Source organism: Dermacentor albipictus, chromosome 7, assembly GCF_038994185.2.
Source record: "Dermacentor albipictus isolate Rhodes 1998 colony chromosome 7, USDA_Dalb.pri_finalv2, whole genome shotgun sequence".
In the NCBI taxonomy this organism is placed as follows: Eukaryota; Metazoa; Arthropoda; class Arachnida; order Ixodida; family Ixodidae; genus Dermacentor; species Dermacentor albipictus.
In genome coordinates, this window is record NC_091827.1 from 114237919 (window position 1) to 114731835 (window position 493917).

The 493917-nt window shown below is 48.4% G+C and overlaps 8 protein-coding genes, 2 long non-coding RNA genes and 1 other non-coding gene across 19 annotated transcripts; 6 read left to right on the plus strand and 5 right to left on the minus strand.

Moving 5' to 3' along the window:
• Positions 1-32691: 32691 nt before the first annotated feature.
• LOC135907283 (mucin-2-like) lies at positions 32692-107574 on the minus strand. The gene is made up of 6 exons (XM_065438971.2): positions 107177-107574; positions 90869-90984; positions 61240-61480; positions 50994-57789; positions 41276-41450; positions 32692-33587 (listed from the first exon to the last, which is right to left on the minus strand). Exons 1-6 carry the CDS (start codon positions 107433-107435, stop codon positions 33267-33269), a joined length of 7908 nt encoding a protein of 2635 aa, XP_065295043.1. The 5' UTR covers positions 107436-107574; the 3' UTR covers positions 32692-33266.
• LOC135907301 (uncharacterized) lies at positions 94339-99081 on the plus strand. Of its 2 annotated transcripts, none has more exons than XR_011507239.1 (3): positions 94339-94554; positions 96529-96656; positions 98706-99081. It is a non-coding gene; the product is annotated as an uncharacterized lncRNA (long non-coding RNA). The 2 variants fall into 2 exon arrangements; XR_010565960.2 differs by having other exon boundaries at positions 94340-95560.
• An 11526-nt stretch (positions 107575-119100) lies between the features above and the next one.
• LOC135907282 (uncharacterized) lies at positions 119101-123975 on the plus strand. Its single transcript, XM_065438970.2, has one exon. It carries the CDS (start codon positions 119121-119123, stop codon positions 120435-120437), a length of 1317 nt encoding a protein of 438 aa, XP_065295042.1. The 5' UTR covers positions 119101-119120; the 3' UTR covers positions 120438-123975.
• Positions 123976-126114: 2139 nt separating this feature from the next.
• LOC135907300 (THAP domain-containing protein 1-like) lies at positions 126115-166937 on the minus strand. Its single transcript, XM_065438990.2, has 5 exons — positions 166636-166937; positions 145931-146086; positions 143773-143875; positions 142002-142094; positions 126115-127631 (listed from the first exon to the last, which is right to left on the minus strand). The coding sequence occupies exons 1-5, from the start codon at positions 166809-166811 to the stop codon at positions 127548-127550; spliced, it is 612 nt and encodes a 203-aa protein (XP_065295062.1). The 5' UTR covers positions 166812-166937; the 3' UTR covers positions 126115-127547.
• Positions 166938-167224: 287 nt separating this feature from the next.
• Positions 167225-167308, plus strand: TRNAL-CAG (transfer RNA leucine (anticodon CAG)). The gene has a single exon. It is a non-coding gene; the product is annotated as a tRNA-Leu (tRNA).
• A 775-nt stretch (positions 167309-168083) lies between these two features.
• Positions 168084-352377, plus strand: Klc (kinesin light chain). Of its 7 annotated transcripts, none has more exons than XM_070522619.1 (11): positions 168084-168471; positions 267611-267899; positions 272279-272534; positions 275295-275613; positions 277224-277497; positions 291809-292116; positions 295070-295178; positions 310836-310988; positions 336998-337122; positions 346050-346095; positions 349270-352377. In XM_070522619.1, the coding sequence occupies exons 2-11, from the start codon at positions 267636-267638 to the stop codon at positions 349348-349350; spliced, it is 1935 nt and encodes a 644-aa protein (XP_070378720.1). In that variant the 5' UTR covers positions 168084-168471; positions 267611-267635; the 3' UTR covers positions 349351-352377. The 7 variants fall into 7 exon arrangements, with proteins under 7 accessions (XP_070378720.1, XP_070378717.1, XP_065295036.1 ...); XM_070522616.1 differs by lacking the exon at positions 168084-168471 and adding an exon at positions 206375-207234; XM_070522620.1 differs by lacking the exon at positions 168084-168471 and adding an exon at positions 214011-214310.
• Positions 237653-238847, plus strand: LOC135907280 (uncharacterized). The gene has a single exon (XM_065438963.2). It carries the CDS (start codon positions 237653-237655, stop codon positions 238508-238510), a length of 858 nt encoding a protein of 285 aa, XP_065295035.2. The 3' UTR covers positions 238511-238847.
• A 44845-nt stretch (positions 352378-397222) lies between the features above and the next one.
• Positions 397223-403395, minus strand: LOC135918508 (uncharacterized). The gene is made up of 2 exons (XM_065452123.2): positions 402794-403395; positions 397223-398467 (listed from the first exon to the last, which is right to left on the minus strand). Exons 1-2 carry the CDS (start codon positions 403085-403087, stop codon positions 397361-397363), a joined length of 1401 nt encoding a protein of 466 aa, XP_065308195.1. The 5' UTR covers positions 403088-403395; the 3' UTR covers positions 397223-397360.
• Positions 403396-407998: 4603 nt separating this feature from the next.
• Positions 407999-432684, plus strand: LOC135918505 (uncharacterized). Its single transcript, XR_010569665.2, has 3 exons — positions 407999-408438; positions 417206-417290; positions 431902-432684. It is a non-coding gene; the product is annotated as an uncharacterized lncRNA (long non-coding RNA).
• LOC135918503 (uncharacterized) lies at positions 422898-431969 on the minus strand. Its single transcript, XM_070522623.1, has 3 exons — positions 431900-431969; positions 428431-428747; positions 422898-424187 (listed from the first exon to the last, which is right to left on the minus strand). The coding sequence occupies exons 2-3, from the start codon at positions 428722-428724 to the stop codon at positions 423069-423071; spliced, it is 1413 nt and encodes a 470-aa protein (XP_070378724.1). The 5' UTR covers positions 428725-428747; positions 431900-431969; the 3' UTR covers positions 422898-423068.
• Positions 432685-446087: 13403 nt separating the features above from the next.
• LOC135918504 (uncharacterized) lies at positions 446088-493582 on the minus strand. 2 transcript variants are annotated; one of them, XM_065452120.1, is made up of 6 exons: positions 493467-493582; positions 486574-486662; positions 473741-473786; positions 470430-470571; positions 459944-460084; positions 446088-446402 (listed from the first exon to the last, which is right to left on the minus strand). In XM_065452120.1, the coding sequence occupies exons 2-6, from the start codon at positions 486609-486611 to the stop codon at positions 446281-446283; spliced, it is 489 nt and encodes a 162-aa protein (XP_065308192.1). In that variant the 5' UTR covers positions 486612-486662; positions 493467-493582; the 3' UTR covers positions 446088-446280. The 2 variants fall into 2 exon arrangements, with proteins under 2 accessions (XP_065308192.1, XP_065308191.1); XM_065452119.1 differs by having other exon boundaries at positions 473741-473837.
• Between the last annotated feature and the right edge of the window lie 335 nt (positions 493583-493917).

Consider the following 493917-nt stretch of genomic DNA (forward strand, 5'->3'; position numbering starts at 1 on the left):
AGCACTAGCTCTGAAAGACTCGAGCTTCACAACTGTATACAGCGACTCTAGAGCAGCCGCTCGAGCTTTCGCCAAGGGCGGGATAGACAAGACAACGCTATGAATTTTAGGCGGACGTAACACCACCGATCACTCTATCGTATGGTTCCCGGCACACATGGACAGCTTAGGGGGCGGCCTGCAGAATATCAACGAGATCACGCACGAAGCGGCGCGAGGACTCATCGACCGCGTCCTTCCGCTTTTCCCCGCTGCTCCACATATCGAGTACAGGGATCAATTATTCACTTACAACGAGCTCACTAAGCACTTTCATCTAGGCAGACGAGAGTTTACTGTCCTGGATAAGAAATTAACGCGCAGCCAGTCGGTCCCGTTACGCTTGCTCCAAACGAACTCATTACCCAATCCCTGGCGCACGAAGCACATCGACCCAGACATGACGGACAACATGCGTGTGAACATTGCAGTGAATGTGTGGACTTGAACCATATGCTGTGTGGTTGTGCATCGAGTGACGTCAAGAACAAGGAACATTGGGACAAAGTGCTAAAAAGTGCTTGACTACACGACCAACTTGTCCAGGAGGCCCGCGCGGCGGCGGAGAGCTTCGCGCTCTCTGGGCCCACGTGGGAGGTGCCGTCTACCCCTGGCGCCTAGCCGAGTGTCCTTCAGGACCCCAACTTTGGGAAATAAAGTTTTACCACAACCACCCATCACATTTAGGCCTTTCTTCACGATAACGAGGTTATGTTGCTCACAAAGATCTAGCACTGACTTCCCGTTTTTAGTAGTAGTAAGTGATTTTGGAATGAGAAAGGAAGAGATAAGTGCAGTACCGTAAGTGTCTCTCGCTTAGGAGGTCACCTCAACAGTACTGCACGGGGAAGGGTAATGGGAATAAAAGAATGACGAGAGATAAAGATGGAAGAAGCCGAGCGTAAGTCCGCGAAGGGGACAAAATAAAAGAAGAAGCGAAAACGGGGCCTAAGGCCGCGTGTATAAGTTGGAGGCCTCAAAGAACTCTACGAGAGCCGGGAAGGCTCTTTTGAGTAAGCCATTAAAGCCCTTGGGGAACAGCCATTAAAGCCCTTGGGGAACAGGAAGTCCTCTTTCCGTTTTTGTCCGTATATCCATATAGATCCTGTATATGGGCATTCGTCTCACCTAATAGGATAATTTCGACATCATTACCGGAAACCTTAATATCAGCACTTCATCATCAGCCTGGTTACGCCCACTGTAGAACAAAGGCCTCTTGCATATTTCTCTAACTACCCCGGTCATGTACTAATTGTGGCCATGTTGTCCCTGCAAACTTCTTAATGTCGTCCGCCCACCTAACTTTCTGCCGCCCCCTGCTACGCTACCCTTCCCTTAGAATCCAGTCCGTAACCCTTAATGACCATCGGTTATCTTCCCTCCTCATTAGATGTCCTGCCCATGCCCATTTCTCTTTCTTGATTTCAACTAAGATGTCATTAACTGGCGTTTGTTCCCTCACCCAATCTGCTCTTTTCTTATCCCTTAACGTTACACCCATCATTCTTCTTTCCATAGCTCGTTGCGTCGTCCTCAATTTAAGTAGAACCCTTTTCGTAAGCCTTGAGGTTTCCGCCCCGTACGTGAGCAGCGGTAAGACACAGCTATTATACACTTTTTTTTCTCTTAAGAGATAATGGCAAGCTGCTGTTCATGATATGAGAATACCTGCCAAACGCACCCCAGCCCATTCTTATTCTTCTGATTATTTCAGTCTCATGATCCGGATCCGCAGTCACTACCTGTCCTAAGTAGGTGTATTCCCTTACCACTTCCAGTGCCTCACTACCTATCGTAATCTGCTGTTCCCTTCCGAGACTGTTAAACATTACTTTAGTTTTCTGCAGATTAATTTTTAGACCCACCCTTCGGTTTTGCCTCTCCAGGTCAGTGAGCATGCATTGCAGTTGGTCCCCTGAGTTACCAAGCAAGGCAATATCATCAGCGAATCGCAAGTTACTAAGGTATTCTCCATTAACTCTTATCCCCAATTCTTCCCAATCCAGGCTTCTGAATACCTCCTGTAAACACTCTGAATAGCATTGGAGAGATCGTATCTCCCTGCATGACGCCTTTCTTTATTGGGATTTTGTTGCTTTCTTTATGGAGGGCTATGGTGGCTGAGGAGCCGCTATTAGCCCCGAGAATTAGGAGTGGCGCCCTCTCGCGAGTACGTCACGGCCAGGACGCCGCTCGCTCCGGCTCGCTCGGCTGCCGCGCGCGCTCGTTCCCTTCGTGCATGCTTGGGGTATGGGTGGCTCGAGCCGTACGTATTGAAGAATACGTCGGCTTCTTTCAGCTGCCATACCTTAACCACAGTTTCCTCTTCAAAGGCGTGTGAGTCGAGAAACTTTGCGGCTTGGATATCGCAAGCTAAGTAGCGTTAAAGAGGTCTACTAGGTTTTGCAATGCATATATGCGCCGTGTCTATCGGTAAATTTTGACTAAAAAAAGAATATCTGCAAAGTCAACGCGCGAAGTTGTGTATGATGCTTCGATAAACACTTAAGATTCCTTTAGTATTTAGCTATGAGAGGCATTGCATTTTACGTGGAAGAAAAATTTGGTAATTGGCGTCAACATGTTATCCGATGTTAGAAAGACACTGCCCAGCGAAGCTGTCATCACGATTCCTATTACTCTGGTGCGTTGTTCTATTCAAATATGGTCATTCATTGCTGCGTAAAAAAATAGTTAGGCGCGCATTTCTTATGAAAAAGTTTGCTGCTACTTTCATTCCCCTTTGAAACAGGCCTCCAAAAAACGAATTGCTCATGGCTGCTAACATGACGGCGCGTCATGTGGAGTATTTACATAGTTAATTCACAAACACCATAGTAGCAATCACCTGAGAGAAAAGTTTCGTTGTTAAGATCGAGAGCCACTCAATTGAAAGTGATGAAATGTTTCATAGTGGCCCTCCGTAGCCTTTATCGATAATATGGCACACCCCTGATCACGTAACGGTAGCAATCGACTGTCCGTATGGCGAGGCACGCTATGTTCGCGAAACCCATCAGTTCACTACAACTTCAAATTAAAACCATAAAGTATTTTTTACAGCGCCAACTGGAATGGCTAAAGTATTCTCGAGCTACTACACCGCAGCTTAGATTGCCTACAAAAGGAAAATTCAGGCACCTTCTGTCTCACGATGTCTCGATCCAGCGTTATTTAATTATACAAACGGATAACAATTCGCTTCGTCGGTACATAAATTAAGGCTAAATTAAGTTTGCTCCAGTCCAGCCGCAAACATTCATAAAGAAAGCACCACAAGCCCTGCATATACTTTCACTTGATTTCTGACCCTCCACCGGGGGAATTTCGATATCTTGAATATGTCCCATACTACTAGTCATTGACGCTTCGACGTCTTTCTGGCTGCAGCTATGCGGTCCAGCAGGCATGCTTCCCTAAAAAAATTGGGCCGAGCAGCCTGTGTCAGTTCGCCAAACAGATTCGTCATGTATATTCCTCAAGCAACAAGCACCAGTAAATTTCTCAAGTGAGTTTGATTTGATTTGATTTATTAATTTCCATTTACACACACACATGTGCATAGGAGTGGTAAATGGAGGTGGATGAGGGAAAAAAGCCGCACAGACGCGGCTTGAGGTAACCTCACCCCCTTAGGTACAATATGGCTGCATGGGGTAACACATCAAACGCCATATAAATTACATTTATATAGTGGCCATAAAACATTGCAGTTATACAATATATGAAAGAACAGTAAAATATTTCCACAATAACAATGCAAAACACACTGCGGCATTGAAATGAATAAATGATATACACTAGGTAACATAGACAAAAAAAGAGGAACATAACATACATTATTAATCATTAACAAACGCTCTCTAAAGAGGTGAGTTGAACGTGTAGCACGGAAAAGGGAATATATATTGGTACATTCCTAATTGTACTCTGTAAATAGCTGTAAGCCTTCATTAAATTTACTTCAAGTTTCTGCCGCTTAAAAAAAATAAACACGTGAAGAACCGCCTAATGTTGACAAGCAGGTAAAGAAGCAAGTGAGGCGTGTAGAATCTAAGCTCCAGTATTAGTTAAGTCACCGTGCTACTGCCAAGCGTTTCTGTGAGGAAATGCAAAAATTCGATATTATACCATGAACTACTCGTCGTGAGCAAACTTGTTTTAGCGGAATAAAATCAACGTGACTGCTGTAGAAGTCATATATAGCCAACTTTGTGACTTACTTGTTGCAGCGCGGCAGGTATGGTATCATAACTGTATTCATATAGGCTATGCTTTTGCGATTGTCTATGCGCGTATGAAAAACCCGCAATGGGCTGGTCTGCGTCGCTTCGGCTGGCACTGTAGCGTTGCCTTCGAGAGCTGCATTGTTGTCTAAGAAATTAGCTCTTTGAATAAATGTTCGCAAAGGAAGACGTCGTAAAAATATATTTGAGACGACCACCATAAGTATACAAGCAGAGAGAACGAGGGTGAACAAACGAAAACACCGCAGAAAGCGCCCGGACAACGCCCGAACTGTAGCAGACGACAGGCGCGAGTCCGTGCCCTGACGTCACGCGAGCGGCGCTCGCAGCGCCGCTCGTGTTCGTTCTCGGGGCTAATAGATATTGTTACGGTGAAGCGAAGGAAGAAGTTGGATCGGACTATAAGAAGACGAAGTCTGGCAGTTGCCTGAACGCCGTTAACCTCAGTTGTAAATATAGATTATTTTACACTCGTGGGCCTGCTTTCTGCCTGCAACATTTTGGTGGAGGTGCGGGGTACAATCATGGAACTTCGCAGCGGACGTCATCTACCTGCCGCCACAATGGCAAATCAACCGAAACAAGCGACAACGCCTCAGCAGCCCGTGCCAACGGTCATCCTCACTCATCCGCGGGACCCAGGGACATTTTGTGGCATGGACAACGCCGACGTCGAGGACTGGCTTACGATGTACGAGCGAGTGTGCGACAACAACAGCTGGGATCCAACAATGATGCTAGCGAACGTGATATTTTATCTAAGAGGAACTGCGAAGCACTGGTACGGCACACACGAAGCTGAACTAACGAGCTGGGATGTCTGCAAAGAAAAAATGCGAGACCTGTTTGGCAGACCTGTCGGTCGTCAGCTGGCAGCAAAAAAAGAAGTTGCGTGCCGAGCTCAGACGTCCCCGGAATCCTATGTCATGTACATACAGGATGTGCTGGCCCTCTGTCGCAAGGCTGATGACAACATGACCGAGGCAGACAAGATTGGTCACATACTGAAGATATTGCAGACGATGCCTTCAATCTCCTGATGTGTAAGGATTGTGCCACTGTGGATGCAATTGTAAAGGAGTGCCGGCGCTTCGAACAAGCGAAGGGCCGCCGCGTCGCTCAAACTTTCGACCGGCTGCCCAATACCGCCGCGACATCTTGCGAAGACACGCCGCGGTTCGTTCAGCCCGCAGGACCGGAAGATATCACGCGCATCGTTCGCCGTGAGCTTAAGGCCGTGGCTCCGGCTCCAGTTCGTCCCGACATTCGAGAAAGCGCGCCTGCTATCTCCCTTATACAAGGGGTCGTTCGGGAGGAAATAGCAAGTTTGAGCATTCAATCTCTCTGCTCGGTCCGCCATACAAACACCTACCAGATTTCACCGGCCGCTCGCTCCCAGACGCGAAGCTTTCCGCCCCCTCGTCGCAACCTTGCTGACTGGTGCACAGCGGATGATAAACCCATCTGCTTTAATTGTTCCGGTATCGGACACATCACCCCTCATTGCCGTAATCACTGGTCGCCGCCTCCTCGGGGGTCGTCTCCGAGTCACTACCGCCAAGTGCCAGACAGTCGTACTTTCTCGCCCTATACGCCGACTAGGAACATCAACGCCGACAGTGCTCCACCAAGATCCAGCCGCTCTCCGTCTCCGCAAGGTCGTAGGTCCCGTTCGCCTCTCGTTTACCGCTCTTCGTCCCCGTCTGCAACCGGTCGCTTCACTTCGGGAAACTAGGCGGTGCAGCTCCCAGAGGAGAAGCTGCAACTCCGACCCGGCCCACAAATCCTCTGTTGACCCTGCCTACATGTGGAAACCTACTGGACATCGAAGTTGATGGCGTTCCTGTTAGATCTCTCGTTGATACAGGAGCGCAGCTTTCAATTATGAGCGCTGCTCTGCGCCGAAGGCTCAAAAAGGTTCTGAAACCCGCCGTACCGTGCACTGTGCGAGTCGCCGATGGGAGTGCTTCACCTGTCCTTGGCATGTGCACAGCGCGTGTGACCATTGGGGGCCATTATACCGTTGTTCTATTTACCGTCCTTGAACACTGTCCGCACGACCTAATTCTCGGCCTCGACTTCCTTTCGAAACACTCTGCCCAAATTGACTGCTCCGCAGGTGTTGTACATTTGGATCGCTTCCTGCCGACGCAACAACTTGTGCTTCACACCGCTTATGTTCTGCCGAGTTTGCAAGGCTGTCTCCACAGGCGGCTACAAATGTCCTCCTGACGCCCTGTCCTCCCGTATCTGATGGCGACTATGTCGTGTCGTCGCTTACTGACGTGATTTTGTCTCGCGATTTGCCCTGCCGAGCACCTTAATCCGGATCCGCGAAAACTGCACTCGCGTGCCCATCCTAAATTTTGGATTTTCGTCGCATGTGCTGCCACACGGTATTGCCATAGCGCATATCACTACTTTGGAAGAACTTGAGGGTTCTTCTTTGACCTCTGAATCCTTCCTCAGTACCAACGGACCTTGTCACCAACTCCTCCGTACTCGACGCCTGCGGACGGTGTTTCTAAGATGATCACCCCTGACCTTCTTTCCTAGCAAACAGCAGCAGCTCTTGGCCACCTCCTGTCATCTTATCGGGACATCTTTGATTTGGACGACCATCCACTTGGCCAGACATCTGTTGTCACGCATCGCATCAACACCGGTGACGCCAGCCCCATTCATAGGCGGCCATATCGTGTCTCCGCAACAGAAAGGGTCATCATGCAGAAAGAGGTAGACAGGATGATGGACAAGGACATCATTGAACCTTCCAGTAGCCCGTGGGCATCACCGGTTGTCTTAGTAAAGAAAAAAGACAATTCGTGGCGCTTCTGCGTTGACTACCATCACCTCAACCGGATAACAAAGAAGGATGTCTATCCCCTGCCTCGCAGTGATGACGCTCTTTACTGCCTTCACGGATCCCAATACTTTTCATCAATTGACCTCCGCTCCGGCTATTGGCAGATTAGCGTCGATGAGATGGACCGCGAGAAAACAGCCTTCGTCACACCGGACGGTCTGTGCCAATTAAAAGTCTGTGCCAATTTAATTTAAAGACGACAACGGTGGTCATCGCATTCGACGGCGACAAGGTCCCGAACTACATCAGATACGGCAACCTGCTGGTCGAGTGTTCGTTGTATCGCAAGCAGATCGATATGTGCTACCGTTGTGGCCGCCTCGGTCACCGGATGGACTTTTGTCCTAACCCCGAAGACAAGATATGCCGCGGTTGCGGCATGAAGAATCCTGAAGAAAGTCACGTTTGCAGTAACCCCAAGTGCAGCCTCTGCGGGGGCAACCACTTCACCGCGGACAAGGAGTGTACAGCGAGGTTCAAGACGCCATACATCGTTCGAAAACGGCGTTGGGAACGTCAGCAACGAGAACAGGTGCAGCAGCAGCGGCAGCAGCCGCGGGGGCCAGCGTGGCAGCAGACAGCGTGGCAGCCACCGAGCGGGCGTCGCAGCCGCTCCCAGACCAGGCGAGGGAGAAGCACGAGCGATACCAGGTCACCATCGGCAGCTGGGGCTCGCAGGCGAGAATCTCGTTCGAGGTCTAAGTCGAAGACCCGGCGGAGCAACGGCGCCGAGAAACAGGTGGGCTGGGCAGCGGGGTCTCCCGTCGCTCTCGACAATAGCAATTTCCCTCCCCTCCCCTCCTCCCGCCCTTCCAAAGACAACGAGTGTAGACACTGTTTGGAACTCAAGGAGATGATAGAGAGGCAGAACAATCAAATCAAGGACCAAAACAATCAGATAAAAGCAATGATGGAGCGTATCGAGACGCTCAGTAGAACAAAGAACAGTGATAATGACGTCATTGCAGTTAAAACGAAGGTACCCAAGAGAGACACCACCAGCGCTACTCCAGCGGTGACGAAGCTGATCACGTCATCGGCGCAGATCACATCACCGGCGTTGACGCAGTCAGTGACGCAAACTCCACAGACAGAAACGGCAGTGGTTGCCATGGAGGAAGAGAAGGCTGAGGCCGCCGTTGCTCCGACAATGGAGTCGGTCATGAGCATGCTTACGCAAATCTCCAGCCAAGTTTCCCAAATGTCTGCGCAAGTGAACAATCTAACAGTAAGAATGGATAATGTGGAGGCCAAATGCAGCCAACTCTCCGTTAGAGTCATGACGATGGATGCGAAAAATAAGCATCTCACCGTTGCCAAGATGAAGTCACCACGGCTTAATCTACGGGTCAGGCCGCGAAAAGTTGGTTCCGTGCGCAAATCTACCGCTCAAAAAGTGGAAAATGACGAAGACTAAAGGAAAGCAGAAAGAGACTGCGGTGTTATTTCAATGGAACTGTAGGAGTATTAGAAACAAGATATGGGAGTTACAACTATTCGTTGATAAATTGGACCAAAAACCGGATATCATAGCGTTACAAGAGACCAACGGCCGGGCCAAGCTCGCGGGATACATTACGTATACGGACCCTAGCGAAAAGGGTACTGCGATCTTGGTCCGCAGCAACGTGGCGGCCACACAACACGTGACCGCTCAGCGAGGCTGCGAGCATACGCTCATCGAAATTCACAGCAGAAGAGTGGGGGGGGACAAGAACTTTTTCGTCCTGAATGCTTATTGCCGACCGTCCAGCAGGGTCATTGACTTTGAAGGCACCATATTGGACTGCATTAAAGAAGCAAAAACAAGACCGATTTTAGTGCTAGGAGATTTTAACGCCGCCCACACGATGTGGGGTTATAAATATTCGTCCAAAAGAGGAAACCAATTGGTTAAAGTTATAGAGGACCACGACATGGAGGTGGTTAACGAACCGGGCGTACCAACCAGGACAGGCACTAGCACGGTCAGAGACACCACACCTGATCTGACGCTAGTTCGGGGGAACCTCGACGTAACTTGGCGTAACACGGGGGAAAATCTTGGCTCGGACCACGATATAATTTGTGTAACCCTCGGGGGGACTGACATCAAGGCGAAACTGGGTCAAGCCAACATTACAGACTGAGACCGGTTACGTAGAAGCGCAGACAGTGAAGGCGAGGACGAAAACCAAGACACCAAGACGTATGAGGCATGGGCCAAAAAGCAACGCGAATTTGTAAAGAAATTTACGCAGAAGATTACTACTACCACGCAAATTCCCTTCGTAGACAGCAGGCTTAGTCACATGTGGGCGGCCAGGCACGGTCTTACTCGAAGGTGGAAGAGGCAAAGACATAACAAGAAGCTTCGCAGACGTATACACGCGCTCAACAAGCAAGTGACCGAGTATGCGGAACAACTATGCAGGGAAAACTGGATGAAGATGTGTGATGACCTGCAAGGCACACTGTCTACGAAGAAGACTTGGAAGCTGTTGCGACACCTCATAGATCCATTAAAAAGCAAGAGCGCATGCGTCCGAGACCTCACAAGAAGGATCAACAGTTACGACGGGGACGGGGAGAAGCTCATTCGTGAACTCACAAGTACATACCTCAAGACCGAGAAGAGCGGTAACCCGACTCACGAGTATGAAGGCGATAGCAACGTCGAGATGGACGAAGCCTTCACCGAACTGGAGCTGGTTGCGGCCATCGATGAAAGTAATCAAGGCAGCGCACCGGGAATTGACGGCGTTACATACAAGATGCTAAAAAATATGGGCGACACAAGCCGAGCTGAACTGCTAAACCTCGTCAACGCGTCCTGGGAGAAGGGTTCGTTACCAAAAGAATGGAAAGAAGCGGAGGTGCATTTCATTCCCAAGCCGGGGAAACCACCCCACGTCGACAATCTACGCCCCATCTCCCTCACGTCATGTGTAGGGAAGGTGGTCGAGCGTATGGTGTTCAAGAGACTTCAGAGACATTTGGATGTCACTGATCAGATGCCACCGACCATGTACGGATTCCGGAGGCACCTGAGCACGCAAGACGTCTTGGTGCAAATACACGAGCTGGTTATCAAGCAAGCGAAGACCCCTACGCCAAGAGCTATCCTGGCGCTCGATCTCAAGGGGGCCTTCGATAACGTCACACATGAAAGTATTCTTCGTAACCTGCACCAAACGGGATGCGGAAAGCGGACATTCAAATATGTGCAGGATTTCTTAACCAATAGAACGGCAACCATCAAAATTGGAGAGAAGTCGGAACCGATAGCCCTGGGAGACAGAGGCACTCCGCAAGGATCGGTTCTTTCGCCGCTTCTCTTCAACCTGGCACTCCTCCCTCTCCCGACTTTGCTTCAAGACATAGAGGGCATAGATCACGCTCTCTATGCAGACGATATCACTGTGTGGACGTCGAGGGCAGGGTCGGAGAGTTGGATGGAGGAGACCCTTCAGAGAGTGGCAAAGACCGTGCACGAGTTCGCTAAATCGTGCGGCCTCAGTTGCTCACCACAGAAGTCCGAGTTACTCGTCATCAAGCCAAGAAGAAAGAAAGGAGACCAAGAGAACGTACGCATCACCATCGACGGGACGACCATAACACCAACCACGCAAGCACGTATCCTGGGTGTCATCTTCCAGAACAATGGCAAGGCGGGAGCGTCGATCGACAAAATCAAAGTTTCAACGGAACAAATTTCGAACATGATCAGAAGAGTCACAAACAGACAAAGGGGATTGAAGGAGGACGATGTACTGACGCTCGTCCACGCCTTCTTGACGTCGCGCATCGTTTACGCGGCGCCGTACCTCAAGTTACTGAATAAAGACAGGGACCAGTTGAACGTCATTATACGAAAGGCAACCAAGATGGCGCTGGGCATTCCGAAGCATTCTTCGACCGACAAGCTTCTCGGCATGGCCAAGCACAACGTCGTCGAAGAGCTAATAGAAGCTCATCTATCTAATCAAAGAGTTCGGCTCAGTCAGACGTCGGCGGGACGTCGCGTTCTTGCCAAGTTGGGCTGGCAAGAGGCAGAGCGGAAGGAAACGGGGCCGTTACCCAGGTTGTGGGTGCATAAAATCCACAGTAAGCCACTGCCTAGAAACATGAGGTCGGGTCGTAATGACGGCCGCAGAGAAGCTCGTATAGCGGCCTTGACGGAGACTTTGGGTCAAATAGTAGAAGAGGAAGAGGGGGTCACTCTCTTCACAGACGCTTCGTTACCCAAGTTTTCATCGAAAGCAACGCTGGCAGTTACGACGCGGGATGTGCTCGTAACCTGCGCCTCCATCAAGACGTCTTTTCCAGAGGTGGCAGAAGAGGCCGCTATAGCGCTAGCACTCGCGCAGCCCAAGGTGGGAAGAATTGTCACCGACTCGCAAAAGGCGTATAACAACTACAGGAAGGGGTGGGTGTCTCTTGCGGCACTAGATATTCTCCAAAGTAAACGCGACGTACCTAAAAGGAAAGTTGAGTTAATATGGACACCGGCTCACTCTGGGCTGGAGGGCAACGAACTTGCCCACCAGTTCGCCCGAGAGATGGAACACCGGGTTGAGGAAGATGAGCCACAGTCCATATTTACTTACAGAGACATTACGAACCATTATAAGACGGAGAGGCGCCGTTACCCCGATCCTCACAAATCGCTTAGCAGAGAACAGCAAGCGATCTACAGGCAAATACAGGCAGGATCCTTCCCGCACCCTTACCTTCAAAACAAGATGTACCCGGAAAGGTACGAGAAGGATTGTAACTTCTGCAAAACTCATTTAGGCACGCTCCAACACGTCATTGGAGTATGCAATTTCATCAAGGCGATCCCCCCACCTCTTAACTGCCCCACTACCCTACCCCATGCCTCATCCACCCTTACCGAGCGATGGGAGACCTTGCTAACCAGCACCGCCCTGGAAGACCAGCTCGTCCTGATCTCCAGGGGCCAGGCGGCTAGGGAAGCATATGGGCCCCGTGAAGAGGGAACCACTTCCATCGACGGCGTCTAAGAAGATGTCGAGCTCGGCTCAATAAAGTTGTTTCTCTCTCTCTCTCTCTCTCTCTCTGGACTCTCTCTTGCGCGGCTTAAAGTGGTGTATGTCAGGCACGTACCCAGGGGGGGGGGGGGGCGGGGGGGCCCGGGCCCCCCCCGAAATCAAGTGGCATACCCCCCCCCCCCCTGCCCACCCACGCCACCACTCCTCACACATTCCTAAAGCGCCGCCAGATCAATATTGAGACTTGGCAGCTGTTCATCGGTCAGCATTATGCTGCCTTTTTCACTCCTTTTAGATGGCGGTAGTTATCGGCATCTCTTGTAGTGTGAAGGACAGTTTTCTCATAGAGTCCGCACCCGCGCGATTAACTCGAGATGCGTTCAGTTGTCACCATCTATTCAACCGTCACGCACATAGCTGTTACTTTTGTTAGTTCAACGTTCTTTGTTTAGGCTGATCCTGGGACCAGGAGAGGGATGCGGCTGTTACTCAGCTGGTCTGCACTCTCATGGAACGAGTTGGGGCCGGAGAAAACGCCAATTGCGTTTAACTTATCCCTTTGCTTCATTATTTCCTTGAGTTACGGCTCGGCGCGACGCTGGCAGATGCCCGGAACCATATACACGTGATATGGGTTAGATAAGGTGGGAAATAAAATAATGTGAAAGAGCGTCCACCATGAAACCCTGCGATATACCCCTTAAATTCATAAGCAAGATGACTGTCGCCCGTTACCTCGTCTGTTTTTCACTAATTGTATATCACTTTTCATGCAAAATTGGCAACTGGAAACAAAAATCGCATGGAGTTGAGAAATTAAGCGATCTACTAAGGGAGAGAGCCAAGGCAAAAACCAAACTGCTAGCAAAAGCGAATGATAAAAAGGTTAACCGTTGTTTATGAGAATATTTATTGATCAACATCTTTTTATTTAAAAAGGAAGCAGGGAAAACGCCGCCGGAAGTGGAGCTAGAACAATTACTTGATTTGAATGACGCTTCTACAGTTATCGGTCGAACCGTCTTACGTAGCCACTTCTCTGCTGTGCTTATGTGGGTGTTTTTCTAACCTTTCGCGGTGAGCGCAGTACGTCTAGAATCGCAGAGTCCTGCGCTCTACGCGGTTGTATGGGACTGGCGGCCGCACAGCGTTACGCAATTCGCGGAACTGTCAAAACTGATCAACAAGGCAAAAATAACTGATATTCGAAACTATAACATGAGAAAGACTGAAGAAGCCGTAAGAAATGAACGCAGCCTGAAATCAGTAAAAAAGAAACTTGGCATAGGACAAACCATGATGTATGCACTAAAAGATAAGAAGGATAATATATCATCAGCAATCTCGAAGATATAGTAAAAGCAGCGGAAAAATTCTAAGCTGACCTGTATACAGTACCCAGAGGAGTCACTATACCTCACTTAGAAACAGTGGCGTAGCCAGAAATTTCGTTCGGGGGGGGGGGGGCTCTAGTTGCAGCTCGGCTTCCTCCTTATGAGGAAGCATTAGCTCGAGTGCTCCTATCTAAATACATGTAAAAGGAAAATTCGTTTTTCTCGACAACCTGAGCACCAAATTTGACGAGGTTTGTTGCATTTAAAAGAAAAACTTAACATCTAGTGTCTGTTGGTTTCGAATTTTCGAGTTAGGTCGGCAATGTTTTATTAAAATTGGCAAGAATTCAAAATTTTCAAGAAACGAAACTATCAAGTTTAGAACTCTCTAACTCAACAACAAAAAAGGGTAATTCAATTCTGCAAATTGAATCTCATAGTACATCTTAAGCGAACAAAATTGATATGTTACACACGAATATTAAAAAACTTATTAATATGGCAATACAGCTTTTGCAGAACTCTTGTACCGAACGTAACAAATTCACGTAAGATGCAAAATGACATATCGAATTTGTCCGCTTTAAGTGATCTCGTGGATGCCGTTTACAGAACCGCAATATCTGTTCTTGACGCAGATCTATGAATTTGTAACCTTCGCGCTTCTATTTTTTTCAAACGGTCGTATATTTGAAAATCTTTTTAACAAAATTCAGGACATACCTCAGAATTCCGCTCCCAACAGTCACTAGAACTTGACTTTCGAGCTCAAATGCAACAAATCTGATTAAAATCTGCCCAGTGGTTATCTCAGAAAAACGCTCTTGCGTTTTTCATGTATTTGAATAGGCCGCGTCAGAGTTGGGCTCGAGCTAAAGCTTCCTCTTACGAGGAATCTTTAGCTCCCTTAAATTCCGCTAAAAGGGGAATTCTTTTTTCTCGGCAACCACTGCACCAAATTTGACAAGGTTTGATGCATTTAAAAGAAAAACTTCAGTTCTAGTGACGGCTGGTTTCGAATTTCTCATTTAGGTTGTCAATTGTTTATTGAAAATCGACCAAAATCACACATTTTTCGCAAACGAAACTACTAAGTTTAAAACTCTAACTCAACAATGAAGAATGATATCCCAATTCTGTGAATAGCACCTAATAGTACAGCTACAGTGGACAAAATTGGTTTGTTACACTTGAATCTCAAGAGCGATAAGTAATATAGAAATGCGGCTTTTGCAGAACACTTGTACACAACGTAACCAATTCATGTAATATACAAATTTACGCGCCAAGTTTATCCGCTTTGACTGTTATAATATATGCCGTTTACAGAGCCGCGATATCTGTTCTTGATGCAGAGCTGTTAGTTTGTAAACATTGTGCTTCTATTTTTTTTCGAACTTTCAATTTTTTCAACATATTTTAAACAAGATTCAGGCGCTAAATCGAAATTCCGCTTCCAAAAGACACTGGAATTTAACTTTCACAAATGCAACAAATTTAATTAAAAGCGATCCAGGGGTTATCTCAGAAAAACGTTTCTGCGTTTTTCATTTATTTGAATAGGCCGCGTCGGAGTTGGGCCCGAGCTAAAGCTTCCTCTTAAAGAATTCGTCAAGGGAGCAAATACATGAATAACTGCGCTGCCATTGCCAAAGGTGCTGCAAACGAATTCTTGAACGCTACGCAATGTCAAAAAAAGTAAAATATTTGTTTTTTCATAAAATAATGTACTCGTATGTGCCAAAAATTGTGCCCAAGATAACTTATATCAATGCTTTCATGTTTTTTTTCTATTTAATAAGTAAAGAAAATATCACACGAACTTTAGAACTATATCAGTTAGAAACCAGCAAAGGAGCGCATGTAGCTGATATGAAATATGTAAAGGCCATGAAATGAACAAGTTGAGGACAAATATGTTAATGAAACTGTCGTTCAAGAACCGCGTGTTTACATTCTTGTACATATGCAACGACCAGTGAAAAATATCAATGACGTTGTCATTGTTCCAATGTATTACGTAGGATTGGCTGTCACCGGTCGAGTATCGTGAGTAATTGCACCGAAATTATAGTCGCAACAGAGAGCACGTATAAAAAGCAGGAGTTTTGCAAAATAAACGAGGGCGAGTCAAATGAAAGTGAGCCAATGCGAATATATGACAAGCGGGGTACTTCATTTAAACGTAGTCTCCATGAGCATTTAGACAATTGTCCCATTGACTAACGAGTCTCGTGATTCCCGTCTCACAACATGTCTTGGGTTGCTGCATCAAAAATTCTGCAACTGACTCTTTCACGTCATCGTCCGACACGAATCTGGTTCCCTTTAGCTGTTTTTTCGATTGGGCCGTTATGTGGAAGTCGCAAGGTGACAGGTCTGAGCTGTATGGCGGACGCTGCAGCGTTTCCCACTTGAACTTGGGCAGTTTTGTATTAACCCTATCAGCGACGTGGGGACGGCCATTGTCAGGAGCAAGATGACCTCCTTCGTCAATTTTCTACGTCGTTTGTCCTTCATTGTGACACGCAGCCGTTCCGGCGTTTCACAATGTAGGAAAGAATTGATAGCCTCTAATTAGCAAATTCTATCAGTAATGGTCCCTGACAATAGAAAAAAAAAGTCAACAACGGCGAAATGATGACCTTTGCTTTCTTTGGGCACGGTGAATTCGAATGTTTCCACTGTAAGTTTTGCCATCGTGTTTCAGGCTCGTAGTAGTGGCACCATGATTCGTCCCCACTCACAATTGCAGACAAGAAGTCGTCACCCTCATTGCGTTACGGGATCAGATGAGTCAAGGCAGCGCCGAACTGCTCCGCCTTCTGGTGGTGGTTCAATATCTTGGGCATCCATTGCGCACACAAGAGCCGATAACCGCGATGTTCATTAATTATGTGACTTCCGGTACATGGGCCTTGGCGCGAAATCCAGCCTGAGTTCGCAATGTTCGCGGTGAAATGTCTTTTCGAGCGTGAAAAAGACATTCTAGACAAAATCAGAAATAATTTTCAGCGCCGGGGGTTGCTTTGGTCGGCGGTGCATAGACAGCACGAAAAAATTTCGGGGGGGGGGCTGAAGCCCCATAAGCCCCCCCCCCCTGGCTACGCCCCTGCTTAGAAACACTAGTGAACAGGATACAGAAACTATCCTATAACTAGGGATGAGGTCAGAAGGGCCCTGCAAGACATGAAACGATGAAGAGCGGGAGGAAAAGGTGGAATAACAGCTGATTTAATCAAAGATGGAGAAGACATAATGCTTGGAAAACTGGCGGCTCTTTATACGAAGTGTCTATCGACTGCAAGGATCCCAGAAAACTGGAAGAATGCAGACAATATACTAATCCACAAGAAAGAAGACGTTAAAGAATTGAAAAATTATGGGACCATTAGCTTGCTCCCAGTATTATATAAAATATTTACCAAAATAATTTCCAATAGAATAAGGGCAACACTGGATTTTGTTAACCAAGGGAACAGACTGGCTTCAGGAAGAGATACTTTACAATGGATCACATCCATGTCATCAATCAGGTTATCGCGAAATCTGCAGAGTACAATAAGCCTCTCTATGTGGCTTATATAGATTACGAAAAGTCGTTTGATTCAGTAGAGATACCAGCAATCATAGAGGCACTACGTAATCAAGGAGTACAGAACGCTTACGTAAAAAGCTTGGAAAATATTGCTACATGCGTGTGGTATTTGTTTGTTTGAACGAGGCGCGTAGGCGCCGTCACTCCAGAAAAGAGGAGGAAGAACGAACTGGGCTCGCGCTGTGAATCTAACCGGTCAGCGCTGCAACCGCTGTTGTAAATATATTCCGTAAATAGTTTCTCGTCTTACTGACTCGTCCTTCGCGTAAGAATATCTACAGAGGTTCTACAGCTACCTTAATTCTACACAAGAAAAGCAGGGAGATACCTATAGAGAAAGGGGTCAGGCAGGGAGACACAATTTCTCCAAAGCTATTCACTGCGTGCTTAGAAGAATTCAGGCTATTAAACTGGAAAGGCTTAGGAGTAAAGATCGACGGCAGATATCTCAGCAACCTTCGGTTTACCGATGACATTGTTTTATTCAACAACAATGCAGACGAGTTACAACAAATGATTGGAGACCTTAACAGAGATAGCGTTAGCGTAAGAGTGGGGTTGAATATTAATATGCAGAAGATGAAGATAATGATAAATAGCCGGGCAAAGAAACAAGAGTTCAGGATCGCCAGTCGGCCACTAGAGACTGTGAAGGAGTACGTTTACCTAGGTCAAATATTCACAGGGAACCCTGATCATGAAAAGGAAATTCACAGAAGACTAAAAATAGGTTGGATCGCATACGGCAGACATTGCCAGCTCCTGACTGGAAGCTTACCATTATTATTGAAAAGTAAGGTGTGCAATCAGTGCATTTTGCCAGTGCTGACATATGGGGCAGAGACTTGAGAGCAAGTTAAGGACCGCGCAAAGAGCGACCGAACGAAGATTGCTAGGCATAACGTTAAGAGAGAGAAAGAGAGCGGTTTGGATCAGACAGCGAACGGGTATAGACGATATTCTAATTGACATCAAGAGGAAAAAATGTAGCTGGGCAGGTCATGTAATGCGCTGGTTAGATAACCGTTGGACCATTAGGGTTACAAAATGGGTATCGAGAGAAGGGAAACGCAATCGAGGACGACAAAAGACTAGGTGGAGTGATGAAATTAGGAAATTCGCGGGCGCTAGTTGGAATCGGTTGGCGCAGGACAGGGGTGATTGGAGATCGCAGGGAGAGGCCTTCGTCGTGCAGTGGACATAAAACATGATGATGATGATGATGATGATGATGGAGGTGGTGGGCCCCCCCCGAAAAAAAAATTCTGGGTACGTGCCTGGTCTATGTATACATGCCTCTGTTACCTCGACGATGCGATTGTGTTTTCGCCGAACTTTGAGAGCCATCTGCGGCGCCTCACAACCATACTCTCCGTGTTTCGCAGGGCTGGCCTTCAGCTCAACTCCTCCAAGTGCGTTTCGGTCGCCGTGAAATTAACATGCCCGGCCATCTCGTAAACGCCGCCGGAATCCAACCTGATCCACAGAAAGTTCACGCCGTGCGCAATTTTCCTGTACCTTGCTCAACAAACGATGTCCGTAGTTTTCTGGGCTTATGCTCTTATTTCCGATTTGTGAGAAATTTTGCCGACATCGCTCACCCTCTCACTGACCTTCTTAAGAAAGACGTCTCTTTCTCTTGGGGACCACCGCAGGAGAAAGCGTTCTCCACCCTGATTGAGCGGCTTACAACTTCCCCGATTCTCTCACACTTTGACCCTTCTGCGCCCACTGAAGTACGAACTGACGCGAGTGGTCATGGCATCGGCGCTGTCCTCGCTCAGCGTCAACAGGGCCAAGACCGTGTCATCGCTTACGCTAGCGGCTGCCTTTCCACGCCCGAGCGAAATTACTCCATTACTGAGAGAGAATGTCTCGCGCTCGTGTGGGCGGTCGCGAAATTTCGGCCGTACCTTTTCGGTCGGAGCTTCTGCGTCGTAACTGATAATCACGCCCTCTGCTGGCTCTCCTCTTTGAAGGACCCAACTGGACGCCTTGCACGTTGGGCATTGCGTCTACAAGAATATACATTTTCTATTATGTATAAGTCAGGGCGACTGCATAAAGACGCTGACTGCCTGTCCCGCAATCCCGTGGATGAACCGGACGATACCGATGCAGACTCGGAAATCAGTGTTCTATCCCTCTCCGGCTTCCTCCACATTGGCGACGAGCAGCGCAAAGATCCTGTTCTTCAAACCCTTATGGAACGCCTATAAGCTCCTCGCCCAATGACCCGTCCCTCCGTATGTTCACCTTGCGCGATGGAACTTTATACCGTCGCAGCGTTCATCCTGACAGCCCGGAGCTCCTCCTAGTCGTTCCCAAGCACCTTCGACTAGACGTGCTCCAGCAACTTCACGACGCTCCTACTGCTGGACATCTGGGCATCACTCGTACATACGACCGCGTGCGGCGACGATTCTTCTGGCCCGGCATTTATCGCTCTATGCGCCATTATGTCGCTTCTTAAGGTCTGTGTCAGCGCCGGAAGACGGCTGCTATGCCTCCCGCTGGTTTGCTGCAACCATTGATATCCCTACAGAGCCATTCTTCCGTGTGGGCCTGGACCTCCTTGGCCCCTTTCCAATTTACATCAAAGGAAACAAATAGATTGCTGTGGCAACCGATTATGCCACGAGATATGCCATCGCACGAGCGCTACCAACCAGCTGCGCTACAGATGTCGCCAACTTTTTACTATACGACGTCATCTTGCACCATGGCGCCCCTCACCAGTTGCTGGCGGATCGCGTCCGCTACTTTCTATTGAAGGTCGTCGATGATCTGCTCCGCTCCTGTTTTACAGAACACCAGATTGCTACCGCGTACCACCCTCAAACGAACGGCCTCACCGAGCGACTCAACCGCACGCTAACTGAAATTCTGGCCATGTACGTTTCCAACGATCACCGCGACTGGGACGTCGCTTTACCATACATCACTTTCGCATACCACTCGTCCCGTCACGACACTGCCGGATTTTCATCATTTTACTTGTTGTATGGCCGCGACCCCGCTTTGCCCTTTGACACGTTGCTACCTTCCGCACTGCAATCACCCAGCACTGGTTACGCTCGCGATGCTATTTCCTTAGCCGCCCAGGCCCGAGAAGTCGCCCGTCATCGCCTCACAGTCTCGCAAGCTTCTCAAAAGCGACGCTACGACCTTCGGCACCGAGACTCCCATTTTTCACCTGGTTCCCTTGTCCTTCTCTGGACGCCTTCACGTCGCGTCGGCTTGTCGGAAAAACTACTTTCCCGTCATTCTGGTCCGTACCAGATCTTACGCCAACTGTCCGACGTGACATACGAGATCGCCCCAGTCGGTCAGCCTTCAGTGCATCGCAACGTCAACAGCGATGTTGTTCATGTCGCCAGGCTGAAGCCCTACGTCCCCCCATTAAGCGAGGCTCTATAACTTGCACCGGGACGGAGCTGCTCCACCGGGAGGGTGATGTTACGGTGAAGGGAAGGAAGAAGTTGGATTGGACTAGAAGAAGACGAAGTCTGGCAGTTGCCTGAACGCCATTAACCTCAGTTGTAAATATACATTATTTTACACTCGTGGGCCTGCTTTCTTCCTGCAAAAATATCTTCCAGTATTTTTACATATGGCTCGTCTACACCCTGATTCCGTAATGCCTCCATGACTGCTGAGGTTTCGACTGAATCAAACGCTTTCTCGTAGTCAATGAAAGCTATATATAAGGGTTGGTTATATTCCCCACATTTATCTATCACGTGATTGATAGCGTGAATACGGTATATTGTTGAGTAGCCTTTACGGAATCCTGCCTGGTCCTTTGGTTGACAGAAGTCTAAGGTGTTCCTGATTCTATTTGCGATTACCTTAGTAAATACATTGTAGGCAACGGACAGTAAGGTGATCGGCCTATAATTTTTCAAATCTTTGGCGTCCCCTTTCTTATGGATTAAGGTTACGTTAACGTTCTTCCGAGATTCCGGCAGTACGCTCGAAGTCATGAGACTTTGCGTATACAGGGTGGCCAGGTTTTGTAGAACAATCTGCCCACCATCCCTCAATATCAGCATTTAGCATTCCCTAACCCTTGATTTTTATCTCTGCAATTATTTTCGGTCCACAAATACTTTACGCCCAGCAAAGTTTTCTTTCGGGTCATTGTGCATAATAACCAAAATGTTCTTGACATTCTGAATTTACTCTTTTCCATTTGGCTCCCAGATGGATGACCATTCCGACACCCCCTCCCTTTCTTTCCGATTTAGTTCTGTTGCAGCCTTCCAAGACATAGTTCTTAATCACTGGCAGCTCTTCCGAATTTCTAAGGTGCGTTTGTGTAACCGCATGCACCTATATTCGCTCTCTATTTCATTGCTCCTCATTCTCTACCCACTTTTCCTTTCTTCTGCCGTCCTGCATGTTTATGTAGGCTATTGCATGGCGAGCTCTCTATTGTTTGCTCCTTTTTCTATTATTGATGGCGATGCTATTCTAAGGTTCCTCTAGGGGACTTCTTCTTCATTGCTACCTACTCTGGCTTTTTGAGCACGCGTGGGTCCCACAGACACGCAACCGCGCGACCAGCAAGTCGCCAGCTCACTTCTCGTCCAAGCCTGAAATTGAAGTGGATCCTGCGTCCTTGAAAACCACTACACTTTCTCACTTCCATGCTTACTTCTACCACTCCTTTGTGACAAAATACGTTTTCAAGAAGCATACGAAAGCTTCGACGCTTTCTTCGAGCTCTGTTTTTTCTGCTTTCCGTAAAGGCGCTTTGTAAAGAGTGTCTGCGGCTAGAAGTACTTTGTCTTGAACGTATGCAATCCCGTACTGGTATCGCATCATTCTTATTTTTAGCCTCTGCAATCTGGGTGTCAGGTCGTCAAGGCTCTTCGAAGCGAAGATGGTAACCAACGCCTTTTATGATCGGGCTCCAGCTTGAACAGCTTACCGACAAGGTAGTCACTGAACTTGTCACATGCCCACACTAAAGCAAAAGCCTCTTTCTCGATTTGAGTGTGACAGAAAATTTGCCATTTGTTTGCTTCTGCCTAATTAATGCCCCATGTCCGAAGGGCGATACATCTCCACTGACGATTGTTGCTCTTGATAGATCGTAAACTTGAGGAACAGGGTTAGACGAGAGCACCGATTTTCATCTGTTGAAGGCCTGCTATTGTGAGGCATCCCAAGCAAACTCTTGCTTCTTTGACAACAAAAGAGTAAGTGGTTATAGGACTTCACAGATACTTGGAACGAATCTGGCGAGGTACATGTTACCATTCCAATAATTATCTGTAGCTCGGTCCTGTTTCTTGGGCTCTCCATTTTCAAAATGGCTTTCACCTTCCTATCGTCGGGTCGTATTTCGTGTTGGTTTAGCCAGTATCCAAGGAACGTGAGGCGTTGAACATTAAACAAGCATTTGCTTTCGTGCAAAGTCCTTCCTTCCTTGACGAGTAGCTGAAGCTCATTTCTGAGTGTCTCATTGTGCTCATGCTCGTTGGAACCCCAGATCAGGGTTTAATCCTTGTGACAGACAACCATGCTGATGCCTCGTAATGTGCATGACATCTGTTTCTGGAAGTGTTCATGGGCAGACCCAATTGCAAACGGTAACCGGTTGAAGCAGAAGCAGGGCGCGGAAGCTCCCTATACCTCCCTTGGGCCACTTGGTCCCATGACGATATGCGGCGGCAGCGCTGCTTCCGCCACTATGGCGGGTATCAAACTGGAACTAATCCACAAACAAAACAGTGCCTTCATGACGTCACAGACATGGTCAGAGGGTGGAGGGAGAGAGCGCGCTGCCGGGCGAAGGCTTGCCGCGAAGCCCTCTCTTCCCACTTCGCATGCAAGCAGGCTGTGTTCGTGTTCTCTGGCAAGCCCACTGGCCGCGTGGCGACATTGGCCAAATCGTGGAGCAGGACCCGCTGAAGTGTGCCGTGCTTACGACGTGCTTTATTTTCTGCCGCATTTACCTTGGAAGCTTCTACTCATTTTTTAAGGCACTGGGACAGCGCTCGTACGCATCATGCAGTGCCAAGCTATTGAAAATATTTATATAACAAACCATCGTTAACTACCAATATTCGCAGGTAATATATTGAATTTCGTCCTTTCGTGAAAGTAGGCGCTTTGAAATTCCTAACTTGTGTTTTTTTTTCATGCGAGGGTAAATACCTCAAGGCATACAGGGGTATGGGATGCGGGCGAATAAGGATGATTAAATTAATGAAAAAGAATTCACGGATCTAATGAAGTCCAAGAGGGATCGATAATATGGTCCCTGCGTCCACGCAGTGTAATCGCTAGGATTATGCGGTGAAAGTCCCACTGCTGTGAGGTGCCCGAGCCTGGTCAGTTTCAATGCAGGGCAAACCCATAGCAGGTGGTGGATGTCGGCTTCAGCATTTCGTGACTTGGAGACTGGACACCCAGGTCGAGGATATGACTGGCGAGAATGCTGCCACTTCCGAGTCACGGCAGGAGTGAGGGCAATCACACCGACCCGGTTCCTCCGAAGCGCAATCTCTTCTGCACGGGTAAGACTGCGGGGGGGGGGGGGGGGATACCGCATACGGAGGTATGAGGGCACGTGTGCGGCACCGGAGGTGCTCCTTTCTTGTTAAAAGGAGGGTGGCATCATCTAGGTGAAGGATCTGAGGAAGTGCCGATGTAGAGGGTGCTAGACGGGTCACAGAATCCTCACGGCTTTGGAAGCTCAGAAGGTCGCGTGGGATCCGCTCGATGTATATTGGCTGCGGGCTGCGTGCCACCAGAAGATAGATCTGTTGCCACATTTCAAGGCTGCGACTGACGCGTCGCAGAAGCCGCGTCACCTGGATGGCATCAGTGCGGATGACGATGCGGGCCATGGGGACCATGGGAAAGGCGGCCACAGAACACAACGCCTCTCGAAAAGTCAGGAGCTCAGCACAAAAGGAGGAAGGAGGCTCTTGGATTTGAAACCGGGACGTCTTATTAAGGGCAGGTGTGCAAGGGCAATAAAGTGCAGTGGTCGTTTCACAGTCTTGAATGCTTGCATCAACGTAAAGCACAATGGAGCCAAATGGCAGGTGCCTGTCTTGAGCTACATTTCGGTCATGAAGTGACGCCGCTGCGTGAGTTCATGCCGGGTGACGTATATCAGTTGGCTTGTTATCACTCAGCTGTACAAAACTCCAGGGAGGAAGAACTGGCGATGGTGGTGGTAGAAGGGAGTACGAGAAAGCGTAAGCCCTGAGAGCACACGTTGCGTGTGAAAGGCTGGCCTTTAGCCTGCGAGCATCACGTCGCTGCTGCACCAACCATCTAGTGTGTTCAGCTGTGCATTTTCTTGGAGAACCACGATCGGGGTGATCCGAGGAAGGCAAGTGATGACCCTCATTTCCTCGCGATTAACAGCCTTAAGGCGATCCCATTATGCCCTCGTCAAATGCTGGAATTGGGCTTGATAAACAAGGCGTGGTTGCACTACCGCCTTCACCAACTGTCGCTCAACATATCAGCGGGCGCCTCCCGTTTTAGGAGCAATGCGCCTAATCAGACCCAACGTATGAATCGCTTACTTTTTAGCCCTGGAGAGCCAAGCAGTTCCTGTTCCCGACTCATGGACCGTCAGACCCAGAACTTTTGTAGTTGAACATTGTTCAAGTGGGGATACCGATAGATGAAGACGAATGGGAGTTGCAGAGAGTTTACGTCGGCCCCAGCTATTGGCCACTTACATTTAAGCAGATTTGCTGACGTAAAGCTCAAGGCCAACCGAAGAAGCGTAAGTCTACGTAATATGTAAAGCTGATTGAAGGGCAGCGGTTTGAGTCTCCAGGTCACGATGAGTGCTCCAAACCGTGATGTCATCAGCGTACAAGAACTTTACGTCGGGTACATCATGTAAGCGCTATGCAAGCGGTATGAAACCAATATTGAATAATGTGAGTGACAATACCGATCCCTGGGGTACGCGGCGAAGAGGGACAAATGAGCCGATAGCGTCACCACTGAGGCGAATTGCAAAGTGTCTGTCTAAAGGAAAGATTTGACAAAATTCGGTACTCTAGGGGGAAAATGCAGCATGTCAATCGACGCCAAGATGGCAACATGACTGATGTTATCGTAGGCCTTTTCGACGTCCATAGCGAGGACAGTACGGACAGTGTGGCTGCGAGTTGACGTTAGAACTGAGGATGCCAGTACAGCCAGCCCATCTTCAGTACCTATGGATAGACGGAAGCCAATCTTAGCAGGGTGGTATGGAAACCGTGGTGCCCTAGCCACCACGACAGTCGTCTGGCTAGCATTTTCTCGGCAAGCTTGCACAACGTTGACGTAGAGGAAATAGGTGGAAGTTGCCAAGGTCGGTCGGTTTCGGAATCCGGATCACAATAGCCGATTTACAGCCCGGAGGGACAACGCCATCTAGCCATACCTTCTTAACGGTGTCGAGCAGTTGAGGCAGCCTAGCGCAACTAAGGTTCTTGTAAACCTCATAAGTAATTGAGTCTGAACCACGTGCTGTCTTGCGACTGGTACTATCTATCGCTGCAAGCAACTCAGGCATGGCGAAACAGCTTGCGATTCCTTTGGAGTTTGCTGTAGATGGCAACTTGTCAACATGTGTTGGAATACTTGCCAAGGAAGTACAACTGGTTGTTTGAGACAACACGTCGTACTGGGGGGAAAGTTTTGGGCTGCTTCTGTGGCGAAATCATCCGGCGACAAGCCAGCAGCGAAGCAGGCTGTGGCCGCCGCGTCTGCACGGCGGCAACCGTGTTCCATGGCACGGAACGTTCGCCAGGGAGAAGCATTCGATGCCTTGGATGAAAACAGCTCACATCGCGCATGCCAGTGCCACTGCGAGAGGCTGCGTTCATATCTTCGGGCCTTAGTAGTAACGAAATTCAGTCTTGTATGTGCTTGTGCGGAAATGGGGTCTCGGGATGCGGCCAGCTCAGTTTGTCTGCGAGCAGCCCACAAGTTGAGCAGGCCGATATCCGGTACCGGTCGATCGACGTCTACCCAGCTGATGGTTGTAGTTTCATTGAGCGCGCTTTGTATGCGGTCAACAAGTAGGGGTGACGGGTCCACAGAGGTGTCCTGGAGAATGGAGCGAAATGCGTTCGAGTTGACCACAGTACACTTGCGGCGCAATCGGCGCGCCTACGACGAATAAGAGCCGATGATGATAGGGTGGTGGTCACTACACCAGCAGTCGGGCTCCAGGTACCAAGTGGGAGTGCCGGGACCCGACCATTACGTAAGATCAGGTGCGTATGTTGTACATCGAGCTTGAGGCACAGCCCGCGTTGCTGAATTGGGATGGTTCAGTAGTACAAACAACGCATCCGCGAAGGCGTCCCGCACACGCCTACCTCGGGGGCAAGAAGTGCGCTACCGCCAATCTGGGCGAGTGGCGTTGAAATCACCACCAACTAAAATAGGACACGCTGGGTATTGTCGACGGACATTCGATATCCAGCCCAGATTAATGCGTGAAGAGCCACCTTACGTAGTATGACACTACCACAACAGTTGCGTCGGGCAACTTCACAGCTACTACTACTACCTCCTGATATGAGTTACACCAGTTTTCAAGAGAAAGGCAGACCTGAGGATAGCGCTTATCAGCATACACTGCCGCCTTTTCTGGAGGGGCAGCTGTGTGCACGCGACGGTCACTCATCAAAGAAGAGACGTAGACACTGAAGCTCGGAATGGCAGGCAAGACGTTGGTCTCCTGTAGTAACAGGGCCCACACCTGCAGCTTGTCCACGCGAAGACGGGATTTAAGCTCCCCCACTTTCGTGGAGAGGCCTCTACAGTTCCGCTGCAGCACACGACAAACACCTGTACTCGCCATTTTGATTACGAGTCCAGGCGTTGTAAAATCACAGGTGTCAGGTTGGATACTGGGAACCACAGAAGGGATGTTGTAGAGTTATCCGGCAACGGAGCAGAAAATCTGGTAGAATCAGCGAACGATATAGCAGGGCGTGACAGAGACACTGATGCAGCGGAATCAATATTTGTAGTGGTGTGAGATTGCATTGCACGTCGGCGACGCGCAACTAGTTCACGGTGTTGTTGGAACTTGGAAAACTCCGCTAAAACGCAGGCAATTTGATTGTCAACTGCTGCCATTTCATCACGCGGATGTTCCGGCACGCTCTGCTTCTGTGTAACCAGTGGGCGATGGCGGTCTTTGCGAACTTTGCCACTGTAAGTCTGTTGGGAATGGAGTGCAGGCGGGTCGAGCTCGGAAAGCTCTGGTCATTCGTCATCATCCCTCTGGAGCACCGTAAACCTCTTTGATGTAAGAGGTTGTGTGGCGGCATTCTGAGGCCAGTGCTTATGAATCCCGCGACGAACCTCCTGAGTGGCCTTTTGCGTTGTGGGACAAGTTGGAGAAGTGATCTTGTGGTCGTCGATCTTGCAGAGTCCACATTGGTAAGACACTGTGCCAGCTATTACAGCTTTATCTGGCGCTGTAAACGAACAGGATCGGCGCATGTGGCCAGGTCGGAAGCAGTTGTAACAATAGACGACACTGGGTTTATATGGCGGTAGTGCGCTACCGGTCGTAGAATGCAGCCATAGTAGTACAGGCGGGCTGAGGGAGTTGGTGGGCCCTGCAGGTTGACGATGCGAGACCGCCCCTTTCCCATGTAACGCGCTTGAATGACACAGTGAGTAGGACGGTAGAGCTCACGCTGGTGAGCAGTGTGGTCCTCGCCAACGTCAACGTTGTAAACGACACAGCGCTGTAACTCCAAGCCCTCTACCAGGTACACCTAGACCGACACGGTGACTTCGCTTGTGAGCGAGAGACGCTGAAGTGTTTGCAGACGCTAGACAGCAGCCAATGTCGGGAGCCACACAGCAATGGTATTTGACTTCTTCCTGGCCGTGAAGCCGCGGAAGCCTGTGGTGCCAAGACAAGCGTCTAGGTTCGCCTGAAAAATCCTGTTCGGAATCTCCGTGAGGCTTGTGGGGGTCAGAGCTTCAATGCTTGCTTTATAGCAAACCGAGCCCGGCGTCGACACACCTGTGTGGTCAGTCGTTAGACAGGAACGCTTGGCTTCCGCTGTTGGCCGAAGACGAATCTGGTGCATATTGTTCCGAAGGACGCTTCTGAGAACCACGGGGGGCTGACGGCACAGACGGTAGCGCAGAAGTACGTAGGTGTACTCGGTCCGTTGTGCACAACAGTTGGAACCCCATTTTCAATCGGTGACTGGGAAGCAGACGCCGGGCTCCGCCCTGAGGGCAGAACACTCACGGTCTGGTGTGCATTTTGGAAAGGCGGCGGGCGGGCTGTAGCAGAAGGACTTGGAGCAAGAACCAAGAGCTGGGATCCAGGCTCAGGTGTCAATTGTGCGGCCGGCAATGCCGTCGTGACGAGCGGCGCCGGCGAATCTACCGCCACCAGCGCGTCACCGTAAGCACTAGGCCTGATTCCGGTGCCCAATTCAGGTGCAGAGCCGATGGAGTGACACTCGCTGAATGCCAGGAAACCAGACTGTGCATGAGCGTCCGGAGCGTCCTCGGAAGGCTTGTGGTCTAATCTCTTGAAGTATGGAACGTATTTACAGGGACGACGAAAGTTTTCACATGAGCGATGAGCAGTCACCTTAGCAGGGACAATTCGTCGTCTTCATCGGAAATTACTTCTAACTTGTGGTTAAGTGTAGGGCTACAGTTCAACTAGCCTATATATATAGTGGGCGGTAGTATAAAAAAAATAGCTTCCTGGCGCCACCAATCGCTAATTTTGTTCGTGTTTTGTGAAGTAGATCAACTAAAGCTGGCCGATTTGTCAGTCAGCCAAAACACAAGTGAACGTTTTTTTTTTATTCACATATTTCGTACTGAAAAAAGACTGACCTCCACGCAGTGCGAGAGTGTCAATCTGCAGAAGCAATTTTAATTGACAACTGAAATTTGTACATAATGGGCGAACATAGATTCCAGAAGATCCAAACCAATGACAAAATTAACCATCACGGGCTGGTCACACGGAACTTCCCTATCAGGTACGTTATGACGGCGACACATTTTGTGGCTTACTGAAAGTAGGTAGAGTACAATAAATGTATTTCATTGACAGTATGAGAAGTAAGGACTCACAGAATTTTCAACTGGCTGCATGCATGAACAGGAATTAGCCTAAAATTGATCTCACTATTTGAACCACATGGCGAATGAAGGAGCATATTCTATAGCGCTTACAAAGGCATATAGGCGCTCTTTGGCCAAACCTGGCCCTTGCGCCATAAAACACCACACACCATCAACAAAGGCATATAACTGCATGTGGTCATTCTTTGCGTCACATTCATATGTACAGAAAAACACGGCGAGTATTAGGACACGATTGTGACATAACAGCAACGAAAGGAACCAACCATTGATAAAAAAAACTTAATAGCTCTCTTCATCGCAAGGGGAATTACCAGTTAGTACTCAGTTAGCATTAATCTATACTTGTGTTACTGGTATCATTAAATACATTTTGCCGGAAAAACAAATAACACTGCACCTCGTCTATAATACAGGTGCTCAAACACTTGCACACACCGAAGCTGAGCCTAATTAAAGTACGGTGACTGAGCGTATGGTACCGTCTACGCTCTAAATTGAAATAAAATAGAAAGCTTCAACGTTCTTCAGTACGATATCTTAGTAATGGTGCATCAAAACGCAACAAGAAATTACGTGTGTGCATCCTTTAGCCGTCAATGCTTGGTTGACCTGGTTTTCTGCGTCTTCCGTACGTTGCACACCTGATCAAGCTCCTCTGTCTTATCTTTCCCATCTTCATACTTGGGATGACAACTGAAGCAGGTGACCAATTTTAGCGCGTGATCCGACTTGCGATATTGCTGAGCGAGTGGCAAGAGTGAGCGGAGGTAAGCTCGACGGGCGCACGAAGACAAGCACTTACCGCGCTTCGCCCAATTTCAAATTCACAAAAAGAGAAACAAAAAATAATTTAGGATGTCCGGTAACTGCTTGGAGCGCTCATGTTTCTTGAAACCGAAACTAGCACTCGCCTTCCGTTGTTTGGTTGAAGCGCCCAAAAGGTGAGATGAATATGGTGTGCTTTTTAGGATCTTCACAGAGCGGACTTGCCAAAATCCAGAGTTTGGGTCATGCACCTATGTCAGGAGTCATACGTCAAGTGTCATGCACCTATGTGCGATGTTAGAAAAAAATCATCCCTAATTCCCACTTGCAATGGGCTATTAGTGTCATGTGTAAGAGGCATGCTGCGCGTAACGACGACGACGATGGCGAGAGGAAAGGGCTCGAAATGGCACGAGTGCACGAGGAGAAAGTTCCGGAGAGACGAGGTGCGTCACCCGAGCCAGGGAAAAGTAGCGCTGAGCTGTCAGTGTATGCGTGGCTAAAGAAGGTTGCCTCGCCAGCACCGCACTGGCGACGGGATCGAGCAGCGGGTGCTCGATTCCAGAGGCCGTGGCATCCCGAGGCATGGCCATCGACCTCGACGACGTTTGAGCAAAGCTCCTCGGACTTTCTGCAGCCTCCCACGGTAGTCCCGGGCACTCCAGATGCAAACCCCATTCGAAGGCAGGCCAGCAACACCACGTCAGACAGTGCCCGGAGCGCCTCGTCGCCACTTGAGCAAGGCACTGGACGTAAGCTATGTTCGAACCCGTCGCTAGGCCTAATCGGCTAGGTCTCGTTGCCACGTCATCGACGACGACTGGGAAACAGACATCGGAGACAGTCGGATTGTGCGGCTGATACTCAGGCGACTACATCTACAAGATCATCGGGTGTACCGACCGCGGACGAGTTGCCACCAAGCTCGGACTTTGAGGCAACACAAGCCTTCGATTGAATGTAAGAACGTTACATTTGTAGCGACGCAGACGGACGGAAAAAACTTTAATGGAAAAAGGACCTGCGAGGTTGCCAGCCCGGGCTCAGGCCACCCGGGCATTGCGTGCGGTGTAGCGACGCAGACAGAGAGACCAAAGTGGTCAGACTGCTGCGACAAGCGAGGACTAGAGTTAATGTGGTGGGAAGAACTTTACAATTAATGATTACGTTTGTGTTTCACTTCAGAACATATTTTAAGGTTGTTCACATATATTGGGGTTAATCGGGTGTTGTTTGTCTTCGTTTCCTTTTGCCACTTTTTGCTGGGAAATCATGCGTGCTGTGCCGCTCGGTGTCCCCCATTCCCATGTCCGGAGCGCACGTCCCCCAAGATCGGTGACAATTGGAGAGGTAATCTCATGGAGGAAGGAAACTGAGGAGAGGCCCTACCCCCTCCGCGCGCTATGAGAAAGAAAGGAAGGAAGGAAATCAACTTTATTCGAGGTCCTGCAGGCCACGAGAGCTTTGGGCTCTCGATCATGGAGTGGGCGTCTCCCACGACGGAACCGGGAGGTTGAGTTTTCTGGCGGCGCCGTGGACCTGCTGGATGGCCCAGAGTTGGGAAGCGAGTTCTTCGCTCCGGATTGCTTCTTCAAACTAGCGCTTGTCCTGTTCGTAGTTTATGTGAGCTTGCGAGCACGGCCGGAGTAAATGATATACGTTAAGGGATCTATTGCAACTGAAAAGTGAAAAGGAGGAAAGTGTGGAGGAAATGACGTAGTAGATACTCCTTTGTTTTGCTGTTTTTTTATTTCTTTGCTGCAGTGACCCCGCCTTTTGGGCCACAATGGCGGCTTTATGGTGCGCTCACACGTGTTGCTCCGTAGGTGTCGTACCGTGGCAAAGGCGCCGTGCGGGCAGGTTTGCGTTGGTCTCCGTGTTTTGTTGCGCTGCGTTATCTGGATCGTGCTCTACCGGATGTTGCTGTGGCCAGGTGGGACAGGGAGAACTAAAGTTCGTGAAATGAACGCGCATGCAACGCTGTACGCCATGTAACGCGCCACGGCAATGGCAACGGACGAACGAATATCCGCGGGAAATTCTGCCCTCTTTGGCGGAATCATGCTACCGTGCTAACGGCTTTGTATTGCTGCGGAGCGCGCGGGTCCGCGCAGCACGGTTGCGCGCAGCGCGGCCTGTTTTCGCGAGAAATGTAAACAAGAGAGGAGAGCTGGCCCGATAGGCGGAGCAACGCCATGAGCAACGCCAACTTCCGGCTTCACTTTCACTTCACAAAGAGTGACGTCAGGGCCTCTCCTGAGTTTCCTTCCTCCGTGGGTAATCTAGAAGACGCAAGCGTTGGGAGGCGAACCGCCGAGCCTACAAGAGAGCCCAAAGCGAGCACGAAAGAGTGAAAATTGCCAACAATGGAGTTTGCGTCCCCCAACCTTTGGGTCCTTGGTTGGCCGTTGCGCACGCATTGCCAGATCTGGACGCATTCCGCAAGGGAAATTATTGTCAAGCACTTGGTTAACAAGCACCTAATCGATTTACAGATGTGACGGGACCATGAATTAAGTCGACTGCACGTTCAAACTGCATGTTCGAACTGCTGAAGCGAAAGGAGGCAGAAGTGAAAAAGACGCAAAAAGCTGCACCTGATTATGACGGCATCATAAAGTTTATTTATTCATTGATCCCAAGCATTTGGGGCCGCAGGCACGACCGAAAACAGTTTTGCTATTAGAGAGGCAGCAAAAAGGCAAAGTAAAACAGACACGCTGAAAGAACAAGAATATCGGGAATATCAGCAACAGTCCCATACAATTCATGCCGGCGTTCACCATGCTCACTCAGGGAAACGCATTCGCGGCGTTGTTATGCCAGATCGCGCGAGTTGACCTTCGCGCGTGATCGTTCTGCAATGCAGCGCACAATGTCTCTTGAGGCAGGGAAGAAGATTAAAACAACTTATATGGGAGAAGCGCTGGAACGGCGTTAACGAGACGCGAAATGACAGACACACAACTATAGTGATTGAAGAGTATCAATAGTGGTGGCCCTGGCCAGATGTGCATGGCGTGTCAACCACAACCGACCAGGAAACACAATTGCCTGAAAAAAAAAAGGCGTTGAGAAATATCAATTAGAAAGCAGGCTGACTGTTCAGAGTCGAAATAAAGCCTCGAAGTATATCCGCAATGTTTTGTCTCGTAAGCGTATAAGCACAAGCCCTCGGCATCGCATTACGAGTGTCCAGCCGCTGGTTCTTTGGCCGTGTATAATGCGTGCCCCAAGTGCGTGCCGACGACGTTCGGGCCGCACTACCCTGCAACGCGTCGGTGGCTCCACCTAGCGGCGATGGCCGCCCATCGTCCACGAGTCGGGCAGGACAACGGCGCAGGAGGTGCGCCTGCCAAGCGGGAACCGCGTCATGCCCTCCGAGTCCGCGCTGCAGCCGAAGACGTGCGCGAACTCCACCAGGTGGCGCAGCGGCAGGTTGACGCGATATGCGGCGGGCAGCAAGTGTCCCTCGTGCTCCAGGTAGTCCTCGTCGCTAGTCTCGCAGTTGTCCAGAGCATAGTACACCAGGAAGAGACGCTCGGACGACATGTCCGGGAGCTTCGCGTACCGGCGGTCAGCGACTTGAGAATGCTGAACCGCCAACAGTTCCTAGAAAGGTTACAGAAAAAGAGCAGCTTCACGTTAAAAGAATAAGAATGAAATAGCTTGAGCGCCATTATGTCCATACATGCAACACGCAAGCACGGGCACACCCAAATCATACCGAGCATTTTGTTAACCCCATGAGCGCGATTTTGTGCGCGACAGCGACGAGGGACGGCATCGTGCGACGGATCGGGCCGCCGCTTGAACAGTTCGCACGGTCTTGTGATCGCTCGGTTCTGCCAGTCTAGAATTTGTCGCTCGTCGCCCGGAAGTGCTATGAGAGACTAGCCAATAGCGCGAAGCCGGAACTGGATGTACATCACTCAAGTACTATCGACTGTGGCACGGAACGAAAAAAAAAACGATTGAATTTTTATAGTGCAAGGATAAGAACCTACTGGAAGACCTTCAGAAATATTTTATGCTGCCTTTTACAGTAAAACACATCAACTTAAGTTAATAAAACACGCGTCACGCTAGTTTCGGCGCCCATATTGCTGGCCTCATAGGCAACACCAGGAAGACGTCGCTCGAAGTCATCGCTCCCATGGGGTACGATTTGTAGGCGACGAGCGAACGCGACAGCCATCGTCGCTTGCCGTTGTCGCGCGCAAGATTGCATGAAGTTCATACTATTAAGCAGAGTTGCTGATTTCTAGCGAGTACGACGGACACCATGCGTGATGGTTTCAGATGCAGCATGCGCATACGTATGCAGCGCAATTCGAACCCATTTTATCCGCAAGAAGCATCAATCCCGGATGCGCTAAAGCGAGCTTCATAGTTTCTTTTCCTTTCGCCCCGACGGCCGGAGCCACCGCTTAACTGAACTTGTGGCAGCACCCTTTGTGACGGGTGAATAGTATTCCAACCAACTCAGGCCAAAGAAAAAAAAGGAAAATAATAAAAGAGAGAAAAGAAAGGAAGAAAAAGACAACGTTGTAAAAAAAGAAAAGGAGAGAGAGCCGGTTCATTAGCGGCGCACTGGGGTCCACAACTCGGAGAGCTGTCCTTTCGTCACGCTCGCCGCAGCCAGCAGCACTTCGTCCCAGTTGCCTGATGTGGCATCGCCAGCTGGTCGAAATGCCAACGCGCGGGATCAGGTGGCGTCATCTTGCGGAAAAGCGGAGAGGCTCTTGCACCGTAGCACTACTATAGTGTTCAATGATCTCGTCCTCTTCCCCGCATGTGCTAGAGATGGTGCTGGTTATGGTTGGGTCGTAGAATGTAAAGACGTCTACCCAGCGGTCGATTTAGGCACCACTGGCCTCCTTGAAGCGCTTGGGTTCAGCGGGAGCGGTGGAAAAATAAACATTGTCCGCAATAGGCATTAGTGAGAGGCGACTGGAGGATTGGTGGAATAAAAGTAGGGAAACGACAAATAACGGAGGCGTACAAAAGCACAGTTCGCAATAGGGGATCAGAAAACTTGGGTGTGGTAGCTCATAGCGTTTTTTTTTTCCTTTTTTATTCTTTAACCTAGGTAGTACATTAGGCAGTATAATAGCAAGAGCTTGGTGGTGCAACCCACCGCCCCGCTCCAAAGGGGACGCTCATAACATCCATCCATCCATCGCAGTGGTGGCGATATGCCAGCGATATGCCAGCGCCCCGGCCCGCGCCTCAAACAACAGACTGCTACCAATGCTGTTGTCGTAAAAGTCCTCCCGGTGGATGTCTCTCTTGCACACTCTGAACAGCTGCAGCGTAGACTTGGTGTCCATGGCCTTTCGCCAAAGTTCCGTTTCGCTTTGGCGCACCCGACTGCTTACCGCCTTAGCAGTCATACGAGTGTTTTCCGCTTGTTCAGGGCAACAAGAAAAATAAATAGCCTGTCCGCTATTCCGGCGAACGGGGGCGGTTTGGGCGGATTGCCGGATTCGCGGGGCGTGAACGTGAGCGGCCAGTGCGGTGCGTCTGGTGGCGTATTTCAGCCAGATAAACCCAGAGCTAAAACTGCAGTAATCCAGTATATCCTGCTTAGCTACTGGTGTACATTTTTGGCAGCGGCGTAATTGTGAACACGATTATGCCACTCTCGAAAATTTACACCAGCAGCTAAGCAGAATATAGTAATTAGCTTTGTGTTTGTGCGGTAAAGCTCAGCGCCACCAGCTGGCGCCACAAAATCTGGCGGCTCACGTTTACGCCCCCGCAGCGTCCCCTTTGGAACGGGGCGGTGGGTTGCGCCACCAAACTCTTGCTGTTATATTGCCTAATGTCCTACCTGGGTTAAACAATAAAAAAAAACACTATGAACTCCCACAAGGAAACGCTGCTTTCTGCAGCTGCCGGCCGGCGGCGACACAAGTTTATGTTTACGTCGTCACGGCAGCACCTCGTATATACCCATAAGCGAAGACAAATTTGCATATTTTTTATCAAAACGAGGCAATTTACTGTGGCAAATGCTACACTAAACGAAGTGGGCTCCAAAATGCGATCTTTCTGAAGAATTGGAGTAACAACACTGCAGTCGCCAGCGCAAAATCTTTTTCCGAACACGATAAACGAAAAATAGCGCTCGCCTCCGCGGCCTGCCGTAAGGTCCCTCAATTTCCTTAGCCTGCCGTAAAATCCCTCAATTTCTCAAAAGTAGCGCCATTCTTAGATCTTTCCGCCACCCCGCTCACCCTGGCGCGTCCTCCTCACGCCTCCTGTCACCCCACCCTCCTCCGCTCCCCCATTGGCCAATCTGTGTCTCATGGATGCAGGCGCCGCGCTTTTGTATATTTTTTCTTTCCAGCGCGAAGTAGGGGCCGCGCTTTTGTATATTTTTTTCTTTCCAGCGCGCGCCGACCTCCATTGTTGGGCCTGCGCGACGAAAGTACGGCAGGCGGACTGACGGAATAGAATGTGTAGGAACTGCGATGCCATGCTGCTGCGCCTGCGGTTGCCGCAACATACATAGCGAGGGCAAAAAGCTTTTTGCTTTGCTGTCCGGCTGGCGCAACGCAAAAAGAAGTGTGGATTCGCAGGATCGGGCGGGCTGACTTCGAGGAAGTGGCAAAGAACGCACGGCTTAGTGAAGTAAGGGCAACGGCTACTCACAACCTCTTATTTTGAGCCTAGTTAACGCCTTCCGCTTCGAAAAAGTGTGTGTTCATGCTCTGCGTGGTTTTTAGCGTGTTGTTTGACTTTTTTTTTCGAATGTGCTCTCTTTGTTTCATGTAGTTTCGTCTTGCGGTGAAATGCACGCATCTGCAGCTGGCCTGTGACATAAAAGCGACTTTATTCAGGGTGTGTTTTGAGCTCCACCAGAAGTTAGCACATTCTCGACGCTTTTGCAAGGCTCACTATGACTTACGATGCAGTCTTTTAGCTTCGAATGTACGCCCGCATGTATTGAATTGGTTTGTGGTGATTTACGTTTTTAACGTTACGAAGCGACTAAAGCTAGGATGCAGGTCGTAGTGGATGGCTCCGGATAACTTTATCTAGCTCGCCTGGGAATGTTTAACGTGCACTTTGATCGTAAAGTCGTATGTGGGCCTCGTTCCTCGTAGGCGTTTCATAATACTAGCGCGGGCGCGCTAGCGCTGCTTTAGACGTTGGCGCCTTGGCGTGATTGTATTTCTTCAATAAATTTTATTTACTAGTTGTAACACCTTCTCATTATTTCGTATTATTGACGGCGCCTCCAGGGCACCAAAGCGGCAACGAGAACACCAAAGCTAGAACCAGGGCTGGATGGAGCTCGCCGAAGCCTGTGCATGCCAAGGGGGTTTAAGATCGCCGACAGCCAATTTTGTATGCGAACACTACCTGCGACGCCTGCACTATTGTAATGTCACGTGCTCTTCAGAGGCCTCCGTTAGCCATTACATGTGCCCTCCTGGAGCAGTACTTGTAAAAAAAGAAAACAATATATCGTCGCGATTACCAAAGCATCCCGCAACGAAAAAAACGACCCTGTTGCCAGGCATTGCTGACCGCACACAGCCATTCCGGCTGTGTGCGGTCAGCAATCTCTCACGCGCCGGCCGAACAAAAGTATCCTGCAGGTACGTAAATTAACCTACGAAACCACGTACACATACTTTCACGCTGTCAACACCTGAAACTTTGGTAATTACGCGAGTGTTTGAGTGCACCGCGTTCTTGCGTCGTGTTTCAGCAACACGAACTCTCAACGTCGCGCGCTTTACGCCTTAATACGCCTTGAATAATGGTCCTTTCCTCTATTTCTTCCGCAATTCCACCACGAAATTCTAAAGGCCAGTTACCGACTGACGAAGAAAGGTCTCGAGTGAAAAAACTGCTCCACAGGGCTCGAACGAACTTTTCTGCGGATTTCTTCGCGTAGTGTGTTAGCCGTCGTCTGCTACGGCAGGCCCACCACCGGCGGCGCCACCGTCGAGGCCGCGCCGAGCGGTGGCGCCGAGCGGAGTAGGAGGGAAGTAAATGGCGCTACTTTGGGAGATTGAGGGGCTTTAGCTGCCGCGGATGCGAGCGCCATCTGGTGGTGGCGCAAGAAACCCACCGGCGCACGCCACGCGCGTATGCCGCTGTGATTGGTTTTCCTATTCTGCCAGGTCAGGCCGCAGAACCCACGATCCCAAAACCCCGCGAGGTTCGCAAAGAACTTTTAAAAAAAACTAGCCGCCCAGCGTGGATTCGAACGGTGAACCTAGATATATTCAGAAGTGTTACCTCTTGACAGCTCCAGCGACACAACTAGATGAGCAGATCTATGATGAGCTTGTCTATGAATCAGTACCGCGGTGGAACAAGTTAAGCAAGGCTAGGAGTATGAGGTTAAAGGAAGGAAGGGGAAAAGAGGACAATGTAGTTTTTCCACTTTACGCCCCGGGGTGTGCCATCTCTACACAAATGTTCCTACGGGCAAAGCACTGCTCCGCACGCACCTGTGACTATTTCTTCCAACCAATACCGTATGACATAGCGCAAGACTCATTGCGGGGAACATTGTGTCGGCGTCGGTGATGGAGCACGGGTCTGAAGAACTATGATTGCCTGACACAATAATTCGCTGACCATTGGCATCCATAAAACAACATCAAGATGGAAGAACCTAAATGAAGCCAGTGGTAAAAAGCTAAGGGCAGGATATAAAATAAAAGAAAAAGTATATATTTACACTTCACCATAGTGAAAGCCATATACGGGGTCCTAAATATTTTTCGTTTAACGTGTTCGAAAAAAAAAATTTTGCGCTGGCCACTGCAGTGTTGTAACTCCAATTCTTTGGCCCACTTGGTTCAGTGTAACATTTGCCAAAGTAAATTGCCTGGTTTTGATAAAAAAACTGGCTGTGGCTTAGCTAAGGTTAAGCCCAGGATGCGAAGCATACTAGCCTTTATTTTAACGCGACAGCGTTAAGGAGCTCATGTCGCAGAAAAGCCGGTGTCGTCGGCGTCGGCTCAGGCGTCCGGCGCTTGCTCAGGCGCACATTTCGTTGTCGCGCCGAACGCTGCGTTGCTCGACGCTCACCGCGTCCGATGCGGGGCGCGTAGTCGCTGCGCCGTAGCAAAGCCACCTAGAAACAGTCTCTGTAGCACGCCGCAACCTTCGCTTCTCATTCCAACGAGCAGCTCTGTCTCCAGGAGGCATCTCACCTCGTGAGTGTCTAGCAGAGGCAAGCGCAGCTGCTTATATACCGCCGCGACGCCGCGAGTTGGAGCCCCGTTTCTCCTCTGTCGTGACGTCATGGTGTCACGTGGTCAGCCTTGAAGGCGACGCCGCGAGCGACGGCGCGAGTTGGAGCCCCGTTTCTCCTCTGTCGTGACGTCACGGTGTCACGTGGTATTGAAGGCGACACCGCCGCGCCTGAGGAGCTGGGTTGAGCTCTAGTAATATGCTTCGCGTAAAAAGTGTAAAGTTGTCTTCGCTTATAGGTATATGCGAGCTGCTGCCATAACGACGCAAACATAAACTTGTGTCGCCGCCTGCCGGCAGCTGCAGAAAGCAGGGTTTCAGGGAGGAGTGCCGCGTGTCCCATCCCCATAAACGAAGGCAAATTGTCACTTTTTTTTGTTAAACACAAGGCAATTAATTGAGGCAAGTGTTACATTGAACAACGTGGACCCCGAAATGCGATTCTTCAGCTAAATTTCAGCAAGAACAATGCAGTGGTAAGCGCAAAACCTTTTTCGAACACGCTAAGCGAAATGTGCGAACTCCGTACGTGATGTAGCAGGCATAGAGTTTCCTACAAAATTACTAGAGGGAACTCTGGCGCTAGTGTCTACGTGAACTACAATGGGAGCGGTTGTCCCAGCATGGGAATTATGGGAAGTACATGGATTTGCCTAAACTTCGTCTTTTTGGCTTCAAACGGCTTTGTGACTTTGTAAACTCGTCATTTTCAACAGTTTATTGCGTAATAAGTAATTAAATAACCATCATTAAAATTGCCCGACGGCAGGATTCGAACACAGGGACTCTAGTACAGAAGCCTGATATTGAAACCATTAAGCCACGGATGCATGTATCGACAAGCGAATGAAACGCACTTATGAACTTATCGCGGGCATGCCAGTGCTTTGAGACGCTAGAGACGCTTGGCGCGTTTCGATTTGGGCACATAGACAAGCTCAATCATTGCAATTAATAGCAATTGTACGCGTTCCCGGCGTCTTCTGCACGTCGTAGAATATAGATTTCGCTGACATATCAGACAATAAGATTTATATAGCGTAATATACAAAGCTACAAGAACGTCTGAATCCACAAGCATGAAGATCAGACAAATCCATGTACTTCCCATCATTCCCATGTTAGGACAACGACTGCAGCGCCACAGTTCCCTCTAGTAATTTTGTAGGAAACTCTATGGTAGCAGGTTGACAGCCATAGCCTACTGTGACCAATATGACGTGCTCGAACAATGACTCGACACAAACTGCTGGGAAATGTTGACTATCCGAGCACCCGTAAGTTCTGCAAGGTGTATGTTTCGTACGAAACACCATTTTATCACCCTCAAATTAACGAAAGTGTGCACTAGGGTTGTGCTGCTAACAAGTGCACCAACCAAAAAATCAGCATTCTAAAAATAGCTTACAACTTTGAGGCCGATCTTGTCCCACAACGATATTCGTCACCTGCATTGTTTGCGCTTCCGTTCTTCAAAACTCTGCGCTCGCTACCTTCCTGTCGAGAATGCTATGCCAAATAAGCTGATGACGCGCATGTTGTTCATGGCCTGAAGTACTGGGCGCGCAGCGTTAAGGAAAGGAAAGGCGCGCAAGACAGATGACGATTATCGTGGTGGGACAAGCTCCAAAGGTTGCAAACTTCTTGAATAGTGAGGGAAGTAAGGGTGCAAAAATGGAATTTCCACGTCCAACTCCCCCTCGAGGGCGTAATTTTGCTGAATGTGTGCGCAACGGGGCCTCGTGTATACAAGGGCTGGGCGCGTGCACTCCTAAAGCGAACCGCGCAGCAGTGACATTAAAACTGGAAATTGCTCTCGTGACCGTAATCCAGCTTTCTCGCGAGGCTGTTTGCCAAGCCACGGCGTATGGTGACTTTTCCAACCGGCATGCACGAACACAGTTTGCAAGTTTTATGACACTGAGAATGCTGACGCGGCTCAAAAGACTACCGCTGCATGTGCAATGAGAAATATATTTTTTTTTATTTGGAGCACGACCATGGCAGCCGTAAGCAGGGCAACGACACGATTGAGAGAAGGCGCGGTCGCAACTTCTACCGGGGAAGCGCACCTTGAAAGCGCCGTATGCAATCTGCAGTGCCACCGTCTGCTCGAGCACTGCGCCCCTGGACAGCGCAGGGTCGGGCGGCGGCGTTGGGCGTCGGAGGATACGCGGCAGCTGCCCGAGGTCTTCCTCGAAGCAGTTCAGGAGAAGCTCCAGGCGCCTCTGAAGGTCGTCTGCGGAACTGCGCCCCAGCATGGCTATCAGCACTTGAGATCCAGCGATTTTTTTGTTTTCAAGACTCGATATCAACTTATCTAGATGGAAAAGACAGCTCTTTAGCGCAGGAAATTAAGGCTAAAGTTTTTCTTTCACTTTTGAAGTTCACGCTTCATCTGCAGCATCAGCACGTTAGTATGACGTCACGGCCTTCCGCACATTCGGGTCTTTTTTTCTTTCTAAAGTTTGCAGAACATGTAGAGCTGGGACTTTTATTTCTTTGAAATGTCATGCGTTCCTTTTTATTGGTACACGATTAAGCTGCCCCGAGAAGCTGCTGCGCTTACCCAAGGGCTCGAGCGGGAACTCCGAGTCCACCCCTGTGTTCTTGCGTCTTCTCTGGCTTAAGGGCTTCGCTGACGGCAAGCTAGTTCAGCGCAGCTCATTTATTTATTGTCCTTCCGAACAGTTGACCAGTCGTGGTGATGCAAAAAGATCAACAGGGTAATTATTCCCAGAAGGGCCAGCTGCCACCTCCCCAGGACATCGGCACAACATGCGTCGGTAAACAGCGAGAATGCTCCACGCATTAGCAAGTTTGCGTCGATGGGACTACTGCATGGAAGGATGCACAGCGAACTCGTACCAAACGCGAACATCACCCGTCGAAGCACAATAGTCTTTACACCACAAACACCGTTGTACGACACATACAGTAGCCGATGGGTGATCGGTGAGCTGATATAGAATATCAGGTACAACCGGTGCGCGTTTGTACCTGGCTAGCAGGACGAAGTTCTCTCGCATGCATCCGCCGACTCCCTCCAATCCCTTTTCCGAATTGCTTCAAAAGTGAACTCATCATTACGTGAACTGCAGTATATTTTTGAATAAGTGACCACTTCACTGAAGTTCTTCCAGCCTGTGATGCAATTTTGCGAGGAGCCTTGAACGCTTTCAGTATTGCTTTATATCGTGCTGCTTCATTGCACTTCGTTACGATTTTAATCTGATTTGAACTTGTTCTTTTTGTAGGCACATGTTTGATTTGCGAAACCTGCTCGATGAAATCTATTGCATTGTATACATTGGTATTTTTTTGTGCTCATCACCGAATCTCCGTGTGCTGCTCAAATGTTGTGGTGACCAGGTCCCATCAAGCAGTTCTAAACATTTCTTCCTGGTCACCCGCACCACGCCTTTGTTCCAGTTTGCAGAAAATAAATTCAAATTCAAGACGTTAAGACATCCATTCCTTGGCCGTCCGCGACTGTGCCTGTGTGCGCTCAGCGGCCGTTCCGATGCTCGAATACCGGTTATCTGCTCCATTCCTTACATATCCCGTCCGGCCTAATTTCAAGTATATAATCAGTGGCGTTAAACGTCACTATTATAATCTGTCTCTATTTCATTTTTTCTACAATCCCTCTACGGTTGATGAAAAAAATTTTGGCCAGGCCCACTTGGCCTGTCTGTCACGCGGCATTGTGAAAATTGCGAGACGACAAATAAGACGCTACACTCATTATGCGAAACTACGCTGAACAAAAATTGGAGGACGCTTAAGCTTCACCTTCAAGAGTGGAACGCGACAGCGTTCCCGTCGACCCGCCGAGGGGTGTAAGACAATGGGCGACGTCACAGCGACTACGCGCCCCGCATCGGACGCGGTGAGCGTCGAGCAACGCAGCGTTCGGCGCGGCAACGAAATGTGCGCCTGAGCAAGCGACGCACGCCTGAGCCTTAGAAACAGCTCGTTTCTAAGGCAACACTGCATTCACTAGAGGCGCTTTTGTACCGCTTTGAAGCATCGAACTCGTTAAATCTTTCTTTTTTCAACTACATACAGGCACTCTCCCAGTGAAACCGTGGCTGCAAAGCAAAGGCATTTTTGTACCTTGGTCTTTGAATTGCTTTATATGCAAAAAACAGGAGACGATTGAGCATATCTTTTTGGACTGTCATGACGCAGTGTTTTTGTGGGATATTCTAAAACGTAGCCTTAAAAAGGAATTGCCGTTAAGTGCTTTCGGGATACGCTTCCTGCCATGTGCGGAACCAGAGGGAGTGCCTGTCGATCTGTTAATGCTTCTGTGCATGCCCAGTGTGTGGCGAACGCGTATGGATATTAGACATGAGCGCATTGTTCAGACCCCAGCACATGAATACTTCATTGAAAGTGTGCTATATATACGCGGATTTTTTCTGTGCACCGAGTGATCCTCCTGATTGGCTAAGTGCTTTGGACAAAGTGACTAGTCTACATCGTTCTTATCACACCTCACTGATCCGGCATTGACTCGAGTTTTTTTTATGGCCATGTAATACTCACATTGTATTTTCTTTTGACAAACCGGTATTAAAAAAACTCGTGGCCCAGTGGTAGCGTCTCCATCTCACACTCCGGAGACCCTGGTTCGATTCCCACCCTGCCCATCTTGCAAGTTCTTTTTTATTCATGAAGTGCCTGCTAGGATTTATCACTCACGGCCAACGCCACCAACGCCGACGACACCGGCTTTTCTGCGACACGAGCTCCTTAACGCTGTCGCGTTAAAAGAACAATATTTTTTCCGATCCTATGTCTTTTTCCCCATTAGTGCACTGCTATTCCTTAATATTTTTTCGGGCTGCGCCCACGTTGCCTGTTTGCCACGCAATGTCACAGAACCAAAAAAAAAACTCACCACATCAAAGTGACGTGTACTCATTTAAGTTGCCTTATTATGCCGAGCAAGACCTTCATATTTCTTTTTCGGAATTACCGGAGAGTGGGACTTCGTTGCGAAAGGAATAGAAGATAGCAACCCGCTGATCGCTCTGGCACTGGCTACTTAGAGCTGCCGGCAGGAATGCATTCCATTGCGTATGATACACATTTTTGCATGGTAGTATATGCAACATCGCTCTGACATCTACGTTTCGCCACAGACCCGTTTAAGCAGCGTTTTAAATTTTCCGTTGCACGCCGCCGCCATTTTCGACCGGTGTCCGCTAGCTAAGCAATAGGAACCGGGCCAGTCACAGACGCCGGCACCACCCTCCCTCGTCCGGTTATCTACTTTCACTGCACCAGCTCTTTCCACTCCTGTGCGCCCCTCTCATCTTGGCAGGCAATTATATAAAAAAGGAAAAAAAAAAGAGAAAAGTCTGTCAAAGTGGGTAATGCTATTCGCTTTGAAATCAAACGAAAGTGGCCTCCTATAAGCGGAGAGAACGATTGATTGGGCTGTTCAAACAACGTTGCGGTTCACCGCCCGATGCTTGTATCGGTGGTTACGGAAGTTTGGCGTCCGGACTTTGGAATAAGCTCAGAATGGAACAGTTTTACGTTATACAGCCGCAGCTGCCCACATTCTCCTGCCATTCCATCGGTAGTTGCCCCATCTTTAGCTTCTTTGCTATTTCAGTTATGTCTTGAGTTTCGGACGTACAGGTTATATACTAGTACTAGCTTAATGCACTGACCTTACAGTTTTTCATTCCAAGAATATTCGTATATACGCTGCGATTCGTGACTTAAGTATGCATGTAGTTTGCACTTTAACCCCAATTTTGTTTGTCTGGAGATTCCTTTCTCATGATCCGGCCACCCTGCGACTACTTCGCGCATATTGGCCCATGTACTTGTTTGTCTTTATCGGGCGACACGTTTCACCGCATAACAAATGTTATCGCACAGCGCAGGACACGCCTGCATGTATCGGAAGTTTCTGGAATGTTATCGATGCTTCCATCCGCTGTCTGTGATGAAACCTTGTGTAATCTGATCGCATGTGTGCGCGACGCGAATGATGTAGAACTTTGTGGAAGGCACGCGGGTCCCAACGATTACTCTGGAACATTCGACGACTGATGTGTAAAACCCGACGCGCTTGACCCGCTGATCAGATTTTCGACGATCGCCGACCGTGTTCGCCGCTATCGTTGTGCTATAAGTGCAGCCTGTATTTTGTGGGCACAGGTTCGCCCAATGAAAGTTATGGTATCTTCGACTGGTCGCCTGTATGCCCCGAAGCAGAGTCGGGTAGATCGGTCGTTTCCCGAGCTCAAAGGTAGGGGACAAGCGCGCAAGCCGAACGTGCGACTCGCTCTCGGAGGAGGAAATTGCTGATGCGAAACCACGTGACTACTGCCAACGTCCGATGTTTCGCCTATCCAAAGCTCCCAGCGCTGCCGGAAAAACCGGCGGACGTGCTGGCGGGACGAACGTTCGTCGAGACGCCAGCATGCAGTGGCCTAGGTTGCCAAGGTTACGGTGGGCCGTCGCCAACAGCAGCGACGCGGCGCTGCGATGACGTTTCAATCTCGATGACTGCTCCGACGACAGGGCTCAGAGCGCCTCAGAGCGCTCCAAGATAGAGGAGAGCAATCGAGAAGAACCAGCCGAACGCAGGGCGCGCACCCTCTTTCAACCAGCCGAAGACAACGCTGCTCGCGAGAGCGCTCCAGAGTGCTCAGAAACGACCAGCCGAAGATAGCATTAGTTTTGTCTTTCACAGTATTCCTACTGTGTTCAACGTCACCACCGCGTGACATCTGGTGGAGGTGCTTGTGCGTTCATGATTGTACCGAACGCCCCCGAAAAGCCGCGATCCAAGCCCGAGGACAAAACCAACATCGCCCAAGACCAGCGTAGCCGCCGACAGCAAGGAGTGCACCCAGAGCACGGACTTCTACCTGAGACGACAGGGGCCAAGACAACCCCAATGGCTGCCTCAGCGTCCCCCGTTATCCTGCAACAACCTCAGGACCCACCGACCTTTCATGGAGCAGCTACTGAAGGCCCGGAATCCTGGCTGGATACCTACGAACGAATCGAGACTTTCAACAACTGGGACTCCGACGACAAGCTGCGGCATGTATACTTCGCCTTAGAAGGCGCCGCCAGAACGTGGTTAGAGAACCGGGAGTCGACCATGACAACATGGGACCTGTTCTGTAGCGGCTTCCTGCGCACCTTTACGAGCGTCGGGCGCAAGGAAAGGGCCGAAGCTATGCTGGACGACAGAGTGCAGCTACCAAACGAGAATGTTGCCATCTTTACGGAAGAAATGAGCCGTCTGTTCCGCGATGCCGGTCCGGATATATTCGTGGAGAATGAAGTCCGCCTACTCATGCGTGGTGTAAAGGAGGAACTTTTCGCCGGAATGGTACGAAGCCCACCGAAGACTGTCAACGAGTTTCTTCGCGAGGCCACTAGCATCGAGAAGACACTGGAAATGCGGAACAGGCAATTCCCCCGCCGCACTAACTCGACAAGCTACGCCGGAGTTCAGTCACTGTACACCGACGACCTGCGCGAGACTATCCGAGCGGTTGTGCAGGAGGAGCTACAGAAGCTGTTCCTGTCATCAAAGCCTCAAGTGGCTTCGATTGCCGACGCCGTACGTGAGGAGCTCCAACAACTCGGAGTAGCTCCTCAATCGCTGCAGCCTCAGCCGCAAGCGATGACTTGCGCCGCTGTAACCCGCCATTACGTTCCCCCTCCGCGCCCACGGCAGGGCCCAGTGATGACACAGCTCCGTCGTCCCCCCCCCCCCCCCCCCCCGCCAGCACGCCAACCCGTCACCCCACGCGGCATTCCAAGGAAGACTGACGGTTGGCACGCCCCCGACCACCGTCCGCTTTGCTATCAGTGCGGAGAAGCCGGGCACATCTACCGCCGATGCCCATACCGGGAGATGGGACTCCGAGGGTTCGCCGTTAACGCGCCGCGACCACAGATTGGCGAACGACCTCGCGATATCGCCGACTACCTCGCCGCCCCTCAATGGAGCCCTCGACGACCGTCGCGTTCGCCGTCACCAGGCCGCTACCTGTCGCCGCAGCGCCGACCATACACCGGCCCAGCCCGGGGCTACTTTACGAGCCCATATCCGGAAAACTAAAAGCAGCAACCGATGGAGGTGCGGTTGCTGTTCGTCGAACTGACGAAGATCCCCGCCGCCGACGAAGACGCCGAAGAAACTACCTCGACGACATAACGACATGCCGCCGTCCCGACGAAGTCTGGAAGCAAAGAATACGACGACGAAAGACAACCTGATGACGTCACATACCAGCCACAGGTCAACGCGACGCAGCCGTGATCCGATGCCAAGACCGAACTGTAATGCAAGACAAAGAACCACCGACCTCGACATGCTTCTCAACAGCCACGCAGTCACCGCCTTAGTCGATACAGGGGCCGATTACTCCGTCATGAGTGGACACACCGACGCCCAGTTGAAGAAAGTTAAGACTGCATGGGAAGGCCCCCAAATTCGGACCGCTGGAGGACACCTCATTACGCCGACTGGAATCTGCACGGCAAGAATTACCGTTCATGACTGGACTTACCTTGCCACCTTCGTTCTCCAAGAGTGTTCACGAGACGTCATTCTTGGCATGGATTTCCTGAACCAACACGGCGTATCATAGACCTGAAGTCAAAATCGATAACGTTGTCGGAAGATCAAGCGATACCGCCGGAGAGCTCTCGTAGTCGCCACGCCTTCAGTGTGCTCGAAGATCAAGTGAGCATCCCGCCGCGCTCCTGCATTCCAGCATTATTATTTCCGTCGGCACCGAAACACCCGCTGACTAGAAGGCGTCATCGAGGGCGACCAACATCTACTGCTCGACCGTGAAATTTGCGTCGCAAGAGGGATCGCTCGACTCCACGGAGGGAAAGCGGAAGTTATGCTAACCAACTTCAGCCAAGAGTTCAAGCACATCAACAAGAGCACGACAATCGCGTACATCGAGGAAATTGCGGAAGCCAGCAATGCCTTTGTCCTCTCGGAGTCTGCCGCATCTACCCCGATGAGCATAGTCCCCGAACCAGACTTCGACGTAAATCCATGTCTTCCTATGAGTAAGCAGCAACAGATCCGAAGTCTTCTCCGACGATATAAAGACTGCTTTTCGACGTCATCGAGGATTCGACAAACACCAGTTGCAAAGCATCACATAATAACCGAAGAGTGCGCTCGACCACTCCGCCAGAGCCCTTACCGAGTTTCGACGCGAGAACGCGAAGCTATAAGACAACAAGTCGACGAAATGCTGCGCGAGGACATCATCCAGTCGTCGAAAAGCCCGTGGGCGTCTCCAGTTGCAGTGAAGAAAAAGGACGGAACCCTACGTTTCTGCGTCGATTATCGTCGACTGAACAAAATCACGAAAAAAGACGTATAACCCCTCCCACGGATAGACGACGCATTGGATCGGCTCTGCAATGCTAAATACTTCTCATCGATGGACCTCAAGTCTGGCTACTGGCAAACAGAAGTTGACAATAACGGACAATATAAATGTAGCCATTCGTTGCTTGAGAAAGGTTGAACTTCAGTGGTGAACTGGTTGTATTCTTTTCCAAGGCTGTTTTAAAGTGCGCTTAGACTGCTTTTTTTGAGGTAGGTATTCAGTGCGGTTTATTGAGAGATGGCAGAATCAAAGAGCAAACACTAAAGAGCGAGATAGCCGAGAAGCCTCCGACTCCCACACTGAAGCGAAGCTCCGTTACTGTGGATACAGGAGGCGCAGGGTAATAATCGAGTGTATCTGTATTCGTTGTTCTGGATCACCCTGTTCCGGGTAGAGCTGACGGAGGTTTTCCGACACGCTCCATCTCGACGCCGCAACGGTGCATCAATGCCCAAATAGCTGCAAGCTGTCCTGCTCACCGCAGAAGTCCAAGCTTCTACTGGTGAGGCGGCACACAACCAAGGAGGACGTCGACAACATCAAAGTTATCTTCGAAAAGCATGACATTAAGCCAAGCAAGTCCCTCAAGATCCTGAGCGTGCTCACACTGGCGGACGACAATAACAACGCAATGGTGGAACAACTCACAAATACTCCCGAGCAAGTTATGTGTACAACCTGCAGCATCACGAACCGACACAGAGGCATGAAAAAGGGTATTGCTCATACGCGAGGCACTGAAACAAGCACTCGGATTACCTAAGAGCGCAACCACAGACAAATTCCTCCGTATGTGGCTACATATGACACCGTGGAGGAACTCATTGGAGGCTACTTGTCAAATGAAAGGGCAAGGCTAGCTCAAACACAAACGAGCCGCAAAGTGCTGACCTAACTTAAGTACGTTACGCGGGACCCGCCTCAGCCGCAGGCGGTATACCGAAATCGCGGCGTCAACACGTAATTGTGCACCCGACCCCTCGAAACATACACGAACCACATTGAGAGTCAGAGCGAGGCAAGAGCATAAGCACCAAATAATGCGTGCTCACGAATCCCCACAACGAGGTACACCGACGCAGCCACCACAGCGGCAAAAGAGCCATGGTGGCCGTGGTGACGGACGGGTGCGAGCACCTGACCAGCGCGTTTCCATCCCGCGAGCTACAGCAAAAGACACAGAAGAGCTTGCCATCGCTCTAGCCCTCAAGCAAACCAGAACATCCACCACAGCCACGGATTGGTAAGAGGCATGCCGCAATCAGGCTGGGTGGAACCCACGAAACAAGGCACCGGGCAGGAACGGTTCACATCGTGGGGACCCCAGCCCACTACTCCATGAGAGACAACGAACGCGGCCATCTTACGACCCGATGTTTCACCCATCAGGCCAAGGAATAGACATTGGAACTCCCACCCTTGACGAGCTACCAAAAAATCAGGTTGTCTTTCGTCGTCGTATTCTTTGCTTATAGTACAAACTCAGCAGAACACACCAATCGCGGCACCCAAACCTTACGAAGAGCAAGGCAACAGACTAATCAAGACACAGATTAACAGACCAGGATGCATATGCTACTCCCCAGACCATCCCAACGCGCAATATAAATTCTGCAATCTGCCAGGCACTCTCAGACACATCACATGGGAACGTTTCAACAACCCAGACCTACCACCTCCTTCCCATTCCACGGAGCAGTGCGAGATACTGCTGCCCAGCTCCATTCCTGAAGATCAACTCCTGCTGGTCGAGAGGCTCGGCCGAGCCAAGACGGTAGATGGCTGCCTGGGATAAGGACCCACCCCTTATATTGAAATACTCAATATCTTTTCACTCTCCCGTCAGTGGCCGCGCTGACAGTAGTATGCACTTGTTAAACGCGCCGGCTGTCCGCGTTTTTTTTTTGTCTTCATAAAGGAACGATCCTCCACGTCTACAAGCTCGGGACGCAGCTACTCGTATATGCAACCACGTGTCTCGAAGTAATACGACTATAATAGCTGTATAGCACAAGGAACACTATACGAAAGAGCTCAACCATGGCGTAGAGGCACGTTTAGCAGTTTGAAAGCCGGCTCGTGTACTATACTGCAACTATATAGGTAACTAAGTAACTAAGTCTAAGTAACCTTAGACTATATACATGCAAGACAATGTTCGAGTACTGTCCCACTTCAGGCCTTTTCTAAGCGAGGAGTACCTCACCAGTTGTTCCTTGAGCGTGCTCGCAGTCGGAATGGTCGCAGTCGGACGAACGAGGTAATATTTGACGTCCGCAGTAAAGAACACAGACATGGTTTTAAAAAAAGATGAAAGGATGTACAGTAATGGCAACGAGGCGCCGATTGTGCCGCACTAAAATACGCGCATACTTACCCTAGCGAATCGCTTTCGAAGGCGGCGTCAAACAGCCTCTCGACCAGTGCGTGGTAGAAGCGCACAGCGTAGCGGGACAGGTGCAGCGTGAACAGGCTGTCATTACTGGGCACCGATGCGTTGAACAGCGCGACGGGAACAGGCACGCGCCGTCTCGACGCGTCGTAGCTGGCATGCGTACGCATTGGAGACAACAGGGTGGGTGGAAGGCTGCTGGCGTTCTTGGCTTGTAGCTTCGCCCGCTGCTGGGAACGTGCGACGGCGTGGTAGAACTCAGCGGGCTTTTCCGCCGGGTAGCCGGCTGCGGTGGAGGCGTCCACGCAAGACTCGTTCCCGTGTCCGAAGAATGCCACTCGCCGTCGCTTGAGCTGATAGCGGTGGACGAGCGCCTCGTACTCGCTTATCCAGGCCAGGTTAGAGATGCGGCGGCTGAAAACGTTCTCCAAATGCGCCAGCCTGTCTGCAATAAGCCCACGCTCGTCGTCCGTACGGAACAGGCTCGCCGAGAGTTTGACGAGGCAGGAAGGCAGTACGGTCTCCACAGCCATTAAGCACAGCGTCCTGGAGTCTGCGGCGTCGGCGAGTGTCCTGCCGCGGAGATCCATGAAGAACAGCTGGCGCAATGCTGAGTGCTTTTCCGGTAGGAAGGGGGCTAACCGTACGAGCGCGAGGAAAGCTTCGTAGTTCATAACAGCCCTGGCAGGAAGTTCGCGCAGCGCAGCGGGAAGGTAGTTCCGGACGTATCGGGATGACTTTAGTTTCACGGTCGTCGTCGTATCGAACATAGAGGCACTGTCGAACGCCACGCGCAAAAAGTCGCTGATCGCCGCGTCTACTTCGGAAAGTTTAACCACGACGTAGCCGCCGAACTTGAGTTCTTCGAGCTCAGCGACGCTAGGCTCTCGCGGGCTCGAAGCGAGACGAATGAACACAGTCATAATTTCGTCGATAAGCGCTGTGTCCGGGCTTTCGCTAAACGCGGAGGCGATGTCGCTCACAGCGTCGCGGAACTGCATCACCACAGAGGGTCTTAAAGCGTCGTTGCACGAGAAGACGTGCTTAGGTTTGCTCAGTTCGACGACAGTAGCCTCACCGGGACCCGCACCGTTTACCATATCAAGGAATGTGGCTAAGCCTAGGTCTCGCATAATTTCACCGGCAAAGGTCCACGATTCTCGCGTAGTGGCAGCAGCTTCTCTCGGCCACTGCTTTATCGCCCAAGAGCTGAGGAGACGCGTCACGGACGCAGTCGCTAAGGATTCCTTGCTGCGATCAGCGCACGCATTGTATAGAGACACGGCCAAGCTGACGTCAGACTCCTGGTTCGACGGCAGCAGCGCCAGAAGACTGGCGACCAGCTGATCTTGAATGATGGTGTCGGTCGATACCATAGCGCCGGTGCCCTTGTTCTTGCCCAGCGGGTGCGCCGTAGCCCAGGACCCGCACACGTGATCGTAGAAATTCTCGCACGGCCCCGCGGTGCTGCCCTCCAGGAGGGATTTGATGTAGTCTGCTTCGCGGTTGCAGAGTTCGGACGAGCAGAACAAGAGGCCGGCGGCGGCCACAGAACTGGCCCTAGTCGCCTCCGTGACGGTGATATTCAGCGCAACCGTGGACCAAGTAATGTCGACCACGTGAGCGAGCCCTAGCACTAGAAGCATCACGGCCAACACAAACAGAAGCATCAGGCAGCACGACGTGTAACCGTAATCCTGGTCGTGCTCCATGGCGTGTGGTGCCTGGCTGTTCCCTTCCGGTGCTGCACCCACAGCTCCCGCCGCATTCGTCTGTGGACTCGGCTCTTCCGTCTTTCTGCCTTCCGGTCCCATTCCAGCAACGTCAGCGCCCTTGCGCTTCTTGGATTTGTGCTTTTTCTTTTTCTTCAGCTCGCCTTGTTCCCAAGACGCAGGTGGCGACATGACTTCGGCGGGTTGAGGGGATTGAAACATTGCAGTGTACTGTCTGTACGCCGGAAACTCGAACTCATTGTCGTCGCCTTCTCGGATTTCAGACAGCTTAACCATAGAAGCTTCCGCCGAGGGCTCAGCTGCGCCATGCTTATTCTTTAGGTGCGGCAATGCCTCACCAGCCCCGCTCATCCCTGGTTGGCTTAAATGTGCAGACGCTTTCGGAGGTTGAGCACCGTGCGCAGGCGTTACGGATGCCGACGATGGTGCTTTTTCAGAAGGCTTGATTTGTGGTGTTCCGGTGGTTTGTGGTGAACTGGGTTTCTGGTTTTCCTCTTCTTTGGAGACTGCCGCTGCCGGAAATAATTTAGGAAGCCTGGCTTCCCCTTCCGACCCGGCAAACAGAAAAATGTTTTGGGCCTCCCTTCCGGGCGGCCTCCCAATTACTTGTTGCGACATTTGCGTTCCGGCAACTGGTTTCGAATTTGGCCCAAGCACCATGTTGGGGCCCACGGGACGCTCCGCCGCTGATGGCTTGCGACATTTTTCATCTTTCTCCGAACTCTCTCTATACGAAGACCCTTGCTCTTTCTGTGCTTCCATGTGAGGCACTGACGCTGAGCATGGTGTAGCGCTGCCTGCCCTTGCGGGATCCACGTCTTTCGGCAAAAAGAACTTGGCAAGCTTTGCTTCGCCTTCAATCACACTTTTCTGATCGTAACTTTTCGACGTTTCTGTAGGATCTACGTTTTCATTCTTTGTTGAAGTCATGCTGTTATCTGTAGTCCTGTAAGTGGTGACACTAGCGGAGCTCGCTCGCGTCCTACAACTCTGCTGCGTTGTCTCTGACATGCTGGTGCGCCCCTCAGGGACGTCTTTGTAAGCACCGCTCTTCAACTCTTCTGAAGCCAGTCGCTTCTCCGGGAATTTGTCAGCGCGACCTGGAATTTCCGACAAGTTACTGTCGGGAGCTTTATTCGCATTAGTGTGTCCGACCGAAGACTCCTTAGGTGGAGTTTTGCTCGCAATGGCGAGTCCTGCCGGTACTGCTTTCACCGGAGGCTCTTTGGGTGGCAGAGTTTTGTTTCCAATGGTGTGTCCCGCTACTGTTGCTTTCGGCGAAGACTCCTTAGGTGGTGGAGTTTCGCTTGTACTGGTGCGGCCTGTCCCTACTGCTTCCACCGAAGGCTCCTTAGGTGCAGTTTTATTCTTACTGGTGGGTCCTGCTGGTACTGCTTTGACCGAAGACTCCTTAGGTGGTGGAGCTTTGGCTGGAGTTTTGCTCTCATTGGTGTGTCCTACCGGTGAAGATTTCCCAGAAGTCTTCTTAGTTTCAATCTTGCCCATTTCAGCACGTTCCGCTTGCAATGTTTTCACCGAAGATTCCTTAACGTTGTTTGCCTTGGTCTCAGATTTCGACGAAGGGCTCTGAAGTTCGCGGCGCTCTGTTACAAATTGTTCATGCTCGTGTGATTGAGGGGACGAAGCAGGTGTAGTGGTGCTACGAGGTCGTCCTACAGCAGCTACTAACGGTCTGTAAATGGGCACTTTGCCGGAGAGACTCGTGGCATAAGCCCTCGATGCATGTGGCGAAGAACTGCCACTCAGAACATTTGGTGACAATGCGGCTTCATAAGGTAAATTTACCAAGGACATGCCAGGACTTGGCGACATCGTGGACTGCGCTATCTTGAAACCTGCATCTGCGTCAGGACTTACCGCGGCGAGCAGTTCTCTATACAGAAATTTCGTTTTAACGCTTCCTTCGTTTGAAGCTGGGGAAAATGGTGATCCCGGTGAAACAATACCCGGCGACAAGGAACCGTAATTAGGTGACGCTGTGCGCGACAATGACCTCGACGCTGATCCGGCACCGTGTCCAAATGACGCTAGGAGGGGTCGAAGAGTGCGCGCCTTCGTCTTTGGTCTATTCGTGTCAGTTTCGCCCTCTTTTGATGACGTTACTGGGCTTGTTGCAGGTGACTTGTCAGATGGCGCTTTAGCTCTGGCTGTAGGGCGCGTTTCAGGTGGCGAGGCAGGTGAGAGAACACCTGTGCTCCTTCGGCCTTTGTCTTGATGGTAGGACGCGACAAGCAGCCGCGTTTCAGGCTCTGCATGGGCGTTTAATACTTCCTTAGAGGCTTCTTTTTGTGGGGCAAGCGCGATGCAGGCGTCTGACGCCGACACTCTCGGATCACAGCCAGTCGTTCCGGCCAGCCGACTCTCGTCTGGCTCGTCGCTCGCTACCGTCGGACTCAATTGCTGGACCGGAGCTTTCGCACCGTGCGTCTCAGGAAGCTCAGGTGGCGAGGCTGGTGAGAGAACTCCTGTGCTCCTCCGGCCTTTGTCTTGATGGTAGGACGCGACAAGCGGCCGCGTTTCGGGCTGTGCATAGACAGTTTGGTCTTCTGCGGAGGCTTCCTTTCGCGGGGCAAGCTCAATGTCTGGCGTCGGCAATTCCATTGGTTCACAGGCAGTCGCTCCGGTCAGCCGACTCTTGCCTCGCTCGTCGCTCGCTCCGGTCGGACTCGATTGCTGGGCCTCTTTCTCTCCGTGTGTCGTGACGGGTGTTTCAGGTGGATGCCGTTTGTCGGCCGCCAACACTAACCTGCATGCGACAGGTGATGGTGCTGCGGGAGAAGGTGCCGCAGCAGTTGCGGTGAGCGCTGAAGCGACGAAAGAGTGGAACTCTTTATCCGCTTCCTTTCCCCGTGATGGCTCCTTAGAGTGCAAGGGCAAATCAGACGTGCTCGCTTCATCTTGTGCTATGTCGGTTATACGCGAAATTTCGGAAACGACGGCATTGATCACGTCGTAAATTGTACCAATTTCTCCCGGTAGCGCAACACAAGAGTTCCTTCGCGGCTCTTCGGAGTGCAAGGGCAAGTGAGATGCACTCGCATGATTTTGTGCAGTGCCTGTCTCACACGGAATTTCGGCCACGATGGTATTCATCATGTCTGAAAGTGTACCAATTTCTGGGGGTAGCGAAGCACAAGAGCTCTTTGGTCCAGCAGAGTCGGGGCTTACTTGTGAAGAAAGCCCAGTTTGTACAATTTCAGCTTGTTGGCTTTGTGTACTTCGGTCATCGCCATGAAAGGTGGCAGCTGAGGTGTGTTGGCTCTGCTGAGCAAGTGAAAGCCGCGATTCTGGAACATCGACAGCAGAGCTTATCATGGCAGTAGCTACGGTATTAGCCTCGGTTGGTGCAGCAATATTTCCATGCCCAGTTTCTTTTTCTAAAGGTTCCTTCTGTTGCGAGTGCTGTTTCAGCTTTCCATCGTCTTGTGGCAGGTGCGATGAAGGAGCTCCTATTTCTCGGCGTGGAATTTGGTGCTGATTCTCTGCAGCCGATGTCCTCGCGGCAGCAGCCGCGTCGCTTGCTGAGCAGTGAATGTGCGCGCGATCTATGTCACTTTCGCTGGCTGACATCAGCTTCGTTGTCAGCTTCAGGTCGGTGGCTTCTGTGCCGGCTCCGTGCTCGGGCGAAGCACAACCAATTGTCTCGTTTTGTTTGAGAGCAGTCACGTGCTCGCTTTCCGGTGGCGAATTGTCATTGATGTTGGCAAGGCCTGGCGGATGTGCCACAACAACTTTGTCTACTTCTTTAGGCGACGGGTGCTGGACTGTTACCGGCAGCGCGTCAGGCTTCGGGAGTTGTGCTCTGCTCAGTTCGGGTGTTTCACTGACCAACGCCGCGGACGGCATATGCTCAGGTCTAACCGGTAGTGCGTTAGGCCTAATAGGCTGCCCTTCGAGGCACTTTGGCGCTTCGTTAGCAACTACCGATGATGGCGGATGCTGAGCGACTTCCACAGACCCTAATTGCTGGGCTTCATTTGGCACCACATTACAGTTAGTAGGCTGTGTGTAACGCACTTCTGGGCCAGTATTGAGCGTTTCCGCAGATGGTGGCTGCTCAAATGTTTTCTGCTGCATCTCAGGCATTGTCTGTGTCGCTTCAGAGACATGATCGGCTTTGACTCGCAGCGCGTCCAGCCTAGCCAATCGTGTTTCGCTCACTTCCGTGGCTGCATCCACCATTTCCGGGCGTGAAAGGAATGTTCCCGGTATAACGTTATGCATTGTCGGCTGTATATGACCTTCCGGCGCAACATGGGCCATTTCTGATGTCGGCGGATGCTGCGATGATGCCTTCAGCGCGTCAGGCCCTGTCAGTTGCGTTAGGTTCACTTGCTGTGCAGGGTCTCGGCGTGAAGGGTCTCCTTGAGCTACGGACATTTCCATCTGTGAGGCGCCCAGGACCGCACCCGTCAATGGCACACGTGGAGGGTAAGGATGGCGTTGCCGAAAGCTCGGGTCAGTGAGCACCCGCGGACCAGCGCCCCTAAGCATTTGTGGCGCTGCAAGCGGCGCCATTCGCGGCTCGGGAGCACCCGCCGACAACCTGGGTGCCCGAACGATCTCGAGCGGCGCCCGGGGCAAACGGGCGCCCGGTGTAATTTCGACGGGCGCAACAGTCGTAACGGGCGCATTGTGCACCGAGACCGGAAGTAGTTGGTTTGTATGTTTCCCGGTGACTACGAACAGAGTACGGTAATATAAAGCGTCTTCGTTCGCTTCAGCAGAAGGTCGCAGTAAGGCGCGTTCGGAGGAGCGGCGTGTCGCGGGGCACGCGTCTTGCGGCTTGGGCGCCGCCGGTCTGGGCAGCACGCGCGTTGCGCTCGCCTGCCGCAGCGGCACGCCGCTCGGTGCCCCGCCGTGGACCGGCGGCCTCCGGTGGAAAACGGCGTCCATGGCGGTGCGCAATGCGGACGAGACTCGAGCGGAGACGCTCGGAGCAGCTGCTGCCGGGGACGGCTCGAGAACCCTCCGTGTCCTCGGGGTGTGTGTGAGGACACTCCGACTCGTTTTGACCGGGGCGCCGCCTGCGTCATTAGCCAATATAACGGTCTCAGTCATGTTACGCTTTCGCGTTAAAAAAAAAGGAAGCCGTCGGTAAAAACTCGTGATTGCTGCTTTGTCCAGAGTGAATTCGCGTTTAGTACTTACGTACAGCAGATGTCTTCCGCTTTGAGAGAATTTCACGCGGTTCAATGTAAGTCGTGAACAGGCAAACCCATCAATGATTAACATTCACTTGCCAGTGATGAACACAGTCCCTGTATTGAAACGTCGTCCTCTCTCCTTTTATTATATATATATATATATATGGTGTCCCAGCAAACCTTGGCTAGACTTTAAAAATATACAAATGCCGCGCGTAGCTGAACAGAGCCAAGGTAATGTTTGCAGAGACTGAAATTATTTTTGCATTCCATATAATTAGATTGTTACGTCTTTATGGACTTCTGCAATATTATAATTAGATGAAAAGTACATGTAAATGAGAAAATTGTGCAGCGTCACAGGGCCCTCTCTGCAGCGCGCACGGGGGAAGCCTTTGAAACGCGCGCCACAACGGCACTCGTCGCACGGAGCATGCGCACCGATCGCGTTATCGTAAGAACTCGCGCGGGGAATGCCGGGAAGGGAGCTGCCCGATAAGAAGGCAGCTGAGACGGCACTCGGGGCTTTTTTCCGGGGCGCGGGCCTGGGGAGGCGCTGGTGGGGCGTGGCCCGTCTAGGTTTCTTTCCGCGCGTGCTGCAGAGCAGGGGGAAAAGCGTTTTGTGTCCGCGGAAAGAGTGCTCTTGTTGCTCGCTTTTGGAACTGTGTCTGCGCGCCTGGTTCGGTGCTTGCTTGCTTTCTGCGCTTTATGCATTCTGTTATCGACCGAGAGATTGTGTTGGTTGATGATTTGTAACGGCCGTTCTTTCGTCGCTCTCTTTGGCTTGTGTATTTTGTTGCCTCGCTGTTTTCCTGCTTGCTTCTTTGCTTCTTGCTTCTTTGCTTCTTTGGCCGCGAGACTGCGGTAATTGTTTGAGTGTTTCGTTATATCGTAAATTAAAGCGGTTTTTGTTCTTTGCGCCACTGGTCCTCTGTCGTGCTGGTAGTGGCTCGCTGATCCCCTGAGCGAAGGCGAGGGGCCTTCAAGCGACATCAAATACTCCCGATGCAGCTTTCTGTTGCTCAATACGTGCTACATAAAAGTGTTTTTGCGAGCGCGAAAGAAGCCCGCGAATACACACAAAGTGCCTCGAGCGGCCAGTCGCGCAGCAATTTTGCGTGCATTTGCGGGCTTTTCTCACGCTCTGAAAAACACTTTTATGTGGCACGTATTGAGCAACAGAAAGCTGCATCGGGAGTATTTTCCTGTCGCTGTACAATTTTCTTATTAACACTTTCCACCAAACTGTATATAATTGATTAAGACTAATTATCTAATTAGGAGGATTGAAAAAGAACTTGAGTATCTCCAAGTGATGGCAAACAACATTACCTTTATTCCATACAGCTGCGTTGCACTTGTATATTTCTAAACTCTGGCTAAAGCTAGCTGCGATACCATGGGCACGTACAGATAAAGCAGCGCACGTGCAATGTGCAGACGTCGGTCGTTCCCTACCTGCGGCAAGTTGTTTTTTCATGCACTTTCATTGCCTTTAATTTACCATTTCTTGAATTCAAATAGTACGTGCAAGTACTTTCCCCTGTATTGTACTTAGTGTCATTGTTGATTAGCTTCCAATATATATATATATATATATATATATATATATATATATATATATAGTTTTGGACAAAGGCTGGTCCACCAGCCGGAACGTCAGTGAAATATACTGTGCAAATCCAACGTACTTCGTATTCTCTTTTTCTTCATTTTACTACCTCGGCCAGCGTGATTTCCGCAGCCACTATACATAAAGTTCGGCAATGGTCTTACCAATTGAGCTACTGCGGCGCTGTTTTCCCACCAATTTTACAGGATGTTTGTCTGCGAGAACTCACTCTGGGAGTGTTAAGAGTTCTGGTAAGAGCATCGCGCGCGTAATGCGAAGACGTGGGTTCGGATCCCACCTGCGGCCAGTTGTTTTCTTCATACACTCTGAGAATCAATTAGTTTTCATTTCTTTGTTTTCTCTTAACTGCAAGTAACTACCACTATCCTATGCTTGGTGTCATTGCTTGTAAAGCTGAGCGAAATTGTCATTGTTTGTTTATTTATTTATTCCCAGTACCTTCATCGCCCACGTAAGGGCAATGAGAGGGCAGTGGGCGGTTATACAAAGAGGAACATAAGAATATAACGTAAGAAGATTTAAAATAACATCTAACGTGTGCAGATAAAAATTTTTGCAGCATATACAGGATCCATACAGGATACATCTTGAAGGAAACTCAGATTACACAATATTAAAAGAAGTACGCAGTGCGCGATAAAGATTTTAAGGCAAATATCAAAACTATACAAATGGGGCATTACAAGTATACACTTATATAGAAACATTCACAAGAGCTGTAATACAAACAAATGACAATGCAATCAGGAAGAACAATATATAAATGTTATTAAGAACAAGAATAGCGCATGCACGTGCAAAATCAGCATCATCGCCATGCAGGATCACATCGTGAAGAATGATAAGAAAGCCCATATATACTAATCTATTGCAAAATGAACGCGCGACCGTTTTTTTTTTTTTGAGCTAGTCAATGTTGCCAGTTGTAAGGAAAGCTGCCGGTAGGTGTTTCCACTCGGATGACTTCTAGATGCGTGCATCAACATTTCGAAACGGCCGCGTAAGCAGAAATATACGGCGTCAGGTTATTTGCTGAAATTACCCGACTACGGGCACGACGCGGCAGTGCGAGGCCCAGCTCGCGGAGCAGGCCTCGCAGCCGGGCCCAAAGCAAGCTGGGCGCCGCACCTCGCGCGACTGGGTGCAGCCGGACGGAGCGCTGCCGCGTCGAAGGACGGTTGCCCCGCGAGCCACGCTTCTTAGTGCGGCGTGCGCGATGAGGTGCGTTCGACGAATGAACCGAGGTCAGCGTTAATACGTACAGCTCAGCTTGTGACGATTTCTTTCAAGTTTCCAATATAACCGCGTGTCGTAAAGTTTGAAACTAAGCTAATTATTGTTAATATTAATTGGTCAAGTGATTGATTTGGTCTTAGTTGCAGATGATGTCTGCATGGGCACATAAATTATACGTGGCGACGTGATTCGAGTCGATTTCAGGGGTTTTTGAAGAACATTTGCTATCGACACAGAAAGAAACCCACGTATAGTACGCGCAGCAACTCGACCTATACAGCAGATGCCATCGAACCGCGAACGCGATGCTTTCTCGACTTTTAGTGCTGAATGGCGTTTTCCTCTGTTTGGATACTATTTATCTCTCTTTTCCTTCTTCCTGCGCGTAAGCGTCTGGCGTTAAACATCGCTCGGAAGTCATCCGCCCGGTTGCGGATTATACGACTATCTACCGTACTAACGCTTTGCAACACGAGGCAGCTGCCGTTCCGCGGACACGGAGGCACGGCGCGGCGAGCCATCGTGCAGCTGTGCCGCGGCCGTGCTGCTGCTCTCGCAGGCAGCCTCGACGGAGGGGGGCCCGCTCCGGCGAGACGATGCACCCGGACCCGCCTGCGGCGACTTCGACGACGCTGCGGCCCGCTTGACTTTGGAAGCTGCCCGAGGCGCCAAGGTGTCGCCGCATTGGGACGGCGTTGTTACCTGCGCGGATCGGACGAACTACTTCACAAGAAATTTTACGAAACGACCTGCCGTCGGGGCGAAGATTAGGAAGCCGACGAGTTTGGTCCCGGCGCACAAACTCGCAACCTCAACTTCGTCTCTCACGGACGCGTTGGCAAACAGGTTCTGCAACTATAATCCGAGCTTCTAAAGAACACCGGAAAACAGAGTGGTGCGGCCAAGCGCCAAGTTACGCTAAAGGCAATGTAGTACACTTAGGATTTGCTGCAATTGGGCGTGCTTTGAAAACGTACTTACGGGTTTGTTTCTGCCACAGCAATATTTGTGCCATCAAACAAATTACAAAGTTTATTGGCGAGTTCTTAAACAGATGGATAAATCGAGTGATTTTCGCACTATGGGATGTTCGCTAGCGCGAGCAACATGTGGCAGAAAAAAAAAAAACAGCCTCTGTTCTCCACTTCACACGAATGTACGCGGTATATCTGCTATACATGCTTCTGAAAATTTAGCTCTTATGATGAGCACCCCTGTTTGCGTTTTACATGAACGTACCCATGCACACAGGCTTGAGGGTGATTACCAATCATTATCGCTCTCTTACCAGGCTACCGAGAATCACCTTCTTCTTCCGCATGCCCAATCTTAAACTCACATACTGGCAGGTCAAAATCTTCAATTGTTAGGCGAAGGTCATCTCCAGCGTTGCTGAAGAAAACACTCATCTGCAAACCGCAGGTTGCACAAATGCTCCCCATTGAGCCTCAGCCCAAATTCTTCCACTTAAAAGGCAGGCAAGTGAATATCAATGGAGAGATTGTGTCTCTTTGCCTCATCCATTTTTTTATTTTTCTCCGCTTTTCGTGGGAAGAATTCAGGTAGCTGTGGAATCTTCATAAATATTTGCTGATATATTCCCGTATACTTTTTGTATGTCTTGACCACGCAGTGCCTCTACTGCTGCTACCCGTACTGCATCGAATACCTTTTTCTAATGGGTTGTAGTCCAAAGCATAGGCGCCGACTCCGGGGGGGTGGGGGGGGGGGCTGAAGACCCCCCCTGGGCGATGCCAACGCCCCCTCTTTCCCCTCCCTCCTCAAAGACACCTAAAGTGTCATTCCCAGAGCTACGCCACTCACATCATTTGAGGTTTCTTTTGACTTTCCTCGACCATCTCACTTGAAATTTTACTAGGGCTGCATTACTTTCTGCAACTTCCTGCATTATTGTTGGTGCGACGGGCACGGGTTTTATTTCCTACTTTCGCTTTATTTCTGCAAACCCTGACAATAGGAGGACACGCGCATTAGAAGCACTAGCGGCGGCTGCATCATCCGTATTTTCTCACTTCAGCATTGCTTGCTTTAAATTTCCACTGTAGACACCATGCACATGGACAATTTATTTAAATATGCAGACAGGACAAAGTTTATTACATTTGGAAAGAGATGGAGGTTGCAACTTAAAAATTATTTCTAAAGGTATGGATAGCCTATACCTAGAGAATCAATATGTTGCTGTTTGTTCACCACGCTTCATACTGCTTTGCGTGCTTTCTTGACCATCAAAATACCTCTAGACTTCAGTGACCCCTTGGGCAGTGTTTTTTGTCAATGGCGTGTGAAATTCACGTGAATTTTGCGTCTCAGTATTGCTTCTCTTTCCGGTAAGCAGTGCTAACGACTCATGAAAAAATAAACATTTCTAGTTATTTACAATATTTATCAGTGATGGAAACACCGTCAGTTGCATACAAATATCATAAATATATACACGGTGCCAAATCAACTATCACGCACCAGAATTTTAAAAAAGAGCAATGCGTTACTCGAAGAAAACCTAGTGCATATTGTTTACGGTACAGTGGAGTAGCTGCCAGTAATCTTTTCGTTACTGACATTTAATTAAGCAACTGTAATTAATTATCGAACTGTAGGCCTGCTATCTTAATTATCAAAGTGTCAGTGAGGTGTCTGAAGGAACTGCCAAGGGACGCCTAACTGCGGTATCTTCAGCGACATACTAATTGCGTACAATTTTTTTTCCGACTGAAAAATAAATCCTGCGAAATATGGAGACTATCACGTGACTGCGCTCCCACACGCATTATAAAGCAGCGCCCTCGCACAGGCTCCTTCTGAGTTATCCAGAACGAAATAAGGAAACAAAGAAAAATATTGTGATCGATCTGGTGCCTTATCTGCCGCGCCCCGCCGGAAGTAACACGTCGCGTTTGGTGTTAGTTGGAAACAAGCTGGGATAGCTGTGGTCTTAGCGTAGACAAAGTGCATGGATGCTTTTTTTTTTTTGCCGCAAAACCCATCACCAGCAAAGCGAATTTGCAACGTCAGTGCAAAGGTTTAAAGGTGCGTTTTGTTTCGTCCCAGTCGCCATGTCTTTCTGTAATGAGCAGAAGGAAAACATGATCCCTACCTTTAGAGCTGCAAATGGCAACAACAGGAAGGCCGCAAATATATGCAAATCGGCCAGGGATGTGTGGCGGTAGACCAAAGGCATCGACTGTCATCAGAAATTATGAAAACCTGACACAAACCGGGAGCTTCAAGAAACAGCGGTGGAGGACTACATATTTGAGTCCCAGCCACGCACAGATGTTCTATAGCATTTATGGCCTCAAACCCTCATGCTAGCGCGCGGGGCGTGGCCGCCCAGTTACCAGTTTCCAAGTCATCAGTTTAGAGGATTCTAAATGACGGCCTTTCAACCGTACCACCCAAACCAGCACCAATGCTTAGGAGATAGGGACTTGTAGAATCATAGAGATTTCTCGAATTGGGTTCTCACAAAAGCCCATGAGTCACCGGATTTTTACGCAACATCATGTGCACAGATGAAGCCAATTTTCGCGGAAACGTCTAGGTAAATTTGCATAATGCACACTATTGGACGTATTCCAATCCACACTGATTTAAGCGCAATCGGCACCAGTACCAGTGGTCGCTCAATGCGTGGTTCGGAATTTACGCTGGTGTTATAATCGGTCCCATCTTCTTCGATCACACATTGACTGGACAGCGTTAGGTGAACGAAATGTGGATGTGGAGGGGTGGATGAGTTTCTCAGCGAAGTCCCACTGTCACGTCTTCCACTTTTGTTGTATCAGCACAGCAGCAGCCGAGCACAAAACTGGCTGGATGCGACTTTTCATGCGCAATAAATTGGAAGGCGCGGGCCTGTAATTTGGCCGGCTAGGTCACCTGACCTCTCTCCACTCGATTTCTTTCTTTTATGTGAAAGATCGCGCCTAAATGATCGAAACGGACGTCAAATTAGTTCAAGGCAAGGATAACGGATATCTGCCGTAAAATTTCGGCGTCGGTCATCGAGAAAGCTACTGAAAACGTGACAAAGCGGACTCAGTACTACGTAGCTACGAAAGGGGACCTATTGGGACACGTCCCCTAGGATGTTCTTCAGCAGAGCTTACGAATTTATAAAGAAGGGCACGCTGAAATGTGATGTTCTTTTCTTTTTTGTTTATGGTTCTTTCTTTTTTTCATGTGTGTGTGTGCAGGCGTCCCTATTGCCAATTCGGCTCATTTAGAAGTGGTTATTTGCGTTGTCGAACGCCTCGGTTTTGCCTTTTTTCAACACGTGGGTTGATTCCCGGTCTGCTTATATCACTTTTATTTTTTGACGCGAGCCAGTTTTTGCGGCGCGTATACACTTCAATGAAAAGTAAAACGGTCACTTTAATTTGGCTTTGGTCCGAAGCAAGTTCCTGGCGCGAAATATAGCTTCGCACGCACTCTTTCGATGCGGTGCGAGCAAAGCTGCGATTTCCCCCCGAAATGTTCTACGTCTATTACATTGCTTTTCGTATTTCGTGCGTGGTCAGAGCGACGCTTCGGCCACTTCATCAAGGGGCTTTTGTTATCAATGCCACCAGTCGGCCTTGAGAGGCGGATAATAAGTGTGACGTAGAAACGAGAGGAAGTAAGCATAGAGTTTCTCACTACATTACCTAGAGGGAAATCTGGCGCTGCTGCGCTATGGTATGCATGGGAATGCCGGTATATTGTGGATTCGGATTGGCATCGCTCTCGGAGAGACACGACACCTTGAAGACGCGCTTGGCAAGTACCGTTCGGTCTGTCACAATGATTCATTTTCTACTAAAACAGCACGTGAAAAGCTGTTTTAGCTTTATTATTACGAGAAAACATGTTTTGTTCAACTATGAGAACTTCTTATTGTGTGTACGACTACATGTTACGTAAAAAGTATCAGCGAGCCGCTAAAGTTGGAGGATAGACGACAAGGTTCGCGCTCGCTTTCAAACACTTTGTCGTCTGTTCTTGGTTTTGTTCGCTTGGTTGTGCATTGTAGGTGAGTGAAGATGTAATATGCCTGAATGGAAACATTTTATGAAGATTTTACTTTGAGAACGTGTTATTTGTGTAGCCAAATCCACGTTTTAGACGAAGCCTTTTACAACATCAGCCAACACGAGCCTCACAGACACATATACCGTCATTCCCATGACGGCACGGTGCCTCCTTAAGAAACTCCCATAGACGGTGGCGCCAGATTGCCCTCTAGGTGTTATAGTGAGAAACTCTATGGAAGTAAGAGCTGCAAAGCCGCGAAGCCTGCTGTTGGTGCTCCTTCCGCACCATTATGAAGGTGATGCGCTGTCTCTTCGGGTTTGCGACAGGCAATGCAGTTGCTTTCAGTCAGCTTATTTGATGGCGCTGCTTCATGATGCGGGTGGGAGCGCACTCACGCGCTATTTTTCATACTTCGTGAGGTTTCTTTGCCAGTCGGAAAAAATTGTACGCAATTATTAGTACGTCGCTGAAAACAGCGCCATTAGGTATCATTTTGGGCTGCCTACAAATGCCTCATTGACACTTTTGAAAATTAGGACAGTACTTATCGAGTAAGATAATTAATTGGAATTACTGAATTAAATGTCAGTAACGAAATAATTACTGGCGGCTTCTCCACTGTACTGGAAACAATATTCACTAGGTTTTCTTCAAGTAACGCAGCTACTATTTTTTTAACTCTTGGTGCATGATAGTTGAGGAACAGTGTATCATACACTCATTAACCGAAATGAGCCGTAGCCGGATTGTGTCGACATCTGAATAAACAGCAGTGATGCGCAGCAGTGATTATACTCGGACTCACTGAAAAAGAAAAAGAGAGAGAGGCCGCAGTTTTGCATGAAAGGCGAAGCAGGATTAGTTATAGCCAAGTAGGCGACAATTACAAGAAGGAAGATTGCACCACCAACAGGACTCAGCCTGTGAAATTGAACTGTCTGCTACTATGAGGCCTTGTATATACTCATATAAAGCCGTCATTTCAGCGCTTAATTCTTCGAGGTCACACGAACTTTCTTCAAGTGCAACATATATATATATATATATATATATATATATATATATATATATATATATATATATATATATATATATATATATATATATATGAGTTTCGGAAACCTGGTCGGGCCCCAGCGCCGTTTCCCCATCCACTTTCTTTGGTATTTATGTTTGCTAGTAGAAACCTGGGGGTGTTCGCCAACGCCACCGCTTACTGACCTTGGCGGCGTATGTATCTGCCGCAGGCGTCAAGGGAACGTGATCTTTTTGGGTGAATAATATATGGGGTTTTACGTGCCAAAACCACTTTCTGATTATGAGGCACGCCGTAGTGGGGGACTCCGGAAATTTCGACCACCTGGGGTTCTTTAACGTGCACCTAAATCTAAGTACACGGGTGTTTTCGCATTTCGCCCCCATCGAAATGCGGCCGCCGTGGCCGGGATTCGATCCCGCGACCTCGTGCTCAGCAGCCCAACACCATAGCCACTGAGCAACCACGGCGGGTCTTTTTGGGTGAAGGCAAACGGTCAATAAACCCACACATACTACCTGAAGACATTAATGCTGCCGAATTCAGGACCCTCGTTATGCAATAAACGAGAAGAAAGGGGCTTAACCGAGGGGCCCGACATTCTATTATTCATATTGCTACGGCACAATATGTGCGATCACGAAAGGCCAGCAGGGTGAAGACGACGACGACGATTTAGAAGCTAGCGCGGGCTGTTGCCTCTTGGCCAAGCGCAGCGTATTTTCCTTGTAAATATATTTGTACATAGCTTGTCGTCTGCGTCTTCCTACGTAACATATTTGGTGGAGGTGCGATACGCTATCACTCGGGCTCTCCCTACCAGCTGCGCCACTGCCGTCGCGGACTTTCTCTTGCGTGACATTATCTTGCTTCATGGCGCCCCGCGACAGCTGCTTACTGACCGTGGTCGAAACTTCCTCTCGAAAGTTATCGCTGACATTGTGCGTTCCTGCTCCATTCAACACAAACTGACTACTTCATACCATCCTCAAACCAATGGCCTGACAGAGCGGTTAAACCGTACTCTTACCGATATGCTGGCCAAGTACGTTTCCAAGGACCACCACGACTGGGACATTGCCCTTCCTTACGTAACATTTGCGTACAATTCTTCCCGGCACGACACAGCCGGATTTTCTCCCTTTTATCTACTGTACGGTCGCGAACCTACCTTGCCCCTAGACACGGCACTTCCTCCTGCTGCGGTCTCAACAACCGAGTATGCACGCGACGCCATCGCCCTCGCCGACCATGCACGCCAGCTTGCCCGTGCTCGACTTACGGCCTCACAGACCACTCAGCAGTGTCAGTACAACGCCCGCCATCGTGACGTACAGTTTTCACCTGGTGCGCTCGTGCTCCTGTGGTCGCCCTCTCGTCACGTCGGACTTTCAGAGAAGCTTCTTTCGCGATACACAGGGCCCTACCGCGTGCTGCGCCAGGTGACGCCTGTGACTTACGAAATTGCTCCTGTGGGCTCAAGCTCGTCCTCTCCTGTGGCATCTAGTGATGTCGTACACGTCAGTAGGCTCAAGGCCTACTACACTGCTTCCGAGTCCGATCTTTAGTCGCTCCGGGACGACGCTTTTGCAGCCGGGGGTAGTGCTACGGCACAATATGTGCGATCACGAAAGGCCAGCAGGGTGAAGACGACGACGACGATTTAGAAGCTAGCGCGGGCTGTTGCCTCTTGGCCAAGCGCAGCGTATTTTCCTTGTAAATATATTTGTACATAGCTTGTCGTCTGCGTCTTCCTACGTAACAATATCATAAGATGTCAATAAACACTGACACCAAGGACAACATAGGAGAAATTACTTGTGCCTAATGAATGAAACAAAGAAACGATAAATTAATGGAAACCCGGTTGGCCGGTTGCCTTTCAAAAAGATCACGTTCTCGTGACGCCTGCGGCAGAAACGATGTTCCACATCGGCCGCCAAGGTCTGCGAGTGGTGGCGCTGGCTAACACTCTGTGATGGTATTGGGTACAGGATCATTCCAGAAACAGACGGAAGCAGCACGCAGTAGTACAAACACACGTCAGACTTGTATTGGACGTACTTAACACATTGAAACGGCACACACACGCGACAGTTCCCCAAAATACACTCTAGCAAACATGCAGCTAAATATATATTTATTATGCTGTAAACTAAGGAGCAGTGAAGCTGTGGCTATGAGAGAGTGAACGACGACGAGAGAGACAAACCTTGTTTCGCTGCTCGATCGGCTGTACTACCTCTCGCTGCTCTGTCGTTCTAGTCGCGAACCTCTACTGCCCGAAGTGCATCACGACATTTGGTGGAAGGTGCTGGTCCTTTTGTAAACCTGGAACTCCGAAGCCGGACGAACCCTGTCACATCTACAATGCCTGAGGAGACTGTCCTACCGACCACCCCAGGCACCGCCTCCGGTAGTCTGTCCTGGTGCACCACGCCAACGGGCTCCTCCCATATTTAATGGCACTGACGATCATGAAGTAGAGGACTGGCTGTCATCGTACAACCGAGTGAGTGCCCACAACAAATGGACTAAAGCTGGCAAGCTTGGTTACGTACCATTGTACCTTTCCGGGGTCGCCCATCTTTGGTTCCGAAACTACGAGGCTGACCTTTCCACCAGGACAGCATTCCGAACGACACTTCAAGACGTCTTCGGCCACCCTGCTGTACGCAAACTTCGGGCTGAACAACAGCTTCGCTGTCGTGTTTAGCAAAAGGGCGAAACCTTTAACAGCTTCATTGAAGACGTATTTGACATTTGCAGGCGAATCAACCCAGATATGACCGAAGATGACAAGGTCAAGAACATCTTGAACGGCATAGAAGATGACGCCTTCCAAATGCTCTTGGCAAAGAATCCTCAGACGGTCAACGACCTCATAACGCTTTGTCAGAGCTATGAGGAGCTGCGCAAACAACGACTTTCTACGCGCCGCGCTCTCACTCCGGGCGTCGCGCTTTCAAATTTGACTGGTGGCGTCAGTGCTACTCCTTGCAGTTCAGCAATGTTCGACAGAATCAAGCAATTTGTGCGAGAAGAAGTGGCACGCCAACTCTCTTCTGCCAGTCAGTCCAGCGTCAGAGTCGCGCTTGTCTCCCGATCTCCGTCAGGTGATACAGGAACAAGTCGCTAACGCCGTACCTCTTGCTCATCAACCGCCTCCTACGCCTGTTCCACCTACGTACGCTGCCGTTGTCGCAAATCCAAGGCCTCCGTCTGCAGATATTCAATCCAGACTTCCCAGCGCCTTTCCCTCACCTCCGAAAGCGGCTGCCACATATGCACCTACAAGCAGCTACTGGCCGCCACAGCAGCCCGTGCGCCCAGCTCGCCAATATTTCCATCAGTCTCCGCCCGCTGTTCTCAATCCATGGCGCACCCATGACAATCGGCCTATCTGTTTGTTATTCGTGCGGCCTACCTGGGCATGTAGCACGGCTTTGCGGTCGGCGTGGATGGTATCCTTCGGAGTCGCAGGGGAACAAAGTAGCGGTTTCGACTCCCCGTCCCGTTCTGCTACTGCCGCTCAGCCCTTCGAAGCCTCGTCTCCTCTTTCCCGACCCTTCAATACCCGTCGGTCTCCGTCTCCCGGTCGGCGTTCTCTGTCGCCGCTTATACGTCGTCCTGAAGCTATCCGAGAGGAAAACTAAGGACCGCAGTTCCGGAGGCAGGAACTGCGTTCTCAACGAACTCCTCAAAACCTCGTTTATTTCCTGCGAACGTCCTTGAAGTTCATGCAGAAGACATTGCCGTTCATGCGCTTGCAGGCATGCATGGGAGCAGCAATATCAGTTATTTCAGACCAGCGTCGTCTTAACCTTAGAAAAGTCGCCATGCCATATTCTGCCATTTCATTACGTACAGCAAGCGCTACGCCGATTGAACCCTTCGGGAAGTGTACCGTGCGTGTTGTTATAAGCGGCACATTATACTATGTTGAGTTCGTTGTTCTGCCTCGCTGCTTCCATGCCATGATTTTAGGATGGGACTTTCTGTCCTCTCATCTTGCCGTTATAGACTGTGCCCGTGCTGAACTCGCGCTGTCGCCATTCGGCCACACCGTTTTTGAAGATACTGATGACGCTGCCGGTGGTGTGTTCGTCACCTCCGACACCGAGATTCCTCCTTACTCTGCCGCACTTGTAGCCGTTTCCTGCGTTGGGTCTTCCGACTCCACAGTTCTTTTCACGCCGTCTAAGCTTGTTGCTTGCTATCATCCCCTCTTGCTTCTTTCTGCCCTTCTTGCATTTCTTCAAGGTTCCAGCACACTCTATGTATCGAACCTGTTTCCTTGCCCTGCTAGCCTGCTCGACGATGAGTCTCTTGGTTATGCCGACGAAATCGAACCAAGCTTCCTTTACGATGTGCCTGACGACCCGGCTTCTCCTCTGGCTAACGCTCTGGCCCTTCGAGTTTCTCCTCCCGCGCCGCCGTGTGATCCAACGTTTTCCCGGTGTATTGATCCCAACCTCAACCAGGTCAGCACGCCCAGATCGTCGATCTCCTTGACCGCTTTCGCACGTCATTCGACATTCAACAATCTCGCTTAGGCCGTACTTCCACTGTTATCCATCACATCGACACCGGCAACCATGCGCCTTTACGCCACAGGCCGTATCGTGTATCCGCCACGGAGCGTAGCGTCATCGCTGAGCAAGTTGGGGACATGCTCTAACGAGGCGTTATCCAAGCTTCGCACAGCCCCTGGGATTCTCCTGTAGTGCTGGTCAGAAAGAAAGATGACACAATTCGCTTTTGTGTGGACTACCGGCGACTCAATAAGATCACCCGCTAGGACGTTTATCCAATACCCCATATTGACGACGCGCTAGACTGCCTCCAAGGCGCCGAATTCTTCTCATCTTTAGACTTACGATCCGGGCACTGGCAAGTGCCAGTGGCCGAGTCAGACCATCCAAAAACGGCCTGCATCATACCTAACGGTTTATTTGAATTCACTGTGATGCCATTTGGCCTGTGTAACGCGCCTGCCACATTTGAAAGGATGATGGACAATATCTTGCGCGGCCTAAAATGGCCGATATGCCTCTGTTATCTGCACGACATCGTCATCTTTTCACCGGACTTTCCTTCCTATTTCCTTTGACTTGAACGCGTCCTCAAGTGCATTGTATTGTATTGTATCGGGTTTTATGGCGCATAAGCAACTCAGGCTATCATGCGCCAAACACAGGGTATATTTTATTTTCAAAAATTGGGTATCCTCAGCGAAAGTCCTTGTCCGCACAAGGACTCTGAGGAGCTTAACAAATCAAATGGAGACCTCAGCCTTCTTCTCAGGACTGAGAAAATGGGTGAGGTGCATCATAAGATGCGTGAAAAAACTGGGTAAGAATTTTTAAAATTAGTAGTTCTGTGATATATTATATTTCGTTTTGGATCGCTGCGTCTTTCAAAAAACGAAACACCGATGAAGTTCCTACAAGTGGGTTATCTCCTAAATGTAGACTGGGATGGAAGGGAATGTGTTCATTGTAAAATACAGTAAAATATTTTTTTTCTTAGCCGTTCGAGTTGTGCGCACGAGAATAAAATGTGATTTACAGTGAGTTCATCTCCGCATTTCTCACATAAGGGTTTGTCTTGTTTTGTCAGTAGAAAGTTATGTGTTAGGTGTGTGTGTCCGATGTGCCAGCGGCATAAAATTACTTATATAAAACGTTCCTGATGCCTACATGATCTCCATTCTCCCAGAATACGTTTTACTAAATGTAGTTTGTTATTTTCTTCGCTAATCCATGTGCACTACCATTTTTCTTTAAGCTTATTTTTTTACTAACTTCATGCAATCTGCATAGGGCATATTTATAGTACTGACATCCTTATGGCAGGCTTGAGCGGCGCACGCGTCAGCTCTCTCGTTGTCTCTAATTCTGTGATGGCTTGGTATCCAACAGAGCTTAATTTCATGTCCTTGTGTTTGAGCGGTTATTATGTTATGGATTATATTTCCTATTGAAGGTTCCCTTACGTTTCTGGCTTTCAGTGCTGTGATTGCACTCAGCGAGTCCGTGTAGATAATGCTGTTTTGAATGTTCATCTCGACTATTTTTGATACAGCCACCGAAATGGCATAACATTCGGCTGAGAAAATTTACGCGCGCTGAGGCAACCTTACTACCTTTTCCCATTTATCTTGCGCTACAGCACTTCCGACGTAAAGTGATGTTTATACCCGTCAGTATAAAATGCTGTGTGTTCTTTGTACTTTTTGTCTAGCGCCGTCGTCGATGCTGGCGTCCAGCTTAACTTGAAGAAGTATCGCTTCGCTGCCCGGAAGCTGGTCATCCTCGGCCACGTCGTGTCGAAAGAAGGTGTACTCCCTGATCCGGCGAAACTACAAGCTGTTGCCCAGTTTCCGCGACCAACGAGCTTTAGTGGGTTAGCGTCATACTTCCGCCATTTCATCCGCAATTTCGCCACCATAATAGCACCTTTAACGCAACTTCTTCGTGGTGGCCACAACCTTTCGACCTGGTCACAGGATTGCGATGCCGCATTCACAAAGCTGCGTCGTCTCTTGACGTCGCCACCAATTCTGCGCCATTTCGACCCAAGCGCTCCAACTGAAAAACACACGGATGCCAATGGCGTCGGCCTTGGAGCCGTTCTCGCTCAGAGAAAGGCTGGCTTCGATGAGTACGTCGTCGCCTTCGCCAGTCGTGCACTCACTATACATGAATCGAACTATTCGGTAACAGAAAAAGAATGTCTGGCTATAATTTGGGCCATAAACAAATTTCGTCCGTATCTCTATGGCCGCCCATTTGACGTAATAACTGATCATCACTACCTGTGCTGGCTGTCGTCCTTAAAGGACCATCCCGTCGTCTTGCTAAATGGGCCCTTCGACTGCAGGAGTACGACATTCGAGTGCTCTACGGTTTTGGCCGAAAACACTCGGTTGCGGATCCCTTGTCTCTTACCCACTAAAAGATGAGGCTAGCTTCCCGAAGGCCTCATTGTCCGAGTCTTCCCTTGCTGCCACGGACATTCTTCTGGAGCAGAAGAAAGACCCATGGATTGTGTCCATGCTGAGTTTCTTGTCCACCCCATTGACACGCACTACCAATTACGCATTACGCACCAAGCGCATTACGCATTACGTCGCCAAGCACATCACTTCTCCATTCGCGACGGGCTCTTGTACCGTCGTAACTACCTCCAGGACGACCGAAAATGGTCGCTTGTCATCCCTCGGCATCTGCCTTCGGATATTTGTGCAGCGTTCCACGACGATCCCCAGTGCGCGCATGCAGGTGTACTAAAGACATACGCGCGTCTACGCCTTCGTTACTACTGGTGGGGGATGTGTCGATTCATCCGTCATTATGTCCGCTCCTGCCTCGTTCGCCAACGCCGCAAAGATCCCCCTCGTCGTTCAACCGCCCCATTGCAGCCTTTACCTTGCCCAGCACTTGCCTTTGATCGAGTAGGCATCGACATTTATGGACCTCTGACAACCACATCAGACGGCAATCGCTGGGTAATCGTGGCCATCGACCATCTTACGCGCTATGCGGAAACTTCCCCTTTGTCCAGCGCTTCTGCACGTGATGTCGCCTGGTTTCTCCTGAGCCACATCATCCTTCGCCACGGAGCTCCCAGGTAATTACTTAGTGACAGGGGCCGCGCCTTCCTCTCTGACGTCATCGAGGCTCTCCTCAAAGAATGCCGCATTATTCATCGCACCACTGCTGCATATCATCCGCAGACTAATGGCATGGCCGAGCGCTTTAATCGCACTCTTGGTGACATGCTGGCCATGTACGTTGCATCCGACCAAGCCAAATGGGACCATGTTCTACCATTTCTGACCTACGCTTATAATACCGCCACGCAGACGACTACCACGGTATTTTCGCCATTCTTTCTCCTGTACGGAGAGAACCTTTTTCCACAATGTATACTATCCTTCCGTACTGCCCTGACACCACGGAAACCACTACCTTATCCGAAGCTGTTGCACACGTAGGAGAGTGTCGCAAGCTATCCCATATATTTACGGCAGAAGACCAGCAACGCCAGAAGCACCATCGAGAAACTTCCCATGCCCCTGTATCTTATGCTCCTTGGCTCGCTAGTTTGGCTTTGGGTTTCAGCCTCTACCACTGGATTGTCACCGAAACTCGCATCGAAGCACCAGGGCCCATACCGCGTGGTCAACCAAACGTCTCCAGTCAACTATATCGTGGATCCTCTCGAGTTACCTTTGGATCATCGCCGTCGAGGATGTGAAATTGTGCATGTCCAGCGTCTAAAGCCGTACTATAACTCGCCTGTGTTGTCCTACCCGTAGGTCGCCGGGACGGCTTCCTTTTCCGCGAGAGAGATAACTGTACTGTAAACTAAGGAGCAGTGGGGCTGTGGCTAGGCCAGAGAGAACTACGACGAGAGAGACAAACCTTGTTTCGATGCTCGATCGGCTGTACTACCTCTCGCTGCTGTCGTTCTAGTCGCGAACGCCTACTGCCCGGAGTGCATCACGACATATATATATATATATATATATATATATATATATATATATATATATATATATATATATATATATATATATATATTTGACCAATTCATTCATTCATATATATATATATATATATATATATATATATATATATATATATATATATATATATATATATATATATGAATGAATGAATTGGTCAAATTTAATCTGCCTACAGTTCAGGCGGAAGCACGTGTCGCCATGTCGGAGACGTCATGGAACCGGTGCCGGACAGCAGTGTCGGACAACAAGGTCGGACAGCAGGGTCAGGCAGCCGGGTCAGACAACCGGGTCATATAGCAGGGTCGAACTTCAGGGTCGGACCGCCTCGTGGAGCTCAGGTGGCCCTGGGCCCTAGTCGATGTACCGGAGCCTCCGCATGCCCGGTTTCCCGCGGGCGGGGTTCGCGCTAGGGAGCACACAGCAGCAGCCACTGGGTCACGTCCACAGCTGGCGGGGTAGCCCTGTGGCAGCTCACCCGAACGCTCGTTCAGCCAGGCTCAGGACCAGCAGCTTTCCTGGACCAGTTGCCCAGCGGAAGAACTGGGCGAGGTAGCCTCTCAGCTGGTGACACTGCAGCGTTGATTCGGGTGCAGACGTAGCGGGCGGCGATAGTCCTATTGGCCGGACGCCCAGCGAGGAAGCTGTTTTCCGTCGAACGCCGAACCTCGCGCACTGCTCACGCCACGGGCCACACTCTCTCGCGCCATGCTTTTCGAGGCGTCACTGCGACGCTCACAAATCGGTGTCGATGATGATGATGAGGGTGCAGATACCCACTCACGGGCATTTGCCAAGTGTCGGTGTCGTCTTCGCCACCACACGGCGCACTGCCTTCATATGTTTATTTTTCCCACTTTCGCGTACCATATATTATCACACACTCGCAAGGTTCTACTAGGAAACATAAATACCGAAGAAAGTGGATGGGGAAACGGCGCCGCAGTAGCTGAATTGGTAAAGCAGCGCACGCCAAATGCGAAGGTTGCCGGATCGTTCCCCACCTGCGGCAACTTGTTTTTTCACCCACTTTCATTTCCATTAATTTATCGTTACTTTTTTTCATTCATTAGGCACAAGTAATTTCTCCTATGTTGTCCTTAGTGTCAGTGTTGGCTATTAATGAAATGACTAATAAAAAATCAGGCCCCTCGGTTAACCCCCTTTTTTCTCATGTAATAAGTAAGGCAAATAACCGATGATATTTTACAGTCATACAATATCTGCCAAGAGAAAGGAAGCGCAGTCGAGGACGGAAGGAAATTAGATGGTGTAACGAAATTAGCTAATTCGCAGGTATAAGCTGGAGTCAGCTGGCGCAAGAGAGTGGTAATTAAGATTTCTGGGAGAGGCATTTCTCCTGCAGCGGGCATATAATAGGTTGTTGTTGATGATGATGTTGGGCTCCGTGTGTGCCATCGCTCCTTCACACCCTACAGATCATCTCCAAGTCTCCTGTGCTCAAAGTCCGAGGCCCCGCTACGTCGTCGCAATCCGGCCGAATGGAGGACTGCCGATGATCGGCCTATTTGCTTTAGGTGTCATCGTATAGGTCACGTGTCGTACGCCATCGCAACGGTCGTTGGTCCTGGCCTCCTCATGCGTTCTTAATTTGCTCATAACCGTCGCCCTGAGAGCAATCCTGAAACTTTCGACCCTCACTTCGCACAGTCGCATACCACGAGCAATGACGCTCCCACCATGCTATATATCGACGCTCACCCTCTCCGCGGAGACACCAGTCCCGTTCGCCACTCTCTCGTCGTCCGTCATCTTGCTCGCCCCAATTCCGCCTCCCGTCGTCGCCGATTGGAGGTCTGCCGTCGGAAAACTAGGCAATGCAGCGCCCGGAGGGGACGCTGCATTAACGACCTGTCTGCAAAATCCTCTGACCACAATGCCGACTAGGCGTAACCTAATAGACGTTGGAGTAGACGGTGTACGCGCCGCTGCTATCGTTGACACGGGTGCACAGATAACTGTTATGTGTTCACAGCTGCATCGCTTGGAGAAGGTCCTCACACCACCCACGTTGTCAACCATATGTGTCGCCGATGGTATAACGCTTCGAGTCCTTGGGATGCGCTTAGTACGCATCAGCGTCGCCGACCGCTCCACGATAGTGGTTGCCTTGTGGCGACGAGCAACCACGTAGACCGTCAAAGTATCGGGCTCTCGCAGGAGAGGAAGAACCGACACTCCGTCGCTTAGCGTAGTATTCTTTTTAATGATCTTCGGAACGCTAGCCCGCGCCGGAACGCGCCAGCCGCTCGAGCCTCGTGTAGACGCGAGCGTCTGCGTCAACTCTCGTGCGACGCCGATGCTGCTGCCGCTACAGAGGGCTCCCCCCCTAGAGAGGAGGAAAGTTCGACGAACGATGGAAAGTCCACGTGACGCGGCGTGTCTTCGCGGTGGTCTTGGGTGTCACGTGCGCAGGCGGCGACGAAGGATGCAGCAGGGTCGCGTCGCATACAGGTGGAGCTGATGGCGCGGGTGCTTCGATGTAGGCGGGTTTGAGACGTTCCAGGGCAATTGTGTCTGATCGGCCGTTGACATTGACAACAAACGTCGTCGGACGACGCTCTAGAACACAATATGGCCCGGAGTAGTGTGGTTGTAGAGGCTTCCGCACGGCACAGTTACGCACGAAAACGTGGGTAGCAGAGCTGAGTGCGGGAGAAACGTACGGGGACCTTGCTTCTTGTGAACGTGTAGGCACGGGGCGCATCTGGCTGAAGAAGGCTTGCAGGTCGGCTACGTAGTCGGCAGGTGATGGCATAGGCGTTTGGGGGGTGGCGACAAAGAAATCGCACGGAAGGCGTAGGTGGGTGCCGTAGACTAGCTCAGCACAGGAGCAACCTAGGTCGCTCTTGAGTGCGGCTCTGATGCCAAGTAAGACGAGGGGTAAATGTAGGACCCACTTCTCCGGTGATTCATGTGCCATAAGGGAGGCCTTGAGATGCCGGTGAAAACGTTCAACTAGTCCGTTGGACTGCGGGTGGTAAGCAGTTGTGCGAAAACGTGTCGTTCCGAGTAGTTTGAGTAGCTCGTTGAAGAGCGCTGAGTCAAACTGTCGACCGCGATCTGTGATTATTGTGGATGGGCAGCCGAACCTTGCTATCCACGTAGACACGAACGCTGCTGCAACAGTGGGCGCTGAGATATCAGATATAGGTGTAGCTTCTGGCCACCGCGTGTAACGGTCGATGCATGTCAGTATGTAGCAGTATCCTTTCGAAGGTGGAAGAGGGCCGACGAGGTCCAGGTGTACGGTGTCAAAACGAGCATCCGGTGGAAGAAAAGACTTGGCAGGCGGAATGGGGTGACGCTGGATCTTCGAGCGTTGACACGACAAACAGGAGCGAACCCAATCGCGAACTTGCGCGTTTAGCCGAGGCCAAACGAAACGACTGGAAAGAAGCTTCTGTGTCGCGCGTATGCCAGGGTGCGACAGGTTGTGCACGGTTTCGAATAGGCGTCTGCGAAGGGATGCCGGAATGTATGGTCTAGGTGTGTCGTTAGAAGTGTCGCAGACGATGGACGTACCATCTGGGGTCACAACGACGTCTTCCAATTTCAGGGACGTTGACGAATTCCGGAGTGTGCGAAGTTCAGTGTCGTCACGCTGTTGACTGGCGAGTAAGTCGGCCTCGATGATGAAAGGTTCCGATGTCAACGTGGAAACGACATTGACACGACTCAGAACGTCAGCTGGAATGTTGTCGGCGCCCTTGATGTGGCGGAACGTTGTTGTAAACTCGGAGATGTAGGAAAGGTGTCGAATCTCGCGGGGCGAGTAACAGGACGCCGAACGATTCGTTGCGTGCACAAGGGGCTTGTGGTCAGTCAAGACAGTGAATGCACGGCCTTCGAGGAAATGGCGAAAATGCTTGATAGCCAGGTAAACAGCGAGTAATTCACGGCCGAAAACGCTGTAGTGGGACTGCGCAGGCTTCAGTTTCTTGGAGAAAAAAGCGAGTGGATGCCACTCATTGTCGATGAATTGCTGCAGAACGGCACCAACGGCGGTATTTGAAGCGTCGGTCATGATGGCAGTGGGTGCGTCTGGCTTTGGGTGTCTAAGCAGCGTGGCGTCGGCGAGGGCAGACTTGACTTTTGCGAAAGCGTCTGCGGCCTCTTCAGTCCACTGAAGCACTTGTTTGCGCTTGTTTACCAGGAGAGCGTCTAGCGGAGCCATAAGGCGTGCGCACTCGGGAATGAATCGGCGGTAGAAATTGACAAATCCGAGAAATTGGCGAAGCTTGGTGAGTGTGGTCGGTCGGGGAAGGTTTTCGATGACGCGAATCTTGGACGGCAGTGGTCGAATGCCGTTAGCGTCGACGATATGACCGAGGAACTCGAGTTCGGGTTGACCGAATTCACTCTTGGCGGCGTTGATCACAATTCCTTTACTGGCAAGGCGTGAAAACAACAACCGCAAGTGGTGAAGATGTTCTTCGGCCGAAGAGCTTGCCACGAGGAGGTCGTCAATGTATGCAAAAACGAAAGGCAGACCTCGGGTGACGGAATCGATGAAACGCTGAAAGGATTGGCCCGCGTTCCGTAAACCGAAAGGCATGCGGAGAAATTCGAAAAGACCGAAGGGCGTGGTGATGGCGGTCTTGGGAATGTCTTCTTCAGCGACCGGTAGTTGATGGTAGGCGCGAACGAGATCGATCTTAGAAAAGATCGTCGCACCGTGCAACGCTACCGTGAAGTCCTGAACGTTCGGTAGAGGGTAGCGATCAGGAACTGTGACGTTGTTTAGTGCCCGGTAATCGCCGCAGGGGCGCCAGTCACCCGTCTTCTTAGGCACCATGTGAAGTGGTGATGCCCAGTTACTGGAAGAAGGGCGGATGATGCCAAGTTGCAGCATGTGTTCGAACTCCGCGCGAGCGATCTTTAGTTTCTCCGGGGACAAACGCCGGGGTCGGAAGTAGACCGGTGGGCCGGAGGTGACGATGTGATGGCACACGTCATGTTGCACCGGTTGCGTCCAGTCCGGTAGGCGCGTCAAAGTGGGAAACTCGCGTAGGAGTGCGGCGAAAGGTTCGTCCAACATGGCAGAAATAGGCGCTATGGGCGATGTGCCTGATGATGGGACGCCGGGAACGGATAGCTGGGTCACGGAGTCGATGAGACGGCGTCGTTGGATGTCGACAAGGAGTCCGTAGTTATGCAAGAAGTCTGCTCCAATGACTGCATGACGGACGTCTGCAACCAGGAAAATCCAGCGGAACGCTCGTCGAAGGCCAAGGTTTAGCATGACGGAGCGTGACGAGAAAACTGGAATCCTGGTGCCGTTGACGGCTTGCAAAAACGACACAGGAGTCGCTTTTCGGTCGGAGCGCTGGGCGGGTAGAATGCTGACGTCAGCACCTGTGTCGACCAAGAATCGTTGTCCCGTAACTCTGTCCGTCACGTAGAAAAGGCGACTTGTGTGCTGGGCCGGACCACTCGTCGCCGTTAGAGGTCGGCCGGCCTGTTTCCCTGCCAAGCGCAGGGACGCCGACAGTGACGAGCGTCGTTTCCAAAACGGCGGTGGTAGTAGCAAACGCCAGGCGTTGTAGTTGAGGCTTCATTTTGGGTGCCCGTGCGTCTTGATCTGCTGGAACTACGGCTGCGTGGGCGACGAGACGCGCGGCGATGCTCCGCTCCACAGATGATGCGTTCCAGGCGCTCACACAAGGAGTCGAGCGGAGATTGCACTGCAGAAGAGCAGGGAAGAGTTTGCAGAGCGGTTGTATTGTCACTCGGAGACGGTGACGTGGCTGCGATGGTTGGGGTGGCTACTTCCATGACTTTGTCGGCCAAAGCGGCAAGTCCGGTAAGGTCCATGGTAGAGGCTGTCGCCAGGACCATCTGCACGTTAGCCGGGAGTCGTTGCAAAAACAGTTCGCGCAACAGCGTGTCGTCGATGGATCTCGCGTTGTTTCCGAGGAGCTGGCTCATTCGGCGAAGAAGTTGACTAGGGCGTCGGTCGCCGAGTTCTTCAGCGGACAGAAGCTGCTGGATGCGAGAACGCTGTGAAGCTGCTGTGCGCTGTAGCAGTGCTGCCTTGAGATCGTCATAGGCGGTGGCAGACAATGGGGAGTTCAACAAATCTGCTACCTCGTCAATGGCGGCGGGCGAGAGCGCTGCGACGGCGTAATGGAACTTCGAGGCTTGAGAGCGGATACCAGCGACTTGAAATTGCGCTTCGGCCTGAAGAAACCACGCCGAAGGATGCTGGTCCCAGTACTGTGGGAGGCGTACAGCGATGGCGGAACAGGAGGGCTCACCGCGTTCCTCGGAAGGGTTCTGGCCTTGAGCTCTCGTAGCGTCGGTCTGGTCCATGGTCGTCTCTACCACAGGAGCGTATGGCAATATCACGTCCGGAGTCACCAAACTGTGGCGACGAGCAACCACGTAGACCGTCAAAGTATCGGGCTCTCGCAGGAGAGGAAGAACCGACACTCCGTCGCTTAGCGTAGTATTCTTTTTAATGATCTTCGGAACGCTAGCCCGCGCCGGAACGCGCCAGCCGCTCGAGCCTCGTGTAGACGCGAGCGTCTGCGTCAACTCTCGTGCGACGCCGATGCTGCTGCCGCTACAGCCTTGCTCAAGCAGTGCTCCCATGAGCTCATCCTCGGCATGGAGTTTCTTTTAGCCCATTCCTCCCTGTTTGATTGTAGAAGTGGCGTGCTCCGGCTCGACCTGCCTCTTCGCTATGACGCTGTGCCCCCACGTCAACCGCGTTTGTGCTCCCTCGATCACATTCGACTACCCCCTCAAGCTGTTATGTGCATGAACTTGCCTTCCCTGCCTTCCGTTTCCAATGGTGATTACTTACTGACTCCAATATCCGATGTTCTATTGTCTCGAAACATTAGCGTTCACCCCACCCCCGTTACCATGACTAATAACACAGTGTCACTGCCCGTCTTAAACTTCAGCTGGTGCACGCAAATTATCCCGGTAGGCATGGCTCTGGTCAACGTTTCTTCTGTCGGAAAGCATGCCGTTTCTGCATTCTCTGCAGCCAAATCTTGGTCTTCCGCTTCGTATTTCGCTACACTCTAAAAACTGTTTGCACCCTTTGGGGTGTATATTCGTCCCACAACAATAATCGTCATCTGCGTTGCTTGCGTTTCCTTTCTTGAAAACTCGGCGCTCGCTACTTTCCTGTCGAGAATGCTGCGTCACACTAATAACGCGCATGCCGTTCGTGACTGGGAAGTACCGGGCTCGCAGCGTTAAAGAAAGGAAACGCGGACAAGACAGATGACGATTATTGTTGTGGGACAAAAAAAAAAAACCCCAAAGGGTGCAACTCTTTTTAGAGTGTACGCTTACTACTCCTCCCATAATGGCGCATTTTGACCCCACAGCGCCTACACAGGTCGCCAGTGGATACGGCATCGGCGCTATCCTAGCACAGTAGCAACAAGGCCAAGACCGCGTCATCGCCTACGCCAGTCGCCTCCTCTCCCCTTCAGAGCGCAAGTCCTCCATCACTGAACGCGAGTGCCTTGCTCTAGTTTGGGCAGTAGCAAAATTTCGACCGTACTTGTTTGGCCGCATCTTTTCGGTCATCACGGACCACCATGCGCTGTGCTGGCTCTCGCACCTCAAAGACCCGACCGGACGCTTTGATCGCTGGGAGCTAAGGCGTCAAGAATACAGCTTTAGTGTCCTTCATATTTCCGGCATCATGCACCAGGACGCCGATTGCCTATCACGTCATCCTGTGGACCCTCCTGATTCCACAGCCCATGGTTCCGACACCTGCGTCCTCGCCATCTCCTGCTTGAGCGATATGCGCGATGAACAGCTCAGTGATGCAAACGTGCGGTCCATCATCGGTCGTCTACGCTCTAATCCCTCCGACCCATTCCTCCACTTGTCCGTGCTCCACGATAACACTCTCTACCGTCGCAATACCAACTCCGACGGTTTGCATGTTGGCCATTCCTTCGCGGAGCCGACGATTGAGCGCGGAATCGCCATCGCGCATCGAAACACGGGCACACCTGTTCAATCGTCGCCTGCTAGGCCTAGCGCCCGAGTCTAGTCCTCTGCAAGAAACCTCGAGAAATCATTTGCCTCCTACAACTATCATGGCCACCGCAGCTCCATCGCAAGTAACACTGCAGAATCCTATGGTTCCGGAGAGCTTTCATGGTGATGCCTTTGAAGACGTCCAAGATTGGCTAGACAAGTTCGAGCGCGTCGCCAAGTAAAACTATAAGACCAGCTCGGAGGACGAACTCTCTAATTTCTATTTCTATCTGAAGGACAATGCTCGTACGTGGTACGTCAACCGGGAGAGGAGCTTTGCCACATAAGACGACTTCCGCACACTGCTGCTGGATACTTTAAGAAGCATCGACAGGAAGGAGAATACGCAGTGCTCCTTGAAATCCGCATTAAAGACCCTATGAGAGCGTTGCTATGTTCTCAGAAGACAGGGCCCGTCTTTTCCATAGGGCAGATCCCGACATGCCAGAGGAAAGAAAGCTGTGGTATCTCTTGCGGGGAGTGAAAGAGCAACTGTTTGCCGGCTTGGTGAAAGATCCACCGACAACACTGGCGGAGTTCACAAAAGAGGCCACAGCCATTGAACGGGCCCTGCATCAACGATACCGCCAGCATGACAGGAGTAACTCGGCGGCGAACGCCACCGCACTGGCTGTGAGTAACGACAGGCCTCTGCGAAAAGTTGTCCGAGAGGTTGTGCGAAAAGAGCTTCGACAGCTCGGATTTGTTATTGCGCCTACGGAACCAGCGCCAGCGTTATCTTTTGCAGCTGATGTGGTCCGGGAAGAAGTCCGGCAAACTTTTTCATTGCCATGGACTGCGGTAACGTGCCGCGGCGCCTTACTTATGCGAATACTGTTCACCGGCCAGTCAACGCAACTTCGACGCCGTTGACACCCACAACTAGAACGTTACCTACGCTACAAGCAGTGTCGATAACGTCACCCCCGTCAACTCTACCGACCTCATCAGACAAAAAAGCATGCGACGTTTTCTGGGACTCTGTACATATTACCGGCGATTTATTACGAATGTCTCGCGCATCGCATGGCCGTTAACACAGCTGCCCAGAGACGTTATCCCCTTTACTTGGGCCGAAGACCAGCAGTGTGCATTTCACGAGCTCGGGCAACGCATGCAAGCGTCCCCTGTGCTAGCACACTTCGATGAGGACTCCCTGACGATATTGCATACAGATCTCTAGTAATGTCGGTCTAGGGGGGTGCGCGTACAATGGCAGGGCGACCGCAAAACGGTGATTGCTTACACCAGTAGGACACTACCCCGAGCCGAGGCTGACTGCTCCACCACTGAAAAAGAGTGCCTCCTAATGGTATGGGCATTTCTGAAATTTCGTTCGTATTTGTGCAGTCGGACTTTCATTGCCGTTAGAGATCACCATTCGCTCTGCTGGCTCGTTAATTTTAAAAGATTCTTCAGGCCAGCTCGCATGCAGGAGTATTGGACTCAAAGAGTTCGACTTTATTGGCGCATGCAAGTCACGCAGATGCCGACAGCCTTTCACGCTCTCCTGTTGAGCCGGCAGCACAAGACGATGACGACACGACCTTTCTGGGACTCGTGGACACTGCCGATCTTTCACGTTAGCAACAGGACGACATTGAATTGCTGCCGCTTATTGATTACCTGGAAGGACGAACCAACAGCGTGTCGAGGCAAATTGCAAGAGAACTGGGGTCGTACTGTTTGTTCCGCAACGTCCTCTACAAGAAGAACTTCTCACCTATTGCAGCTAGTAACTACTTACTCGTCGTTCCCTCATCGCTTCGACGAGAAATCTTACGTGCCTGCCACAACGAGCCGACCGCTGGACACTTCGGCTACACTCGCACATTGGCACCGATTCGGTAGAATTACTACTGGCCGAGACTTACTGCGGTCGTTAAGCGTTGCGTTCAGACATGTCTGGATTGCCAACGTCGTAAACCGCCATCCGTCAAACCAGCCGGCTTACTGCACCCTGTTGACGTACCGGCCACACCATTTGCACAAGTAGGCATGAACTTTCTGGGCCCCTTCCCAACGTCTACTACTGGTAATAGGTGGATAATCGTTGCCACGGATTATCTCACTATATATGCCGAGACAGGTACACTGCAACGGGCAACAGCACATGAAGCAGCGCGATTGTTTTCTCGAATACAACGGCATGGCGCTCCCGCAGTAGTCGTCACGAACAGAGGTATTGCGTTCATGACCAGCCTTTTTGAACATCGTTCTACGCCTAAGTGGTACCGCCGACCAGAAGACAACGGCCTGTCACCCCCAAACAAACGGACTGACGGAACTACTCAATAGAACACTGGCTGATATGATAAGCATGCAATGTAGAGCACAAGAACTGGGACGAGGTTTTACCTTATGTCACCTTCGCGTAAAATACGGATCGTCGAGAGACCACTCGCAAGACACCCTTCAGTCTCGTATACGGCCGTGAGGTTACGACAAAATTATGCGCAATGCTCCCTCATGAATTTGGTGACAGCGAGGCGGGTGCTGAAGAGATCACACAACGAGCAGAGGCAGCTATGCAGCTTACGCATCTGCGAATCCACGAACAACATGACTATGACGCCAGATGCTACAATCTTCAGCACAGACCCGTAACATATAACATGGGTGACAAAGTGTGGGTCTAGACATCTATTCGCCAGCGTGGGCTCTCTGAAAAGCTCCTGCGCAAATACTTCGGGCCCTGCACAGTTCCCCGACGCATCAGTGACGTCAACTACGAAGTCGTTCGAGATGGCTCTCCCTGTTCAAAGCAGCGACCGCGTTTACCTGAGGTCATTCACATGTTTCGCATGAAGCCGTACTATGAAGGTAGGCAAGATTGCGCAGTTTTATTATCGCTGTTTTCCAAACCTCTAGCATCGGGACGATGATTTTTTCATAAAGGGGGAGTAAATGGCACAACTATATTGCCGCAGGTATGTGCCAGTGAGGACGAGCTTGAAGTAGCGCTAGTGTTTAGGTTAACAGTGGAGACAAAGAAGGTGTTGTTGGTTTTCTTTGACGGCTAATAAAGTATATTTGTTGGTGGCGCTGCTCCGCGTCCTCGTGCATCCCACGTCATTACAGTGCCATTGCCGCATTCTGAGGAAGGTGCTGAGCAGGATAATGGAGAGGACGATCGAAAGAGCTCGTTCGTCGTTTGTGGTTATTCTGCCATCTTGGCTGTGACTTCTCTGTATATATTTGGTAAATAGAATTTTTCCTAATCTTTATCTACGTCACGATGTCTACAATGCTTGCACGCATACCTATCGTATGTTGGAAATGTTCTCAGCGTGTTATCATTCCTAGGCGAGTTGCTTTTACACCTGCGTGGCAGTTCCCTCGACGTCCTCTCTTCCCCCCTACCCCGCACGGCTGAGGTGTCCACCTCGAGGGAGACAGTTTCTGTGCGTTTGGTAATTAGAACATCTCAGTCTCGTTCGGGGTAAAGATCTCGAGGCCATTTTGTCAGATTGCTAATTACTGGGCTCTAGACTTATACTGAACTTGGTCTCTAGACGCACAAATCGAACCATCGCCTACGACCGCAGTTCCGCCAAAGTGTTTGCTGACAGCAAACACTTTGACCCATGGCATTTTTCACGACTGGATAGGGTTACAGGACGCATATATATAGGCCAGAACGGTGCCGCCAGTGTGTATAAAAAAACGCTACAGAAACACAGCCATTTTTTTTTCTGACATGGCTCCAGGTCCTTACACAATGACCCCACAGGGCATTCAGAAAAATTCAAGCAAGCTTGTAAGTTCGATAGCATTACGTTTAGGGCGCACAGATGCAGATACATGAGAGTCTTCATGGTTTGCACTGCTTCATTTCTCAGTGTACTTCTTGATACTCTTAGACAATTCAGCTCGCATAAGCTCTGCGAACGACAACACTAAGTGAGGAACCAACTATAAAGTTTCAAACGGTGTCACATTAGACGTTTCATTAGCTGCTGCCTTTTAAGAAGGAAAATTTAGTTAACAAATAAATAATAAATATCACTAAATATAGATATAAATATTTGGGCCACAGTACATAAATACAGATAAAAAAATATTGGGCCGCACTCATCTACGATGACTACTTAGGTATGCAAAAAGTCCGAACGCGTCATGTACGAGCGTTGTACAAGAGCCTGGCTTCTCTCTCGCGCTTCCCCATGGACAGGCTGCGTCTACTGGCGATGCCACCGTGGGCCGCGCATACCCATTACCACAAGTCAGCCAGGTTGGACTCAAATAGGTTCCTTGAGGAGTGGCGCATATCCGGAAGATCCAGGGGCAAATACCCAGTGGCACACACCCAATCAATGATACATCCCCACGTGAACTTCCCACGTTCGAGGCTCCCCTGCCTTAGGTTTCCCGTATGTATGTATGTATGTATGTATGTATGTATGTATGTATGTATGTATGTATGTATGTATGTATGTATGTATGTATGTATGTATGTATGTAACCGTTTTGCTGCCTTCGTGGGCCGCTGGGTAGTCCGTGATCGAATGGGTAGCGCATCGAGCTACTGTGCTCGGGGAACAGGTTTCGGAGCCAACCATCAGACCAACCTGGGTCACGGGAGTACGGGGCATTGTGTACATTCGTGTCGCTGTTCAACGAACCTCTTTCACACTGACATGCCTCACTGTAGATGCGAGAGTGGCTAGGTACCGCTGTTCGTAGAAACTCCTTGATGCCGACTTGGATCGCTGGGTATGGGCCGCTCGGTCTGTGCCTTGTCTCCAATGAACCTCTTTGATGCCAACTTGGGTCACTGGGTAGGTGCCCGCAGGTGTGCGCCGCTCTTCGCTCAACGTCTTCCACACCAACTTGGGTAACTGGGTGTGTACCACTGGAAATGTGCCGATCTACAACGACGAAAAAGATCCCTTCAGTTTATCTGATGCTGAGCGGAATCGAGCCCACATCACAGGCGTTCCTCAGGGACAGCAACCCGATGCATTAGCAGGCTGCGCTAGAAATGCAGTCGGTATGTGCCGCTCTTCAGCGAACGTCTTTCACGTCGAAGCTTCAGCGAGTTGCGCGATGAATACACCGGGTGTGTGTCGCTCTTCAATGAACCTCTGGCCAACTTGGGTCACTGAGTATGTGCCACTGAGAGTGCGGCAAGCGAGGAAGCAATTCTCAGCGTTCGCAGGCACCGGCACGCCACGCTTCTCGTCTCGGAGGCCACGCGCCGACTTCTCGGCAGTGCCTCTAGATGGCGCAGCTTGTCTAGAAAGAAGCACGCGAGGGGAGCCCGGTTGCCGCACATGCGCGTTTCTCAGCGTTAGCATGCACCGGCATGCCACGCATTTCGGAGGCTTCGCGGCGGCTCCGCTAAGTGGCGCCGAGTTTTCTTAGGGAAGCGTGAAAGAGGAATCCCGCTAGAGAACACGCCTCAGGCATAAATGTGGAACTAGTTTCGATGGTGGCAATACGTTGTGTCGCTATATTGATTCAATGCTAAGCGCGTTACCGTCGACAATCATCGTGATATAAGGACCGCCATTTTTTGTTTTAGACTGCGCTACTTTCGATATTGTGGAAATTGTGGATAGAACGTTGGTCTGTGATCGCGCACAATAGGTATTTTAATGCGAAAAGCATTAAAATACCTATTGTATGCCATTACTTTAGGATGTAACGCTTTAACGTTTCGTAATTGCTGCATATGCTGAAATGTCAATGCTTCGTGTGAAACCTTCCACCACGCAAATGTCGAGAACATTAGCGAGCGCGAAAACGCAAGGACGCCACCTAGTCTTTTTTAACTCACTCCAGCTTATGAGTACGCTTAATTTATCTCGGGTTGAACTCCACAAAACCTTACACAAATAAGCATGAAAGGCAGACAAGCTCTGATTAGACAATAGCAGAACAAATTTGTGTGATTTTTGTTACGTTATATAGAGAACGCGAAGTTCTACTGATTGTCAGTAAACTTAAGATTTCTGACTTAAATTTCTTAGCGGAAATACCTGAAAGTTGGCACACTAAATAAAATTGAAGCACGAAGTTTACAAATCCATAAGGTTGCACCAAAACCATGTTTTGTTGTTCTGTACACTTAAGTTGTTAAATGATATAAGTGGATAACTGTGACATCAACTTTCCATTTTAAGTGAAATTGTTGCATTGTTTACGAGGCCTTTAGGAAAATCATGCTCGCATTGTAGCGGTCTTCTTCAAAGCGGTGCATAATACGTCAATTTCGTCTGCTTTTGGTGCCTCCGTAGGAACACCTTGTTTGTGAAAAATTGGATCGTAAGCTTCAGCACCAGTCCTTTTTTAGCTTTGGTATTTTTATTAATGTTTTCAAAACCATAAGATATCCACTTGCCGCAGGAGATTTTAACTTCTTGGTCTAAATGAAACAAACGTCGTCTACTTCGCTACAGTGGAAGGCGAGTAATACGATTTATCTGTTCCTATATGTGTTTAATTAGTGAACGAATTCATTTGTTTATTTATTCACGTGCCTTCAAGGCCATATGGCATAACAGAGGGGAGTAGTCGTGCAAAACTTGAAAAATATAAACAGACTACAGTGAGTGTCGTAGTTACACAAAAATATTGCTCCTAGTTATGCAATATTAAAGAAGGCTTCGCCAAAATGTTTCCTGTTAGAGATGGCCACTATTTCCGAATGAAGGTGGTTCCAATCAAGGGATGTACGTCGAACAAAAGACAAAAAATGCTTAGTGTTGCATGATTGAATTCCGACTTTGTACTGACGATGGATGCCATGCGACGCGTATTATTGGCGAGTAATCAGTGCATCATGAAGGGTGCTATGATGTCATAGCTTATGAAATGTAAACATAGTCATGAAACTTTCAGGTGATATGTTAGAGAAGGAAGGGACAGGTTAGCTTTTAAGGAAGCTATACTAGCGGTTCGGTTATTGTTAGAAAAGACGCCATTCCAGGGGCTCCTGAGGCAAAGTTTCCGCTTTAGTGAAGGGTCACGAAAGAGAAATGAAAGTTTAGCCCTTGCTCAATACCGGAAAAAGAAGGAGCCGCTCCCCCGGCGAAAGGACGTTCGGTGAGCCAGAAAAGACGCCGAAACGGAAGACGCGTTCGAGTTCACGTTGGCTCGCCGTGATGTCAGGCAAATCGACAGCGCCTGTTTGGGCCTAGCTGATTTTCTTGTGACCAAGGATGCACTCGGTGTATTGCGTTGTCGCCAAAGTGAGCAAGTTTAGAGAATTTCAGTACGCCGCAAAGGCGTATAGGCGAAAGTGCTTTAAGAAAACTTTTACGTCTCACTGTCGTAGCGGCTCTGGGATTTAAGCACGAAATTTAAAAGAAATTAACTTTGATGTTCATTTTTTTTCTTGTAGTAATAATAATCGCCGAGTCTTTCGAAAACACCTGCGTAACGTATTCACTGCTTATGTTTACGCATGCAGGCGCATCCTCCTCCTATGGCTTACCGCTGTGCCTGCGGTCCTTGGCTCGGCGGCTGGAGGCGGGTCGGCCAGCAGCCTCCTGGTTGCCGGCACAGGTCGGGCTGGAGCGTCGGCAGCGGCGCGTCGGCGGCGACTCGCAGCTGGAGACCAGCGGTGACGAAAACCACGAGTCGACATCACAGCAGCTCAAGATCGCACGCTTATTGGACGCTTCGTGGCGCTCAACACACTCGAAAATGGCACGGTAAGAGCGTAAGAGTACCCTAATAAAACGTTTCTCAGCAGTTGCAAGTTTTGCTCACGCGCATATTCGTCGTGGAATTCTTACGCGATCACCCACAAGACCCACCAGCAGAAACGCGAGATTCATTCCTGATCGCCACCGAAGAGCAACATGGCGCCTCCCATAAGAATCACCCGCGCTCTCCACGGGAGCTGCTTGTGTGGCGGTTCAGCTCGGAAATTAAAGGCAGTACATGAATTCACTTAAACTCCGTCCTTTTGATTTCAAACGGCTTTGCGACTTTGCAAATTGATCATTTTCAACAACATATCTTGTTATAAACGCGACAATATGAAATTATTATGTGTGTGCAAAGAGAATCGCCAATCGCCAATCGCCATATGCATGCTTGAAAACCAACATCGCTACGAGAGACAAGGACACAGAAATAAGGTATGTTCACAACACAAGCATTGGCTTTCATCGAAGAGAGTACTTGAGTAATTTTCAAGAATATGTACGCACGAGCTGGCCAAATTAACAATGATAAACCACTAATTTGTCTAAGTTCCCGTACTGTTGCTGTACGTGTTTAAAGGGGTGCGATTTCTTAAAAAGACGCGTAATATTAAACGCCACCACAGCACCAGAAGCAAGAAGAGCGAAGATTTGACTTCAATGCGCACTATTTTGTTTGTTTTACGTAGATTTTTAACAACTGCGCTGGATCCGTCGCAATCTTATTCTCTATTCATACCAATGCCGGTAAGGATACGAATATCCTTAAACCCGCATATTATCACCGCCGTGATGGCCTCGTGATGCGAAGAACGGAGGTATATACCACTGGGTGTAGGCGGGCTGCTGACCATCGCGTTAGGCAATTGTGACGATGTCTCCCAGAGTGAGGCTCGTGGTTCTTGCGCTTGGTATGCGTTGTGGCGCAACGTATACTCTACCGCGACAGCGACGAAATTTTCACGCCGTATGGGAGGCCGCTTGGTCGACACCGTGGTGTAGCCGACCATAATCCCTCGCTTAGCTGTAAAGAGTCTAATACGACCACAGTGCGAAAACGGCAACACACCAATAGCCAATAAAGACGGACACTGCAAGCGCTTCCAGCGAAGGTGACCACGCCAGTCATTACACACTAAACATTTTTACGCCCTTATGGGTGTGAATAGGGGTGCTTTCGGCATTTACACCCATGCCCACACCCTTCTAGCACCCTTTTCGGCCAAAGCACCCTATCACAAGGGTGGATACCACACATAAGGTGTGACTTTGCTCAAAGAAGGGTGTTAAATCGACGCCTGAAGGGTGTTGAACGTATTGATGCATAAATCTGAGTAACGTGTACACGTCCACGCATTAAGCAATGTGTGTATGTATTGCATTTTTAATGCGAAAGCGTTTCATGGCCTTTCAGGTAGGAAAGGTGGCGTTCTCCGCAACAACAATCCATACGGGACCCTGCTCATGCCAATCTTGTCATTTCCCTTGAAAGCATTCAGAACCGCGCCGCCCGCTTTATTCTCTCAAATTATTCACTTCATTCAAGCGTCACGTCCATGAAAAGAACACTAGGTGAACCTGATCTTTGGTTACGTCGCAAATACATTCGTCTCTGTCTTTTTCATAGAATATGCTAATTTAACCCTTCTCGTAAAGAAAATCTTTTCACCACACCAAGTTCTCGTCTCGCATCGACCATCAACACAAAATTGATGTGCCATTCTTCCTTTTTGCCAAGAACAGCCACTGAACGCAACCGCCTTCCCGCCTCCACAGTCTCAATTTGTGACACCACTAATTCAAGGTCGCCGTTCAAATTATCGTATGGTTTGATTTTCTATTTTTGCGCTGCATTGCAATTATTGCATATTTTCACCACTTCTTTCTGTTGTGCCTACTAGGCCTTGAATGTATATAATAAATAAATAAAATGTGAAGTCATCACCGTCTTTTATGACGTCAGTAGTGATACAGAAGGTAGTAAATACAACAACGTTAAGTATGAGCAATTATGGGTAAATAATGTGAAATAATGTGAATAAGGGTGGAATAAATTGCATTAAGGTTCGTACAAACTATAGCACGGTGGATTACGGGAGATTAAGGTAGAATTGTGAAGAACACGTGACAATGTATGAACTAACGTATCATGGTCACGTGACAATTGCAAGTGTAGATGCGTGAAGCGATTAAGTTTTCCCATTCCTAAGTGACTGTCGATATTTCTTCAAGGATTGTGATGTTACTGGCATGACGGCCACTCCAAAAATGTATCATCCAGAAAAACAACGCCCTTTCACTTACACTTCCATTATCATTATTTTTCGTGCTCACAGGAATATTAACATGCAATTAAACACTTCTAGAAAAACTGCAGTAGCAGAGCGAAAACACGAGAGCAACTTGCGCAATTCTGCACTAATATTTCGGTGCCCTTAATAGCCCAACAAAAAGTGGTGAAATGGAAGAAGCTGTTTGGATACATTGCTGAACAAACAGGGACGTGCTGTTGGACGAGCCTTTGCTGTACAATGGCATCAACGTACAATTTGCATGGTGAATCCATAAAGAAGACTTATAGAGGCGAGATCACGTTGGAAGTTCTCAAACCCGAATTTCCACGTACCTTGCCTAATTCATTCAGAGGTTTACTAAGCTACTGATCTGCTTTCTAAGTGCACCCTCAAATACAGCTTGTAAGGCTGAGCCTATATATTAAGGGCTGGTGTCGTCAACGCTGTAATTTCTTATCCAGAGCATACGCACTTGCAAACGCAGTCTTCAGTCTCCTCATGAATGTTTACGCGTCGCTGTCACACGACCAAGATGTGAGCGTCTTTATCGAGCCATGATATCGCTGAAACTACGCTGTGACCTCGCAAAGTTGCTTCGTTCGGACGCAGCGAATAATCTAATTGCACCAGCAGAAGAGCGCCGATCGTCTCGCTCACGGTCCCGATTTGTGTACTGTACCCTCAGTGATGCAGCACAGACTGCGCCCCCCACCCCAAAATAAAATGCCCGGCACAAAACGTAGTAGCAACTACCCGCCTCACCGCTCTAGTTAGAGACCACAACGAAGCAGCAGCAAACAGGCGGCCATGCGAGCAAGCAAACCTGTCAGAATAAACGTTCAATTTGCGCGGCCGCCCCATGCCCAATGAAAAGCGACCGGAAGTGACGGCCGACGCTGTACCATCACTTCGGCGCGTGGCAGGACGGGAAGGCGGAAGCTGCGCCATCATGCTCGTTTTCGCGTGCGTTCGCGTCGCGCGCTGTGCGAAGTAATTTTAAACGTGTGATTAGTTTTGCGCGCGGGGTAGAGAAAGATGTGGCCCATGCTTTGTGTATTACTCGTGCCGCACTTCAAAGCAAAGCGTTCGTACGCACTGGAAGATGGATCCACGAAGGCTGAAACGAGAAGTTGCAACGTGCCGGTCGATAGTACTGGCATGATGGAAACTTTCAGGCAAGTGCCCGTTTATTTGGTATTTGTTTTGTTCGCTTTAGAATTATCTCACTGTGATCTCGTAGCATAATTCATAATTCGCTAATGTAAGAGCAAGAGCAGCTGCACTCCTACTAGGGCAAGTTAACTACCTCGATCCCGTCCCGTGTGACTAATGTTTGTCAAATTTACATCGGGCGTGGTGCGCCTGCATAGTTACGCTTTGTTTCTCAGCGCTTGAATGTTCATTGATGTGATTCTCTTGTGCGTTCAGCGCGGCTGCTTGTAATGCGGTCGTTCGCGCTTCAGTTAAATGTGGTCGACCACTTTTGCGTCGCGTAGAAAAGGACTGGCTTAGCCACCTTTCGAAGGAACCGGCGCGGTATTGGTTCTCACTGATGCGGTCGCGTGCTGCTGTTGCTGCTTGCCGGACGCCTTCAGCATTTTATCGGCTCGCTTTGTCTGTGCGTGTGCGCGTGCTCGCGCTCGGCTTGATTTGTGTGTGCGCTCAGCTCAGCTCGCTTTGTGTGTGCGTGCGTGCGTGCGTGTGTGCGCTCAGCTCAGCTCGCTTTGTGTGTGTGTGTGTGTGTGTGTGTGTGTGTGTGTGTGTGTGTGTGTGCGCGCGCGTGCGTTCAGTACATGCCGGTTTGTATGGGCCGGCGTGTTTGCGCGTGTCTAGTGCGTACGTGTTTTGTGAGTGTGTTGTCTGTGGGTCGATGTGTGTGCGTGCACGTGTTAGCGTGTCTGCCTGCATGCATGTATGTGTGCTTGTTTGTGTTCATCAATGTGCGCGTGCGCGCTTTTGTGTCTGCGCTTTGAGAGTGCGTATACTTGTGTGTGCGTGTGGATGCGTTTTGTGTGCGTGCGTATGTATTGCATGAGGCCGGTAGAGTTTTGCTCGCAATAAAACTCTTCCGATTTGGTGCAGCGAGTGTTCCCGCCTGAAAGCCGAGTTTGGTTTCAAGCCACCCTGGACAACTGCTGTATGAGGCGCCGTTTCTCGGGAGGACCAGTGGGAAGGCGCCAAGTATACGCTTCGTCCTTTTTCCTCCCATGCCCTAATGAATCGATATCCTTGTTTTTTATTGTGAAAGGAACGTTACATACAGAGCATAAATAAATTATTAGGAAATCTGGTAGTGTGTTTCGCCATTACAATAATTCCGATCTTAAAGACGTGGATTTCCCATTAGCCCACATTTCTTTTGATGCAGACAACCGCTGAAATTGTTAGCGGCAGGTTATTCGAGACGTTCTACGTATATAGCAATTGTCTTCAGGAGCTTTAATGAATATTGAAAATTTGAAGTGTTGTGCTTTAGAGGTATCATATGTAAGCTTTAGGTCTCCGGGTAATTTGCATGCCCTTCAAGAGCTGTCGCCTATAGCCCTATTGAAATTCGTAACTACAGTTTGGAGCACTGGGGAAGCTAGAAGGCTTGCCCTGGCTCTCGAGAAAGTGTTTAAGCTGGAGGTGTAGGTTGAGGAGTTTGGGGTTGGTAACACAAAGGATTTTTTATGCCTTAGCAGTAGGAGTGACACAGGATAAAAAAAATGTATGTGTGTCAAGCACAGGAAGCTGCTCATGTGGTAGAAGCATGTGTGCGTGTGTGTGTGTGTGCGCGTGTGTGTGTGCGCCCATGCATGCGTGCATGTGTGTGAATTCTCTCCTCAAAAGGGAGTATGTGTGTGAGCTATTTCATTGCTGGTCTGTTTGCCAAGAATTGGAAGAAAACACAATAATCAATTTAACTTGAAATAATAAACTTCAAAGCATACTGGCGTACTGGCGACAGCAGCATACAAGCATGCAGCTGTGTGACAATCTTAATGCATGACTGCAACATCTGGAAGGAGGCTTGCTTCAGTAAGCAGCACAAAGTCCATATTCTTGGCTTTTCTCGTGCAAACCAAAACGAGGCTCATTGCCAATGATCTTGTCTTTTGCTCTAATAGCATTTGTTTATCTTGTACTTAGAGCGTTGTTTCTCGCAGGTCATGCAGATGGTAGCAGCGATTTCACAATGCCCAGCCTTGGCGCCCACCATCAAGAGCAAGCCACTTGCTTTCGCCTTCAGACAGATGGTTAACGTCTTCTTGAAAGCGGTTGAGAAGACAACATTGTAAGTAGATATAGTTGTGTAGTGTAATATAATAAGTCAAGTTATAATTTAAAACTCGGGCTCCTTGGCCGCCTAAGCTTGATATGATGTGCAGTTGTCGGTGGTTGTAAATATTGCCGATGGTACAGTGCATACTGCAGGTATGACTGCTGATCCAAAGTATACATTTGCATTTTCTTGATGGTCTTTCATAATGAGGATTTTCTTTGTGCAAGAATATTCACAGAATGCCGGGGCATTGTAGCATCATATTCTTTATTGTGCATTAACTGCTAATTTCGTATGACCTTCCTGCTACCAATTTATTTGCAGGAAAGGAATATTTGTTTACTCTCTGCAATGAGCTTGTTATTTGCTCATTGCATTACACTCTTCTACCTTTAATTTATTCCCATACAATTATCAAAACCTTAAAATTTCAGCTGTTTTTATTTTGAATACAATATCAAAATCAAAATGCACCGGATTGCAATCTAGACTGCACGGGATTTGAAGAAATTACAAGAAACCAGGACCTCTCGGGAGCGTTAAAAAAACGTTTCCGCAGGTAATGTGCCTAATTATACTGAGCTAGCTGCTCACGAAAATTGCAAGCATATTTCATTTCACATAGTTTTGCAGGATATAGCAGGCCTATCATAGTCTCTGAGCACAACCTTACCTCATTTGCATCATGAAAATGTCTCATGCTTAATTTGGGACAAGTTTTGAAAAATGAATGTATCATAATTTTGAAACTACACAAAGTATTGGTTGAGGCTAGACAGTTTTCAAACAACTTGACCATGTTGAACTTAGCCATTACAGACGGAAAAAAAAACATGCACAGGAGCACTCATTCAATGAAATGTGATGCTTGTGGTTATTTTTCACATGCAAAATGTACTTTTAAGCGAGAGAGGGCAGGTAGCCAATTTACAACCATTGTGACTCATGCGGATAGTAGCAACACAGGATGAGAAATGGTTGTCTCTGAGGTTCATTGAATATGTGAAAACTCATATACAGTACCCTCCCCCCTATGAGGGGTAACCGTGCAATATGTTTTGGGCAAGAAAGACGATTGTTCTAGGAGACAGGAAATTTCAGGCTCTAGTTGAGAGGCTACAGAAAGAAGGACCATGTAAATAGTCACAGATTAACATAAGCTGCATCGGAGTGGCATCACAGTTTAGAGCATGAAGTGGGAGCATGAGGAAGGATCATAAGCTTAAATAAGGGAATACTACTTGTCAGTGCATTGCCAAGCTAACCCATTGAAAGAAGGGGGCGTGCTCTAAGAAAAATAGTTGACAACACATGCTAAGTTTTCGAGGAAAGTATGCCAAAATGCCCATTCTTACTAAATTAGTAAATAAGAAATACACGATAAATTTTAGGATTCAGAAAGTGTCTAATAAACCGCATTGGAGAGTTGGATATTGTTGGGCTGGATGCATGTATTGCAGGGCAAATAAGAATGCCAGTGGGGATTCCCTCATTTTCATTTTGTGTGCACTCTCTGTAAAACAGTTCTCTTTGTCTCCTTGTGTAATAATGTTGTGTAAAAACAGTCATTTTTTAATGCCTTGTGCATTTCACTCTTAATGTGCAATATCCCGTAAGCTTCTCACCTGCAGTACTTATAAAGTGTAATGCAGATATATTGCAGATTTCATAATGTCAATTTTGTATTAAGGTAACATACACACTCTTGGACAAATGTCTGTTGTTGAGAGATGTCATTGGTAGTCTTTAAACTTTATTCACTCTTATTTTCTATGGTGAAAAGGCTACTGTAAATTTATGTTTTTGCTGCTGTATGTGCCTTGTGTTCACAATGACACAGTGGTTTAGCATTCACAGTAACATGCAATTCCTTAATTTGCAAAATAGAAACTTCTCCTACCTTTCACTTGTCTTGCCCAGTTGCCTGAGCGGTGCATTCTGCCCAGTCACATTAAGTTTGTTACTTTGAGGAGCTTGTGGCTTTATCAAATTTTCCGCAAAGTACATGTGTAATTGCACGGACTGAATTCTCATGATTCTCTTCTTATTTTGCTAATGCAGGCTGCAAGATTCCAGCAATGCCATGCGCTGCATTTATTGGTCAAGATGCTCAGAGAATGGAGTCCCTGCACCTCGTGGTTAACCGTGAACATTTCTTTTTCTTTTGGAAAGCTAAAGGCCATTTGCTGCATCACTTGCATTTTTGCAGCTCAGATGTGTACTATATTTTTCTAATCTTGAATCAATATTGGCTATTCAGTATAAAAAATGACGTACAGCGTGAAGGACAAGGACTGCGAGAGACACACTCCACTGACTTTCAACAATATTTTATTGCGTTGCCACATCGTATGTGTATACACAGAGGGGTCATGCGCAGAAAATGAAAGCCAGACACAAGGGGTGTTCTAACAGCAAGTCATTGTAAAAAGAACATGGTCACTTTAAAAAAAAAACATCACAATTTCTATCTGTTTAGATACAAAATTTCACTAGGGGTCAGCGTGATAGAGGGGGCACTAACGCACACACTACCCAGTTTTCTGGTGAAATCAGCTTCAATAATTTACCGGGTGAGCTGTGTCTCGCTAGAACTTCCGTATCTTCAAAGAGGGGCATGCAACCACAATCCCGGCAATGAATGCCCAAGTGGCCTTGAACAGTGTTATTGACGTTGATATAGTGCTCTCTTAAACGATCATTTAGGCGCATGCCTATCTGTCCAATATATTTACTGCCTCAAAATGGGAATTTGGGAAACCACATTCATTGCACACATCGCAAAACGTTTTCTGTGCTCGGCAGAGCAACTCTGACGTGATTTAGGCACGTTTACACACTTACAGAGCCTTGCCAGCTTTTCCGGGGCTGAGAAAAGGACTGTGATTTCTGCAGGTCCCCTAATCTTTTTTAGCCTATGGGAGACATCATGAACATACGGTAGCACTGCAAACCTGTGTCTTTCAACCGGCTGGTTCCTTGACCGAGCGTGCTCATCATGTTTTGTGCACTTCAGAAGCTGTTCCGCTATGGCTGAAATTAAGGCCAAAGGGTAGCCAACCCAAGAAAGGCAATCAGCCTGTGCAGCAACGCTATGTTGCATCTCTTGTGAGCAAGATTTATTGAGGCTGTTAAGGAGGCAAAGCTTCACAATATCTCATTTGACTTTGTTGGACAGACAGGCAGGCGCCTAAACAATCATTTAGGAGAGCACGATAACAACGTCCATAACACTGTTCAAGGCCACTTCGGCATCCATTGCTGGGACTGCGGCTGCATGCCCCTCTTTGACGGTATGGAAGCTTTAGTGAGACAGGTCATCCAGGAAACTATAGAAGCAGATTTCACTAGAAAACTGGTTAGTGTGTGCGTTAGTGACCCCTCTATCGTGCTGACCCCTAGTGAAGTCTTGCATCTCAACAGATAGAAATTCTAATGTTTATTTTTTTCAAAGGACGATGTTCTTAGTACAGTCACTTGCTGTTAGACACCCCTTGTGACTCATATTCTGCGCATGCCCGCTTTTGTGCAAATATACTCGATGTGGCAACGTAATTAAATATTGTTTGAAGTCAGCGCAGTCTGTCATCTCTCGCAGTTCTTGTCATTCAAGCTGTACGTAATTTTATCTCATTAATTGCAAACTATCCCAAGGAACTACCCTTGTTCAGTATAATTATAATGTTTGATATGACCATTTGCTGGCAAATGTTAACAGTGTGATATTTAACTTGATCTTTTGCATGACTGCCTATGCCTGTGTTCTTTTAGTAACCAGAGTATGGCTAATTTATTAAACCATATTTGCTAATTTGCATGCTCACATGCTATAGCATGCCTTAATCTTGAATTACTGCATCTAAGTGCAAATAATTTAGAAATTTACTATGTATTTTAAAACACTGTCCACATTTTGTGCTCAGCAAAATCGTTTAATCAACAGTGGTTTGTTTTTATCAGGCCTCCTGCTGCACTTTGCACCCAGGCACTAGTAGATGTGGAATATGCACTCTTTTGATTTATAGTAAGAAAAGAACCTATTTTCAAACTGCATATTGTATATGTACCAGTGCCTTAGAGTTACAAAACAAAAATTTATAGAAACTGGTATTGTAGTTAGAAAAACCGCTACACAGCACCTTTAGCCCAGAGAACTCTCGTTTCACAAAAGAGGACAAACTATGTAGGCACTAAAAAATTCTACGTATTTTTTGTGCTCAAGTAATCTTGTTGGAAATAGAAAATTAGCAATAAGGCTCCTGGCATAAACCTCACTTAAAGCATGTCTATGCTTGGAAAGTATTGTTTCAGTCTGAAAAATGTTGGCCAGTTATGCTTTACATTGACTTTCCAAACTTTTCATAATGCTTTGCGATTACATTAGTGTACAAAATAACAGGTGTCTTTCTTGTGCGTTTGCTCTGCATTTCAATTGCTTCCCTAATTCACCTTTGCAATATGCCTTTTTTTAAGGCATCAAAACTTGAATTTTCGTTCACTGGAGCCTAATACTAAAAATTTATTCCTTTATGTGACCCAAAACACTGCGAATCAACCCAGGCTCTTTCAGTGCCGCTATACATAGTTTCTTCTCTAATAACAGATTTGATCATATATTTTAGGTACAGGCGCCCAAATCTTTAACTGTTGTGCGGGAGCGACGACTTTTCCGTGCGTCAGCGCCGTTTGACGGGGCGAGGCTGGAAACAGTCTGAGGCTAAGCGCTTGCGGACAAAGCACGCTCAGCTGGGCCCATCGTCTACTAGGCTGTTTCCAGCCTCGCCGCGTCATACGGCGCTGACGCCTGGAAAAGTCGCCGCTCCCGCACACCAGTTAAAGATTTGGGCGCCTGTACCTTTGTGGGGAATGTACATGTTCTTGTACTTACCGATGTGTTTGGTGATTGTGCATGTTTATATTTCATGTGATTTATGTATATGTTGTACTCTGTATTGCAGCATGCAATAAATATATTTGCGTTTTTTTGAAAATGCAGCATATATCTTACCAGTCTGTGTTGCATGTTATTGGGATATGGAAATCGTGATAACCTTGGTGTTGATATACATGCTCAAAAGTGTCCAAGTTTGCTAGGTTGTATTTGTGCAGCGAAGACAGGTTTTCCAATATACACCATGAATTACTAATATGTAATGTGATCCACACGTATAGGTGTTGTGTATGCCCATCGAAGCTTCAAGGCCGGCTGTTCGACAGTGCGTTTTGTAGCCGAACTTGAACCTTCTGGCACACGCAGTAGTTGCGCGTGGATCGCTGTACATAGTAGTAATTGAAGGCGTGTACTGCCGAATCTGCCTTCCATACACGCTAGAAATAAAAGGGTCTACACCCTTCCAACACCCACACAGATGGGTGTTAATTTGGATGAGCAGCCTTACACCCTAAATTTATTTTGCTGGACACCCTTCCTTTAGGGTGCTATAGTGGCACCCCAACTGTAGGGTGTAGACAACAGCACCCTTAGGGTGTTCGTCTGGCGACAAACTGATTTACACCCTTAAGGGTGTTAAAATGTTTAGTGTGTACCTTCACACCCCTCCAAGATGACAGAGTGCTCCACTACGCACACACAACACGTCCCGGGATGGCTGAGGCCTGACTTGGCAGTCCGGTCGACACACCGTACCAACTAAGGTGCCGCCATACCCACTAAGCCACAGAGGTGGGTGCCCTCGTTGGGGAGCACGCAATGTTCAGCAGTCAGCTATACTATTGCGCCTCGTTGACGATGCCTTCGCTCGCAATTTCTGTCTCGTTCCGCTTCAAATGAGCGCAAGACACTCCGCATCAGCGAGGTCGACAGTGCGCCGCGAATTTGTCTCCTGATATCGTGCTTTTCGAGACGACGCATAACAGTAAGTCAGTGTATTTTCCTTCAGCGATAAAGAAGAAACAGCCACATAAAAGCTGCTGCGTACAGCAGGTTACGGGGTGGCTGCCCTCCTGCGCGTGGCAGCAGCGTACATCATATTCATACTATTGTAACGACTGCATTATACTTCGCCCGAACAGTCACGAAAAGAAACTACAGGAACAGCAGCATACATTCGTATAAGCACAGAGCGAAACAAGTGCAAACATACTGTACGGGAATGGGTGGCAGATCTTTTGCATTTTAAATACTGCACAGTGATGAATGAAGACCCACACGGCAATAAAACCGAAATATTACAAAAATTTTGGCTGAAATTATTGCACAAGCTCCTCCAAAGGACGACTGCGAGCGTGAAACATGGGCGCGTTTACAGATATAATCAGATGCGTTATTCGAGCGCACACGGTCCTGGGCAGCCACATAACTAGCTCGGGTCATCTCAACAGCCACCTGATGTACATCGCCAGCCGAATCACGAGATACCACTTCTTGACCGATACAGAGAATAACGAGGTCTATGCTTTGCCGTTCCTTAGTTTAAAAGCACGGTTGCCCACCCGCCCCGCAACGTACGGTGAGCGCTCGCAGACGCTCAATCACGGAGTCCATACCTTTCAGCAGAGCCGACGTCGCCCACGACATAATTTTGGTGCACATGTATGCCACCCTTGTACAACTTTGGAGCTGACGTCCGTTTGCACCAGCTTGTCGGCATGACGACCTACACCGCCATTGCCCGCTTGTTGCTACAGCCGGTTTGGCAAGCTCCTCGCCAATTTTCCGGTTCTAATAAGGCCGCAGGGAGTCGCCAGTGGAACCTCACACACAGCGTTTGCTGTCGCCACCGACACTATTGTGTTTGCTTGAGCGCGTGGCCTCGCCAGAATTGCCACTGCCGTTCCAGCTCGCGCTCGCACTCGATCGTAAGCACGCCGTCGTCACCCGGCAACAGGACATCGCAGCTGCACGCGGCACCGAGAAAGACACTGGACATACAAGATGTGGCGACTGCTCTCCGCCGTAGCACCTCGCCCGATGCCGACTTCCCTGCCGTGGTCTCCGGCTTCGGGAAGCCGGAGCTCGACCACATCTCCCCGGCAGCGAACCCAGCAAGTCTCGCTGAAGCTGGTTAATGCTCGTTTTTATGACCGCACACGAACGTGGCGGGACGTGCTTCGCTGAGTCGACCAAGTCCTGCGCTCGATTCCCGAAATTACACGTTGCTTGTTCGTGCTTGTTCGATCAAACGTTTGTCGTTCCTTTATTTGCCATAACTGCGCGGAACTAGGCAGGACAACCTGTAATCGCGACGAAAGAACGTCAACCCATAATTTTGACCTCAGATATCGAATGCCACCGAGTGCACCAGTAAGTATTTTGTTAATTAAAGAAACCGTGACATAGGCACAACACCTTTCAATAACCACGCAGATCCAGCACGCTCAGTGGCCTACCAATTGAGCCCTCACACCGATGTAATTTCATTCTTTTTTTCTTCGAATATACAAGATTTTAAAAAATCCGCTGGCACGATAGCGCAGTTGCGTGATTCTTGCAGCATTATATTAAAAGGAGTGCATACGCGGACCATAAGTTACAATTTGCAATTAGGCATTTCACGTTTCTCTAATTACCAATAAATTAGACTTGGGCACAATAAATTGAAGCAGCTGCAAGCTAGGGCGAATTAATTTCGTTTTCCTCAAATTTTTCACGACGCTCTATATAGGACTCGCCATTCCTCGGATAGACGCGGATGTCTTGAAATGTTGCTCTTTCGGCTTGAGGATCTCAGCTTTTACTTCCCCAAGTGTCTAAAGCTACGTCGGAGGTACGCCTGAACAATCGGGCGTGTCGCCTTAATGTTAACACAGAGTGGCGGATCCACAAGGAGAAAGCTCTTCCGCAATGGCATTCTTCGAAACCTCACACTAGGTTCAGCACACAGTGGTTAAAGTAAATAGAGCTGTTACTCATACACGCATACTTTCCCGTCATCCCACGTGCGAGCTAAGAACCTGCACAAACAAGTGGGAGGAGTGCGTGACGTAGCGCATTTCGACGGCAATCCATGCTAGAGCGCGGCCGAGGGCCCGCTATCCTAACGAACGAGGCGTCTGGAAGCGGCAATAAATGCGGACAGGAGGTTAGAGCGGAATATACTTACGTAAGGCGCACAAGAATAGGCACAGTAATCAACAAAAGTAATACGGCAAAGGTCCTAACAATTTTGAAACCGTGGTTAATATGCAACTGTAAAAGCAAATCAGCCACTTTCAGCGGTGCCATTGATGTAATGTAGTGAAAAACAACAATAAAAGGAATGAAGTTGCGTTGAGGTAACGCCTTTGCCTGACGCCAGGTCCAGGGTTTCATTTCCCATCGTAAGCTTCTTTTTGTTTGTTTCCTGTTCTCTTTCTGTTCTTATTTAGCCGCGTCTCTGACGTAGCGAAAACATTCTGGCCAATTAGACGTGCTAATGACAGGGCACATCAAGCAACGCCTTCTCACGACCACTCGACATCGATACCCAATGCACCACTGGATGATACGTATAAGTACGTTTATTGCGCTGTTTTCGCATGTGCTTTGTAGCGCATGTAAAAATGGCGCAAAAAATGGCTGTGGCTTAGCTAAGGTTAAGCCGAGGATGCGAAGCATACTAGCCTTTATTTTAACGCGACAGCGTTAAGGAGCTCGTGTCGCAGAAAAGCCGGTGTCGTCGACGTCGGCTCAGGCGTGCGGCGCTTGCTCAGGCGCACATTTCGTTGTCGCGCCGAACGCTGCGTTGCTCGACGCTCACCGCGTCCGATGCGGGGGGCGACTCCGCGAGCGACGGCGCGAGTTGGAGCCCCGCTTCTCCTCTGTCGTGACGTCACGGTGTCACGTGGTATTGAAGGCGACACCGCCGCGCCTGAGGAGCTGGGTTGAGCTCTAGTAATATGCTTCGCATAAAAACTTAAACGTGTCACCCGGTGGTCACTGCTTCCTGTCGTCTTGCCCTGTCAGATGTAAGTGGAGAAAAGGCTTTCGCCACGTCGGGCAAACTGCCGCCGACAAAAACGAAACGAAAGAACCAAATTTAATGAATTGGCATCCAAGCCAGGCACCCGACGTAGCAAACGGAGATTTTACCGCAAGGTACACAAAACGGCCGACTTACCAGAGTTTCGGTGCTTGTAATGTTAATAAGTCACTGCAAACTGTGCAGCTTTCAGCCGCTTGATTTTTATTAATTTGGGCGTTTATAAAAACCAATTATTGTGCGTTTTACGTACGTTTTACTGTAACCTTTATTCTATGGCTTATTGAACACAAACAGCTACTGCATGTTCAGTGCAAAAGCGAGCTCTCAGCCGCATTGGCACTGATTGCAATCAAGTCAGCTGCAGTACGTATATTCTCGATCGTGTTTACGCAGAACCCCATCTACACAGCGTTCACTACTACGCGAAGCACGCAAAACAGCATCAAAGCAGAAGTGTGTCTAACGTCGCCGAAAATTCCTTTATGCAGAACCACGACGTGCTATACGACGCCGTAACTCGCGATGTCAATTTTTAAGTGTTTATTAGTCGTCTGCCTAGCGCTAAAATTACCCAAAGAAGCGTCAAGAAGGAAGTGCCTTGAGCGACAAAGCAAGCGCTGGGACAACGGTTCATCACGCCTTCTCGCGAACGAGAACTGTTGAAGAGCGATCGGCGGAGCTCTTCAACACCGGAGATCGGCGGAGCTCTTCAACTCTTCAATAGTGAAGAGTTGCGCTTGTGTGCTTTCGTTGGTCAACGATCCTGTTCATTTATTGAAGTTCCGACTTGGAGATGTGCGTAATTGTGAAATGCTGCAACGAACGGATTTCCACCGATCAGTGGATCGCTAACGACGCGTGATTGTAGCACACTGCTCGATTTGCGATAAGCACACGTTGTCATAGTATCGCGTCGAAGTGCACAGAATAGTACGCCTTTTTCTTGCTGTGAAATCCCCCATAAATGCTATGTGAGCAGATGCGCCAGTTGTTACGGCAATGACGAGCACGCCGACCTGCGGAAGGTGCGACGAAACAGGCCCGCTGCATCGCAACGCACGCAGTATGAGCTCTGACGCGAGGGAAACGTGCGCTTAGCTGTTCAGCGTGCTTACGGTCGACGTGCAATAACGTGAATCTGCGGTGTCGGCAGCGGCGGGGGGCCGGCGTCCGGAGAGCGCGCGGCGAGCGCCGGCAACGCCGACACGAGCGAGGGAGGCGGAGAGACGACCGCTCTTGAGCAAAAACCGCGCGAAGGACTGGACCGACAACTGGCCGTTTCATGCACGAGCACTTCCCTGCCAGATGTCACCACCTCATTAGTCGAAGCCAAACAGGTGACCGAAAGAGATGCGCCATCTAGCCAAACTAGACCACAACATGATTAAGCAGTTAACATGGGGAGGGAGACACTATACTACAGAATCATGTCAAAGCCAACAAGAAACGTCGGACGTACTTCCATGAAACACTGCCAGTTCCGTCGAACCTAAGTGGAAGGAAAGTTGGAGGCAGACGTCGGACGTGCCTTTAGTTTCACGTTCTTGGGGGACTTGTATGTAGTGTGAGTAAAAGTTTCACTGCTGTTAAGGCTGCCCGACCACTCACCGAACGTCGACCGGTCGGCCCGTCGTGGCGAGGCTCCTTCGGCGGCCACGCCGTCGTCCCGGCATGCAGCGGCGGCCAGCGCCGTCCTGGTAGCCGCGACGGCACTCGACGCCCGACGACGACGCCCAGGCGCCGAGCCTCCAGCGGCGCCGTGCGCGGCAGGCGTCGCCGAAGTCTCGCCGGAGTCGGCCGGCGGCGCGGAGTCTCGCGGCTCGCGTCGCCCCGCACGCCGGCTGCCCGGCTTCTTCGGCGCGGACATGCTCGCCGGCCGTCGAGGTGCTCCGAGGGAGGGCGGCGGCCGAGGCGGAACTCTTTCGCCGACTCGAAAGGTGCTCTCGAGAAGTACCCGCGCTAATCGCCGAGAGGCTTCGAACGTCAGTCCGCAGATGCAGAGAGCGAGCAGCGAAGAAGCACAGCGCGCACCTACTGCCGCGTTCGCACGAGCGCGCGATGAGTTCGACCGCTTTATCCTCTTCTCCCGTCAGGAAGCGCCCGAGCTACACCGTGCAGGCTGTATGAGATTTGTTGTTGCGCGGCTGGAGCTTTCTGCTCGCACTTGTAGCGTATACGAGACGGGCGACCGTGTAAACCTGAGGCGTAACTCTGCGTACACAGTCAACTCTTGACACGCATAAGGGTTTCAATTGTTGTTACTTTGAATTTACAGTCATTGTTGCCTTCTTCAAGTACCCCAGAGGCCGGGTGTTCTGCAGGCGATCACTTTTGAGTTTTACGGAATTTTTAATAAATTGTCGGTGGCAGATAGCATAATTATTGTCTGTGAGCTGGAATATTCGAATAAGCGGGCATTACTAGCACAGGGAAATCCCAAAAGACAACAGAACAGCGTATTTAAATTTACATTCTTGCCAAATTTATTGGCTCGAGTTCCATCACTGTACAACCCAATGAGTATATGAGATTCAAAAGTCATAACAAATGCGCGCCGATATATGAGGGAGTATTCACATACCTTCGCTATAGTATATTGCCGCACAACTATTGAGAAAATGTACCACGGCCATTCATATCACACTTTAAAGCACGAGTATGGTGATCAACGGATGAACTTTTCTGTATCTTCCTCTTTAGATGTACGCAGACGTTGTGCCATGCCCAGTGGCTGTTGCTAGCCTGATCCCTCACTGTTTTCCTAACTGTCTATTTTATGCCTGTGTTTTCATACGAAATATTCGAATATTAATCTGTGCGTGTTCGGTTACAACGAACAACTCGTAACAATGCAAAAATCACTAGAAGAGCTCACCACTAGAAATGAACTCTTACAACCTCGAGTGAATCAACATGAAGACCCGTCACGTCGTGGCAATTTAATCATTTATGGTCTACCGGACGCCAAGGAAACTTGGCATGAGCGTGAACAGAAAATAGTTGCAAATTTTACCTCGATCCTCGAATCATTTTCTTCCAATCTCATCGAGGGAGCACATCGAATTGGTCGTTTTGCACCAAATAAATGTCGGCCAATAATTATAAAGTTCAGTAGTTATAAAACCAAAGAAAGGCTTCTTTCGATGCGGAACCTGTTTAAACAAAAATGCGTGACTATAAGCGAAGACTTATCGCCTGCTACACGCATAGCTAGAAAGAAGCTCTTCGATTTTGGTAAAAGCCAGGCTTTCTCTTGTGAACCTTTCAAGCTTCGTCACGCCAAGCTGTATCTGAATGGAAAGTGCTATTTTTTTAACGCTACCACTGCCTCTGTTCAAATATTTCGTGACACATCGCGACAACACAGTCAACGCTCACAATCATTCACCTCATACGACACGTGTATCATCGTAGGAAAACACGAGGGGTAATGGCTACATACCGGCATCACGTCCTCCGACATCAGTCCTGTTTACCAACGTTTACCAAATCGTTGCCTTAACCGAGACATGGCTGCCACCTCATGTCACTGACGCTGAACTTTTTCAGTGCGCACAGAACTACATTTTATACCGTTGCGATCGCACTGCGCACAGAGGAGGCTCTTGGCAGCATCAAAAGACATACCTTCATCTCCCATCAGCATTATCGGGGCCCCGGAAACTGTCTGGGCTTCCATAACACTTGGCCAGCAAACCATATTAATAGGTGTGTTCTACCGCTCCCCCCCCTACGTCATCTTTATTTGCCAATGAATTCCGTGACACCATTTACCATGTGCGCAATCGCTTTCCTTCATCACCCATAGTAGTCCTCGGCGACTTCAATTTTCCAAACATTACGTGGAACAATGACCAACCTTCGCTGTCGCATTTTTCCCAACGAGCTAAGGAGTTTTTAGAGACATGTTCTGTTTTTTCGCTTTCACAACTCGTTACCGATCCTACGCGACCCTCTGCCAATGTAGCAAATACACATGACTTAATTCTAACCACTCATCCTGACCTAATATCTTCAATCCCACATTTACTTGGCACAAAAGATCATTGTCTTCTTCATTTCGCTATCAACTCAACTAGTCCCAAAGCCACTAAACAACGGAAGATTATAAGCGATTACAAAATGGCCGACTTTGAGGCAATTAACAGAGAATTCATTTCTAGACGACTTCCTCCCTAATTTTGACGACCATTCAGTCCAAACTAAATAGAACTTGTTCGTTGCTAAAATAAACGAACTAACCAACACGCATAAACCGACTCGCAAAATTGTTCTAAATCCACAAGAGCCCTGGTATGGTCCCCATACAAGCGGCTTGCCAACCGAAAGAAACGTTTCTTTCGCTTGGCTAAAAGCTCACCCACCGAATCGAGGTGGGCTACTTACAAATTAGCAGTTGATACTTACACAACTGCATTAAAGGTTGCTAAGCATAAATTTTTGTCTACCACTCTTCCATCAATGCCAACAAATAACGTTAAAAGATTTTGGAGAACTATCAATCCCCCATCTAGTGACCACATCACCTTGGACGACTCTTCGGGCTCCCGTCTTCCTCACGAGCAATGTGCTACTCTCTTAAACGATACTTTTGTCAAAAACCTTTCCACCAAATGTAAAAGTGTTCTGCCTGCCACACGTGAATATGACTATATACAAATCCCTCCAATTATTGCTGAAGCGTCCGGTGTTCTAAAGCTAATTAATTCTCTCGATATTAGCTCTTCTCCCGTCAATGACTCAACATAAAATTCTTAAAAAGTACTAATGCTGCTAGTTCGCTTATTCTTACAAAGCTTTGTCAGCAGTCTCTAGATGCGTCCACACTACCTAAAGAATGGACGATCGGGAAGGTGGTTACCCTACGCAAGTCAAGTAACAAAAATTCACCAATTTACTACCGTCCCATTTCGTTGACTAGTACGTGTTGCAAACTACTTGAAAATATAACTTTTTCTAACCTTGTTAAATTTCTCCAGTATAATTCATTTTTCACCCGCGCTCAGCACCGGCTTTCGCAAAACTTTCTCATGTGAAACACAACTGGCTTCATTCACTCACGAGCTACATCAAATTTTGGATCGTTCTTCTTTTGCCGACTGTATGTGGTTAGATTTCTCTAAAGCGTTTGACAAGGTTCGCCGCAGACTTCTTTTGTACAAATGAAATCAAATAAATCAAGATCACAACCTCCTCACGTGAATTAAGCTCTTTCTGACAAACCACACTCTGTTACAGTTAATGGGTTTAATTCTTCTCTCAGCGATGTACGTTCTGGAGTACCCCAAGGTTCAGTTCTGGGCTTTCTACTTTTTCTCATTTATATTAACGACCTTCCTGCTACACTGTCTTGTAACTTACAGTTGTTCGCTGATTACTGTGTTATTTTTCGTGAAATAACCAATAAAACTGTCGTTAACAGGTTGCAACTCGACATTGGCGCAATATCTAACTGGTGCAACCCGTGGTTAATGTAACTAAATATTAACAAATGTAAAGTACGTGTGTCTCGTGCTTTTCGCCAACATGCCACTTACCACTTAAACAGCATTGTATTATAAACAGTTAACTCTTACAAGTACTTCGGCGTCCATGCAACTACAAACACCTGTCATGGTGAATTCACGCCGAATACGTTATTAACAACGCTCACCGTGTGCTGGGCTACTTGCGCCGTAACTTCGCTAGCTCATCTTCTAACCTGAAACACCTACCTTATAAAACTCTAATACGTGCTAAATTAGAATACGCTACTTCTGTATAGGATCCAGGCCAGGGTAACCTGAAAACGGCCTCAGAAGTTGTCCAAAATACCGCATTTCTACTGATATTTATCAATTATAATAGAATTGCGAGCATTTCTTCCATGAAACGTAATCTTAGTCTTCCTTTGCTGTCTGTTCGACGTAGAATTGTACGTCTAGCACTCTTTCATAGGATTTGTCATCATCGTACAGTGCACACGCAATTCTTTACAAGACACCATTATGTATCACAGCGTGTTGATCACTGTCGTAAAGTTGGGACCTATCTACGCCATACAAAGGATTTTTCCCAGTCTCTTTTCCCCTTGTACCTGTGTACATTGGAACCACCTTCGCGCTGATATCGTAAATATTACTGATAACAGCCGTTTTCGTGAAACCTTAGCTAACATTGCATAACCAGGAATTTCTTTTTTGTGACACAGCAGCTAGCATTCTATAGAAATAAACCTCTTTTATTCAAGCATTGTGTCTTGTTCATATTAATTGCTGCGTTTTGTTTACTTCCTATGTACCACATTTTCTTTTGTACCACTCCCCTCTATAATGCCTCTGGCCTTGAGGGTATGATAAATAAATAAATAAATAAATAGATAAATAAATAAAAAGATAAATAAAATGTTTATTTTTTTGCAGCTAAAGTAGTCAGCGAGGCAAAAAAGCTGCTTTTATGCAGCTTGAAGACCACCCGGCGCCCGTTGATCACATGACGGTATTTTCACAATAACCGAGAACTCGACCTAGCTGCATAGGCTCAAGGTCTAACGGGTCGAACATAAATGAGCCGGGCCGGGTCAGGCCAAACCGGGCGCGGGCCAGGTTTAAAATCATGGGGCGGGCTCGGGTGGGCCAACGCACGGCACTTTCGAGCTCGGGCAGTGCCCGGACCTGTAAAACCGGCCCGTGCAGTGCCCTAACACCTTTTGTGGTGCTAAACTATTTACAGTGCAAGTATTTCTGTTGCTTTTCTTGCTTGGAGAGAAGGATTACTCTAGCGCGAGAACGCTTAAAGTGCGTTAGATCACAAGGGAAAACAGGGACAAGGCGGGAGATGGAAATTCAAGACGATGAGCAACACGGAAATAAGATGAAAGCGGGAGCCAACGTTTCGACAAGGGGGCCTGTCTTTTGTCGCTTTGAAATATGTCGCCTTGAAGAAGGCAAGTACACTTGTCGAAACGTTGGCTCCCGCTTTCATCTTATTTCCGTGTTGCTCATCGTCTTATATCACAAGGCGCTGCAAACCGTCGTTACCATTCGCTTTCCAGTTTCGGCACACGTCTACACGTCATGCCCGGAAAAAAAAACAAGAGCAACGCTGGCTTAGAACAACGTCTTCAGTCGAAGAAAGGCGAGATGCACCGGCGGTTGCAGATACTTGCGAGCCCTCCCAGTTGAAAATGACAACAGAGGTTGTGTTCAGTACTACAGAAATTTCTGTTGTACAACAGGATTTTTCTGTAGTAACTACAGATTCCTGATGGAGCGACAGACTTTTCTGATGTACAACAGACATTTGTTGTTGCTACTACAGAAGTACAGTCTGTTGTACGTCTGTTGTTACAACAGAAAGCTGAAGCTCTACAACAGATTTTTGTAGTACTACAGAAAAATTTGTCATCACTACAGGCACCCTGTTGTCCCAACAGAAATGTTCCTGAAGTAACCCGAAGAACTTCTGTAGTGCTACAGAGAGCTGTTGAAATACTACAGAAACCTATTGTGGCAACAGGCCCCCAATTGTCACAACAGAAGTGTTCCTGAAGTAATGCGACCAACTTCTGTTGTACTACAGAAAAATGTTGTTGTACGACAGAAACCTATCATTGCAACAGGCCTCCAGTTGTCATAACAGAAGTGTTCCTGAAGTAATGGGCAAACTTCTGTTTTACTACAGAGAACTGTTCCACAACGGAAACCTATCGCCGCAGCATGTACCCAATGATGACAACAGAAGTGCACTGAAATTGTGTGATGCGGCAAGCTTCTGTAGTGCCCGGTTGAAAAAGACAAAAGGAATTCCTGTCGCAACTACAGAAATTCTGTTGTACGACAGAAGTTGTTGACATTTCTTAATTGGGAGACATTTCTGACATTACGACAGAAATTCTGATTTCGCAACAGAAGCATTCTGTCGCGACAACAAGAGTTCTGAAGTCGGAACAACAGCTTTATATCCTGACAGCGACTCCGACGTTACGACACCAATTCTGACGTCGCAGCAGAAACATTCGGTCGCGACGGCCAAGAGTTCCGAAGTCGCAACAGAAGCGCTTTCCGTCGCGATCCTTTAAAATTGTATGCTTTCGCATCGGTGGTGTACACTGTACTTTTCTCTTGCGCGGTATTCAATCGCGCTTCTCTGAAGCCGGCACCGACACCGGTATTAAAGTCGACGTGGCGAATAGTTATAATTGTGCCGTGACGACGCGGCACCAGCAACGCCCTACCGGCCTCCTCAAAATCGGCCGCTCATCAAAATCATACCATCTGCGGGAATGGCTGGGTATCCGTTTTTTTTTTGTAAGATGTGGCACACAGGCCTGTGGACTTACATGTGCTGTTACACTGACACATTAGTTAATTGCCCAGGAATATTTCACAAGCTTATGCGAAGCGGTAAAGAAGATTTGGGTTGTTCCACAAAGTTGCGTGAAAAGCTGTCTCGCTCGGGTCTCATTAATCTGGTACAGCGCTGCCGTGAGAAGCCAGTATGCTGTCAGAAAGAACTCTCATCCACGAATGTTTATGTAGCTATTTTGCATTGAACACACGAATTATATGCGCGCTCAAAAGTGTAAAGAACGAGAGACAACTGTCGAAACTAGCAGTAATAACCCTAAAAGTCAACGTTGTCTATTTCTGAATTCCTTATTTAATATGGATATGGTTCACCAAAATCGATCTTCTAGCACTGCACGATGTACCTGGCGATGGTACGAACACACTTGCTCTTCTAGAGATGCGGCACTTGACGAGGTGGAGTGATAGCGGATCTTGCCTCTCAAAATGCAAATGTAAACATCAGCGCATCAGCACGTCGTACTATTCACATGGCGAAAACGTATACTCGAAAAGCATGTCAGGGGTGGTGCAGTGGTAGGAACTGCACCACCCCTGACATGCTTTTCGAGTATACGTTTTCGCCATGTGAGCCATGTGAGCCAGGTGGGCTTGGTCTAGCTCATTTGTTTCTGCGACAAGTCGTGTCACGTTTTGTGTTTTTACGGGATCAAAAAGATCCGTTTCTCCGAACAGTGATACAGGTACGGCTGTGTAGACAAATTCCAGGATTCATTGTTTCGACTGTTCACAACATGCCAGGAGCTGTGACTGGTTACCTGCGTGAAGTGGTATGGTCATATAGGATGTTGAATGTACGTTTTTCACAGCTATACCTGTCAACCGTTACAAGGAAAAAACTATACAGAGATCTCGTGGACACGATGTTCCCTGCACCTTTGTACCGTCTTCCACACCGTGGAGGCCCAGGACAAGATGTCTTAAAGAGAGTGAAAAAAATGCCAATACGGCCGTCAGCTAAATCTTTCTTCTTCAAATTACACACAAACACACTTCCCGTTAAGACCTGGCTTCATGAAAAGGGTATATTCATCCCCTGGACCACCGACTGCTTATTATGCAAAAAACCGGAAACAATAGAACATGCATTCCTAGACTACTGGGACGCCATCTTTCACTGGGATGTTCTGCAGAGAACATTGAAAAAACACTTACCCTTAGACCCATATGGAATACGCTTCTTACCGATTGATAACACCGAGGATGTACCGTATGACCTTATTATGGTCCTGAGCCTCCACGCAATGTGGAAAACTAGACCGCGATACAGGCGCACGAAGTCAATTCATGACCTTAGAGTCGCTCGACGTATACAGAAGAAAATCCAACGTCGTATGGACAGGCTGGAGGAACAACGGTGGAAGACGTTCTGCGAATCACTTGACCCCCGCAAGCCACTGTCTATCATATGGAGGACGGTGCGCGGCCTTGGCTCGTCTCCACAGCAACGACACCCATTCTCATCCCTAGCCCTCTATCAAGGCCGCTCACAGGTCGATATAGCCGAAGACTTCTGTGTGAAGACTGCGGGCAGTGTGGTCACCATCAGTGGCGAAATTCTGGGTGAGGTTCCTGCGACACGCTTCCCAGAATTGAATGTGTCCTTCTCACTTGAGGAATTGGACGCTGCTCTGGCCTCATGCAGGCGCTCATCGTCGCCAGGACCAGACGGCATCACCTACGCTGCTTTATGCCACCTAGGTGAAGATGGCCGAAGCAGACTTCTGGAATGTTATAACCAGTCATGGACTGATGGCGTCGTTCCTGAGCGGTGGAAGTCCAGCCGCTTGATACCACTCCTGAAGCCTGGAAAGTCGCCACTTGACCTAGCGTCCTACCGACCCATTGCGCTGTCCAGCTGTGTTGGGAAGGTCATGGAAAGAATGATTCTCACCCGCCTAGAATGGTATCTTGAGCGCCACAACGTATACCCCGATGCCATGGCTGGTTTTAGAAGAGGCCGTTCATCTATTGACAACGTCATCGATCTAGTCACGTCTGTACAACAAGAAAAACACCACAAGCGTATACCGGTTGCACTATTCCTCGACGTGAAAAGCGCCTACGACAATGTAACGCATGAAGCCATCCTTGATGCCCTGGAAAATAATGGAATTGGTGGACGCATGTTTCGGTGGATTCGGAGCTATCTATTCAAAAGATCCTTCTTTGTGCACAGTGCAGATGGCCGAACTACTGACCATTACACTTATCGTGGCGTCCCTCAGGGTGGGGTTCTTAGCCCCACTTTGTTCAACCTTGCAATCCTTGGCCTTGCCGACGTTCTACCGCATACAGTAAACCTCTCAATATATGCTGACGACGTATGCATATGGGCCTCAGCAGTTACACGTCTCCAGGTGCGTGCACGGCTCCAAAAAGCAGTGACTCTAACATCATCGTACCTGCGTGCGCAAGGCCTAAGCATTTCGACCGAGAAGTGCGCCTTAGTCGCCTTTACCCACAAGCCTATGACCTGGTACCCCATTTCTATTGACCACCAACCAATTTCATACGCAAAAACTCACCGATTCCTAGGCGTTATTATAGACAGAGACCTTTCATGGAGCCCCCACATCTCATACTTGAAGAAGAGGCTTACTTCTATCTCCCATATACTAAGGTTTCTTGCCGGTAAAACGTGGGGCACATCCGTGGCATCTATGCTTCAACTATACAGGACGCTCTTCCTAGGATACTTGCGATACAGCACACCAGTGCTGTCCAATGCTAACAAAACTAGCATCCATGTCCTACAGAACATTCAAGGCCAAGCCCTTCGAACATGTCTGGGGCTACCTCGAAATGCTTCAACCGTGGCAACAATTGCCATCGCGAGAGACAACCTGATAAGGACCTATATAGATATCGACACACTCCGGGCGCATGTTCGCCATATATCCAGAGTCCCTGACCACCATCTCGCTCACTTGCCTGAGAAAAGACCCAAGGCAGCGTTCTCCAGATCGATTGCGGCTAACCGGCACTCTTTGTCTTTGAGGCACTCACCCGCAACAAGAACGCCATCCCGTATGTGGTGCTTGAAGAAGCCTCCTGTGTACCTTGCTGTTCCAGGAATAGTGAAGAAAGCTAGCCTGACCACCGCGGCTCTCAAGCAGATCACATTGGAACTTCTGCATTTTTCATATGCTAACCGAATTCATGTTTACACGGATGGTTCCGTGTCGGAAAATTCTACGGGCGCCGTTGTTCTACCATCTCAATCGGTCGTCATCAAGTTCAAAACTTCTCACGTAACGACATCTACAGGTTCTGAACTGGCCGCTCTTCGCGCTGCTGTCGAATACATTGAAAAAGAACCGCCCAACAAATGGGCAATATTTTGTGACTCGAAAGCAGCCCTCCAGAGCTTGCGAAGCTCACGACGTGGCAATTATGAACAGCTGGTGTCACAAATCAACGAAACCTGCCATTGCGCATCTGAACGGGACATGACATCATATTTCAGTGGCTGCCGGGACACTGTGGCATCGTTGGTAATCACCTCGCCGATGACGCTGCCCGACGTGTCCAGGCTGGCTCACCGACAGTCCTTATACCTTTATCCAGAGTCGACGCTGCAAGAGAGCTTCGCAGTCTTGCTCGTGCAATCACGTTAGGTTGCTGGCATACACCACAGAACTCTAAGTGTCGTTTACACAGTCTCGACCCATCACTAAAACTTACATTACCAGCGAACCTTCCACGACGTGACGCAACACTGCTGTGTCGGCTGTGGGTAGGAGTAGCATTCACCAACTCCTACAGCTACCGCATTGGAATGGCGGATTCACCAATGTGCGCTAAGTGCAAGTGTGAAGAGACCATCAGTCACCTTCTGTGCCACTGTTCTCGCTTCGATAATCAACGTGAGACTCTCCAGTGTGCATTGAATAGACTGGATGACAGGCCATTCACGGAAGCGAAGATCTTGGGAGCCTGGCCTCACAGCTCATTGGCCCAGAAAGCAGTTAGAGCGCTTTTAGAGCGCAGCTCTTTGGCGTCCGTTCCTGGGTTTCGCGTCGGCGTTGTCGTCGGCCTCGTAACCAGCTCCGCCCCCCTTTCATCCCCCCAGCGCTAGCAGCGACCGACTGATACCGCTGGATGCCGCTGACGCCGCTAGAGATTCAAGATAACGTGACTGCATAGAACACCGTCGCCGCCATGCAGAAAGAGGACGAAATGGTCCCCCCCCCCCCCCCCCTGTTCTTGTGTGGCGGATAGGGGTTGAGTCACTATCGGCGTCAGCGGCATCAGTCAGTCGCTGCTATCTCTTCCCTCCTCCCTTTATCGTGTTGTCCGCTTGCTGCGCGCGCTTCTGCCCCCATCGTTTGCCGCTGGGTGTACACGCCGCCCCCCTCCCCCCTCTTCCTGCGAGTCTCGGGTTGTGGGAGAATGCGGGAGAACATCCCGTTCCTCTCGCTCGTAACGCGTCCCACGGCTGTGACAACCTCGCGAGGCACTTGTATAGATCTCGTCTTTGAGAATCAAGCATTGGTGTACCAAGTCGAACATATATCAGCCTATTTCTCCGACCACAAAGCTTCCTTCATGACTGTCAAGAACTGTTAGTGGAGTCTTTGTTAAAGGAATACGTGTGAAAAATAAAAAAAAATTCTGTGATAGCGCATACATGTGTTGCTCGATTTCTTTGCCTCAATCTATCGAAAAGGTGGAACAGCTTATTTGCTGCGCTCAAATTTCGCATTAGGAAGTAACGTAATCGTCGGTAATTTTTTCGCTACCTGAAGGCAACGGACTTGAGTGCCCGACTATAGACAACCTACACTTAAGTTCTCTCTCTTTCTCTTTCACTCCCCATTCCCCTCCCCACGCGTAGGGTAGCAAACTGGACTCAGTCTGGTTAACCTCCCTGCCTTTCCGTCTTCCCTTCTCTCTCTCTCTCTCTAGACCGCAATTCCAAAACGGAGACATTATTGCTCGACCGACTCGGGAAAATTTCATTGAGTGTTGTGTGTGTGAGAGACGGTTTCAAAGCGCTGCCTGATCCACCGCAATGGATCTCTGTATTTGATGAATTAGCGATGTTGAAAAGATTTTAGTACCGTGTTGACCGAAGTGTGGCTCACATGTTTTACCCTTTGTAAACCATGATTTAGAACGTCGAAGTCGGCAATAAAGAAAAAAAAAGGGGTGGTGCAGGGAGAAAGAAGAAGACGGCGTTCCGAACGGTCGCATTTCTCATGTTCTCCGCTTCAAAGGATTTATCGGCCCCTGGCCGAGGTGCTACTCAGGCTTCAGCCAGCAGCAATGACTACCGTGTTGTGTTACCCCGTCTTCCTACCGGTAAGCTGGTTGTGGACTCCGTTTTCCTGCATGCTGACTTAAGTGGTCGACCGTACCGAGCCCAAGACTTCAGAGACGCCCTTCGGACCGTTATTGACCTGAAGGAAATAAGTTCCATCGGACAATTTCAGATGTCGCACGTGTGGATGGTGACGTGCAAATCAGGGATGACAAAATCAAAGCTAGTCGCATGCGGGGAATTATCCGTAAAAGGTAGACGCTGTGTCGTCATTGATCCTGAGCCCACGGAAGTTAAAATGAAGCTTTTGTGGCTTCCTGAGCGTTTGGAAGACGACTACATTCGAGATGCGCTCCAGGCTTACGGGAAAGTCAAGTCTATTTCAGCAGAAAGCTGGAGAGTATCGGAGATGGAACAAATGCGTACGCTAAATCGGGACGTGGTGTTGACTCTTGCCGATGGAGTGAGCGTGGGGGACGTTCCACATCTACTACCTGTTTGTGGAGTGCAGAGTCTCGTATTAATTCCAGGCCGGCCCCCACTTTGTCTGCGCTGTAACAAGGTGGGGCACATTCGTCGAAACTGCAGAACCCCACGTTGTGAAACCTGCCGGCGCTTTGGTCACACAGCTGAAGAATGTGTCGTAACATACGCCGATAAGTTACGACACAGAACAAAGCCTCCGGATGAAAGCTTGCAAGAACACATAATGGACATTACGGAGGTTCTTGACGCGACGGGAGACGTTCCCTCTTCCGCGGAGACCCGCTGTGCCACTAAGGCCCCTCTGCCTGTTGAAGACAGTCACAATGCCATCGCCCGTGAATGCCAACTGCCCACTGCCAACTGCCAACAATGCCAACTGCCCGTGAATAAAGAAAGTAGCGAAGAGAAAGATGACCAACCGAAGCAACAACCCAAAGGAGCACCCGCTACCACGGAGCCAGCTGCTGCCCAGCAAGCGAATGAGGGAGCCGGAAATGACTCATCTGATGCACCCAAGCAACTCGACACGTGCACTGAGCCGGCAGAGGACAGCCGAAGTAACGCGGATGCTTCAGTTCCGAAGCGCCGTGCGACCAACAGATCGGAATCAAGCACAGACAGCGAGACGACCAGTACCACAAGAAAAGCACGTCGCCGCAAAACATCGAAACACTCAGGAAAGTGCCGACGATCACGGTCCAGAAGGCCTGGTGGGGTTTCGGAGGGAGCCTCACCGTTGCCCTCTAGGACCGATCACATAGATCATTAGGCCCAAATACTTGGTAGTCACCATGGCCCTGTCCCAGCAACTTCAATTCGCAACCTTGAACGTACGAGGCCTTAGGTCTTTGCAGAAACAGGCGCAGCTTCGCCGGCTTTTGTCTAGGAAGCGCCTCGACTTCGTCGCCGTGCAGGAGACGAAGATTGAGAGTGACGACGAGACAGAAAGGGCTTTGCGACCTTTTCTGTCTGAGTATAATGTTTGCGTTTCACACGCTCTTGGTTTATCCGCGGGCTGTTTCCTGTTTCTGAAAAAGAGCCTATTTTATTCAGCTTTTAGTTATCATGTCGACACTGAAGGTCGATATATATGTTGTGATTTTGTGTTGCAGGGTGTGCCATGGCGCATAGTCAACGTCTATGCATTTAATGACGCTTCAAAACGAGCTCTTTTATTTGATACTGTGTCTAGTCTATTGGACTGTGATCGCTGCATTGTTTTAATGGGAGATTTCAATTGTGTATGCGATCCGAACGATCGAAGCGGCCATAACACTCAGCGGGACAGGAGTGGTGAAGTTTTGTCTAACATAATAGAAAATGCAGGGCTCGTTGATATAGGAGTGTCGGGACAGGGAGCTCGCTCTTATACAAGAATTCAAGGTCATTCCTACGCCCGCCTTGATCGGATTTATGTTTCTTCATCACTCCTCTCTCGAGGACTATCCTGCATTACTATCCCCGTTTCATTCTCTGATCATTGTATGGTTATTGCAAACATTGGTGAAAAATTTGTAACTAATTTCCGACCACAGTGGGCACTCTGGAAGCTTAACTCTGAGCTCCTAAATGATCAGGAATTTATTAATCGCGTGCGCATGGCTCTAACCAATTCTCTGTCTAGTGACTTGCCATTATTTGCTGCTTGGGAACTCTTTAAACAAGAGGTTCGTACAGTGGCTATAGAAATTGGATCGGTGAAATCATTCTATAGAAAGTATGAAGAAAAAACGCTTCTTAAGAGCCTATGTAGCCTTTATGAGATTGAATGCGAAATGCCAGGCACTTACATTGTTGACATAGAAAACATTAAATGTGAGTTACAAAAGTATGACGCATTGCGTTACAGAGGTGCGCGAATTCGATCTCGAAACATGCGCGCTCTGCAATCTGAGCAACCAACACATCAAGCTTTACTTGACGAGCGACGTCACGGTATTTCCAAAGTAATTCCGGAAATATACTCCGAGGGTAGTCTTTTAACAAATACTAATGACATCATTTCTCAGTTCGAAATTTTCTACACTATGTTGTTTAGTGCCCCTCCGAATGATCACGATGCAAAAGTTTTAGAGAGTTTTGTATCTCTTGTAAAACCATTACAGGATGATGACTGTGCAGTCATCAGTGGTAGCCTTACGATTCAAGAAATTGAGCTAGCTATTGATCAGCTGCCTCTGTCGAAAACACCCGGCCCCGATGGACTTTCAAGTGAATTTTACAAAGCTTTCAAATCAATTATCAGCCCCATATTATTGGATATTTTTATTACAAGTTTAGAAGTTGGCGCCCTTCCGCAGTCTTTTTGCAAAACCCACACAGTTTTAATTCCCAAAAGTTCAGATAAAGAGAAACTGCGTTCTGTTGAAGGCTATCGACCAATCACATTGTCAAACGTGGATTACAAAATTTTTGCGAAAGTTCTATCTAATAGATTGCAATTTGCGATGTCAATTCTAATTGGTTCCCATCAGACGTGTGGAATCAGGGGCCGATCAATTCAAACCAACATACATATCGCCCGTACCCTTCTTCAATACTGTTATGGTTCCACTGAGCAGCTTGCAATGCTCCAGGTAGACCTTGCTAAAGCTTTTGATCGTGTGAGCCACTCCTATTTATTTTCTCTTTTGGAGCATGTCAATGTTGGCTCCATTGTGCTTAAAGGCGTTAGGCTTTGCTACACCTGTTGTACTACTCGTTTAATTATTAATGGCCAACTCTCCGAACCCATTTCTATTTGCTCATCAGTAAAACAAGGATGCCCGATGTCCCCACTACTATTCGCGCTTTACCTGGAACCGCTATGCTTAAGCGTAATTCAGTCGAGTAACATCCATGGCTTCAATATACTGGGTAATGAAGTTAAAGTCTTAGCTTACGCAGACGATCTAGCGTTCTTCTGCACGGATAAGTCCAGTGTTGAAAAAGTAGTATCGAAAATAGAAGAATTTGGCAGTGTATCAGGAGCGCGAATGAACTCCTCAAAAAGTTTAGGCTTATGGTTTGGCTCATGGTGCTATACACCAGAACAGTTTGCAGGCGTTAAGTGGACTGATGTCCCGCCAAAGTATCTTGGCGTGCCGCTAGACGCATATAAATTAAGCGCACACTATTGGAAAGAACGGGTTTCGGTACTGCAAAGTTACGCCCAGACATTCGTTCCACAACGACTTTCTATTTTTGGGAAAGCCGAAGCCTGCAATAAGTTCTTGGCAACAAAAATTTTCTATGTATTGCAAGTTATCCATTGTGCTAGGCTATACATCCAACGCTTTCACCGTATCTTTGCGACCTTCGTATGGTCTTCAACTTTTGAGCCCATGAGGCGAGACAACATTTTTAGGCCTGTTAGCGAAGGTGGGCTGGGCTTAGTACACCTTTATGTGCGGCAGATAGTGTCTCGTTTCTTCTTTTTTCGCGATACTTCCCATCCTGTAATTCGTTCATACATGCAAGTCACACTTGTTAATGCGTTACCTGATTTAGTTGTTTCTTCAAGTTTTTCTTCGCGCTTATGCTTGTGGGGGTTCATGCAAGAAGTTTACTTGGCGGTTCGTTTCCTGACAGTTCGGTTTTCCACTGAATACTTGTATTCTGTGTCGCGCAAAACGTTGTACAAAGACTTACTATCCATGCTATTCCCGCCTCCACTTTACCGATCAATATACATTAAATTGCCAGGCCACGATGTGCTAAAGCGAGTTCGCAAAATGTATTTATCCCCTTGCTGCAAAACATTCTTTTATAAAGTTCATAGTGAAACCATACCGGTTAAAGCATGGCTACAAAAAAAGGGTATCTTTGTCTCTTCTGTTAACTGTCGCCTTTGTGATGTACCAGAGACAATTGAACATTGTTTTATTAGCTGCACCGACGCCATCCTTTTTTGGGATGTCCTCCAACGGACTTTAAAGAAAGGCTTTGAGATTAACGCTCATACTGTGCGATACCTGCTGCCAACCTCTGATAATAGTGCACCTTTCGATATGTTTTTTGTCATGGGAATGCACAGTTTGTGGAAAACGCGAATGACGGACCGCAACGCCGAAACGGTTGTACCTACAAGGGCAAATTTCATCCAAATGACGCTACACCTAAAGCAGGTTTATGATGGACTCGGTGTGCAACCGGACTGGTACCCTATTTTGGTGAGGTGCTTATCCTTGCCACCCTTCTAAAGTGACACGAACGTTTCTACTCACAGTATGAACGCTGCCTCTTCTGTGTGACTTTCATTGTGCCCTCCATTCTCTGACTATGCAGAACTGGTGAACGTCTAGTTGAATGCAACTATAATAAATACCATGAAAGAAAAAAAAAGGGGGGTGGTGCAGTGGTAAGATCCCGGGCTCGGAATCGTGAGGTCGCATGTTCGAATCCTAGGCGAAGACGTTTTTTTTTTTAAAAATTTTTTTTTTACTTTTATGTTTTTCTTTTTTGTACTAACAAATTTACATAACCTTACGGACGTCTCTGTCAATTTTTCATTAAATATTGATCAAGAACTACAGAACTTTCTACTACAGGACGTCACACTACAGGCAACAGAACTACAGGCAACAGAACTACAGAAACAACGTCCCAAAATACGACAGACTGTGAAAGTTTCCTGTTGTGTTTTTCAACTGGGCTCTTGTCCATGGCAGCGTATGCGAGCATAAACATCTGCGTGTGTCTCGTCGTGCCTGCTTTCGTCCGTGTATAAATGTACAAATAAGGTGAAAGAAGTCTCTCTCCGGAGCTAGCCAATGTCGTACTCTATACCCTCTCCGGAGACCGAATTCGGGTTGGGGAGTACGTCACACGCCTGCAGTAGCCCGAGTCTGGGCTGCAGCACCCGAAGACTCTTTCGGATCGCAAAGTGCTCTGCTCCCGCGTCTGCCCCGGATGCTGCTGCTGCGGTTGTGGCCGCACGAGAGACAGTGCTCAGAGGTGCCGGGACACAAACATTCCAGTCCACAGACTAAAACCCCGTAATTACGGACGATAAGTTCCACAGGCCACTTCGGCATGCAGCTTCTTCATGAAGAAAGGTTGGACGCATTTATTTAACCACAGTTTGCTGTATGGCAAACCGTGCGGTAAAAAAAAAAATATTACTGCAGAACCCATCTCACGATGGCTGTCGCAGGTAATGCGATTATCATTGAAGCAATGTAGCCGCTCGCCGTATTGATGAAAACAGCTTTATGTAGAAACTGTAGCGGTCATTCTACGTCTTCCGTTGCTTCGGCTATATGCCACATACACTGTCTGCGGTATTGGCCCACGTTGCTATGGCGCTCGCTCGTCACGATCAGCATGAACCCTGACGACTGCACGACAACGATAAAAGGACGAGCAAGAAATAAAACGACGAAAGCGGCATGACGGAAATGAGTAGACGAGTCTGAAACGATCACGAATGGGGTTACTACGATCGTAGGACGACGACCAGATGACGACGATGAAAGGACGACGACGACAACGCGTTATGACAACGAATCTATGACGGCGACTTTCTGACGAGCACGCAGTGATGACGATGGCAACACAACGGCGGCGTAATTGCGTCTCAATGTCGAAAACAATATTACGATATGACAACGTGGAATTGACGCCGATGGAGCTGCGAACGTGGTAAGACGACGGCGGCGTCATTTGGATTTTCTGAAGTGATCACGATGGTAAGACGACATCGTGACGACGAATACTTTGACAAAACGAAGGCATGACGGCGATGGTACGACGACGGCTGGGTCGTGATGACGGCGTGACCTGGATGACACGACGAGGGTCGAATGAGAACGTTGGAGCGACGGCGCGGTATGACTACAAATGCATGACGACGACTGTATCGCCACGATACACTGACAACGGTGGCGTGGACAACGGCATGAACGACATGGCGCCGAGTGCATGACCACGACGGTGTGACGTCCGCGAAGACGATGGACTGATCACGACGACGGCACGTGACAACGAAATGACTGTACGACGACAATGGCGTGACAATGATGGCGTGGCGAGAGTCGGACATGCAAAGCTGAGCGAACACTTGCGCTATATTGGAGAGTGGGCGGTATATTCGCTGCAGCGCACATTTGACCTTTTTATCATACCAAGTTCGATCTTGGTGCGCTCAGAAACAATCAAGTAGCGAACCTTTTAGTTTATTTTGCCCTGCAGGCAAGAAGTACGTCGATGAGGATAAAAATAGTTTCTTACGGTGGCCGCAGGAGATATGCCACCTTGAAATTTCACGGGAACATTTCTCCGAAAGCAAGCAAATTTCTATCATATTTCACATCGTCGTGGTCGATCATTCTGAAACGACTCACTCTTAACTACTTCACAGGGACCCACAGTCACAATGAAAAAGTCAATTGCATTTAGGTGTCCCTACGTCGATGAATGCGAAAGCATTGCGACATTTTCGCAATAACGACTCGTTTTACTAAACGTAATGGTATTTATTTATTTATTTATTTATTTATTTATTTATTTACAAAATACTGCAGGCCCAAGCAAGGGCCCATGCAGGAGGGCTATCAAAAAGGTTTACACAAGCACTGGTAAAAACATCAAACAGAAATCATCATAGATCATGAAGACAGAGAGGGAAAAATAATCTATACATAAAGGTGACACATAAATGAGCACCTTATGGCCGTGAGAACAATTATAAACATTGCAACTTTAGGAAAAACAGTCCTTTGGAATAAGAAAACAAAAGAAAATCGCTTCACATTATGACGTTAATGCGTCGAATGAGTCACTGTTCTGAAGCATACATAGCGGCAAAGCGTTCCAGTCTGTAATCGTTCGTGGAAAAAATGAAAACTTCAATGTGTTAGTACGAGTTCTAAATGGTGTTATCGATTCAGCATGACGATTTCGAGTCAGTCGTGGCATCAGAGGTTGTATGTACGGAGCAGGGTCTAATGCGAGATAGTTGTTTTTCAAGTGAAAAAAAAAAACTTTAATCTCATAATTTTGCGACGTAGTTAAGTTCCTGGATATTATTTTGTTGCATCATAAAGGTTGGGGAGTCCGTCATGCGGTATCGAGAAAAGATAAACCGAATGGATTTACGTTGAATCATTCCTAGAGCATCAATGTTTTTCTTAGTGTGTGGGTCCCAAATATATGCGTATTCGAGGGCAGGTCTAATGATTGAATTATATAGGCCAGCAGCTTGACGGATGGAGGGGCTTGACGAATGGAGGAGCTTGACGGACGGAGGGGCTTGTCGAAGTTTAATCTGAGGAAGCATAACTTACGGAAGGCGGATGCGCATATGTTGGATGCGTGGTTATTCCAACTGAGATTCTTTGTTATTGTTACGCCAAGGTACTTATATTCGCTGACTTCTTTGAGTGGGTGAGATGATAGCGTATATGTGAACGAGAAGTAATTTTTCTTTCTAGTTACATTCATTCACACTGTTTTTTTGGTGTTTAGCTTCATACCCCTTTGGTTGCACCATTGATAAACATTATTCATGCAATTATTTAGAGGCACCAGATCGTCTACGCTATCAATTTCCTTAAACATAACGCAATCGTCAGCGAATAGCCTTACTTCGACAGGTTCAGGAATACCATAAAAAATTTCATTAATATATATTAAAAAAGGAAAGGTCCTAAAACACTTCCCTGAGGAACACCTGATGTAACCGGAAGTTAGGATGGGTAGTAATCGTTTTTATTAACGAGCTGTGTGCGATAAATGCGTAAATGAATGAAGTGCGTAAATGATTCAACAAGACGTCTTTCGCTTCACGAAAGTTCAGAAAACGACGAGCGATCCATTTCAGAACCCGAGGCCCCTTTCGCTCCTGACCAGGTGCGGTGTCGTCCCGCAGCAGCAGACATCCTGCGCGCGCTGGCAGTCCTCATCGGAACACGTGGAGCGTCCTCACTTCGAAGCACGCTCCCAGTGGCTCGAGCGCCTCGCCTTTCCTCCTGGGAACGATGTCCTGCGTGGAAATTATTCGGCACGTGTCACACTGCGCGAGGCTTTCGTAGACGAAGAAGGTATAGCAGATAAGGAAAAACAAAATCGCCGCCCCTTCCAGTACGTGAAGATGGTCGAACAGCGATGCTGTGTTAGTTACACCTAGTGTTACACCGTGCAAGTGAAGCTTCGCAAGCCGTCTATATAGAAAATCTTTTGTTTTACCATTGTTTCCCCTCATTTTCGCTCTTGCGTGCTTCGCGTGGTGAACATGCTTTAGGAGCGCTGCCGTCTAATCTCCGGCGCTCAGCTCGGGGTCGGCCCTGCGACCGCGAGCCCGTTCACGAGCCAACTCTCGCCGACGCTCGCGGTACACGCAGCTTCTTCCTCGGGAGTCCGCACTACTCGCGGTCTTCCCATAGTTGTACAGCTGAGATGGAGTGTGCGGAACCACTAATGCAAAGCTCCGTATATTGGGCGCAAGGCCCACCACTGGAGATGCGGGCGCTGCAATCGTTTTGACGATTGGTTTGACGATTGACGCGGCTGCCGACACTTGCTGGCAGCCACGTCAAACTGAAGGGGTTATAGGCAAGGGAAACATCGGTAAGAGACATACGTTCATCTTGCCGCGGACCACAGGATCCAATTTGCTGCCGGCCGTAAGGATTACATTTTTACTGTTATTTCAACTTTTTTCTGTTATTGTACTTAATGTAAATAAGCCTTCATTTTTTAAGTCTTCATCTACTTCGGCCAACCCCCCACACAACGGTAAGATCAAATAACTGGTGCCAGCGATAGGGAAGAGCATTCGATCAAAGGATCCCGCAGCCACTGGGAACTGCGGAAAGATGAACCAGATGGCGTGGTAATGCATCCGTAGGTGAACCCGTCTTTTTTTTCCCCTTTACATTCGCCTGACTTCAAATTTTGTGTTTGTTTTGATTGTTCTGGGAATCGGGTATTTGTAGAATATCTTGGTTTGTACAAATGATTTAAAGAAACAGTCCTAACCAGCAGTCGGGGCAGCAGCAGCAATGGATCTTAAAAAGTTGATGAGGTTAGACTTGCAGTACGACGAGTTGAGAGTTGAAGCGGACGAAAAAAATTGCTAGCTCTCCCGTAATCGAGACTAGACGTAAGCACGAAAAGGCTACCGGCAGGGCAGATTGATTGCAGTAATTGTGACGAGTACTCGCAACCACCTCACGACCATCCGCGGCGCGACGGACGCTGCCGGCCTGGTGGCGCAGCGTGGCGCCATCTCTCGAAGAAGGCGGCACAAGACCCGCGCGCGTGGAAGTCACGGACCGCTAGCGTAGAAAAGAGCACAGGCAGCCTAGTCTGAGCGCTAATAGATGACAATCAAGTATATGGTGCACTGTATCTGCCTTTCAACGTCGCTATTGGAAATGACAAACTTCAGCTTACAAGAAGTTACAGCTTGAGTGATGTTGTGAACAAACATTAGGAAGAACTCAGAAGCAATATCTTTTGTAACTTGCTTGGACAGTAACTATAGCGTATGTAATGTGGTCCTGTACAAAAGGTTGCAGGCCACAGACCGCATTCTCTTAAGTTTTGATTGTTTGCCCGGATGATCTGATTTTGTTCTCGCAACGATGCCTGGATGTTCTCCTCTGAGTACGCGAATAACGGCTCTGGATTCTGCCTCAAGGTCACTTGAATGTCGCCGACAACGGGAGCTAAAAGAATTTCACGCTTAAAAAGAAAAGGCCAGCTACGACAACAAGAGCATTGAGATTGCTTGGGAGGTGGTACAGGAAACACAGAAGTGCGAGCGAGAACATCAAAATCGCGAGAGTGAACGAGAACGGCAAAACCACGGAAAAGTATGGAAGCAATGAACGAAGATATTGAAGGTTTGGAGCAGTCAATCGAACAAATACAACGGCAGCCTGAAAAATCAGTAGGTATATAGTATGCAGCGAAAGTGGGACGAAGTCGCTAGCAGATTTTCGCCGAAAGCAGAACAGAGGAGTAGTACCTCTGAGGTTACCAGCAAGTTCATATGTGAACTGGAAGTCTTAGCTGCAAACGATGCCTTGGTGGCAGCAGGGGCCGCTGAAGGCCGTAGTGCCGAGGTGCTGTTCCAACAAGGTAATGTAGAGGCATTTAGTCCAGGTGTGAATGAATAGGGACAGTGGGCGTCGGAGTGTTGTTAAAGGGACACTAAAGGTTAATATTAAGTCAACGTGGACTGTTGAAATACCATTCCAGAAACCTCGAAACGCTTGTTTCGTGAGAAGAGACTTACTTTAGGAGAAAATGCGTTCTGAAGCGTCCGCGTATCTCTAGCGCAGTTCAAATCACCCGCCCTCTGATGGAGGAGTGGTGACGTCACGGTCTCATAGTGAGGTTACGCCGCCGGTGAGTAAAACGGCGCCCGCAGACTTCCCTACGGCTTTTCTGCGCAAAACGCAAACGCGCGGCCAGAAACAGCCAAGGCAGCGCCGACAGCAGCGCGAAAATGGAACTATGGTGGCTAGCGGAACTGAAAAGCACGCGACGATAAGCTCGTTCTTCATTTTATGACGCAACTTCGACGCTCGTTGCAATGGACGTCCCTGACAAGGACACATTGGCTTGCGATGCTGGGCTCGACTTCAGCGATTTAAGCGCTGATGAACGTGACCTGCTGCTGAGGGCTCGCGCTGCCGGCGTCGTTGCGTACAACTACGACGGCGGCCTGCTTTGAAAGACACTCCACATGACTTCAATAAGTTGGCATTAAACTCGTAATCCTCTGGACGAAAATGCAGCGAGCATACTACGTGATTTTTCGGCTCTTTGCCAACGCGCTGTGGCAGAGGTACGGCACTTAACCACTTCGAACGGAGAGGTTCACTCGTTGGCACACAGTGATAACTAACGTTGGATTCGCCGCTGCAACTGCCCTTGGCCAAGTTCCACGGACCGTTCGCGCATCCCACGACATCACATGGACATGGCATTCTCGCTGCTTGTTCCAAATGCAAGTTTCGCGAGCCAGCAGGACCACCGCAGCACGACGCGATAAAGTAACAACTGAAACTCCAAAGCGCGCTCGGCGCAAAGTCGAGCGCGCAGAGTCGAGCGAAAACGAAACCTTTCGATCACCCATACTATTTATTCAAGGGTAACGTCACAATGTTTTTTTCTTAGAATCGAATAGAAGTAGACAAGTAGCATTCTGTTCCGTCTTATAATCTAATGAAATTATCTTTTTAATACGAGTAGTTGAGTACTAGTGACATAAATTATGATGAGGAGCGCCTTCGTCATCGGGATAGTACCGGTATGTCGCTGAGGGGTCTCAAATCGTGTCATGCATTTACCTCAAATTCTCGATTACTAAAGCTGTGTTCGCGATTATATTGAGGCCTTGGACGTTCTAGAGCATTGCTTTATCGCTTTAACTTGACTTCATAGTAACATTTAGTGTCCCTATAACGAGGCCATTAACGAAGTACAGGGCGCTGTTTACCCCACGGACACGGGCACCCATGTCGAGTCAGGGCGGCGTGGCGATGCACAGCGTGAGCTGGACAGTGCAGTAGAGTGCAGTTCGCAGGAGTGCGAGTTGCGTGGCACACGTAAGGACTGCTGGAACGTTCCAGAATCGGTTAACCTGTCCGCTAGTCGATTCAAAGGAAGGGATGATTTAGGTACAAGTCACACGGACTGTGCTAGTAAGACAGGGATCAGGGACGACGAGATGAGCAACGATCAGCATACGAGGAGGGAGAAAGTGGCCCAAAAGTGAACGCTAGGAAGAAGCGCCGGAGAAAGAAACGTTGTAAAGTTCAGACTGCCATGGGGAGTTTGACGCAGCCTAGGACAGTGAGAGGCGTCAAACAGCACGAGCGAGACAAAGAAACGTGCGGTCGCCGTTGGCAACGTTTTCCATTCAAGCGTGTCCACCGGCTAAAACGAGTCAGAGAAGCTGCGCGAACAAAGGGCGCGGGGTACTTGAGTTCCCCGTTGTTCCGTCGGTCGTTAAGGGGTAGCATGCATTGCGAAGGAGCGCAAGGTGGCAGGACGAGAGGAGGTTGTAGGGATACGGCACTGTCTGCTAGCCAAAAGTTAACATGCAGAGAGGAGGCGAACAGCGCCTCGGAAAATGAAGGCCCCTACTTGGTTTAGGCGGTCGAGAAACTACCTTGGTATCTGTCCGAGCAAAGTTCAATTTTGAAACCAACCACTGACCTGGCTCAGACACATGTCCCCTAAGAACGTACCCTTGCTCAGATGAAGTCTCATTCTGCAGGAATGTAACTTCACCGTCCGTTTCAAAAGGGGCAAGTTAAATGGGAACGCGGATGGTTTGAGCCCGTTGTTTTAGTAAACTGACATGTTACCTTCCTCCCTTTGAAAACAAGGTATGTAGTTTTATTTTGGGCTGGAAGTCATCCTTGTAGCTTCAAAACTTCATCGACTTAATGCTTTTTGCCTTCTTATCCCCGCGTCATAACTTGGTACGGGTATTGTCGGAGTGGCCCAGCGCATTCTTCAGTTATTTTGAGAGGCGTCTTTTCTTTGTTCTTTTTAATGCGTCAGCATTAGAACGCTCATGCGAACTAAACCCGATGGCATCCGTCGGTTAGCTGAAGGAAAGAGTGGGGAAGAGGCCGGTAGAAAAGAGGAACGAAGGAGGGAAAGGAGGTGAGAGAGTGTGTAAGGAAGAAAAGGGTGGTGTGAAGTCACATATCTTAGATGTCAATAGAAATGCAGGTAGCGCGTGACATCGCGTTTCGGTGCTCACAGCTCCCTCAGGAGAGAAAAAGGAATCGCGCTGTGGCGTGATGAAAAGAATGCGCAGATTGCCTGTGGCGTTTGACACATTCAGGCATGTCTTGTGAAGGCAGGTGTCTTTGAGTACAGCTTGAAGTGAGATGCGTAAGGGGTTGTTAAGGAGCCTTGTGGCGTTCTTCACATCTTTGGTCACCTAAGGCTTGCGAAAAGTTAATGCTAACACATTTCCATTAGATCAAACCATTGACCATCCATTAGGTTCCTTTTTGTGCGTGTGCATGTGCTCTTTTTTGCACTATCGTCCTGTAAAGATACTATACCAACAAGGTCGAACTTCAGCCCTTTTCTAGTTAATTAATTATCATAGGTAACGGCGCTACAGGGTAGAGCAGCGACACTAAATTCCAGCCAACTTATTAGTATCCGTAGAGAGTGTGCGAAAAATTCACCCACGATTACGATACTCCCTAACGCGAAATTTGAACGCAGCTCTATACGTGTTTCATTTCACGATATAGTGAGGCAGTGAACTTGAGAGAGACATGTAGCATAGCCGGCGATTGTCGAAAATACGATCTGCGGGTCAAGCGCGTCGGCTTTTATACATGACTCGTCGAAAGTTACAGCGTAATGGCTGGTGTGGCATGGCTTCCAGAAAGTACTACACAATTCACGTTGCGCATAGAATGATATTAAAAAATATTCGCAAATCATGACAATCGAAAGAAGCGCCAACGAGACCAAACCGAGCAAACCAAACAAGCGCGAACGAGAGCGGACGCGAGCAGACGATAGTACGAAACGAACGGTCTGGCTGAGACGAGTTACGAGTACGCATCAGGCGGTCGGACGGCTCCGTATGAAACCAGTTTCCCGCGCGCACGTCATTAAAGGGGCCGCTCTCATTGGTCTCCGGCGTTCGCGGCTGGCGCCTTTTCATATCCTGCTCCACATTCCCTCTTTCAGCTTTCACTGTGCTGGTTCGCTCGGTTACGTCGCCGACACCGCCGACGCTCGTCGCAGGGACGGGCGCCTAAGAGCCGCACCCTAAAGAGAACCCGTTTGCAAGCAGAATAAAGAAAGCAACCCACGATACACGGGCGAACACACAATGAAGTTCTTATCGCCGAATCAGCAACCATGACGCGCGGTTCTGACAGCCCACTAACGCATGTGCTGCAGCAGTTCAGTTCCACGTGGGCAGTGCGCCCCTTGCAACGATAGCGGTGAGTGTATCGCGGTTGACTAAAACCTTTTGCTCGTTAGTGGACTGCCCATCGTGAACCGAGATTTCTTTTTTTCGAAGACAAGGTCATCTGAGCTAACGTCCCACAGATTTGGCGTATCTGGGTATCTTGTAAGCAATTCCAGGAAGAAAAAGCCCTTTCGCGCCTCCAGAGCGTCGTAGCGAGTCAGAAACGATATCAAAATTTAGGTATCAAGGAGACGAGTATTACTCGCAGAGTATGTAAATATCGACGGCATGGTGGTGATTAGCGCTCATGGAACAAAAAACAACAAAAAATAAACATCACGGTTTTTCTATACCCCTCTAACGGCTATATACCGCCGTAGATAGACATGTTGACGCAAAGTGTCAAGAATGGCGAGCTGTGAAAGAAGATTGCCACACAGTTACGACAGGGCGACACGACGCGCACCTCTCCCTCTCCGTCGCTGCAGCTGGGAGGCGTTCAAAGAAGCGGCCTTTGCGCTGGAATCCGCCGCCTTACTCCAGCCCCTTCGACATTGTGACGGAACTAGTTCGGTGTGTGAACAATGATTCCGGAGTTCCCCAACGCGGAGCTGATTTGACACGCATGGACAAGCTGCCGTGGGGACGACGTATTTTGGAGCGTCTCACGCTTCGGCCTAGCACGGAACAACGAGCGACCCTCGATCGGCGCCGATAGTTTCCCGGAACGGCACCCCGCGCGGTTGCCTCTGTGTACAGAGCGCGGTTGCCTTTGTGTACGTAAACTGGTCTGCAGAGCAGCGGCGAGTTGGTGATGAGTAAACGAACAGTCGCCGCGTCGTAGGACCGGCGCATCGAGTGTATAAAAACTGTGGTTGTGCGAATGCTGAGGACACTTCTCTTGAGCAGTCATGTTAGACTGAGTCACTTCTCTCATGCAGTCATGTTGGACTGTTACTCTTTTTCTCAAGCAGTCATGTTAGACTGAGTTAATTTCTGTAAATAAACCCTTTTTCCTCGTTCTCGATGAGAAGCAGTTCTTCACTTCATCAACGATCTCAGCGTAAATAAGTTGGACGACGGCATGGGCCAGCTACCTTCGAATTCATGCCGAACTCCAATATTGGCAAAGGACCACGGACGATGGGATTGAGCCCCCAATCCTGACAACTGGCTGACAGCGGTGAGATGGACTTTGCGACATGGTGCTGTATCTGCGGTGAGTGCTTGGTTTTTGCTTTGACTCTCTAGGCTTCATTTTGTGGTTGTTCTGTTTAGAACAGTAGGGAAGCTAGATTGTTGTGTGTTAGCTAGGTTGTGTTTTCCTAGCTAGATTTAGAGAGCAGAATCAAGGCAGTAAAGCAGCAGTCATGGAGTTAAGGACACTGCTGAGAGACGAGTTGTTGATTGTTGGTGAGGAACTGGGCCTAGATGTACGCAAGGAAATGCTCAAATCGGAATTATTGGAGCTAATTTCCAATCAGGACAGTGAGCAAGATATTGAAATGGGATTGGAACTTCTCAAAAAGAGAGAGAAACGGGAAAAAGAAAGAGAAGAACGGGACAGAGAAAACCGAGAGAGAGAGGAACGCGATAAAGATCGCGAGTTTCAGTTAAGGAAAATGCAACTTGAACTTGAAAGCAAACGTTTGGAGTTGCCTCAAGGAAGTGAAGGCGCTCTGGGTCGATCAAGTGAGGCAGAATCGTACCGCATGGACAGGCTATTAAAGCCATTTGAGGTCGGGACCGACATAGGCTTGTTCCTAAGCAATTTTGAAAGGACTTGCGAGAAGATGAACTTCGGCCCGAGTACATGGCCACAGCGGTTGCTGTCTATGTTGCCGTGTGAGGCGGCGGAAGTAATCGCCAGATTGAGTGTGCAGGATGCATATGATTATGCAAAAGTTAAGGCTAGTCTCCTGAAGAAATACCGCCTTTCAGCCGAAGCTTTTCGGCAAAGGTTTAGGAGCACAGGCAAGAAAGATAGCGAGGGCTATCCGGAGTTTGCATATAGCTTAAAGGCCAACCTAGTCGAGTGGCTTAAAAGCGCGGAAGCGTACGACAGCAGAGACATGATCATTGAATGCATGTGTCTAGAGCAGTTTTACAAAACCATCCCCCAAGCTGTGAAACTGTGGGTGCAAGACAGAGGTAATGTAAACACTGTGGAAAGGGCGGCTGAATTAGCCGAAGAGTACGCAACCCGTAGAAAATTGAACGCCGAGGAGGGAAACTGGGACGGTCGAAATGGACCGCGGAAACCATTTCCGTTCAAAAAGGGTGCGCAAACTAGACGATCCGAGCCTGTAGACATGGCGGAAAAGCCCGCAGAAAAGAGCGAGGAGAAACTTAACGGAGAAACCGCACAAAAAGAACAGAAAAGAAAATTCAAATCTGTTAGACCAATTCGCTGTTACAAATGCCACAAACTGGGACATATAGCTGTAAACTGCGAGAAGTCTAGCGTAGTTTTTTCCTACGTGGAGGAAAAAGATGAGAATATGGAACTTTTAAGTCCATATCTCCACGACCTGCAAGTTAACGGAAAACCATGCCGAGTGCTAAGAGACAGTGCCGCCACGCTGGATATTGTCCATCCGTCTTACGTGATGGTAGATGACTTCACCGGAGAAGTAGCGTGGATAAAACAGGTTGTAGAAGAACACAGCGTGTGTCTGCCCATGGCCAAAGTCAAAATCAGTGGACCATTCGGGGAGCTAGAGACTGAGGCTGCAGTTTCCAAATTTTTGTCACTGCAGTATCCCTACATCTTTTCGAATCGTTCGAATCAGTTACTGCGTGACAGAGGGCTCAAACTGGGAGAGGGCATAGTACAGGCATTGACCCGAGGCCAAGCTCGCGGCGATCGCGGCGCTTTCGGCTGAAAATGCTCAAGCTCCTCCAGCGGAAGCAGAAAAGGGGATAGCTTCAATACCCGAATCCGAGCTAGGCCCGAGGGACAAAAGAACAGTTGAGGAGAGCCTGCCAGCTGACCAGCTCAATGAGAGCGTAGCACTAGAGTGTCAGAGTTCTAGCCTGCAGGAAGAGCAAGCAGATGCGCTCACAAGCGAGACAGGGTCGTTATTATCACCGGCCTCAAAGAACTTTGATCAACTCTTACGCGTGGATAGAGAGTCACTGGCAGCTGAGCAAAAGAATGATGAGAGCTTAGCTAAATTACGTGACACAGCTAAAGAAGGCATTGCTAGGCGCAACGTAACGATACATGAGAGAGGAGGATTGTTCTATCGGCATTACAGAGATCGAAAGGGTAGGATTTTAGATCAGTTAGTCATACCTACTAAGTATCGGGAGGACCTTTTGAGTCTTTGTCATGGAAATGGGTGGTCCGGCCACCTAGGCATAAACAAATTAAAGGAAAGATTGCTTATGGAATACTACTGGCCTGGCTGTTTCAAAGATGTAGAAAACTTTGTAAGATCATGCGACGCCTGCCAGCGTTTTGGTAAACCAGGAGAGACATGGAAAGCTCCACTGAAGGTGAAGACGACTTGTAATAGACACGGTAGGGCCTCTTCCAAAAACAAAATCGGGCTAGAGGTACTTGTTTACCATGCTGTGTCCGGCTACTACGTTTCCAGAAGTAATCCCTTTGAAAGAGCTCAGCTCCACCGAAGTAGTAGACACGCTTTTGACAGTGTTTGCCCGAGTTGGGTTTCCAGCCAAAATTCAGGCAGATCAAGGGTCAGTATTCACCAGCGCACTGACTTCCACATTCTTGCAGAAGTGCGGGTAAAGTTAATACACAGTTCTGTCTATCGCCCTCAGTCAAACAGTGTAGAGAGGTGGCATTCGGTGCTTAAGCGAGTTTTGCGTGCGCTCTGTTACGAGCACAAGGACGACTGGGAGAACTGTCTGCCGGCAACATTGTTTGCTTTGCGAACGGTTCCAGATGAAGCGACAGGGTTCTCACCAGCAGAACTAGTGTATGGGCGGACAATCCGTTCTCCACTGAGAATGTTAAGAGAGATGTGGGAGGAAAGAGGGGAGAGTCGAACAGTGGTTGAATACGTGCTAAATTTACTGGAACGGCTAAGCGCAACCCAAGAACTAGTCGGAAAGAACATGGCAATAGCTCAAAAGAACGCCAAAGTCTATTGCGACAAGTATGCGAGGCTTCGTACGTTTAAAGCCGACGACCAGGTAATGATCCTCAAACCTTCAAGAAAGAACAAGCTTGAAGTTCACTGGGACGGGCCCGTTAAAGTGTTGCACAAGCTTTCAGATACTAACCATGCTTTGAGAATGCCCGGTCGCAGGAAGGAAGTGAGGATATATCACTGTAATTTGATGAAGCCGTATGTAGAGCGAAGCGGAGTCGTTAACTATACCATCAAAGAGCCGGATGGCACTAGCACGAAGTTTAAGGAGTATAGGGCGATCTCCAACTCTGAAATCGGCCTAGAAGAAGTAGTAGAACACTCGGTAAGCTCGCACGCTCTAAAACCCGAGCAGCTAGATGAGCTAAAAGGGGTGTTAGGGGAATATCTCGACAGATTCAGCGATCGGCCGGGTAGAACCGAACTGATAACGCATGAAATTGAGCTGACCTCTGCCGAACCAGTAAGATCAAAACCTTACAGGGTGTCTCCAAGACAGAGAGAGATTATGGAGGCAGAGATACAGCGCATGCTAGAGTTGGGAGTTATTGAGCCCGCTGAGAGTGACTACACGTCACCGCTAATACTCGTAGAAACCCCTAACAAGGACCCTCGTCCGTGTGTTGACTACAGGAAGTTAAATGCCATCACTAGGGATCAGCTGTACCCGATACCCAACATTGAGGAACGAATTGAAAGAGTTAGCGCTGCTAAATACATTTCAACTATAGATCTCGTGCGGGGGTACTGGCAAGTTCCCCTTTCAGAAAGTGCCAGCCGCTATGCCGCATTCATCTCGCCTGTAGGCACTTTTCGCCCTCTCGCACTCAGCTTCGGGCTGAAGAACGCGCCGTTTAGCTTCTCTAAGTTAATGGATATTGTCCTAAAGGACTTGCAGGAGTTCGCCTTACCTTATCTTGATGATGTGGCCATTTTTTCGGACAGCTGGGAACAACACGTATCGCACCTCAAACAGGTGTTCTCACGGTTGAGGGAAGCCGGCTTAACGATGAAAGCGGAAAAGTGTAGGTTTGGTTGTTCGCAGGTTACTTATCTGGGCCATGTTGTCGGTCAGGGCATGAGACGGCCGGCTGAGCTGAAAATAGCGACGATTGGAGATTTTTCTCAGCCGCGCACGAAAACGGACCTTCGTTCATTTTTGGGACTTGTGGGGTACTATCAACGGTACATTCCGAATTACTCGCAATTGGCAAGTCCATTAACAGACGCCCTCCGAAAGGGAGCACCGAGTAACGTACACTGGGATAAGGACAAAGAGAACGCTTTCCAAAGTTTGAAAACGCTATTGGTTTCTCGCCCTGTGCTTCGCGCGCCAGACTACACAAAGGAATTCATAGTTCAATGCGACGCAAGCGACAGAGGTATGGGCGTGGTACTTAGTCAAGTCGGCGACGATAACGAGGAGCATCCTATCCTCTACGCCAGCCGTAAACTAAATGTAAGAGAGGAAGCCTACAGCGCTTCAGAGAAGGAATGCGCTTGTTTGGTTTGGGCCGCCCAGAAGTTGTCGTGTTCCTTGTACGGAGCGAAGTTCATCTTCGAGACCGACCACTGTCCTCTGACGTGGCTCAATCAAATGTCACACAAAAACGGCCGCTTGCTCCGATGGAGCCTCACTCTCCAAGAGTACAACTTCTCCGTTAGATATAAGAAGGGAAAGTTGCATAGCAATGCGGATGGTTTGAGCAGGCTAATTTGAATTCTGCGTTTGAGGGTCCCGCCTAAATTTTGGGGTTACTAGTGTTAGCTTTTCTTTAGGCGAAGAAAATCCCCTCTCATTCAGCAGAATTCCCTCCATTAATTGCTGAATTTGTCAGCAGGAATTTGCTTCAGAAATTGGCATAGTGAAATGTAGCATTTTTTTTGTTTCTGCACTTATGTTGTTGTTGTTTTTTTTGAAGCCTAGCGAGTCTAAAGTGAGAGCCAATGCGCGTCATCTCGGCGCAGAGCCGTGTTGTGGGATTCATTTTGCAGTTGCCTGTCCTTGTTGGATGTTTTGGGGTGGTGACATCAATGCACAAGTGGTCGCTGCGAGCCAAGACATCAATCCCCCCCTGACCAGCAGCCGTTCTCTTCCTGCCTAGCGGTTGTCAGCGCTAGACAGTCGAGACTTTCCGGGCCATGGAGGCGCTGTCAAGAATGGCGAGCTGTGAAAGAAGATTGCCACACAGTTACGACAGGGCGACACGACGCGCACCTCTCCCTCTCCGTCGCTGCAGCTGGGAGGCGTTCAAAGAAGCGGCCTTTGCGCTGGAATCCGCCGCCTTACTCCAGCCCCTTCGACATTGTGACGGAACTAGTTCGGTGTGTGAACAATGATTCCGGAGTTCCCCAACGCGGAGCTGATTTGACACGCATGGACAAGCTGCCGTGGGGACGACGTATTTTGGAGCGTCTCACGCTTCGGCCTAGCACGGAACAACGAGCGACCCTCGATCGGCGCCGATAGTTTCCCGGAACGGCACCCCGCGCGGTTGCCTCTGTGTACAGAGCGCGGTTGCCTTTGTGTACGTAAACTGGTCTGCAGAGCAGCGGCGAGTTGGTGATGAGTAAACGAACAGTCGCCGCGTCGTAGGACCGGCGCATCGAGTGTATAAAAACTGTGGTTGTGCGAATGCTGAGGACACTTCTCTTGAGCAGTCATGTTAGACTGAGTCACTTCTCTCATGCAGTCATGTTGGACTGTTACTCTTTTTCTCAAGCAGTCATGTTAGACTGAGTTAATTTCTGTAAATAAACCCTTTTTCCTCGTTCTCGATGAGAAGCAGTTCTTCACTTCATCAACGATCTCAGCGTAAATAAGTTGGACGACGGCATGGGCCAGCTACCTTCGAATTCATGCCGAACTCCAATATTGGCAAAGGACCATGGACGATGGGATTGAGCCCCCAATCCTGACAAAAGCAGCCGTACGGCACATTTGGGGAAATAGAGCGAGCTTGTGTGCACTATGCACGGCTTACGCTAGGCAATGATATCTCCAAGGCGGCCTTGCCGGTGGCGCGAAGTAGCGAGAATTAGTGGCGGAGTAAGTACAGTAAACGGTATGAGCCGGATTAGCGTCAACATAATCGAAAATTGGCCACATAGCAGCACAGACTGCACTATCTCTTGCATCAGACCACCTGGCCTCTTGGTAGAAAAAAAGCCAGGGAAATGTCGACGCTACAGAAGACAAGCTCGACGTAATTGTGCGTGAAATACAACACGAATAATGTACAAAATTAGTGAATTACGAACATGAGAAATAGAAAGAGACAAAATGGAGGCATATCATCAACATGATAGAATCATTTGAAGCACCGTGTACGTTGACTTTGTCTTCTTTAGCGTCATTTTTTTTATTGAGGTGAAAATATAGTAGTCACAGTTTGCTGGGGACGTTTGCCCCTTTTCACTTCACTAATAATATTAGATAAACAAATTTGGCAGCCACAAGTCCAGTTGAGCGCTTCGTAAGGCGAGGCATTGTTGTTTAATAGTGGACGGGTAGTCACAAATTCTGGCAATATTGTGAAGCGGAACGTACACTGGAGGTTATGAAGATGTTATAATTATATGAAATCGCATTCTTAGAGATCATTATGCACAATTACAGATATGTACATCACTTCACATATTTACTCAATGTTCATCGATTCACTAATTGTTGTTTCAATCGTGCCTTGGTCGGTGAGATCAACGCTGGCCTAACGTGTTATGGCGGAGTAAGCCCAATGTGCTGACTCCAACGCGCACCTGTTTAAGAGCCCAGGTGCGCTACGCCCATAGCCTGAGAGTGGAGCTGCCCAGCGATAAGTGAACTGTTTCACCGGCGGTTTACGGTGTCTGAGGGTCCCATTGAGCTCTTGATAACAAATGCGCGCTGCGAATGCAGTCCTGAGGCCACTGTTTGAGACGTTGTGTAATATGGCGCTGGCTCCGGAATCGGCCAACGAAAAAGGTCAGATACCCGGCAGAAAAACTCGGTCACCTTCACCTGAACATCGCACCTTATTTTGCCCGTACGGGCACTTTTAAATACAGTTTATTTCCCCGTGTAATCGAGTACTGGAATTCTTTGCCTGGTCCCTACTCGTTCTCTTCCTTTCAACTTATTCTTGGCGGCCATTGAATAGCTTTGGTTTGTATTGGTTTGTATTGTTCGTATTGCCTGCATTACTATTTTCATTTCTCTGCCTTTCATACCCACTCCTGCAATAGCCCGATCGAGCTGCAGTATGTGCAAATAAATAAATAAATAAATAAATAAATAAATAAATAAGAAGGTCGCATCGAAAGCTGTATCCATACTCACTTGTGTTTCGGCGTCATTGCCCATCATGCAGCACAAGAAAACTGTCACGTCCGTCTCCGGACCCCGCAAGTTAGGATCAGTCTGCGTTCCCACCTGCACGATGTTACAAGCACTGCAAAAGCATTTCCTACAGTGCTGGTCGCGTCCCCAATAGCTTGTCAGCAAGCAAAGCGCCCGACGTTTGCGCGCCTTTGTGAAAGGCTGCGTCTCTTCGCTGTTGGAGCGGTTTGCTGGTTGCGATGTAGAGGCCCAATAAACAGTCACTAATGGGCACATTTGCGAGGCGGCGTCGTGCCATTTCGCACTTGCATTTTAGTGGGTCAGCGGCTAATGGATAAATACCATTTATGGACCTAATACTTAGCCGCGTTGAGTGCCCCTAGCCGAAAACTTACGAATTAAAGCACACGACCAAATTACAGTAGCTCCATTCATCGCTTGCCGCGGCGGGCCCATAATTCATACTATACCCAGTGCTATAGGTCGCCCCATTGCGCACTATATCCGCTGTTTGTTTGCACTACGTCCAGTTCCGCATGGTCGCCTTAAAAGGCCACCCCGGCGATTTGTCGATATCCATTGATGTTAATAAAATTTTCAATATATGATCTCTTTTGCATTCTCATTATTTGTGCCAAACTATATAGCTGCAAGACATCTAGTTTTCTTGAAAATATATATTTTTTAAATTGGTTGCGTTCCCGAATCATGACTTTCTACTGGCCACCCTGTGTTGGTGACGTCAGAGCCTGCAGCCCACTGTCGCTGAAATCTTTGCTTAAATCGCCTCTCTCTAGTTCGGAAGCTCTGTAAAAGCTTCCTGTGTCGTCAAGAGACATCATCAGCTTCGCTTCCTTGCTGTTAGCGCCACGTGTACTGCGTGTTTAGCACGGGTTGTGTGTGTTTACATTATGGTAGTGTTTGACCTGGCGTCATTCATTCATCGTGACGTCACACGAAGCAGCTACCCGTTTCGGTTTCGGTACCTCGTTTATCGATTGTTTAAAATTAGTGATGAAGTTTTAAGCAAATTGAACCACCCTACAGGTGACAGGACCGTCAATACCATTCGAAGATGACAATATCCTAACATGGTAAAACAAAAAACCGCCGTAGTTGCCCTTTAAATTGCACTATAGAAATTGTTTGTTTGCGCTATGTCTGGTACGGACCAATCGGGCTGCCTGAATTTGCATTACATCCAGTGTTTGTTTGCCCTATAAGCAGCACCGACCAATCATGCGAGGCTGTAGCCAGTAGGGAGGACGGCGTAATGGCGACAGTACTTTCAATATGAACCACGCATTCGGCAACATCTGCCTGGATTCGCACTATACCCTGTGCTTGTCTGCGCTATGTCCAGTACCGACCAATCGTCAAGAATTGTGGCCAGGAGCGAATAGGGATGGCAATGATACGGCGGCGTGACCATGACATTACTTATGGTATGACCCACGTGTATTCGCCAACAGTTAATCGGCAGCACTGCAGTGAGCAGCAGCGAGAAATTCGAAGAGGCGATTAAAGCTTCGCTTTAAAGCGCTATAGGCGACAGAGCGGAACATTCTCACGGAGTTGGAATTTGGGCTGCTACAGAGCGAGCAGCATTTATAGCAGTTAGCAAAATTCAGCTGCCGGCAATGTACCGGTGATATATACGTAAATAGCGCATTATATATATATATATATATATATATATATATATATATATATATATATATATATATATATATATATATATGGCGGACCTCCCACTGACGTGAACACGTACACTGTTGCGCGGAATCTCCACTTCGCCGCTGGTGGCGCTGAGTTCGCATCGGAAAGTCAACGGGACAGGTCCACTCTCGTCCAGCTGCAACCATGGCTGTAACCTGCGTTTGAAGCATTTTTTGAGTAATGCGCAATTGAACATATTTTTTTTTCGGCACTCTTGTACGAAGCACGGCCGGATAAAGCGCACGCGCGGAGCTTTGCGAAATGTCTGACTCCTCTATTCCACGGCGCGACAGATCGGAGAAGTTTCCTACACGTGAACAGGCCGGCAGCGTTGCACCAAGGCTGAAAGACATGACTTGGCCAATATCCATGCTTGTCTCCATACTGCTTCTTGCAAATAACAAGAATGTTATTTTTCCTTCTTTCATCGCGATTAAATTGGACGCCATACGAAACGAGAACCCGACGGTGTATTCGTGTGCGCGGCATCGAGCGACGACACGTGCTGTTTTTCAACGCACCCACACGCACAGCTAACAAGAGGTGACCTAAGTACAGGACTATCGCAGAGTTTGAATGCTTACCTGTGCTTGAATACTAAATACTAAATACCAAATACTAAATACCGAATACTAGGCTGCCTACTCAGCAATTACAGTGTGAGGCGTCAAGTGTCGCGTGCACCAAAAAACTATATCGTGCTTTGTCGCTCCCATTTCAACGCGATCGCCAAGTGTAACGCGAGTTTGTGGGTTAAAGAGACACTATAATGCAATCGCTGTGTTGGCCGCACCCTATCACTAACTCTTAACACGTATTCAGCCAGTTGCACTGACTTCTAGGGCACTCCACCTTCGCCTTTATACGAAGAACGACTCCCTTGCACAAATGAGGAAATCGGGGATCTCCTCTCTCATAGTGCATCTTGCTATAAAATGGATGCATGCCACACTGATGCCACCAGTGAGAAAGCGTTAACTCTCTTCATATGATACTGACCGCTAATAAAGACGAAGACATAGGAAGGGAACACAGAACAAATGATCGAATGATCGAGTCAAGGAACACGAACAAAAGTTATATAAATACGAATTGGCGCACTTGCCTGCTCACTGCAATACCTGCCCCTGCAAACCACGTTTCAAGAAGATAAAGATTATGGGGAGAATCCAGGACCAGAATGTACGCGAACTGATGGAGGCATATTATACAAGAAAGAAAGACGAAGACTGTGTTAATGATACCTCCGTTATGCTGTTTCAATCGAAGAAAAATTTTCTTGGTGAGTGGTTGCCCTGCTAGGCTGATGAGTGGCCTTGTTGCTTCGTTCTGCGCATGTCATATTTGTCTATATATTGCTGCGTATTGCCCTGTATAAATTAGTTGAATGTTAGCGCCCGTGTCGTTGTTTTGTGTTCTCTTCCCCTTTCTTTGTTTTTATTATCGGTCAATATATAATATGCAGTAAACACCAACTAGGCGAAACTCAAGTTCTTCCTGTCTTCTTGGCGGCTTCCTTTAAACTGCACTAGACACGCCGAGAGACGCAGTGGTTCTGAGCATCAGCAGCACACAGCTCGTGAGACGCAGCGATCAATTAGCACGCGGCGTGTTTTGGCAGATTTGAGAACCGGAGACAGCGGCGTAGCCACAGTTTCTTTTTTTTTTCTTTTTTGTTCGAGAGGGACACGCGTCTGACTTATGAGCGCGCTGGGGGGACGGCTGGGCAGTCCGCATGCTAACACAGCAATTTGGAAGGGGGCATGTGCAAATGATTAGTAAGTTATTAGCCAGGCTTATACCGCAAAACTTCGACTCTCTAGATTGTGCACGACGAGCTCTTTTTGTCGAAGTTCGCATGGTCAAAATGAACGCAACAGAATTTCGCTGTTAGGGGTGGAGACAACCAAAAGCTGCGCGAGCACTGTACAGTCGTCCCGTCTCCTTGCAGCTGCGGCAGGCACATCAGCTGTTCGCTGTCCACGATGTGTATCCGCTGAAAGTCGCGCGCATCCCCCAGAATTTGTTTGCCGTGTGTCATGCTCAACTCACCGACTGGTAACACACTGTGACCTACGTCACAGTGTGTGCCGTCGCGGGCAATTTGAAGTTGTTCAAAGTCGCCATGTCCACGAAGTTGCGAAAAACTGTCCCGCAATCAAAGGAGAAAGAGAAAAAAATGACAGCGGGAATTTCCCGGCTCATATAACCTCTTGTCGGCGACTTTCTTGGTTGACCTGTAGACGCTGGGAAATATGGTGGGCAGGTATGCTGGATTCCTGGGATGGTTCGATTTTCTGCCGTTGACGAAGTGATCGCTGCAGACATGGCTGTGCTTCGTAGGCCTCCAGGGGCTTCCATCGGCACTGAAATAGCCAAGAACACGCACACCGAGAGGCGTCAAAATCTAAAATGCATATCGCGCGCGCGATGCTGCACCACAGCGAGCGCACGTGTGCCAGCTTCGGACGACAGAAACTTGGACAACTTGGTGTGCATTCGTGATGCGGAAGGCGTACGAAAGCACGACTTCCGGCCGCGTTCCGCCGCCCGCATCGGAGTGCTGCCGCAAATCGAACCCTCCACCTAGCCCTCAGCAGCAGAACACCATGGCCTGTCCCCACACTTATAGGGGGCGCGTCAGCGCCACGAATCGCCATTCGTGCGTTCGGTCGCGTGCTGAAGGCACAGCTCACTGCTTTCAGCAGCTAGAAAATATTGTTTTTTCTTCTGGTGTTGTGTACTTGTGGAATTATAATTCTCCCACCTTTCCGAATTACTGTCTTTTGTTTTATACGTTAACGCATTGCATTAAATTGTGTAGTGCACCTTTATAGGAGCCCTCACTGTGTGCTGCTGTACTTTTGTTCTGACAACTGTTCGTTGCTGTCACTTTGCAGGGGCAGCCTCATCGTTAAGCTACTCACCATACAGTGGCTTTGTGTGGCTGCCCCTTTCTGAAAGAAAAAAAGGGTGCAGCCCACAAAGCGATAGAGTAAGCTTTAGCGGTGCGCTGAAGCTCCTTAGACGCTGCTCTAACAAAAAGCGACATATTTATTTAAAAAATGTTATAAATTTAGTTCGATCAAGAGCGAGTCCACTCCAAAACAAGAAAACATGGGCAGGTATAAGCTATACACAAATGTAAATGTAGGAAGAATATATTAAAATAAGTACACATAAAAGTCGCAGTTCCGTTCGAAAGGTGGCCCATATTGATAGCCATAGCAAAGTGTCAGACAACTACACGAAGTAAGGGTAGTAGTTTTTCGGTCGCATAGATTGCAGTAAACATTCGCTCACTAGTTAAATTAACGAGTACGCTGTCGGGCACGCACAGGCAAACGCGAATCTCGCCCAATGGCCGCGAACACTCGCTGCCGCAACGCTGACATAATGATGAGCGCCGGCAGCGGGGAGCGAACGCTGCCTCTCGCGCCTCTTGAGATGACGCGATATACGCGCACGAGGTGCGGAGGAAAACGGGCGAGAGTGACCCGAGAAGGATGGTGGCTTATCGGGCGCCACGTGATCATGCGCGCTAGGGGGGGGGGGGCGAGGGGAGCGCGCGCGTCTTCTTTTCTAGCCCGCACGCGGCTGCGCAGGGCGAGAATGATCCCGAAGGTAATCTGAGGCCGCCGCAAATAAAAGAGGGGGTGCGAGCAGCGCCACGAGCGGGCTCAAGAGAAAGCGGACGCTCGGCTGCTATCGGAATAAATGGAATAAAGAAAGCGCATAAAATAGAATGAAACAAGTTATGTACGAATAAATCATTTTGCAGATTGTGCTATCAGATAGGCGAGAGCACAGTGTAATGCGTGACTGCCATCATCGTTATCACGAGCCTGTTTTTATGTCCACTGCAGGAAGAAGACCGCTCCCAGCAACCACCAATTACCGCAGCTTTTCACTACCGATTTCAAGTAGAGCCTGACAATTTCTTAATTTCATCATCCCAGCTAATTTTCTGCCATTCTTCACTGCGCTTCCCTTCCCTTGCAGCCGTTCTGTAACTAATGGTCTAATCTAATAGCCTAATCTTCCCTACGCATTACGTGGACTGCCCAGCTCAATTTTTTTTCTTTTTTCTTAAAGGGACCCAGAAACGATTTTGGCGATTTTCTACAAACGTACTGAGTCGTTAGAGTAGGTTCTTCTGATCATTAATTGATGCATCTAAGTGCTCTGCGTAAAGCGTGTAATTTATTAGAAGGTTTTAAAAATACCCATCGCTGCCGATCACAGCGCACTGCTCGGCGGAATTTTAAGCCGCCCCTGATTGATTGATTGATTAGTAGGGTTTTTTGGCGCAAGGGCCAGATGTGACCAAAGAGCGCCAAGTCGATGGTCTGTACTTCTGAATGATATATGGGTGTTAATTGCGGGGAGTAATGAAACACGGCTGTATAGTGGCCTAAAATATTCGCTAAAAAGCTGAGTATATGCATGTGGTGCGATGTGGCTGTAAAAGGGCCTAAAATTTATTTACTCTAAAGTGCGTAAAATACAAGTATATACATAGTATAAAAAATGACTGTGATTGATCGTTTCTGCGATGACAACAGATGTTTCACAAGATGGGGATGGTCAGTAAATTATGTAATCTGTAGCACTAGTGCCTCAGCAAAGCCTTGAAATCAAGGACTGGGAGGCAGGTGCTCTAGAGAATGTTTTCATTGCAGCTACGACCTCCAAGTGGAGGCCGCGCTACAAGTAGCCTGGCCAAATCACATTTAGGGTGTCAGTTTCAAATAAAAAGTTGAATAGTGATTGAAAAGTAAAAAGGGGTTCATTGCTAAGAAAAAATGCTGGATGCAACGGTATGTGTTGGATATAAGCAGAGGGAAAGTGCTTTTTTCTCTCTGCCTCTATTTCAGTGCATTGGATAAGAACATGAATAACTGTAAGCCTGTTGCCACATTTGCTACATGTCGGAGGTTCGCTTCCCGTCAAAAGGTAGGAGTGAGTGGCGTACGTATGTCCTATTCTTAATCTACACAGAAGCACTTCCTTATGTCTTGTTGTTCTTTCAGTTATCCAGTTCCCTAATTTTGGCTTAATTACGTGTAGCTTATTCAATACTGCATTATCCCATTGGTCCTGCCAGTACTTCCTCAGTTTGTTGCGTAAGAAGGGCTTAAGTTCTTTTGCTGATATAGGTTTATTCATATCCGTTTCATTAAAGGTGACTGACGTTGCACTTTCGTCAGCAGCTACATTGCCTTTTATGCCCCTATGGCCAGGTACCCAACATAGGATGATGTTCTGGTTGTACATTAATGCTAGGCATAGTTGTGTGTATAGTTCATTAAAAACAGGGTTCTTATGTTTTCGTAAACTCATTAAGGCTCTTACTACGCTTAAAGAATCTGTGAAAATGATGGCCTTATTGAGATTACTTTGTCTGATATGTTTTACAGCTGAGAGTATCGCGTACGCCTCAGCCGTGAAAATACTTGTGTTAGGATTTAGAGAATCCGAGGTGGAAAAAAATGGCCCAAGAGCTCCATACGCAACACCAGCAGATGACCTGGAAGCATCTGTATAATATTCGGGACAGCAGTACTTCGCTTGGAGTTCGAGGAAGTGTGATCGTATGTGTGCCTCAGGTGCATGTTTTGTTATTTCGATAAACGAGGTATCGCACTGTATGGTCTGCCAATCCCAAGGCGGTGGAATGCGAGTGGGAGGCATTAGGATATTTTCTGGGAGATGTATGTCTGTTTTTTCTGTCATTGCTTCCAAGCGTAGGCTCAAAGGAGTTCTAATACGCGGGCGGTTACTATAAAGTCTGGCAGCACGCAGGTCGCTAACGATCGAATGGCATGGATGCTCGGTGTCTGATTTTACCTTAGTGTAGTATGAAAAACTTAAGAATATTCTTCGTAGATGTAAGGACCATTCGTTGGACTCAACGTAGAGACTTTCAACAGGGCTTGTTCTAAAGGCGCCTGTTGCCAGTCTTATACCGAGGTTGTGGACTGGGTCGAGAATCTTTAGCGCGCTGTCTGTAGCGGAATGGTACACGACGGCTCCGTAGTCGAGGCGTGATTGTACGAGACTCTTATACAAGCTAAGCAGACACTTCCTGTCACTGCCCCAGGTTGTTCGAGAGAGCAGTTTGAGGAGGTTCATGGTCTTCAGGCACTTTTCTTTAAGATATTTTAAGTGGGGAATAAAGTTAAGTTTTGTGTCCAGGATGACACCTAAGAATTTGTGTTCAGGGCTGAAAGTTAGTGTTTCTCCATTAAGGTTAATATCGGGTTGTGGTAGTACACTTCTCTTGTTAGAAAATAGGACACATGTGCTCTTTTGGGGGTTCAATTTGAAACCATTCTCGTCCGCCCACCTTGAGAATCTATTCAAGCCAAGTTGTAGCTGCCTCTCGCAAATGCTAAGATTGCATGACCTGAACCCTATCTGTACGTCGTCCACATAGACGGAATAGAAAAGTGTGCGAGGCAAAACGGTGTGGAGGGAGTTCATTTTAACAATAAATAACGTACAGCTCAGTACTCCACCCTGCGGTACACCTGTCTCCTGCAAAAATGGTCGAGACTGTACGTTGCCAACTCTAACACGAAATGTCCTGTCAGAGAGATAGCTTTCAATTATTCTTAGGAGGTTGCCGCGAATGCCCATTGCAGAAAGATCTCGAAGGATCCCGAAGCGCCACGTAGTATCATACGCCTTCTCCATGTCAAGAAACACTGATAACACAAGCTGTTTGTGGACAAACGCTTCCCTGATGTACATTTCCATGCGTACAAGCTGATCTGTCGTCGATCTGCTTTCTCTAAAGCCACATTGATATGGATCTAATTTCTTGTTAATTTCTAGATAATGTACCAGGCGTCTGTTTACTATCTTCTCAAAAACTTTGCATAAGCAGCTCGTCAAAGCTATGGGCCTATAACTATTTGCCAAAGAAGGGTCCTTACCCGATTTCAATATAGGAATTATGATGGCCTCTTTCCAAGCAGAGGGAATTTGGCCGGACGACCATATAGAATTGTAAAGACAAAGAAGCGTTTTTTGTGTTTCAGGCGGCAGATGTTTTAGCATTTCATATAAGATGCGGTCAGAACCGGGGGCAGATTTGTTGCAGCTGTTTAGGGCTGCCTGAAGCTCTGCCATGCAAAAAGGTCTATTGTATGCCTCGCATTTTGTGCTTTTCCGGTCTAGTGGTTTTCCTTCTATTTGCTTTTTGTACCTTTGGAATGTTTCAGAATAGTGCGACGAGCTGGATATCTGTTCGAAATGTGCGCCAAGAAAGTTCGCCTGGTCTTCCATGCTGTCGCCTTGAGTATTCACCAAAGGCAACGAGTAAGGCTGTCGACCGTTTATTCTATTCACTCTGTTCCAAACCTTTGTTTCATCAGTGTATGAGTTAATTCCCGATATATACTTTCTCCAACTCTCTCTTCTAGCTTGTCGCCGCGTTCTCCGACCCTGGGATTTGACCTGCTTGAAATTAACTAGATTTTCTGCTGTTGGAGAATCCCGAAGTAAAGCCCATGCCTTGTTTTGCTTCTTTCGCGCTTTTCGACACTCATCGTTCCACCACGGAAGACGGCGTTTTGTGGACAATCCACTTGTTACAGGGATACATTTGGAGGAGGTGTCAAGGAGAAAAGCCGTAAAATATTCAACCTCAGCGTCTATGCCTAAAGCACACATGTCGTCCCAGGATAAAGTAGCAAGATTTTTGAACTTTTCCCAGTCAGCTGAGTCAGTTCTCCATCGAGGTAGTTGTGGAAGGCATTCATTAGACATTGGTGTGCTTAGAACCACAGGGAAATGGTCACTCCCGTAAGGGTTTTTAATAACTTTCCATTTAAAGTGGGGTAGAAGAGTTGGAGATGCAATGCTAAGATCTATTGAGGAGTATGTTTTGTTTGCCAGATTGTAATACGTGGGCTCCTTCCCATTCAAAAGACATGCCCCTGAAGAAAAAAGGAATTGTTCAATCAGGCGACCTCTCGCGTCGCAGCGCGAGTCGCCCCATAGGTTGCTGTGTGCATTTAAATCTCCAAGCACAAGATATGGTTCGGGTAACTGATCTATTAATGTTTGGAATTCTTGTTTGTGAAGCTGAAAATGCGGCGGTATGTATAAAGAGCAAATGGTTATCAGTTTATTTAAAAGTACAGCACGAACGGCCACTGCCTCAAGGGGTGTTCGTAGCCGTAGGTGTTGACAGGCTATAGATTTGTCAGCTATGATGGCTACGCCGCCGGATGATGCGAGGGCATCATCGCGATCCTTCCGAAAAACAACATACTGACGTAGGAAGTTTTTATGATTGGATTTCAAGTGAGTCTCTTGGACACACAGCACTTTTGGAGTTAGTTCTTTAAGGATTTCTTGGATATCATCGAGGTTGCAAAGCAGGCCTCTGATATTCCACTGAATAATCAGTGTATCCATATTAAAATAAATGTAGTGCTATGTGTCAAAGAGGGCTTGATTTAGCTTACAGCGCCCTTTTGAGGCCCTGTAATTGGAGTTTTGTCTTTCCTGGAGCGGTCGACAATGTCGCGCCGCTCCTTAGGCGTCAACTGCGCCTTCTGACTGGGTGTTGTGTCCATGGCCTCTTGAGAGGCACTGGACACGCGCTCTTGCGAGCGGTGTGTTTTACGCGAAGGCCTTGTCTCAAGACAAGGCCTTGGAGCCCACCGTCCTGGTGGTTGGTGGGATTGTCTTGACCTCGGAGCTGGGCTGACTGGTGCCAGCACCAGCAGAGGCCTCCACTGTGGACAAATTCGGGAGAGGTAGGGCAGCCTTCGCTGCTCCCACCGTGGGGGCGGGTGGCGTTGCCGCACGCTCGCTATGCGTGGCGCTGGCGTCCGCCAAGTGCCGTTGTGGTACTGCCCCCCGACGTACCACTTCGGCGAAAGATGTGCTCTGTGCAAATGTTGGTGAGATGCGTTGTCGTGCTTCTCTGAAAGTTATGTTTTCTTTTACCTTTATCGTAATTATTTCTTTTTCTTTTTTCCAGACAGAGCATGATCGAGAATATGCGGGGTGGCCACCGTTGCAATTGCTACAACGGGGCTCAGCCTTACAGTCATCTGCGGAGTGGTCATTGATGCCGCATTTTGCACATGTTAGCCGCCCTCGGCAGCTCTGGGAAGCGTGGCCAAACCTCTGGCATTTAAAACAGCGTCGCGGGTTGGGGATGTATGGTCGTACTCTGAGTTTGGTATATCCAGTTTCTAATGTCTCTGGTAGTGTGCTAGAGCCAAAGGTAATAATCAGGTGCTTAGTTGGCAGTTCCTTGTTGTCACGTCTAATTTTTATTCTTTGTACACTTATTACGTTTTCACCTTTCCATCCTTCCAGGAGTTCTTCATCGGTCAAGTCCATCAAGTCTATGTCAGAGATTACGCCTTTGGCTGTATTCATGGTTCGGTGTGCTGTCACACTGACAGGGATGTCTCCAAGTTGTACAAGGTTTGTTAGCTTGTCGTGTTGTGCTTTGTCTTTTAGTTCTAGTAACAGGTCCCCACTGGCCAGCTTGGTGATCTTATAGCCGCCTCCAATGGTCTCTGCGAGATGCTTCGCGACAACGAATGGTGAAATAGTTCTTGCTTTCTTGTCGGGTTTGTCACTGTGGACAACATGAAATTTAGGGAAAGTCTGAGTGCCTTTTAGAAAAAACTGAAACGTAGCATCGGTGCGCCCCCTTTTAGAGGGACGATCGGTACAGAAGGGGTTGGAAGTTCCCATGAAATGTGTTGTGTATTCAGCGACGATGCCAGTCACCCACCACCGAGCCCAACAAGGGGACACGGCAGGGTATGCGGTGAAGCAAACCCTACCATGCCAACTGTACATCGTCGCTATAACCACATATGTTATAACCAAGGTAGGTCATAGCACACCAGGTTAACCCTAGCCGCCAGGAAAGTTGGAAGTTATCAGAAGAAAAAGAGGACAGGAAAGACTAAAAGTGAGAGAGAAAGACGAAGGTGTGCGAAGAGAGAGACAGGAAAAGGCGACTGCCGATTTCCCCCGGGTGGGTCAGTCCGGGGGTGCCGTCTATGTGAAGCAGAGGCCAAAGGGGTGTGTTGCCTCCGCCGGGGGGCCTTAAAGGTCCAAACACCCAGCATCGGCTCAACCCCCAGGATCCCCTTTTCCCCAGACACGGCTAAGCCGCGCACGGCTACACGCGGGAGGGTCCAACCCCCATGTGCTCGGGTCCGTGGTGTCGCAACACACCAAACGCCTGCTTGCGCAGACGCCCCTGCGGGGTTTAAGCCGCCCCTACCCATATGATGCAAATAACCCATATTACGTCACATGGGCGAGCTATCTGATTGGCTGACCAGGGCGCGTGGTCGATAATTTTTCCAACTTTATGGTGAACAAATGATGCTCGCAATAGTTGGAATGTTAGTTACTTTGTTTTTGTAAAAAGAAAATAACTTAAAGAGAATACACAAGAATAATTTTTTAGTACACTTCAGCACTTCCGGCACACAGCAAGTGTCGTCTGCTTGTGTTACAACGTACTCCATTTTGACGAGAGCTCCGCGGTCAGAGTCGGTCTCAGTCTTTTCGCGAGCACTATGATTCGACTTTGTTGCCTTGTGGACTGCAAACCTAGCGACCTGCAAACAGCGAGTCCAGTATTAGGGCAAACGCAAGCGCAAGGGGACAGGGTCAGGCCGCTTGACTGTGCCGGGATGAGCCACGAGATGGGCAGAAGGGCAAATGTGAACGGTCTGCACGGTGCCGCCACCTGGTGGCACAGAGCTCAACCATACACTCTAGCAGCAACGATGTGTATTCTTTGCTGCTGGTGTGTATTTTTCGCAGGAGTGTAATCATCAACACGTTGATTTAAAAATGTTTAAAATGCTTTACACTTGGTTAGAGCAATATTAGCGTTTTGTTTGACTGGTTAAGCGCTGCGCCAGCAAGTGTCTGGACCGTGCAGACCGATCAGGCTGCCCACGTACGTCTACGCTAAAGTTCCTTCATCAGCTTGAGTTTATGCCTCCAGTCATTTGCCGAAATGACCAGCTTGCCTGTTTTTAGCGGAGTACCGGACACGTTCGGCACTACGACAGAATGCTCGCAACGCACGCTGCTTCGATAGCTCTCGGTCGACGGCCAAGCGGCTAGCGGAGAGGTCTCGCGCGGGCGGGGGCGTGCTCCTAAACAACCGGAAGTGAGCGATGTGACGTCGCATCGTGACGCTGAACCAGTGAAGGCGGAGCTTAGCGCTGCTCGCTCGGCGAGCGAGTTGAGGAGGAAAAGCATAGCTAGGGAGGAGGGTAACTTCTAATCGCTTGCAGCTCCATTAATACGTAACGCTTCACTTAAATTGTGGTGCGAATGTTCTACTTAAGCTGTACCCTACGCGCCTACAAAATTTGTCCGAACCGTTTCAGGGGCCCTTTAATGTGAACTAGAATATGGGTTATACCCGTTTGGATCTCTGATACACACCGCTGCCTTTCTGTGTCTGAACGTTGAGCCTACAATTTTTCTTTCCATCGCTCTTTGTGCGGTCTTTAATTTGTTTTCGAGCTTCTGTATTAGCCTCCATGTTTCTGCCTCATATATTAGCCCCGGTAGAATGCATAGATTGTACACTTTCTTTTCAACAACAGTGCTAAGCTTCCAGTCAGGATTTGGTGTTCATTCCTTTTTATTATTTTGTAAATTTCCTTCTCATCAACAGGATCCTGTATAAGACGAATTGTTCGTTGGTTGAATCAATGCTCTCACTACAACTAAAATTTTCATAGCAACTGTTATGTGCATGGGCAGTCCGTCACACTAAACTCGAATTGGAAGCTTGTCATAAAAGAGATTACAGATGTGTCTAATTTTACAGCGAAGCTGTTGGCCTCTAGTTGGTCGGGATTTTTCGTGGCTTGCTTCCCCAAGAACGAACGGCAGTTGGAAGGCTTTGTGTTTGAGTTTCCGCGTAACAGAATTATGTTTTCTCCTATATTCGAACTACAGTCCTACGCCATTATATCTGTAGGTTGTGCGTAAGTCGTACTTTACGAATTTTTTGACGCATTTTACTCTGAGAAATTGAATTAGTTCAATAATTACGCACATGCTCTAGGCGGAGGGCCTACAAGAATTAAGGCGTATGCTGTGCCCGTACGGTGCCACCACCTAGCGACCGCGGCCACTCACACAGACCTCAAAGGGCAGCTGGAAACGGGCTTTGCTTTTCAGTAACAAATTTATGTTTTATGTATATTTGAATAACAATCCGACGCTACCATGTCGGCAGCTTGTTTGTAAGTCGTACTTCACGAGTTTTCTGACCCAATTTACTTTTAAGCATTCATTTATTTCAATAAAGCGATTGCGCTTGTCGAAGGGCCTCGAAGAATGAGGATGTAACCAAGACTTCTGGACCACCTCCTTTTACCGAACTGAATACGGACAAATGTTGCGGGATAGTTTGCCTCATTTGTTGAACACATTGCGAAGCTGCGGAATAGTACTGGAAAGACGCAGCATGCGAGATATTACAAACTAATTCATGTAACCGTTTTCTCTTTTTCAATCTCTATAATCAGAGTTCAAATCCATTGTTATTTGCTTCTTTTGTGAAATACAATTTACCTGTATCATTTTTACAGCAACGCTGTCTGTGGATTGCGGCAAAGCAGACTTTCTAGCGAATGCTCTGAAGCTCTCAATCTAACGTAGGTACCTTGCAAACATTACACTGAAATTGACCCCTGAGACAACTCTAGCATTATGCCGAGTTTCATTTACTTGTCACAATTAGTCCACAGTGAAGTCGTAAACGTCACAGAAATCCCTTCTGCTAGCCAATACATGGGCATCTACCGGTGGCAGGCGAACAGCCCCACGTTTATCCGCTAGAATAAAACTCGTCCTTCCAAGTTTCATTCAAATAGTTAACTAGACCAATGGCAAATTACCAGCAAACGTGCATGTTTTGCCTGGCGCTCTTCTCTGTACTGCGCACCGGTCAACGCATATTTATCGTCGCTCGCGTCGTGGCTCGGTTCAATGGCCCCCTGCGTCTAAACGACGATCCGTCGCGGCTGCGGCGACAACACCTGCATTTATAGAGCGGCTTCATAAAAGCCCTTCGGTGGTAGTTCTGTCTATGCAAGACGTATAGTGGGCATTGTGGGTCAGCGTGGGTCATACCCACGCTGACCCATAGTGTGCGCATGCGGGTGTCTTCGAAACGTACGCCCGACTTTGCTCCACGTTTTATTGGCATGACATGTATACCTTTGTGCGCTAATCCATTCGACCGGGCCCTCAGTGCCAACGTCACGAGGTTCCTACTCAGCATGTCTCTGGTCCAGCCCATTCGATCCGTGTACTGACAGGCCCTTCGATCGCGTAAGCATTGATCTGCACGGACCCCTTCCGAGCATGGCTTCCGGAAAGTGCTGGATAGTCTTCGCAAATCGATCATTTGACACGGTACGCAGAAACAGCAGCCCTGCCTGCTCCCACAGCTCGTGACATAGCATTCTTCCTCCTGCAAAACTTCATTCTCCGTCACGGGGCACCTCGCGAACTGTTCAGCCATATAGAGGACAGGTATTCCTCTCCGAAGTCGTAAAAACGCTCCTTGCTGAATGTCGCATCGTTCATATCATCACCACCACCGCCTACCACCCTCAAACTAAAAGTTTCACGGAAAGATTCAACCGCACTCTTTGCGACATGCTCTCCAAATGCGTCGCTTCTGATCACACTGGTTGGGATCTTATTTTGCCGTCCATCACGTACGCCTAAACACTGAACCAGGACCACAGGTTTTTCCCCATTTTTCCTCTTGTATGGCAGCGAACCTTCGAAGAAACACGACTCCATTCTTGCGTACCGACCCGACTCATCCGAATGTACGCCCATCTCTGAAGCTCGCCCGCTTCGCCACAACCGTCGATGACTGGCAACAAAAATTTCGACTTGACGATGACCCGCCTTGTCACTTCCTTCCAAACTTTCTTGCGTAGCTTTGGGTTCTAGCTGTTTTTGCTGGCCATTCCTCCAAGCTTGTCTCCAAACATTAAGGACCCTACCGCGTTGTAGCACCGACACCGTCTGTGAACTATACGCTCCTGACACTGCCCAGGCGGCGCGACCGAGCAGCGATCGTCAGCGCCTCTTGCGGCTCCTTCCGTCAAAACTGACACTGACGGACCGCGCTACTCACGCTGCCCACGCGGATCTGCCAACGGGATCGTTGTTCATGCTTGTTTTGAAACGAACAAATGGCGCAAGTTTTGCTGTGTGGTTTCAGACCAATCTTAAAATTAGACGATTGGATACGCCCTGCCATTCGTCGTAAAGGGGAAAAGTTCTACGCTGCCGGGCACGTTCACAGCATGAAAGAAGTCGCCGGTGTGACTGTGCTGGCGAAGTAAACAAGAAGAAAGGGGGTTAACCGAGGGGCCCGATTTTTTTATTAGTCATCTCATGAGAACTGAATCATGAGAAGTGTCCCTTCCACCAAGGCAAACATAAACTGCAGCGTATCTGTAGCCTGAGTACACTCAACTATCATATTATGCTTTGATCAAGCAGCTCAATTGAGTGTGCAGGCATGCCTGAGCTTATTAAGCGTTAGGCGTAGGTAAAGAAGGGCTAGAAAGGAAACCTAAACGGGTTCCTCGAAAGAAAAGCCTCAAAGTTCAAGAAAAATTCGTCCTGGTCCGGGACTCGAACCCGGGACCACCGGCTTTCCGGGGCAGCCGCTCTACCATCTGAGCTAACCAGGTGGCTAGCAGATGGCAGGGCGAAGTCGAGTTTGTCGACAACACGAAGCAAACGCAAGAGTTTGACGTAATAGTTCTGCGGGAACCCGCAAGGTGGAGATAAGTAATTAAAGAAGGGAAAATCAGACATCCACCCGTTCGTAGCAATTGCTACAAATGAAACCGTAGGTGTTCTTATCAACCATTTGAGTTACCGTAGACACGTGCCGTAGACAAAACGTGTCCTTCCGTGGTGCAGTTTTGACACGCTTGCAAAGCCTCATTGGCCGGGGATAATAGGTGCCATATCTTTTAAAATTACTAAAAGGCTTTTGTAAACAACTTGCAGAAAATTTTTACTAGACTGCTATTAGACAAGCAACCGCAGTACTTTGTTTACAACTGCCGAGGCACCGGCACGACCAAGCTTGGGCCGCTCCTGCCGCCAAGACTCGGGTGACCGTATCCGGCAACCTGAACCCAAGCAGAGCCACACAGCGGGAAGAGCTGAGCGACTCACGCAAGCCAGAACACCTGCAGCCACCGCGCAGTATGCCTCGTACACAGCAAAATAAATAGCTCTAAACGATATGGAGAATGAGCAAAAATATGTAAGTCGGCTGCCAGGCAAGACTCTTTCTTGACCAAAAACTTCCAGTCTACTGACTACAATACTTTCTAGTGCGATCCTCCAGGAAGGAAGCACGAGCACAAAACCACGGCCGGCCAGGAAATCTGGAGTCGGAGAGCAGGCAGCCCTGCACGGCCGTTACAGCCTTTGACGCAGCAGTACCGCCGTCCCCACGCTTTTCTTCCTGGGCTGTTTTCGATGTCTTGCACATTTGCCATCGTAAAACAGCGGTATGAGAACGTTTACCCGCAGGACGGTGGCGCACGTGGTTCAGAAGTTTCAAATCACACGCGGTCATAACAACAACACGTGCGCCACTACGCCGTCGACTGAAGTTTGATCAGTCACGGCCCGTCTCGAGGGGTGCGCGCGCTTCTCTCCCCTAGAGACCGGCCGTGGATCAGTACCAAAGTTGCGCTTTCGACGCTACAGGTGGCGCGGCCGTCGCCTGGAAACTCCACTGTCAGGAGCGTATACCGTCGAGCCTGTCACGCCCCCTACGGACCAACGCTGGCGTGGTCGCGAAGCCGTCCACGTAGAGCACCTTAAGCCGTATTACGGCCCCCTCGCACTATGTTTACCATGAGTCGCGAGGACGGCTCTTCTTCCAATGGGGGGTGAGTCCAGTGAAAAAGAGTGCTCGACGCTGCAGCCACATCACTAGTCATCCGAGAGGAGCGAGCTCGAGATTGCCTAGGCTGCTCTGCTAGAGACGCTGCTCTCTTGTCCTTTCCTTTGTTCGCATATATATATACAACCTTTAATAACAGTTGTTGTTACGTTGATTCCGATCCGAATCAACGCACCGAACACGATTTCTTCTCAGTTGGATGTTTTCTTTGGGGATGCAGCTCCTACACGGATTTATACGGTAAAAATCTTCCTTCGTGTAATTGTCTCATAACTAAAACTGCTTCGCCTTTCCGGCGAAACTGCAGCTTCTCTTTTCTTTCTTTTTCTTTTCTTTTTTTGCTGTGAGCCCGAATATAAGCGCTCATGCGCACGTCTGCTATAGATTTTTATTTCGAGTGAATCCGGCTCGCCTCATTTCGGTTACTGAGCCAACTATATATATATTTACGACTTGGCATGCAAGTGGCGATCTTTCTATCCCTAATAAATGTGGCTCCAACCCCAATAAATTATCAGAAGAGTTCTTTTTTCGTGAGTCTACAGCATTGCCTACTGCAAAGAGAAGCAATACTGAGACACACATCATTCACGCGCATTTCAAACGCCGTTGATAAAAGACTCCGTCGAAGTGGTCACTGAAGTCTGCACGTTTGTTCGGGGTCAAAAAAGCACGCAAAGCAATTTGAAGCGAGGTGAACATACAGTAACATATTCATTCTTTAGGCATAGCTAGGCTAACCATACCATTAGAAATAATTGTTGCTTACCTACTTCTCTTTAATATCTTTATAATATATAATAAACTTTGTCATCTATACATATTTAAATATATTGTGGCTGTGCATGCTGCTCACAGTGCAAATAAAAAAATGTTAAAGTGAAAAAAATACGGATGAGGTAGCCACTGCTGATGATTCTAATGCGCTTGTATAGACGTATAGCGCGCACTGTGGGTCAGCATGGGTCATACCCACGCTGACCCATAGTGTGCGCAGGCGGGTGTCTTCGAAACGTACGCCCGACTTTGCTCCAGGTTTTATTGGCATGACATGTATACCTTTGTGCGCAAATCCATTTGACCGTGCCCTTAGCGCCAACGTCTGAATACTCAAATTCTCACGATCTGTAGAAATAAACCGAAAGTATAAATTAAAAGCCGTGCACGTCCGCGTCAATATGATGCAGTAAGTATTTAGCCACAAACATATTTTTGTGAGTGCTTTGCCGGGCGAAGACTGAATCAAACGTAGTAGCTGGGTCATGAGAGTCTGGGAAGCAGGAAGTCGCAGAGAGCGTGACTCAGCTTCGCAGAGCACCTTTTTCTTCGATGCCGGCTGAGGGACTCCCAGGCGCAGTCGAAGATCTTTTCTGTGTATAGCTTCAAAGCACTCGTATTGACTATCTGAGGTTGACATCAAATCAGATAGGTATAGGTAACAAGCCGCACTCACATTTTTATGTAGCACTGAACAAGCTTCCAGTCTTAGGGTTGCACTGCTCGAGACAGAAGGAAAAGGTATACACACGCCCTGGAGGAGGTCGCGCGACCATTTGCGACTCGCAATCAAAAAGCCACCGAAGGCGACTGATGTTCACACCGGCAAGCCCGGCTGAGCGCGACCCGCAAGTCGCAATCCCGGAGATTATCGTTCTCAGCGAGAACTCTCGGAATCTACGCGGAATTTGAACGCGACGCCGGAGGAGGCCGGATGTAGACACACGAAAGGTCACTTCCGGTGCGCCGCTGATTGGTTTATCAGTTTTGCGACCACGGTCGCGCGACTGAAAAATCGCGCAGAGAGCGACTGGCCCAAAATAGTCGCTTTTCAAGAAAGGCGACCGTTTGCGACCATTTGCGACTGGTCGCTATGCGACCAACTTGGTCGCGCGACCACTGTCAGTCGCCGGTGTGAATGAGCCCTAAAGTATAAACCCCATGCAAGCGATCTTGCACGCGACAGCGACAAGCGACGCGATGGAGATGGCTGTCGCCTTCTCTCGTCGCCTACAAGTTGTACCCCATGCGAGCGATGACTTCGAGCGACGTCTCCCCAGTGTTGCCGGTATGAGGGCAGCAATATAGGCGCCGAATGACGTGTTTTGCTGTAAAAAGCTGCACAAAATATTTCTGAAAGTCTTGCAGTAGGTTCTTTTCCTTGCACGTATAAAAATTCAATCGTTTGCTTGTTCCGTGCGACAATCGGAAGTACTTGAGTTATGTACATCCAGTTCGGGCTTCACGCTATTGGCTGGTCATTCATAGCACTTCCGGGCGACGAGCGACGAATTCTAGATTTGCAGAACCGAGCGATCGCGCGACAAGACCGAGCGATCTGTTCACGCGACGGCCCGATGCGTCGCTCGAAGCCGTCGCTCGTCGCTGTCGCGCACAAAATCGCGCTCATGGGGTTTAGCCTTAAGTGTACCACGATTGCTGTCAAAGAGCTACATTCCATCTGCAGAAGTCAAGTCAGTAGTTCTGGAACATTTGAACACGACTTACCCGAATCACACCCGCCGTGGTTGCTCAGTGGCTATGGTGTTGGGCTGCTGAGCACGAGGTCGCGGGATCGAATCCCGGCCACGGCGGCCGCATTTCGATGGGGGCGAAATGCGAAAACACCCGTGTACTTAGATTTAGGTGCACGTTAAAGAACCCCAGGTGGTCAAAATTTCCGGAGTCCTCCACTACGGCGTGCCTCATAATCAGAAAGTGGTTTTGGCACGTAAAACCCCAAATATTATTATTATTATTATTACCCGAATCACCTACAAGTATGCACAAATGTCTTAGGAAAAGTAGACGGAGACAGCTGTGTAGCTGCAGTCTATATTCCCTCTTTGAGATATGTGACTGCTCTGGCCGCCTCCACTGTATAGCCTCGTCGACAGTTGTCGAAAGCGTAGCAATAGCTGCTACTCTGCACAAACTAAACATTTTGCCCCCACAGAACCTGGTTCTCCTCACGGACTCAAATGCCGCGTCGCAACAACTCTACCGTGGTCTACCGTCCCGTGCAAATCACTAGACGTCGTGAAAGAACTCGACAACAAAGACCACAGTAAAGGTTCAGTCGATTCAGTCCCACAATGGTACTGCTGGAAACGAACAAATTGGAGCTCTTGCACACGAAGCGCTCTGACATCGCCGGGAGGGTGCTCTGCCGTCCTGGAAAACTTCGGAGGGGGCTCGGGCCCCCCTCTTCTCCCCCCCCCCCTCTCCTCCCGCCTCCGTTGTCAGCTTCTATGCCTAATTGCAAGGCTACTATGAATACTCATCGCTCAAAATTTGCTGTAAGTTTCGCCAATGTATGTGTACACTCTTTTGTTTCTGCTACTCACTTTCGAATTTTTCCATTATTGAGGTACTGATTTATTTATTTAATTATTTATTTATTTATAAATACTGCCATCTTGCATAAGCAAGACATAGCATGAGTGAGTACATCAGTAATGAAAAGAAAGAAAGATTAGCAAGCATAATTCGACAGTTGAATAACAAATTGATTAAAAGGGAATTCGCACAAGGTCACTTCAAGGTTATATCAAAGTTCAATGGCGTGGGGGAAGAAGGAAAACCTAAAACAATCCAGAGATGGCTTAAGGGGAATAAGTTTCAAGGGACGGAAACGTCGGGTACGGAGTGCTGTGCAACTCGTGAAATGCGGGTGTGTTCATTCAATGATGAATGTAGCTCTTCTACTCTCGCTTGTCTTACTGCGCGCTAGTATGGGCAAAAACTACTGTTCAAAACATAAACAGACTAGAAGTGTTGCAGAAGAAGGTTCTCAGAATATTTGAAAATTTTTATGGGCACCCTCGCGAACTGCGTACTCATCAGCTATTCATAAAGCACAATATTACTAGAGCAAGTGATCTTTAAACATATAAACTACTACTTTACACAAAAAAGAAGCTTTATGAGCATTCATTTGATAGCTCCCCCCGATACTTTCTCCGTAATCAACCCTTACCAGTTTCTTTTTCCCGTACAAGCTACGGAGAATGTCTTCTTCAATACCAGATACGAGCAATACTGAACAAATTCTTAACTTGTACCAAATTCGAACTACCAGAATATAAATTCAAGAAACATGTGCGAAATATGCTTTTAAACATGTAAGAATCATTCGAACAACATCTTTATTTTGCTATTTGGTATATATTTCATTTTGACGTATAAAATTATTTTTTGCCTTTGCACAAGTGCTTATAACGATTTTGTGACATCTGCATTATATGCAATTATGTTGTGCACTAAAGGTGTTGCGTTGCGCGTGTTATATTTCATGCCTATACTTTTGTACAGCGTTTCAGATGATTATTTTTGCAATCTGTCTGCTGCTGTTTAATGGGTCCCTGGGCACTCTCAAGATGTCTGCGACATCTTTTCGCCCAAGAACCTCCGACTCGGTGTTGGAAATAAACTTCACTTCACTATTTTGCGCAGAATAATGCGCTCGCGTTTACGTGTGATTGCTAGTAGGGGCAGTGATCGTTCGGCTGCAGAACAGGCAAGCGAGAAGAGGCGGTCATAGCGGAGAAAAATAAATCGAATTGCTTTCTTTTGCATTGATTAAATTTTATGCGCATCTCGGACGTGATCAGGGGACCAGACAGTGGGCGCGCGTTCCAGTATTGGTCTTACCAAGCTATTGTAGGCGGTCAGTTTGCATTCTTTAGGCGCGCTCTTAAGGGTTCGCTTTAAGTAGTCTAACTTTCGCTGTGGCTCGTTATATGCGTTTTCACATAAAAGTGTATCAAGTAAACACCTTAAAAATGTGTATTTACGCGTTTGCCTTTAGTATCTTGCTCCCCGTAAGAAGCGCGAGCTGCACGTAATGCAAAACCTTTCAACAGAGCTTTTTACGAAGTACCAAGCAAATACACGTACAGTAAAACCAACTCGGAAGAAACAATCTGTATCTGCTAGGGTAAATTCTACTCTTCTGATCTTTAAAAAATGCGCAACGCGTGCCGACGCGCAGGTAGGGTGGCTAGCGCAGGTTGTGTTATTGACCATGTATTATGAGCATGGGGTGGATGGATGTTATGAGCGTCCCCTTTGGAACGGGGCGGTGGGTAGCGCCACCAAGCTCTTGCTATTATACTGCCTAATGTCCTACCTATATATAGGTTAAACAGTAAAAAAGAGAACAAAAAACACTATGAAATACCCCACCCAAATTTTCTGATTCCCTATTTCAAACTGTCCTTTTGTACGTCTCCGTTTTTCGTCGTTTCCCTACTTTTCTTCCACCAATCCTCCAATCGCCTCTTACTAATGTCTATTGTGTACATGTTTGCTTTACCACTGCTCCCGCTGAACCCAAGGGCGTCAAGGAGGCGAGTGGTGCCTAAATCAACCACTGGGTAGACATCTTCACATTCTAATAAAGCATGCTCCGTCGTTTCCCTAGATTTACCGCAGCAAGCACATGCTTCTTCTTCCTTTTTATATCTCGCTTTATACGTGCGTGTCTTAAGGCATCCTGATCACGCTTCCAAAAGCAATGAGCTTCCCTTTTGAGTTATCATTATTTCTTTTCTTTCCTGATTTCGTTTATTCGTCTTAAGTAGTTACTCATGGCAGGTTTATCTTTCATTGCCGTAACCCATGACATTATTTCGGCCTCTCTGACTTTCCGCTTGACATTCTTTGTTGCTGTGTCGCCCACTCTACAAGCCGTATACGTGCTGGTAAGCTTCCTAGTTTTCTTCCTCCACTGTGAATCAATGTTTTCCCTGTACAGATACCTGAACACTCTTCCAGCCCATTTACTTTCTTCCATATTCCTCAGCCGTTCTTCATACTCAATTTCACTGCGAGCTTCCCTCACTTCAAAACTAGTCCAGCCCATATCACCCTGCACAGCTTCATTTGTAGCCTTCCCGTGAGCGCCCAATGCGAGGCGACCCACTGACCTCTGGTTCCCGTTGAGTCCTGATTGTAACCCTGATTTAAAGCAAACAACCGCATTTCTTAAAGTAAGTCGTGAAACCATTACACCTTTCCACATACCTCGGAGGACCTCGTACCTATTGTATACCCACGGCGCTCTGTGCTTCATTATGGCTGCATTTCTGTTTCCCTTTAGTGTTATGGTTTTTTCCCGTGTTTCCATATATCCGTTGCCTTCGTTTATCCATACACCAAGGTATTTATATTCTGTTACCCGAGGTATTTCCTGGTATTTTACTGTTGTCATTGAATACCATAACACCTGATTTTCTAACACTAAATTTCAAACCTAAATTCTCATCTTCCTGTCCACAGATATTAGACAGACGTTGCAAATCACTTTGCTTGTTAGCTAGCAACACAATTTCGTCCGCATAAAATAAACCTGGGAGTTCCTGCTCTATTACTGTACCCGCCTGTTTGTATGAGAGATTAAACCCGATATTACTTCCTTCTAGTGCCCTCTCCATCCTCACCATGTACATAATAAACAGCAGCGGTGATAAAGGGCACCCGTGCCTCAGTCCCTATAGTTGATATGAACTTTCTCCTCGCTCCTCATCCCTTCCCATTCAACACAAACGGTATTTTCTAGGCAAGTCTCTCAAAAGCTGTATACAATCGTTACCTAAGCCGTCCCCTTCAGGAATATCCCACAAAATGTTGCGGTCTACGTTGTCGTAGGCTCCTGTAATGTCTAAAAAAGCCACATACAACGGTCTGCTTTCTGCTTTTGATATTTCAATACACTGAGTAAGAACAAGCAAGTTATCATCCAAACGCCTACCTATTCTGAAGCTCCCCCAAAGTGCCATTATTCTCTGCCCATGCTTGAAGCTTTCATTTCATTGCCTGCATTGCTAGCCTGTATGTTACCGATGTAATGGGCAACGGTATATACGGTCTTGCGTGCGGCTTTCAAGGCACCCCCTGTAGCTCCCGCACGGAGTACGTACTCACTTTCGGCGGCGAACAGCAGCGATCCACTGTTCCCGACGCTCTCGCTCGTGTGGCCGCCCGGGAAAGGAGTAGAACGTCGTCCCTCTCGAGTTCTCGTACGTGTTTGAACAACCCACTACGCAGCAGTTGTTTCGAGACTTCTTCCGAGGCTTGGTCTGCTCGCTTTCACCCACCATTTTCCCCCTGCAACACAAACGCAAGCGCAGGGGCAGGGGAGTCCCGTGAGAGCTTCGCAAGGTGCCGTGCTAGTGGCGCCAAAGTCGCACCATTGCTTTTGTGTTGCATGAGTGCAGTGCACTTGAATTTCTTGTACATTGCAGACTGAGACCGCAAAACAACGCTGTTGCCTTTGAACATCGTTTCAAGGTTAAGATTATTGAGGGACTTCAGTTGCAAGATCTTAAAAATAAACGCAACTCATCTACAAAGAATGCGCATACAGCAAATAAATGGCCCAAGACAAAGCTTGTAGCACTAAGCTAGTGCAATAATGCATTACAACATACAAATTCATTGCACAAAAATAAATTGCTTGATGCTCACTAGGGGCAAAAGAACTTGTATGTTCAAAATAAGCAGTTGGGCCTGTGTCAGGATGGCCGAGCGGTCCAAGGCGCTGCGTTCAGGTCGCAGTCCGGTCTTCCGGGCGTGGGTTCGAATCCCACTTCTGACACATTCTTTTTCTTTTTTTTACTTGTGAAAATTTCTTTACCGTTCTTTCTTCGATCACGGTTCCACACGCATAGAGAGCAGGCCGTTTTGAGAGACTCCGTTGGTACTACGTACATTTTTGTCTAAAGTGGGAATAGCTTCGTAATAGTGTAGCAGCGTTCAATATGCGTCAACCGGCTCAATGAATATTGAACTTTACTCCACATTTGTGTGCTCACCGTAACATGGCCAGGCCTTGTCATGTTTTATTTTTTATTATTGTTATTTGTCTGGAATAAATATGTATAATGTCCGATACAATATATTTAGGCTGAACCATATTTTGTACAAGTCTTCATTATTTACGTGCACTGGTAGTGCCGGGCTCCACACGCCGTACTTCGCAACCAGGGGTTTATTATATCGATATTCAGTATAAAAACGCGTTGACTCCATCCTATGGTTTACCCAGGGAACACTTGGCCTGAAGTAATTGGTACTTTCACACTTAATGAACTATCCGTTACAGATCAGTTTTTCGCTTGAGGGCTCGGGCGCTTTTCCCAGACAGTTTTCTCGTTTCAGACAACGCTATAGCCTAAATACGCGCGCGGAAAGAAGGAACCATGGTTTCGCCTAGCTTTGACCGCACTTGCCCGCAAAGTTTCCGTCTTCACAAAGTTCGATGCCCTTTGCAGGAGCTTCTCTCTACAGCTCAGAGATGGCGCGACGAGTCCCGCCGCGAACCAGTTCCGCAGTCAGTGGCCAGTGCGACGTCAGAGCTTGTGCGCCGCCATATTGCTACAGGCTGGAAGTAAATTACTTCTTTTTTTTTTTCCCCTCTGCGACTCGCCTCGTCGTCGCTGTGATGGTCTCGGTTCCGAAGGGCAGGTGCAACTCGGTTCGCCCTCGCCGTTTGTGAAACGAAGAAAAACAGATCAACCGATCCGAAAGGAAAAAATAGTGTGCTCGTCGCCTGGTTCATCGTGCGTGATTTCGTGCGAGTGTGTGTGCTCGAAACGTCGCCGCCGTGCGTTTTTTTCTTCTGGGCGGCTGGCAGAGCAAAAACGCCGCGCTGTGGATTGCCGTGAGAGGAGGCCTTTAGGCTTACGCCTCGACATCGGCCGCCGCCTCCACCACCCCGCTGTCATCGGAACGCACGCCGGCGCTCCCTGAAACTAGCCGGTAAGTACGACCACGCTGGCGCCCACAGTCGCAGAGGCCGATCTGCGCCTTCGTAGGTGCATTTAAGCCGGAACGTCGATGCCGGAAGGGTTGAAACACGCTTTTACAGCCGTCGTGCATGCGAACTCGCACATTCGTTCATCTGACTGGACTGTGGTAATCACTTATTGCCGTACCCCGTTTGATCTGCTCGGAGACGAGCGGATCGCACATGGATGTGGCGATCTCCAGTATGTCGCGTGAGCGGCCGTCCGTACTGCGCCGTGTCCCTATTGCAAATCATTTCTCGGGCGAGGCTTGTATGACTCACGCGTCGTTGCTCGAGCGTGCTAACGAGAATAGACCGGCAGAAAAAGCGACACGAGCAGCCCGTAGTCAAACTTTGCTGTGTAGTCGGTTCAGCTTAATTGTTTGTAAGTTCGCGATGAATGGGCAGTGTTGGCTACACGTTCTCGTCGCGACGTGGGTTCCAGACGTCGCCGGCGTGAGAGCCTCGCTGCGCTGGCGTGTGTGTTCATTCTGTCTGCCATACTTGCGCGGCATTGTTCTAACTTTCTCTCTTGCCCACCAAGTTCCTCAACTGGTCGCTCAGTCAAGCGCCCGGGGTAACCCGCCGTTTTGTTAACATCTTGCTCCTCGCAAGCGGAGCCCTTTTCGAGTCTTGACGACGGGAATTCTGCTGCTCGCTCGGCGAACAGCTGATCATCGTGGACCGGAGCTGTGGATTGGCGTTTGTCAGGTCCGTGGTCACTCGGTCGTTCTTTCTGTACAAAAGTTCAATAGCCGTCCGTGAACTTTAGACTCACACCGCGTCATCTTTCACTTTCGGCATTGTGGCCTACGCCATGAGACTACGCATTGAATGGCTGCGTGTCGTCGTCTGCGCATGGGTCTGTCGCCCGATCGCCAAAGTGCTTTAACAATGCCCTAACATAACGCCTGGCAGCCGCATTATTTTGTCGTTGAGACCGTCTTGATGGCTGCCAATGTCAATTCGTTGCAAGTTTAGCTACAGATCGCGAAGTACCTTGTCATTCATTTATTCTGTTCCGGTACAGCGCGTTGCACATCGAAACATGGTTTTTTGAACATTTGAACCAGTGCTTCAAACGAGTGCTTCATGCATTAATTTCACTTCTATAATTGCTAGCATCTGTTCTGTTCATTCATTTAAACAGCATGTTATTGTGCTCAGATAATCTTTTTTTTTTGTAGTCGTTATGTTTTACGTCAAGAAACGAATAAGCTGATGGTATTGCCCACTTGAAAAACCGTTTTGAAAACGGTTTTGAAAACCACTTGAAAAACGGTGGCAATTTTTGCATGCAATATCGAGAACCGCGAAATTGCTGCTGTAGAGACACAAAGGCAACATTAGGCAGCTGGAAATTCGGTAAACCGTCGCTTACTCTAAAATTTGCTTCAATATCACCAGGCACTTGGTGTAACCAAGTAGTTCGAGCTCATTTTCATGTAGCTTTCAGTTGCACATAGCTTTTGGGGTTACACAATAACGCTAATAATCTGTGATGTTAGCAAACAAACCTATAGAGTGCTTTACTTTCTAGATACCAAGATGCATGTAGTATCATAGTATTGTACTTAAATGATTTCATAGAACTCATTTGAACATTGCCTGTTCAATTCACCACGGTGGCAGCAATTCCAATGGTGGTTGCGTTGTCCAGAAACGTTAGTCTATTGTGTGCTCTATAAAGGACGCCAAGTGGCCAAAATTAATATGGAGCCCTTGTAGTAGTCCCTAGCAGTTTCCTTAGTATTAATGGTAGTCCTTGTTAGTTCCTGTGTTGATTTGGGGCTTCCATCAGTTAATCCCATTTGTTCTGACTCTAGGGCATGGTATTGACTATGGTACTGACTATTTTTGTTCCCTACCTTCATTCTTATGTCTGCAAGGATTTTGCCTGCTCTGCCTTCACAGTGGCTTGACCGAAGTTCTCCTGTCCTAGAAGGGGTGGTGGCACTATGTGCCTTCTTTGATTGGTCACTCGACCAAGTGCTGGGTTTCAAGAGACTCAGGCATGCAGCAGCATGTTGCTGCCCTTAAACATGCGTGGATGATTGGAAAGAAGCGACATTGCAAACTAGTTTGAAAAATAGATAAATAAAAAGTACCACAGATCGTACATGCCAGCCACAGTGGAACAAAGTAAACAAAAAAATGACAACAGTACACTATGTCAAGCTGTTTATTTTCACAGCAAACGAGCATGCTTTGAACGATGTTACATGTAAAGGCATGGGCTATCAAAGCCCAAGAATAAATATTTGCAGAAGTTTTTGTGATCTTATACTTCTGAATTTCCATGCTTTTTGACATCAAGAAAAGAACATTTTGCATTTTGTGCAGCATCTGGATGCGACGTCAGCATGTCTCACGGTGTCAAAAGTGACTTGAAACTGCACGTTTTATGGCGAAGCATCAAAGCTATGTTCGCTCCTCTCAGCAGCAAGACAACATAGTGAACCTTCTCCAGAACAACTGCGACGACAGCGTCGTACGTGTGGAGTGCCTGGTTACAGGATTCCTCGTCGAACACGGCCTACCCCTTAGTGTTAGCAACCACGTCGGTCCTCTTCTATGGAAAATGTTTCCAAAATGCGACGAGGCAAAGCGTTATGGATGTGGACATAACTCTGAAGTGCGGAGGTGGCCAACTTCAAATTTATTTCACAGGCATCGCTCTCGAGTCTTCATTTCTTTAGTCAGAGTTTCCCTCAGCTGCTGCTCCGAGATGACAATGAATCTGCTGAAGACGCTTTAGATGCTCTCGAAGCTGAGTTGTCTTCAAGAGGACATTCTGAATGAAGAAAGGCGGGATGTGCAGTGGTTTATGGTTGGAAAAATTAAAAACACTGATGGAAGACATCTTTAACCGAGTTGCTAAGGTGATGCTCGATTTACTTGTGATACCGCATAGCAAGGCAGAGTGTGAGAGGATTTTTAGCACAGCATGAAAAACTAGGACGGAATTTCGCTTGTCAATGTGGAACACAGCCCTCCAACACCTGCTGCTAGTGAAAGGGCATTCAGTCGGACCATGTTTTGAGCAAAGCTACCCCGACAAATTTTTGAAGTGAGCAAAGTCTGCTACTGCAAGGTAAGGTCCCTGCAAAAAGACTCATTGAACACTGCCTGAAAGTTTAAATGAACCCCCCCCCCCCTTCTGCCCTGTTGGTGCGAATAAAAAGTCTCCCGATTTTTTATCTCGCTAGGTTGGCAGGTATGTATTTAGTTATTTTTTCTTAACAAAACGTCGTTTTAGGCATTCAAGCAAAAAAGTAACTGGAATGCCCATGCATTTCCCCGCAAAGTTCGGGAATTAATATGTTTAAGCTAGTGTCATCCTGAGAATTCGTTCCAAGTGGATCCACCTTAACTCCATGGCTAGAATTTGCAAATTGCAGTATGAGCAATAAAGTAACGATCTAAAACGTAATTAGTGAATTTTTGTTAATGAGTCAACTATGCATTTCATTTTTCTTGTTTCAACTGATGTCTGCCTCTTCAAGTAGACAAGCTCATGAACTATAATTGTGCTATCTGCCACACGCAACCTTTAAAAACATTTTGAAAGTGTTCGCTGAAACACTCGGTATAGATATTAATTTCTACAGCAGCTGCTTCAAAAGGGTGCTGCTTGGAAAATACTGGCAAGTTTTAACACTTTATTAGTAATGTAGGCTGTATGAGCAAAGGTTTTTAAAAGCAGGGGATCTAGGAGACCATCGTGTCTCTCTGCCAGGCTAGTCACTGCAGGATTTGGCTTTGTAATTATGCCATGCAAGAAGTTTGCTTGACAATTTCCATGATGAGTTTAGTGTTTATTTTCGTATTAAGACATGTATCAAGAGCAAGAGAACATATCGGGCACAATGTTCAAAGTCTCAAAAGGAAATAGTGATGTTCACTGCTCATTGTCTCTTATAACCGGCCTCCTTTCCCCTGGTGGTGCATTCATATGTCCTGTTCTAGGCCAGTAAAGGCCGGGTAACATGGAATGGTAAACTAGTGTTAAAGTGACAAACTTTGCCTGGTAGCGAACACCTGACGGTAAAATAATTTGACGCCTGCTACCGGCCTGGCACGAAAAGAAAAAATTTGGCTTGGTTACTAACTACATGTCTGGAAGCGGTGGACGTGCCAGGTGTGCTTGCGAGGAATCATCTCACTCAGACTTTTCGCAAAGCACACACAAAAAAAAAGTATAAATCGTTTGTAAATGCATGTCTAAAGCTGTTTTATAATTGCTTGGCAATAGGCAACAAATAGTATGAAAACCCATTTTACTATTTTTTTTTGCTTCACCAAAGTACATGCATAAAGTCTGGCGACACTGACAGCTCTGCAGCAAGTTCATTGTAGTGCCCGCCTGTTTTTTGCTCCATCTAGCTTAAAGGGCCCCTGACCAGGTCTGGCAATTTTGAGCTGACAAACGCAGAGCCTACACTGCATGCTAACGATCATGTCTGCTAAATATTGCTTCGCTACGCGCTGCAGAAAGATCTTAAATTTCAAACCGAACGCCGTTTGCCCGTATCATGGCCGCTGTGCTCCAAGCTGGAGGGTGACGTACACATGCTAGTGCGTCTATGTGCCCGTGCTTGTGCTGCAATGTTGCTTGTAGTGACACGTCACCCCAAGAATTAATCAAGGCAACATTTGTTATTTGTGCAGTCTGTTGCTTGAATAGACGAATTAAAGCTTACAGAAATAATAAAACGCACAAAGTGAATATTAGCGTGTTTTTGTTTAACTTTGCACCACAGCAAGAGAGATGTACGTCCGTTTCGTCTGCTTGTTCCCATGTCGTGCAGTCATGTGCGCAGACACCGAAACTTTGTCATTTTCTACCATGTTCCAGCACAGGATCATGCTCTGTGACCCGCTTGTGTCTGCCTCAGTATTCGTGTGGCTCTGACTTGTACTGCTAGTCAGGTGTCTTCGTGCACAGCGCATAAAATTGTGCGTTGTGCGAAACGAGACAATCGCAACAGCTCGCGCGCGAACACCATCAGTGGAAGTGTGCTGTGTTGCAAAAATGCAAGGAGGTCAAAAAATGAAGGCGGGCCACGTGACGTATGTGACACGGGTCTCTTGAGCTTCAGTATGGGAGAATGCAGGGAAGGAATTTCGCTTGTGGAGGCTAGACGGGGCAAGTGGAGAGAGTGTCTCACTTGGCAGTGGTGCTCGCCGCCTAAAATCATTGGTTCGCGGCACTTGAATATTTCTGTCTCGGCTATTAATGAACCGATTTGAAAAAAAAAAAAAAATTGTGGCAGTACACGCCCTAGAGGACACGTAACACCTTCCAGCATATAACCGAAATTTGCCATGTGGCCTGGTGAGGGGCCCTTCAGAGAAACTGATAACCAATTTTTATGGCACCTGTTTTCTTTAGTGCTACAGAAAGCTTACTGGTCTGAGTGTCTAGTCATACAGCGGTAACCTAGAAAACTCCGTGGAACATTTTTTAAAAATTTTCGTATCTGCATTGAGGATGTAGTTGTGCTCAAGAAACATGGTGGAAACAGTGATAGGTGAGTGTTATAGCGATTATATGCTGGCCTTGGTTGGAAGCAGACAAGCGCAGCTCTAGCTATAAGAAAGTTAATATCTTGCTTATCAAGCCAATGTTCCTGCAGCTCATGTTTTATGAAGCGCTGAAATATTTTTGCTAATAAATGTGGTGTCCGAATTTATGCCCCAGCTATGGCTACCTCCAAGTAACACAAACGAATCTTGAAGGCTGTGCTTTTCCTGGCTGCCTGCACCAGGCTTTTGTTTAGTGGAGCCAAGTGGTAGGATATACCAGTGGTACTGTTACTGCAGTGCTGGTAGCCATGCATGGCACAATTCATTTATATCATTTTGTGTCTCACAGAGGCCACAGAACTCTGTGTACTAAATCACAAACTCCCGTGCCTACAACCGTCCTCATGTGAGCCCGCATGCAATGAATTACTCTGCTGTTTCTCCATGTGTTACCACCAAGGCAGTGTCTTCTCGTCAGTGTGCAAATTCTTTCTTCATCTATTAATACGCATAGAATAAACCAGACAGGTCCAACGATGTAAAAAACTGCAATTTTAAGCAATAAGTATCCTGTACTTGACTTACCGTATAGTAATCTTATATACTACATCCAAAGCACCAAGATTTCACCGCCAGGCCGTGCCACTTACTGGTTTTTGAGACATTCTTTTCAAATTTAAAATTATAATTCCTACCTAATTCAAAAACAGCGTGCTGGATTCTATTATTACAAATCATGGTCATTTCATTTCAATCAATGTCTCACAGCACATTCTGGCCATTTGTCAGTCCCTTTAAGCCAGCAAAGAATTGACGTTGTGCTGCTGCGTCTATTTCTGCCACATGAAATTTGTTGTGAAAGGTCACTTCACGTAGTGCAGCCTCTTGAAAGGAGTAGCTTGGAGTAGGGAAGGGATTGACAGACTTGCAAGAAGCATGGTGCTCTGCCCAGACCTGGCCATCAGGTAGACTGAAAAGTTTGCTCGGCTCTACTCTGACTCATTCTGCCCCTTTCTTTGAAGTTGCCATATGGATACAGTATAGATAACAAAGGGCCCAACAAGTTTACGGGATCATTTTCTTTGGAACATAGCTTTGGCACCACAAGCCCCAGAGTTTGGTTTGAAAGTGGGACGTCTTACCTCTGATAGCTACATTTAAGTGCACGTCAAAGAACCCCAGGTGGTCGAAATTTCCGGAGTCCTCCACTACGGCGTGCCTCATAATCAGAAAGTGGTTTTGGCACATAAAACCCCATAATTAAAAACATAAATTACCTCTGATAGCACACAACAGCCCTCTTCGTGCTGCAATGCTTTCCCGTGCTTTGTTTAGCATGGCATACTGTTAAATCTATTTGCCATGGTTATAAAAAAGCACAGTTGAATTGTTCTCATGCCCCATTGATGGTTTTTCTTATCCTTTGCAGATCGATTCGTTTACTTACTTGTCCCACTGTGCTACGAGTTCTCTGTGCACTACACACTTTGTCTGAACTGTGAACGTAGCTTTGCGGAGGGGCAGATGCAGAGTACCATCAATCATTAGCTTTGTGTAGCTGTCTTATATGATACTACAGGTTGTTTAATACCCAACCTGCTCTGCAAGCACAGGAGTCCTCCGAGTTTCTTTGATGGTCTCGTAACCATCTAGCTGGACAATGCTCGTGTGACCGCATTCTTTTTGAAACAAATGGAACTGAATTGGGTGCTCTCACCAGTTTTCCTTGGCCTGCGTTTGCACCTTTGGGTTTGCGAAATTAGCTCTGTGATGGTGGTAGGCATCTGGTAGCTTTTGGTCCAGCGGATTCCTCGAGAAACGGTTGCATCTAGCAAACGTCTCGTATCACTCATCGGATGTTGACCTAGTCTTGCATATTTGCATATCCGAGAGGAGCTGGCCTTCACTAAGCATAGTTAAGCTATACAGGTCCTTCTCAAGCAGCCCTCCTAGATGACATCTGTCTCCGTGAATAGCCTCCATGCCAGTGTATGTTGTATCGTGTACTGCTGTGTGCTTTAAACCTGTCAGCGTAGCCCTTTGTCTCCGCGATTACATTGTTTTGCTAGGGATCGCTTAGCTTATTGCTGCCTAGCTTATGACCCGTCAACAGCCGTCATCTCCGCCCGTTTCTACATGTGAGTGGCTTATCGGACTGACGACTTCGCGCAGTGCCGGTAACTGTCACCGGGGGGGGGGGGGGGGGGGGGCGATAGTTCGGAGGGTACGCAGCCGGAACCCGGTCGATAAGGCGCCCATGCAAGACCCTCTTGTAGCGGCGGCTTGTTGGCGCTACACTGATCTCCATCGAGTATAGTTTACGACCCCGTAGGAGCCGTGATCGGGGTGCGCGCGGCCGGGAGTCCACGTCGCCGCCGCGGTCTGTAGTGCGTTGTGTCGGGCCTTCTTCCGGCCCTCTCCCGGGCCGCGGCGTGCCTCTCTGGCTGGCTGGCGGCCTTGGGCTCACGCTCGAGCGGCCCGCGACAGCACGCCATTGTGCGCACTGCGCCTGGCAGTCGCCATTGCCCCGTAGCTCTCTGGCCTCGTGGTTCGGCACGTCGCCGAAGTGTGGGACAAGAGGAGGAGGCGTAGAGCTCGGAGGAAGGAGGTAAACTACGAGGGAGCATTGCGTGACGCGGCCAGCCGTGGCAGGCCGACTCTCCGGGAGGCCATTCCCTCCGATTTTTCCCTCGAGAAGTCGGCTGTTTGGTCCCTTGTAGTTTTCAATCAACGCGCACTTGTTCGGCTGCTCTGCCTGCACATCACATTGCTTAGGGTCTCCCTTCAGTGGTGGGGGGGGGGCTCGTAGTACGGCGACCAGTATATATATTATATATAAACACACACCAACAAAAGTCGACACAATGCATGCGTCTTTGGTTGAACACATCACTCATAATGCGCAACTAAACGAATGAAAATTAACTGGTTTGCTAAAGAAACGAAGGTGAACCTTAAGAGGAAGCTTTAGCTCGGGTGCTCCTATCTAAATACATGTAAAAGGAGAATTCGTTTTTCTAGGCAACCACTGCACCAACTTTGACGAGGTTTGCTGCATTTAAAAGAAAAACCTAAAATCTAGTGACTGTTGGTTTCGAATTTTCGATTTAGGTCGTCAATTTTTTATAAAAATTTGGGAAAAATCGCAAATTTTCAGAAAACGAAACTATCAAGTTTACAACTCCGTAACTCAGCAAGAAAAAATGATATCGCAATTCTGTGAATTGTCCCTGATAGCACATCTAAAGCGGACAAAATTGATAAAGTTACACATGAACCTCAAAAAATGGGGAAATGTGTAATTACAACTTTTGCAGAACCCTCGTAAACAGTGTAACAAATTCACGTAAGATGTAAACTGACATAACAAATTTGTCCGCTTTGAATGGTCTAATGGATGCCGTTTACAGAATCGCGATATCTGTTTTAGATGCAGAGCTATTAGTTTGTAAACTTCGTGCTTCTATTTTTTTCAAACGTGTGAATTTTTGAAAATCCTTTTAACAAAATTCAAGCCCTAAATCAAAATTCCACTTCCAACAGTCACTAGAATTTAACTTTTTCTCTCAAATGCAACAAATTTCCTTAACATCGGTCCAGGGGTTATCTCAGAAAAACGTTTTTGCGTTTTTACATGTATTTGAATAGGCCGCGTCGGAGGTGGGCCCGAGCTAAAGCTTCCTCTTAAGTAATTCACAGGCAGGTAGCATCACGCTCAGCTGGCTTATGAACCAGTATGCTAAGTTGGTGGCCATGATTTACGGAGTCGCCATCTGTCGGATGCGCTTCGCTTGCGTAGTATGAGGGATAATGCGACGCGCCCTTCATAAGTTTGACTGTCGGCGCTCAATAAGAACACCACGCGGGAACCTTCCTGGACATTTCTATGTAAGTACTCTCAAAACGGCACAAGTTATTTGCCGTTAAAATAATAATCTTGGGCAAACAGAGAGCACAGAACGGTTTACAGACGCTGCTTCTTTGCCGAACACGTACGGCGAACGCCCACTGCGTGCCGTCGCCGCGATGGCGTCCCCCGAACCGGTTTCTTGCGCGAAAGGTGGGCAGGCGCTGAGAGCAAACCACGTGAAATACGTTCTTATAGTGGGCTGTCCGTGTAACCAAATGGAGCATAACCGAACGAAGCCTCAATGCAGCGATCGTACGGTTTCGCAGCGACCGACTGCGCGTCTGCATGCATGTCGGCGCACATTATTTGGATATCGCTGCGAGCGCGTTTTCGCACCGTGCCGTGAGCTTAAGGCCGCAGCATATGAACATATGACAGTACACAAGCAACTATTGTGGCGTGGACGCTATCAGAGCTGTTCAAGCATAATTTCGTTATATCTAGGGACTTGTACGCCTGTGGTGACTTGTGATATGTGTTGTCCTGACGATTCAATCTTTTTTTTTCTTTTATTCTCAAGTCTTAAGCGCTTCAATATCAATATTTCTTAAGTTGTATCGCACTGTATGTTTATCGATCTTCTCAGCGAGCAATTTTCCGCTGCTGCTTTTCTCTCAATCCAGTACATTCATTATTTGGTGCTAACACAACCATGATCATATGCCATGCCTTTTCTTTAATGTGCTTCTTACCGCTCCCTTTTCAGTGAACTTGTCCGTATCTAGCGTCAACAAGTCCGTAGGCCAGAGCTTCATGACACTAGCCGGGCAGCGCGCGGGGCGAGCCTCTCATTGCGCGCTTTCTGCAACTCGGCGAACATCAGAACCCCGACGCCGTGTCAGAAATCTTCCTCGCGGAAGTGCTTGCAGCAGACCCGAGTTGTAGGCGATGGCTGCTTGCCGGTTCTAATTTTTGCGATCCAAGCTTCACGCAGCTTCTTGTCCTGCGGGTACGTGGGAATACCGGCCTCCGTTATACGTCCTTCACTGCGGCACCGAGCAGTAGCCTACCATGCTGCACACCTGCAGGGAGGATGCATTTATTATTGTGCTTTCAGATGTATTGGCGGCGAGGAGTTACGGAGTCGCCATCTATCGGAAGCGCCTCGCTGGCGTAGTATGAGGGATCACGTGGCGCGCTCCTCATAGGTTTTGCTGTCAGCGCTCACTGAAAACACCACACGCTAGCTCTCCCGGACATTTCTGTAAGTACTTTCGAAACGAGAGAAGTTTCTTACTGTCTAAATAATAATCTTGGGCAAACTGAAAGCACACAATCGTTTACAGCAGACGCTATCTCTTTACCGAATACGTACAGCGAACGCCACTGCGCGCGGTCGCCGCGATGGAGTCTCCCGAACCGGCTTCTTGCGTAAATGGTAGGTAAACGCTGGGAGCAAACTATGTGAAATATGTTCTTACAGTGTTGGTATAACTAAATGGAGTGTAATAGAACGAAGCCTCAATGCAGTGATCGCGCAGATTCGCAGCGACCGACTGCGCGTCTGCATGCTTGTCCGCGCACTGTGTCGCTTTCTCCGCGCGCACGTTTTCGCACCGTGCCATGAACTTTAGGCCGCGGAATATGAGCATTTGACAGTATACAAGCAGCCATTGTTGCGTGGGCGCTATCAGAGCTGTTCAAAAATAATTTCATTGTAGAGACTTCGACTCCTACGGGGACTGTGATGTGCCGTCGCGACGATTCAATCTTTTTTTCTTCTAAATTCTTCGACCTTTCAATACTATTTCTCGAGTTGCATCGCACTGTATGTTTATAGGTGTTATCAGCCTGCAATTTCCCGCTGCTCCTTTTTTGTAATCCAGTGCATTAATTCATAACACAAACATGACCATATGCCATGCTTTTTTTAAATGCTTCTTACCGCTGCCTTTCCACTCCACTGAACTTACCAGTATCTACAGCATCGACAAGTTCATAGACCAAACCGTCACGACATTAGTCGGGCAGCGGACTCGGGCGAGCGTCTCAGTGCGCGTTTTCAGAACATCGCAGACCGGGCGCCGTAGCAGAAATCTTCCTCGCGTCTGTGCTTGCTGCATACCCGAGTTGTAGCCGATGACTGTTTGCCGGTTTTATGTTTCGCGAGCCAAGCTTCACGCAGCTTCTTGTCTTGCGGCTGCGTGTGAATAAGCCTCACACCGGCCTCCGTTACGTGCGTCCGGCCCTGCGGCACCGAGCAGTAGCCTACCATGTTGCGCGTCTTCAAAGGCAGCCACTACCTATTGTAGTGCTTTCAAGCGTTGTAAAGGAGACACTCGAAGCGGGAAAATTTCGCCACTAAATGAGGACCGCAGCGTACGAGGGAATTTAAACTCGTTTTCAGCTCGCTTCGGCGCGCCCGAAGCAGCCGACGCGGCCGCTATGTCCACGTGATCCCTCCTAGCACGTCACGCCGACGGTGGCGCCAGCTTTTCCAGTGGTGGAGCTCGAGGCCAATTCAAGCAGATACCCAAGGCGGGGACACCTCCGCACTTAATCAGAACCGCAGCACAGAGGGATGTTTTGAGCTTGCTTCGGCGCTTCCGAAGTAGCCGACGCGGCCGCTGTGTCCACGGGATCCCCCACGTCACGCCGACGGCGGCGCCAGCTTTTCCAGTGGTGGAGCTCGCCCCAAATAGGATAGCCTCCCCCTCCTCCCCTGACTGCCTTTAAGGACTGTGCAGAGCGCGTATACGGACTAGGAGCAGTAAAAACTTACCGCGCGCTCTGACGATTATGTGTTGCTCTTAATTCGTTCGGCTTCAATCGTTTTGCGCCATTGTTCCTCCAACTTCCACGCTCCCTCCGCAGTGTAGAGGCCACTCGGCTTCGTCGGTGTTCTTGCACTTGAATGTTCTGGCAGGAAGGAGCTGTGGTGGGGTATAGTGGGCCATGCGTTGCTGATCGATAAAATAGTCACTCAGAAAACTTTCGTCTTGTCGAGGCTTCGTGGACAAGTGTTTCCAGTCGTCAAAGCAAAGCAGGTGTATTGCGTGCCCTTACTTTCCCGCTGATCCGAAAAAGAATTGAGGGGTGCTGATGCTCACTAGTGCAGCTTCAGTAAAGTTGTTACTTTATATGGAGTTTCAGAAGTAGGGAGCGCAAATTTACGGGAAGCGCCATTGGCCAGGCGAGTAAGAAAACGCGAAGACATTACAAGAAATGTGGGTACGCCCGTGCATTCGGTACACGTTAAGAAGCCCAGGTGGTCGTAATTAATGCGGAGTCCGCCACTACGGCGGGCTTCGTAGGCATGTCGTGGTTTTGGCACGTAAAACCCCATAATTTAATTTTAGGTACACCGACGGCGCTTGTGACACTGACCTCCCTAATTAGCTTTATGACTTAAGCGTTACCTCATCAGCCAAACGAACAATAATTCGCTGCCTTGCGCCTGCTACATTTAGCCACATGAAAAGGCGTAAGCTTACGACCAAATGCTTTTCTTTTTCTTTTTTTTGTTTTCCAGTGCTAGGACTATCCTCCAACTTTAATGACATTTTCATTGTGAGCAGTGCGGACCATACGCGGTGCGAGTTGGCTTTCGGGCGTTCCGTTCCGCTCGAGCGACGTGGTCTGTCGGTGCAACGGCACGCGATCCGTCGCGGTTTCCAGTGACGTGTGCACTTTCTCGTGTGGCAAACAAAAGGTGCCTCCCTGGCCTTATCGCGCACGTAATGGGCGGCCGCGCATTCCCGTTGTGCGCGCTGCTCACTCGAGGCCCGCCGCCATTGTTTCGCCGCTACTCGTTCTGCTCGGCGCCGCCTTCGGGTTTTCACGCCCGCGTGTCTGCGCACGGCTTTGTTCTTCGAGACGCGGGAGGAGCGTGCGCGGGGTGGTACGGCGGCCCGCCGTGTGGACGTCCCAAAACAGCCCCCGTGTGCGCTGTGTGCGCACTCGGCTTGATTCGGTGTTAGACGGGCGTGTCGGTAAATCGCTGCCAAAGCTGCGCTCGTGCACTGTTCAAATGCGCGCGCTATCTTTCTGTCACGCGGCCGAGGATTTGCCGCACGCAGTGCACGAGCTCGTCTTCCCGGTTGTCGTGCCTATAATTGGATGATACGAGCTCTGACTGTACTGCGAGACGGGAGTATAGACCGTTTTTTCGTAGGCGCCGCCATATTGTGAGCTCAGTGGCGCCGCCTATGAGCAGCGCCATACTGGCTTGGGTGAAAGCGGTCTTTTGCGTGGCAGGTATACGCTCGGCGGTCGGTTCTGGCGTTTGTTTTCGCGGTCGCGCGCTCTGTTTAGTATGACGTGCGTATCCTACGTGGTGAACGGTTCTGTGAGACGTGCTGAAGTGGTTTAATGCGTTATGGCCGGAATTCTTGCTGGCGTTGAGGTTGACGGAACACGCAGCGCGATGTGCGCGCGCATATTTGAGCCTACAATCAGCCTCGGAGATCAATTGTGTATTTCTGAATGTTTTAATCACTAATGTGACCTTATTTCAGTATTATCCTCTATTTCTAAGCTGCGGTTTAGGAGCCATGAAACATACGCGACGATCGTAACAGCGTGGGTACCGTTCTGCTACGATAGGAGCTGTGATGTTATACTTTGACAAGCGTTCAAACAGTTCGCTGCAGGTTACATTGCGTGACTACTTGGTTCGATGGATGAAGTTTTTGGCCCTGAATAAAATAGTTTCGGCAAGTAATAGCAGCATACCTTACAGTCTGAATTAGGCTTGTCCAGCAAAGGGACTGTTTACGAACTGCGCGAGCGTCCTAAGCAGTGGTAGGTGCTGGATTACATATATCTTTGTTCTCTATACCGCATGGTCCAAGCATACGGCATCAGCGGTTATATATTTATAAACGTTGTGCGGCGTGACTATGCGAGGTCCTCTTGCGGCGTTAGCCCGTTTTCTCTTGCTCTTGAAAGATGATGATAACCGATTTTTTTTTTTCGGTTGTGTTCGTTCCGTTCTCTACGACGCACTCACACGTATTACGGAAATTTTGTCCTCAAAAATAGGCATCGCATTCTTTCTATGCGATCCCTCTCATATTATGGCTGTATGCAGGCCAACAAGGCAATGCCGAAGCGCACAGCTTACATATGTATCGTGCTGGTTCACCAACCGCAGTGATCGCTGTGCTGAGCAGCGCCTCGGCCTCATGCAGGAAGGCTATAGCGTAGACATGTGGCAATTTGAAGCCTACTAGACTTGAAATGCGCGAGAACGATGCCGGCGGATCACAAATATTTGATAGCGCCTGCAGCTTAGGTGTTTCGTGGGTGCCTTAGGTTGGCCGTGCACGAGCATGCGCTCTTATGCTTTGTTTTACTCCCTACGCCAAGCGATCAGATAGTGAGCAGATTTACCAGTTCATGCTGCTAATAGAGAGACACCGCTTTCCTTTGTTGAATTAAAACCGATATAAGCTAAATAATTCACAACACATACATACACCGCGACTGATAATGTGCGTACACCGCGGCTGATGAAACGCGTCACATGTTTGCGCCCCCAAGAGATATTTCCGCCTACTGTAGTTACCAATGCACCGAAAGGCTTCCCTGACGACCTTATATGAACGGACATGGCGTAAATTTCACAAAGTACCATCTAAAATAACTCGAAATCGTTCCGCAGCACGCGACAGCAACACTTTCAAGCAGCGCCGCGCCGGATCGCCCAAGCCAGAGAGGAGGAAAGGCTCTCCGCGCGCCCTATCCTCCTCGCCCGGTGAAACGGTCTATATATGCACTTGGAGGACTTCGTTTTGCTGTTTCTTGTACACTGCAAAAAGCGCCAAAGGTGATGGAAAGCGTTTGTGAGGAAATTTGTAATGGTCTTTTAAGGGAACAGGGTAGGCAAATTTTCCGAAAAAACTCGATTTTTTGTTTTGGGGTAATTTAAAATCTCTATTCTTTCCTTAACATTGCCCAGAGTTTTATTTGCGCGTACGCGAAATATTTACCTCAAAATCAACATTTTTGGAAACCTAGGCAGCATCCAACCACGCCCCCTTTGACAAGTGCTCGGGATCTTTGCCTCTCCTAAACTGACAAAAAAATTTTTTTTTCACCGCCTATTTTTTGTCACGTTTACCGGAATGGCTATCACTCATCTAGCAACAGTAAAAGCCTAGCTAGCATACTTCGCTTAGCCAAACGAATCCTAAGACGCAGCTGGATTACTCGCAACGCGGGGCGTTTTGCTCGTGCTTTGGCGTGTTTTCGCGGACAAACGAATTTATTTATACTTTGGTGCTGGTTATTTAGCGGTAATGCAATGGCGAAGTCAAAGAAGTGCTTTAAAAACGTCTCTTCCACGGAAACCGGCATAAGTGGACCTCCGATGACGCCAATTCTCCACAACCCAATCCAGGAGTGAACGCCGCGGCCACCACGTGAGCCTCTGCATCAAAGCTTTCGCGCTCGGCGGAATGCTCGAAGCAGAACTACAGTGTTTCAGCAGCTCTAAAAGCCTGAGCTTCTCCAGAAATGTCTCCATGGAAAAACTCAGAACGCGAATGAGGCGTTCAACAAGGTTGTATGGGAGCGCGCTCCGAAGAATGTCTTTCTTGGCCTCAAGACGCTGAAAATAGCGGCAATAGACACTGTGCTAACTTTTAGTGACCGCAGCATTGCTCGAGCCGACATTTTGAGGTCATTCGGAGTTTCTCCAGGAGGGTTCACAGTCCAGTGGTTGCGCGAAGTTGACCGGTGGCGACTGTACTTTGCAGAGAGGGCTACACGACTGGTAACTAAGGAGGCCAGGAAAACAAGGCAGCTAACACAGAAATGAAGTGTTGACGACGGAGGGGTCTACCAGGCAGGTGGCTATTGAAAAAATGTGCCATAATTTGTTTCTATAGTCCTATATTGCAATAAAGCTCTTTCTTCCACTTCAAAGCCAAATATCTCAAAACACCAAATTTTGCTCTATTTGACCCTTTTTTTCAGAAACTACAAGCGCTAGGGCGATAAAATTTTCCAGATATTGAGCAAACATTACAGAAAGTCTACTGAACCAGGATTTTAAATATACTTGTAGGGGAGTTTTGTTTACAGGCTACTTACTGCAGATTTTGGCTCTAAAATTTGGTGGGTCCAGTAAAAAAATGAAAACAAAAAATCGAATTTCTATAAAGAAATAATCCTGGTTCAGTAACATTACCTAACATTGCTGATTACAATGCCACCAAGATTAATGTTCTAACCCCAGCAGATCACGAGAAAAAGGGTCACGAACATAGCCTAAAATGCATGGCTAGAATAGGACCTACCCTGTCCCCTTAAGGGACATACGACAGATCTTTTAACCTAACGTTTGTTTGTGTCTGGGAGTGTCTAAAACAGCAGCGGGGACGGGGAAAATCCGCCGCGGATAATTTTGCGGCTTCATATCAGAGCTAATTCACCCCCCTTTTGAACGTCGTCCCTCGCCGGTGCTCTTATGTATGCCTCCCGCATCCACTTATTTCCTGTACGCTAATTACGAGTGCGCTTAAAACAAAAACAAAAGTTGCAGTTTCGCCCGCAAGTCGAAGCATCAATTGCGATAGCAAATTAGTACAGCTAGCTATACTAAGTAAGGATGGTAGTTTTATCGGCCGTATAAACTTGTAACAGTATACATACTAACTACACTCTTAGAAAAATTTACACCCTTTGGGGCGTATCTTGTCCCACAACAATAATCGTCATCCGTGTTGCCCGCGTTTCCTTTCTTTAACGCTGCGAGCCCGGTACTTCCCAGTCACAAACGGCATGCGCGTTATCAGTGTGACGCAGCATTCTCGACAGGAAAGTAGCGAGCGCCGAGTTTTCAGGAAAGGAAACGCAAGCAAGGCAGATGACGATTATTGTTGTGGGACAAATATACACCCCAAAAGGTGCAACCGTTTTAAGAGTGTAAATTGACATGCATGGTGTCACGCGCACTCAAGCGAGCATGAATACATACCACTCGATGACCTCGGAAACTCGCTGTCAAAACGCTGGAGCGAGGAACTGCGGCAGCAGCAGCGAGCGAGTTGTCTTGCGTCTCACGTGAACGCCAACTAAGCCGCGAAAACACAACGCGCAGCCGGACCTGTCCTCGTCGCAGATGACTTTCGAGATACAGCGGCCCGGGCGGCCGCGCGCGCGCGCCTGCCCGGAGTAAAACGGGACCTCTCCCTCTCCCCGGATCCTTGCGCGCGACGGCGTGTTTCGTTCCCGCTTCCCTCGCTTGCCTGCGCAAGACAGCCGCGATCGCCGACTCACCCGCGTACGCTTTCAGTCGTACAAACAGCGCGCGGCGACGATGTTATCGCTCTTGGACTTTATAGGGAACCTCACGGCGACGGCAGAAATGCGCCTGGAGTGTCCATACAATTGATTTCGCAATAATAAGTCAACGAGCCCTGTCACTGGCAAGCTTTATGCACATACAAACTGATGCAGATTGCGTGGCATGGCTTAATACTGAAAGCTGGGTAGTTGGAACTTGAATGTGTGAGAGATGTGCAGTGCTTGGGAGGAAAAGAAACGCCTCAGAAGCACACAGGAGGGACGGGGCAGAAATGACGCTGGTTAACCATGTCTGCGAGGTAAGGCACTGGAAAACGTTTACCCCTCCATATGGCCACCATGCTTGTCCATACATATGCTCTATTTGTACACCAACTAGCTAATCCATGCCGGCATAGAAATGAGCGTCACGTTCCCGAAGCCACTTCAGTATGTCTTGCTCGACATCCGTATCAGTCGTGGAGTGGCCTCATCCAACTGGTTGCGCCGATGCCATTAAACCTCTATGCGGCTTCGTATGTATTAACACCTCCCGTTTTAGCGAGTTGGCGAATTTTTGCTGGTGAGCTCCGTTTTGGCGCAGAAATTTTGTCGCACTTCCGGATTTAATTTCGTCTCACGTTTACGTGTTCGCAGCCTATCTAAAGGTGGCATTTCTCATGCGCTGACTTGCGCGCCTGCTTCATCTTGCGGCAACGCTGGCATACTGCTCTGTACGTATACAGGAAGCCTGACTTACCGTTTGGTTGTTGCCTCCTAAATTTAAATGCGTTTTCACGAGGGTCACAAAGTAAGAATATTAGGCAAAACTGTATTAGCGAATTATTCATGCAGCAGCAGCAAAGCGGCTACCCTTACCGCGAGGAAGGCTTGGTGACCTAAAGAAAACGCAAAAACAAAAAGCTGGCGACGCCGCTCTGAAATACCCATAGCTACTCGAGGTGACGTCTTGGCTTTTGACAGGGTCTGCTCGATTGTAGTTGACTGTTCATTGGCAAGGGGCTACGGTGCACTCGAAAGGAACCACAGACAGGGCCAAGCGATGCCCAAGAAATTTTATTTCCACAAAACGGCCCAACTGCGAAAAATAATAAAGCTGCTTTGAGTTGCGTGCCGTCACACTGTCAGACCGGCGCTCGTTTGGGCGCGAAATTCAAGAAGGCGAAGTTCGAGCTCAATTTCCTGCACCGGTAGTGAACCATTCGGCGCCAAGTGAGTGAAATTGCAGTTCCGAAAGAACACTTTGCCAGTGTAAGCAGAATGTGTCCGATGCTGTGGCCACTTAACGCATACGTGGCAAGAGGATCACGGCGAGATGGTGACGAATGGTGGTGGAAGAGATGGTTGTCTCTGCAGGCGACGTTTCGACGGGGGGTGTTGCGTTTGGAGGCGATCCCACCGCTAGCAACCAGTTTGTTGCGTACTCCAGGGTAGCGTACCGTACTGCTGCCGAGAAGTAGCGACGCCTGCCTATCGGAGCTCGACCGACATTACTTATTGGGTAGCGCGGCGTTGTCGGCGGGCTGCAGGCATCCCGTAGACCATGGCGACCGAACAAGGGCGAGACGAATGGCTAGTGCGAAACTTGCACTGTTTATTCAAAGGTAGTTGAAAGAAAATAAGAAGAGCATGAAGTATGAAGTATATCAAAAGTACATTTCGGAGCCCCTTAAATAGGCTCTCTACAAGTGTGGGCGGGATCTTGCTTCCGTCGATGACACGTGACAGGCACAGAGAGAGGGCCCCTCCTCCTGCATTACCGAGCACGGGAAGAAGTCAATCCTCTTTTCGACGAATCCTCGGAGAAGGTCGGGTGAATGACCTGTCGCCCGTGGGGTCCGGCCAAGTAGAAGGTAGGGGGATGACGTATCGCCCGTGGTGTCCGGCCATACCTAACAGGGGTACTTGTCAGGGCACCACCCCGACGAAGGCAGGTCTCATTGACGAAACGTCGACTCCTGCGACGTGCCCGTGTCGCGTACAAAATAGAGACTTTTAGCCTGTCCGCTATTCCGGTAAACGGGAGCACTTTGGGCGGATTACCGGATTTGCGGCGGCGTAGCTAGATCGCTGCAGCCACCTGGTAGCGTAGAGTTCATCCAGCCAAGCACAGAGCTAAAACTGCAGTAAACCACTATATCCTGCTTCGCTATTGGTGCAAATTTTTGGCAGCGGCGTAATTGTGAACACGATTACGCCACTGTCGAATATTTACACCAGCAGCTAAGCAGAATATAGTAATTAGCTCTGTGTTTGTGTGGTTGAGCTTTGCACCACCACCTGGCGCCACCAATCTGGCCGCTCACGTTTACGCGCCCGCTATACCGGCAAACCGCCCGCACTTGCCGTAATACCGGACACGCTAAAGGTCCCTAATATCCGGAGGAGAACGGTTGTCGCGCACAGCGAGCACTGCATTCGCGCCCAGCATTGACGGCTGGGCGTGTATATCCGCGCATCTGTCGCGCTCCCTTGTCGTGCATCATCCCGTCGCGTCGAGCGCAGCGGGCGTCCGCAGCTGATTGTCATTTCATGGCGCCCTGGCCGGCATGCGTTACACGCACGGCCGTGCCCGCTCCATCTGGAAGCTGCTATGTGGGTCGGTCGGTGTTGCGTTGTGGCCGAGTGCCCTATCCGTCATTGCGACCGGGCAGGCAGAGCGGGACAGGTCAAGGACGGCCACCCTGGACGCAGAGAGAACAGAACGCGAGGCTGTCATTTAGAGAGAGTCAGGCTGTGCACGTGGAATGACGGGAACAGGAAAGGTGTACAGTGAAAACATTTGTTTACGCAAGACAGTAATGATGTTAGGTAAGGACGGGTTAGATCAGTAAAAATATTAGGTTAAGCTTTATCGGTAAAGCACACTTCCGGGATTGCGAACAGATTGGCCCCATCGGGATGGAACCTGCGACAAGCGAAAAAGGACACGTTAACTAAGCAGTGGTGGTAAATCCGCCTCGAAGTATATTATAACCGCTCTCCTATAGGCTTTTCCTTGTTTCTTTTTTTTTTCGCGGGTGCTCTTGTATTGAGTTTAGTATGGAGTAAAGTCCCTAGGGATATTAGTATTGAGTAGCCAGTGGCGCCATCTACAAGCTGCCTGCTTTCGCTGCCATCCTGGATTGGGTGTCGCTCGGCGATAATCGCTGGTGGTTGTTTCCAGGCCCGCGCCGACTATTTGGCATGATGTGACGTACTGTACATTAGAAATGGTGCTATGAGAGGTATACCGCAGCGACTTAGCTAGGCATATGGCCGGAGTTTCTGCCGCCGGTGAAGCGAGCGGGGCACCCAGCGCAATGTGCGCGTGCGTGGTTGAGCCTGCAGTCAGCCTCGGAGATGGGCTGTCTATGTCTAAAAGAATCGTTTCACGAATGTGCCGTTATTGCGGTATTCTCTCTGTAAGATGCGCTTTAGCAGCGTTGAGTAGTTGGCGATCATGTGACAGCGTGGGTACCGTTCGGCTGCGGAATAAGTTGTGCTGTTTGCTTTGACAAGTGTTCAAATTGTCTCTAGATACGCTGCGCGAGTAGCTCGTTTGTTGGACGTGGTTTCCGCCCACGAATTGAATAGTTTTGGTTAGTAATAACAGCTAGCATACCGTGCAGTGCGAATCACACTTCTGGAGTAGCCGAACGGTAGGCTGCGGACTGCGCGAACGTCCGAAGCACTTGTTTAGTAGATGCTGTGGGGCGATAGACCTGTTTGTGGCCTTATGGCGCATGGCCCGAGCGTTCGGCGTGGCCATGCGTGGTCTTATTGTGGCGTTAGCCCTTGTCTTTTTCTACCCCGAAAGATGGCGACTAAGTCGTACCATTGACCACACTAGGCGAGCGTCATTCAATTTAAACTGTAGAAACCTCGAGCGTATTTCTTTTTTCCGTTCGGTCTTGTTCGGCCCGGCTCTACGACGCAATCAGCCGTTTTAGGAAAATTGTGTCGTCCTAAATAGCTGGCGTATTTTTTATGCAATCCACCTTTGGATATTACTGCGTTACAAGGCGAAGAGGCGAAGGCGTAGCATAACGCTTATGTATCGTGCGGGTTTACCGACCGTAGTGATCCCTGTGTTTAGCCACGCCATCGGTCTCATACTGGAAGCTAACTAGACGTAGCATAGTAGACTTGAAATCCGCGAGAACGGTATACCGGTGGCTAACGCAAATATTCTGTCGCAAATACGATTGGCGCTTAGGTGTTTCGGGGTTGCCTTGGGTTGGACGTAGACAAGCACTCTTACGTTTCAGTTTCCGTGCCAATTAAGCGATCACATGGGGAGGTTTTCCAATTCACGCTGGTAATTCGGATATACGCAGCTGCTCTTCGTCGAGTGGAGATGGATATACAGCGACGACAGTTCACAACAGGGCCAAGGCTGATGATGCGTCGCATATTTGTGCAACCAGAAAAAATTTCCGCTCGTCGTAGTTATTCCCAAAGCCTACACAGCGGTTTTCAACGGCCTTGTATGATGTGACATCGCGTAAATGCTTCGCCCAAAATGGGCTAGAACATCTCCAAATGGTTACGCAGCACGCGATGACAGCACATTCAAGCAGCACCGCGCCGCGACCCCCGCGTGTCCTCCTTGTCCGTTTAATAGGTATTTAGCCATACCGCGAATTCGAGCCTCGTAAATTTTGTGTCCTTAGTTCTGTCCGGTTAAAGAGAGAGAGAGACAGATTAAAAAAAAAAAATCCCACTAGAGCTGTGTTAAGTTTTGCGAGGCAGACAAGGCAAGAGCATACGAACGTTATTTGCGAAACATCTTGCAATGGCGTGCAGTCGCGTTACCGCGTATCGCTGCCTTCTCGGCACGAGCGCGCATGGATACACTAGCAGGCGGCGTCACGTGACAGTCCTGAAGCCTATAGTGGATGGACAAGGTGCCCATCCCGTCTCTCGGAAGGGCTGTTACATCGGAACCGTGCACCGTGCGGAAGGAAGACGGCAGGGCTTTTATAGGAACGGGCGCGCGTTTCCAAGTCAACTGTAGCAGTGTCACGCTTACGTGACGCAGTCGCATGGCGTTATGACCGTTGTACATACAAATGCGAAGCTGTCCCATTAGCTCCCTTCCCGTCTGTGCTCTGTCTATAGTCGCTCTTTGCGCATTTATTTTTAGCTTACAATCCCGCCTTGAACATTTGAATCGGCTCGTACGGTTTGCTTCGACATCACTTTAGGAAGAGACGATCGGGCATAGCCTGTCTCCGCTAGGTTGGGGTTAGGACTGTGGTACATGCACTCCACGCGCCAGCAAAGAAAGAGGACTAGCAGGCGCGAATAAAGGGGAGGAAATGTTTCGGCTAGTTTGCACACAGGTCGTTACTTGAATTATGTAGTAGTTCCCAGTTGGTGCTTGTTTCGTCCATTCGTATTTTTTTCTTGCTTTGCTCGTCTTGCTGTTAGCCGAAAAAAAAAAGGTGCGCGACCCTAATTTATGACTTAGGTGTCTCTTAGTGGCGTTGGTCTTGTTTAGTTTAACTTCAGGCGAACGCAACGCACGAACCGAAGTCGGAGGCGGCTGTTTTCCAATAATTAGTCAGTTAAATATTGTGCCGCCTTCTCGTGTGTGACGTCATTACTTGCGCTTTCTACTTCCGGGTTTTTCAGGAATTTCTCCAAAGTTGCGCTCACGTGGCGTGTCTCTAAAGTCTACGATTCCGTCCTTTAGTGTGCGAACAGTGATTTCTAAATGTGATTATTCCAGACACTTCGGCGTAACCAACTTGTAACTAAACTTATAAGCTCTGGTATCTGTACTGAAACCCACGAATTTTGTACTGTGTTTTCTTTTGCCCATCTTTTTTTTCTTCTCATTTATCTTGAATTCCCTCCCCGGTCGTCTCAGTGGGTGAACCGGAAATGCTGCGCGGGAAACAAAGAGTGTCTCTCGATGCTCGTGCCACTCGGAACACGCGTCGTCGCGTCACGCTGGTTGGCGCGACAGGAATGTGCCAGCGCGCGCGGCCGCTCTTTCCCTGTGCAGCAGCTGCAGCAGCAGCAACAATGGCCCCGCTGCCTGCGTCGCCCCCTTGTCCTCCGCACAGCCGAGTCGCGCCTGAACGCACGCTGGCTCCGTACAGTGGGCACGCAGTATAGCGGCACGCATTCCGCGAAGCCCAGCTCCGGCTGGCCGGAGCTGCGCGCGAACTTCGTTACCGAGGGACAGCACCGGGCTGCCAGCGTCAACTGGTCTGCCACCGTATTCGCGGGCAACTTCGTGTGGCTACGAAGGGGTCGCTGCGGGCGCGTGGCTGCTCCACGTGTGCCACCGCGCCGAGTAGACCGGCAGCGTTTCGCGGTGCTCACCGTTGCTCGGAACGGACGCTGCATCGGCGCAGCTTCCACGTGCGACAGTTTCGCGGAAGGGAAAAGGCGCATAAAATTTGTAGGACGCTTAAGCTTAAGATCCCCGACTGCTTCTCACGCTTCCCGGTAACTGCAGCTTATGTAACCATAATGCCTACCGGGAACCGCTGGCGGCGAACGATGTGCACGAAAGCGAGCTTTCTTAAAGCCCCTTAAACTTCGTAAAGTACTGACACTCTCCTCCTCCGCCTTCACTCCTCCTCGTTTCTGCTCTCTTTCACGCTCCCTCCTCCACCGTGGCGCCGCCTACACTGCTCGAGCGTAGCAACGGCGCCAACATGCGCTCCTCGTCACTGCGTAAACGCTTCTCGAGCAAAAATGGCGCTGATGCACGGCGCGAGGGCCCACGTGATGCCATTAGGCCAATAGCGACGCGGCGTCGGCCACGGCCAGAGTGCGCGAGGAGGAGGCGGCATTCTTCAAAGCGTGGCAGTACTTTACGAAGTTGAAGGGGCTTTAAGCTTTCTTAGAGTTACTGTATATGCTACCGTAGGTAGCAGAGTTACGCGTAGGTCCGCCATCTTGCCTGAGAAGCAACCAAGTCTATGCGGCGAAGCCGCACTCCGTTTTTGCAGGTGACATGTCTAGCGTATCGTCGATCGACCGTGGGCGCTTTTGCATCGCTTGTGCACCGCTTTTCCGCCTAGTCGCAAACAAAGCGCATCGAAACAGCTGACTGGATTAGATTGTGAAGAAAAAGGCGCTGCCCTTTTTTAGCGCCCGGCATAAGATGCAGCGCCTATATAAGTTTTTTTTTTTGGATTTGCATTCACCTGCACACTTCCTCCGCCCTAATAACGTATGGGCACTCGCGTATCTAGAATAGACTGTGTATTCTATATACGCCGATCAGATGCAGCATTCGTGAACCGTGACGGTAACGATTAGATCGCACCGAATAGACTTAGGGAATATATGGTGATGTTATTTTATAGATTCCGGAAATCCTACAAAAAGTTTCGTGCGAAAAAGATACTTCACAAGGTAGTATAAGGTTCGAAATAACATAGCGTATTAAAAACTGGAGAAACTTTAGTAATTGAGGTAAACAATCAGATACTTTAATAACTTTCCTTCGCTTGAATACTGCTTGGCACTCAGGTTTTGTTTCAACAGTGATAAATACGCTACTAAGAGCAGTGCAGTGCTCTTTTAGCATGTAAACAGTAACAAAAAGCACCGAGCCGCAAGTTTTTCTTTTTTTGGCAATAAAATCGCAATGCGAATTTCAGAGAAAAACAAAAACAAATACACTAGTATATGCGCGTGCAAATATTTTGATATAGTGAGCTTTATCAAGTGGTGCTCTTTTACACAGGGAACTGTGCCAAATATCATGAGGCCCATACTTGCTTATGTGCCATAGCTCTCAACATGTAGCCAGTCTAAAATATTACTGGTGAGTCAATGACCAACCATTGATATTTATAGTTGGTGTGTACGTGCGTGTGTGTGCTTAGTTTTTTTTCTTTTTCATTTTTTATCCTTCTTTCTTTCTCACCTATTGCATCCCCTTTCCCTTCCCCCAGAACAGGGTAGCCAACCGGAGATAATCTCTGGTTAACCTCCCTGTCTTTCCTTTGCCTTTCTCTCTCTCTCTCTCGACTCTGGTACCCCATTAGATCTTGTGTAGGAACATATCCATCTACCAGCAAGCAATGAATATCAGCTACACCTGCAAGTGTGATTTGATTATGTGCCTTTTCACTGCAGAGATTCCAAAAGTAGCCTTCTGTGGGAGTGTAGCGAAAGTTTTTCTCACAGGATTGACCTAGCTACATTATAGAGAATAATTCAAAACACAGTTAGGCCCTTGCCGTATGTTAAATGACGACATTCATTCCTCTTGCATCCTGCTTCACATAAGCTGTAGTAGATTAAATATCTTTACTTAGTAGTAACCTCTTTCATATTCAGAAACAACGCAAGTTGTGCATAATCATGAAAATGTGAGCTGGCTTTTTTACAGCACTTCTGTGAAAGCAGCGTGCTGCATCACATGCAGAAAACTGGTAATTCCAGCTAAATCTTCAGTATAACTCTACGTGCTTCCATTATTTTAAAAAAATCCAGACTTGCAGTAGCTTTTAATATTCCAGCTGTGAATTTTTAGCACAGCCCCAAAAGCACGTAGCTGTTAGTCAAGCGATTTCATCTCATACACACTTGACGCAATAGGCAGTTGACTGAAAATTTGTTTGTTCAGGTGTCTTTACCTGAACACCCTTCACTAGTTTTACAAAGGAAGAAAAACAATTACTGCAGTTAGGTGTCACGAGGCAGGCCGATGAAACAAACGTGAGATGCGCTGCGCACGTTGCGTTGTTGCTACGCAGCTAGCACGCACATGGACAGCGAACGGCAAGATCGGCCGGATTGGATTTGAATTTGACTGGCGATAACTTGTGTCAATCCAGTTCGCTGCAGCGGCGGCGTCGGGAAATACAAAAATTGGCCCGAACATCTGCTTCTCCGCAATGCACGGTTGCTTGGCTACCACGTGATGACGTTCTGCCAATAGAGGCGCTAGCGGCGTGATAAAACAGACGCGCAACTCTGCTACCTGCGGTAGCACATACAGTAACTCTAAGCTTTCTGGTAGATGCGCGCCCTCTTGCGTGGGCCGCGATGCGGCGGCGGCGGACTCGAGCGCCATCTGAAGGTGTTGCAAGGAACCGGGCGCTCCTTTTTATGGCCTTGAAGATTTCCGCGCGCTAATATTTGAGGTCACGGCCGCGCTATGAATTTTAGAAATGCTGGAAAAATAGGTTTGAGTTTCCGCGTAACAGAATTATGTTTTCTCGTATATTCGAATTACAATTCGACGCTATCGTCTTTAGGTTGTGAGTAAATCGTACTTTACGATTTTTCCGTCGTATTTTTACTTCGAAAATTCAGTTCGATAACTTTGGGCTACACGGAGTGCCTGCGTGGTTGGGTATGCGTGGTTAGAAGTGATCTTTTGCCGAAGCGATGGTCGACGCTGGACGCCGGCGCCGGGTTTCCTGCGAAACGGAGGCGGTTGACGCAATCGCGTTAAGCAACCCTCTACACTCCGTGTTGTGTTCTGTCTTATTTAACTGTTGTTAATGAGGTGTTTGTTTTCTCTTCCCCAGCCTAAACTGATGTGGATTAAAACGTGGGACACTTTTTCAGAAGCGCTCTCACTTGTGCGGCCTTTGCCTCCGTAGATTTCCCTTCGTAGTTACACAAAAAGTCGTCCGCGAGTATACCAGCGTCCATTGGTCAGTGGTCTGGTTCCAGATACCTTTAGAGTGTTGGAGGAGAGGAAGCGCGAAAGAGATCGATAGGGCAGGGCAGGCATTTTACAGCCATGGGCGACTGCCGTTCAGCATGGATCACCAACTAGCCCGTTCACGCACACTTCGCCTCAGACGTGGTCTGGAGATGTTTCGATGAAGAGAGAACTAAAATGCTATAGTGGGATACATCTAAAAAAAAAAAAAACAGCAGTTGGCAACCAAGGCACACGGACCGCACGGCGTTGTGTTACTCCGCTAGCCAATCAGAATATCAAACAAAGTAGTCGTCATTCGACGTTTTAAAAAGGGCATCTTGCGTAACAGCTCCGCAGTGTCTGCTGCTTTGAAGAGTCTTTCCATCGGCGGAAGCGATGAGGTGTGTAACAGACATGGACAAAGTTCATGGAGTCTGAGCATTTCACTCTTGAAAAGTCCTCGGTACGCTTTATTTCATTGATTAGCCCGTTTTACTCATGAAGCTTCACTGCTAACTGAAGTGAAACTTGCAGTAAATAGTTGGGACGAAGTGAGCGTTTTATTTCGGTTCAATAAAGAACTGGGCTTTCGCCATTCCACTGTAATAGGCGAGGGAAAAAGTATAAAATTACGCACCTATAACTGTATTTAATGGTTACCGCCTTATTTAGGTAACTGGAAAAGTTTGAAGTACGAACTATTTCCAGCCTCGCGGAGGAACAGGTGGTTGGCGGTTATGAGGGCGTCGGCGGGGCTTCACTGCAGACTTAAGTTGCATCCGAATATAGACTGCTGTAGGATGCGGTGAAGAAGGACGTCACCCCGCAAGCAGGCTCCACTGTTCTGCCACACTTTTGTTCATTTCTGCTGCCTGTTTTGTTTAATTATTGTAACATTTTCAACCTCAATAACTTATCGCACGTTACGTGCCAGAACGACTTCCGATTACGAGACACTTCGTATGGCCAGGGGATTTGGAATTTTGACCACCTGGGGTTCTTTCGCGACCAAAGCATAATTGGGGCGATGCGGTGTCGCGTACCACAAGTAGAGCGATACGGGGAACAGGCTGCACTAGAGGAAAACACACGCGCGGATCGTGAAGCGACACTTGTATTAAGCGTTAGTGAATGCATGAATAAAGAAAAGGGTGTGTTTGTGCGTGCAACAAGTGGGTGAAGAGAACCAACCAACCTTCTTCACGGCGTTCCCTGATAGCAGCATTTCTCGTTTGAAAACGTCTTGTGTTGTAGAGGAAGCGAACATGCGGTCGTACCTTGATGCGGCCTGAGCAAGAACGATGTAATGTCGTTTAAAGGGACTAGAGAAATACAATCTGAGCCGTATTAATGAGTTACGTACCCTTCTACAAGAATGAGGTTAAGGTGGCGGTCCCACTCCAGCGGCACGAGCCCCGCGTTTTCAGTACTTTTGGAGCAACCGTGGCGGCTCTTCTACTTAGGATATAAAGTTGTCGTATATACCACAACAAAGATTATTTCTTGTAGATTCCAACTATATGTAATATAAAAAAATTGATTAGTGTGATTTAGAAATAAATGTTCAAGAACAAGCACGAAATACATGGTTTTTACGAACAGTGTCTAAGTTGTGACCATATTTAGAAGAAACTACCGCATATACGGCATTGCGGCTTGCTCTGTAGCTTTACGACATATTTATCTTGTTCCTAGACGCAGCAAAATAATGTTGTATTTTTACTTTTTGAATAATTCGCTTTTGAAAATTGCCAAATATCGCAACTTCTAATCTAAACAGTCCGGCTAGTACATGTTTAAGGAAGCTAAATTTTGGATAAGTTAGAGTTCAAGGAATTTCCATTTAGGACACAAAATTTCATTCATGTACCTTTATTAGATTTCCTAATAATGCGACAGAAATTAGGCAATATTTAGAATTCTGGTCCTACTTTTGCCCATTTTTGCGGAAAGGTACTAAAGCTACGAAGTTGCGGTTTTGGATGAGACAATTAGAAGCCTTAATTTAAAATCTCAACGCGTGCTTTTCCAATGAAGCAAAAAGAAACGCTGTACGGGACGCGTGAATTTTACTATTTTTTTTTGCCACTGGTAACATCGATAAAGTCGGCGCAACGTTCAAACCGTACCATAATCTAAGGGCTCCTATATTAAAAATTAGCAGTTATGGTCATTTTTATTGTAATATGCTGTAATCACAGCGACAAACTGCAAAGAAAGCAAGAAATTTATACTATTTTCGCACTTGCATGCAAAATTTTCACCTAGCGCCATCTACACGACAGCCACAAAAGTGCTGAGCCTGGAAGTTCACAGTTTCTCCGAATGTGGCGGGCCAAAACATTTTACTTCAGGAAAGAACGTTTTAGACTTTTCTGCCGAACGATTCTTGGGGCGGAACACGGGTCGGAATCTTATAACGGTTCCGAAAGAGAGCCGGTTCCCTTGCCCTCACGTGATTCGTCAGAATAGTGGGTGCGTCAGCGGCCATCATACAATAAAGAACCAACTTTCTAAAATTTTCGCACAACTGTTGGTGATGGGGCTTCAACTGTTGGTGATGATCCTTTGATTCGACTGTAAACAATTTTTAACGCGTGGATTATTACTTGGCGACGAACAGTTTAAGAAACGGCAATTTTATATTGCCTAATGCTCAATAAAAGAATATGTCAACATGCGACGACAATTGAAAACTTTCAGGGCAATATTTAAATAATAGTTCATATTTATTGAGCAAGAAGAAACATTACGCAATTCTTACCTCGTCATATGATGACGTACACTTCAGAGGCGGCACGCTCTGGTTTATTGGTCGTGTACTCCCTGTCTTCCACCTCAGGCTTTGAAAGTGGCCTATTTAGTGACGTAAGTGGTAAGGCGAACCGGTTCGCATTGGGAACCGTTATAAGATTCCGGCAGTGGGCTCCCCCACAATGCCTTTCAATCGTCCTGAATAGAAGAACCACTTCCAGAGGCATGGCCAAGGCCCCAAGACATGCTGTTGTTTCCTGCTTTTGTTGGGCTAGTACGTGCATAGCAACCATGGTGAAAGCACGTGCCAGCCAAGCATAGGAGCCGCTTGCGTGGCCGAAGAAGGGAGGAGGCCTCGCCTATGGTGCGCTAAAATTCCTCCGTGAAACTTCTGTTCAGTTGTCGACTTTGTAGGTGGTGCGATTACGGTAACACAATAAAGGAATCTTTCCCGTCTCTTTTTTCTTTGGCTGACACAACGCATTGGAATGGAGTTGTATTGACATGTGTACACCTGTGACCGCTTTTCACTGAACGCAGGATGCGCCTGCATGTATCGGAATTTTCTCGAACGTTATCGATGCTTTATCCGTTGTCTGTTGTCACCGGCGCTTATGTAATCTGATTGTATGAACTACAGAAAAGCACGCATGTTGTAGTACTCAACGCGCAGTAAGACGAGACTGTAGAGAACGAATTACACCTCATCCACACCACCTGTTGTCGCCCTTTAGTCTGGGCCAGTATTTTGTAGCGAAGCCTTTCCGATGATAATGCATTTTCGTGCTTTTCGTGCTTGGTCAGCGGTGTTGGATCGGGAGGACAATCTTACACCGCTCTCCCCCCAGTTATTGGATCTTGCCGTTGAGTGCGGGAGTTGGCCGACGTCGAGGAGGACTTTGAGATGAAAACTGGAGATTTATTTACATTATTTACAGTAAACACATGAAGTAAGCCGACAGTAGATCGGACGCTGCGGCCCATGGCAAGAAGCCCGAAAGAGTTGAATGAAGGAATGCTTCTCTCGGCTCCCTGTCTCCCCTTCGGTGCCTCGAGGTCACGTCCTTTTCGGCGAATCGTCGAGCCCGCTCAGGTGTCGCCTTTTTCCTACAATGGTAGACGCCCATGCGAGTTCAGTCATATACGGCGGGGGGGTTGATCCAAGGGCTCTTCCGTAGAAAGGGTGACTTGCCACCGGCGTTGTCTCGCGGCTTGCAAGCACACTCACAATAGGCAGATGGGGGTTCCGAGGCACTTTGGCACTTTGGTTGTTAGTCAGCGCTGTTGTCTGTGTCCCTTCACTCGTCCTGTTGCTTAGCGCTGTTTTTATTGCTTTTATCAGTGTTCGTGAACAGACTACTTGTAACGCTCTGTGTAGTGACTAGTCTTTTGAAGAATAGAAAAGAAAAAAAAATGCCGTCAAAGGTTTCACTCTGTCTTTCCTACGTGTCGTGTTTTAGATAATGGGTCCTCCCTATTTTGACGCACGTTTCTAATGGATAGGCTCTTTTTTTGTCATTGGCACACGTGCGCCCTGGCAGTGTTTCAGTATAAAATCGACCTGAGTATGCGGTCCGCTCACGTTGCCAACGGGATCAGCCGGACGTGAGCGGTGGATAAGACTAGCACAGAATAAAGGAAAACGCATTGTTGTGATCGACCTTTCGGTCCTCCTGGCGAGCCTGGGACTTCGAGCCGGAGCTCCGTCTGCTGAGCGGCCAAGGCCTCTTCAATGGGCACCGATGAGCTGCCCCCTTTCGAGCCGGTGGACGGGATGTTGTGATCGGCCGTTCACTCCGCGACACCCCTCGGTCACGGCTCGCGCGATTATGGTGAAAGGGCCGACAGCCTCGACAAAATGGTTCTCGACACGGATGAATTATGACCAGCGCGGGAATGCTTTTCATGAGAGGTTTCAGAAATTAGCAATGGTACGGCTGCCACCTTTCAGCAGCACAAACTGGCGTGTCCAAGCCAGAGACGCGCTCAGTGCGATGATACTTGAACATGTGTCCAACAGAATTTCTTCACCATATTTTTTTTAGAAAAATATTACCGACCCGTGTGACGCACGTGTCAGCTGCTGAAGTCAAGGTCACTGGTTCTACACCAGGCCGTACCGGCCGCATTTTGATGGCGGCGATCTGCAAAATTACCCTTGTTTGAAGCATCGTGAACCCTGGTTGACATGACAAAGGAAGCACATGTTAGTAGAACATGATTCGCGCATATTTCACAACAAGGCTGTGGCGCCGATGGCTTGTTTCATGCCTGCTTATCTGAAAGTGGGCAAGAACACCGCTAAGCGACCTAGCCTTATATTATATTAGTGTACGTGATGAAAGTGTGCTGTGTACCATGGGTTTTTTTGTTGTACGTACGCTCTTTCCTTTGTCCTTCGTTTGGATACATAAACTGTAATAGCTGACCTCAAGGTGTAGTTCCCGAAGAGGGAGAAAGAAAATTTTAAAGATGCTGTCAAAGGTTCCACTATGTCTTATAGGTGTCATGTTTTAGATAATGGGGCCCTGCCTATTTTGACGCACGTTTCTAATCGATACGTTCTTTTTTGTCATTTGCGCATGTGCCCCCTGGTAGTGTTTCGGTATAAAATCGACCTGAGTATGCACTGCTGAAGTGAGGATCGCACACGCCCTACGATTTGATTTGTGACTACAAACGAACCTAACAGACGATTTGCAAATATATGGGAGTTGGCGGGCCTAAAACGCCCTACCTTCTAAGGAAAACTCATCAACAGTCGACCATTCCGAAAAACGAACGCCGCGGAGATCGTATTTATCGATTACGACATCTTTTGGCAGGCTATTCAAACCTGATGTGCAATTTCGCCATTCAATATACTATTCTAACACTTCACTAAAAGTTGAGCTCGAATTTATTGCAAAAAGTTTTGCATATTGCATTGTCATAAGTAACGTCAAGGAGAGAACATGTGACGAAGCGCACAAAAAGGAGCAGCTCATATGTTGATAATGATGAATACATAAGAAAACATCAGTTTAGTACACACAATATGCAGACGAGGGTCCCGAAATCAACGGACGAGAAATATGAAAAGGGAGCCTCGTGTCCAGCTTTATTGCGAATGCCCCGTCTATTTGTGTTTCTTCTCGCTAGCTCATACCTCCCCCCACCCCCTCTCGAAACATGTAAATAATGACTGGATCCGATATACAGCCTTATTAGCTAGAGTGTCTCGTTCATGTTTGTTTTGCACAATACCATACGTGTCGAGAAAGTGTGATAAATAACATCGTTACGTGCTTCCGTTATCTTCGCTTTTCTGTACCTCAATCTATTGTAGCGAGTTTTTATGACCTTGAAGTAAGCTAGGAATGTAATAGAGTGAAAACATTACATACATCACATATCAATAAAGAAGACAAATGCCTGCTTTAGCAAAGCCTTCAAATAAAAAAATCGAAGAACGCAGTAATAGCGAAATTTGCTCTACAAGAATGCGCCTTTTTGACGAGATACCTTCAAATTTTCGACGTGTACGAGAACAGCATCCTCTCGGCAGACGAAAGCCCACGTGCACGCTTTTGTCCACGGCCTGCATGTCGCGCGGAACAAAACAACGCTGGCCACGCAATGCGAGAGTGCGCTGAGTTATCACTTTCCCTCCTCTCTACTCTTTACCCTATGCTCCTGCCGGCCGACGTTCAGCTGTCAGCCATCCGGATTGTCAGGCCAGCAAAACTTCCCTCAGCCGTTTCTTCTCACAACCACGAATAAAATCCACGCCTCGTCATCTACACGTGGTAAGTGCATCGGGACGGCCAGGCAAACGGTCGCAAATACAGGGAAAATAGAAAAAGAACCCGACACGGACGCATTCGTCTTTCCGGAAATGTCTCATTGTCGCGTAGACACTGAGGTCGACAGACTATCCTGCTTTTCTTTTGTGTCGTGTTCCTTCGCGCTACTGAGATTCCTAAATAGACACTAATCAAGTGGCGCTGCAAAGGCAACCTGCAGTGAGCTTCATGGTGTGAAGGATTTTGCCATATTATTGTTCAGTTGTATTCCACGTAGTAGTGACCGTGAAGAAAACAGTCGCAAAACTGTGACTGACGAAACGGACTTTATTGGGCGATCCTGTGCCCACAAAAGCAAGTTGTACTCTAAGCACAACGATAGCGGCAAACACAGTCGGCGATCGTCGAAATCTGATCAGCGGCGAAACGCGTCGGCTTTTATACATGAGTAATCGAAGGTTCCACAGTAATCCCTGCTTCCCGCGTGTCTTCCAGTAAGTACTAGACAATTCGCGTCGCTCATACAATCAGATTTCATAAGCGTCGGTGACTACAAACAACGGATGGAAGCATCGACAACGTTCGAGCAACTTCCTATACATGCAGGCGCAGGCATGTCCTGCTCCGAGCGAACGCTGTGCTGCATCGGCAAAGAGCATCCCTTCAGTCATGACTCAGTGGCGTCGCCTGGTGGGGGAATATGAACTACTCGCAAGATGGCTGCCGTAGTACCCCCACCTTAAGAGGCTTCCATCGTGCAAGACGTGTTGCGCTCCGCGGAGTTCCCCCCTGTCCCTTTTGGGTTGCACGGTGTGAGATATTGAGAGCGTGAGTCAAACGTGCGAATGCTCTCTTCCTGCCGGCCGCCTTTTTCACATCGCTCCGGTCGCTCCTCTCGAAAGCTTTCTTTTTTTTCGCGTCCATTTTTCATTTCTTCTTTATTTGGCCGCAGTGCGTGGCGAGGGTTCCTAGCTGTCGCTGGGCCTGTTTGGCCACTTGCCTATGTACCGTTTCCTTTTTTTTCTCTATTATTTTCCTGCCTTCGCTCGCCGCGTTCCGTCACCGCCGCTTACCCTCTCCGCGGCAGCGTTGATGCTTTACTGGACGGCGTCCTCCAACGGTTCTCGCGCCTCAGCGGTCGAGCCAACTTCCTCGTCCTGACGAGCTGTCCTCCTCTGCCCTTCGCACGTGTGAGCGTGGAGACGGACATGCGGGAAGCGCTGCTTTTTTCACGGGTCGACGTTCTCTCGACGAAGCCGCCCGATCGAAAAGTTGGAAGACGTTGGCGTCATATCTGTCTTCCCGCACACACACACAAAAAGAAAGAATTGTGGCGCCGCGATGGTTCGGCTGTGCGCCAGTCGAATGTCGGGTGGATCTGTCCACTCTTGGTGGATGTGGCTGCAGATGTTTTATTTCTCTCACTTTCCGAACAATCGTACTTTTCTGAACACGGAACACGCACATGGGGTAATAATTGCGCATTATCGCATATAAACGCAATGTCTTGCTGAAAATTGTTGATTTCCAAAGTCCACAAAGCCGCTTTCGTGGAAGTTTAGGCAAGTACACGTAGTGCCCAGCACTTCCGTGCTGGCTGAGCGGGCATACTTACAGCTTCCATAGAAACTACAGCGCCTGAGTTTGCTGTACACTCTAGTAATATTTGTAGGAAACGTTGCCGTCTTTCACATCCTTCGCTCACGGCTTCGATGCGGTAAGTGCTGCTTTTATGGGCCGACGTTCTTCCTCGTCGAAGCGACCCCAACGAATGGCACCTGCGTACGAGTGGAGTGCGTTCGGTGGAATGCGTTCGGACGCGACTGAACGGCGAACCATTCCCGAAAGGCGACCCTCGGAGGCCAACTTTAACTCGGTCGTTGGCGTCAGCGTCCTTTAATTAGTCACTGAAGAGCCGCACTCAGTTTTGACTCGATAGAGCAGTTGTGTGTGACTTTATTTAGTGGAATACGCGTTCATTATTGCCTGATAATATGGAAGACGTTCTCCTTCATTTGAATTTCAGGGCCCAACTGTAGCGACGGGTGGTACGACAATGATCTCAAGCTATATTTGCACGTTCGGGTCGTGTATTTCTTCGTAAGGAAGTTCTTTCCAAAGTGAATCGGTTGAGTACTTCGTCCCCTGTAAAATACAATGTAATTATTCATTGACCTAATAATTAGTATGCAGTCCCGGGCACACAGAGTCACAATCTCCCGAAGAGCCAGTTAGAGAACTTCGAGCTCGCGTTTTTGCGTCTTGTGTGGCTTCGCACGACTGGGGGTAACGGTGAGTTTGACGCTTCTTGGTGTCGTAGAATTTATTAACCAACTGAGCTAAACTTGTACCTCTTTAACGGTGCTTCTAGGATCTCTCTTTCCCGGAAGGGTTTCTTGCAAGGGCGAGACGCAAGACGACGTATTCTCGCGCTTTTCGCTTTCGCGATGTTCTTGCTTCCGCGCGTGGCCGATTGGCGATTATCCCGGACTCGCATCAGCGTCAAAGAGAAATCGAGAGCGGCACAAAGGATGACCCTAATCCGTCGGGTCTGGCCACCGCAGCGCGGTCCTTTTGTGGCCGCATCTCGGTCGTGCCAACCAAATGAACCGCGGGCGTGGTCCGCTGCGTCCCGTTACCCGAGTAAAGGAAGAAGAAAGCGATAAGCCAGTCGGTTGGGGGAGGGGGGTTCGTTGTTTGGCGGTGAACGGGGTAGGTGGCGGAGGGCTCGTGATGTTCCTGGCGTTGTCGTGTTCCCCAATGCGGAGCGTGACGACGCCCTTGCCGCACTGCTGCTCGGCGTCTTTGCGTGGAGGCTCGGTCGTCAGCCCCGTCCCTCGCCACACTCGCAGTTTGCAGGCCTCTTTCTCGGCACGGCGTGACTGCCGAGACACACAAACGCACGGCTAGGAGTGCCTGCTGTCCCGTTTCCAAGAGTCGCACCGCTGGCTGCCAGCGGGTTCGTTCCACGCGCCAGCGCTGCCCTAACGCGCGCTCCATTGTTGGCTGTGAGAGGGAACTGCGGCGGAGACTGGTTGGACCGCGGCGCGTGCGCGCTTTGTGCGCAACTGTGCACGCTTCGTGAACGGCAGCTTAGGGTGGAGGGGGGGGGGGCGATCCTCGGCCAGCCTTCGCAAAGGCTGTCGTACACGGACGGGCCGTTTTATTTGCACCCGTGCGCTGCTTGTGTGTACAGCCTCTCCGTGTGTGGGCCGTTTCTCGCGAGCAAGCTCGTTGTTGGGCCCTCGTGTGCTTTGTGGTGACTGCCGGCGCGACGGTGTGTGCTACGACCTCGCCACTGTGAGCGGAGGCACGTCGCCGAGATGCCGCGCTCCTTGGGAGTGCGGCCGAGGCTTTCCTCGCCCGCTGCTGCCGATTCTTCTTCGTAGCCGGTTGCTGTCAATCGGACTGGCCTCCTCCCGCGTTCGATCTTGATTTTTTTTTTCGGCAGCTGCATTAAAGAACAACATCTTGTGGCCTATCAGCGGCGAAAGTAGACCGGACCAGTGTGCCCCATTCCGAGCAGGTCCCGACGCGGTGCTACTGACGAGGCGGCGTGCTGTGCTGTGCCTTGCGCTTCTGCGTGCACATTGTGGTGTTTCGCCGTGCGCAAACTTCCTTCTGCGTAAGGGCGACCATCGTGGGATCTGCAAAGCGAAGCGGCCGTTGGCATTGACTGCGGGCCTCTGGTGCGGTGCATTCTGTGGGAAAGAGCGATCGTCCATATCGGGAACGCTGTCGTCGCCCGGTTTCTTCTCTATCGGTGGATTTTCTCTTTTTGGATTGGCTCGCCGAACGGGCTTGGTTTCCGAGCTCCTCTTCTTCGGCGCTGAGACGTGGGCCGTGCGTGGTTATACCTCGTCGCAGAGACGGCAGCGATTCGCGCGCAGGTCGCCCAAATAGTGGGGTTGTTCGTCGTCCGTTCACGCAACAATAACGGCATTCCCTCTTGCGCGTGGCAGGTATACGTCGAGCCGTGCAGCAGACACAAAGGCCCCGTCGTGATGCCACGCAGCGAGGGACCACCGCCGTCGTCGCCGTTGGCCCCGATTGCGTCAGCGTCGTGGCCCGTCACTGTAGCAGCTGACGCGGGGCCCTCGCAGTATTGAGGAAGTGCAGCAGCGCCACCGGACAGGTGTGCGGCCATTGGCTGGCTGACAGGAGCGCGCTACACACACACGCGGCGCATGGTCTCCCACTTCCCGAGGCGTTCGGGACGGTCACCCTCGCCGGTGCACCGTTTCGGCCGTTATACGTGTACGCGCAGGCTGCTTCTCTAACCGGTCGGCACTGCTTCTTCCAGCCTTTGTGAAGCGTCCGAGGAACAGAGTTGCCCTGTCGTGCGCTGCGCTGTTTCTGCCACCGTCTGCCCGCGTCCCCGTTGCATTGGCCTGCACGTGTGCGGTGACGGCCTGCAGGTCCCCCTTTTTTCTCCGTGCTGTCTCTCGCACTGCGCGTCACAGTCGCGCCTTCCTTCCTTCCTTTCTTGCTACGCGACTCCGCCTGGCCGTGCCGCTTCACGTTCCTCGCCGCCACGCCGTCGCTGCCATCGTGCGCGTAGTGCCCGCCTCACGTGCGCGCCCTCGTCGCTGCGCAAACTGACGGCGATCCGTCGGCCCTCGTCGGCGACTCGGCCGGCTTCCGATTTGTAGCCGCCGTTCGGGCCTTCTGCGCCGTCTGCAGCACCCCGCTGTTGTCTCCCGACTGCCTAAGCCTAAACCCGCGCGGCCGGCGGCGCTCTTCTCCGACGGCCGCGGTTCCCCCCTGGCTACGAGACGTCGCTGCTGTGCTTCGTCGTCTGCTTCCGGCCGGCCCTCTCGGCTCGCCACCCTCGACCAGCTGGAGCCATGAAGAAGCTGTTCGCCGCCATGGGAGCTTCCTTCAGGAAGTGAGTTGTGCACGTGGTGCTCGATGCGGCTCGATCGGGCTCTCTTGCGGTGCCGCTGCGAAGGGGGAGCTGACGCCGCTGAGTTCGTCTGCGGCGACCGTCCGTACTGCCGCTACAGTGTATGCTATGTAGTCGTGTCACGTAGTTCCCCTGCTACTGTCCTCCCTGGTGCGACGCGCGTGCCCCGTGCGGGTACTTTCCTGTAAGTACCGACTAGTGTCGTTGCCGGAGGGAGAACCTGTCGTCAGGAGTCGAAGCACCGTGGTTTCCTTTTTTTTTAATGCCATAGTGTCCTTTCGCTTCCCCGCCTCCTTTCCCCCTTTGCAGATTCTACATTCTCGCAATTTATGAAAAGTGAGCCGTCGGAAACCTGGTGGTTCGGAACGTGCTGGAACTTGTTGGAAATGTGTTTGAAACTTTATGGATACCGTCTTGTACGTGCGTGCATTTTCTTATTTATCTTTTTTTGGCGCACACACGAGCGCCAGATAACTGTCGGAGCGATTGTCCGATTAATCGCACGAAGGAGGCATCGAACAGTTTTCCGCCAGGTTTCCAGCAGGTTCCGAGAGTCCCAGCAGCCGTGCGGCGCTTCGACCAAAAGTTCGAACAGCTGTGACGCGCACATGGGAGAGGAGGAGACCCGCGGTACGATGTGGCACGCGATCCGACGTGCGAGCTGTCGTATCGGCAGCCATGCTGGAGCCGCGACCCCGCACGCACGCCGCCGCACGTCGCATCGAACGCCGCGCCGTATACTGTGCGTCTCTTGCGTCGCACACTGTGCGTGGGAACGGCTGCGCTTCGCGTCGGCAGAGGGTCGGGGGGGGGGGGGGATGAGATTGCTGCCAACTGCCGTTCTCGTCCACTCATCGGCGAGAAACGCACTCTCGGGCTATAGGTTATACCGTGATGCACCGGGGAAACGCGATGCGGTACTGTCGCATTCGTGTAAGCACGTCTTATGGGCAAACGCCCCAAGAATGTATACGCGGACCGTGCATTTTTATTCGGAAAATAGGTAAATAGAAGCGATAAAAGCGCCAAGTAATTCACCACCACATACTGGGGCCCTATAACGTAAAACTATTCCAATCTTCTGACGTCAAATTTGCGTAACCGCCGACGCAAGCATCGGGCGGTAATCCGCAGGGTTGTCTCAACAGACCAATCAAACGCCCTACTCGTTCATAGGAGGTCACTTTTGTTTGCTTGAAAAACGAATAGCATTGCTTACACCTAGCGGCTTGTCTTGTCTAATTGGCTGACAAGAGGCGACGAGCACGCTCAAGTGGAGGAAGATTCGATGGGGCCAAGCAACTGCACTGAAAATCTATAACCGTTGAAGAGGGTGGTGCCGACGTCTGCGATTGGTCTGCTTTCCCCTACTTGCTGTGTGTGGTCGAAAATTGCGGCGGCATGCAACGGGAGGTTAAGAATGCCGCTAAAAAGGATCCTCAGCCATGAAAAGTTTATTGAGCCAGGTCGTAAACGTGCCGAAAGCGCCCAAAAACGTTACACGGTCACGCAAAAACTTTTATTGTACGCAAGTAAACCCATGCTCACCGGCAGGTGCGAGTAGCCAGTGCCTTAGCGATCGGTGGCAGCCATCTTTTATTCCTTTCGGAAGGGGGCAGCCTGCTGCTATTCACAAGAAAATTCAGTTTTGTTCGGAATATTACTGCATCTTTAACACGTACACGTCACCTTGAAGGAGTGAGTTTTTTCGGTGTTGTGATGTCGTGTGACAGGCAGGTGAAGTGGGTGCAGCCCGAAAGCTTTTTACCGATAGACGATGACTAATGGCGAAAAGCCGTCGAATCAGAAATGACTATTCATTTGTTTGGTCAAATCATGCATAATGAGCGCGTACACGTCACATATGGGGAGCTATCGCGGTTTTCGTGACGTCGCGTGACAGACAGGTGAAGTGGGGGTGGTCCAAATTTTTTTTTTCCAATTGCGGAGGGCTGATTGCAGAAATGGAATAGAAAAGTTTGGAATAATTCTACGTTATAGCGCTCCTGATACCGCAAGTATGTGACGAGCACTTGTTGGAGCATCTGAAGCAGCCGGAAGTAATATAATAAATAAGCTAACTTGAAATGCCTGCTTATGTTAGCTTTGTTAAAGTATTTGAATATTACTAGTAACCTGTCCTATTAACGTATCGTGTATTTCCTCTGTCTACATAGGTGTCCCATTAGATGCATTAATTTATTAGGGATGTCTTAGAAAATATTTTTTTTTCGCGTTTTATCACACTACAAGGACTTGCGCTTATATTACTATTGTACATATATCCGGGAAGCCAGCCACTGTTGCAGTCTGTGAAGGGGCCCAGCATTGGCTGACCCCGTCGAAACACCTGACGACTGCGCAGACGAAAATAATAATAATAATAATAATAATAATAATAATAATAATAATAATAATAATAATAATTTGGGGTACGCTTAAACGCTTAACCTTTACCTTTAAGAGTGGAATGCGATAGCATTCAAGGATACCTGACTGCTTCTCACGCTTCCCGACATCTGTAGCGTATGTAAACGTAATGTTTACCATGAAACGCTGACGGCGAACGCTATGCTTGAACGCGGGCTTTCTGGTGGAACCGCGGCCTCTTGCGTGGGCCGCGATGGATGGATGAATGGATGGATCGATGCTATCAACGCCCCCTTTGGAATGGGGTGGCAGGTTGCGCCACCATGCTCTTCGCATTATATTGCCTAATGTCCTACCTATGTTACAAAACAAAAAAATAGCGATAACTTCCCATAACCAAACTTCCCGAACCCATATTGTGAACTTTGTTTTTGCACGCCTCCGTTTGTCGTTTCCCTAATTTTCTTCCTCCAATCTTCCAATCGCCTCTAACTAATCTCTACTGCGGACATGTTTCCTCCTGCCCTGGATGAACCCAAAGGCTTCAAGAGGGTTAGAGGTGCCTAAGTCGACCTCTTGGCAGATATCTTCATATTCTAAAAAAATGCTCCATCGTTTCCCTAGCTTTACTGCTACAAGCGCATGCTTCTTCCTTGTTGTATCTTGCTTTAAAAGTACGGCATCCTGATCTAGTTAGGAAAAGTAATGAGCTCCCCTTCCAGTTATCATAAATTGTTTCTTTCCTGATTTCGTTTTTCCTCGTTACTTACTCATAGCAGGTTTGCTTTCCAATGCCGCCACCCATGAGATTATCTCAGCCTCTCCGACTTTCCGCTTGACGTTCCTTGTTACCATGTTGCTCACCATACAGGCCGCACACTTGTTGGCAAGCTAGCTAGTTCTTTCCCTCCACTGTGAATTAATGGTTTTCTTGTACAAATACCTGAACACTCTCCCAGCCCATTTGATTTCTTCCATATTCCTCAGTCGTTCTTCATAATCAATTTTACTATGAGCTTCCCTCTTCTAAACTTGTCCAGCCGCTATCACCCTGCAGCTTGATTTGTAGTCTTCTCGCGAGCGCCCAATGCGAGGCGTCCCGCTGACCTTTGGTTGCCATCGATTCCTGATTGTACCCCTGACTACAAGCGAACAACCGCATTTCCAAATGTAACTCCTGGAACCATTGCACCTCCCCACATACCCCGCAGCACATCGTACCTATTGTATCTCCATAGCGCTCTGTGTCTTATTATGGCCGCATTTCCCTTCCCCTTCACTGTTATGTTTTTTTTATGTTTCCATATATCTATTGCCTTCGTTTATCCATATACCAAGGTATTTATGTTCTCTTACCAGAGGTATTTCCTGGCCCTGTATTGCCACTGTCTGTTCATTGTTTTAATTGAATATGAGAACACCTGATCCTTTAACGCTATATTTTAGGCCTAAATTCTCGCTTTCCTGTCCGCAGATATTAGCTAGACGTTGCAAATCACTTTGCTGCTTAGCTAGCAACACAATGCCGTCCGCATAAAACAAAGCTGTAAGCTGCTCATCTACTACTGTACCGGCCTGTTTGTATGAGAGATTAATCAGATATTGGGGGCTTCCTTCTATCGCCCTCCGAATCCTCACCATGTACATCATAAACAAGAATTGGGATAAAGGGCACCCCTGTCTGAAGCCTTTGTTGATATCAACTTTCTCCTCATCTATTCCCATTCAACGCCCAACAGTATTTTCTAGGTACAGCTCTCTCAAAAGCTGTAGACAATCGTCGCCTAAGCATGGATGGATGGATGTTATGAGCGTCCCCTTTGGAACGGGGCGGTGGGTTGCGCCACCAAGCTCTTGCTACTATGCTGCCTGATATCCTACCTAGGTTAACCACTGAAAAAAGAAAAGAAAAAAAAAACACTATGAACTAACACGTCCAAATTTTCTGATCCCCTATTGCGAACTGTGTTTTTGTACGTCTCCGTCTTTTGTCGTTTCCCTACTTTTCTTCCACCAATCCTCCAATCGCCTCTTACTAATGTCTATTGCGGACCTGTTTGCTTTACCACTGCTCCCGCTGAACCCAAGGGCTTCAAGGAGGCCAGTGGTGCCTAAATCGAACGCTGGGTAGACGTCTTCACATTCTAATAAAATATGCCCCGTCGTTTCCCTAGCTTTACCGCAGCAAGCACATGCTTCTTCTTCCTTCTTATATCTCGCTTTAGAGGTGCGTGTTCTAAGGCATCCCGATCTCGCTTCGAAAAGTAATGAGCTTCCCTTTGAGTTATCATAAATGGTTTCTTTCCTGATTTCGTTTTTTCCTCTTAAGTAGTTACTTATGGCAGGTTTCTTTTCCATTGCCGCCACCCATGAGATTAATTCAGCCTCTCTAACTTTCCGCTTGACCTTCTTTGTTGCTGTGTTGCCCACCCCACAGGCCGCATACTTGCTGGTAAGCTTCCTAGTTCTTTTCCTCCACTGTGAATCAATGTTTTGCCTGTACAGATACCTGAACACTCTCCCAGCCCATTTACTTTCTTCCATATTCCTCAGCCGTTCTTCATACTCAATTTTACTGCGAGCTTCCCTCATTTCAAAACTAGTCCAGCCCATATCCCCCTGCACAGCTTCATTTGTAGTCTTCCCGTGAGCGCCCAATGCGAGGTAACCCACTGACCTTTGGTTCCCGTCGAGCCCTGATTGTACCCCTGATTTAAAGCAAACAAGCGCATTTCCAAAAGTAAGTCCTGGAACCATTACACCTTTCCACATACCTCGGAGGACCTCGTACCTATTGTATCCCCATAGCGCTCTGTGCTTCATTATGGCTGCATTTCTCTTCCCCTTGACTGTTATGATTTTATGCGAAGCATATTACGAGGGCTCAACCCAGCTCCTCAGGCGCGGCGGTGACCATGAAATCACGTGACACCGTGACGTCACGACAGAGGAGAAGTGGCTTTGGCTCAACTCTTGCAAGACGGGCTGGGTGGGAATCGAACCAGGGTCTCCGGAGTGTGGGACGGAGACGCTACCACTGAGCCACGAGTACAACGCTTCAAAGCGGTACAAAAGCGCCTCTAGTGAATGCGGTGTTGCCTTAGAAACGCGCTGTTTCTAAGGCGTGCGTCTCTTGCTCAGGCGCACATTTCGTTGCCGCGCCGAACGCTGCTTTGCTCGACGCTCACCGCGTCCAATGCGGGGCGCGTAGTCGCTGCCCTGTAGCCCATTGTCTTACACCCCTTGGCGGGTCGACGGGAACGCTGTCGCGTTCCACTCTTGAAGGCGAAGAAGTAATGCATGAGTTGTTTCTTCGTCTAGCCGAACCAAATATAGCCAAGCAACAGCAGTTCACCAGGCTAAACAGTGGTTCAACAACTAAAATAAAGGCTAGTATGCTTCGCATCCTGGGCTTAACCTTACCTAAGCCACAGCCATTTTTTTTTCCTGTGCTTCCATATATCCATTGCCTTCGTAGCATGCTACGCATCGTACGATGCGGATGCGTAGCATGCTGCGGTACGTAGCATGCGGCGGAGGCGAGCGCCATCTGGAGGTGTTGAAAGGAACCGGACTCGCGGCTCCGTGGCATCGAAGATATTAGCGCGCCAGCGCCCGGAAATGACGGAAGCCGTGGCCGGTGTGTGAATGGTATAAAAGCTGGAAAAGTTTTTTTTAGTTTTCGCGTAACAGAATCGTGTTTTGTCGTGTGTTCAAATTACACTCCGAAGCTATCATGTCTGTAGGTTGTGTGTAAGTCGTACTTCATGATTTTTGTACGTACTTTAGCTTGAGAAACTCAATGAGTTGAGTAACTTTCTTGCGCCACACGGAAGGCAACGGGTATGCGTGGCTTGAAAATCTTTTTGTCGAAACGATGTCCGACCTGGATTTTCTGCGACACGGGGCCTTTAACGCTATCGCGGTTCTAATAATAATACCAATAATAGTAATAAATATAATACGCCGCATCGGTAGGGACTCTAATAAGGCAACGTCGGCAGCGTTATATTGCGGTTCATCTGGGAGGGACACGGCGCTCGTTTTTGCAGCGGGGCCTGCGTGGGTACATTTGGGATTCCCGCGGAATCCGAAATGGAATCGCGAAAGGGTGCGTGCGCACGTGTTTGTGTGTGCATCAGCGCCCCCTCCGCTCAGGCATGGGTGCGTACGTACGTAGCGGGAGAGTCTGGCACGAGTCCCGTTATCGAGAGGCGCAGCGCGGATAACGGGCCGGCATTGTTTGCGCGTGCTGATAGCGGGGGCCCGTAATAGAACGCGCGCGCTCCCAATGCCGCCGGCTGCGTGCTGTTCCCCCCCTTTCTGTCGCAGTGCCGCCGAGATTTGCGCCTCATATTTGGCCGGTTCCTTTGGGTTGCGCCACCCCCCGCGTGCGTTTGCACACTGTCGGCGCGTGAGGTGTGCACGTATGCCGTGTGGTTGCGGACGGCGGTCGTGGCACGTATACGCCGTGGCGGCTGACAAGAACCCGGAGCGATGGCGCGCGTCCCTTTCCCGAGCGCGGGAGAGGGCCGTTGCAGAGGGATCCTACTTCGGCATTGCTCTATTTGTCGAAATGTCGCTGTATTGACTCTTCGATTAAGGCCGGAAGAAAGGCAGCTACCCGTGTATGCGGCAGAATACCAGTCCGAGAACACTCGCACGGACTAATACAACGCTCGACTTCGGTGAGTCAATGCGCTGTATACCTTTCTCGCGCATCGCGTTAGGTCTTAGCATTCGTTTCGGATATTTCCCGTTGGGTCTTTCGTTTTTTGCTGCGTCCTCTGCTGCGATGAAATGCGTAATTTATGCGCGCCTCGTGCTTTTCTTTGCTGACCGGGAAGTCCGATGCTATGTCGAAGGCTAAAAAATGGCTGTGGCTTAGCTAAGGTTAAGCCCAGGATGCGAAGCATACTAGCCTTTATTTTAACGCGGTTAAGTAGCTCGTGTCGCAGAAAAGCCGGTGTCGTCGGCGTCGGCTCAGGCGTGCGGCGCTTGCTCAGGCGCACATTTCGTTGTCGCGCCGAACGCTGCGTTGCTCGACGCTCACCGCGTCCGATGCGGGGGGCGACGCCGCGAGCGACGGCGCGAGTTGGAGCCCCGTTTCTCCTCTGTCGTGACGTCACGGTGTCACGTGGTATTGAAGGTGACACCGCCGCGCCTGAGGAGCTGGGTTGAGCTCTCGTAATATGCTTCGCATAAAAGAAGAATGAAGAAACGGCATCACGCGAGCAGCCTCGTCTTCGTTTTGATTTCGGCCGTGCGACGACGTGCCAACACACAACACGCGATCTGGCGCGCTACTGTATCGGAGGCGTGCTGCGCGCGCGGCGGTCCGCCATGAGCTCGGCTCTGTGCGTGGCCGTATACGCGCGCCTCGCCTGGGAAGCGCGCTTCTGGGTGCCCTACGCGTGCCCCCCCCCCCCCCCCTTCCGCGAATCCGTTCGGTTCCGCCGTCGGTGCCGGCGATGCATCGCGAAGGATGCGCGTTCGACGCCCCTCTCCAGGTCTCCGGTGTCACTGCCTGTCGCCTGCCTGCGTGGACGGAAGGAGTGAAGAAGGGAGAGAGGGCGCAAATGGATGCGCTCCGCTGGCATAGTGCTGGGGCACGCGCCACGCGTGTCGTCCTGCGGATCTGTCGCAGATGTCGAACCGTGTCGCTCGAGCAGCGTCCTCCGCTAGCCTTTCGTCGTCGTCTCGCGTAGGCCGCTCAAGTAGGCCAGCGCGCGTCCACAGCTCACGCGTCCTGCGCCTGTGTACTCTGCACCGGGGGGCGCCGTCGTGTTCTCCGTCGCCACTTGTAATGGAACCGAGGCGTTTGTTTTTCTTGCTTCGCAATGCGGTTTGCCTGCAAAGCACACATCTGTCGCGCGCTTCCTCTTCTGTTGGCGACCTCTTTGTTTATGCATTCGCCGCAGGTGCTCGCGCTGACACAGACAGCCGCGATGCTTTTTTTTTAAATTTTTCTGCTCAATCGTGGCTTCGGCTGCCTTGCGTTTTCACAGTGCTCGACTTCGACGACCGCGACTCCTGAGATCGCCTCTCGAGTTCGCGTACGCAACTGTGTGCCTGGTACGACAGACACGCTTACGTCTATACCACGAGAAGCACAAGTTACGTCGATAATCGCAACCGCGGGGCGGTGAGGTTATTCTCGCGGCACCGAATTTCGCTCCACCAACCTGTTACGGTATTTGCGACGCGTAACGATGCCTGACGTGTCGGCGCGCGACGGCAGTGCTTGCAACGCACTCACTTCGCGCGACAAGAGCGCGTGCGAAGCAGCAGGTGTCGCTGGCATAGATCTTTGCAGCGAAGCTTTCCTTGCCTACTTTTTCGGTATTCGCGTGGCTCAGCGGTGGCTATCTCGACGCATATGTTTGTGGATATATATGTGGGAATGGGTGAAACTGCCAGTGAAGTAAGTGGCTTATACAACCCTTCTCGCACTGACCATGTAGTCCACCTCTGTTCCGCGTAGCAAAAATGATTACTTATGTAAGACCTGTGTACGTGATGACGGCTCACAGACACACCGATCTCTTATTAGAATTAATTGACTTTAGCGTTTAGCCATTCGGTATGTGCCTCAGGGGATGTGCCAGTCCTGTAGAATGGGTATGCCCCGCTCTCACGAAAGAGCTACGGAATCCCTAAAGTAAACGTGGCTCGACACGTGTCGTACTTTTCTCTTAATGCGTCCGATAGCGCCATGGACTCTTCCCTCGGCGAGCATCGCACGCCGCCTTCTTCCTTGTGACGTCGCTGCGTGGAGGTCTCGCAGTCTGCCCGTGTTGCAGTTGACGTTCCTGCACAGGTTGTGAACGATTCAGCGCATAAACATGAGAATTGCACGACGATAAAGTTGGGACCGTTGCAGTAGATATTTGCAATCATCCCATGAGGTAGGTTACCGATTGTGTGAACTTGTCGCAATTGTCGCTACTTATCTCACTCGACGACGCGGTACACGTGATGTTTTTGACGAACACTCGCAGCGGTGGCTTTGTTTGCCTTGAAGTGCCGCTGAGCACGGGGTCCCGGGTGACGTGTTGGTTCGCACGACGGGGTGGGGAGGCGAGATGCTTGACCGCCTCGTGGAGGAACACCAGGCGGTCGAAATTCACCCGGAACCTTCAGCTCTCGAACGTTACGCCCTGTCGGTCCATTTCTTTACTCTCTGGTACGCTTACCCACGTCGTGCAAGCAGCCTCTGGTCGTCATTCAGTGCATTACGAACTGGGCGTCTTACCGCTGTAGCAGTCGCCGTTTGCTCTTCTGAAGTCTGCACCACCGCTGCATCGCGGTCGAGCACTTGCACCTGCGTGACGCGCAGGAAGGCGAGACCGCCTGAACGGATCGAGGTCGACGTTCCGTTGCTCGCGCAACCCGTGCGGCGCCGTCTCGCGTTGCCGGAAAGATGTGGCCGAGGCGGCGCGCTTGCGACAATGGCGACGTGCTCTAAATGACTTCGGCGATCCGTCGTCGCTGTCGGCGTCGTTGCACCTCTGGTTCGCTGCAGGCGCGCGTGACCTTGGTGCGCACGCGCGACGGTGACCTTCGGGATTCGCGAGTTCGCCGTGAGCAACGTCTCGCCTGACTCGACCCCGCGTCGGTTCCATTGATGGGCCACGCTTCGTGGATGGGCGTTGCGCGAGACACGTGGGCGCTTACGTCACCCGCTCGCAGCGGCGCCTCGCTGTCTGCGTAGCGGAAGCTAGCGCGCAATGCTGCAACGACGCGTGGGCGGCTCCCGCGTGCCGCTGTGCCGTCTCGCTTTGCCGGAGACGCGCAATTGCTCCTGCGATACGCTTAGCCCCCTACGCGCGTACGTCTTGGCGTTAGCTGATGCAGCGCGATAGCGGGTGTGGCACTGTCGGTCGTATTTGGAGCTTGCACCATATTCTCGAATTAGCCACCTTGTCAGTTGTTATTGGCTCGCGTCGCTTTTTCGGCCTCTCTGGCTCAAAACGCCGTCGCTGCTGAACATGGCAAGGTGGAATGCGACGGCGTTTGCGATACCACACCTGGACGCAAAATGTATCGATCAGCAGCGCCCGTTGTGATGCCGCGTACAGACAAACTGCGTGGATATTATTTCCATGCGTGTCTGTGACCTGTTATTTGCAGACTTAAAACTACGCAAGCTTCTACACTACAGTGTACAGTTTTCCAAGGATTGCTAATGATTTTCACACAACAAGAAGGGTTATAGCACAATCCAGCTTTAGCATCACTAGGTGCCATTACCATCACGGCAGCTCGCGTACTCTAATGTTACAGAATATTGGAAGACGCATAGGGCCAGCAGCATCAAATTCTCGAGTCTCTTGCTGGAATGATACGTCCCTTGAGTTCGCGTGTCGTTGAAATTAGAGACCTTTAGCCTGTCCGCTATTCCGGTAAACGGGAACGGTTTCGGCGGATTGTCGGATTTGCGGGGGCGTAAACGTGAGCGGTCAGAGCGGTGCAGCCGCCTGGTAGCGTAGAGTTCGACCAGACAAACACAGAGCTAGAACTGCAGTAACCCACTATATCCTGCTTCGCTACTGGTGCAAATTTTTGGCAGTGGCGTAATTGTGAACACGATCACGCCACTGTCGAAAATGTGCACCAACAGCTAAGCAGAATATAGACTTTTAGCGTTTCCGCTATTCCGGCAAATTGGCGCGGTTTGAGCGGGTTACCGAATGGTCGGGGGCGTAAACGTGAGCAGCCGGAGCGGTAAAGCCTCCTGGTGGTGTAGAGCTCAACCAGACAGACACAGCTAAAATTGCAGTAAGCTACTTCATTCTGCTTCGCTGCTGGTGCAAATGTCGGTAGTGGCGTAATTGTGTTCACAATTACGCTGCTGTCGAAAACTTACGCCCCAGCTAAGAAGAATATAGTAATTGGCTCTGTGTTTAGGTTGTTGAGCTTTGCGCCACCAGCTGGCGCCACCAATCTGGCCGCTCACGTTTACGCCCCCGACCATCCGGTAATCCGCCCAAACCGCGCCAGTTCGCCGGAATAGCGGACACGCTAAAAGTCTCTAATATAGTAATTAGCTTTGTGTTTGTTTGCTTGAGCTTTGCGCCAGAAGCTGGCGCCACCAATCTGGCCGCTCACGTTTACGTCCCCGCTAAAGCGGCAAACCGCCCGCGCTTGCCGGAATACCGGACACGCTAAATGTCTCTATTGTCGTGCACTTCACATGTGGGTATAGCGATTCCTTTCATTGCGATAGCAATTGTATAGACACTCCAGGCGCATTTCTGCCGTCGCCGTGATGCTCCGTCTGAAGTCCAAGGGCGCCAACACCGTCGCCGCGCGTCGTATGCTGTATGTGCGAGTGAAAGCACCCGAGGGAAGGCGACGATCGCGGTGACTGAACTGTGTAATCGGTCGCGCGCGAAGGAAGAAAGCGGAGATTAAACGTCGCGCGAAAGGCTCCAGGGGAATGGGAGGGAGAGATGGGGCGGCGGCGTTCTCCGGCAGCAGCTGCGCATCTCACGGCCGGCCGCAAAGGGAACTCGCGATCGCGGCTCAGTCTCGCGCGCCACATGACAGCGGGGTGGCAGCGCGGGAGGGAGGGGGGGTGAGCTCCTTCGACTCCGTCAGGTGCGTGCTTTGCGGGGCCGCGCGCGCTCGCGTGCGCCTTGAAAGTGTTCTGCAGACGGCTCATACCTTTGAGTGCGCCGTGTTCTCGCCGCTCTTGCGTGGAAGTAATAGGCAGCACGAAGGTCACTTCGCCCGCTGCTCCTGCCGCGTTGCTGACACCAGCGTTTTGACAGCTAGTGTCCGCGCTCATCGAACGTGATGTGTCCATGGTTGCTACTGCGCGTGGACACCGTGCTTGTTAATTCAGTTAGTTAAAATTATGGGGTTTTACGTGCCAAAACCACTTTCTGATTATGAGTCACGCCGTAGCGGAGGGTTCGTTAAAGAACCTGGGGTTCTTTAACGTGCACCTTAATCTAAGCACATGGGTGTTTTCGCATTTCGCCCCCATCGAAATGCGGCCGCCGTGGCCGGGATTCGTTATCCCGCGACCTCGTGCTCAGCAGCCCAACACCATAGCCACTGAGCAACCACGGCGGGTAATTCAGTTAGCTAGCGAATGTTTCCACGTTTATACGGTCGGTAAGACTGCTATCCTTAATGCGCATAGCTGTTGACTTATTTGCTATCGCAATCGATGCTTCGTCTTTTGGGCGAAACTGGGACTTCTTTTTTTGGTATCTTGGTCATTTCTATCTCCCGGGGAGATGTATCGTTTCGGAGCACGATTGCTATCCTCGGTCTCTCTTCTTGCTTCGTCTAATGTGGCACAAGTGCAGACGTCGGAGCTAACCAGCTGCGCGGGCGGCAGGTTTCGCGGTGCAACGGAAATACAGCCGCAACGGTTGCGCACGCGTAAGGCGAGACCTGCAGCTGCGGAACGACCTCCCGCGCCTCCCGCTTCATGTAGAGCGTGGAGATGTGGGTCGGCTGTAGCATCGCGTTTAAGAGTACGCAGGTTGTCCCACATGACTTCAGCCAAGGACTTAAACATGAAGGGCGCGTCGGAAACGAATCGAACCTAACGCGTACTATTCGCACTATCCTATAATAACTCGGACAATTATTTTTTCTTCCTGAGTCACTAATCAATTCAGTTTAATTACCCAATTTTTTTGTGATTTATTGAGGACCCCAAGTATGATGGGCGGATTTGTAAAGCACCTTCAGAAACTACCGATCGAGTTGTTTCCTGTACGATACGTCTCGCGTAGTCTTTCTTTTTCCAGGTTGCAAAGAAAGCCCGCGAAATATGAAAAAAGCCACGTGACGGAGCGTCTGCGCAGTGGCATCGTGCTGCTCTCAAGCGAGCGTTCGGTGAACAAGGTCGGCTCCCGTCGGATGACGGCGAAAATGCATGCTGCCGATGATAAAGGACGCCCGGCCGCTTCCTCGTCGCCTGTCACGATGCAGCCGACCTTGTTCACCGAACGGACGCTTGAAGCAGCACGATGCCACTGCGCAGACGCTCCGTCACGTGGCTTTTTTCATATTTCGCGGGCTTTCTTTGCAACCTGGAAAAAGAAAGACTACGCGAGACGTATCGTACAGGAAACAACTCGATCGGTAGTTTCTGAAGGTGCTTTACAAATCCGTCTATCATACTTGGGGTCCTCAGCCAATAATTAAAAAGTTGGGTAAAGAAACTTAATTAGTGACTTATCGAGAAAAAAAAATGGCTGTGGCTTAGCTAAGGTTAAGCCCAGGATGCGAAGCATGCTAGCCTTTATTTTAGTTGTTGAACCACTGTTTAGCCTGGTGGACTGCTGTTGCTTGGCTATATTTGGTTCGGCTAGACGAAGAAACAACTCATGCCGGCGAGCGCACGAGCTGAGACCCGGCTATGTAGCTACGCGGCCACAAGCGAGCGCACGAGTTGAGCCTCCGCGTTTGCAGCTGTTATGACGTCATATGGTAGCTACGCGGCCGCGCGCGGCGCAGCAAGGAAGAGCGTGGTTGTGCGGCTAGTATGCTTCGCATAAAAAGTGCATTATAGGCTATTGCGAACAGTATGCGTTCGGTTCAATTCGCTTCGGACGCGCCTTTCATTATTACATTCGTGGCTCAAATTACGTGGGACACCCTGTATAGTTGAGTGGCATTACCTCGAAAACCGCGTATTACGGCTGCGTTCGCCCGCGGCTGGAGGGTTTCCTTCCTCCCGAACAGCGAGTGACCCGCCGTCCCAAGTTTAAAGCAGCGGCCGCGTCACCAATCTTAATCACGCGTGCGGAAGTTTGTTGGCAACATTCCGTTCTCCAGGCGAGTAGACGGGACCGGGGTGCGTACTACGTGTGCGCCGCGGTGTGGCGGAGGCCGTGCGCGGCAAATCGAGCGGAACTCCGCTCTTATCGCCGCCGGGCATTGCGCGTTGCGAATGCACCGAGAACGTGACTGCCGCCACGTGATTGCGCTTAGATAACGAAGATTGAACCCAGCGAGAAGCAAGAAGGCGAGCTACGCGGAAGGAGCCCGCCGGTTCTAAGGCAAATGCGAAGCCGGCGCTATCGAAGGGACTGCCTAGGGCAGTTCTCTGCACGCGCTGTAGGGTTTGGAGGACGGGACTTCGGGATGGAGAACCCTCAAAACTTGGGGGTGATTTATTCTACATATTATACAGGGAGGTGAGCGACAAGTATCAGACGTACTGTCATTACGGGCCAGCAGCAACTCGGACGCTGCGGCCCGCGGCAAGAAGTTCGAGAGAGGTGAATCAGGGAATCAGGGCATTCTCCAGCATGCTCAGGTCTCTCTGGAAGGCTTCTTATAAACCCTCCGAGCACTGCAAGTCACGTCATGTTTGACCAATGGGAGAGTCCGCTCCGATGACGCCACTTTCAGCCAATGGTAGGCGCCCGTGTCGTGGTGTCACACCTGGCGGCTTGCTGCGGTCTTGCATCGCAGACTGGCAATGCACTTCGAACAAAGAGAAGGGGAGGGCTGCACCTGCTTCATTGTCGGATGCCCACCTGCTAATCCCGGCGGCGCACGAACTTGTTGGCATGTAAACTCGTTGCCTTAAACTTGTCTGCTCGGCCGCTTCTCTGGAATGCGCTTTCCTGCTTCTGCATTCCTCAATTAGCTGTGCTGCAATCCGATGTGGTCTGGGGAACTCGAAGTAATCGCAGGAACCAGCTCCATATCTAACAGCTCGTCCTCGCCCCGGTTGTTCTGAATGGCCGGTGAACTCAATTCGCTGGCCAGGAGGAACGCTGAAAGAAGCTGCAGGGTACTGGGGTCGAGCCTCGTTTGACGAACTTCGGGATCCTAGGCCCTGGAGAACAAACGTCAAACAAACCAAACAACACAGCGCTGCACCACGCGTAAGCGCAGGCTCTTCACCCCTGACTCGCCAGGCTATTACTGAGTCCAAATCAACCCTGATCTTTTAGTTCCCCAATTTTGACAACAGTTCCAACCACCCTTCCAAACAGCTATCCATTTCTCCTCGATTGCCGACAAGACCAGAGTACTATTGTTGTTGCAAAACAAAAGGGTCGCTGACGATGCAAACAACAAATGAAAACAGCCGAACATAACTTAAGTGGCCTAACTACACGAACAGCATGTTTCCAATCTATCGCAGTGGCGTACTTATCGCACGTATTGGTGCCACTGAACAATCTGGTCAACCTCACAAGTACGTAATCACAAGCGCACTAGCCTTGTGGTCACTAAACAAAACGCGTACTTGCGTTGTAGGCAAACTCTTCACTTACGCTTACTCACGTTTTTTCCCTGAAGGTCCTACAGGACACGTGACGTAAACGAACAATTAAACTTGCGGGACTTACACACTCCGCAGAACTCTTAAAATAATGCGTCTTTTAATAACTCGTTCCACGCATACTTATCAGAGAAGTCAGAATACGGCTGCCCTATACACACACGAGCAACCCACTCATAAATCTGCTTCCTTCCGTCCACACAGGACATGCGCTAATGGAACTAAGAACGCTTCTCAGTGCAAATTATGCACTCACTTAAAATCTACGCGCTTAACCTTCGAAAATTCAACACTTAAAAAGAAAGAAGGTTAAATAAAACACGCGCTTTACGATAGGCCTCGCAACAATAACCTTGACCCTCAGGTTACTCACACACGCAAAAAAAAAGCCTATCTACTTATTAACGAGCATCTCGCGAGACTACATGTTTACCTAAAACGCATCTTTCAAATCTCGAGCTTCTCGAACGAAAACATGAACAAAGCTCAAACCTTACACATTGAAAGAAATCCTAGTCTCAAATCGCGGAAACATTCCGATGCTCAAAAATAAAACAAAATAACACGTTTCATTTCTACGGAAGCTCTCTTGGCTTCGCGTTCCCGATTGCTTACGACTGACTCATACTTTCAGCCTGACCCGCGGTGGGCGTGGTCTCAAAGCTACTCTGGCTACGGAGGAACAACAAAAGGGCTGACTCACTATCAGCTCCCCCAAGACGTGGCTGTCTCCTGCCGATTTGCGTCCCCGCGCCTCGCTTTCAACACGAACTCGATTGACCGCGTCGCTACTCCCCACCTGGTCTCGTCCTACCACCTTGCGTTTCTTCGAACTGCACGCTGAGCTATAAAAAGAACTACGGAACGACGAGGAGCTTAACTGCCCCGTGCCCTTTGTCCGCGTCCGCGCAGAACATTCTTCGCGGTCCCCTTTTGACCTGTGGCTCGAACGTTCTGGATGCGTCAACATCGTCCTAGACGACCGCACCTTCTTCCTCGCGCCCTGCCCTCTTGGGGCTCTCGCCATCTTTGGCGGCGCAACATAAGTTACCGACTTTCGGTCTTTACCGCGCCTCTTTTTACGGCGCTTTCTCTTTGCACTCGCTTTCATGTCGCCTCGTGCCTCGTGCTGGCCGGTACACATTTCGTCGGCCCGGATCGGTCTCTTACCCGCACAGTCTGAGTGATTTACATTTAAATCTACACTCTCTTTGCCTCGACTGGCGGACAGCTCAACCGACTCTGGCACAATGCAGCAGGCTTTACTCGAGTAAGACAACTCGCACTCTTGCGAACTGCCCTCTACTACATTGCCCAGCTCACGCTGTGAATCGGCACACAGCCCGTCGGTATCGATCGCTGTCTCACGCGCACAGTCCGAATGATTAATAAGTGAATCATCCCTCTCTAGGCTACCTAGACTGGCGGAGAGCCGCACCGATCCCTGAACAATGCAGTTGTTTTCTCGTGAGCTACGGAGCTCGCCACCCCGAGAACTATTCTCAACTGCATCGTCCAGCTCGCACTTCATTTCTGCATGCACATCTGGCTCTACATGGGTGCTCCCTTCTGTCTGGTCAGCAGTACCCTTTTCCTCGCTAGCAACCTCGCTAACCTTACTAGCGACGCACACACGTGGTAACTGTGCCAATTTGTTCGCAGCTGGCCTAGCTGTCTCCACAGTCATCTGTTGGCACAGCACCTCGTCGCTCTCACTCTGGCCTTTAACGGCCTCTATTGCCACTAAGGCATCGTTAGCAGCTAGCCTTCTCCCTTTACTTATGAATCGGCAGCCAATCTCACAGGCACTACTCTTTTCGTCGGCTTCTGGCGAAAATCTGCTAGATGCTGCCTCATTCTTTCGCTCTGTACTACCTACAGAATTCTCAGACAGCCGTTGTCTCTGTGCCAATACCTGATCACAATACTGTATCTCTTTGATCAGTGCTGCCTTCTCTCTTTCATACTTTTCCTCTCGCTCAAGCTTACGTTGCTGATACTCCCGTTCGCGTTCATTCTCACGTACGTGACGCTGACACCTCAGAGTAAGTTCTTGAAGCTCCTGCTTCCGTTCATTCTCGCGTTCTTCACGCTGACGCTCACTCCTAAGCTCACGACGCTCTCGCAAACGTACACGACGCTCTCGCTCCCGTGGCTCCTGTATCACCTCCCAAGCAAGCTCAATGCTTTTGTCGTCATTGCCACTATCGTTAATCGCCTTTATGATAGCTGGCGTTTCCATCCGTTCGTCCGCCTCAACTCCCAAATCGTCGCACACCAACAACAAGTCTAACCTCGTCAACCTTCTAAGATCCATGGCAGCTGCCCCGACAGGTGGTTAAAACTGTTTTCCTTAATTAATTTGTGCAAACACACAATGCAACAAACTCCCGATTCCCAGAACTATCAAAATTGAACACACAACCTTTGAGTCTGGCGAATCATAAGGAAAAAAACCACGCGCTCACTTACGGTTGCAGCACCCTGCCATCCGGTTCGCTCGTCCGCTGTTGCCGGTTCCTCCGGACTCCCTGGGTCGAAGGCTCGCTCCTTCTTCGCTACTCCCAGTTTCTTCGGACCTCTTTCGACGAAGGCTCTCTCTTCTTCGTTCTTCCCGGTTCCTTATGATCTCTCTTGACGAAGGTTTATCCGTAGCGCTGCCACCAGCTGATGCATTCGGAGGCGATCCTACCGCTGCCAACCAGATGTAGGGGTTGGAGGACGGGACTTCGGGATGGAGACCCAAAACTTGGGAAGGTTTATATTCTACATTCTATACATAGAGAGGTGAGCGACAAGTATCAGACGTACTGTCATTACGGGCCAGCAGCAACTCGGACGCTGCGGCCCGCGGCAAGAAGTTCGAGAGAGGTGAATCAGGGAATCAGGGCATTCTCCAGCATGCTCAGGTCTCTCTGGAAGGCTTCTTATAAACCCTCCGAGCACTGCAAGTCACGTCATGTTTGACCAATGGGAGAGTCCGCTCCGATGACGCCACTTTCAGCCAATGGTAGGCGCCCGTGTCGTGGTGTCACACCTGGCGGCTTGCTGCGGTCTTGCATCGCAGACTGGCAATGCACTTCGAACAAAGAGAAGGGGAGGGCTGCACCTGCTTCATTGTCGGATGCCCACCTGCTAATCCCGGCGGCGCACGAACTTGTTGGCATGTAAACTCGTTGCCTTAAACTTGTCTGCTCGGCCGCTTCTCTGGAATGCGCTTTCCTGCTTCTGCATTCCTCAATTAGCTGTGCTGCAATCCGATGTGGTCTGGGGAACTCGAAGTAATCGCAGGAACCAGCTCCATATCTAACAGCGCGAAACTCCCGTGCTGCAATATTTCGGGCGTCACGTGATGCGTGAGCGCCGCATGGATTTATCTGGTTTCAGACGTTCTTGTGACGTGTCTTATACTGCTTCGTGATTTCCAAGCACTCGCGCGACATTGTAGGCACAGCCTGCCGTATAAGTATCTGCGCACATGCGTAATCATTGGGAGCTGTCGCAGTTGTAGCGCAATATTTTGTTGAAAGTGACCACTCTGCAGAGTCACGAAGCCATTCGAAACCGGAAAGACCAAGTTTAGGCACATTGGTGTACTGCCCGTAATTCCGCACTGGCTAAAAACCGCGAACGCATGTATGCCTTCCGTAGACACGAGTGCCACGCTTTGCCGTTTCAATTTTTTTTTTTCAGGAAACTGTGTGGCCTACGCCGTATGCGTCTTAAGCGCCACTTCGTCCTTCATTTGCTCGTTAATTAGCATAGAGTTCCGTGTCCGTGCCTTGTGGCCAAGTTCGTTCGGGAGAGGAGTCTAGCCTGTCACAATTTACGCATTGTCGAAGACGGTGGCGCACTATCGCAAGTTCAGCTGTACAGGTGCAAAACTTAGCAGCAGCGTAGCGCTTAACGTATGTTGTCTTCACTGTTTTTCTCTCCTACGAGAATACCTGTGCGACATAAATACGTTTCTAACGTACCGTGATTGAACGAGCCGTCATGCTGCTAAACTCGTGCTGCTAAACTGAGACAAGCGCAGAGCAAAATTTGTTTTTCAGACGGGAGAGCATAGGTGAAAAAAAAAAAGGAGAAACAAATGGCGGCTAAAGCGCACTAATAGCTATGCCTCAAAAGCGCAGACACGGAGTGGAGGAAGCGGTGCAAGAAAGTGGGTGGCCAGGTACGCGGTAATTGAAAGCGTAGACAGACAACCGCGGGAAGAGAAAATGAGAGAAGCAGAAACAGTAAATTTGTTGCAAAGTATGGAAACGAGTCAGACCACGGACATACACAAGAATGGCAAGAAATAATTTGGAAGCGAAGGTATGTAGGATAACAGAAGGAGCATTACCTCGCTATTGACTCGAGCCGGTTGGCTAAGGACAAAAATGTACCTGAGCAAATATTCTAAACGGGATGAGGCTCGTGTCTGCTGCAGCGAAAATCCGGAACCGACTCGGCGTGCCCTAACTGAATGCGACGGCATATTCGCCCAGCGGGACCCGTAGGAAACTTTCGCTTTCCAGAAGCGCTGGGATTCAAAGCGGATGGAAGCGATAACCGGTCAGCAGTCGAGATAACCAAGGTCCGTTTAGTGTATCGGTCAAAAATAAACAAAGCAAAAGAAAAACGCAGGGAAGAAATTGATAGGATTGGATACATTACAGGTATATCAGGTAGCTCTACAAGGTAGATATAGAGGTTTTAAGGAAGAGAGAAAAGATTAAGATGTAGGCGAAATACTAAACTGATAAGCATGTATAGCATATGTGATTATTTGAAGCGAGCTACTTGTCACCGCCCCGTTTCAAAGGCGATTGTGCCGGAATGTATTTCTCTGCGGCTGAAAGCACGCTCCCGCAGGGCGCGCCGAGTCATTGCGCCTGACGCATGTATGGAACCCCGTGTCACTGACGTCACGCTGGTTCTACTAAACGGCTGTGGAAATAAAGACGGGGCTCTTTCCCATTGCTGGCGTTTTGAACTGCAGTCGTCTTCTGTCTTTCGTCGATCACGCACTGATAGCGGCGGCGCTGATACGACAGCGATATGCCATTAAGCTATCTTCATATTCTGACTACGATGACCCAATCGTTCCTGTTTAAGGGGGGGGGGGGGGGGTAGAGGAAGGAAGGCTAATGTCCGTGTATTCCTATGCGTCGTTCACAGTTTTTCTTTTTCTCGTGGTTGTCTATTACGAATCGGTGCCAACTTGCCCGTTTTTCCCCTTTTCGCAAAGGTCCATAGATGGTGGCGTTGCGTGGGTTCTCCACGATGCGTTTGGGAGGGGGGGGGGGGGACGAAAGACGTCGCCACGCAGCTCCGCCTATGTGTAGTGCATGCAAAAACAAAAAGAGCCGCTTCCTCGTCTGGCGTCGTCCACCGCGTACGCCAAACTGCTGCGGGCAAGTTGCTGCGCTGCACCCCGTTCGGCCAACCTGCCGGGGCGGAGTGGTTGATCGCTTCTCGGACCCGTCACCGCTGCGCTGCCACTGAGTGCGCGCCGGCGCCCCTCTTTCGCGGCCAGGGGACCTCGGCACGAGCGCAGTGCAACGGCCTTTCGCCGCCGCCGCTGCTCGGAGGGAAAGCGGTGGCCGCGTGAGCAGCGGCGCGCGTGCAAGAGGAGGAGACAGCGGCAACTTGGCTGCGCATTCTGCGTTACGCTTCTCTGCATGCGCCACCCACCCGGCAGAGGTTCGGGGCCGTTCGCTTACGAGGCCCGGCTAATTGCGTTTGTCTTGCCGCCGATATATCGCACGCCAACCCTCCCCTCATTTCGTTCCCTCCTCTGCCTTTCAATTGTTACTGCTTTCGTAACTGCCCAAGTGGAAGCTCGAGCGAGTTGTTACGACGCCGCCGCGTCTTTCTTCGTCCGGTCTCCCGTCGTGTTGCGCCGTTTTTGATCCCAGTTATTTCGTAACTTCCTTCACCGTCCACCCCACGTCGCGCGATGCTTTGTGCGGTCGCATTCAGCGTGCCTACATTCTGTCCGCGCTCTGTTGGCCGCGTGTTTGTCGTTTTCGTAAACGCGAGGCAAGCGTTGTCGGTCGCCGCCCGTGGTTAACGAAAAGCGCAAGCGGTTGACGCGACGAAGGAATACAGATTGAAGCACACTTGAGCAAATCGCGAAAGGCGTTTCTCGATTCACTCCGAGTGCCAAGTGCGCGGCACTATGCTTCGAAATCGCAGAAGTTAATGCGCAAGGCTGGCCGGTCACGCTCGACCGCGTTTCCCGTGCCCCGTCTGGCCGACTATCGCGTCCGAGCAAGGCATCCGCGGCGAGCATTGCGGGACGACCGTTTGTCTCCTGGCGCGTCATCTCTGCTGTGTCGTGTCGCGGTTTGCATGAGGCGAGCCGCACGCGCGAGAGGCAATGATTGGCACCAGTGCACACGAAGCCTCGCGCCATTGTCGGCTGAACGTGAACTATTATTTTTCACGAACGTGGCCAAAGATCAGTGCTGCACAAATCCACAAGATACTGCTTGCGGATTTGTGCAGAACTGGCCGTACTCGGGTGAGTCGCGTACTTGCGAATTTGTGCAGATTCGGTGGTCCTCCGTCGGCGACCATCTCTGCCCTTGTCAGTGTTGATGCGCGTCGCTTGACGTGCGCTTGCCTCCCGACAATTCCGCTTTATTCCAAGTACCGTTTTGTACGTTTACTTTTTTCAGCTCCCTCCCCGGTTTCCGTGTAGTGTCAGCGTATACGTCTGTGGATTTCTGTCGGTTGCGCGTGCAAAAGCCTTTGATACGCGTTCTCTACGACGGGGCGTCCACTGCGAGGCGTTCTCGGAATATAGCGGCCGCTCCTCTCGCAAACGCAGCAACGACGGTGGCAGCTCGCTTCGGCGCAGCTGCAGCTCCCGCGCCGCGGAATGAACGGCGCGGCGAGTCACGCACCCACGGGCCGTGTCGTGTGCTCGGCTGCGATCTCTTCTTCGGCATCGCGAGCGGCCTTGGGAGAGTTCGGGGACGCCGGGCTTGTCCGGGCCACGGCAGGCACGAAAGGGCTCCGAGAACGAGTCGCGGCATTTTAACGCGATAGCGTTAAGGAGCTCGTGTCGCAGAAAAGCCGGTGTCGTCGGCGTCGGGTGTCGGCGGCGGTGTCGGCGTCCGCGGCGTTGACCGTGAGCGATAAATCACGGCAGGCACTCCATAAATAAAAAGCAACTTCCAAGATGGGCTGGGTGGGAATCGAACCAGGGTCTCCGGAGTGTGAGACGGAGACGCTACCACTCAGCCACGAGTTCGATGCTGCCAAGAGGTACAAACGCGCCTCTAGTGAATGCGGTGTTGCCTTCGAAACGAGCCGTGGAAAGTTACACTGCGGTGTATATCGGTAATTATGAACATGTAACTTACAGAAGTCGCAATTACACGAGTAGCGAAGTGCGTTTCGCTGCATTTCTTTTGCGCTTTCCGCACACGCAGAGCCATCTTGCGGCAAACACAGAAGACCCCCTCCTCTCCATGTACGGCGCTGCCCCGACAGATAGCGCGACGCGCGCATTGGAGCTGTCGCGGCTCGGACTCTCTCCCCTGACAACGCTTCGCCTTGCTCCCTAAGCGTCCTTCCTTTCTTTAGATCACTATCTGTCTATCTCTCTGCCCGTGCCATCACGACGTTTGGCTGGCGTGCATCATTTCCCCCTCCGAGAGATACGGAGTTCTTCGGTTCGTTCCGCTTGCTCAGGCGCACGTTTCGTTGCTGCGCCGAACGCCGCGTTGCTCGACCATATGGCTCGACGCTCACCGCGTCCGATGCGGGCCGCCTCGTAAGTGATGGCTGCCCTGTAGCCCATTGTCCTACACCCCTTGGCGGGACGACGGGAACGCTGTCGCGTTCCACTCTTGAAGGCGAAGCTTAAGCGTCCTCCAATTTTTTTTCTTGCGGCGCGTGCAGTCAGTCCGCGCAATTACGTGCGCAGCTACGCGGAGGAGGATCGGCCGCGGACCGTGTCGTGCACGGTGTGGCATGGCGTGTTTACGAAGCGTCACGGAGAGTGCGATTGAGGATATAAGGAGACGGGCGTTGTTGGCGTCTCGTTATATCCGTACAGTGAGCTCGTTCGAGACCGTGTCTCCGTATAGATGTACTTGACGGTCTTTCAATTAGTGATAGTGATTTAGCGAGGTGCAGTTTTGGGCGCGTTGGCTCTGTCACGTAATTAAAGCGGCACGCAGAATCTTCGACTTCGAACGTGGTGGGAAAATGCGGATGGGCGTCTGTCCTCGTGCATCTCTTCGAGGTGGAGCTCGGCTATGAACCGTTTCACTTGCCCGCTACGTAGAGCGCGATCACCGGACGTGTCCAGCTGTGCCGGTTATCTGCATCCCCGTTGCACTGTACAGTCGACGTGCGCAGCTTGCCAGATGGCCACTCCGAGTGACGTACGGTTTCACACCCGCGAGAACCTGTTCTCTGCCTCCTTACCTGCAGTCCTTATTTGCTGTCCGAAATCTCGTCTGTACACACCGCCGTTACGATGTGCCTGTCGCGCGATCGTGGCAGTTCCCGCTGCGCGCATCGCGTGACGCGCTCTCCTCCGGTGTGGGTCACCTCTCCCGCGCGAGAGAGAGGGTGCTTGTAAATTACAAGGTAAATTACAGGTACACGCTGGTGGTTGCTCTGCCCGAATGGTGCGCCGTCGACCACGGTACGCGTCCTTCACGCGCGGTGCGCGCTCTCGTGTGTGGCCGTCGTCCTGTCGAGCTGCGATGCGTGTGTGCCTGGTCCGTGGCCCCGTGGTGTCCCTCCCGCTCGATTCGCGGTCTCGGCGACGTGGCAGCGGCTCGCTCCTCCGGACAAACGGTTGACTCGGACGCGGGATCTCCCCAAGGGTGAGGCGGCGGCGTGTTTGTCCCGTTGTGCCATTATAAGTGCGCGCCCCCTCGAAGGAGGGAAGCACCGACGTCGTGCAGTCTCGAACCAGGCCGTGTGCGACGAAGCGTCTGTGCAGTCGACAGTTTGTACACTATATTTTTGGTTGAGTGCGTCGCTTTTCGAAGAACGCAGCAAGAGCGCAAAAAACAGAAAAAAAGAAAAAAAAGAAAAGCTCGCTGGTCGGTTTTTTTCTTTTATTTTTCTTCTTTCATCTTTCGCGAAAAGCAGCGCATATTACTGGAAGGGAAGTTAGGTTTATATAGCATACGATCCGAGACGGAGCTGCAAGGGTAGTCACGCCGACGTGCTTCTAACTACAGGGTCCCTGACCGGCGTCAATTAACTTTCCCAACATGCTCGGGCATGGGTGCGAGCAAAAAAGCGACGCGAACCGGAAACCTCGCGACTCGAGGGAGTACTCTGGGAGAACGCGTGCGTGTGTCGGCAGTGGCCGACGTCGAGCTCCCCCGTCCGCGCCTCGTGTCACGCCTGGCGCACAGATCCTCCGTACGCGCTGCGTGGGAGAAACGGAGGACGCGGCGGCTGCCGATTCTGCTTGGTTTTTTCTTTTCCACTCCTTGATTTTTCTTTCGGCGTCCTTCTGGCGTCCTGAGGTTAGGGTCATTTCTCGCTCAAGTTCCAAGGTCGCCTGTTGGCCCATGTCCGAGACCCGGTCGATACCGTTGACGGGACGATGCGTTTGCGATGCGCATTTGTCACCTTTGGCTCCTTGACGACGTCGTTTGTTTATTTCTTTTCCAAAAGTAGAAACTCAGTCGGCACTCACGCTGGCGTTTGCGCTAAACGAAGCGGCGTGCACACAGTTCCTGTAGGCAACACCGCGGAGTTTGTTGCATACCAGCTGGAACGTTGCCAAAGAAGGACGTCGCGCGTCGTGGCAGGGAGACGCGCTGGGTGCGACGACTGCTGCAACGCGGGCAGCGTCTCGCTGTTTATTTATTTATTTTGAACGTGGAAGGAGAGGCACGTGGAAGGAATGGCTCAAGGTAATGGGGAAAGCGCAGGAAGTACAAAGGAAATGATAGAATTGGCGCTGTTGTAGTTTCTCAAAGTCATCTGGCCGCCTTCAGGCTGCCCCTGTTTCCCGGTTGGAAGCCGTCGAAGTAAACCAAGCGTATAATCCGAGTTGGGATTCGTCCTTTTGCCGGGGCCCAGTCCGTGCTGGGTACTTCGTTGCATCGATGCGTATACGAACGAAGTCGTTCCGCTGCCGCATATTTGGAGCGAGCCGCCTGCGACGATTCGCACAACTGGGTGTGCGGGCCCAGTGGCCATTTCCGCTTACTGTAAAAGGACTTGGTTCCTTTCTTTTTTCCCCTCGTGCCGGTTGCGTGTGCGTTCGCGTCTTGATTTGGTTTTCGGACGTACGTACGGTTCGGCGTCGTTTTTGTTTCTGGAAGCGCTTACGCCGTGCTCTCGTTCGTGACGAAGTCCGCTTTGTGTTTCATCTGTATACGGTCGGCCATTGGCGAGCTCGCCCGAATGCCCACACTCTCGTCGGAACCGCACGTCCGACGATACGGCACCCGAGAGCCGCATGCTCTCATCGGTGCTGGTGGCCACCGACACCGCGATGCCCGTCTGCGTCGAAGCCATCTGCGGCATGGCTGTTGCTGTGGCTACGGAGGAGTAAAACAATGTACGTAGCCCGGACACCGCACGCGAAGCACTATCGGCGCTGCGTTTTATTGATTAACTTTAATAACCGTCTCTGTCTCTCGTTCCGCGTACGCCAGCCTCGAGCAGCGCGGTACTGCTTTCCCTTCCGTCGAAGCCGACCGGCGATCGGCCTTGCGCCTCCGTGCGTTGTGTGCACGACCGACGTATACGTTATACGACTTAGCGCTAAACGCGAGAGAAATGCTTTAGCATTGTGTCGCTCCTCTTCGAGGTCCCGTGTCCGTGATTTAAAGTGCGTTCATGACATGTGCAAAGTGTTGTTCGAGAGCTCACTCGACACATTTCCTGCCTCTTCGAGGAGCGAAGTGCAGCAGACGGTTTTCCGGAGCAGACCACCGTGAGTTGCGCCATACGGGGTGATAATTTTTTTAAAATTTTCTGAAATTTTTTGCAACTCGCCTGTAGTAGATAATGTAATCCTTGTCCTTGAGCTGGATTGTTCGAAGAGGCGGATATTACTAGCACGAGAAATCGAAACTCATACTACGAATTAAGAAAACTTCACTAATTAACCTCGTAATTAATTACTATATGACGCCTATTGCAATTTACGCATGGCACGTAGCCGGTGACCATGCAAGCGGTATCCATTTGAAATGAATTTCACTGGTGACACCGGTTTCCAGGTATTATTTGCAAAGTCTGGGACGTAATACGTGGGCGTTTCAGTTACTTTTGTGGCTCAGTGCATAAAAGAGCGTTCTAATAATTATGCGTTTCTAATAATGTGTTGCGAACTAGCCCACCTATCCATCCTGCGGTCACTTTTTACCCACATTTTTCTTCCGCCCGAGTGCGAGCGTGGCATCCATTGAGGCAAGCGTACTTGGCGCACTCTTGGGTAATTTGGTGGAGCTGCGTCGGGAACCACTTTTGAACGTTCCGGCCACGAAATACTCTGGATACACACTGGTTGCGTGGCAGAGCATCTCTCCAAGCATACGTTGTCGGTGTCGTTCAGTGCGCCTTCCAATTTAAAGGAGCGTGGCGGATAACGTGTTCGGTAAAGAATGGCGCCTATACGTTCCTTGCAGAATTTGGGGTGAACTCAGGTTATAAAACATCGATTAAAGCTGCAGTGCGAATCATCCACCATACGATGTCCGTAGATACGTCGTTTTGTTGACGGTAGGAGGAAACGGCGCCGAAAGTGGCTTTAAATCGGCCCCCCGCGTATAGGCGGACCGTTTCCTAAGCAGCGCTTGAGGGACAACGCTTGAGGAATTAAGATATATATATATATATATATATATATATATATATATATATATATATATATATATATACCTGCGGACGCCGTTATTCTATGCTTGCAGAAAGTAGTACGCGTGTCGTTCAATCGCATTCGAACGTTAAGCCTGGCGAATGCAACCGAAAGTCACTAAAACGTTGCAGAATTTTCGCAGCTTCCGTCGGTGATAGACACTGAATTCAGCATTTACTGTCAATCTTGTCTATGTCAATAACTAGGAAAAAAAAAAACCCTATGCAGACACATTCTGCTGTGAACATGCAGCTGCGTCTCGGCACTAGTACGCACGCATCCGACACCGCACGCGTGCCTGGCCAGCAAGACTGCACGAAAGGCGCGCCGTGGTCAGTGCGCTTTGGCCTGTCTGCAGTCCGTGGGCGACGCGTCGAGAAATAACGCGCAGGTGGATGGAAAGAAACGGGCGAGTCGGACGTGGTCGTGCATCCTATAGAATTAGGGCTTAGAATCGTGCTTTCGTCAGCAAAAGAAGCGCCATTCTGGCCAATGAGGCGTGGGCAGGAGAACGGTTCACTTTCCGAACCGTTATAAAACCGCAGGTGCTCCTGCCTCATTTCCGAAAGGATTTTGCGTTGCCCCTCCAGTCCTTTTCCAAGGTATAGCGCCACCACTCCCGAGAACGCGAGCAGCCGATTCGGCGGCGCGGGGCACGCTTTTCGGCACAGCTCGGGATCCGGAGGGGCCAAAGTGGCGACAGAACACCCGTAAGCTGTGAGGCAGTGGACCCACGGGGGTAAAAGTTGGCCGGGCCACGTAACGCGCTTAGGGCAATAACCCACGTTCCGTGAGAATCGCCGGGTGAGCGCCAAGGAAACAGAATTAGGCGTAGTCGACGGCGGCAGAGAATTAGATGGCGTGCTGAAATTAGGAAACGTGCTAGCATAAGGTGACGTCAGCTGGCCCAATACCGGGTCATTCGGAGATCTCTGGGCGACGCCTCCGTCCTGCAGCGGGCATGAAATCGCTTTTTGGTGGTGATATATTTTGCGTGCCTGAAACTAGGAACGATGGTCCATAATATGGGGAGGGGACACCAGAGCACAAAACTGCCTAAACTGAGATTGTTAGTCTTTGAAACTTACCTTTTTCCAATCATTTGGCGAAAAAACGAGAAAGCTTGTCGGAAAAAATCACAAGAAAATTAAGTTCGCGTCTTTTGCGTGCCAGAACCACGATGCGATTATCAGGCACGCCGTAGTGAAGGACTCCGGATTAAGTAAAGCGGCACGTTCGTGATTATACGTTGCGCCGGGTTTTACACTGGCAAAAGAGATGACGTAAGAGCGATGCGGGCGGACGAAGCGCTTCGTACCTCTTCTTCCCTTTCTTCGTCAACCTTTTGCCACTGCAAAACTCGAGGCAACGTAGTCGCGGACTCCGAATTAAATTTTGACCACTCTGGGGTTGCATTTCGCTGTCATCGAAATGGGGTCACCGCGGCCGCGATCGAACTCACGACCTCGAGCTCGACAGCGCAGCGCAATATGTCCACGAGGCTATACGGCGACGGGGAAAGCGAAGACTTTGTATTTCTTAAATTTCGAACCTTGAAGTTCGTGCAAACGGCTACGTGGCGGCTCTTGTGCCGTCTCCGAAGAAATGCTACGCTGCGCTACCGAACAGAGAAGGATTCAATCTAACACGAGTAGTTCGTTTCTCCACGATAACCGGCAGCAGCCAACGCCTTTGTTTCTTCTCTCGACGCTTGTTTGTTCTGTTGACGCTATACTCGCCAAGCTGAGACACATTTGTCACCTTAATCCAGACGTGCGCCGGCGTCTTGTGTGTCAGGAGGAAATAGACGATTGCGCGAATATTTATTTCCTCGAGGGTCGGCTCTTTCCAGAAAAAGCTCTGTTGTCGATGATTTTTTTTCTTCTTCTGAAAATGTAGTTTTCAGAAAGATCAGTGGTTGTTATATAATGGCCTTTTTTTTCCCTTGTCTGCGGTGGTCTTTCAATCTTTTTTTTTTTCAGTGTTGCATGACGTACGTATTAGGGCCGCGTACTGCACCACATTTCCCCGGAGACCTTCGCTCGATCCACTTTTCTACGGTCGAAGCCCAAAATGGAGCTCGTTTGAAAAGCCCCATCTCCCTTCCTCTCCCCCTCCTTCAACCGCTTTTTTATCCCCCCTTCTCGTAGTTTCTCATTGCACCCCCTTCGGCGAACTCCATCGGAACGGAACCGGCCGCGGGACGATGGCCACTGTTGGTTCCGGCAGCCAGCCGACCCGTGTGTGTTCGCACTGCTCACTGCGCATTCGGTTCGAAGACGACATGAAAGAAAACAAGCGATTCTCCAGATCTCTCTCTCTCTCTCTCTTACATATATATCCACACAGCTGACCGCGTGGCCTCAATCCCAACCCCTTGTGCAGCTGTGCAGCACCGCAGCGTCGCTCTCCTTGTAGTTAATGACACGCCACCATTTATAGATGGACACACGGGGCCGACGGATGAAGGTCGCTCATTTGAGGTGTAGCGGCGCGGCGATGGAGCTGCGCACCACCCCCGCAGCCATAAACAACTCCGCGGGGCGTCCCGCGGGCCTCCCGTAAGCGGACCTTCCCGAGTGTTGGACACCAGGCACACGGACACATGATCCGACTCACTGTGCCGAACGTCGTGCGCGAGTTCCCTTTTCTTATTACTTTGTTTACTGCTTTCCTCTCGCACTAGGTCCGCGCACCGTACTTCTCTATGCTCCTTTTCCCTCTTTTCTCCTCTCGCTCTCTAAAGCCCTCGCCACTTCCGGCGCGCTGCGCGCGCCCGCTCAATTCTCTCTTTTGACAGAATAAACTTGACCTTGTTACCGAAAAGACGTGTGTCCGTCTCGTTTACCACGGCTCTACAAAGTGGTGACCCGTAGTTTTCTTCGCGGCACTGCCGAAGTTATTGTGGAGCCATGCACAGCAACGAGATGCAACCAGACACTGAACCTACGGGCACGACCGAGCAACAAGACGTCTCCGCGGTTTCCATCCCACTCCCACCATACTGGGACCGCAACCCTGCAGTTTGGTTTCTGCAAGCGGAATCGCAATTTATTCTCTCTGGCGTTCGCACGGAACAACGCAAGTACCACCTAGTTGTTTCGGCACTGTCGCCTACTGCTGCAGAAGAAGTTGCCGACCTGCTTTCTGGACCGCCTTCCGTCACTCCATACAGCGATCTTAAGGCTGCACTTCTCGAGCGCACAACAACATCGCAGCGAGCCCGCATGCAACAGTTGCTCTCCGCTGAGGACTTGGGAGACCGTCGGCCAAGCCAGCTCCTTCGCCGTATGCGACAGCTCATGAGCGACAACACAACAGTAAGCGATGACCGCCTCCTGCGGGAACTGTTCATGCAGCGCCTTCCAGTAAACGTTCAGATGGTACTCGCTACAGCCACGGTGATGGACCTCAACAGCCTTGCCAGCTTGGCGGACAAAGTCATGGAGGTGGTGACGCCAGCGGTGTGCAACGTAACATCATCAAGCCCCACTGCGAGTTCAGCCCCGCAAACATCATCCTCCGCCGATTCTCCCATCGACGTGCTCTGCAATCGCCTTGATCAATTAGTTTGTGCTGCGGAGCGTCATCGCACTTCACCCCGTCACGGAAGGTACCGCAGCTCGAGTAGATCACGGCGTCCAAGAGAAGAACGCTCCCGGTCTCAAACGCCACCACGGGTATGCTTTTATCACCGCCGCTTCGGGCAGGAGGCGCGCCACTGCCTCCGTCCTTGTGCATGGCAGGGAAACCAGCCGGCCGACCTTTAATGGCGACAACCGGTCAGGGCCAAAGCAAAAGTCGCCTATTTCATGTCATGGACAGAACCACAGGCCAGCAATACCTGGTGGACACCGGGGCGGAGGTCAGCATTATTCCCGCGCAACGTTCCGACCGAACTACACCGCCGACCTCCTATCTTCAAGCTGTCAACGGTAGCAGGATACCTGTTTACAAGTCGCGGTCCCTCACCCTGAATCTTGGCCTGCGCCGCGTGTTCCGTTGGGTTTTCCTCGTCGCTGATGTTCGCCGTGCTCTAATTGGCGCTGATTTCCTGGACCACCATGGACTGCTCGTCGATGTGAAACGCCAACGCCTGCTGGACACTGCTACCTTGCTGTCTGTTCATGGCGTCGTTTCCTCTGACTCGCCTATAGTCGCCCCAACCTCAACTATTGCTGGTGATCCTTTTGCTTGCCTCCTTCAACAGTTCCCCAACCTCACGCGACCACCAGACTGGACAAAGCCCGTACAACATGATGTACGTCATCACATCATAACAACTGGTCCACCTGTATTTGCTCGCCCACGACGACTCGCCCCGGACAAACTCAAAATTGCCAAAGCAGAGTTCGAACACATGTTAGAACTTGGAATCGTACGACCATCGTCTAGCAGCTGGGCGTCCCCGCTCCATTTGGTCCCCAAGAAATCAGGTGACTGGAGGCCGTGTGGGGACTACCGATCCCTGAACGCAAAAACCATTCCGGATCGGTACCCACTCCCTAACATCCAAGATTTCACGTCGGCACTGGATGGCACTACAGTATTTTCCAAAATTGACCTGGTGCGAGCCTTTCACCAAATTCCTGTCGCACAAGAAGACATTCCAAAAACAGCAATTACTACCCCATTTGGCCTCTTCGAATTTTTGAGAATGCCTTTCGGTCTCCGAAATGCCGCACAGACATCACAGCGGTTCATCGACACAGTCACACGCGGTCTGCCGTTCGTTTTCGCCTACGTTGACGACTTGCTTGTGGCAAGCTCATCCCACGAAGAGCACCTCCAACATCTCCATCAGCTTTTTGAGCGCCTATCAGCAAATGGTATCGTCGTCAACACTGCCAAGAGCGAGTTCGGAGTACCATCACTTGATTTTCTCGGCCATCGCTTGGATAACAACGGGATCCGCCCTCTTCCTCACAAAGTGCAAGCCATCATGGAGTTCCCCAAGCCAGCTTCAATCACTAAGCTGCGCCAGTTTCTAGGCCTGGTAAACTTCTACCGCCGATTCATTAGAAACTGTGCTATGCTGCTGGAACCCCTCGAGCGTTTGCTTTGCGGCAAACAATCGTCAACCACACTGCCCTGGGACAGCACAACAGATGAAGCTTTCAATTCTATCAAGCACGCTTTGGCCGATGCCACACTGCTAGCTCATCCCAACCCCAACTATCCGTTATCGCTCATGACGGATGCCTCCAGCTCTGCGGTCGGAGCGGTACTGCAACAAAAAGTAAACGGTGGGTGGCAGCCCCTTGCCTTTTTCTCAAAACGCATGACCCCCGCACAAACACGCTACAGTGTTTTCGGCCGTGAGTTGCTCGCCATGTTTCTCGCCGTGAGGCATTTCCGACACCTACTTGAAGGCCGCTCGTTCACAATCTTCACTGACCACAAGCCTCTCACCTACTCAATCGGCCGCTCTGAATCATTATACACTCCACGTGAGGTGCGCCAGCTCGCTTTCATCTCAGAGTTTTCAACTGACATACGCCACGTCAGCGGCGTTGACAACTCACCAGCTGACGCCCTCAGTCGCGTGGATGCTATCACACGCAGTCGCTCCAAGAGCTCTATCTCAACATCATTTCCTTTCAACCTCCAAGAATTGGCTACACAACAAGCTAATGACTCTGAGCTCCGTCACTTACGTGACTCCTCAACATCTCTTCAGCTTGAATCAGTTACCTTTGAAGATGTGCCAATTGTTTGCGACACCTCCACGGGCACACCTCGGCCTTACCTAACCACCTCATTCCGCAAGCAAATATTTGACTCATATCACACTCTTGCACACCCAGGCATTCGCGCATCTCAAAAGCTTATCTCATCACGCTTCGTCTGGCCGGGCATGAACGCAGATATCAGAGACTGGGTCCGCTCGTGCGCACCTTGTCAGCGCGCGAAAGTTCAGCGGTACCCTGTCCCCCCCACAAAGCCTTTCTTGCAACCCGACGAACGTTTCTCCGTTGTGCACGTCGACATTGTCGGCCCGCTACCCCCATGCCAAGACTATCGCTATCTTCTGACATGTGTCGACCGCTTTACACGCTGGCCCGAAGCGACACCTATCCCCGACATGTCTGCAGCTACTGTCGCCGCAGCTTTTGTTTCCGTTTGGGTATCCCGATTTGGCTGCCCAACGAAAGTTGTCACTGATCGAGGCCGGCAATTCGAATCGTCCCTTTTCACGGAGCTACTTCAACTTCTCGGAACAGCACGCTTGCGAACTGCCTCCTACCACCCTCAAACAAATGGCCTCGTCGAGAGATTTCATCGCCATCTCAAGGCAGCACTCACAGCGCACGGCTGCCCAAACAAGTGGGTTGACAGACTTCCGCTCACGCTTCTCGGAATTCGATCTGCCTTCAAAGAGGACCTCTCCTGCGCTACTGCGGAGCTTGTTTACGGCACCTCGCTTCGCCTGCCAGCCGACTTCTTCGAAGAAAACACCCTCACCTCCTCTCTAACAGCAAGCGAGTACGTCGACCAGCTTCGCGATGTGTTCCGAAACCTCCATCCGCAGCCTACGCGTTTTAACAAACCCCGTGCAGTGTACATCACTTCGGACTTGCAGACAGCCACACATGTTTTTGTGCGTTACGGTCCTGTGCGCGGCTCGCTGCAGCCCCACTACCTCGGGCCATTCCCCGTTTTAGAACGTTTTCCTTCTAACTTCGTCGTCGACGTAAATGGGAAACGAGATACAATCGCGCTTGAGCGACTCAAGCCAGCATTCAGCGAGGCACCCGCGCTTAATTATCTCGCCTCCCCGGAACACGCGGACTCCTCCTTGCAAGTGCGCGGTTCGTCACCTCTTCGTCGCGTTCACTGGGCTGCCACTTGTGCATTGTGAGCATCGTTCGTCGCTTCAGCTTCCTCTCTAAGGGGGGAGCAATCTGTAGCGGCGCGGCGATGGAGCTGCGCACCACCCCCGCAGCCATAGTGTTGCCATAGAGTGTTGGACACCAGGCACACGGACACATGATCCGACTCACTGTGCCGAACGTCGTGCGCGAGTTCCCTTTTCTTATTACTTTGTTTACTGCTTTCCTCTCGCACTAGGTCCGCGCACCGTACTTCTCTATGCTCCTTTTCCCTCTTTTCTCCTCTCGCTCTCTAAAGCCCTCGCCACTTCCGGCGCGCTGCGCGCGCCCGCTCAATTCTCTCTTTTGACAGAATAAACTTGACCTTGTTACCGAAAAGACGTGTGTCCGTCTCGTTTACCACGGCTCTACAGAGGGAAGCGACGAACTTGGATCTCTCGGCCGCTGCTCCGTCTTCCTCGTCTCGTGTAACTGCCTCCCTCGCCTTCCGGCGGCCGATTCCCTCCGCCGTTTGGGCACGTCGGCGCTCGCGGGCCGAGTACGTGCTCGGTGACCCAGTTTTCGGGTCTGCCTGTTTACGGATCCTTTGTGCGCGCCCGTGTGTGTGTCACTGGGGCTGCCAAAGCGGGGCTTCTCCGCCGACCCGAAAGACGGCCGCGCCGGCGGCGGCTTTTCTTTGCGGCCCGCCGAGTCGCCATTTTGCGCTCGTTCGGCGCTGTCCACCCGCGTACGCTCTGCTGAGCCTGCTTTGCGAAGGCCGAACAACAGAGCAGCGCTATATATACGAAGGGAGTTGCGAGGGAAAATGTGCAGTTTAAAGTTGGAAGTAACCGCAGAGGTAGCCGGGGCGCACTTGCATTGCGCGTTCTTAAGAATTTTACCCGTATGATGGCGCATGTTTTGCCCCTCCACGGTATATGGCAGTGGCCGCCATTTCTAATTGCGTACTTACTCCTTTTCTACAAGTCCCGGTGCCTCCTTGTCCACAGCTGCCACAGGGCGCTCTTGCACTTTCGTATTCTTTAAGGGAACACTAAATAAAGGTGGGTGTTCTTATTGCAAGTGTCAAATAAGGCGCCTCCTGCGACCAATGGAGCCGCAGACCGCAGCTTTTAGCCCTTGTTAGCGTTGCTGGGATGTAGTATAGGAGGAGTTTGCTGGAATGCGTCTTCAGGCATCGTTGAGCGTAGCGTACGGAATCGAAGTTCCAGGATGGACGTTGCAGGCCGGGACGCCGTCCACCACTTGTGAAGGCGTTTATTAGTCACCGGCGTTTGGGACCGACCGTTAGAGCGGGGCACGGACTCCCAGCACGAGCACCACTCACGAGCAAAACCGCTGGAGAGGACGACCCACTATATCGTTCCAATCCTTCTCTACACCCTGAACGATGTTCTTAGTGTACACAATGGGAAAAATGAAAATTAACATTAATTGAGGTACACCCGTGTCACACGAACTACTTTAAGATAAAGGAGTACGAGACTGCCTAATGGAGTTCGACCGCAAGGAAGTTGTGGTAGTGTTCACGTCCAACAACATTTTTGTTTTAGAAGCCGCCAAAGGCGCGTTCTGCGATGTTTGGTTTTTGTAGAAGTACAAGAATGGAACGTCAAATTACGCTCGTAGCTATTATAATTAACGCTCCTTCCATAAGAGAATATTACTCAGTAAATTTGACGCGAAAAACACGCACGTCGTTAAAATTCAGATTGCGCTCGCTAAACATTAGCAGTGCTGACAGCGACGCTAGCCACCCCGTGCCTATGCCTCTGTTTTGCTTTACGGCGTGACGAGTTGGCTCGGCATTCTGCGCTGCTCCAACCGCTGCAAACTAGTACACTAAAGGCGCAACGTTTCGTGCACGGCGACCTCGTGGGCTTTCCTTTTATTTCGCGTACTGTGCCGGTGTCAGCCGTGAGTGACCACACCGGCCACTCACTGCACGACTTGCACGACAGAGGCTGCGTTTACACGAGTCTGGGCACCGAGGCGTTGGAACTGGGCCGCCGTCTGCAACAGCTCCGTTTGGTGGGTCTCATCGCCACGATGAGGTTGCACTTGCACAGTGCCTTCTGATGGTCTTGTGCTGGCACTATTCCGGCTGCCGACGCCTAAGTCGTGACGTCACAGTGGTCCCGCGCAAATCTCGCAGTGGGCGGGATCGACCCGTGCGCGTTTACGTGCATGCGGCAGACGGGTCGGGCTGCATGAAGCTACCCCATTCAGTCGGGCTGACTCAGCCCGACTCTCAGCCCGACTCGACCCTTGTCCTGCCTAACCGGCTGGTGTTTACGCAGACTCGACGGGCATATTCCAGCCCGACAAGCCGACACCACCTGGTTCTGTCGGCTTCACTTGTAAATGCCCCGAAAGACGAGAAAAACATGGCGCCAAGCGGCCTAGGTCCAGAGTAATTGGCCAGCAGTAGGTATAACTGTCGTTGAATAGTGCTTGAATTTTTGTTTAGTTTCACTCAATTCACTCATCAATTTTAATGGAAACAATAATTAAATGTTCAGTGTTACAACAAAAACCAGTACGAGCACGGGAGTATTCCCTTCAGTCGCAGTGGGAAGTCCCCCTCCCTTGACCGAATGCTCCGCGGAAGGGCTACCGTGGGAAACCGAGTGCACCTGCCTCGAGATAGACGGTGTTAAAAGGAGTTTCCGGGTACCGGTGTGACAGGGTGGTTACTCCTTCTACGGCGCCAAAAACATCCGCTCTTATCGTGAGAGGACGCCTGGTCGCCGATAGAACGACGCATGAAGGCTGGCAGCGACGCCTCCGCACCGGCTATCCGTGACGTCATAGATTTTGACAGCATCTGCTCGAGGCCTAGCTGGCTTTGTATCGTCAAAGAAAGACTGCACCGTATTCTGAAGTAACAAAAGAAAATGAACTTTGCAAATATTTCAGTAACTTTCGCTGTGCCATGACGGTTAAAATAGAAAATAAAATGTATTGAGATCCGTGACGTACTGATGCTGCAGTTCTGGCGCGAGTTAAAAAAAAAAGAAAATTACTTTACCTTCATTTTCGTTCTCCTTCTAAGTGCTCTGAGGGGCCACTTTCTAGGGTGGATATTACCATCCTTTTTTCGAACCGGGTATTCAGATGCGCCCTGAACCTCGTTACGTATGTCCTCTTGCTCCCTCCAGTTGGGGTCCTTAGTAATATGGATTCGCGACTAGCCATCGAGTATTCAAATAGTTTCGCAGTCTGAGCTAAATTATAACAGTATATAAAAGGGACACCAAAGGCAAACAGCACATCCACTTGTACTATTGAATGGCCTGTCTAGCGTTTTTCAAGGAACTCCTGTTTTGTAGCGTAATGGGAAGCCTACTATTGAAGTGCATGACGTGCAGTGGTTTCCTTGGTAAGCGAGTAGAAACATTTTTAAGCAGAATGTTTGGGTTCGCGTTTTCTTATCAAAACTCGTACGCATGGCCGTAACATGGTTTACAGGACGCGATTCTGGCAGTTGCATTCGTCACCGTCAGTAGGGCGTGACAAAACGATTCCGTCTTTATGGAATAAAATGATGCTCGTTTCCGTCGATGTGGCCGGCACATCGATGTTCTCATTGCCACCACATTCCGAACAGATGATCCAAGACGGTACCTTTGAAGTATCCTTTCGCACCCTTGTGCTCGGAGCACAGCGCCACGTAGCCGCTGAGCCACCGCGGTGGTTGGGACATGCGACGTGATGTGTTCGACGGCTGTAACGTGTTTGGCGGTGGTCAGAACTTGAGTCCGTTGCGTCAAACTGTATATCTGCTGCGCTGGCTGTGTCCCTCCGCGTGTGCTACTGTACTGTAGTTTGGCCGTCCTAATTTGCCCTTCTCGCACTGGCTACACGCTTATACGGGCCAAAAGTAGGTTCGTGTCCGCCAAAAGTAGGTTGGTGGCCGTGGGAGCCTGTTAATGCACACTCGCATCGAGAGTCTGCGGCGAGTCCCCGTCGTGTGACCAAGCGCGACGCGGCTTGAACCGAACCGGTACGCATTCCACAGATCCGTGCGGGCAGAGCGAGCGCGGAGGCGTCGCTTGCTGGCCGGGGCGCCGCGCCGGACCCTGCTCTCAAGCTGGTGCATAGCCTCCCTGCGAGCGCTATAAATGTGACGTCGAGATGAGCGCCATGCTAACAGCCGCTGCTATCCTCTCGCGATTTGTGGCGCCGAGGTGGAAGGGCGTGTGCATGCGGATTACCGAGTGTTTGGCGAGGGATGGATTGACACTCACTAATGAGAGATAGCGAACGTCCGTTCATCTTCCTCCTCCTCATTTTCTTTTTTTTTATCCTTGCGACGATTTCTCGAGGAAAATACGCGGTCCGTATTACAGAAGGCGGCCGCCGACACACTAGCGCGCTGAACAGTTTGGCGCGTCCCCGTGGTCTGGCGTTCTGGATTCCGATTGTGTCTCCGTGCAAGGAGGTCTTTAACGGAGAGGGGGTGAAAGTTGGATAAAGTGCAGCGCAGTAACCGTCTCTCAGCAGAGGACACCTCAACCGCGCTGTCCGGGGGCGAAAGGGAAATAAAAGGAGCAGCGAGTAGAGGTGCGGTCAGAGGCTATCAGCGAGGCCTTCGGCGAAGGCTGCAGGAGCGCGCGGAAAAGCCGCCTCTGTGAGGAGTTGCAGCCCGAAGGGTGCACGAGGTGGGCCACCGTGCAACCACACTGCTGCACACAGCGCGCTTTCCTGCTTGCCTGTTTCACGCCACAGAAGGCATCGTTGCGACACTCGGGGCGCCCCTTCGTGTGCCGCTCTCGTCGAGCGCCGCCATTAGCATTGTGGTCACGCGGCGCCGGAAAGAAGTCGGGCGCCGCCGTGGGGGTGGGGACGCTGCTGCTGCTCCACGTCGGCATAGTTCTGTGCACAAGGCTTAGAAGGGTAGGTGCGCAGTGGTCGCCACGTGTTGGATATACCATGGTCGCGGTGTCGGGGCCTTCTTGTGACCGCGGGATTTCCGGCCCACAGCTCCGCTCTGCCCACTTGGTCGCGCACGGTTGTCCACTCTCACCGGAAACGCCCCGTTCTATTAGAGTGCTCACACAACCTTCGACACGTGGAACGATGCCCACCCGGGTGACCGTTCAGTAATGGCAACCTGAACGAGATGTCTCAACGGGAAAGTTTTCTCGGTAAAAACAAAAAAATGTGGAATATGCTCCGCGTTGAACGCTGATGACGTATCCCTGCTATTGAGCGGGCGACGTTTCGTGAGACTGTGCTTCTCTCGTAGTTTGTACTGCGACTCGCTCGCAGGACAGCGACATGGTGCACTTTAACGACCGAGGCTCTCGCCACGCACCGCAACAAGGACGCTAACGGGCGGCGAAGGTTGATTTATTTATCGATTCGTTGACGCACGGGCTTTACCGCGACCCACACCAGCTCACGAGGAGAGCGGGGAGATTCCGTCAGGATGAGGTTAGATTTTTGTTTATTTTAAATATCGTGATGGAGTTTCAAATCACAGAGTGTACTTTGTTCAGGCAGGCGCTTTGATGAATGAGGAGTGCATGCTAAGTTTCATTTTGTTTTGTTCGTTTCTAGTTTAGGAGTATTGTTACTAATGCTTTAAGCAGCAGGAATATTCTCGCTAACGCGCTGTTGTCTGCAGGTACGGCCGGTAGCTGGAAAGATGACTACCTCGAAATGTCAGAAGTTGATCACGGCGCGTGTTATGCCACAAGGCGACATATCGTTTTCGTAGCATGCTTTTTTAGTCCGGCGTCGCAAGCACAATGTGCTGTTTTCTCGTTCAACGCGGTGAGTTGTCAGTTTGTTTGCTCGCGATCAATTTAGGAGGAAATCTTTGGTGCGTTCGACTAGCGCACAACACCGCTAGTTTACTTTCCGACACTGCGCACAAAGCTAAATTTCATTACAACTGGTTCAGTTTGTTTCCAAGTCGATGCGTTTACGCTAATACAACTGACTTTGCAAAAAGAAAACCCTCGTTAAATTTTGGAAACCTGTTGGAACAAAGTCCAGCCTGGTCTGATTGGTCGTTATTCACTTCTCAAGTTTCACCGAATTTGTGGATTTCTATGGGCGGCAGGGGTTCCCAAGTCCAGGCCCTACAAGCTCTAACACTGTGTACTGCGAGCACGAAGAAGTGCCAGTCATCGGACGCAGGCGGCCTCATCCCACGTATCGGCTAACTTTAAGACGAAGGTGCACCCCGACTATCAAGTGGAACTCTCATTTGTTTTCATACCAAGACACACTGATCGCGTAAATTTAGTTGGTAGCCTCGTTCTATCACTGCAGAATATGCGTGCATGTCTTCTGAAAGCGCGGCAGACTTCACCGGCTATATGTTGTGGAATGATACATGTGATATACTGGAACACGAATGCGGAGTTGCTTATGAGCGTCGAACACAGTCAAGTATTGTACCTGTAGCAGTGAAGCAACGCCACGAACAAGTGCTTGCACCTTTTGTTGAGGCTGGCTGCGCACAAACACTTCCCTTTTTTTTTAACCTCCGACTCGCTTGAAAGGCTCTTTTTTTTTTTTAAATCACTGATGCGGCTCGCTGGGCAGGTCGGACGTTTGCACGCACAGCCCAACTGTTTCCTCGATTTCGTTCTTGAAATTCGTGAGGCAGATCCAAATAAGGTGATTGGCGGCAAGGACCCTATCGGCTTCCGCGAAACACCTCGATTCCACGCCACAAAGGAGTAACGTGACCACAACGCCAAGTGAAAGAGCCGCCGTGAACGTGGATGCCGTAGCCATCCTTGTTTATTTGGACAGTGTTGCCAGCACAAGTAGCAGGTCCTGGATTTGCTAATAGCTTCTAGCAGAATGTTAGCGCAAACCACAGAGGCTGTAGCAGCCGTGGCCGTCCCAACACGTTATTACGAAACGCTTGTTGAACACATGTAGGTGTTGCGTAATGAAACGTCCAGGATACGACACAGGTCTTCTGTGCCGATGACTGCGCGGGAAGGCAGTGCGTGATCACATTCTAAAATGTTTCTGCAGCATTTAACGGCATGTTCGACCGAGACACGTGTTGACACCTGGATTTTACATAAAATGAGACCATTGCGTAACCATCGTCGATGGTTGCATCCGTTAAGTTTTCGGCAAAATGCTGCGAGTTCTTCGTAAACGTCAAAGTTCTTCCTACTAGAGGACGAAGCACGTTTTGAAGGTATCCGGACAGGCGGCGAATGCGTAATATCCACGATGGGAGGCATAGGTAAATCTGGCGTCTGTACCTGCAGAGCCTTTGTGGCGGCGAAGCTGCTGGTTAATGTGTTTTTGCTCACGAGGCACAAAACCGAAAATGGTAGTGAGCAACTTCTGCAGATCTGCTTCTACCTTCCGAGTAGGGTCCCTGTTCGCTTTCACGTACGCCGACCCACCTTTAAGAAGTGAATCCAGTTTGTAGACGTGGTCAGCGCGTTTGAAGACGACCGTAGCATTTCCGTTGTCGGCATGCAGAATCGCGATGCCAGCGTTACTTTGTAACCGCTGTAAAACCTGCCTTTCGCAAGAGGGCAGTGTGACCGCCTTTGAATTTGACAGCATTGAAGGAGCACCAAGTTACCCGTGTGCGTGTTTCCTCCTGCAGGTGCGGGTCCTCGTTAGCGCAGAGCATATTCCACAGCACACATCGTTCGTGCTGCGTCGGGAGCCTCGAGTGTGTTGAACTTTAAGCCCCGGTGAGCTAGTGCGAGGACAGCTTTTATACGCATGATTTTCTTTCTTTTTTTTTTTTTTGAGCAGCAGCAGGATATGTCTGGCGAGAAGCAAAGTGAAGTTTTTGTCTAGTGACTTTTCATCCAGTGACTTTGGTCACGAACTTTCTACGTTGGAATTTTGGCGACCGTTTATGTCTGCTTCGGTATGTATCGCCTTCGCCAGACGGTATTCCGTGGAGCTCTCGACTGTATACGTTGTTACGTTCATTGAACTCTCAGTAAGATGCGTGCAGCCGACTTGACCCACAAAAAGATCTCGTGCGCGTCGGTGTCGCGTGAAGCATTGCCATGCCGTGGCGTATACCTGCCAGCTTTTACGATTTTTCATTTGCGAATAGTTTAAGGCAAAGGCAATTTAAAAAGCGGAGAGAAATAGTCGTTGAGTGACATTAAAAAAAAATTTGCCCATCTTTCGTGCCCCACTGATTAACCGGTGTACCCGCGCGTCAGCGACATCAGCTGTTCGTCAGTGTGCGATTCTTTAACACGGAGCACGTTGAATAATTTTTAGTATTTTAAAACTAATTTTAGTGCTTTTCTTTTGCCTCGCGTTGTAGTTTTCTCCTTTTTTCCCCCTTTTAATTCTACGGAGGTAGTATAGGCCTGCCGTGGCCTATTACGCCTCGCCTGCGCACTGACTGGTCTAGCGTATCGCTGCCGTCACCGTGATAACCGCGTTTCCGGGATCCACGGCGCTGCGCGGAACTATCGGTGCGCCGCACGTGCAGCAGACGCGCGCGTGGGCTGCATCCCCGCGGCCACGTCTTTCCCGCCGTTCGTAACGGGTTATCGCCGATGCCGTGCCTCGCTACCGCTGCTGCGTGCGGGCGCGCTGCGGTGTGGTGCGTCGGGTGTGCCGGTGGCACGACGGGGGTGCACGTGCGACTGCGCCGGAACGGGCTCATCCTGAAAGGAGCGCGAACGCAGGCGCTCACCGCGTCGCTCTTTCTGTGGAACACTCGTGGCCGGCTGTGGCTGGTGTGTAATGTATTGGTCGCTTTTGCGCGGAGAATGTAAATTGAGTTCAGCGGGCTGGCGGACTTCTGGGTACGGCTGACGACTCGATTCCGACGAAAGTCGCGCAATATCATGTGGGGTTTTTAAGAGCAGTGGTTACGTTTCATTCCCCCCCCCCCCCCCTTTTTTTTTGTTCAATTCTAATTGTTTCCACTCTTGTTGGGAGAGTAACTTTCATAGCTGGCGTAATACCATTGTTTGTTTTTTGTTTGAGCGCCAATGACCCATAACAACGTTTAAATACATATAAGAAAAAATCATAAATGCGAAACTTCGCAAGATAGGCTCACCCACCTGGCAACTTAACGTGGCAGGCTGCTCACTGCCCATTTTCCGTTTGTAGACGGCTATCGGAAAGAGGGCGAAAAAAAAATTTTTCGCAGGGAGTCTAGGAATGCAAATGTATTTGAGCAATGTGAAATTCGTCACGCGTCGCTCGCTGCGCACGTCCCCCCGTCCCCCCCATTTTTGTTTTTATTATCGTGTCCACGAGACTTTCACGAATATCAGTGTTCACACGTTGGCAGGTGTGGCGTATTATTTTCGGTAACTGTTTTGGTACCCAGCAACGCGGAAGCGTTTCTTGGAACAGTCTCGGCCTCGTGTCGACACCCGGGGAAGGGTCCACGCCGGCCCCCGCTCGATTGTCCTGCGTGCCGCCTCGTCCTTGACGCCGCCGATGCACACACACACACCGCCCCGCGTTAGCGCGCTGTCGCAAACCTCGTTAGCGCAGTGCGCCCTCCGTGGCTCGGTCGACCGAGTCTCTCGTGTGACGGCCACTGATGGACCACCACGCGCGTGCATGGAGCGTGAGTGTAGTCGAAGGGTTAAAGAAGGAACACTTTAGAGAAGTAAGTTAACACTAACCACAGAAAAATAATTAGATGTATCAGTAAATTACCTCTCTACAACACCGAAAAAAAAAAAGCCTGTCTTTGTCGCGAGAAATAGGTCTGGTATTAGGAGGAAGCTTTAGCTAGGAACCAAATACGATGCCGCCCATTCAAATACATGCAAAACGCAGAAACGCTTTTCTGAAGGAAGAACTCGGCCGATTTTAATGAAATGTATTGCATTTGAGAGAAAACGTTTAATTCCAGTGACTGTTGGAAGCGCAATACTGACTTAAGGCCTGCGTTTTTTAAGAGAAATTTTCAAAAATTGATAACTTTGAAAAAAATATATAAGCACGAAGTCTCCACATTTGTAGCTCTGCGCCAAAAATACATATCGCTATTCTGTGCAAATTTGATATATGAATTTATAGCTTGCGTGAATTTGTCACACCATTTCCCAGGGTTTTGCAAAAGTTCTACAGACATATTAGGGGTCTATGTGAGAGCAATGTATAATACATTAACTTTGTCTCCTTTCGGTGTACTACTAGGTGCAATTTACAGAATTGTGATATCATTTTCATGTTGCTGAGATCCAGACTTGTAAACGTGATAGTTTCACTGTCTGAGAATTTGCGATCTTCAACTTTTATGGCAAAATTAATCAAAAGTTCGCTGCCAACGGTCACTAGATTATAGCTGTTTCTTTTAAATGCCACGAGCCTTATCAAAGTTGTGGCAGCGGTTGCCGAGAAAAAAGATTTTTTTTCTCATGTATTTAGGTAGGAGCCCCCGAACTAAACCTTCTTATGCTTGAAAAGAAAGGGGCGACGTCGCGTGAATTTTCCGCACCAAACGTGGCTTGCACGAACATTTAATAATGAAAATAATAACGAATTTAAGAACGCATTCTTGTGCGGACTAAGCGTTGTCTATGAAACGTTTAAGAACGCGTTCTTAAATTCGATATTATTTTCGTTATTAAATGTTCATGGAAGCCGCTCCGGGTCGTCCTTACCACGGTGGAAGAATCGACTAGGAGCACTATAACGTAAAGCTATTCCAAACTTTTCCAATTCTGCAATCGGCCATCCACGATTCGTCAAAAAATTTTCGGGCTGCCCACGCTTCTCCCGTCTGTCACGCGACGTCACGAAAACCTCGAATACGCGCCATCTGATAAGAAATGTGCAAACTAGTTATGCATGATTAGACCGAAAGAAAGGAAAAATAATTTATTGCCGATTCGGCGCCTTTTTCGCCATTAGCCCCCCGCTATTGGTCAAATCTCGGGCTACGCCTACTTCGCCTGTCTGTCACGCGACGTCACAAAACCGCGAGAAGTTACCGCGTGAAGGTGTCGTGCACGCGCTAAAGACGTATTAATATGCCGAACAAAACTTTTTGTTGTTGTTGTTAATAGCCAGAGACTGCCCCCCGCCGATCGCTCCGGCACTGGCTACTTGGAGCTGCCGGGGAACATGGATTTATTTGCGTATAATAGCAGTTTTTGCGTGGCAGTGTGACATTATCGAGCTGTTTCGGCACGTATGCGACATCGCTCGGCCCAACTGTTGGCAGAGGATCCATTGTAGCGGCCTTCTTAACCTTCCGTTGCACGCCGCCCCAATATTCGACCAGCCACCTGAAGCTAAGTAAAGGGAAGCGGACCGATCGCAGACCATCCTCCTCATCCGGTTATCTACTTTCACTGTACTAGCTCGGCCCCTCTCCACTTGACCGTGCTCCTCACCTCTCGTCAACCAATTAGACATGAGAAACTACTCAATAGCCCCGCCGCGTTTACATGAACGCGACAGTGGCGCATCGCATTAAAGCGTCAGGCGAGGGTAGATGTACGGGCGCAGGTCGGCTCACGCACGTGGGGCTATACGTTCTCGGAAGAGTTAATGCGTTACATGTAAACGGTGTCGCATGGCCTTTCCCAAATGCGCTTGTAAATGCGATGCGCTGCTGACTCATCCATGTAAACGCGGTTCATGAAGGCGACGCTATTCGCTTTGAAAGCAAAACGAGTGACGATTAGCGCGCTTGATTGGGCTTTTCAAACAACGCTGCGAGTCACCGCCCGATGCCTGCGTCGGTGGTTACGTAAATTTGACGTCAGCAAATTGCAATAAAAACAAGCTGCAATAGCTTTACGTTATAGTGCACAAGTGTCTGAACGAGGCTGCCGCGCCGACGATTTTTTTCGGTCATGGTTTACGTCTCTCTCAGCAGATGGCGCTGATCATTGGGGGACCTAGGTAGGATATCAGGCAGCATAGTGGCAAGAGCTTGGTGGCGCAACCCACCGCCCCGTTCCAAAGGGGACGCTCATAACATCCATCCATCCATCCTAATGAAATGCGAAGGGATTCCCCCAGTGGAACCCTTAGGTAACGTGCACCTTGCAGAAACGCTTGGATAGAAAGTGGATGAAAACATCAACATGTTTGCGATCCAGATGAGCATGAGGTGCTTGGAGCATTGGTGGAAAAATAAAGCTGGAAAGAGATCGACATGACCAGATCCGTTACATGCATAGGTACCAGTAAAAGGTAGATAGGGAAGTTTTGAGAAAGAGAAATTATATTCGGGATATGTATACAAACAGTGCCAGAATGAAAGGCGTGTGTAGCATACCTGATTAACTCACACGCTTGGTGCCTATTTGTCACCGCCCCGGATGCCAATAAATCTGCTCCCCTATCCTCGTCAACCACACCAGCTGGCGCGGCGAGCGGGGCTCCTCAAACATGCGCGCGCACAAAAGAATCGCTAGTAAGTTGTCCCGTATATTCCTGTGTGCCAGTTTCAGCGTCTGGCGAGCCTTTGGGAAACAAGCTTAGGCACACACTCTCAAGTATATACGCTTAGTAGCGCTATCAAGACCTAAATGTGCTTCGGCACTCGTGAAAGTCCAGTGTAGAGACTAGGGATTACTGGGGAGCCACAAATAAATAATTTCTCGGGGTACTAGGCCATGGTGTCGGAGCTTTTTTTCAGTATAGGCATTCACGGGTGCACGCAGCACGAACCACAGAGAGGCTCTTTTAATTGTGCTTCTCACTGTTATTACCATTGCACTTATGCTTTTTTTTTTACTAAGAAACCTTTTTTGCAACGCTCAGTAGGGAAAGACCATACACTGACCACCAGGAGGTATATAGTCAAATTATTAAATTGCGCGGATTGTTCGAAACGCACGCGCTGGAGGAATAAAAGCGCAAGTGCAAAGTTCTTGGAGTTGTGCTCACATGGCGGCTTGCCGAGCGCTGCGACGTAAACCGATGCATGACACGCACATTGGTGCGACCAGCGCAAGTTACTTTTAACATTGGTTATTCTATTTGCAAGTTACGCTATATTCTAACGTCTTATTTGCGCCGAGTAGTGTGTGTCTACTCAATGCTAACACGGCGCGCTGTGGCGAAAGTTCAATACGCACAAACACGACTGTACAGGCATTTCCCAAAAGGGTGTATATTAATGTCTGAATGCTGCACGCGATAGCTACAATAATGCTATTGCAATTGCTTGTGACCAAAACAATGTGTAAAAGGAAACCAAAATGTGTGCACGGCGTCGATCGCCCTCTGAGCCCCATCACTGCCTTGCATGCTAACGCACAATGGAGGCTACGATGCAGCAGTTTTTATCTGAGACGCAGCGCAAGCACATCTAGACAAGCACAGACGGACAACTGGCTGAAAGCAACAACTAAGACGTTGTACGACGATGGATGACCGCACTGCAGATTAAGAGCAAAGACGGAGTTCGCTGGGTGGTTTCTTGTGGCTTATTCAATTTTTCTTCGCGAACAGCGCGGCAAGCAGTAGTACAGAATTGGCAAGAGCTAGTAGTGCCACCAAAAAAAGTAACATCGTGCGTTATAAGGCCGTTTTGCAGCGAAACACGTGAGCGCAGGGCGTCATGCCGCTAGCAGACGACGGAACAAGGTGACCCTCCCGAGGAGCCCTAAAGGGACACTAAAAGTTACCAGAAAGTCAAGTTAAAGTGGTAGAGCAATGTTCTAGAACGTCTAAGGCGTCAATATAATCGCGAACAGAGCTTTAGTAACCGAGAAATTGAGGTAAATGCATGACATGATTTGAGACCCCCCAGCGACATTTCGGTACTAGCCCGATGACGAAAGCACTCCTCATAATTTGTGTTACTAATACTCAACTACTCGTATTAAAGACATCATTTCATTCGATTATAAGACGGAAGAAAATGCTACTTGTCTACGTCTATTCGATTCTAAGAAAAAATAACATTTTGACGTTACCCTTCCGTAGTATGTGTGGTCGAAAGGTTGCGTTTTCGCTCGACTCTGCGCCTCCGACTCTGCGCCGCGCACGCTTTGGAGTTTCAGTAGTTTCGTTATCGCGTAGTGCTGTGCGGGTTCTGCTGGCTCGCGAAACTTTCATTTGGAGCAAGCAGCGAGAATGCCACGTCCATGTGATGTCGTGGGAAGCCCTCGTTGCTTTCCCGCTCCGGAGAGCCGGTGTCGAGGCCGCCGTCGTAGTACGCAACGACGCCGGCAGCGCGAGCCCTCAGCAGCAGGTCGCGCTCGTCGGTGCTCAAATCGTTGAAGTTGAGCCCAGCATCGCGAGCCAATCTGTCGTTGTCAGGGTCCATTGCGACGAGCGTCGAAGTTTGCATCATAGAATGAAGTACCAGCTTATGGTCGCGCGTTTCTCCTTCCGCTAGCCACCATACTCCCGCTTTCGCTCTGCTGTCGGCTCTGTCTTGGCTGTTTCTGGCCGCGCGTTTGCGTTTTGCGCAGAAAAGCCGTAGCGCCGTCTGCGGACGCCGTTGTACTCACCGATGGCGCAACGTCACCATGAGACCATGATGTCAGTACTCCTCGATGGGAGGGCGGGCGACTTGAACTGCGCTAGAGGTACGCGGACGCTTCAGAACGCATTTTCTCTTTAAATAACTCTCCTTGGCACGAAACAAGCGTTTCGAGGTTTCTGGGATGGTATTTCAACAGTCCACGTTGACTTACTAGTAACCTTTAGTGTCCCTTTAATGGCCCCAGCACTTCGGCGCTCCTGCCGGCAAAGGGAGGAAGCTCGAACGGAGTTGTTGTCACCTCGCTCTGCAGACAGACGGCGCCGTTGAGACAGCTGCCTAATCTTCCACCGTGGCCCTGACGTCATGGATTTTAGTCTGTATTCTAAAAGAACAAAAGGTTCAACTTAGCAACTTGCGAGAACCTTTGCCTCAGTCACATCGTCCAGAATAGGAACAACTTTGAAATCCATGATGCCAAACTGACGTGCTGTTACTAGTAGTTTCGACGCGACGTTATAAAAAGAAAAACGCACACTTTGGTGTTTATTGTCTGTCTTTGAACGACCAGCCGCGACATTAGCAGAAATGGAATCTAAATATCACTTCGTTACTGTATCCTGACTTGGTGTTTCTCTTTAGTTTCCCTGCACGCTTTGTAATACGTAGTGTTGGACTTCAGTGGCGCTCGGCAGGCCTTGCGAGAGGAAAACTGAGCAGGAAGCGAACGCCGCACCGCTCTCGCTTCTGTTTTTTTTTCTCTCCCGCCTTCCAGGGCTGCGAAGCGTCTCTTGCCGTCGGCGCCTCGCTCCTCCTGGTCGCCCAAGCGTGCCTTCCTCTAGTGGCGCAAGGCGACCTTCTAGGGTTCGGCCGTGGACCGCGCCGCTGAGTGTGTGCGCGATTGTTACGCATATGCGAACACGCCGGGGGTGTCGAGAGATTGCGAAACGGGTCCCGTTGTCAACTGTCGCCCATTTGGTTATCCAGGTGTATATGCACATTTTTTTTGGTGTGCGCGTGCTATCGGAGCCGCGTACAGGAGCTTCAAGATCTACGCTGCGATCACACCGCAGGCACTTCCGTGATAGCGCCTGTCATCCGTTGGCGAAAGGAAAAGCGGGAAGATCCGCATGCATCGTTCTTAACAATCGCGCATATCACGCGGCAGTAGAGGTGTGCGAACTTTCGAAAAGCGGATCGAATGTTGCCCTGTCCGATTCCGTCTTGGAGTCGAATAGTTAGTACTGGTAAATACGAATGTAGTTTCCGAATATTTCGAGTCGCCATCTGTCCACCATCAAGCGTAATATAGTAGTAGAATTACGGTAAGCTTAATGCCGGCTGCCACAATAGCCGTAGAACACAAGGAATTGCGCTGATGAATTCGAAACTTTTTACACTTCTGCTAAAAGCATTCCTGGACTTCGTGTTTCCTTTTTTTTCTGTTCTCTATGGTAACTGTATACATATTCAAGCTTTAATCATTATCGGCATCGATAGTTAGGGAACGTAGCGATCGGAAAGCTTTGCGTCTTTTCACTGAGGTTTCATTGTAACCAGTGATTATGCCTATCTCCAATGTTTGGCGCTGCTGGCACTAGTGTAATTAAATATACAATAAGAGCGTATCCGCTATATACCTCAGTGGGTGCATACAGCACGATAACCGCACCACGTGTCCCGGAGTACACAACATCTGTACCACCAGCTCCTTCTTGGTGCAGTACTTGTGCTCTGTCGGCGTTCTGTTGGAATCGACACCGCGCATTTATTGCGAGGAGCAGTTTTCCTACCTAAGGCTATTGGATTTGCATTCAAAAAAGCGTGTACAGGGACTTCGATTCCCGCTGGTAGGGTTGCCGGTCGGCGGCCGGCGACCTGTGCTGGCCGCCCTTGGTGACCGTCTGACCTCCCGCTGCCACAGCCGCGTCTGACTCACCGCCGTCGGTCGACGCGTCTGCCGGATTCGATCCGCAATCGTCGCCAGTACGGCGCCAGCTTGCCGCTACGCACCCGTCTCTGTCGCGGCAGTGGTGCAAAAGCATTGGCTTCGCCACCGCACTGGCTGTAAAAAAAGCAGCAACCCCTCGAACGGGGACCGCCCCCCTTTCGATCGATACACGGGGACGTCACTGGCGACCGCAGCGCCGCGGCCGCCGCTACTGGGCGACGCCATTTTTGCCGGCGTGCAGACGAAACCACCGGCGAAATCGCAGCCGTCGTGTCTTCTGCTGGTCCACTGCTGCCGCGCCGTCGGCCACGCTGCTTCGCGAGTGCGTGACCTCGTGCATTTTCGCCCTTGTTTTTTTGTTTTTTTTTAAATGCTTTTATTGCCGGCACGCTGCCCCTGTATCTTGGTGTGCGCTCGGTGGTGACGGGTTTGCGATGAGAAGCCGCCGGGCAACCTCCTTCGTGGACTGCTACGCGGCCCGCCGGTTGAGGTGCCCCGCGGCCACCGTCCGCTGCTGTCCGTGCACCACGCTTTGCTCCCACCGTGTGATGCGTCCGCAGCGATGTCTCAAGCCATGAAGGAGTACAGGCTGTGAGTTACCCTGCCCGGATTTTTTGTGCCACCTTCCTTCGTTACGTGTGCACCCCGTGGTTTCAGCTGGACTCCCTTCGCTCTGTCTCGAAGGACACTCCCGCCTGAAGTGTCTCTCAGTATCGGTGATCGTTGTTTGGGGTGTTAGTTGGGAACTGAGCTGCTCTGTCAATGAAAAACATCCGGAAAGGGCGCTGACAGCTGCGTCATCTTTGATCGAAACTCTGAGATGGCGAAGGGAGAGGCAGGTGGTCGCCCACCGCGATAGTACAGTTGGACCTGGGAAGTTTAGAGGTCCTAATTTTTTTTTTTTTCCAGATTCAGGGAGGCGGTCGCAAAAGGGGTTGGTTGCGAATTCAGCGAAGAGTCTGTTGTCACCGTTCCCCGGGCGTCACGGTGATGTTGAGTTAGTGTGCCGACAAGCGCATCGAACTTGATGAAATCTTAAATTTTATCGTTATAAGCCGTTTTTATGTGCTGCTTTGAGCGCAAAGCCCGTTAGGTCGACTTCGAACTCCTGTCCGCGATAATTAAATGATGATCTGGTCGGAATTGTGTGGTGTTTTGTTTTTAGCTCTATTTGCTGAGTCACGTGGTGCACGTGGACAGCGTACGCGGGTCAGCGACAATACCCTCTGAAGTAACGGCAGTGTGGTCGTGGCATGTCGCGGGTGTTTATTCCTTGGCTGCGTTGTCCGCATTCCGGCGACGGCTGAACACAAACACTAGTGTCGAGCGTTGTGTGCACGGGGTGTCAGCATCATGGAAAGCCTGGGATTTTCAGGGATCACTTCTGGAAGAATCAGCGGAACGATACGGAATAGCCACTCCGGATCAATGAAATTAAGGAAAGGAATGGAGGAAGGTGTTTATGGGAAGCTAGTGGTGTGTCGGAAGAAAGCGACGTTTTCAACCGAACCTATAAAATGCTCAAATAAAAGTCTGTCTTTTTCGTCTTGTGTATGCGAGCCTGGGCCGGGTTGTTTAATGTCGTGAAACGCAAGGCACACTAAAATCTGATAACGCATCGTACCTGACTTGCGTTTAACTGCTGGTAGTGTAAAACTATGAGCCGGTATAGTAACTTGGCAAGCAATAAGCAGCCATAGTTTTCCTTGCGTCTGAATCGCCGCTGTATATACTGCCAGGGAATTTTCATTAAAACAATCCAGTAAAACCTGAAAAAAAAAAACGAGGAATTTCAAAATGTCAACGTATTAGACATACTGGTGCACGTTAAAAAACTCCAGGCGGTCAAAATTGGGCCGGCACCCTCCACTACATCGAGTGTCTCAAAACCCCCGTGATGCTTTGGTACGTTAAATCCAATCAACATCGACACGTAGCAACAGCAGGGGCCCATGAATGGGCTCTTAGTACACGGGTGATTGCTTTGCTTTTATTTATTTTGTGTTCGGCTTCCTTCTTTAATTAATTCCAGACGCGTAGGTAGAATGGAATGGAGAACGGCACTTTCAAGCGAAAGGCATAAAGGGGTGATAGATGCTCGTCCATCGTATCACTTTGTCAGAGACCCTGGCAAAGGCTGCGCGGACTCGCCGAAAGCACTCCATATATCTAGGGGAGGATTGAGTGCGGATACTTTGTGTCGCCAGAGCAGTTGTGTGGTTAGCGACGCCCGGCAGGACGCTGTTGTTCGGGTGAGGGCTTGCTGCGTTGGTTATGCGGGCGGTTTTCGGCCGGGCCCATCGACTTGCGGCGGGCTTTCAAAGGATACGCTGCACAAAGGCGCACAAGAATTCTGGTTGACGTTGGTCGAAGCAGATTGCGCGGTCGTGGTCGGAAACAGCCCTTGAAGAGACTGCACGTGCTTAAGTTATATGCATGAAGTTTTGCTTTTTTTCGACGTTTGCCCTCCATATCCCCTATTCGTGTGTCGTCGAGAGTAGAGTGGAGTCATGACGCGCTCTTGCGCGCGGTGGCCGGGCATGTCTGTAGCCGCAACGGCACCGTACGGGAGGATTTGTCGCAGGAGGGCCCATGCCCCCTTAAAGCCGGGATTTACTGCAACGTCGAGAAAGGGATGAAGCCTTTACGAGTGGATGGGGTCTTCGTCCCGCCTGTGGAACGGATGATCCTACATCGAGGGGGGAAAAAGAAAACGAGAGTAGCCCAAGTCGCGCTGTTCCTCCCTGAAGCCGCCCCGTCGCCGTGATCGTCCCCAAGGTCGAAGGCTCGCTTCGTCGCGTTGACTGCTCGCGTGCGTCGCGTACCTTGTTGCGGGCGTACAGTTGCCAAGGCAACAGCGACTCGATCGCCCGTCGGCACGCACACACGCATTCGAGAGCAGTGCGTCAGCCGGCGCTCACGTCAAACCGCCCCCGTTTCCGTTGTGCGCACTTTACGACGATGGTAGCGGTGGCAGGGCTGGGCCGCTTCTCCAAGCTCCCATCGATTGTGAAGGGTGCCCTTTTCCGTCTTTGTAGCTTTGTGCCCGGCCGGCCGATGTTGGGCAACTCTGCAACGTCGATGGCGACGTGCCCGTTTCCTCGCGCGGGTTCGTCGTCGCATGTAACGGTGGCACGCGACCCCCTCGCTCGCGAGTTCGGGAACCGGGAGTTCGTACCGGCCGCGCACTGTGTCTTTCGAAAGCGACGCGCACGAAGCCGGAACGGCCCATGTACGTGACGCTTTGGAGCAAAGAGTGCTGGGTGAAAGCGGTGCTGATTCGACATTTGATGAGCTCCGTCTCAAGCGGGCCACTTAAAGCAACGGCGTCGTCACCCGACAGCTGTGGCTGAAAGTTGCCCGTCTGCGGCGCCAAGAACGACGCCGCGAGAAGACACTCGGTGAGCGCGACGACGACAGGCGGGCGGCACTGCGCGGCGTCGTGCATTCCGACGGTGACTGCGAGGGCGTATTAATCAGCAAAAAAAGGAAAGAAAAAAAAAACCGGGCAGCACGATGCTCTGAGAGGGCCAAAGACTGAGCATGGCCAGTTTTGGGAAGGTTTACTCGGCCAACGAGGCTCAGGCCGGAAAGTATGAAAATGCTGCTCTGGTATTCCGTGGCGCGACATTCACGTACCTGCGCTGTGGTTTCGGCGCGAAATTCAAGAAATTGAAATCTCTGGTTGTCATTTTCTATTCTGATAGTCACCCGAAATTAACGACTATAGAGTTCTCAAAGAATGCTCCCTCAGTCTAAACTGATTTAGTGTTTCCTATATTGGTGTCAGGCGTCTGCTTGCCACAAGGCGAGGTAAAAAGATTCTCCTGTTTATGTCCGAAGAGCGCGGCTTGGAATCGCTTGGATTCCGCCTAGGAATTAACTGCATTGCGAGCGACCTGTTTGGAATCCGCCGGCGAAATATACGTTCCCTCAGCAAACGTGCAGTCTCTGGCAAATCATTACACCCACTGGCTCCTCTGTCGGAGTGTAATCGCTCCCAGTACCGCCTAGGGATCGACAGGGAAGGCGCAACTCTCGCTCGCTCGAATGGTCGGACGTGTCCCACGGGCCGTGGAACGGAGTCCGACGTGAGGTGCCGTCACCCGCGCAGTGGCCGCGAGTCTTTCGACGAATACTTTCGCTCGCGTGAACTCGACGTGAGCGCGTCGACTCGAGAGGCAAGCCGAGCCGGACCCAAGCGACGGCACTTGCCGGGCGTGTCGAGCGAGTCGGCCCATCCGGAGGAGCTGAGCCACGGCTCGACGGCTGCATGCCCGAGCCTGGTGGTGGTTTGCACCAACCTGCCCAAAAAAATATGTCGGTCCGGCGAGCCGACTGGACTTTCTCGGGCTTACGGAAACTTTTCCGTGCGAAGTGGACTTGGACGGGATGGCAAGGTGCACCACTAAAATCGTTCATACAACGTTCTTTTGAATTTCAATACGCTGGGCAGGTTCGATCGCGGCCGCATTCCGATCGGGCTGGAAAGAAGCTCGTGTACCCTGCGTTGGGTGCGAACCCCGGGGGGTCGTATTCAATATGGAGTCCCTCTATGGCGTGCCTCATAACCAGGTCGCAGTTTTGGCATGTAAAGCTCCAGAATTTCTGTCTTTCTTTTTTTCTTTCTTCCAATAGCTGCTGCTCTGTGTTATCTCTCTCTCTCGCAATCTGTTTTACCATGTTAGCCCTTTGATGCGGAAAAAGGGAAATGGAAGGAAACGGGGGGGAATGTGAAGGCTTTATGAGAGCTCCATCTGGTAGTGAGAGAGAGAGGAGAGAAAGAAGGTGCCTCCTGCAGTGTGAGGAGATGGCGGACAGGCCTTGGCCTTTCATCGGGACCCAGCCCCACTTAATAACGGTGCCCGTCGATCCCACTGGCTCGGCGCTTCCTCCTCCCTCTTGGCGCTGGCCTCGCAAGCGTCCCCCACCCTCAGGGGCCCGTCGATTACGGTCGCTCATTACCACCGCCTGACGACATTCGAGCGCTCGCACGGACGGCCGGGGGCCTCCTTCGCCCGCGAAATGTCGTCGGCTCTTTCTCTCTTTCTTTTTTTCTTCCTTTCTTTCTTTCTCCCTTTTTTTCTCTTGCCCCCCTCTAGACACTGGGCCGTTGAAGTTTTAGCGCACGCACAGCTGTGAACGTTTACTTTTGCCCTTTTTGTCGCGTGCGTTCGGGCTCGGGTGTGTGGCGGGCAGTGAGCGCGGTGGCCCCGCTCAACCGCGTTGTGCGCTCGCCGCTCGGATATACCTTTACGTTTGCTGTCTGGTGATCGTCTTGTTCCACTCGCTCGTGTTTGAGGTCGATTGACGGACGAATCTGATACCCTCGAGTATTGCCGACCCAGAGATCGGAGAGCATATGGATGACAAACGCTGCTGGCTACATCACATAAAGAAAAAGTAAAAAAGAAAATCGATCCCCCCCGGTATTTCTCATTGTATTCTAGGGCCAGGCGTGGAGTAAGGCACTTCAAAGAGAGAAACGACGACAAGCGCGTTTTCTTCTTTTACTTCTTCGTCCAGTGTCTGTCACTGAAATACAATGTCTAAAAAACAGCATCAACTCGCCCTAAAACTTTCACTTCTCTTTTTATAGTACTGCAGTGCATTAACTGTCACCTCGACAGCACTTCATTATGACATAATATATAGTTCTGTGAAAACCCGCAAGGTGGAGAGAAGTAATTTATTAAGTCGGACATCCACGCATTCGCAGCAATTGCTACAAAGGAAACCCATACGGGTTCCTCGAAAGAAAAGTTTCAAAGTTGAAAAATTCGTCCTGGTCCGGGACTCAAACCCGGGACCACCGCCTTTTCGGGGCAGCCGCTCTACCATCTGAGCTTACCATATGAGCACTTCGTTATATTGGAAGGCGTACACAATGTTTGTTCAATTATTACACTTTTTTTAGTGCCAATGCTCTTGAGAGCACCTACACTCTATCTCACTAGCTCCGTGCATAGTAGGGAAAGGTGTGGGCCTCCTACATCGTTCTCCACCGATCCCTTTTGGCACGAGTTAAAGGTCATGCAAACACTACTGTGTGCATTGGCTGGGCCCTCGTCTGTTTCTTTGGACATGCAGCCAGCTCTCATACCTGATTAGCTGAAATGATTTGTAGTTTTCACTGCACTGCAGGGCGTTGACGAGGCAAAGTAGAGTACGGCTAGAGCATTGATGGGGGCCAGCTGGTACGTATCATACGCTAAACGGCACGAAAGGACGGGACCATTAAAAACAGTGCTTTGTCAACTGTGGTTTGCTTGTCCCATCCGTTTGCGCTTTGTAGACTCCAGTAAAGTAAGGCTACTGGTGATGTTCAAAGAGCAGAGGCCAGTCATCTTGATTTTTGGCACCTATTCTCTGACACTACAATGATTCTGATGCTCTGCACAAGAACAGCTTGTGAGAAGGGCATGGGAATGCTGGAATTCGTTTTTGGTTTGTTTTTTCAGAACACTCAGTAGTTTCCCAACTGCTATTAATGTCTGCAGAAGATCTGATGTTGATGTATCGTGCTTTCGTGTTGCATTCGACTGCATGCTTGGATGGACTGAGGCACAGTGCAACACAGAAGGTAATGCAGTTTATTCACGCACCGTCGGTGGTCTTATAAACTGTGTCACTGATGTGGTTGCCAGACAATACTACATGTTTCTCCTTTTTTTACCCGTTTAGTAATGTACACATGTATTAACGAGGTTCATTAGTGCACATTTGCAAACATTTGTCAAGTCACTTGACAGAAGTTGGTGTTGTATGTCAACCGTGAAGGGGCCTGATGTTGTGTTGACTGTCGTGGTTCCATTGTAAGTGCAAGCGTTGTTGCTGGTGCTGCTGCTGCTGGACATGGCTGCTACAGGGGTGGGCGTGATAGGTGATGCAGGGGGAGCATCCTGGCCTCGTGCTTGTCCCACAGGTGAAGACATAGTCTCAGTGTGCCATTCTTTTTTCTTACTACCACTAGAGGACTCACCCAGTTCGTTGACTGGTCGACTTTCTCCATGATGCTAGCACTAGCCATGCGGTTGAGTTCGGCCTGTAGTGGCTGCCGCTGTGCCAGTGGTATGCGACGATCGGGTTGCGCCATTGGCCTGGCACCTTCTTCGAGAACCACATAGTATTTTCTGCTCAAACACCCTGTGCCAGAAAACATGTCCTTGAATTCTTGTGGCACCGCATGCTGCGTGTCATTCATTTCAGCTGCTGATACACAAGTTACGAGGCCAAATTCTTACATTGCTTGCAGACCTAGAAGAGCCGGTCATGTCGCCTTGACCACAAAGAAGGTGAAATCTTTCTCAATATGACCAGTTTTCATGCACAACTTAGCCGTACCAGCGTGGTTGATCGAGCTGCCATAGTAGCTGCGTATAGGGTGACATTACTCTACCGCAGAGTCGATGGTCGTCGTAGCTTCTGAAACAATGAATATGGTATCAGGTTGGCTTGGGACCTTGCATTTACTTTGAGCTGCCACTGTGCAGAAGAACCTTGTGTGTGAGCAGTTACGAGCCAATCCGTTGCTGGGGTAGCAGAGAAGGCTGCCACGTTCAAAATTTTGAATGTTGAAAACTGCTGTGATTCAGCGATGCCAGCACTGACAGATTCCTCCAAGTTTTTCCTCTCGGCTGATGGGCTGCACCCATTGTTGCTTGGTGCTGGCACATTCCGTGCAGTTGGCTTCCACACAAGAGTTTACATGCATTTTTTTCTCCTTTGGACAACACGTGGCTAAGTAGTTATTCTTTCCGCAGTTGAGCCACATTTGTGCGACTTTGTGCTGCTTGTCGCAGACGCACTTGGCCTTTCTGATAAGCTCCAGTCTTCCCACACACGGCATTGCTGCTTCACTATCTCAGCCACCTTGCACATCTGAATGGCTTGTTCTAGCTTAGGGTCAATCTCGCATAGCAACCTCGCCTTCAGTTTTTTCATCGGTGATTTCATTGATTATCTGATCTCTTAATATTGAATCTGTCATGGCTCCAAAGTCCCATGGCTGCACGTTGGTTTTGATGTCCCAAAGAAGGTGTTCAAACAACTCATCTTTATTCTGCTTTCTTGTTCTGAATACATACCTTTCGAACATATAATTTTTTATTGAAAGGCAGTGCTGTTAAAATTTTTTGGCAACATTTCTGTACTTCTGTCAGTCCTGTCCTTCAAACTTCGATATGTTGAACACTTCTAGTGCCTCTTCTCCAGCCATGCACAGAAGCAACGTAACTTTTTTCGCCATCTGGCTTACTCGGGAATCCTGTGACATGAAAGTACAAGTCCTGGCATTGCTTGAACGTTGACTAGTTTTTCGCAAAACTGCCGGTGAAGCATAGCTCTGCGGGTAACCTCAGGCCTTCCATCGTGCCGGGGGGGCGGGGCTCAGGCGTATGTCAACTGTGCCATGTACTATCGTGCTTTTGTGATGCACTCACCTGCATGCTCGTATGGACTGAGGCACAGGGTGTAACACCTATGATAATGCAGTTTATTCATGCGCCATGCATGGTCTTATGAACCATGCCACTGGCATGGTTGCCAGACGATACATTTGACGACATTTTAACGATGTTAGTCACGACTACCATACTAAATTGTACTTTAGCAGACATTAACAAGAAGACAATCACCTTCACTAGAAGCGTTTTTCTTGGACCTTTCAATAAAATAAGTGTCTTTTGTAATGCTGGTTTACGTGCAACATTTTTGTTCTGAGTAATACAAAAAAGGATTGGAAAGAACCCCTATTCAGCTGTAAAAACCTATGTGGGTTGGAGCACGATTCAGTGGTAGCACAAGCAAACAAAAATCTGACTTCTGCTAGGCAGACATCACTTTACTACTTCTGGGTTTCAATTTCACTAATGCAAGAATGAGGAGCTGGTTGGATAGCGCTGGACCTCTCAGTTTTAGCTCATGGTTACTGTTGCTGATAAGCGGCTGAGAACGACCTGAAAGTTAAAACATCTGCAGTTACATCTCTGCTTTAAATTGTTGCCCTTCTGCCAGTAGTACGGCAGCTAGTTGGGCGAGTCGGTACATCTGCTTTTTTAGTGGCTTGCCTATTAATGTTCAATATGGAACAATATGCAATTAATGCAATAATATTGCAATTAATATGCAATAATAAAGGAACAATATGCAAAATTTTATAATCTGGATTTCTTGTGCATACGCTTGCCCTAATCAAGGTGGCTGAGTTCCTGCTAGTAGCACTTTGAAGTGTAGAGCTGCAGTTTAAAAGTTTGAAACTGAGGACGGCACAAATTGTAGCATCAATCAGCCCTACCAATGCCTTATTTAAGATTCTAGTGTGAGGTCCGCCATCCTAGTTGGGTCAGATGACGTGCATGGAAAAGCAGACTTGCAGGCTTTGCATATCATCTGTTGTCACCATGGGAAGGGGAATGCAGTCGGTGAGGCTGAAGATTAGACGGAGAAATGGGATTAGAGAAACTGCACACGTAGATCGGTCTGCTGATTCTGGAGGAGAGTAGCTGTAGATTACAGGTCGGAGGGACGTTTATCTTACAATAAACCTTGTTAAGCTGATGATGATGATGGTTTTGTGTAATGCATTCATTATGTCTTTTCCTGTTGGTGCGGTCTTTAGAACATTGTGCTGGATTTTGCTAGGGAGGCACATGGGCGTTCCTCACTCAATTCTCGCTTGTCATTGTGTGTGCAGGAAGAAGATAGAGACGCTGGGCAAAATGACGGCCATGTCGCAGGAAGACATCGTCAGCAACACCAAGACGGTGATCCAGGGCTTGGAGGCATTGCGCAATGAACACAACACCATTCTGTCAGGGCTGCGCAGCTCGGTGCAGGCGGTGCAGCAGTCCCAGCAGCAGCAGGACAACAAGGCCAGCCTGGTGGCCGAGGAGAAGGCCCAGCTCGTCCAGAAGTCCCTCGAGGCACTCGAACTGGGCCTGGGCGAGGCGCAGGTCATGGTGGCACTCGCATCGCACCTCCAGGTGGGTGGCGGTTTGGTTGCACCGCACGGTCAGCGCAGTGGTTGTGTCGAGTTGGACAAACGAGACTCGGAGTTTGTGAATAGTCATTTCTGAGACTGAACCGAAAAATGTCCGTAGTGAGTGGAATATTGAATATCTCTCGAGTAATTTTTGAATAATGAACAAATGTTTCTGCAATTAATATAAAATGATGTTCACATCCTACTCCTAGTATTCATAATGTTTGCGAGCTTCTGTCATATTGTGTCTTGTGAACCATTGTTTATTAAGAGCGTAAATGTAGCATTAGGTACAAATAAGCGGTTCTCATGCGCATGACTCTGCAGACAGTGTGTACGATCTCTGTAGCCAGTAAAACTCAGCTTCCTAAACGACATAGGACGTTCCACTGCATAGGTTGCCTTTTTGCTTTATGTCTGTAATGAAATTTAGCGTATTTTCTCTCCAATTTCTTTTTATTACATATTCAAAAACTAGTAGAAAACATTCCGATTTACTAATAGTGACTATTTGATTTAAAAGCGAAACAAATAAGACACTATTTGATTCGTTATTCAAACTTTTCAAATACATATTCACACGCACCTAAAGAAACTCTTCATTGTACTTCCCTCTAGCTGGGGTGCTACTATTCTGGACACTATAAAATCTTGCCACGTTGTCAAATTGCACCACTTTCGCATTTTGAGCCAATTGGACAATACCGTGTAATTTGACTGTGTCTAGAATGCCCTCCCCACTCCCCCTCCCCCTGCCCTGGAATTCTAGGTTGAGTTCAAGCTTGGCCTCTGCAAGCACTGTAATTAGTGCACGCTCTACTTTTCTCTGTTGACATATGCAGCTTAGAGGTAGTAATCCCAGTGTTCGTTCTCTGTACTGCTACCCTTGCCAGCGACACAGCTACCTCAGCGTTGCAGAATTGCGATACATAGCGTTTGTTTCTGGTGCAGACTTGTCGAGTTGTAATTTGGGATTCAGCTTTACGGAGATGTACTGATCTCGCAATTTTTGTAAAAAGCCGAGACCCTAAACCAAAATCTGGCTTCCGACAACTGTTGGAGCTTAGTTTGTTTGGTAGACGTGTATTATCTGAAGAAATCATTTCGGCATTTTGCATGCATGTGAGTAGAAAAACTTGAGCTGGCCTTCAGCTAAGGCTTGTAAGGATAAGTGGGTGCCAACGGCGCTATGCCTCAGCACACTGTATACTGCAATTGGTGCACACCTTCCGACCAATCATGGTCCGGTACAAGTTCGAGGAAACACTGTACAACAACCACATGTACACTTGGAAAGCATTTATTACGATTGCAACTAACACTTCAAGCAGGCCAGCTAGCTACAGTTTACATCACTGCGGGATTCCTTGAAGGGAAGATGCTAGGTATGAGGCTTCTGACACCAGCTGGAGATATGGGCAGCCACGGCAACGGCTGCAGCAAAAACGTGGTTGATTAACAATGTGCAGGAAAACGGGAGTGGCAACAGAGCCTTCCGCACTTGCCACATGCTGGTGAACAAAGACACTTTGTGTAGTGCTGGGCGAATCTCACTTGATATGCTCTGTGGTGCCGATAGTGCTTGCAATTCCTGTGCGCCGCTGCAAAAGACAGCTTCCCCTCTCTCCCTAAACCTGCTGGCTCTTGCGACTGACGCGATGTTTGCGACTGATGTGATGTGTCTGGAAATGTTGTGGAGCACAGGGATTCCCACAGGCTTTCTCTTGTAGAGTCCTTGAAACATGTTTCTTTTGAAACTTGAGCAGCATGCTGGAATGTGTGCAGTGCCTCTCAAGGAATTCATTTCCTAACAAATTCTCATAAAAGATCTAAAGGAAAAGTGAGCTTGCTGTGAGTTTTTACAGCTATTCACCCCCTGAACATAAAAATCGTTATTTAACAGGCCATAGATCTCCGCAAGTCGCTTTAATTTAGAAAAAACAACCAACAGCGGCTGCAGGGTACACCGTGGAGTCGATAACAGGCTGGTTTACAAATACGGTTGTGGCATGATCCCAGGTGTCGCCAAGGTGCCTGATTCGAATGTGGTGCTGGATGAATTGTACAGTGCACAATTCAGAGCGCAGCACATTTTGTCGTTAAAGTAGGATTTCCCTTTTGTTGAGCTTGTTGCTGCGTGGGCACATTAATCGGGGAACCGTGAACATGTCTGTAGTATAGTTAGGCTACTGCAGTGCAGTTAAACATGGTGCAAGCTGCACTAGGCCAATTCTGTTTTGGCAACGCTGATTGCCGTTATATTATCTAGCCTCAAGTAAGCCCTGTGTGATCTGCTGTACAGAAGCGGGGCTGCAATTGTCTACACGGAAACGTAGGTGGTACTTCTGTGCATTTACACGTCAATTCACAGCATATGTTGGGCCCTGCGACAAGACTCCTCCAGTAGCTTTCAAGTGCATTAATAATTGTTCTTATTTTGAGAACAGCACAAAACAAATGGAATTTAGGGCTCAATGAATCATATTGATTTCGAAATAACAGGCCATTGTGGCATCATTGTATAAAGGAGCATGTCACTCGTGAAACTGCTGCGTCTGTATTTCTTGACCATTGCCACTTGTCGCAAGAGTCATGGCAAGACAGCTGGCAAGTAACTAGAATGTGACAAATTTTACTGCTGAATAACTACTATCAGTTTTGCCATATCTGCCAACATCACTGTCCTACAAATGGCACTGCTGCAATCGTTTGCACTCACTCGATAAAACACATACACAACGCCTATATTTTGTATTCATTCTTTCTGATAAGGTTTCATTAGTGCTTTGTACCACAGTTGAGCAGTATTGTCGTTACCGAGCAGCCTTCCGTGCTTTAAATGATCTGTTTTGCACCTCCTGGTGCTAATTATACTACACTAGCGGCACGGTGCTTAGGCATGTGCCGAGAGCCGGCGTCAAACGAGTGACTGTTTCCCGGAATAATGGCACTATTTCCTGCTGGGGAGTGAATCAGTGGCAGTGTGATTTATACCAGTGAAGCACCCACTGCGTGACCAACGGATGAATGCTTAGAATTCTCTAGACGAGCTCATCTCCTCAAGCTGCGTCCTTAACGATATACTTGTTTTTCATGCCTGATAACACCTTCTATAATAAAGTGCCGTCTGAAGTCTGCTTCTTATGGCAGGCGAGGGCTGCTGTCCAACTTCTCCCACTTGAACGAAACCAGTGTGTGCTGTGCCCATTGATGCATTGCCAAATGGCTCGCCTGTACCCACGCTTTGAAGCCAGAGGCACGCTGTCGCAGGGGAGATTGCTGTTAGTGTTGCGCTGTGCTATAGCACACTTTTGCTATGCCAGACACCTGCTGTGTCATTCTGTCAGGAGCAGTGGAAGCATGAAAGCACTGCCTGTTTGGCTGTCGGGATAATGGTAAACAGCAACTTTATGCTAGCATTGTATTACTGCGATCAAATGTGAATCAAAACTGCAATGTGAATCAAAACTGCAATGTGAATGGGGGCTTATCCTGGCCGACGCCACAGGCTCCATTTATGACCAGGTTAAATTTCAGTCATGTTCATTTCATAGACATAAAAATATAGCTTTGTAGGTTATAGCTGTTGAGGAAGCATTTTTAGCAAGCCAGTGTCCTTTTTAAGGTTTCGACTTTTCTTTTTCCCCACTGTGACAAATAAACTATTCATTTGAGTGTTACCAGGACTGACACTGTCGTGACTACAGGTAATTGCACCGTGTAACACTGTGCAAAATGCAATAATCATGAATTGATCTTGTTGGCTAGTTGGTACAGGTTTATCTTGGCAATAATTTCACTTTTGCGATGGTTATAACTAAATATTATATGCTAGTGAAGCATACTTAGAAGCTATCGAAACTTCTTTAAATTGCAAATTTAAGTCTTGGCATTGTCAGACCAGTTTTCTTTCCTGCTATCTAGCTGTCAAGCTATCCGATTAAAATGTAGGCCATTCCAGTTGGTGTATGCCACTGGGTATGCTCGGACTTCACGGCAGTAGTGCCAGAAGGCATGGCATGTCTTTGGGAAAGGGCGAGATAGGAGCTCGGCTGCAGTACTCACCTCATGCATCACTCACACACTATGGCTATTTGCACACTTCAATAGTCATCTAGATGGGCGCTGCCCAAATGCTTTTCGAATTTTGGTATCATAGAAGTCTTTTTTTTTTTTCACTTTTGGTGATGCGTGTGACAAGTCATATCTCATATGTAAAATTTTGCACACAGGCTGCTCTGTATCTATCCCTTGTGAAACTAGGGCTCCTTATGCATTTAAGAATTTTGTTGCAACTGGTTTTTCATGTTAAAGCAAACTTCAAAACTGAAGCTTTGCATCTAGTGTTTCACGCCACATGCCTTCTGTCGATGGCCACAGGCAGTGGAAGCGGAGAAGCAGAAGCTTCGCGCCCAGGTGCGCCGCCTGTGCCAAGAGAATGCGTGGCTACGTGACGAGCTGGCCAACACGCAGCAGAAACTGCAGGCCTCGGAGCAGGCGGTTGCCCAGCTCGAGGAAGACAACAAGCAGCTGCAGTTTGTCAACTCGCTCAAAAAGTACGACGACCTGTCGGCGTCCACCACGTCTGTGGCCTCCTCCTCGGCTGCCCAGGGTGACGAGTCGCAGAAGTCTCAGAGTGAGTTGTAGTTCATGTGGACAATGTGGCGCTTCATTGAAATGCTATGCTGCCGTCCAGCATAGGCAGAAGTTCATTAAAGAAACCACGAATAAAAAAATCATTTCTGGTGCATTAGCTAATTAGCCTGTTACAATACCACAAATCCTTCACACGTGTGTGCCAGTCTGAGCGACTAATACGTAAAGGACAGCGAAGCTGTGTAAGTGAGACCTCACAGTCTTTATTGGAAGTGTTAGGGGTCAGTTGGCTGACTGTTTTTAGTGATGATTCATTACCAAAGCTTCACCCCGATGCCTTGGTAATACGGTCGCTTCAGAGCTCCCACGCTGAGCATGTCGCTGGACCACGCCAACCTCTTTCACCTCTGCAGCCATACAAAGTCCTAGGTGACTTGAAACGTGGAGCCAGTTATAACATTACACGAGAAAAAAAAATTATGAGTAGGGTTCCGCATTTTCGGTTATAACAACAACAACTTAAAAAAAAAACAATAAATGTGTGCCAAATTTACAGTCGATGACCGATAATTCGAACTCTACGAGGAACATAAATGTCCGAACTATCGAGTGTCCAAAAAAAGCTGATGTTACCAAAAAGATCACTCTATTTACGTAGTAGTGCCCCTAAGCAAGAAGCAAGTGGTCGATGCATTGCTACACGCACTTCACCTTACATGCAACCAAGTGGGCCTGCATTTCTGCCAGTTTTGAGTCTCGCTCTACTCTGATACAAGGAATGCAAAGGCTCGAGTCAGATCTGCATCTGAAGGCTCCAATCTACACGGCACATCGTCGTCCCAGTCACAGTCGCTGTTTGACGGTGGGAGAACTTGCTCAATTATTTCGTCATTGTTCAGCTCAATGCACGACGAAACCATGCTGTCGACGTCTGCAAAGTCTTCATATGTAAAGGTGGCAGCAATAGGCACGCCGCACCCTATCAGGTCATCAGGGATTTCCGCATTTGAGGTCGTTCTTGTAACTGGCAGTTCAGCCTCTTCAGTTGCAGTAGAGTGTACTAGAACATGGAGCGTATCCGGAACGTTTGCACTTTCATTGCATTGAAACGAAAGGCAAATGAGTGCAATGCCATTTGGGGCACTGCGACTGGTAGCACACACGCGGCATGGTGCAGAGGTAGAATGTCTGCTTCCCGTGCATAAGGTCGGGGTTCGTATCCTTGAAAGCAGTAGTGATCTTCTCTCTTCTTTAATACTTTGTGCTTTGCGGTTTTAATTCTTTATAATGCTGTGTAATACTTGCTTCAATTGCTATGCATTGCATCAAAAGGTCAAGTAGAACTTGCAGGAATAATAACAAAATACAGGTTTTTTTGACAGAACTACAATTTTTGGAGTGCCACGGCACGGGCATTAACAAAACTATTCCAACCAAAGCATGGCCTCTGAGACTTGCTTGCACACAACACAAAATGCCGCCCATGCCGGCTTGACGGGCTCCGCTGGCTGCGCTGGCTGCGCTATCTGAAGCCACCGATGCAAAAGGGCCAGTAGCGGACGTTTGGTGACCGCGAAATGGCGCAGGTTGGAATACCACCAAAGAATCGATATTGTGCCTGCTTTCATTCTTGCTATTTATTGTAAACGCTGTCTCTTGGTATGCTCAAGTTTTGGTCTCTCTGCTTAGAATGCTTTGTACGTTTCATTCCTGCATCTGCGGCAGCGATTTCAACAGCAACTGCATATACGCAGCTTCACATAGCGCGCACATATTTGTGGACTGAATGCACCCCAAGAGAGGGCTCCCTTTGCTGATGATATGCACGAAGAAGCATGCACTCTGGTAAATATTTCGAAAAGTCCAAGCTCTATGTCTATAAAGAAGGTTGTTCAAAAAATCTTCGCTGTTAATTAATGAATTAGACATACCTCTCCGCGCACATCTCATTCACATGCACTTCTTTTATGCATGTATTTCCATGTCTACAGTTTTGTCCGTAGTCAAATGCATGGTGAATTTTTGTTATCTTCACAGTGATTGTTGCATTGATATTTCACCAGCACTGATGGGATGAGCACACATTTCTTTACTAATTAATGAGCACAAATATTACCTTTCCAAAGATTGAAAGTTACAGACAGAAAAAAGGAGCAGACTTGGCAATTGCCCCCATCATATAGTAATGGGAGGACCATACCAAAACAGCATTTGCCATTATCTGTGTCATTTTCATCCTTTTCAGTAAACAAAAATAAACCATTGTTCTCGATTTATAATATCCAAGAAAAAGTATATGACACTGGCGTGCGTCACCTCTGAAAAACCTGACACTGAAAGATTTAAGAGCACTTCGATTGTCTTATAATGCCATGACAGTTACCTGTTGCAATGTAGCAATGAATTAACACTATAACTTTCTCAAACTTGCATGTTGCACAGCCTTAGGGTGCGTTCATACCAGCAATTCACAGAGGTCGCACGACCGACCGTGACTAGCGACCTTAGGACTGACTCACAACTACTGATGTTCACTCTGGCAAGCGCAACTTGCCAGTCACCATGCCCAAATGTCCCGTGATTGATGCCGTTTACAACTACTCGTACTGTTATCGGCATCAGTATATGCAAGTGTCCTGATCCTGCCCATCTGATTCATTCAGTAGCTCTATGACCAAGGTGATCACTTGTGACTATTTGCAACTGCTAGCTTTGTGACCAGCTTGTTTCCATGACCTCTGCGAGTCAGCGGTGTGTACGAGCCCTTTGTGAAAGTTTTTTGTGTCATCCTCGTACACAGGTGAGAAACGCGAGGGTGACCCTCCCCTAGACCTGGGCTTCCCCGACGACGAGGAAAACAATCAGGACGCCCTGTCCCCACCCGGAGGTGGTGTCGGCATGGGCCCCATGGGGACCTCCGGAGGCGGGGGTTCGGCAGGTTACGAGATCCCGGCTCGGCTGAGGACGCTGCACAACCTGGTGATCCAGTATGCGTCGCAGGGGCGCTACGAAGTAGCCGTGCCCCTGTGCAAGCAAGCCCTCGAGGACCTGGAGAAGACCAGCGGCCATGACCACCCGGACGTGGCCACCATGCTCAACATCCTGGCACTTGTCTACAGGTACTGCCGAAAGGACTTTGTAACTGCTCACCTGATTCTCTTGACTGGACTCTGTTTCAAACTTGGCAGTCAAATGCTGCGGAAGCTGCATGAGTAGTGCAGTGATAGAATTTTCACTCGGCATGTTTTGCAATGTGGTCTGCAACACTTTCTACATAATCACTGCTTTATATATATTACAACTAAGGGATATCTTGTTGCTATGAAGTTCATGTTAAAGGAACCCTGAAACAATTTTGACGATTTTGCACAAATGTACTGAGTCGTTAGAATAGGTCCTTCTGATCATTAATTAACACATCTACCATATTTACACAATTGTAAGTCGACTCCCCCATATTGTGTGACAGGAAAAAAAAGAAAAAAGGAGAGCATACTTGAGGTCGCATTCGATAACAAAAATTTATTAGTAGCTGACATAGTCACTGGATACTTTGTTTAGCGCAAAACGACACACACAAGAAAGACGACAGGACTAGGCGCTTGTGTGTGTCGTTTTGCGCTAAACAAAGTATTCATGGATTCGCACCAACTAGCCCGCCAACGCATTGTGCTGATGGCCACTGGCTACTCATCTTCACTAGTACTGCCATCGTCATCGTTGCTATGGTCCCACAGCGCGTCGTCGTCCCGCGAACTTTCACGTTTGGCACATGCCTGCACCACGACATCTTGTGGAACAGCAGCCCACGCCGAATGCGCCCAACCACACGCAACTATCAGGGAGGCTCTTTTGGCAGGTCCGTTTGGTGTAATTTCGCTGTCTTCTGCTGCCAGCCACTCGTACTTACGGCGGACCAGGTCCTTAAAAGGCGAAGATCCGGGCTTGTTTCATGACCATGTTGCACTTCACTGGCAGGGACCGATAGCGCATTTCAGCGACGTACGCCGCAAGCTTAGCCTACAGCTTAGCCTACAGCTCCGGAAAGTGTTACAGCTCTGGAAAATTTGATGGTATTTGTTGCTGTAGAAAATTCGCATATAATTTTATTTTTATTGCAGTCGAATTCTACAGCAGTCTTGCAAAACTAACAGTGGATGAAATGAAATTGCGCCCCTGGCAAGAACTCCCTGGTGTAATGGAATTCAGTCTCGAAGACCATGCTTTTGTGTACTGCAAGCACCAAAAGCAATAGCAGGAGCCAGAAATACATCGTGGTTGTCGTGCATCATTTTGTTTTTACGTGTGTGTCTCGGTGCTCAGCCTGGGATAGTTTCTGCAACCATTAACCAGCTTGTGCTGCTTTTATCACCGAAGTGAACTGTGGGCACAATTCAACGGCGATGCCATCGCTGTGCCGTTGGGTGCCAGAATGTGTAGAAGATGTGTCCGGTGTTGTTTTGGAGCAGACGATGCAGTAGTGGCCCCACGCTTCCTGACGTCGTACATTGATGGTCGCTTTCGGTGGTAGGGGGGCCTAGAGGCAGCGATTTCATATTGAATTTTCAAGTTTAACGTGTGTGCTATGAGCCTAGCTCTTTTGTGTGCACAACCATATTAGCCCCTCTACCTTCAGTTCAAGAATAAACTGGGAATAGTTTAATGGTGGTATCACGACCTTTATAACGATGCAGATGCAGGTCTTTGACACAGATTCCTTCTGCTGCAGGGACCAGAACAAGTACAAGGAGGCGGCTGCGCTGCTGAATGATGCGCTGGCCATCCGGGAGAAGACGCTGGGCGAGAGCCATCCTGCCGTGGCGGCCACGCTCAACAACCTGGCCGTGCTGTACGGCAAGCGAGGAAAATACCGCGATGCTGAGCCCCTGTGCAAGCGCGCCCTCGACATCCGCGAGCGGGTTTTGGGCCGAGACCATCCCGATGTTGCCAAGCAACTCAACAACCTGGCCCTACTCTGCCAGAACCAGGGAAAGTACGAGGAGGTGCGTGCGTCGGGTCGTCTTTGATAAAGTGCGGTCGAACCCTGCTAGTACAAGGAACGCTGCTTCAATCAATAATTCTCGGCTCCGTAAGATAACTTATGGATTGACTTCTATGGACCAGCAGCGGTCCATAGCAGTCAACACATAAATAGTTTCACCACAACAAATGCTTTTTCTTGTGCCGTTCCGCTTAAACAAAATTTGATAAAGCAATTCCAGGCTTGAAAATTATATTTGCCATGCAGAGAGCACAATTTTGAACATTTTAGTGTATTTTGACATACAAGAATATGTCTACAAAGAGTAAATTGCGTTTTGTCACCACCAGAAACTGTCGCTGATGACCGAGCATGGGGGCCGCCATTGCTCGAAGGTGATGAGACTGGCCTTGCTTTGCCATTGGCTTGAAACTACGATAAAAACCTGTGTATAATACGAGGTTTTCTTCCTATTATTAGCGTCCCAAATTTTCACTTTGTACTATATGTGGATCCGAACAAAAATTTCAGTCAGAAATTTAGGCTAGAAGTTTTCGTTTCATTATTGCTGCGTGGCTATGACTTTACTTCGTTATTGCTGCGTGGCTATGGCTTGGCTTCCTTATTGCTTGCGTGGCTACGGCTTGGTTTTCTTATTGCTGCGTGACTACAGCACCGTTTCTTTATTGTTGAGTGCGCACCTTGGCAGCACACGTGCAAACCACGCTTTGCGAAGTGCGTCTTTTTTATTCCGCATTGAAGGACCAAGATGTCGGCACTACAAAAACAGTACTCGGCTGCTTTCAAAAGAACGGTTCTTTAGGCTTCACAGGACATCGGCAACAGTGTTGCCGGGAGGCAGTTTGGCGTGAATGAAGGAAGCATTCACGGATGGCATCGACAGAAGGAAGCCCTTTTCGCGTGCAACAGAACGCGAAGAAGCTTTCGCGGCCCAAAGAGTGGGACATGCCCGGAAATCGTAGTTGCCCTGAAGGAGTTCGTACGCCAACAGCGAGCCGCGCATCTAGCTGGGAGCGTGGAGCTTATGCAGGCGAAAGCTAAGGAGCTTGCAAGAGAAAAAGGGCTACTGAGCTCCGCCTTCAAAGCCAACAAGCACTGGATTTATCGCTACGTGTGCCGTGCTGGATTTTCCTTTCGCTGCCTAACTTCGATTTTGCAAAAGCTGTCCGAATCGTTCAAAGAACTGCTTGTGGCTTTCCAGCACGACATTATTTTGCTGCGCAAGTCCAAGAACTTCCAGCTAGGGCAAACCGGCAATGCTGAACAAACGCCCGTTTATCTGGACATGCCATCGCCCCTCACCGTGCACGAAAAGGGCTCTAAACAAGTTGATGTCCGGTCCACTGGCAACGAGAAAATGTGAGCTACCGTCATGTTGTCGTGCACGGTGGACAGACACAAGCTTCCGCCCTATGTCGTCTTCAAGCACAAGACAGTGCCTAAAGGTGAGGAGCTGCCAAAAAATGCGGTCGTAAGATGCCGTGAGAAAGGGTGGATCAACGAGAATCTTGTGCTCGACTGAATAAAGTCCGTCTGGTGTAGGCGGCCCGGCGCACTGTTGTTCCCATCCATCCTTGTGCTGAATGCATTTCGTTGCCATTTGGCCGACTCACTGAAGAGGCTGTTGCGTGAATCTGGCACTGAACTCGTTGTTATCCCGGGTGGGATGACGTCTGAAGTGCAGCCTTTAGATGTTTGCGTGAACAAGCCGTTCAAGAACGCGTTCAAGTGGTGTTACGCAGATTGGATGCGCTCAGGTGAGCCTGCAGTGATGCCGACTGGGCGGCTGAAGCAGGCTTCACCAGTCGCGCTATGCAAGTGGATTGTGGACGCACGGGCCAACATACCAGACAGGGTGTCTACCAATTGGAAAAACCGGAAATTTTCAGGGATTTTGAATACTCTGGAAATGCTCAGAGAAAACTCAGGGAATTTGTGCTTATATCAGGGAAAATTAGCTTTAATTCTACTAAGAGGGAACGAAAGTCGCGGTAATGCTGGCTCGTGTAACAGAGAGGAATCATAACAAATAGGTCTTTTGACGCTGTGTCATCGGCCGGAGGAGTTACCATTGTACAGTTAACACCACGTACCCCATAGAGTCAATAGAGAGCTTTAGTTTAGGGGATGCAAGTGGCTTGCGTATGCAAGAACCCTTCACCGTCCGATTTTTGGGACGTCTTGCTGTGACTGCAGGTCTGAAACGGCATTAATCAAAGCCACCACTGCCGCCGTTTTGATTACCTCGCCGCCGCAGTAAACACCAGGCCTAGCTGCTTCAACGTTCGCTATTAAGCTTCCTGTCACTCGGCGCCATGTTTTTCATTGAAAGAATTTGCTGCTATAACCAATTGCACCGACTCTGTCTTTGTGGTCCTCACGATGGGCTTTGAAGCTCGGAAAGCACAGTGCGTTAAATAATGCTGGTTTTCGAAAGTCAGCTTTGCCTTAATACAGAAATGTTACGCGGTGAAACATACGCAAAAGTATTGCAGTAAAGCATAACAAGCATTGTTAGGGGCAATTGTGATGGGACAAGGTATTCCTTAATTATATTCCTTAATTATACTTATTCCTTGATTATACATGCGTCCACCCGACATCTGTCACAGTACTAACACCGATCTGCCTAGTAAGTGTACTGGTAGGCCTTTTCGGATGTGCCTGTGGCGATTTGAGCCCTTAACGGCAGTAAAATGACATGTATTAATTTTTTCGAACTGCCCGATTTTACGGACGTTTTCGCAGCCCCCAGGGAGTTAAAAAAATTGGACATTGACTGTGAAACTGATGATGAGGATGCTTCTAATGGTCCGTTGGGCGAACGCGCGGTGGAAGGAGGTCGAGAACAAAAAAAAAAAACCTACGCATTGAGAAATGGACGGGAAATTAAGCGTTTCGCCGGTTCTTTCAAGGAGCTTGAGCTCAAAAAATGAAGTGTTGGCTGACGCTGAGATGCAGGTGCCCCTCATCGGAACCAAAATAAACTCTTTAAAGCAGTGAAACGCAACACTGAGGCGTTGTGCGCAGGCTGAGAGTATGTCAGGGCAGTTGAGGTTGACTTACGAGCTGTTGAGAGAGAATCTCACTTGTGACAAAGTTCGGCCCTCATACCAATGAGCTTGCTATCAAATGATAAAAAAAATCTCATATTCGAAAACATTTTTTTCCGGTATGCATCTCCTTTTTATTCGTATTTGAGAATGTTCGTCTGTTTAGCATTCTTTAAATATATTTTATTTACTGTGCATTTTACTGACCCCTCCCTTCTGATTTCTTATTGAATAAAATAAATGCGACTCCTTACTATTCAAACCAAATTAATTTAAAAAAAAAAATTTTTAGCATGCTTACTAGAGAGTGACAGCATTGGGCGACATGGTGTCAGCCTGTCTTGATGTAAAACAAAGTTCTGTATCACTTATGGAACTTTGCAAAGACACTCGGGGAAAACCTGGAAAACTCAGGGAATTTGGAAATGTCAACTTGGTAGACACCCTGACCAGAGGACCTTGTGCGCTGCGCATTCAAGAAGTGCGGCATCTCGAACGCGCTCGATGGCACAAAGGATGAGTACCTCTGGGAAGATATGTCCGACAAAGAACTATCCAAAGAGAGCGCAGCTGAGGAAGACAGTGATTGAAGTGTGGAGTGCAATCTAAATAAATGTTTTCCCCGAGTTTTCCTAACTCGTATTATACGCAGATAAAACTTTTTTTTTCCATTTCGCGTCCCAAAACTTTCACCTCGTACTATATGCGGGTTCGTGTTATACACGGGTTCCTACGGTACTCAGCCGCAGACAATCCAAAGCAGAAGCTTGGTCGTTTCATCAGTCCATGCATCTCGGCATTGTCAGTGCGTAGCTAGTGTTAACATAGGTGTTAATGCAACTTCGCAGTCATGTTGTGCATGTGTGGCTCTGTTTGGTTCGCTGTTTTAGCGTGCTTTTCGACATGGTGCCGCCATGCAAAAAGCGAAAGCATTTATCCGTAGTGGATAAAGCTTGCTTCCTGGCCAAAGTCACGAGTGACGTCACAAAGGTGACGCTGTGGGAAAGTTTGGGATTTCTCCCAGTTTGCTCTGCACCATTCTCAAGTCTAAAAAAGCAATAGAGAAAGCACCTGCATCAGGCACATCAGCCAAGCAGGAGAAGCTGACGCCGTCAGCACACAAAGAACTCAACAAGGGTGTGTACACGTGGTTTGTGGAAATGAGGGCAACCCATCAGTGGAAACGCCATGCAGCAGAAGGCTGCAAATTACACTTGCCTGCTTGGAATCGACGACATTAAGGCAAACAGCAACTGGCTCACTAGATTCAAGGCCCGCCTCAATATTGTCTGCAAGACACTTTGTGGTCAGTTGGCATCGGTAGACATGAGCAGTGCATCTGCCTGGATGTCAACAAACGTGTCATTGTCGTTGAAGGACCACACCACGTGTGACAGCTACAACGCTGGCGAGACAGGACTTTTTTTGCTGCCATCGAAAACCCTCGACATGAAAGCGCAGCGTTGTCAACTTGCAAACTCAGCCAAAAGCGCATGACTGGGCTGCTGTGTGATAATGTGAACTGATCCGACAAGCACCCATTGCTAGTTATCGAGAAGAGTGCAAGGCCCCATTGTTTCAGAAGAAGTAGGAGCCTTCCCGTAAAGTATGTGGCCAACAGCCGATCTTGAATGACGCAGGCCATTTTCTTGGAATGGGTCGTTGTATTTGACTGCGACACGAGGAGGCAGGGCTGGCGGGTGTGCTTGTTGCTGACAATTGCTCTGCTCACAAATGTGGAGCTGAAGTACTTTATGTCAAACTGCACTTTGTGTGGAGCACTCACATCCACTCCCTCCCTCATACTCACGTTGTCACACTCGCACATTGCAAACGTGTCGGGAGCTGGCTTAGACGCGGGAGAAGCGCACTACGCCCTCTCCTGGTTCTGCCTCGCTCTTGCGATGCATGCACCCTTCCCCTCACTCGCTAGAAAGGCATCTGATGTGCGAGGAGGACATTCCTCTCGCAAACGTAAAATGGTATAAAACAGCACCACCGGAGGAGACTCTCCCTCTCTCTGGCGCCCCAACCTCGAACCTGCCGGATAGGAATACCTGCTGCAACCCGTGAGTGACCTCGTTTGCCTGACCATTTCATGAAACGAGGCAAGTCTATTTATTACGTATTACAGAGTAGACTTCCCTCTGCAGGTGTACCTTATTGCTTGTAGCAATAAACATTGTTAGAGTTGAGACCGCTGGTTGCCTTATTTGTTCCAACTCGACGTAGCTGCAATTGCATGCTCTGCGGTTTGGGAAGTACCACAGAACGACTGTGTGTGGCAGGAGCTCACCTTCAGCCCTAGCCGCACGCAGCGCGTACCTCTGTAACTTTTATATATAATAATATATAAATATATAATCCAGCCACTTGACCAAGGCTTAATAAGAAGCTTGAAATGCGCCTACCACCAGCAAGTTACGCAGCATCTCCTATTGAATGTGGAGACCGGTTAAGACACAAGTTGGACCCATGCATGGCACTGCAGATGATGGCTGTTGCATGGGCTGCAACCGGATGTCCAATCATCGCCAACTGTTTCACTCACGTGGGCTTAAGGCTCGAAGACCCAGACACCAACTCTGCTGAGGATCCTGCCAGTTGCACTGCAGCAGTGTGGCCACCAGGAGAGGCAATTGCGTCCTCGGCAGCCCTTCAATATGCCAGAAATGTGCCATCCTCTGTAGAGCTGGAAGATTTCTTTGACATTGATGTGATTGCCCATGAGAAACTGAGGGATGAGGACAGCATAAAGAATGTCCACGATGACGGACGCTCAGATGAAGTGCCAGACCTGCTGCCTCTACCAAGCACAGCACGCATACTGGATGTGGTCGACGTCTTGAGAAACTGCATCGGTTTGCATGAGGACGACGTCCCCCTGCAACTACTCGCCAGATGGGAAAATCGCGTTGTGACGCTCCTGGGAGGAAAAGGCAAGGAGTCGACACTGCTTGAAATTTGGATATACAGTCAACGACTGAATTTTAGGACGCCCAAATTTTCGGACATGCCTGATATTTCGGATGTCTTTGCGGCACTGCCATGAGCCCCATAGAATCAATGTATAAGGACATAGGGTGGTTGCTTGGGCTAGTTGGTAATTCATGATCAAAAATAACGTACAGCGCAAAGGACAAGGACAGTGATAGACGACATACACAGCGCTGAGTATGTCGTCTATCACTGTCCTTGTCCTTTGCGCTGTACGTTATTTTTGTATAAGGACATCTCAAGTTTCAGACACTCGAACCCCCCGCCGTCCAATTTTCCGGACTTTTTGACGCGATGGAAGGTCCTTTGGCTCCTCACGCAGCGCCCTTGTGGAGGAAATCGACTTGCAGCCGAAGCATATCACCGCTTTGAACCACAACTAGCCGAATCTAGCCATCACACACCGATTTGGTCTGGCCACGCTGGCTATGTTCATCACCGTGCTTCCGCCTCCAGCTGAGTCTCCGGAGTGGCGCCATTTCGTTTGTTTGCGCAGGCCACGTTTTGGCTAGTGTGGTGTGTGGTTGTGCTGTTGTGTCAAGTGCGCTCTGCGACGCTAGGCCTAGGTGCTTCGACGCTCGTCAGCGAACTCCACTGTTTGCAACTTGAGGATTTCGCTTGCCTTCGATGGCCCCCACTCCGTCTTCGTCGTCCTCGCCGATGGCATCGAAGCGCGGAAAGCAGTACTGTCGATTAACGATGGAGAAGAAAGCTGGCATTATTAAGCAGAAGAAAGCCGGCATTATTAAGCAAGTCGTGAGCGGCCGATCGCAGGCTGACGTGAGCAAAGAGTTCGGCATTTCTAAGCAAACAGTTTCGGAAGCGCCGAGTTCAAGCAAGCACTGTTGACTCTTTCATAGGTGTATAGTGCTGACATGACTCTTGCTCAGATCGAGGCGAATATGATCGCATGCAGCCGGAACGCCGTCCAAACAACAATCAACAAGTTCTTCAAGCCACTGCAGCAATAACACCGGCTGCTCGACGATGCACATGTACATAATAAACCGGCAGTCGGCTGCATACAGTGTTTTTGAACGCCTCTTTTTATAGCCACTTCACTGATGCTTTGGCAGGGTTTCGGATGCCTGATACTTTGCCCTTTACCTCTAGATCCGAGAAAAAAAGAAAAAAAAAGGTGCATTTTTTTGCACGAATTCATTTTTTTGGATTGCCTGAATTTTCGTACGTTTTTACATTCCCTAGAGGGTCCGAAAAATCGGTCGTTGACTGTAAATGTTTCTGTGATCCACCAGTTCAGGTTAGCTATAATTTTGTGAATTTCACAGCAACGAAATTTTAGTTAATTAAGGGAAAATGAGACATCCACATAATTGTAGCAATTGCTACAAAGGAAACCCATATGGGTTCCTCGAAAGAAAAACCTCGCAGTTGAAGAAAAGTTTGTCCTGGTCCAGGACTCAGACCCCTGACCACCGCTTTTCCGGGGTAGCTGCCAACCAAACAGCTAGCAGATGGCAGGGCAAAGTCTAATTTGTCAGCAACTCGAAGCAAAGGCAAGAGATTGATGTAATAATTCTGCAGAAACCCGCAAGGTGGAGAGAAGTAATTGATTAAGGGAAAATAAGACATCCTCCCAATCGTAGCAATCGCTACAAAAGAAACCTGTACGAGTTCCTCGAAAGAAAAGCCTCCCAGTTGAAGAAGAATGTCCCATTTTTCAATACCATTGTCATGACTGTCGCTTCAGAAAGACGAACAGACGGTCTCCAAATATGCCATATCTCCAGCCCCTGGAACTTAAACGGAGGCCAACTGCACTTTGATAGCCGTATGATCGTGAGTTTGTTCACAGCAGTCATTCTCTCGCAGTTCCTTCACTTCATCACCACCCTATTTAACAGAGATATTGAGAATGCAGTTGCTGCCTTTTGAAGCTGCTTGATGATTGCGACCAATGAGAATTCATAATACAGTCGCCAACCGATGATTTGGACTCGACACCGACTGTCAAAAAGTGAATAATCGAGAGTTCAGAAATACCAAATTTCCACAAAACTGTGTGACTTTATTCCACAAGTGGCAGAGAAAGGTGTGCCGTAGTTTTGCATGTCACTTTCGTGGATACTTTCAGTTTTGCAGGACTAATGCAATATGCATCAGCATCTATGAGCAATGGTGTTCTTGGCACACTGGGGAAACATTGCCACCTGTTCGTGTGTCCTGTGCTAGCCTGGCGAATTTCCGTGCAAATCGTAGTAGTATCTTCAAAAGAGAAGGCACACAGCTCGGAGATTTCTGTCAACGCGCGAGCACTCGGGTTCTTGGAATTACACGGGTCGTCGTACAAGATGGGACTGCTAGAAGGCATTGCCTTGTGCTGACGCTTCTGGCTTCCACCTCGGACAAGGAGGACGCCACAGATGCTGCCGTACCTGTGCCTACAACAGTGGATGAGCTACGTAGCATTGACAGCATTCGAAGGGTTGTCTGTGCAGGCGATGCTGTAGATTATCTCTTTGCAGACGTTGCTGCTCTCGAAAGAAAGCTCTTGCTGTGTGGCTCGAAAAAAGTGTATGTAAGAAACTGACAGATATTTAGAAATTTTATAGGTAAGTAAAAAACACTTTTGCATGCTCGCAGGTGCAGGGATCGCAGTATGCTAAATCCCTCTAATAAAGCATGAGTGCCACCTGCACTGCACTATTGTGTTCACATTTAGCTTTTGGCACTTTTGGTTTCTGAGTACTCCAAAGCATTAGTGTATAGTTTAAATTGAAGCTGCTCACAACTCTATCACCCAAAGCCGTGTATTTAAGCATAATTTGTGAAGTAACTTGAGAAGTGGTTGACAAAGAATGAATGCTTTATTAAAGGTTAGTGTAGCTTTTATAGCCTTTATCTTGTGACGTCACCGCAGCCACTGCCGATTCACAAGAGGCGTGGCCGGTGGATCTAACAAAACAAACACGTGTCAGCGGCGCATGCTGATTCGCAACAATTCTTCCCCCTTAAGGAGTGAAGTGGTCCGTGGGCCGGGGCTTCCGTTTCGACCTACGCAGTGTCACTTCAGCCTGGTGAGTCACTTGCGGCTCGCTGGTAGCAACCTCGGCTTCGGCCCGCCCGTCTGACGATGTTCGAATGTCGGTGCCTACTTGAGCCTGACTGTGACTGCCGTCGTGTCCTTGAGACTGCGAGTCTGCCGCTGCGTTCTGGCTGCCTTTAGTCGTTGGTACTTGCATGGGGGCCTCGGGTTCCACCGCTTCTCCTCCCACGCTGGTCCTCCTGGTCTTTAGCTGGTCGAGGTGGCGGCGATGTTGCTCCCCATCTGCAGTCTTTACCGTTGCCATTCACGAGCCTTCGGTGGACTCTACCGCGCCTGGTTTCCATTTGTCACCCACTCCGTTGTTCTTGAACCAGACGTCTTTGCTCAGCGGTTGGCCACTGTTGCACGCACCTGCAGAAGGGAATGGTCGTGACACGGTGTTGTGCAATAAAGAACGTGGCTGATATCTGAGAAGCATAGGATGGGGTTTGCCTATTTGTCAAGGGAGTGCGCCGATAATGCGAAAGAATGTGGTCCAGCCGAGCATGTAAACTGCCGCGTGTGTTTTTGTTTAACCCCTGTTTGACAGTCTGTACTGCTCTTTCCGCCAGGCCATTAGACTGCAGTTTGTAGGGAGCTGTCCACAAATGAGCGATGCCATTGCACTTCATAAATGCCCTGAACTCTTCGCTAGTAAACTGCGGCCCGTTGTCCATCACCAGGGTCCTCGGCAAACCGAACTGGCTGAACATAGTCTGCAGTGCTTCAATTGTCTTTGCCAAACTGGGGGTCTTCATGGCGGCAACCTCGATCCATTTCGTATGGGAATCAACCACGATCAACATTTTACCTTCCACAGGACCCGCAAAATCGACATGGACCCTAGACCATGGCTCCTCTGTGTCCGGCCAAGGCACGGGTTGTCGGGCAGGAGGCATGCTGCCCCATTCTATGCATGTTGGACACGCATTGACCAGCTTCTCAGTGTCCCAATCGAGCCCTGGGTACCAGAAAACAGAACGTGCCAGGTTCTTCATAGCCGTTATTCCTTGATGTGCATCATGCAGCATACGCAGCATTGACTGCCGCGCACATGTTAAAATAACCGCTCGATGGCCACAGTACACAGTTCCGTGGCTGTACGTCAGTTCGTCTTTCCTGTGCATGTACGCGCGTAACGGCTCCTGAGCCGGTTGCAAGTACTGTGGTCAGCCATTCGGAATGTAATCGTGGACTTGCGCGAGGTCACTGTCGTCAACAGTCATTTTAGCCAAGTCACTCGCCGACAGAGGACAGGTATTGAGGTGATCAGTCAGAAGAACATACTCATGAGTGTCATCTTCTGCAGCCTTAGTGTTATGCTCCTGCCGCACCGGTAAACGGCTGAAGGTGTCTGCAGGAATCAACGTCTTTCCTGGCTTGAACTGAATTTTGTAGTTGTAGGCGCTTAGCAAGAGGGACCAACGCTGAATCCGGGCAGCGGCCATGGTGGGAACGGGCTTGTCGGGGCTGAAAAGGTTCAGAAGAGGTTTGTGATCTGTAACAAGCTTGAAATGATTCTCAAGCAGATATTACCGGAACTTTGTAACCCCGACGACAACTGCCAATGCCTCTCTTTCAATTTGCGCGTAATTACGCTCAGCAGCTGAAAGCGTTTGCGACCGGAGCCCAATTGGTCGATCTTGCCCATTTACTCTGTGATATACATTTACTCTGAGCAGGAAGTAAAACTGAACTGCTCCTTTTTACGAGAACTTTCTAACCTTGAACTTAATGACAAATTTTATGTTACCCGTCATAAAGAGATATGGCGTGTGGTCACACCCAGAACAAATTATTTAAGGGAAAAGCTGTCACACACAATGCCAATGCTTCTAAATAAATATAATAATCTAGGCGTTGATATCACCCAAATAACGGCCCAACAACTGAGAGCCTTGTATATGCATGATTTTTAAATTACTGGTTCAGTGTACATCCTCTCGGCTAGTATCTATATAAAGTGTGTATATATGCTTCTGTATATGTGTGTGTGTGTGTAGGTATGCATACGAGTGTGTATGCATATACTGGTATATGAATGCATGTGTATGTATACAGTCAAACCTCGATATATCGAACACGGATATATCGAATTATTGCGTATATCGAACAATTTCTATATCACATGGGAAATCGCATGCATTTTTAATTCTTTATTTCGAACGGGGCCGGATGTAAAATGGATATATTGAACTCCGCCGCCCCAGATCAAGTGCGCTCTGTTGACAGGAGGCGAGCTTTCCCGCAACACTCTCGAAGATAGCGGCGGCGCGATGGGCGTTTCAGACTGCTGCGTACGACAGCTGCCCACATCGGTTGCGCCGAGGGCACCATTTGAACGTAGCGGCGTACACACGCGGCGGCTTGGAGCCAGCACGGCCGCCTCGATCACGCGCGCACGGCGGGACAAACCGCCTCGATAACGCGCGCACGGCGAGGTTTGCCCCCGCCGTGCGCCCGTGATCGAGGCGGCCGTGGAGCCAGTTGGAGCGCTTTGTCAGTGCTGAGCCACACATCATGTGCATTGCGGACTTCGTTGGCGGTGACAACAGCACCGGAACAGTGGCGGAGTTAACAGACATGGAGATCGCGGCAGAAGTGACTGCTGAGCGGCCAAACGAAGACGCTGCCGAGGCTGATCCAGCAAGCGCTGACGTTGCCCCGCTCCCGACTGCAACTGAGGCTGTAGCTGCTTTGGCCGTTGTACGCCGCTACTGCGGCGCAATAGAAGGCACTGGACTGTCTCTTGTGGACCGTTTGGACTACGTTGAGTACGCCGTGGTCAAGCACGCGGTTGCCAATATGAAGCAGGCTACGCTGCTTCAGTACTTTCAGCGAACTAAATAAATACTTTGTTTGAAGCTTCATGTGAGTATCTATTGCGCCACGATTGGTTCATTGATTGATTTGCGCTAGTTTTTGACGCGTTTTCTACGTGATTTTATATATCGAATTCGGGCTATATCGAACTATTTTGCGATCACCGCGCTGTTCGATATATCGAGGTTTGACTGTATGTGTGTATATAATGTTCAGCGGCGTATTCTTGTCTCATTTGTATTCACCACGAGAACCACACAAGCTACCCTAAGTATTCTTGGTTTAGTCACCAGTGGCTCTGTATGGATACGGGTGTGCATGTGTAAATGCGAGTATGTGGGTTCATGAGAGTATATACGAGTATGTGTATATATATGTATGTATACATATGTATATGTGTATGTGTATATATGTATGTATGATGCATATGTGTTTGCATGTATGCTGTTGCCGAATATTCTGTAGAGGGGGCTGCGGGCCTCGTCAAGCTGCCTACTGGAGCAGCTTTTACTTGCAGCCTCCTCCATCAAGTAGATGGAAATAAAGCTATTCTATTCTATTCTATTCTATATAGCACTGTGCCGACGCCACACGACGACGCATCGATTTCCAAGATAAGCGGCTTACTTGGATCGTAGTGCACCAAGAACTTAGCTTCCTCTAGCAGCCACTTTGTTGCTCGGAACGCGTTATCTTGTCTCGCTCCTCACTGCCAGTGTGTGTTCTTTCTTAGCAGTTCATGCAGCGGCTCTAGAACAGTAGCCAAGTTCCCCAGAAATGAGTGGTAGTAGGTCACGAAGCCCAAGAATGCCCGTAGTTCCGCAACACCGGTTGGCTTTGGCATTTTCATTATTGCAGCAATGTTGTCCGTCTTAGGTAACAATCCTATCGTATTTATACGATGTCCCAGAAATTCAACTTCTGCTTGTCGGAACTTGCATTTCTGCAGATTCAGCTTGACACCGTGTTGCCGGAAACGTTTGAAAACCTCCTGCAGCGTCTCGCAGTTGCCGCGTTTCTCCGCGACTACCACATTGTCCAAATATACTTGAATGCCCGGAATGCCTTACAGGATGCCGTCCATACGTCTCTGAAAAATCGCAGGAGCAGAGGCTACACCAAAAGGAAGCCTATTAAAGCAAAACGGGCCTTTCGGAGTGTTTACGACCAATATCTTCTTCGTTTCCTCGTCAAGTGGCAACTGACTGTAAGCATCCTTCAAGTCGATGGTGCTGAATACTTCACCACCGTTTATCTTTGCAAAGATATCCCTTATTTTTGGCAATGGGTACTGCTCCGTGACACATGCAGCATGTGTGGTCACCTCAAAATCGCCACACAACCGAATGGAACCATTCTTTTTGATAACGGGAACCAAAGGCATGGCCCACTCGGCACTGTCGACAGGCGAGAGAATGCCATGCTTAACAAGTCTGTCTATCTCATTTGACACTTGTTCCCGCATTGCATACGGCACAGAACATGCTTTGCAGAACCGCGGCATCGCATTTTCCTGCAACCGCAAATGGACCTGAACCGCAAAAATGTCCTTTAATCAGGGTTCCTCTATACCACACTGTTCAAAAGTGGAGCCATCTTCAAGGTGGGGTGTTTTGCTCCGTGTGAAAGGTAGCACGATGGAAAATTCCACAGTTTTTCAACGGAGACATGAGTAGAATACAGCAGTTGAGGAGCTGCACAGTTTTTGAGAATTGTGAAAGTGAAGACACGTGCATGCGCAAAGCGCAGAAAGCCTCGCATGTGCGTGGTGCACATGCAGCATTGGGTGGCGCAGCATCGGAAAGATGGCGGATGCTGCATCGGAAATGTGGCGCTGTTGGAAAGTATGACAGTACAAACTGCGGGACGCCAAGAAACAAATTTTTTTTCGTTATCCGAATGGTTAATTTCACGAGTTCCTGCCAAAAGATAATCTGTGATTACAACTGAAGAGGAGATAAGTATGCATATGTGCACCACATCGGTACCACGCATAGATGCCACAGTATGGCAGTGGCTGGTGAGGTGTGCGTGGCTGAAAAGGGGGGTTGCAGCCCATGCACGAGTAATTCTTTTTCTGAAATATTTGAGCCCAAATTTAGGGGTGAGGCCCTTACACAAGAACATGTTGCGTTGTCATCAAGTGGGGCATCAGGGCAATGAGAATATCGGCGTCAGATGAAGCTACCTGACATCAGGGAAGCACAATACCACGAAACTACATCTTGCGACAAGATTCACATGTGGTCTCGAATTGCTAATATCACTTCAAATTTTGAATTTTTTGGTACGGGTTTACGTGAGCAGGAATGCGGCAATGTCGTCTATGTTCTGCCATGTTTGTTGTCTTCCACTCAAGCTGCCTTCTTTGCTTGTTTGCGCGGTGTACGCAGGTTGAGCGCTACTACCAACGGGCATTGGACATCTACGAGCGGACGCTGGGCCCCGACGACCCGAACGTGGCCAAGACCAAGAACAATCTGGCGTCGGCATACCTCAAGCAGGGCAAGTACAAGGAGGCCGAGCTCCTGTACAAGCAGGTGCTGACGCGAGCGCACGAGCGGGAGTTTGGCTGCGTGTCGGGTGACAACAAGCCCATCTGGCAGCTGGCCGAAGAACGAGAGGAGAACAAGAGCCAACGTCGAGACAATGCACCCTACGGCGAGTACGGTGGATGGCACAAGGCGGCCAAGGTCGACAGGTATGGTTGGGATTTCCCCTGCTTTATACTTGTGACTGGATGGAGGCATAGTACTTAGGAGGGTGCTTCGTGTTGTGGTGGTGTCAGCCTGCCATTACGAACTTCATGCCTGTCACTGTTGTAAACCAGTCCTCGTGCCTGTTCTTGCTCATGTCCATTGCTTGCACATCGATCACCCTGTGGAGGCTTTAGATCTCAATGCTTCTTCTCATTGAGATTGCATTGCTTCTGTCATCCACCTGGGCTGAAGAAAATTGCACATTATTTAAGATGTCACAATGTTACCCTGGCGTGCATACAGCAGCAGCATGCATGGACGCTATGGTACTCCCCTTTAAAACGATGCAGTAGGTTGCACCGCCAAGCTCTTGTTCGTATTTTGCCTAATGTCCTACCTATCCTCTCACAGCCGCACGAAGTTGGCGCGGGCTAGGCCATTTGCGTGTGGTGAAACTGAATGTGCGCTCTGAACAGCAATCTCCAACCGCATCCCAGCTCATCCTTGCAGCCGCTTCCGGCTGTCTGCTGTTCTCATAAGCATCACATTGAAGCGCGCACCTGTTTTGACAAGCACGCTGTGTGTGTCTCTTTCCTTGACCGTCCTGCCCATCAGCATGTCAAGGTCTGTCGGTGTCTGATCAGCGTTTCTGTTTCCGTTTTGTTAGCAGATAAACTCTTATGTCCCGCAGCAGGCGCATAACTTGACTATCACACACATCTAAGCCCAAGGCAGGCAGAAAAGCGAGCCACAAACACTCGAATTCAGCACTATGCTTGACTATGACCACAATGCCACTCAAGTGCAGACTCTTCTGTGTGCCGCACCCAGCCGTGCATTCCGCGCGCGCGCTCTCCTATTAAGTCATCGCAAAGTACGTAAACTGTTGTGTATGTTGCAGAGAGCCAGTTGCATTTTTCTCTCTCTTGAATCTGCAAGGTGCCTTTACGCCAGCACTGGTGGAAAGGATGCGTTAAGCATGAAGTGCACTTTGCTTTAACCACATGTGCGAGAGTAAAAAATTGTGGTCTCTTCGAAAAACTACAGCATGGCCGTTCGATCGTGGGACTGCACAGTAGCAAAGTTGGGAGTGCATTCATTATGCGAGGAAAAAAAAAATTCAGATTTCTTGCGACCAATTTGGAGGTGCGTTCATTAGGTGAGTGCATTCATTATGCGAGTAAATACGGTAAATATGCATTGATTCGGTGTGAAAACGCAACTTTAGTCGTCAACAACCTATGACGCATCTTCAATTAGGCTTAACCAGCTGGAAAATGTGGCCATGATGAAAATTTGTCGCCAGCTGATAATGTAATGGGCTGCAAGCCATTGTGGAAGGCTTGCTGCTAATATGTTCCTACCTGTGGCTCATTGGCGATGAGTCGCGAGATCACACCTAAGGGTAAGCGTTCATTCACACCGGCGACTGACAGTGGTCGCGTGACCAAGTTGGTCGCAAAGCAACCAGTTGCAAATGGTCGCAAACGGTCGCTTTTCTCGAAAAGCGACCATTTTGAGCCAGTCGCTCTCTGCGCGATTTCTCAGTCGCGCTACCGTGGTCGCAAAACTGATAAACCTATCAGCGGCGCACTGGAAGTGATCTTTCATGTGGCTACATCCGGCCTCCTTCCGCGTCGCGGCATATTCCGCGTAGAATCCGAGAGTTCTCGCTGAGAACGATAATCTCTGGGATTGCGACTTGCGGGTCGCGCTCAGCCGGGCTTGCCGGTGTGAACATCAGTCGCCTTCGGTCGCTTTTTGATCGCGAGTCGCAAATGGTCGCGCGACCTCCTTAAGTCGCCGGTGTGAATGAGCCATAAGAGTACGGTTAAGTGCCATTCAAGCGGGGTTTGGGTCTGCGAGTGACCAGCTGGCAAACTACCGCAAGCATGCTTACCTAATCCATCTGTCAGCTTATGCACACTTGGCAGAACGCTCCCAGCTGCACAATTCTGCATGCATGAACACTGAACATACTTGTCCGATACAATCTGCGTGCAATCGGTGGCTAATCAACCTGATATTCGCACATGCTTTCGTGCTTTCTGTTTGCGCTTATTTTCTTGTTCCCTCTGTTCGCATCGCATTAACGTTTCGATTGGTCCCGTCGGTTTGATCAACCTGATCGACCGTTCTACTGCAAGACATTGCGCGTCGTAGGAATGCTGGGGGCGTCAAGGCCCTGACTACAGCCGAATGTCTCACTGAATATTTTCGAAATACGGAAGATTGGAAAATCGAATAGTAAATACGATTTGATTCATGAATCTCAATTTTTCAATGTTCACTACTCGATTCGAAATTAAATCTTCAGGTGTTTGCACAAGGTGAATACTTTGGGCTCCCAACTCAAATGCATTTATAGCAAGCTTCAAGCGTATTTGCAAATCTATTAGTGGGGAGGACGAGGAAGCAGGAATAGATGGAAAGACAGAGAGATTAGCCAGTTCTCAGACTGGCTGGCTACTTTCACTGTTCTTAAGGGGCTCAGTAGCCAGTGCTTCTATGGTAACCTAGTTTGATTCCTAAATTAAACAGTCCTAAATTTTTTATGTGATCCACCAGATCAATTCTGTCAGTCCTGTCAAGGTGATCAACTTAAAGGAAGCGGACACAATTGACTTTGATTCCAAGGTGTTTGCTTCATATTGAACTGGTTTGAACGAACTCATTATTTGTGTCATGTTCGTTGCAGAGCCACGGACCACCATTGACAGATGTCTAGTCATATTGTGGCACATTAAAGTCCTTTCTGCTGCTTGTGTCTTTGATGATTTGACATGTTGTTTCTTGAGAAAGTTCTCTCTCGTCCTTTCAAACTGAAATTAATGTGCGTCCGCTTTATTCCAGAAAGAACATAGCGGTAAGAGTAGCATTCCAGTCAAACATTGAGAGTGTGCCTCAGTTCTCCCTCTTGCACTGGCACAATGTGAGCATGTCTTTCCTGTGCAGCCCAACGGTGGCTACCACGCTGAAGAACCTGGGCGCCCTCTATCGACGACAGGGGAAGTACGAGGCAGCCGAAACGCTGGAGGACTGTGCCCTTAGGGCGCGCAAGGAGGTGGGCTATGTTTGTATTTTGCATGTACAGCTGCAGAGACGTTAGCTTCCTTTGGCTGCACCACTACGAGTTGGTTATGTCGGGTAACGTGTATTACACGTAACTGGTGTGCTTTTGGAATGACAAAAGTGGTGTGCTAAGCAAATGGACGTGCAGCTCGGGACAGCAGAGCATTCTGTGGAATGGTGTGAAAAATAAGTTGCACGATATTTACTCGAATGTAATGCAGCCGCAATTGTATTGTGAGGGTCTACTTTCCCATTACATGAAGAAAAAAATAAAGCTGCGACTTCAACGTGAGATGAATAGAAAAAGAAACGATGCCTTTATTCAAGGAACCAAATTTTGGAAATGTGTTCACTTCACTCATCATTGTCGTCCGAAGATGAGGCAGAGGAGTTTCCTTGGGCGATCACTTTCAGAGCTAGTTTCACCTTTGCAAAACTATGCGTGACTCGGCACCGAATGCGTTGCCTACAAGTGTTTCTGGTGCTGTGCTAAGCTGGCTATCCTTGCATAGTGCCAAGAGAGCTGTCGGCCGTTGACTTCAAGGGGTTCGGTTCAAGGGATCACCCAAGAATCCAGTCACCTTCCGTGCCGTCAAGCTCGTTTCAGATTAGGCCCTTCCTAAAAAACTGCACAACCATTTCATTTGGGGAAAGTACCAGATCACTACGAGTCTACAGAGCCCTCACGACTGGCCTAGCATTTAAATAAAGCCTCCTGCTGGTCCCGCTATCTGTGAATCCACGAGCCACCGAACCGTGGCGAAGTTTCCCAGCAGCTCTCGGCCGCCAAATTGATTGTCTCACAAAGCGGGCATCATAACAAGCCCGCTGCGTCATGATAACATCTAAAAAAATGGAGTCAAAGCGTGACGGCCCGCAGGGTAATGCAGCGCTGTAACCGTTGCAGCACTAGAAACAGGCTCAGCGAAAATGATGTAGATTTGAACAGAAAACAAGCTTTGACTTTGTTTGACTTGTCTATGGATTGAATTGAGACATGAAGGTACAGGTTGCTTTCGTAACACTAAAAACTGCAAGACTTGCCATATTTGTTTAAAATGATCAATTTTGTTGTGATTAGAATGTAACGTGAGGGTTGAGTTCAAGCAGTGAAAATCATAAAAACTCTCGTTACCATCGAGTAAATACGGTAGTTTGCTGCTATGAGATGGGTAAAAGGAGGTCACTGGGACAAGAGTTTTCCTGCAGCAGGCCTCCATAGAGTGATGATAATAGTGCAGCTGATGCACAATTATTTGTAGCTGAGCGGGTGCGCCAATTCCTTGCTGTGCCAGTCATTTGTTGTGCATTTCTTTGGTGCAACCGTCTTTACCTGAAGACATGTACAGTATAATATCGGTGACACAATCACGCCTGATGTGAATTTCGGGATGATATGAATTTTGAGAAAGTCCCAGCCTGCATCTATTTGCTTACAATGTACTAAATTTGAGATGTTGCAAACTGCTTTCTGTGCCTTAGCAGATGGCACACGCAGTCGAGCGGGCTCCGGCAGGCAGGTTGTGCAAGGTGGTGACAGGTCGGCAGAGCGGCCGTACTGATGCACCGTTGGCATTCCTGCTGCCAGGACAACCTATGACACTCGGAATTAACTACACCCCATCCTAAATAAAGCAAACATTTTCTTTGTGCATGGTCATGCAAATTCTCAGCCGTCTTCAAACACCTGGTAACTTTATCAAAAGCCGGCAATCACACGCAACTGATCTTGCCGCATCAGCAAGAGCGGCAGCATTTGCTTTTGTGGTGTGATGGTTAGGATTGTCACGTTGCAAGGCGTGTAACTCGAGGAAGATAGAGGAGAAGGTGTATTATTAGAAACACACGACAATTATATTAGATGGCACTTAAACCAGAATATCTTCAACTAGACACACACATACAAGGTTGTTCGTAAACAGGAAAAAATGCAGTCTCACGAGGTTGCGGTTGAACTCCGGAGTGTGGTGAGACATAGAGTCCTCGAGGTGGAACATTCGCTCGTAGAGTGATGATCGGCGTGGAAAAGCAGACGTAGCAGCACGGGGCCGGAAAAGGTGGACGTGTCCCACAGCTCCGTACACGGGAACAGTCCACTCTGAAATCTCGAGCAAGAAGACGGCCCAAGGCGCTCATTTCGATGATGGACGCCCGGTCACCCGAACCTCACGCGTAGAAGCGGGTTCCGAGATGTCAGCAGGCCGACCTGAGGCCTCTTGCAAAGCGACGACCTGAGGCGCTCCTCGTCTTGATGACGGACGCTCGCTCTCCCGAACCTCACACTTAGATGCGGGTTTGAGGCTGCAGCAGGCCGTTCCGAGGTGTCGTGTCGTGCAAGGACCCGAGGCGTTCCCCGTCCCAAAGACGGACGCCCGGTCATGTGAACCTCACCGGTAGATGTGGGTTCTGTAGGCCCGGCAGCCCTTGTCGCGCCGGCGTTCCAACGACCTCCGCTGTGCGAGCCTCTTCTCATTCGCTGCACGAGCCTCCCTTGTCTTTCTTTCCTCTTGTTGAGGACAGGCACAATGTCATCTGCTCTGGTGTTCCGTACTTTGTGAGTACTTCTTCACAGCGGGTAGCCTTATCTTTGTACGTAGCCAACAAATTTTTCTGACTAAAATTCGAACTTAATAGATATTCTTGACTTCACAAATGCACCGTCAGGGTTCCCATGGAGCTAACCCAGTTTTGCAACCAATATTTTAGATGCCGGATTACAATGGCGCCAGAGCGAAATGTATTGCTCAGTTTGCACCGCCTGCAACAGGGGATGGCGGCGTGTTTTGGTTATTGCCTAATAAAAGCGGGTGGTACGCTTCCAATGGCACTACACTACATGTGCTGTCAAACAAATAGGTGAAGATTCTTGTTGCAATAGAGTTGGTGGCGACAGCTGTGAATGCGGTCTGCAACAAATGGCAATACTATATACCGGAAGAGAAAATGGACTCTATGCCAGATGACACGAGTGGGTGAGTACTGCAGAGGTGCTGGCATGGCGAGTGCCTACTTATCTCAGTCGTGATTGTGTACGCATAGCGCGCCGCAAGAAAATGTATCGTACGACTGCAGTTTGGCGATGTACTGAGCATCGGTGTAGAAAGATTACGTTTTCCAGGAACGTATGAACTGGTAAAAAAGAAGCGTGACTGGATCGAATAATTTTTTCTGTTCTCGATCGCAAATGTTGGCGCCGGGGAATGGTACTAGGAGGGGATGGCAGCATGCCCCTTCGACAGACGTGGTCACTGCACTTAACTTCACTGCTATTCCCGAGTGAAGGTGTATGTGATCAGGCAGTCTTGGCACCCACTTCGATGCTCTTGAGTGAAGGTGTGTTTCTTAAAGGGACTCTAAAGCGAAACAATAAATCAGTTTAGACTAATGAATCATTGTTTGAGAACCCTGCAGGCAGTCATTTCAAAAAAATAGTTTGATTATTAGATGAGAAAATGAAGGTCCAAGTATCAGTATTTGAATTTCGCGCCGAAACCCCAGCGCCGGTACGCCAGCGTGATGTCAGGGATTCCAAAGTATGTTTTCGCATTTGGGCCGCATTGGCTGAGTAAAGGTTCCCGAAACTTGCCATGTTTAATATTTGGTCCCTTTAGAACACAATGTAGTCAATCTGTACCGCTATATATAATTAGGCCCTAGAAGATGCCATAAAAATCCAAGACGTCACAGCCCCCAGGTGCGGGAACTTAAGTAGGTGTCGCCACCCATATTCCGTTCTTGCGCTTTTTCTGGCTTACCAAACGTCTTATCGTTGTGACAGGGGTGTTTTTGGTGTTGTAGAACGGTAATTTACTGATGCAGAAGAAATCATTTTTCACTTTAGTGTCTCTCTAAGCAACCCTTCTGTACAATTCACCGACCGTTGAGCTGCAGCTGTGTTGTTCGGTTGAGGAGTGGTGCTGTGGTCCACTCAGTGAAGCCAAGAAAGTGCGTTGAGTCGAGGCTTCTTTTCAAACACGAAGGCCACATTGTGGCCAATTAGCAATGAACCGCTTTATAACGAAGTTGAAGTGAGAGCCGAAATTACTTCATTACAGTCGAAACCCGCAATAACGAAATCGCCGGGGAAAGCAAAACATTTCGCTTTTGTGGGAATTTCGTTAGCGCAAGAATGAGGCAGAAAAGACAGGGAAGGTAACTGGCTTGCAAAAAAAAAAAAATATTGCCAAAAGTTAGTCAGCTTACTTTGCCGAGCCTTGCCTTGCAGCAATTTTACTGCTCTCGACTCGCACTGCAAGAAGTGGTCCATTGCCACGTCGTCATCATGCTCACCGAAAAATGATCGAATTACATCGAAGGCATTCAACACATCCCGCGGGTTCGCAGTCCTATCTTGATTTGGTGTCTGGTGGTCGTCGGCGTCGTCGGCACCTTGGCAAACGCTACTTATGATGACCTCATCAGTCATCTCTTCATGGACGACAACACCTTCATCCACACGAACGAACTCATCGATGCTGAGGCCATCCGGAACACCATCTGTCACGGCAGAAAGTTCATCCCATGCGTGGGCCAGCGATGGCGGCACTGCGCCGTCAGCACTGTCAACTAGTGCACCTTCAGGCGAATCTTCTTGCGATGCCACTGGATCAGCGCATGATGCTTGCCGAGTGGCAATGTAGCCGGCATGATTAAAACAATTAGCTATCATGGCTGGCGATGTCGCAACCCGTGCGGTGGCCATCATCTCAAGCGCCATGAACTGGACGCTTCAACTGGAGGTTCAGCAGCAGACGCTGAATCATCCTCTCCTTGTAGGCACACTTGACGCTACGAATGACGCCTTGATCAAGCGGCTGCAGCACGGAAGTGCAGTTCGGTGGAAAAAAAACCAAGCGCACGTTTCCCAGTTCCACGTCGTCGACATTATGGGCACTGAAATTGTCCAAAAAAAGGCAGACCGATCTGCCTGCCTTCCGCATGTCCGTATCGAAGGGCCAGCTGCCAAATATGGCCCGGGTCATCCATGCCTTCAGGTTTGCGGTGTACTGTACGGGCAGCCGACGATTTCCCTTGAAGCAACGGGGCTTCTTACTTCTGCCGATTACAAGCAGTGGCCGTTTATCTGTGCCATCCATGTTGGTGCACAACAAAATTGTTACACGCCGCTTGCTGTGTTTCCCCCCGTGGCATTTCTGGCCTTTTAAGTCCAGGGTCTTCGATGGCAGCATCTCGTAGAATAAGGCCGTCTCATCTGCGTTGTAAATGTCCGAGGGCTTGTACTGGTCCAATACTTCTTTGTTGGTCAGCAGCCACGACGACATTGTGAAAGGGTCGACGGCTGCTGCCTCTCCGGAAATGACTTTGGTCACTATGTCGTGGTGGGCTTTGAAACGGCTCAACCTGCCAGGGCTAGCCTTAAAATCAGCGTGCCCAACAATGCATGCGAAGTCCAGCGCTTTCTGCTGAAGAACTCTGCCAGACAGCGGCACTTTGTTGGCACGCTGTTCACAAAACCATGCAAACACCGCCTTGTCAACGTCTGGAAAAGCCGCAGCGCGCGCCGTTTTGTTTTTTGCACTCACACCATTTCCGAGCGCGCCGAGAATAGAGGCCGTGTTTTTCAGAATCGTCAATATCGAACTGCACGCAATTCCAAATTCTTCGGCAATATTCATTTTCTTCCTGCCCTTTTCAGCTTGGCCAATAATTGCAGCCTTATCCTGCAGTGTCATAAATTTCCTCTTTTTGGCTGGAGGCAGCGTCTTAGCAGGCTGTCAAAGCAAATGGTCCAATTGGCTCAGAGACACACAATTGACGCACTCTAGCACCAACGACACTGAGCACACGACCATGTGCGGCGGTACACAAAGCCCACTGATACTAAAGCGTCATCCGGGTTATCGGAGCCTTCACGTGTAGTAGATGTCGATTTGGCTACCATGCACGCAGGGGTTTCGCTCCGCATTTAGCACAAGCTGTAATGGCACACAGGATTAAATAAATTGTGCTCACTGCGAGATTGCCTACGGTTCTTGTCTTTCTTTATTTGTATCATTTCAATGCTAATTGCATCTTTGGCCCGGACACTGCGCAGTCACCCATTGCGACGGGCGAACGACCACCATCATCATCATCGCTGTCGTCTGTCATGAAGGAGGTACAAGGCTTTTTTTATTGTAAACAATGATGGCGGCTGCCACGCAAGTGTGCTGTGGTGGTAGTTAATGCAATTTAAGCGCACAACGAATGCATTTGAGCAGTTTCCGGACACAACTAGTGTTACATGAGTAGATTATTTGCGGACTGTCGTTTCAGAAAATTTCGTTGATGAGGGATTGCTATAGAAAAAAGTTTCGTCGCGAGATAGGTAGTACAGTGAAACCTCGTTAAACCGTAGTCGGCCGGAGCTCGGAAAAAGTACGTACTAAACGGTAGTACTGTTTAAGCGAAATAGCATGAGATCGCCCACTTACCTGTCGATAACGGAACTCGGAGAGAGTGCGATGAAAGGGGAAAAAACATGCAGTATTTATTCACTTCGCGGGACGCAAGTGTTATTTTCGTTTGATGTCGCGGCGGCCTAGCACGACGACAGCGGCCTCAAACTTACTGAAGCTGCGTGCCAGCTTCTCAGCCAGCCCCCCTCTTCTCGGCAAACACTCGCACGGCACGACAGATTCCTCGTTGGCGTTACGTATTCTCCGTGCACGCGCGCAGTAGTGCTGCATAAGTCCCGTGGCGCCTTTTTCATTGCCGGGTGCCGGAGTTCGGAAAACTTTTCGTTTGGAATAGTTACGTTATCGCGCCCCTGTTCTTGCGACGATCGCATTCACGAGGCTGACGTAACGCGCAGCTTCTGCCACTGTCGGGCCTGAATAGCCCGTGCTGTCGATTTCCGTGTCGTCCTCATCACTGTCGCTAGTTGACACTTCGGCAACAACAGCGGCAACGATGGTGAACAGTCGAACCTCGTAGCCAACATCTCTTCGCGGTCGCAGCAGCGCTGCCGAGCAACTTCGCATTCCAAATGCCACACACTGTAGTCAACAGCAGATCCATGTCGCAGGCCAGCGCCGACTTCTTCGTGTCACGTTCGGTAGCACGGACGATGTCTAATTTTCTTCTATGCTGAGCACCCGGCGTCTTTTTTATCCTAGCTTTGACATGACGCGAGTCCTCGCTTGCACGACGCCACAACGCTCTCTGGCATGGCGTCCATGCGGCGTCGAAATGATGTTGATGTTGATGCGGCTTCACATGCAAACGCACAGGGCGCTTGGAGGCCGTTGTACCGATCTCTGAGGCTTGTTGTTCTGCCGGGCCGCCCGATGGAGACGACGCACCGCCATGTTTGCGCGACGAAAAGTGGAAACGCTACGTTTTAACCGATGCGTACGCAATAAGCTGGTACGGTTAATGCGGATACAAAATACATTATGTTCAATGGCCGCTGAGTCGGGGAATTGACTTTACTACTTTTAAACCGAAACTACTGTTTAAGCGGGTACGGTTTAACGAGGTTTTACTGTAGTATAAAACTTTTATTTAAAAAAAGAAAAAAAATCACATTCAGGTCCAGTGGGTGGGTCCCTCAGTCCAGGGCCCCACTGGCGATCGCGGCACGCCGGGCTTGGTCGAGAAGGGCCAATTGGTCCTCCCGCACCGTGCTGGCTAGCCACACCTCCCACTGCCTACTGTTGGAGTTTTGCCCCATAAGGGGTGATTGGATTTCTTGTGGCCGACTCTGGCACGACCATGTGATATGGTCAAGAGATGGTCGCCCTCCGCACCAAGGGCAAGTATTGGGATACCGGGTGGGGTGTATGTGGTGTAGTAGGAGTAGGTGTGGGTATGTACGGGTTTGTAGTCGGCGCCAGTCCCGCATTTGCGCTGAGTCCAAGGATGTGTCTGGAAAGCTATATTGTTGCCTTCCTCGTCTCTGTGCCTCCAAGATATCTTTTGCTGTGATCGGGGATTCTACGAGAGTGCGTTCCGTCGCTCGGATGCTATATTCTCGAGCGAGGCGGTCCGCCCTCTCGTTACCCGTCACTCCGGCGTGCGCCGGACACCACGTAATAGCGTGGTGTTCCGTGAGATTTCTTCCTAGGATTTTGATGGTGAGTTTGGGCAGGGTGCCTGCCATGAAAAGGCGACATGCCGACTGCGAGTCGGTTAGTATTACCGCAGAACGTGCTCTATTTTCAGCGTCACGTATAGCCAGAGCCACCGCAGTAGCCTCTGCTGTGGCCACCGACCCTGTTCTGACTGTTGCGGAAATAGTAGTTTGTGCGTTTGTGGCTACCACAGTGAAAGTTTTGCTATCCTGTTTGCACGCGTCCGTGTAATAAACCTCCGGATTTCTACCGAACCTGCGTTCGAGTGTCCTGGCCCGTGCAAGGCGCCGTTGTCTGTGGTATTTCTCGCTCATGTTTTTAGGGATTGGGGACACAGAGATCTGGGCTCGTATGTTCGGTGGGAGGAGTTCTGTTTGGTCGTTACAATGTGCCGGTCTGAGTGGATACCCTAATCGACAAAGAAGTGTTCGACCTTGCTTCGTGGAATTGAGCCTTTCTCGTTGTGCAATCAGTGTTGCAGCCACGAGTTCTTCAAATGTGTTGTTAATACCCATTGCATTAAAAAGGGTCGTGCTAGTGCAAAGCGGTAGACCAAGCGCCGCCTTATAAGCTGAGCGTATAAGGGTGTTTATTTTAGTTACCTCTGAGTTTGATACTTTTTGGAAAGGAAGGCCAAAGGTTACACGGCTTATGATAAATGCCTGTACGAGCCTTATCGTCTCTTCCTCCTTGAAGCCTTTTCTGTTTCTTGCTACTCTATTTATCATCCTAGACACGCTGTTAACCGTTTTCCGGAGATTTGCGATCGTGTGCCCTACTGCTCCATTTTCCTGTATCCATAGTCCGAGTATTCGAGCTTTAGATACCTCCTGTATTATTTGACCTCCCAGAGCAAGCTTTATCGGAAGTCTATCGTCCTTTCGTGTATAAGGCGCTCTTACTCGGATTAGTTCGGACTTCTCCGGGGCGCAATTCATGCCAGCTTTTGTTACATGATCCTCAACAATGCTAATTGCCTTCTGGAGGGTTTCCTGACGTTCCCCTAAAGATCCCTTTGCGGTCCAGAGAGTTACGTCGTCCGCGTAAATCGCATGTCCTAAGTTTGGGATCCGTTGTAGTTTCACCGCTAGTCCTTTCATCCCTATATTGAAGAGCAGCGGTGAAAGAATTGAACCTTGCGGCGTTCCTCTTTTGGGGGTCTGTAGAACATCTGAGCGGGTGGATCCTAGCCCTATCGTGGCGGTGCGGTTGTCTAGAAAGGATTTTATGTATTCATAAGTGCGCTGTCCGCAGTTCATGTTCGATAGTTCCGTTAAAATGCTTTCGTGCGAGATGGTATCGAAAGCTTTTTTGATATCTAATGCCACTATGAATCTGTCTGCATTTCCTCTCTCTGTGTTTAATACTTCTTCTTTCAGTAGGAGAAACACGTCCTGTACCGACATATGCTGTCTAAAGCCGAACATAGTTTCCGGGAAAAGGTTGCTGTTTTCTATGTACCTAGTGAGTCTCATCTGTATAACCTTCTCAAAGAGTTTACCCAGACATGAGGTAAGGGATATGGGTCGGAGGTTTTTTATGTCCCTAGGTTTCCCTGGCTTCGGTATTAGAATTATCTCTGCATGCTTCCATGCCTGTGGGATTTGACCTCCTTCAGTCCATACATGTTTGTTAAAAAGATCTGTTAGCCCTGTTAAAGCATTGAGGCTAAGATTGCGAATCATGGCGTTTGTTATTTTGTCCGGTCCAGGTGCCGTATTTTTCTTGAAAGTTTGCGCTGCCGCAAAAACCTCTGCCACCGATATAGAGGCATCTAGTTCCTCATTGTTCTCTCCTAAATATGTGGGAGTATCATGGTTTTGCATGGAAATTGCTCCTATATACATGTCTTCTAGTGTGTCTAGGAGATGGGTGTCAGCGTCTTGAAATTCGCATTCAAGTAATCGCAGATCTCGGTTCGTCGCTGTTTTTGTACTTGCAGGATCTATCATGCTTCTCAAAATGGCCCATGTATTTTTTGTGTGTAAGGTTCCTTGTAGAGATTCACAAAATTGGCGCCAATTATTGTTTTCTAGTGTTTGTGCATAAGCATTAGCCTCCTGTGTTAGTTGAGCTATACGTATTTTGAGCTTTCTATTTAATCTTTGTCTTTTCCATCGTCTCGTCAGGCTTCTGCGTGCTTCCCATAAGTGTATGAGGCGGCTGTCTACCGCTGTTATATCCGATGTTGTAGCAATCTCCCTCGTTGCGCTTTCGTGCGTTTCGCGTATTTGCTCCACCCAGGTTTCAATATCTTCTGTGAAAATGAGCTGCTCTTGTTTATCTCGATATACAGTCCAGTCTGTAATGCAAGCCCTCCCTATGGAGCGACGGATTTTGGGGGAATTGATACCTATCGAGACAATGTCATGGTCACTGCCCAAATTTTCCTCCAAATTTGTCCACCGCGTCTCCCCTGGATGGCTCGAGAAAGCTAGATCTGGGGTTGTATCCGCCGCTACACTATTGCCTAAACGTGTGTAACACCCCGGTATTGTAATGAGTTCTAACCCGTATCGATCTGTCGTCTCAACTAGTGATTTCCCCTTCACTGAGTCTTTGTTGTAACCCCAGGCGGAGTGTGGTGCATTGAAGTCACCAACCACTAGCAGCTTGTCTTTTCGCTCCATGTCTGATATTGCATGACTTAGTAGGGTATCGAAGCATGGTGCTCGATCTCGAGGAGGACTGTATATATTTACGATTACAGTCTTGGCTTTATTCCTTTTGCATGGCCACACCGTTAGTATTTGATGCTGTGTGTCGTGCTGTGGCATATACGTGACGCTGAGGGCCAGGTCTTTTCTCGCAAAGCTGGCGACCCTAGGATAATCAGGATTGGAATACGTCTCGTATCCTTTTAGTTTTTGTGTAATTTGCCCAATTTCTTGTAGGCATATAATGTCGGGTAGGACTGGCGCTGACTGTATATATTGTGCAAGGGCAGCATGTTTGTTACGTAATGTACGGCAATTCCATTGCCATACCTCAAGGTTTTCAATGTTTCTGTGTGTCGTGTCAGCCATGAATGGTACTATCGCTATCCGTCGTCTCTATCACTTTAGGACGACGGGTAGGAGCTCCTGGGCTATCATTAAGGCGTTTTCTTGTGGTTACTTTGATGCAGCTTAGGGAGTCGTCTACGTGTCTCTTAAGAGCACGCAGTTCTGCGAACATCATCTGTACTTGATGTGTGATTGTTTCCAGCTGCTTTCCTATGGGCTCTTCTGGTGTTGGTGTGGGTTTACTAACCTGTGTTGTAGGCGCTTCGTTTGTTTTGTTTGCGAGGTCGTGCATTGTTTGCTTAAGGGCAGCCATCTCTTTCTTCAGTTCTGCCAGACTGGCTTTTAGTGATCTATTTTCTTCTATAAGTTTCTGATCCGCGACCGATTTGTGATTCGTATGATGTTGTGCAGTGGGAGCTGCAACTTGCGCCCAGCTTACCTTTGGTGCCGCCATTTGTGGTTGGCCAATGGTTTCCCTGGACTGAGGGTGTTGAGGTGTTGCCTTCTTCATCTTGGACTTCTCTGGTCCCCGCCCGGTTTCTTGACGATGTACTTCCGGGAAATTTTCCTGGTCGAAGGGAATAGATCCTTCCGTGGTATATCCGTGCTCTTCTTCCTCCGACTCGAACCACCTTTGTTTACGCTTGAGGCTGCATTCCTTTGATGGCTTCCATTGTTGGCGTCCTGACGACGGTTCTGGTCGGCGAACCTGTTTTAGACGCTTTCCGCAGCTTCGGTCCCCCGTTAGGTGGGCTTCACCGCACGAGGCACACTTCGGGTTACATTCGTGTCCGTCTGCAGGATCTTCCGTTCCACAAATCCTACACACACACAGTTCCGGTTGTGGGCACACATCAGTTCTGTGACCCACCCTTTGACATGTTTTGCAGACTTGCACTGTATTTCGATACGGATAGCAGGCCATTTCGCCTCCCTCGTAGTACACATATCTTGGTACTACGTTTCCGAAGAATACAATGACGGCACTCTTAGTGTCCCCCAGCATTCGTGCGTGAGCGACTTCCACGTTTAGCGTGCGCACCCTGATTTTCGATTTAAGGACGTCTGAGGGCGTATGTGGGGTGAGTCCGTGGATTACCCCCCGAACTGCTCCGTCCCCCAGAGCTACATACGCTTTCACCGCATGGGGTTTTCCATTTATCTTGAGTGATGTAATCTGGCGCAATGTGTTTGCGACTTCCTTTTCTGGGGTTGAAACAATTACAATGTTCGATCCAGGCTTAATACGTAGCAGAAACTGCTCACCTTGGATCTTTTCATTGCAAGCCTCTATAATAGCACGGGCCATCACGGGAGTTGTAATTGCTCGAAGCGGGAGTCCTTGATGCGGTCTCACAATGACCTTGAAATCGTCCTTTGGTAAGGGTGGTAGTTTCTTCCCGTTGCGTCGCGGGCGAAATCTTGGCTTGTCTGCGTTCTTTGGAGATTCGTTCTTCCGGTGCTCCTGCGCACGTTCTCTCCGTTGCATTTTTCTTTCCCTGACGGACACAACTGTGGTCCATCCCTCTTGGGCGTCTTGAATGCGTTTGTCGGTCGTATTCTCACCGCTGTTGACGGTGGACGGTGATGGGCTTATCTCTGCGTCGGTGGTCATCGCCTGGTGCGGTCGGATGTCCGTGCAATCCATGTGCTCTTCGGTGTTGGAATCATGGCTGGTCGAGGCTCTTCCCGCTGAACCGCTTTTCGCACAACGCGCTGGAGTTTGAGACGCCATCAGCGTCGGCGTCGCGGCGGAGTCGCAGCCGGCGTCGCGGCTGCCGCCGCTCGCTACTCGTCGGTAGGCTTACAATGGCTCACTTGTGGAGGTAGCAATCCCTTCGTGGTATTTCCGTGAAAAATGGTCCAAGGGCCAAAATTCTGGCCTCCCTGGCTGCCGCTTGACTTCCCGGAAACGATGAGGTGCACTTTTCGTAGGTTCGAAGAACTGGACCACACGAAAAACATGGAAATTGCGGAGCGTGATGCGAGTGCGTCCACACTCCTCGATGCCTTCTCGCGAGATAGGAAGTGCATTGACTCCTATGGCTGTTCGCCGGGGATCCGAAAATATTTTGTTGCGGCGAGAATTTCGTTACCTCAGGATTTCGTTACCGCGGGTTTCGACTTACATCCATTGCTTCGTTATATCCAATATTGCCACTTACTGCAACATGTGTCCAATGGTGTGCACAATTGTAAATATCGAAATAAGAAGATGGCTTTCCGGTCCGCAGAGCTGCTACGTGGCCACACATGAAATAAGATTTGAATACAACAACAAAGGAGTCTTTGGTGTGTTCCACATGTAATTTCTTAGCACCTGATGCAACAGCCTTTAGATAGCTGATTTCTGTTCCATTGCAACTGTCTTTTGCATATGCGGATTGCGCCAACGCCAAGGAAATCTCGGGAGGCCAAGTCCAGCTGTGGCTGCCTGCGTGGTGTGTCACAGAGAAAGAGAGAAGGCTAAACCCCTTGAGAGTGATTTTGTACGCGACAGCGACGAGCAACGGCTTTGAGCGACGGATCGGGCCGTCGCTTGAACAGATCGCTCAGTCTTGTCGGTCGATCACTCGGTTCTGCAAATCTAGAATTCGTCGCTAGTCGCCAGGAAGTGCTATGAGCGACTAGCCAATAGCGCAAAGCCAGAACTGGATGTACCATGGATGTACATTACTCAAATACTACTAATTGTCGCACGGAAGGAGCAAACAATTAAATTTTTATATGTGCAAGGATAAAAACCTGCTGCAAGACCCTCAGACCGTTTTGCGACTAAGTGGTACCACTCACCGAAAGGCCACGGCTTATGATCCCCAAACCAGTGGGCTGACAGAACGCTTGAATAAGACTCTGGCAGACATGATGAGTATGTACATCAATGTCGACCACAAGAACTGGGATGAGATTTTACCATCCGTTACATTTGTGTATAACACGGCGCGCCAAGAGACAACACGCGTGACGCCTTTCAGCCTCGTTTACGGCCGGAAAGTGACAACCATGTTGGACGCAATGCTTCCACACGAGTGCGGTGACAACGAGACTGGTGCCGAAGAACTTAGGCAACGCGCAGAGGAAGCCAGGCAGCTTGCGCGTTTCCAAATATAACATCAGGAATACGATGCCCGACACTACAATCTTCGGCACAGACCTGTCGCATACAACGTCGGTGACCAGGTATGGGTCTGGACTCTGATGCGTCGGCGGGGGCTGTCTGAGAAGCTCCTGCGAAGATACTTCGGTCCGCATAGAGTTCTGCGCCACATCAGTGATGTGAATTATGAAGTTGTTCCCGACAGCCATAACTGCTCCAAATGCCGGCGGCATCTGCCCGAGGTTGTGCACGTGCTTCGTATGAAGCCATACATTTCCTTATGACCTCAACTTTGCACCGTCTGTGCACAGCCTTCGGCGGTGGGTGCATCGGGACGATGCCTTTTTTTTTTCTTCAAAGAAGGGGGGGGGGGGTGCAAATGTCACATCCTATATGGTCGCCATGGGTATGTGCCAGGTGATGAGAACGATGCTGAAGTAGCGCGCGAGTGGAAAAAACAGAGACGACAATGACGTCTCGTTGACTGCTCTGATAAAGTGCGTTTATACATCCTCGACACCGGCTTTCCCGTCTCCTACTGGGCTGTGACAATATTTTATGCTGCTTTTTAGAGTAAAACACATCAACTCATCAACACATCAACACATCAACTTAAATTAATAAAGCTTGCGTCATGCTAGTTTTGGCACCTATATTGCTGCCCGCATACCAAAAACACTGGGAGACATTGCTCTAAGTCATTGCGCGTATGGGGTACGACTTGCAGGCGACGAGCGAACGCAACGAGCGGACACGACAGCCATCTCCATCGCATCGCTTGTTGCTGTTGCGCGCAAGATTGCTTGCGTGGGGTTTACGCTAGAAGGGAATGCGCTATTTTTTCGCACCATCACGCATAGCCATTCAGCATGGTGTGACTCGCGCAGGCTCGTGCATGACTACCGAGATTGCTCTGGGGCGGTCACGGAGGCCACGTCCAGCTGCGCCTTCCTGCGTGGTGCGTCGCACAGTAGAAGTAAAGGCACTAATCTTTTGCATTGCCGCGCATAGCCACGCCGCATGGCGTGGCTCGCGCAGCCAAGCACATGCAAAAGAGGGAGATCAGTGGAGTAAGTGTGGCTGTGAGCTGCTGCTTGGGGGCACAGTTGCGCAGCTATGCGCGGCGGTGAGAAAGACCAGTGTTGCTCGACAGCGTATTCGACGCGGGAACACAGGAGTTTTGAACTGGCATGGCGAACGAGTGCCACACAGCGTGGAAAGGGACGTGCGCGGCGCACAACGGTCGGGTATTTTTTGGTTTCAGATAAGAATCTGGTTAGTTATATTCATTGGCAGGACAATTTCACTTCGTTAAAACAATGTTTTAAATATGTGGATTTCTATGGGTATTTTAAGGGGAATTTCATTTACTTCGTTTTGTCTATTATTTCATCGTATCCCGTTTCGTTATAACGAGATTCAAACATAGCCTTCGGTATGCCCGGATGTATTTCCCACGTCTTGTTTCCCAGGCCTTGGAACAGCGGCATGGTCGGTCAATGCCCTACCTGGACTTCTCAACGCACAAGGACAAGAGGCAGAGTGGCAGCGCCAAGTCGGGGTCGCGGAGGGGTTCGCGCGAGTCCCTCGATAGCGTCAACTATGATGGCCAGCCGCAGGACGAGGTGAGAATGGCCACTCGCCACCGCTCTTCTTTGTGTGGCACCGCTGACCGGTAGCCACGTTGGCTATTTGGTGGGCTTTTTTATTCTTGTTGGTGTGGTTCTGTATACCGCATTTCGCCACCTGGTACACTTCTAACCTTTTTTACCAAGATGCATAATGGATTTAGAAGGCAGTAGCATGGGACGTAACTATATATACTTTCGGTTGCTGGCTTTAATAGCAAAAAGCAGTTTATTACAGGGCAGGGGGGTTTAGTAATCTCCTTGCTATTAATGTTTTTTTTCCGTTTCCTCAGCAACGAGCTATTTATACTGCCAAATACGGAAAGGCATTGCGTTGGGAATAGAGCACTTGTATTGTTACGAGGTAAATGCAGCTGTTCTGAAGAGCGTTATTCCTTGTCAACCTCTATGCTTGCACTTGCAAAAGCCCACAAGTGTCAGTAAATTGTCCAAGTGTCATTCCTTATGATGACATCCTCGTTTAGTTTATGGTCAGATGCATTAACGACTATTACTCTATCGCTGTGCTTTCGTGAACAAGGAGGCCATTTGACAGGGCCTCTCGGCACGGGTCCAGATGACCGGACCCTGTGTTGGCATTAAAAGGGGGCAGAGCTGTGTTCCTTGCCCGAGACTAGGCACTGACCGCCGAGCCCCTGTGTTTCTCCCTCTAGTGGCGGCGAGCGGCAGTTTGCATGTGGGGCACCTCGACGCGCCGTGTGTGGCCTCGCCGGCGTTCCAAGCTCTGGCCCCGGTGGCAGAGCCCTTCGGGACTCTTCTCCTACTGAACACTTCCTCCTCTGTCTTGCGCAGAAAGCACTCTTTGTCACCTCGTCTGTGCACTTAGACAGCGCTGAGTTCACTGAACACCAGAACTCCACGATCACTCGCCATGGTGCTTTGCTGGGCTCTTAGCTGTGGGGATCAAATCCGGGAAGCTAACTTGCACTGGCTGCTTTATTCGCACTCTACTGCTGTAACATTGAGTACAGGGACAGCTTGTGAGAGCTGAGGAGGATGTTCTTGTGAAAGACTCCTTGTAATGTCACGCCACGTGAGACGTGGGTAAAGGAACAGATGACAAATGCTGCTGTCTGTTGCTCGCTGCTCGCCGTTTACTACTGTCCACTCCTGTGTTGTACTGTAACACTCATTATAGAAGGCTCGCCCTCGAGTACTCAGCAGCACGTGTCAGAGAAGTGTTCTTATATGTCAACTCAGTCAAAAGCCACAGCAGACAGCACCGTATGGAGTTTAAATGGTCATGTGTTGGTTGCTTTTAGCAACAATGCTGCAGTTCTTGGGGTTTGGCAAGTCTTGTGATTACTAGCAGACATCAGCTTAAATGTAGGTGTCAGCAAGGTCATGTTGAGCAACTTATGTTGAGCCGTGCTTACGTGCTGCTTTCATTGAGCTTTAACTGTGGTTTTGCAGAAGTGCACAGCCGAGTTCACTCGCCGGAATTGCACAATTTAGGTCAGTTTCCATCCTTTCCATCCTTGAACATAATAAGAGAGCACTTACGTAATAATGGGAAAGAGTTCAATTAATGCCACTTTTTATTTGTGTGGTTCATATAGAAGAAGTAGGACTGGTTCAGCTACAGTCAACATAACTACAAGTAAACCTCAATATAATGAACTTTAATATAGCAAAGTATTTAACTTTTTATAACTTGTTGTTCCTAGAACATCATGCATATTCAACCACAATATAACAAAGTGTGTTTATGCGTAATTTCAATATAATGAAATTCCACTGCCCCTGCAAAGGAGTATCGAGACAAGAAATGGAAACTTCCGCGGATGCAGATAGTCAAATGGTTGAATTGCATGCGGCTGCTTTCGTACACACCTCTCAAATGAAGCGGAAAAGCGTCACGTTCTGTATGAAAGCCAAGTGTGATAAGAGTCTTATCACACGCACAGCATGCTTTAGGTGCGACGGATAGTGCGCAAGGACGGTGGCTTGACGAGTGCTGTCTTCCTGTGTGAGCGAGGGGAAAGAGCTTGCGGTTATGCGAATAAGCACGCCCGTGGTATGTGGGGGGAAGAGAGTTGGGGGCCCGGCTTGCATGTGTGCGTCGCCTTTACCCGTGCAGCCATGGCTGCGCATGGCTGAATGCATACGTAGCCCACGTGCTCGGTTTTGATGATAATTTGCCACCAAGCTGAAAGATGGTGGGGAATAGTGCGCTGTCTTCCCATGCGTTTAGGGCTGAAGGTAGCACAACCTAGAGTTTTGGAGATGCGTTTAAACGAGAGGCAGACAAAGCATTTGCTCCCTGTGACTGGCACTTTAAATGATAGCGTTGTCCCACTGGGAGCGACACTGTCAGCCGCGGGACAGAATGGACGCGAAAGCGCAGCTCACGGCGCACCGCTGATGTGAGGATGTCGTCGACAAGGCACAGAAACGTATCTTTCGTCGCCGACTCTTTAAATTCAGCGAGATGAGTTTTTTCCTCATTCAAATTTGGTTTTCACGGTTGTCCAATAATTTGAAAATTTTTTAAACCCTTTCTGTATAAGAAATATTCATCTGCTAACAAAGAAAATTGCTGAAGCTACCGACTTTGTCATATCGAGGTAGAACGAACTATAGAACGAAGCCACATTTGACTTTAAAATGTCTTCATTATAGCTGATATTGGCTATATGCATATATTTGTTACATGCCGATATCTACGAACACTTTTTATTTATTTAGTTGTATATAAAATAATTTATTATTATATCGTAGTTCAGTTGTGCTCGGTCTTTTTGCAGTAATGTTCTGTACAGGGGGTGTCGGTGGCGTTTGGTTTGGGCCAAGTTTGGATGCCATTGCTGCTTTCGTAGGAGGCTTCCTTCGGTACAGCATTGGCAGCAGGTGATAAGTACTCGTAATTATGTAATTATTGCAGGTGAAAGCGATAAGTACCTCATGCAAAAGCAGTACCAAACGGGAATGCACTGCTCATGGCCATTTCCTGTGGGAAATTTGATCGGGAGCAAGCCCGCGTCTTTGCCGGACAAGCCATTTATAGCTGGTTCCATTATTTGTACAACATTCTGTGTGTCGTGGGCAGCTCTCAGTGCAAGTTGGCAGTTGAGCTCTCATCTCTGGAACGGAACAGGGTGCCATATGATGGCATGCTTGCAGAAGGGCACAGTTCATTGGTGTTCAGTGATCCCAGCCACACTTAATGCAAAGCACGTCTTTGGGGCACAGTGTTTAGCCAAGCGTTACGGGGAGGTTTCAACTCAAACCATGCTACATAACTGTGATAAATAGGTCCAAAGTTCCTACAGCAGCTATCTTATGTCACAAGTTTAGTCAAGAGCACTTCTTTTCCTTTTCTTTTTTTTTGTAATTTTTGTGGGGCCATTGGAGGGAGGCAGTTACATGCTCCTGAAAACAGACTCGCTTGTCCTTACATCTTTACTTATTACTTGTGCGTGAATGCTTTGTGCAAGTCTGTGATCGAGTTTGTGTAATCATTAGTTGATTTTACTTGTTTTCTTAATTTTAACAAGAGACGAGAAAGTGCCAAGACTCGCGAAAGTTACATGTGAGATGTAACGCATACATGCATGTCTTTTTTTTACTAGTACTGCCACATTATTCGCTTTTACTCACCTTACCTTTTACTTCTATCTTTTATCTTTTGCTCATATATTAATTGCATAACCTTTTAAGGAGGCTCACAGGAAATGTTGAAATGTTCAAATGGTAGCATGTGGTATACTATTGTATGGAAGAAATTTCTTTGTGTGCTTTTGCATATTTTCTCTCTTGCACTTTGGTGCCAAGGTATATTTGTGTGGGAATACGCAACTTTCTTTTCATCTCATTGTGGTCAGGGGTCTTTAATTCGTTTATACCGATTTTTTTTTTGCATTTAAATCATACTTTTCTTTGTCCTAATTCAATTTGTATATTGTTATGGCAAGGCAGTTAGGCTGTTTGCAACTTCATTGCTAGGGATTTTGAAAGGTTGCCAGGGTGTCTGTGTATCTTTTTTTTGTTTTGCTGTATAAATTATTTCCGTACATCGTTATATTTTAACTCTGTTGTTTCTTTGCCTAGGCATTTACTTACGCAATACTCTGTGCCACCAAGTGCCTTCAGCAATTGAGGTTATGTTTTGGCGCATTATTTTTAGTGGTCCCAATAAAATGTTTCCACATGGCCAATATTTCTCGCTTTATCTGGCTGCACCTCTTTGCCACCCACACGCAACTTTGCTCTTAGATGCACCAGTAGGATGCAGCAGCTCAGCGTGCACAGGAGAAGCAAACCTTTCTTTCTCTGTATATTAGTTGTTTTTTTTTTCTGCATCACATTCTTTCTCTTCATTTGCAGCTACTACAATACAGCGTGTTGACAAGGGAGTCCGGCATGTACAGGTCTCGCACTTAAACCACCTGGACTCAAATTTTGTAACAGAGGTTGTAATTTGTGGGTAATTTTAGTCGGCGCTATGTTTGGATGCAGTGCTTGCCTCTTAAGAGGAAGCTTTAGCTCGGGTGCTCCTATCTAAATACATGTAAAAGGAGAATTCGTTTTTCTCAGCAACCAATGCACCAAATTTGATGAGGTTTGTTGCATTTAAAAGAAAAACTTAAAATCTAGTGATTGTTGGTTTCGAATTTTCATTTTAGGGTCTCAATGTTTGATAAATAACTGGCAAAAATTGAAAATTTTCAAGAAACGAAACTATAAAGTTTACAACCCTGTAATATAGCAACGAAAAAGGATAATACAATGCTGTGAGTTGCATCTGGTAGTACATCTAAAGCGGACAACATTTATGTGTTACACATGAATCTAAAAAATGTTTGTATTATAGAAATACAGATTTTGCAGAACCGTTGTAAACGACGTAACAAATTCACGTAAGATATAAAATGACATATCCAATTTGTCCACTTTGAATGATCTATTGGATGCCCTTTACAGAACCACGATAACTGCTCTTGATGCAGAGCTATGAATTTGTAAACTTCATGCTTCTATTCTTTTCAAACTTTAAAATTTTTGAAAATCTTTTTAACAAAATTCAGGACCTAAATCGAAATTCCGCTTCCAACAGTCACTAGACTATAACTTTCTCTCTCAAATGCAACAAATTTCATAAACATCGGTCCAAGGGTTATCTCAGAAAAACATTTTTGCGTTTTACATACATTTGAATAGGCGGTGTCAGAGTAGGGCCCGAGCTAAAGCTTCCTCTTAAACCCGGTATGAATCAACGGCACGTGGTGCCTGTGGTGATGCCGAACATGACTGAGAGAAGGGTGAAAGGTTTGTTTACTCTTCCTAGACTGACATAAAATGCAGCAAAAAACTGTCCGTAATATGCTGGCAGTTAAACACATACAGTAGACTCAAAGGGACAAAAAAAATGTGTTCCATTTATTCGAATTTCCAGCAAAGGATGCAAAATTCACCAATGGTCAGTTTGCTAGGAAAGGGTCGAAGTATTTTGATGTTACTGCGGTGCACAAAAAGTCTTTACTGCGCTCGGCTCTTAATATTGTTACTTCTTTTGCGGATGATTGTGTTCATCTGAGAAAGGATTCCCATTTCTGCTACGCCGTCCTCGCATTCAAAATAGCACTGCAGATTTTCTACTGCATCTCTTGCTGTTTGCTCTGAAACACTAATGCTCAGTGGAAAAGTAATACTTATCTCTTCATCAATGGAGTCGTAGTCTTCGCCACAAGCTTCCCTGATCATATTTTTTCACTCTCTCCTCAGAGCCAGGTAACAAACGCACCATCTCAAGTTTCTTGTTCCTTGTGGTGTGAGTGAAGCAATAGTGGCAGCCCGACTGTGAGATCGTAACACCTACTCTGTAGTGCTCCCTTCCTCCCTGGGGATCATTTCTTGCCTAGTGAATTCTTCCTGATGAAGATACCATTACAACTTCTGCATATTTTCATTAACTTTCCCACAATTGCCTGATCAATTGTATTTTCTTCACAATTTATAGCTTCATCATATGACATGTTTGTTGGACTTGTTCCATACGGTGATGAGGTAGATGGCAGTCTCAGTTAAGTTTCATCTAACTGGAGCTCACCAAAAAGATGTGTTCCATAACCCAGGTTTATTAACATTGGGCCTATGAGTGACCTACCAAAGTGGATACCACTGTTCTGTTTATCTGGCATTTCCATTCAAGTGAGTATCGTTTATCCAAAGTCCAATGTACATTCATTCCATTTCATATGGACATCGCGTACCAAATGCCAGTGGTAGCAGGCAACGCATAGTTCATTTTGTGTCGCAATCTGTGCAGCCACCGCAGCTTTTGAAAGAATGGAGAAAACACTGCAGCAGACAACATGCCGAGTTGGTGGGGATCTCTGAAGCTCACTGAACTTCAGTATACTGGCATTATGTCAGTGCTAATAGAAGTAGATGCGTAGGACAAAGAAAAGACTTAGTTTTGTCCGGAGGTATTCACATTGATACCTTCCTCATACATAGTGAGACCTTCATTCGCCTGAAGCCTTAGCAACACTGTCTCGCGCTGTGTGGAATGAACCACGGGTGTTCTGTGCGCCATTGCTCCTTCTGACACTTGGCCTGCAGCTCTCCTTTTGTGGTGCAATTGATCGAAGCGTACATTTACAGAGGGGAAGGTCACAGCTTTAATGCCAGTGTAGTGCTTTATTTTCTTCCAACTTTTGTCCTTTCATGTTTCATATTATTGTAATGAAAACATCATTATCTCTGACAGCAAGCCATGACCTCAGTTTCATGAAATTCCTACAAGTGCCTGTTACGGATCAGACATAATGCAAGGTTGCTTTTGCCTTTCGGATGATGTGGCACCACTGTTCTTGCCACTGAAAATATGCACATTTTTCATCCAGAATTGGTGCTGGAACGACATGTGCTTGTGATTCATCTCAGGAAAAAAAGAAAAGACAAGCAAAGGCCGCACTGCATTTAAGCATGATATTAATGAGCACGCCCATGTAATCCACGTCTGTACGAAATTTTGGCTAATAGAAGCGAGCATTTCAACCTGAAGGCTCATTCACACCAGGCTCCCTTGTCAACGCAGCCTACAGTACCAGCTAACTGTGGGCAGTGAGTAGTAGTATGTGGTATAAATAGATCACACATCAAACTGGATGGCTCAATCCTGTGTTCACAGATATGTCTCGGCCCCTTCTCTTTATCTGCCAAGTATAATGTGGGGCAAGCTTCTGGAAGCGCATGTACTACTACCGCGATCATAGCATGCATGGAAGCAGATCAAGCAAAACAAGCACTAAGTGAGCTAAAAAAGACAGGCTTCTCAGCACAATGCAAGCTGCCTTCTTAGACTGATACGATGCTACAATGCTCGCATTATGTTCATGCAAGTGTTGATATTGCTCCAGAATGCAGCTGCGTCATTTGACATGCTTCATTGGTTTAGTGGACGTGATGCAGAGTAGGCCTCGTCATTAAGCTTCGACTAGTATTGTTACTGGGAAGACTCGTCACCTTTTGCACACAGAAATGTTGCAAGCACACTTTTTGCACATGCCAGGGATCAATTTCACCAGGAAAGTTGCTCACTTTCACTATTAGCAAATTTTGATAGGAGATTCGGAGTGCTTCCAGAGCAATGTTTTGCAGTCTTTTTGGTGCAAGGCTTTAACACTGGCAGGTCGACCACGCTTGCCTGCCTTTAGAAGCCTAGGTAACTTCAAGAACCAGCAATCACCTGTGATGTACATTAGCAGGTGCTTCGAATCTGCTATAGCAATTTTACTCAAGGCTGTGCCTAGCATCATGGCCATTACATCCCTGTCACGTGGAAAAGCTTAAAATCCAATCGTAGCCGATGGCTGTTAGGCACTCAGTTGCTGTTCGGGGATTAGTTTTGCCTGAATCCAACAGTCTGTGGAGACCGTCAGATTTAGTGCAAGAGCTTGCACTACAGTAAGGAATTATATGCTACTGTATAAGCACTGCAATGTGCATATGATTTTCAGATTGCCGTTTATTTGCATGTTTTAGTGTATGTGTGGCTGCTTTCACTGGCATTTGAGATTCGGGTAGCCATTTGTAAAATCCCATAAATTGAGTGGCTGTCTGTCCCACATTTAAAACTGGAGAACAACATTGTATGAGCACTTGATCAGGTTTGAACAACGGCATCTTGAAAAGCTTGCAAAAGTATATGTTCTTGGTACTGAGGCTTAAAAAAGATTGTGCCATTATCGCTGACCAGAAATCATGCAGACCCTGATTTGCAGCCCTGGAATGTTCAGAAACAATCCGAGATCAGGTGGTGCCTGCAGCGCACTTGTGATCTCGGAGGCCACATTCTGGGGCTTGCGTCATATGCGCTAACCATGTGGTGCCTGCATCTCACACTTAGGTACTGTTTAAAGACTCTTACTAAGAAACTTGGACGTTTCCCAGCCTTACAGCGTTGCCAAGATTGCTTCAATTATATATACTGTATTTCCCTGACTATTACTCGCACCCATTGCATAGTCCGCAGGGACGGAAGTGCATACGCAAGATAAACAAAACTTTATTTTCTACCGCTAAAATTCTGGGTAGTAAATAATGAGTCAGTAGTAGTCATAGTCAAAGTAGTCAATCCTGAAACTCCTTCTTCAGGAGCCGTGGTATGAGCAACGAGTCTTATTTTCGCCTTCACTACTGAATTCACCGCTACTCACTGTTGTCTTATCCACGCTGCAAGCTATTCTTCAAGCTTTGGCCAAGCTGGTGTGTTTCACTTCTACGCTTTCCTTCATCCGTGTCCATACACTTTTTTCATCGTGTCAAATTCTTTCGCCGCTGTTCGATTGGACCTTAGTTCTTTTGCATGCTCGACGACTCTGAGCTTGTATGAAGCTCTATGTAGCCTTTTCAGTGCCATTGCAACTGTTCTTGTATCTTGCACATCTGTGCAGTTGCATAATAATTTGGCTACGAGGTTTCATGCACATGCTCACAAGTCTGAGCACTCAAAAGTTTGTATATCACGAGCAGCACCCTCTTGCATGTCACGAGCTACCAGTATGAGCCGGAAACATAGCTTGTGCACAGCGATAATCATTGCAGACTTGATTTCGTTGTGTGTCAGCACAGAAAAAATCTGTAGGTGCAGTGTGAAGTTGTTTACTTCAAACATGCTTCCCCCAATACAAAATGAAATCATGTGCAGCCCGCACTCATAGATAGTCTGCGCCCCGCAAAATTTCAGCTTTTAATCTTGTGTGATCCGCAGACTGTAGTCTGGAAAATACGGTACTCTTTTTTTATAGCCCGTTTGCTGAAATCAGATTTTGTTCTTGTTGGTCTTTAAGACCATTTTTTTTAATTAACCATCAAATCAGTCCAAACCAGGCATCAAAGTGCACACTGTCTTGTACACGTAACGTAATAAATAAAAGGAGGGGAATGGCAGACTTTTATGCAGGAATGGCTATTTCAGCAAGGAGCCGTTATCAGGGCAATCTCTTGTGTTCAGACCAGGTTCCAGTTGTAAAAAGTGGGGCTGTCTAAATCAGAGGAGCTTACATGGTTGCTCAAAAAAAAAAACAAAAAAAAAACTGTGTGTGTGCTTTGTGGTGAAAAGAGGCTGTGCCTGTTCAAGTTAGAGAGCCTACCTTGAGTAAGATTGCAGAGTGCAGCTATATTTGCAATGGCTGTTGGATCCGTGACTAGACCACAAAGATGGTGCATTTTTCTTTTTTTTTGTATTTCGTGGTTGAAACTGTGTGAAAGTGTGTAGACGTTGAGTAGCTATGGAGACAAGTGCACCTAATGCTGCAGCAGAGACAGTCACTGTGAGAAAACTAAAGCAGATAGCTAGTCCATCTTCGTAATTACTGCCTCTATTACACGAAGTCGAAGAACGACACAAACAAGTGTGCTGCTTCCACTGCATGTCTTAGAACTTAATAGTATTTGAAAGCAATTGTACAACCAAATACAGTTGAACCTTTAGCCAGGCTGGCGACAGAAAGCTGCTGGTTGCGCTTTCCACACTGCAAACAGGCTTCGATCACTTGTGTACACGTGTGGAACCCGTGTATTGTAGCGCCTTGGCTACCTTTGAGGCTTAACTGCCACTGGTGCTACATTCTTGTGTCCAGGTTAAAGGTGAAAACCCATAGGGTGGAGTGTTCCACTGTCATGTTTAGTGGCCTGTCAGCTTGACCAGGGCTTTGATTCAGTATCTTCGTCCTGTAAACACCAAAGGACGAATGGGCTCCATGGCAGCAACGTGGAGCCGGTGTGTTTAAATTAGATGTGCTTGTAGTGTGGCTCAGTGGGCTGCGGTGTTCTGCTGCTGAGTGTAAGGTCACGGGTTTGATTCCTTGCCATGGTGGCAGCTTCTATTGAAGTTCGAATGTAAAGATGCTCGTGTACTGGGTGCAGGTTAAAGAACCACAAGTGGTTAGAACTAATACTAGTCGCTCCACTACAGGATCTGTCATTGCTCCCATGTACATCAATAAATAAATAAATAAACAAATAGACATATTCACTTTAAGTGCTCTCGTTTGAATGCCCTGGCAGCTTTGCTGCTGTGGGGAGACTCAGTCATGCAGTGCTTCCAGCTTGCCATGCATCTGTAATACAGCTCAGTGTTAAAGGGAACGCACAGTTTTTATTTGGCTGTCAATTTTAGCTGAATTGTAGCGTCAAGGCATGTAGAGCATTCTTTTAATGCATAGAGGTCAGCCGAATGCACCACATAGGCATTTTTTCTTTTTTCTTCTCTCGATAAAGCAGCAGTTTTTCAGTATGTTGGCTTTACTACCAGCTAGGTGTTCCCTTTAAGACTCGACAGTGCTGAGCACCTGGAACTTCTTTCACATCGTGCCGAGTGAAAAGTCGGCAAAAGTCTTGGCGGACGCACAGATTGCCCTCGCAACACTGCAGGCTTTTCTTTGCCGCATAGAGTTATACTGCTCACTTCAAGTATGCGTGTGTGTGTGTGGGACGCCGTTCGTGTTGGAAAAGCTGGGAGCTGTATTCACCAGCGATCACTTTTGGGGATGCAATCACTTTCACGAGATTCCATGCAACTCGGCACTGGATGAATTGTAGCGTATGGCCAACTGTGTACCCGACACCATTTGAAGATAGCGTGCTTGGCACAGAGCCAGAAGCAGTGTTGGCCGTAGATGGCAATGCGTCCGGTAGCGAGTCGGGCAAAATCTTGCGAGAGTAGTCGCATCCCTGAAATTGATTACTTCACACTACTGCCATTGCACGGATTCTTGTGCCAGTCTCGATGCCATTAGGGCAAAGAGTGGGCTACATTTGTGCTTAGGCATTTTCCTGCGAATCTTGGCTCATTGCCATGGCACCTGCCAACAGTGCAGGTTACGTTAGTGGTTGGGTAATAACCCACAGCCGTTCTTTGTGGGGTCTTCTTCGGTAGGAAGCTTAGTAGTGGACTTCTCCCTACTCTCTCCGCATTTGCACTCTTTTGATTGCTTTTTTTATGTTTGTTACTTGTGAATGTGTTTGTGCCCATTTTGCTTTTGTTTTCTTGGGTTGTTGTTCTCTCCTTATCATTTGTTTTCCTTTTCTGTCTCTCTCTCTTCTTTCCCACATTTTTTTCCTCTGTCTGCCAATCTCTCAAACCTTTACACTGTCTTGTTTATGTCATGCGCAACCCTTACACAACTTCCCACTTTCCTTCTATTTTTTTTTTAAATTTTGTCTTGATCCCTGCTACCCCTCGAACCCTCACAATTCTACATTGCAAACCATGTGCACTTTTTGTTTATCTTTCATCAATCACTCATCGACACCCCTCCCCCCTTCTTTCCCCACCGCATTCTAATCTATGCAATCATCCCAAAATCGTGCTGTGTGCCCTGAAAATGATGTTCATACGTTATCTGTTGCCACTGTCAACATAAAAACATTCACCTCACAACCACGTGCTAATGTTGTACTTGTCTGACATGATGTACCCCTCTCAAAACATGGCCTCTCGCTGGGGGAAAAATTTCCATGCTTTTCTGCCGTTGGGACATAAATATGCTATTGCCCTGTTTTTCATGCTACCTGCTACATTAATTTTACGGACATTCAACAAAAATGTGATAAATATGTCTCTGTTGACAAAATCATCAAACTCTCCTGCTTTAATTTTTGCAACTGCACTACATTGAATCACTGCATTGCTTGGGAACAATGCTAAACATTTATGGCATAACTGGCTTTGTACGCTTCGGTGATCTGATGAAAACCCATATTCGTTGCTCTTGGAATCTCCCATTCTTTTGTATTATCTAATATTTGGAAACACCATTAATCCTAAAATACATAATCGTTTCACAAAATACATTATCATTTCATAAATGTGCTATGAACTGAACATTACTATTCCTTTGATGAATCCATTGGATTAAACTCTCCCAACCCAAAATTTGTTTTTATCTGTCCCCCACAAAAAACTGTGACTCTGTGATTCCAATTGCACGCTTGGTTACTTTTGTATGGCGTTACCAATGGCCGTGAAATTGCCGCCAACCTTGATCAAAATTAACGATGCACCGCAGTCGGTGCAGCAGCCACCCGCCAACGCTTCGACTCCACTCTCGCCCTCCACGACGACCTCTAGTGGTCAGCGCAGTGACCAGCCACCTCAAGGGATCAAAACAAAGCTTTTCAGTGCTCTCGGATTTCATTCCCTCTCACCGTCTTCGTCTTCGTCGTAATGTGCGGCGGTGTCGTGCCAGGCCCGCACGTGTTTTTCTATTTGCTCCTCCTCCGGGGGAAGCAGCCCGTTTAGACAGACTCGACGTGACATGTGTTGGCCTGAAGGCGTGTGGACTGCCTTTCCGTCTCTTCTCCTGCACCCTGTTGTCTTGGTCAAAGGGCTCTTTCGACCTGCACTCCTAGGGGATGCGCGATCCGTTCATTCCGTGAAGTCGATTGGTACTTTTTTGCACTGATCCTTTTTTTTTTTCCTTCTGCATTTCTCTGAGAGTGTTGGTGGCATTGTGTGATTGCAGACCAACTCTAGGAAGGCACTTTGTGTCCTACTCCCTGCATGAGAAAATGTGTCCTCGTAGAGAGAGAGAGAAAAAAAAAGGCTTCACTTGTCTTCTGTGAGAAAAGATCACGTGCCTTGGAGGTGCACGCATATTACTCCGTGTCCTGGCAAGCTGTAGTGCCTGTGTGTGCCATTGCTAAGTGCTGCATGTACAGCACGGCCCACTGTTACTGGGAACATGCAGTCAGCATTCGGCCATTGATTGTTGCCGAAATGTAGCACAGAGGCCCACAGAGTGATTATTTATGTGTAAAGGTATGTGCAGTAGATCTTGTCAGCCACTTCTTTTCGATGAAGACAAAGAAATGTTCTATATGTTGGCTTTATTACAGACTAAGTATTTCCCTTAGCAGTGGACTGCACCGTACGCATTTGCATGTTTCAACTTCAAGATCCTCCCTCTTGGTTTTGCCTTTTCCACTGTCTCTCTTTCAACTGTCGTGCTAGTTCTAGCCTCATGTTTCAAATGAAGACATGGCTGCAAGGTGGGTTTTAAGGTTGAGGGAGGGGCAAGTGAGGTTTATTTGTGAGACCTATTTTTAAGCCTTTTGCTTCGTGCTCTTGTTCATAGATACTACACTCTTTTTGACATGGTGCCCGGAGACCTCCAGATTCAATGCTCTCGAAATGTGTATGTGGAAAAAAACGCTGCTGTGCTTAAAGGAAGCACCGCATTGAGACTTCCCTCTGTATTTTCCTGTCGGCGTCATTTTTTATACACAAGTTCCGCAGCTTAGCTCATTACAGTGCGCTTGCAGCAGTATGAACAGTCGGCTCCCTGGTGTCAGGTGCTTTGCATGGAACTCATATTTCTTTGTGCAAGTGTGCTGGATTGCCTTCCAATCTTTTGTAGCTCTCATATTTACATGCCAAGTGCACATGTCAACCAAATGCACCAGAAACTTTCTACTGAATATAAAGTTTTGGTTTCATTCAAAATTAAGAGAGGCTAAAGATAAAGAGATAAAGAGATTGATCACAAAAGCTAATTTAATTGTGCCAAAAGGCAATTTTAAAAAGAGCCACACCAATAACTCTTGTCATAAAATTATTTTTATACCTTGAGCTTTTAGCACATCGAAAGGTCGAAGAAACTTCAATATAAAAATAATGACTATTGCTTTAGAAAGAATGAAGGCCTAAAGATTGCAAAGTACAGAGTTTGTCATAGTGAATTTCATACATGTGTTTTACAAAATTGAGCTTCCTTAACACTGTGAACTGTTGACGCCTGAAAAAGGAGAAAAAAGGGATTTTTGAAAAGATGCTCTTCGTTCACACAGGGGAGAGCAAAAAAATAAAATAAAAAAATAATTATCAGTATGTATAGGAGGCTAGATAGGTAAATAAATAGACTCGGAATGCCCGAAGTTGGCGAAGAATGATTCACATTAATAACCTACTAAAGGGGCAGTCTCGTACTACAATCATTCAACTGCCACGGGAAAGATGAAAAAGTTGTATGCCTCGGCTCGCTTGTCTCGGAACACATTCGTCTCTGGTTCTGTGTGGTGGTCTAACCATGTCTCGACCGTCGTGTACCGTAGTTTATGCCAACAGCTTATTTATGTCAAGAAAAGTTCGTTATCCGGTATTAGTTGCTGTCACTTGGTGCATGTGATTTCATGATTTCTCAGTCCATTAAGAAAACAAATTAACAGCAAAAGTCACTGGAAAGTTCTTATTTTTATCTTTTAAATATTCTTCTTGATGCCATGAGGGTAGCGTACAATCTAAGCCAGTTGCGCACTCCCAAGTTCACGTACTGATGATGCGTGTGGTTGAAGAGGTGTCCCACACCCGGTCATGAGGGGCACTGGGTTAACACCCACAAAGCCGATCATGTACGCACGTAAATGCCCAAGAAAGTTTGTGGGAAGACGGGAATCCACGCAAGCTCAATTGTAGAGTGTTGATGGCATCATGCAAGAGATGTGGTTTTGGCTGCCACTTGGGGCAGGTTTTCCTTTCCTCCACTTTCATTTCCATTTTTCTTATGGTTTCTGCTTGAAAGTCTAAACAGACTCAACGTCTGCCCCTACAGTGTCCCTCTGATAGCCAGGCATTTGCTAATCATTCCCATGGTGGTTGAAGCGCTGTACATTTGGCACTGCCTATAGACACAGGGGCTGCATTTTACTCTACTGTGCACTTTGTATGAAAAATCTGCGGGATGGGCTAGTTTTTGGACACTTGCCACCAATGGTGGAGACGAAGGGGGAGAAAAACTATACTTTATTTTAGGAACAGCAATGAACTGTGATACGAGTAATTCTTGCCTTTTGCTGTCAGAACGCAGCCTTCACATGAAGCCTTGTTAACCAGCATCGACACTTGTACACAGCAGCTTCAATATGCCTGCAAACTGCTCTTGGCTGTCTAATTGTGCTGCACTTGGCTGAAGTGCACGTGATAGCCACACGTGATACTGGTGTTTGCAAGTTGGCCTCACGCAGTTTTATCTTTCTCAATGTGCCATTGTGAGACGTGGCGATTGAAACATTCATAGGGCTTGGTAAATATGCCATTCTTTGCTCATTGAGATGTCTCGGAATAGGTTCATTCAGTGGCTGCTGTTTCCACCTGCTTGTGCTTTTCTTTTACCTTTCCTCACCCTAACTATGGTCGCACATCGTGGCTGGCTGTGTTTTCAAAGTTCTTGCTTTTCTATTTATTTACGTTGTGCTACGAATGGTGTACTGGCATACATTAATTTTGATTTGTCTAGAAGCTTGGCAAATAATAGGGTGCGGTGATGAAGCCTTTTAACTTCCGAGCCTTGATTGAAGCAGTACTGTACCCTCTTTTAACCCCTTAAGGAGGCAGTGATACCTTCACTTAAGTGTTAATAACGGGGATATCACTTGAGTGTGATCATCACTTTTTGGCTTTTGACTAGCTCTCCTCACAATGGAGATGTCGGTATACATTCTACCAACATCACTCTGATTGAAAAAAATTTCTCACCATATTCGTAGACATATTTCTGTGTTCTAACCACGCTATTAAGGCATATTGCATTAGCAAAATGAATTGTTATGGTAGTTTCTTTCGGGAAAGAGTGGGCGCCCAAGGGGTTAAGAGAGTATGGTGCCTGTCGTGATTGCGTATTGTGGATGCCCATGGTGCAGTTGAGACTGTTGTCACAAAGCCAGGCATGTGAGATTATTCCACTCCAGGAGCTTTTTACCCTCATTAGGCCTGGCTTAAGCACTTGGCACTGATTTTCTTTTTCTTTTTACTGAGGGTCTTGTTGTTTTATTGCGAGCCTTTCTTTTATACGTGGGCCTATTTGTGGAGCCAGTTTCAATCATTTTATGGGTGCTTTTATGCATTTGTTATTGATGAGCGAATAAAAGTAGCACCCCCCTCTTTTTCATTGCGTCTGCCTTTATCACTGCTTTTTTTTTACATTATCCTCTCTGCATAGTGATTGAGATGTTCCTTTAAAGGGAGGCCAAACAGCAGCATTGCGTTAATTAGTTGGTTTAAGTACTTTTTTTTTTTTCAAGAGTCAATTAGCATTTATTTTGGAAAAGAAGGGACTGTTAAAACACATAGGAAACTTGTTGAATGTCTTGTTGGTATGGCCTTGAAAGTTTCTTGGATGTCTTGCTGTTATGACCTTGGAAGTCTCGTTAAATATCTTGGTGCGGCTGGTTGTACCAAAAACGTTCCAAATGCATTTCTAGCAGGCTTCCAACAATTGTGAATGGTCAGCTTGTTCATACAGCTGGTCACGCAAGTTAGACATCTAACTAGCTTCCAGTGTGTTTCTGAAAGGCTTCCAACAAACTTCAGCATGCCAAGCAGCCATCTTTCTAACATGTCATCATGCACATGTATTGCTTGCTTAATGCCAGTAATTAGGAATCCCGAGAAAAAAGGGTTTTCCTTGGGGAAATAAACTTTTTGGGCCACTCAGAAATTTAAGAAAAAATGTTACGGTTACTACAAATGCAATGAAGATTTTAAAATCCCCATGTACTTTGTAAAAAATGGGTTTCGACTGTTGGTGGCCTCACGGATGCGTTGGAGTTGTGCCCTGCATCCAGATGTGGTGATCCTCTGCACGTGGGTTTCAGATGCGCAGTGTTATGCTAGGATCGTACGACGAACTGATGGTTGCTGAGAAATTTGTGAGTACCACCTGCCGTATTCCTGCACAGCAGGTCATGCCGGAATGCCAGGGCCCCAAGAGGAATATTTGCCTTTCAGCGGGCCCTCCCCTTCTTCTTTCTGTCACGAGATTATTTTTACACCACTTTCCTGCACTTGTTGTGCACGTGATGGCAGGTTGGGGTTTCCACAGTTGACGCAAGGAGTGGTGTTTGCTGGCCACGCTCACTAGACATTCCAAAATTTCTGCGTTGCTTCAGACCAAGGACGGCAGACGAGAGACACATGCTAAGTGCAACATTTCGCCTAACGCTCCACTCTGGTACTCCACACTGGTTTTTGTCAGGATTAAGTTACTGTATGGAGCAACACGACGGTGATCAAGTTTAGGTTCAACTTGGAATCGTGTCTCTTGAGTGTTGTATAAGTAAGGGAGGCAGGTGTAAGTTATTCTTCTAGTTAAACCGCTGGCTTATTCGCACTCAAATATTGCATTACGGTAGCATTTTGCAATTTGGTATTGAATGCCTTACTTCTGTGCAGTAATTGCCTGCTTTATCCAGAAAGGATCATAGCTGCAAAACTGGGGGAGCAGGTTCAGGACCATAAAAGTAGTTGTGACAGTGGAAGAAACAGTGGTGAAAAAAAACCTGTTGCTGGGTTGGAACATGGCTTGCCATGCCTTGCCAAAAAGGTGACAGACGGCAGCACCGTTGGTTCTTTTGCTGGGAAAGTACGTGTTTTGGACAGTGCATACTTCCAGTTAATTCAGAAGGAGACAGGGATGTACGACACCGAGACGTACCAGTGAACGAAATGCACAACGAAAGGCCTAATCTGGGCTTAATTTAAGTGTAAATGAGCCAGCGGCTTACCTGGGTAAGCTGTCTATATCTGCCTTACTTATTTATGAGACATTCAGTACATTTAGGAGTAACTTGACGACAGTTACTCTAGGCATGAACAAATGTATGTCAAGTCGGAGACAATTTTAGTGTGCTCACTAAGGTTTGACTAAGCTGAGATAAGCTGCTCACTTCTGCAAGTGGGAGGAAAGATGCCTACACTTTGCTGGCTATTCTGTTCTCACACACCCTTCAGAAAAGCACGACCCTATAGCACTGGGAGTGCTAGCAGAAGTCTTTCTCAGTTCAAGCACAGCAAATCACTTTCATTTTACTTTGGTGTGTACTAGAATAATTGAGACCCACAGGCACATTCACTCACCAGTACAAACATTCTGCAAGCTAAACATTTCTGCACTTTAGTGAGTGTTGTCTGTAGCACATGTGCCCTAACTGTTCGTAGTTCACACAGTCCATAAATATCGCACTACCGGTATTGTTGCCGTCACCGTGCACAGTATCTTGTGTAGTTGCGGCCAAACGCTTCAATCCTTGCAAACTATGGAAACCATGCCTGCACGACTCGGGCTTTGAGGTGTTTTACCCCGAGGCTTTTATAGGGGCTGTATTCTTGATTGATTGCTTTATTCAACATTGCTTTCGATGTGCATCGATTGGTTTTGCCAGCTTATGGGACGGCTATTGCTCTGATGCAATGTTTCGGTGGAGTTAATGTCGTGCAAAAATAATATCCTCTAGGGTAGTCAGTTGAGAATGTAGCCCCAATTTTATTTTGATCACATTGTTGCGTGAATTTGCATACCCACCAACCGCTGGCACGCTTGTTTCTGTTTAATATTTATTTTCTCCACATTTTGTGACACACGCAGTCATGAGGCTGTGTCACCTGCTTTCATTTTGCTCACTTTCTCAGCATCTCATTTGCTTCTGTGCCTTTACAGCTTGTTTGCCATTTGATGATAGTTTCGTAGTTTATTTCATCATGAGTAATTAGGGGGTACTTTGTACCTTTTTGTGAAGTGCAGAGTTATTCGGCGCTCAAATTCTAAGCACAGTGGGTGTACTGTCTGCTACATTTTATTGCTTATTTTGCAGAGTTCTAGTTAGTCCATAAAGTTCTTAATGTCTGTGGGTTACTGGGTTCCTGGAGATGTGCACAGCAGCAACAGCACTGGTAGCAACATTATGGTGATGTAGTGTCTAAACAGAGAGCACACAAAAAAAAATAATTCTGCAATGACATCATCTTGTACATTGCTGCCAGTTTAAAGTGTCAGTAGCGACGTAATTGTTAAAGTGCAATATTTTTTATATCCTTTCAAATAACACTGACAGCACATAAAAAAAAAAGAATGCAAGAACATTGTAGTGAGACAAATTGCCACAAGATGTCGCTACCAGCTTTGCATCTGGTGTCCACGCCTCCGGCAAGCCAGTAATTCGCAAACATAAAGAAGTTTAGAAATAAATTGAAACTTTCAGATATCTGCGCCACAAACTGACGGAATAGTAGTGTCACTCATCAGACAGCTGTGAACATGCCGAGTATTATGGGGCAATAGTTTACACGGCTCCTCTGGCTAATCTGGTGGCTCATTTAATTTCTCAGAGATGGGGCATTTCATGGTGTGTGCAGTTTAGTGCTGCCTTTAGGTACATTGCTTGCCTGTTTTACCCAAAACCAATCAAAAGTGTCTGGTGTGTCTACGGCAGTGTGGTACTGAAAAACAGTCGTCTCAGTGAGAGGAATGGTAATGCCACCTTTGAGTGTTATAATGAAATGCAGAATGCGCTGTGGTTTGCACCACTGTTTTGTTGTAGGGAAGTGGACATAATCTTTTGTCTGGCGTTGCCACATACAACCACATGCATCTGACTTATTCTGCACAAAACAGGCCAGTAATGTGTCCATGTGAGAAGCATAAGTTGCATGCATCCTGTAATGCTATCTGTGTGCAAAATTAGAGTATCAATGAGCCAACGGTCTAGTTAGAGAGTCACGTATACCTGGCACTTTGCACAACACTACTACAAGATTGATCCAAATCTGTAGCAGCCAAGCCCTGTGTCCCTGCCACCTGTGTGGATGTTCAGAACAACTTGCGTGTATTAGGTTCAAGCTTTGATCATCGCCATCTAAGCAGTTTGAATTCCCTGTAGCTCGTACAGCAGATAGCTTCTGTGCATTGTTGGCATACTGCTGCTTGCATCTCATTACTTAGTGCTGCTACACTAATGCTAGCTGTGTCGGCTTTGCATCTTTTGTCTGCAACCCAATTTCTGGAATGTGCTGGTTTGCTGAGCCCTCATTGGGCAGTTTAACTGCACGCATGCTCTCACTACATTTACCACATTTTTGCCTGTGTACTTGGTCCAGGGGTGATCCCTGACATTGCAGCAAGTGTGCATTGCATCTTGGGTTACTTTCAATATCTTGTGCCTGTTCTTGCGATTGTCAAGCAAATGAAATTGTGTGTGGCCCATGTGGGAGCGCTTAATGTAACAGGCCATGTGACAGTGTCATTTGGGCAAATTGGCGCATGCTACAGGCCTAGCTTTGCAAGGGGCTGCAGAGGTGTGCTCTTTTTTAACCCTTTGAGGGTCGATTTTTTTTCGCCATATGCAACCGCCCAAGGTCAAAATTGTTTTTTTTGCAGATTCCGATTCTTCTTAGGGACTTAATTCGAAAAAAAAATTGCCGTAAGTGTTCTAGGGTGACCGTAAAGTGAGAAAAAAATATTTTGCATTGGTATATATGCACTCTTCATTCATGAATAACAAGAATAAAAAAAGGAAATGAACTTATCAGAATAAAAAATTTGATGCACGTTTATGCACAAAGTCCAAGGCTTTGAAAATCCGCACACGAGAATATTTCGCAAGCCTCAAATGTTCCTGCTCTTACACTAACACGTACGTCCATAGCGTAATCAAACTGCATAGGTGCGCGCACTCAAAAATGTTTGGTTCTGTGCCCATCAAAAAAAGCAACACGTGTGACAAACTTCCGCTAATCTTCATCTTATTGCCAACCAGCTAGGGCAATTCGTTTTAGTGAGTCTTAAAAAAAAGAAAAGAAACGGAAACGCATGCATGACGCATTCCTTCCTATGTGCACCCCCGTGAGCACTAAACGAGCGAGAAACAAGCGGTTGCCCTTTGAGCGATCAAGAACGAGATAGCCATCAGTTTCGCAAGCGCAAAAAGCCGAAACCGCCTGCGAAGCAAAATACAACCAGCCGCCCACCCGCGCGCACTCCAATGTGCGAGCGGTGGTATATAGACACGCGGGAGCAAAGTAGCGCTAAAACAAACCATGCAACAAAAACCGAGAGAGGGAGGTGCGCGAAAAAAGATTTCCTGTGTCCCCACATAGTGGCAGCACATGACAGAAAAGAAAAAGTTAGGAAATTGGCGCGCTTTTCAAGCGTACAGATGGCGCCGTAAATATACGGCATCAACCATTTTCGGACTTGTTCGCGGCGCCGTATATTTACGTCATTGACCGTCAAAGGGTTAATATGAAATGTACTCCTTTTTTTAAAGAATGAGTTGCAAGTGTTTAGTCTAATAATCTTATTTTGCCCCAAAAATGCCTTGAAATACCATTACTGGACTTGAGGCTTGAGCTAATGTTGAAGTTCATGATTAGAACATTAAGTAAATAATTTTTCCTTGAATTTTCATAATTATTGAGAGCATTGATAATGTGAACCTTTTAGATAAGAAAGCTTGACATATTTAGTTTTCACTTTACAAGATACTGCCAATGATCCATTTCATTTGCTTGCAAAGAAACCTTGATCCAGGACTCTGTGGTTGGCTTGCCTAACAGCTGACTGTTTGAAGACTGTTTGTGACTGTATACTCCAGGCTTTTATAATGTGCCTGTATGTGACCTCATTTTGGTGCCATGCAATGTGTTATCCTCAGTTTCACTATTTATGGATGCTTTTCCTTTCATATGTGTTCAGCATAACTTTGACCCCATATTACAGAAGCATTGTATTTAAGGGGAGATGCATGTTGAAAGTTGCCTCTTTAAAGGTTCCGTTTCAGAAGCTTTGAAAAATGGTGCTTCAGCGTTGCTTCTGTGTTTGAATATGTCAAGGCTCAGTTCACACTGGATTATTGAATAAAATGCTGCTGAGAAGGAGGCCACAGGTTCAGTTCCCATTGTCAAACATGTGTTTTGCAGCTGCACCAGTTCAGGTGCTTATAGTCGCCACACCTTATCACAATGAGCGCATATGTAATGCACACTCATTGCAGTGAAGTGTAACACTAGGCTAGTCTATGCATCCCCGCAGAAGCGCTCGTGATGATGGTTTCTAATCGTCATAATTATTGTCCCCAGTCCTCCCCCAGTGATCTCCAAATTACCTTGTTGCTTGTATCAACCATACTACCCTTGTGCCTAATGCCATGTCAGTAATTGACCTTATGCCGTGTCAGTCTTTTACTGCCCTCAACTGCATTTTACTTCTGTTAAAGTTTGTAGCTAGGTTTAAAAGTAATAAGTGGAGTTAGGCATATTATGTTGTGTTATGTGCAACAGTGATCTCTAGAGTAGAAAGGGCAGCAGTGCAAAAAAGCATGCACACAGCAAAACAGGGACACAGTGCAACATACTGGCTATGACTAACTACATTTTTCATTTCACCAAATAAACACATTTAAATTGTTTCAGGATAGTTAATCTATTAATTTTTTGTTTATCCCTCACTGTAGTGGTTGGCCTTGCTACTATCCATCAGTGTGCACTTTCTGACAAGCACAGTAGTATGAGGCATTAGTTTATTATGTTCTCAACATGTGTTTACACATGCCAATACAGGGACGACAACAGCAGCCGGCAGGACACGCTTGCCGGGACATCGTGCGTGTGTCATTTTTAAAGGCATTCTTTATGACTCTGTGCAACACATCCCATAGGTCGCAGGCGTAGTCAGTCGCGCAGTCATTCTCAGCATCACCCGTATTTGAAAAATAAAGAATTGTTGCGTCCCATAGAGGCGTGGTAGGCTGTTTTACAGTCTTCTATAGAAATGCTTTGCCAAAAAAGGCTATGCAAGGAACACAGTGTCACTTTGCCAAAATAGCAGTGCAGAAACATTTCTGTATTAGCTTAGAGGCCATGCATCGAAAAGCATAACTTCTATGAAAATAGATAGCAGTTTCAGGAGATGCAGAAGGCACAGAGGCGCAGCATCTCTCCTTAAATTCATGCACCTGAGCATGTGTAATCTTCATTTGCAGTATTCGTACTGTAAATCTGTGCATCTTTGCTTTGGTAAACATTTCGATCATTGCAGTTAGCTTTATTCATATTGTGTAAATGTGCTTGCATGCCGACGAAACAGTTGGCTTATTAATGTTGTTCTGGCAGCAATGCTTTGTAAGAAAAGCGTGTACTTCATCTTTATGAAGTGCTCCTATTGTTATGCTGCACTGCATGGCACCAAAAGTCCCCACCAGTCCTTAGCTGACTGCAACAACGTGTGCACAAGCTAAACTGCATTGCAAGTGCTGCTCTCGAAATTGCGCCTGTTTCTTTCTAGCAGTGCGGTGGCCCCACTTTGCAGGGAGCTCCCAGCTATTGTTCACATGTCAGCTGCTTTTTCTCTCAGTGCCTGGATGATGGTGCCCATTGTGGTGTCCATTTTTGCATTCAGCAAAGACAACTTAGCACTTTTAAGTAGGTGCTCGCTGTTAAAGTGTACGGGACTGTACCTGAACATGCAGGGCCCATTCGCATTATTGTGCTTGCAGTGTCACTTCATTAGTAAATAATTTTAGAGTAGCACTGTCTAGCCTCTACGGAGGTAATTAACTTTCATGTGATCTCTTTATATCTTTATGTATCTTTTGCTCACTTGAGTCAATGTGGCATAACTGAATGTGACAACTTTGTTGCGGCATAACACTTAAGTTTGGGTTGTTTTTACAAGCTAGGAGTTACTTTTCATCCTATAGCTGTAACACCTTATGCAGAAAGTTACATTTGATAAGTGTGGTTATATTGCAAGCACGGCATGCTGATGAATCTTCGGTCATGTTTTCCTGGGCTCCACTAAGCTTTCCGACATAGGCTAGGATTACTCATCCAAATAGCTTATGTGACGTGAGTTTGTAACTTTTTTCAGGCTAGGTATATCGCTCAAGATCTTAAGCTAAGCTTCTACTCGTATAGGAAAGTATTATGCAATGTTTCTGATAGGTTCACTTCAGTGTTTTCAGTTAATACCACAAGAAATAAAACCAGGTGGCACCAATAAAAGCACCCTACAAAATATTATTCCCGGATAGCTTGGATAGAAAAATTGTATGAGGCAGAGAATTATATATGGAAATTTTGCTACCTTAATGTATCGCACCATGCGAATAGGGTTGATATGACATAGAATTCATACTAACTTACTTAACAAGCATTAAAGCACATTTGCACTCAGCACAACTGTGAAATAGTTGGCTCAAAATAGCAATTACATGCTCTTGATCATGGCTGTATCGTGATCTCACCTGGCAACGCTTGTCACTGCATTTTAACGGTCGCCACATTGCATGTCCAGTCCCTCAATGATGGCGTCTGCCTCGGGATGTACTACCATTTTTGTGCCACTATCTTTTGAGTTGTTTGTGACTATAGCAACTTTATACCTTTGTAAAAGTGTCAACAGGTGACATAGCATAATGTTTCAAATGAAAATAGTGTGTCGAAATTCCAGAAAAAGAATTATTTATTTATTTTTATTTATTTCATTATCTTCAATGCCCGAAGGCATTACAGAAGGGAGTGGGGGAAAAATACATAATTGTTGCAATTGTTAGCAGCTAGTATATACAATAATGATTGTCGACAGCGGACTAAGTAGTATTAAGTAGTATAAATAATTATATAAACAACAGAAAGACATTTTCTTAAAATATACGTAGTCAGCTAAAGAATACCAAAGTTGGCTTTGGTTCAACACAGAACATGTACATGCACACCAAGTTTTAAGAAATTAGGTGATAATAAGTTCTAGCTATAGGTTTTACTGTTTGCCCATAAAGTTGGAAACAGCTGGTGTTAGTCATTGTTTTGAAGTCTCAAAACATGCTGTAGTTCGCAGCCTCTCTTTGAAGTGATTGGTGTGCAATGTTTGATGCAAATCGTGAGACAGATGTTTTTCTGGTACTTGTTTGTAGATGACCAGCCAGTTTGTTTTTGTTTTGTAAACTTCAGTGCTTCTTTTTAAGCATGGAAAAATATTTTGTAGTTGTATACAGACATATCAAATAGCTCTGATCCAACCTTTTGAGTTTTCAAAAAATGGCAAAAGTCGATAAGACACACATTATTCACAAGACATGAAAGACATGCATGATAATACATTAGTCAGAGACTTGGGAGCTTTCAAACTTTCAGCCTCTCCTATACCGCCAATATATGTGTGAATTTAAATCGACATTGCAGACGACGGAGTGATCTGGTATCTTTCAACAGTCCCGCTCTCTCATCTTCACATTTACTCGGGAACCCGCGAGTGGCCATTTTGTACGAACGTACACGTCATGGTGGGCAGTACAGCATGGTTGCCTAACCCCCTTCGCTTCGCAAGAAAAGGCAAGCGGAAGCGACATGGGCGTGAAAGGGTGCGCCTGCGTTTGTGCACCGCGTCCTTTCTTTGCCTTTCCTTGCGAATACAAAATCAGATCACCCTTTTAACACCTTTCCTCCTCCCCTTCTGTCCCTCCTTTCTCTCTCTCCCATTTCTGTCGCTCTCCACTCTGACCTGACCGTGCATTCTGTCGCGTCCCCCTTCTCTGTGCCGTCCCACTGGCTGACGCCTCTTCATTTCTCCATCCTTCCATCTCCTGTTTCGGTCTCTCTGTCCCCCTTCTTCTTTTGTTTTTATTCTCTCCCACCATCCGCGCACCCCCCACCACCACCAACACCTTCCCCCTGGGACGTTGTGATTCGGCCTTGGCGGGGGCCTCAGAACGGCCGATTGAAGCGGAGCAGCTCGCTGGGCAAGCTGCGGGCTTCCATCCGCCGCGGCAGTGCAAAGCTGGTGCAGAGGCTCAGGGGCAGCGACTTTGCCCACGACGATGATCTCGCCGCACGGTAAGTGCCGGGGGGAAGGCCCAGTCAGCAGCCCTGGCTTGTGAGGTCTTCACTTGTCTGCTTTTAATGAGGCTGTGTGAGAAAAACCTTTACGAGTGAAAGTGGTCTGGTTTGCACAATGCCAACAGTGGGACTAAGAAAGGGACGAGTCTTTTTTGCATCATTTTGGACTACTCTCTGTGGCCAATGGGTGTGCTGTGGACAGTGAGTTGCATTGGAGGAAGCCAGTTCTTGTGGCTTCCCACCTGTGCTTCCCCTTTGGTCTTTGATCCACACATGGGACAGCTATGTGTAATTCATTCAGTTAGTTTGTCAATTTGCAACAGATAAGTCGTACTTAGTTTATTGTGCCAAGGAAAGCTAGGGCATATTTGCCTGTTACAAGTTTTTTGGGTTTTGAAGAATGTGTCGAATCAAAATCAAACCATATGCAAGGAAGGCTGGGACATGGAAAGTGCAGTGCTGTGGCTTGTGTATCCTTACACTTTCAAGCATGGAACACTTATAGCCGATGTGAAGAAAATGCTGTTCTGTCATACATGCAAGTTGAGTAACAAGCTGGTGTCTTTAGCTTGTGTCCCCGCTGCACCTAAGCTGACCAGCCCAAAGTTATAACACCTAATTGGATCTGAGGACAGCAATCAAGTTTCCTACTTTATCACGAAGGGCTGGCAGATGGGTTGGTGACTTCAGCACATAATTTTTTCCTGAAAGCCAGTTGTGGCACGCAGAGGCCATAGGATAAAGTGACCCCATCATTGCTTGTTGGCTTGTCATGCACAAGCAAACAGCCCCAGGTTTTTGTCAAGTTCTTATGGGATCTACCACTGGCACTTTGTCCCAAGAGCAGTCCATGCCGAATCACCTTACCTGACAAAGATTGAAAAGGAGAGAGATTTTGTGCCTCTGAGAGCCTGGGATAAGCGTGCTACTTCTTGTCTCTCAAGCGGGCACATTATAAAGAAGGTGCATGTTTTGTAAACATGCTGGCATAATGTTGGTAAAAAGAGCAGACGATTGTGTTGTTGCTTAGATTGGCCGTCGTGGCAACAGCTGAACATAGAGCCCCTCTGTTCCCTCCAGCACAGATGGTGCCTTGCCACCATGTCACTCATTACTCCGGTAGTGCACAAATCGCCAGCAGCACCAAAAATAACTTGGGGGATTTCCATGAAGTGCAGGTCGTCCAAAGTGTGCACTGGTTCATGCTGCGCAGCAAGGAAGGTAGAGGTTAAAAAGGAAGGGGGCGGTCATGGTTCAAATGTGTGAACCCAGTGCTCCACTAAGGAAGAAGGCAGCAGAGGAACACTGCTCGTGGATGCTGGTGAGGCAGTTGGATAGAGACCATGCTGTAAGGAGAGCAGCTCACCTCCTTGCACCATCTGCATGCATTTCATCCACTTCTTTCGTCACTACTAAACACTTAAACAAATTTTTTGTAGTTAGAACACTAGCTGGATGGCCGTTTGCAACTTCCAGCGTATAGTCAAAATGTCCAGTAACTTCCGATGAGGAGCCATGTTCTCTTGGCAAAAGATTATCCCTTTTTTATGCTTTGGGTTTCTGCAAGTTCTTGGATCGTGTTTTGTATCCCTGATGAAATTTCGGGGTTGTGTATCATGAGCCCAGCTGCTCGAGGGGAACTTATGAGAAATCCAGTCTGCTGCAGTCTTGTTACAGAGAGCTTCTTTGTGATTCTGTCTAGGCTGAGTTGGAAAATTTTAAACCTGGTAGTGAAATCCAACATGTTGACATAGCCGTAGACGTGTTCAGGATTTGTCATCCATGAAATGTTGGATGCCTCCAGGTGGTGGCTCAAGGCTGTGTTTGGGTGCAACTGATCTCGCCAAAGTAATTTTTTTAAGAGAATGTTTATTCTGGCAACTGCGGAACAGTGTGTGGGGATGCTAGAAAAAGCTGCCGTCTTCTCCAACTTAGCTGCACCATCAACCTTTCACGATGTAAAGCTGCAGTCTCCAAGAATGCACCATGTTAGTTTCCCCTTTTTGTCTGTGTCATCTTTTCTTATGTTTGAAATCTGAGGTGTTCTGTTGAGTTCCACTGATTATCATTGTATGTGTCTCATCAGTGCCTTCAAATTTGAGCTGCTATTTCGCTACTCCAGCAACACAAAATGCCAAGCCAATATTGGTTCTACAATGGATAGCATTGGGAGTACATTGGGCCCCATAGACACAATATTCGGTCAGCGTTGGCTTCATCTTTAGTGGTACTCATGTAGGCTGTTTTCATTGAGCAGTGGATGTAGTGCAGGTTCTCAAGGGCAGTTCACCACTTTTCAAGATAGTGCCATTTCTTTAGTACTAGTTTCCATATCATCAAGCCTGCTTCCCCGCGTAGCGACATTGTCCAGCCAAGTCAAAAGTCTCCTAATTCTTGTTGAAAATGTACTAAGATAGCAACACTGGTAATAGATTTGTATGGGCACAAGTTAACTAACTGAGGAAGCAGAAGGAACGTAGCAAAATTCCTCATTTGAGTCGACGTGTACTGGTCATACACCTATACATGTACACACCCTATAAGCTTTTCCATTAACCTAATTCCAATAATATAGCATTTTTATTCAGTTGCACATTTTTATATCTTTGCTGCCCATGTATGGGCCATGCTGTTATATGCTGGCTCCAAGCTTTGCAGAAAGCTAACACGATTTGCCATTCATCAGGCATCGCTTGCAGGAACTCACTAGGCTTTTAAAAACATTCATTTACATGTGCTTGTTCTGTGCACACCTGACATAATCAATTTTGGTTTGGTGTGTATAGCAAGTATGTGAAGGGCATACAAGATTCTGTGCACTTGTACACTGGAAGTTAGCATCTTTTCAATCTTCTCACTTTCTTCCTTGTGCCGACCATTTTGCAAGAGTGTTGCCTTTGGTGAATGCTGGATCCCTGGGTGCACGTGGTGACCATTTTTCGTGATCTACAGCTAACCTGTTTTCCACTCTGTCTCTAACTTCTTTTTGGGCAGTTCCTTATTTTTTATTATTTGATTGTTAAATTGTTAGTTCATCATTTTCTGTGGACTGAGTTGTACATAAGCAGCAAGCAAGCACACTGTGGCAAGAGCTGCAATGTGCATGGTTTTGGCGTGGTCTCAGGTGACTGCAAGGTGTCTGAAAAATCTGTATGGTCTTGTATGTCTTACCTGGGCAAGTCAGTAAACTTACTGCTTCAGCAACATATTTGGAGCAAAGCAACAAGTTCTAAATCATCATTAAATCATTGTTTAGCTGCCTAGGGAGCTTGAGCTGCAATGAATGCTCTCAAGTGTGATCACTCTTAAAGGGGTATTGACGCAAAAATTTTCTATTCCATCCTTTTCTTTATTTATCAGATAGCTGTCAACCTGGTAACTACAGTGTCATGTCAGAATTGCCCGAATGTGAAAAAAATCACAAATATTACCTTTTTAAGGTGACCATTTCAAAATGCGTGGCTTTTGGCATAGGGTTTGCTTGCAAGTTGATTCTGTGCATCTTCAAAATCAGAGGTAGTGTTTACAAACTGCTGAGGCATGCACCAGTCAGCCCGGCCCAACGGTCGCAAGTCACACAATGACAGTGTCTCCCTGAAACCTTGGGAGCATGGCACGTAAACCATTTTTAATGTGAAAGCATTATATGCTCCATTACGCAAAATCTGTGTGACTGAGAGATGGTACCAAAAATGGTAGATGCCGTCAAGAATAAAAACACATAAAAAATAATGGCTTGACATTGCATTTCTCTGGGAGGTTCTTGTAAGCAAAGATAATTAATCACTTAAAAAAAAATTTGTGAATTTCGGTCTCTGTGGCAATTGAACCTGGGCCTCCAGAGTGCGAGATGAGCATGGCTCCCCGACGCCAAGGCGGCTCCGGGAATCTGGTTTACTAAAGGTGTGCCTAGTGCGTGCGTCATTGCACATGTCACTTTTATGAACTCCTTGCGGGCAAGCGAGCGCGTTGAGATGCTTGGCGTGTTTTCATTTGGCCTTACTGACGCACGGTTAGAATGCAGGCGAGAGCTTGCACGGACAAAAATCACGCAAAAAAAAGAAAACATTTCACCAATGGAACTATAATGCTCACACATTCCTCCATTAAATGGTCTTAAGTCTCTCTGTCAAATTTTTTTCATCTTTCATTCTGCAGTCCTCCGCATGGCATGCAGGATAATAAGCATGGTCCCCTGCTGCTGTCGTTCTCAGAATTAGTGGCTTATACCCGCTGTGGGAAATTGGCTGTCACTTTGGTTAGAATGCGCAGAGCCCTTCACCCTTCTGTCCCGTTTCATACCATCATCTAAATCTTTCAACAAGGTGATCACGATGCAGTTTTAACTACTGCACCAACCTACATATTAGCGATACCACTTGAGCCTCCTATCCCCCAATTTTCGAGGCTTACAGAAATTAATTGTAAGCAAACCCTATGCCAACAATTTGGAATGCTTTTAAAATTTCCCACATTGGAAGATGTTATGATTCATGGTTTGTAGCACATGTGAGTAATTGAGGGGTCATGCTATGATTACTGAGTTAGCAGCTATTTAACAGAGGAAGAAGAAACCAAGCCAACATTTTTGTGTCAGTTTCTTCTTTAATGTGCTTAAAAGTTAATGTTAAATGTGTTGCAAAGCTTTGCTTTGTAACACTTTTGCACTTAGTAGCAACATGAGAATACATGCTTCGGTGGTTTATCTGCACTTCATTCCTCCACATACCTTGAAGAAGTTTCTGTGATGGATCACACAGGCACCGAAGAACCTCAATGGCTCATTAACGAGAATGTTGTGGTTTTTAACTAGACTAATGAGTTGCCTAGTTTCGCTTATTTAGGAAAAACAAAGTTCACATCATGAACATTGGTGAGGGATGTTCAGAAGCAGACAAATATAGGGAGATTATTATTGCTCGCATTCAGACTACATCCTCACCAAAGGGACCACATGTCTCTGTGACTCACCGGCTGTGGTGCTCTGCTGAGCACAAGGTCGAGGGTTCAACTCCTGCACACGATGGTTGCATTTTGACGGGGGCAGAATGCAAGAGTACCTCTGCACCAGGCTCTGAGCGCACATCTTAAAAACCACCAGGCAGTCCAAAATAACCTTGAGTTGACATCTCTCAGAATGCCAGTGTTGTTCTGAGATGTTAAACTCCATCAACTAACCAATTGGCCAAACAAACTATTTTTGCCAAGCATGAAAAGTGCAGTCCACACTTGCTAAGTAAGATGCGCCATGGAAGGCGACATTAACCCATCACAAACATGGGTATTGCTAATGTGCTATCTAAATCATCATCCTGTCATAGTTATGTAGGATTTTATGGCGCAAAAGCAACAGAGGCTGTAGTGCACCATTGTATCATCATATCATTGCAATCACTGTCATAACAAACAAACAGCCCCCATGATTGGGGGATGAGGCTCATACCGCTGCACTGCCCGAGTCAAACACAGACGCACGAGTTCAAGGGAAAGGAAGCAGGGGGAGAATCCCAAAGTCATCATTAGCTAGCGCATGTTCCATTTAAACAGCATTGACCTGTCACTGCAGATCGAATGCATCTAAGGTGGCTAGACAGTCAGTTTAGGTGCAAAGGACAGTGAGACTTTGCACTAGGCCTTTGCTGCCTTTTGTTCAGTTGACACAAACATGACGCTTTTGCTGTCTATAACAGTGCTACAAGCACAAGCCTGTCTACCATGGTTTGTGTTGATTTTAAACTGTAAGGTCAGTTTTTCATGTAAATTGTGAATGTGTCCAGATATGGACTGTCCATAACTTCAAATGCATGCGAATGCACCCTAAAATTTCCAACAGTGGTTTCTAACATTCTTTATGTGTACTGTGTGAATCTCCTGGGCACGTTTCCTGACTCACCATCGTGGTGCCTCACATCAGTCCCATTATTTGCTGCACCTCTTCCACTGCACCACATTTGTAAAGGCAGATGAAAGCCAAGAATTGTGATAGCATGGCAACAGCCAACATTTTTGAACATTTACTGTAAATTAAGCACGTAGGACAAGCGTGTCTTAGTGTTGTGTGTCCATAATAGTGGCAGGATTAACCAGTCAGTACCACAGTGCCGATGCTGGTGCTTAAAGACCTGCTTCATTACTGCCTTGAGCAGTTACTCGAAGTAAAGAAAAGAGAAACTGCTGCTCGTTTACAAGGACTTGCAGCTCAAACCCATTAGCGCGAAGTCATCCTTAGTCAATACCATCTCTAACGTTCCAGCGTGCATGTCGCACCATGTATTGAGCATTTTGCTGAATGAGTGTATCTGTGTATACATCATGTCCAGTGTTAATGAATCCTGCGCCTCACCTGGCTCTGCGTATGTGCTGGTCTTGGTCATAGCTTCTGCTGTCTCGAAAAGTCTGCAGGGGCTGAAGCGAGGGCAATGTGTGCGACGTCTAATGTGTGTGTGCGTACATTGGTATTCTTGTTACGTTTTCTTAGGACTTGCTTGCTGCCTTTGCGCTTTTTCTTCTGTGCGCCTACTAACATATTTCTTGACTTGCTAACATCTGGGGGCAGCTGTTTCACATTTGCACGGAGCTGCAGCGTGGTGTACGATGAGGGTGACCTTGTAACCTGTACTGCAACAGCTGTCATTCACTCATCTCTGGCTCACTACGATGCTGTTGTACTGGAGCTGTGGTCGTAAGCAAAAGCAGTAGCAAGATCAGGTTTTGGCCATTTTCTAGGCCAAGCTAGCAGTGTAGCTGCCTAGCTACAGCAGCCTTGCTCTGCCTGTAGTGCTATAATAGATTGAGCAAAAGGTAGGTGTAGCGACTATGGTATAGTACTGTCCACTCTGAAAGAGAACATCTAATTAGTACTTAAATCAACATAGCTTAGATGCATCATCAACTTCATAAGTGAAGAGCATTTGATATGATCTGTTAGGAAGGCTTGTACATAGGTAAAAAATTATTTCTGGCATGCTCATATCAAAACTGTTCTGTAATCAGTACCAAAATTCTAATTTAGTGTTCCCTTTAACAGTGGCCTGTACTGTACATGCCACATCATACATCAATTGTATTACACATTAACCAAGGAAAAGACCCCCTTTTTTGGGTGACACATTACTTACGTAAGCACTGCCTACCTGCTCCCACCACTGGCTTTGTGCCGGTAGTCCCTTCAAATGACCAAAGTGGGCCTGTATATGTAGGGTAAGTCGATGCTCTGGCATTGATGAAAAATAAAGATGATGCACATTCAGGGCACTAAAAGCTGTGGCCATTGTTGTGTGCATGCTACAAATCATTTTTTTTTGTCTTGAAGGCATGTTAAGTTTGTGGTTGCTGCTAAATGCACCATGCTTCTTTGTAATGACTCTTGATGAAACCCGACAGTTGTAGTCTGTCTGTATTATGCTACCATTTATGGAATACTGTATATCGGAGCAGTAGAGACATACAGAACATCGACAGTGCTGGTAGGGGGACATGTTGTGTCATTTATTTTAAACTGCAGAGAGTTAGAAATGTTTTTGTGTTGTGTGAGTGTTGTCGCTGAGGGGACAACAGAGAGGCCCTGTGTAGTAACAATCCAAAACGAGAGAGTGGTTCACTGGAAGGTGGACACTCAGAGTAATCACCAGCGGTTGAAGATATGGATTTCGGTGGAGCCAATGTTTTGACATGGGGCCTTTTCTTCATCAGAGTCTGCCCTGATGTAGACAAGTCCCCTTGTCAAAGCGTTGGCTCCAGGGACATTCCCTGTTCGACCACAGTTAATTACTGTATAGTAACAAATATGTCGCTGCTAATGCTTTTTGACTCGCAGCCAAAGGAAACGAAATTGTTTTAATTGCAGCTTTGTGTGCCTTAGTTGAACTTGCTGTTAAGAAGCCAATGGTGATGCCAAGGAAAATATAGAAGAAATTGTGCTTTTTTTTTGTGAATGCATATTTCAAATAAAGAAAAGGGGAGCTGAAAGTGAAGGAAAAGACATCTTCGCTGCTTGTGAGATCCGAACCCCTAACTTCAGCATGATATAAGCAGTGCTCTGCTAATTGAGCTATAACAGTGGCTCTCCTGCCATCCACTTTCATGCATATTTACATACTCGTGCTGATAACCACAGCTTAACTGATAGAGCATCGCATGCATCATGCGGGGGTTGTAAATGGGCTCCCACTGACAACATAGTTGTCTCTTATTTGACTTTCATTTACCCTTTCCTCTATCAAAAGTATAAACTCTACCTCAAATTTAGCTTTTGTCCTCGCTTAATTATAAAAAAAAGATGATTATTTTGCCCTATGTATTTCTAGGACTTACTTTCTGTCGGTGTCCTGCAGTTATCGATAAAAATCAAGCTTCACAGTTCGCCTTCGCATGGCACCAACAATTACAACACATAAGCCATCAGTAACATCAAAGATACGTAATATTGGGACAGTTTTTTCTGGGAATAAAAGAAGTGTTAGTCTGTGTGAATTTAGAATAGGCAGTACAATGAAATTGTAGTTTGTAGTAGATAGTGTTGTTCTGACAGATCTCAACAACACAGTGTTTCTTGGCAGAATGCTTGATTGGTGCTGTACTGTAATGTGATACTACATGGGCAACCTTTGTAGTCACTGAACACCACAAATGTTAGTTAACCCTGTACTTTATCCTAGCCTACTTGTAACACATCCACAGATGTTATTTGGTGCTTCTTCAGCTATTGTTTGATTGATAACTAGTCACAGGAGTGCATATGGTTCTTTAGGCACTCAGACTTATGTGTGATGCTGATACAATGTATAGCTGTGTTTCCAAGAGGAAACTTGTGATTGTCTTGAATAGGGGAGTAATAACGGAAAAGCTGGAAGCAGCCAGAAAGGATGCTGTAGGAGTGAACCTTTTGTTTTTATTGCTTCTCTGTTTCTTTTTATTCCACTCAGAATGAAGCGCGCCAGTTCCATGTGCGCCCTTAGTACAGACCCTCAGGTGAGAACATGCATGTCAGAATCATCAGCATGACCAGTGTGTTACAGCTGACATTGTAAGTTTGACTTGTCGGCATGTCATCACCAAGGAGTTCAAGTGTAGCGAAACTAGTAAGCGTACGTGGAGGGAAAACAAGGCTGGGATAATGTAACAAATTTATTCTAATGGTATTGAATATCATGCTTTGTCAGTGGTCTGAGTGCCGCTCTGCCTCACATTGCCATCATGAACTGCAGACGTTAAGAGTGGAATAGAATCGAGCAAAAAGATTTCTTAAATTACACTGGACCAGGGCACACACAATGCTGTCCTGTTCTTTCTTTGTTTGTGTGTGCACTAGTTGAGCTATTCCGAATGCTTTTTTGATGTCGTGAGTAAGGCCGCATGAATAGCAGCAGAGCACATATATTTCATAAATTGGAAATTACAGTGTAAAGCTTAGTAGGCGTGTGCGAATAATGATTACTGAGACAGAATCAGATATGAATCGAATAGTGCCAGAAGCGAATTGAATACTTTTCTAATAATTTTCAGATAGTGAACAGCCATTATAACAATTAAAATTAACGATGTTCACATTCCAGTATTCTTAAAGGGCCCCTCACCAGGTCTGGCCATTTTGAGCCGACAAGCGCAGAGCATACAATGCGCACTGACGATCGTGTTTGCAAAGAATTACATCACTACACGCCACGGAAAGGTCTGGAATTTCAATCCGAATGGTGTTTTCCCTTTCTCTCACGGTAACTGCGCTCCAAGCCATATGGTGACGTAGTCGTGTCCCTACACCTACATAGTCGGGTCCGCAGTGTGATGTCACTCGTGGTGACATGTGACTTCGAAAATTATTCAAGGCAACATCTGTTGTTTGTGTGATCTGTTGCTTGAATTGATGAGTTGAAGTTTAGAGAAATAATAAAACACACAAACGGAATGTCTGCATGTTTTTTTTGTTTTCACACCGAAGCAAGAGAGATGTACTTCCGCTTTGTCTGCTTGTTCCCACGGTCGTGTAGTAAGGTGCGCAGGTACCAAAACTATGCCATTTTCTACTGTGTTCCAACGCGTGATCATGCTCTACTATCCGCTTGTTCTGCCCCAGTATTTATGTAGCACTGAATCATACTGCTAGTCATGGGTCCTTGTACACAGCGCACAAAATTGTGTGCTGTGCGAAATGAGACATCAAAACAGCTCGCATGCAACACCGTCAGCGGTTTAGTCAACGGAAGTGCACAGTGCTGAAAAAAAAGTGAGGAGAACAAAATGAAGGTGGTGCCTCAGATGTAGCCATCATGCGATCCTCGAGGTCTGGTATGGGAGAACACAAGGAAGGAATTTCGCTTGCGGAGGCTAGATGGGGCAAGTGGGGAGAGTGTCTTGCTATGCAGTGGAGCTTGCCTTGTGATATCATGGGTTCGCGGCACTGAAATATTTATATCTCGGCTATTAATGACTCAATGTGAAAACTTTTTGCAGCAGAACGCTCCCTGGAGGACACATAACGACATTTAGCATATAATCAAAATTTGCTATGGGGCTTCGTGAGGGGCCTTTTAACGTTAGCAAGTTTCTGTCATTACATAGTGCATTATCAAAAATTTTTAGTAAAAGCACAACTGGAACATTAGGAGCAAACAAGTAGTTTCTTCACATGCGCGGGGCTCTTCAAAGAGTGTAAATTATTGCTGTACAGCCTGCAAAGTATGGCTACATAGGGGACTTAGCCTACTGCACTATGCAAGTTCTCATGTTTTATGTCTTTACTATGCCTGCGGGGTTGAAAGTTAATCGTATTCATGCTCCAATTTTATGTTTATTTGAATGGAGTTTACATTTTGAAACAGTTGCAATGTACTCGAAAAATATTCCCATTTATGAATAGTGACTATACTGTTGGAAGACCAAATCAAGTAAGGCCCTATTTGCTTAGTTTTTCGAAAGTTTCAAATATTTGCACACCCCCAAAGCTTTGTGGTGGTGGGCTTGCTAAAACATTTTCAAGCTTTGTTGTTTGTTTGCAATGAGAAAAGTTTGTTATTTGAGACAGTCTCCTGCTTTCAAGTTTCCCAATGTAATGTTCCTTTAGTCCTAAATATGCTTTTTAAAATGCTTGAAATGTTGTTTGTGCAGTTCACTCTTGCGAAGGCGTTATGTGCCCAATTATTCTGATAAATACGCTTTGTACATTTTGTACTGTGCGGTTGTAAAATTGTACCTACGAACATGCTTGTTGTTAAAATTAAAAAATTAAATTAGGGGTTTTACGTGCCAAAAGCACAATCTGATTATGAGAGATGTCGTAGTGGGGGACTCCCAAAATTTGGCCCATCTGGGTGGTCCAAATTTGGTACACCTGGGGTTCTTTAACGTGCACCTAAATCTAAGTACACAGGTGTTTTCTCATTTCGCCCCCATCGAAATGCGGCCGCCGTGGCTGGGATTCAATTCTGCGACCTCATGCTTAGCAGCCCAGCACCATAGCCACTAAGCAACTGCGGCGGGTGTGCATGTTGTTGTGACAGAAGCAACACTATTTTCAGGTCCTACATTGGGCCTCCATTGAAGCTTCCTTAGGTCAGGGTAACTCAGCCAAATGTACATTTTGGGCAGCGATATTAGCGGGGAAAGCACCGTGTACATAAAGGAATCTTGTGAAATTGAATGAGTTCCATTTTCACAGCCAGCGAGGCTAACACTGTAGATTCAAAGCAGCAGCATTTTGCTGCTGAGCATGACATCATAGGTTTGATTTCCAGCTCTGGCGACCGGTTTCCAACGAGAGTGGAGTGCGAAAGCGCTTGCATATCTTGCTTTGCATGCACAATAAGATACCCATTGTGCGAAATGAATCTGTAGTCACAAACTGTAGCATATCTCATAGGCTATGATTTGCTCGAGTGTGTTAAACCCCTAAAGCAAGACATTCATGTAAGAGACAAGCATGCTGTTTATAGTGTCTCAGCCGCATGCAAATTTTGCACTTAAGTCTGATCAATCTGCTTTTTCTGGTTTGCAGAAATCTGGAATGTTGAATGTAGAGAAACGTTTAAAAGCTTTTCCTTTTAATTTACTGCCATCCCAGAGTGCCATAGTGCCGGTTCCTAATGCAAATTTATTTGGTTAATGTTCTGCTGAGCTCATGTCATGCTTTTCTGTTGCTGCTCTGCACAGGCCAAGAGCAACCTGATAAACATGCGCCCGCGTACTGCAAGCTCAGACCAGCTTCGCTCCGCCAGCAAGGGAGATCTCTAGCAACCTGCGAAGCACCAGTCGTCCCCTGTGCAGCCTTTGCTTTTTTTAACGACTGGGGGGGACATTTTCTTCGGCAACGCACACCACTCGGAAGAGGAGTTTGCAAAGTCGGGCACCCTCGGAACGCATCTAGCCCAGAGAACGGACAACGGGCCCAACTAAGAGGCAGTGTGACAGTGTACTTACGTTGTCAACGGATGAACGCTGTTTCCGAGTGCTAGCTCACAGTTGCTTATGTGTAATCCACGCGCACTACAGAGAGGCTTCTCAGTGGCATGGCATAGCTTTGCACTGGGTGGGCACATCGTATTATTCGTCTCGGTGAAAAGATGAAAAAAAAAGAGAGAGGTGGCAGCCCTTTCTAATCGGCAACCCAAAGAGAAACCTGTGGGGGACATGTTTGGCAGCTTGGTGGCAAAGTGTGATGGTTAGCGCATGTTTGCCTATTGTATTTTATTGCTTTTTCTCTGAAGTTTTGAAGACAGACCATTGTGAGATGTTGTAGTGGCCAAGTCTGCTGTCACAAGAGTAGTGTACTAAATTTTGCTTTGAAGGCTGGTGCATTCAGATCATTCTAGGATGTTTCTGTGCTTTGCCTGTCACTGGTGCTTTGTTCACAAAATATTGAGACTTCATAGATGCGCTCACAGTAGGTTCGTCCTTTACTACTGCAACCATGTGTATCTGCACTAGATGTTTGCTTAGCTCTCACATATGTTTCCGTGGATAATATATCGGGCTGGGTTTGAAAAAAAAAAAAGCGTTAAGACACACGCAGTCCATTCATATTTGTATTTTACTGATGTAATGAAAGGAGCCAAGCATCTGCTATGAAAAAAATTGTTTTACACTGATGAGGTGGGCTGACTTAAAGATCATGACATATTGTACTTACTTTTATGGTAATTTTTAGTTAAATCAGAGTAAAGGTCATTGGAGGGCAACTTTATATTACAGAAGCATTGACTTGCTGCAATCTTCAATCTGAACTACTAATCAGGATGTTAATTGTCCTTTTTGGGAGCTCTTGACTGTGCATTAAGTAATCATGGAAACATCATAGTAGCTACGCTTTTTTGCTGAATTATGCTTCTTGCACAGTGTAGAATACTAGGTGCCAGTGCTGAATAGTACTTGTACTATGGTTACTTCATTCTCCACACTTTTTAGCAAAGTCAGTATCAGCCTTTGAAGAGAGTTTAAAACTGTTACAGTGTAAAGGCGTGAGCACTGAAGGCACATTAAATGAACTGGTGTAGTGCTGCATGTGCCTGAGGTGCCTCACATTTTAGAAATTGTCACCTGAAGCATGCTCTTCTTTGCTGCTAATGGATTTTGCAAAATTTGTCGATGGAGTGTATGGCACTGTAGGTGCTTTCACATTTTAGGAATTGCCATTTGAAGTGTGCTCTTTACCACTTGATAATGAATTTGATGAAATATTTCGAAGTGCATGTTCCTACAGGACAGTAGATTGTTTAGTGGATGAACGAGCAGGACACAATGTTGTGATCACACAAGAGCATTGACTGTACAGAACATGTGCATACACCACTGACAGAGACTGAAGCTGTGTGTGTTATTGACTGTGTGATGACATATAGATAAAGGAAGCTGTGACGAGCTTTTGGTCACTTGTAAGTGATGACTGCTTGATGTTTCACTCACAGAGGTTCTCCCTTTCAGTTTCTTGTAATAAAGGAAATGAAATGCCAGTTGAGGTCCGCTTAAAGTTTGTGCTCCTTGTTAAAAAAGACAGCTGGTGAAAATGACATGTATGCCACACGGCATGTTGCATTCTCATCTTGTTGGTCTTGTGAAAATTAAGGGCAGTGCTAGCTCTACGTGCTGCACGTGCTTCGTTGTGGAAGCATGCTGCATGACATAGGAGCCCCCTAGTGTGTCACTGACCTGACAATATGCACAAGAAACTTAAAAGTTTGTTTAGCAATTCTCTCAACAAATTTCAAAAGTTGCTTGTAATAGTCGAGCAGTGTGGTCTACAAAATGTAGCAAATTGCAACTTATATTACGACATTCCATCCAGCCATCCGGTGCTTGTGATATTGAAATTTTTATTCCTGCAGGTTATCCGTGGTACTGCTGCACCAGTGTTATCACGGCAAACACGATTTTGCATTTCCTCACACTGAAGCTTCGAAACAGGTGAATTGTAGCCTCACTTGACCAAAGACGCATGTTGACGCAAATGACATGAGGTATGCTATTTAGGCCATGGCATTTTTAAATGAAAAGGTATAAACTACACTTCCAGGTGAAGTCACAGCAACTTGTTGTATTGCAGAAACAGTAGCAGGATCTTGTGCATTACACCTGTGAGATATGCCTGTAAGAGAATTGAGGAATCGAAAGTGCTTACAAACCTTGTGGGCAGCCGCTGTTTATGTATTAAGCTTGTATGCCACATTGCATGCATGCTTCGTTACAACATACACTGGTCCTACCATGTGGCTGGCCAGCCTTCGCGTCTGTAGAAATATGTCTTCACGAGAGAAGTGCTTGCAGTGTTCTCTTAACATTCCGTTTAAGAAATCGTAGAGCTCTGTGATTGGAGCAATGCTGTTTATCAATGTGGGCTTTGCTGCATAACAAGTCTGCAAAGAGGGGGCAGATGACACCTTTTTGCTTGGTTCCTATCGGTAATGCTGCTGACGGGCATGGTGCGATGCTTGTCGTGTCCCTACCACGGGGACTTTGTGAGAAGAGCAGGACAGTTTGTTTTTTCGTCTTTTTTGTTATTATTTATTTTGTTATAATTTCTTTTTTTCCTTGTTTTAACGAATTGACGATCGCTGTGTGCTCTTGTTTGGGCATGTATGTGCATTTTTTTTGCACCATGCGTTGTATGCACTGCGTGCTATCTTGCGTGCAGCGTCACTTGTCGGACAAGAGAGGCTGTACAGAGTTTACATGTACATGTGCGCGCCTGCGTGAGCCATTTTTTTTTCCTTGTGTGTGTGTCCGTGCGAGCATTTGTATGAGAAATAAAAAGTGTATTACACACAACGTCTGTGCGTGTGTAGAAAATCTAGCCGCTTGGTATAAGCATTGCGAACACCTCATTTTTCGTGCAGACCGAATTTGTGCAGACATAGTGGTCTCTGGTAACACATTGATGTAGGCAAATAGCGTGCTAACTGCAGTCAAGCCACAAAATGCGATTATTGTTGCTTTGAAATTTGGTCACTAACTCCGTAGAGCTTCCATTTTAGACAGGCAGTTCTCCTGAAGAGATTGCCTGTCTTTCGCTGGTTTCTATAGTCCTTGTTCCTTGTACAGGTAAGGCGATCAGCTAATACTAAAAATTGGAGGCCTGTGTTAATTACCTCTCCTTGTTTGAATCTTATGAAGCACATCATTATTGGTTATATTAGTTCTCTCTTGTTTGGCAAAAATGTTTTCTCCCTATTTCAACACTGTTTCACTAAGGGAAAATCTACAACTCTGCTACTTACTGCTCTGCACGATTTTTTAGTGACATTGGATAGCTTGGAGCAAATAGATACATGTTTTATTTAGTTATTTATTTTATTTACTTATACAATACTGCAGGCCCAAATGAGGGCCCAAGCAGGAGGGGCAGAATGCATAAATATTTACATATGTACGTGTATATATACATACACACGCACACATTAAAAAGAAATACAAAAGCAATGCAACATATGTAAATGTCAGATCAAAATATCAGAAGAGATCTCAAATGAAAGCGACGACTAATAAGTTAAGAGAAGGTACACTGAGGGAAGACAACCCGACAAATATTAGAACAGTATCACACGCGTATATGAGCACTTGCAACCACTATGGAGAGAGGGAAAAGAAAGAGGAAGAAAAAGAAAACACCAGAAGTTGAACGAGCGACCATTGCAAAATACTGAATATAATAGAACAAGGATGGTCAGGAAAGTATCAAACAAAATCCACATGTAAAAAAGAGAAAAGGGAAACGGTAACAAGGCTTGCCGACATGGCAATACCCTTAGTATTAAAGACACATGCGTTCAATAGAATCGGTGTTTATAAATTGTGATAATGGCAGGCTGTTCCAATCTTCTGTTCCAATCTGTTCCAACTTCAGTCGTATTTTCCTGCGTAGTTGTAGCGTTTGGATATTATGTTGATTCATTAGGCTAGTAGGAGAGTCACTCAGTCAATATTTAGAAAAAATAAACCTGACAGCTTTACGTTGGACCATCTCTAAAGCATTAATGTTAATTTTCTTATAGGGATCCCACACAATGCATGCATATTCTAGTTTCGGTTGGATGAGTGAAGTGTAAGCCAGTAATCTAGTACCAGAGGGAGCGTGCTTTAGCTTGTGCCTGAGTAGACCTTCCTGAAAGACGAGTTACATATGTTAGAAATGTGGCTATTCCAGCTGAGGTCACTTGTTATTGTGATTCCAAGATATTTATACTGGCTGACTGGTCAGCGGTTCAGAGTCGAGGTTATAGACAAAGGACATTTTTTTTTTTTGTTACGGACATGTAAACACTTCTCAGTTCAATTCCATGCCCCACCGACTGCACCAGGAAAGAATGTTTTGAAGGTCAGGGTTAAGCATTAATTGATCTTCGTGGCAAGTAACCTCGTTAAAGAACACACAATCGTCAGCAAATAGTCTAACTGGAACAGGATGAGAAATTTCGTTAGTGGTGTTGTTTATGTATATTAGAAATAGTAACGGTCCTAGCACGCCACCTTGAGGTACTCCAGAGGTTACTGAAAGTTTGTTAGAAGAGTAATTACCAATTGAAACAAACTATTTGTGATTAGAAAAATAAGCCGCGACCCAGTTAATAATATAGGCAGGAAGGTCTATTGACTGTCGTTTTTCCATAAGTTTATTTTGAGGAACAAGGTCAAACTCCTTCTTAAAGTCTAAAAATATTACATCAATTTGGCTTGACTTGTCAAGAGCACTTGCAAAGTTGTGAATAATTGTGGTTAATTGTGTTGCAGTAGAGAAACCCTTCCGGAAACCATGCTGATGAGGGTACAGTATGTTGTTGTCACTTAGGAATTTGGTTATTTCATTAGCTATAATATGTTCGATTAACTTGCAACATGATGAAGTTGATGATATCGGACGATAACTAGTTGCTAGGGTTTTGTCACCTTTTTTCGGTATGGGAACGATACGTGCAGTTAGCCAGTCTAGGAAGATTAGCCGAAGATAACGAGGAACGGAAGATAAGAAAAGGGGCTAACGCTTCAGCATATCTGTGCAAAAAAGCGTTCGGTATGTTGTCTGGTCCTGGAGATGATTTAGTTTTGAGGCTCAGCAGCATCGACACAACACCAGGTTGCGAAACAATATCAGAGGTCAAGTTTCATGACATGCGGTTAAGGTTTATAACACCATCGAAATTTGAAAAAACACTCTGAAAATAATTTATTGAAGTGTGCCGCGATACGTTGTTTTTCGACAATGACATGGCCCTCGTGAACAATTTGGTCAATTGGTTTGGTTTTTGCGCTTGGAAAAGCCCAAAATTTTTGGGGTGCTGTTTGAATAAAATTTGGCAATGTATGGTGAAAATACCAGCGCTTAGCCTGCCGTACTTCTTGGTTGAGGTTATTTTGGATTTCGTGAATTGAAACACGTGAGGCACATTGTCGTCTCAAGCGCTTAACTTTTAAGGTGCAAGATGTTTCTCGTTATCCAGGGAGTAGTCTTGTAAGTTTTTTTTGTTTTATTAGGAATGAAGTTGCTAAGACAGTGAGGGATAATTTCTTTAAATTTATCCCAAAGCACAGTAGCATTGTTAGTGTGAACGTTATCAAGGCATTCTTCAATATAATCCAAGACACTTTTATCTCTGGCACGAGAAAAATTTTTAACAGTGGCTGTTTTAATTTTTTTGGTGTTAAGTACATCCAAAGAACAAGAGAAATATACCAGACTATGATCAAGAATTCCAAGCTCAACCGAAACAAAAAAGTTTTGTAATGAATGACTTACAGATACGAGGTCAAGTATGGTTGCTGACGTACCATAGGTGCGCGTTGGCTGTCTCGCAACCTGTTGTAGATTGTGAGACAGAATGATGTCATGCAAGTAACCTAAGTGTGAATTTATCCCGGTGCAGAGAAACTCGTTCTCCCAATCAATATCTGGTAGGTTAAAGTCGCCTATAAGTAGTGTTTTATCGCTTGGGAATAAAGCCATGTGTTCAAAAAGATCACAAAAGAATTCAGCGTGAATTTAGCCAAGCATTCTACAAAGTATCGCATGAAGACGTAATGCATAAACGAATTTATTGGTCTTCCTCGTTACTTAATAATGACCATAGTGTTTCTTGATACTTTTGCCCCCCCCCCTTATGTAATACCCTGAATGGGGTCCTTAAGGGACAATAAATGATGATTTAGTGAAGAGGGTGGAAGCATATCTTCAAAATCAAAGTTCGTTTGCTGTGGTGGATGATCAGGCTTCCAATATTCTTCCTGTTTCTTCTGGCGTGCCACAGGGCAGTGTGCTGGGTCCTCTGCTATTTTTAGTGCATGTAAATGACTTAATTAGTGTTTAATCCTGTGTGTACATATCTTTTTGCAGATGACTGCATTATACAGTATAAGGAAATAGTGTGTGAAAGTCGCCATGCTGTTTTTTCAGGACCAGTTGAAAGTTGTGCAGTGGTGTCAAACATGAGACATGGAAATTAACATTCAAAAGACAGTCTTACTAAGAATCACATGCATAGTACAGCTTAGTATCTATGTCAGTACATATTACAATCAACAAATAGTACAGGTAACTGAGCACAAATATTTAGGTGCTACGCTCAATTCTAAAGTTTCCTTGTCAGCTTATGTTTCTGACATTGGTGCATCAGTCTTTAAGAAGTTGTGTTTTTATGGAGACAATTGGGAAAAAGCTGCAACAAAGCTGACATTATTGGTTTGTAATACTTGCATCATGTTTAAAATAGAATATGCCTCTGCAATTTGGGATACCCAAACTAAATATATACAGAAGCTAAGGGATGTTACAAAAGCTGCGAGATTTATTCGTGGGAAATATAAGAGGAACTACTCCCCTACTAAGCTAATGCATGATAATGACATTACAAATGCACAGAAAATATGCTCGCATAGTGTGTCTGAATAATATAAAGTGTAAACTAGACATGTTCATACCTTCATATTGTCACGTGGCAGTGACGGTCGAGGACACAGCCAGGAAACTGAATGGTGAAACTACCTTTTTTGGGTGACCCTGTGCCCAGAAAAACAGGCTACACTCGAAGCTCAACGAAAGCGGCGAACACAGTCGGCCATCATAGAAAATCTTATCAGCGGGTCAAGCGCGTCAGCCTTTATTGGCCTCGAGCTCCACCACTGGAAAAGCTGGCGCCACCGTCGGTGTGACGTGCTATGAGGGATCACGTGAACATAGCGGCCGCGTCGGCTGCTTCGGGAGCGCCGAAGCGAGCTGAAAACGAGAGTTTAAATTCCGTCGTACGCTGTGGTCCTCATTTCTTGGCGAGATTTTCCCGCTTCTAGTGTCTACTTTAAAACGATAGAAAGCACTACAATAGGTAGTGGCTGCCTTTGAAGGTGCGCAACATTGTAGGCTATTGCTCAGTGCCGCAGTGCCGGACGTACGCAACGGAGCCCGGTGTCAGCCTTATTCACACGTAGCCGTAGGACAAGAAGCTGCGTGAAGCTTGGCTCGCAAAACAAAACCGACAAACAGTCATCGGCTACAAGTTGGATATGCAGCAAGCACAGACGCGAGGAAGATTTCTGCTACGGTGCCGGGTCTGCGATGTTCGGAAAACGCGCACTGAGACGCTCGCCCGATTAATGACACGACGGTTTGGTGTATGAACTTGTCGATGCTATAGATACTGGCAAGTTCACCGGAGTGGAAAGGGAGCGGTAAGAAGCAGATTTTAAAAAAGCATGGCATATGGTAATGTTTGTGTTATGAAATAATGTACTGGATTGCAAAAAAAGAAGCAGCGGGAAATCGCACGCTGAGAACACCCATAAACATACAGTAAACGCAACTCGAGAAATCGTTTTGAAACGTCCAAGAATTTAGGAGGAAAAAAAACGATTGAGTCGTCGCGACGGCACACCACAGTCCCCGTAGGCGTCGAAGTCTCTACAATGAAATTATTTTTGAACAGCTCTGATAGCGCCCACGCAACAATGGTTGCTTGCATACTGTCAAATGCTCATATTCTGCGGCCTAAAGCTCATGGCACGGTGCGAAAACGCTCACGCGGCGAAAGCGACACAATGAGCGGACAAGCGTGCAGACGCGCAGTCGGTCACTGCGAATCTGTGCGATCGCTGCATTGAGGCTTCATTCTATTACGCTCTATTTAGTTATACAAACACTATAAGAACATATTTCATATAGTTTGCTCTCAGCGTTTACCTACCTTTCACGCAAGAAACCGGTTCGGGAGGCTCCATTGCGGCGACCGCGCGCAGTGGCGTTCACTGTACGTATTCGGCAAAGAGATTGCGTCGGTATACGATTCTGTGCATTCAGTTTGCCCAAGATTATTATTTAGACAGCATCATTCTCTCATTTCGGAAGTAGTTACAGAAATGTCCGGAAGAGCTCCCGCGTGGTGTTCAGTGAGCGCTGACAGCAAAGCCTATGTGGAGCGCGCCGCGTGATCCCTCGTACTACGCCAGCGAGGCGCTTCCGATAGATGGCGACTCCGTAACTCCTCGCCGCCAATACACGAGCCATCGAAGGTTCCAGAGTAATCGCCGGTGCCCAGGTACGTGTCTTCCAGAAAGTTCTACACAATTCGCGTCGCACATGCAATCAGATTACACGATCTTGGGAGACATCAGACAGCAGAAAGAACAATCGATAACATTCGAGAAACTTCCCATACATGCAGGTGCGTGCCGCGCTGAGCGATAACATTTGTGTGACGGTGAAAAACGGTCTCCCGGAAAAAAGATACAAGTAGACGTGTCTTTGCCCTCCTCTCCAAAAGCATCGTCCCAATGCTACAAACATATCAGGAGAGCAAAAAAACAAAAGGACACTTATTAAACAGTAACAAAACTACAAAGTCCAAAAAAAGGAAGTCCAAAGTTGAGCTATGCAACGGCTCAAAGTTCGTTAGCGCAGGCAGAACAGCCTAAGTCGAAAAAAGTTGGTGGGTGGTTCTTTGCGTCAAAACAAAGGTTTAACTGTTGAAAATGACGAATACAAGCGTTGAAAACATAGAACGATAAACATCCTTTTTTCTTTTGCGATTTTCTGTTGCGCCTTGTCTCCAAGCGGCCACCGACAGAAGCTGAAATTGGACGTCATGACACGCCCGCGCGCGTGCGGCGAAGGTCAGCCACAGCCGTCGCACTCTTTCCGGAGTGTGGGTCCCTTGTAGCGTTTGTTTATCGCCGTCGGCGATGTTTGCACGTGGTCCGTCCTACACGCATGTACCCACGGTCGTGGATCAGTATTGACTCATTCGTCGCGGCGGTAGGAAATACCCAGACATTACTGCGCCCAAGGCTGTTATAACAACATCGTCGGTCGGGACATGCCGTCGCACACGTTTCCCAAAGACGAAAAGGTGCGTAAACTTTGGATACGTGCCTGTCAGCCATCACGTCCAGCATAAAGACTTCAAAAAATTGCGTCATTTGCTCGGCCCACTTGTCACCGATGATTATTCAAGCGGCCCGACTGTGCTTTTCAGCACAGCCAACCCGCCGTGGTTGCTCAGTGGCTATGGTGTTGGGCTGCTGAGCACGAGGTCGCGGGATCGAATCCCGGCCACGGTGGCCGCATTTCGATGGGGGCGAAAATACCCGTGTGCTTAGATTTAGGTGCACGTCAAAGATCCCCAGGTGGTCGAAATTTCCGGAGTCCCCCACTACGGCGTGCCTCATAATCAGAAAGTGGTTTTGGCACGTAAAACCCCATAATTTTTTTTTTTCAGCACAGCCGGGCTGGTCTAAGCCTTGGCATCCCGCTCAAGGGGCTCCTGTGGAGGCAATAGATTTCAAAAAGCAGGTGCTTAGTGGTGCATTTGTGAGACGGGTGTGTTCGCCACCTTTGTTGTCTGTGCAACAGATCATCTTTCCTTCTGTAGTCATGTAGCCACAGCGGTGACCGCAGGAGCAGCTGTTGAAAGAAGGCAGCCTTTCATTGGCTGTGCAAGAACAGATATTCTCGCGTTGGGACAGAAATTGTTCACCCTACGGATGAATGTCTTTGTCGCAAAACAAAATAGTAATGTGTACACTTTCGCTGCGTCTAATATTGAATGAAAGCATATGAGCGCTGTTTCAATGGATCAAATATACAAAAATACAGCCAGTGAATGAGCGCCAGACAATAGCATGCATGTCTAGCAATCTAAAATGTGGAGCGCATTTATCTACGTACTTTTCACACGTTGCTTTTCAACCTGAAGTAATAGACGGATTTTCATAGGTCACTGCATAATTATGCGTCGTGTTTCATTACTTGATTGTTCACGCAGCATTTCCATAGTTAATAGATAGATTTAAAATAGGGGCCCAAAAGAAATAGCGTCGAAGCCACTGCGCATGCGCGAGACGCAAACTTAAGGGTTTTGCGTTGGGAACGCTATTTCACCGATTTAGCGGGAGCCCAAATAGCGGCCCCAAAAGCTTTGCGCCAGCAAACATGGCGGCACCCATCGAAGCGACGTCTCTAACTTAGCACCAAACTGGGTTCGATTCGGAGTAACGCGTGAAGTTCGCAAGCTAGGAGAAGTGGCTGCGGTTATCGCTTTCTCTCAACTAGCGTGCGTTATGAAGATCGATTCATTAGACGCCGCTGATTCCGAATTCGATTGTGGATTTTATGGCTGGTAGGCTTAACACGGCTAAGCTTGGCTGGTGAAGGCATAGAGTTTCCTACAAAATTCTTGTAGGAAACTCTATGGGCGAAGGCACGTAAAGTTGGTTTGCTCAAAACTAAGGGCAACTCACAGAATAACATCTAAATTGTAATGAAACGCGAATACACGCAAGTCAAAAGCACTATTCCTATCATAAAGAGATATTTTATTTAATTATTTCTAATAGCTTTTCTTTGGCGCGGTATCGCTGTCAGCGCAAGACGCTATTCGCAAACGCGAACCTCTATTCTAAACTCTTCATTCTTGCGTGCCCCAACGCTAACACCGGCAAAGCTCTCTGGGGCCCCTAACTATTGGGGCCCCTATTCTAAAGCTCTCTAATGTCACAGCCAAAGTCTTTCCTTTCTCTATTGCCACATAATCGATGTATCTAAGCGATCTGGTAGACAGATCCCTAGCGCAGCCGCCCATCTCAACGAGTTCAACCAGTAAATGGCTTCTCATGGCGTGAATATTACAGTAGCCGTAAACACAGGGCTATGAAAGGGCTGGAAAATTCTACACGCCGTGCCTCGTCGCGCAAAAACGGAGTGCGCAGCGGTCGAAAGCCGACAGCGTGGGTGAGCACAAAGCGACGAGCTATGACGCTTCCTACGATTCAGCCGTAATAGCTGCCTTTCTGCCTCAACGTGGGTCACGAAACTAGGCATTTTACATCCTACGTAACATAACTTTACGAACTGCTGTCGCCAGCGCTGGATTAAGGGGGGAGGGCTAAGGGGGCTGCAGCCCAGGGCCTCAACTCGAACAGTAGGAGAAGGGGGCCCATTAATCTTAACCTGCTTAGTATATAGAACCATGGGCAACGCAACTTCGAGCGACATGTATGAAGCGAGAAAACCAGAACGAGCAGACGGGGCCCCCCGCCGAATGTAACAGCATGCGTTTAGCCTGATCATTTGGGAAGAGCTTGTCGAGCTGCAAAAACAGGTATCCCCCGCCACCCCGGCGAGGCCCTCTTTCTTACGAAGCGAGGTGCGTTTGCATGGAAGAGTTTTCGTGGTTTCCTGTCAGTCCGTCTGTCCAGTGCTGTCTGGAGAGGAGGGACAATGGGGAAACACCAAAACATGTAATGTGGGACGAGGACCTAAATCTCCCTTGCCCCTCGTCACCACCACGCCACCCTCCACCTCTCAAATAGTTCCGCCGCTGTCCTCATAGAAAGGATGTGCTGCAGTACCCAACAGTGCTTTCCATTCGACTTTTCTTTACCGTGATGGTAATTTGGGTGGGGGAGGATGAGTCCGATAGCAGATGACGATGAGTCTGATGGCAGAATCTAGGCAGGAAAGGAAAGAAGACGTCACACTTGCTTTTGTCCGCGTGCCGGGGGGCATGGAATATTCACTGTTCAGGCTAAGGTTGTGGAAGAGTGAAGGGAGAAGCTGGAGAGCTGGACACAAAGGCCGGTCTCCAGGGCCCATTCCTGCCTAGTGGCTGCGCACCCTCGCGCGCACTCGATGGAAAAAGTAGGTCAGACTGGCCGCCGAACTTTCCAGAAAGAAGTAGAAAAAGATGACTCAGAGGTGACGGAGGGCGCGTAATTTCGCCTGCGCTAAGAGTCGCCCTCTCCCCTTTGTTCTCGCGCTCGGCGTCGACGGGGCGAAAGAAAAAATCGAGAACCTCCCAGAACTTCCTAGCCAATAGGAAGACAAGACCGGAACGGGAGAAGGAGTGAGTTTGTACGGAGGAGGAGGGAATTTGTACAAGGAACTCTATGCGTATGTGAACGCCTGCTTTGGCGCTAGTGACAGACGCGGTGCGCGTCTATAAAAATAAGTTGATCGCGGGCTGCTATTCAGCTCCTAGCCGCCGGTTAAGCTTGCATAAGCCCTCCCGCTGAGGAGCTCCCGGGAGACGCACCACTCTCGGCCAGCCACGGACCATTCAGGCAGCGTGCGCCAGTCATCGCGACGGCCACCGTTGGACACCTGCGGTCGCGTCGGACTGACGAAGGGCCCGGTGAACAATTAGCATCCATTCATGCCAAAATGTTCGGTCGGAAGCATCAAAGTGGTGCGTCTAAACGAAAGGCGAAGTTAGAAAGAAGAGCGTGAAAAGAAGCAACCAAAGATGACAAAGTACCTACTGAACGCAGCTTCCGCGGAGCAGTATAATCGCTCTACCCAGAGTCGGTGTCAAACTCCCAATAGTACCCACTGTGCTTCTGTGGAGTACTTGCCAACTCAGTCACCACGGTTTCCTGGCAGGAAGCAAGGTTTGACTCATCTTGGTTGTCTGGATCCTGTGAATACGGTGCCAGCCTCGGTCGTCCATATTTCTGAGCAACAGACGCTAACCGAGCCCTGTCCTGTTCCTGTGTCAGCAACGTCTACGCTACTCGGCCGGGCCCCGGCCATAGAGCTCCAGATGTCCGGCCCGCCACGCCCGATTTCTACTACTGCTGATCAACAGGTGCCAAACCTCCCCGATGAGCCTCCTTCTACTGACGAGCGCCAGGAAACAACACTCCACAAACCGAATCACTTGTTTCCTGTTAGTTTGGCTTCAAATAATCATGTTCCAACCCACAAAGTGTGCCTCGAGAGGACGAATGAGACGGCTTCTCGTTGCGGCAACAGAGAAGTACAGACACCCCCGCAGCAGGAAGTACGTTGCGAGATTCTCCGAAGTGACCCTGCCAAGTGGCCGGACGTATTACTGACAGATTTCGGAGTGTATGCCTTGAGAAAGGGCCATTGCATTTTCAAAATCGGGCAGAAAATTTTCCGTCTTCCGAAAAGCAATACAAAGCTCAGAAACGCTATATGTCACCTCATCTTTTCGTGCGAAAGGCTGTAAATGGGGAGGCGTACGAACGACACCGGTTAATGTACTTGGAGTCCAAAGGTTCCGTTTACTGTTTCATGTGCAAACTATTTTCGATTTCAAGCAATCCCAGGGCTTTCACCACGCACGGCTTTTCTGATTGGAAAAGAGCAGAAGAAAAGGTTTGCGCACATGAAAATAGCGTCGAGCACCGGAACTACGTGGCAGCATGGCTCGTCCGCTCTAACTCGAGCAGCACAATTAGGAGCTGGTTAAACATCTTGCCACTGAGACCGCTTGCTGGACAGAGGTGTTGAAGCGCGTAGTCGTAGTTAAGCTTCTAGATGAGCGCAACTTAGCGTTTAGGGGCAATGAGGAGATTTTTGGTTCACCGAGAAATGGCAATTATATGGGAGTACTTGAGGCCATTGCCAAGTTTGATCCCTTTCTAGATGAGCGCATCAAACGCTACGGGAACAAAGGAAAAGGTCACCCATCGTATCTGTCAAAAACCATTTGTGATGAATTTATCGAGCATATGGAAAAGGCTGACAAGGAACGTCTTGTTGACGAAGTGAAACGCGCAAAATACTTATCTTTAATTGTTGATTCGACTCCGGACCTTACGTTGATCAGCTGTCAGTTGTTTTACGATACTATTTAAATGGGAAAGTGTACGAACGCTTTCTTGGATTTGTTGCAATTGAGTCGTACACCGGCTTGTATCTTTTCGGTACCGTGATGTCCTTGACGACCAATGGCATCTCAATTGATGATTGTAGGGGCCAAGCTTATGATAATGCGAGTAATATGTCAGGAAAATACAAAGGACTGCAAGCTCAAATCAAACACCTGAACGAATTGACAGTCTACGTCCCGTGTGCTGGTCATTCACTGAACTAAGTTGGCGCGTATATCGTTGACAGTTGCCTTGAGGCAGTCAAATTTTTCCCTGTAGTTCAGAGAGTGTATGTGTTCTTTGCTGCCTCACCTAAGCGATGGAAGTATCTTTTGGACAGCATGGGCGGAACTGGCCAGCAGCTTGTTTTGAAAAGTCTCTCTGAGACCGGGTGGTCAAGACACGCTTAATCATGTAATGCCATTCTGAAAAATTTCAATGCAGTCTTGTGTTGACTTGAAGCTATATCAGAGAACGAGGAAGAAAACGGTGACACTAGGAACGAAGCGCACTCTCTCTTCAAGAAAATGACAAAACTAGAAACTGCATTCATGGCGATTTTCTGGAGTGAAATCTTGGAGCGCTTTGACAAAACGAGCGTAGCACTTCAGAAAGCAGGCCTAGACATTTCAGCTGCTGTAGACCTCCTGAGCTCTCTAGAAGGCATTGTTAATTCTTTGCGGCCTCTCTTTGATACCTTCGAAGAGAGAGCACGCACGCTAAGTGCCAGTCAATGTTACCAGGATGAAAGCAAACGCATCGTTTTGAGTAAGTACCCGGACGGAAAAAGCGATGGTGGGCTACAAGACAGGAAAAAGTTTATTGTAGAGACCTACAATGTTGTACTTGACAGTCTAGGCTTTGCTTTGCAAGTGCGAAAGGCTGCCTACACTGTACTCTGCGAAACGTTCGGATTCTTAAAATTGCTGACAGAAGTTGGGAGCGAGGCCTCTCTGGCACAGCAGGCTGAGAAATTGGTGAAAACCTACAAAAATGATTTGGAGCCAGCATTTTCCGCTGAAATCGTTCAGTTTGCGAACTTTCTGCACAACTCTGTGTGCCAGGACACGAGTCCCCTGGGAATAATGAAGTTGCTGCACGAAAGAAAGCTTATTGATGTGTTTACGAACCTTTCTATTGCTTTGCGAATGTACTTAAGCATACCCGTGGCAAACTGTGCAGACGAAACGATCGTTTTCCAAGTTGTCGCTGATAAAAAATCGCCTTCGTTCGAGCCTTCTTGACGACAAGGTGAACTCGCTTGCTATCATGTCCATTGAAAGTGACCTCCTCCGCGATCTATGCTTCCAACAGACTATATCTGATTTCGCGAAAGCGAAGGCGCGAAAGCTGTCATTTTAAAAGAGGACTGTTTGCGCTATACATGAATAGTTCCAATAGGTTCGTTGTGTCGCCTCCCAGCCTCCATGTTGCCAATGAAACGCTGAGCAGTGTAAATCAAGATATGCAAATCTTCGTTGTTCGTCTCTTGTTTGTTCTTGTGATATTTAGCGTGCTTATAAAGAACTGCATTTTTGTTGTTTTTGATAGTGCCACGTTTATTGGGTGTCGTCCTTGCTTGTTTTACCTTTGACGAAAATATTTTCAAATAATGTTTGTAATCTAAAGGTGTTTATTAGGGAGAGCTCGGAGCAGCGCAACGCCGACGGGCAGGGCAGTCACAGCTTCCAAGCACGAGAGCCGTTGCTGAGCAGGAGCGCTCGACCCACTAGCGCTTAGCGCCAGTAGCGCTGAACCCACTAGCGTCTCTTCTACAATCTCTTCACTACAACTGCCCCCCGGGAGCGAGAAGGGAGCCGTCCGGCGACCTAACAGCTCGTCACGATGAGCGGGTCGTAGTAAGGCTTTAAACGGTCGACATGGACAATGTCGCGTCCACGGCGGCGCATGTCGGAAGATGGCTCAACTGGTTCGATTACATAGTTCACAGGAGATGCACGTTCGAGAACACGATAAGGGCCTGCATACTTAGGGACCAGTTTTGATGAGAGGCCAGGGGCAGTTAGAGGAACGGAGAGCCACACGAGCGCTCCCGGATCGAAGGTGACCGTGGCAGTGGCGTCACCGCGAGTGCTCCTCTGGCGCTCTTGATCAGCGGAAGTAAAGGCCCGTGCGAGGTCGCGGCACTCTTCTGCATGTCTGACCGTGGCAGAAATAGGCACGCACTCGGATGCATCCGGCCGGTACGGCAGAATGGTGTCAATGGTGTGCGAAGGGTGTCGACCATACAGCAAGAAATAGGGTGAAAATCCAGTGGTGCTCTGCGTAGCGGTATTATACGCGTAGGTGACGAATGGCAGAACGGCGTCCCAGTTCGTGTGGTCGGAGGCAACGTACATTGAAAGCATGTCGCCGAGCGTACGGTTGAAGCGTTCTGTGAGGCCGTTCGTTTGAGGGTGGTACGCCGTAGTCGTACGATGAACAACGTGGAACTCTTTGAGAATCGCTTCAACGACTTCCGACAGGAAGACGCGTCCGCGATCGCTGAGCAGTTCTTGAGGTGGACCATGCCGCAGAATGAATCGGCGGAGCAGGAATGATGCAACATCGCGCGCTGTAGCTGCTGGGAGAGCGGCGGTTTCGGCCTATCGTGTCAGGTGATCTACTGCCACAATGGCCCAGCGGTTACCAGACGACGTCAGGGGAAGTGGCCCATACAAATCGATGCCAACGCGCCCGAATGGCCGGATAGGGCAGGGTAGAGGCTGCAGACCAGCTGGCGAGTGGTGGGGTGAAGATTTTCGGCGCTGGCAGTCGGGGCATGAGCGAACGAACTTTTGAATGTAGTTGTACATTCCCCGCCAGTAGTAGCGTCGGCGGAGGCGCTGGTAAGTTTTGAAAAGTCCCGAGTGAGCACACTGTGGATCAGAGTGGAACGATGCGCAGATTTCAGAACGCAGGCTTCGTGGTACAACTAATAACCACTGGCGGCCGTCAGAGGTGTAATTGCGTCGGTGAAGCAGGTCGTCTCGAATGGCGAAATGGCGAGCTTGACGGCGCAATGCACGAGTGGTTGGCTGCGATGACGGATCAGCAAGGCAGTCTATGATGGAGGCAATCCAGGGGTCCTTGCGCTGCTCAGAAGCGATGGTCCCAATGTCGACGGAAGAAACGTCAAGCTGGGATATTGCGCAGCAGGGATTGTCGACTGGCAAGGGAGAACGTGAGAGGGCGTCAGCATCAGCGTGCTGGCGTCCGTTCCGGTACAGTACACGGATATCGTAATCCTGTAAGCGAAGCGCCCAGCGGGCGAGACGGCCTGAGGGATCCTTCAAAGACGACAGCCAGCATAGTGCATGGTGGTCCGTGACGACATCAAATCGTAGACCATACAAATAGGGCCGAAACTTGGTAAGCGCCCAGATGATCGCCAGGCATTCTTTTTCCGTGACTGTGTAATTGGTCTCGGCTTTAGTAAGCATACGGCTTGCATATGCCACAACATATTCAGGAAACCCTTCTTTGCGCTGCGCTAGGACAGCGCCGAGGCCAACACCGCTGGCATCTGTGTGTACCTCAATAGGTGCCGTTGGGTCGTAGTGGCGCAAAATGGGAGGAGACGTCAGCAAACGACGGAGCTTAGTGAACGCCTCGTTGCACTCGGACGACCACGAATGGAGAGGTCCGTTGCTGCCAAGGAGCTTCGTCAGGGGCGATATGACGGCGGCGAAATTGCGAATGAAGCGCCTGAAGTAGGAACACAAACCTACAAAACTGCGCAGTTCTTTGACGGACGTCGGTTTAGGAAATTCAGCTACGGCACGAAGTTTGTCTGGATCGGGGAGGATTCCATCCTTCGAGACGACGTAACCTAGTATCGTGAGCTGCCGCGCTGCAAATCGGCACTTCTTTAGGTTCAGTTGGAGGCCAGCGTTTGCTAAGCACGTCAAAACACGCCGTAGGCGTTGAAGGTGCGTAGTGAAGTCAGAGGCAAAAACAACAACGTCATCGAGATAACATAAGCACGTGTGCCACTTCAAACCGCGGAGAACTGTGTCCATCATGCGTTAAAAGGTTGCTGGCGCATTACAAAGTCCAAACGGCATGACGTTAAATTCGTATAAGCCGTCGGGTGTGACAAAGGCCGTCTTCGGCCTATCGACGTCAGCCATGGGTACTTGCCAATAGCCGGAGCGTAAATCTAGAGATGAAAAGAATTCTGCTCCGTGTAGGCTATCGATGGCGTCATCGATTCGCGGCAGCGGGTATACATCTTTGCGAGTGATCTTGTTCAGGCGCCGATAGTCTACACAGAACCGCACCGAGCCGTCTTTTTTCGTAACAAGGACGACAGGAGATGCCCATGGACTGTTCGAGGGTCGGATCACTTCGCGGCGAAGCATATCGTGCACTTGCTCATTAATCACACGACGTTCTGTGGCAGAGACGCGATATGGTCGTTGCCGCAATGGCGGTTGGGAGCCAGTGTCAATATGGTGCGTGACAGCAGACGCCCGGCCAAGGGAAGGGTGCCAGACATCAAAAGAAGAACGAAATTCTTCTAAGATGCGCAGAAGCTGTGAACGCTGAGGTGGGGTGAGGCCATCGGCAATAGATGAATCGAACACGCCTGTGGGCAAAGGGTCCGACGTAGAGAGAGAACCGAGCGTGTTGTAACTGGCGCAGGACGTGTCTTCGGGAACATCCGTAATTTGCACGGCGTCGATCCCTTCCACGTGGCCAAGACATTCGCCTTGAAGCAGCATCACAGGGAATGGGAAGGGGTTACAGACAAAAATAGCTGTGGAGCCCTGTTTGACGTTCACAGTCGCAAAAGGCAGCAGCAGACCTTTTCGACTATAAAAGTGGCCCGACGGAGAAAGTAGTGCGATGGCGTCAGAGAGGCTGCTGCACTGCATTGACACAATCACTGACGAGTTGGCAGGAACGTTTGTGTCGTGCCTGACGAGTGGTTTATGCGCAAAAGAAGCATTATCGGCAAGCGTCATATCTGCGATCGGCGACAGTTCTAGTTCGGCCCGTGCGCAATGAATGACGGCATCGTGGCGGGCGAGAAAGTCCCACCCCAGAATAACTTCGTGGGAGCATGAGGAAATCACAATAAATTCGACGGCGTATACAACGTCCTCGATGAGAACACGAGCGGTGCACGCCGCAATCGGGTGAATACGCTGTGCGCCTGCTGTTCAGAGGGCGAGTCCAGCAATGGGCATCGTAACCTTTCGAAGGGAGCGACAAAGCTTTGCGTCCATAACTGATACAGCGGCTCCGGTATCCACGAGGGCATATGCGTGCACACCGTCAACTAACACGTCTATCACATTGGCCGGGCTACGTTGAGGACTTCCGCGTTTCGATGGTGCCGCAGTCCTTGCCTCATGGACTGCGACGATTAGTTTTCCTCATCCCGAGCTTCGGGCCGAGGCCGCATCGGTGATGGGGAGCGTCGGCGTGGAGAAGTTGAGCGGCGGATGTTGGCGGACCGGCGGAATGGTGGTGACGCAGCCCGAGGTTCGTCGTCGTAATAAGGGCGCGGAGAACCCACCATAGAACTTGGCCCATATGGTGTAGCGCTAGGCGACTGCACGCGACTACAGTAGCGTGCGACGTGGCCTGCGTAGCCGCACGCAAAACATATCGGTCGATTGTCCGCTGTACGCCACCGAGTCGTTGCGGCAGGTCCCATCCATGTGGAAGGACGCGTTGGACGTGGCGACTGGTGAATTGATTGCATAGCAGGCTGTTGTCGGGGCATAGCGAGGACTTCGGCGTACGTGAGAGGTCTCCGCTGAGGGAGTTGTTGAGGCTGGGTGACGACTTCCGCGTAGCTGAGTGGCACAGCTGTCGGGATCTGTTGGGGCCTGGCCATGACTTCGGCATAGCCGTGGGGCGCAGCCGCAGGAACACGCTGGTGGTGTTCAGGCAAGACCTCGTGCAGTTCTTGCGCTATGACACGACGAAGCGGAGGCGCAAAACTTGGCGTAGGCGCGTGTACCGACTGCGGCTGTGCAAAATCCATCAACGAGAGTTGCCGGGCAACTTCCTCGCGGACGAACGCCTTCATTTCTGCGAGCAACGCTGCCTGGTTGGACATGGCAGACAAACCAGCGAGGTGTTCGTCATGCGGTAAAGATCGACGGGTCAGTGACCGCTGCCTGCGGAGTTCTTCATAGCTCTGACACAGTGTGACAATTTCAGCCACAGAGCGTGGACTTTTGGCCAGCAACATGTTAAAGGCGTCGTCTTCTATGCCCTTCAGGATGTTTCGGATTCGATCAGACTCCGCCATGGTCGAATCGACTTTCCTGCATAGGTCCAGGACATCTTCGATATAGCTGGTGAACGTTTCTCCTGGCTGTTGAGCTCGTTCTCGCAAACGTTGCTCGGCACGCAGCTTGCGAACAGCAGGGCGACCAAATACATCGGCGAGGGAAGTCTTAAATTCCGACCATGTCTGGAACTCTGCTTGATGGTTGTTATACCACAGGCTGGCAACTCCAGCGAGGTAGAACAGAACATGGCTTAGTTTGGCCGCTTCGTCCCACTTGTTATGGTCGCCTACCCTGTCGTACGCCGTGAGCCATTCGTCCACGTCAGTGTCGTCCGCTCCGGTGTAGATAGGAGGGTCGCGATAACGAGGCACCCCGGGACACGCAGTGGGTGCAGGAGGAGGAGTTTGCTGGGAGACGTCTTGGGGCATGGTAGATGGTAGGGTACGGGACCGGAGTTCCAGGATGATCGTCTGAGGGTACCCCGCACACTCCACCAATTCTAAAGGTGTTTATTAGGCAGAGCTCGGAGCAGCGCAACGTCGACGGGCAGGGCAGTCACAGCTTCCAAGCACGAGAGCCGTTGCTGAGCAGGAGCGCTCGACCCACTAGCGCTTAGCGCCAGTAGCGCTGAACCCACTAGCGTCTCTTCTACAATCTCTTCACTACAGTAATTACAGTTGGTAATTTTCATCTGTATTCTAGCGCATTTTTATGGTGTTTGTATTGCCTTAAGTATTGTATACATCTATTGCACCCTTATAAACTAACGTCTATAACGATTACTGCAGTGTGATGTTTGAATTTTAGTAAAGAATGTTTTGGATACCACTATGCGTCTCCTCACGGGATTAAACTTAGTGATGCAAACAAAGCCTAGCTTCAGAAGAATCGACATTGAGCTGTGTTGTCTTTTCTACGTTCTTCTTCGTCTTGAGTGCACTACACTTTTCCTTAAAGCCTAGCTTTTGCTGAAAACAGAATGCAGGAGAATCACAAAATGAGCATATGTGTTGGTGTTTACAATAGCACATGTTTCAAGCAAGTTTTGTTGTTTTCCTTATAATAATAACAATAATAATAATCCCGTTGATCGCACTTCGTTCTTTTTAATTTGGTGGAATTAAAATGAAACGGCATATTTCCAGTAGCGTACGTAGCAGGCAACAAGGGGGGGGGGGGGTTCAGTATAGAGAAAAGGGGCCTGCATGCGCATTAGCCCAGGGCCCCGATATTTCTTAATCCGGCCCTGGCTGCCGCTGCACTCCAAGTTTAATAGAAAAAAAAGCTGACCATGTAGAGGCACCAGAACCCGAATCCATGCTCGCGATGGCGGCGCGCCTCGAATGACCACGGCCGGCCGGCTGGCAATCGGACGAGGGTGTCGTGACGTCACGCCTTCCAACTCGCTTGGGCCGGGCGGCGTTGCGCGCGCTCACAAAAACGCCAAAAATAAAGCCATCCGCTCAAAAATGAGCCAAGTGACTACTTGTTTTCGGTGTACTCGCACACTGAGGACTCATTTTCAGTATTTTCGTAAAATGTTCACATTTTGTGTCCGTATCCCTTTAAGTCGCACAACATGGACTACTTTAGGTCGTGAGCGGCGCCGCTGTGATAGCGAGATGCCGTCTGGTACGACCTCATAGTCGAGTGCGCCAGTGCATCAGGTGATCTTGTAGGGTACAAAGTGGCGGCGTAAAAGCTTTTCGCTAAGTCCTCGTCGGCGTATTGGGGTCCAAACCCAAACACGGTCGCCGGGCTGGTACTCGACGTAGCGTCGTCGGAGGTTGTAGTGTTGGCTGCTGGTTCTTGGTGCGCAGGCGGGCAAGCTGTCGTGCTTCTTCGGCGTGCTAGAGACAGGTGGCGACGTCAATATTCTCTTCGTCGGTGACGTGCGACAGCATGGCGCCGAGAGTCGTCGTTGGGTGCCCGCCGTAAATCAGCTTGAACGCCGTGATCTGTGTTGTTTCTTTTACCACCGTGTTGTAAGCGAAGGTTACGTAGGGCAGGACGGCATCCCAGGTCTTGTGCTTGACGTCGACGTATACATTGCTAGCATGTCGGCGAGAGTCTTCAGTCGCTCCGTAAAACCATCAGTCTGTGGGTGGTAGGCAGTTGTCCTCCTGTGCCTTATCTGACTGTACTGCAGAATGGTTTGGATGAGTGCCGCTGTAAAGGCCGTTCCTCTGTCAGTGACGAGGTCTTCTGGGGCGCCATGCCGCAGCAGGATGTTCTCGACAAAGAATTTCGCCACTTCGGCTGCGCTACCTTTCGGCAGAGCTTTCGTTTTAGCGAAGCGGGTGAGGTAGTCCGTCGCCACGATGATGCATTTATTTCCGGTTGTTAACGTCGGAAAGGGTCCCAACAAGTCCATCCCGATCTGCTGAAATGGCCGGCAAGGAGTCTCGATTGGCTGTAGTAATTCCGCTGTGATGTCTTGCGTCGCTGACAATCTTGGCATGTCTTGACGTACCGGGTGACGTCGGCGGTCAGGCGCGCCCAGTAATACTTTTCTCCTTTCTCCTGCGTCCGGGACCCAATTGACAACAAACAACCCTGGGACATCCTCCGGACCACGTTGCCGGACATTAAGAACGTCCGCAGGACGTACGAAATAATCCACGGGACGTACTAACGGACTGAGTAGAACTTGTTGCTGGGCGAGTTGGTTGGGATCTGATGAATACATAGCTGCGCCAAAAAAGGAAAATAAAGACTTGGGAAGGAAGAGCACGAAACGACAGGTTCAGCGCTCAATCTGTCGTTTCGTACTCTTCCTTCCCAAGTCTTTATTTTCCTTTCTTGGCGCAACAATGTATTCATTTGTACTAATGGACGTCCGGAGGACTATCAGGCGCAAAGGAATCGTGCATCTTGGGCTGGTCCGTCGGACGTCAAAAACGGACGTTCGGACGTTTACAAATTTTGTTACCGCTTTTCACCACGTTCAACCGACGTCCGCGGTATATCTGAATGTCTAGTGCACGCCAGGGGCGGGACTTTCTGTGGTCCTTGGACATTCTGAGGACGTCAAAGTAGATCTTCTGCGGTCATTTGTAAAGTTGTAAACGAGGCGGACGTACTTTGCCGCTAATAACGTGAATTTCAGACCAATTAAGCGAAATTAGTAATAATGATTTTATTAGTGCCCGCGGGGGCAGTTGTTTAAATAGAAAACTTGGATGCAGTCGAATTTTAATGCATTACCTTTTTTCAATCTTGAAAATTGTGTCTAACTGGTGGACTTCATCGAATGTTAGGCTCAAGCCAGGCAATACCGAAACCGAGCTCACTCCTCGCCGCTACGTGACACGGAAACGTCCTGTGACTAAATTTGAATGATGGCATGTCGAGGCAAATAATGATACTGCACGTTGCGGCATAGGTTTGCCAAGAAAAACGTACCGTAGCAGTATTTGCCGCGACGTTCAGTTACGTCGTACGTTTCGTTACGGGGCGTTTCGATCTGATTGATAGCGGGGCTGCATTTTCTGTGCTCCCGGTGCACCCGTTTTCGATATTGCCTGGATTGAGCATTGAAATTCGTTGATGAATATCTTGAATGAGGCGGAGATTTCAAGGGATTTTTTTAGTGGTGGTGCATTCAAATTTGACTAGCCCCAAATTTTCCTTTAAACTACCCTCACAGCACTAATAAAATAGTAAATTAGGAAAAAAAATTCACTGTTCTGAAACTCGCGCTATTAGCGGCGAAGTATGTCCGCCTCGCCCAGGAAGCTTCTCTACAGAAATGCCACGTTAGCTACGCTCAGAGCTTCTTAAAAAAAAACAAAAAATGTGCGCTAAAAATAGCAGCCTGTATGACCAGTAACAAATGGACAGAAAGCTGCCAACTGGGAAATTGATTTTCTTAAATAAAGATATGCACACACCAGAACAGCGGCAGTAATATAAATAAGGGTCAGTATATTTTTGAATTTCCATGCAAATTTGTCCACTAGAACTCCGGCTTTCTTTTTTCTCCTTGTACATCATTGTGCTACTGTACAGGCTCTACGCTCTGTCAGAGAATGTCGTGTCCGTTTTTTCTTCGCCGCTTGTGTTTTGCCATTTATTTCACGAGTATCCAGTCATCACTAGGAATATTCGTACAAGTCAACAAGTCACCGATAAAATATGCGACAGGCAAAATTTCAGTGTTGCTGGAATTTGCACTCATGTGAATAGATTCTGCAACATTTAGTTGACATTGTTGTAGTGTTTTTACACACACTCTTGCAAATTATATGCCACTACACAAAGCCTGAATGAAGTATAGCGCAGGCATTGGCTCACTAGTACATATATATAGTTACGAAATATTTTTATTTACAGGGTGAAACTAGGTCCAGGAGGAAGTCACAGGCGAGGCCCAACCGACGCAGAGTGCGGCCGAGATAACGCGCGCGCACCCCTTTCTCTGTCGCGCAGTGCTGCGACATTTTCCCCGGGGGCAGACGGAGCTCGCTGAGCGAGTTAAAGGGACCTGTGATGGCACTGCTTGAGTCTGGCCACGTGAACAACTTGCGTCGCCCGTGAACGCCGATTACTTGCCGTCACTTCGGCGACGACATAGTTCACATCGCTCAAGCGGTTGAGTATAATGAATGGTCCGGTGTAAGTGGCGAGAAACTTGCGGAACAATCCCTTTTTGCGAACAGGTGTCCACAACCAAACGTAGTCACCGGTAGTAAAGCTGACGGGGATATGCCGCGCATCTTAGCGAATCTTGCTGTTACCTTGTGAGGACAACGTCCTAAGATGCGCCAGCCGACGTGCTTCTAACACAGAGTTAGCGGGATGGAAGTGTCTTCGCGACACGATAAAGGTAGAATAGTGTCCAGAAAGCTCTGGGGTGCGCGTGCGTACAGCAAAAAGAATGGCGCATATCCAGTAACTCCGTGCTTGGCACTATTGTACGCGTACGTTACAAAAGTTAAGACGGCGTCCCAATTCTTGTGGTCAGCAGCGACATACATTGATAACGTGTTGGTAAGGGTTCGATTCGCCCGCTCCGTGAGACCATTGTTTTGCGGGTGGTAAGGAGCAGTGGCGTAGCCAGAAATTTTGTTCGCGGGAATTTGTCAAGGGATCAAATACATGAGTAATATCTGCATCGTCATTGCCAAATATGCTGCAGACGAATTTGAACGCTACGCACGGCAAAGACAAGTAAAATATGTATTTTTTTAATGAAACAATATACTCGTATGTCCCAAAAATTGTGCCCGAAATAACTGATATCAATGCTTCCGTGTTTTTCGCTTATTTAGTAAGTAAAGAAAATATTACACCAACTTTAGAACTAAATCAATTCGAAACCAGCAAAGAAGTGCATGCCAATGACATGAAAAATGTAAAGGCCACAAAGTTAACAATTAGAGGACAAATAGTTTAATGAAACTTTGTCATTCAAGAACCTTGTTTACATTTTTGTACATTGCAATGGCCAGGGGAAAATCACAATGACGCTGTCCTTTGTTCCAATGTTCCAAGCGCAGGAGCAGCTGTCACCGGTCGTGTATCGTGAGTAATTGCACCAAAATTATTGTCCCAACAGGGAGCAATTATAAAAAGCAGGCGTTCTGCACTATATACGAGGGCGAGTCAAATGAAAGTGAGAAAATACGAATATATGACAAACGAGGTACTTTATTTAAAAGTAGTCTCCATGAGCATTTAGACATTCGTTCCACTGACTCACAAGTCACGCGATTTCAGTATCGTAAAACTCCTTGGGTTGCTGCTTCAAAAAGTCTAACTGTCTCTTTCACGTCACCGTTCGGCACGAATCTGGTCCTCTTGAGCAGTTTATTCAGTTGCCCCAAAATGTGGAAGTCGCAAGGCGACATACTGGACTGTAAGGCAGACGTTGCAGCGTTTCCCACTTCAGCTTTGGCAGTTTAGTGTTAACAACATCAGCGGCGTAGGTACGGGCATTTTTGTGGAGCAACATGACCCCATTCGTAAATTTTCCACGTCGTTTGTTCTTGATTGCGACACGCCGCCGATCCGCCGTTTCACAATATCGGAAATGATTGATAGTCTCTCCAGGTTTAGCGAATTTTATCAGTAATGGCCCCTGACGATCGAAAAAAAAAAAATGCCAACACCTTTCCGGCCCAAATGGCGGCCTTTGCTTTCTTTGGGGTTGGTCAATTCGAATGTTTCCACTGTAGGCTTTGCCATCGTGTTTCAGGCTCGTAGCAGTGGCACCATGACTCGTTCCCGGTCACAACTGGAGACAAGAAGTCGTTACCCTCATTGTGATACCGGATCAGATGAGTCAAGGCAGCGCCGAACTTCTCCGTTTTCTGGCGGTGGCTCAAAATCTTGGGCATCCGTTGCGCACACAAGAGCCGATAACCGAGATGTTAATGAATTATGTTGTGAACCGAAGCGTATCTGATGTTCACACACTCTGCCAGTTCATCGATGCTTATCCTCCGTTCTTGTCTAATCAGCCCATCAACCTTCGCAATTCCGTTGGGGTGATTGCACGGTGGCTTTGGCCCTGTCTTGGATCGTCTTTGCAACTTTCACGTCCTCCTTTGAACCGTTTCCTCCGACGCTTCAGAGTGGCCAATGAAATGCAATGTTCAACGTACATGACAGCCACACGGCGATAATTTCTTTTTGGGAAACACCTTCAGCTGCCCAAAACCTGACGACACCGCGCTATTCAACTTTTGGAGCGTCCATAATGTAAATCAACCATGTTCGACGCAGTGTATGGGAACATTAAATAACATTTATTCTCGCACCTCCCTGTCACTTTTGTATATGAGATCATAGTGTGCTGCGCGCATGCCTCGCAGATAATGAACCGAACCATTATTGCGCGGGGTGAGTTGGATCACTTTCATTTGAATCGCCCTGGTGCATTAGAAAGGGCAAGATAAAATTTAGTGTACAAATGCGAAGATACAGCTTGATAGAGGTGCAAAATGTGTCACATGAAACAAAGTTCAGTGCACGTATACAAAAAACATTGCAACAAGATATTTAAGTATACGTACAAGACTCCAATAAATCTATATATCTAAGAAAAAGTCACTGTATATAATGCGTGAAACAAGGCAAATAAACATGTTGCGTAAATTACACAAACCTAAGGCCCGCCCCTCCGCCCCACCCTCCTTTTGCTCCCCCTGATGTATCGCGTGCGACGGAAGGCGGCGCGCTTTCTCCCCGCTTTTCTCCCTTGCGCACACAAAACGGAGCCACCATCGTCTGCTCACCCACGTCATCATCACCCCCCTACGCTTTCACTCGCGCATTCAGCATGCGGCGCGTGGTCACGATGTTATCGCCCTTGGACTTTATGCGGAACATGAGGGCGACGGCGAAGGCAGGAATACGCCTGGAATATCCGTATAATTGATCTCGCAATGATATAATACGAGCATCCGGCAACTGAAGCGTCCTGTGGGCCAACACTTTCCATAAAAGAAGTAACAAAATTGAACTTTCACCAGGCGATATTTCGTTGCGCCGCCACAATCTCTTTTGTGAGGCGAAGGCATCGAAATGAAAAAAAAAATATATGCAAAGGAAAGCATGTTGGCCACAATCGAACGCCTACTTTGGGCACCTATAATGTGGCTACAGAAGGAATATCGATGAAAACGGGAGACGCTTGGTCCACAGAGAAGCATACTGTTCAGTATCATACACCGGCGAGACAAGACTTTCCGGAGAGGTTGCGCTCAAGCGAACGTGTTGCAATCCGTGGAGTCCCTGCAATGATGGCGGCGAGCGACCATTGTTTCTTTTTCTCGTCTGCTAACCAGAAAGCGTAGAAAACCCTGCCAGGTGAAATTCCACTCGGCCAGAAAAAAACGAACGCGCACCGAAGTGCGCCGCGCGGAAGTGGGGGCAACACGTGAGTGAGTGAGTGCGAACTTTATTTAGGTCCTGAGGAGAAAGAATTAAATCAATCCGGCGGCTCGACCCAGGTCGGGGCTGTAGACAAAATCCTTCGGTGACGGCCCGGGCCCTCTGGACAGCCTTGAGCTGAGCGATGATCTCTGTGCTTCTGAGCGCTGAGTCCCAGGAGGACTGGTCAGGAAAGTCCGTGTCCGCGTTGGCAGGGCACAGCCAGAGCACGAGTTCGAAGTTTTATTCGTAGCCGCGGTGTGGGCATTCAGTATAGAAAGGTCTAGATTGATCCTGTTTAGTGTCGTTGGTGTGATGCATGTTCTAGTCTGCAACTGTCTGTAAGTGACGCAGGGGGCGAGACCAGGCTAGTTAGTATTCCATTGCTGAAGTGACTGTCTGTGCTTTTTTGAGATTTGGGTGAGGAGGAGGAAAAATTACTCGTCTTAACCTATGGTTTGAAGTGATTTCGTGGTATGGCACGAGTGGGTATTTGTTGTCGAGGTCCTTCCAGGCTGCGTCGAAGCGAGATACCGCAGACGCAGAATGCGAGTTCTCTCGCGAGTTATGTGGAGTTCTTCCAGGCAGGCAGGAACCAGGCGGTTGCAGGGAAAGTACGCATAGGGAATTACTTTATTCCATTGACAAGGTGACTGGCGAGCGCCAGCACAACTGGGCCGCCGGCTGTGATAAGCTGGGAAGAAGTGCACCGGTTACGCTCGGCGCCGTGGTATATAAGCTCTTATCAAAGGGGCGTGTCGCAGTAGCGCACGTGTAGGTTATCGGTAGACGTGCAGCTACTACAAGTTGGTGTGCCCGCTCGTTCGGATTACAATCAGGACGTCCGGAAACGTTGCCCTTGTGTGCCGGGAACCATGTGATGTGTGGGGACATGACGTTGGAATCTCCCGTTTCTTGGTAGAAGGTTCTGTTAACAACCGTAGCTGCTTTCCAAGAGACGAGGGCCGCCGATAAGGGTCGGATGGCTGTTCTTGAGTCCGAGTAAATGACGGAGGCTCCTTTGCAGCTTCTAAGGGCCACCGCGATGGCCTAGGAATGCGGGAAAGCGTCTGCCCAGCCTTTCTTCTTAGAAATCGGGTCCTCGAAGCTTTTGCTCAATTCTTCTTCAAAATTATCCCAGCTTATCAGAACGTTCTCGTGGTTCTCAAACCAGAGGAGCGCGGCTCCAGCGATAAAAAAACACGTTATCGAGCTGCTTAGTAGTGCTCCAGTGGTTGTGGCGACTCACTTTGTTGTAGTGTTTAAGCCAGTCGTCGGCGTCTTCGTTCGCCTTCCCCGAAAAGGTGGGTGGCTCTCGCAGCGGTGTCCAGTAGCCAGCCTGCCTTGCGTGACTGCTGTCTGGTTCGCCGCAGGTGGGGTCATCATTGCCTTCTCCGGAATCGGCCATGTCCGCTGCTTGTGGTCGTAAACCGGCCAAGCGTCTACTCCGTCGGACAGTATATAGGCAGAGCTGGGTCGTCCAGAATCGTCCAGGATTTGCCCCGCACCGTATCCAGCTTTTCTGGACACAAGGGTTTAGTTCGCGTGAATGCTACCACGTGGCGTACTCACCTTAAACTTTTCAAACTTCCCGCGGTGACGCGTGATGACGTCAACCAAACAAAAATAAAAAAAGTAAAAGCTATCCCTACGCATTGAACTTCGCCACAATGCTTGTCCCGCCGGCGTTATGAGTGTTCTTGATCAAGCGTATTCGCTCGTCGCCTAGAAATTGCTCGTCATCCAGCGTTTTCTCGCGACGAGCAATTGTTGATTCTGGGCTTTTGATTCGGTTCCTTTTTTTTCTTCTCTTTTCCTTTTCTTTTTCTTTTTTTTCATTCTACGGAGTAAAGAAACTAGCCTAACCGTCAGAAGCACTTCGGGGCAGCCTTTCTTCAATCGGCATATACATTGTTAACGTCCGAACATCGCACCGCGCCTACTAGACACGCCGTCGGGGATGAATTTTGATTTTCCCTTATCGAATTTGTTAAGTCGCACACAATTATTTCACTAGCGACTTTGCAATGCGCACTCATGGGCTATCGCCGCAGCTGCAAATCTGGATGTGCTTAAGTATTAAGACATATACATGGATATGTCGGTTTTTCACCTTGACCCAAAAGTCACGAAACAAGAGTTGAGCAAACTGTCCCTGTGTCGTCGCAGGGTGTGAGAGGAGGCTAGTTGGTATTCCATGCTAAAGTGACTAGCGCAAGAGTGTCTCTAGCATCTCTCTCTCTAGCATCTCTCTAGCATCTCTCTCTGTAGCATCTCTCTCTCGTCCACTCTTGCGCTAGTCACTTCAGTCTGTGTCGTCATCCGTTAGCATGCTATGGCCGAAGCTGCTCGCAATATTACGTCACATTTACTGGCCACCAGGCCAGGTACACCCTTGGCTACGACATATACAATACTTGCAGTTAGTTTCCAAAGTGTTCTCCTATGGCGGCTATCCACGTGCGTGAAGCAAGAACGCTATTTAAAATTATTGTGCAGTAATATATGCGGGATTTGTATGTTCTCCACATTCTCTACCATGTTGCCGTTCCGCCTTTATTATATAGCCGCAATGTAGACTAGCAGATATCGAACGCCATAAAGGCTATCCACATATTCAACCCTTAATGACCATCGGTTATCTTCCCTCCTCATTACATGTCCTGCCCATGCCAATTTCTTTTTCTTGATTTCAACTAAGATGTCATTAACTCGCGTTTGTTCCCTCACCCAATCTGCTCTTTTCTTATCCCTTAACGTTACACCCATCATTCTTCTTTCAATAGCTCGTTGCCTCGTCCATAATTTAAGTAGAATCCTTTTCGTAAGCCTCCAAGTTTCTGCCCCGTAGGTGAGTACTGGTAAGACATAGCTATTATACACAGACTGGATTCCAAGGGAAGGGAAGCGTAGCAGGGGGCGGCAGAAAGTTAGGTGGGTGGATGAGATTAAGAAGTTTGCAGGGACGACATGGCCACAATTAGTAGGTGACCGGGGTTGTTGGAGAAGTATCGGAGAGGTCTTTGCCCTGCAGTGGGCGTAACCAGGATGATGATGATGATGATGATGATGATGACATATTCAAGGACCTCACGCGCAACTCCTGACACTTAATTGTATTCAAGAGTTGTGCGACTGCCCAGGACATCCTTAACGAATGGTGCATAACGCATTATGAGGTTTTACTTGCCAAAACCACAATTTCATTATGAGGCATGCCGTAGTGGAGGATTCGGGAATAATTTAGACCACTTGGGATTTTTAACGTGCGCCTAACCCTAAGTAGGCGGGTTTTCGCATTTCACACCAATTTAAATACGGCTGCCGTGGTTGGGATTCGATCCCGAGACCTCGTGATTAGCAGCCGAACCCAATAAAAGCTAAGCAACTACGGAGGGAAAGGAATGTTGGCAGTAGGAGGAAGGTGACAGCTGGCACGTGAGACAATTTGTTCCCATCCTCATTGCGAGAGAATGGGTACCATCTGTCCAAGAATGCACTGTATTCAATGTGATGGAGTCCGCGTCCAATATTTCAGACCCGAATCATACTGTAATTACTGACGACTAGGCATCTCGCTAATACGTGCAGTCGTTTTACAGCTGCCGAGCGCTGGCGTCGGCCACAGGACCTACTTGACCTTTCTTCAACAATTGCCGACATTCTCGCCTTATTTCGCACCATTGCGTTTCAGCTGAACTGCTTCAACAGCCGATTCATTTGTGCCAGAATTTGGCCACCCTGTCAACGTTATGGTTTCTTATTTTTAAGTCATCTTCTATATTTAGGCTAAGGCTGTCGTGAAATTTCCAGCGGTTTCACCTTTCCCGAAATTCGCGCATTTTTGTCGGCCTCTGGTAATATTTTGGAGGATTTTTAATAGACGCGGAAACCATTGCATGGCCCCCTGACCAAGCTGCTCAAAAAGTCATTTTATATCCCTGAGGTCTTGTGCAAGCTTCCGCCTTCTTGCCGTTCATCAACCTCCTGATTTCCCTGTCACCTGTATTCAATTTTGACGACTCCATTCCCACGGAAGTTGGTGACGATATGTCCATGGGATTAAAGCCATTTAAATCAATTCTACTGTGGATACGACAGCCGCTTTTGCTCACTGCGGATGGAAATGTTGGGCTAATGAGCGCCATTCTGAAGCATCTAAATTGATAGTCACAAACTTATGCGTATCCCACGTATGTGCGAATCGATGTAAGCAAAGCTTTCGGTGTTTGTTGTCGTTGTTAAACGTTATCTCCACAGAGTAGTCAGGCACCCTCTAATGAAATGCTGTCAATGTTTGCCTGATTAGGCCCGCCATTTTGATGCAAATAAACATAAGTCCAACTCATTTTCTCAGAAATAAACGCTGAATGAAACGCTGACGTCATCCTGAACAAGATCAACAAGCGCCCTAGTGCTCGATCTTACGATGCCCCTATTTGTAAGCTTATATTCGTGATTTAGTTATTTGGGGGGGGGGGGGGGGGCGAAGGCGATGTGTTCTTATACCGTAGAAACATCCCTCGGACGTCTCTGATGTGCTCGTTTTTATTCTCAAGTACCCAATGAAAACTGTCATCGCTGCAACTTCATGATGTCCTGGTGGCAGGCCACCGTGGCATGTCGCGCAAGTATGACCACGCTTATTCATTTGGATTGGCATATACTATTTGGTGCGTCATACTTCTCCACATTCATTTTTCAAGCTATACCAGAGCTTGAAACGGGCGGCCAACTCACTACGTGCCTTTCCTCTGTTTACATCCGCAAAGTGTGTGTCTATCGCTGTGGTTACCAAATACGCCCAGCGGTATGCTACCACTCAAGCCTTTCTGTCGGCTGAGCAACCGAAGTCGCAGGCTTTCTTCAACACGGCGTCGACGTTCAATATGGCTATCCTCAATTACCTTTCGCGGACTTCGCTCACCGCCTTCTCTCCAATGTCATCTCCTATACTACTCGCTCCTGCAAGACACAACACAAACACGCAACGACCTTAATGAAGTATCAATAACACGCTAGTTGAAATGCTGTCGACGTATATTTCCGCTGAGCACCGGGATTGGAGCATGGTCCTGTCTATGGTGACATTACAGGTCTACAGCGTCGCTCAACAACACCGCTCGTTACTCATCACTTTTTTTTTTTGCCGACAAGAGTATAGCGGATCTCCTCTGAATGTACTTTCGGCTTTAAGTGGGACCTTGCACGCCCGCTTATTCTGTTACGTTGACGGCGACCGTTGTCGTCAGGCTGCCGCCTAATTCTGAGCGTCGCAGTCACCAGAGTGCACAGAAAGCTGTCTTCCCAAACAAACCACGGGGATTCGAGCCCATCTCCCAAATGCAGCATCTTGCATTTGGGAGATGGGCACTCTAACCATTACGCTACCACCTGCCTCCACCAATTTCCGTTTATCTGTCTTTCCACTTCTCGTTTTTGCCGCAGACGCAGGAAAAACGGATGCAGAAACGAAAAAAAAGTAAAGATTGCTTGAGCCGCCAGTGACGCATGACTTTAACTTTGGCAGGTTACCCTCATTGGAGCGCATGTATATATGCTTGCGGCTTCGTGCAGATGTTGGGTAGCCTTAGCTTTATTGTAAATTTGCTTTCACCAACTCTTTTCAGCTAGAACTGAAACGCCGGACAAAAATGAGAGCTACCGTTGAATATTTTTCTTGTTTTCTAGGTTTAAATAAAAAACGCTCATTAACACAAATAGTGGTTTTTAAGAAATGGCCAATACGGCCCGGCACCACGTATCGACGAAAGGGCATCACAGTGCCGATGCACGCGGCAGGTTACTGAATGAAGAAAACATGAAACGACTGTTTTTCAGTTCTCGCAACATATTTTACACAGAACACAAGGCACCCATCACCATGACATTCTTTTTTTTTTTACAACAGCGACACACAATGCCGGACTGATATACTTCCTAAAGGGGTCTCATTTGATTTTTCATCGCAGAACCGCAAGCACAGTTGCGTCGCGCGTGCTTGCAGCCACGTACTGTAACCGTGCTCCTTTTCCTCTAACAATATGGCCGCCGGCGGCTTCAAGCGCTCCCGTAGGTGGCGGATTGGACGGTCGCTCTAGAAGTTTAAATACATAACCTCTTTGCATAGAAACGACGGCATGATTGTTAACATCATTGCTCTCCAGACTGATCTTGATGAGCTAACTCATTGGTGCCGTAGGGCAGATGGTAATTAACGCAGACACAACTATACATCTCAAGTTCCACTGCTAAGGCGATTCCTAATGCCCACACATTTAATAATACTATCATTGAAACTTCAGCGTCGGTAAAATACCGCGGTGTAAATTTTAGCTCGTATTTATTTTAGCACTCATATAGAACTGATTACTACCAAACACTTAAAAAAAACTTGGTCTTCTTAGACGCCGACTACACCAAGCCAACCAGGACACAAAACTACACGCATGCAACATGCTAATCAGGCCTGTGATAGAATACGCATCCGTGATCTGAAACCGTCATTATACCTATCTTGTTAACATGTTGAAATCTATACAAAACAAGGCTGCTCGATTCATCCGTTTCCGTTACTCTCGGTATCAAAGTGTAACAATACTGAAAATATCGCTCCGTCTCCCGCCTCTGGTCATGCGCAGAAAACACAGCCGTTTATCTTTTTTCCATACTCTCTACCACAGCAACACACCATCTGCAAGTTCACATCTTCTCCCGGTGCCGTACACACCGGCTTGTGTAGATCACATGAAGAAAACTAACCCATTTTCGCTCGGACAGAACGATACAAATACTCACTTTTGGTCCTGGCTATTGAAGAGTGGAATTCGCTTCCTTCTAGCATTGCGGCTATCGCTGGAGCATCATCATTTCAAACAGCTCTTTGGTCATGCTTAGAAAATTCCATTGTAGAATGATATGCGTTTTTTTTTTCGTTTTTTTTTTTCATTGTGTGCGTGTGGGCCGTAACGTTCCGTGGAATATTAGATGACATGTTTTGTAACTTCTGAAGGTGCGACTTTTGTTTTGTTTTGTGGGCTTTGCTACATGTGCATTATTTCAGTACCTGTTCCTAACCATTCTTTCCCCTGTCAACTTGTACCTGGCTTATTAACTTGTTTATTAACTTATTAACTTGTTTATTCCTTTCTTCAGCCGTTCATATTCTGTGTTGTATATTGTTAAGTTTTCTTTGATGAGTCCCCCCCCCCCCCCTACGTAATGCCCGCATTGGGCCTTTAGGTTATTGAAATAAAATAAATATTGTTGGTTTGGACATGTTTGGCACGAGGCCCAAGTCGGTACCCTGTCTTATAACGCGTTCTTTTGTTTTCGTCTTTGTCTTGAAGGGACGCGCACCGTAATATACTGCATTGGTGCTTGCGTTGAGCGTGTGTAAGGTGAGAAACGCGGTTCTAGAATGTCTGTTCACTAACTTGTGCAGTAAACCCATGTTTATAGTATTCGCGCAATAGTAAGAGTCACGAGTATGGCAACCGTAACCGCAAGCGTCACGTTATAGTCGTAACTTGTCGCGACAGCGTAGTTGAAATCCACTGACCCTGCCACTAAGAAATACGTGGCGAGGTATGGCTGATGAATAATTAATTGCGAAGATTGGTTTTCAGTAAACGTTTGTTACCAAGAACGGCGGGTGCTTATACTACCGTAAATGACGGATGCTTGGCGGTGACTCCAATCATTTACTCGCCACATCACAGATCTACACTAGAATTCAACTGGTTTCACCAACTCTTGCTTATATTCTCTCGCCCCTAAACTGCGACTTTGCCTGCCACCCGACCTCCAGCTTTTCCTCTTTGTCCCCCGCTTCTTTCTCAATCTGCTGAGACATGCTTCCACTGATGCTTGCTCTTCTTTTTTCTCAATAAATGAAGGCATTCATTCATGCATTCCAATGTTACTGCAGAAAATAGCGTGTCTTTATCTACATAACCACCCTCTCTCTCATCTGGACTCTCCAATCGCAAAACAAAGTTGCGGTGTTGCAAATGGCTGGGCGTCACATATACAATTTTCTACGAATGGCCAGTAGCACGGCGGGCAATTTTCGGTGGGTGACGAGACAGTATATAGAACACCTTCTATGCAATATCCACACTCAGTGCTCTGCTTCGTGAGCTACTATTAGCCGCTACTACGAAGTACGAAATGAAAGAAACCTAGCTGGGCTGGTCACGGACAGCTCTTTTTCGATTCGTGATGCGTCGATATAAGATATATATATTTCTTATTTAAGCCTAAATGACAGCGATATAAGCGAGGTGAGTTACGCTAGTTCGTTGGTTTTGACTAACGACGCTCTTCATGCAGCACTTTCGTCTTATGCGTGTTTGCGAACGGGAATGAAAGACAGGAGGGTAACACGCCGTCCTGAAATTAAACATTCGGAATAACTCTTTGTTTGACGGTTAGACATATTTTGAGGGCCCCCGATACGAACCACCTGCAAGTCTGTATCAGCTTGCAAAGAGGAACTCAGATTAAACGTTGTCAAGAGGATAGGCTCCTAATTATCATAAAGATATCTTTATTGAAATTCCTTACCATGAGGTGAAAGCCGACTAATAAGCATTTATATTTTCTGTGTTATTAAAATGTCCTGTTAATAAAAGGTTGCCGTGGTTTACAGCCTCCTAAATTAGGTTATAAAAAATAAATTGATGCGGTAAGTGCGTAAACGCAGACGCAAGAAAAGGCCTAGTCCGTTTCCAAGTATTCACTCAATGAAGATGGAGCGCCTCTATACTCTCACATTGTAGGGATGTCAAGAACAAAACACTTCCAAAGAGTGAGTCACGAATATAACTCATTACAAGGTGAGCTTGCGCTGGAAAAGAAAACGCTCAAAGCGCAACGATGGCTGCGCGCAAAGTGCTTCCTCTGATTCCGATCTACGGATCAAGGCGCCAGTTCGTCAGACTGAAATGCTCGTACATTAGAGCGCAATCTCGGGTCCTCGAATGTGACGGCGAATGCAGGCCAGTATTCGCTTCACGCGCGCAATCAGATAAGATAACGCTCTTTCGCTATTGAATCCGCGACAACATACTGGATATTAGAAACACATGCAGGCGCATCTTGAGCTAACTGATAACTTTGGAACTGTGGTTAGACGCTAAAAAAAAGCTCCCCCCCCCCCCCCCAAAAAAAAAAGGAATACAGTTGCTTTCAATATTAGCTGAAAAATAGTGCTTGTCGTTTAAAAAGGGCCTCCAACACTGCACATCGGCGCCGACATACAGGAAATTCAAGCGCGAACTATCAAACCAGCGTATCGTGGTTCAATGTATCCCAATAGTCCAGGGGCCAGTTCCACCACGGCTACTGTGTCGGAGCTCATATTTCATGTTAGCATTATTTGTCACAAAATCACAGTATTTTTTCTTTAGATCTTATCATTATAGACAGCTAAAATACATCCAGCGAAAGCCTCATCTTAATATTTCAGTACTTTTCGTTCTAACGTGCACATCCGGGCTGATCCATATGTTACAAAGTACTGAAAATGTACCCAATGCTTTCCTCCAGGCAGCAGTTTTTATTCCTTATGATGCCAGGAAACCGAGCCTGATGCCACCAACGCTCAGGCACTTAATCGGGAGCGCACACAATGTTTTCGCACACCTTGTGGGATGTACCGTAGCGCTGAGGTGCTTCTTATATAATATATAAGAATCGGTTGTAAAGGCAGTCGTGCAAGGTTGGGCACATGTGCTTAAGCTCATGAAGTTTATTTGTGCCAAGATAACCTGTCCAAGCTTTCACACTTACTTTATAAGAAGTCTACAACACCATCAATATGCCGGCTGCTTTTAACTGCACGAAACAAAACTATTGAAATGATACAAACAATGTTAACATCATTTTATCATTCGAGTGTTCAGATTGGTAATCTCTAGATGCAGAGCAAGTTGAGAAGTTGTTTGCGTAATTAACAAAGCTACGTTAATTAAATTTTCAGTAATGGTTCTTACGTGGCTAAAGAAAATGAGAAGTTTGGAGCCCGTCCTCGAGATTATGCAGCCTATCGAAAAACTTTCGACTAAACATGCTTCTGTAAGAGCCATGCAAACAAAAATTTTCCAAGTAAACACTCTTGGAAGGCGTAACTGACGCAGAAAAGGAACATCTGTAAAGCCACAGAAAGAACAGCAGTTCACGACGGGACACAAAGGAGGAACCACACACAAACTGCGCTAACAACTTCAAGCGCTGTTTATGTGATAATGAAGCAGCTAGACCGTCAGTCATTCCTTCGAAACCTGTAAAGTCAACCTGACCACATCTAGCCTTTCGGGATGCTGTCATCAATAGTATGGCCCCGCGAACATATTCCACGTGGCCTTATAGTCACCTTCCATTTTTATTCATGCTGTTTTCTCGAAAGCAAGCAGTTTAAAGTTTTGGTGTCAATGCGGCAGTGTACGTGTGCCGCCGAAAGCTTGCTTGGTCGCAGAAGCGATGCATGACGGAATGATGGTGCAGATTTAGCACGCCGCTGGCATCGACTGCGCGGCCGCCGAGGGAAGGAAGATAACGAAAGTGAACAGCTTGGTAGCTGCTCACGGAGCCGTGCCGATGGGGACGGTGCCATCATGACGAAATCTGAGCCGGCGATATTGATGGACGCAGCGTTTTTGTTTTCTTTTATTTTTTTTTATTCTTTTTTTTTTACAGCGAAGTCGTTAAGAGGAAGCTTTAACACGGGCCCTACTCCGACTTGGCCTATTCAAATAGATGTAAAACGCCGAAACGCTTTTCTTAGATAACCCCTGCACGGATTTTAATGAAATTTGTTGGATTCGGGAGAGAAAGGTAAATTCTAGTGACTATTGGAAGCGGAATTTCTATTTAGGGCCTGAATTTTGGTAAAAGATATTCAACAATTCGAAAGTGCGAAAAGTAGACAAGCACGAAGTTTACAAATTATTAACTCCAGATCAAGAACTGATATCGCGGTTCTGTAAACAGCATCCATTAGACAATTCCAATATGCCGATTTATATCTTACGTGAAGTCGTTCCGTTGTGAACAAGGGTTGTGGAAAAGCTGTATTTCCATATTACTAAATTTTTTAAGATTCATGCGTAATATATCAATTTTGTCTGCTTTAGATGTGCTGTTAGATGCAATGTACATAATTTTGATATCAGTTTTCTTTGCCGAAAGACAGTTGTAGACTTGATGGTTTCATTTTCTTAAAATTTGCAATTTCGGACAATTTTGAATAAACAAATGATGACCTAATTCAAGAATTCGAAACCAGCAGACACTAGATTTTAAGTTCTTGTTTTAAATGCAACAAACCTTGTCAAATTAGATGCAGTGGCTGTCGAGAAAAACGAATTCTCCTTTTACATTTATTTAGATAGGACCACCAGAGCTAAAGCTTCCTCTTAAGGGCTACTTTCTCTACTATCGCATCCGCGTATAGAGCCAAATTCTGAAGGTAGCGTAATACCGGCCCGACCCGCGGTGAAGGTGAAGCAGGTGTTAAGCACTCCCATACGTGGGCCGATCCCGAAGACAGTGCAATGCGGGGCCGACATACGGTGGAGGTGCAGTTCACCATTAAGGGACCCTCATACACAGCTTTGCAGGTCATGTTTCTTCACAGAGTTGAAGGGCACTGAGATTTTTCAGTTATCCGCGTTTATCCTGCATGCTTCTGCGATGAAAACAAGAAGCAGGTATGCCTGGAAAATCTAAGGTGGTAGAAGCAGGTGGTAGCGGAGAGGTTAGCATACTCAGTCCCTGCACGTACTTATATCTGCATTGACATGGGTTCGTGGTAGTGATAGCGACCAAAGCTCTACTTTTTCTGCGTACTCTAGTCATTGTGAAACTAAGGATGTGCTTAGCATGCCCAGTCACTGAATGCAAATTGCAGCAGTTACGAGTGGTAGAATCCCGCTGGGGCTGATTGTGAAGAAAGCTTCCTTTCTCTGTCCACTCTCGCGATGGTGAAGCTAAAAATGAGGAGGAGGCCTGACGGACACAACGTTGATCGTCACCATAACAGAATGGATGGACGACCTGCGGAAAGGACAAGGCACGCCAAGTTTTTAGCACTTAATTTGTCCTACAGTAACGCGCTACAATGGCTAGTATGCCCTCATGGGAATGGTAGACCGAACTGCTTCTCACTGCTAACACTGGACTGATACTAAGAAAATACTCCGTCCGCAGGCACCACGCTACACTGAAACTAGTAAAACAATGTCAGTTTATGAACTGATATTGCCAATTATCTGGTGTCCTTCTTGTGTGTGTGGAGGGCATAAAGGTCCTGGCAATGAAATGGTAGTATTTTCGTTTTTGCTGCAGTTGCACACAAACAAAATTCTTTAAAGTGATCCGACAGCGATCTACCGGCGGAGAAGACCAACCCACAAATTAAAAATAATTGCTGGTTTCAGATCTTCCAATTTACTTTGCGCTTAGCTACCATCTGTTATATTCTTCTTTTTGTGCTCTTATAAAGAAGAAAACGCCACATTACTACAATATCAACAACCGTACACAAGATAGACTGGCTTTGAAGCTGTAACCACGCACCGCACTTGTCTACATTTAGCACATGTAGTATTGGGCAACACGTTTGAGCAAAATGATTAGGTTTTCGGTCAAAGCACTGTGACAGGCGGGAAAAACTCGTTGCCATGCCCGGTGGAAACAATACCATCTGAAATCTTTTTTATTTATATTCATTTTTGAAAAATCACTATAACCGTTTATACATTTGCTTCGTATGAGTTATATACTAGCTTGCCTCGTCAATCTCAAAAATGTATTCTCTTTTCGGGAGACGGCCTTCGTGAAAAATGACGCAACGTGACAGTAAAACATCCAGCAAGGCTCTATCCAATGATTGGCGAAATAGTGCACTGAGAGCGTGTCGACTAGCGTGCAATGGAAAGTTGAATTATGATCGTTGTAAGCTTGTGTTGCGTCTAGCACGCACGAGTAGTGTTAACGATGAGATTGGTGTGAAAATGGTCAGCTCGGTCTGCGATTTGTTCTTGTGGATCTCCACATTGAACGTCGCAGTCGTCACGATGAGAGCACCCCTGTGACATTATTAGCTCAGTGGGCTGGGAAGGCTCGAGTGCTAGCTCACTTTGAGGGGTATTGGCTACAATTATTAATGTACGTACTTTGCGATGATGAAAAAGATGCAGAAACACCGCTGGTATTGTCTAACTATTCGTAAACAGGCCCCCAAATTTCATTTGGCCCACCTCAAACATTAAGTAGGCTCACCCCCAAATTTCAAGTTGGCACACCCTCAAATTTAAATTGGCCCACCCCCAAATTTAAATTCGGCCACGCACGATTTTCATTTCGCCCAGCCTTAAACTCAAATCCCAATCCCAAATTTCAATTGGGCCACCTCTAATTTTCAAGTTGGTGCATGCACGCACGAATTTCCATAAATCGACGTCCAAATTTCGAGTCGGCGCACCCCAAAATTGAGGCTGGTCTACCCCCACATCGCCCCCAAATCCAGATTGGCCGACCCCGAGATTGCCCCCACATTTAGGTAGGACCAACCCCATATCACCCCCGAATACAAATTGGGCTGCCTCCACAACACCACCAAATTTAGGTTGGCCCACTCCAATACCACCTGCAAATCGAGGTTGCCCCACCCCCATATCCGCCCCAAACTAGCGCTGGCCCACCCCTCGATCACCTCAAATTTAGGATGGCCCACAGCAAATCACACACCAATTAAGGTTAGTCCACCCATATATCACCCCTCCCCCCCCCCCCCCAATTCAGCTTGGTGCAGCCGCACATCACCCCCATGGTTAGGTTAGCCCGTCCCAATGTCACCCCAAATTTAGGTTGGCCCACCCCCATATCATCCCCAAATCCAGGTTGGCCCACCCCCATATCAGCCCCAAACTTAGCCTGGCCCACCCCTCTATCACCTAAAATTTAGGATGGCCCACCGCAAATCAATCCCACATTTAGGTTAGCCCATCCGCATTACACCCCCGATTCAGCTTCGCCCAGCCCCATGTCACCCCCATGGTTAGGGTGTCCCACTACCCATATCCCACCAAATTTAGGTTCTCCCACCCCCGTATCATCCCCAAATCCAGGCTGGCCCACCCCCCATATTGCCCCAAACTTAGGCTTACCCACCCATATATCACCTCAAATTTAGGTTGGGCCACCCCCATGTCAGGCTCAAATTCAGCTTGACTCATTACCATTTCACCCCAAATTTAGGTTGGGCCACTCCCATATCACTACCAAATTCAGCTTGGCCCATCCCTGTATCACGCCCAAATTTATGCTGATGGCACTTCCAATTTCAAGTTGGCCACCCCAACCCTTTTTATGAAGACCTATGTATTCATATGGGAAATGCGTCAAGTTTTTTGGCGTTACAGACACGATTCTGCACAATTTTGCTACCAAATTGCTGGGGTACTCGCCAACGAATGCTGCGCATTAAAAGCAACTGCACCGAACGAGCGACGCCATGTGTTGATCCTAAATACTGACGGCTAGCCAAGCTAGCTTCTCTGTAGAGCGACCGGGGCCGCCACAGCACGGGACATTTATTCAAATGGATTTTTTACGGGCACACCTACAGATTCATACCACTTGGCTGTAGGCAACACATTAACAGTAGCTATTAATCCACACGCTGCACGTCTTCTCCTAGTTGGTGCATTTCTTATTTGGATGAATCTTTAAAAATAGTTAACGTTCGGGCAGCGACAGACCCTTTGTTCCGCACGAATGTTGCATAGGAATGGCACTGGCCACCGGGTGGCATTGTGGCCCAGGTGGACCTGATTCGCTCGGAGTATGTGCCATTAAGGACAGGCGAAAGTCGTGAAAACGGACCTTCCAGAAGAACGCAATAAGTATAGCCATTTTGTTCTCCCAGGTTCCACGCTACAAAGCACCAAAGTATTTTATTTTTTTGCATAACTCAAAGCTATGCGCAAGCTTCTAGTTATGATGTCCAATGAATAAAATATTCATAAATGCGATGACCTAACTAATGAACACAACACTGCTATGTTTTAGGAAGGAAAAATAGAAAACATAATATTTCAAGAGAACCACTGGAAAACCAGAACCGAAAGCAAACCATGAGTTTTATGTTTCTGCCATCTGGTGGGAGACTGTAAAACTAAGTCCTATGCGGCTTCTAAAAAAAAAAGAAACTGCGCCGCTGCAAAACCAGAACCGAAAGCAAATATTGGATTTTGTGTTTCTGCTATCTAGTGACAGACTAGAAAACTAGGCCGTATGCGGCTAAAAAAAAAGTGCGAAACGAGAATCGAACCGCGGCAACCGCGACGGGAGACGAAAGGTGCGCGCGATTCTACCACTCAACTACGGCTTCCGAGGCTTCGCCCAGTGGTACGCTCATGTTTTTATAGAGACTACGGGAATTTTCACGACAGTGATACAAAAAAACGCTTTTGGGAACAGTGTTGCGCCATGTGCGGAGAGTCGAGATAGGCATCAATCGAACGCTGAGTCTCCGAACTACATACGCTGCACTGCGTATTACGATAGACGTCGTAGGTTAATTACAGGCACCGTTCGTGCCTCGAAAATCGAGTACATATTTTCGTCGTTTCCATAGGCTTCCATTGCTAAACCTTTAACCGCTGTGGGAACAAAATTCTTACGTGCCATAGCGTGATCACTGCATTTGGATCGTGTGGATTGTCTTCCAGAACACGTCTGTCGCCTGCGTTTTTCGATAATCGACCTGCAGCTTTTGTTATTCGCGAAAAACCCGCTCGTTCCATTGAAAACGCGCTAGCTTCGTGCCGGGGCCGCTTGGGGCGCTAGTTGGTACGTGTCCATAAAGCCCCTCAATTTTCCAAAAGTAGCGCCATTCTTAGATCTTTCCGCCACCCCGCTCACCCAGGCGCTTCCTCCTCCACCCCTCCTGTCGCCCCAGCCTCCTCCGCTCCCCTATTGGCCAATCTGTGTCACGTGAAAGCGTGCCCCGCGCTTTTGTATATTTTTTTCTTTCCAGCGCAGAGCAGGCGCCGCGCTTTTGATTATCTTTTCTTTCCAGCGCGCTGCGACCCCCCATTCTTGGGCCTACGCGACGAAAGTACGGCAGGCGGTTTGAAGGAGCGCGGTAGTTTTATACAATGTGTTAGGGCCGAGTGCTTAATTGCCATGCCGTGCTGCTGCGCCTACGGTTGCCACAACAGACCCAGTGACGGCAAAAGCTTTTTGCTTTACCATCCGCCGGGCACAACGCAAAACGAAGTGTGTATTCACAAGATCGGGCGGGCTGACTTCGAGCAAGTGGCAAAGAACGCGCGGCTTTGTGAAGTAAGTGCCACGGCTCCTCCAACCTCTTCTTTTGACGCCCGTGTCAAAACGGGCCCGTGTCCAGTGCATTGGGGGCGCGTTAAAGAACCCCGGCTGGAAAAAAATTAATCCGGAGCCCCCATTATGGCGTGCCTTATGAGATCGTGGTGTTGGGATGTAAAACCCAAGAATCAACTTTTTTTCTGTCTTGTGTGCCTTGACTGTTCCAGTTAACGCAACACTGCTTCCTTGTGAAAACTTACAACGCAAAAGAATACAGACGCACGTAGTATACAGAGATAAAATTAGCACTTCAACAAGAGTGTTGCTGGTGCCAATGAGGGGAGGGGGATAATTATTTTCTGAACCTCTTTCCAGTTGTCCCATCAAGTTCCTTCTTTTTTTTCTATCAAATTCTAACCATTTGCACTGTAATAAATAAATAACGATTTCATATGCTGGTACGTTGTTCAAATTATCGATACCGCCTATGTGTGAAAACGTTGCTCATGGCCACCACTACCTGTGCATGAGCTACGTGTACATCTGTAAAAGGCGCGGAACAGAAACGGCCCTGCTGCCAGGCATTGCTGACCGCAGACAGTCGGAATCTCTCACGCGCCGGCCGAACAAAAGCATCCTGCAGGTACGTAAATTAACCTACGAAACCACGTGCACATACTTTCACGCTGTCAAAACCTGAAACTCTGGTAATTACTCGCGTGTCTGAGCACACCGCGTGCTTGTGTCGTGTTTCAGCAACACGAACTTTCAACGTGCGCGCGCTTTACGCCTTAAATGCGCCTTGAATAATGGTGCTTTTCTCTATTTCTTCTGCAAATCCGACACGACATTTTTAAGGCCAGTTACCGACTGACAAAGGAAGATGTAGATTGAAAAAACTGCTCCGCAGGACTCGAACGAACTTTTCCGCGGATTTCCTCCCGTAGCGTGTTAGCCGTCGTCTGCTACGGCTGGCCCACCACCGGCGGCACCACCGTCGAGGCCGCGCGGAGCGGAGGAGGAGGGAAGTGAATGGCGCTACTTTGGGAGATTGAGGGGTTTTACGTGTCCAGGAAAGCTGGATATGACACTCCCTTCTGCAACGCCTTCTGGCCTTGAAGGTACAATAAATAAATAAATAAATAAATAAATAAATAAATAAATAAATAAATGCGTTGCGGTGTATTAACATTGGCCGCGTATTTCGGACACGGTACAACGCGTGCTACTACAGCGTAGTATCAAGCACGAACGTCGCCTTGAAATCAATCGCTTTAACAGCCGCACGGCAAGAAAGGAAGGAAGGAAAAAGTGGAGAAGGAAAGGTAGGGAGGTTAACCAGTTTAGCTTAATCGGTTTGCTACTCTACACATGGGAGGGGGCTGGGGGAAATAAAGATGGGGAAGGGGGCGAGGGAGAGAGAGAGCACATAGCACAGCACACACACATCGTCCGTTGGAGTCCATCAATCTGGCATGGTACGTGACATCACTCTCACAGCCGCTTGTCCAATCCCGTCTCTTTCAAAAACCGAAGTAGTCCCTTTGTCGCCTTCACCTGCGATGTCTTCTGTCGGCGGCATGTGAAAATCGTGTCGAGGGACAATGGTCTACTGTCAAGGTGCGCTAGAACAGATGCCAGGGACTGTCTCTGAACATTATATTCAGGACAGTCGCACATAATATGTTCCATCGTCTCCTCGCAAAGACAGGCATTACAGAGAGCGTTGTCGGCCATTCCAATGCGGAAGAAGTAAGATTTCGTGAAAGCCGCCCCTAGCCATAAGCGATAAAGCAGAGTCGCCTCTCTTCGGCGGAGTCCAGTTGGCATATAGAGATGCATCAAACAGGGCAGATGGTATTGACGGTTGCTCTGGTTGGTCTGGCTGTTTGGTGTGCACCATAGAGATAGCGTGATCTCCTGTGCAAGCACTCGAAGTCTGCTAGCTGCGTCGGATCGTGAAAGCGGTATGACCTCTTCTTGTGCGTCTTGAAGAGCTGCCCCAGCGGTATTATCGGCGTCTTCATTTCCAGTGACGCCGCAGTGACTTGGCAGCCACTGAAACGTGACGTGGTATCCTTTCTCCTGTGATGTATGGAGTAGGCATCTAATATCGAATACGAGCTGTTCGAATGACCCGCGACGCGGAGCTGATAGCACAGATTGTAGGGCTGCCTTTGAGTCGCTGAAGATTGACCATTGTCGAGGTCGCTCCCGATTGACGAAACGAAGTGCAGCGCGAAGAGCAGCTAGTTCAGGAGATGTCGATGTTGTTGGGTGGTCAGTCCTAAAGCTGATGGTAATAGCTTTTGCTGGGACAACCACAGCACCGGACGAACACTGGATGTTTGTGGAACCATCAGTATAAATGGGTTCACTGTCCGCGTACCTCTCGTGCAGAAGAAGCAGAGACAGTTGTTTCAGCACAGGCGACGACAGTTCAGACTTTTTCCCGATTCCTGGTATACTGTGACGGACTGGGGCTGATAAGACACCAAGGGGGTATCGATGGTTTAGATGCAGCGGTGAAGCCCGATGGAAGTTTGTCGTTGTATTTGATGATAGTTTTAGAGAATGATGATTGGTGCCTGTCTGAAGGTAGTGCTGCAAGGTGGTGATAGGTGGCACGTGCAAAATGTCTGATGTGCGTTCTCAGGGCTTCCACCGTAATGTGAGTTCGCATTGGATGGTCCGAGCAATCGCAAGAGTTGCCTCTGTTGATGTGCATCTGGGCAAACCAAGGCAGACTCTGAGTGCTTGAGCTTGTGCTGCCTGCAGAACACGAATATTTGTCTAGCAGGTGTTGGTCAGTACAGGTAGACTATATCTTAGAATGTAGAGTTTAAGCATTGCGTCTACTGACATCCCCCACGTCTGCCGCACGGCAATAATCGAGAGAAAAGTATCGGGGTGAACGCCATAAGGTCAGAAACCACTCGAGGAGCACAATATGTAGGAACAAAAACTGTATTAGCACAAGAAGTAAACAAAATGAACGGCCAGTAAAGTCAAGAAAAATTGGTTGACACTTAGAAAGGATAGCAAATTAAAAAAAAAAAAAACAGATGTCGCAGAGCTCGTTTTATTTACTAGAAACGAGATCGAAAATTCGTTAAGCTCATGTGACACATCTTGTGAAGTGGCGAGGAGGATTCACCGGTGCAGTGCACATTCTGCGATGACGAACGTTAGGGTGCTCCACTGATCCCACCGTACATATCTGTAACGCTGAGCAAGATATGGAACGCCATCTTTCCGTCTCGGAGGTAGCCGTCATTTTCCATCGAGGCAATGTCTGCAGTAAATTTGAGGTGGAAGTGCGGCAATGAGGGATCATGGCGCTTGCAGTAACAACGCTTGGCACCGGGAGCCAACGAGCGTTGATTGCATGTTACCCTCCAGAAGGGCGGCCAACACTTGGAGTCCACCAGCATCCCATTAAACTCGATCTGCACAACGAGTGTAGATGCAGAAGTGCCGTACTTCGAAACTTCAATCGTAAAGTAGGTGTCCCTCATGTGCCACACCGTAATCTCAGCAAACTTTTTATCCCTTCCCTGCCACTTAATAATTTCCTCACAGTTTTCCAGGGTCAACATATAACCGAACAACCGCATTTCATTAATGTGCGCAGTTGTCGACAGCGTACTGGTCAAATGCTGAAAGGCACCGGGTAAGGCCTCACAATGAACAATGACACGGCCGAAATCAGGCTTCGCGGAAGTTTTCAGGGAGTGTTCCAGGTGGACTAAGTTTTCCAATTTTCGAAGTATCAGATCCTGTCCCGAGTGCAACGACAGCGACCTCGACGTGCTGGCTTCTTCCAATGGATTTTGCTGATATGTCCGCTGGTGCGACATGGGCGATGAGATCGTGGCGGCAATTTGATCCATCTCGGCCTTTAAGTTGCGCTCGCACGCTTCGAGCTCGTGAGTGATCTCAGCGAACCTGGCTTCTTGGTTTCTGACTTCTTCTTTAAGGTCATTGAACTGACTCTGAATGACTGGCAGCAGTTGGTCGTGGTTGAGGCATCCCAACATCGCCTTCACGTCTTCAAGGGCAGCGTTCACGTCTGCAGGGGTGAGTGCTGTAGGTTGCGAGGACTCCGAGATCGTTGTAGAAACACCGGCGCTGCATCCGGCCGCGTAGTGCATCGGCAGGTCTCTGTGCTTGACTCCCTCGCCGCATCGCCAACACTCCATGGTGTGGAATGTGCACTCGTTCTCGTAGTGTTCCAGCATGTGGTCCAAGGTGCCCGTGTACTCGCAGCCGTGCGCTTCGTTCCAGCAGTATACCTTAACAGGAAATAAAATAAACAAGCCACACATTACGAGTTTTTGGACGGCAAAACGTTTTTACTAAAGGCCCGTTGTATCCCTGTCCCGAACTTTTAGAATGTACAGTGTCGCGCACTTAGGGTGAACACGGCTCACCGTGGCCGCGCTCCGCGGGGTGCCATTGCGTCCGGCGCGGCGGCGCATCGAAGCGAAGCGGCGCATGCGCACACGGACCTCGGGGAGGCGTTTCGCGTCGTCTGCTACAGCGCTGGAGCTCTGGCTTTGCTGTACAGCACGCTTCGCTGGACACACAGGTGACTGAGTGCCAGAGGCGGCGTCGCGGGAAGGCGCACTTCACTGACTGGAGCATTTTCCAGCTGGTTCGGTCTGCAGCTTGTGAACAGCCTGCTTAATCAATATACATTACCAGAAACGACCTTCTCGCCACATAAATTATTTATCGTGTTTTTTTATAAGTGATGAGGGTAAAAACAGTAATTTTTTCGCGCTCTTTGTTAGGCTGAGGCGTAGAGGCGACGCATGATAGTCGTGTCAGAGACGTCGCCCAACCTGAGGCTGTTGTTAATTTGCTCATGTATTGCTCACTTGCTCAACAATGCTCATGTATTCAGCTTCAGTGGTCACTGTTTGCCGAGCTTTACGGAGAAGATCCGCAATTCTTCCATCCTTCGTGTAAGCCTGGGTGCCTATTCACAGTTTTCAGTGGCCTTTTTGTCATCTCTGATATGTCATCTCTGAGTTTTATGCGAAGCATATTACGAGAGCTCAACCCAGCTCCTCAGGCGCGGCGGTGTCGCCTTCAATACCACGTGACACCGTGACGTCACGACAGAGGAGAAACGGGGCTCCAACTCGCGGCGTCGCTCGCGGCGTCGCGGCGGTATATAAGCAGCTGCGCTTGCCTCTGCTAGACACTCACGAGGTGAGATGCCTCCTGGAGACAGAGCTGCTCGTTGGAATGAGAAGCGAAGGTTGCGGCGTGCTACAGAGACTGTTTCTAGGTGGCTTTGCTACGGCGCAGCGACTACGCGCCCCACATGGGACGCGGTGAGCGTCGAGCAACGCAGCGTTCGGCGCGACAACGAAATGTGCGCCTGAGCAAGCGCCGCACGCCTGAGCCGACGCCGACGACACCGGATTTTCTGCGACACGAGCTCCTTAACGCTGTCGCGTTAAAATAAAGGCTTGTATGCTTCGCATCCTGGGCTTAACCTTAGCTAAGCCACAGCCAGTTTTTTTTAGGCAGAGATCTAGAATGCGTCATCTTTCTTTTTTCCGGTACCCGCGACATGACTAGTTTCCGAAAGTGCACCGGGGAAATGAAATTATCCTGCACTGTGACAGCGTTTTTATCGCCGAAGTGCCATGGCAACGAGTAACCGAACAAAATGCAATTCATCATGCAAGTCGAGGGAAATGCGTTTAAGGGAAACACCTCTGGTGTCTTTCGATTTGACGAGTCATCCCAGAATCTTTAACTCGTGAGTGGCCAGTCACTCAGTTGAGTAGCCGTTGAATACACCACATCATCATATTAAGCTAAGATGGGGCATACCATGACCTAAGCAAAAAAAAATAGAGAGGGGAGGGCTCGGCGGTACATTGGGCTGACGCCCATGCTCAGTTAAAGGGTAGACTGGCCCGACCACAGCAATCTGGCTTGGCTTTTACAAATGGCGAGCCCGTTTGACGTCCACCGGCATGCTGTCGACAGGCGACACCGGACCGGCCTCATGACTGCCGGTTTCATTATCGTGGCCGCGTTCGTCCAACACACGGACCGGCCACTTCCCCAGGACGGCAACTGCATCGCTTGTCTGCATTTGGGTTTTACCCACTCTGCCCAGCCCCCCTCCTACCCCCTAAAAAAGAAAAAAAAGGAAAGAAATCAATTCCTCCAACTCTCCAATTTTATGCGATGTCCACCTCTATGGCGTAACGCAGAGGCAATTTGTCGCTTCGTACCGCATACCGCACAATTAACAAATTATTATATGCTAGTGAGAATATGCACATGGCCTATTCAGAGGAAGTACTGAAATGAAATAGAAGCGAATAACGGCTTAATTACCCGGCAAGAGGTAAGTTAAGCTAGAAAACGGACACGTAGATTATAGATTTTCCCCTCCAATTACGTATTCAAAACGGAGAGAAACAGCATTCGCATGCGGCGTGCATCGACTCCAAGGAGAAAAAAAAAGAACAACCAAAAAAACGTCGGCGCCACATGTATTACTTCACCTAATCAATGTAATCAAATAATTGATCGACGATTCCTCTAAATGAGATTGCGACTTCTCGCGTCAGTAGCCGTCAAAGGACCGGCACCGCTTCGGTGATTTTGCCCAAACTGTGACAACAAAAATGAATTTTGTTTTTATATAGGATCTAGAAAGATGAAAAGGGGGAGTAAAGCCAAATCAGTTGCTATGCCGGGGAGGGTACTTTTCTACATCGCGTAAAGCGCTCCATGCCCTCCTACAAGTGACATTAACGTATAAATAAGCGAATCGCGAAGCAGCGGATATCACTTCTTAGTTGCTGTCGAAGTAACATTATTGCCCTCCTTAATGGTAAAATCCATGGCAAACATGATGATGCGTGATAGATAAATCGCTCTCTAACTTTCTGCGAAATTTATTGCGGGTTTCGGTCGTTTTCTTAAGTCAATTAAGCGAATTCGTTCGAGCATCAAGACATGCGCGAAACGGCGCGCTGGGCTCATCACGTGATGACTCCAACCAAGAAGAGCCCGCCTAATAGGTTTCTCGGCATGCACTACACCAAGTGCTGTGAGAGTAAAATGAAACAGCCCCAGCCAAATAAAGAGCGCGAAAAAACGACTGTATTTTTACCCTCATCACTTATAAAAAAACACGCTGAGCGATTTATGTGGCGAGAAGCTCGTTTCTGGTAATGTATATTGACTAAGCAGGCTGTTCACAAGCTGCAGACCGAACCAGCTGGAACCAGCTGCGCCTTCCCGTGACGCCGCCTCAGCACTCAGTCACCTGTGGGTCCAGCGAAGAGTGCTTTGCAGCAAAGGCTGAACTCCAGCGCTGTAACCGACGACGCGAAGCGCCTCCCCGAGGTGCGTGTGCGCATGCGCCGCGCCGGACGCACTGGCGCCCCGCGGAGCGCGGCCACGGTGAGCCGTGTTAACCTTAAGAGTGGACGGCACTGTACCTTTACATGAATTACGGTGTGAAGCAGTGTATGCGTCAACCGGCAGTATCTGCCGCTGAATAAACTTAAAAGATGCATCAAGCACGAGTACTACGTGAAAGTGAATCACTTAATTATGCTTCTAAATAGCAAGACAGCTACTCTCACTCAAGATTCAGCCTTGGCAAGCGAGGATCGAGGAGAAATACGCCCACACTTTAAATATTCTTGCAGCTCGCAACTCATCTACGGGGACAGCAGCATTCTTGTGCAGTTTACACCGCCATCTCATTTTCGCTTGCTAACTTGCTCCTTAAATAAATGCGGTCACCCACGACGGAACAAGATAACTGTTATACACCGTAAAATAACTTACACCCTTAAAAGTGAAAAAGGGTGTAACTGTGTCTATAACTTACACCCTTGGGGTGTTATTTCTATAACGGACACTCGACGGATGTGAGTTAGAGACACATTTACACCGTTTTTCACCTTCAAGCGTGTAAATTATTTTACAGTGTAGGGCGGTTGCGACGGAGCGTTGGGGGGGGGGGGGATTGCTGTTGAGGAATAATGTCCTAAAGTAAAAAAATTTGTAGAAATGATAGTTTTTCGGAAACAATACCATCTTTTATAAGAACAAATAGTGAATTTTTGTGGCGGTGAACCCAACTTAGTTTTATGGTGTTTCAGTGCGAATTTCAAGGGCAAGAAGAATAATGTTTGAATAGAATACGATTAACTATCACTGAATTATCACTGAATTATCACTGAAGTGATTATCACCACTTTGCCTTTGAATTTAGCGCAGAAACGACGACCCCAAAATGTCTGTGTGACGTCGCAAATTTCAAGGTATTGTCTTTTTTGTATTTCTCTCTTATCTGTATAACTAACAAATAAGAAGATACTGAGTTCCAACAGAATATTTCGCATGAGCCTAGAGTGAGTTTGTGTTGTTCTATTCTGTTAGTTGTGATAGACGCTAAAAAGTAAAATTTAGTCAGGGTGAATTTGTGTACTACTGTTCGGCGATAGTAAAAGGGACACTAATCGTTGGGCGTGCAGATATGCCGCCGCGGAATTCTGCGAATACTAATGCATAATTTCCCCCTCCCCCATTCAAAAAGTAACAGAAATTGTTTCTTTCCTTCTCACCTTCACGGTGTTCGCTGTTCTGGCAGGGAATTCATAACCCCCGCATTCCGCTTCTTCGAATTGCACTTGATCCAATGGACACTGCTGAAAGCTCTCTTCGAGACTGCCTGCGTGGCAAGATTGGCACAGAGCGTGACCGCACGGCAACAGCACCGTCCGTTTCGGGATCATACGGCAGAGGCTGCACACACGTGAACTGGGAACCTCGTCGACGAACCGCGTCGGTCGCCAGTTGACGCCGGCGACGACGTGGTCGCGAAAACGGTGCACCCGTCCCGGTCCGTGATCCGGCATGGCGGCGTCTTCAGGCACGAATCCTACGCCCACACGAGAGCGTGGTGGCTTTCTTTACCGAGCTTATCGCTGCTGGGCTTTGTCAGACACTTTTCCCAGATCAGCGTCAACGAGAGCTAAAAGGAGCCCTGCACGAACTGTCGCGTAGAATGGGGAACCTTCACTTTCGAAACGCGGCGAGTGCTTCGTTATCGTCGGCGACAGCCGTTCCATACATCTACTGCTGATTCCGTAGCAGCGGATGCATATAGTACATTGGGCTTGTTCCGTTGTCACGTGCTCTCGGCCACATTGTATAATGCAGGGTACGGAAACGCAACCCTGTCGTCGAGACCGACTGCTGCGCGCATACGCGTTCCTCCGTAACGGCAAGCGTGCAGGTTTCCGCGCTTCCTCCTTGCGCGCCGGCGATAACGAGGTAGATGTGCCCCTCCTACGATTGGTGCTGTGGAGGCTTGGAACGGGACGACTTCGATGACGTAAGGCAAATCAAGGGCGCTGTCGAAGATCTTTGTTCGATACGCGTTCTGTTCGGTTGCTGCGACGTCACAAAGTGGCAGTATGCAAAATTTCTGAGAACGAGGCGGAGAGAGCAGCCAATCGGCAAGCGGTGAACTCCCAGGCAGTTTACTGCCCTCGTCTGCCGTCTGCTTCCTCACAGTATACTACAGAACGAAATGTTTGTCGTTTACCAATGAATGAAATCTTTATCTAAAAGTGTATTTTTTTTCTTCTCAAGCTCAGACACGTTTTCAAATAGTAGTACGTGTGAATACTACAATTTATAACTATTAGTTTCTCTCTGTCGTCGCTTGGTGGTGTCGCACACAGCGAGGAGAAAAATAAAACAGAAACGACGGGAACAGTGGCGCACTTTTCACGAATCAACAACAATATTCCAGTGGCTTGCTGGCACCGACGATGGGGTTGATTTCGCTGTGCAACCAACACACTATTTGTTTCGAGAAGCGAAAACGACGCCGGAATTTGGGTTCTGCCATTTCTTCAAACGCGTTTTGCACCGCCACCCGCTCTCCTTCCTCCTCGAGCAACGCCAGCGCAACAACCTAGGTTCCCAACGCAAGCGGCATTTTCTCGAATTAAACTATGGATTGGATTCCAACGTGCTATTGAGCAGTCGTAGCCGCCGGTTGGATCCAATCCAATCCACCAAACGCGCCATACGAAGCGGGTCTCGTAATAACCGTATGACTGCTCCCAACTTGACAACTCCCAACTATGACTGCTCCCAACTCCCAACAGCGTGCTCGGTTGCACGTTGTCATTTGACGTCGCCATTTTGACGTCACCGAAAACATGGCCACGCTCCGCGGCTGGCGGCGTCGGCGCGGTGTAGGCCAATCGTGCGCGCCGTTAACCGAACGAAGGCGCCGAACAACGATCTGCGATCGCAGCCCCAATGTTTCGTTCTCGTCTTTGTTGCCTCCTTCTACAGAGCTCCTTTTCTGCCACGCTTTTTTGCTAGAGAACGCCCCTTTCATAAAGAGAAATAAAGGACGAAGATTGGACACGCGAAGGCGCTGCGTCGAAAACAGAAAAACATATGACTTGTTGCGTCCGCGCCCGTGACTCGACATAAAATTCGAAGGATGCTTAAGCTGCGCCTTTAAGAGTGGAATGGGATAGAATTCGAACATCCCTGACTGCTCTTCACGCTTCCCGGCAAATGGAGCATGTGTAATTCTAATGTTTACCTGGAAACGCGTGCCGTGTGTAGTGACTTGTGAAGGAGAGGAAGAGAGAAGTGCATGAACGGCGAGCTTTGTGGCGGAAGCATGGCCTCTTGCGCGGTTCGCGATGCGGCGGAGGCTACCGAGAGCCGCAGTTAAAGGGACACTAAAGGTTAGTATGAAGTAAAGTTAAAGTGATAAAGCAATGCTCTAGAAGGTCTAAGGCGTCAATATAATCGCGAACAGAGCTTTAGGAACCGAAAAATTAAAGTAAATGCTTCACACTATTTAGACCCTCCAGCGACATTCCGGTACTAACCCGATGACGAAGCCACTCCTCATCACAATTTATATCACTATTACTCAACTACTCGTATTAAAAAGATCATTTCATTAATTATGAAGGATTAATTATTGATTAATTATGAGACGGAAGAAAATGCTACTTGTCTACTCATATTGGATTCTAAGAAAAAATAGCATTTTGACGCTACGCTTGAGTTGTATGGGTGATCGAAAGGTTTCGTTTTCGCTCGACTCTGCGTGCTCGACTTTGGGCCACGCGCGCTTTGGAGTTTTAGTTGTTTTGTTATGACGTCGTGCTGGGGTGGTCCTGCTGGCTCGCAAAACTTGCATTTGGAAAAAGCAGCGAGAATGCCACGTCCATATTATGTCGTGGGATGCGCGATCGGTCCGCGGAAATTGGCCAAGGTCAGTCGCAGCGGCGAATCCAACGTTACATATCACTCTGTGCCAACGAGTGAACTTCTCCGTTCGAAGTGGTTAAGTGCCGTACCTCTGCCCCAACGCGCTGGAAAAGAGCCGAAAAATCACGTAGTGTGCTCGCTGCACGTTGGTGCAGAATATTACGAGTTCGACGCCGACTTACTGAAGTCGTGTGGAGGGCCTTCCAAAAGAGGCCGCCGCCGTATAGTAGTACGCAACGACGCCGGCAGCGCGAGCTTTCAGCAGCAGGTCACGTTCATCAGTGCTTAAATCGCTGAAGTCTGGCCCAGCATCGCGAGCCGATGTGTCGTTGCCGGGGTCGTCCTTTGCAACGAGCGTCGAAGTTGGCGTCAGAAAATAAAGAGCCAGCTTATCGTCGCGCTTTTTCCCTTCCGCTAGCCAGCATAGTTTCTGGCCGCGCGTTTGCGTTTTGCGCAGAAACGCCGTAGCGCCGTCTGCGGGCGCCGTTTTACTCACCGACGACGCAACGTCACTATGAGACCATGACGTCACCACTCCTCGATCAGAGGGCAGGCGATTTGAACTGCGCTAGAGGTACGCCGACGCTCCAGAACGCATTTTCTCTTAAAATACGTCGCTTCTTCGCACAGAAAAAAGTGTTTCGAGGCTTCTGGTATGATATTTCAAGAGTCCACGTTCACTTAATGTTGACCTTTAAGTGTCCCTTTAATGGAAGACACCGGGCGCGCCGCTCCGTAGACCTCGAGACGCGCATCGCGGCGGCGCGCGCAAAATTGCGGACGCCGCGGCTGGTCTGTGAACGCGCGGCCGGTTTGTGCTTGTGAAGGGGTTCGCTTGAGTTTTTGCGCAAACGAATTATTTTTTCTGGTACAGTGAAATTACACTCCGAGAGCTATTGTTTCTGTAGGTGTATGCAAGTCGTAGTTTACAATTTTTCTGCGTATTTTAGCTTGTGAAATTCAATTATTGCAGTCAATTCCTTGCACCATATAGAAGCCCTGGGTAAACGTGGGTGTAAAAGCTTTTTGCGGATGCGACGCCGGACGCCGGATTTCCTGCGACACGGTCTCCTTAACGCTGTCGCGTTAGAAGCGTCCGCCGCGGCGGGCGTAAGCTGAGGCTACGCTTAACTGTGCCCGTCGAAGCCGCCACAGCACCAGTCGTAGCCTGGCTACCCCTCGGCTACTCTCGGACACCGCCGGCGCGGAAACATGCGCGCTTGCAGTCACGGAGGGACGCGCATGCGCGAAGCAGGGGTGCGCCCCACACTCTCGTGTCTTGAAATATTTTGTGGACGAGTGCGCGCCATCGCGCTATTGGAAATTGCTGAATAAGTGAGACACGACGAGATAACGACTGCTTTCTTATCGTCAACGAGCGCATTGCACGCCGTGAAAGAAAGCTTCCACATGTGAACTGATATCGGGGAAAGAAGAAAACAGATATACGAATGGCTCATTTATACGAAGAAATACTACAGACATCCCTATAGTAGGACAATAAAAATATTTAGTTGTTTAGCCTGACGGGTGAAACATTGAAAGTAATTATAAAATATGGAGACGCCAAACTAACCGACACACACAAGAGAGGAGAACGGCACAAGGCGCCAGTCGCAACTGCAAATGTGGCGCCTTGTCCCCTTCTCTTCTCTTGTGTGTGTCGGTTTGTTTGGCATCTTTCATATTCTACAATGAACAGCTACCAACTAGCTTTTTAAGATATATTGAAAGTAATAGCAAGATTTTGGCGTGGCGTTTCAACAACCCGGTCGATGCTCTTGCTACAGGCGGCGACGATGTATTGTCGCGATGCAGCACGCAAGGACATTCCGGCTGTGCAGGAGGAACAGCGCCCTGGCAGCTACCAGGCTTCACACAATGCTCCAGTTGCGAAAAACTTTGCCAGATGGCGTTGCGAGCGTCGCACCTCCATTGTGCACTGTACATGAGACAGACGATAAACCATCGACGTTAGTCTGCGAAAAGTTATTATCAGTCGGCGTCCGATTAATTCGTTGTCTACTGTTACTAGTTAATATAAATAATCTATAATCTCTACATGGTATAAAATGTTTCACGATATCCTTTTATAAGATTCCGTATTGACGTAAGAAGTCACGCCGATCATACGCGTACGATCTAAGGTCGATCCAAATAGGTCGCGAAGCTTCGGGCGAAAAGCGGTCCAGTACAAATTGTCACCGACATCAGCAAGGGTGGCTACAGGAGCAGCGATTGAAGCGCGACTATGTTTGGAGGGAACAAACATTAGGAAAGAAAAAATCGTTTTTCAATTCAAGCGAGACACAGTTAGATTCATTCAACGAAAATAAAGTTTCAGTTCAGTCTTATATATTCGTGACGAGTTAAGAAAATACAAGTTTGTTTAATTTTAGTATTAATATTGAATGCATTTCTTTTCAGCGCCATCGTTACAGGGGGCGTTGACGCCGCTGCCACTCGCAATGCATTGCAGCTCTTGAATTGTGCAGAAAGGCGCGCTCGTAAAGTTCACCTGTCGAAATACGCCCCCCCCTCACTCGTTGTGCTACCTTGCTTGTCGACGCTTGTCTGAATTCTGTGGCGCGGGTAGTTTCATCGCTTCTTGACCTGTTCAGTCAAAAAGTAGCGAGTTACGACCGCCAGGCAGTCGGCGGCAAGCGCTCGGCCCACGCCTACGCTTGTCTTTGGTGCCGATCTCGCTGGGTGCAACAGCACTTGCTGGGAGCACCTGTCCGATCTGTGGGCGGCGCGGAGCGTGCTTCAACCATCCCGGAGGCCCTCGCCCAGCTTCTGTCGTCAGGAGGTAATCACTGACTGCAAGATGGCCCACTAGTTGGGAAGCCTGCTCATCTGCAACGTCCAGGAGGATAAAGCCTCGTCCGCGCAGCAGCTTCTTCGCAGTCAGCGGCAAGCGCTCGGCACAAGCTTACGCTTGTCTTTGGTGCAGGTGAGGCGTAGTATTCGCTGTTTTTGCTTTTCGCATTACTTCATGCTTGCCGCCGTCTGCTGCCTTTCCGATTTGTGTGATGGCAATGGAACCGAACTGTGGTTTATGTAGGAAACTGCTGGCCGGCTGAGGGCAAATTTCTTACCGGCGTAGAATGCCAGCAGCGTTTTCACTTTGGAAAAAAATGTGTTGACGTCGCTGAGACTACCATGTCGGGCAAAGAACTGATAAGCGAGACAGTTGGCGATGCCATGCTTGTCTATCGGACAACCAGGCATCCACGGAAGATGAATTAGTGCCTGTTTCGGCATCAGTATCTGAATTAGCAGCAAAGATATAAGCCTTACTTCCGCTGAAAGACGCCGTCAACTCTCTTGTCCTAAATGTAGATGAGCTTCTCGCACTGTGAGCTACGGTGGATGCACTTCACAAATCGGTGCAGAACGTCGAATCTTCGATTGCTTTCCTATCGGAAAGGTATGAAGAGGCGCGCGCTTCGGATGCAAAGCGCCAGGTCACCATTGAAAAACTGGAGACAGAAGTAGCAACACTGCGCTCTGCTGCCTGTAAACACTCAGAGGAAATTTAACAACTGCGAAAGGAGGCGAATGGGGCAGAGCAGTACAGCAGGTTGCCGAATTTGGAAATTCGCGGTTTACCGCAGAAACCTAGGGAAGTACTTTTTTCACTAATGCGTGACTTGGCACAAAAGCTGGGAATCACCTTTTGATGATTCTAATGGGGAAGCCATCCATCGAATGCCAGCGAAGCGTGAAGGGGCATCTGTCGTGCTGGTTAGGCTTATGAGTAGAATTTTGAAAGAGAAATGGATGACTTCACGTGCAAAATTACGGTCCCTAGTCGACAGCAAAGATATTCCTCCCATATGTTTTTCTGCGACAATCTAACGGGCTTTAACACACAATTGTTTTGGGCTGTGCGGCAAAAGGGAAAAGAAATGGAGTACAAATTTGTGTTGTCAAGAAATAGGAAAATTTTTGGTAGATCAGAAGGCAAACCTCTAATGCGTATCAATGGTTTTGCCGACCTTGATAGGCTTGTTCGGCAATGAACAGTGTATTTCACGAAAGCAACGATTTAGCTGCCCTCTGCAGGTTATCGCTTCAAGGGGACAGAGCGTTTTTTGCTGTGCACATGGACATTCGTAGCACTCGTCGTCACTGGAACGAGTTTCTTGCTCTTTTCCATAACACTGACCACATAATAGATGTAATCATCCTAGCGGAAATCAACATCCATGCTGATTTGGTTCCCCTATATTCGCTTAAGCAATATTCCAGCCATTCTTTCACACGGCATATAGGGAGAGGAGGTGGCGTCATGGTGTTTGTGCATGAGAGGTTAAAAGTTTTATCTTTCGCCGCGAAATTCATCTCTGCCGAGTGTGTTGCGCTAAAGATTTCAGTTCCTGATGCCGATATGAGCCTAGTTTGTATTTACAGGCCTCCTTCAGAAAAAGCGAATTTATTTTTAACATAATTAAACGATCTTTTTCACTCCTTATCACCAAATAGTCTACTTTGTCTGATTGGGTACATTAATACTGACACTCTATCGCCATCAAGGCCAGTGGTTTGCCAGTAGCTTAACATTATATCAATATGGGGAGTCATTCCAACGATTATTGCCTACACGCGAGAGGAATACATTGGACGCAAAATGGTGTCATCTTGCCTTGATGATGTGAATGTAAGAGCCCCATTGGCTAGCACCGTGTCAGTAGTAGTCAAGTGTAAACTGGCCGATCATTATATTGTAGGCTGTCATCTTGCGTTTCAAGTTCCCTTTAGATCCCGCCCTAACCTTAATCGCCTAAACATCCTTGATATCGCTAAATTTGACAATCTTGTGGCCAATTATGATTGGACCAAATTTTTACGTAATGTCACGACGTCCGCCGCTTTTACGCGTTTTGTTGATGCGATCCGTTCTTTAAAAATTACGGCCCATAAAACAATCGCCGTGAAAAAACGCAACCCCAAACTTCCATGGCTAACGTGCGATATGCTGACGGCTATTAAAGAAAAAGATGCCCTTTGGGCACGTTGTAATCGTTCCCCAACCAATACACACCTTAGAGATCTGTACTGATCGCTCCGGAACAGGGTTTAACGCCATGATTCGGTCGGCAAGGCGTCAGTATTACACTAAGACCTTTTATGAAAGCAAACACTCCCCCAAAAAGACATGGTCAGCTATTAACGAAATATTCGGACGAAACACCAATCAACCTTTAGAAGATGCATTCGCAAAACATTTCAGCAACCTCACGTCAGCCGTTTAGGAATTTAATTACTCTTTTTCTATAGTGTCTTCACATATTCAGCCTTTTGCTCCAGATGCGTCTAGCGCGCTTCCTAATACTGTACGATCGGCATTCTTGCCACCGGTTACTGCAGGAGACTTGCACAGCATCTTATTTAGGTTTAGATCTAAGAAACCACCTGGCGTAGACGGTGTCTCCGCACATGATATTCAACGTGATTTGTCTGTGCTTGAATGCGTCCTTCTCTTCATTATTATTGCGTATATGGATCATTGCGTTATTCCCGACGATTGAAAAGTGGTTGCGGCTAAGCCGCTCTATAAGAGTTGCTCTCATACCAAAGTAGAGAACTACAGACCGATTTCCATTGTGCCTGCAAACAGTCAAATAATTGAAAAACACCTGCTCGTAGCGATGACCAATTTCCTGAATAAAAATAATGTTCGGTCACAAGCACAGTTTGGTTTCATCCAGGGAAAAAGCACTATTTCCCTGCTATAAGAATTTACGGACACTATCTGTTCAGCTCTTGATAATAACGAATTCGTATGTGCTCTTTTTTTAGATGCAATTAGGCTTTCGATTCCGTTATTCACACACTACTTCTTGATAAGCTAGAAAGAATTGGTTTTAGGGGCCCCTTTATAAAGTTGTTGTCTAGTTATTTTAGCAATCGCTCTCATGTGGTGCGCATATAGGTAACTATTCTAGTACAAAAATTATGTTAAGATCGGGTGTTCCCCAGGGGTCTCTTTTATCTCCATTTTTATTTAACCTGTGCGTCAATGATTTGCCTCAATTTGTATGATAATGCCGCATATTCCAGTACGCCGACGACACTGCCCTTCTGTAAACTCATGCGTCATTTAATACACGCGTTTATAACCTTCAAGCAGATGCCACGTTTGTAATGGATTGGTGCACAACTAACGGAATTGGAGTTAATAGACAAAAGACTAAACTAGTTTGCTTTCATAATCCCCATAAAAAAAACAATTGATCGTCCTGTGCCATTTTTTTTATCCACGTCTCTAATTGTACGAACTGCAAATGCATACCATTAGAGCTCGCAACTAATGTAGAATATTTAAGCACCATGTTTGATTCTCGTATGACATGGAACACCCATTTTACAGGTATTAGCAAAAAGCATACACTATCCTGTCTTCTGTATAACTCTAGACACCTGTTCCCGTTTTCTGTCCGGAAAGTCATTGTTCACGCACTTGTGTACAGCTATCTTAGATACGGAGGTACCATATTTCATCACTGTTCACTTACATGGCGCGCAAAATTGCATTCCATTCTGAAATCTGTTCTTCGCAATGTTGCATGCAATGAGACCATTCCCCCTAATAATAATCTATTTTCCTGTTTTCAGTTGCCCTCATTTGAAGCATTATTTTTTCAAACTGTGGTGATAAAACATTTTTGGAACAGTGATTTTCTTTTTCCGTTGATTCCTACCAGACCACTGAGACACCATAATACGTTCACTACCCCGCGGTGTTATCCCCGTCTTGGTGGTTATACCAGAAAATATTATTGTCCTGAAGTTTTTAATTATTTTCCCACTGAACTGTACTCTATCTCATCAAAACGGACAGTCGAACTGTACCTCAAGACTAATTATTATTCTGTTTAGTTGTCATTAGAGCCCGACCTATAGTTTCGATTAGTTTCGTTTGGCCTAGATTGGTGTGTATCCTTGTTTGTTTCACTTTATATCTTTTCTAGCTTGCGTATGCTCGTAGCTCACGTTTTGTTTGTGGTACTTTGCTTTTGTGTTGTAGCCTCCTTTTTCGTTGTAGTTTGCTTTTGTTTTGTAAATTGCTTCAGTTTGTAGCTTGCTATCCTTGCTTTCTTCGTTTTTTTTTTTTTAGTACTTGTCGCTGACTGGCGGGTGCATCTCGACAAGCCTTCATGGCTTGGGCTGACCGGTTTTTTGAATGTGTAATATTTTCATGAAATTAAGGATATTATTATTATTATTATTATTATTATTATTATTATTATTATTATTATTATTATATAGTTGTTTAGTTGTTTTCGTGCGACTGCGCTGGCCGACGGGCTTGGCGTCCGACGATAGGACCAGCAGTATGCACCTAAAGCTTTCGTCGGCCTCCAAAGAAAGTATGTTCCGTGCAGGGGTGCGATTTCGACAACCGTACGGCTGGCCTTTCCCTGCGTTGCTTACCGCGCTGAAAGCTCGAAACGCCCATCAAGTGGAATGACGGGGCAATTTAATATATTGCTCTAAAGGCATGCCAAGTAACAAATTTCGCGCCTTCGAAAACAAAACGACGTCACTTCTGTTTTTAACGGATGTGGTGTCACATTATCTCTTTCTTCTGCCGGAAGTGTTCCCTCCACATACAGATGGCGCTAAGCCCCGCGAACCGCGCAATCAAATTCAAGCTTTAAGCATGGGCAGAGAATGGCATTTTGGGAGAACTTCACAATGGCTTCAGAATAGGTAGGCGTTTAGATAACTTATTTGTTCTTTCTCAGTGTACTGAAATATCAAAAGTAGAAAGCAGACCGTTATATGTGGCCTTTTTTGACATTACAGGAGCCTATGACAACGTAGACCGCAACATTTTCTGGGATAGTCTGGAAGGCAAAGGCTTAGGTAACGACTGTCTACAGCTTTTGAGAGAGATTTACCTAGAAAATACCGTTTGCGTTGAATGGGAAGGGAGGAGGAGCGAGGAGAAGGTTCATGTCAGCAAGGGACTGAGGCAGGGGTGCCCTTTATCCCCGCTGCTGTTTATGACGTACATGGTGAGGATGGAGAGGGCGCCTGAAGGAAGTGATATCGGGTTTAATCTCTCATACAAACAGGCCGGTACACAAATAGAGCAGCAGCTCCCAGGTTTATTTTATGCGGACGACGTTGTGTTGCTAGCTAACAAACAAAGTCATCTGCAACGCCTGGATAATAGCTGTGGGCAGGAAGGCAACAATTTAGGTTTGAAATTTAGTCTTAGAAACTCAGGTGTAATGGTATTCAATGAAAACAGTGAACACACAGTGGCGATACAGGGCCAGGAAATAGCTCGGGTAAGAGAATATAAATACCTGGGTATATGGATAAATGAAGGTATTAGATATATGGAAACACAGGAAAAAAACAGTAACAGTGTAGGGGAAGAGAAATGCAGCCATAATGAAGCACAGAGCGCTATGGAGATACAATAGGTACGAGGTCCTCCGAGGTATGTGGAAAGGTGTAATGGTTCCAGGACTTAGTTTTGGAAATGCGGTTGTTTGCTTCAAATCAGGGGTACAATCAGGACTTGACGGGAGTGGTCAGTGGGTCACCTCGCATTGGGCGCTCACGGGATCACTACGAATGAAGGTGTGCAGGGCGATATGGGCTGGACTAGTTTTGAAGTGAGGGAAGCTCGCAGTAAAATTGAGTATGCAAAATGGCTAAGGAATGTGGAAGAAAGTAAATGGGCTGGGAGATTGTTCAGGTATCTGTACAGGAAAAAACATTGATTCAAAGTGGAGGAAAAGAACTAAGAAGCTTACCAGCAGGTATTCGGCCTGTAAGGTGGGCAACACAACAAAACAGAACGTCAAGCGGAAAGTCAGAGAGGCTGAAATAATCTCATGGGTGGCGGCAATGGAAAAGAAACCTGTCATGAGTAACTACATTAAAGGAACGAAACGAAATCAGGAAACAAACCATTTATGGTAGCTCAAAGGGAAGCTCATTACTTTTCGACGCGATATCGGCATGCCTTAGAACACGCACCTATAAGGCGTGATATAAGAAGGAAGAAGCATGTGCTTGCTATGGTAAAGCTAGGGAAACTATGAAGCATGTTTTATTAGAATGTGAGGACGTCTACCCAGCGGTTTATTTAGGCACCTCTGGCCTCGTTGAAGCCCTTGGGTTTAGCAGCAGCAGGGGAAAAATAAACATGTCTGCAATAGGCATTAGTAAGAGGCGATTGGAGGATTGGTGGAAGAAAAGTAGGGAAACGACAAAAAATGGAGACGCACAAAAGCACAGTTCGCAATAGCCGATCAGAAAATTTGGGTGTGGTAGTTCATAGTGTTTTTTTTCTTTTTTTATATTTTAACATAAGCAGGAACTGAGGCAGTATAATAGCAAGAGCTTGGTGGCGCGACCCACCGCCCCCTTCCAAAGGGGACGCTCATAACATCCATTCATCCCTCCACCGATGAAAGGCTATGTTTTGAACGTATGGGCTCCTATGGAAGCTTCGCTACCAGATATATTTACCGTCTATGAACAGTGGGAATCCGCGGTTAGGACGGTAATTTGATGTAGGTACAAGCTTGTGTTAGTGCTGAATATATACCGACCCTACTTAGTGTTAGCAGATACTACGTTATGTTATGTAGATGCCATAGATCTGAATTTCCAGCTCCTGTAGGCGGCCGCCATGTTTCTGTTTTCATGATGATGATAATGGTGAGAGGGCTGCGAGAGCAGCGCGGCCGGCAATGGGCCACAGCGCGTTTGCGGTTGTCAGTCGACCCCGATGGCCCTTTCCGAAATCGCTTCAGCCGTGTTGTCTTCTCTGAACGCCGGTAATTGTGACTTCTTTAAGGTGATCACATTTCAGGTGAGAGAAATATACTGCGGAGATAACTTTGCGAGAAGGCCCAGCGGCACGGTGTTTATTCAACGATAATGTAGCATCGTCAGCTTCACAGCAATTGTAAAGTGGTCCAATTAGCCTAGCTTTCGTTCTGGGATATCTTTATATTTACACAAGTAATTTTATGGCGGCTTGAACCACTGTGTGTAAGGATAATACGGGATATGAAGTACGTCAATATTTTCTTCTCTTGCATCTTTGTGCATGTTTGTGCCTCGCGCTCGCGTCATGCATTGTGCTGCGTATCTTGAGGACTTTATCCTCTCGATCGCCGACTGCTCTTAGCACACCGCGATCGATATGAGTTAAACAAACGCATTTTTTAAAAGTTTTGCCAGCAGTCGCAGGGAAAGCTCCAACTCTTGGGTGTTTACGTCAGACTTCGACACGCTTGAAGCAAGGATGAGCAGCGTTCTGCACTGACAGCGGACACACTCGACCACATAACCAACTATAGTAGGCCAGTTCAGTGTGCACAAATTAAAAGCATTACATCTTAGTTGGCGTGTGCAAGGAATTACGGGCGCTTCATTCTTTAGTCCCTCGCAGTCAGCATTCAACACGCAATAATTTGGGTATTCATGTAAGACAACACTGAAGGGGGCACCAGCTCTGTCAGGAACGACTAAACGTGCTTGTCGCGAAGCTAAGTGTGAGCATCGGAAAATTTATAGGTGTTGAGGCGCCCACACATTGCGGGAATGAAAAAATTAATAAATGAAAGATCAAGTTAGGCGTTGACGCGGCGGCGGCTCTGTTTCTTTGCTCGCTACTCACATAGAGCTCTGCCTTTTCGCGGTCACATGTACTCGAATGAGGCTCGTTCTCGCGCATGAATAACGCAGTGCACGAAAACCGTCAAGTTCCGTGCGGTCTTGCTCATTTTCCGTAACGGGGCAATCACTGCACAAGTTACGAACTCGACAGGGGCACCCGAACGCTTTCTGCTTACCTTTCTTCCACATCGAAACGCAATTTTGTGTATACGGGTTGATCTCCGAGGTCTCCATGCGGAAATAGAACCGAGTAGAAGCTTGCTGCGCACAAAGTCATTTCTGTTTAAGGCCCCTATCATAGAGTGCCGGTTCTCAACTGTTTGAGGAAACTTGTGCAGTGGAATGTAGTCCACACAAACACAAACTTGTGTCTCAGTAAAATCGGTCGCAGAGCTCTTGCATGAGCAGCTTCCTCGTTCGCTGGTTATTAGCGCAGCCAGAGGACGGCACAGTGTGGCTCGGAGGAATAACCTTTGTACACACCGCTCAGCAAATGCGGTAAGAACGCCTTTAAAGCAAGCAGCTAAGCTGATGCGGCGAGAACGCGTCGAAAGATGATGATGATGATGATGATGATGATGATGATGATGTGTGGTGTTTTATGGCGCAAGGGTCGCTTGGCCAAAGAGCGCCATGACAAGTGGTAAAGCTAACGATGTATTGTGGATAGCGTGCACAATGAATACCTCACGGTAGATGTGACATGGCTGTGAAAGGGCCTAAAACCTGTCGCCGTAAGTGGCGCAGAATATATAGGTGCTAAAATAATGACCCTGACTAGGTAGTGATGTGAGCTAAGGCAATGGACTTTCACTAAAACATGATGCAATAAAACAGAACCGTGACACCACAGTTTCAATAGAGCCCTTGAAGGCAGGGCGGTTAGTCATGTGCTTAAAGTTGCCTGGCGAAATGATATTCAGGGTGTCGATTTCAGCTAAGAGATCTAAAACTATTTGCAAATCAAAAAGCGGTTCATCGCTAAGAAAAAATGCCGGTGAAGACGTATATTTTCGTGATATCAGAAGGGAAATACTTTTTCCTCCCTGTTTCTATTGCAGGGCACTGAATGAGAGCATGGAGCACTGTCAGACTATTGCCGCACTTACTACAGGTTGGTGGATCGCCCCCAGTCGAGAGATAAGCGTGAGTACCATATGTGTGGCCTATTCTTAATCGGCAAAGAAGTACTTCCTAGTACCGTGCTGTTTTCCCACTTATCGAGTTAGCCAGTTTTGGTTTTATTATGTGAAGCTTATACATTGCTTGTCCCACTCGCCTTGCCGATGATTCCTCATCTTACGGAGTAGAAAAGACCTTAATTCTGTGGCAAGGATGGGGATATTTCCATCTGTGTGGCTAAAAGTTACTGACGTAGCGCTTTCGTCAGCAGCTTCGTTGCCTCTTATACCTGTGTGACCAGGTACCCAGCATATGACACTCGCTTGATTGGACATATATAGGGAGCGCAACACATTCTACAGCTCACTAAAACTTGAGTTCCTATATTTCCTTGGACTAAGTAAAGCTGTGACTACACTTAATGAATCTGTAAGCACAATAGCCCTAGCGAGGTTTGTGAGTCTTATGTTTTCAATAGCCGAGTGTATGTATAGGCTTCCACTGTAATGATACGTCTGTGTGGATTTAGTGCCCCGGATACTGAATATGAAGGTCCCAGAGCGGCATAGGAAACTCCATTACGGGAATCGCAAGGGTCTGTATAGTATTCTGTACAGGAGTACTTCTCCTAAAGTTCACGAAAATGGAATTGTATATGTGCTTCTGGCGCCCGCTTAGATATTTCTACGAAAGAGATGTCGTATCCATTGGTGTGCCATTCCCATGATGGGGGCAGGTGAGTGGTTGCCACTAGGACATTCTCTGGAACTAATACAGCTGTTTCTTCTGGCAGTGCTATCTAGCGAAGGTTCAACAGCGCCCTAATAGCTGGACAACACGTCGAAAGACACAACGTGCCAGCAGCAACTGCAAGTGCTTTCATTTTCGCCCATCTACTGCAGTCGCCAGCAGAAGGCAGCACGTGGGGTCCATTGTATAAGTGTCCACCTGGTGGACCTGTCCACTTCGTCTGCCGCAGAACTGCTGACTTACTGTGGAGCGCCTGTCTCTTTTAGATGCGTACCCCCGCCCAGCCAACAAAAATTTCAGCAGCAGATGAAATGGACTTGTTTTAAGGGTTGGTACCGGTCGCGTAAAAAGGGGTAGCTGGCCCATTCCGTCGTCCGGCTCATCCACGCTAAGGACGTTGTTGAAGGGAGGAACTTGTTCTCATCGAGAGCGACGAGTAGTGAGTTTATTTACGATATCTACATGAAGAATGGCGAATGTTAGTACTCCGAGAAGCCTACAAACGTCCGCTTAAAAACGCTCTGTACTTCCTAGATTGCTAGGCCAGGGAAACAGCGGTCCAACCTTCGTCCAGTCGTAGCACCCAAAGTCGTCGAAGCACCCGCGTTGAGGGCGAGAATTCACGCACTCGCTCCCGCACCTCTGTTCAATGCACACACAGAAAGGAGGGGCGAGCCTAGTAGACAGGGATTGGCTCGCTTGGCTAAAGCTGGCGCGTCCTGGTTCCTGGGATGACCGTGCATTTAGCTAGAGCGTTTGTCAAGCGACCGTGGCGGTAACCGGGATCCGTGAGGGAACGCCTTAGAACACATGTTTACCAGGAGTTTCTTTCTTGCCCCCATTGGTCTGTGAAGGCGACAGTGGACCAACAAACAATACTCGGTTCACCAAACCTGCCTAGCCTTGCGAGGCAGACTGGTGGAGTATAAGGGGCTTTGGATGAAGGGGCTTTAGACTGTCCAAGGGAGACGCATTTGTTCGCTTCGCGAAGCCATTTGTCGCAGCGGAGCGGGAGAGGCGAGAAGGTCATTAACCCCGCCGGGCTATTGTAACAATGTTCGCTAGATGGACATTTACAGAATTAGCCCCCCCCCCCCCCCCTTTTGTTGTCGAGGGTAGCGGCGCGGTTTCTAGACGTTGATCCTTATGCATGTGGCGACCATGCTTGTGTTGGAACAATACTTTGGAACGAATTAGGTTGACTTCTTTTCCTGGACTGCACTGAATCATCGTCACTGCTCGACATTCCAGGATATCCATACCCGAGCCATCTGTCCGCACTCTGAATAACCAAGACGACGTTGGTGTTACGGTGCAAGTGGAATAAGTGGGAGCGTATACGCAACGTAACGCGTCTACCCCCTATGAAATGTCCCGACTATTTGCACCACGTCATTGGCGCGTTGGTGAATGCACTTCCGCGCAAATATTCTTCGATTCTTCTGTCCGCACTTTTGACGCAATTGTGTCCTTCACCAAGGCACTCTAACGCGAGTGAATCCCACGTTACCCGAGCTCAACAGCTGTGTGGGATAGCCCTACGCTTTGTCAACTCGGTGGGACACCGATACAGGGCCTGTATAAAGATCGTGATACAAACATGATATAAACCTGATGCAAATCCTGATAAAGAAGGAAGGAATGTATGTCCACGTGCCGCACCTTGGTGACAGTCCTACGATAGACTTATCAAGTTCGACACGTGTAGCTCTCACACTTTTCTTTGCGCAGGCTCCAGGAACGGCTCGCGGGAAGAATTACCATTGCGAGGACACATACATTGCACCTAGTATGTATGTTGGCCCACCAATGCAGCAGTACAAACTTCTCTTAGGTGTTTCCTCTTCCTTCCTACGTTCCCCTTGGCCCCCCTTCTTCACTGGGTAGGCCCACCGTAGCCTACCTTCCTCTTGGCCTCCGTCTCCTCTGATACTAGCAAGGACATTAAATAAAGCTCTCTTGAACTCGTATGCTTGGTATACTATACGACCAATGGCTGACAGAATACCCCCCCCCCCCCCCCCGCCCCCCCAAAAAACTGGTTTTATAAATAAAAGTGCTAAGAGAGCAGATGGGAAAAGCATTGAGAATAACAAAAAGTTGGAGGCCAGTGCCATGACTGTAAGGCTTCTCAAGACGTGAGTGAGTGTTCGAGAACGTTATCAAAAAAGAAGATTGCAATATATACAAGATTTTAATAAACCGACGTAAAAGGCAGAAAAATATGATGCGGTATGTAGCGCTTTTTTATATGCTACTAATTAACGAGTACTAATACGCTGTGTACAAGTGGGCAATGTCGCTGGCGCCAGGGTTGCGATAAGGAGACTTGTCACATCTTTCTTTCTTATTCAGATGTTCTCACGTATCCAATACAAAGAACTGGCATATCCCCTTTTGTGCAGAGCTTCTATTCCTAAAACTCGGAGCTTAAACTTCTCAGCGCCATAATTTACGGATTTTTGTGAATTTTAACTCAACCCAACGTGTTTCTAAAGCAATAGTCCGAATAAAGCAGTTGGTAAAATTAATCCTTCCCCACAACATGCAGCACAGTTCATGTACGGTTCGTAGGTAATGCATGGAGAGAATATCTACATTTGCATTTACATGAATCGGCGATTTAGAGTTGCAATTGGGCACCAAGAACAAATCTATAGTGCGGCTCAAGTAGATACTACACGCCATTCCTATATATCGGTCGCTCGCAAATAAAAATAAATAAAGCCTTTTATAAATGTAAATAAATAAATAAATCAAAAGAGCACAATCGTGGTGGTTCGGGGAAAGGAAGTTTTTGAGAATGCCAATCAGATGTAACGTTACTCTCTGACAGATTTGTTATGTTTTGATGACAAAACAATAAATTAGTAATCGCCCTTTGGAAATAAAGATTAGCCTGTTACATCATTTACGTTTGCTCCGATAACATAAGTGTTGCGGTTGTTTTGCTGCGTTAATTAGGAATCTGGTGTAAAAAACAATATCGCTACAAAGAAAAACATTCGTCCCTCGTCAAACTATATTTCCAATAACTTCGCAAGGAATAAGTTTATTGCGTAGGGATAGAGTTTTTTTTTAGTATGATCATTACAGTCTTTGCAAGTACGTGACACAAATTATACCGAGGATAAGAAGAAGCGTTCCATAAGAGGGGAGGGCAGGGGCGCTATCTGATGTATCTCCTACTCTGATATCGTATCTACTGAAGCAGGGGCAGACGCTGCTTCAGTAGCGTCGGCCGCTAACATCGACCCAGGAGAGGCTTACTGCTTGCGATACATACGGGATGTTTAACTGTACTGTTAACATGATCTTTACAACTCACTTATGACACGTTGCACAATTCTACTTTTTGAGTAGGTCTCAGAGGCAGACATTAATTATTTGCATAAAAAAATTAAACTAATTACTTGACGTAGTATTTCTGCGGAAACCCGCAACGCTCAGCTGGTAGAGTGGCTGCCCCGGAAAGGCGGTTGTCCCGGGTTTGAGTCCCAGACCAGAACGAATTTTTCTTCAACTGTGAGGCTTTTCTTTCGAGGAACCCGTATGGGTTTCCTTTGTAGCAATTGGTACGAACCGGTGGATGTCTGATTTTCCGTTTATCAAACTAATTATACGTATAAGTAAAGTTTATGTGTTATTTAGCTTTTAAGCTACTTCGCTTACACCACGTGTTCCTATTTACGAAATGTAGCTGATGAATTGTATGGCTATATTCACTAGGAACGTATTCTCAGTATGACATCAGTTCTGAGATTCGCGTTCCGAAAGTTTGGAACGACACGCAATTTTGCTGCAGTGATTTTCAAACCTCAATAGGTAAAAGGCATTTCTTGTTGTGTGTGTGGGGGGGATTTTTGCTCAAATTCTGGCGTTTTACGTGCCGAAATCATGATATGATTGTGAGGCACGCCGTAGGGGGTGTCTCAGGATTAATTTTGACCAACGGGCTTTTTTTTTTTCAGCATGCACATAAACGTACATTGTACACGGGTGTTATCGCATTTCTCCCCCATCGACCTGCGGCCGCCGCGACCGGGATTTGCGTTTCGTTTAAAAAAAGAAAAAGGATGCGGAAGAACAGTGCATTTTCACCGCAAGTATGACTGCGCTTGTCTCAAGCCTGGCGCTACTCTCAAAATTTCGTTGGAAGTGGACCAGCCTTATGAAATCGCTGGCTTCAGTGTGCATGCGTTGCAGCATATCTGCTCAAGTATTCGGTAGAATACTGATTCAATGCAATTTTGTTATTAGTGAAGTATAGGGGCATTGGTTTTCCGTTCAAGTAATGCATACATCTCCTAGTACTTCATAGCAAGAAGTAGATTGGTGCCGACCTCCACAGAGAGGAAGCAGTGCACACGACAGGCGGTGTCTGGTTCACGTGGAACACGCCGCCCAAATTTCCAAGCACTGAAGCGGCGCGATTACGCAATCATTCGTGCGTTCTGCTCCTTAGTTATAATTTCTGATTGGTCGTGGGTTCATTCCCCGGGGCGTTTGCAACGGTGGGTGCGATTGGCTAGGCAATGTGACGCGTCATAAGCTGATCATATATAAGGACGGAGCCATTCCAGGACGGCGGAATGGAAATGCGAGGCAGAGCAGAACGATATTCAAGCGACTGCGGTAAACCTTAACGATGATAAATGGTCAATGCGATGCGATGCATTAACATTGGCCGTGTATTTCTGGCAGAGGACAGTGCGTGGTACTACAGCGTGGTACCAAACACGAACGTCGCCTTGAAATCGATCGCTTGAACAGCCGCACGGCAATAATCGAGAGAAAAGGGGCACAAGAAGAGCACAATATTTAGGAACAGAAACTGTATTTGCACAAAACATAAACAAAATAAACAGCCAAGAAAGTCAGAAAACAATAGGTTGACAGCTACAAAGGATAACAAATATAAAGAAAGAAATCTCCCAGAGCCCACTTTATTGAGGATAAAGGAGATCACAAATTCGTTAAGCTCCTGTGACACATATTGAGAAAGCGCAAGCAGGATTCCCCAGTGCAATACACATTCTGCGATGACGAACGCTAGGGTGCTCCTCTGATCCAACCGTACATCTTTCTATCGCTGAGCATGATACGGAACGCTACTTTTCCATCTAGGAGGTCGCCGTAATTTTTCAGTGAGGCAATGTCTGTATGAAATTCGAGGTGGAAGTGTGCCAATGAGGGATCATCGCGCTTGCACAAACAAGGCTTGGCATAGGAAGCCAATGAACGTTCATTGGATGTTATTTTATTCACCGCACGCACGCTCCAGAAAGGAGGCCAACACTTTGAGTCTACCAGCATCCCGTTAAACTCGATCTCCACAAAGAGTGTAGGTGGAAAACTAGTACCGTGCTTCGAAACGGCAAACGTAAAGTACGTGTCCCTCGTGTGCCACACTGTAATCTCAGCAAATTTCTTTAGGTGTCCCTGCCACTGAATGATTTCCTCACAGTTTTCTAGGGTAAGGACATATTGCACGTACCAAATTCCTTTAATTAGCGTGGTTGTCGACAGCGCACTGGTCAAATGCCGAACGCCACCGTACAAAGTCTCACAATGAGCAATGAGCGGGTTTAAATCAGGCTTCGGGGAAGTTTGCCGCGAGTGTTGCAGGTGGGCTAAGTGTTCCAACTTTCTTAGTATCAGATCTTGGTGCGAGCGCAACGACAGTGACCTCGACGTGCTGGCTTGCTCCAATGGATTTTGCTGAGACGTCCGCTGGTGCGACACGGTCGATGAAATCGTCGCGGTGATTTGAGCCATCTCGCCCTTTAAGTTGTGCTCGCATGCTCCGAGCTCGCGAGTGAACCTAGCTTCCTGGTTTCTGACTTGTTCCGTAAGCTCATTCAACTGACTCTGAATCGCTGGCAGCAGCAGGTCGTGGTTGAGGCATCCCAGCATCGCCTTCATGTCTTCAAGGGCAGCGTTCACGTCTGCAATGGTCAGTGCTGCAGGTGGCGAGGACTCCGTGATCGCGGTAGAAGCACCGGCACTGCATCCGGCCGCGTAGTGCGTTGCCAGGTCTCTGTGCTGGACTCCCTCGCCGCATCGCAAACATTCCACTGTGTGAAATGTGCACTCGTTCTGGTAGTGTTCCAGCATGCGGTCCATGTTGTACGTGTAATCGCAGCCGTGCGCTTCGTTCCAGCAGTACACCTTAAGAGGAAATCAGATAAATAAATCACACACATTACAGTTTTTTGACCGACGAAATATTTTTACTAAAGGAGCGTTGCATCGCTGTCCCGAACTTTAAGAACATACCTTCACATGAATTACCGTGTCAACCAGCGTATACGCGAGATTCTCTGGCGAAGCAAATGCGCTCGAAATCAACCAGCAGTGTCTGCCGCTGTCTAAACGTTAAAGATGCATCAAACACGAATACTAGGTCAAAGTGAATCACTTAATTATGCTTCTAAATCGCGAGACAGCTACTCTCAGACAAGTGTCAGCTTTGGTAAGCGAGAATCGAGGAGAAATACGCCCACTCTTAAACTATTCTTCCAGCTCGAAACTCATCTCCGAGGACAGCAGCATTCTTGTGCAGTGTAGACCGCCATGTGCACTTTGCTTGCTAGCTTGCTCCTCAAATAAATGCGGTCACCCACTGCGGGCCAAGATAGCCCTTATAGAGCGGTTGCGAGGGAAGGGGGCGGGGAGTAGTTCGGGTTGAGGAACAATGTCTAAAATTAAAATTTTGCAGAAATGATAGTTTTTCAGAAGCAACACCAACTTTTAGAAGAGAAAAGACGGGGAATGCGGCAGATGGAAATTCAAGACGATGAGCAAAATGTGAACAACGTGAATGCTGGAGCCAACGTTTCGACTAGTGGACTTTTCTTCAAGGCGACATATGCTTTCCTCGCCACAGTATATATTGGTGGGGGTTCTTCTAATGGGGAAAGGGTGTGAGGCGGGAGGATGCGGAAACGAGGGAAAATGTGTTAGCGTGTCGAATTGAGACTAAAGGAGCACTGTGTACAAGGTCAAAGCCAGCCCCCCCCCCCGCCCACCCACCCTAGTTTGTCAACGCACGCGCGTTAGCCGGCGTGTAAAGGGCGTCTGACACACCGGCTGACAAAAAAAATCACAATAAAAAAAGAAAGAAAAAAATTTAGACTACACCAGTCATCACCCGCGACATTGCAAGCAAGGAATTTTTGTCGGGCAAGCGAAACGTATAAGAAGAATCTGCAGCGAAGAGCACGATTATGTCCACCACCTAAATGACCTTAAATCAACGCTAGGAGAAAGGAACCATCGCCAAGTTGCTCTCGATAGAGCTTATGATGCCGTGTCAAGATTGGAGAGACAGTCTGAATTGGCGATGAGACAGCCCACAGTAGATTCTGACAGACCGCCGGCCTTTATAAGAAAATATTCTAATCAACTCCCAAACATAAACAACATCCTAAGAAAATACCACTCAATATTATCAAGTAACGAGCGTCTGCGAAAAGCCTTCCAGGATGTACCCAGGGTTACCTATCGCCGAAACAAGAACATTAAAGACATATTAGTGCTCGCAAAAGTCAGCCAACAACATTCCCCCGTAATGAAAGCATGTTGTCGCCCTAGGTGCAAAACCTGCAGGCACGTTCAAAGTGACATTAAAGTTAAAAGCACCGCAAATAGTTATACACATGAAGTCAAATCTAGCTTCACCTGTACAAGTTGAGATGTGATTTATATGCTTCAATGTTCCTTCTGTAAGAAACAATATATCGGTGAAACAGGACAGCCAATGAACGTCAGATTAAACGGACATTGCGCGGACACAGCTAAATAGCTTCCCAAAGCCGTCGCCGAGCATTTCAACCAACCAGGTCACAACTTTGATGAACTTAAACTCTACATTTTACAGTCAAATTTCCGTTCTGAACGAGAAAGAAAATACAGAGAATTATACCTGCTCCATAAGTTCAAGACATTGCAACCAATAGGCATAAACATTTCAAAAAGAGCTTTAGAATCTATTCGTTATGCTAAACTTCAAGCTATAGGCAACAACACTTAGTTTGATTTCGTGGCGTATCCCCCCCTTGCTTTTTTATACTTTTTCCTTTCCTTTTCTTTTTTTGTTTTTTTTTTATGGTCAGCCGGCGTGTCAGACGCCCTTGACACGCCGGCTAACGTGCGTGCGTTGATACACTGGGGTGGGTGGGGAGGGGGGGGGGGGGGGGCTGGCTTTGACCTTGTATACAGTGTTCCTTTACGCTCAATTCGACACGCTACCACATTTTCCCTCGTTTCCGCATCCTCCCGCCTCACACCCTCTCCCCTTTAGAAGAACCCCACCTATATATACTGTGGCGAGGAAAGCATACGTCGCCTTGAAGGAAAGTCCACTTGTAGAAACGTTGGCTCCAGCATTCACCTTGTTCACATTTTGCTCATCATATTTTAGAAGAGTAACTACTGAATTTATTTTGCAGTGTACCCAACCTCGTGTTCTGATGTTTCAGTCTAAATTTGAAAGGAAAGAAGGATAATGTTTGCATATTCAGTGATAAACTATCACTGAATTATCACTGAATTGTCACTGAAGCGATTAGTTATTACCAGATTGCCTTTGAATTTAACGCAGAAACGACAAGCCCAAAACGTCATTGTGACGTCGCACATTTCAATGTATTGCCTTTTTGTTATTTCTCTCTTGTCTGTACACTAAGGAATAAGCAAATATAGAGTTCCAACAGAATATTTCACAGGAGCCTACTGTCAGTTTGTGATGATGAGCAAAACGAGAACAAGGTGAAAGCAGAAGCCATCGCTATACGTGGATGATAGCTTATCCATAAGTTCAAGACATTGCAACCAACAGGCATAAACGTTTCAAAGGGAGCTTTAGAATATATCCGTTATGATAAATTTGAAGCTATAGGAAACAACACTTAGTTTGGTCTCTTTGCGTTTTTTCCCCCATTTTCCTTCCTTTCAATTTTTTTCCTCCGGCGTGTCAGACGCCGTTGACAGGCCTGCTAACACGCGGGCGTTGACACGTGATTGGCAGACGACGGGGCGCCTGGCCTTGTGCACAGCACTCCATCATTCTCAATTCGACACGCTAACACACCTGCGCTCGTTGCCGCACCCGCCCGCCTTACGCCCTCTCTCCTATATTTGAACCCCACCTATATATACCGTGGCGGGGAAAGCATATGTCGCCTTGCAGAAGACAAGTCCACCTGTCGAAACGTTGGCTCCTGCTTTCACCTTGTTCTCGTTTTGGTCATCATCTTCAATTTCGATCTCCTGTCTTCCCCGTGTTTCCCTAGAGTCAATTTGTGTTGCTCTGTTGTGTTAGTTTTGATAGACGCTAAAGAGTAACATTTGGTGAGGGTTGTTAGGAATGGCCTGCCGAGGTGGAAACATGCAAGTTTTCTCAGCCTGCTGCAGCTGCGAGCGTTGCTAACTTTTTCGAAGAGAACCATGGAGGCCTACCACAATTGTTACGGTGACTCGTTTCGTAGGGACCTCGAGGGGCCGCTTCAACACCCCCTCGGCACCGTTATGACTAAACGCGATCGGCGGACCAACTATTCTTGCTGAACCCACCACCGCCGATATGATCTCTCTGCAGCAAGAAGAGCATCCCTAACAAAAGGGTGCTTTGCGGTACGTGGGACCCAAATTCGTCACAGTCTGCTGACACTCGTGGCGACTACAGGACGCAAGAAAATGGACAACCGGCGGCCACGCTGCGGGGGTCAGCTTGGGGGATAAGAGGCGCCTCCTAGCCCCGAGTTCTGCGAAGCCCGTCTCACCTCGGAGGGGGCAGTAAAACCTGTGCGGAATGTATACGTGTAAACCCCCTCCCCCCTTCCCTCAAAGGCGGGCCGGCTACGAGGACTCGAGCGTTTCCCTCACCTAGGGATCTAGGGAACAAGGCGTGTTTATAAGCGGCTGTTGTCGGCTGCTAGTGCGTGCTCGTCTGTGATCGTGCTAGTGTGCTCGTCATCGTGCTCTGTGATCGTGCTCGTGAGCTGCATGCTCGTCAATGTGTTTGGAGCTTCGTGCTCGTATGTTGTATGCTCCGTTTTGCGTGCTCCATTTGAGAGTCACGCTAGAGTGTCAAATGTATCTCTTGTCTTAATGTAAAAGTATCTAAATAAATCCTGCTCGCCTAGTCCTGTACCCCCCAAGTTCCTCCCTACGAGACGACCTCCAACCCTTACAACTGGTGGCAGCGGCGAGATCGTCCGACAACTCCAACAGGGTAAATTTGTGTATTACTGTTCGGCAATGGTAAAAGGGGCACTCTAATCGTTAGGCGTGCAGATATACCGCAGCGGAATTATGGGAATACTAATGCATAATTGGCTTTCGCACCCCTCCCCCCCCCCATAAAAAAAAGAAAGAAATAAGTGAGATAAATTATTTCTTTGGTCCTCACCTTCACGGTGTTTGCTTTCCTGGCCGGGAATTCATAACCAAAGCACTCCGCTTCTTCGAAGGGCTCTCGATCCAATGGACACTGGCCAACGCCCCCTTCGAGACTGCCTGCGTGGCAAGATTGGCACAGAGCGTGCGAGCACGGCAACAGCACCGTCCGTTTTGGGATCATGCGGCACAGGCCGCACACACGTGAACTGGGAACCTCGTCGATGAATAGCGTCGGTCGCCAGTTGACGCCGGCGACGACGTGGTCGCGAAAACGGTGCACTCGCCCCTGTCCACGATCCGGCATGGCGGTGTTTTCGGGCACGAATCCTACGCTCGCGCAAGAGCGTGGTGGCTCCTTTTACCGAGCTTATCGCTACTCAGTGGCGTGGGAAACTTTGCCTAGAACAGCGTCAACCAGAGATAAAATGAGCCCTAGACGCACTATCGTGTGGAATGGCGAACTCTTATCACACTTATGGTCTCCGCAACGCGGCGAGGAACAACTGCTTCGTTACCGTCGGCGACTGCCGTTCCACACATCTACCGCCGATTCCGCAGCAGCGGATGCATATGCACTGGGCTTGTTCCGTTGACACATACACTAACGCATGGCGAAATATGGCGAAACGGATCTCCGCGCCTTCTGCCGGCGCACCCCTGTTGTCGGAGACCGACGCTTCCATGCATGCGCGTTCCTCCGTGACGGCAAGCGTGCATGTCTCCGCGCTTCCTCCTTTCCCGCCGGTGATAACGGGGTACATGTGGCACTCCTACGATTGGCGCTGTGGCGGCTTGGAACGGCACGACTTCGTGTACGTAACGGAAATCCACGGTTCATTTCGTCTTGGCTGTCTGCCTCTCGTGAACGCCTTTTCTGCCACGCTTTCTTGCTAGAGAACGCTCGGTTCGTAAAGAGAAAGAATGAACGAAGATGAGCCACGAGAAGGCGCAGCGCCAAAAAGAAACTAAAGAAAAACAGGTGACTTGTTACGTTCGCGACCGAGGCCGCTATGCGTCCGGGCCCGTGACTCGACAAAAAATTTGAAGGATGGTTAAGCTGCGCTCTTAAGAGTGGAATGCGATAGCATTCAAACATCCCTGACTGTTCACGCTTCCCGGCAACTGGAGCATATGTAATCCTAATGTTTACCTCGAAACGCTTGCGGCGAACGGCGAGCTTTGTGGCGCAACCGCCCTCATGCGGGTTTCGCGGGATGGATGGATGGATGTTACGAACGTCCCCTTTGGAACGGGGCGGTGGGTTGCGCCACCAAGCTCTTGCTATTATACGGCCTCATTTCCTACCTAAGTTAAACAAAAACAAAAAAATAAAGAACACACTATGAACTCCCACACCCAAAATTTCTGACCCCTATTGCAAACTTTGCTTTTGTACGTCTCCCATTTCTTGCCGTTTCCCTACTTTTCGTCCACCAATCCCCCAATCGCCTCTTACTAATGCCTATTGCGGACATGTTTGCCAGTGGTGCCTAAATCGACCGCTGGGTAGACGTCCTCACATTCTAATAAAACATGCTCCATAGTTTCCCTAGCTTTACCGCAGCAAGTACACGCTTCTTGTTCCTTCTTATATCTCGCTTTATAGTTGCGTGTTCTAAGGCATCCCGATCTCGCTTCGAAAAATAATGAGCTTCCCTTTGAGCTATCATAAATGATTTCTTGCCTGATTTCGTTTTTTCCTCTTAAGTAGTTACTCATGGCAGGTTTCCTTTCCATTGCCGCCACCCATGAGATTATTTCAGCCTCTCTGACTTTCCGCTTGACCTTCTTTGTTGCTGTGTTGCCGACCCTACAGGCCACATACTTGCTGGTAAGCTTCCTAGTTCTTCCCCCCCCCCCCCTGTGAATCAATGTTTTTCCTGTACAGATACCTGAACACTCTCCAAGCCCATTTACTTCCATATTCCTCAGGCGTTCTTCATTCTCAATTTTACTGTGAGCTTCCCTCACTTCAAAACTAGTCCAGCCCATATCACCCTGCACAACTTCATTTGTAGTCTTCCCGTGAGCGCCCAATGCGAGGCGACCCACTGAGCTTTGGTTCCCATCGAGTTCTGATTGTACCCCTCATTTTAATCAAACAACCACATTTCCAAAAGTGAATCCTGGTACCATTACACCTTTCCGCATACCTCGGAGGACCTCGTACCTATTGTATGCCCATACCACACTGTGCATCATTATGGCTGTATTTCTCTTCCCCTTCACTGTTACTGTTTTTTCCTGTTTCCATACATCTATTGCCTTCATTTATCCATATACCAAGGTATTCATATTCTGTTACCCGAGGTATTTACTGGCCCTATATCGCCGCTGCCTGTTCACTGTTTTCATTGAATACCATAACACCTGATTTTCTAACACTAAATTTCGAACCTAAATTGTGGCCTTCCTGCCCACAGCTATTAGCCAGGCGTTGCAAATGACTTTGCTTGTTAGCTAGCAACACAATGTCATCCGCATAAAATAAACCTGGGAGCTGCTGCTCCATTTCCGTACCCGCCTGTTTGTATGAGAGATTAAAGCCGATATTACTTCGTTCTAGCGCCATCTCCATCCTCACCATGCACGTCATAAACAGCAACGGGGATAAAGGGCACCCCTGCCTCAGTCCCTTGTTGACATGAACTTTCTCCTCGCTCCTCATCCCTTCCCATTCAACGCAAACGGTATTTTCTGGGTAAATCTCTTTGAAAAGCTGTGGACAATGCGATGGCGATGCGATGTAGACAATGGCGATGCGGCTGAGCCGAGCGCCACCTAGAACTAATACAAGGAACCGGGCGCGCCGCTCCCACGGCCGGTCTCGAGGGGTGTGCGCGCTTGCGCTCCCCTAGAGACCGGCCGTGGCCGCTCCTTGGCCCCCGAGATGCCCATCGCTCCGGCGCGCGCAAAATGGCGGAAGCCGCGGCCGCTGTGGGTGTGTGTGAAGGGATTCGCTTGAGTTTTCGCGAAGCAGAATTGTTTTTCTGGTATAGTCAGAATCAAAATTTGCTGTTAGAGGTTGTGTCACATTACGAGTATTTAGTTCGCAAGAGGAGGTCCCATAGTCGAAGACCGTATCGGGAGCTCCTGTACAAGAACTGTTACGATAGTTGACATCTGAAAGTAACAGTAGCATATAATAAGGTAGTATACAAGCAACTGGAAATTAACGTTAAGAGAACAAAATACAGAATTTATTACAAATAATAACAATGTTCAGCTTATGTCATGGTAGCAAGAATAATTATGTGGGAAGAAAATACCAGTAGTTTATTTACAAGCACAAAACAAACAAAACGGAAAAAAAAGCAAAAAAGAACGGACAAAAAATACGGTTACAGTAAATTGTCTATTTGGTCTGCCAATAACAAATGCATTTTTAGTTCCCTCGTGAATTGGTGTACTGATCTTGTGTTTTTCATGAGATAATGTTCCATACTGATCATAAGATGTGACGAAAGATGTTTACTTACAGGGTGAAACAAGGTCCAGGAGGAAGCCACAGGCAAGGCACAGCCGGCGCACAGTACCACCGAGATAATGCGTGCGCACTCTTCTTCTTTCTCTGCCTCAGTCGCGCAGTGCTGCGGCAACATAAACAGAAAAAGGCAGTGCGTGAGGGCAAGAACGTACATGGAAAGAGTGACGCACGTACTGTTCTGTGTACTGCTATTCTTCTAGTGTATGCATTATTTGCATTTCAAAAACAAAAATAATTTTCTTATTTAGCAGCAGTCATCTTCAATCTTGATTGAGAATTTACTGCATATAGTGCAGCTTACTTGATCACCAGAGCTCTTGTTCCGTTTAAGGCATATATGTGGGTCCTGTAGGCTTGTGCAAACTTTAGTTGAGCATGTGCCATTGAGAGTATGTGCACATGTCTAAAACCATTTACAGTAAACTCTCAGCTGTTTAACAAATATTTCGGAATAACTAACTTTTAGAAAATTCCTGGCGGGTTTCCTATGCATTCTATGCAAATATCTTTCAGTTGAATGAAATCATCAGTAGCGAATATATTTCAGTTGAACGAACTTGACGCTCCTGGCGAACAGTAACACCAGCTACAATTAGAAAGTGCAGGCGTAAATACGGCCTTTCCTTTCGGTGCAGTTAAAGTGAGCAAGAGGAACAGCGAGACGAGGTGATCGACCCCCGAATGTGGACAGACGTCTTTTGCCAGCTAGATGTGGACAAAGACACTTCGTGTGAAACCTATGTGCAATATTAAATTATGGGTTCTTACGTGCCAAAACCACTTTCTGATTGCGAGGTACGCCGTAGTGGAGGACTCCGGTAATTTCGGCGACCTGGGGTTCTTTACCGTGCACCTAAAACTAAGTTCACGGGTGTTCTCGCATTTTGCTTCCATCGAAATGCGGCCGCCGTGGCCGGGATTCGATCCCGCGACCTTGTGCTCAGCAGCCTAACACCATAGCCACTGAGCAAGTCTATGTGCAGTGACAGTGAGCTCATTACCTGGGCTGAACTACTAGATCTGGAAATTCTGTCCAGTGTTCGTCCAGAAGAAGAGTGCGACGAGGAAGATGCAATGGCAGAGGAAGATTTAAATACTGTAACTCTGGCCGAGGCTGTTTGACGCCTTGGAGAGTTGCAAGGCTTTCGTGTATCAGCAACAAGCCGTGCCAGAGTAAGCGCGCAAAAACGTAGACTCTATAGACAGAATTTATTTATATTCTGAAAGTGCCCAAGAATAACTTTACGCCTTAATAATAGTTACTTCTTGCACTTCAAGAGCACCAGTACAAATGAAAATTACAGATAAAAAATGAAATAGGCAGCTACGTAACTGTTACGCACTTCGTGTATATTGATGTACATAACTCCATAAATTGCATTTCACACTTTTCACTCGTCTACTGTGCACTACACTGTTCTATATTCTAGCGCATATTCAGTTTCGTGAACTTTCAGTTAGATGAACTGTTTCCTTGAGTCCCTTGAATTTCACTCAAGTGAGAGTTTGCTGTATATAGTGAATTAAGGCATCAGCAGGCTAAAACAGGTACACGTCTTTTTACTAGTAAAAGCAGCAACAGCAAATGGTGAACTGCCACAAAATAAAGCCTAACTTCATAAAGACATAAAATATTGACTACATGCTGTATTGCGACTGGATGGGCATGCAGTGCTCAACTATTGACCACACAAACTGCAAACATGAGTGACGGAACACATGGTATAATTTCCCCAAAAAATGCGAATGGTGAAAAGCTGATTACAAACTACGTCACAGAAATAAACATGCATACTATAAACGATATCGTAGCAAGTAGTGAATTAAGAGAACAAAATATGATACCAACATGAATGGTATGACGTGGCACACTATCTTACTCGAGGAGGATCACTGGACAGCAAAGACGACATAAATCAGATCATAAACACAAGTAGCATAATATATTTTCGACACCTTGACTAAATAACACGAATATGTGAAAATTACAGACATTCTGAGGTTTTTACGCGCCGAAACCGCGATATGATCATGACGCACACAGTATCGCGGGGACTCCGGAATAATTTTCAACACCTGAAGTTCTTTAACGCGCACGCAATGCAAGGCACGCGTTTTTGGATTTCACCCCCATCGCAATGGGGCCGCCGTGGCTGGGATGTGATCCCGTGCCCTCGGGGACTACACAAGAGGCACTACACCGCCGCGGCAGGTTATCACAAAAATTATCAAAGTAAGTTTAGATATCATTACAGATGACACAGTTTGACATAGAGCTTACTGCTGACAAAATGCGACACAGAAGATATCGTGCAGCATACATTTAAAGTAATGGAACCGTTAATTTGCTGGGGTAAAAAACAATACCTCACAAATATTTGAACGTGCACGATATGCTTGAGCAAAAAGTGTAAAAATTACCCTGCTACTCAGTAACTGACCTCCCAGCTAAGCACTTAAGTGCGCATCACACAAATATTTTGCTGCAATGATGCAATTTAAACATAAAATAACAATTTATTTCTGGCAACAGTTCATAAAACATGCGTGGGGGTATGCATACAAGTTGATAAAACACAAAGAAGTCATATTTCCTGCATGACATCATTAGGACAGGTACAGAGGCTTTCGTCAATGTTTCCGAAAAGTTGCCCATTGCAAAGCAAGTTGAAAATGTTTGGCTCAACATCAAATTTGCTACATTGAGTAACTAGTGCAACTGGTGAACTACACAAGCCACACAAATCTCGCAACTTGGACTGAGCCCTTTTTGAAAATTATGAGAGGTGCCTTGCCAACACAACTAGCTCCACTTTGCTGTTGGTTACATTTATACTTAGGGTAAGTGAATTTATATATCATTATGCTAAAATGGATAGTTTATGCTTGGCATATGATCCAACGTGAATAGGATCACTAGGCTGCGAAGGAAGCCACAAGTCACAGAAAAAAATTGACAGGGATAATGTATTACAGACACTTTGGCTGAAGACACTATGTGTTGGCAAAATGAGAAATATCACAAATTTTCAAGTGGGCACTGTCACTCTCACAAAGTAAACGTAAATGTCGCAATTTTACATGGCGTATATTTCGTTGGGTATAAAAAGTGAGTAGTACATGCTCACTAGCTGTACTACAATACGACAACATACCAAGCAGCGACAAAATACGACACAACATACCAAGCAGCGTAGGGTCCATGCATTAGAACAATTGAAAAGGTATATATTCTCAATATATTCAAGTCTTCTTTTTCTTTCTTTGAATGAAGACGTGGCACCTCTAAACCCAAGAAAAAATATTGCCAAGCCTCAAAGCACCCTAAATTATTTAATATAATAGCTTTTCTAGCGCTAGTGTCAGTTTCGTTTCTACTGTGTTATGTCATGGCATATAGTATGTGGTCGCGTCAAAGCAGAACATTGCGATGTTTTGACACGAACTTCAGCTCACTCTGCCATCCATTATGCCGCTGCACTGGTTCTCAGAACTATTAACAGCATACGAAGCGACCAAGCGAGTCAGAGAGAGCATCAAAACGTCACAATTTCCTGCTCTGACGTGACCCCATACTGTGCCATGACATGAAACCCAGTATCCCCCAGGGAAGACACTGAAACTGGCTAAAGTCACTATAATAAGATACTAAGAGCATTCTTAGGCTTGTCACAGTATTTTCTAGAGTTTAGAGGTCTAGGTCCTTCTCTTAACGTAAAAAAAGGATAGTTGAAAGTATCTTCTCAGTACCGCTTTAATGCCGATGCAGCCAAAAAAAAAGTTAGACACTCAAGTAACGACGCCTGCTTGACTTGCTCATGAAGTGTGTACAGGAATTTTTTTCTCCGATATGTCTTTGGAGCTTTCTGTAGAAGTTTTTTCTTTCGCAAGATGGAAAAGTTTAATACAAAGCTCTAAACGCATATTATATTTGAAGAGAGGGAGAGAGAGACAAAGAGGAGGAAAGACAGGGAGGTTAGCCAGTGTAAGTTCCGGCTGGCTACCCTGTGCTGGGGAAAGGGGTAAAGGGAATAAAAGGAGAAAGAAGAAGAGGAGGAGAAAAAAATAAGGAAATTCACGCAGTAACGCGATACTACGCGAATATTTGAAATTCAGTATAGACCTTATAAGGCTTTTTTAACTATTGCTGTGAGACGCTAGGGCGCATGCCGCAACCATGACTTGATATGTGCTTCAACAGCAGCTGTCGTTCCATCCGGCAGCCAACTTGCTGCAGCTGAAATTGAGTGCAAAACAACACAGTGCTTCAGGTTGTCGTATCCGGCAGTCGGATGCATGTGGACACGTTCGATGAAAATTAATAAACAGGTGCAAATGCAATACACAGTTATTCATCAATTTTCATTGACTAGCATTAAACAGCATCTCCCCAAAAGTAGTTTTCAGTATGTTTTTCAATGTGCCTATGAGCAGCAATTCATTCGCAAAAGTTGGCTGCGAGAGACCTGCGTATGCCCCTACTACAAATAGTGCAAGATCAACAGTCGTGAATGACGCACTGAATTGGACAGAGTGGTGTTTTAGAGCATTTGACCACTTGAATCCTATCCACGTTCACTGTGAGGAAGACGACAGGAGGAAGGTTTACTACGTGCCGTAGCGCATGCGGCAGGCGACACACGAATCCAAAGTGGTTATACTAGCCTGTATAACAACACCTGAAAACTTGTAGCTGCAGGTTATGGCGGAAGCTGTAAAGGCTCGTTCACACTGGGCCAACACGACACGGATTTCGGCCTGCCGACTGTCGGCGACACCGTTTTTTCCTACGTATCGGCACCTCTGTCGCACTATACCGACGCGGAGATCTCCGCCGACCGTCGCCAGATTGTTGGCGTCGATACAGTGTGACACAGGCGCCGACACGAAGGAAAAAAACGGTGTCGCCGACAGTCGGCAGACCTAAATCCGTGTCGTGTTGGCCTAGTGTGAATGAGCCTTAAGGAGGCCGCCCGTGATGTTCGCGTCGTACGTAAGATCCGATAAGGCCTCTTGCTGTTTTAACAATTTTAACTATTCTGTGGACGGCCTCCTATTAACACAACTCCACCGCCCAGCGCCGTAAAGAGTCACTGCAACTTTCGGCAGTCGCTGCACCATCACATTATGCATACGGAGTGCTGGATGGCGTTGCGCTCGACTCGAAAATCGGCGTGGCCCAATCTGTTATTGCATCGACATCGTTGCCGCTACTGTCACTGATATGACACTGTCCGCCTTAGGCACAATGCTCGCAGTCGCCGTTATCTGCATAACCTTCCTTTCGAGAAGTTGGAGTAGCTTCTGAAGAATCGCATCTGAGCTGAAATTGCGTTTTCAGCTTCCAGCGTTTACTTTGGGGCGCCACCGCAAACATTATTGAGGTGCCTGAATGTTTTCTTCCTTTCTTTCGCCGTATTCTCATTAGACAATCTACAGCGAAACCCATGTATGGTCTCGTTGTCGAGACTTGCAAAGAAAACGAACATGCCACAAATGCACAGCTCGCCAATGGCCAATCGCTACCTTTCAAAAAAATTAAATTATGGGGTTTTACGTGTCAAAATCACTTTCTGATTATGAGGCACGCCGTAGTGGAGGACTCCGGAAATTTCGACCACCTGGGTTTTTTTAATGTGGACCTAAATCTAAGTACACGGGTGTTCTCGCATTTCGCTCCGATCGAAATGCGGCCGCCGTGGCCGGGATTCGATCCCGTGACCTCGTGCTCTTCTTTCTTCCTCCACTCGGGACCGCAAGCACGTTCACTGGTCTTCGTTTGCTTCATGGGTAACATTATATATATATATATATATATATATATATATATATATATATATATATATATATATATATACACGCAGACACACACAGAGCGAAAGGCCAGATCGTGTGTGGTTTGCCCCCCTCCATAGATATAGTTGGTGTGCCACTGCAGTGGGGATTCCAATCCAATCACTCCAGTAGTGCGCGTTGTGAAGATTAACTTGTGCGCAACTTGTGCGCTCCTGGAGAAATTAGCCTCACCCGTCCAAAGCACGCGCGTGAGAAAGCGCTTCTTCACATTTCGTGAAAATCCAACTGGCAAAGTCAAGTCTGTTTTCAAAATCTCGGTCTTCAAGTTTTTGATGAATATGTATACACGGTGCGGGTGCACATGACCTTTATTTTCATATCCTCCACACTGATGACCTTGAGGTTCCGGCCTTCGCACTAGCGTCGCCCACGCTACCGTGAGGATGTGCGGCAAAGAATGCGAAAACATCCGTTTCTGCTCCTTGTGCTACCGTTGCAGTCCTCTGTCGCTTTCTTGTGAAGCTACCTGTCTCGCAAAGGACTTCGTACATTCTGAGTATTGTCGACAGACTAGGGCGACCTCCACAATGCCACATCCGGAATAGCTTGCCTGTCTTCTCTTGTCGCCGTTGTAAAGAACGGCGGGTTGCACAACAAGACTGCCACCTTGCCACCTGATTACGACAAGGGGTGCAAGACGCGCACCTGCACCTCTCCGTGCTGCAGCTGCGAGGCGTTCAAAGAAGCGACCTTTGCGCTGGAACCCGCCGCCTTCCTCCAGCCCCTTCGACATGGTGACGGGACGAATTCGGTGTGTGGACAATGATTCCAGAGTTCCTCAACGCGGGGCTGATTTGACACGCCTGGAGAAGCTACCGCGGGAAGACTTATTTTTGTGCTTCTCAAGGTTTGGAGTGGCTCGGAACAATGAGCGACGCGCGATCGACAACGTCGATTTTCCGGAACGGCACCACCTTCAACACCGTCGCTTGGGCTTCGGAATGTGTGTGCCTTTGTGTCTGTAAACTGGTCTTCAGAGCAGCTGCGAGTGGGTGATGTGTAAACGAACAGCCGCTGCGTCGTGGACGGGCGGATCGAGTGTATAAAAACTGTGGTTGTGCGATTGTTGGACACACTTCTCTTGAGCAGTCATGTTAGACTGGTTCACTTCTCTCATGCAGTCCTGTTGGACTAATACTATTTTTCTCAAACAGTCATGTTAGACTGAGTTAATTTTCTGTAAATAAACCCCTTTTTCCTCGTTCTCGATGAGAAGCAGTTCTTCACTTCATCAACGATCTCAGCGTAAATAAGTTGGACGACGGCATGGGCCAGCTACCTTCGAATTCATGCCGTACTCCAATCTTGGCAAAGGACCACGGACGAAGGGATTGAGCCCCCAATCCTGACAACTGGCTGACAGCGGTGAGATGGACTTTGCGACATGGTGCTGTATCTGCGGTGAGTGCTTGGTTTTTGCTTTGACTCTCTAGGCTTCATTTTGTGGTTGTTCTGTTTAGAACAGTAGGGAAGCTAGATTGTTGTGTGTTAGCTAGGTTGTGTTTTCCTAGCTAGATTTAAAGAGCAGAATCAAGGCAGTAAAGCAGCAGTCATGGAGTTAAGGACACTGCTGAGAGACGAGTTGTTGATTGTTGGTGAGGAACTGGGCCTAGATGTACGCAAGGAAATGCTCAAATCGGAATTATTGGAGCTAATTTCCAATCAGGCCAGTGAGCAAGATATTGAAATGGGATTGGAACTTCTCAAAAAGAGAGAGAAACGGGAAAAAGAAAGAGAAGAACGAGACAGAGAAAAACGAGAGAGAGAGGAACGCGATAAAGATCGCGAGATAACAAAAATGCAACTTGAACTTGAAAACAGACGTTTGGAGTTGTCTCAAGGAAGTGAAGGAGCTCTGGGTCGATCAAGTGAGGCAGAATCATACCGCATGGACAGGCTATTAAAGCCATTTGAGGTCGGGACCGACATAGGCTTGTTCCTATGCAATTTTGAAAGGACTTGCGAAAAGATGAACTTCGGCCCGAGTACATGGCCACAGCGGTTGCTGTCTATGTTGCCGTGTGAGGCAGCGGAAGTAATCGCCAGACTGAGTGTGCAGGATGCATATGATTATGCAAAAGTTAAGGCTAGTCTCCTGAAGAAATACCGCCTTTCAGCCGAAGCTTTTCGGCAAAGGTTTAGGAGCACAGGCAAGAAAGATAGCGAGGGCTATCCGGAGTTTGCGTACAGCTTAAAGGCCAACCTAGTCGAGTGGCTTAAAAGCGCGGAAGCGTACGACAGCAGAGACATGATCATTGAATGCATGTGTCTAGAGCAGTTTTACAAAACCATCCCCCAAGCTGTGAAACTGTGGGTGCAAGATAGAGGTAATGTAAACACTGTGGAAAGGGCGGCTGAATTAGCCGAAGAGTACGCAACCCGTAGAAAGTTGAACGCCGAGGAGGGAAACTGGGACGGTCGAAATGGACCGCGGAAGCCATTTCCGTTCAAAAAGGGTGCGCAAGCTAGACGATCCGAGCCTGTAGACATGGCGGAAAAGCCCGCAGAAAAGAGCGAGGAGAAAGTTAACGGAGAAACCGCACAAAAAAAAAACAGAAAAGAAAATTCGAATCTGTCAGACCAATTCGCTGTTACAAATGCCACAAACTGGGACATATAGCTGTAAACTGCGAGAAGCCAAGCGTAGTTTTTTCCTACGTGGAGGAAAAGGATGAGAATATGGAACTTTTAAGTCCATATCTCCACGACCTGCAAGTTAATGGAAAACCATGCCGAGTGCTAAGAGACAGTGCCGCCACGCTGGACATTGTCCATCCGTCTTACGTGATGGTAGAGGACTTCACCGGAGAAGTAGCATGGATAAAACAGGTTGTAGAAGAACACAGCGTGTGTCTGCCCATGGCCAAAGTCAAAATCAGTGGACCATTCGGGGAGCTAGAGACTGAGGCTGCAGTTTCCAAATTTTTGTCACTGCAGTATCCCTACATCTTTTCGAATCGTTCGAATCAGTTACTTCGTGACAGAGGGCTCAAACTGGGAGAGGGCATAGTACAGGCATTGACCAGAGGCCAAGCTCGTAAGATCGCGGCGCTTTCGGCTGAAAATGCTCAAGCTCCTCCAGCTGAAGCAGAAAAGGGGATAGCTTCAATACCCGAATCCGAGCTAGGCCCGACGGACAAAAGAACAGTTGAGGAGAGCCTGCCAGTTGACCAGCTCAATGAGAGCGTAGCACTAGAGTGTCAGAGTTCTAGCCTGCAGGAAGAGCATGCAGACGCGCTCCCAAGCGAGACAGGGTCGTTATTATCACCGGCCTCAAAGAACTTTGATCAACTCTTACGCGGGGATAGAGAGTCACTGGCAGCTGAGCAAAAGAATGATGAGAGCTTAGCAAAATTACGGGACACAGCTAAAGAAGGCATTGCTAGGCGCAACGTAACGATACATGAGAAAGGAGGATTGTTGTATCGGCATTACAGAGATCGAAAGGGTAGGATTTTAGATCAGTTAGTCATACCTACTAAGTATAGGGAGGACCTTTTGAGTCTTTGTCATGGAAATGGGTGGTCCGGCCACCTAGGCATAAACAAATCAAAGGAAAGATTGCTTATGGAATACTACTGGCCTGGCTGTTTCAAAGATGTAGAAAACTTTGTAAGATCATGCGACGCCTGCCAGCGTTCTGGTAAACCAGGAGAGACTTGGAAAGCTCCACTGAAGGTAGTGCCCTTAATAACAGAGCCTTTCAGACGGCTTGTAATAGACACGGTAGGGCCTCTTCCAAAAACAAAATCAGGCTACAGGTACTTGTTTACCATGCTGTGTCCGGCTACCAAGTTTCCAGAAGCAATCCCTTTGAAAGAGCTCAGCTCCACTGAAGTAGTAGACGCGCTTTTGACAGTGTTTGCACGAGTTGGGTTTCCAGCCGAAATTCAGGCAGATCAAGGGTCAGTATTCACGAGCGCACTGACTTCCACATTCTTGCAAAAGTGCGGGGTAAAGTTAATACACAGTTCTGTCTATCACCCTCAGTCAAACAGTGTAGAGAGGTGGCATTCGGTGCTTAAGCGAGTTTTGCGTGCGCTCTGCTACGAGCACAAGGAGGACTGGGAGAACTGTCTGCCGGCAACTTTGTTTGCTTTGCGAACGGTTCCACATGAAGCGACAGGGTTCTCACCAGCAGAACTAGTGTATGGGAGGACACTCCGTTCTCCACTGAGAATGTTAAGAGAGATGTGGGAGGAAAGAGGGGAGAGCCCAACCGTGGTTGAATACGTGCTGAATTTATTGGAACGGCTAAGCGCAACCCGAGAACTAGTCGGAAAGAACATGGAAATAGCTCAAAGGAACACCAAATTCTATTACGACAAGAATGCGAGGCTTCGTACGTTTAAAGTTGACTTAACGATGAAAGCGGAAAAGTGTAGGTTTGGATGTTCGCAGGTTACTTATCTGGGCCATGTTGTCGGTCAGGACATGAGACGGCCGGCTGAGCTGAAAATAGCTACGATTGGAGATTTTTCTCAGCCGCGCACGAAAACGGACGTTCGTTCATTTTTGGGACTTGTGGGGTACTATCAACGGTACATTCCGAATTACTCGCAATTGGCAAGTCCATTAACGGACGCCCTCCGAAAGGGAGCACCGAGTAACGTACACTGGGATAAGGACAAAGAGAACGCTTTCCAAAGTTTGAAGACGCTATTGGTTTCTCGCCCTGTGCTTCGCGCGCCAGACTACACTAAGGAATTCATAGTTCAATGCGACGCAAGCGACAGAGGTATGGGCGTGGTACTTAGTCAAGTCGGCGACGATAACGAGGAGCATCCTATCCTCTACGCCAGCCGTAAACTAAATGTAAGAGAGAAAGCCTACAGCGCTTCAGAGAAGGAATGCGCTTGTTTGGTTTGGGCCGCCCAGAAGTTGTCGTGTTATTTGTACGGAGCGAAGTTCATCTTCGAGACCGACCACTGTCCTCTGACGTGGCTCAATCAAATGTCACACAAAAACGGCCGCTTGCTCCGATGGAGCCTCACTCTCCAAGAGTACAACTTCTCCGTTAGATATAAGACGGGAAAGTTGCATAGCAATGCGGATGGTTTGAGCAGGCTAATTTGAATTCTGCGTTTGGGGGTCCCGCCTAAATTTTAGGGTTACTAGTGTTAATTTTATTAAGCGAAGAAGATCCCCTCTCGTTTAGCAGGATTCCCTCCATGATTGCTGAATTTGTCAGCAGGATTTTGCTTCAGAAATTGGCATAGTGAAATGCAGCATTTTTTTGTTTCTGCACTTATGTTGTTGTTGTTTTTTTTGAAGCCTAGCGAGTCTAAAGTGAGAGCCAATGCACGTCATCTCGGCGCAGAGCCGTGTTGTGGGGTTCATTTTGCAGTTGCCTGTCCTTGTTGGATGTTTTGGGGCGGTGACATCAATGCACAGGTGGTCGCTGCGAGCCAAGACATCAATCCCCCCCTGACCAGCAGCCATTCTCTTCCTGCCTAGCGGTTGTCAGCGCTAGACAGTCGAGACTTTTGGGGCCATGGAGGCGCTGTAAAGAACGGCGGGTTGCACAACAAGACTGCCACCTTGCCACCTGATTACGACAAGGGGTGCAAGACGCGCACCTGCACCTCTCCGTGCTGCAGCTGCGAGGCGTTCAAAGAAGCGACCTTTGCGCTGGAACCCGCCGCCTTCCTCCAGCCCCTTCGACATGGTGACGGGACGAATTCGGTGTGTGGACAATGATTCCAGAGTTCCTCAACGCGGGGCTGATTTGACACGCCTGGAGAAGCTACCGCGGGAAGACTTATTTTTGTGCTTCTCAAGGTTTGGAGTGGCTCGGAACAATGAGCGACGCGCGATCGACAACGTCGATTTTCCGGAACGGCACCACCTTCAACACCGTCGCTTGGGCTTCGGAATGTGTGTGCCTTTGTGTCTGTAAACTGGTCTTCAGAGCAGCTGCGAGTTGGTGATGTGTAAACGAACAGCCGCCGCGTCGTGGACGGGCGGATCGAGTGTATAAAAACTGTGGTTGTGCGATTGTTGGACACACTTCTCTTGAGCAGTCATGTTAGACTGGTTCACTTCTCTCATGCAGTCCTGTTGGACTAATACTATTTTTCTCAAACAGTCATGTTAGACTGAGTTAATTTTCTGTAAATAAACCCCTTTTTCCTCGTTCTCGATGAGAAGCAGTTCTTCACTTCATCAACGATCTCAGCGTAAATAAGTTGGACGACGGCATGGGCCAGCTACCTTCGAATTCATGCCGTACTCCAATCTTGGCAAAGGACCACGGACGAAGGGATTGAGCCCCCAATCCTGACACCGTGCGCCGCCCCCGGAGCCAGGGTGATGTCAGCCTTCTGATCATTCCTGAAGAGCATGACTGTCTTCTTGAAGAGCATGTCACTGGCGTGGTACCGTTGAGCTCTCCCGTTATTTTCTATGCACTGACGCGTCAAGCAAAAATGATTTACGTAATCGAAAACAGCATACCCTGGCCGTATAGGTCCACCAAAGCACATTAGATGGACATAGCGTGCGCAAGGTTTGTTTCTATTGCTAAAAGGAACAAACGGAACATACAATCCGGGCGCGCCTATCTGCAGAACAAGAGTGCGCAAAATCACAGTCCCAAGCGAGCCGTCACGGTTTCCCGGCTTCGAAATCACCCCCTCCCGCTCCTACGGCCCCGCTACCTTTATCAATGCGTCAGCGGCGTGTTCTCTTGGCGCCGCGACCATCACACAGCGTGAAGACTTGTCTCGAGCTGCCGCCGCTAGTGAAGCCGTGTATCCGTGGCGCATGAGTAGCGGCGCGCGAGTGCGTGTCTCGTATTTTGGATATTTTGCGCGGTTTTGTTTTTCTTTGAAAAACCAATGAGGCAAAGCTGAGCACGAAACAAATGCTTAATTTGGAAGTTATTTTAGGTGCCCTACAACTTTGTAATCGACATGTTTGCGATTCCAGCAAGAATGAAAAAGTTCACTAATTAAAAGCAATTAATCAATACTTCCTGGTGAAATAAATACTGGCTGTTAGTACACACGATTATGGCTACTATGCAGTTGTTATAATTTCTCTAGAGCTGTCGGGTTCAAGTTCAAACTGTTAGTTCAAGTTAACTGGTATACTCGGTATATAACCCTGTTCGTTTGTTGTGAATACTCGTTTCTTTAAGTTTTTGTTTTTAATTGCTGTATGTCTGGTAAGCACCTTTTTTTCTAGTTTTATATTTACCGCATTCCAGTCCTGCTTGGGGCTGCAGCATTGCGAAATAAATCATACAAATAAAAACTGTACCTGGATGAACAGGTAGCAGCAAGTGAAAACTTACGCTTAACTTGGTGGCTAGGATTTCACTCATCCCTATGGATGTGCGAATATTCAAAATTTGGATTATTTTAACAGTACTAGTTGAATTATATGTACTATTCGAAACTCCAATATTGGCTTCTGCTCTAATATGAACAATCACTCTCGTTTGATCCGCTGTTGATAGCCTAGCGGCTATGCCGTTGCGCTGCCGAACACGAGGTCGTAGGTTCGACCCTGGACATGGCGGCCTCATTTTTACGAGGACAATAAGCAAAGCACTCATGTACTTTTTAGGTACACGTTAGAGAAACCCAGGTAATCAAAATGAATGCGGAGTCCCTACTACAGCGTACCTCATAATCTTATTGCATTGGCACGTAAAACACCACTTGTAAGTAATTTAATAAAACTCGTTTGAGCCCGCTTCATACTCTTCTGTGCAGTCATTCAGTAAGTATTTCTTGCCTGTAGACGGGGGACCTACAACTTCGCAGTGCTGACTTGGACAAAACAACTGCTTAGCCAGTCTCGCTAGGTTTGCTTGTTTTTACAACTATGCGCAGGGCTATAGTAAAACACTTAACCTTTTCAGTGAACATCTCGCGACGTGCTGTTTTTTTGTTTCACTGATGCTATTGGCATGGTGCGCCAGATACGGTCACTTACTATTACGATTCATTTGCAAGCTTGTCACTTGACCGAAGCCCCAGTTATCAACAGCGGTACACATCTACTAATGAAGATAGACCTTTATACCAAACGATATCTATGCAACCTGATCATAAATACATACATAAAATTGATCATAAACATGAAAGTATCCAAAGGTTATCTTTCTTGGTTGTATGCATCACATATGAGAAATATTTTTGCTTGAGCACCCCTACTCATTTCCCAATCATCCTGGAGACAACGTGTTTTTGACTGCATGTAATTATGCGTCACTTTTAGATTTACGTAACAAAGTCTGCACATAATATGCACTTGCCGAGGCTTCATAATAAAAAGAAACAAGCTAGGAGATTTATTCACATACATTTTTCAGCATGAAAACAATCGTGGCAAGCATAGGTACCCCCTCTTCCATTAATAACCATGATACACAACCCGGGACATTGTTACAGTATACTGTTTACAGCATTTTGCGAATATTCACGACATATTTAACACTATGTTAGGTTAATCAAGCGAGCAGACATATTGATGAGCAAATGTAAAGTAGTAGCACAGTGAGGTCGTTCAGGGTATGTCCGTCATGAACTCCATGCAGACACACGTATTCTGGTTGCAGAAGAGGCCAGGCCCACATTCTCGGACATCATGAGGTTCGGAAGGCCTGTTGGAGCAGTCCGCGTTCTTCCCTACGGGTGGGACGACACAGTTTGGCAATTTAGATATCACAAAGCCTCGACTCTAGGGCACTATCTAGTTCAGGTCACGGAATGTAGGTTGGAAAGCAGTCGGAAGTTTGTCACTCCCCAGGTAATCGTTTATGTTCCATAGATGCCCATAGAAAATAACGTTTTAGACATTGTACGCATCCTATAGATATCTAGATTCGTCCAAACAACATTAGAAATACAGGCCATCGATAATATAAAGTCCTATTCAAATCACGTTTCTGTAACATTGCAAGGCTATCACAGTTGGACATATGGGACCTCTAACAAATGCTCACTTTAGTCATGCAGATGTCTATAGAGCATCTAGTGGGTATTTTCCACTGCACGCTAGCGAGCTATACTTGCAGGTGCCACAGCAGTAGTACTATCAAGGACAAATTCAATATTGGATTCGCAGCAGACGTGGCGTGACCAGAGCTTAAAGTCAGCTGGGCACGGGGAGGGCGCGTTTCTTAAGGATGGGCTCGGCCCCCCTCCTTCTAGGCAAGTCAACTGTAGCACTGCGGCGGCCATTCGACATGCTCTGGAGGTGACTTTTTTTACCAGCGTTGCCTTGCAAAGGACAATTCTAGTACTCCAATTTTTTCGATTTATGGCCTAATTGCGTTTAATCGGTTCATGTGTCATGATTAAAAACAGGGAAGCAGGTATCATCATACACACCTGAATCCATTTTCCCGAGGTACTGCGCATGGCGGTCGCCACCTTTGTACGACTAAAATTCATGGCACAGCTAGCATACGGTGTCATGAGCCACCTGAGCGGGAACCTTTCTGCTCGTGAATTAGTGAAGGCTCATCTTGGTTGAGTTACCAGTTATTTTCATTCGTTTAGTTGTGCATTACGAGCGCTGTGTTATACCAAAGCTGCATGAATTTTGTCCACTTTTGTAGGTAAGTAGGTGTGAAACCATAAAATATATTGTTGTAGTGCCTAAGGTTTTCAATGAAGCAAGGCATGTAATGGTCTGTGTTGCAGCTCGACTGTCGTATTCGTATTTGCTTCGATTTCACGTATGTTTACGTGTTAACGTCTTTAACCCTTTACCTCCCGAGCTGTCAATTAAAAAAAAAGGTATGTTGCAAAAGCGTTCATTCTTAGTCATTTTTGTCTCCTCTACTGCCGCAACGCCTTGATGATGTGCTTCACTCTCTCTCTCTCTCTCTCTCTCTCACTATAATATATATATATATATATATATATATATATATATATATATATATATATATATATATATATATATATATATATATATATATATATAGTCGGCTCTAGTACGGCTTTTCGCCACCACGCAGTCGCTCACGGAAACGCCGGACGCGACTGTATTCGCAGCTGTTAAACAGTTGAGCTTTTGACTGTATACGCGTTGTTTCAAGTACAATCAAAACTTTTGTAAACGCGAACCCTGAAGCACTTGTTGCTCTGGGCAACCAGCACGTTTTGCTGTTCGATGTGATCGCGCGTCGTCTGCTGCGCCGATACGAGAGCGCGCGCCAGTTGGAATCCAATGCGTGGAAAATTGTTCTGTTACGTTATGTTCGCGTATCTGAAAGCCGATCTTTGAAAGCAGTGTTTGCCAGCATATAATGGGAAAGCTTGGGTGCTGAAAGAGCCCCGTTGCGTGCTACCGTCTACTCGTGTAGCAGACTACACGCAAGCCGGAAGTGCATGCGGTAAATGTCGTTAGACTGCCCCTAAAGCAGTACGTGATGCTGCGTTTCCTTCGCAAAGTTTTTGAGAATTACATTTGTTGCCACCGCAAGAAAAACACAGCTGGCACCAGAAAATGAGGAGCTATGACGTGTGTTTCCGTCATTTAGGATCTCAAAGCAGTTAAATAGTGATTGTGCAAACACTAAGTAAAACAGAGCGGTATGCCGCGCGCTTCCTGCAACAAACGAAGCTCTGCAGAACCTGCATGCAGGCATTACTCCGCAAACAGAGAGGTTCATGTTTTCAAGATCAATGCGTTGCGAGTCATGGCTCACATTGATTCTACCACTTCAATGGTGGAAATAAAAGCATTTATTGCGGATGCAAACTACCACATGTCACTGAAGCGTGAGCCACTCTCCCAGTTTCGCGTGCTTTCACGTGCCTATCAGCAACATTGAATGCGTAGTTGCATAGGAGCAGCCTCAGGAAACGAATCGATGTGAGCTTTATGAGCCTGTGCTCGTTGCTGTTATTGCTCTTACACTTAGCAACATTGAAGCACAAAGAGTTCGGACCGTGTACTCCACTAAGGTTGTCAGTGGATTCTGCAAGATCTGATCCTCCTGCACGGCACGGCTTCATACTCTAGTGTAGTTTGAAGCTGTATTAGGCGACGATTACCCCGCCTAATTACTGCAAGCCACCTCTCTCGTACACCAGCGGCAGCTGGTATTTCATAGAATGACACCCCTGCAGTCTTTTTCTTTCCGTGTGTTTTGTACAATGGTACACAAGAGTAAAGAAAAAAAGCCTCAGAATAAAAAAATGACTACTATCAAATACGAATGCAAGTTTTGCACCGGCAGCGCAGCCGGACAGACTGCATGCGGAATACGCACCTGCAAAACCCTGAGAAAAACAGGAATGCAATCAAACACGCAGGCAAATACGAATTCGTTAGCTTCGTACTGCGCGCGGCTGGTCAGGGCCAGCTTCCTGTGGACGGACGGACGGACGGACGGACGGACGTTAAGAGCGTCTCCTGTGGAACGGGGCTGGGTTGCGCCACCAATGGATGAATGGATGTTATGAGCGTCCCCTTTGGAACGGGGCGGTGGGTTGCGCCACCAAGCTGTTGCTATTATACGGCCTAATGTACCACCTCGGTTTAAAAAAAGAAAAAAGAAAGAAAGAACACTATGAACTTCCAGAACCAAATTTTCTGATCCATTATTGCGAACTTTGCTTTTGTGCGTCTCCGTTTTTTGTCGTGTCCCTACTTTTCTTCCAACAGTCATCCAGTCGTCTCTTACTAATCTCTATTGCAGACATGCTTACTTTCCCCCTGCTCTTGCTGAACCCAAGGGCTTCAAGGAGTCCAGTGGTATCTAAATCAACCGCTGAACAGATATCTCCACCTTCTAATAAAACATGCTCCATCGTTTCCCTGGCTTTACTGCAGCAAGCACAATCTTCTTACTCCTTCTTATATCTCGTTTTATAGGTGCGTGTACTAAGGCATCCTGATCTCGCTTCGAAAAGTAATGAGCTTCCCTTTGAGTTATCACAAAATGTTTCTCTCCTGAGTTCGTTTATTCCTCTTAAGTAGTTACTCATGGCAGGTTTCTTTTCCATTGCCGCCACCCATGAGATTATTTCGGCCTCTCTGACTTTCCGCTTGACGTTCTTTGTTGCTGGGTTGCCCACCCTACAGGCCGCATACTTGCTGGTAAGCTTCCTAGTTCTTTTCCTCCACTGTGAATCAACGTTTTTCCTGTACAGATACCTCAACGCTCTCCCAGCCCATTTACTTTCTTTCATATTCCTCAGTCGTTCTTCATACTCAATTTTACTGTGAGCTTCCCTCACATCAACACTTTTCCAGCCGATATCACCCTGCACAGCTTTATTTGTAGTCTTCTCGTGAGCGCCCAATGCGAGGCGTCCCACTAACCTTTGGTTCAAACAACAGCATTTGCAAATGTAAGTCCTGGAACCATTACCCCTTTCCACATACCCCGGAGCAGCTCGTACCTATTGTATCCCCATAGCGCTCTGTGTTTCATTATGGCTACATTTCTCTCCCCCTTTGCTGTTTTTTCCTGTGTTTCCATACATCTATTGCCTTCGTTTGTCCATATAACAAGATATTTATATTCTTTTACCTGAGGTATTTCCTGGCCCTGTATTGCCACTGTCTGTTCACTGTTTTCATTGAATAACATGACACCTGATTTTTAAACGCTATATTTCAGACCTAACTTATCGCCTTCCTGTCCACAGATATTAGCCAGACATTGGAAATCACTTCGCTTGTTAGCTAGGAACACAATGTCGTCCGCATAAAATAAACCTGGAAGCTGTTGCTCTACTACTGTATCCATCTGTATGTATGAGAGATTAAACCCCATATTGCTTCCTTTTAGTGCCCTCTCTATCCTCACCACGTACATCATAAACACCAGTGAGGATAAAGGGCACCCCTGCCTCAGGTCGTTGTTAATATTAACTTTCTCCTCGTTCCTCATCTCTTCCCATTGAACGCAAACGGTATTATCTAGGTAAATCTGTCTCAAAAGCTGTAGACAATCATCGCCTAAGCCTTCTTATTCCAGAATATCCCGCAAAATGTTGCGGTCTACGTTGTCGTAGGCTCCTGTAATGTCTAAAAACGCCACTAATAACGGGCTGCTTTCTACTCTTGATATTTCAGTAGACTGAATAAGAACAAATAAGTTATCATCCAAACGCCTTCCTATTCTGAAGCCATTCTTAAGTTCTCCCAAAACGCTATTACACTCTGCCCATGCTTGCACCTTTAACTTGATTGGCTCCATTGCTAGCCTGTATATTACCGATGTAATGGTCAATGGTCTATACGAGGTCTATACCTTTATAAATTAAATTCATTCTACTTTGTGCAAACTGTCTGGTATTCGTCTATCTTTCAAACTTGTTTCTACTGTTTTCAACAGAGCTTCCTTTATTTTCGGTCCTAGTTCAATAATCAACCTAACAGGAACTCAGTCCAGCCCTGTGAGTGTGCGCTTAGGAATTTTCTCTTCGGCTTTCTTGCAGTTGAAATTTGTAAGCATCACCTCTTTTGCCATCTGTTTCTCTATGCTCCTTTTTTGCTCAAATACAACCTCGTCATTGCTTTGGAAAGATTTGGCAGTTATTTTCCGGATGTGATTTAGTGACGCGTCCCCTTCCAGTTTGTTTCCATCGTCGTCTAGGATATTTGTTGTATTGTTGTTGACTCCCTGCCTAATAATTTTACGTGGTTCCAAAATATTCGAGGTGCGGCCTTCTATTATCACGTATTTCTGTAAACCTACGTTCACTTTCACCTTTTATCTTTGCTTGCACCAGTATTTGAACCATAGACTTTTTCTCCCTGTATATTTCCCATTTACTGGCCACTTCATTCTGCGGCAACTGCGCCTTTGCCTGCCTGTGCTCTCGGGATGCTTTCTGTCGTTCGGCAATCGCTTTAGGTATCTCCTTGTTCCACAAGCTTTTCAGTTTTTTTTTTTGCGGAAAGAGAAACATGTTGTTTCTCTTTCCTTTTTTTTTACTCGTTATTACACCTAGAAGCTCACTATATTCCCACTGTTTACTTGACCATTTGGAAAGTTCTTCCTGTACTATTGTGACTATATTTGTTATTTGTTTAGTGTTCAAATTTGGACTAGTCATTTTGCACTCCTTGATCTCTTTATCCCAACTGCATATCCCGTTTTCAAGATGATGCCTCTGGGGTCACTCCCTATGCTGCTATACCCTTCCTCGTCTATGACCATTTCTCTCAACTTATCGTGAATTCCTTCTGTCATCAGACGGTAGTCAATGGTCGATTGCCGGTTTCCCACTTCCCGCGTGATCTGCCCTTTACACTTAGACTCTGTATTCACGATATGCCCCAAGCTCCACCACACTCGACTCACAAGGCGCCGCCACGCGGCAGCTGCGAGCGGTGGCCACGTACGACACGGGCGCCCGACGGCCAAGGCACTGGCGGCTTTCGCCAGTTGATTTGTGCGCCTGCGCCCATGTTGAGTGCGGATCAATTGTGCGTTTCGGGGACCGGGATTAATTATTAATGGCTTCTACGGGGCAGCGTGTCGTTCCGTGGAATCATGTAGCACTCACCGGCTAATGGGTGAGCAGGCCTGATCGATTTCGCTGTTGTGCTAACGGAGCGACAGATAAGGGCAGCCGAGTTCCGTTTGCTGCCTCGGAGCGTGTTGTCGCTGATTTCCGCACTTGCGCCTCACCTTTTGTATTCCCTTTGAGTTGTTTGGACATTTCGCATATTCAGCAAGTCTTCCAGTGCAGCCACCCGCGTCGGTTTGCCAAAGCGATGCATTTGCTTACATCGACATCTACTTCCACAGATCGCTGTTAGCTTCAAATATTGTGGGAAAGGTGCATCACTGATATGAAATAATGTCAAAACGTAGCAAAACCTACATATCTGCTCGTATGAGCCGTACTGTTTCACCCTGCATGAGACGAGCAAATATGAGCGGCTTACCCACCTTTCTTGACTTTCAGTTTAATGGGGCTTTAATGTACTTATTTGACTGACTTTCTATGTTCATTTTTTGGAGTTGACTTTCAATTTTAGTGTCGCATTAGTGTACTTATGTGATTGAAATTTGCGTTATTATGATTTCATTATTTTATTTATTGATCATTCTTTTTTAAATCCCTATGTGAAAAGGAGTAGCTGGGGCCACTTAAAGGCGACATCTCCTAAATGTCATGTAATTAAAAAATCCAAAATCAAGAATGGCTCTGACAGATAGAGTAGCACACTGGTGGTATAAAGGTTATAAACAGGGACAAGGTGCCTCAGACAGACTGGACAACGTTTTGATAGGAGAGCCTATCTTCGTTAAAGGCGGCCTCGTCATCTTCGGCATCTTAGTTATGACGGGTTAGTAGAGTGACGTCACGTGCGGTTGTGGGTAGCGGCTGGTTGCAAAGATAAAATGAGCGCTGTCGCCTGACGTCTGGAAGCGTGGTTCCTAAGACGACCGGACAAGAGCGGGAGAGTGGGAAGGCGGGGAGAAAAAAGAATAAAAAAGACAGAAAAAGCACACGATGAAAAAAGAGAAATTCGCCGGCGATTACGCTTTTTGGTAATGCGATCTTGGAGCGCAGCTGCTGCCTTATTTCAACGACAGGCAACCTCATTCAGAACACGCAGTGCCGAACGGATGTGGTTCTGCGTTTAGGATTGGGCAGCACACACCGCGATCCACCACTATCGAGCCAGCGCTCCGGCGACGCGCCATATTATAGTGGGTCACCGCCGCGGAGCGGGGAGGGGGAGATTAGCAACTATTATTTAATGTTTCTTCCGAGGTGGGGTGAGGAAACGGGTGGAGAACAGGGATATTGAGTAGAGGTCACACACTCATTCACTCACAGACAGGCCTCAATGTGGCTGCACAAAGTTGGGTGGGAAGTACAAGTAAGGGGCCGAAACGCTATAACTGTCTTTCGAGTCACCGCAACGGCACTGCGCCAGGTAAGAGGAGGTATAAGGCAACAGTGGAGGCGGGAGAAGGACAGCCAGGCGCAAGCACTGCCAGAGGCGACAAATGCCACTGAGGAACGCGCTCCGCAAACGGGGAAACGAGAGAATACGGTTGAGAGCCGTGCAGTCACGCGACGCGGAGACGGAGGAGCGGCGAGCCGTGGAACACGCACGAGGCGGCAAGGAGCACACGCCGCCGACAGCGGGAGTAGGTACGGCGAGAGCGGAGTGGACGGTAGCGGCGAGAGTCACCGCAACGGTGCTGCGTGGAGGAAGGGGGCGATAAGATATGCGAGGACACCTGATCCGGCTTTAGAAGACAAGGGGAGAGAAAGACTCGCGCCGCGCGCGAGACATGGCAGCAGGAGCGCGCGTAGCTAGATCAGCTTGCGGATAATGACTTTAGTTACGGCGAGGCCGACGGCGACGCGAAGCGCGGGAACGGGCTCCAAAGAGCTGCGCTCTAACAGAAGGGCATAGGAGGGTGTTGGGGGAGCGAGAGGTTAGGGAGCCTTCAGGGGTGTCGTTGGCGGCATGCTTTTGTAGCTTTAGAAGAGCCGGTCAGCCGGTGACTGTGTGAGTTACAAGAAAGACCAAACATCACTTGTAAGAATGACCTGAGTAGCGTAGAAGCAACGCGCCGGATAATTTTGAAGGAGTTAAGATGGCTACAAGGAGTCTGGAGTGCAATGCACAGGGTACTTGGAAGGCAGCGGCTTGGTCTTACAAGGGACGTTAGCCCCAGTAGCTCAAAGTAGGTGTTGTCACGGCGGTCTGCAGAAGTGGTGACACCCTGTGTCGCTGAGGCGCCGAAAAAGATATCCTGGCGCCTGGGACTTTGGAATGTGTTGGTGAGGGTGTTTAAGACAATAAAATGAAAAACAAACAAAAAACAAAGAAATAAAGGGGGGAACTGAAGCCGGAATAATAAATAGGAGGGTGACATGAGTTATAGCGGCAAGGTGCAGGTGTATATGAGAAAAGTGGTCGTACAATTGATATATGCATAAAAACGCGAAAGAGTATATTAAATTGAGTTGTAGGGCAGGGGGAAATTGGAAATGGAAGAATGATGTTAATGCGGGAAATAAGGTTAGCTGGTGGCAGAATGTGTCTTGTGCCTTGGTCGATGATATGGGAAATTCAGATTTAAGTTAAAGCTTTTAGCGATCTTAAGTTGCCACGTGCCAAGTTCCCGCCGGGTGTATGCATATAAACTTGTATATGAGGTAAGATTCCGTATGGTTCCTCTCGCGAGGTGAAGGGAAATTTCTTTGTAGTATATAGAGCCTTGCTTTGTCGAATATATGACCATGTTCATTGAAGTGGCTGGCTACTGCTTTAGGTAAAATGTGTTTTGTATAGGCGCAGTGACCGTTGATCCTTGCATGAATTTGTTGCCAAGTCTCAGCTATGTATTGTTTGCTACAAGCAGCAAATTCTAGACGCTAGACTACGTTGCTTGATGTGCCGGTGAAACTCGAAGTTACCTTGTGTGAGTAATTTGACGCTGTACTTTTATGCGAAGCATATTACGAGGGCTCAACCCAGCTCCTCAGGCGCGGCGGTGACCATGAAATCACGTGACACCGTGACGTCACGACAGAGGAGAAGTGGCTTTGGCTCAACTCTTGCAAGACGGGCTGGGTGGGAATCGAACCAGGGTCTCCGGAGTGTGGGACGGAGACGCTACCACTGAGCCACGAGTACAACGCTTCAAAGCGGTACAAAAGCGCCTCTAGTGAATGCGGTGTTGCCTTAGAAACGCGCTGTTTCTAAGGCGTGCGTCTCTTGCTCAGGCGCACATTTCGTTGCCGCGCCGAACGCTGCTTTGCTCGACGCTCACCGCGTCCAATGCGGGGCGCGTAGTCGCTGCCCTGTAGCCCATTGTCTTACACCCCTTGGCGGGTCGACGGGAACGCTGTCGCGTTCCACTCTTGAAGGCGAAGAAGTAATGCATGAGTTGTTTCTTCGTCTAGCCGAACCAAATATAGCCAAGCAACAGCAGTTCACCAGGCTAAACAGTGGTTCAACAACTAAAATAAAGGCTAGTATGCTTCGCATCCTGGGCTTAACCTTACCTAAGCCACAGCCATTTTTTTTTACTCTAGAGTAGACTGAATATGTTTACATGTAGAGCGCCTGGGTCGGCCACAGAGGCTGGATGCTAACTTTGTCTTTGTCCTTAGTTTAGCATGTACAAGAATATCCTTAAGAGAGAGAGAGAGAGAGCATAGAATAAATGAAAGGTAGGGAGGTTAACCAGGACTGCGCCTGGTTGGCTACCCTACTCTGGGGAATTGGAAAAGGGGACGGAAATATTAAAAGAAGTGAAAGTCCAGTGGGGATATCTTTCGGTCACTCAGTCCGGATCACAGACGCTGACTTAATCCAGTAGCTTTCAAATGTAGCAGCGCTTTTGCGCCCTTTTGTAGCTGCGATATGCGAGGCCATGCTCCCAAGATCTTGTTCAAGGTGATCGGTTTTCTATCTAATTGGTTGAGAGCTGTGCAGAGGTCACGTCTTTAATTTTCAAAAGATGGGCAGTAGCACAGTAGATGTTCTATAGTTCCAATCGCCATTCTAATATAGCCATTCCAATCAAAAACGTATATGCATTGGTGAATGCGACGCCCAAGCGTAAGCGGCACAGCATTGTTTTCTCATTACGCGAAAGCCCTGGTAACAGTCGCAGTTTTAAAGATGGATCGAGGGAATGCAATCAATGTCGGGTGAATTAAGGTGTGTGCCACTTCTCCAATGGCATACGGTGCGCTAGCTTGCCTAAGTAATGGGCTGCGTCAGTCTGCGATAAAGGTACAGAAACAAGGGTTGCTCCAAGAATATCCTTAAAGTTAGTGCTGCGCCTGTAGGCTACTCTGAACGGTCGGGAAAAATCTTATTAAGTTTCTGGTTGCAGGTGAAAATTGGATAGTATTTACTTAGGCGTTGGATAGTATTTAGAAGAGTCGTTGTTGTTCTTGTGATCCTAGGGCGGGGCTTGAGAACCTCGGCTCTATCAAGTTTGGTTGCATCGGTGTAGACTTTTTGTTGGACACCTCGGTCTTAGGAACCAGGCTTACAGACGTCAGGCGATAGCGTTCATTTTCTTTGCAGTATTTCCGTTTACAACCAGCCGCCACCGACAACAACCGCTCGTGACGTCACTCTACTAACCCTATAAAGCTAATATGCCGAGGATGACGAGGCTGCCTTTGACGAAGATAGGTCCTCCTATCGAAACGTTGGCCAGCCTTTCTGAGGCACCTTATCGCCGTTGATAACGCATAATTAAAAAAAAATTTCCTCCGTCTTACGGGCATACTTTTCAGCTCAGGTCCGCCGTGGTAGCCGGAACATGAACTCGACGGCTCCGCTATAGACAAGGCAACCTAAAGTTTGCCCGCGTGGCACCAGCGCCGAATGCTCCCCTAGCGGACCGATGGAAGTTTCGAGGGTCGTCGCTGCGCTAGCACGGGCCCGTGTTCTGTACGGCGGGAGTGCTCGTGCGCGTGGTTTTTGCGATGCCGAGTGCGACCTCATCAGCCAGGAAAGGTGGCACGCAATACTGATGTGTTGTTGATTGCCACAGCAGCCTCGAAAACACGAAAGGTCGTACGCCGCCCATGAAGTTCTACAAATTTCCGGGGAAGTGGTAAGAGAAGGACAGACGACAAGCATGGATAACTGCAGTGCGCCGAGTCAAGTGAGTCTCATACTTTCGCATTCGCGTGTAATATCTTGAAAGCGGAATAGTCATATGCCTGGTTTTAGTGCACGACCGTTTGTTTAGTCGTGTCGCGTTGTTGAATTGTGGTGGCATCCGCCGTTTGTTAGCGGTAAATGCATGCGTGTTGCGCCGCTAAGCTCTACGACGCGTGCTCGATTCCCAGCCCCGGTGGCCGCATTTTGATAGGGGCAAAATGCAAGAACACCCCTGTTACCGTGTGCTTTGATTTTTGTGCACGTTAAAGAACCCCAGAGGTTAAAATTATTCCTGAGACTCGCCATTACAGCGGGCCTCATAATGATTTCGTGGTTTTGGCATGGTTTGGGCACTTAGAACCCCCGAATTTATTTGATTGCACTGTGCCTTCCCTCGCGATCGGCATGGACGAGCTCAAGAGAATTATTTCCCTTTTCCAAACGCTGCAACTTAAATTACTAGTTGTGCAGGTAACGAAAGGGGCCGCGCGCCACTTTTGGGTGGTAGCAGACCGTATTTAATGCAAGCCGCGGTCGTCGCGTGCGTCGGGAAGCGGCAGATCGGAAAGCAGCCGCTCGAGACGTGCGCGTTATGTTTGTTGTTTGCCCATGCTTTCTAAGTATCTAAGTGTGCAAGTATCATAACTTGTGGTGGTACCACTCTTGTAGAATAATATATGCACACAATCACAGGAACGTTACCTTTGCAAACATATTTTTGGGAGTAATTTAATCCCCACAACAAATAGGCACACATACTGTTTCATTTATATGCGATGCAGATGGAAGCGGCGCCAAGCAGACCAATGGCAATCACAACAGTCTTCTCAGCAGTCAGCGCCACCGGGACATGTGCTTTCGTACTGCAGTGACACAGCTCTTGAGCAGCAGCAAGACACGTGTGAAACAGACTCCAGAACATGCCTTTGTGAAGTGACGGAACCGTCAAGAAGCAGCCCAATGGATCTGCAGTCATCGAGTAGTATGACAACTGAAGTTCCTGCTGCCAGTGTGACTTACGTTGTAATTGAAATAAAAGTGGCTAAATTTCTGAACATGGTGCGTATCTCTAACTCGACGTCGTATACGATCTTGTCGGACACCTGTGACACGCACTTGGCTTTCACTCTCACATTTTTTCCGCAATTTGTTCAACGCCGTACACGTTCGGAAGCAGACGCTCCCCTATCGGGAGGTTGCCGCCACGAAAAAAAGCTGTCGGCGTCGGCAACCTTCTTGAAACCGCACGGCAATCTTTGCATCGTTGTTGCGCAAGCAGGCGATCTGCCACCGTCGAAAGCGGAGCGCCGTGAGAACGAGCAGCGAAGAAAAGCGCGTACGGCACAATGCAAACAAAGCGGAGACTGCGCCACGACGCGGCCGCGCTGCTTGACGTTTCCACATAGGGGCGCTGTCAGGAGGCGCAGTAGCGCCGCCTGGCCATGGTTTTCTCGTTTATATATCGGCCGTTTGCTGAGCAGGATAAACGTCGGCTCAAACTTCATGTGCACGGTTCGAGAGGGCTGAAGTTTGTGCGGTCGACGCATTGTCGGTTTAACGGCAGATTGCGAGGGATCGATGGCCGGCACGCTGATTTTGTCCGGTGTCTTCGACAAGAAAGCCCGTCGCATTACGATGACTCGCGCTAGTCGGTTGCGTCCTTGTCGTGGTGCGATGAAATGGCCTCAGCGACAAATTGTGCTCAATAGTCGGCCAATCGTTGGCGTCAGAGTTTTGTTGGTCTCGTATCGACCAGTGTTGCCGCGCCTTATGCCAGTGTCACACGGCCACTTTTAGTCGCGATCATGCAAGTTCAATACGGATCGAAATTCTCAGCTTGCGCCAGGAGCCAGTTGCGACCGAGAAATTCAATTCCGATCTGGCTCGATTGCCACCGAAAGTGCGTCGCGTGACACGCGTGATAAATAAGTACGTGAAGTCATGCTTGTGCTGCCACCACCAGCATATGAGGGCCAATGCTGCTAGAAGACTTCGTCAGCGACGTTCTGTTTTTGAGGTGAGCTACGTGGTTCACGGTGCAGTCCGGACGAAGCCCTGGGCGCTTCCTCTTTCAAAGTGGACTTCGCACGTTTTCCGCATCGCATCGACGTAGCAGTGCTACTAGGGGAGTTGCAAATCGGTACATGCAACCAGTGTTTGCGGCAGTGCGCGTTCGGGCGCTTTATTTCTTTTTTGGGGCACTTTCCGCCGAGATCTTTCAAGCTCACCGGCTATGATTTGTAAATTGATATGCGCTTTAAAGTAACTCATTTAGAATTTTATTGGTGACCTTTTTGTTAGTTGAGTACATGCTTCGATTTCTCATGCTAGTGAGGTCCACTTCTTTAAATAATCCAGCTTAAGAACAAGAATCACGCTATATGCTACAGGCGATATGTTACAAAAAGTACGTAAAACTTAAAGATGATCACCCCGCATAGCGCTAACATGCAGTTCTAGCTTAATTCATCTCTAAAGAAAGCGAAGACTAAACGACCATTGTGCGAGAAAAGAAAGTTCCCGCATGGAAGCATAACTCTTCATAATTGTGCATTTTTGAGTTGCCATGCGGCCACGGCTGTCTCACCCAGGTGCAGAACGCAGGCCTCGCAGCAGCGGCACCTGTCGGCGTACGCTCGCACCACACCGCGGCAGGTGTCATTGCTCACCGGGTCACGGACGCACTGGGACGCCGTGCATGCCTCGCCCGTGCACAGGTCCACGCGCTCTGTTGTAAAGACACGGGGAAGTTGTTGCAGTCGAAAATGCTGTCGTTGAAGAAGGCATGTCGCTTGGCATGTACAGGGTGTTTCAAGGATGACTTTGAGTAATTTTAAATAATCGGCTTTCGGCGGTAAAATTGTTGTTCTTGCGCGAAGTGATCAGGGGTCGTGGCGGGCGCTATCAAATGGGTTTCAAGTGCCATTAAGGGAATAATTTACTAAAATTTGTTAATTAACTTTTGAATTATTCTAGTTAGGTGTTCGATCGTCATGTGGAAATTTTAGTGGATCGTGAGACCATCCGGTATCGATTGTTAGATTTGCGAAAGTGCCATTGCGCGCAGAGCGACAGCGCTCAGCACCTCAGCTCTCCAGACGCGCCAACGGGCTCCGTGCGGCAGCTGGGCGCCACAAAGCCCCGCCCACGCGCTGACGTCACTCGGAGCAGTGCGCGTCACACACGTCCCGCTCTTTTTTTCTACAGCCCGAACGGAAAGCGGTGCGTTGTGGCCACCGTTGGCATGCGCCGGCCGGCCACGACGCACGCACAAATAAATAACATAAATAAATAAAAGAGACTGGCAACTTTGTTATCTAGCAATCGGCGATATAAAGTGCTTTTGGAGCGCATCAGCATCGGCCGTTTTATTCTTTCCGCCACTCAACATGGCTGCAGCTGCGTGGGGCCATTTTTCGACGACTGAGAGAGTCGACGTGGTTATTGCATACGTGAGAGCGAGTGTAAACCCTAACTTTAGCCGCACGTCTGCATGCTGCACGGCCCTCGGGTCGTCGCGTACCATCACTTCCTACGTTCAAAACGGTGTTCAACCGCTTACGCGCCACACCGGAGCGGTACATCGTCAAAGAGAAATACGTTACCACATCCTGAGCGAAGATTTTGAGACCGGCGTCTTAGCCAACGTGAACTGGAAGCCACGGGTGAGCGTAAGAGAAACCGCTGATGTTTGTCAAGGCATTGTTGCTTCACTTTGGAGAGTGTTGTCGAAACATCAGTTTCACCCGTATATCACCTATCTCTACATCAGGGACTCACGGACAGTGATTCCCAGCGGAGGCTAGACTTCTGCAACTGGTGCCTCATCTAGTGGGAGCAAGATGAAAATTTCCTGAATAATGTGCTTTCGACCGACGAGGCTCAGTTCGATAGAGATGCAGCAATCAACTTACACAACGCCCACTACTCATCAGTAGGAAACCCGCGCTGACTGTGACAGCACAGGCACCGATGGCAATGGTCTGTAAAGCAGTAGTGTGGAATTTTTCGCCGCCGTATCGTTGGGCCATACTTTTTTTGAGGGAAACATGACAGGCAAGCGCTACACAGTCTGCATTCTAAAGGACGTGGTTGCGGACTTCGCATCGGAACTTCCACTCAGCGTTGTGCGTTCGATGTCGTACCAACACGACTAAGCGCCACCACATTCGTCTTCTTGTCATGTGCGTTTCCTTGATGTGAACTTTCGTTCGCAGTGGATCGGGCGCAGCAGGTCCATTCCATGGCCTCAGAGGTCGCTAGATTTGAGACCATAGGACCTTTTTTTCTTTGGGGACATGTAAAAAGATGACGTGTACCAAACAGCTCCAACAAGGCGCCAGGATCTGAAGGAAAGCATCGCCCCAGCGGTGGTGAACGTCCCAGAGGACGTGACTGTGCGTTCTGTAGGTTCAGTGAAAGATCGCGCGCACTTATGTATTGGTATGCAAGGACAACATTTTGAGCATTTGCTGTGAGCTACTCAGCGTTCCTCCAGAAATAAAGGAGTTGCGTGACTGCGACCACAGTGTACGTTTAACTGCGTTTTGCGACATCGGTACCTGAATTCCGGAGTGCAAAAGGAAATCTTTTCAAAAGCAACCGCGGTGATATCACAAAGCAAACCGCTTCGCATCGGGCAATCCATTCGCGCGGTCGCAGGTCAAGGCCGCTCGTGGTGGCAAGTCACATTTGGGCGTGCGAGGAGGTTCCAGCGGGTGACGATAGGGTGCCTCGATGCGTGTGCTCCCCTCCGCCGCCGTGCGCATCGAGGCACCCTAGGTGACGAACACGCTGTCGCATGTCGCATCCCGCTGTTCGGGCAGTAGAAAAGAAAGAGCGGGACGTGTGACCGCTCCGAGTGACGTCAGTGCGTGAGCGTGGCTTTGCGGCGCTTAGCTGCCGCACGGAGCCCGGTGCGCGCGTCTGGAGAGCTGAGCTTCTGAGCGCTGTAGCTCTGAACCTCAGCTTTTTTGCTAATCTAACAATCGGTACCGGATGGACTCACGATCCACTAAAATTTCCTCATTGCGATCAAACACCTAACTAGAATAATTAAAAAGTTCATAACAAATCGTAGTTAATTATTCCATTAAATAGCACTTGCAACCCGTTTGATCGCGGCCCCTGATCACATCGCGCAAGAACAACAATTTTACGTACGAAAGCCGATTATTTAAAATTACTTGAAACCTTCCTTGAAACACCCTGTACACTGTCATTTCTTTGCTTGCTACACTTACACTATTAAAACACTACAAATGCGAAACATTCTATAGGAAGGTCTCGGCAAGGTCACACAAGGTAATTTGAGGTTCTTCGGTTCACGTTAAAAAAATTTATTGACCGGTTACAAATATGGGAAAATAATGCTAGAGATTGACAACAGATTTTCAGGACCCAATTTGTTATGGCGCAACGCAAAGCGCACCCTCGTTAGTGGTTACATCTGCAGCAGTTACTTACAAAAGCGCGTAGATATTTAGTAAGTAGAATTTTTCGATTTCAGTAGCCTCGAGAAAAGTAAGAGTCCCTCCTTTAGGAACGCTGAGAAGGGAGAGCGATGTCGATAGCCCGGCTCGAAAATTGCGAAAGCCGCCCATCGTTCTGCTTTCACAGGAGTGAGTGTAAGTGTGGTTAACGAGCTACATATTGATCTTTTCAACCACTTTTCAAAATAAAGAGGTGATGCAATAAGTCCAAGTTGTTATACAGACATTTCTTATATTTGTAACGCATTTTCCCCAAAATACACGCTTACGTCATGGCCGGCTGGCCCCCGTCGTCGTTGCTTTGTCGATAGACGAGCCAAGCCAAGTCATCGTAAGTGAAGGCGAAAGCATCGCTATTTTTCTACTCACTACAAACGAAGCCTTATGTGCACATTGTAAGTCAGGAAAAACTTACAATAAAAAATGGCTGTGACTTAGCTAAGGTTAAGCCCAGGATGCGAAGCATACTAGTCTTTATTTTAACGCGACAGCGTTAAGGAGCTCGTGTCGCAGAAAAGCCGGTGTCGTCGGCGTCGGCTCAGGCGTGCGGCGCTTGCTCAGGCGCACATTTCGTTGTCGCGCCGAACGCTGCGTTGCTCGACGCTCACCGCGTCCGATGCGGGGCGCGTAGTCGCTGCGCCGTAGCAAAGCCACCTAGAAACAGTCTCTGTAGCACGCCGCAACCTTCGCTTCTCATTCCAACGAGCAGCTCTGTCTCCAGGAGGCATCTCGCCTCGTGAGTGTCCAGCAGAGGCAAGCGCAGCTGCTTATATACCGCCGCGACGCCGCGAGCGACGGCGCGAGTTGGAGCCTCGTTTCTCCTCTGTCGTGACGTCACTGTGTCACGTGGTATTGAAGGCGACACCGCCTCGCCTGAGGAGCTGGGTTGAGCTCTAGTAATATGCTTCGCATAATAAAAGTACACTGCGTTTCAGTACTAATAAAAAGAGGAGTAACCACGTGCACTAGTAGAAGGCCACGTGGTGGACCTCATCGACTGCGACTTTATGTTAATGTCTGCGCCGTGTTGAATCAGGAAGGCAATGCCGAGAATTACGTCACGTGGGCACTTTTGAAGGATGACAATCGAAGATCGCAGTGTAAGTCCGGTCATTCATTGTAACTTTTGCTGTGCAGCTTCCAGTCGGCGTTATGAGGTATCCTACAGCTGTCCGGATATGAGGGCCGTCCCATGTAGTCTTGACTTCCTTCAGCTCGGCGGCTAAGGGTCCACTGATGACGGAGCAGTCGGCTACTGTGTCTACTAGAGCGGTGACGGTGTGGCTTTCGAGAAGCACGTCTAGGTCGGTGGTTGTTCGGCTTGAATTGCAATTGGGTCGTGACGTCGCATCACGGCTGCATTGCGTTGCTCTGCAGCTGGTACGTCTCGTCGTCAGGACTTCTTTTTGTAGGTGTATCCTTGGCTTCGAGGCTTCGTCAGGATGGCGGCCTGTCGTCCCGACGTCGTCGAGATATACCTTGAAGTGTGGTTGTCGTCGGCGGAGGATGTCCTCCGTCGGAGGATGACCTCCGTCGGTTTCTGCTTTTAGTTTTTCGGATATGGGCTTGCAGACCATCCACAGGCAGGTCCTGTGTACGGTTGGCGCTGTGGTGACAAGCAGCGTGACGGCGAACGCGAATAACGTCGGAGTCTCCACTTTGTTGCGGCGACGGATCGGCGATATCACGAGGTTGTTCGCTAATCTGTGGGGCGCGGCACGTTGACGCCGAAGCCTGGCAGTCCCAAGTCGCGGTATGGGCACTGGCGGCAGGCTTGGCCCTCTTCTCCGCAGTAGTAGCAGAGCGGGCGGTGGCCCAGAGCGCACCATACATCTGTCTTCTTTGGGTAGCTCCGCTGGGTGACGGGAGGGCGAGCTGGCGGCGGCGGCGGCGGCGAATGACGGAACTGCGTCGTTACCGGGCCCTGGCGCGGGCGCGGAGAGGGAGCGTGATGGCGGACTGCTGAAGTGACTGCTGAATCTCCTCTCGGACGACGTCAGCAATGGATGCTACTTGGGGTCGCGTAGAAGTTAACATCCTGAACTGTTCTTCGCGTACGACAGTTCTAATGGTCGCTCGGAGCTCGTAGGAGCCTGGTGCTTTAATTTCGCTCTACGGCGAAAGTACTTGGCGGTTGTACAAAAGGATGTACAGGTGTAACGTACTTCTTTTGCAAAAGTCGCCACGCACATACTGCTGGCATATGACCTGTGCGCTTTACGAGATTCTAAAATCATTGACATAACTTCCTCTTGTGCAGGGGAAACACCATTCAACAAAGCTGGTACAAGGCTACTGCCAGTGAAGTTGGTACCATTCGAAAATGGGCTGCATAGTACCTTTCGTACTATTGGGGCTTGTAAACAACCAGGGCTCTCATTACGCAAAAGACTTAGCTGCTGCTTGAAACCTTGTTACTCATTTCTTGATGAAAGAAGTGAGTATCTTGCTGGGCTGCAGGACCAAAAATATTGTCAGCCAGAACATTTTTGTTAAGTTGTGCGAAAAGTGGAGATTAATTCTTGCCCTTGAATTGTTTAGAAAAGAGGTACGCGGGGTATGGGGGCGGAGAAATGACTCAAGCACACGGTGAGAGGTGGCAAGCACTGTAGCCGGTACTGTTCACAGCAGGTTCAGTACTGTTCGAAAGCAGACTTTGCACCGCGCGCATCAGGAAGCAGACGTTTCCGGGTCGGCACGCCGGGAAAGACGGGTCGTATCTTCCATGAAGATGGCGATGGTGTTATTGGACAGGTGCCTTCGCGTTTCCAGCAAAGCTTGCGCTCCCCCTTCGCGCACGACGCTTAATGGGTCCCACATTGTTAAAGTGGTTTCTCGATTCTCAAACCACGTCCTGGAGGCGTCTTCTGATAAGAAGAAAACATGGCGCAGCTTCTCGCTGTCGTTAAAAGTAGCGACACTTTCGTACGTTTCATATGACGGCAGAGTCCAATGCAAAGACGTAGAGAGGAGTGTAGGTTGTGCAGCCGCTTGATTTGAACGCTTCCTGCGTTCAACAAGGAGAACGTGATACCACGGGTGAGTTCTCGGAGTTTTCTAGCGGCACCTGTCCTTAACAACGATATCGGCTTCTCTTCGTCGCCTGAAGAGCCGACCGAGCAGCGTTATCGGCTTGTTCGTTCCCTATGACGCCGCAAGGACATGGAAGCCACTGAAATGTCAGGTGGTGTCTTTTCTCAGTCAAGACATGGATTAGGTCTCTAATCTCGAATACCAGTTGTTCGTGTGCTCCACGCCACAGGGCTGATAGCAAAGACTGCAGTGGTGCCTTCGAGTCACTGAATATTGACCATATTCGAGGTTGTTCTTGGCCGACGAGACGAAGTGCAGCGCGAAGAGCTGCAAGTTCCGCAGCCGTCGGTATCGTTGGGTGACACGTCTTGAAACTGACGGTGGTGGCTTTCGCTGGTAAAACCATGGCTCCTGAGGAACACTGAAGTGTTGCCGATCCATCAGTAAAAATATCTACGTGGTCGGCGTACCTCTTGTGCAAAAGTAGCAAAGTTAGTTGCTTAAGAGCAGGTGATGACAGCTCAGATTTTTTCCGGATTCCTGGTACGGTGAGGAGCACTGCAGGTCGAGCCAAACTCCATGGAGGATTCGATGGCTTAGTTGCGGGGGTGAAGCCTGAACGAAGTCTGGTGTAATAATCCGAACTCGTAGTACAAAATAGTGCCTGCGGACTTTCTGGCGGTAGTGTTGCCAGATGATGGCAACGGGCACGGGCAAAGTGCCTAATGTGCACTCTCAACACTTCCAACACAATGTGTGTTTGTATGGGTTGGTCCCGGGCGATCGCAATAGTCGCCACTGTCGATGTGCATTTCGACAAACGAAGACAAACCCTGAGAGCCCGAGCTTGAATCGTGTGTAGAACACGAAGATTAGTCTAGCAAGTGTTGGTTAGTACGGGCAAACTGTATCTCAAGAAGCGCAGAAAAAGAGCCCTGTACATTTCGAACATTGCATGCACTGAAAAAGAACTAGGAAGCTTACCAGCAAGTATGCGGCCTGTATGGTGAACAACACAGCAACAAAGAACGTCAAGCGGAAAGTTAGAGAGGCTGAAATAATCTCACGGTTAGCGGCAATGGAAAAGAGACCTGCTATGAGTAACTACTTAAGATTAAAAACGAAATCAGGAAAGAAACAGTTGATGATAACTCAAAGGGAATCTCTTTACTTTTCGAAGCGACGTCAGGATTCCTCAGAACACGCACTTATAAAGGGAGATACAACAAGGAAGAAGGAGCATGTGCTTGCATCGGCAATGCTAGGAAAACTGTGGAGCATGTTTTATTATAATGCGAAGATATCTGCCCAGCGGTCGATTTAGGCACCATTGGCCTTATTGAAGCCCTTGGATTCAGCGAGAGCAGGGGGAAAGTAAACATGTCCGCAATAAAGATTAGTAAGAGGCGATTGGAAGATTGGTGGAAGAAAAGTAGGGAAACGACAAACAACGGAGGCGTACAAGAACAAAGTTCACAATAGTGGTTCGGGAAGTTTGGTTATGGGAATTCATCGTGCGTTTTCTCCTTTTCTTTTTTCTTCTTTAACATAGGTAGGACATTAGGCACTATATTAAGGGCTTCGTTGCGCAACCCACCAACCCGTTCCAAAGGGGATGCTCGTAGCATCCATCCATCCATCCATCCATCCATCCATCCATCCATCCATCCATCCATCCATCCATCCATCCATCCATCCGTCCATCCATCCATCCATCCATCCATCCATCCATCCATCCATCCATCCATCCATCCGTCCGTCCGTCCGTCCGTCCGTCCGTCCGTCCGTCCGTCCGTCCGTCCGTCCGTCCGTCCATCCATCCATCCATCCATCCATCCATCCATCCATCCATCCATCCGTCCGTCCGTCCGTCCGTCCGTCCGTCCGTCCGTCCGTCCATCCATCCATCCATCCATCCATCCATCCATCCATCCATCCATCCATCCATCCATCCATCCATCCATCCATCCATCCATCCATCCATCCATCCATCCATCCGTCCGTCCGTCCGTCCGTCCGTCCGTCCACATCAGCGGTGGCACATGCCGGGCGGAGGAACGAAAGAAAACCATAAAGCTCGCTTTCGCGCATTCGCGGCCAATGACGAAGTAAACGCTTCTTGCAGAAACAATGGATTCGAATTGCACTACGTACGCATGCGCAGGCTGCCTCTGAAACAATGATGCATTCAAGGCGTCCGTCGTATTCGCTAGTTGTCAGAAACTCCGCTTAACAAAATACGCGTTATAACTGGTGTGCGCCCAGGCTTGCGTGTGTGCGCATGTTCGTGTGTGCTTGCGTTCTTGCATGCACTCGGGTTTCGACTGCTTATGTGCTCACACAAAGCTTCGCTGTATATAAGTTCTAACTGCAGGATCTACTACATTTTTGAACTTGTTAGGATCTCGGGAGAGCGGCCGTTATAAAATACTCGCTCGCCAGCTGCTCAGAGTCGCTTTGTTCACTCTTCCCGCTTTTCGCGAGGAGTCCCCCTGGCAGCATAAGTAGGCATGCTAGATCATCAATACAGTGACCCATACTCGGCACAGAGATTTCACAATCGCGGGAGAGATTCTGAGGAGCTGTGATTGGACGTGGGTAAGTACTGGAATGAGTGCCGGTGAGTTTGAATGGACGTGTGAACGAGTGTCAGTGACTGTCGGCCATTGTCTGTGAACGTGAGCACGAACGTGAGTAAGTGTTGGTGAGGGCACAAGTAAACAGTAACACGTAAAGTAAGTAAAGAATTCAAATGGGAGCAGCATGCTGCTGTCAGCCTTCAATGTGCGTTCCTTCCCTTTATTTCCTACCGCTTTCTTGCAGTGAATAAAATTCGCTGACAATTATGATACTCCGTAATGAGAATTTTGAGCGCAGCTGTCGAGGGCTTTTGAATTCGCGATATATCGTGGCAAAGAGTGTGGTTTTGAATGACAGGGTCCTCTCGGCGGCGGCGCGGAGCCTTTGCTCGGGCAGTTCATTTAGCATCAGTGGCAGACGAACAATTTCCACAGGTTGCGTGGCTCATTCCCCAGACAGAAAGCGTGAACGCGGGAACTCGTAGCTCGCGCGGCGCGCATTCTCTAGCGGTGGTGGTGCAGGCGAAGTATTGCGTGTGCAATAGGGCCGAAGACCACGACATCGGTTTATTTCCAATACGATATCGGTGGGCGCGCTCGCCGCATGCCTGGCCGTGGAGCACGAATCATGCGGCACTCCGCTGTCCTCCTCACCATTTCGTCACATTCTCCTCCTCTTTTTTCCTCGTCGCGCTCTCTTCGCTCTCGCCGCTCTTTCATCCTTCGTTGTGCTCGTTCCCTTGGTTACACCAAGGGACGCCGATGCTCAACGGAGGAACGGTTGCCTAAGAGCTGCGCTGTAAAATAAGCTTTACGGGGTGCCAGGAAGTCTTGCCGGGCACGTGTGGGTGCCAGTAGGAGCTTAAATGAGTGCCGATAACTGTCAGTTGACGTGTCAATTAGCATATATAAAAAATACTGTGTAGTCAGTATGCGTCAGTAAACACTTGGTGTGCCGACGTACGCCCGGCAACTCATCCTGGTCAAGTTGTAAATTTGAGAAGCATCACGCAGTATACCCAAAAATTCTCAGCGGAGCGAAGTTCGTCCGTTTTTCTTTTGCAGAAGTTATGTTGTCTATCTGCTCACTATACAAACAATGAAAAAGCATGGGTGCGCACAGAAGTTCTGAACAGATGACATACGGTAATGTAGCAGCCAGAAAAGATGCAGAGAAAAGAATAACGCTTGCTCTCGCTGATGTGGCAGGAATTTAACTCTTAGCCATATGCACGATTAGCAGCACTGTTCGTCAAAATTCAAGCATCAGTGAGCACTGGGAGATTTCAAGCACTGCCCAGTGCTTGAAATCAATCTACGTATACAGTACGTAGATTGCTATCTACGTATACATGCGTAGATTGCTACCGTGTGTGTGTGTTTGTGTGTGTGTGTGTGTGTGTGTGTGTGTTTGTTGCAGACCACCAGGCGAAAACCCCCCTCCCGCTCTTCCTCCTCCGGTTTTGAGCGCTGGTCGTGCCATTTCTTCCTTGTCACTTGGTTTTTATCTGCGTACTGCTGCTAACGAAATGTTTTGTTTCCAAGCTTACTGCTGTGCGCACCGCGCGATACGCACTCAAACATATACTTACAATGTGTGTGCTACTTATCGTTACGTAAATTTAAGCTTTAAAGTTTGGGTTCTCAACAATACGTAAGATTAGGAGGTACTGGTTCCCTGTTACGCTCTCCGGTTATGGTGAAACCTGAGCGTAGGAACTGAAGGACAGGAGACACGACAAAAGGCGAACAAACGTTCAAAGTCCAAGATACTGGCTATCTGCGAGTAGGTCGCAAAATTTTGATTCTAAGTGGATAAATAAATAATGTTGCCCCTTAAAGAAAAGGAGTAACTTCTTTCTTTAAATGTTGAAAGCCTAGGCAAAGTGAACTGGGGTGGAGCTTTTTAACAAAGGTAAACAAACTCGAAGATTGGCCGAGATTGAAGCTTTCGTTCTCGAGGCCTGACCCTTGGGGTCGACGTGCGTGCTCCAGTCGGGCGGCTGTCCGCAGCCGACGCTGTCGTCCTGCGCCCCCACCACGAGCAGCAGGGCGCACGAGGCCACGAGCACGGCGGTTAGGCTCACGACCAACACCAGGAGGCGCAGGCCCTGCGACAAGGGGTACGCGGCCTATGACTTTCCACGGACGATGCCACAAGGGGAGGAAATGTAGTTAGGACCATTTTTTACAACACGGGAGTTTACCCTGCGTCGGCGCGTGAGTTTAATGCCACGCAGTGCTCGTAGAGTAATCGTCAGCATGCAGAATGTGTGCCTGTATCTGTGCTCATCTAAATAAATATATGATTCGCTTCTTGTATTCAATGTTTCACTTTAGCAGCGGATGGACGCACTGCACTATCTTCTAACGTTCCAACTGCTGTGCAGTAATGGCTATAGTGACAATCTCTGTATATAGAATCACTCATTTTCATAAATACATTTAGGCGCAATGCATAAGACTTTATAAATACTTTCTCCTTTACTTTCTATCTCTCTCTATATATATACATATATATTGAAAAGAGTGCAGGCGCGAAAAGAAAAGCAAAAGTAAACATTTAATCTCCACATTTTGGTCGGGGTCCGGCCTCCATCAAGAGTGGGACTGCAGGCACACAGAGTTCAATTTATACATTTTTCTCTGTAAGGGTGAAAGAAAAGTCGGCAGAGACACTAAGGCTGCTTGCTTGTGGGAATGCGAAAGCATTGTACCGTTCGTAGACCGCGGAAAGGCGCTCGTGTTATACACTGATGACGTGGCCCCACCTGCTTCCCATTGGCTGCGCCGTCACGTGCCCTATGACGCACGCACTGTGCACACCTTGAGTCAGCGAGGTGGATGCGCCGTGACGTGCGTAATGACGCTGGCACTATGCACACCTTTAGTCAGCTAGAACCGTGGAGCCACCGTGGCGTCGGGGAAGTGTGCCTGTACCACACTCCCCGAAGGCCCGAGTTAACTTCTCACCCACACCGAAATTTACAAAATTTTGCTTTCTAAGCGAATAATTTGCTTTGCTTACAGGAGCCTCCTTGAGAAAGATGGCGTCAATGCAAGGGTTTTTGACGTGTTTCTACTCCTTGCACCGTCGGCCAGTTTTGGTACAACGTTTTGGTCACGCCAACTACACGCCGAAGAATTTTCGCGTAACGGGGCGTATAATGATTTCGCATTAAAAAGGAAACATGTTCAGTGCATATGAAAACAAGCGCGTGCATTCAGTCCCGCCATCAAGAGAGAGGTGTGTGAAATATAAGATGCAAAAGCGCAGCTAGCGGATTGCAGAAGAGAAGGGAGGAATGCTTCCATGGGGCATGGAAGGGGCCGCAGGTGACAGGTGATTGCTTCTTGGTCAGCAGTTAGTGTAGCCATTGTGTGAGCACGAAGATTGTCCGTACAGTTGGTTATATGACACCGAACTTTTGTGATTGCGGGCAGACTGCTTTTTAAACAGTGTACACGTGTACAAAAATATAACAGAATAAATAACGAAAGAAAGCGGGCAAATTAGGTAATAGGCATCAATATAACAGAAGGGCGAGGAGAATATCGAATAACTGATGTGGAAAATATACATTCAGCTTCATAAATATGGTGTAATATACTATACATAACCGCTAGTAAATGCATGAATAAGACAGAAAGATTATTCATTGGTGCACCCAACATGTCGGCAACCTTGGCAACATGTCTCTTGTCAGTTTGGCATACTCGTCAGCCGACCTGTTTTTTATTACTTATCTTGAAATTGTGCTGAACTTGTGTATTGGAAATGATTCACAAGCTTCTCTGTCGTAGTGAGTGGAGAATCTTGATTTCAAAGTAGTGGCCTCACATTTTTCGAGAGTGTGGCCTAGTGGGTTCTTATGTTTAGAGAAGGGTCTATAGCTGCAGTATAGGTTTTGTACATGTGATTTGTGATTACTCAAGAGCAGCCTAAAGGAGGTTTCCGTTTGTCCGATATATCGTGCGTTGCAAATGGTACATTCGAGGAGATATACAATGTTGCAAGTGTCGCAGTTGTTCTCCGCTTGAATTTTCAATGAAAGTAAAGACGCAGTTTGTGTCGATGCTTTCCGCATGGTGCGCAGCCTTGCAATTAAGCTAAGTTAATTTTGGAGGACGTGACAACATAACTGAGGCTGGCGGCCCGTCTGTGTACCACCCGTGGAGGTGCGGGAATAATTTGGCGCTTTTTCTCGCTCTCGTGAGAGTATAGTACGATGTTTCCGGATGACGCGATTCATGTTAGAATTTGGTGTTGGACAGTTGAGGATAGGTGCGTCCGTAAACGTGGAGGAGCTAGTTTGCAGTTGATGAGCGCATGACGGTGAAGGTTTATGCTCTTTGAATCGCGTCGCTTCTAACAGCTAGTAGTAAGTCGTTACGGAGTTGTTCACAGCTCGGTGCAAAGTATTCTTTTCTAGGCCATATCCGCTTGAAACGAACAACTTTTCGCTTCACGAAATTGTGAATTTTCAGAGTTCTAGTGATTGACCTGATTATTCAGAGTGGCGAACATCACCTGCACGAGAAATCGAACCATATATTCAGCTAATTACAAAAAAATCACTAATTGACTTGGTACGTATTGCAATTTACGAATTGTAGCCGGTGAGTTTCCAAGGCGTGTACATTTGGAATGAATTTCCAGATTGACACCAGCTTGATGATATGCGCCATTAAACTCGCAATAAAAATGCACTATCTTTCCACTTACTTTTTAAACAAAACACTCTTTTATGCATTAAAGCACCAAAGTAACTGGAACGTCCATTTATTTCCTCCCACGGTTTAGGAAATATTATCTCGAAACTGGCGTCGTCCTGGAGATGCATTTCAAGTGAGTGCGTCTTGCAAGGTCACCGGGTACAATTCATAAATGACAATATGTGCCGTAAGGTAATAGATCAAACGTTAATTACAGTTTTTTAGAACTACTGAATATGTGTTTCGATTATCATGCTAGTAGTGTCCGCCTCTTCGAACAGTCCGGCTCAAGGACGAGAATAATTGAATAATTGGATCTGCCACAGACGATGCTTCGAAATTTCGGAAAACTAGGAAATGATCACCCCGTTTATGCGTTGCTAGCTTCTCTGCCGTAGAAGTATGCAGAGGTTCACTTTCGAAGCTGATGTAAGGTTCAGTTTGCTACATCATTGTTTGACATTCTAAACAACCGACAGCAATTAGTGACGATCTCTGCTAATCACTCGTTATCGTATGTATAGTTGAGCGCCAATGCAGAAGACCCAGTAACGCCTAACTCACCTTTGGTGCTCCGATAGCGTCCGGAATGGGAATGTTTCCAGTGCCGCTAAAGAAGGCAATAATGCAAATCCTTTGGTCAGCGCGCCCGTCCAGTACACTGGAACCCACATATAATAATTCCACTTAGAGCGATAGTTAGGCTGCAAGCATTATACTCCCACCTCGGAGTTATTTCCGTTTACAGTGTACAACGAACAGTTTAATACCCGCCAAAATTTGTCTCAAGGAATCCGTGAGAGAAGCGGCCGCCTATAACGGCGCGGATCCCTGATCAATTACAATTAGAAGGATATAAACCGTAGCACTGCGTCGCCTCCACAAGCAGGCATAAGGGCTCGCGATCATTCCAGCGGTTTCGGTGCGGTCTGTTTTAAGCTCTACAACTCGTTCAAGCAGTTTGTAGATGCTAGGGTCTTTACTTACAGATGCAGCAAGAGTTAGACAAACATTTAGCATATCACTGTTGGGTGGAACTACGGAAACTGAGCTCAATCACAAATTCTTGCCGGTAAGTGTAGTGGGCGTCGTTTCTTTCAATAACGCGACTCATATGCGCCTTTCAGAATTTTGTATCGTTGGTTTTGAGGATAATTAAATTAAGCTATGACGACAAGCTTCTGATGTAGCGGACACATTTTGTGCAATCAGGCTGTTCGTTCGCCTCTGCATGCGTTCGAAGGTTTACACTTTTTGCATTTAGAAACTAGTGTATTGACAGATTTTATCAGTTTCCACTGCATGATGTCTACACGCGACCAGCAATTACACGACGCACGGAAAAGTTGTGAGTTCGAGTATCACCTTGTCTGCCTCTCCTAATATCAAGAGGAAGTGGAGCGGCAGCGCATCAACTTCTGGCCACGCTGTTACATTATAAATGGCGATACTATTTCATAGCTATGTTGCATGAGCCGGAACTTGTAGGCACTTATAAGGGACGAACGCATGCGCAGCCAACAGCAGAAAAAGTTACAGAGACACTTAAGTATCTATGCGTGCACTGAATTCGAAAGTGTTCTGACTCTTCCGCGTGGTACTTTTCACTTGGCCATGTGCTCAAATTCAGAAACGTCAACTTTGAGAGTGGGCCACCGCAATTTTTGGGCTGGGTCAAGTGAATTTTGGAAGTGGGCCAGGTCATTGTTCAGCGTGGGTAAACTAAATTTTCGAATCGGACAGTCAGTTCTTCAGGTGTGGGCCACGGCGTCCGTCCGGCGCCGTGGGATTTCGCAGTGCGAGCCGCAGCTGGTTCAGTGCCGGGAACGGGACGTAATCCCTCGGTCACGTGGGTTTTGGTACCATCGAGTGTTAACACTGGACAGACACCGAATTTTCCGCTTCATGCGGCATATAGTGGCGTCGCATTAAAAGGTTGCAGTTTCGTCCGAAATGCGAAGCAAGGTATTAGACATCTACACGAACTGAGATTCGTAGTTATATGGACAGCACAAATGGCAGTAAATATTCGCTTGGTGACTAAAGATGCGTAGCCTCACGCATCGAAAGATGAACAGATTTCACTCGATAATCACGAGCAGTCGCTGTAGCGGGATCAGGATTGACCGCCGGCAGCAGGGAGCGTGCGTGCGTGTTCCGAAGAGAACGTTTCGTGCTGTCATTCACTTCACCGTTTCAGCTGTTCCTCGTCTCCAACACGCAGATCACATGACCTGCAACACTAAGTGCGCGCGAAGACGGCGCGCATTTTTAGCAAGGAGAGGATACACCATGGCATCAAACATGCGTCAAGCCTTCTCGGCTTGCCCGCGCACCCTCGCCTCCGCGGCAGACAGGGTGATCACCAATACATGGCGCGCGGGCCGCTCATTCTCCTCGCACTGGAACTTCACTCGGGAGAGCACGGCGGTGACGAAGGCTAAAATGCGCCTCGAGTACCCGTATAATTGCTACCGCACTAACAGAAGTGGCATGCATAGCGTTTACCGACAGGAACACATAAATACGGCGAACGCACCAATTGCCAGCTAATAATACGACACACATAACGACATTGCAGATACGCTCTTCTATCTAGAACTGGCCTAATGTGCAAACAAAGTAAATGTCCTTTCCAATAGTGTTGCGAACTCGGACTTCGTTCATAATAAAATCTTCAGTGTGTGACTTGTAAAAAAAAATCAAGCAGATTTTGCGCACTGAGGGGTCAATGTTATCTGAAGCATTTTGCAAGTAGCTGACAATCCAGCACGACCTGCATTTCTTTAGAGAGTTCCCAGATGGACCAACTTGTTTGCGCAAAGGAAGTAGCCGTGTGCTTCGTTTCAGTCTGTATGTGACACCAGAAGCAAGATGACACTTCTGGCAAGAAACATTCCAATCTACTTTCGTTACGACCTGGACCGATTTCGAAGGTGGTAAAAGTCGCACAGCGTGTTCGTAGCAGTACCGGCTACGACGAAAGGACTAGGGAACGTGGGCACATCCCAAAGTCTGACACAGCGTCTCGAAGCGCTAGTTGCCACGAAGCAAGAATGCTAGAAACTGGCACGTTCGTGACGCAAGGAATAGACAGTCTGTGGCCGAACGTAAACTGGCGCACGCGCGCATTCTCTAGCTCGTGATGTGTCCCGCGACGCACGTGCCAGTTGTCTCAAAGAACAGCTGGCGTCGGCACGGGCAGAACATGCGCTCACTCGCGGACTAAAGGGCTGTTTATAGTCCGACGTAACACCCGCGCGCGCACGCTACGTCGCGTCGGCGAAAACGACACCTCTATAAAGGGCCGTTTATAGTCCGACGTAACGCGCGCGCGCGCACGCTACGTTACGTTGTCGAAAACAACTCCTATAGGGCCGTTTATAGTCCGACGTAACGCACGCGCGCGCGCACGCTACGTCACGTCGGCGAAAACGACACCTCTATAGTCGGGCGCACCGGCGCAGCTAACGTAACCGGCGGCTTCCAACGCGCCCCGGCGGGCCCGGCGCCGATTTGGCTCCGGAGCCATTCGCGCGTCGAAGTCGGCGGAACTCTCGCACCACAATGCACTGCGCGCGAAGAAAAAGGCGCCAACACAACTCCGCAGACGGCTTTTGCGGACGGCGCGCGACTTGGTGAACCTTCTGCGCATGCTCCGAAGATAGCAGCCTACGGCGCGCGCGTTGAAGTATAGAGGGGATGGCATCTCGGCCCGCGCAGCGCAACCGACGTAGCGTGACTGACCGCGAACGACGCTCGCCCGCGCGCCGAGAACGTCGGACTATAAACGGGCCTTAGGCCCGTTTATAGTCCGACGTTCTCGGCGCGCGGGCGAGCGTCGTTCGCGGTCAGTCACGCTACGTCGGTTGCGCTGCGCGGGCCGAGATGCCATCCCCTCTATACTTCAACACGCGCGCCGTAGACTGCTATCTTCGGAGCATGCGCAGAAGGTTCACCAAGTCGCGCGCCGTCCGCAAAAGCCGTCTGCGGAGTTGTGTTGGCGCCTTTTTCTTCGCGCGCAGTGCATTGTGGTGCGAGAGTTCCGCCGACTTCGACGCGCGAAGGGCTCAGGAGCCATATCGGCGCCGGGCCCGTCGGTGCGCGTCGGAAGCCGCCGGTAACGTTGGCTGCGCCGGTGCGCCCGACTATGGAGGGGTCGTTTTCGCCGACGTGGCGTAGAGCGCTCGCGCGTGCGTTACGTCAGACTATAGACGAGAACGGCACCGAGAGCGGCGCTGCTGCGCCGGCGTTGAGAGCGCCGCATGCGGAGCAAAATTCTATTAGCCGGTGGTACCCCTCTCCCATCTCTCGTTCGCGCCGCCTTGATTGCCTCCTGCACTGCGCGTGTTTGGGCACGTTTCGCGCCGCGCGCGGTGTGTGCGCGTGGACATTTCCTTCGAAGGGCGGTGTACAGTCTCTCTCACATTTAGGGGAAAACTCGAAGCGCATTGCATCGCGATGCGGCGAGCGCTTGAGTCAAGCGGCGGCAGCAGCTCGCGCAGATGCTCGAGGGGCGGGATCTTGAACGGCGTCGTCTGCTACGGCGGCGCACGCTGGCCGCATTGTCGAGAAACGTTCTACTGTCAGGTGCAGGGCGCTGATCACATCGTTACTGCGTGAAAGGAGCCGGTATTCTTTGCTAAGCGTTGCGCGACGCCCACTGATACGCCTCGAATGTAAGTTCATCGCTGCATGGCAGTAATGGACGACGTACTGATTCCATACATTCTTGACGGCCCGTTTCTGGAAGGCGACTATATATTCTAACGTGATAGGACGCCGATCCACACTGCTCGTGCTGTGCAAGAACTGCTAGAAGAGCGCGCAGTCACTCTCTTGGAGCGGCCGCCTCAATCCCCGGGCGCCAACATCATTTAAAATGTCTGGGGCTCGTTGAAAGTATCGCTGGCGCAACATCCCCTCTATCAGTCGCTCGAGGATAGGCTTCGATCCACCATCGTCAGTGACTGAGACGTGCAGCGAATGAACACATCCCTGATCAAGTCATTCTACACTTCACTGCCTTCCAGGATGAGCGCTGTCATTGCTGCCGCTGGGGACATGACGAGATACTAACTGAAGTTCCGAGCGTGACGTGTCCAATTCGCCACCGGCGGGCAGGGTCTGTCTGGTGTAGCGAAAGATTATCGAGAAAAATGACTTCCAGCTCATTGTCTGAACCTAAAACGTTCATTTAATCGTGTCCGTTTGTTTCACCGTGTTCGACTCCCATTGTTGAGTGCTTTGTTTTCCTTTCGAGTCAAACAAAGACTGAGCACGTTGCGCGCACATCTTGGTGCGTTTTGTCGCTGCTCATTACGGTAGCACACACAGTGAAGAAATATACGTGCACACGCTCAGTACTCCGGCCTTTCGAAAGAACAAATGAACCGTGTTGTCAAAAGAAGTTTGTGGAACTCCATTATCGCCAATGAAGGATCAGAGTGTGGCGACGCACAACGTTTAGTAAAGAATATCAGCTCAGTTCCCGCAGTACCGATGAAATCGGTGCATGGCCCCTGACAGTACCACGCTTCCCGAAAATGCGGCCAGCGCGCGCCGCCGTAGCAGACGACGCAGATCACGACACCGCCCCTCAAGCGTGTGCGCCTGCTCGAGCTGCTGCCGCCGCACGACTCCATTGCTTGCCGCATCGCGACGCAATACGTTCCGAGTTTTCCCCTTAGTGTGAAACAAACTGCACACGCTATATTTGCCTTTAAGAAGATCGGTACGCTTGACGATTATTTTTATGGCTGCAATGCGGCGAAACGGCAGCGTCTGCTTAACCATGTAAGGGACGCTGAGCAGGTAATTGGAAACGACATCGTATGTGCTGCCGGAAAAATCGTCAGCACATACGATGCGGCACATACATACGGCACCTACGAGCTAAAGTCATTTTTGCAGTTTCTCACATTATGTTTGCTGCAAATCCGTGTTGTCTCTGATGGCTACAACGGACTTCTATCGACACTGTGCGGAAATAAACAAGATATATCGCTGCATAGCACAAGTACGACATGCGCACACAACTTTAACTAGTACGTCCCCTACAATATGGAATAGAGGCAGCAATGTAGACAGCTTGGTCATTTTTTAACAGTACTCAAGAGACGGAAGTTGAAAGTATTATTAATCATTCCTGCTTCAGCAATGCCGGCGCGACCAAGACGCGGGTGTGTATCGTCCAGTAACCCGATCGATCGGTGCGGTGGTGAAGCGGGAATGAACTCCGGTCATGTTCAATGCATCATGCACATATTCAATTTCTCGGCACGCGTGAACTTCGGCCACTGCTAGCGCATACAACAGACGTGGTTTCCATTCTTAGACAGCGCACACACAAACGAAACACGAGAAAGAAGACAGGACAAGCGCTCGTTTAACTTAAAGTTTTTATATGAATAAAAGGATTATGTACCGAGTAATTATTAATTTCACGTGGGTTACATATAGAAACCGTCATACACTCAGGAGTGATCAATAAACGAGCTCGCTTCGTTTGCCAGATGTTTACTTCGCTCGGCGCATAATCATGTCTGTCGTCTGCTTCTTTCGTACCATTTTCTTGTGAATCGGCAGAATTTCACTGGTGGCATCAACCTTTTCATGTTTACATTGCTGTCGTGACAGTTAACAACACAATAATAATTTCCGGTCATCCGAAGAGGCGCCGTCGCAAACATGAGACGTTTCGCGCGCAGCGCGAACTGAACGCGGGCGCGACCGCGAAGGGAAGCGGCGACGGAAACCACCGTTGGAGATGAAATCGTGCCGCCAGGGGAGAAACGAGCGCTGGCGTCTAGGATGAAACTTGGCGTGCGGTCGTCTATAAACGGCCCTATTGGCGGCGAGGAGTTACGGAGTCGCCCTCTATCGGAAGCGCCTCGATGCCGTAGTATGAGGGATCACGTGACGCGCTCCTCATAGGTTTTGCTGTCAGCGCTCACTGAAAACACCACGCGCGAGCTCTCCCGGACATTTCTGTAAGTACTTTCGAAACGAGAGAAGTTTCTTACTGTCTAAATAATAATCTTGGGCAAGCTGAAAGCACACAATCGTTTACAGCCGCTATCTCTTTACCGAATACGTACAGTGAACGCCACTGCGCGCGGTCGCCGCGATGGAGTCTCCCGAACCGGCTTCTTGCGTGAAAGGTAGGTAAACGCCGAGAGCAAACTATGTGAAATATGTTCTTATAGTGTGCGTATAACTAAATGGAGCGTAATAGAATGAAGCCTCAATGCAGCGATCGCGCAGATTCGCAGCGACCGACTGCGCGTCTGCATGCTTGTCCGCGCACTGTATCGCTTTCTCCGCGCGCGCGTTTTCGCACCGTGCCATGAGCTTTAGGCCGCAAAATATGAGCATTTGACAGTATACAGGCAACCACTGTTGCGTGGGCGCTATCAGAGCTGTTCAAAAATAATTTCATTGTAGAGACTTCGACGCCTACGGGGACTGTGATGTGGCGTCGCGAGGATGCCATCTTTTTTTTCTTCTAAATTCTTTGACCTTTCAATACTATTTCTCGAGTTGCGTCGCACTGTATGTTTATCGGCGTTCTCAGCGTGCAATTTCCCGCTGCTCCTTTTTTGTAATCCAGTGCATTAATTCATAACACAAACATGACCATATGCCACGCTTTCTTTAGATGTGCTTCTCACCGCTGCCTTTCCACTCCACTGAACTTGGCAGTATCTATAGTATCGACAAGTTCATAGACCAAACCGTCATGACATTAGTCGGGCAGCGGACTCAGGCGAGCGTCTCAGTGCGCGTTTTGAGAACATCGCAGACCGGGCGCCGTAGCAGAAATCTTCCTCGCGTCTGTGCTTGCTGCATACCCGAGTTGTAGCCGATGACTGCCGGTTTTATGTTTCGCGAGCCAAGCTTCACACAGCTTCTTGTCCTGCGGCTACGTGTGAATAAGGCCGACACCGGCCTCCGTTACGTGCGTCCGGCCCTGCGGCACCGAGCAGTAGCCTACCATGTTGCGCGCCTTCAAAGGCAGCCACTACCTATTGTAGTGCTTTCAAGCGTTGTAAAGGAGACACTCGAAGCGGGAAAATTTCGCCACTAAATGAGGACCGCAGCGTACGAGGGAATTTAAACTCGTTTTCAGCTCGCTTCGGCGCGCCCGAAGCAGCCGACTCGGCCGCTATGTCCACGTGATCCCTCCTAGCACGTCACGCCGACGGTGGCGCCAGCTTTTCCAGTGGTGGAGCTCGAGGCCAATAGTCCGACGCACTGCAGCGCCGACGTAACCGGCGGCTGCCAGCGCGCCTCGACGGGCCCGGCGCAAATTTGGCTCCTGCTCCATTCGCACGCCGGCGCCGCCGACTGCGTCGACCCACAATGCATTGCGCGCGAAGAAAAATGCGCCAACACAGCTCCGCAGACGGCTTTTGCGGACGGCGCGCGACTTGGCGAAAGTTCTGCGCATGCTCCGAAGATAGCAGCTGACGGCGCGCGCGTTGAAGATCAAGGGCCGTTTATACACCAGAACACCGTGAATTCAAAGGGCGCCGCCATATTGATGAGCGCCGGTCGCGCCATCTATCCCAAGCGCCGCGAAGTAGCAGGCCTGGGCTGCCACGCCGGGAGATGCGACCCGGCGCGAAAGCGAAACTTGGGCTTTTTAGCTGGGCGGAAGGCGTGTTTCACGTTTTTTCTAACCTGTCATTTTCGCTGTCTGGATTCAATCAAACTTCAAGACCTCGTACAAGTCCACAATGGACACACTGAGTGCTGTGCAGACTGCAGGAGCGAATACATCGGGTAGGTACGCTATTACGTTTGTACAAACCGCGCGCTATAAGCTAGAACACCTGTGAGCTTTTTGGCACGTAACCTGTGAAGGAATTTACAGCACTGTGTTGGTGCCATATATTATTAAAGCACGCAGAACACTGTCATCTGCACTTTCAGTTTGGTCTTGATTGTAATGGTCTCTACTGGGTTGGCCGCGCTTGGCAGACTGCCTGGTTAGCAGACGCCTGCCCTTCACCACCTGCACACTGAAAACAAAATAGTTGTTATAGTAAGCAGGGCTGTAGTTCTTTCCCATGCCATCACTTTTGCGAAGATATAAAGTCCTGTCAAAATGAAATAGAAAATACACCAGGCCAATTGTATCGTGCAACCACTTAAGAGTACAACATTCAGAACAAAAGCCTACAGCACTCGAACAAGCAGCATATGATGCTAAACCTGCACTCATTGGAAAATGAGGTACTACAGTAGTTATAATGTTCAACTACATGTGCAGTCAAAGCCCGTATAACAGGGTGAGCATGACAGATGCAGGTGTTGTACAGTTGCACAAACCATGACAGGGCACGTAAAATTACCATCCCTACTTAAAGCTGCATCATCAGGACCCCTTTGGTACAAGACAACAACCGCACGTGCATTCCAAGAAATTAGCCCCACCAACTGCAGCTACCTGGTACCAGACCTGTTTCGCTTGTGCGAGGCCATCGGATTGTTGGCGCTCCCTTAGGAAAGAAAACAGTAAAAAAAAAACTAGTGAGAACGATCAAAATTTTGTTACAAAATACAAGAATAATTAAGCACCTTATTTTCCTCGCCATATGAACGGAAATATTTTGCGCTTTGCCCCGCATAACAGCCCGCACGCAGTTTAGAGCTCAGGAGGCTCAAATGAATTCGTTACGAATGACACCTGCAACACCAGCTCGTAAAGGTGGGTGCGCTGCAAGAACACCTTCGGCGACGAGTAGTCGTCGTTAACGTTTTTGTGGACGCATGCTACGTGACGAGCAGACTTCGGTTTACTTTCATTAGCAATAACGCTCACCAGCAAGGCCTACAACTTGTCGTTCACGCTTAATGGTCATTCCGTGCACCAGCTGCAAGTATCGCTAACCGCTAACTCAACTGTTCCGCTTAACCGTCGGGAGCTCTGCCTGAATGAAAACACGAAAAGGCTTGCCTTTTTGTTATAGCCAAGGCGAAGCACCGGCGCGGGATTCTGCTCTGTAGGCTTGTTGCCCAGAAAGTGCTCGGAGCAAACCTGCGTATTACGTTTGTAGGGCGCAAAGTTGAACGTGGCACCAAAATATACACAGATCGAATACTCACTCGTGCATTTTCACTGGGTTGGTAGTTCTTCCTATTCACTGCAGCTATCCACCGGTGGCGCAGCTTGGCATTCTTCGTTGCGGATGGAAATCGGCGCAGGCTGAAAACACCGCACCGGCACGATTCCCTACGTGTGTTGTGCTCTTCGCAAACAGCGCTAAGCAACCTGCTCCTTTTCCGCTGGTTGTTTTGGCATCCAAACACGACGCAATGATGCCCAGATGACTTCTTCTACTTTGGATCCGTGTGAACGGGCACATTTCCGCACTTTGGAGCCCTAGAGCTGGCGCTTGCCATGTCTACTGGCCGCCGGCGAACACACTTTGGCAGCCCAGTACAAAATAGCGCCGGTCGACCGGGCAACCCGGGTGCGAGAGTATGCGTTCGGTTAGTCTGGGTGCGAGACTAGCGTGTTCTGGTCTATAGACCAGAACAGGCTAGTCTCGCACCCAGACTAACCGAACGCATACTCTCGCACCCGGGTTGCCCGGTCGACCGGCGCTATTTTGTACTGGGCTGCCAAAGTGTGTTCGCCGGCGACCAGTAGACATGGCAAGCGCCAGCTCTAGGGTTCCAAAGTGCGGAAATGTGCCCGTTCACACGGATCCAAAGTAGAAGAAGTCATCTGGGCATCATTGCGTCGTGTTTGGATGCCAAAACAACCAGCGGAAAAGGAGCAGGTTGCTTAGCGCTGTTTGCGAAGAGCACAACACACGTAGGGAATCGTGCCGGTGCGGTGTTTTCAGCCTGCGCCGATTTCCATCCGCAACGAAGAATGCCAAGCTGCGCCACCGGTGGATAGCTGCAGTGAATAGGAAGAACTACCAACCCAGTAAAAATGCACGAGTGAATATTCGATCTGTGTATATTTTGGTGCCACGTTCAACTTTGCGCCCTACAAACGTAATACGCAGATTTGCTCCGAGCACTTTCTGGGCAACAAGCCTACAGAGCAGAATCACGCGCCGGTGGTTCGCCTTGGCTATAACAAAAAGGCAAGCCTTTTCGTGTTTTCATTCAGGTAGAGCTCCCGACGGTTAAGCGGAACAGTTGAGTTTGCGGTCAGCGATACTTGCAGCTGGTGCACGGAATGACCATTAAGCGTGAACGACAAGTTGTAGGCCTTGCTGGTGAGCGTTATTGCTAATGAAAGTAAACCGAGGTCTGCTCGTCACGTAGCATGCGTCCACAAAAACGTAAACGAAGACTACTCGTCGCCGAAGGTGTTCTTGCAGCGCACCTACCTTTACGAGCTGGTGTTGCAGGTGTCATTCGTAACGAATTCATTTGAGCCTCCTGAGCTCTAAACTGCGTGCGGGCTGTTATGCGGGGCAAAGCGCAAAATATTTCCGTTCATATGGCGAGGAAAATAAGGTGCTTAATTATTCTTGTATTTTGTAACAAAATTTTGATCGTTCTGGCTAGTTTTTTTTACTGTTTTCTTTTCTAAGGGAGCGCCAACAATCCGATGGCCTCGCACAAGCGAAACAGGTCTGGTACCAGGTAGCTGCAGTTGGTGGGGCTAATTTCTTGGAATGCAGGTGCGGTTGTTGTCTTGTACCAAAGGGGTCCTGATGATGCAGCTTTAAGTAGGGATGGTAATTTTACGTGCCCTGTCATGGTTTGTGCAACTGTACAACACCTGCATCTGTCATGCTCGCCCTGTTATACGGGCTTTGACTGCACATGTAGTTGAACATTATAACTACTGTAGCACCTCATTTTCCAATGAGTGCAGGTTTAGCATCATATGCTGCTTGTTCGAGTGCTGTAGGCTTTTGTTCTGAATGTTGTACTCTTAAGTGGTTGCACGATACAATTGGCCTGGTGTATTTTCTATTTCATTTTGAGAGGACTTTATATCTTCGCAAAAGTGATGGCATTGGAAAGAACTACAGCCCTTCTTACTATAACATCTATTTTGTTTTCAGTGTGCAGGTGGTGAAGGGCAGGCGTCTGCTAACCAGGCAGTCAAACGACCTCGCCAGTTGGTTGCCAAGCGCGGCCAACCCAGTAGAGACCATTACAAACAAGACCAAACTGAAAGTGCAGATGACAGTGTTCTGCGTGCTTTAATAATATATGGCACCAACACAGTGCTGTAAATTCCTTCACAGGTTACGTGCCAAAAAGCTCACAGGTGTTCTAGCATATAGCGCGCGGTTTGTACAAACGTAATAGCGTACCTACCCGATGTATTCGCTTCTGCAGTCTGCACAGCACTCAGTGTGTCCATTGTGGACTTGCACGAGGTCTTGAAGTTTGATTGAATCCAGACAGCGAAAATGACAGGTTAGAAAAAACGTGAAACACGCCTTCCGCCCAGCTAAAAAGCCCAAGTTTCGCTTTCGCGCCGGGTCGCATCTCCCGGCGTGGCAGCCCAGGCCTGCTACTTCGCGGCGCGTGGGATAGATGGCGCGACCAGCGCTCATCAATATGGCGGCGCCCTTTGAATTCACGGTGTTCTGGTGTATAGAGGGGATGGCATCTCGGCTGGCGCAGCGCAACCGACGTAGCGTGACTGACCGCGAACGACGCTCGTCCGCGCGCCGATAACGTTTTTACTGCGCAGGCACGCGAGCAGCCGAAACAGTCATGCGTGAAACTGCGCTCACCGAGACACCACCCGGCGGGCGTTCGAAAACGGGTGCCACGTAGGGCGAAGCGGTGGCGTTTTAACTGCTTACCTATTCCTACGCTTCCAGCTCTTCCTTGCCTCTTCCCTACCACTCAATTTAATACTGTCTTTAAGGTTAAATCAAAACACGCCAAGCGTTTCGAAGCGTTGTTTGCCCGCGAGTAGTCCAGGACTCGAGGGACTGCTCAGCAACGTTCAATTGAACTCTAATGCTATCGCATTCACAACTCATAAAAAGTGCTTAGGTGTCCTCGAATTCCCCCCCCCCCTTTCGTTTCCGTGGGCGAAACCAGATCAAGTGTTAATTAATATATGGGGTTTTACGTGCCAAAACCACTTTCTGATTATGAGGCACGCCGTAGTGGGAGACTCCGGAGATTTTGACCACCTGGGGTTCTTTAACGTGCACCTAAATCTAAGTACACGGGTGTGTTCGCATTTCGCTCCCATCGAAATGCGGCCGCCGTGGCCGGGATTCGATCCCGCGACCTCGTGCTCAGCAGCCTAACACCATAGCCACTGAGCAACCACGGCGGGTCAGATCAAGTGTTGTGAGTGTTTTTTTTTTAGATCAAGTGTTGTGAGTGTTCTTTAAAACTAAAAATTATTCTCATTATCTATAAAAATATTGCGCAAATTTACTCACGTTTCTTCTCGATGAACAACGCACGTGCTTAACTTCATTTGCTAGCCTCTCGAAGGTCTTCACAGCTTTCGAGAAAGCACCGAAGAGCGCTGCAAAATAAAAGCGTGCTTTCTTGCTGTTGCCACATTGTTACAAAAACATGGGACTGTGCAAAAGCATTAGACTGCATTTCGCATCCTAAACTACTAGCAAAGTAGTTTAGGATACTCATACTTTAGGATGACGCGCTACTTTCATGGATAAAGCTTACCTTTCGTTTCGATAACAACACGTATTGATAACGGCGTAAACTTGAATACTTGCATAGTTCAGTCCTGCATACCTCCATGATCGGTACAATTCAGCCGATTGTCTCTTTAATATTTACTAATGATACAGTGAATGAAGTTTTCGTTGAAATTTGTTGATACACAGATGATCGTAATCTTAATCATGAAATTAAGTGAAATGACCAAGCTGCTTTAAAGGGCTCACTAGCGGATGTTGAGGCCTGGTACACGAAGTGGAAAAAGATAATTTACGAAAGGAGGCTGCTGCAACGCATTAGCGAAATCAACTTAGTGACATATTGCGTCACTGGCAATGCTTTGTCTCAGGTTAGTAAGTGTAGGTAATTGTTCACCATGATAACATCACACATAAAATGGAAGGAGCATATTTTGTATGTTTATTATAAAGGAACCCTAGAATTAAGGTACTTGAGAATAACCTTGCGAAATTTCACATGCGAAATCAAATTATTGACTTATAGATATTGACACGTGTACTTATCTTTATCGGGCGACCACGTTTCGCCGCTTGACAACTGTAATCGCACAGCGAGGGACGCGACTGAATGTATCCGATGTTTCTGGAAAGTTATCGACGCTTCTATCCGCGTGTCTGTTGTCGCCGAACCTTGTGTTATCAGATTTCATCGCGTGACACGAATGGTGTAGAACTTTGTGGAAGACACGCGGGTCCCATCAGTTAATCTGGAACATTCGACGACTGATCTATAAAAGCCGACGCGCTTGACCCGCTGATCAGATTTTCGACGATCGCCGACTGTGTTCGCCGCTATCGTTGTGCTTTAAGTGTAGCCTGTTTTGTGGGCACAGGTTCGCCCAATAAAAGCTAGCTTTGTCTTTCACAGTACTGCTACTGTGTTCTCTCTTTACCGTCACTACCACGTGACATCTGGTGGAGGTGCTTGTGCGTTCATGTACCGAACGCCCCCGCAAAGCCGCGATCCAAGTCCGAAGCCCGAGGACAAAACCAACGTCGACCAAGACCGGCCACCAGCCAACCAAGACCAGCGAGCTAGCCGCCGGCTGCAAGGACTGCCCCCAGAGCACGGACTCCTACCTGAGACGAGCAGGAAGATTGCCACCAAGTCCTCCCCAATGGCAGCCCCAGCATCTCCCGTCGTGCTGCAGCAGCCCAGGGAGCCCCCCACGTTCCGCGGTTCAACATTCGAGGACCCGGAAACCTGGCTCGAGACGTACGAGAGGGTCGCTGCATTTAACAGCTGGAACAGCGACGACAAACTGCGACATGTCTTCTTCGCATTGGAAGACGCTGCCAGGACGTGGTTCGAGAACAGAGAAGCCACGTTAACGACCTGGGACCTTTTCCGAAGCGCCTTCCTGAAGACATTCACAAGCGTCGTTCGCCGAGAACGAGCCCAAGCACTACTGGAAACCCGAGTGCAGCTGCCCAACGAGACCACGGCGATTTTTACAGAAGAAATGAGCCGCCTATTCCGCCACGCCGACCCGGAAATGTCCGAGGAAAAGAAAGTCCGGCTACTAATGCGTGGTGTTAAGGAGGAACTTTTCGCCGGTATGGTACGAAACCCGCCGAAGACTGTCGACGAGTTTCTTCGCGAGGCCACTAGCATCGAGAAGACACTCGAGATGCGAAACCGGCAATTCGACCGCCGCACCAACGCTACAAACTATGCCGGAGTTCAATCACTGGCCTCCGAAGACCTGCGCGAGGCTATCAGGGCAGTCGTACGAGAGGAGCTTCAGAAGATCTTCCCGTCGTCGCAGCCTCAAGTGGCCTCGATCGCTGACATCGTCAAAGATGAGGTTCAGAGGTCGCTTGGAGTTCCGGAGGTGCAACCTCAATTACCGCAACCCCAACCCGAAGCGATGACCTACGCCGCCGTCGTACGCCGTCAAGGCCCACCTCAGCGACCGCGCCAGGGCCCTGTAACGCCGCAATTCCGTCGACCACCGCCGCCGCCGCCGACAGCGCGCCCACCCGTCGCCCAGCGGAGCTACCCGAGGAAGACCGACGTTTGGCGCGCTCCTGACCACCGCCCACTCTGCTACCACTGCGGGGAAGCGGGTCACGTCTACCGCCGATGCCCGTACCGCGACATGGGACTGAGAGGGTTCGCCGTCAACGCGCCGCGTCCAAAGCTTGGAGAGCGCCCACGTGACATCGCCGACTACCTCGCCGCTACTCAATGGAGCCCTCGACGACCGTCCCGTTCGCCGTCACCAGGCCGCTACCTGTCGCCGCAGCGCCGACCATACACCGGCCCAGCCCGGGGCCGCTCTGCGAGCCCTTATCCGGAAAACTAAAAGCAGCAACCGATGGAGGTGCGGTTGCTGTTCGTCGAACTGACGAAGATCCTCCGCCGCCGACGAAGACGACGACGAAACCATCTCGACGACATAACAAAGACACGCCGCCGTCCCGACGAAGTCAGGAAGGCAAGACTACACCGACGAACGACGACTTGACGACGCGACGTTCCAACTTCAGTTCAACACGACGCAGCCGTGATCCGACGCCACGACCTAACTGCAACGCCAGACAAAGAACCACCGACCTCGACGTGCTTCTCGACGGCCACGCAGTCACTGCCTTAGTCGACACAGGGGCTGATTACTCCGTCATGAGTGGCCACATCGCCGCCCAGTTGAAGAAAGTTAAGACTACGTGGGAAGGCCCTCAAATTCGAACCGCTGGAGGACACCTCATCACGCCGTCTGGAGTCTGCACGGCAAGAATTACCATTCATGACCGGACATACCCTGCCACCTTCGTTATCCTCCAACAGTGTTCTCGAGACGTCATTCTCGGTATGGACTTCCTGAACCAACACGGCGCAGTCATCGACCTGAAGTCGAAGTCAATAACGCTGTCGGAAGATAAAGCGATACCGCCAGAGAGCCCTCGTAGTCACCACGCCTTGAGTGTGCTCGAAGACCAAGTTAGCATCCCGCCCCGCTCCAGCATTGTTATTTCGGTCGGCACCGAAATACCCGCTGACGTAGAAGGTGTCATCGAAGGCGACCAACGTCTCCTGCTAGACCGTGAAATTTGCATCGCAAGAGGGATCGCTCGACTGCATGGAGGGAAAACTGAAGTGTTGCTGACAAACTTCAGCCCGGAGTTCAAGCACATCAACAAGGGCACGACGATCGCGTACATCGAGGAAATTCTGGAAACCGGTAATGCGTTTGTCCTCTCGGATTCCGCCGCATCTACCCCGACGACCATGGTTCCCGAACCAGACTACGACATTAATCCAAGTCTCCCAGTGATTAAGCAACAGCAGCTCAGAAGTCTGCTTCGACGATACAAAGACTGCTTTTCGACGTCATCGAGGATTCGACAAACCCCAGTCGCAAAGCATCGCATAATAACCGAAGAGTGCGCTCGACCACTCCGCCAGAGCCCTTACCGAGTTTCGACGAGAGAACGCGAAGCTATAAGACACCAAGTCGACGAAATGCTGCGCGACGACATCATCCAGCCGTCGAAAAGCCCGTGGGCGTCTCCAGTTGTTTTAGTGAAGAAAAAGGACGGAACCCTACGTTTCTGCGTCGATTATCGTCGATTGAACAAAATCACGAAGAAAGACGTATACCCCCTCCCACGGATAGACGACGCATTGGATCGGCTCTGCAATGCTAAATACTTCTCATCGATGGACCTCAAGTCTGGCTACTGGCAAATAGAAGTCGACGAAAGGGATCGCGAAAAGACCGCCTTCATCACGCCAGACGGCCTCTACGAGTTCAAGGTTATGCCATTCGGACTGTGTTCGGCGCCTGCAACGTTCCAGCGCGTCATGGACACAGTATTAGCAGGACTGAAGTGGCAGACCTGTCTCATTTACTTGGATGACGTCGTCGTCTTCGCCGGAAATTTCGACGATCACCTTAGGCGGCTTGCCACAGTACTAGAGGTCATCAAGTCATCAGGGCTCACTCTGAAGCCAGAAAAATGCCGGTTCGCTTACGACGAGCTTCTGTTCCTAGGCCACGTCATCAGTAAATCCGGAGTACGCCCCGACCCGCAGAAAACAGCTGCCATCGCAAAGTTCCCGCAGCCCACCGACAAGAAGGCAGTGCGTAGATTCCTTGGCATGTGTGCCTACTACAGGCGCTTTGTCAAGGACTTTTCACGCATCGCCGAGCCGTTGACACGTCTAACTAAATGTGATGTTGAGTTCAAGTGGGAAACGCCGCAGGCCGACGCATTTGAAGAACTCAAACAACGCATGCAGTCGCCGCCGGTACTTGCGCACTTCGACGAGTACGCCGATACAGAAATCCATACTGACGCCAGTAGCCTAGGCCTCGGTGCCGTTCTAGTCCAGAGGAAAAGCGGAGTCGAAGAGGTGATATCTTACGCTAGCCGGTCGCTGTCAAAAGCGGAAGGCAACTATTCTACGACTGAAAAGGAATGCCTCGCCATCGTTTGGGCTACAGTTAAATTTCGCCCTTATCTTTATGGCAGGCCATTCAAAGTCGTCAGTGACCATCACGCTTTGTGTTGGCTAGCGAGTATAAAGGACCCTTCAGGACGACTGGTGCGGTGGAGCCTCAGACTACAAGAATACGACATCACTGTAACCTACAAGTCCGGACGAAAACACTCCGATGCCGATTGCCTATCGCGCGCCCCCATTGACCCGCCGCCGCAAGATGACGAAGATGACGATGCCTTCCTTGGCATGATAAGCGCGGAAGACTTCGCTGAACAGCAACGGGCAGACCCGGAGCTAAAAGGCCTGGTGGAATATTTGGAAGGGCACACCGACGTTGTCCCCAGGGCATTTAAGCGCGGACTATTTTCCTTCACGCTTCATAACAGTCTCCTCGTGAAGAAGAACTTTTCACCAGTCCGCGCCAACTACCTTCTTGTTGTCCCGTCAGGACTTCGTCCAGAAGTATTGCACGCCCTACATGACGATCCGACCGCTGGACACCTCGGTTTTTCCCGGACACTCTCGAGGATACAACAAAAGTATTATTGGCCGCGCCTGACCGCCGACGTCGCCCATTATGTCAGAACATGCCGAGACTGTCAGCGACGTAAGACACCGCCGACAAGGCCAGCCGGATTACTACAGCCAATCGAGCCTCCTTGCCGACCATTCCAGCAGATCGGGATGGACTTGCTGGGACCCTTTCCGACGTCAACAACCGGAAATAAGTGGATCGTCGTGGCGACAGACTACCTCACCCGCTTCGCTGAAACTAAAGCACTGCCGAAAGGTAGCGCAGCCGAAGTGGCGAAATTTTTTGTCGAAAACATCCTGCTTCGACATGGCGCCCCAGAAGTCCTCATCACGGACAGAGGAACGGCCTTTACAGCGGAGCTCACCCAAGCCATTCTGAAATACAGTCAGACAAGGCACAGGAGGACCACGGCCTACCACCCGCAGACGAATGGTCTTACGGAGCGGCTGAATAAGACCCTCGCCGACATGCTAGCGATGTACGTCGATGTCGAGCACAAGACGTGGGACGCGGTCCTGCCGTATGTCACCTTCGCCTACAACACGGCGGTGCAAGAAACAACACAGATCACGCCATTCAAGTTGGTTTACGGCAGGAACCCGACGACGACGCTCGACGCCATGCTGCCCCACGTCACTGACGAAGAGAATGTTGACGTCGCTAGCTACCTCCAGCACGCCGAAGAAGCCCGACAGCTCGCCCGCCTACGGATCAAGAACCAACAGAGGACCGACAGCCGACAATACAACCTCCGACGACGCTTTGTTGAGTACCAGCCCGGCGACCGTGTTTGGGTTTGGACACCGATACGCCGGCGAGGACTCAGTGAGAAGCTGCTGCGACGCTATTTCGGACCCTACAAGGTCATCCGACGTATTGGCGCACTAGACTATGAGGTCGTGCCAGACGGCATTTCGCACTCACAGCGGCGCCGCGCACGATCTGAAGTGGTCCACGTGGTGCGCCTTAAACCATTTTACGGACGCTGATGAACTTCCTTAGTTTGTTTTCTTTGCTACGAGTGCTTTTCTTTGTTACTTTCGTTTGTTTGCAGCATCGGGTCGATGCTTTTTAAGAGGGGGGTAATGACACGTGTACTTATCTTTATCGGGCGACCACGTTTCGCCGCTTGACAACTGTAATCGCACAGCGAGGGACGCGACTGAATGTATCCGATGTTTCTGGAAAGTTATCGACGCTTCTATCCGCGTGTCTGTTGTCGCCGAACCTTGTGTTATCAGATTTCATCGCGTGACACGAATGGTGTAGAACTTTGTGGAAGACACGCGGGTCCCATCAGTTAATCTGGAACATTCGACGACTGATCTATAAAAGCCGACGCGCTTGACCCGCTGATCAGATTTTCGACTATCGCCGACTGTGTTCGCCGCTATCGTTGTGCTTTAAGTGTAGCCTGTTTTGTGGGCACAGGTTCGCCCAATAAAAGCTAGCTTTGTCTTTCACAGTACTGCTACTGTGTTCTCTCTTTACCGTCACTACCACGTGACAATATTTCATAAGCCGCATCTTAGAGTAAGCATCACTGATTTGGAAGCCCTACGCCAAAGTTAATAATAGAGAGATTGAAATGGTACAGACAAAGGGGTCATAAGATTCGTCTACAGCTCCTAAAATACTTACGTATGCTTAGCGCACTCCTAGTGGATGCCCAACTTGAAACTTTGCGATTGCGTCGGGAGTAGGAGAGGCTAAAATATTTATACTTGCTCTAGCATGGCCGACGAGACATATCTGAAACAAATTACATAAAATCGCTAGCTCATCGTCACCCTACATAAAGTTGCCCAAAATTAGCTTAACGAATATTTATGCGAAAACTGGGCTACTTGTAAATTAGTTTTCCCCTAAAGATATCCACCAGTGAATTCCGCTGCAATAATTGAAGTGTGCGAATTAACAACAGCCTTGCCAGTTGTCTGCGTTCCAGTGGCTGCACACGCTGTGTTTGACGCCAGCGTGGAGCCCATTTGTTTGGAATGTGGAACAAAGAACATCGAGGTCCCGCAGTGCCTTGGGCCAGTGGAGCACGAGCGTGCTGGTTTGTGGAGTGTGAATTACTCCATGGGGCCCG

What these genes read in the sequence shown, in the direction of transcription:
- LOC135907283 (XM_065438971.2), bottom strand. Translation starts at nt 107,435, where the DNA reads ATGTCCGCGCCGAAGAAGCCGGGCAGCCGGCGTGCGGGGCGACGCGAG. An exon ending in GCTGCCTCGTGTTGCAAAGC is followed by an intron (nt 57,790 to 61,239) that starts GTTAGTACGGTA and finishes CTAATGACGCAG; the next exon opens with GCGGCGCCCCGGTCAAAACG. An exon ending in TTCGAAAGCGATTCGCTAGG is followed by an intron (nt 41,451 to 50,993) that starts GTAAGTATGCGC and finishes GCTGGGGCGCAG; the next exon opens with TTCCGCAGACGACCTTCAGA.
- LOC135907282 (XM_065438970.2), top strand. Translation starts at nt 119,121, where the DNA reads ATGTTCTCCGCTTCAAAGGATTTATCGGCCCCTGGCCGAGGTGCTACT.
- LOC135907300 (XM_065438990.2), bottom strand. Translation starts at nt 166,811, where the DNA reads ATGGTGGGTGAAAGCGAGCAGACCAAGCCTCGGAAGAAGTCTCGAAAC. An exon ending in GCTGCTGTTCGCCGCCGAAA is followed by an intron (nt 146,087 to 166,635) that starts GTGAGTACGTAC and finishes TGGCTATTTCAG; the next exon opens with TGCCGATGGAAGCCCCTGGA. An exon ending in TGGAGATTCCGCGCAACAGT is followed by an intron (nt 142,095 to 143,772) that starts GTACGTGTTCAC and finishes AACATCGTGCAG; the next exon opens with GTGGGAACGCAGACTGATCC.
- Klc (XM_070522616.1), top strand. Translation starts at nt 207,194, where the DNA reads ATGAAGAAGCTGTTCGCCGCCATGGGAGCTTCCTTCAGGAA. An exon ending in CCCTTAGGGCGCGCAAGGAG is followed by an intron (nt 295,179 to 310,835) that starts GTGGGCTATGTT and finishes CTTGTTTCCCAG; the next exon opens with GCCTTGGAACAGCGGCATGG. An exon ending in GACGATGATCTCGCCGCACG is followed by an intron (nt 337,123 to 346,049) that starts GTAAGTGCCGGG and finishes TATTCCACTCAG; the next exon opens with AATGAAGCGCGCCAGTTCCA.
- LOC135907280 (XM_065438963.2), top strand. Translation starts at nt 237,653, where the DNA reads ATGCACAGCAACGAGATGCAACCAGACACTGAACCTACGGGCACGACC.
- LOC135918508 (XM_065452123.2), bottom strand. Translation starts at nt 403,087, where the DNA reads ATGCCGGATCACGGACCGGGACGGGTGCACCGTTTTCGCGACCACGTC. An exon ending in GAACAGCGAACACCGTGAAG is followed by an intron (nt 398,468 to 402,793) that starts GTGAGAAGGAAA and finishes TTTCCTGTTAAG; the next exon opens with GTATACTGCTGGAACGAAGC.
- LOC135918503 (XM_070522623.1), bottom strand. Translation starts at nt 428,724, where the DNA reads ATGCCGGATCGTGGACAGGGGCGAGTGCACCGTTTTCGCGACCACGTC. An exon ending in GGAAAGCAAACACCGTGAAG is followed by an intron (nt 424,188 to 428,430) that starts GTGAGGACCAAA and finishes TTTCCTCTTAAG; the next exon opens with GTGTACTGCTGGAACGAAGC.
- LOC135918504 (XM_065452119.1), bottom strand. Translation starts at nt 486,611, where the DNA reads ATGAAGTTAAGCACGTGCGTTGTTCATCGAGAAGAAAC. An exon ending in ACGCTATCGGAGCACCAAAG is followed by an intron (nt 470,572 to 473,740) that starts GTGAGTTAGGCG and finishes CCCTTGTCGCAG; the next exon opens with GGCCTGCGCCTCCTGGTGTT. An exon ending in CACGCACGTCGACCCCAAGG is followed by an intron (nt 460,085 to 470,429) that starts GTCAGGCCTCGA and finishes TCTTTACAACAG; the next exon opens with AGCGCGTGGACCTGTGCACG.